Source organism: Acartia tonsa, chromosome 15 (genome assembly GCF_053477335.1).
Source record: "Acartia tonsa isolate MP-2025a chromosome 15, ASM5347733v1, whole genome shotgun sequence".
Classification (NCBI taxonomy): domain Eukaryota; kingdom Metazoa; phylum Arthropoda; class Copepoda; order Calanoida; family Acartiidae; genus Acartia; species Acartia tonsa.
This window is the reverse complement of record NC_137274.1, coordinates 16,981,555-17,524,792: the sequence shown is the minus strand read 5'-3', so window position 1 is coordinate 17,524,792 and position 543,238 is coordinate 16,981,555. Positions and strand designations below refer to the sequence as shown.

Here is a 543,238-nt window from a genome sequence, read left to right as displayed (position 1 = left end):
AGCCTAGTGTTGATAATGATATCAAGACTGAGAATGTGACCGTTGTGAATGAGTTTATGACTGGTCAGCAGCGTATTCTTGAAAAGATTGCCCAGCAGAATAGTTTGAATGACCAGCAGAATGGTTCGAATACCCAGCAGATTGGGTCGAATAATCAGCAGTATACCCAGCAGAATGGGTCGAATAACCAGCAGAATGGTTTAAATAACTCTATGCCGTGGCAGAGGACGGCTGGTGGATCTGGAGGATTTGGAGGATCAGAAGAGAAGCCTAAGTTGTTTGCTGGTGGTTCTCGGCCTATTTTTGGTGGTATGCAGGGAAATGAAGATAAGATCATAAAACTTTGGGAATTGTCTAGAGTTGATGCTGTGGATAATATCTATAATGGGGTTCTCATGTGGTGGCCAGCTCTTTCTGAGGTTGATGCGGAGGATTTTAATACGCTCAATTTTTTTGAGGCCGGACTGAGTGATTCGCAGGTTAGTTGGTGTAAATCTCTTGTTTATGTACCAGATAGATCTCTGTATGTTTCGCAGGGGGAGGAGAATGTGCATAGGTACAATGAAACGTGTGCTAAACTTGATGATCAGTTCAGAAAAAATGCGCCTGAATTTGCAGTTGACGATGATGTGATTTTCTTTGACGATTATTTGGAGAGATTTTGGATGACTACTAGACGTTATCATATGACTAATCATCAAGTTTGTAAGGAAATTTTGTTTGATAAATGTGTGGGTGTAAGGACCGCTTGTGGTTATACACTAAAACCTGCTGATATGGAGAATAGACAATTAACATTAAAGGGGTATTTGTGTAAGATGCGGGAGACATTTTTACCACCCGATATGAAAAATGTGTGTAAAGATGCGTATTTGAGTGTTAAGCAACATGAGAATGATAAGATTGATGCATTTTTTGATAAGATACTATCCTTCTGGAAACGTGCGTATCCAAAACCAACAGATGATATGTTTATGGATTTCTATTCTCAAGTGTGTAATGTGGTTTTATCTCCACTTTTGGCTAATCAGATGCGTCAATTTGCATTGGATTTGGAACGTGACGGACAAGTGCGAATGATAACGAAGTTTCGGACAGAGTTAATAGTTAAAGCACAATTGATTGTTAAAGGGCTACAATTTAATCAAATTTCAGGGTCAATGGCTAGAGGATGTACAACAAACCAGATGGCTTTGGCTAAGACGATGGTTGGTGGCGTTGGTTCTAAGTCAAATCCTGTAACTATTGATCAGGTTAGTGATGAAGATAATTTGTCATTTGAAATAAATCAATGTGAAATTGATTTGGCCGATGAATTTGGTGGACCAGCTGAACTTATTCCTTTAATTGGCGCAATTCAAGGTGGATTTATTTGTTATTATTGCAACAAAAAGGGTCACATGATGAGGGATTGTTTTGATATTAGAGATAAAAAGTTGCCTAATCCTAAAGGAAAATACTTTTTGCGGTGGGGAAACAAGCCTTTTGTTCCTTATAAGACGGGGCAAAAGAGTTTTAAAAAGAATGAAAATAGTATGGATAAAAAGAAATTGGTTGGTGAAATTGAAGGAGAGGTGAAAGAAGGGGAAGACACGAAGGAAGTGGCACATGTCGATGGTTTAGGGGCAAGCGATTATGAAGACGATCTTGTAGCGGAAGTCGAGGCATGGAATAATGCTATAATAGATGACATTTTATGGTTTTAATGTTTTGAATTATTATAATCATAAAACCTTATTCCATTTTCTAATTGTTACGCGGCATTGTTTTGATTTATGCGCATTGTAAATAAACAACAACAAAACAAAATTAATGATAAAAAGTGAACGACGCAACTCTAATTTTGTGATAATTTATTTTGATGGTTTATTTTGAATTATGAAAAAATAACATATTGTTTATAAGCCTATATGAAATTATGAGATTATGTTATGATGGAAATCAAAATAATTAATTTAGTTTTGATATGTTTTGTTGAAAATAAGAAAATTTATTTTTGTTTCAGACTGTTGTGAAGTCTAACAGAGATAAGAATAATAAAAAAGTGAAAATGAAAAACGAATTAGGAATACAATTTTGTAAAATTGCTATTGAAAAATATTAAATTGAATTTTAAATTGAATTAAATTTGATAAAAATATGAAATTAGATATTTGAAAAGTATTAAATTTTGATGAAATGTGGAAAATTGTTTTTAAAGATGAGTCAGTTATTGTGATTTAAAGTATTCGATTTTAAAACAATTATATTGCGATTTAGTGATGTTGATTCAGCAAAATTTTTAATGAAGTTTAGAATTTCATGAAGCAAAATTGTTATAATGCATTAGATATAATCGTGGAGAAGTCTCTTTCTATGAAGGAAGGGAGGGGCTGTCTCTCGGAGCTGGAATGCACAAATATGGTGGAGCTGTCTCTTTTGTTGGGAGAGAAAGGGGGAGTGAACATATTTGCAACGAATATTGCACTACCTCTCAGAGTTGGTATGCGCAGATATGGGGGAGCTGTCTCTTTTGTTTGGGAGAGAGGGGGAGTGACCATATTTGCAAGGAAATTTGCACTGTCTCTCAGAGCTGGTATGCGCAATATGGGGCGGTGTATAGAGGTAGCTGAAATGATTATCGGGCGTGGAGCGCGCCATGCGCAGAAAGTTGGGCTGCGCAGAGAAGCAAAGCTGCGCAAGAAAGTGCTCTCAGGTATTGAAATATATAGTTAGTTGAATTTCGACTTTTAAACCTTTTATACATCTCAGTTTAATCTGACAATAATAGTTTTGTTAGGTAATATTTTATTGAATTTTAAAAAATTGAACTTACGGTATTTGGAAATATTAATCTGTTTGGTGATTGATAATGTTTGATCATGTCATATTTCTTAATACAACTTCTTTTATTGTGTTACAAGTTATTGGTCCAGTGAAACATTTATTTATGGCATCTAAAATCATTGTATTTATTTTAGATTGGCTGAGAAGAGTGTTTTTTGGTGGTTGGGAGATACTGACATCATTATTTATTTGATGGTGAGTTGTTATGATTTCATGATTGTTACCACTTGATTACCATTATATATATTGCTGTTCGAAAAACAATCTTGTAAATTTGTTATATATATTAATATCGATATTAATTCTTATGTATAGTGATTTTTCATCAATTGGCATCTAAAATTTTGTAATATTTTAGATTGGTCGATCAATAATAATTCTTATGTACAGTGATTTTCCATCAATTGGCATCTAAAATTTTGTGATATTTTAGATTGGTCGGAGAGAAGTGGATTAACAGTTTGTTGAGTTTCTGTTGGCCAGAGAATTTATGTTGTTGACTGTGGATTAGGAGATATTTTTGGACATTTCTGTTGGTGAATGAAATATTGTAGGTGAGTGAATTGTTTTATTCAGTTTTTTTTATGTTGTGGACAGATAGATAGTTATTTGATAGACCATTGGATAGTTACAACCTCATAACTGTTGGTGTGAGTTAGATAGCTGTTTTCTAAGTTTCATGAAGATTCTGAGATGGCGGCTGGAGCGGCTGAAGTTTATGTTCCAACAAAGATCGGTGGTATGGAAATCCTGACGTTAATTGATAGCGGCAATGCAAGAGGCTGCCTGATATCTCAAGTGTTGGCTAGAAAGCTTGATTGTGTGATTGAAGAAACGGATTCGAAGGCCACAGGCGTGCAGGGTTCCAACATCAAGATTGATGGTGTTGCTCGGAATGTTGAATTTCAGATTGGAGGTCACAGTTTTCAAGAAGATTGTTTTGTTATCTCTGGCATGACTGTACCTATGAATCTAGGCAGTTATTGGTTGAATAAAAATAACGTGAAGACGATATTTGCCAAAGACGGCAACAGGATTGAGATGCATGGAATCAGTGTGAAGTTAGTAGCTAAACGGAAAATTGTAGTGAGGAATTTGGTTCATACAATTTTGGAGAAGATGGAGAAAGCAAGAACTACGAAACCTGAGATTAATGTAGCTGAGTTACAAGACCAAAAATGGATTTGTTCGTTGAAAAATCGAATAGAAATTCCTGCATTGAGTACAGTGGTGGTAGAAGTTTCAACTAAAGGAAATATGCCTGAAGGACAGTTATGTTATATAGCTCCAAGACAAGGTTACTGTAGCCGGAATAACTTGTTGATAAACGAAGGAATTACTGAGGTGGGAAAGAACGGTAAAATTATGACTAAAATCACGAATTTTGAAGCTGTTAAGAAATCTGTTCCTGCTGGTACTTTGGTTGGAAATTTGTTTGTGGCGGAGAAGATAGCAATGCTGCAAGAGAACAGGGTTAAAGAAGATGTGTCAACAACATTAAAGAAGATTCGTTTTATTAAAGATAAATTGAAGTTGGATAAAGTTCCGTTTTTAAAGGATAATGTTTCTTTGAAAGGAAGGATAGTTGGGTTGTTCTTAAAGAATTTCAAGGCATTATCGATTGATCCTACAGATATTGGATCTTGTACTTTGGAGGAGTATGATATTCAGTTGATTCCTGGAGCTCAACCTTTCAAGAATAGGATGATTAGACTCAATCCTCATCATGCAGAAAAACTAAAAGAACAAATTGATTTATGGTTAGAAACGGATGTGATAGAAGAATGTAATTCACCGTTTAATTCTGGAATTTTTGCTGTTAAGAAGAAAGTTGGAAATACTAACGAGGTGAAAGTCCGTTTTGTCCTGGACTACCGCTCATTAAATGAGATAACTGAGAAGATCTGTTACCCTTTGCCTAACATTGGCGAGCTGTTTGACAAACTTGGAGGAAAGAAGATTTTTACGTCTATTGACCTAACTTCAGCATATAATTCAATGCATTTGAAGGAATCTGTCAGGAAATATACAGCATTTTGTTCTAATGGACGGCAATATTGCTTCAAGAGGCTTCCGTTTGGATTGACCAATGCTCCAAGTGCATTTGTAAAGTTGATGGATAGAGTAATGGATTTGAGTCCCGAATTGAGGGCATTTTGCCTAGTTTACCTGGATGATGTTCTTGTATATAGTATGACTGTGGAGGAACATCTGGAACATTTGAATATTCTACTACGAACATTCTGTGAAGCAGGCCTCAAGATTAATCTTGGAAAATGTACATTGTTTGCAGAGGAAGTGAAATTTCTGGGTCATATTATAAATAAAGAAGGCATATTTATGGACCAAGCATATATTGAAAAGATTAAGAATTGGCCAGTACCTGAAACAGGTAAAGATATTCAAAGATTTGCTGGTTTCATAAATTATTATGGTTCATATTTCAAGAATTTTTCTGATATTACAGCACCATTGAACAAATTTAGAAACAGTAGTAAAATAGAATGGGATGAAAAAAGTATGGAAGCTTTTACAAAGACTAGAGAATTGTTCTGTGAAGAAATAAGTAAATCATTTCCGGATTGGAGAATGGAGGCTGAACCATTTGTGTTGGATACAGATTGGTCATCTACAGCTATGTCAGCGGTGTTAAGTCAAAAACAGAATGGACAAGAAAAGATGATATCGTGTTGGTCGCGTGTTTGTTCAACTCATGAAGCCAATTATGCAGCACATAAAGGAGAATTATGTGCATTAGTAAATGCTGTTGAAAGATTTGAATGTTATTTGAGACACAAGAAGTTTATCGTGAGAACTGATTCAGCTGCACTGAAACATCTATCTACTTGGAGGCAGAACGGTTATTTTGTTGGTCTCACCATAAGGTGGATAAATTTTTTATCCACCTTCAGTTATGAGGTTGTACATAGGCAGGGCAAGATGCATACTAATGTTGATATATTGTCACGTACTGCATTAAAGGATAGTAAAGATAGGATATCTAAATTATCGACTGACGAACAAGGAGAGTTAATATTGGATACTGTATATCAATTGGAAGATCCTAAATTATGTCTTATTGCAGGAATTGGAGCAGAGACGGCCAGTCAAATATCATCCAGATTGAAGGCGAGAGAATTTAGTCGTAGCCTGGAGAAGGATCCTGTTTTAGTTGAGGTGAGGAAATTTATTGTAAATAATGTCAAACCTACGTCCAGAGAATTGTCTCAAATGCCTTATCGTGGTAAACAAATATTAAGATTTTTTGAACATCTGAGTTATAAGGATGGTTTAATTATCCTGACTTCACCTATGCGGCTTCAGAAAGAATTTCAATTTATTGAACGGGTAGTGGTACCTATTGGAATGTACAATAAAGTTTTTTTGTTAGCTCATGCAGATGTTACAGCGGGGCATAGGGGTTATTTGGAAACTTTGAGCAGGATTAATCGTCACTTCATTTTTCCCTATGTATCTAAATATGTAGCGGCGGCAGTTGCAAATTGTGTCATTTGTTTGAATAGACGTAAAAAACCTAAACATAATCATAATATAGAATTTTCTCCTTTGGCTGGGGAAGCTATGGCAGAGTTGGCCATAGACGCTTTAGGTCCTTTGAATGAGTGTGAATATAATGGAGTCATTTGTAAGCACATTTTAATAGTAGTTGACAGTTGTACTAGATATGTGTGGTTGTTTGCTATTGAGGATGTTAAAGCTGAAACAATTATTGAATGTCTGAAATTTAATTTATTTTCTGTTTGGGGACTCTGCGAGCGAATTAGGACTGACAATGCACAAAGCTTCAAATCAAAAGTTTTTAAGGAAGTTTGTTTAAGGTTGGGAATTGAACAAATTTTTATCCCTCCAAGATCAGCAAATTCGAATTACAGTGAAAGATACAACCAATCGGTGTATTCGTTTCTTAAGACTGATTTACGTTTCCAAGATGGAGATTGGGCTTATAAACTTAAAGCTACACAATTTTGTATGAACACTTCTTTCAATCGGAGGTTAGGATGTTCCCCATATTTTAAGATGTTCCTAAGAAACCCTAAGCTTCCACTTGACTCGTTTGACCCGTTAACACGCTCGAAAATTAAACATATGAATTTTTCAGAGTTATTGGAGTGCCTTGACAAGAATTGGAGGACTGGACAAGAAAGAACTGAGAAGTATTTGCAGGTAGAAAATACAGAAAGGATAGGTAGGCCGGTAGCTATAAATTCCTATTGTTACATTTTTTATGACGTCACAACGATTGGTGTAGCTCGTAAACTCTGCTCGTTATGGGTGGGTCCGTGTTTAGTGACAAAAGCAATTTCTGATAGTTTATTCGAGGTTCAGCCCCTTGAAAAGTGTAGATTGAAAGATAAAGGGGTGAGAATTGTACCAAGAGATAAAATATATGTTATTGAGAGTACTTTAGACTTGACTCCAGATGAAAAGATTGACTTAGTGATTACAGATGAATGTTTCTCTGTGGATAATACCTTGAAAGTAAACTATGACTTTCCCAATACTTTGAGAAATTTAACTTGTTCAGGCGTTTCTGAAGAGGAGAATAGTTGTGGCGCTAGTCCAGAGGTGGTTAGAAGGCGGAAGGATGGACAGGTAACACCAGAATTCTTGGAGAAATCTTTTTTGGGTGTTGGGTTGTCACAGCAAAGGTCAAATGTATCTCAGAATGTATCTCAGAATAATGAAAATTTAGATGGTTTAGTTGAGGATCTTAGTGACACTTTGGAAAGTACACATATTTCTGATAGTGTAGATTCAAATGATATGACTGACAAAACTAAGTTAGATTCTACATATTCTACTATTAGTAAGGATAGTGTTTTTCATGGGGATTATGCCTCTGATAATAGCTTAGTAGATAACAGTTTGGGTGTAGAGGATGTTAACATGGAATCTGCTAGAGAGTTAGAGTCTCGGATGAGTATTTTAGAGGACACTTTTCCAAAATTGCAAAGTAAAATTGTAGACTTGGAACAACGAAGGGGAAGTGTTAAACGAGGTAGAGATGTTGAGGAGGATGAATTAGATAGATCGTTAGATAATGCAAAATTGCAAAAAATGTCTGAGACTATTCCTGTTAAGGGTCGTCCTAAAGGTTCTACAAATGAAATGCAATTACAAAAATTAGAAGAGGATAGACAAAACAGAGAAAAGGACAGATTAGAACGTTATTCAGTAGCCGATGTAGTAACTAGGAACCTAGCAAAATTGATTAAAAAATAGGAACCTAGCAAAATTGATTAAAAAATAATATTTGTAATAATTTGTATAATATTTGCAGGAGAAGAGATTACCACGAGAACCGTAGAGAGCGTGATGACAAGAGAGGAAGCGGCGGTGGTGATAGACATCGTGGAGATCGTGGAGATCGTGGAGATCGTGGAGATCGTGGTATGCGCAAGAGGTCACCGGACACTTGTAGTTCAAAGAGTGGACGAGCTGGACCAGTACCTGTGAAGAAATCCAAGGATGAAAGAGGAGTCAGGTACTTGGATATTTTGCTATTTGTTGTTGTGATGCAGTTTTATTGTTTGATTGTTGTTGGTGGTATGTATACGTCACAGGATCCACGGTTAGCAGCTTATGATTGTTCTCAAATAAGTAATGTTGAACTTAGATCAGCTGCCTGTTTGCATGATAGGATGGAACCGGTCAGATCTGTGGAATTGTTGGGGTTAGCAGAAACCGATTTTATATTGTCAGAAGCCATTAGTTGTGAGGTTAGACTAAAATTGGAGCGCTGGTTTTGCGGTACCGCGAGTCATGTGCACGTATTAGACGTGCCACATGAAAAACAGGTAGAGTTGAGTATGGAAGAATGTAGGAGGGTTTTTCATTCTGGCAAGTATCAGCATGATGGAATTAGTTTTAAAGTAAATATAGATTTGCCAACTGTTCACAGTTTTACAGTTAATGGAACATTGTCACCTTTCTGGGATGTTGGGGGTGAAAATATTCAATGCAAGACATTGGGAATATACGCGCACAATATGTGGTACAATTTAGGTTTTGCTGTTGGGACTTTGCATATATTAATAAAAAATACACCCGTTTTGATCAAGGGAAATGTTGTTATGGATTATGATAAAAAGACGATTGTGGCGAATTTTGAAGATAATCATTTGTGGGCAACATCAACTTCTCCATATTTTCCGTATGTAGTACGAAAACCGGCCAGTAATTTTAAGGTAGTTTTTCAGGATACATTCAATCTAACTACTTGGAATGAACAACTTTTTGTTTCCAACTTGGAAAGAAATATTTTAGTTAAAATTATGGGAACAGAGAAACTTACTTTGCAGCATCTGGATTTCAACATTTTTGTAACAGAATTAGAGGGTATCAAGTTTTTGGAGGAACCGAAGGCGGCTGTTAGAAGTTATTTTGGGGATTTGTTAAAACAGGAAGCTAGATTTGATTTGAATGCTATGTTTTTGGCTAGTAGAGAAAGAAACGAGAGGATGATGGAACTTTTTAGTATTTCTAGATGTGCTCAAACAGAAGTTAGGTCAAATGTACAGATGCATCATGGGTTCAGAATTATATACCTAGGAGAAATTGCTAAGTATGAAAAGTGTACAGCGGTTGAAATTCCAGTAAAGTTAGGTGTGGATTATGGATGTGCAGTAGGACACTTAATGGTAGATTATAAAGGTGAAACAGTTGGAATACAAGAATATAGTAGAATGATTGTAGCAGTAGAGGATATAAAATTGTTGAATTGTTCGCAAAGTCCGGTATTTTTGAAGTTGACAGCTAATTTGTTCCTTGGGAATCAGGGGCAGGGACTCGAACTTCTGCATATTGCCAATGAAAAATCAGAACACGTGGGACAAAAGATTTTTCTGAACGATGAAAAGGTGTTTATTGCTGATTTTAATAAGACTATTAAATATCAGGGATTAGAGGATTTTGAGGATTTTAATGGACAAGCTTCTAAATTGGATTTTGTTGATCATAAGTTGTCATTTTTCGAACAGGTTACAGGTCCTTGGTTTGGTCTAGAACATTTGTTCAAAGATATATTACCATTGTTTGCCAAGTTTGTTTTGATTGTGTTAATGTTGTTGTTAGGTATAATTCCTATGTTGGTATTGTTGTATTGTTGTTGTTCATGGTGTCATAAAAAAAGATTTACTGAGGAAGAATTTAATGCTAGATCTTAAATTTTTTATGCTGAAATTTAATTATATTGTATTTTTGCAGTTTGGTTACGGCGGCAACGATGAATCAAAAGTTATTGAGTAATGAAGAAGATGGTCGCCACAAACAATCTGCCAATGAAGGAAATCAAGTCAAACCTGGTCTACCAGTATCTGCATTGATCAGCAACTCTGCATCCCGGCTGGTGTTGGTAATGTCGCGCGTTGAGCTGCCCACGTTGAGTGTGGGCAGGGCGACAAGGAACATATTTTTGAGCAGTGAAGACATGCCACTGGCAGATTTAGCTCGTCTTATTGATAATGAACCAAGGTTTAAGTTGAATTTGATAAACATGTTATCAGTGCAGTTGGAGATGGGAAGATGTATCCACTCCATAGACTGGCCTGTGGACAGGATTCCTGTCTTTACCAGCCAGAACTCAAGATACCTCAACCTGATGGCGGCTGGTGAGCATTCTAAAGCTATCAATAAGAAGTTGGCATGGAACGAGACAACTAGTCTGAATAAGTTGAGTGCGACCATATTTCTCTCTAAGCTTGTTTGCGAAAATTTACCAAGTTTGGTATTGCTTGCTAAGATTGAATACCTGGATGGAGATGAGAGAAAAAGCTGTCAAACGTTGGGCGAATTGTTACCCATAATCAAACATATGGGGGAACTTGAGGATTGGTCTCAACTTGCAAAGATTGACGTCATACCTGCAGATGGTAAAATGAGTCTTCAGACGGTGTTAAGGACGGTGGTGGGTAATAGCGTTGACCCGAGGTTGAAGACGCAGGTTGTGTCAGCTGTCCGGCTCCTGGCACATTGGAAAGATGTCGTGAATAAAGTAAGCTTTATTCTGAAGCAAATGCCATCCACAACCCTGTTAGAGTTACAGAAAGATTGGCTTGATGGAAAGTCTGAACAGGATTTGAGTGCTAAAGTGTTTATTGACTCCATTCAGGTGAATGAATACATGAACTTATCAGTCTACATTCCACGTATTATAAACGTGAATTCGGTGAGTCTAATCACCAGTGGAGAGATGCCTGCTGAGATACGTTATGTTAGATTGGATGGTCAAAGAGACATAATTGATAACCTGGTGAGTGCCACATATGCAGGTAGTCTGATGAATGAAAAAGTAGACGCAAGAATTTTGACCTGGCAAATGCAGATGCGCTGCAAGCGTCTTCGTCCGACTCTAGCCAAGCAGATATTGTTATGTGATCCAAATACTACTTTAGAGAATGTAGTGAAGGAAATCAAATTGGAGTTGGATGGAAATGTTTATACAAATTTGTTGACAACCAATATTGAGTGGAAGTTTAATCCTGAACACAAAGTAAATGAGTGGTTCGAGGGTGATTTCAAATTGGTTACTCGGTTTGGGGATCCTGTTTGTGTTCAGATGGATCAGCCCTTAAATCCGAACATTCCTGTTTGTCTGGACCTTGAATTGTCGAATCAGCAATGGCGTGTTGATGAACAAGTGAGGGAGGAAATGAGGTTGGAACACACGCCTGGAATATTGATGATGCTTGATAAATTTGGAGAAGAGGTTAGTCGTAAGCATCAAAAGATTTTGGATAATCAGGAGGAGGTTGATAACGTTGCAACCTCGATTTCGGTTGCGGTTAATAGCGGATTTGAGAGATGTCTTCATATGCTTGGTGATACTGAGGCAAGGATGTCTCAAGACGGCTTGTGTGATGAGACCGCAAAACTTGGAGTGAATGATGAGGAAGCTATTATGCCCATGGATATTGAAGAACCTGGCAAGAAGAGAACATCTGGGAAAAGAAAGTAACAATTATAGTTATGTGTATTAATTCATATTTTATTTTATTTTATGTTTTTAATATTTGTTCTATATTAATGCTCTATAATATCATGCTTAAATCTGATGGTTATATGTTAACCAATGTTATTTTTATATCATGTATTTATGATAACTATGTAATTAATGCATTAGGTAAATCAATGCATTCTTAAATGATTATATGTTAATCAATGTTTTTTTCTTAAAAAAAATATTAAAAAAAAAAAAGAAAAAAAAACACATAAAGGAAAATATAAAAAAAAACACAAAAGAGTTCTAAGGAACCAAAATAAATGAAAACAAATGTTTAAAGATCTGGACTAAAAATAAAAAAAAATATATATAAAAAATATGACAGGTGTCATACCAGATCCACTATTATCTATTTTATAAGCGTTCAACGCTACTTATAATATCTATGATGATTAACATGTAAAAATCTATTGTTATATTTAATCTGAAATATTACAGTTGAACCCGAGGTTCATGTTTAAGCCAGGGAGAAATGTGATGTATAGTCCCTTTCTTCCTGAGTTTAAGAGCAATACATGTATTTTATAGTTTAGCTTTTAGTTCTGGTATCCACGGTTTCGGAGCAAGTCATTGCTCTGCAACAGGATACGAACATAAAGTGAATAGTTGTCTTAATATTAATGTTATTATTATATGTTAACCTTGTATTGAATTAATACACTTTATGAGAATATTTAGCTGTTTGTTCTTGCTATTACTATACGTCAATATAATAGAAATAGGGAGGGATGGGTGTGTGGGATGTTAATCCTTTACAAGGAAAACAACACATACCTATCCAATCCATTCTTTAATTCAATTTTTATAAAAGGTTGTCTGTTTATGTTTGATGTAATATTTCTTCTTTTTTTTCAATGCTGAGCTTTTATTAACCAAAAAAATACAAAATTATGTTTTGAAAAATGTAAAAAGATGGGGGGGGGGGGAGGGGTTTGGATAGATTATTGTAATATCAGAGCAATAAACATTCCATTGGTTTGATCAAATATTTATGTTTTTTAGCTTTTATTTCTCTAAAACATTGTAATTCAAATTATTTAGCATAATGTTTGAAAATTTGCATAATTTATGCTAAATTTTAGAATTGCTAACATGACATTTTTGTTGCAATATAGAATGTTGTGCACTAAAAACTTTTTACAGCTCTTTATGTTACGAGAACTATCTAACATCCCCCCCCCCCCCTGTGTTAAAATGAAAATTGTTGATTATTATACAGTACAGACTTCCAAAGTGCCTTCATATATAAAAGAGGGTCATTTTTTTCGTGTATTCATGTAAAGTTGGGTGTTGGTTTGTAGTCAAATGCTCTTGTTAAGTCAAACTGTTGTTAATTATGGATCATTACATATTTATATAAATTTGGTTATAATTAAAAACACTTTGACCTAAAAAGAGTATTTGACTACAACCCAACACTAAAATTTATGGAATTATGCAAAAAAAAAATGACCCTTTTAATTCCTTAAAAAGTAGAAAATTTGTAAAAATGAAGCTAAATAATCAAAATCACCATATTTTGATACAATAATGATCTATTCTTGTAAAATAGTTAGTTTTCTATATATTTAATATATATATCATTCATTATTCTCTTCTAGGCCTTCATCTAGATAAATTTTACTGTGCATTTTTTTTATTTTCATAGCAATAAATTATAGTTTAAAAATAATTGTTGGATATTATATTTCAAAATAACATATATGTAACACTTTATGTGCAGTCATGTGACATGTTTGGTTGAATATATTTCCATGTCTAAATTAGCGGCAAATCCGGTATTTGGCGGCACCCTAACATAGCTTTAGCCCGCCCCCCCCCCCTCACTCCTCCCAATTAAGTCTAAATTGGCGGCAAATCCGTTTTTGATTGGTTGATTGATTTATATTGTAATTTCTATAGCCTTATCCTTAAATTGGCAGAGTCCAATCCTTAAAAATTGATTGATTATTTTTTCTTGTAATTTCTAAGCCCAATCCTTAAAAATTGATTGATTGATTGTTTCTTTCTTGTAATATTAGAGCCCATTACTTAGAAAACTGATTGATTGATTGTTTTTTTTCTCATAATTTTTAAGCCTAATCCTTAAAAATTGATTGATAGATTAATTTTTCTTGTTATTTTCTAAGCCCAATCCTTAAAAATTAGTTGATTAACTATGTTTTTCTTGTAATTTCTCAGCCCAATCCTTAAAAACAGATTGATTGCATGTTTTTTTCTTACAATTTCCTTAAAAATTGATTGATTGATTGATTTTTTGTAATTTTTAAAGTCCAATCCTTCAATTGACATAAAGCCCAATCCTTAAAATTGATTGATTTTTTTGTAATTTATAAAGTCCAATCCTTCAATTGACATAAAGCCTAATCCTTAAAATCTATTGATTGTTTTTTTTTTGTAATCCAATCCTTCAATTGACATACAGCTGAATCCTTAAAATTGATTGATTGATTTTTTGTAATTTCTAAAGTCCAATCCTTCAATTGACATAAAGCCCAATCCTTAAAATAGATTAATAGATTAATTTTTCATTAATTTCTAAGCCCAATCCTTAAAAATTGATGACTGTTTTTTCTTGCATTTCCTAAGCCCAATCCCTAAAAATTTATTGATTGATTTTTTTCTTGTAATTTCTAAGCCCAATCCTCAAACATTGATTCTTTTTTTGTAATCTCTAAGCCCAATCCTTAAAATTTATTGATTTTTTTCTTTTAATATCTAGGTCCAATCCTTAAACATTAATTTTTTTCTTGTAATCCTTAGAAAATGATTGATTGATTTTTTAAAATTTCTAAAGTCCAATCCTTCAATTGGCATAAAGCCTAATATTTAAAAATTGATTTATTTTTCCCATTACCCAGGTAACAAATACAGTATTTAATTAAATACAGTCCAATCCTTCAAATGACACACAGCTCAATCCTTAAAATTGATTGATTTATTTATTTTTTTTGTAATTTTTAAAGTCCAATCCTTCAATTGACGTAAAGCCCAATCTTAATATTGATTGATTGATTTTTTTGTAATTTCTAAAGTCCAATCCTTTAATTGACATAAAGCCCAATCCTTAAAATTTATTGATTGATTTTTTTTGTAATTTCTAAAGTCCAATCCTTCAATTGACATAGAGCCTAATCCTTAAAAATTGATTGATTGATTTTTTTGTAATTTCTAAAGTCCAATCCTTCAATTTACATAAAGCCTAATACTTAAATATTTAATTGATTGATTTTTCCCATTACCCAGGTAACAAATACAGTATTTAATACCCAGGTAACAGATAGTATTGAAATACCCAGGTTACAACTATAGTATTGATGGATATACCCAGGTATGGATATGCCCAGGTAACAACTAGAGTATTAATGGATATACCCAGGTAACAACTAGAGTATTGATGGATATACCCAGGTAACAACTAGAGTATTGATGGATATACCCAGGTAACAACTAGAGTATTGATGGATATACCCAGGTAACAACTAGAGTATTGATGGATATGCCCAGTTAACATCTAGAGTATTGATGGATATACCCAGGTAACAACTAGAGTATTGATGGATATACCCAGGTAACAACTAGAGTATTGATGGATATGCCCAGTTAACATCTAGAGTATTGATGGATATACCCAGGTAACAACTAGAGTATTGATGGATATACCCAGGTAACAACTAGAGTATTGATGGATATACCCAGGTAACAACTAGAGTATTGATGGATATACCCAGGTAACAACTAGAGTATTGATGGATATACCCAGGTAACAACTAGAGTATTGATGGATATACCCAGGTTACAACTAGAGTATTGATGGATATACCCAGGTAACAACTAGAGTATTGATGGATATACCCAGGTTACAACTAGAGTATTGATGGATATGCCCAGGTAACAACTAGAGTATTAATGGATATACCCAGGTAACAACTAGAGTATTGATGGATATACCCAGGTAACAACTAGAGTATTGATGGAAGGTAGAGGGGCCTGTACATCAGCCATAACGTGCCATAGTAGATAGTTAGATAGTTAGATTGATTGATTGATTAGCCATAGTCTCTTAGGGTTTGGACCTAAGTAGTCATGGAGTAGGCTGAGACACTTTTGATAGTTAGATAGATAGATAGATTGATTGATTGATTTTTTTCTGGTAATTTCTAAGTGAGACAGTAAGAAGAGTCTGGTTTTTAACTGTTTTCTTTCATGGGTGTAGTTTAAGTGTCTCTAACCGGAGCGAAGCGACGTGTAATAGAAGGAGAGAGAAAGAGGGGGGGGGGGAGGAGGTAAAGAGAGAGAGAAGGGGGGGAGGGCAGAAAGAGGAGTCTGGTTTTTAACTTTTTTCTATGGGTGTAGTTTCTTTAACCTGAAACAAAGCTTCTCCCAAAAGTTGATTAGCTATTTGTCATATTTTATTAATACAACTGTAACAGGGAAAGAGTTATTTTATCCATAAGCATAGAGTTAAAAGTGGGTCAACTTTGCAATGAAATATCTGACGTGTTTTTCAATTCTGAGCGTTGTACTTTTCAGCATGGCTTCTCCTAAGAGTTTAATAGCTGTGTGTCAAGTTTTATTGATACAACTTTAACAGGGAAAGAATTATTTTATCCGTAAGCATAGAGTTAAAAATGAGTCTAAAATTAATCAGCAAACCTTTCAAAATTAACCTTTAAAAGTGGGTCAACTTTGCAATAAAATATCTGGCGTGTTTTTCACTTCTGAGCGTTGTACTTTTCAGCATGGCTTCTCCTAAGAGTTAATTTGCTGTGTGTCAAGTTTTATTGATACAACTTCAACAGGGAAAGAATCATTTTATCCGTAAGCAGAGGGGTAAAAATGCGTTAAAAATTAACATTTAAAAGTGGGTCAACTTTGCAATGAAATATCTGACGTGTTTCTCAATTCTGAGCGTTGTACTTTTCAGCATGGCTTCTCCTAAGAGTTAATTTGCTGTGTGTCAAGTTTTATTGATACAACTTCAACAGGGAAAGAATCATTTTATCCGTAAGCAGAGGGGTAAAAATGCGTTAAAAATTAACATTTAAAAGTGGGTCAACTTTGCAATGAAATATCTGACGTGTTTCTCAATTCTGAGCGTTGTACTTTTCAGCATGGCTTCTCCTAAGAGTTGATTAGCTGTGTGTCAAGTTTTATTAATACAACTTTAACAGGGAAAGAATCATTTTATCCGTAAGCAGAGGGGTAAAAATGCGTTAAAAATTAACCTTTAAATCTGGATCGACTTTGCAATGAAATAGCCGTCATGTTTTTTAATTCTGAGCGTTGTACTTTTCAGCATGGCTTTTCCCAAGAGTTAATTAGCTGTGTGTCAAGTTTTACTTGTACAACTTTTACAAGGAAAGTATTATCTTATCCGTCAGCAGAGGGTTAAAAATGCGTCTAAAAATCACGCAACCTCTCCTTTTAATTATTGATATTTTTAAGGTAAAATTAGAATTTTTGAAATCAGTTAATAAAATGAATAAGGGGGAGGTAGGGAAGAAAAGGGACAGTCTGAGAGAGAGAGAAAGAAAGAGAATAAAAAAAGAAAGAGAGGGAGAATAAAAAAAGAAAGAGAGAGAGAAAACACAAGTGGAAAATTTAAAATTAAAAAAAAAAATTAAATAAAGTTTTTTTTGTATATACTTCATATAGCTTATCATTTTAAGCCAATAAAAAGAATTGTCTAAATACATAAAATCACATTTTGTAGCAGTCTAATACTCTGCAATATCTATTGAGGATTTAACCCCAGCTATTCCAGACCAAAATAACCGGCTCTATATATTAGTAAAGAAATCTCCCGCAAGGATTCGTTATACCCAACCAATACAAAACTCAAACTTATCATCCTACACACAATATTAGGTTACAAGGTGATAGATTCAAGACCCTAAATGCATGACAAATCAATTTCAATATATAAAAAAGACAATTTAATCAAAATTAACCTGCAGATAGTGGCCTCTGCCAACATATAGTAGTACCTCAATACATTTTCACCCTAATATATACAAGTCCATCTAATGCCTAATGTATGCACCAGTCTGAAATCCATTAGACCACGTTGACAGTTAGACTGATACAAAAAATGAAAAGTTTAAAATAACCTAAAACACGTTATACCACTTACCAAACCAAAATTATTGTCCAAACTTTTCAACAATCAGTTCTATATGGACTATATTAAAGTAACAGAATGTCTGTCTTTCTATGTGTGTGTGTGTGTTTGTAGCAAAGGATCTCAGTAACCTATGCAGTGAAGCTTTCTATAGGACCAGGGTAGGTTTATATACTTTCTATTTGGGTATATAAACCTTACTAAGAGAAACCGTACATAGGAAAAAATAACCCTCACATAGAAAAAATGTTTTTTTCAAAAACTGATATAGAAAGAGTAGGGTTGACTCACCCCCCCCCCCCTTTCTTAAGTGTCTCTAGGGGCATATCTGCTCTATCTTAGAACATAAACTTAGGGGATAAGATAAGACAATGGCCGGTACCACATCCCCAATGATGTGATACACAAAATTACAATTATTGATTGAGCAAATTTTGAGATCAGGTAGGTTCATGGTTATAAAATTTAATATTTTTACAATTTTGAAGAAAAATGGATTTATTATTACTAGGATCCTACCTACCCTGGATTATCATGTACTCTAAAAAGTGAATCATTTCACTTTGCTATCTGCGGAAAGCTGTTTATAAATTGATTCCATAACAATTCTGTATAAATCCTTGGATAAAAAATGGCCCATACATGGGTGTACTGTACATCCCCAATGATGAAGCACAAAATTACTTCTGCTGTAGATTACAATTAGTGGTTGAAACGCTTTGACACTTAACCAAATGAACCAACCAATCAAAATTCAGTAAAAGTTCCCAAGGTTGTTAAGCTAACAAATAAGAAAACGTTATTACAAGACTTTGGAGACTAGTGTAATAAACAGTCCAATGTCCCCTCCTTCCCTGGATCTAAATGGATAAGAGAATTGGTGACAATTTGATGAACATCAACATTGAATTTATATAATAACATTCTCATATTCGTTGGCTTAACAACTTTGGCAACTTTTACTAAATTTTGATTGGTTTGTTTATTTAGTAGAGTGTCAAAACGTTTCAACCACTAATTGTAATCTACATAAGGGAAAATTTTGTCTTGTCATCATTGGGGATGTACATCAAATTATTGGCCATTGTCATATCCCTTTAGATGCCTGGCCTAAACTTGTTTGTGGATAATATAATGGACTTGAGCTCATTTATAGACATTTATTTTCTATATAGATCTGTCATGGATCTTGATGCAATAAAGCAGACCGTTTTGTAAATGTTAAAAATTTGGAAGGTTTCATTAAACAAAAGTTCTTGCATATATACTTATTAAATAATGTATACTCTTTGTAATATTTAGTTTAATATAATGGATGATATAATATTATGGATATCAGGTTCTAGTGAGATATTTGTATACAACTACGAGGGCCGGGCACCCACCACAAAGATTGGCAGAGTCTTTGTAGATGACCCAGACGATTGGGACCTGCCAGATAAAACTTTTAGATTTAAGGTTTGTATTTATATTCATCATACAAAATATAATAAGGTTTTGTAGCAACTTTCTCCAATAAATCTATTCTTGATTTTAACAAATAAATTTTAAATCCACGATTTTTTGTGCTTTCCTACTTAATGGATATCCTTGTTTTATATAGGTAATAAAACACCATTTCTGAGGAGAACTGGATTAGAAGCAGTTCTGAGCCATTATTTCACTTTACTATCCGCAGAAAGGTGTCTATAATACTATAATAATTATTATTGGCAGGATGCCTCCAGGTACCCGGACTTTTCCCTGGATCCAAGTACTGGAATTATCTCCATGAAGGAGGGAATCAAACTTGATGAAGAAATTAAGGTAAAACTTTTAGGTATTGGATTCTCATTGGTTGGTTCATTGAGTTGAGTGTCAGAACGTTTCCACTACTAACTTTAATCTACACAAGGGGTAATATTGAATATCATCATTGTAGATGTACATCAATTTTATGGCAATTGTCCTATCGCTTTAGATCCCTGGATTAAAACACACAGAAATAAAATATGATAAAATAAAAACAGATTCTGCACAAGATTTTATTTTCCTGCTTCAAAAAAAATCCTTTCTAAAATTAAAATTGAGGTGGAAAGTTATTCTTTTCTAGGGATGATTGCGGTGCCCTCCCCCCTAAATATGTAAACCTGCCCAAGATCCTTCAAGACAGACAGACACAGATCCTGTTACTTTTATGTATGATTTATTATCCATTGTCTTATCCCTTTATGATCCCTGACATTTAAATCTATTCAGACATACCACATGGAGTTCGAGGTGGATGATGTGTCCCGGGGACAGCGAGCTGTGCCTGCTAATGTCACTGTCACAGTTAAAAAGATTTCTGCAGAGGCTGTCAAGAAAAGTGGTAGCATTAGGTATACACACCACAACAATGGATATATAAAATATGTGGATATTATGACACATTATCCCATGTATTCTATATATCTATTACTTCAATATAGATAATTACTTTATTCCACTTTTCAGTAGCAAAGCTACTCTATAATATACTTTCTTTGTCTGTGAAATATGATTTTCTTGGCTGCTAATGTTATTCTATAAAAGATACCCAGTACCCATATTACCTAACCTAACTTACCTATTTAATTTCTTGTCTATTTAGAATTGATGTGCCACCTGAAAAGTTTCTCTCTGGCGGCAGCTTGAGTGCTGACGGCCGCCAGCAGCTGACAAAGCTGCTGCGTGGATATCTGAATGCATCTGTGGTGGATGTGTTCACACTGCTGCCCGCAGATCTGCCAGATAAAAAGGTGATTTTTCTACTGACAATAGATATAATCTCTAGATACTTGCTCTCTAAATCAGCCAATAGGAAAACATCTGGGCATATTTTTGGTTAGAAAATGTTCAGATTATAGTAGTTATTTTTTCATTTCATTTGCATAATGAGTCAGCTATAAATAGTTGCATTGCTTGGGATAAATGTTTTGTAATTAATATTTTTGTAACATCTAACCACATTATCTTATTCGTTGGCCAACTTAAACTTTGGTTTACTTTTATTAAATTTTGTTTGTGTTGCAGGGTACAGATGTAAGGTTCTCAGCCCATGGATCTCCGTACTATGCCCCTGAAAGGATGGAACTGAGTGTGGCCAGGAGGAAGACAGACCTGGAGAGACAGATGGATTTCAATATTGTCATGATCAATATTGACGAGTGTCTTATTGAGAGATCTCTCAGTGATAAGGCAGGAGTAATCATCAAATAACTTTAATTTTATTCAATTTTTAATAAACCACTACTAGTATCTATATTTCCTGAAGAGTAAAAGTCGGTTAAGTGGTTCTACTTTGTATTATAGATTAATGTGCAGTTATTTGAATGATTCCCTGATGTCAGGCTAAATGTGATGGAGCTTGCTATAACAAACTGGAGATAGAGAATCAACCCACAGCAGTCATGACCAATAGGAAAATAAAGTTTATTTTTGTATATTTCTTACTCAGTTCAAAGTAACAGGATATCTGTGTAGCTGTATGTAGCCAAGGAAAAATTGTTTTCATTGTTTTTGTTTTACATATCACACATCCCAATATATATGGTATTAGCATCAATAACTTTATTTGCTTGGCTTTAGAACAACATTTGTTGGTGTAACAGCTTTGACCGAGGCCCGTTGTGGTTGCCCCGCCCCACCCCGCCAGTCATGCGACCTGGACAGCAGCAGCAGTTCTAACCTGTGGCGGTCAGCCTACAGCCTGGAGCAGCAGCAGGTGTGCCTGGAGGGCAGCTGCACAGTCACGGGCAAATGTCAGTGTGCCATTGATCAGCCCCAAGTGTATGGACCTTTCTGTGAGAAAAGATCTGCAAGCATTAGATATGGATGGACAACACACCAGGGCATCAACTCGTGTGGCAATACAACAATAAGGCTGAGATTTACTACCAAGCAGTCCCGGGGCCTGTTGTTGTACCAGGGCCCCTCCCCCAACACTGTTGTCCAGGGGGTTACTGACTTTGTGGCCCTGGAGATACACGAGGGCAAGCTCAAGTATTATCTCAACTATGGCAGAGAAACTAGCACTGGCATTTTACAGAAGGTAACAGAATGTTTTTATTTTGATGTGTATGGAGCAAAGGATCATGGTAACCTTTGCAGTAAAGCTTTATATAGGTCCAGTGAAGGGTTATACCTATTTTTTTTTTTGGGGGGGGGGGGAGGGAGGGTATTTCTATCCTACTAAGAGAAACTGTACATTGTAAAGAAAAAGTCGCTCACATACAATAACAAGTGCCTCTAGGGGCATATCTTAACATAAACTATATATATATTAATATCCTGAATATTAAGATTGTCTCTGATGGTGTTGAGCATAGTGTCGAGTTCTCCTGGAGTAATTCTACTGTCCATCTCATCCTGGATAATGGAGACTGTCTTCCAAGTATCCAGGATTGTCAGCTTCAGGTATGCTATATATGCAGTCAACAAGTTTCAAATTGGTAGGACAATTCTAAGACAAACTGGTTCAAAATGTAGAAAAGCTTCACTTTTAACAGGGACAATTATGTCCATAAGTTGGACAAGCACGATATTGAATAAATAACATTTTTACATGGAGCACTAGAAAGATTAGCATTAGCATTATTGGATGTTTTTATTTTTGTAAACCATTTCATAAAAATTCGAAGATTTTTTCTTTTTTGTTGGAACAATTTTGTTAATTTAAAATGGTACAACATTCCCTATAGTTATGGGAATCTAAACATATCTTTATTTTGTTTTGCAGGCCTCTCGTCCACTTGGGAAAGCCCAGTACATGAATTCCAATGGTCCACTACAGGTTGGAGGACTTTACTTTGGCAAGGACCGGCTGCGGGACCTGGCAGCTGAGCTCAAGGTTGCCAGGGAGACACTGCCAGCTGGTGACAGTTTTGCTGGTTGTCTGCGTGACCTGCAGGTGTCAGAGAATGATGGCAGCCCGCTGTGGATCAGTCTGGGTACACCAGCAGATGGCGAGCAGTACCAGGTACCACACACCATTATCAGTGCAGTCAACAAAACCAAAAATGCACAAGAACAAAGTTTTACTTTTTCAACAATTATCTATGCTTTCTTATCATTTAATGCAAACCCAATACGTTTGTCTGTGTATCACTTCTAAATGACTTTTCTATAAAAAAAAGTATTTTACATTTCAATGCAATATGGTCATTTGTAGGGTACTTTTGGGACCTCTAAAACAGTGGTTTCTAAAAAGTTTGACTTAACTTGTCCAATTTTCGTTGGTTGACACTGTATGGGGTTTCTATGGCTGTCCTTTGGAGTTAAATGGCATCAGTTTTCATGAAAACTTATCTTGTTAATGTATTATATACCTACCATAATTATTATCCTATATTTACTTTAGGATGGCTGCTCTATGGAGTATGTATTGGCCGTGGAGGCCACTGGCATGAACCTTAACTTTCTGCTGATAATCCTGGCGATATTGGCCATCATTCTGACGGCCATGTGTGTGCTCACAGTGTACAGGAGGAGGAGGGTGCCCTACAGCGACAAGGACATTGACTGCGACATCAGAGAGAATATAATCAACTATGATGACGAGGGAGGAGGTGAGGGAGATGGTACTGGCTATGATCTGTCAGTCCTGCGTCTGCGCAGTGCAGGTACAACACAAGTACAGGAGAATGGATATGGACATATGACATTAAATGGACAATACCTGCCACCAGCAGTGGACAAACAGCAGCAGCAGCAGCAGCAGGAGTTACCTGGAGTCGGCCACTTTCTGGATGAGACTAAGGACAAAGTTGACCAGGATCCAGAAGCCACGCCCTATGATGATCTCCGGCATTATGCTTATGAAGGTGATGGCAACTCTGGCACTGGCTCCAGCTTATCCAGCCTCAACTCTGGCAGCGAGGCTGATCAGGATCTGGAGTTTGAATACCTGCACAATTTTGGGCCACGCTTCAAGAAGCTGGCAGACATGTATGGACGTGAGACAGAGACAGATAGCAGTAGTTCCGAGACAGGAGAGAATAATCTGGGCTATCATGACTATCATGATCATGTAGTACAACAACAACAACAACAACAGCCAGGATCTGAATCTTGGTGTTGAGTAATATTTAGTCCTACCACCACCACTACACTTCTAGTTATATTCTCTGTATGTATGTATATATCTGCCATAAGGACATAATAACATACACACACACACACACAAGAGATAATTAGTGATAATTAAGAAACCTTATTCCATCCATGCATATCTAGTACAGAGCTCTGTATTAGATCATATGATTATGTACCATATTATATTATTATTATACACATTTGTAAATATTATTTTATACTTTTATACTCTCCTTTGCTTAAATTAGTTTTGTTCTTGTTAAAGATCTCAAAAGTCTATGTCTAATACAGTAGTTATATATATATATTCTGATATAGCCAGGGGGAGGGAGGGAGAGGACATTGGACTGTAAACTATGCTGGTACCCAAAGTTATTTTAATTCTTATAGCTTTAAAGCTTTGAACATGTATTGGTTGGTTCCGAACCAATAGTGTCCAAACTTTTCAAACAGAATCTACAACGGTTATAATTTTCTTTATCAACATTGGGGAATGGTTTAACGTCCATTGTCTTATCCCTTGAGATCCCTGGATGATGATATAATAGAAATAGGGAGGGATGGGTGTGTGGGATGTTAATCCTTTACAAGGAAAACAACACATACCTATCCAATCCATTCTTTAATTCAATTTTAAAAAAGGTTGTCTGTTTATGTTTGATGTAATATTTCTTCTTTTTTTTCAATGCTGAGCTTTTATTAACCAAAAATATACAAAATTATGTTTTGAAAAATGTAAAAAGATGGGGGGGGGCCGGGGGGGGGGGTGTGTGGATAGATTATTGTAATATCAGAGCAATAAACATTCCATTGGTTTGATCAAATATTTATGTTTTTTAGCTTTTATTTCTCTAAAACATTGTAATTCAAATTATTTAGCATAGTGTTTGAAAATTTGCATAATTTATGCTAAATTTTAGAATTGCTAACATGACATTTTTGTTGCAATATAGAATGTTGTGCACTAAAACAAAAAATTTTTACAGCTCTTTATGTTACGAGAATTATCTAACATCCCCCCCCCCCCTGTGTTAAAATGAAAATTGTTGATTATTATACAGTACAGACTTCCAAAGTGCCTTCATATATAAGAGAGGGTCATTTTTTTCATGTATTCATGTAAAGTTGGGTGTTGGTTTGTAGTCAAATGCTCTTGTTAAGTCAAACTGTTGATAATTATGGATCATTTCATATGTATATAAATTTGGTTATAATTAAAAACACCTTGACTTAAAAAGAGTATTTGACTACAACCCAACACCAAAATTTATGGAATTATGCAAAAAAAAATGACCCTCTTAATTCCTTAAAAAGTAGAAAATTTGTAAAAATGAAGCTAAATAATCAAAATCACTATATTTTGATACAATAATGATCTATTCTTGTAAAATAGTTAGTTTTCTATATATTTAATATTCATTACATCCATTATTCTCTTCTAGGCCTTCATCTAGATAAATTTTACTGTGCATTTTTTTATTTTCATAGCAATAAATTATAGTTTATAAATAATTGTTGGATATTATATTTCAAAATAACATATATGTATCACTTTATGTGCAGTCATGTGACATTTTTGGTTGAATATATTTCCATGTCTAAATTAGCGGCAAATCCGGTATTTGGCGGCACCCTAACATAGCTTTAGCCCGCCCCCCCCCCTCACTCCTCCCATTTAAGTCTAAATTGGCGGCAAATCCGTTTTTGATTGGTTGATTGATTTATATTGTAATTTCTATAGCCTTATCCTTAAATTGGCAGAGTCCAATCCTTAAAAATTGATTGATTGATTGTTTCTTTCTTGTAATTTCCAAGCCCAATCCTTAAAAATTGATTGATTGATTGTTTCTTTCTTGTAATATTAGAGCCCATTACTTAGAAAACTGATTGATTGTTTTTTTTTCTCATAATTTTTAAGCCTAATCCTTAAAAATTGATTGATAGATTCATTTTTCTTGTTATTTTCTAAGCCCAATCCTTAAAAATTAGTTGGTTAACAAGTGTTTTTCTTGTAATTTCTCAGCCCAATCCTTAAAAACAGATTGATTGCTTGTTTTTTTCTTACAATTTTCTTAAAAATTGATTAATAGATTGATTTTTTTGTAATATCTAAGCCCAATCCTTAAAAATTGATTGATTGATTGATTTTTTGTAATTTTTAAAGTCCAATCCTCCTTCAATTGACATAATGCCCAATCCTTACAATTGATTGATTTTTTTGTAATTTCTAAAGTCCAATCCTTCAATTGACATACAGCTCAATCCTTAGAATTGATTGATTGGTTGATTGATTTTTTGTAATTTTTAAAGTCCAATCCTTCAATTGACATAAAGCCTAATCCTTAAAATCTATTGATTGATTTTTTTTTGTAATTTCTAAAGTCCAATCCTTCAATTGACATACAGCTCATTCCTTAAAATTGATTGATTGGTTGATTGATTTTTTGTAATTTCTAAAGTCCAATCCTTCAATTGACATAAAGCCTAATCCTTAAAATAGATTAATAGATTAATTTTTCTTTAATTTCTAAGCCCAATCCTTAAAAATTGATGACTGTTTTTTCTTGCATTTCCTAAGCCCAATCCTTAAAAATTTATTGATTGATTTTTTTCTTGTAATTTCTAAGCCCAATCCTTAAACATTGATTCTTTTTTTTGTATTTTCTAAGCCCATTCCTTAAAAATTGATTGATTGATTGATTTTTTCTTGTAATATCTTAGCCTAATTCTTAAATAAAAATCGATTGACAATTTCAAAGCCCAATCCTTAAAAATTTATGGATTTATGGATTTTTCTTGTAATTTTAAAGCCTGATCCTTTAAAATCTATTGATCAAATGATTTTATTGTAATTTCTAAGCCCAATATTTAAAAATTTATTGTTTTTTTATAATTTCAAACCCCAATCCTTAAAAATTGATTGATTTATGGATTTTTCTTGTAATTTTAAAGTCTGATCCTTTAAAATTTATTGATAAAATGATTTTTTTTGTAATTTCTAAGCCCAATCCTTAAAATTGATTGATTGATTTATTTTTTGGTAATTTCTAAAGTCCAATCATTCAATTGACATAAAGCCCAATCCTTAAAATTTATTGATTTTTTTCTTGTAATTTATAGTCCCAATCCTTAAAATTGATTGATTGATTGATTTTTTTGTAATTTTTTTAAAGTTCAATCATTCGATTGACATAAAGCCTAATCCTTAAAATCTATTGATTGATTTTTTTGTAATTTCTAAATCCAATCCTTTAATTGACATAAAGCCCAATCCTTAAAATGTATTGATTGATTTTTTTTGTAATTTCTAAAGTCCAATCCTTTAATTGACATAAAGCCTAATCTTTAGAAAATGATTGATTGATTTTTTAAAATTTCTAAAGTCCAATCCTTTAATTGACATAAAGCCTAATACTAAAAATTGATTGGTTGATTGATTTTTCCATTACCCAGGTAACAAATACAGTATTTAATTAAATACAGTCCAATCCTTCAAATGACACACAGCTCAATCCTTAAAATTGATTGATTTATTTATTTTTTTGTAATTTCTAAAGTCCAATCCTTCAATTGACATAAAGCCCAATCCTTAAATATTTAATTGATTGATTGATTGATTTTTCCCATTACCCAGGTAACAAATACAGTATTTAATACCCAGGTAACAGGTAGTATTGAAATACCCAGGTTACAACTAGAGTATTGATGGATATACCCAGGTAACAACTAGAGTATTGATGGATATACCCAGGTAACAACTAGAGTATTGATGGATATGCCCATGTAACAACTAGAGTATTGATGGATATACCCAGGTAACAACTAGAGTATTGATGGATATACCCAGGTAACAACTAGAGTATTGATGGATATACCCAGGTAACAACTAGAGTATTGATGGATATACCCAGGTAACAACTAGAGTATTGATGGATATACCCAGGTAACAACTAGAGTATTGATGGATATACCCAGGTAACAACTAGAGTATTGATGGATATACCCAGGTTACAACTAGAGTATTGATGGATATACCCAGGTAACAACTAGAGTATTGATGGATATACCCAGGTAACAACTAGAGTATTGATGGATATACCCAGGTAACAACTAGAGTATTGATGGATATACCCAGGTAACAACTAGAGTATTGATGGATATACCCAGGTAACAACTAGAGTATTGATGGAAGGTAGAGGGGCCTGTACATCAGCCATAACGTGCCATAGTAGATAGATAGATAGATAGATAAATAGAGAGATTGATTGATTGATTTTATTCTGGCAATTTCTAAGTGAGACAGGAAGAGGAGTCTGGTTTTTTTTCCATGGGTGTAGTTTAAGTGTCTTTAACCTGAGCGAAGCGACATGTAATAGAAGGAGAGAGAGAGGGGGGGTAAGGAGGGAGAGAGAAGGGGGGGAGGCGTGAAGTAGAGAGAGACAGTAAGAGGAGTCTGGTTTTTAACTGTTTTTTTTCTTTGGGTGTAGTTTATGTGTCTTTAACCGGAGCGAAGCGACGTGTAATAGAAGGAGAGAGAGAAAGAGGCGGGGGGGGAAGGAGGTAAAGAGAGAGAGAAGGGGGGGGGGCGGGCAGAAAGAGAAGTCTGGTTTTTAACTTTTTTCTATGGGTGTAGTTTTTAGTTTCTTAAACCTGAAACAAACCTTCTCCCAAAATTTGATTAGCTATTTGTCAAATTTTATTAATACAACTGTAACAGGGAAAGAATTATTTTATCCATAAGCATAGAGTTAAAAATACGTCTAAAATTAATCACCAAACCTTTCAAAATTAACCTTTAAAAGTGGGTCAACTTTGCAATGAAATATCTGACGTGTTTTTTAATTCTGAGCGTTGTACTTTTCAGCATGGCTTCTCCTAAGAGTTTGTTAGCTGTGTGTCAAGTTTTATTAATACAACTTTAACAGGGAAAGAATCATTTTATCCGTAAGCAGAGGGGTAAAAATGCGTTAAAAATTAACATTTAAATCTGGATCGACTTTGCAATTAAATATCTGACATGTTTCTCAATTCTGAGCGTTGTACTTTTCAGCATGGCTTCTCCCAAGAGTTAATTAGCTGTGTGTCAAGTTTTATTAATACAACTTTTACAAGGAAAGTATTATCCTATCCGTCAGCAGAGGGGTAAAAATGCGTCTTAAAATCACGCAACCTCTCCTTTTAATTATTAATATTTTTAAGGTAAAATTAGAATTTTTGAAATCAGTTAATAAAAAGAAATAAGGGGGAGTTAGGGAAGAAAAGGGACAGTCTGAGAGAGAGAGAAAGAAAGAGAATAAAAAAAGAAAGAGAGGGAGAATAAAAAAAAGAGAGAGAGAGACATTAAAATTGAAAATTTTAAAAAAATTAAATAATGTTTTTTTTTGTATATACTTCATATAGCTTATCATTTTAAGCCAATAAAAAAATTGTCTAAATAAATAAAATCACATTTTGTAGCAGTCTAATACTCTACAATATCTATTGAGGATTTACCGCCACCTAGACCAGACCAATTTTATAGCCTCACATTGTAATACAAAAATCTCCCGCAAGGATTCGTTATACCCAACCAATACAAAACTCAAACTTATCATCCTACACACAATATTAGGTTAGAAGGTGATAGATTCAAGACCCTAAATGCATGACAAATCAATTTCAATATATAAAAAAGACAATTTAATCAAAATTAACCTGCAGATAGTGGCCTCTGCCAACATATAGTAGTACCTCAATACATTTTCACCGTAATATATACAAGTCCATCTAATGCCTAATGTATGCACCAGTCTGAAATCCATTAGACCACGTTGACAGTTAGACTGATGAAAAAAGTAAAAGTTTAAAATAACCTAAAACACGTTATACCACTTACCAAACCAAAATTATTGTCCAAACTTTTCAACAATCAGTTCTATATGGACTATATTAAAGTAACAGAATGTCTGTCTTTCTATGTGTGTGTGTGTGTGTGTTTGTAGCAAAGGATCTCGGTAACCTATGCAGTGAAGCTTTCTATAGGACCAGGGTAGGTTTATATACCTTCTATTTGGGTATATAAACCTTACTAAGAGAAACCGTACATAGGAAAAAATAACCCTCACATAGAAAAAATGTTTTTTTTAAAAACTGATATAGAAAGAGTAGGGTTGACTCACCCCCCCCCCCTTTCTTAAGTGTCTCTAGGGGCATATCTGCTCTATCTTAGAACATAAACTTAAGGGATAAGATAAGACAATGGCCGGTACCACATCCCCAATGATGATACACAAAATTACAATTATTGATTGAGCAAATTTTGAGATCAGGTAGGTTCATGGTTATAAAATTTAATATTTTTACAATTTTGAAGAAAAATGGATTTATTATTACTAGGATCCTACCTACCCTGGATTATCATGTACTCTAAAAAGTGAATCATTTCACTTTGCTATCTGCGGAAAGCTGTCTATAATATGATTTGATAACAATTCTGTATAAATCCTTGGATAAAAAATGGCCGATACATGGGTGTACTGTACATCCCCAATGATGAAACACAAAATTACTTCTGCTGTAGATTACAATTAGTGGTTGAAACGCTTTGACACTTAACCAAATGATCCAACCAATCAAAATTCAGTAAAAGTTCCCAAGGTTGTTAAGCTAACGAATAAGAAAACGTTATTACAAGACTTTGGAGACTAGTGTAATAAACAGTCCAATGTCCCCTCATTCCATGGATCTAAATGGATAAGAGAATTGGTGACAATTTGATGAACATCAACATTGAATTTATATGATAAATTCTCATAACAACTTTGGGAACTTTTACTAAATTTTGATTGGTTTGTTTATTTAGTAGAGTGTCAAAACGTTTCAACCACTAATTGTAATCTACATAAGGGAAAATTTTGTCTTGTCATCATTGGGGATGCACATGAAATTATTGGTTATTGCCATATCCCTTTAGATTCCTGGCCTAAACTTGTTTGTGGACTTTGTGTATAATGGACTTGAGCTCATTTATAAACATTTATTTTCTATATAGATCTGTCATGGATCTTGATGCAATAAAGCAGACCGTTTTGTAAATGTTAAATATTTGGAAGGTTTCATTAAACAAAAGTTGCCGCATATATACTTATTAAATAATGTATACTCTTTGTAATATTTAGTTTAATATAATGGATGATATAATATTATGGATATCAGGTTCTAGTGAGATATTTGTATACAACTACGAGGGCCGGGCACCCACCACAAAGATTGGCAGAGTCTTTGTTGATGACCCAGACGATTGGGACCTGCCAGATAAAACTTTTAGATTTAAGGTTTGTATTTATATTCATCATACAAAATATAATAAGGTTTTGTCTTGACTTTCTCCAATAAATCTATTCTTGATTTTAACAAATAAATTTTAAATCCACGATTTTTTGTGCTTTCCTACTTAATGGATATCCTTGTTTTATATAGGTAATAAAACACTATTTCTGAGGAGAACTGGATTAGAAGCAGTTCTGAGCCATTATTTCACTTTACTATCCGCAGAAAGGTGTCTATAATACTATAATAATTATTATTATTGGCAGGATGCCTCCAGGTACCCGGACTTTTCCCTGGATCCAAGTACTGGAATTATCTCCATGAAGGAGGGAATCAAACTTGATGAAGAAATTAAGGTAAAACTTTTAGGTATTGGATTCTCATTGGTTGGTTCATTGAGTTGAGTGTCAGAACGTTTCCACTACTAACTTTAATCTACACAAGGGGTAATATTGAATATCATCATTGTATATGTACATTAATTTTATGGCAATTGTCCTATCGCTTTAGATTCCTGGATTAAAACACACAGAAATAAAATATGATAAAATAAAAACAGATTCTGCACAAGATATTATTTTCCTGCTGCAAAAAAATCATTTCTAAAATTCAAATTGAGGTGGAAAGTTCTTCTTTTCTAGGGATGATTTCTCTTGGGTGGGTTGCGGTGCCCTCCCCCCTAAATATGTAAACCTACCCATGCCCTAGGAGAAGCTTTACTATCTCACCTCAGTTCAGCGGTTTGAGAGATCCTTCAAGACAGACAGACACAGATCCTGTTACTTTTATGTATGATTTATTATCCATTGTCTTATCCCTAAAGATCCCTGACATTTATACTTATTCAGACATACCACATGGAGTTCGAGGTGGATGATGTGTCCCGGGGACAGCGAGCTGTGCCAGCTAATGTCACTGTCACAGTTAAAAAGATTTCTGCAGAGGCTGTCAAGAAAAGTGGTAGCATTAGGTATGCACACCAACAATGGATGTATAAAATATGTGGATATTGTGACACATTCTCCCATGTGTTCTATATCCATTACTTCAATATAGACAATTACTTTATTCCACTTTTCAGAAGCAAAGCTACTCTATAATATACTTTCTTTGTCTGTGAAATATGATTTTCTTGGCTGCTAATGTTATTCTATAAAAGATACCCAGTACCCATTTTACCTAACCTAACTTACCTATTTAATTTCTTGTTTATTTAGAATTGATGTGCCACCTGAAAAGTTTCTCTCTGGCAGCAGCTTGAGTGCTGACGGCCGCCAGCAGCTGACAAAGCTGCTGCGTGGATATCTGAATGCATCTGTGGTGGATGTGTTCACACTGCTGCCCGCAGATCTGCCAGATAAAAAGGTGATTTTTCTACTGCTGACAATAGATATAATCTCTAGATACTTGCTCTCTAGATCAGCCAATAGGAAAACGAAATATGTTTGGTTAGAAAATGTTCGGATTCTAGTAGTTAAGGGAGTTATTTTTTCATTTCATTTGCATAATGAGTCAGCTATAAATAGTTGCATTGCTTGGGATAAAGGTTTTGTAATTAATGTTTTGTAACATCTAACCACATTATCTTATTCATTGGCCAACTTAAACTTTGGTTTACTTTTATTAAATTTTGTTTGTGTTGCAGGGTACAGATGTAAGGTTCTCAGCCCATGGATCTCCGTACTATGCCCCTGAAAGGATGGAACTGAGTGTGGCCAGGAGGAAGACAGACCTGGAGAGACAGATGGATTTCAATATTGTCATGATCAATATTGACGAGTGTCTTGTTGAGAGATCACTCAGTGATAAGGCAGGAGTAATCATCAAATAACTTTAATTTTATTCAATTTTTAATAAACCACTACTAGTATCTATATTTCCTGAAGAGTAAAAGTCGGTTCAGTGGTTCTACTTTGTATTATAGATTAATGTGTAGTTATTTGAATGATTCCCTGATGTCAGGCTAAATGTGATGGAGCTTGCTATAACAAACTGGAGATAGAGAATCAACCCACAGCAGTCATGACCAATAGGAAAATAAAGTTTATTTTTGTATATTTCTTACTCAGTTCAAAGTAACAGGATATCTGTGTAGCTGTGTGTAGTAGCCAAGGAGAAATTGTTTTCATTGTTTTTGTTTTACATATCAGACATCCCAAAATACATACATGGTATTAGCATCAATAACTTTATTTGCTTGGCTTTAGAACAACATTTGTTGGTGTAACAGCTTTGACCGAGGCCCGTTGTGGTTGCCCCGCCCCACCCCGCCAGTCATGCGACCTGGACAGCAGCAGCAGTTCTAACCTGTGGCGGTCAGCCTACAGCCTGGAGCAGCAGCAAGTGTGCCTGGAGGGCAGCTGCACAGTCACGGGCAAATGTCAGTGTGCCATTGATCAGCCCCAAGTGTATGGACCTTTCTGTGAGAAAAGATCTGCAAGCATTAGATATGGATGGACAACACACCAGGGCATCAACTCGTGTGGCAACACAACAATAAGGCTGAGATTTACTACCAAGCAGTCCCGGGGTCTGTTGTTGTACCAGGGCCCCTCCCCCAACACTGTTGTCCAGGGGGTTACTGACTTTGTGGCCCTGGAGATACACGAGGGCAAGCTCAAGTATTATCTCAACTATGGCAGAGAAACTAGCACTGGCATTTTACAGAAGGTAACAGAATTTTTTTATTTTGATGTGTATGGAGCAAAGGATCTTGGTAACCTTTGCAGTGAAGCTTTCTATAGGTCCTGTGAAGGGTTATAACTATTTTTTGGGGGGGGAGGGTATTTCTACCCTACTAAGAGAAACCGTACATTGTAAAGAAAAAGTCACTCACATACAATAACAAGTGCCTTTAGGGGCATATCTTAACATAAACTATATACCTATTAATATCCTGAATATTAAGATTGTCTCTGATGGTGTGGAGCATAGTGTGGAGTTCTCCTGGAGTAATTCTACTGTCCATCTCATCCTGGATAATGGAGACTGTCTTCCAAGTATCCAGGATTGTCAGCTTCAGGTATGCTATACGCAGTCAACAAGTTTCAAATTGGTAGGACAATTTTAAGACAGACTGACTCACAACGTAGAAAAGCTTTACTTTTAACAGGGACAATTATGTCCATAAGTTGGACAAGTACAGCATTGAATGAATAACATTTTTACACGGAGCACTAGAAAGATTAACATTAGCATTATTGGATGTTTTTATTTTTGTAAACCATTTCATAAAAATTCGAAGATTTTTTCTTTTTTGTTGGAACATTTTTGTTATTTTAAAATGGTACAACATTCCCTATAGTTATGGGAATCTAAACATATCTTTATTTTGTTTTGCAGGCCTCTCGTCCACGTGGGAAAGCCCAGTACATGAATTCCAATGGTCCTCTACAGGTTGGAGGACTTTACTTTGGCAAGGACCGGCTGCGGGACCTGGCAGCTGAGCTCAAGGTTGCCAGGGAGACACTGCCAGCTGGTGACAGTTTTGCTGGTTGTCTGCGTGACCTGCAGGTGTCAGAGAATGATGGCAGCCCGCTGTGGATCAGTCTGGGTACACCAGCAGATGGCGAGCAGTACCAGGTACCACACACCATTATCAGTGCAGTCAACAAAACAAAAAATGCATAAGAACAAAGTTTTACTTTTTCAACAATTATCTATGCTTTCTTATCATTTAATGCAAACCCAATACGTTTGTCTGTGTATTACTTCTAAATGACTTTTTTAAAAGAAAATGTATTTTACTTTTCAATGCATTCTGGTCATTTGTAGGGTACTTTTGGGACCTCTAAAACAGTGGTTTCTAAAAAGTTTCACTTAACTTGTCCAATTTTCGTCGATTGACATTGTATGGGGTTTCTATGGATGTCCTAATCTAGTAAATGTCCTACCATAATTATTATCCATTTATCCTAAATATTTACTTTAGGATGGCTGCTCCATGGAGTATGTATTGGCTGTGGAGGCCACTGGCATGAACCTCAACTTTCTGCTGATAATCCTGGCGATATTGGCCATCATTCTGACGGCCATGTGTGTGCTCACAGTGTACAGGAGGAGGAGGGTGCCCTACAGCGACAAGGACATTGACTGCGACATCAGAGAGAATATTATCAACTATGATGACGAGGGAGGAGGTGAGGGAGATGGTACTGGCTATGATCTGTCAGTCCTGCGTCTGCGCAGTGGTACAACACAAGTACAGGAGAATGGATATGGCCATATGACATTAAATGGACAATACCTGCCACCAGCAGTGGACAAACAACAACAGCAGCAGCAGCAGGAGTTACCTGGAGTCGGCCACTTTCTGGATGAGACTAAGGACAAAGTTGACCAGGATCCAGAAGCCACGCCCTATGATGATCTCCGGCATTATGCTTATGAAGGTGATGGTAACTCTGGCACTGGCTCCAGCTTATCCAGCCTCAACTCTGGCAGCGAGGCTGATCAGGATCTGGAGTTTGAATACCTGCACAATTTTGGGCCACGCTTCAAGAAGCTGGCAGACATGTATGGACGTGAGACAGAGACAGATAGCAGTAGTTCTGAGACAGGAGAGAATAATCTGGGCTATCATGACTATCATGATCATGTAGTACAACAACAACAACAACAGCCAGGATCTGAATCTTGGTGTTGAGTAATATTTAGTCCTACCACCACCACCACACTTCTAGTTATATTCTCTGTATGTATATGTATATATCTGCCATAAGGACATAATAACATACATACACACACAAGAGATAATTAGTGATAATTAAGAAACCTTATTCCATCCATGCATATCTGGTACAGAGCTCTGTATCAGATCCTATGATTATGTACCATATTATATTATTATTATACACATTTGTAAATATTATTTTATACTTTTATACTCTCCTTTGCTTAAATTAGTTTTGTTCTTGTTAAAGATCTCAAAAGTCTATGTCTAATACAGTAGTTTATATATATTCTGATATAGCCAGGGGGAGGGAGAGGACATTGGACTGTAAACTATGCTGGTACCCAAAGTTATTTTAATTCTTATAGCTTTAAAGCTTTAAATATGCATTGGTTGGTTCCAGACCAATAGTGTCCAAACTTTTCAAACAGAATCTACAATTGTTATAATTTTCTTTATCATCATTGGGGAATGGTTTAACGTCCATTGTCTTATCCCTTGAGATCCCTGGATGATGATATAATAGAAATAGGGAGGGATGGGTGTGTGGGATGTTAATCCTTTACAAGGAAAACAACACATACCTATCCAATCCATTCTTTAATTCAATTTTTATAAAAGGTTGTCTGTTTATGTTTGATGTAATATTTCTTCTTTTTTTTTCAATGCTGAGCTTTTATTAACCAAAAAAATTACAAAATTATGTTTTGAAAAATGTAAAAAGAGGGGGGGGGGTGGATAGATTATTGTAATATCAGAGCAATAAACATTCCATTGGTTTGATCAAATATTTATGTTTTTTAGCTTTTATTTCTCTAAAACATTGTAATTCAAATTATTTAGCATAATGTTTGAAAATTTGCATAATTTATGCCAAATTTTAAAATTGCCAACATGACATTTTTGTTGCAATATAGAATGTTGTGCACTAAAACAAAAACTTTTTACAGCTCTTTATGTTACGAGAATTATCTAACATCCTCCCCCCCCCCCCCCCTGTGTTAAAATGAAAATTGCTGATTATTATACAGTACAGACTTCCAAAGTGCCTTCATATATAAAAAGAGGGTCATTTTTTTGTGTATTCATGTAAAGTTGGGTGTTGGTTTGTAGTCAAATGCTCTTGTTAAGTCAAACTGTTGTTAACTATGGATCATTTCATATTCATATACATTTGGTTATAATTAAAAACACCTTGACTTAAAAAGAGTATTTGACTACAACCCAACACTAAAATTTATGGAATTATGCAAAAAAAAATGACCCTCTTAATTCCTTAAAAAGTAGAAAATTTGTAAAAATGAAGCTAAATAATCAAAATCACTATATTTTGATACAATAATGATCTATTCTTGTAAAATAGTTAGTTTTCTATATATTTAATATATATATCATTCATTATTCTCTTCTAGGCCTTCATCTAGATAAATTTTACTGTGCATTTTTTTTATTTTCATAGCAATAAATTATAGTTTAAAAATAATTGTTGGATATTATATTTAAATTTTGATAGGTGCTTTCACACAAGGTACTTTGTTGAGCAAGGAATATCTCAAATTCATGCTTCTCCTAAGGCTATGAAGATATTGGAACAAACTCTTTGTGGTTGGTCAGTAAAGAATATTTGAATAAAAATTATGATATATGTCTGTAGTAAATGCCGGACAAAAATCGGTCATAAAGTTGGTCAGGGAGCGGTCAAACGGTCATAACCTCACTTTTCTCAGAAGGTCATTGATATCACCAAAAAAATTTTAGGTTTCTACCTTATACACAAAAGTCATAATGTAGAAATTAAGATTTATTTAGAATTTTTTTTGCTACCCACTGACTTTGACCGGACACCACGACCGACACAGACCAGATATCCTAATAAAATCAACTATTGCCGCCGTATAATTACTAAACTTAAAAAGTCATGAAGTTACAGCTCTCCATCTTGCCTACGAAAAAAATGAGATTGAAAAAACTAGAGGGGGGGGGGCTCTTGGAGCCCCCCCCCCCCCCCGATCTGTAAGGGTTAATGAATTTTGATTGGTTGGTATAAGTTGAGTGTATAATGTTCGAAACACTTATTGAAATCTACAGAAGGTGTAATTTTGGGAATGAACATCAATTTATCGGCCATTGTCTTATCCCTTTAAAGTCCTAGCAACTATAACTCATGCTCATAGAGTGAAAGTTTTCGTATGGAGAAAAATGATTTTTTTCAATAGAAAAGTTTACCCGAGAAATTTAATAGTCCCTGGGATCAAGGGTTAGCTAAGTTAAACAAGTAATAATTTATCTAGGTAATAAATAATTTATAGAATGTGTCCTAACTTTTGTGTTTTTTTTAACCAATCAAAGTTTTGATTCACTGGGCTATGACAAAATAGATTTTTTCATTAATTACTCAACAGAATAAAAAAAGAAATGTCAAATTAAAGATCTTTCTATTTTTGTTCATAATGGCAATTTTCTACTTTTTTGTTGCGTTTTAGTACTTTGAAACCAACTTAATTAAAAAAAAAACTACTTCAAAAAACGATTTTACATATATCTAAATTCTATGGATTATTTTACATCTACTTATTACTAAAAGCACCGACTAGAAAAAACCACAAAAGTTAGGACACGTTCTTTTTAATATTTTTATCCACAAACATCGGAAAATATGTAAATATTAAACAATTGTGGTAGGGCGGCATCATACGGACAAGCCTTTCATAGAGTTGCTATGCTTCGGCTTATCAAATCACAACCCAGCGCTAATCCTAGTTTATCACCATTCCACCCGGCCCCTTCGGGGCCTTGCCGATACCTCACAAGCAGCAGTCAAATTGGACATATCTGATAGTGGGAGGGGCGCGGCCCCTCTACAACCCCAAGCCCCAGTCACCTATCTTGCCGGGAGATGTCTGCCTTCCCCTTGCTGAAGCTTACCCCACAAATATTCACCGAAACGGGGCTCCGCCCCCATCTCCCCAAACCCCCTTCTACCTAACCTATTTTATCATCTAATTGTGTATATATAGTAGTAATCCTATTGTAAATGTATTCAGTTTAAAATATATCTCTTTAGTAGCAACTACTGCTAGTTATTCATTGATAGAATCTTTAAGGCTAGGGGCTCGTTTGAATCGAACTCGTGATTGTAGGGTTGAAACGCTTCACCCTACCACACAATTATGACAACATCCATAAAAGCAAAGATTTGAAATGGAAGGACAAACAAACATTAACACTTCTAGCGTGTCAGAACTGAATAAACTTAATATTTTAAGTCTATACAAAATTGTAAGTAAATTTGTTGTAAAACTGATTAAATACAAAATATTATTTAAGAACATACTGACGTTTTTAGGACTTAATTATAGAGATGCTTCACTTATGACATTGTACCTTGTTGTAATAGCATCCGTATTAAAAAAACATATGAATAGGATAATTTTAACATACAAAAATTTGTTATCAAAAAAGTAAAAAAAACTGCTTGTTTTAAATGGACATATGGCCATTCTGGTTATGATTGTAGAGCTGCTACGCTTTCTAAATCGTACCTAACTACCAAAGGAATCATCGTTTAAAGTTTGAAATCGATAGGACAATTCTCAACTGTTTAAAATAACGAAAATAAGTAACCCTAATTATTGAAAAGTTTTTCTCTTAAAAAGGGTACCTGTCCTTTCATCTTAAACACAACAGGAAATTTGATTTTGTAAGTTGAGGTGTTTTGAAGGCCCCTGGCCACCAAGGGTTAACTAAAAAATACAACGAATAGTTAATTCCCGTATCGCTTCGAAACCGATTAATATACTGTGGATAAGAAGCGGTTCTCAGCCTTACTGAAAAATTATGTCTAGCATCGTATTAAATTCAGTTTCTTACAAATAAAAAATGTACAATTATAAGATTAAAACCGCGGAAAGCTTTTTCTCGTAATCATTCGAATCCGGTGGATAGGAACCGGTTCTCATCCATACGAAAAAACTATGTCTAGTATCGTATTATATCCAGCTTTCTACGAATATAAAAATGTACAATAAAAATATTAAAACCAGTTTTTTTAGCCGAAGCCTCCGGCAAATAGTTTTAATCTTTTAATTGTACATTCTATATCCGCGGAAAGCCGTTTATAATACGATGCGAGAAATAACTATTATAATACGATGCGAGAAATAAATATAATCGCATAGAATTCCAAACAGCTTTCCGCGGATATACAAATGTACAATTTTAAGAATAAAACTAGTTTTGTTAGCCCCGAGACGCCGAAGGCATGGTCTAACAAAACTGGTTTTAATATTATGATTTAAATTTTTACATTCGTAGAAAACTGGATATAATACGATACATAATTTTTCATTATGCCTTAGAACCGGTTCTAATCCAGCGGATATTAATTGGTTCTAAAGCCATACTGGAATTAATAATAAATAAATCAAATTTAAAATTGTTTGTCAATGAAAATTAAAATAAAACATACCTCAAAATTATTAGCACGTTATTTGTAAGTAAAATGAGCAAAACTAAAATCCATTTATATTAGAATTGGTAGATTTTTCAAAATTAGTTGGAAGATTTTTTTTTGTAAAAATAAAATATTTTTTTCTTCAAATCATTCCAATAAAGGCAGACATGTTATAAAGCCCCTTATGTTGAAAACTAATTTCTAACTAAACCCTTAATCCGGAGGGAGGGGGGGGCCGGGGGGGGGGGGTTGAACGCATCTTATACCAACAATGAAATTAATTGGGGGAAAAATCACGTAACCACTACGTGTTTTTCAGCTGTCGTTGAGGGGGGCAACTCCTCGTAAAATTGACGACCTCTACATTTGCCCCCCAAATATAATTTTTCATTTATTTCGCATGTTGGTTATACCTTATACCTGGGTTGAACGCAACCCTCTGTTTTAAAATTCCTATTAGAGCTTGGTATGGTGATTCCTGTAGTGGTATGGAACTAAATATAACTTTGAGTAGAGTATTATAAGCGAGGCATCTATATAATAAAATCTTAAAATAGAAAGTTTGCCCTTTATCTTTTTCCTGTATTTACGCAATTTTGTAACAAAGTGAGAGGTAGGTTGTGCTAAAATTCCGTAAAGGTATGAGTTTTGAGGCTTAAAAATAGTTGTAGAACAATAATATTCACTAAATATGTATATTTTTTTCGTGAAAAGAACTATAGGTAGACAACATTTTTTTAAGTCATCATACATTTTTATCGTTTTACTACTGTTTTTAAGCCTTAAAACTCACACCTGTACTGAATTTTAGCACAACCTACCTCCCCCTATATTTACAGTTTCGTTTAAACTTAGAAATTAAAGTTATGACTTTCTGCAAGAGTTATTGTTCGTTTGTCCTTTCTTCTGTTTTTAGAGCTTCGGTTTTGTGGATGTTGTCATCCTTGTTATTCTGAAATTTGGAAAAAAAAACTGCCTGTAATACGATGCTTTACATGATTTTATAGTATATTATTCGGTTTCGAAGCCAAACTGGAAATATATTCTTTTCAAATCCAACAAAAATCTCCTTAAACGCAAAATTTTTTTAAACGCGTAATTTTCTTATAATTAGGTTCCGTCCGTCAGTAACGGTTAGCTTTTTTAGTTAATTTATGCATGTTAGAATTGTCCTATTAATTTTAAGCTTTGCAGGTGATTCCTAGGTATAGGAATAACAACAAATATGTACGAGTTTAAAAGATTAGCAACTCTATAATCGTTACCAGATGTTCCGTACGTCCATTTTAAACGTATTGATTTTTAAATTTTTTAACAACAAATTTGTATGGGATAGAATTATCCGATTGATTTGATTTTTGGAATACTGATTCCTAGAATAACAAAGTAAAATGTTATAAGCGAAGCATCTCTATAATTAAGTCCTAAAAACGTAAGTATGTCCTTAAACATTATCCTGTTTTTAAGCAGTTTTTCAACAAATTTAATTAAAATTTTGATTCGACTTTTATACATTATTATGTTCTGATTTTTCAGTACTGACACACTACAAGTATTAATGTTCGTTGGTCCTACCTTTTTAGAGCTTTGCTTTTATGGATGGTGTCATTCTTGTTAATAAGCAAATAAATGCTTTATTGAATGCCTTTATGTTTTAGAATGAGTAAGAGAGAAAATTTGGTGTTCATGTAATAAGGTTATCTTTTTTAGTAGCGAAGCTACTCTCTATATTTTTTTTGTCTATCTGTCCATCAGTCCGTCCGTAACGCTATGGGGAAAACGCGATTTTCTCGGATGTATTCAAGATAGACAGCTGAAATATTCAGGGGTTTAATAAGTTTACATATTTTCATCAAATTTCAATGATTTTCTCTACTTATCTTCAAGATAGACAACTTTAATTTTCAGGGATTGTTTTAGTTCTCATTCTACATATTTCCACATATTTATTTTTCTTGGCTCAATTGCTTCAAATTTAAAAATTGACTCTATTTATATGTTCTATCTATAATATAAAGTAGAACGATGTCTGTCTGTCTGTCTGTCTGTCTGTTTGTAGCAAAGGATCTCGCTAACCGCTGAACCGATCAGGTTCTCCTTTACAGGGTAGCTTCTCATAGGTCCTGGGAAGGTTTATAACTATTTGGGGGTGGGACACCCCTAACCCCTCTAAAATGAAAAATATCCCCCCCCAAAAAAAAAATTTCTTTTTAAAACGTAAATAAAAAAGTGGAGTCGAATACACCCCCCTCCATTTTTTTAAAAATTTTCTTTAAAATATAAAGAGGCTAGGGGCGAAGCCGCTAGTCCTTATATTAAAGTAAAAGGTTGTTTGTCTGTACTGAATTTATAAATATTTTAGGGAAAAATGCGTTTTGGGATTCAACTTCCCCTTTCTCATGTGCCCCTAGAAGCCTCTAGGGGCCTAGTTCTGTGAAACAACAGTGAAGAATATCTTTAGAATCAAATGGCGAAAAGAGAAAAAAAGATTTTTTTGGGGTGGTCTAAGAGTTCTCTCCCATTTTTGTTCCTTTTTGCTGTTTACATATGTTCAAACACCTTTTTACGTCTTTTTTTTGTTTATTAGCGGCTACGCCCCTAGAGGCCTCTTGGGGGCCCTTGAGGGGGAAGGAATTTTTTTCTTGGGAGGTTGGTGTTAACCTCTTCCCAAAATAATCATAAACCTTCTCAGGACCTATAAAAGCTACCCTGTAATGGAGAACCATATCGGTTCGGCGAGATCTTTCGGTACAGACAGGCAAACAGACAAACATCCTGTTATTTTATTATAAGAATTTTGCTAAATTATGAGAATACTGTTAGCTATATGACTATGTTAGAGATAAGCAGGGAGCTAAAGGGATAAGACAATGGCCGATAAAATTGATGCATATCCCCCAATGATGATACACATAATTACCCCTTCTATTGATTACAAATGAAACGCTTAGACATTTAACAAATTAAAAATCAGTAAAAGTCCCCAAAGTTATTAAGCCAATGAATAAGAAAATGTTATAAAACTTTGGGAACTACTGTTGGCCACAACTATATGAGAGATAAGATTTAGGGAGGGAGGGGTCATAGGAATTTATGTTACTGGTACAATGGGCTGTTTATTACACTAGTCCCCAAAGTTTTGTAATATCGTTTTCTTATACTTTAGCTTAACAACTTTGGGGACTGGACTTTGATTGTATTTTGATTGGTTGATTCATCAAGTTGAGTGTCCAAACGTTTTAACCACTAACTGTAATCTACAGAAGGGGTAATTTTATGCATTATCATTGGGTTTATATTAATATTTCGACCATTGTCTTATCCTTTAGGATCCATGGGTAAGAATACTATTTTACTAATATAAAATTCCTTATCTTTTCAGTTATTGGTAAATAGTTATTCATTTAAAATGTTACAAATAACTGTTTTTATAATTTTTATACTCGCCGCGGATTTTACAAGGTTTGTTAATTATTACTTGGATGTTGCACCAGATTTTTATGTACTCTAATAAAGTAATGATTGCAGCTGGCTATAATAATGATACCAATAATACCCCATCCCCTTCTACTTGATGAGCGAACTGACCAATAAATGAGGTCCATATTAGCAAGCTAAATTGATGACAAATTTTCCCCTGTCAATATATCCATGTATATCCTATATCCATTGGTTTGTGGACAATTTTTACAATTTGTTTTCACTGGATTAAAACCGGTTTTAAGTCATACTGAAAAAAAATATTGTATTATAGTAGACATTAATCGCATCATATTATACACAGCCCTCCGCAGATATTAAAATAAAAAATCATAGGATTAAAACAAATTTTTTGGGCAACAAGGGACCGAAAGTCCGGGCTAACAAAACTAGTATCAATTTTAGAATTTTAATATCTGTGGAAAATTTGCTGTAATACGGTGCTATTCATGATTTTTCAGCATGGCTGAGAACCGGTTCTATTCCAGCGGATATCACTCGGTTTCGCAGCCATACTGAAAAAATACTTAACTTTCTCGAGAAGATAGTTTTGGTGCATTTTAATAGCAAAGCTGCTCAATCATTTGAAATGTCCGTCCAACTGTAGCTAGAAAATTTTTTTCTTGGCGGCTATTTGAGGTAGAATGGATGCTGTGAGTATTGGTGCAAAAAATATGACGTAACAAAAAAAATTAGCCAATGAGAGTCCACTACCATTGCCGCCATTGGTCAATAACGGCCTCTCATTGGCTAATTTTTTTTGTTACGTCATATTTTTTGAACCAATACTCACAGCATCCATTTAAGATTACAAATAACATGGATGACAACATCCATAAAAGCGAAGCTCTGAAACGGTTTTACAAACAAACATTAACACTTGTAGAGTGTCAAAACTCATTAATCAGTAGGTATATAAAAGTATAAAAATCAAAAAAAAAGGTAAGTAAATTTGTCAAACACTGCTGAAATACAGGATAATGTTTAAGGATATACTTACATTTTGAGGACTTGATTATAGAAATACCTCGCTTATAACAATGTACTTTGTTGTCCTAGAAATCAGTATTCTCAAAATCAGTTCAATAAGATATTTATATCATATAAAGATTTGTTGTTAAAAAAGTTAAAAAACGACATTTTTATAATGAACGTACGGACATTCTGGTAATTATTATAGATTTGCTACGCTTTCTAAATTGTACCTAACTACTACAGGAATCACTATGCAAAGTTTGAATCGATAGAACAACTCTAACATGCCTAAATTAACGAAAAGAGCTATCCGTTCCGGACGGACGGACGGACCCATTCTAATTATAGAAAAGCTTTGCTTTTAATAATTTTATTAGATTTCTGTCTGTGCAGATTTTAAAATATTTAACTAGATCTTTACATACTAATGAATACTGTCATCCTTGTTTTTATTTTTTACTACAGTGCTGTAACTGTAATTAAAGGGAGCCTGTAAGAAAAACAAGAAGCAGCTGATAGTGCCTAATAGAAAATGATGTCATACAAAATAAATGACCAATGATAGGCCTGTACACAGTGCAATTGACTGATTTTAAAATTTATACTGGCCTATCATTTGTCATTTGTATTGTATTTTTGTCATTTTTTTTAGGCAGCTTCGAAATACAAAACTTAGGTGTATTTCTTGCAGGCTTCCTTTAATTCTATAAAAAATATTTCTTAATATCAGCCATTAGTTGTTTTTTTTTTGGTGGTGGAGGGGTCAAAGTAAGCTAAAATCAAGGTCCCTAAATGTTATAGCCGTAGCAATCTTATAAAATATCTAATCCTTATAATAAAGTAACATGATGTGTGTTTGTCTGTCTATTTGTCTGTCTGTTTGTCTGTATGTTTGTCTGTCTGTTTGTCTGTCTGTTTGTCTGTCTGTTTGTCTGTCTGTTTTTCTGTCTGTTTTTCTGTCTGTTTTTCTGTCTGTTTTTCTGTCTGTTTGTCTGTCTGTTTGTTTGTACCTAATGATCTCGCGCTAACCACTGAACCGATCGGGTTCTCCTTAACAGGGTAGTTTCTCATAGGTCCTGGGAAGCTTTATAACTATTTTGAGGGAGGGTACCCAAGAGAAATCTCAAAAAAAATCTTACGCAGAGATTTCAACACAATACAGATATGTATCATAGGGACTTCAACCAAAAAAAAACCAAATATTTAAAGTGCCACTAGAGGCCTCTAGGGGCGTAGCCGTTAGTATCAAATAAAGTAGAAGCTTTTTATAGTGACTATAAAAAAATGACATAATACAATACCAATGACCAATGATAGGCCAGTATACATTTTTATTGATCAATGGTAGGCCAGTATGACGTCATATAATTTATAGCCCCTATAAAAGGTTTTAGTAAAACATCTAATTATGAAAAATAGATGGATAAAAATTTTAGTTTTTCTAAAATCCTATTATATAAAGTAGTAAGCGTTTTTTGTCTGTCCTTAAGCTTATTATAGGTCCTGGGATGGTTTAAACTATTTTTGGGGAGGGTGTCCTCACCCCCCCCAAAAAAAATATTTTTTACTCTGTTGAAACTCAAATTTAAAATGGGATGAAGTCAACTTTTCCCTATCCTACCTTAAGTGCCCCTGGAGGCTTCTAGGGGGCGTAGCCGCTAGTTTTTTTTATATAAGGGGAAAAATTTGGGTCATAAAAATTATCAATAGTAAGCCAAATCATCAGCTAATAAATACGAAATTAATTCGAAAAAAAATGATGAAGCATATACGATATTTCAGCTGTCTAAAATATTATGTTAGATTTATTTCACTTGTTGGCTATACCTTATTCCTGTCCAATCCTATACAATTTTCTAGTTTAGTTTTCCTTAGATTATGTAAGAAAAAGGAAATCTTAACTTTTAGGATCGTCCAAGACCAGGGAGGGTGGGGACATTGAGCTGTTTACTACACAAGTCCCCAAAGTTTTATAATTACCATTCTTTTCATTGGATTAACAACTTTGAAGACTTTTGATGAATTTTATTGGTTGGTTCATAAAGTTAACGTTTTTAACCTCTAATTTTAATCTAGAGAAAAGGGTAATTTTGTGTAAACTCAATGGGTGATGCACATAAATTTATTGGCCATGGTCTTATCCCTTTATATCCCTGGGAATTGATATTATTAATTTTTCTCGTATTCATTTGAATCCGGTGGATAGGAACCGGTTCTCATCCATACGAAAAAACTATGTCTAGCATCGTATTATAAACCTTCGGCACCACGGGGCTAAAAAACTGGTTTTAATCAGAAAGCGGTTTATAATACGATGAAAGAAATAACTATTATTCTTCTTATTACTTCTAGGGGTTGGGGTGAGATTACTGTTAATCCTGAAAAAACTCTGGCCAAACTAGAAGAAAGTGTTCACTTGAGGCAGGATTAACAACTTCTTAATCAAAAACCTATAACTGCGACCATAGCTCAACACATAGCAAATCCGCTCGTCGTAAGGAAGGTTCGAATCTCGGTCCAACACCGCCTCAAAACTAAAGACGTTAAAAATGGTTCCTACTGCTGCTAAGTAAGATGCGCAACATAAATAGTAAAACAGGCGCAGCTCATTACCATGCACAGTTAGGAGTTCTCAGACAAAGGTTGTTCAATCAAAGGTTTGGTTGTCTGATGGGTGTTGATACCCTAGGCGATATGTTCAAAGGTGATGCGGAGAGGACTTGTACCCGGAGCATCACAACACCCCTAGAGTCAATAGTCAATAATCAAAAACCTGAAATCATAACTCAACAATGGGTGTAGCCATGAGCATGTTCCATAATTTTGAATAATGGTGCAGTATGATCATTATATTTTATTTATTTACACCACAACCGTGGCTCAACACGTAGCACATCAGCTTGTTGTCAGGAAGTTGATAGGGTCAAATCTCAGTTAAAGACACTAAAAATTATACCTACTGCTGCATAATCTGGCACGTGACACTAATATTCAAGGTGCGGGGAATGCCTTGGTCCATAAACAAGCGCGACTCATTACCATGCACAGTTAGGACATCCAAACTGATATCAAAATATTGGTTGTCTGTTCTAACTATTACTAACTTAATATCCAGATGTGTTGTCTTATCCCTTTATAACCGGGTCTAAAGGGATAAGACAATGGCCAATAAATTGATTTATATCCCCAATGATGATACACAGAATTACCCCTTCTGTACATGAAAATTAGTGGTTGAAACATTTGAACACTGAATAAGCCAACCAATCAAACTTCACTCAAGTCCTCAAAGTTGTTAAGCTATCAAATAAGAAAACATTATTATAAAACTTTGGGGACTAGTGTAATAAACAGCACATTGTCCCGATAAAATGCAATACTGCAATTGATTGGCTCTTAAACTTCTCTGCCCCTTTCTTAAATTAAAGGAAACAATAGTTGTCAACCCTGTTACCTGTGAACAGCTGTGAATCAGCTGATAAGTTTACCACGTGCTCTTGGTATCAGACCAATGGAGAGGAGTCATGTGACAATATTCCGCCTCAGGTAATAATTATTTAAGGCACATAGTAATAAAGGGTAATGTACTTTTTTGGGGTTGAGTCTAGACCACCTTGAATCATCCTAGAGATATTGAAAATGGAGACATCCAGACAAAGTTTTCTGACATATGTATATTAACTTCAAGAGGGAGATTTGAAAACTGCATCAAATTTTAAGGATTTTTTATAAAATTGGTTTTTTGTATAATTCTTTATCTAAAAGCGGAAATACAATTTAAGTTAATTAATTTTGACATCTGTGATAGGTGAATTGATAACTATCTGCGCTCTGATAGGAAAGCTTAAATGTCGTGCATCATTCACCCAATTAGAGCTCAGGTAGTTTCTAATTCACCTATCCTATTGGTCAAAATAAATTAACTTAAATTGTATTTCCGCTTTTAAATAAAGAATTTTACAAAAACCGAATTTTATAAAAAAAAAATCCTTAAAATTTGATGCAGATTTCAAATCTCCCCTTAACATTAAAATTCCTTCCAACTTATATATCCTAGTGTCTATATATGTTTGTGTAACAAAGGATCTCGCTAACCATTGAACCAATATGGTTCTCCTAAACAGGTTAGCTTCTCAATTGATCTGGGAAGGTTTCTAACTATTTTGAGAGGGTAACACCATCATCCCAAGGGAATCAACCCTATATAAAAATTACTGCTAGTACCTTTATCACATAGATTAAAAACTAATTACGCTTCAATAATATTTTAAATGCAGTTGATCTATATTGAAAAATAATCTTATTAAATATCAACATGAAATTTAAACAAGTTTATTTCCCTATCCAAAGACTGGAGGATTTGATCCCCCTTTGATGAATGAGAATTATGAATTACAATTCAATTGTTATAGAATACGTGGATACTAAAAGATGTACTTGTATACCATGATGAAATGTTTTCCTAACTGGCTAATACAAAGATACCTCTTAACTGTCCCTTTTGACTATATCCCCTTCCCTCCCCTGACCATGGACTAACCTATTGACTGTATCTAAGGACTATATTAGCAACAAAAATTGACCATAAAAGTTCCCCTGTCACAATATTCTATTAGTAATATAAAAAAAGCGTGTGTAAAAAAGTTTACAGGGGTAATTTTGTGTGCAATAATTGGGGATGTAGATTAATTCATTGGTCAGTGTCCTATCCCTTTAGATCCCTGCTTTTTTTAGGCTATGTCTCAATGTGGTGGACGAAGCAACCCCCACCTGTTCTATAACTCTACTGAAACAAGGTTTGTACATTTCAAACTAGGTAGCTGTCTATAGTGCACTAGCAAAATTGGGATATATGTCACGGCTTTCGGCCTACCTATTCTATTGACATCAGGAAATATCCCATCTCTTTTCTAGGGTGTTTCTTTCACTTTGCCTCTGATATTACGTTAATAGGCCAAAAGCTGTGACATCTATCCCCATTTTCCTGTGCCCTAAACACAGCTACTCAGACTAGATTAGATTTTTTTTCTTGAGTGTTATACATGCATAAAAAGAACAACAATGATAAATTTTAAATTTTATTGGTATGTTTATTCATATGAAAATTCTCGTAATGACAATTTCCAAAAGTAGGAAGTATGCAGTAATGTGTATTCACACATTGTTTTCATACAGGCCATATAACTGTACTGAAGCAAAGTTTGTACATTTATAAGGGGGGGGGGGAGGAATAGTACCCCCATATGAATGAAGCTTAACAAGGATGACAACATCCACAAAAGCAAAGCTCTAAAATAATAGAACAAATGAACATGAACACTTGTAAAGTGTCAAAACTTAATTAACATTAATTTGTTAGTCTAAACATTATTGTACATAAATTCACTGCATAATTGTGTAAATACAGGATGAAGTTAAAGGACATATTCAGGGCTAACAAAACTGGTTTAAATCTCATAAGTGTACATCCTTATATCCTTGGAAAGATATTTAAAATACGAGGTGCTAAATAACTATTATGGGTTTAATTTTGTTACAAAAGCAACTTCTCTGTTTAAGCTGTGGTTTGACAATAACTGGTGTACATGCTCAACACAACGGCAACTGGACCTGCAGGCTCACTAATCAAGGAAAATATCAAATAATCTTATTTTTAACAGGCACAGCTTTTCTATGATTAGGGTTGGTCCGTCCGTCCGAAACAGTTAGCTCATTTGGATCAACTGCAGTTCACAGTAAAATATTGCTGGTAGATTTTTGGAAATATTAGTTACCAGCAATATTCTACCGTGAACTGCAGTAGATCCGCACTTTTTGTTAATTAGATCAGGTTAGAATTGTCCTATCAATTTCAAACTTTGCATGATGATTCCTATAACAGGTAGGAACAACTTGGAAAGGACAGCAACTCTATAATTGTTACCAGAAGTCCATTTAAAACATGCAGATTTTTTACTTTTTTGACAACATTATCCTGTTCTTCTGATTTTTGGAATACTGATTCCTATTACAACAAGGTTTAATGTTATAGGCAAAGCTTCTGTAAATTATGTCCTAAAAATGTTAGTATGTCCTTAAACAGTATAATTATTAAAGCAGTTTTGCAGCAAACTTAGTTACAATTTTGTTAAGACTTATGCATTAATAATCTGCCTATTCAGTTCTGACACTCTACAAGTGTTAATGTTTGCTTGTCCTTTCATACCAGAGCTTTGCTTTTATGGATGTTGTCATCCTTGTTTTTATGTTGAATTGTGTCAACTGTTATTTTTCGTCAAGTATACATTTATGTCAGTTGTCACATTATGTCAGATATCATTTTATGGCCAGAAATGAGGTATAACAAACAAATAAAATAAATCTAAAATATTATTTGGGGGTCAATGGAGAAAGTGTCAATTTTAAGATGTGTTGCCCTCCAACAACAGCTTTCATGTTTCATGATTTTTATAGAATTAATTGTATTGTTGGTATAAGCTGCCAGTATACCTTTATATCAAAAAGCCACTATCAAATAAATACTAAAAAATCTCACTAACTGCTGAACTGATATGATTCTCCTTTACAAGGTAGCTTCTGGTAAGGTTTATAACCAATTTTAACTTTTTGGAGGGAGAGGGATTTTTTTACTTTTTCTTTTTAAAACCAATATTAAAAAGGGATGGAGGTCAAATTCAACCCCCCCCCCCCCCTCCCAACTTAAAGTACTACTAGAGGCATAGTTGCCTTTCAGCTGTCGTTAAGGGTCAACACATCATAGAATTGACAACGACATCTACATTTCCCCACAAATATATTTTTTTAGATTTACCTTATACTTATATACAGTATGCTAGCTTAAGATATTTTGATAATAAAAAAAAATATCAGATTCCGAGGAGTTGGAGTCCCAAGCTGAGCTCATTGTCTTCTCACAGGTGAAGTACTACAACAAAGACGACAAGAAATAAGAAAACAAGGATGACAACATCCATAAAAGCGAAGCTCTGGAATGGTAGGACAAATGAAGAATACAAATATATGAGGCTAAGTAAAATTACAATATAAATAAAAGCATCTCATTAATCAAACACGTCCTAGAGCAAAATTCTGTATTCACGCAATTTTGCAACAAATTTACCTATAATTTTGTTTAGACTTATATATAAATATATTTTGCTTATTATAGGGAAATTTTGAATGCACTACCTATGGGACTGTCACAGGAATGTATAAATTAATAATAGAGATACCCTTGAGCCATACTGTCCAAATCAGCCAATAGGAGAATACTAAAGGTACATTCAAGACATGTCATTGGATGAAACATTTTACAGATCTTGGTACAGGCATATTTTTTTTTATTTTGTTCGCATTAAGAGTCAGCTATAAATTGTGGCATATCTTAGAATAAAAGTTTTTCTATAAGTATAATGTGAAGCACATAACAAAATATATAAGTTATATATAGTTGAATTTCTTTGAATAAAGTTAGCTTTCAAAGAATTTATCACAAATAATTTCTTTTTAAAAAAATACAATCAAAAGTTGAGGGTTCATTTATTCCCCCCATCCCCCTTTATTCAAGTGACAAAAGCCCTCTAGGGGCGTAGCAGCTAATAGATATCATCAAGGAGGGAGTGGATATTGAGCTGTTCATTCAACTAGTCCCCGATGTCCTATAATAACATTTTCTTATTCGTTGCTTTAACAACTTTGGGAACTTTTATTAAATTTTGATTTCCTGGTTTATTTAGTTTATTGAGTATCCAAATATTTCAAACACTAATTGTACTCTTTAGAAGAGGTAATTTTGTGTATCATCATTGGGGATATACACTTATTTATTGGCCATTGTCTTATCCCTTTAGATTCCTGAGATATTTAAGTTTACATTTGTACATGTTACTGGTACAGTTAAAGTTGGAGAGACAATTGTTGTGGACTGTTTTGCTGATCATGCTAGGAAATCATTTCATTCATTGATTTATAAAAAAATTAAGTTCTTTAGACTTTTAGCCAATATAGAAATATTTTGTTATTTCAGTACTGCTAAAAATTTGCATAATATTTTTATTTATGAAAGTTACAAAATGGTAAAATGTGTAAAATTATATTGTTTTAATTCTATTGTTAATTTATAACATTCTTTTGCTGCTTTGATAGAGTGAGAACCTGTTGTGCAATAAGAATTTTTGATTTATTGATAAAAGAAGCTCTTAAAAGGTTAAATTTTCATATTCGGCATCTTGAGGCTGAAAAAAACTGGTTTTAATCTTATAATTGTACATTTTTAAATCTGCAGAAAGCTGTTTATAATACTATGCGAGAAATAGCTATTCCTATATAGATCTGTCATAGATCTTAATAAAATAAAAAAAATATAAATTTGAAGTTTGTCTGTAATAAAAGTTGTCGCAAATATAGGTATTAAAAGAATGAAATTATAGTGTATTCCATTAGAGAGGGACAATGAGCTGTTTATTACACTAGTCCCCAGTCTTATAATAACGTTTTCTTGTTTGTAAGTTTAACAACTTTGGGGACTTTAGTGAGTTTTAATTAGTTGTTTTAATAAGTTGAGTGTTCAACCGTTTCAACCACTAATGTAATCAATAGACTTGTAAATGTTTAAAATTGGTAGTTTGTCTGTAATAAAAGTTGTTGTTAAAATATGACACATTACAAACTTTCCCGATTTTGTATTACTTTTGAGGAACATGATTCCAGTTACGTCATATTTTTCTTTCCCGAAAAAGGGAAGGGGGAAAGAAAAAAAGGGAAGGGCGGAAGAAAAAAGAGATGGGAGAAAAGGGGGTTTTCCCCATCTCTTTTGAAGAGATTTTCTTCCCCCATTCCCTTTTTCGGGAAAGAAAAATATGACGTAACTGGAATCATGTTCCTCAAAAGTAATACAAAATCGGGAAAGTTTGTAATGTGTCTTAAAATATAGGTATTAAATGCAGAGATAGAGGGGACAATGAGCTGTTTATTACACTAGTCCCCAAAGTCTCATAATAACGTTTTCTTGTTCATAAGCTTAACAACTTTTAAATTTTGATTTGTTGTTTTATTTAATTGAGTGTTCAAACGTTTCAACCACTAATTTTAATCTAGTGTATCATCAATAAGGATGTGCATCAATTTCTTGACCATTGTCTTAACCTTTAGACCCCTTTATTAAATGAATAAAATGATTGTGTATCCAGACCTGCGGGTGATATTATCTGGAAGATTGGAGATACCCAAGAAACTAGGAATATTATCATAATAAACTTATTACCTTAGATGGTACATTTTTGGGAGGGAAGGGACATTGGTTTGTAAATTACACTGGTACCCAAAGTTTTATAAATAAATTATCTTCTTCGTTGGCTCAAAAAATATATCTATTGATTATTGATAAGTTTTTCCAAAAATTAGTGTCAAAACTTTTCAACCAATAATTATTTTCTATAAAAGGAATATTTTGGGGTATAATACCTTTCGTAACATCGCACCTTATAGGGCGATTCTTCTTATTTTTCACAGTAGCTATTTCTAACCCCTGCGGGGGGCTCTAACCCTGCGGTGCCAATTACCTAACCCTGTGGGGCAATCACCTAACCCAATAAACCTTACCTAACCTAAAATAACCTATAAAAAGCCATTTTAAAAATACGACGAATCGCCCCTTATGGGGCGATGTTACAAAAGGGACTATTCCCATATTTTGTTTATTATCATTGTGCAATGAAAATTTTAAATAAAAAATAAATATATTTCCTTTATTCCAAGCCAAGTACACATTCTGACCAAAATTGTGGTCGAATTGTCCCTGGATTATGTTCCTATTGGTCTAATTAATTGTTTGGGCATCTACACTTTCTATATCTATTGTAGAAACTTAAAAATGACAAATGATATTCATGTGCCAACCACCTTGGGTATTAACACCCCATCAGACAACCAACACTTTGATTTTATAACTTTTGTCCGGATGTTCTAATGGAGCAATAAGGTTTTCTTCTTAACAAGTTTGGAGACTTTTAATTTAATTTTGATTGGTTGGCTCATTAAGTTCAGTGTTCAAACGTTTCAAGCAATAACTTTAGAGGGGGTAATCATCATTGGGGGTGAACATCAATTTATAGGCCATTGTCTTATCCCTTTAGATCCCTGATTGCTTATTATGATGGATTAGTCAGAGAAAAGAAGAATCCTCACATAAAGTGACCCCTATGGAAAATGACATGTAAGTATTCTTATTAGCAGCAACGCCCCTAGAGGCCTCTACAGCCAAAAAACGCCAAAAATAAAAATAGCCGCAATGCGGAGATTTTTGCAATTAGCTAATAACATAACTAACACCATCCAGCAGTAAAAATAATATTTTGGTAAACAGCTGTCTTCAACATAAATTGAAAAGAAACAATTTTACGTGTCCCTATAGGCCTCTAGGGGCATAGCCGCTAGTTTTGTATACTTTAAGTATTTTGGTCGCTTGATAATCCTAGTTTCCCGTTTCAAAGTTTTATTGAGGAAGGGGGAGTTGAATTTCATAACCCAATTTTTATTAGATTTAGTTTTTGTTGGGGGGTAATTTTCTTCTAGGGGCAATTCCTTTTGGGAGGGTGGTGTTATCCTCCTCCAAAATAGTTATAAACCTTCCCAGAACCTTTTAAAAGCTACCCTGTAAAGGAGAACCCGATCGGTTCAGCAGTTAGCGAGATCCTTTGGCACAGACAAATAGACATCCTGTTACTTTATAATTTTGTTTTGTCTGTCTGTTCATCTTTCTGTCAGTCAGTAACTCTATGGAAGAAATTTAATTTAATTTAAATAGGCAGCTGATTTTTTTTGTGAAAATTCCCTGTTCCAATGGGCATTTAAATTTTTGGGTATAGTCCCTTTCGTGACAAAACCTCTTAAGGGGCGTTTTGTCGTATTTTCACAGTAACTTTTCCAATAATTTTAGCCCCTGCGAGGGGCTCTAACCCTAACCTAACTTAACCTACCCAAACCTAAAATAACCCATCAAAAGCTTCGGTGAAAATACGACTAAACGCCCTTTGAGAGGCGTTGCAACGATAGGTCTGTCAGACATAAAACAAAAAATAATAATAATCATTTACAATCACACATGAAAGGTTTCGTGATTTTTTCCTTTAGATTTATTCTTGGTTTGTAATTACTTAATTATTTTCTCGGCTGCTAATGAAAATAGATGGCTGAAATTATTTACTAAGTATATTTGCGATTACTTTTATTTAATGAAATCTTCCAATTTTTAACATGTACAAAACGGCCTGCTTAATTGCTTCAAGATCCATGTCAGATCTATATAGGAAATAAATGTCTATAAACGAGCTCAAGTTTTCCAAGGAATATATGATTAAAACTCATAGTGCTCCAATAATCCATAATAAACTCTCATTGCCCAGAACGATAAGACCCATTATTTTACTTTATTAAAAATAAATTCATTTTTTTCATTTCATGTTGCTATTTACCTTATATTGATGTATTTAATTTCTAATCATAAAAAAGAAAATTTAAATTTATAATATGATAAATTTAAGAAAACTATGTTTTAAAAGAATTCGATTGTGGCGACATTTTGTGTGTTCAAATATTAAACTAAAATTGTAATCATCATCATTAACCCTTTGGTGATGGTAATGTAAAGAAAAAATATAATTTAAAAAAATCTTTTAAAAATCATTTAAATTATTAAATATTTACTTTCTTTTAGAGGAAAATAGATTTATTGAGAAATAGATATGCATATAGAAAACTAGCCAATAGGGAGATAATTATATCGAGCCAACTCTAGTAGATAGATATATATGTATTACACATATTCACATATTTGGTAATTTCATTAAAAGGTTTGGCCGTTGCAAAGGCTGAAAATACTAGTTTAGGACAAACATATTTCAGGTTTCTAGCTACATAAAATTTTAATCAGATAATTATATTGAATATATAAATATACTAGAGTTGGCTCGATATAATTATCTCCCTATTGGCTAGTTTTCTATATGCATATCTATTTCTCAATAAATCTATTTTCCTCACCCGGCATTACTATCTAAAAGAAAGTAAATATTTAATAATTTAAATGATTTTATAAATATTTTTTAAATTATATTTTTTTCTTTACATTACCATCACCAAAGGGTTAATAATGATGATTACAATTTTAGTTTAATATTTGAACACACAAAATGTCGCCACAATCGAATTCTTTTAAAACAGAGTTTTCTTAAATTTATTATATTATAAGTTAAAATTTTCTTTTTTATTATTAGAAATTAAATACATCAATATAAGGTAAATAGCAACATGAAATTAAAAAATGGAATTTATTTTTAATAAAGTAAAATAATGGGTCTTATCGTTCTGGGCAATGAGAGTTTATTATGGATTATTGGGGCACTATGAGTTTTAAACAAATATTCCTTGGAAAATTTGAGCTCGTTTATAGACATTTATTTCCTATATAGATCTAACATGGATCTTGAAGCAATTAGGCAGGCCGTTTTGTACATGTTAAAAATTGGAAGATTTCATTTAATAAAAGTTATCGCAAATATACTTAGTAAATAACATATAAATAAGTTTAAACAGAATAAATAAATAGATAGTAAGTGACTAGCGGCTTCGCCCCTAGCCTCTAGGGGCTTTGCCCCAAGAGGTTATTTAAAAAACAGTGGTTGGTTTGACCACCAAAGTTTGATTGCCTGCCTAAAAAAATCGGAGGGTATATTTTTTTTTTTGGGGGGGGGGGGGCGGGGAGAGAGGTTTGGGGGTGTCACAGGACCAGTAGGTATATGGTCTGAAGAGTAGAGCCCATTCGGTTCAGCGGTTACCGAGACCTTAAGCTTTAGACGGACACACTGACAGACAGAAAGACGGGCAGGTGGACAGACAGACGGACAGACAGACAGATGGACAGACAGACGTACAGACAGACAGACATCATTTTACTTTGTATTATAGATAATCATTGTTAGGTGGAGGTTGGATGAGAGATTGGAAGAGGCTGCTAGGATTGAAGAGGATGGACAAACCATTTGGGCAATTTATGAACAGGTTTCATTCAGGGATCTAAAGGGATAAGACAATGGCCGATAAATTTATGTACATCCCTAATAATCTCACACAAAATTACCCCTTCTTTATCACAAAAATAGTAATTGAAACGTTTGAACACTGAACTTATCAAACCAACCAATCAAAATTCACTGATGTCCCCAAAGTTGTCAAGCCAGCGAATAAGAAAATGTTATTATAAAACTTTGGGGACTATTGTAATAAACAGCCCATTGTCCCCTCTCTCTCTTGGTCTCATTAGATTTAAGCAGGGAGGGAGGGGAAATTTGGCTGTTTATTACACTAGTCATCCTCAAAGTTTTATATTAACGTTTACTTATTCGTTAGCTCCACAACATTGGGGACTTTTGTTGAATTTTGATTGGTTGATTCATTAAGTTGAGTGTCTCAAAGTTTTAACCCCTTATCGTAATTTGCACAAGGGGAATTTTGTGTATCATCATTGGGGATGAACATCAATTTACCGTTCATTGTCCTATCCCTTTGAATTCCTGGTTTAATTATATTTAATCATGGAGGGAGAAGACATTGGCCTAGAAATGTTAAGAATGTTTTTTATTTCTTGGTATATTTAGTTCAATCCTCTTTAAGTGTCTAAATTTTTCAACCAATAATTTTGATCCCAAGATAGTATAATCAAGGCATCTCTATAATCAACTTCTTAAAGAGTACTTAAGCAGTTTTGCAACAAATTTAATTACAATTTTGTTTAGACTCACACATATATTCTGCTTATTCATTTTTGACAGGCTACAAGTGTTTATTCTGACATAATCCGTACATACATATATCCATACGCATATTCTGAAGAATTAGAAACTTTTGTCCGATTCAAACAATCTTGTTCTTAGCTCTCAAAAGACCTCTAAAAGTTGGTCAATCCTAAAATAAAATGGTGTTTTTTTTAGTCATTTCTAAGGCTAGGAACGAGATATTTTGAAATAAAAGTTCCTGATTCTACTTCTCAAGGCCTTTTCTGGAAGCACCATGAAGCCATAGTTATGAATAAATAAATATGTAGCTCAATACATTTTTGAATTCAATTAGCTATACAATTGTATGTGTGGTAGCCATTGGTTTTTAGACTTAAGATAAATTTTAAATAATCCAGAGGTGTAATATACTTTAAAAAATCATGTGCAAGTTTCCGCTTTGGTCTCCAAAAAATTTCCAAAATCGACCAACCCTACTGTACCTTAATTAATCCTTACATTCTTTTTAGAGAGATCTGTATGGAAATGTAATTTATACAAAAGCTGAAACTTTGGATCTTAAGGTTCAGGATTCAATCATTTTTTTATTTTCTCTCTGGTTTTTAGTAGTTCAGCTGCTCTATAATTAAGGTATGTCTATCTGTCCTATTCTTAATCCGTCCATTTGTATTTTTTTTTATAAAAGCTGATATTTCAAGTACTGTGTTTGAGTATTTTGCACTTTGTACGATTAAAAAGTATTTGAAATATCAGAGATAGACCCTAGGTTGTGTGAAGTTATTTGTAAGGCATACCAAGACACTTCTATAGACACCTTAACATCGGGTCTAGCTCATACCTAGCTCATATGAGGTCAAATCTTAATTTCTTCCTTGTTTTGTAAAAGCTTCTTCTTCTTTACATGATCCAAAAATATTTCTATTTTTACACATTTTCTAGTATGGCTTTGAAACTGATTGGTGAATTAGCCATACTAAAAAATCATGTCTAGCATCAAATTACAGACAATTTTCCACAAATATTAAAATAAAAACCATACAATTAATTTTATAATCAAAAGTAGAATATGTACAAAAATACAGTGAGGAGAGAAAGTCGCTCAAAAAAAATTCTGACGTCATAAAAATGAGGGATGAGGAGAGGAGGAGTGGTGAAAGAAAACCCCTACAAAAGAGATAGATAATCCCTCATTTTTATGATGCACATGCTGATTTTTTGAGCAACTTTCTCTCCTCACAAAAAATGGATTGAAAAATTGTAGGTTAATCATCTGAACATTTATCAAAAGACTATTATCCAATCTAAAGAAGGACAAACTGTTAATATAAGGTAATTATTATTAATCCTTAGATAATACTTGCATGATACTTACGTAATTTTTATATGATCCTTAGTTTACCCTTACTTAATCCCCATAAAATCTATACTTAATCTTTAGGTAATTCTTACATAATCCTTAATTTATCCTTACATACACATTAATTAATCCCCATAAAATCATTACCTTAATCCTAAGATAATCCTTACATTATCCTTAGATACCTAATCCTTGATTACATAATGCAAAAAAATACTTATTTATTACTTCTAAAATTCTCATGTAATCATTACTTGATTCTTACATATTCCTTATGTAATCCTTACTTACTCCTTACATAGTCGCTACATAATCCTTATTTGATCCTAAAACAATCCTTGACAATCCTTTCAAAATCCTAAGAATTTATCCTTACATAATCCATTCATAATCCTTATATACTCCCTATAAGAATCTTACATAATCCTCATATTATCTTTACATAATCTTTACAAAATACTTACAAAATCCTTTGCAATCCTTAATTAATCCTTACATAATCCTTACTTATTCCTTACATAAAATAATGAAAACTAGTGCAGAATGCCATTGAATTTACTATGCTCCTAGCAGACCAAACTTACTCATTATTTTAGTGTTGAGATACAGAGCAGTTCTGAGCCAGATGTTATTTGGATGATCCAGGAAATATATGTTTCATTTATTCGTGAGCCTTGAAAATCATACCTAACTATTTCAGGAATTATCCTAAAAAGTTTGAAGTTGATAAGACAATTCTAACATGCGTAATTTCAACAATTATAGCTATCCCATACAGACATATGTATCTAAATTATAGAAAAGCTCCTTTTTTTTGTAAAGGCAGAGTTATGCTTGTACTTTAATTTAAAAATGGTGTTTTTTTTCAATAAATAAGTATTGTTTACTTTAACCAACTTGCCCTTGACTGAATTAATAATGTAAGCTCTTCATTAAATGTAAATACATTTAATAATTTTTTTTGTGACTATAAGTCTATACTATTCTTTGCAATATTTACATGTTATTACCATTTTTTATCTTTTTTATGTTCAGATTTTACTCCAGCTCTGATTAATCACACCAGAATTCTATATCTATACTATTCCTGTTTTATGCCCAAAATTACCATGAAATATATTTTGTGATAGGGAGGACAGAATATTGTGGAACTCAGGTCACAACACAATTATAAACAAAAACAAGGATGACAACTTCCATAAAAGCAAAGTAAGGATTGTGTAAGGATTATGTAAAGATTGTGTACAAATTTTCAAAATTGATTAAATACAGGATACTGTTTAAGGTCATATGTACAGTTTTAGGACTTATTATAGAAATAGTTTGCTTATGTTATTGTACCTTTTGTCCTAGGAATCGTTACTCCTAAAATCAGATACAAAGGATAAAAATATTCTTGGCAAAAAATATTTTGCTAAGAATTTTAAAAATCAGCATGGTTTAAATGGCTAAAGTATAGACTTTCTGGTAACTATAATAGAGTTGTTATGCTTTCTAAATCGTCTAAACAGTCACAAGAATCATCATGCAAAGATTGAAAGCAAAAGGAAAATTCTATTATGTTTAATAATAGCTATCTGTAACTATTTTTACATTACTACAATCTTGTTTTTTTTTGGAGGTTTCTCCAGAGATCTAAAAGGAAAGAACAAGAGCTGACAAATATATGTACATCCCCAATGATGATATGCAAAACTACTTTTTCTGTAGATTATAATTAGTGTTTGAAACATTAGGACACCAAACTTAACCAACCAAACAATTAAAATTTAATAAAGTCCCAAAAGTTGTTAACATAACATATAAGAAAACTATAATAAGACTTTGGGATTATTGTACAAAAACAGCCTAAAGTCCCCTCCCTTCCTGGGTTTCTCAGTCTGTCTGTTCAAGTCAATTAACAAATATGAAATTTTCTCCCATACTATGAGAGATAGAAGTCTGATTTTTGTTTTAATTGTGATGTTATCTAGCCAGGAGAACCAAAGATTTGAGAACTATGTTTGGTATCCTGCTCAATATCAAGGAATTTAAAATCATTAATAATTATTTATTTCATCATATTATAAACAGCCTTCCCCGGATATAAAAACTGGTTTTAATCTTAGGATTGTACATTTTAGTAATTCATAGAAATCTGGATATAATACGATGCTATGACTGAGAACCTGTTCTAATCCACTGGATATTAATCAGTTTCAAAGGAAATGTAGTTCTTAGAATAAATATTAATTGAAGAAATTTAATGATTGTCCATGAAATATAAAAATTGAACTTAAAGATTAGGTATTTGCAACAAAATGTTTCAAGAAAAAAAATAATACAAAGAATTTTATCTAATTTTAATTGACATACATTTTTATGTTTTTTCTTTTATAGATCCTTTTTTAGGACAAAATTGAAAATGGGGGTGGGGAGGGTAGTGTTTTCCTTATATCTAACCCATGGTGGATACTTAGCACCAATTATATTCTAACAATACCTGACCTAGACTCTCCACACTCCCCACACCCCCCCCCCTTTATTTTCAATTTATTACAAAAATAAGGTAAGGGGGGTCTTTCAGTGCTTAATGAGGTATTTTTTGCCAAATTTGCAATATTTTTGCACATTAAGAACATAACAGAAAAAAAGGCGACATATCAATTATTGTCTGCTATGATATCAATGATTTTGAACAATCTTAGAAATGAGTAGACCTAGCAAGTATACCTCAATTCTTCAGATTGTGAATGCTACTCAGAGGAATGCTGAAAGCAGTTTCAGTGTGCGGGTAAGCAAATTTAGTAAGCTTGTACCACCAACAAAATTAATTTGAATAAAAAATCACAAAACCCATACATGATTTTTTGTTGTTGGGGGGCAACACATTGTAAAATTGACTATTGTCAAATTGCATTGGCTATTAAAACTTTTTTACTCCTTATTATGTTGCTTAATTCAGTGTGCAGGCATGACATGTAGGTTCAGCCATTTGGCAGCTAGCAGCCATTAAAGATTATAGATATTTTGAGATTACCGATATCAGAAATATTTATTGTGAACTGCACTAGATGCCATTTTTCATTGTATATTATTTAGGTGAAAACTAAAGATGAGTTGATGGGTAAGGAACCAATCAAAGTCAATTTTTCAAGCTTTGGCGTGGATATGTTAGGTAGAGATACCATAGAATTGCACCATAATAATTAGTTCCCCTACCCAAAGTCAATGACAGGCAAGAAATTTTAGATCAATTGTCCCAATCCTATATTAGTATATATCCCTGATAGACACCATAGAATTGCACCTTAGTAATGAGATAGATTATCTTGGACTTTGGGAACTGGGACTTGTGCAACTTTTCTTATTTTGGCTAATTTTAAAGACTTTGGAGACTAGTGCACATAATGCCGCTGAATTTTTTGTGACCGAAGCAAACAAATATTAATGGAAATAGTGAACACATTTACTAGCAGACAACAAATTTCACATAGAACCAAATTATATTTTGGCTTGTTTTAACAATTTTTCTCTCAAAATTATACCATTTCTTTGACATTGGGCTGTTTATTACACTTGTCCCCAAAGTCTAATAATAACGTTTTCTCATTTGTTGGCTTAACAACTTTTGGGACTTTATTGAATTTTGATTGGATGGTTAATTAAGTTTAAATTTTATAAAGATTTCAACTATCTATAATTTAAAGTAGCTTGATGTGTGTCTGTTCGTCCGTCCGTCCGTCTGAAGCTTAATATCTCAGTAACCACTGAACCGATCGGATTATACTCTTCAGGGAATATACCTACTGGTCCTGTGGTGGTTTTAGGCTATTTTATTGGGGGATGGGACACCCCCAACCCCCCCAAAAATAAAAAAATCTCCCCTCCATTTTTTTTTGCAAAAGATTTCCTTGGTCCTTTTTACGAATTTCGCCTAAATTTTTTTTTGATCTCTTCTTGGGGCAAAGCCCTTAGAGGCTAGGGGCGAAGCCGCTAGTTAATTTTAAAAAGGGGTAATTTTGTTTGATGTACAATGTACATATTTGTCTTATCCCTTATCCATTGTGATAAATGAATGGTACAATTCTATAGTAAACTAATAACCAGAACCTGTTGGTAGTAACACAACTCTCATCATCATCATTGTTGTCATTGTCCTCATCATTATTATCCTTGTCACCCTGGGAGTTGTCTGCTATGCTAAGAAAAACAACAAGCTCTGCTTTGCAACGTAAGTTAATTTTTTCATAATTCTGGAAACATTGGCTGGTTATTCGGCCGGATACCGGATATCTGACATTTGAAATCAGCTGGATATCCGTCATTAGCCAAATAAATATCTGGCCAAACCCTAGTAATAATATAATTTCTCGTATTCATTTGAATCCGGTGGATAGGAACCAGTTCTCATCCATACGAAAAAACTATGTCTAGCATTGTATTTATATCCAGCTTTCTACGAATATAAAAATGTACAATCTTATGATTAAAACCAGTTCGGACCCATGGAGCTAATCTTATAATTTTTCATTTTGATATCCATGGAAAGGTGTTTATAATACAATGAAAGATAGACAGAGAGAATGACAGTCTTTTATTTAGTAAGTCAGTTATACAGACAGACAGAGAAAGACAGTCTTTTCTGTAAGTTATTTATTCAGTCAGTTAAAGTTAGTCTGACGGATAGACAGAAAGTCATTATTCAGTAAATCAGTCAAACATTTATTCGGTGAGTAGCTAAAGTCACAAAATCTGTCTGACAGACAAACAGGCAGACAGACAAACAGTCAAACAGACAGAAAGAACAGACAGATAGATATACAAACAGACAGACACACAGACAGACAGACACACAGAAAGACAAACATACAGATAAACAGACAGACAAACAGACAGACAAACAGACAGACAAACAGACAGACAAACAGACAGACAAACAGACAGACAGACAGACAAACAGACAGACAAACAGACAGACAAACAGACAGACAAACAGACAGACAAACAAACAGACAAACAGACAGACAAACAGACAGACAAACAGACAGACAAACAGACAGACAAACAGACAGACAAACAGTCAAACAGACAGATAGATATACAAACAGACAGAAATACAGACAGACAGACACACAGAAAGACAAACATACAGGCAGACAATGAGACAGACAGACATAAAAACATTTTGATATACAGGCAGGCAGACAGATATGTAGACAAACAGACAGACATACAGAAAGACATACATACAGACAGACATATAGACTTAATTTTTAAAAATCTTCATACTGGTTTACTAAGAGTTATGCAGGCCTTGAATATCTTTTTTGCATTTTAGGGGTAGTTCAGATGGAGGGAGGCAGAGTGTAATGAATGAGAGAAGCATAGACAGACAGAAAGACATATAGACATGTTTCATTCTTTTACGGATAGTTTATATTTAAAATTGATCTTATTTTTAATTATTTACTAAGTATATTTGCGATTACTTTTATTTAATGAAATCTTCCAATTTTTAACATTTACAAAACGGCCTGCTTTATTGCATCAAGATCCATGACAGATCTGTATAGGAAATAAACGTCTATAAATGAGTTCGATTCTTCCAATAGTAGGCTGTTTAATACTCATAGTGCTCCAATAATCCATAATAAACTCTCATTGACCAAAGCAATAAGACCTTTATTCTATTTGTTTATGGAATTAATTAAGTTTTTTACTTCATGTTGCTATTTGAATTATTTTGAAGCATTTAATCTTCATTTAATAAACAAAAACTATGCGTTCATAATATAGTAAATTTAAGAAAACTCTGTTTTAAAAGAATTCGATTGTGGCGACACTTCCTTCGTGTTCAAATATTAAAACTAAAATTTTAATCATATTAACCCTTTGGTGATGGTAATGTGAAAAAAAATATAATTTAAAAAATCTTTTTAAAATCAAATATTTATAATAAAGTATTGAATATTGAACTCTTTCTTTTAGATAGTAATGGCGGGGGAGGAAAATTAATTTATTGAGAAATAGATAAATAGATATGTACTTATAGAAAACTAGCCAATAGCGATATAGTTCTATCGAGCCAACTCTAGTTCTTTATATTACCGACGACTTTTACTTAAACATTCTATGAGTGAGCTAAGAGCGACACCTAAACATATGCGAAAAAATTTAGGACAAACAAAATTTAAATTTTTAAATCTTTTTCTCGTATTCATTTGAATCCGGTGGATAGGAACCGGTTCTCATGAATACGAAAAAACTATGTCTAGCATCGTATTATATCCAGTTTTCTACGAATATAGAAATGTACAATCATAAGATTAAAACCAGTTTTTTTAGCCGGTGCCTCCGGCACCTCGGGGCTAGAAAACTAGTTTTAATCTTATAATTGTACATTCTATATCCGCGGAAAGCCGTTTATAATACGATACGAGAAATAACTATTCTTGTATTCATTCGAATCCGGTGGATAGGAACACGTTCTCATCCATTAGACAAAACTATGTCTAGCATCGTATTATATCCAGCTATCTACGAATATAAAAATGTACAATCATTCTATATCCGCGGAAAGCTGTTTATAATGCGATGCGAGAAATAACTAATTCATCTCTTGATTTTTTTTTTAATTTTAGGGGTAGTTCAGATGGAGGAAGACAGAATGGTGTGAACGAGGCTGAGCCCCTGCAGGCAAAGATGGAGTTATAGCATGGAGATCTAAAGGGATAAGACAATAGCCAATAAATTCATGTACATACCCAATGCTGATAAACAAAATTACCCCTTCTGTTGATTAAATTTGTGGTTAAAACACTCAACTTTATGAATCAACCAATCAAAATTTACTGAAGTCACCAAAGATGTTGAGCCAACGAATAAGAAAACGTTATTATAAAACTTTGGGGACTAGTGTAATAAACAGTCTATTGTCCCATCTCTCTGGTGGAATAACCTTCACTCGCTATTTATGTGTTAACCCACGACCTTGGCTTAACACGTAGCGCATCCGCTCGTCGTTGAGGAGGTATTAGTTTTAAATCTCGGGCCGACACCGCGTAATAAGTATATCTGTTAAAAATAGTTCTTACTGCTGTTATGTCAGGTGTTCGACATAAATAGTTAGAGTAGGGGAAATGCCTTGGCCCACAAACAGATGAAACTCATTACCCTACAAATTGCACAGTTAGGACTAACTGTCTGTTTGTTTGTTTGTACCAAAGGATATCGCTAAAGATGAACCGATATGGTTCTCCTTTACAGCGTTAAAAAGATATATATCTCTTTTATGGGAGGGTACCACCACCCTCCCAATAAAAATCGCCCCTAGAGAAAAAATCCCCCTCCCCCCAAAAAATTTTTTTGTAACTTTTTCTCTTAAATCAATAATAAAATGTCAACAAAATTCCATAAGTGCCCCTAGAGGCTTCTAGGGGGCGTAGTCGCTAGTATCAATAAAGAAAACAACATCTTTGTATGAACCAGGATCAGAGTAAAGATATCCTGAAACCTGGAGCTACTATTCAAGGAAAGTTCATTAAAGTCAGGGATCTGAAGGGATAAGACAATGGACGATTAATTGACGTACTTACTTAATGATATCGGAGCGTATTATGGACAGCTTTCCGCGGAAATTGAAATGAAGGCCCTGGCTAACAAAACCGATATGAATTTTATGATTTTTATTTTATTATTCGTGGAACATTGTCTAATACTTCAGTATGGCTGAGAACCAGGTCAAATCCAGCGGATATTAATCGGTTTCAAAGCCATACTCGATAAATATTTACACACTTTAATTCTTAGCAAGAGACTTTATATTAGATACAACCTTATTATAAAGTAATAGGATCTGTGTGTGTGTGATCACTGGACCTCTATATGGTTCTCCTTTACAGGGTAGCTTCTCATAGGTCCTAGGAAGGTTAATAATTTTTGGGGAGGGTATTATCATAGAAAAAATTACCCACCCCCCTAAAAAGAAGACCCCCTATTTGTTTTAAAAAAATCTAAAATAGAAAAATAAATTGTCGAATTTAACCCCCCCCCCCTCAAGTACACCCGAGATGCCTCTAGGAGCATGGCTGTTAGTATTACATACATGACCGACAGACCGACGGACCAAGAAAGTTGCAAGATGCTTTTTATCTTCACTAAATAATAGCAACCTATCTCAAAAAGGGACAGAGAAAATAATCATTTTTATCCCCCCCCCCCCACAGCGTTGCAGACTGACAGACAGACAGAATGACGGACAGACAGACAGAGAAAGTGAATTATGAACTTTAATAACTCAGGAGGTCACCATACAGCCACTTCAAGACCTTAGTTGTGCAGAAGGGGGGTGTCAACCCCCGCCCCCCCCCCCCCCCTCCAACTATAAAATTGAAATTATGAAGGCCTGACTTCAAACTACATTTCACCATAGCTGTCTATAGTGTCCTAGCAAAATGGGGATAGATGTCACTGCTTTTGGCCTACCTAACATCAGGAAATACCCTATACCCCATCTCTTTTGTAGGGCATTTCTTTCCCCCTTTCCTTTCTCTTCCCTTTCTACTATGACGTCAATAGAATAGGTAGGCCAAAAACTGTGACATCTATCCCCATTTTCCTAGGGCTCCTGCTTCCATTTTTATTTCTTCCATTAATTATATTTGTTATGAAAAATCTTCTAAATAAATTATAATAAATCCGTTAATTTTTATTATTGATGAAGTTATTTTTTTTTTAATTTTAAAAAGCGTTTAGATTAAACAATTTTCGACAATTCAAACTTTTAAAAGAGAAGAGCTTATCTTAAAGACTTTGTTTGTTTTTTTTACACTAGTCCCCAAAGTTTCATAATAACGTTTTCTTAGTCGTTGGCTTAACTTTGGTAAATTTTAATTCGAAGGTTTGTTATGTTAAGTGATCATACGTTTCATATACTAATCTTAATCTACAGAAGTGGTAATTTTGTGTATCATCATTGGGGATGTACATCAATCTACTGGCCATTGTCTAATACTTTTAGATCACAGATGTGTGTGTGTGTGTTATTTTGTGGGCTTGTGGTGTGTATCTGTCTATTTGTGTTTCGTGTGTGTGTGTGTGTGTACGTATGTATGTATGTGTGTGTATGTATGTGTGCACCAGTGTCCTGGATAGGAAACAGGTTTTTTTTTACATACGTCTCACAAGACCTATGTAGCCATGACCGGGAGACAATGACGGTTCAGTACATGACTTTCGTTAAATCACAGCTGATCATTTTTGTGGATTTTTTTGGAAATTACTTTTATACCCAAATTTTCATAGTTTTCCTCAAAAAAATCTCAATTTTCTCACATTTGCAGCTTAGTTAGCCTAAATTTACGCAAAAAAGTATAGTAAATACAGCTGAACCTAAGGACTGTGTTATCATCAATAACAAAATCTTTAAGAATCAATTGAATAATCTAAGATTTGTATTCTAGAAATTAAATCAGAGTTATTTAAAGTCAATATTTGAATTGATGTCTAAACAGCTTTTGTAATTATCTTTAAAAAATATTTCATGTTCCTGTTGCATGCCTCATGACATATTATATTATTAAAACATAGTTTCAGGCTGTGAAAAGACCTCCCTCTGAGGTTCCGCTAATGAAGTTAATACAAACATGCTTCAGAAATAGCAGTGATTCTGTTCCATGTTTTCCTTGAAATATTAACAAGTTATCCTGGTCAACATTGGTTCCTGGCTGATTTGATGTCTCAACATCAAATAATATCTGCTTGGGATATAACAGATGTTCATAACCAAAGTTGCCATGTTCAAAGTCCTATAATACCATATATACAAGGCTACAGTTGAATATACAACCAGTCCCTGGTTCAAAAGAGCTTGCAGAAGGTTAATATAGCTGGTCTTGATTGAGTCTCTGCCCTTTGTACACACTGGTTTTCTTGACTACTGATTAAATGTCATAATGATAACCATGGTAGACACTTTTGTTCTTTGAAGCAAGAGAGTTTCAAGTGGTTCAAATGTGTTATTTAGATTAGGTAAAAGTCATAACAAGGTTTTCATAGGTGAACCTACAGAATGATTATAGATACATATTTATTCTATGCTGGATGGATAATTTGTAAGTTAGTGTATTCAAACATTGTGTTGATATGAGTCATGAATGTAAGAGCAGCTAAATGACAAAAAAGCACTTGGCTTGTAGCTTGAAGAAAATAATAGTAGCTTACGACTAGAGTGAATGTGAATGCTGGTTACATGATCATAACTGGATTTCATTCAAGTGTGTGTTTCAATGGTGACTTTAAAACCCAATTCGAAAATAAAAATTCAAGTTATCTGTCCTAAGCAGATCAATACTACCCTTCATAAAAGCTACCAGTAGTAAAGGGACCTAGGAAGGTGTTAAACAGGAGGACCACAATATAGGATTAGCAAGCTAGAATAAAAGGCAGTTTGTCTATCAAATGGTGTTAGATTTGGAATCATAGACCCACCTGACTTTAGCATATCAATCAGCAGAGTAGGCTGAAACCATGTTGAATTTCTGAGTAATAGAGAATGAGAGGACAGGAGCTCTTAGATGAAGTAACTAAGACAAGGGAGTCTTAAAGACCATCAGTCTAGGCTTTCACCCATGGAAAGATCTTTTATGACAGTAGCTGGTTCATAGGAAACCAAAGGAAGTAAAAAGTAAGAATACTTGAAATTTTATTCTGAATCTTGAGGTAATCCCTTCATATGGCAAAAGTCAAGCCACAAGGACAATAACAAACAAGTACCAGAACGGGAAGTTGAAAGTAGAGTCAGAATTCTAAACTAACTTCCATCAAGATTTAAAGGCTGGGTGAACCATGTCAGCCAGCTAGAATAGAGGTCTAGCTATACCAGGGTGGAGAGAGATACCCTGTTTAGTGGACAGTATTATGAGGCATACTTGTTAAAGTTGAAGGACATGGACAGTATCTTCAATGTCTTAAAACATGGATCAAGAAGTTTAACAGGTGGATTGACAGGATAGAAAGTTTTTGTGATAGACATTTGTGGGCTAAAACATAATGTTGCATAGTCAAAGTAAATAACTCTTACTCAATTTCTGACTACAAATCTTATTCCATTGATTCTGAAAGATCTTATTATAGGTGATAGCCCAATCTTCAGTAAAGCTGTTACTTATTATACTTTTCTTGCCTAAATTTAGGCTAACTAAGCTGTCATAACTAAGTCATGCAATGAACGTCATTGTCTCCCTGTCATGACTACATAGGTCTTGTGAGACGTATGTCAAAAAAAACCTGTTTCCTATCCAGGACACCAGTGTGTGTGTTTGTATGTGTGTATACGTGTGTGTGTGTATATGTATGTATGTGTGTGTGTGTGTGTGTGTGTGTGTGTCTATCTATGTGCTTTAGTGTGTGTGTTTAATTTTTGGTATTTTGTTAGTGTGTGTGTGTATGTGTGTGGGTATGTGTTTGTATTTATGTGTGTGTATGTGTGTATATGTGTGTGTGTGTATGTGTGTGTGTATGTGTGTGTGTATGTGTGTATATATGTGTGTATGTGTATGTATATTTTTTTGGTTGAAGTTTCTCTCTGTATATATAAACCCAGCCTCGAGAAATGTATATATTATTACTTGGATGTTGCACCAGATTTTCACGTACTCTAATAAAGTGAAACTAGTAGCTGGTTATCATAACATTACCCCCTATCCACCCCCTTTACCACATCCACTACCCACCTACTGGTTAAGCAAACTGGCCAATAAATGAGGAGCATATTAGCAACCTAAGTTGACGACAAATTTTCCCCTGTCAATATACATCCATTTATATTCTATATCCATTATATATATTATGGCGGGTTCTAAAGAGAAAAAATATAACTTTTAGTAAAATTTACAGGGGGGGGGGGAGGAGACATTGGGTTGTTTATTACACTAGTCTGGTCCCAAAATTATATAATTAAGTTTTCCTATTCGTAGGCTTAACAACTTTGGGGACTTTTATTACATTTTAATTGGTTGGTTCGTCAATTTTAGTGTCCAAACGTTTCAACCACTGGTTGTAATCTACAGAATGGATATATTGGTGTATCATCACAATAAAGGCCATACTAGTGATCTTAAGAGGTAAGACAATGGACAATAAATTGATGTAAATCTGATTAAAACAATGGGTGGAAAAGTTTGAACACTTGAAGTTTGCTTCAACCATGATTTTATAAAAGTCCCCAAAACTTTGAGGCCAACGATTATAACATTCATTCCAGTTCTGTTGTCTATTTGTAGACAAATTGTCTATATTACAATACATGATTTTACAGAATGGCCAAGAACCAGTACTTATCCAGCGTGTATTAAATGGTTTCGACTCCATTTTGGAATATATGTTAAAATCGAATGTAAAAACATATCTACGGAACCAGAATTTAGAAAACCTCAACGTTTTTTCAAAACCACAGAGCATATAAAATATTAGCGTAGAAATAAGAATTAATTATCTAAATGGATAAGATAATGGCTGATGAATTGATGTACAATCCGACGATGATGCACAATAAAACCACTCTCTGGATTACAATTATTGGTTGAAACGTTAAGACACTCAACTTTTTAAATAAAAATTCAATAAAAGCAGCAAATGTTTTTAAGCCAACGAATAAGAAAAGGCTAAGCATTAATGATTTAAGAGGGGACAATGTGCTGTTTATAACACCAGTCCCCAAAGTTTTATAATAACGTTTCCTTGTACGTTTTTACTACTTTGAGAACTTTTACTGAATTTTGATTGATTGGTTCAATAAGTTGAGTGTTAAAACGTTTCAACCTATAATTGAAATCTACAGAAGGGGTAATGTTGTGTGTCATCATTGAGGATGTACATCAATTTATCGGTTATTGTCTTATCCCTTTAGATTCCTATTATCTGATATCTATTATATTGAAAAACTTTTTTTGGTTAGTATGATTTAACACTAATGGCCTCTCAGGGGTTTAAAGATAAATTTATGGTTATAAAATTTATTATATTGGTTGCGTTAACAATAATAGTGAATAAAAAACGAATTTTTTGTGTTATTTTAGCTGTTTTTAAAGCTTTTTGGGATATAGTTGCAATATTGCACAGAGGGAGGGGACATTAGGCTGTTTATTACACTAGTCCCTAAGGACTTTTTTTCTCGTTAGTTGGCTTAATAACTTTCGGGACTAGTTTCAGTGACACCCATAAGATAACCAATTCTTAAAATGACTCTAAATCCTTGTAATTAAGTGTAACAGGATGTTTAACTGTCTGTTTGTCTGTACTGAAGGATCTCGCTAACCGCTGAATTGGTATAGTTTTATCTTTACAGGGTAGCTTCTCACAAGTTAACCAAACAAAATTCAATAAAAGTCCCCAAGGTTGTTAAGCCAACGAATAAGAAAACGTTATAATAAGACTTCTGGGACTAGTGTAAGTAACAGCCCAATGTCCCCTCCCTCCCTGCATATTTTCGAAATAATTTGGTTTTCCCTTTTTCTAAGACACAACCTCCGATATATATATATAGATAGATAGATATATTATAAGAGAGAAAAACTCATAGTAGCCTCCAAACTGTTGCTTATACACCTTTATAAACAATTCATTGTGAAAAAAAAACATAGTTTTTGATAAAATGATATATATTTATTATAGTTAAACAAAAGTCTTTTCCAGTATGGCTTCGAAACCGATTAATATCTGCAGGATTAGAACCGGTTCTCAGCCATGCTGAAAAATCATGAATTACAAACAATTTCCCACGAATACTAAAATGAAAATCATAGATATAATACCAGTTTTTTTTTAAATTAACAAATTTAATTTTAATGTCTGCAGAACACTGTCTATAATACTATGCGATAAATTAATTAAAATCAAAATTTTATGCCTTTAGTATATCAACATAAGCAATAGTCATAGCAAGGAGGGAGGGGACATTGGACTGACTGTAAATTACACTGGTACCCAAGGTTTTATAACAACATTATCTTATTAATTGGCCCATAAACTTTGGGTACTTTTATTGAAACTTAATTGGTTTGTTTAAAACTAGTAGTGTCCTAACTTTTTAACCAATAATCGTATTCTACAGAAGGGATATTTTTTGTAATTATCTGGGATATACCTCAACCCCCCCTCCACCCCCATGTAAATTTAACCACCATTTTATTCAGAGGTATAGCCTATACATTCAAAGATTTGGTTGCTTCCAGGGATCTTAAGGGATAAGACAATGGCTGATAAATTGATGTAGACCCAAATTATGATAAACAAATTACCCCTTTTATACATTAAAACTATATAATTGTAAAGATTGTACAATACCAACAAATCTAGATTTGTTAAAGTTTGGGGGGGGGGGGGTTCTTAAACTTTGGGTACCAGTATAATTTGGAGTCCATTAACCCCTCCCTCCCTTCTGTTATTGAAAGACCTAAATCTTAATTCAACAAAAAAACCAATGAATTTCTTTTTTTTCAAACCAGAAAAAAAATCCTCCAAAAATTATTTTAAAAATCTGTCAACTTATTTTATGATTTTTGTGTTTTTAAACTGCCATAATCAGAAAAAAAGAAAATGGCCGATAAATTGATGTACATCATCAATGATGATACACAAAATTACCCCTTCTGTAGATTACAATTTGTGATTTAAACGTTTGGATACTGTACTAAATGAACCAACGAATAAAAATTCAATAAAATTCTCCATGGATATCAAATTAGTTATAAACCATCCCAGGACCTATGAGAGTCTACATTGTAAATTAGGACCATATTGGTTCAGTGGTTAGCGAGATCCTTCGGTATAGACAAACAGAGATCCTGCTGTTTGAAAGATTGTCTTCATGGTTTATAAATTGATATATTATTACATGGATGTTGCACCAGATTTTCATGTCCTTTGATAAAGTAATGCTCGCAGCTGGCTAATACAATAATACAACCATTACCAAACCCCCTCCCCACCTACTGGATGAACGAACAGACCAATAAATGAGCAAGCTAAATTGACGACAAATTATACCCCTGTCAATATATCCACGTATATCCTATATTCCAGGAATCTAAAGGGATAAGACAATTGCCGATAAATTGATGTTCATCCCCAATGATGATACACAAAATTAAACCTTCTGTAGATTACATCTAGTGGTTGAAACATTTGAACGCTTAACTTATTGAATCAAACAATCACAATTCAAGAAAAGTCTCCAAAGTTGTTGAGCCCACGAATAAGAAAAGCTTACTATAACACTTTGGGGACTAGTGTAATAAACAGACCCTCCCTCCTTGCTTATATCCATCTAGAAAGCAAATCCTCTAATTATCCTTAATCTGTAATTTGATAAAAAAAATAATTAATGCATGAGGGGGGGGGGGAACAGTTAGGGAGGGGAGAATGTCAGGGATTTAAAGGGATAAGATAATGACTGATAAATTAATGTACATGCCCAATGATAATTCACAAGATTATCCCAACTGTAGTGTAAGATTCAACAAATCAAAATTCCAAAAAGTTTAGAAGTCGTTATTATAAAACTTTAAGGACTATTGCAATTAACAGCCCAAAATTATCAAAATATTTTAGTTAAAAAATGTCAATGGCTGATAAGCACAAGTCTGCTTTGGACAGGTTTGTATCTATCTATCTTTCTATCTATCTATCTATCTATCTATCTATCTATCTATCTATCTATCTATCTATCTATCTATCTATCTATCTATTGATCCCTATCAATTTATCTATCTATAGATGTATTGATCTATAACAATCTTTCTATCTATCTATCTAACTTTCTATCAATCTATCTATCTTTTTATTAATCTATCTATTGATCAATTTATCGATCTATCTATCAATCTATCTAGTGATCCCTATCAATTTATCTATCTATCTATCAATCTATCTATCCTCTATGTGCAGGTACCTCCGACTGCCTCAACCTGAGGAAAAGATCCAATGCTCCTATGTCTGGATCGATGGAACTGGAGAAAATCTCAGGCAGAGTCCCATATTTTTTACCATTACCTTGTAAGGGCAGGATTCTCCTTCAATTTAAGGGATCATCTAGAGAATTCAGAGCATCATCCACATGTAATGGGATGCAATACTCTAACACCCAAGGATATTAGGTTAAGTAACATACATCAGACAACCAACCCTTTGTCTGAGAAGTCCTAACTGTGCATGGTAGTGAGTTGCGCCTGTTTATAGGCCAAGGCAACCCCCCTCGTACTATTACGTCTTTAGTTATGAACGTATGCGCTACTTGTTGAGCCATGATCCCAGATTCCGATATACTGTGCATTAATTATTTAGTGGAGATACGGAAAGTGTCATGTGTGACGTCATAAAAATATATCTCAGATGGAAGAAGGAGTGAAGAGGTGAAAAAGGAAACCCCTAAAAAAGACGTATTTTTATGACGTCATACATAACACTTTTAAAGACTCCCCCCCCCAATGATGTATTCAGTATATGAGATTCTTGTAATTTTCAGATCAAAAACCAAGACTGTCAATTTTGTTCCAAAAACACCAAAAGGTAATTTAGAACAATTTTGCCTGAGCTGGATCTTTAAATCATTTTAGTGGTGAGCCAGATCGGGGTGAGCCAATTTTCCACCAATGAGAGCACAGCATTTTATGAAATGCCGGGCTGTGATTGGCGATAATTCGGCGTACCCCGATCTGGATCACCACTAAAATGATTTAAAGATCCAGCTTTGTTATTTGTGCAGACACTACAAACAACGTTTCCTTGTATAGTATGCATAGTAGCCAGAAATCTAAAGGGATAAGACAATGGCTAAATAATTGATGTCCATCCCCATAATTATACTCAAAAATACCCTTTTTGTACATTAAAACTAATTGTTCAGGGATAATTTTGTGTATCATTTATAGGGAAGTATGTCAATTTATCGGCCCTTGTCTTATCCCTCTAGATCCCTAACCATTACTTCCGTACTCTCATAGAAATGATCCATAACCTGTTTAAACCAGTTTTAAGCATGTACAAAATAAATGTCGTCTTATTATTTCAAAATCAGCTGATTGTCACAATTTCAGAGTTGCCAATTTGGAATTTTGATGGGAGTGCAACCTATCAAGCTGAGGGGAATAATACTGATGTATATCTTCATCCTGTGGCTCTTTATAGAGATCCTTTCAGGTAGCGTAGAAATGCTGGAAAGTTTCATGTATGACGTCATAAAAATACATCTATTATCTATCTGTTTTTTAGGGGTTTCCTTTCCCTCTTCTCCTCTCATCCCTTCTATTTAGACATATTTTCATGACATCACACATTCCACTTTCCAGCGCTTCTTACAGATATTAATTGTTGGATGGTAAAGTTAGACTAGCTTTTTGGATCTATTTTTGTTTTAGTCTTCAGCCCACTCTGCCACATATGGTCTTTAGTCTGGAATCTACCCCAATTTAGCCTTATATCTGGCCTAATGTGCTGAACTAGGTCTTAAGCCTTGTCTTTTCCCCCATATGCTAAAAAGGTCTTTAATCTTGAACCGCCCCACTGTGCCATTTAGAAACTATTAGTTTTATATCTGCTCCTCTGTGCTAAAATATTTCTTTAGTTTTGTTTTCGCCACACTGTGCAACTCATAAGGAATTTTGTATTCTTTGCTCCACTTTGGAACTATAGTCTAATATCTGACCCACTGTACCACATAGAGCCATTAGTCTTGACTCTGACCCACAGTGCATCATAGTGGCTTTATTCTTGTGCCCCTCTGTGCTAAATTTGGCCCCACTGTGCAATGTTAATAATTTCAGACTTGGAAATAACAAGATAGTTCTCTGTGAGACCTACAAGTATAACAAGAAACCAACAGAGACCAATCATAGGTAAAAACTATTGGTGGAAAAGTTTAGACACTGTTGGTTGGAAGAGAGGGAGGGACACTAGGTTATTTATTTCATTGGTACCCAAATTTTCATAATAATGTTTCATTATTTTTTGGCTTAACAACTTTGGGGACTTTTATTAATTTTGATTGGTTGGTTCAATAAGTTTCATCCACCAATTGTAATCTACAAAAGTAGTAACTTTTTGTACTATTATTGAGGATGTATTTTAATGTATGGGCCATTGTCTTATCCCTTTAGATCCCTGTAATGTATATAGTACTGGTTTTTCCCTTTCTATTTGATACACATCTGTAAATGTATAATTAAACTACTTTCTCAGGGATCTAAAGACATAAGAAATTGGTCGATAAATTGATGTATAATCCACATGATGATGCACAAAATCACCCTTTCTGTGGTTACAATTAGTGATTGTAACGTTTTGACACTCATCTTAATGAACCAATCATTCTAAATTCAAATAAAGTCCCAAAAGACTAATAACTAAAAAGAAAATGTTATAATAAAACTTTGGGGACAGGTGTAATAAAAAGCCCAATGTCCCCTTTCCAATTTGAAATACAATCTATAACACTAATTAGGAATTAATCTATTAACTACACGGACCTTAAGGGATAAGACAATGAGACTATAAATTGATGTGAATTCTCTCTGTTACCCCTGTTATTCTGTTGATCAAATTATTGGTTGAAAGGTTCCAACCAACTCATTTAGGTTTATTAATATACAAAAAGTTTTGATTGCAAATGATTGAAGTTAAGGTGTTTTATAGCCAATGTATGTTGTCCCTTTTTTTAATATCAAAGCTTTTGTGTAAGTCTCATGCTTCCATATATAACTATTATATTGTATAATGATTCCTAGAACAACAAGGTATTTTATAAAAGGCATAGCTGTGCTGAAGTAATGGAGAAAGGAAAAGATTACCATCCATGGTTTGGGATAGAGCAGGTACTTTCTATCTATCAATCTACTTATCAATTTTCCTATCATTAATCAATATATAAAATTATTCATCCATCTATCTACTAATCAATTTATTCATTGATCAATATATCTATCGATCTATTTATCGATCTATCTATCAATCTATCTATCAATCTATCTATCGATCTATCTATCAATCTATCTATTGATCTATCTATTGATCTATTGATCTATCTATCAATCTATCTATCGATCAATCTATTAATCTATCAATCTATCTATCGATCAATCTATTAATCTCTCGATCTATCTATCGATCAATCTATTAATCTATCAATCTATCTATCGATCAATCTATTAATCTACATATCTATTAATCTATCTATATATCTATCAATCTATCTATTAAACTATCTATCTATCAATCTATGTATCAATCAATCTATCTATCAATCAATCTAACTATTGATCAATCTAACTATCAATCAATCTAACTATTGATCAATCTAACTATCAATCAATCTAACTATTGATCAGTCTAACTATCAATCAATCTAACTATTAATCAATCTAACGATCAATCTATCCATCAATCTATCAATCAATCAATCTATTGATCAATCTATCGATAAAACTATCAATCAATCTATCAATCAATTTATCGATCAATCTATCAATCAATCTATCAATCAATCAATCTATTGATCAATCTATCGATAAATCTATCAATCAATCTATCAATCAATTTATCGATCAATCTAACGATCAATCTAACGATCAATCTATCCATCAATCTATCAATCAATCAATCTATCGAACAATCTATCGATCAATCTATCGAACAATCTATCGATCAATCTATCGATCAATCTATCGATCAATCTATCGATCAATCTATCGATCAATCTATCGATCAATCTATCGATCAATCTATCGATCAATCTATCAATCAATCTATCGATCAATCTATCGATCAATCTATCGATCAATCTATCGATCAATCTATCGATCAATCTATCGATCAATCTATCGATCAATCTATCGATCAATCTATCGATCAATCTATCGATCAATCTATCGATCAATCTATCGATCAATCTATCGATCAATCTATCGATCAATCTATCGATCAATCTATCGATCAATCTATCGATCAATCTATCGATCAATCTATCGATCAATCTATCGATCAATCTATCGATCAATCTATCGATCAATCTATTGATCAATCTATCGATCAATCTATCGATCAATCTATCGATCAATCTATCGATCAATCTATCGACCAATCTATCGACCAATCTATCGACCAATCTATCAATCAATCTATCGATCAATTTATCAATCAATCTACATCGATTATTATATCTGTAGGATCAATCAATCTATCAATCTATCGATCTATCTATCGATCAATCTATCTACTGATCTATTTATCTGTAGGAGTTTACAATACTTGATTCTGACCACCACCCATATGGATGGCCAAAGAATGGATTCCCTGGGCCACAGGGTCCTTACTACTGTGGAGTTGGAGCTAATAAGGTTACAAAATATATTGTAGTTATTTCCAGTATGGCTTCGATACTGATTAATATCTGGTGGATTAGAAATTGTTCTCAGCCATAATGAAAAATTATGTATAACATCATATTTTATCCAGATTTGTACAAATATAACAATGTACAATCAACAGATTAAAACCAGTTTTGGAATCTCTGGGCTAAAAAAACTGGTCTAAAACTTATAATTGTAAATTTTTATATCCTTGTAAAACTGTTTATAATACGTTGCAAGAAATAACTATTATTGCATAGTGTTATAAACAGCTTTTCACGGATATAAAATTTACAATTAAAGGATTAAAACCAGTTTATTTAGCCCCGAGATGCTGAAGGCATAGGCTGGATATAATACAATTATATAAGTTTTCAGTATGGCTAAGAACCGATTCTAATCCACCGGATATTAAACGGTTTCGAAGCGATTCTGGAAAGTGGTTTATTATTAGTTTTGAATCTTCCAAACTGTCAATCAAATTAAAGGGATTAAGGAAGGAAAGAGGGGGGAGGGGAGAAACTATCATTAGTGATTTTTAAAATTAAAGGACCTTACTAATATGTTGTAAAAAAATGTAATAAAAATGACAAACTTGATGAATATAACATTAAATGTGAGGAAGATGATTAAAGTCCATCCACATATTATGACGTCATACAATAAAATAACCAATAAGAGGCCAGCATAAATTTTACCATTGCTCAATTAGTGTATACTGGCCTCTCATTGGTTATTTTATCGTATGACGTCATAATATGTGAAGTGACTTTAATCATCTTCAAAGTAAAGTCGCCCATCCCATTTTTTAATTTAGTTTTTTTTTATGGGAGGGTAGTGGTACCCTCCCCAAAAATAGTTATAAACTTTCCCATGACCTATGAGAAGCTACATTGTAAAAGGAAAACCATATCGGTTCAGTGGTTGGAGAGATAGACAGACAGACATACTGTTACTTTTATATAAGGATTTATTGCTTAAGGTTTATGGACGAGAGTTGGTGGAAGCTCATTATAGGTAAAACATTTAAATTCCATATTATACAGTATCTGAGTATATGTTACGAAAAATGATCAGTGGAAAACATGTTCTCCTAGCCAGAAAAATTAAATTATTTTTAAAATCTAAAGTATTTTAAAATATGATTACAAAGAGGTCATTTTTACAACCAATTCCGGTAGGGGGATAAAGTCACAAAAAAATCAGCCATGTGCCGTCATAAAATTGAGGGATTATCCATCCCTTATTTAGGGGTTTTTCTTTCCCACTCCTCCTCTACTCGTCTCTCATTTTCATGACGTCAGAATTTTTTTTCCAGCGACTTTCTTCCATAGATGGATTCTTAAAAAAAAACACAGTAAAAGTGTCGGACTGATTATGACGTAAAATTAAATTAGCCAATTAGAGGCCTGACCAATAGTAAAATTTATAGTGGCCTCTCATTGGCTAATATTTTTTTTTACGTCATAATCACTAATCAGTCCGACACTTTTACTGTGTTCCTTAAAAAAATAGGGTCGCTACTCGCTGGTAAGGCAAAATTATTTTTCTGAAAAATCCTCAAAAATCGCATAAAAAATCTACAAAAATTAAATTAAACCATAATAGGGTTATTTATATAAGATTTTGTTTTAATTTTTACAAATTACAATTTTGCCTCACCAGCTGGTGATTCTAGGGGGCTTGGTGTCGCTTCGGGTTCTAGACCTCTCCACGCACCTTGAAACATACTCCGCGTATTATAAATACATTGTAAAGTATCCATTCGCCCATCAGACAACCAACCCTTTAATTGCACAACCTTTGTCTTAGAAGTCCTAACTGTGCATGGTAATGCATGTCATGGATGCACATCCTGTTACTTTTACATAAGAATTTACGATTTTATATTTGCTTAGAACTAAATTAACCCCTTACAGTCGAGCCCCTTGCCGCACCTTAATCAGTCGGGGGGGGGGGGGGGCGTTCAACGCACCCCTCCCTATTATCTCAGTTCCTATTAGAGCTAGAGGGCTAAATAAAATTTTTTGTGCAAGTCCCCTGTTTGATGATGAATTTCCGACCTTAAGTCAATTTTCGCTTCCTTTACCCTTTTATTTAACAACCTTTGTTTTTAGGTCCTTTTTCACTTACAAATTTCAAACGGCTGTAATTTTCTTATTTTTGAAGCTAGAAGAACAATTTTTTCACAGAAAATGTTTATCTTTATGTAAATTTCATATTAGAAATATCAAACATAAATTTCAGCGGCCGCAGCTGTACTTGGCAGCTGACAGCCGCTGCAGTAGGCGGTCGGCAGGAAAACGGCGGCGGATCTTTATGAAATTTCAATACGTTATGTAGACATGTAAGAAAAGCTTAAGTTTAAAATTTGAAGTCTCTAAGTCAAAAATTGCGGTCACTGGAGCCTCTTAAAGATTTCTGGAGACCTGGAGGAACAGGACCTGCAGGATCATACCTGGAACCTGAAATCGACTTGAACACTTGCATTTCATATAAGCATGTACTACTAGAGGATAATTTAGTATTTTAGTAAGATAAAATGCTTTGTTTAAGTCAAAAAAATATTTTTGCTCTTTACCTGGATCACCCTGCCAGGTTTGCTGGCATCCTGTGCCCGCCAGGATGGAGATATTCAAAAAATTCCAACTCTCAGTTATGTTTTATACCCATATTTAAAAAGTCAAGCAGTTTGGGCTCTTTAATGAGATAGAAAAAAACGGGTGGGGGGGGTTCGTTCAACGCCCCCCGGCCCCCCCCCCGGCCGTTAAGGGTTAATAAAGTCATTTTCAATAGGGGGAATAGAGTGAAAGGGGGTGGGGGCTATTAGTCCATTTCCAGTTTAATAATAAAACAGGGATCTAAAGGGATAAGACAATAGCCGATAAATTGATGTACATCCCCAATGATGATACATACAATTACCCCTTCTGTAGATTACGTTGAAACTTTTGGGCACTGAACTTAATGAACCAACCAATCAAAATTCAAAGAAGTCAATAATGTTGTAATAAAATATACCCTTCCTAAAAATAAAATACTTTTTTTTTGGTAAAGGTCCATATCGGTCCAGCAGTCAGTGCAAGTTCTTAAGCTACATAAATGGATATAGAATATTATGACAGGGGAAAAATTGTTTTAAATTTAGGTTGCTAACATGGAACTCATTTATTGGACAGATGTAAGATCCAAGTAAAAATAAATCCCTATAGTTGTAAGGCCAACGAATAAGAAAACGTAATCATAAAACTTTGGGGACTAGTAAAGAAAACAGCCCAATGTCACCTTCCTCCTTCCCTGAAAATAAAATCCTTTTTTTGGGTAAAGGTCCATATCGGTCCTGCAGCGGTCAGTGCAGGTTCTTAAGCTACATAAATGGATATAGAATATTATGACAGGGGAATAATTGTCTTAAATTTAGGTTGTTAACATGGACCTCATTTATTGGACAGTTCACTTTATTAAAATGCGTGATACTTTGGTTTAAGATCCAAGTAAAAATAAATCCATTGCTACATACAAACATACAAACAGACACACAGACATCCTAAATGTCATATTTAATGATTTATTGACAGTGTGGTTGTATGGTATTAATATTGTAGGGCCTGTATGTATGCTGGAGTAAATATCTCTGGGAGTAATGCAGCAATTATGCCAGCACAGGTTATCTATCTATCTACAGTATGACCCTCGAAAAAGTATTTTTTAGCATCTGCCGCCTATATTTCTCGATAAAATATTAAAAGATGCATATGTACTGTACTTGTTCTCTATATATTTTCACATCAAAGGATATCAAAATATTTTTTTTACATTAATTAACAGCCGAGATTTTTAAAGCCAAAGTTTGGAAAAAGTGCTTGAGAAACTAGATATTGCTAAATATTTCTTAGTTTTTTATTAGTATATTACTTTTTATCAACCAGTTAAAAAACAAGTAAGAAAGAAGAGCAAGTTTACAATTGACACATTTTTTATTGCATTACTGAATGCATTTTTTTCTAATAACCATTTACCCATAAACCTTATAATATCCCCTTCTTAACATGACCTTAAATGAACACCTCCCCCAATTTATCCTTATGACCGGAATGGATTAGCGCAAATTTGACCTAATAAATTACCACCCACTTATACAAACTACTTAAAGACACATAAAAATCATTTAAATTGTTAAATGTTTAATAAAAGAGTTTGTAACTGTAACTTTTTTGTTTTTTAACTTATTTTATTTCTGTTTATGTAAAATTTTAATTTGCTACTATTTTTTATAGGATTTCTTTCTGTAAGGGTGTTTTTGCAATTTACACTATTCTAAAAATGCCTTTTAGAACAAGTGAAAAAAGTGCTTTCAGCATGAAATAAATTTATTGGAAACATCTTTATATAAGTTTTAAAAAAAGTATTGAAATTATGAAAAAAATATGTCATTTCACTTTAAAAAAGCATTTTTCTTGAAAAGTTACTTTTTCCTCAGCCACTTTTTCAAAACTTTAGCTCTAAAAATCTCAGCTGTTAATTGATGCAAAATAAATATTTTTTAAATCTACTTATGTGGATATCTACAGAGAACAAGGACATATACATTTTTTAATAATTCATTGAGAAATATGGGCTGCAGATGCTAAAAAATACTTTTTTGAGGGTCAATCTGTATCTATCTATCTATCTATCTATCTATCTATCTATCTATCTATCTATCTATCTATATATCTATCTATCTATCTATCTATCTATCTATCTATTTATCTATCTATCTATCTATCTATCTATCTATCTATCTATCTAACTATCTATCTATCTATCTATCTATCTATCTATCTATCTATCTATCTATCTATCTATCTATCTATCTATCTATCTATCTATCTATCTATCTATCTATCTATCTATCTATCTATCTATCTATCTATCTATCTATCTATCTATCTATCTATCTATCTATCTATCTATCTATCTATCTATCTATCTATCTATCTATCTATCTATCTATCTATCTATCTATCTATCTATCTATCTATCTATCTATCTAGCTATCTATCTAATTATCTATCTATCTATCTATCTATCTATCTAATTATCTATCTATCTATCTATCTATCTATCAATCTATCAATTTATTTATCAATATACCTTTCTTTCAATCTACCTATCTATTAATTTATTGATCTATTTATCAATCTATCTATCTATCTATCTATCTATCAATCTATCAATTTATTTATCAATATACCTATCTTTCAATCTACCTATCTATTAATTTATTGATCTATTTATCAATCTATCTATCTATGTATCTATCTATCTGAAAGTCTATTGTAAATCTAATTGTTTGTCAGTCTATATTATTGTCTATCTGTCTGTCTATTTGTCTGTTTTTCTGTTTGTCTATCATTCTGTCTTTATATCTAATTGATCTATCCATCCATCCACATATCTATATATCTACCCATCCATCTATCTATCCATTCAACTATCTATTCATTCATCCATCCATCCTTCTATCTATCTATCTAACCATCCATCTATCTATCCATCCATCTTCCTATCTAGGGGCGGGATGTGTGTGCGAATGGGGCGTTTGTCCATATTTAGGTATGGAGACCGCTCTTCTATGAGTACTACTAAAACCTAATTTTAATGCAATACACATAGACATTCTCATCGTCGGTTCGCTTATTTAGAATGCTTAACCCTCTATTCCCACAAGTATAATACGAATTTGGTTGAGCTGGTGGAAGCTCAACAAAAGACCCACGCGAAGTATTATGTTGCTTTAACCTAAGAATAAATGGTTGGTTTTGATATTCGATTAGAATCATATAAGTATATTAAGTATTAAGGAAGGAAAATGTTTTTATAAAGTGTATTTATATCACAAGTGCATAAGTTAAGTATGGAAATATTTACAGGATAAGTGTTAAAATTATAAGTAGAGTAGGACAGAAATGTGCCCTAAGTCCCAAGCAGTGAATTGTGCTAAGTGTTAGAGTTCTAACATAAGGCCTGAGCTCAATTCATGCTAAGTACTAAGGGGCCTAAATTTAAACTACAATGCATGCCAAACAACTAAGTCATTACCTTTTTAAAGCCAGAAAGAGAAGTTGATGGTAGGAGAGTTAGTAAATAACTGAATAAATTCAAGAGGTACATGCTATAACATTAGCTCTGGACCAGGATTTTAGTGTTTGTCTGTGCAATTAAATATCTGTGTGTTAATATGTGACGTAAATCAGGCATAGTTGTAGGCATACATAAATGTACTGGTTGTTTATATGATTACATTAACTATAAACATAATATCTTTAATAAACATATACTATTAGCAAATCACATATAGATTACCATGAATAGGCTTTCGTTACCCATATATGGTGTCATATAGGTAGAAACAGGCCTATGAATGCATAAATTGATACAAATAATGCCTTGGGCCTAGCTAAAGTAATTGTGTCTTGCCCCTGAGTGCTACTAGTTAATTGCAGGGCACGTGTCAATCAAAGGTTCATAATATGATCTATATAGTGTTGATTTTATATCAAGCATAGATAGATAGTTGTGGATGCGAAGCATTTCTGTAAAAGTCTCATATGTACGTTCAAAGAATTTGAAAATTGAGGATCGCATCTCCAATGGGGGTAAGTTGTTAAAAAAGAAAAAAGAGAAAAAGAAAAAATTTAGTAGTCCCAGTATATAGGCATATATAATAAACTATAAATGTATTCCAAGCTAAGTTAAATACGCTTTCCATTAAGAAAGTATGATTTGCGTATCTTCATAGCTGGGTATACAAGATGATAAACCTCCCAAATAGAATACATTCTTTTCTTGAGGGGTTTAGTTTTATCTAACTTTGTCACATCAATAAATGTTTTTGCGTTGGTAGTTCTGGATAGTTCAGCTTCTTCTGATGATGAACTAGGTGGTGAAGTGCTCTCGTTCGAAGTGTAGGTTGAGGTTGGGGGTGAGGTAGATATGTAGCCAAGGGCGTCCACTTGTGCTACCTCGTTTCCATTCTCGTCCAAGGTGATTGAGTGATTTTCCAGGTCATAGTAGAGTTGGTTGAGGTCATCGGTAGAGAGGGACAGTGTGCTGCTGGAGCTGGTGTTACTATCGGTCTCCACTCTACTATCTTCTCTGGTAGTCAGGGCTGTATTTAACAAGAAATTCCTGATGGTGATGGACAGGTTCTCTGAGAATCCATCGTACTCAGGTGTGGTGATGATGTTGTTGTTCTCGTCTATTGTGTCAAGGTGTTGACAGGAACACAACCGCAATCCGTCCAAGGTAGGGTGGTGGTAGGGCTCCAATACTCCATGATCATCTAGGTTATCTCCAGGCTGGTCCATGGTAGATCCTAAAAAGAGTTAGTGCGCGTGCTCCAACCGGTTCCTTGGGGTATCCTGGCTATGGTAATCTAAACAAAAGAAGTTTTAATAATCTTTTATTAATCCTTTTATCCCTGGGATATTCTAGAAATTCTTTCGTTACAGATAGACCTATAATGGATTGGTTAGTTATCTCTATTTCTGTTAAATATAACTGTTTCCTGAATATAAACAATATTATATATAAAAATGTATAAGTACAATTAGTATTTACATATCGTATTATTTTCTTTGGTTACATTACTCGTATATATGTAAAAATATAAGATTTTACTAACAAAAGTTGGTAACCCTTTGTTTGTATATTTTGTATATGTACATATGGTTTATACCATTGTTGGTATTAGCTGTATTTATGTTATTTTTAACATGAATAAATTTTAATCATTTTAAAGACTAATATCTTACATTACGTCGCTATCAAGTGTACCTTTTAAACTTAATATCTATAAAATATATCGTTCGACGTCCGTAATTAAATTTTACGTAACAATAAGTTGTCAACCCTTTGTTTATGTTTGGGCGGTCAAAAGTGATAGGGGTTGGCTTTGAGCGAGGTTATAAAAAGCTGGCGGCCCAGTAATTATGCTCATTTATATAATAATTGTCCTTGCGAGCGGAGCTTGCGTTCGAGTGTTTAATTTTACCGCTAAATTCCAAGAGAATTTATATAAAAGTGATAAAATATAGTATCCCGTTTGTTTTATATGAATGTTTTTATGTTATAGATTGTTGATGTGCCCATTATTGCATTCGTTAGCCATTATTTAAGACCTAAGAATCTTATTTTTTTCTTCGTCGATAAGACCTTTATCACTGTATTTTAAACGAAAGTGGGTTTGAAGCAGTATGGGTACATCTTCAATATATGACAATTTTGTTCTATGTAATATTTGTAGTTTTGATAGGACATATCTGAGTCAGCAAGTAAATTGACGTACCTTGTTTTGTTTATGTTTTCCGTCTGCAAAAGTTAAATTCGTTCATCGTAAACAAAACTTATAATGACACAGATATATTCCATCATTCTACTCGTTTTAACTTTTGATTATAGGGTTCCCTTTGTATAATCAAAACTTATTTGAGTCCTGATTCAAATCTTCTAAAACAATTTTACTATAGGTTTAAAAATAAGATTTTCTTTTTACGTAATTCAATTATAATGACGTTAATTGATAGATTATTTACGTTACGAATAACTCAACCATATTATATAAAAAAATGGTCGCTTACAAAAATTATATTTAGCTAGCTTTATCTAAAGTGTTTTAAAACATCATTGAAGATATTCAGATTTAGCTAGTACATAAGTTTTAACTGCTTGATACATCATAATGAATATGTTTTTTGATAGCTCAGCGATAGCTATTTTTAAGCGTTGAATCATGTAAAACTAATTACATATTCTTTAACTTAATTGAGTCTAATAAAACAAAGTTTTAATGTTTAAATAGCTTAACGATAGCTATTTTTAAGCGTTGAATCATGTAAGATTAATTACATATTCTTTAACTTAATTGAATCTAATAAAATAAAGTTTTTAATGTTTGAATAGCTTAACGATAGCTATTTTCAAGCATTGAATCATGTAAAATTAATTACATATTCTTTAATTTAAAGAATTTTACTTTTAGATGATAAATCAAAGTTTTAATGGTTAGGAGGTTCAACCATAGTTGCTTAAAATACAAAAGAATTATTCGTGTGTACAGTCTTTTTCATAAAATTAACTTTACTATATTGCCTTTCAGAATCACTAGTCCTCTTATTTTAAATTTACATTCGCTCATAATGTATGTGCCTGACAGCCTGGACGCGCATCAGAATATTAAGGAAAGATTCGAGGAATCAATGAGGGCGGCTGCGGCCACTCTCGCCAATTCCTCGTTTCTTGAAAATTCCTTAGACGACTCGAGTTCAGTGTACAGCGACCAGTCTGGGATGCCAAGCCTTGCTGATGTCGATGACTATGGGGGCACAAGTACTGTAGAGTCCGAAAGGGATCAAGGGGAGATGTTCGGCAACGAGCATCTCTCACTGATGCTTAGTAGAACGATACAAATCATCTGGTCTCTCCTCAATTCGGTGATGCAGAACTCCTGCGGTGACATTGGTGACGATGTTGCCGGAGGTGATTCTGGGTCTGCCGAGTTGGGGAGAGACCAGAAGACGAGTCTGGACACCTTCAACATGGATGGCTTAATTAACATGTTGTTGGGTTTAGCCTTGTTTTCATGTGCTCTTATAGTGGTCTTCTTCGGCGCTGTAGGGCTTGAGACTCTCACACGTGTTAACAACACCTCAGACAGGTCGCTGGCTCGCTGGATAAGAGATGTATGTACGCGCCTCCGAAACATAGGCGTCAGGACCATTGAGCTTCTCCACTGCAGTAACAGGACTAACAGGACTAGAGCTGGGGCTATGTCGCCAACTGCGGAGCCGTCGGATACCATGTATGAAGCCGCATCCTCTGAGATTGATGATATTCTGTCGGATACACAGGTGAGTTTTCTTCTGTTGTATATTTCTTTTTTTTGTGTTTTGTATAATTTTTTTCTAGCCACCCGGTTTGTATAATAAAGCATCATGTTGGTGTATGGTTGTTCTGTCCTATTCTCACTTCCTCAACGTTGACTTTCGGCTCTTCCATATATATCGCTCACCGTTTGTCATCGTTTTATGTCGCCAGAGAAATCTGCTCGATTACCGCAATTAAGTTGAGATACCAGTTAACATTTACTAAAATCTTAAGTAGCAACCTAATATTATTTCCCTCTGGGAAAGTTAAGAGTTTGCTCGTGCCGTACGTTTCTCATTGGGGTTTAAATGTTAGATCAAGACTTTAATGTTTTCATTTTGTTTTAGGCTCCCTCTGCTAGTCCATCGACTCCAGCAGAAGTGAGGTCCAGAATTGGCCTGTTTGCCGTACACTGTTTGTCTGCTACTGAGGATCGGATTACTGGAAGAAGTGTGCCTGTGGGCTTGGAAACCTCGACGGGAAGTCCTGGCTTCCGTCCGTTGATTGTGGATCAAACAGAGCGTTTACATGTAAGTATCTATGCTTTAGTTTTCTATTAATTTTCAGAAAAAGGCTGTATATTTGTACACGTATCTAGAGGTATTTGCAACTAAAATTCTTTTATTGGTAGAATATTAATCTTAAAATGTATGGTTGCATAAGCATTTTTGAACCGATCTAAGATTTTAATTCTAGTATAAAGTGGGTTGACTTGCTACCTAATCATATAGCTTTACAGGATTTTAGGCATTCTCATTTCCTGATTTTCCTAGACTCATTGTTAATATTGCGATTAAACTAATAAGATTTATTATATTTTAGGCGACCAACTCCATCCCCCTGGCACAATTTTACACCAATATGGGGAGGTGTAATCGAGTCAGCTCTGAGAGGACAGCTGAGGTATCCAGCGACAGCTCTTCCTTGAGCTCTATTATGTGCTTAAGTCGCATTGAATCTCCTTCTGCAGCTGATTTGTCTGTGGTAAGTTTGATAAGCTCTTATAATATTTCTTCGCTGCAAAAATTACGTAACTTAGACTAGGCTATTTAGCTCAGCTAGCTATGCTTTTAGACAATAACTTTACTTTAACTATGGTGTAATTTCTTCCTAATAGTTAATAGCAATATTTTAGATAAAGTATTAGTAAAATTGACTCATAATCATATATGGATTAACGTTGATAAATTTTCTTGTGAACATTTTACTAATATGGTTGTCTAATAACGTCCCTTTTCTTAATTTTAGGATGCGGCCAGTTTAGTTCCACTGGTTGACGATATCGAGGACCCCGATCTTCCGCCGATTCGATTTAATGCGGTGACTGATGAAATCGAGTATCCCACTCCACTGCGGGTCCTCAGTTTAGAACGTTTGCGCCGCTCCATGCGTACTCCAACGCCTGCTATCTTGGAAGAGATAACATCAGCGGAGAGTAGCTTCAACTCAGCTACGCATTCCTCAGATAACAACAGGACAGAGGATTCCGGCGTCGAGGGAGTCCCTCGACGTCGGGGTCCCATGTTCCCTAAACGCACGCCGTGAAGTGGCGCTGTTAGCTTGGTTGAAACTATGACATACAAATTTTAAGACAATGACCAGTTTTAGACAACATGTGACTAAATTTACAGATTTTCTATTCTTATGTAACTAGTCAAAATAGTAATCACTATGAATTAAAGACTTTTGTTATTAGACATTATGACTCTTTATACTGTACAAAACCAAACATTAATTTACACTTCTGCCATTATATTATGTACATATATGTTTAGTCTGTAAGGATATTTAGTATGTAAGGAAATGATTATAAGGTTGTATTTTCTTTATACCCATAATTTTTAAAACTTCATTCAATTCTTAATTACTGTCTTCGTAAATGAACTAATCCTTTTTCTTTTTCAATAGTATATTAATAACTGTAATTGCAGCCTTATATCGCAGTATATTCATTCTTGTTAGCTTGTAAGGGTCATGTATATATAGATATTTAATCGAACTCGCAACTCAGTACCTTTTCTCTAAATTTCATTTATATCCATCCCTGTGCATTAATCGTGAATTTTAATTGTGCTGTGATATAGAGAGGACTTGTAAATAGCATATATATATTTTTTTTTGTAAAACAATATCTAAGTAGACCGAAAGACTGACGTTTAGACAAAATCATTTAAATACGCTTATTCAAGTATTTTTAAGAGAACTCATGTAAAGGCTGTTTGTAACTCAAGTAATTAAAGTAATATCATTGATTGGATGATCTCATTAAGGAAGTTTTATTTAATTAGTAAGGCTTAGAATAAAAGGTTTTCCCCTTTTAAATTTCGATACAATAGTCATAAAGTTTAAAGTCTCAAGGTAAAATGTTCTTATGTCCCTTTGGATTTAAAACTAAGTCTGAATTCCAACAAGTAGAGCTAAAAAAAATTTTTTTTTTTTGTGCTCACATTGGCTTGTTGTTAGGCTATGCGCTTTTTATATGAACAAATTCAACATTTAGCGTTTGATTAATCGTATTAGCAATCTCGAAGTTTTATTATGTGCCAATGTACAGCTTATGTCCAAATTATATTAACTAAGATGTTAAATTGTCAGAAAACTTCTTACTATCGTAATGTTTTCCCAATACTGTAAAAATAAAAATTTATGTTCTGTTTTCAAAATTGATTTAAATTTTAGTTTTCACCAAAGAAAAATATTTGTCAAAATTTTTATACCATTCTAAAGATTATTTACTTTTGTTTTAAATAAATATAGCAATTTTAAGTAGCGTATACACTGTTATTTACTGATTTAGTATTTATTGTGTACAACTCCCGTTTACGTAGCTACTCTATAAGTATTATTGTCTGTTCCTTAATTTAGTTAGATACATAATTTAAAGTTTATTTTTGCAAGGTGCTTAGTTTAGCTTACATTCACTTGGTTTATGATAACTTGTATAAATAACAAACTTTCTTGTTATGTTCTTTTTGATATCTCTACTATGATTTATGCGATTAATTTCCTATCGTTTTCAATAATTACATAGAGATATATGAGAATATAAATATTTTACATCAATACACATATGTACAAGAGGTTTTATCATATGCAAAACTTTTATATCGTTAGGATACGTCCGTACGTCTTTGTTTAGAGCTCAGATTATAAGAATCAGTTGTAATCTAGTTTACTCTTCGTGGATAGTGGGGAGAGTACAATGACCAGAAATAAGAAGGACTGTGTCTCTCAGATTCTCTATTTGGCGTGCTACTGCCCGTAATTCGTCTGTTATAGTCTGTCGGTTTCTATACTCTTGCTGTCTATACCGTATAACCAAACGGTTGTATGCGTCTCTATAAGTGTTTCTAAGTATACGACAGTGCAAGTATCGTACAATACGACTAGGTTGGCTGATTCCACAACTAATTTTAAACGCTAACATTTCTTTAATCATCGTAAGCAAGTTATAACAATATTCTACTAGGTTTGCGAAGGTCTCATGTAGAACCCGTTGTGATCTAGGCATAGGCTTTCGGAATCTAGTTTGCATTTTATAACTTTTGTAAAATATTCTGTTAAGACTTACGTGTTATGTGATAACTGTAGTACTTCACAAGGTTGGTGATTTCCTCACTTGTGGATATGTTATAGTAAACTGACTCAATTTCAGGGTAAAATTTAAGTTATCGTTATTGTTTACTACTACTAAAATTCTGAGTGGGCGTTTCCTGTCCGAAGTTATAATTAAAGTTTTTGACATATTTTTTTTGTATGTAGAGTGGTTATAGTTTCTAATAACTAATCAACTCATCATGATTCAAGGCGAATATATATAGGTTGCCTATTAGTACTGCTATGTTTGTGCACTTTGTACAATTTGTATTAAATGTTTTAAATAGTTTTTGTGTATATTTTAGGGTGCGTATTTAACATTTGTAATATTCGCATTTATGTACAATCTGTATCAATTGTTTGACTCTGTTTGCCTATACAGATTCAAAACTCTCTATATGCAAAAATTTGTTTTATGTAAGTGTTTTTGAAGGGATCGACTCTTTAGTCGACGTATATTGCATATAGTTGGTCTCCCCGTTGAAGAGAAAAGATGTATATTTTACCACTGAATATATAACCTTGAGTGGGAAAATTTACATGAATATGATAACTTAGTTATCAGATTAAAATAACATATTATCATATTGTTCACAAGTTTACAGGGTAAATGGAAATGTAAATTATGGTTGTGAACTTGTGCCATTCCGAAATCTGACATGTCTATCATTTATTTTCCTAAGTCGTCGACCTCCGGTAATAAATACGGAATCGAGTGTCATGTCCTCGTCGTCACTTGAGTCCTCTATGTCCGAATCAGAATCTAATGGTTTCTTATTTTGTGACGCTTCTTTTCGTGTTTCTAAGGGTGAGTGTGCGCGTATTCCTGGTTGTGGATCTTTTGAATTAACCGGAAATATAAGCGGAAGTGTGTCATTTTTAACTAATGTGGCTATCTCTTGATTTGTGAGTTTATTATAAGGCTTTGTGATAATATCCCTTATTTCCTCTGGGAGGGTGTCAAAATGTTCGTCAATTGGCTTGAACTTTTTGATTTCGTTGAAAGAGTATTTAAATATTTCAGTCTTTTTGTCAGAAATTCTTTCAAGCGTGCAACTGTTAGGGCTTACATCTAGAACTCTATAGGGTGAAATATGATAGATAGGTCTAAGATTGGGGTTAACACCAGGTGTAATAGTGTTATTTCTAACCAAGACAAGATCTCCTATATCAAATTGTTTGTGTATGCGGGTTTTGTTAATATACTTTAGTCTTGCCTCCCTTCCCTTTTCAATAGCTTTTGCTGAAATGTCCAAGTTTTCTTGTATACCGTCTGAGAGGTCTTGCACATAAGCTTCTGTGCGTGCTATTTCAGGGTGATATTCATCCGGTTTTATTGCTCCAAAGAATAATTTAGACAGGGAGCTACGTGTCCCGAATAATAATTCCATGGGTGAGAATCCAGTTTTTGGTATTTTAGTGCAATTATATTGTCGGACTATTAACGGTAGTAGATATACCCATGAGGTTTTTGAGTCTTGCGCCAAAATTTTAATGATTGGCCATTTTATTACTTTGTTGCTAGCTTCCACCAATCCTTTAGAGGGTGAAAAGTACGCAGTAGAATACAAAACTCGGATGCCAATAGAAGCAAAGAATATTAAATTTTGCTTATCTAAGAATGATTTTGCATTGTCGCACAATATTTGTCTGGGGGAGAAATTAGGATAGAAATAAAACATGAATTTGTTTATAAATTCACGGGATGTGAGTGATTTCATGGGATATGCAAGAATCATTCCTGTTAGTTGGCAGACTATAGTGAGGATATGGTTATAACTACGATATGGTGGCAAGGATTGTATATAGTCAATACTTACACATTCAAAAGGTCTTGAAATTGTACTATAAGTTCCTACTTGTTCTAGTTTTGTAGATGAATTTTGAAGTTGACAATTTAAACAAGATCTAGTGTAATTTCTAACATATTTCTTAAGGTTAGGGTGGAAGAAATTTTGCATATTCAAAAGCATTTTAATTTCTCCACTATGTACTAACAAAAGATGAGTATAGCATACTAATACTGGTAATAGTTTGGTTGGGAGATAAACCTTTAAATCTCCTTTTACTTTTGTGAACAAAATCGTGTCCTTAAGTTCGTAGTTCTGTCTTTTATAAGTGTAGGTATTTGATTTAGAGGTTAGACAACGTGTGTAAATATCAGAGTATTCCTCTTTTTGGTTTGCAATTATATTTTCTATACTAATCTTTTCTTTTAGGATTTCCAAAGGTCTTAGTACTTTGCCTATAACTCTATGTTCTGCGGCAAGTGAATTTATGGTGATTTTGGGTTTTTGTTGCTTTGGCTGTGGGGGTTGTTCATCATAACCCAAATAGTCGGGGTTATCCATAATGAACTGTGTCCATTCCTCAATAGTCCAAACTTTATATTGGGGTAAGTTATCTTCAAACCCAGATTTAACAAACTTAGGTAGGGCTACCTTTTTAATGCTTGGTAAAGTAGCCTTATATGCCCTTGTTAAGAAATCTGCCAAATTGTCTTCTCCTCTTAAGAAAGACATTGTTAGCTTCGGTATTAGAGTCAACAGAGTGGTATTCCATCTCTTCAATTTATTAACGGCTGTTAATGCTTTAGGATTAAAGAGATAATAAGCACACTTTGCGTCTGTTAACAAAGTACATTCACAGCTTGGACCTATTAGAGTTCTAAACGAGTTTGCTGCATAAATAATTCCTAGGATTTCAATGTCTATGATATGTAATCTTGACTCAGCAACGGTAATTTTCTTTGAGGTGTATGCGATAATTTCAAACATAGACGCTAAAGATTTTAAATTAAAGCTATTGGTTGATGAAACCATTGCGGGTCTTACTATGTGTTGCTCTTTGTGTCCATATAGTAAAAATACAAAAGGGGGTTTTGTTTTGTCTGAACAGTGTTGAGTGACAGGTTTGACACCCTCTATATTTGTGATAACTATCACAGGACGGTACATAGCTACACTAAGAGCTTCAAATATGAGTTGTTGCGGATCTAGATATACATATCCATGCTCTAGTTTGCGAATAAATTCTAAGAATTTATCCCTATCATTATTAAATACAAATTGAATATACTTTTGTCTCAACATCGTAGAACGTATAATTTTTGATGCTCTTTGCAGGATAGTGGTCAAAGGTGTTTGAACTTTATTTAGTTCTAGAAGCGATTGTAAAGATATCCCGAGACTATTGTGTACAGTGTCTTCAGGATAGCCCAAAGTTTTACTAGCCAAATATTCAAACTCAGGTGGTCCATCTTCAGACATACGCTTCGCATAATCCTTAATGTTTTCACCTTCATTCTGCAAAGGTAGGGGTAAAATTGGTAACCTATTATCATAAATAACATGGTGTACAGGGTCATCGAAATTTAGCCCAGGGGGTAGGGTTTTAGCCTGTAATTCTGGTGTCACTATTTGCGCTAAGACTGCCGAATATGAGCCAGTTGAGGTGCCGGCTGCGTCTGATAAGATAATCTTAGGTGCAGATAAGTTAACTAATTTGCTAAAAATTGGTCCTGAAGCTAAAGCTTTCTTAATGTCTTCGAATGCTTGTCTTTGTTCTGGAGTTGGGACAAAAGTTTTACCTATTCTAGTAGAAGTAAGTGAAGTTAGAATATGTGTAGGAGCCATAATATCAAATCTTAAATGTTTATGCATACTTTGTAGTACTCCCATAAAAGATCTCATTATAGTAATATCAGTAGGCATGGGAATATTTAGGAGTTTTTGTACTCGCCTTTGATCTACACAGCAATAATTATGTGAAATGAAGAACCCAAAGAAATTTACCCTACTTTTAAAAAGTTGTGATTTCTTTAAACTAATCTTTCCTTTATGCGTGTGTATTCTCCCCATAACTTTCTTCAAAATCTTAAAATGTATATTCAATGATTCTGATCTAGTTTTAGCTAGTTCAGTTGAGACAATGAAATCATCGTAAATGTGTTGGACTTCTGGGATAGGTGAGTATACCATCTTGGCTAAATCACCTTCCATTACAACATTACCACTATCATCATAAACCAATTCCCAGTGTAATATCTTTTCCATAAAGCGTGATAGACTTTCAGGTGAAGTCTTAATGCCGGTTGGTAAGGATGCATGTCTAAAAGCTCCTAAGGGGGTTGCAAACAATGTTAGGTCTCTGCAAGAAGGTTCTAGCGTTATACTATGAAAGGCGTTAGCCATGTCACTACTACTGTGCACAAATTTGTCCCTTAGAGACTGAATCAAATTTTCTGCTGTGGGTAGCAGTGCAGGTTCAGATTGCAGACATGGATTCAATTGTTGAAAATTTACAATTAAACGAGGACAGCTCCCCTGATCCGACTTTGGAATCAGATATGCTGGGCTTGCATAGTTGTTATAGGAATCCCCATCCAAATTAGCTCTTTCAATGGTGCCGTTCTTTAACAAAAACTCTAAGATAGATTGCATTTGCATTTTTTCTACGGGTGATAAATAATATAATTTCTTATGCTGGGGTAAAGTTTGACCAGGTTTTAGTCTAATTGTATAATTGCCTAGATATTTACTCATGTTACCTCTGTCAGTAGAATGTGTAGATATGATATCAGGGTAAGATTTTAGGAATATGTCCTCTATATAATGTCTTACCTCTGGTGGATAGTCTGACAGCACCACAAGATCCTCTGGTTTAACAAACTGATCCTTAGGCACACTGTAGCCAGTAGGTTCTGTTACATAGTCCATGAGGTTATCAGATTCAGCTATATGTTTTAAGCCAAGTTCAATAACGTCATCACTATTCTCAAAGAGTTTATTCTTTTCAGGATCTGGTGTAGTTAGAATTTCATCAATATTAGAACGGTAGTCAGATAAGGCTACTCCTGGTACTGGAGTGTCATTGTTTATAGCTGTAGGATTCGGTACATATCCATCAGCTAAAGGAAAAGATCGTTCTACCAGATTGATGGCGCTGTATTTTGGTAGCTATAAGAGTTGAACTGAATGGTTTCTGGTGTCTAGTGAGATCTGATTGATGGCTGGAGCCGTATCTTTTTCTGCGTGTCGCTCCAGGGCTTGTACAATCTCATCTAGCTCAGTTGTCACAGATACATTGTGTAGGAATGATTGCGTAAAGTCAAAGTCTGTGGTGATCTCCTTGACTACAAATTGGTTGCTTGGTTCCAAGTATCCGGTGATAACAGTGTTAGTGATTGCATGTTCAGTGACATTTGTTATCATTGCTCTTCCACTAAGTTGTCCTCGGTTGTTGACAGTCAGTTGCGTTTGTCCAGGTTGAATTTTAATTCCTCCATTTCTATCATTTGCAATGTGGTCATCGCTGAGAATGACTTTTGTTCCGGGAGCTAAGTTGAAGAAATGGTTGATGTTCATTTCTATAGTCTGAGTTTCATTAGGGTCAATTTTGTCTATTGTCCCTGTGCAGAGTTGTAACTCATAATCAGAACAGAACAGGCTATCTAGTACTCTCCCAGGATGGAACATAGAGTATAGATATGGTGCCGGCGGGTGGTTATCCGCAACGAAAGTCAACCCTAATTGGAGATCCCTAATGCCGTTCATTCCAATGATCATAGGTGTGACATTCTTGTGTTCCTCAGGTACAATCATAAATGGTACTGGTCTATAGATGCCTGAGAATTGTGTGAGACGAATCATGAGAGTTATCTCTCCAGCTACTGGGATTTTGTGTCCAGAATAGCTGACAAGAACCATGTCACTCTTTTCCAGATGGTTCTTAACCTCATTTTGTTGTACTCCAAATAACATACCAAAATAGCTGGTTGACATGATATTTCTATCTGCTGCTGAGTCAAACAAAGCTGTCATGTTTACATCGTAGTTTCCATTTGACATACAGCCAGAGCAGTTCAAGTACATTTTCCTATTTTCATCCATGATAGCTGCAGAACTATCGACCGCTAAAATCTTGGGGTCGTTTGGATCCATTCGAACGGTGATAGCATTAACTCTACCTGTTCTGCCACGCTCCTTGGATTGTCCATTGGCTTTGGCCTCAACCCATTCTTCATATGCCTGTCTAAACACACCACCAGGTCTTACTTTGCCACTATGGTACAGTTCCATCATTGCTGGTCGTCCAGGGCATAGGTGTTGCGCGTGGTATAGGTCTTTGCCATACTTCTTGTGACAGCTTGGGCAGTATCCGGATGTTAGTGCTGTTTGATATTGTCGTCCTTGGTCATCACACAGTAGTCTGCATCCATCGGATATTTTGTGGGAGTTTTGACCACATGCACCGCAGTAGCGCTTATTGGATGTACCATAGGAGATATGATAATCTTGTTTAGTGTTCTTTTGTGGTTGCCTATCTCTATTATCCCTGTTTTCTCTGTTGTAGGTTTTAGGATAAGCTGGTTTAGCAGTAACTTCTCTAACTGTTGGCCTTTTATAATAGCTTGACGTAGCGGCAACTTTAGCAGGTTGTTTGTCTCTGTTCATTCTTGTATCCCTGTCATGTGAGTAGTTGGTGTTGTTCGTCTTTTTATGAAGCGATAAATCTCCATTGTAACTGGCTGATACACCATTCTGCTGTAGGTCCAGATCTAGGTCTTCAGTTCTAGGATACATGGAAGCGGTCAACTCATGATATGTAGGGGATCTTCCAAGATCATGTGTGAGATTGTGATGGTTTTCAGATGCTATATTGCGGCTATTTGTTGGTAAGCTACGTTTAAGTGCCTCCACTGCAGTTATGTTGAATACATTCTGTCTTTCCTTCTTGTCTGTATAATGAACAGCGGCTCTGCTGGCAAGATTCTGAATTGTACTGACAAGCTTAGGGAATGACATGGCTTTTGTTCCCTTAAAGGCTATCAGCTTAGCTTGAGCTTCCTGTGGGCTGATGAGTATATCATACTGTAGCAGTAAGCTATTGTAGACACTTTCAATGGATAGTCCAAGATTGAAACTCTGCTGGATAGTAGTATATGCTTCGCCAGTTGTGGTTCTAAGCATAAAGGTTTCAAATTCTGATCTTGAGAGGTTACATAACTCCTGAGCAGTGTTCATCTCTGATAGGTAATCAGTAATGTAGGGTGGTTTACCATCTCCTTTGAAGCAATGCTTGAGAGGGAAGGTTCCATTGGCTAACTTAAGCTTTTGATCGTTGCTTAGGGTGCTCTTACTTGCATAGCTGCTTGGTGGTTTAATTCCAGTTTGGTTGGTGAAGTTACTGAAGTGTCGTTGAGTGCGTTTGTCATTCTCCACTTGTACAATACGCTGGGCTTCTAACTCAACTTCACGTCTTTGTTCCTCTTTGTATTCCCTCATACTCTGTGTGTAGTTGGTACAGAAGTTCCTCATCATTTCTGAGTCCACACGTAGGTTGGGGTTACAAAGTCTTATTGTATCCAGGAATTGTGGGAACAGGAAATTTCCCAGAGGATCTGCTAGTGTTGCTCTAACATATCGGTCTCTGATCAGTGCGTCTGGTGAGTCCTCTCGCATGGGTATGGATCTTACAGATTCCCTGTCTGGTTCTGGCGTCTGGGTTCTCTCACCATTCTGTTCTGGTTCCTCCTGGTTGGGCATTGGTTCCTCCCTTCGTGTATCATCTCCTGCAGAAGCTGCATCAGCTGACGGAGTTCTTCTTCCAGGCGTCGTCGAGCGTCCTCGACGTGGAGTGTTCGCCTTTTCAGCGTTGTCATCTTTCTTACTTTTATTAAATAATGGCATTACAGCTAGCTTAAAGCTTTTAAACTTTCTATGAGTTCTTTAAAGAAGCTTATGAGATGTTGTACTATTTTAGGATTTAAATAGCAGAGGTACAAGAAGAAACCGACTAATGCGCTTAACGTTAAAACAATCAGGAATTGTTTACAATAACAAATTTTTCTTTTAAAATTGTTAAATATAGATGAGTATGTATTGTCTACTTCACCTACAGTTGTTTCTACGTCGTGAATGCTTGCGTGTGAGCTTGGAATCTTATTCTGGAGTGTGCGCTAATGCACTCTTATCCTTAATTAAGCTCAACTGTAGAAACACTTTTACTCAGATTTATTCTATATTTGCTTACAAAGCTAATGTGGGTTAGTTGGCTATACAAATTAGCTATAAGGTTAGATAGAATGTTAAAGTTTGCAGCGAAGTTAATTTGGGTATGCTAATATACTATCACAAATTAACTGTTATTTGCTTAGGCGTCGACTTTTCCTAGCAAATGTTATTGTTGAGAAAAACAGCAATTTATAATCCTTGTTGAATTCTTACTTCACTCTAAGGATATGTAGCTTACAATCTGCTTATTCCTGTAAGGCTTTATGAATATAACTTACTAAGGTTCACTCCCAAAGGATCGTCTATATTCTAATAGTATTGCAACTGTTTTGCCTGAATATCAAAGATCTCGCACCCAATACTTATAGTTGTATTAGGGTATGCCTACCAATCCTACTAAGTATTATTCGCGAATTATTACGGGGCTTCACTTGTGATTTCAATCCTTATAACTATATTATTGAGACTCAATTTAGATTATCCTATATATATGAATATAATCAGTCTGTTTTCAAGGTTATTATAGACCGGATGTGCTCTACTTAATTAGTGAGAACACAATATTCTATGTGTCTTACTGAAGTGTGATATCCTACGCAAGGTGATCAATCTATACGCTGGAAGTTGTCAATCAAACTCTTTAAAGTAGACTACAAGGTTGGTGTTATTGCTTGGTCAAATATTATTGAAAATCAAATTAGCTGAATTAGTGCACTTTTTTTTTCTAAAAAGGTAACAATTTTAGATTATAAAGACTATGAACTATATGTACACACTTTATTTTACTTGGTTATAGATTTTATACTAATAATCCTAAGTAAAATTAAATTTTCTCAATGGTATAAAAGAAAATATTCTTTCTTTGTTTTAATCCGGATGTTTTATAAAGACAGTAGAGTACTTCCAATATTACTTGCTACTTCTTTTAGAGACGTCCCAAGACTCCCAAGATAGGCTGCTGCAACCTTTTGCTGCGTTTGGTTACTAGAACTTTGTCTCTTATAAGTGTGCTTTTAATTACATATAGGGCTTAGGTTGTTGACTATACTTTTAAATCACTAATATTCACTATCACTAATGATTGATGGTTTATAACTCTTCTCAAGTTGTCTGTTGAATTCTGGCGGCACATGAAATAGAAATTTTAGCATTAGCAAAGCAAGTAAAAATTTAGTTTTCATGTCCTACTTATTGTTGAGTGAACTGTTTATTGTATCTATGTATGTGTTTGTAAGGAACATACAAACAAAAGATTTTTCTAAGTTAAGATTGAATTAAAAACTTTCTAAGTCAAAATAAAATAGAATCACTCTAAGTCCAAAGTTGGAAAATTTTGACTAAGTCCAAAAAGTTTCTAATGAAAATATTCTAAGTACAAAATCAATAAATTTTGGCCCAGGAAAAAAATCAAAAATTATCTTAAGTACAAAAAGTTAGCAAATTTTGACTAAGTCAAAAGATTTTTTTTTTTTGAAATTATACCAAGTACAAAATTAGTGAATTTTGACTAAGTCCAAAAATCTTTCAATGAAATTATGCTAAGTACAGAAATAGTGAAATTTTCTTGAGACAAAAGAAATAGAATTACTCTAAGTCCAGACGTGGAATATTTTGTCCGAGATGAAATTTCCTAACAGTTCATTCACAAATCTACTTTAGAGATTGCCTATAAGTCAAAAGAAATAGAATCACTCTAAGTCCACTATTGGAATATTTTGACTAAATGCAAATCTCGCTAAGTTAAGGATTTTAAAATTATAAAGTATTAGAGTGTTAGAATTATCCTTCACCAAAAGAAGTAGAATCTCTCTAAGTCCATAATCGGAATATTTTGGCTAAGACAAAAATACTCTAAGACAAAATTTTCTTTTAAGTGTGGAAAATGAAATTTGTTAATCTAGTTGGAAAAAATCGTAATTATTACAAGTCCGAATTTTGGTAAATTTCCAACCAAGTTCCCAATTTCATAAAAATTACTATAAGTCCAGAAATTCGAGATTCTCTCTGTAACAAAAGAAATAGAAACGGTGCTAAGTCCAAAAGTGGAATATTTTGCTCAGAGTCTCAGGAGGTCTCTGATTGCATACAGCAATTTGTCTACACTTATATCATTCCAACCGATCGATGTTGAGAATATCTTTGAGACTTTGAAATATTTTGTTTAACTCAAAATTTTAGAGGCAATAGTTTTATTTTGATACATCCGCGTATAAATCAGAATTGCATTAAGAATATAAGTCCTAGGCATGTATAAGTAAGTGCAAATCTCAGAAAATCGGTTCTAACGGCACCAAAGTATTAGTACAGTTTAACTTGTGTATAAATGCTACAAGTTTGTAATAATCTTTTGGCCCTTTACTACGACTCAAGAGTACTAACTGCTTTCGGCATATTGTTTCAGAAACATGGCTCCAAAGACAATATGTATCCCAACTAACAGCGTTTCCCGTGTTCTATAGGATTTGCTCCTAAGTTTTCATTTAATAAGGCAGTTCAAAATGGTCCTTTACAAATAGTATTTTGATAGCTTATAAATGAAAAGTTACTCCATGCTTGATTCTTAATAAGTTCTGGCTTAAGTATCAAAGATTCAAGTATTTCAACACTTAGAGAATTTTCGAATAAGTAAAAATCATACTAAGTCCGAAGATTTATATATATACTCCGCCACCTAGCACAACTCCTAAATTTCAAAATTCTGACTAAGTCCAGAAATCAAAATTTTGCACATAGCTCAATCATAGATTATTCCAACCCAAGTGTTTTACTAAAGAGAGGCGGACATGGAGGTGCCGGTGTGCTGGTATTCTCTAGGGCCTCTAGAGTGTCAACCAGTGCGAGTGTCCTTATAGGGCGGCGACCAATGGCCACAAATATGCTAGCATTCTCTAGGGCCTCTAGAGTGTCAGCTAGTGCAACTGCTCGTACACGAGGCTCTCAATTGCATTTGTGTCGTGCCTTTCAGTCCCTATCTCTTCAAACGCCTCATAGTCCTAACCTTGCTCTCAAATAGTATCACAGGTTTTGGTAAATCCGATTTTGCCATAGCTACAATTATTCGATTTTGGTAAAAATACCTGCCTTAGGCGGTTCGGGTACGGTAAGGAAAAAAAAAGAAAAATTTATGAAGTAAAATTTTTCCAAGATACAACCGGTAAGTTGCACCATTGTGTGTGCGAATGGGGCGTTTGTCCATATTTAGGTATGGAGACCGCTCTTCTATGAGTACTACTAAAACCTAATTTTAATGCAATACACATAGACATTCTCATCGTCGGTTCGCTTATTTAGAATGCTTAACCCTCTATTCCCACAAGTATAATACGAATTTGGTTGAGCTGGTGGAAGCTCAACAAAAGACCCACGCGAAGTATTATGTTGCTTTAACCTAAGAATAAATGGTTGGTTTTGATATTCGATTAGAATCATATAAGTATATTAAGTATTAAGGAAGGAAAATGTTTTTATAAAGTGTATTTATATCACAAGTGCATAAGTTAAGTATGGAAATATTTACAGGATAAGTGTTAAAATTATAAGTAGAGTAGGACAGAAATGTGCCCTAAGTCCCAAGCAGTGAATTGTGCTAAGTGTTAGAGTTCTAACATAAGGCCTGAGCTCAATTCATGCTAAGTACTAAGGGGCCTAAATTTAAACTACAATGCATGCCAAACAACTAAGTCATTACCTTTTTAAAGCCAGAAAGAGAAGTTGATGGTAGGAGAGTTAGTAAATAACTGAATAAATTCAAGAGGTACATGCTATAACATTAGCTCTGGACCAGGATTTTAGTGTTTGTCTGTGCAATTAAATATCTGTGTGTTAATATGTGACGTAAATCAGGCATAGTTGTAGGCATACATAAATGTACTGGTTGTTTATATGATTACATTAACTATAAACATAATATCTTTAATAAACATATACTATTAGCAAATCACATATAGATTACCATGAATAGGCTTTCGTTACCCATATATGGTGTCATATAGGTAGAAACAGGCCTATGAATGCATAAATTGATACAAATAATGCCTTGGGCCTAGCTAAAGTAATTGTGTCTTGCCCCTGAGTGCTACTAGTTAATTGCAGGGCACGTGTCAATCAAAGGTTCATAATATGATCTATATAGTGTTGATTTTATATCAAGCATAGATAGATAGTTGTGGATGCGAAGCATTTCTGTAAAAGTCTCATATGTACGTTCAAAGAATTTGAAAATTGAGGATCGCATCTCCAGGGACATTGTACAGTAGATTACAATGATAAATTTTGTTTATTATCATTGGGGATGTTTATTAATTTATCTTCCTATTGTCATATCCCTTAAGATTCTTAGTAAAGAAATCATTATCAGAGTTTATTTTCAGTGGGAGTTCCAAGTTGGACCTTGTGAAGGTATAGAAATGGGCGATGACCTCTGGATGGCCAGGTAATAGGTTTTTTCCAGTTTTCTACAAATATAAAAATGCACAATTATAGGATTAAAAACCAGTTTTTTAGCCTTAAGATGCCTAAGGCACAGGCTAAAAAACTGGTTATAATCTTGTGATTGCACATTTTTAGATTTGAAGAAAACTGTATATAATAGGATGATAGACACGATACGTTTTAGGAAATCTCATATGCTTTAGTTAGGTATGATTCAGTTAGGGATATTTTAGTTAGATGGACTAATAAAATACTATTAATAGTTATAATTTAGCAAAGTATGCTTTGATTTGTAAAGAACACAGTAATAGTGTCTGACTGATTATGACGTAACAAAAAAAATTAGCCAATGAGAGGCCACTATAAATTTTACCATTGGTCAATAACGGCCTCTCATTGGCTAATTTTTTTTGTTACATCATAATTAGTCAGACACTATTACTGTGTTCTTTGTAAACTTTATTTATTACCCTTTAGTTAGGTACACTATACCTAAGCATGCTAAACAATTCTCTAGGTAACATTTTATTTCATGTATTTGATAGGTACCCTTTTGATAGGTATTTTATTTGTAAGATGCAGACTAGTTAGTTTATTTTAGCTAGGTAAGCACTATGAAATCTTTAGGTAATCATACAAAAAAACTGACAAGGGTAAAGATCATGGTTTGTTGACTTGTCGTGGGCTCCATTCGGATCTAGTATATGATCAAAGAATTTCTAAACTGGTAGCAATTCTTTTATTATTGAACCTTTGTTTTGAAGTTCCATTTGTAATAACAATTCTGTTGATTTTATTATTTTGAAGGATTGATAAATTTTAAATTAAAGTAGCTGCTTAGTGAACATGATTATTAGTAAACTTCTTTGGTTAGACATTTAATAAACATTTTCTCTAGGTATCTACTTTGATTAGACATTTAATAAACATTTTCTCTAGGTATCTACTTTGGTTAGACATTTAATAAACATTTTCTCTAGGTATCTACTTTGGTGAGACATTTAATAAACATTTTCTCTAGGTATCTACTTTGATTAGACATTTAATAAACATTTTCTCTAGGTATCTACTTTGGTAAGACATTTAATAAACATTTTCTCTTGGTATCTACTTTGGTTAGACATTTAATAAACATTTTCTCTAGTATTTACTTTGGTTAGACATTTAATAAACATTTTCTCTAGGTATTTACTTTGGTGAGACATTTAATAAACATTTTCTCTAGGTATTTACTTTGGTTAGACATTTAATAAACATTTTCTCTAGGTATCTACTTTGGTTAGACATTTAATAAACATTTTCTCTAGGTATCTACTTTGGTTAGACATTTAATAAACATTTTTTCTAGGTATTTACTTTGATTAGACATTTAATAAACATTTTCTCTAGGTATCTACTTTGGTTAGACATTTAATAAACATTTTCTCTAGGTATCTACTTTGGTTAGACATTTAATAAACATTTTCTCTAGATATCTACTTTGGTTAGACATTTAATAAACATTTTCTCTAGTATTTACTTTGGTTAGACATTTAGTAAACATTTTCTCTAGGTATTTACTTTGGTGAGACATTTAATAAACATTTTCTCTAGGTATTTACTTTGGTTAGACATTTAATAAACATTTTCTCTAGGTATCTACTTTGGTTAGACATTTAATAAACATTTTCTCTAGGTATCTACTGCACAGGGTGGCAGAAGATTTCAACTTGTTGGTGACTATGGATCCCAAACCAATGCAGGTAATGACTCTATGATTTTCATGTGATTGACTGTGTTCCTACTTTACAAATGATTGTACATGATAAATATGACCGTTTTACCATTCATTATTTGTGCAAAAAAAGCAGTGAAAACTAATGAAATTTTATTCATACTATAAACTAAAATAAAATCTCTCATTGGTTCCTTTAAAATTTGCCTCCATATTGGGTTGGTGTTCACAAAAATATGCTAAAATTCACATGGCAGAGCACATGGTTTATTTTTATCATCATTTATTGATTTTGATGAAGATGATCAATCTATTTACACAAAATTTGTCTTGAAATAAATTCATAACAGTTTTCTTCATTTAAATCATATGTAATCAGCGTGCCATGCCGCAAATATTTTAACATTTGTTTATAAACATTACAAGGTAGCAGACAAAATTTAACAAAATTTTTTGTAATGTCGTCTTTTTGTGACAATGCGCATAATGCCCCGTACATCTTCTTATTTGATCTATATGCTTTTGGCGGTTCAAATTAAAACGGAGTAAATTTACTTTACTGTTAAAAATTGTTAACGGCATTACTGTGCTCTCTGAACTTGTTCATTTAAGCTGCATGTATTTCATGTTGAATAATATTTAAATATGTAAAAAATTGTATCTGCTTAATAATGCTTATTAAACAAGGATGACAACATCTATAAAAGTGAAGCTCTGAAATGGTAGGACAAAGAAGCATTAACACTTGTACAGTGTTAGAAATGAATAAGTATAATGTAATTTTTAAGTAAATTTGTTGCAAAACTGCTTAAATTCAGGATACTGTTAAAGGACATACTTACATTTTTAGGACATTACTACAAGCTTCACTTATTATATTGTACTGTGTTGTCCTATGAATCAGAATTCCAAAAAAAACAATACTATATCATATGATGATTCCTTTAACAGTTAGGTAAAATTTAGAAATTTAGCAAATGTCCATTTATAACATTTTATTATTCTATTCATCTAAGTTTTGGAATTATGACTCTTAGGACAGCAAGTTGCAATATTAAAAGCGGGCATCTCTGCATTCAAATCCTAAATATGAAAGTATGACATTCTACTGTATCCTTTATTTATGCAATTTTGTTTAGATTAAGAAATTAATGTTCTGCTTATTTAAATCTAACACTCTACAAGAGCAATTTTTCATTTGTCCTATATTCTGATTTTTAAGCTTTGCTTTTGTGGATGTTGTAATCATTATTTTTTTAGTAATTGGCAGTTTTAAAAAAATTTTGATAATCTTAAAAATTTTCAAATCTATGAATTTTGCTTTTTATAGTTCCTTCCTATGCTTCAACGAGAGGGGGAGGGGACACTGGATAATAAATCAATCTCCAACCCTATTTTCCAACCAAACCTTGTAAACTGCGAACCAAAAAAATAGGCAAGTCTGAATTTTCAGAATATCAGCTTTATTATTCATTTAGGATGATTTTACTGAAAATATGAAATGTAGATGCATTTTTTGCTTACAAGTTTCCACTGTTATTTTTTTATTAATCAGCACCAATGAAGCACAAGATCTCAAAAACAGCATTTGGGGGAAATACTGGTGAACCAAAAAGATATGCAAATCTAAAACAAAGCAATGGAAAAACGATTTTTTTGCACTTTTCTCCTCTTTTAAAGATTGATTCTGATAAATTAATAATTTTAAAATAATTTATGCATTAATTATTATGAAATATAGTATCAGGTAGAAATTAATGAATTTCCTAAATAAGAAATATTAGAAAAAAAGAAATTTGACCCCTATCACTTTAGAGGACAGCTGCTGACCTCCAGTCTTATGAATGAAGCTAAATACATGTTAAAGATAAAAGTTACCCTTAAAAGTATACAAAAATGTTTTTTGATGTGATAAAAAATCCATTTTAAAATCTTGATTTGGAGGATGGTGGCCTTTAAGATGCTTCTACTGGGGGTGATGGTGAGCCAAATGTTATCAAAATGCATGCCCATGATGACACCCCATACACTGAACTATGGTTCAATTTTTGTATTCATAGCAGCCTCGAGCCAAGCAGTATTTAAAAAGAAAAAATTTCAATTTTAATTACTCCAATTTATAAAGTAAATTCTGTAGTTTTTAGAAGATGGTTTTATTTCTTGTTGGTGGGCTCCATTGGAGATTGCTATGACTACAAAAAATGGTACATAGGTTAATAGACAAGTTGTTGTAATGGGCAATGGCATGTACTTAGATAACATTTGGCTCAACAAAAAGGTGAAGAAAAGTGCAAAAATAAACAGTTTTCCCATTAATTTTCTTTTATATTTGCATATCTTTTTGGTTCACCCCTAAATGCTGTTTTTGAGATCTTGTGCTTCATTGGTGCTGATTAATAAAAAAATAACAGTGGAAACTTGTAACCAAAAAATGCATCTACATTTCATATTTACAGTAAAATTATCCTAAATGAAAAATAAAGCTGATATTCTGAAAATTCAGACTTGCCTTTTTTTTTGGTTCGCAGTTTAGTTTATTAGTGCTCTCACAGAAAGTGCAAATTGAGCGCAGATAACTCCATTTCTCTTATTTTTTAAAATTGTAAATAAGGGGGTAGTTTTTATCCTTTGTCTAATCACTTTAGGGAGTCTTAACTTTGCATGGAATCTTTATCCTGCGGGGATTCTAAACCCTGCGGGAAGACTTAACCCTGCGGGGTCTATACCCTAAAGCCATAAACCTGTAAGGCTAGCTAACCTAACCTTACTTACATAAATAATAAACAAACATTGCTAAAACTACTCCCCTCCCTATTTTTCCACATGGAAGATGAGGAGGGATAATATTAATCAGTGCTCAACATGGTACTTTGTGTGAAAGCCCCGAATATTAAATTTGAGGAAAGATTAATTTATCCATTGTCCTGCTCCTGTATGCTTCCTAAATTTAAAAAAATGTCCCGTAGCTGTGTTTAGTGCAAAATGGGGAAAGATGTCCCTGCTTTCGGCCTACCTATTCTATCGATGTTAGAAAATACCCTGTACCCCATCTCTTTTCTAGGGGGTTTCTTTCCCCCTTCCCTTTCACTTTCCCTTAATTATGACGTCAATAGAATAGGTAGGCCAAAAACGGTGACATTTATCCACTCAACACAGCTAAGAGTGTCATAACTTAACATTTACACAGAGGATAATTTGAACGCATAATTCTGTAAAATTGGGTGTTGGGTTGTAGTCAAATGCTCTTGTTAGGTCAAACATTTCTTAATTATGGAACATTTCATATATATACATTTGGGCATAATTAAGAACAGTTTGACTTAATAAGAGCACTTGACTAAAACAATGATAATACACAAATTTACCCAACTCAAGATTACAATTAGTGGTTGAAACGTTTGGACACTCATCTTAATAAACCATCCAATCAAAATTCATTAAAAATCCTCGAAGCAAGCAAATAAGAAATTAATAAACTTTGAGAACTAATGATATAACAGCCCAATGTCCCCTCCCTGCCTGTTAAGAAATACTAAAAATATATTTATTTCCAAGAATGATTTCTACATAAAGTTAAATAATTTTCAAGTAAGATTCATAATTATTGGCTTCGAAACCGATTGATATCCGCTGGATTAGAACCGGTTCTCAGTCATACTAAAAAATCATGTATAGCATTGTATTACAATTTTATTTTATAATTCTTATTTAAATATTAAACATTCGTTTAAAATTTTCTGTAATACAAGGCTATTCACTATTAACAGTTTTGCTGAGAACCGGTTCTAATCCAGCGGAATATTAGTCGGTTTCGAAGCAATATTGGAAAAAAATTTACAATGTAAGTGGAATATCCATAACAACCCCCCCCCCCCCCCACAATAATTTGACATAATTCTCCATCAATAAAATCACCATGAGGCCTTAAATTAATATCATAAAAATGTGAATATAATTTTATATGGAGAAATGGAGAGCTATTATATCTTTTTGCTTATGTTATGAGAAAAATAAAATTTAAACTTTTTTGTTTGAACAATAATCTACAAAGAAAAAAATAAGATTATTTTCTCGTATTCATTCGAATCCGGTGGATAGGAACCGGTTCTCATCCATATGAAAAAACTATGTCTAGCATCGTATTATATCCAGCTTTCTATGAATTTAAAAATGTACAATCATAAGATTAATACCAGTTTTTTTAGACAACGACTTCGGCACCTCGGGGCTAAAAAAACTGGTTTAATCTTATAATTGTACGTTCTATATCCTCGGAAAGCCGTTTATGATACGATGAAATAACTATTCTAATGTTTAAATTCTAGCTGTAAGGGAAATTTTTAGCCCAACATTTTTCCCTCCTTAGGAACAATTGTAAATAATTTGAGCAACTTGAGGGGGGGGGGTTTATGGGTGCTCCACTTTCATTACAGGGAATGTGACAGTCAGATAGTTTTTAGGTTTTTCAAATTCTGACAAAACAATTTTCAGATTATTTTTTATCACCAGTTTAAACTATTTACCAGTGACAAAAATAGTTTGTTATAATACACAAGTTACAGAAAGGTTAGATACCATTTTGGAAAGTTCAGGACAAGCATGAATTTGGTTGACCTCAAAAACTAGAAACTGAAATTGGGAAATTTTGATTCTTTTAGCGGATGAACATATTTTTTTCCTTATATTTTCTCTTCTTATAAACTAGAATTAGTTTAAATGAACATATAAATAATATCAATACCTTTACTTTTCAGCTGGTCCTAAAAACCAGTTTCTATTAAGGCATCTAAAATATTTTTATGCATCCAACCAGCTTACAAATGGAATTTAAAGTTTTAACTTTCAAAAATTGTCTATTATCTTGCAAATTAAAGGGTGTTACTATTTCCAATATGAACCCATTAGTTTTGGTCATAAATGAATAAAAAAAATAATCCATCTCATACTCAAGTAATGGCAATAAAAAGATTAAAATTACTAAGATAGTTTAAAAAGTTAAAAAAAAGTTTTCATAAAAAACTGATTAGAAAAGTTATCGGGTAGAGTCCATTTCATGACATTGCCTCATAAGGGACATTTCGTCCTATTTTCACAGTAGCTTTAGATAGGTTATTTTAGTTTAGGTTAAGTTAGGTGATTGCCCTACAGGATAAGGGCTCCCCGCAGGGTCTAGAAATAGGAAAAAAGCTACTGTGAAAATACAATGAAACACCCCTATAGAGGCAATGTCACAAACGGGACTATACCCAAGTTATCAATACAGAAATTAAACTAAATCATAAAACAGAAGTGCATACAAAACATTTGTGTTCTAAATACAACAAAATAAACAGAGAGTTCACCTAAATGATTAAAAGTTTTTATTTTATTTTAACTGTCTTGTTAAAAAATTATTACATAATAGTTGTATATCGAATCGTATTATAAACAGCTTTCCACGGATACAAAAATGTACAACTATAAGATAAATACCAGTTTTGTTTATCCCAAGATGCCAAAGCCACAGGCTAACAAAACTGGTTCCAATATTATGATTAGGTATACATTTTTATATTTATAGAAATCTGGATAAAATATGAATATACAATCCATAGTTTTTCAGTGTTGCTGAAAACACATTCTTATCAACCGGATATAAATCTATTTCAAAGCGATACTGGAATACTGCAAAAATGGATATATTGATAAATGTCTTATTGTTCTATTTTCGTGTTATGAATCCATGTGTTTTATTATATTTATTAACTACAGCCTGGCGTAATTGGTGATATTCTTTAATAGTTATTTCTGGCATTGTTTTATAAACAGCTTTTTGCCGATATAGAATGTAACCAGTTTTTTAGCTCTGAGATGCCAAAGGCATTGGCTAAAAAATAGTTTCAATCTTATAATTGTACATTTTTATATTCTGGATATAATACAATGCTAGACGTAATTTTTTTGTATGGATGAGAACCGGTTCTAATCCATTAGATATTAATTGGTTTTGAATGAATATGAGAAATCAATTTCCACCCATTAATGTACCTCTGTGAAGTTATGCTAAATTCAATAATTTCTAGATCTCAACTCATCAGACCAAGGGTGGAAATTCTAAAATGGTGAATCAAATTCAGGAACACAAATAAGCAAACAAAACATTAGTACAACTGGACAAACGGAGACAAAAGTTATCGATAAAAATTGACATATTTCAAATCAGAACCCTACAAGGCCTATTTTTAGTTCTTTCTTTTTTGTATTTTTAAATAGGCTATGGATGATTTGTAGACAAAAGGGTATTTTTTTTGTGTAATCTTGTAAAGTTGGTTGTTAGGTTCAAAGTCAAATGCTCTTATTAAGTCAAATTATTATTAATTACATCCAAATGTATATATATATATGAAATGGTTCATAATTAAGAACAGTTTGACTTAATAAAAACCCAACACTGAACTTTATGGAATTAAGCCAAAAAATTACCTTCTTTGTGACATTTCTAAGAATATGCAAACTTATATCAATCCAAAATATTTCAATATCTCTGATTGTCAGTTTTACTTATAGTTTAACTTTATACTTGTCTTTGTCCCTGAACATGCAGTAAACAAATAGTCCCTGTGAGTGTCATTTCAGAATGCAAAATCCTTGTAAATTGCTGCTTTATGTTCACAGGGGTTATTTTTTTAGAAGAGATTCTACTCTTTAACTAGTTTATGTTCAACTGATCATTAAAATGTAACCAGTTAAGTAAAGTATTTTTTTTCACATAAAAAATATCTTGATTGCTTCAACATATGAATATTCTGTTTCAACTTTGAAATACTTTTGTTTCCTTTAAATGAATTGCTGTGCTACTTGATTGTCCTTGTTATGAAAGTCTTGGTTAAGATGGGGCATGAAATATTAAACTTGATGTATGTTATATGTTACTGCATAATTATAAGAAGATAAAATCTGGCACCCTTAATTGTTTATTGTTCAAGTTAATGTATTTTAATTGTTCATAGAAAGATCTGTAAAAATTTGTCTACAGAGATGGGTTCTCATAAAAAGAATGCCGCGTTTTTTTCGACATTTTTTCGACATTGATTGATTGAACTAAAACAATATTGTTATACAGATTATACAACTTAAGAATTCAAAATTTTAATATTAATATTTTAGCCATTTGTATAATGTCGAACACAGCTCTAAAAAGATGCATTAATTAATATGCAGCAAAAATGAATTGAAGATAATTTGTTTTCCTTCTATGAAGACCGTACCAACAAAAGTGAATTATACAAATGGCTAAAATAATAATTTTGAATTCTTAAGTCGTATACTCTGTATAACGATATCGTCTTCGTTCAATCAATCAATGTATAAAAATGTTGAAAAAATGTGGCATTCTTTTTTGAGAACCCATCTCTGATATCAAGATTCATAATAGAACAAAGGGGGTAAGATTGATACTATTATGAACAATTGATAAGAGAGGCAAAGAATTTAAAACAAATTCCCTGTTTTATCTAGGATATATGAAGCATTTTCTATGTTTAGTAAATTTGGCAACAAAATCTTTGTTTGTGTGTTATCTACATGTTTTTGTGAATTATTTGAGGAATTGTTAAATGTTATAATTAAATGTTGAATGTAGTTTGTGATGAAGATTTATTCTTGCATGATTTCAAAATTATTTGAGCCATGATATTAATCATTTTACTCCATATCAGAGAAATATTTTGTCACATTTCAAATAATGATAATAGAATTTTATTTAATAATCTAAATAATTGTTTTATAATTGATACGAAACCCAAATAGAGACAATAGCTATAGCCTTTTTAAGAATTGAATTTTCAAGGATAATTGCATCTAAATAGCAAGTAATTTTATTTAACATAATTGATGGGAAAGATCCCTGAAAAGAAAGGAAAATCTGGGGTTATATTTTTCAAATTAATTTATAATATGTTAGGTTTATTTGAAAAAAGATTGAAATAGAAATTTTAGGCCCTTTTAATATTAGTAGAGACATAATATATATATATTTTTTGACCCTAAAGCACTGAAAAAAAAACAATTGGTTTTGTCTTCATAAAGTTATAATTAGTAAAAGTTTGTCATAAAATTATTTTAATCAGATGCAAAATTGGAAAAAAATCTCCACATTCTTTCTGTGGAACAATAAGAAACTGGTAAAAATATCTCCTAAAAAAGGGGACAAATGTTACAACATTTGGCCAATTTATTCTGGAGCACCATGAAGCCATAGTTCTGATTCAATAAATATTTGACTACCATTTACAAATAGCTATACAATTGAATGTCTGGTCGTCAGCGGTTTTAAGACTTAGGATAAATTTTAAATCATCCAGAGGTGTATTATATCTATATAAATTGAGTGCAGATTCCTGCTATGGCCTCAGAAAAAAAATGTCCAAAATCGACCCACCCTAGTGTTTAAGTAAGAGGGAAGGATACAATCTCCTACAATCCCTTCCTGCACACCTATGCTACTATCACAAATCATCTGTAATTAAAAGTTTATGAAGGTTTTTTCCACAATTTCAAAATGCACTGTGGGTGTGAAACAACCATAAAGTTTAAAGTTTTGTCAACAGGATAAAATTCTCTGAAATTAACAAATAGATATGAATTAATGATCTAGCAAAATCAAACCTTGAATATTTTGAGTTTCTTTTACAATAGGAATAATCATTTTATGAAAAACCGTTATCTATTTTACAGCACTTTAAACCCTATGGTTTTTTTTTCAATGAAAGTAAAAATCTTGAATGTGTTTTTAAAAATTCTGAATTGCTGCACTGCACACACATTCTGTGTTTTGAAATTTGCTTATCTAAGGATTTTGTCATATCTCACAATTGTCCTAACTGACGTTTGTCCTATCTGACGTTTGTCCTATCTGACATTTGTTCTATCTGACGTTTGTCCTAACTGATATTTGTCCTAACTGACATTTGTCCTAACTGGCGTTTGTCCTATCTGGCGTTTTGACAGTTGTCCTATTTAACATTTGTCCTAACTGATGTTTGTCCTATCTTGTGTTTGTCCTATCTGGCGTTTTGACATTTGTCCTATCTAACGTTTGTCCTAATGTCCTAAATGACATTTGTTTTATCACAAAATTTTATTTTGTTTGTACTATATTACAATTGTATTTCCAGTGTTTGTCATATGTTCATCTGACTTATGTCTTTCCTGCATTCATCCTTTTGCACTATCTAACATTTGTCTTTCTGTTTTTTTCCACTTGTGTAACTAGCGTTTGTTCAATCTTTTGTTTGTCCTACCTGCCTTGATCATACAACGATTCTTTTTTCTGCATTCATCCTTTTGTCATTTATGACATGTGTCCTCTATGACAATTGTTATTCGATTGTTTGTCCTATCAATATTTTTCTTTTAAGTGTACATCATATCCTTAATTTTCATACACAGTGTTTGTCCAATGCAGCATTTGTCTTTCCAGCGTTTCTATATTCTGCAATCATCCTTTTGTCGAATCAGACGACTGTCCTATCTGACAATTGTATTTCAGGTGTTTGTCCTATCTGATATTTGTCTCTCTGGCCTTTGTTTATCTGACATTTGTATTTTCCAGAATTTATCTTTTTGTCCTATCTCAACTTTGACTATCTTACATTTGTCCTCTATGACTATTGTTATTTTGGTATTTGTCCTTCCTGAAAATTTTATTTCCCGTGTTTGTCCTATCCAATGTTGTCTCTTTGGCCTAAGTTTATCTGACATTTGTATTTTCCAGAATTTATCTTTTTGTCCAATCTCAACTTTGACTATCTTACATTTGTCCTCTATGACAATTGTTATTTTGGTGTTTGTCCTATCTGATATTTGTCTTTCTAAACTATATTCATCTGACTTTTGTATTTTCGGCATTCATCCCTTTGTTCTATCCGATATTTGTCTCTCTGGCCTATTTTCATCCGTAAGTCCTATCTGACGTTTGTCCAATCAAATATTTGTCCTTCATGGCTTGATCATAACTGAACTTTGTCAAATCCTACGTTTGTCTATCCAGTATTTGTCCTATTTACAATTCTTATATATTGGGTTTGTCCCCGTCTAGTTAAATCATGAACATAGTAGTTTTAGAGTTTCAGTTGTATTTAAATGAACAATTATAAGTTTTATGAGAAAAAATTAAAAAATAAACATAAAATTGAAGATTTATTCAAAATTTCAAAGATTTTTAAAATTTTATTTTGAGGATTTTGGAAAAAAAATTTTTAATATTTTTTTCATAACACTTAAAGATGTTCTTCTAGTAGTTAAAAACCATATAATTAAAAAAAATTCATTAATCAGCATAAAAAATATATAAATAAAATAGATAAATTTTGTAAAAGTATACTATACAGCCCCTTTGAAATATAGCATGTTAATAGGTAGAATTATAAAACTATGGTCCCTATTTTAAGTTGAAAGTAACCCTTACAAAATGAAAAAAAAACCTACTTTTGCATTTTTAGTATAGAATCATTGGGTAAAATCTGATAAAATTTCTATAGATAGCTTTATGTGGATATTAAAATGAAAAATTTTAAGATTAAAAAGATTGTGGACAAAATATTATAATTTATATTTCAATATCTGTAATACAATGCTAAACATGATTTTTCAGTATGGCTGAGAGATATCCACAGAAAGCTGTTTATAACATAATGCAATAAATTAAAGTTTGCAAATTACCTTTTCTTTTGCTAAATGTCTGATATACATTCTATAAAGGTTTGCATTTGATGCTTTGTAACAATTATTCTTTACAAAAGAACTTTTATAATTCAAATATTCAAATTTTTTCATAGTACACTGTATAATCTTTTTTGGAAGGAGCTTAACATCACTTGCTCTCGTTCATGCACAGTCCCCTTTAAAATGCAACAGTAGTTTTTTTGGATCTAGTGCAGTTCATAGTAAAATGTTCCTGGAAACGGTTATCTCCAAAAATCTATGAACTTTTTAAGGCTGTTAGCTGCAAAATTTACTTGTCATGCCCGCACACCATGTTAAGCCATTAGCAGCTTTTAGAGTTCATATATTTTTAGCTATAATTGTTGAGACAAAAAAAATGGCGTCATATAATGGTTAACCAATGAGAGGCCAGTATAGACTGTAATTGACCAATGGTAAAATTTATACTGGCCTTTATTTGGTTATTTTATCGTATGACGTCATTCTTTTGGTGCCACTTTACGCTGTCTCATAATTGTTACCAGTAACATTTTACCATGAGCTGTTCTAGATCCTTTTTTTGTAAGTGGTTGATACCTTAATAACTTTCAGCGACCGGAGGGACCATAGTAAATTTTTTTGTAGCACTTTATAATATTTATTTATACGTAGGGAGATTGGAATGGAGCTGGGGCCCATACTAACTTCTCCACCAAAGCTATGAGGTATATGTTGATTAGATGCAGGATCTAACATAGAATAATAAGTGATAGATTATAATATAGGTAGTTTATATATGTATGTTGCCTAGAGGCAGGATCCAACATAGAATAATAAGTAATAGATTATAATATAGGCAGTTTATATATGTTGCCTAGAGACAGGATCCAACATATAATAATAAGGAATATAATATAATATAGGTAGTTTGTATATGTTGCCTAGAGGCAGGAGACAACATATAATAATAATAAGTAATAGATTATGATATAGCTAGTGCTGCCTAGAGGCAAGATCCAACATATAATAATAAGTAATAGAATATAATATAGGTAGTTTGTATATGTTGCCTAGAGGCAGGAGACAACATATAATAATAAGGAATACAATATAGGTAGTTTGTATATGTTGCCTAGAGACAGGAACTAACATAGAATAATAAGTAATAGAATAGAATATAGGTAGTTTGTATATGTTGCCTATTATTAAACAATAACATTATGAAAATGCTGTATGAACCGCTGAACCGATATGGTTCATCTTAAAATGTAGCTTCTCATCGGTCCTGGGAAGGATTATAACTATATTTTTGGAGAGGATACCACTACCCTCCCAAGCAAAATTGCCCTTAGAATAATATGTAATAGAATATAATTCACATAGTCATTATAGTCTGCATAGAATAATAACTCATAGGATGTAACACAGGTAGTTACATAGAAAATAAGTAATAGAATATGATTATGTTTTAGGGAAGACAATGGAATAATTGAGATAGAGCAGGCCATAGACAAATTATCTAGACACCACATCAGGTAATAAAACTAACTTTTCAAAGCTTATTGGACGTACAAAATGTTTTCCTATTGGCTGATTTAGAGAGCAGTTACATGTGTAGATTTTATAACCAATAATATGGCCAGATTGTTCTTCCTCTGTTACCCTAATGACTGATTTAGAGAGTATGTATATTTGTACACTTTCTAACCAATAATATGCCCAGATTGTCCCTTTACTGTTTTCCTATTGACTGATTTAGAGAGTATGTATATTTGCACACTTTCAAACCAATAATATGGCATGTTTGTTCCTCCATTGTCTTCCTATTGGCTGATTTAAACTCAGGAAAAATTAAGGAAATTCGAGACAATTGTAATTTATTACAATTGTCGAAAAATTTTCAATTTTTCCATATACCCTGATCATGAGAAAAATTTTATATACCGGTTTACGGGGGGGGTTGGAGGTAATGCCTTGAATATTTAGGGGGGAAGGGGGTGACCTAGGAAAATGGGAAAGGTGTCAAAAGTTGCGTATTTACCATACGCAGATAGCAAAAAAAAGTTTGGGGTGATCGGACCAACGGTCCGCGCGTGGTGGGCGCGCAAGCGCCCAAAAAACGCCTAAAAAGTTGCGAAACTGAGTTTCCATAAATCCTGACTCATGTGAAAAAAAAGTGAAAATGCAAAACCTTCGATGGGGCAACGTTAATACCGCCAAGACCGTGATAGATAGAGACGAATGGTTTTTTCATGGCACTAAATCTCCGTCAGAGCATTCCGAAACTTTTATTTTGGTGACCCTCATCCCCCCCGAAGGGGGGGATATGGGTACCCAAAGTTTTGCAATTTGGTGTTTTTCACAAAAACCTGTTGGGACCATTTTGGACAGGAAAGAGTCATTTTAGCGGGGTCTGAACATCAGGCCCATAAAATTAGCCCATTGAGACGTGTTAGAAACTAAAAAAAAATTTGGACCCGCCAATGACCGTTTTGACCGTTATTGACCGTTAAACGTAGCGATTTTCGGTTTTTCGACCAAAACTGGTGCAAGTAGTCGTTTTTCGGGATTGACATACAAATGCAAGTTTGTCCAACTTTTTGAGGCGGATATTTTATTACTTATGCATGAACCGCCTCGGGCGGACCGTTTGGCCGTTACGCGCCGCCGAAGGCGCGATTTTTGACGTTTTTTCGAAAAATCTCAGTTTTTGTCCCTAAAGTGGGTGACGGAGTCGTTTTAGCGACGTTGGCCTTTTCTTTACTTTTGTAGAACTTTTCAAGGCTGACATTTCTTTACTTATGCATCATTCACCTCCGGCGGACTGTTTGGCCGTTATTCGCCGCCGAAATCGCGATTTTCGGCGATTTTGCTGTTTGCGAGATTTTAACGGCCATTTTGGAGGCGAAAGAGTCCTCCAATCAAAACGACTCTGAAATACTTTTCTTTTGCAAATTAAATTTGCAACATTTCATGTGAAGCAAATTTTTTTGTACGTCCAACCGGTTTTGTTCCAGTTGAAATTTTAAAAAATGATTACAACTACTGTTATTATTACACCACCCCCCCGAAATGTATTTACCCCCCTGCAAGAAACAAGTTTGGATGAAATAATTTTTTAAGCCGAAGGCTCCAAAAAATTATTTCATCCAAACTTGTTTCTTGCAGGGGGGTATTTAGGATCAGAGGTGACTTCAGTTTTAATACATTCTCTCTCTCTCTCTCTCTGTTGACTAGGTATAATTACTACAGTTATTAATTATATTATCTTACCAAATCTACCATAACCTAAATCTCTGAATCGAACACTTATTATTACCATTATCTTCTTAATTATTATATTAAATAATTATTATTATATGTCTTAACAAAATTATGATTATCTATTATAATATCTAACATATTACTTATGAATCAAATAATCTTATTACATTAAATCTCTAACAATCTTATAAACTACACACTTATAATTATTTAACCTTCTACTAATTATACTATTATAATTATGAATTATAACATCTAACCTATTACATATCAATCAATAATTATTCAAACTGAATATTGTTATCTTATTATTAATCATAGTTTTATAATTATATTATCTTACCTATAACAACTAATTCAATAATTTTACATAATAATTATAATTATCTTTACTATTTTATTCATATCAATTATCTTTATCTTATTATTGTACATATCTTATAATTATCTTATTATAAACACTACAACAATTATATCATCTAACCTACTGCAAATAAATTCATAATTACTCATGCTAATTATCATTATCTTACTATTACTTATGAATTATAATATAATAATTATCAGTTATATTATTTAACCTCTCACAATCATTCAATAATTACACATAGTAATTACAATTATCAATATTATTATCTTACCTATTTCAATCAATCAATAATTGCACATGTTGATTAAAAGTATCAATAATTATTACAAATCAATCAATAATTACACATATTACTCATGATTATCAATAAAATCATCTATCCAATACCAAACAAATCAATCAATAATTACATATTACATATAATTACATATTATTACAAATCAATCAATAATTACACATATTACTCATGATTATCAATAAAATCATCTATCCAATACCAAACAAATCAATCAATAATTACACATATTACTTATAATTATCAATTATGCTTTCTAACCTATTTCATATCAATTAATAGTAACATATTTTGATTATAATTATTTATTATTAATTATAATATTAAAAATATCAAATATATTATCTAACCTATTTAAAAATAACAAACCAATCAATTATCACACATAATAACTTTAATTATCTTATAATTACTTATTGATTAAATACTATAATTCACTATTATATTTTCTTACCAATTATCATTATCAATTAATAATTACACATAATAATTATAATTATTTTATTACTAATACTATAATTATCAATTATATTGTCTTACCCTTTACAAATCAATCAATAATTACTCATATTAATTATTATCATCTTGTTGTCGATTATTAATTATAATACTATAATTCACAATTATAATATCTTACCCATTAAAAACCATCAATAATTACACATAATAATAATAATTATCTCATCATTATTATTCATCAGTTTTAGTATTATAATTAATAATTATTATACCTAACCTATTACAAATCAATCAATAACTACTCATATTATTTATTATTATTACTTACTAATTATCATTTTATTATTATAATTTATATTAAATAACATTAATTGTAAATTACTTTGTAATCATAATTTTAATTTATAATTATCTTTTTATTATCTAATTGATCTCTAATGACTATTACTTTTTAAATATGAATTCTAATTTACTATTATTACTTTGTAAATGTAAATACTGATTATTACTATCTCTAGCAATTATTACTTTGTAAATATAATTGAAATTAATATCATAATAATCATTACTTTGTAAATCTGAATACTAATTATTAATCCCTAGCAATTATTACTTTGTAAATATGAATTCAACTTTTTGTATCCATTCACTCACATTTCGCTCTGCAACAGGCTGTCAATTCTTATAAACGATTACTTACAATTTCTTTTCGGTCCCCCATACCTTTAAGTAACTTATTTCCTCATAATTTTTCCGTGTGCCATAAATGTGGTCGATAATCAAACAATCGATTTACAATTTATGGCGATCCCAGCATTGGTACACTCAGGAAAAATTAAGGAAATTTACGATTTAATTTTTCAAAGAAAAATTAAGAGTAAAAATTTTCAATTTTTCCATATACCCTGATCATGAGAAAAAATTTATATACCGGTTTACGGGGGGGGTTGGAGGTATTGCCTGTCATTTTTGAGGGGGAAGGGGGTGACCTAGGAAAATGGGAAAGGTGTCAAAAGATGCGTATTTACCATACGCAGATAGCAAAAAAAAGTTTGGGGTGATCGGACCAACGGTCCGCGCGTGGCGGGCGCGTAAGCGCCGAAAAAACACCTCAAAAGTGACCGCGGCAATTTTCCGGCAAATAGTGACTTATGTGAAATTTCAACCATTTTTCAAAACCTTCGATGGGGCAACGTTAATACCGCCAAGACCGTGACAGATAGAGACGAATGGTTTTCGCGGGTCATCTGATCTCCGGCAGAGCATCCCGAAACTTTTATTTTGGTGACCCCCATCCCCCCCGAAGGGGGGGATATGGGCCCCCAAAGTTTTGCAATTTGGTGTTTTTCACAAAAACCTGTTGGGTCCATTTTGGACGGGAAAGAGTCATTTTGGCGGGGTCTGAACATCAGGCCCATAAAACAAGTCTATTGAGACGTGTTAGAAACTGAAAAAAAATTTGGACCCGCCAATGACCGTTTTGACCGTTATTGACCGTTAAACGTGGCGATTTTCGGTTTTTCGGCCAAAACTGGTGCAAGGAGTCGTTTTTTGGGATTGACATACAAAAGCAAGTTTATCCAACTTTTTGAGGCGGACATTTCTTTACTTATGCATTATCCGCCTCAGGCGAACCGTTTGGCCGGTACGCGCCGCCGAAGGCGCGATTTTTGACGATTTTTCGAAAAATTTCGGTTTTTGCCCCTTAAGGGGGTGACGGAGTCGTTTTAGCGACAATGACCTTTTCTTCACTTTTGTAGAACTTTTCAAGGCGGACATTTCTTTACTTATGCATTGTTCACCTCCGGCGGACCGTTTGGCCGTTATTCGCCGCCGAAATCGCGATTTTCGGCGATTTTGCTGTTTGCGAGATTTTAACGGCCATTTTGGAGGCAAAGGGGTCCTCCAATCAAAATGACTCTGAAATACTTTTCTTTTGCAAATTAAATTTGCAACATTTCATGTGAAGTAAATTTTTTTGTACATCCAACCGGTTTTGTTCCAGTTGAAATTTAAAAAAAGATAACAACTACTGTTATTATTACACCACCCCCCGAAATGTATTTACCCCCCTGCAAGAAACAAGTTTGGATGAAATAATTTTTTAAGCCGAAGGCTCCAAAAAAATTATTTCATCCAAACTTGTTTCTTGCAGGGGGGTATTTAGGATCAGAGGTAACTTCAATTTTGATACATTCTATCTCTATCTCTCATTGACTAGGTATAATTACTACAGTTATTATTTATATTATCTTACCAATAAGTAATCCACCACCACCTAAAACTCTGAATCAAACACTTTTTATTACTATTATCTTCTTAATTATTATATTAAATAATTATTATGATATGTCTTAACAAAATTATGATTATCTATTATAATATCAAATAATCAAATAATCTTATTACATTTAATCTCAAACAATCTTATATTACATTCTATATCTATCTCTCAATGACTAGGTATTATTACTACAGTTATTAATTGAATTATCTAACCAATAAGTAATCTACCACCACCTAATAATTAATTATATTAAATAATTATTATTATATGTATTAACAAAATTATGATTATCTATTATAATATCTAACCTATTACTTATGAATCAAATAATCTTATTACATTAAATCTCAAACAATTCTATAAACTACAAACTTAAAATTATTTAACCTCCCACTAAATATACTATTATAATTATGAATTATAACATCTGACCTATTACAAATCAATCAATAATTATTCAAACTGAATATTGTTATCTTATTATTTATCATAATTTTATAATTATATTATCTTCCCTACAACAACTAATTCAATAATTTCACATAATAATTATAATTATCTTTACTATTTTATTCATATCAATTATCTGTATCTTATTATTGTACTTATCTAATAATTATCTTATTATAAAGACTACAACAATTATATTATCTAACCTACTGCAAATAAATTCAAATTTCTCATGCAAATTATCATTATCTTATTATTACTTATTAATTATATTATACAACCTACTATAAATCAGTTTTTACTCATACTAATTACAATTATCTTACTAATACTTATCAATTATAATATAATAATTATCAATTATATTATCTAACCTCTTACAATCATTCAATAATTACACATAGTAATTACAATTATCAATAATATTATCTAACCTATTACAAACCAATCAATAATTGCACATATTACTCATAATTATCAATAATATTATCTATCCAATACCAAACAAATCAATCAATAATTACACATATTACTCATAATTATCAATAATATTATCTATCCAATACCAAACAAATCAATCAATAATTACACATATTACTTATGATTATCAATTATACTTTCTAACCTATTTCAAATCAATTAATAGTAACACATTTTGATTATAATTATTTATTATTAATTATAATATTATAATTATCAAATATATTATCTAACCTATTTAAAAATAACTCAATAGTTATTCATAATAATCACCATTAGCTTATTATTTATACTTGTATTAACTATCATTATCTCAATTCTTCTTATCAATTATTCTATCTAACCTATTATAAATCAATCAATAATTACTCATATTACTAATTCTTATATACCTTATCTAACACTAATAATTATAAATTATTATAAGCAATTAAATTACCTAACCTATTACAAATCTAATAATAATCATAATAATCTCTTTCTTAAAATTATAACCCTTTCCTAACATCAATTACTGATATTCATTGCATGGTAATTCTAATTTATAGTTATCTTTCATATTATAATATGACAATTATCTATTATAATAATTATAATTATTTCAATACTAATTATATTATATCAATGACTAATTATTATTGCATTGCATTTGTTGCTATGAATTCGTATTAATTGCTAGTGATTATTACTTTGTACAAATTAATTATAATTAACTTTTAACAATTATTACTTTGTAATTATAAATTATAAAATATGATTAACCTTATATATTATCTAACCTATTTAAAAATAACTCAATAGTTATTCATAATAATCACCATTAGCTTATTATTTATACTTGTATTAACTATCATTATCTCAATTCTTCTTATCAATTATTCTATCTAACCTATTATAAATCAATCAATAATTACTCATATTACTAATTCTTATATACCTTATCTAACACTAATAATTATAAATTATTATAAGCAATTAAATTACCTAACCTATTACAAATCTAATAATAATCATAATAATCTCTTTCTTAAAATTATAACCCTTTCCTAACATCAATTACTGATATTCATTGCATGGTAATTCTAATTTATAGTTATCTTTCATATTATAATATGACAATTATCTATTATAATAATTATAATTATTTCAATACTAATTATATTATATCAATGACTAATTATTATTGCATTGCATTTGTTGCTATGAATTCGTATTAATTGCTAGTGATTATTACTTTGTACAAATTAATTATAATTAACTTTTAACAATTATTACTTTGTAATTATAAATTATAAAATATGATTAACCTTAAACTATTATTACTGTTACCCTGAATACTAATTATAATTATCCCTAGCAATTATTACTTTGTAAATCTAAATGCTAATTATTAATTCCTAGCAATTATTACTTTGTAAATCTGAATGCTAAATATTAATCCCTAGCGATTATTACTTTGTAAATATAAATTCAACTTATATTTTAACATTACACCCACAAATTGCCTTGTTTACATTTGCTATATTTATGCGGTCCCACTTAGGTAAAGTAACTTATTTCCTCATAATTTTTCCGTGTGCCATAAATGTGGTCGATAACAGAAAAATCGATTTACAATTTATGGCGATCCCAGCATTGGTACACCCAGGAAAAATTAAGGAAATTTACATATAATTTTAATTATATGTAAAAATTTTCAATTTTTCCAATACCCTGATCATGAGGAAAAGTTCTAGTACCGGAAATCGGGAGGGGTTGGCGACATTGCCTTGAAGATTTGAGGGGGAAGGGGGTGGGCTAGGGAAATGGGAAGGGTGTCAAAAGAAGCGTATTTACCATACGCAGATGGCAAAAAAAAGTTTGGGCCGATCGGACCAACGGTCCGCGCGTGGCGGGCGCGTAAGCGCCCAAAAAACACCTAAAAAGTTAGCAATGTCCATTTCCATCAAATTCATACTCATGTGAAAAAAATAGCCATTTTTCAAAACCTTCGATGGGGCAACGTTAATACCGCCAAGACTGTGATAGATAGAGACGAATGGTTTTTTCATGGCACTAAATCACCGTTATCCAATCCCGAAACTTTTATTTTGGACACCCCCATCCCCCCCGAAGGGGGGGATATGGGCCCCCAAAGTTTTGCAATTTGGTGTTTTTCACAAAAACCTGTTGGGTCCATTTTGGACAGGAAAGAGTCATTTTAGCGGGGTCTGAACATCAGGCCCATAAAACAAGTCTATTAAGATGTGTTAGAACTTGAAAAAAAATTTGGACCCGCCAATGACCGTTTTGACCGTTATCGACCGTTAAACATAGCGATTTTCGGTTTTTCGGCCAAAACTGGTGCAAGGAGTCGTTTTTCGGGATTGACATACAAAAGCAAGTTTGTCCAACTTTTTGAGGCGGATATTTCATTACTTATGCATGATCCGCCTCGGGCGGACCGTTTGGCCGTTACGCGCCGCCGAAGGCGCGATTTTTGACGATTTTTCGAAAAATCTCGGTTTTTGCCCCTTTAGGGGGTGCAGGAGTCGTTTTAGCGACGTTGGCCATTTCTTCACTGTTGTAGAACTTTTCAAGGCAAACATTTCTTTACTTATGCATCATTCACCTCCGGCGGACCGTTTGGCCGTTATTCGCCGCCGAAATCGCGATTTTCGGCGATTTTGCTGTTTGCGAGATTTTAACGGCCATTTTGAAGGCAAAAGAGTCCTCCAATCAAAATAACTCTGAAATACTTTTCTTTTGCAAATTAAATTTGCAACATTTCATGTGAAGTTCATTTTTTTGTACGTCCAACCGGTTTTGTTACAGTTGGAATTTTAAAAAAGATAACAACTACTGTTATTATTACACCACCCCCCGAAATGTATTTACCCCCCTGCAAGAAACAAGTTTGGATGAAATAATTTTTTAAGCCGAAGGCTCCAAAAAAATTATTTCATCCAAACTTGTTTCTTGCAGGGGGGTATTTAGGATCAGAGGTGACTTCAGTTTTTTAGTACATTCCCTCTCTAAATATAACAACTACTATTATTATAACACCACCCCCCGAAATGTATTTACCCCCCGCAAGAAACAAGTTTGGATGAAATAATTTTTTAAGCCGAAGGCTCCAAAAAAATTATTTCATCCAAACTTGTTTCTTGCAGGGGGGTATTTAGGATCAGCGGTAACTTCAAATTTGATACATTCTCTCTCTCTCTCTGACTAGGTATAATTACTACATTTAACAATAATATTTTCTAATCAAATACTAATACGCCTCCTAAAACTCTAAATCAAATTATTACCATTATCTGCTTAATTATTATATTACAGTTATTAAGTATATCAAATAAATATTATTAGTCAATTATTATTAACTTATTATTACTTATTGATTACAATAATAGAATTATCAATTATAAATCTAACCTATTACATTCAATCAATTATTACTCACATTATTTACAATTATCTTATTTTTACTTATTGATTATAATTATCAATTATAATATCAAACCTATTACAATCAATCAATAATTTTACTTATAACAATAACATTATCTAAAATAATACAATCAATCAATAATTACACATATTAATTATAATTATAATTATTCATATTATTTCTTGTTATCTTATTATTACTTAGTAATTATACTATCATTATTAATAATTATATTAACATACCCTTTCCAATAAATCAATAATTAGACATAATAATTATAATTTTAATTATTCATATTTTTTCTTGTTATCATATTATTACTCAGTAATTATACTATCATTATTATTAAATATATTATCATACCCTTTACAATGTATTAATAATTACACATAATAATAATTCATATTATTTCTTGTTATCTTATTATGACTTAGAAATTATACTATCATAATTATTAATTATATAATCCTACCCTTTACAATCTATCAATAATTACACATAATAATTATAATTTTAATTATTCATATTATTTCTTGTTATCATATTATTACTCAGTAATTATACTATCATAATTATTAATTATATTATTCTTCCCTTTTACAATCTATTAATAATTACACATAATAATTATAATTATTCATAATATTTCTTGTTATCTTATTATGACTTAGTAATTATACTACCATAATTATTAATTATATAATCCTACCCTTTACAATCTATTAATAATCAACTCTTTCCATTAAATTACCTAACCACTTACAAATCTAATACTAATTATTATAAATTGTAATTATATTTATCTTTTTATACAATAAAATAATCATTAATTATATTTCAATTGAAAACTAACCAAACACTTATAGTTAATGTTTTGTAATTATAATCAACTGTTATTACTTTATAAATCTGAATACTAATTATTATCTCTAGCGCTTATTACTTTGTAAATCTTTGTTTTATTAATTTCTTAATAATTATTACTTTGTAAATGTTATAACTAATTGTTTATCTCTAGCAATTATTACTTTGTAAATACATTTATTGAAGTTTTTTTTTAACCTTCAACCCATATTCTGCTCTGCTATTGGCTGATGCTTTGGGTACATATTTTTTAATTACAATTTCTTTTCGGTCCCCATACCTTAAAGTAACTTATTTCCTCATAATTTTTCCGTGTGCCATAAATGTGGTCGATAATCAAACAATCGATTTACAATTTATGGCGATCCCAGCATTGGTACACAGTGTGACTCTAGATTATTATTGATTTAAAAGAAACAATAGACGAAAAAATCGTAGATATCTATGATGCACTAACGGAAAATTCATAGCTTTTTAATAGTCCAGAGGTGGATTCTTAAAAAAAACCAGTTTGGCTCACTGCCTCACTAAAATTAGCGAAGCTCGCTAAAATATTTTGTGAAAAATCCTCCAAAATTGCAAAAAAAAATCTACAAAAAATAAATAAAATCATAAAAGGGTTATTAACATAAGATTTTGTTTGATTTTTGTAGATTTTTTATGCGATTTTGGAGGATTTTTCACAAAAATATTTTTTGCGAGCCTCACTAATCTTAGTGAGCCAAAAAGTTTTTAAGAATCTACCTCTGTTTTTTCAGACATATCAAGGCCTATGATCCACACGAGGGAAAGGACAATGAGAGAAGATTGACTGGAGTCCACGAAACCTCCTCGATCCATGATTTCTCAGCTGGCGTAGCCAACAGATCCTGCAGCATTAGGATTCCAAGAGACTGCGCTGAGGACAGGTAAAACATTATTTTTAGTACTAAAACAGAACCTTGGAATACTCCATTTTTAGTACTACAGTGTATGTTTTTTTATGAGAACTTTTTTTGAAAGCAATTTTACCTCACTTATAGTTATTAGAATTTAATGATTAATGCCTTTTTTATTCGTTTTTTAAGACAATAGAACAAGAACACAAATATTTCAGTTTTTATTTTAAAAGTACAGTAAAATCTAAAATTCAAAGCTAAAGTATCAACATCTAAAAATAGTTTTGGCGCATTTTTCTTATGATCAAAAATGGCTGCAAAATGCTTTAAAGTTGAATGAGAAAACATGTTTATCAACAAGAGTACCAATAAAATTTACAGTCCAATGTCCGCTCCTTCCCTAGATTTAATATAATTACTCAAACATTTTAATCCATTGAATGAGAAAACATGGTCATAAATCTTTGGGTACTATTAAAATGTCTTCTCAGTCACTGATTGTTGTTAATTTTAGGAAAGGCTACCTGGAGGACCGAAGGCCTGCCTCCAACTGTGACCCTTACCAGGTAGATAGAAAGATGGATAGATAGATAGACATATATATAGATAGATATATAGTTAGATAGAGTGATAGATGGATAGTCAGACAGACAGACAGATAGATAGATAGGTAGATAGATAGATAAATATATAGATAGATAGATAGAAAGACTGATGGGTAGATTGATAGATAGATAAAATATGAAAATTATGGAATTCTTGTTCTTTCAAATACAGACACAAATACCCATTAAAACGCCGAGAAATTTCAAAAATTGCAAAATTTGTAAATTTTTAAAGTTTTTCGACGATTTTTCTGTAAAAAAATGCGTAAAATAAAAAATCTTATTTTTAACCAATATTAAGAATGAGACCATACAAAAGTTTTTTATGAAAAACGCGCAAATTAGTAATGTCTTATATTTTTAGGTTACCGAAGTTCTTGTAAAGACCTGCTGTTTGAATGAATAAAGCAGAGGTGTACGTACGGACATCCACAAGCTATAGAGCAGCCTAGCTGGTACTGGTAAAGACCTGACCAATACATGAAGACAATATATTCATTTATCACCTATGTATATCCACTTGTACATATCCTTAATAATTGTTTGTTAAAGAATGCCTTTAGTAGTATAATAGTTATGTATTGAATCGTATTATAGACAGATTCCACGGATGGAAAAATAAAATTTTTTAAGATTAATACCAGTTTTGTTAACCCTGAGGGAACGAAAGCACGAGCTAACAAAAAAGGAATTAATATTATGATTTATATTTTAATATTCGTGGAAAATTGTCGGGTATATTTCGTAACATCGCACCTTATGGGACGATTCTTCGTATTTTTCACAGTAGCTTTTCTCCTATTTCTAGCCCCTGCGGGGAAATCACCTAACCCAATATAACCTAACCTAACCTAAAATAACCTATAAAAACAATTTTAAAAATACGACGAATCGCCCCTTATGGGGCGATGTTACGAAAGGGACTATTCCCAAATTGTCTAGAATACGATATATGATTTTTCAGTATGGTTCTAATCCAGCGGATATTATTTGGTTTTGAAGCCATAATGGAAAAAAATTACAGGCATCCTTTGAGCTTAGATGTTAATTTATATTGTGTTTTTTGTGTTTACCCTCAAAGTTCATTGTTGAGCATCACCCCCCCCCCCTAATTTTGAATTAATAATGGGGGGGGGGGCAGGGCTTGATAGAGAGTGAGAGGTGACAATGGTCTGTTTATTACACTAGTCCCCAAAGTTTTATAATAACGTTTTCTTATTCGTTGAATTAACAACTTTGGGGACTTGAGTGTATAAACGTTTCAACCACAAATTGTAATCTACATAAAGGGTAATTTTATGTATCATCATTGGGAATATACATAAATTTATCAGCCATTGTCTTATCATTTTAGATCCCTGGCTCGACAGAGACTTTGAGGGAAAGCATCATTATTTGTAATACGATAATTACAAAATGTATTTAGCCTTTAATGTATTTACCTTCAAAAAGGTCCAATTATAAAAATAATATTAATTTTATCAAAAATTTGTATAAATGTGTTATTACTTACAAAATTAACCTTTTTATTTAATGTTTATATGTGAGTTTCCATAAAATACGATACATGATTATCCAGTTGGGCTAGAAAACGGTTCTAATCCAGCGGATATTAATCAGTTTCGGCTTCGAAGCCATACTGTGAAATAAATTTCAACCCATTAATATCCACTGGATTAGAACCTGTTCTCAGCCATACTGAAAAATCATGTATAGCATCGTATTACAGACTATTTTCCACGAATATTAATATGAAAGCATAAAATTAATACCAGGTTTATTAGCCCGGGCCTTCAGGCCCTCAGGGCTTATATCCTTATAATTTCTTTCAAAATTAATATATACGCCAAAAGAGGTCTATAATACGATGCAATTTATTTAATTCTACTATTGTTTTAGATGTGAAAAAAAACTGCCAAAAAAATAATTGAAATATATGTTTTAAACCCTTTTTTATATCTTTTTTTAGTCGACAAAAACGTGATTTTTCGGCCGTTATGAAAGATAGAGGGCTCATTTTTTTGGGATGATTTTCTGATCAAATTTAAATATTTGGTCATTAATTTTTTAGCTTTTTTATAAGTCCAAATAACTTTAGAGTTAATTAATTGAAAAAGCTTTTCATATTAAATTGAACTTTTTTGTTCTTAAATCGAATAAACGTTTTATACCATATCCTAGCTATGTTGGTGAGACTGGAAGAAAAAAAATCAGGGATCTAAAGGGATAAGACAATGGCCTATAAATTAATGTACATCCCCAATGATAATACACAAAATTACCACTCTTGCAGATTCAAATTAGTGGTTGAAATGTATCGACACTCAACTTAAAGAACCAATCAATCAAAATTCAATGAAAGTTATAAAAAAAAGTTAATAAAAAAGATAATCACAGTTTTCAGTCGCTTTTATGGATGTTGTCATCCTTGTTTCAATACACATTTCTATAAAGATTTGGTATATTGTTTAAAGCGAAGCATTTCTATAATTAAGCCTTCACAGGTTCTAAAGGGATAAGAAAATTGCCGATAAATTGATGCACATCCCCAATGATGATACGCAAAATTACCACTTTTCAGATTCAAATTAGTGGTTGAAACGTTTGAACTCTCAACTTAATGAATCAATCAATAAAAATTCACTAAAGTCCCCAAAGTTGTCAAGTAAAAAATATGGACACATAATTATAAAACTTTGGGAACCAGTGTAATAAATATCCTATTGTCCCAGGGAGGGAGGGGACATTGGGCTGTTTATTTTACTAATCCCCAAAGTTTTATAATATTGTTTCTTATTCGTTGGCTTAGCAACTTTGGAGAAATTTATTAAATTTTTATTCGTTGGTTCATTAAGTTGAGTGTCTAAACGTTTCAAATACTAATTCAATCATGAGAAGGGATAATTTTGTGTATCATCATTGACGAAGTAAATCAATTTATCAGCCATTGTCTTATCCTTTTAGATCCTTTCTCTTTCTAATTTAGATCTGATTTTGTCCTCCTTATTTTAATAAAAGCTTGTTATGCTAAGAATTTATGATTAGAAATTCCAAATTAAATAACTAAATATTTTCTTAATTAAGTATTAACAAAATCAGGGAGTAAGGGAGGGGACAATGGATCGAATATTCAATCTTTTTGAGTCTCAGACTTTGGGTACTTGCTTAAAGGGAATGTGCAAGAATTTAGCAGTTTCTGACTAACTTTGGGTACTAGCACAAGAAATGCCGCTACTCGTGTGTTAGTTTTGAATATTGCAGACAAGTATCAATAAACTTGATTTATTATAAGATGGCTGGTTTTAACATTTTTTTTCTCTCCAGAAAATATCATTTCATAGATAAAAACTTTATTGTGATATTTGTTTAACAAACAATTTAAGAATCCAATTAAATTTTGGGTTATGGGGCTATGGGTTGAATGGGTTCCAGGGAGATTTTTCTAGTTATTAATTACATAATTGTTACGTCAGTCTGATGTGCTGGTAATATAATTTTCAAATGAATGCTTTTTTCTTGGAACTTTCTTCTTATTTTATTGTTTTCTGTATTATATTAACTCTCCCATTAAAATTTCCTCCATATTTGCTGGATTAATCTGGATTTCAAGGTCTTTCAGCAAATGCTCTGAAATTGAATTAATTGCCCATTGTCCCCTCCCTTACTCCCAGCACAGGATGCCAGCATACCTGGCAGGGTCATTTAGGTAAAGAGCAAACATATTGTTTTGACTTAAACAAAGCATTTTATCTTACCAAAATACTAAAATATCCTCTAGTAGTACATCCTTATATGAAATATAGGTTTTCAGATATGATCCTCCAGGTCTCCAGAAATATTAAAAGGCTCCTGTAACCGCAATTTTTTACTTAAAGACTTCAAATTTTAAACTTAAGCTTTTCTAACATGTCTTAATAAATTTCATAAAAATCCGCTGCAGAATCCCCACAGAAAGCCAGTTGCGGCGGCTGGAAGCTGCCAAGTACAGCTGCTGCCGCCGAAATTCATGATTTGAGATTTCAAAATAAAATTACATTAAAAGTTTCATCTGTTTAAAAAGTATATCTTAAAGATAAAGAGCCTTAAAACAAAGATTGTTAATTAATTCGACTTTGACTCACACGGGTAGGCTAAAAAAATTCCAGGTTTTTGAAAATACCCATATAAGCGGTTTGCACAGCCTTAAAGTCACATATCTTGGTATCCTTATGTCTTGACATACTGAAAAAAAGTTAAGAAAAAATTTTATAATGGGCGCTTTTTGAGAAAATCCGCAAAATTTTTTTTCTCCATTTCACTACTTATGAATGTTGTCATCCTTGTCTTTAACAAATTTGAAAAGGATAATTATTACAATGGTGTTAAAATAATCATTGTTTAAAAAAAGTCATGATTAAAATAATCATTGTTTAAAAGAAGTCATGATTTGCTATTGTTTTTTTTTATTTTAACAAGAACGAGTATATTTATTAGTACCGTTTAGAAACGGTTTAATAACAAATAATTTTGGGATGATATTTACTAAGAATTTTTAAGGGTAGTAGAACTTTTAGAATGTTCTGAAAAAATAAATTGTTATTAAATTGGTTTTCTTCATGGCGTTAAGCTCGAAATAAATTTTTGGGTGAAATTTTGTAATGAAGGTGGGCAATCAAAAAAATATTTTTCGATTGGTTTAACCTTTAACTTTCTCTGATCTGCCTGGAATACTTCAAATTGGCCTCAGACGGAAATTTTTTTTCATTTGTAAGGTAAATTCGCTGTATTGCAAATTATCATATTTGAATTAATAAATTATATTGTCTGAGACATTGGAATTAGAAAATAATTGATATTTTGAATGTATTCAAATATATTAACACAAACAGAAATGAGTTAATGCATTTAATTTTAAAATATACACTTTCGATATTTTTAATCTATAATAAACATTTCAAAAATATGAAATAAAAATACTTTATAATAGGCGTTTTCTCTCAAATTACATTTTGAGCCCTGATGACCTCCTCTCTTATTTTTTGATTAAATAAAATAATCAAGGGGGAATTTTTAGTGTTTATTTATTACTTTCAATCAAATTGGTTATGTTAAATTGGTTACTTGGTTAGCCTTACTGAGTTAGAGATTCTTGTAGTGGTTAGGCATATTGAGAAAAAAACAAATCTCCATTTTTCATTTTTTAAAGAAAAAATGGTGGGGGGAGGCCCGAGGGGGGTTAGTTCTCAATAAGAACCTTATGTAAAAGCACCATAAAATTTTTACAACTAACAATTGTTATTATATTGCTGAAAATATTCTAACTACGTAAAAAGATCAAGGATGACAGTATCCATCCATCCTTTACAGGGTAGCTTATCATAGGTCCTGGGAAGGTTTATAATTATTTTGGAGGAGGCTACCACCACCTTCCGAGGAGAGATCACTCTTAAAAAAAATTAGAGGCCTCTAGGGACGTAGTCGCTAGTTTAGACACAATTTAGACTTAATCGTCACTAGAAAGTCTTATGTCCATTAAAAAGATACAGATTTTAACCTTTTTTGACAACAACTTTTTTGTATGATATAGTTATCCTATTTATCTAGTTTTTGGTGTACTGATACCCCCCCCCCCAAGAGAAATTTTCTAATTTATCTAAAATAATATTTGGTGGGGCAAATGAAGAGGTCATCAATTTACGTGTGTTGCCCCCCAACGACAGCTGAAAACAAGTATAGGTTTCGTGATTTTTTTCCGAATTAATTTCGTTGTTGATATAAGCTGGGTTATACCTCCTACAACCAACTGCAAGTCAAAACTGAGCATGTAATAAGATTAGCCAGCTTAGGTCGAAGGCATCCTCTCACTTGGACTATTACTGTCGCGCACCTGACATATCAGCAGCTTGAACTATTTATAATGTCTTTATTTATAACATAGTGTAAGGACAAGATTTGAACCTAGCATTTACTTTATAGTCTAGTGTTATTCAACAGTCTCGGGTAGGTGGTTTCTTAATTTAGACACAAAAAAAAGAGAAATGGATGATTTTGTTCCTATAGTGTAGCAGTTTATACCTTTCTCGGTTATTCAGTCTGACGTTTTGCTAAAAAAAAATATAAAAAAATTCAAAAACATAAAAAGGTTTTGTGATTTTTGTTTCTTTATTTTTTGTCCGTATTTCCATCTAAGTTTTTTGGCCTTACTACTTATGGATGTTTTTTTAAATAAAAAAAAACTTTATAATCCTTTATACCCCCCCCCCTTATCCCCTTTAGATTTAAAAATATAAATCATTTCTATTTGATAAAATGGATAAAATTATGTGTAATAATAGTTATTTCTCGCATCGTATTAAAAACAGCTTTCCGCGGATATAGAATGTACAATTATAAGATTAAAACTTCTGTTAATCTTATAATTGTTGATTTTCATATTCTTAGAAAGCTGGATATAAAACGATACTAGACATAGTTTTTTTTGTATGGATGAGAACCAGTTCTAATCCACCGGATTTGAATGAATACGAGAATAGTTATTTCTTTCATCATATTATAAACCGCTTTCTACGGATATAGAATGTACAATTATTAGATTAAACCCAGTTTTTTAAATAACTATTATTTTTATTATAGCTATTCATTACAGACGGATCTAACCTAATTATATTAAAGCTTTGCTTTTTAAGATTAAACATTTTGCGGGAAAAAATCTTCTGAAGCTTTTGTGAAAAATCTACGAATTAATTTTTAAGTTAAAATAAATATATTCTTATAATAAAGTAACAGGATGTCTGTTTGTCTGTACTGAAGGATATCGCTAACCGCTGAACCGATCGGGTTCTCCTTAACAGGGTACCTTCTCATAGATCCCAGAAAGGTTTATAACTATTTTGGCTTTGCTTCATAGAATACTTAGTTATTTTCTTGTTGTTGCTTCGATACTACTTTTCTATCTCTTTACTATGATTAATTAACTCTTAACGGTTGGGGGGGGGGGGGGGGATATATATTTTTTAATAGTGAAGCTACTCATTCAAAAAAAGGCCATACAAAAAAATTTAAATTATATTTGATAAATTTTTAATAAAAAATCATGCAACCTTTATCAAACTAAAAACTTAACATAAGAGTAGTAGGACGCATGTACAACAGCCATAATGATAACAAAATTACCTCTTTTGTTATTGGTGGAATTATTTGGTGGAAAGTTTTGACACTGCTAGTTAATAGAAAATAAAATTTAGATTTAATTAGAACCCAAAGTTCTTGAACTAGCAAATAAGAGGGGAGGAATTTAATGCCCCCCTACCCAGCATTCTATCTTGGAAACTACAAAATATATAAATATATCAAGACACACCCAAAAGTTGTTCATAATTATTCTTTAGGAAAAAAATCAATTTTACAACTTTCGGGACTTTTAAAATTAGTGATAACGATAGAAAACCTAGCTTATACCAGCATCGAATTTAATTCGGAAAAAAATCACAAAACCTATACTTAATTTCATTTGGAGTCAACAAATTGCAGAATTGACGACCTCTACATCTGCCCCCCCCCCCCCCCCCACCCCCCAATATCATTTTAGATATAATTCACTGTAGGAAACCCAAAAAAAAGTAAAATAGGTGCATATGAAATTTTTCTCAATTTTCTTATCCTACATTTTGCAATTAAAATCATTATCTAGATATTCTTTATTCTAAAATTTGTATGGACCTTAAGGGATATGACAATGAACGATAATAGAAATTACATTTCCACCCCTCCCCTCCATTACTTTACTAATTGTTAGAGACAGACCTTTGTGGATGTTTTTATCTTTGTTAAATAAACAATAAAATCATGAAATTTATATGGCATTTACAAAAATTTATTTTCTATCAATTTTAAAGAAGAAATAAATTTTTTTTGAAGAGAAATTTTTTTCTTTCTTAAAACCATCGCCAGTAGGTATTTTTTCTGTAGAACAGAGCCTAATCAGTTTAGCGGTTACCGAGATCATAAGCTTCAGACGGACAGACCTCATTCTACTTTTTAGGAAACTAGCGGCGTCGCCCCTAGCCTCTAGGGGCTTTGCCCCAAAAGTTAATTAAAAAAATTTTTTTTTAAATATTTTCTGGTGCTGTCAATTTATGTGAAGTAACTGCCTAAAAACAATTTTTGTTAGGGGGGGGGTTTAAATTTCATTTTTTTGGGGGGTTGGGGGTGTCCCAATCCCCAAGAAAATAGCTTAAAACCACCAAAGGAACAGTAGGTATTATCCCTAAAGAGTAGAGCCCTATCGGTTCGGTGGTTACCGAGATCTTAAGGGACGGACGGACATACAGACAGACGGACAGACATTATTCTACTTTGTATGAAATATGAAATGTTATCTATCAATTCAATATTTTTAACTTTGCATAAATTTGATTGATGAATCATTGTTATAAGTAGCGCAACTGATCTATAACTTATGTATCTTAATTTTCAATCCTCCACTATAAAGTCATATTATTAAAAGCGAAGCTTTTCTATTATTAGAGACGGTCCGTCCGTCCGTAATGGATAGCTTTTTTCGTTAATTTAGGCATATTAGAATTGTCCTATGGATTTCAAACTGTGCATGATGATTCCTATGATAGTTAGGTACGACTTAGAAAGCGCAGCAACTCTATATTCGTTACAAGAAAGCCCGTACGTCCATTTAACATATGATGATTTTTTTACTTCTTTGTCAACAAATTTGTGTATGTTAAAATTATCCTATTCACATAATTTTTGGAATACTGATTCCTATTACAACAAGGTACAATGTTAAAAGCGAAGCATCTCTATAATCAAGTTTTAAAAATGTAAGTTTTTCCTAAAACAGTGTAATCATTTAAGCAGTTTTACAATAAATTTAGTTACAATTTTGCTAAGACTCATGCATTAATAAGTTGCTAAATTAGTTAGGACACCCTACAAGTGTAAATGTTCATTTGTCCTTCCATTCTAGAGCTTCGCTTTTATGAATGTTATCATCCTTGTTAAATATACAATTACCTTGATATTTTATTATTATATTTAGATTTAATATTTAATAATTTTAAATATGCCACTTTTTGTTACATCTGATTGTCAATCTCTGATGTATGATAAAGAAGTTTTTGCGAAGTATTAACATATTTATTTTAAAACATTTGGTTGTTATCAAAATTTCTATCACTGTCAGCTGAATCTAAGTAGCCAAATGTGTACACAGTTTCCTTGGTGTTTCCTCATCCTAACTCAAAAGTTACTACTAGCTAAAAAAGCTTCAAACTTCCAAAAAGATATCAAAATGCAAAATTAAAATTTTGAATGTATGATGTATAAATCGTTTACACATTCAAATTTAGATTTTTTTTGGAAGTTCAAAGTTTTTTTAGATAGAAGTAAATTTTGAGATAGGATGAAGTAACACCGATGAAACTCTGTACACAGTCGGCAACTCAAATTCAACTGACTTGTTATGAGTATCCACTTCCCTCACTGACTCACTGATACATTGACTAACTCCTTCCCACAGAAATATTTATACCACTGGCACTACTAGCAGCTTCAACCCTAGAGGCCTCTAGGAGTACTTGAGGCGGGGGTAGTTAAGACCCAAAACCCATTTTTATTAATTTAGATTTAAAAAAGTAAAAACAAAATGTGTTTTTTTTTTGGTGGTACCCTCCCTCAAAATAGTTATAAACCATCCCAAGAACTATGAGAAGCTACCCTGTTAAGGAGAACCCAATCGGTTCAGCAATTAGTGAGATCCTTTAGTACAAGCAAACAGACAAACAGACATCGTTCTACTTTGTATTATAGATAGGAGTGTGATTAGAGTATATTCGAGGTGAGACTATTTTTATTTTTCTATTTGTCCAATTTTTAGCATCTCTTTCTGTAACTATTTTCCTCGCTGATGCTAACAGTATCCTCTATTTGGGCAATTTTGCAACAATTTTAAATTAATTTTGTTTAGACTTACAATATAATATTCTTTTTATTAAGTTCTGAAACTCCACAAGTGTTAATGTGCGTTTGTCTCACGGATTTTAAAGCATTGCTTTTATAAATGTTGTCATACTTGTTTTATTCATTTCATATTCGGAGCCTAATGGCGTCTGCAAAAGTTAAAACACACCTAAATCCATCTCCTTTTTAGGGTTTTCCTTTCCTTCTTCTCCTCTCATCCATCATTTTTAGACGTATTTTATTACGTCACACATGATACTTTCAAGCGCTTCAATGAAACCTCAAACATTTTCTTTTTGAAACTAATTGGAATATTTGTGATACAAGAAAGTTTGTTGAAAAAAATGACGAATTTACTTATTTTTATCAAAATTATCAATAATTAAAATAATAAAATTCATAGAAATATATATTCATTAAAATAATGTTGAATTATTAACATTCTACATCATGGTAATAAATGTTTCGAATAGTTCATAATTAAGATTCTTATAAATTGAATCATGCCATAAAGTGTTGAATAAATAAAATAAAATAAATGTTTGAAATATTTTAACCTTTTATCAAACATTGCTTAGAGGATAAAAACTAGAAGTGTCCAAATTATTCTACCAATAAATTAAATTAATACAGGGGGAAGGGTTGTTGATCTTAATTTGAAGTGAACATCAATTTTCTGTTTATTGTCAAATATAAAATAAATTAAACTGAAATAAATTTGCCTCTTAATAATTATATTTTCAGATAACCAATTCTAAGAAGAGTTCAGCTAGGCAGCTTTTAGTATTTCATCCTATACTTTACTATGATGTAAGATTACCATTACCTCGTAAGGGCGGGATTCTTTTTCGATTTTAAATGATCATCTGGAGAATCCAAAGCATAATCTAAGTGTAATGGGATGCGATACTATAACACCAAAGGATATTAGGTGACGTAACATCCATCAGACAACCAACTCTCTGTGATGCACGACCTTTGTCTGAGAAGTCCTAACTGTGCATGGTAACGAGTTGCGCCTGTTTTGGGCTAAGGCATTGCCCCCACTCTAAATATTTACGTCGTGCATCTGACATAGTAGCAGTTGAAACCATTTTTAACGTCTATAGTTATGATGCGTTGTTGGGCCTAGATTCAAACCTATCACCTTCCCGACAATGAGCGGATGCACTACCTGTTGAGTTTCGGTCGCAGGTATATGTAGAGGTGTATAGTAAAAGTTTAAAAAGGATGACAACATCCATAAGTAGAAAAGCACAAACAAATATTGGATGGGAATACATACAATTAGATTCAAAAGTATTTGTTAAAATCAAGAATAAAAATATTGGAGAAAATAAATACAAAACCTTACTTTATAGTGTATAAAGACTGACAGACCGATGGTCAAAGTAAATTACATACAGGATGCTCTTTTTGTCTAACCCCCTACACTGCCCTTGAATGATAATGGTCTTTACTTCCATGATACATCCCACCTCGATATTTATTTAATACGATTAGAATGTTATTTTATCACTAGCGGCTACGCCCCTAGAGGCTTCTAGTGGCACTCAAATGTTTGCTTTTTATTTCAAATATCTAATTTGAGAAATAACTGTCTATGGTGCGTTTAAGTCTCTAATTTTCGATTTTTTTGTGATTTCTCTTGGGAGGGTGATATACTGTCCCCCAAAATAGTTTTAAACCTTCCTGATACCTATAGGAAACTACCGTGTTAATGAGAACCCGATCGATTCAGCGGTTAGCAAGATCCTTTGGTACAAATATACAAATAGACATCCTGTTACTTTATTATAAGGATATATAAGATATTTACTTAAATCTGTTTTTGATTTACATTAACATAAATTTAAGCAATCTTTTTAAAAAAGTTAATTCATTAGGGCTTGTATGTTTCCTTGAAAAATATTTGGACAAAGTGTAGCCAACAAGAGAAATAATAATAAAATATCTGAAGGTTCTGAGTTTTACAATTTTGTTACAAGAATTATATACTGAATTTAAATTGGAATATATTTAAGAATATTTGAAACCACTGCCGCTATAATATGAATCTTGATAATACATTTGTTTCCGCCTCTAAATCCCTTAGGAAAAGCTCCAAAAGGGGCTGTGAATGTGGACAATAATGTTCTTGTTTTAATTTTATCTAAAATTATAATTTATTTCATATTCAACATTATAATTGTTATTAAATTTTAATATTACTCATTATCAACTTTGGATAGCAGATCTTTTTTGGTGATAAGGCTTTTTTTGCTTTCAATTTAAATAGTTTAACAAGTGGTTGATTGATATCAATATTTTCCTTTTTATTTTTCCAGTTAAATTCAGATTTAAATTGATTTTTAATTTTCTTTGTACGTTTTTCAAAAGATGATTTGTTTGCTTCTGTAATTATGTATGTTTCAATCCTTGAGTTATAAAAAGCACTCTTTTAAATCTTATTTTCTTATTATATAACAATAAATAAGTACTTAGAAGTTTAATTTAGATATTTCCGCTAAATCTTAAATATTTATATGAAATTTTTAAAAGCAAATCTTTTCTATAATTAAGGTCTGTCCGTCCTTTCGTAACTGTTAGCTCTTTTTGTTAATTTAGGCATGTTAGAATTGTCGGTTATAGTCCCTTTTGTGGCAACACCTCTTAAGGGGCTGTTTGTCGTATTTTTACAGAAGTTTTTTATAGGTTGGGTTAGGTAATTGCCCAGCAGGGTTAAGCAATTGGCCCCGCAGTGTTAGAGCAATGTTAGAGCCCCCACCAGGGGCAAGAAATAGAAGAAAAGCTACTGTTAAAATTCAACGAATAAGGTACGAATTAGAAAGCGTAGCAACTGTATAATCATTACCAGAATGTCCGTACGTCCATAATATACCTAATTTTTAGCTTTTTTTGACAACATTTTTGTATGATATAATCATCAAAATTGACATGTTTAAATGTAGATAGTGGACATAGCCAAAGTAAAAAAGTAGGCGCAATCCTAAAAAAATCTACTTTAAACAAATTGCTTATAAGTCTATTTAATAATTCAATATGTAATATGAATATGTAGCTATGTAGTTGCCAGGCAGGGATTGGGCTTTGCCAATATATCGTTCTTGTTCATTAAATGTGTGGTATAAAAGTGTGTTATAATAAGATTCCTTGTTCAAATAACTTAAGCAAAAAAAATAACTTACTACTTTATATCATTTTTGTGTTGACTGTGTCACAATTTGTGGGTTACAAACTGCAATTGCTGATTTATTTTATAAAATGAGTCTGTCTGTCTTTCTGTCAGTCTGTAATGCTAATTTGTTACACAATTATAACTAACCTTCACACACAACAGAGAAGCTGCACTATTTTTACATGGAGCAATAGAAAAATTAGCAAAACATTATTGGATGTTTTTTGGAGGATTTTTTTCTCAATGTTTTCAGTTTGAAGATTTTTTCTCTTGAAAAATTACATCTTCATTGAAATTGTTAAAACTTTTTAGTGCTTGTAAAAATATTAACCCTTAACAGTCGGGCCCCTTACCGCACCTTAATCGGTCGGAGGGGGGCGTTCAATTAGTCAATAGAGTTGCCCTGACCATTGTGTAATGCACAGGATTATACAAATACTTATAATAAAGTAACATGATGTTTGTCTGTCTGTGTGTCTGTTTGTTTGTACTTGAGGATCTCGCTAACCGCTGAACCGATCGGGTTTTCCATAACAGGGTATCTTCTCATGGGTCCCAGGAAGGTTTATAACTATTTTAAGGAAAGATACCACCAACCGCCCAAGAGAAATCCCCCCCCCCCAAAAAAAAAAAATTGTTTACTCAGAGACTTGAAAGCAACATAGAAAAAAAATTAAGTGCCACTAGAAGCCTCTAGGGGCGTAGTCGCTAGTATTAAATAATGAGATTATAACTATACATTATTTAAAGAAGGAAATCAAGCAAATAAACGTTGTAAAAAGTTTCAACACTCAACTCAAAGAAAAAGATGAATTGCTGTATGTCTGTCCGAAGCATCTATGGATATAAGAATGCAACGGTTCCAGATTTTTTTAGGCCAACTTTTAAGACTTTGGGTACACACTCTCACCGCAGCATAACTAAAGATGTAAAAAAAGGTTTCTACTGCTGCTATGTCAGCTGCGCAAGATTTATAGCTATATTGCTGAAAATATACGCAACTCATTACTATACAAACTAAGGACTACCAGCCAAAGGTCGTGCAATCAAAGGGTTGGTTGTCTGATGAGTGTTACTTAATCTAATGCCCCGGGTGTTTGGACAGAAAAGGAGACATTAGGCTACCCTTAGTTTTCCTGAGTTGTTGTTGTAGTGACGTCAAAAAAATGAGGGAGATGAGAGCAGAAGTTGGAAAGAACACCCCTAAAAAAGAGATGGATAATCCCTCATTTTTATGACGTCAAATGGCTGATATTTGTGCCACTACCTCCAGTTATAGTACCCAAGTTTTCAGGTGCTGGTGTTTATTGATATGATTAGAAAAGTTTCAAAGGAGGAATGCCTAAAATATTATTATATTACCAACTTATTATTAAAAAAGAGTTATTGGAATAATTGTATTTTTTTTTCAAAAGTTAGTTAAGCACATTTTTACAAACATCCTGAAAATTATGTATTAGAAAACAAGGTTCACATCCTTATAATAAAGTAACAAAATGTCTGTTTGTCTGTACCAAAGGATCTCACTAACCGCTGAACTAATTGGCTAAGATAAGAAATTTGATTATTGAATTAAACTCCTCCCTCCTCAAGTGCCCCTAGATGTCTCTAGGGGCGTAGCCGCTAGTTAGAAGTAAAATAAAGAATACTTACGATGTCAAGAAAATAAACAGAAATATGCTAATCAATCAGAGGAATCATCTGTAAACATTTCAGAAGCAAATATCATACTGCAATTAGGCTACAAATAAACAACTAGAAATTCTAATTTGTTGGCTGAAAAATTTTCAACCAGTCAAATCAAATATAACACTAAATAGTCTTTCTTCTAAAAACACAAAAGTCTTGTACAATGCCTTTTTCTTTAAACAAAGAAAGTAATTATAATCGTTTATATTTGTAAAAATTTAAATTTTATATTTAATTATTTAATACAATGACAGATGGAAATTTTTTGTAGAATATTAGATCTAGAGCGATAACAAAACTTTAAAAGGCTTTTTGTTTAAAAACATTTTGAGAACAAGTGGTTCTTAATCATGGATGGAGGTGACAATGGCGGGCTAATTTAGTTACACCCCCCCCCCTTTTTAAAGAAAATCTAGAACTAGTATCAGAATTTCATACATTAGTGGACTATTAAACAAATTGTCAGAACTATCCCTGGACCCCTGCTGTTATTAGCAATCATATTACTCATATGCAAATATCAAATATTATTTAAATTTATGATTTATTCTACTCGCGCTATCACACAAAGATACACAATAACCCCACATACCCCCCCTCTCCTACATATTTTAAAATAAATTAAAAATAAGAGGATGGGCTTTTATTTTTTTATTACTTTAAGTTAGGTTAGTTTAGGTTTTATAAAATACAATGCAGACCCGCAGAGTTAAGACACCGCAAGATGCCCCCGCTTAGTACAATTAAAATAATGAAAACTGAGGAGTTGTTAGTGCTTAACTGGCCTTTTGTGGGAAAGCATCATTCTAAATTTATTATGAGTTTTTAAAAATGACAACCTATCATTTCGGGAAATTCAAAAGGCTTGGATTAAGGAAAAAAGATTCTTTACAAAGAAAAGTAAGGTTTGAAAAAAAAGGAAGAATTATCAGCTGCAGCCAGCCACCCTAAGCCACAGCCATCAAACTTTAATTTAGAAAAAAAATAACAAAAATCTTTTTTCTAAGGGCAATTTCTCTTGAGGGTGTGGTGGTACTCTCCCCCAAAATAGTTATAAGCAATTCCAATACCTATGATAAGCTACATTGTGAAGGAGTACCATAAAGGTTTAGCGGTTAATGAGATCCTTCAATATAGTCAGACACACATATACCCTATAACCATCGGCTTCGCCCCTAGAAGACTAGGACACTTAAGGTGGGAGGGGGAAAGTTGAACCCCTCCCAATTGTCAAAGCTAATTAGTTCCAGTTATGATTTCTGGAACACTCTGCCAGCCAAGTAAAATGAGAACCTATAAATCAAAGGTTCAGGAAGTAAAAAAATTACATTGACTGTCCTAAAGTCGAATTTCTTCATAAAAAATAAAAATACTCCGCCTTTAGTTTTACATTTATATCTATAGGAGTCAATGGAGTCAATAGGGGGAGTTGTCCTTGAATTCTAGATACATTGTGCAATACCTATACCCCAGGGGAAACAAAACTTTGAAATTTTCATTTATATATACGTTTTATAGAAATATCTAAGCCTGAAGCCCATAGGGTTTTTACAATTGAAGAGAAACGGTAGATGTAAATTGTTCAAATAAAAAACTTTCTTTAATGGGATTTTGATTTAAACAAAATATGCCTATTACTATGTGGTATTCGGACAGACTGTCACTGTCACAGACTGTCATGTTCCAGATAACCTACCCTTTTCCGGGGGACGCAAGCCTTACCCCCACAGGGGCCTGCCCTTCTGCCATTCACCGGGCCTGCAGTCCCCCATTCTCTTCACACCCATTTTCTACCTAACCCAATATTGTAATCTTTTGTATATAAAGCCATTAATTTGTTATGTATAATCAGTTCTAAATAAATCTTCAAAACTGTAACTACTTGGAGTATTTTATTGATAGAATCATTAAGGCTAGGGGCTCTTTTGCCGGACTCACCAAATAGCCAACTGACAAGAGAGACGGCCTTTTTAGGCAACTTTTCCATCATTTTGAACGCACAACGCGGGTATTTTTACCTGCTGCGGGCAATTTTGCCTGCTGAAAGCACCACTTTAGTACAGCATTTTCCACACCGCTGGGTAGCTGCAATAGAGGCACTACCGCAGTGATTGGAAGTGTTAGCCCATACGGGTAGAGCGGGTTCTAACTTGGAACGTGTAGCTGGGAACAAGCCCCAGGACACCAAGGCCAGACCCACGAGACAGAGTGCTGAGTAGCTGGTCTCCCCCCGAGAATTGGCAATGTGTGTCTGGGACCAAGCCCCAGGACACAAGTAAGGACAGACCCACGAGACGGACAGCTGAGTAGCTGGTCCCCCTGAGTAGTGTGTAGCTGGGCACGAGCCCCCAGGACACAACAGAGTACGCACGCACCGTGCCCCCTTCGACAGACAGCTAAGTAGCTGGTCCCCCTGTGTTGTCATGTAGCTGGGAACAAGCCCCAGGACACGAACCCACGGCGCTGCTTCGCGCCTGCCATCTGGCTTGCAGGACGAGTTTCCCTGCAGCCACAACCTCCAGTCCAGCCCCTGGAGTCTGTGCCCCTCACCATGGTATGTGAGGGCACCATAGCTGAGGCCCATCGCCGCCGCAGTTCCGCCTGACCCCGGCGGAAGACAAGAACCCCCTCTCTAGTGGTCAGGATTTACAATTCCCCTGCCACATCAGAGTCTGGTTCCCCACCCAGCCCTGCCCAGCATGTGCAGGTCAACGCAATGATAGACTCCGGCAACCGTGTGCCCGGGTCTGCAGTGATTTCCGAGTCCTTCATGCATGCAATGGGCGTGCAGAAACTGCTGATTCCATGACTGCCAATAAAGAGGGGGAACCCCTCCAGGTAATCGGCAAACTATGCGAGCTCTATATGGCAGACAGACATACGCTCATCCTCCATTTGTACCACGTGACTGTGGTCAGAAATCTCTCGCACCCACTGAACTTAGGGGGTGTGTGAGTTCTGTGTGAGTTCGGAACTAGGCTTTGTTTCAACATGCAGTCTGTGGGTGCGTGGGGAGTTTATCCCCCTCCGCGGCGTCCCAGTAAACCGCGAGACCGCCGAGCGAGAATTAAGTTATGAGGGGCCGCTGCCAAGCCCCCAGCCCGAACCACCGCGAGTTGTAGAGAAAGGCACCCACTGGGTGGATACGGCCCTGAATGCCCACAAGGGGACCAACTTGTTGGCCATGGATTTGCCCCCAGTGCCCGAGGTGCCCCTGCCTGAGCTGCCGACCACGTTCCCGGAGATTGCTTGCCCGCCAGAGGCCATTTTTTCCACGGACACATTCATCAACGGGAAGCAATGTCCTCCCCGCTCCATCCAAGGGGGGCCCCCGGATGCCAGGCCCGTCAAGTCGCGGCCGGCCAACCCCTGGACCAAGCCCGTCAAGTCGGGGCTGAATGCCACCGGTGCCAAGCCCATCAAGTTGCAGCTGGCCAACTCTGAGACTGAGCCCATCAAGTCGCGGCCGGACGCCCCCGGTGCCGAGCCCGTCAAGTTGCGGCTGGCCACCTATACGCCGAACGCGGTCACCCCAACTAATGGACAGCCGGCCCAACTCAGAACGGCCAAGCGGGTGGCACTGCCTGACCGCAGCATTGTAGCAGTGCCCGTCGAGTTGGTTGGCCAGCGCATGAAGGCCGCCATCCAGCTGGCCGCCCCAGAGCAGCGGTTTGGGGAGTATCTCATCGTCCCGGAAGGCCTGTACGCGCATCGGCCCAGCTCCGCCAGCGTGTTCCGTGTGCTGGTGGTGAACAAGGGGGAGCAGCCCCTCCTGCCGGACGCCGGCCTCCCTGTGGCGGGGGAACTGGTGAAACCTGATGTCATGGAGGTGTCGGATGAGCCTCCCCCTAGCATGCACTCCATCCAAGACCCTGTCGAACCCCCAGACATGCAGCAGCTGTGGACAGACCTTGAGCTAGAGGAGAACGAGTTCCTACAGAAGGACCCTCTACTCAAGAAGGAAGTCTGGAAGTTGATATCAGAGTACAGGGATGTCTTCTCCAACTCTACCCCAGGCTGCACCGACGTCATGGAATTACAGCTCTGCTTGAAGCCGGTACCCAGCCTATCAGGCAGAAATTTTCTGATCTCAATCCTCGGCAGGAAGCCAAACAAGACCAGTTGGAGACCTGGCTGAAGGAAGGAGTGATTGAGCCCTCTGACTCAGCCTGGAGCAGCCCCCTGGTCCCAATCAAGAAGAAGGATGGGAGCACCCATTGGGCTGTCGACTACCGGGCCCTCAACAAATGCCTAGAGCTAGACAGCTACCCTCTACCCATGATCCAGCAGCTAGTAGAGCAAGCCGGCGGACACCGCATATACAGCGCACTAAATGCGGTGGCCGCTTATTATACAATCTTGGTAGCCGAGGATAGCCGACCTTGTACGGCCTTCACCACCCCTAGGGGGCTGTACCAATGGAAGAGGATGCCCTTCAGCCTGGCCACTGCCCCCTCTGTCTACTCCAGGTTCATCGCCGGGGTCCTCAACCCCCTGGGCACAGCAAACCTCCAATCCTACCTGGATGATGTCCTGTCATTCCACAACAACACCTGGGCCCACCTGGCCAGGCTATGTGAAGTCCTGGAAGCCCACCGTTGGGGAGGAATTCGCCTCAAGCCAGCCAAAACCAAGCTATTTCGGGCCAAAGTCGACTATCTGGGCCACACCCTCAGCCGCGAGGGCATAGCGATGCAGGAGGACTACATAGACCGCATCCTAGATTGGCCAGTACCCCCAAGGACCTGCTGGCCCTCTTGGGGTTTTTTGGCTACTATAGGCTGTTTATTCCGGAGTACGCTGACCTAACCTATGACATGAATAGGCAAAAGATGGCCAAGGAACTGACGTGGACCGCCAAGATGGATACCCAGCTGGCGCAGCTCAAGGACAAGTTTCTCCAAGCCCCGATCCGGGCTCCAACCAGGTTCAACCTGCCGACTGTGTTCCAGCTAACCACCGACTACAGCAGCCGGGCCATCTCCGCCATTCTCAGCCAGTGCCAGGACGGGAAGGAAAGGCTCATCGCCGTCATGGGACGCAAGACTACCAACCCGAGACACAGTACCCGTCCTGTAAGGGAGAAATGGCCGCCATCATGTACGGGATCCGCAAGTTCCATGGGATCCTGTCCTATCGTAGCTTCCAGATTAACACGGACTCCTCTGCCCTGCTGCAAATGAAGTCACTCAATGCATCCACAGGAATGGTAGCCCACTGGCAAGAGGAGCGTGCTGCCTTGGACTTCACAGTTTGTCATCGCCCGGGCTCCCAGAACAACAACGCCCTCAGCCGCCGAGAAGACGACAACATGCCTGCCTCCTCCGCTGAGGAAGTAGCCAAGCAGGCCGAGTACCTTCACCACCTTTGCCAGCTAGGGGAGCCCACACCAGCTGCATCTGGCGGGCCCACCACGGTTCGCCTGGACCCAGAACGAGTTTTTAAAGCCCAAACCAAGGACCCTTAAGGTGTCTGACAGGAAACCCCCAACTAAGGTCGAGCTCCGGGGCAAGTCTAGAGACGAACAACAGTATGCAAGCCAGTTTGCCCCCCTCGGGATCGATGACCATGGGTGCCTCACCATCACAGCCAAGACCTTGACGGGAGAGAGGACCCGCTACCTGCTGCCTCCAGTCCTCCATCAGGATGCATACTTCCTGGCCCATGGAGCCCCAATGGCCGGCCACCACGGGATGGAGGCCACTATAGCCCGCGTCACCATGTACTTCTGGTGGCCCACGGTGCACCGCGACGTCCGCCTCATGGTCCAGACCTGCCCAGAGTGTGTGCAGAAGATCACCAAGGAACGGCTGAAGGCCGGCATCCACGTACCCTCCCGGCAGGGCTATCCACAGCAAGTGCTGTTCATTGACTTGGTAGAGCCCCTACCCAAAACGCTAGCCGGGAACCACTATGTCCTCACCTGCCAAGATGGATTCAGCCGGTTTGTCAGCCTCTACCCGATCCCCAACAAGCATACCACCACCGTTGCCGAGGCCATACTGCATCGCCACATCGCCACGTTTGGATGCCCCCTGAAGATCCACTCGGACAACGGTATGGAGTTCACCGTCCAAGTGTTTAAGGAGTTAGCCGCCCAGCTAGAGATTGGCCTGACGCGTCCTCCGCCCTACAATCCTCAGTCCGACCGGGTGGAGAGGTTTCACCGGATGCTCAACACAGGCATGCGGCTGTTCCTTGATCGCGACAACAACAACTGGGAGCCGCACTTCCCTGCCATAGCCTTGGCCTACAATACAAAGACCTGCAAGGCTACGGGCGTTACTCCATTTCTGGCCTACTTCGGGAGAGAGGCCAAACTGCTGGTGGACATGGTGCTACGATTACCTGACACTGAATATGCTTCAGTCCCAGCCAACGTACAGGCCATCCTACACTGCTACCACGCGGTATTTGACGCAATCCAACGACAAAAGGACGGGACCATCTGACAGAACGCAGCGGCCTGCGAAGGAACGGCTAAGTACGGGATCGGAGACCTGGTCTGGTATCTGGCCCCCCGCCTGGTGTCTGGTGCAAGCAAGATCACGAAGAGGTGGACTGGCCCCTGAAAGATAGTGCGCAAGGCTACAGACGTCCACTACGTCATCTGCCCAGCCTCACCAACAGCCAAAATACCGACGCGATATGGAATCCAGATGCCGACATGGAGCCTCTGCAGTCCCACAGCAAGCCCCCAGAACAAGAAGCAGCCACTGAGACAGAGGTTGCGGCCCCCGAGGACGACGCCGAAGCTATGTGCTCCCTTCAGATGATGGCTATTCCCATTAGAGTAGGAGCCAAGGCCCCCAGTAACCTAGATAAGGCGGGCGCACCCAGGGACCTCTATGCGCCCACCTCTCTCGCCATCCCTCCTCTAGGGGCCTCCAGAGTGAGCTTGGGCCTCCATGTCCAGCTGCCAGCCAAGACGGAGATAGTTCTTCAAACAAGACCGAACTTCCAGCGCTGAGGCCTGACTGTCGCCAACCCCCAGCTGCGAGCAAACCGAGAGCTGACCATGCTAATCACCAACCACAGCCATACCGAGCAGCGGGTGTTCCGTGGGGCCTGTGTGGCCCGAGCTGTCCTACACCATGCTGTGCCCTGGGAAGAGTCTGCCGCCCACCATGGTTCAAGGCCTGATGTCCCGAGGCCCCTCAACCCACTTCCCAGATCATGCTACGTCCCGGGGCTCCCGATAAAACACGCAGGTGTTTAATCCCTAACCACCACATTCCTCAGCCAACCCTTTCTTTTATTGACTGCCAGATAATGCGGTCAACTCTACCAGCCGCCGACGGGGGGGAAGGGGTTGCCCCCCCCCCCCCAATGTTCCAGATAACCTACCCTTTTCCGGGGGACGCCAGCCTTACCCCCACAGGGGCCTGCCCTTCTGCCATTCACCTGGCCTGCAGTCCCCCATTCTCTCCACACCCATTTTCTACCTAACCCAATATTGTATTCTGTTGTATATAAAGCCATTAATTTGTTATGTATAATCAGTTCTAAATAAATCTTCAAAACTGTAACTACTTGGAGTATTTTATTGATAGAATCATTAAGGCTAGGGGCTCTTTTGCCGGACTCACCAAATAGGGTTGAACTGCTTCACCCCTATTACAACTACTACAATAAATTTAAATTTAGGTTATACGCAGGGAGGGAGGGACATTAGGCTAATTATTATACTAGACCCAAAAGTTTTATAATTACGTTTTCTTATTGGTTGGCTTAACAACTTTGGAGACTATTTTTGAATTTTGATTGATTGGTTGATTTTCCAAACTTTTTAACCAACACTTATAATCCACAGAACAGGTATGTTTATCATTGGGAGTGTACATTCATCGGCCATTGTCTTATGCAGTCTTATTCAAAATTTAATTTGAAATATAATAAAATTAGAACAATAGAATTTAAAATATGTATATAAATTTCAAATGTGCCTTTAAAGGTATAAACTTTGCAAAGTTTCAAATTTACCACAAAGAAAGCTGTAGCACATTCTTTATAATTAGCGGGTACGTCCCCAGAGGCCTCTAATTACTTTTTCATGGATGCTGCTCCAATTCCTAACCTTATCTCTTTAGTCTAAAATTTTCAATTAAAAAAAAATTTATTTCTTTGTTTGATTTAGTTTATTAGGGTTTTAGGTTACAGTTATGATAGATTAACAAATCTAATCGTCGTATTTTCACATTAGCTTTTGATAGGTTATTTTAGGTTAGGTTATTTGAATTAAATTAATAAGGAAAATCAAAAAAAAAATGATTATATTCCATGAAATGAATATATATATGTTTATTTTTAATTTCTATAAATATAAATTTATATTTAATTATATTTATAAATTTGTTTGATGAATCATCGTAATAAGTAGCACAGGTATGAAACCTATGAAACATTAAGTCATATTATTCATAAATACAAGCATATATAAAGCAAAGTAGTAGATTAAACCATTCGGTTCGGTAGTTTTAGCAATCTTCATAAAAAGCTATAGACAAAAATACGTACTTCTTTTATAAAAGGATATAAATTAAATGCTTTAAGATGTTTTTTTTTTAATTAGTTAAAACGGTTCTTTTAGACCAAAATGTCCTAAATAAACTGTGCATTAAGGTATTACATCTAAATCTATTTTTTAGTGGTCGCGTTCTAAAACTCAATTTTTAAAAATTCTTTTTCGGTCAGAAATGTTTTTAAGGTTAAATTTATCTGTTGCATATCCCCTCTTTGTCTAATTCCGATATTGCCCCGCCCTTATTGTACATGACTAAAAATGGTTGCTGTTTGGAGGTATATTAAAAACAGTTTGGCGTTATCCTCTTTTTTTCTTTTTTTCTTCAATTTTTTTCAATTTTATACTCCCCCTCCCCCCCCCCCCCCCACGACTAAATGACTGGGTTAGGTTAGGTTATATGGCTAGGGGGCCGAGCGCCCGCGGCTAGGCAGGCCAGGGGGCCGTTTTTCTGGAGGGGGGGGGGGTATAAAAATTGTCAAATTTTGAGAAAAATTTCCTAAGAGGATAATAACAACAATTTGAACTACCCACCCCCTCCACCCCTTCTTGATGTAAAAACATCCAAAAATCAAATGGGTGTTTGTTTTTAAATATTGTCGTGCACCACCCCCCACCCACCCCTTAATGGTTACAAGTTTATTGGTTAGGTCAAACCCCGCAAATATATATATTTTTATAAAAACAACTAATCTTCTTAAATTTGTATGACCCAAATGAACAACATTTTGGGACCTTACCATGTTATTTTATCATTTTAATTTTAAATTTAAATTAAATATCTAAATTTTACATGTGGTAATTTTTTGTTACATCTGATTGACGATCTCTGATGTATGATAAAGAATTTTTTGCAAAGAATAAACATATTTAGTTTCAAACAGTTGGTTTCTATCAGAATTTATATCACTGTTTTTTACTGTTATCATACTGACTCATTTGACTCTTTTTAGTAGTTATATTCAGAGATCTACAGGGATAAAACAATTGCCGATAAATCGATGTACATCCCAATTGGTGATACACAAAATCACCCCTTCTGTAGATTACAATAAGTGGTTGGAACGTTCGAACACTCAACTAAATGAATCAACCAATCAAAATCTAATAAAAGTCCCCATTTTGTTTGCCAACGAATAAGAAAAGTTATATTAGACTTTGGGGACTAGTGTAATAAAATGCCATTGTCCACACCATCCCTGATCCTTTTCTCTCTCTGACTCACTGTTTTACTGACTCACTCCTTCCAAAACTATTAGAGTACCCTTAAAAAAAAGTATCATAAAAAAAGATATGTTAAAGAGCTATTTTTAGCCAAATTCCTTTTATTTTTACTAAGACATTTTAAATATACTAATTAGGCATTTAACCTATTTTGAGATGCTGTTGGAACAAATGGGGGAATGAGTGAGGAAGGTTGTGTCAATTCAATTGTTGCTTCTCAACTCTGTATTCCAGGTCCAGGACTGCCATGAAGTCAGCTATGGTGTCCGCCTTCAAAATTTGCAACTTTGGGTGTTGCCTCCAACTCTCGGTCTCCCATTGGTTCATTCAGATCTCCACACGCAAAAATGTGCGCGAATATATGTATTTTTACATTGCAAATAAAAGTATTGCAAATATTTTATAAAACAACAAAAATTCATGGATTTTTTAGCTTATTTTTAATCTTAGTACCTAGAGAATCTTAATTACAAAAAGAGAAGGATATTGAGATTTGAAAAAATGTCTTAAAAGATTTTTCATGTTATAGTTAAATGCAGAATTTATTATTTAAAAGAAAAAAATTTAGATTGAAAAAAAGAATATAGTTTAATCCAAAATAAACTTTTACTTTGATAAAACTGAATAAATATTTCTTTACTGCTTTAAACTTATTTTATATTTTTTCTCTGTTCCATCATAGGTTAACCAATAATCTTTTGTCTACATTTTAGCCTTGACTCTTATAAAGGTACAAATTTTAGCATTTCAAAGCCCCTTCATTTAAAATCATGCATTTTTTAAGTACATCGAGATTATTTTGATCAACATAAAACAGACAAAGAAAAAAAGTATCTCTTTACTTTTAAAATTTAGCCTTATTCTATTAAAATTATGCTTTATAGTTTGCGTAATCTTCAAATGCCCATATTAAGAAAAAAACGCAAATTTAAAGCACCGTCCATATAAAAACTTACACCCAAATTTGCATATTTTTAGATATATTTATGAGTTTTCCATGAAAAAGAAAGATTTTCCAAAACTGATTACTTGGGCTTACAAATAAACTGATTCAGTATCTTGGGTAAAAAAGCCTGTTTTGAAAGCATTTTTGACAGAGTTTTGGCCTAAAGCATGTAATGTTGTGATCGAAGATATAAAAAACTTACAGACTTTATTAAGACCTTTGTAAGATCTTTAAGAAACAGTTAGCTAATCTTAGATACAAAGAAATCAAGATATTGCTGCTAAAAGTTATACCTTGAATTTCTGAACAGTTTACTTTATTATACACTAGCGGCTTTGGTATTCGAAATAGAATTAAGCTTTATCCCAAAATCTTGATGGTAAAATTTTGCTTTGATTGTTATTCAAGTATAATTCAAATATATTGAAAACTTATAATTCATTTTAGTTAATAATGGAATTAATTGATTTAAAACTTTATTTATTGATGGAAATTTGTTTCATTTTTAATAAAATAACAAGACTATATTAAAAACATAGATGTAATAAAATGAAAAAATACAGAAAATTGTTAACATATTATTTTATTTAATAAATAAAATTGTTCTCAGTTTTATAATTTAGATTTAGTTAATATTTTTATAAAAATGAAATTCCCTATGGAATATATGAATAATATAAAAACAGCTAAAAAGCTGCTCTTAGCTATCCAACAACCATGAATGCGTTATTCATGGTTTAAATGATAGGAATATTGACAAGAAGTTAAAGTTGTATATCTTAACGGTTGAGGGAGGGGGGTCGTTGAAAGCCTCGTTTATTTAGTAGCGAAGCTACTCTATAATTCGAAATCTCTGTCTGTCCGTCCGTCTGTCCGTATGTCTGTCTGTCCGTCTTCACGTCTGTTAGAGACAAAGTGGGGGAAACATGATACTTTTTGACAACATTCCCATCACTAAGGAGCATAATTAGCTTTAACACATCTATGGCGGTCGGACTGCTTTTTAGCAGGTTTCAGGCTACTTTTGTATTTTTCACATTTTTCACCATAACTTTGGTGTTTATGGTCCGATTTTCAAAATTTTTTTTAGTTATAGATATCAAAATTAAATTTTCCGTTGTTTAATGAAACATCCCTGGTGATTAAACTGTCTTTTAGCAGGTTTTTGGCTATTTTTATATTTTTACATATTTCCTAATATTTTTGGTGTTTTTGGTCCGATTTTTAAACTTTTTTGAGATGACAGTATCATAAAAATAGAATAAGGTTTTGTGTTTATTTTGTCCTATAAATCTATTCTTGATTTTAAGGAATACTGTTTCTTTGTACTTGTACGTATTCCCATCCACGATTTTTGTGCTTCGCTACTCATGGATGTTGTCATCCTTCCATTTCATTTTCTGTGTAAAGCTGCCTCCGCAGAATTGAATTTTTTGAGATTTCAAATTTAAAATCTACATAAAAATGTAATCGTTCAAAAGTAATAAAAGACCTAAAAACAAAGTTTTTTTTTTTAAAAAGGGTGAAGGTGTGGTAAGCCGAAGCGTTTCAGCTCACCGGTTGCGAGTTCGAATCCAACGAGCCCTAGCCTTGAAGTATTCTACCAAAACAAACTAGCAGGATTTAGTCATACAGAAATTATATATTTAACTGAATACATTTACAATGGATGTTTACTATATATATACAAATAGATTATAACAATAGGTTAGGTTTGAAGGGGGTGTGGGACACAAGGGCGTAACCCACGGCGGTAGACAGCCTGTGGGGGTAGCTGTGGTAAAAGGGGAGGCAGCGCCTCCTGGTTGTATAGTTGCGTGAGGGGCGCGTGATAGCTGCGTGTCTGTGCCCCTCCCCATATTAAGCCAGGCCAGTTTGACCGCTGCGCAACAGGGTCACCTGCGGTCATGAGGTAAATGGTAATATAATGGGATTAGTGCAGAAGGCTTGTCATGATAAGCCACTGCGTAGCAATTCTGTAAACTACCCGTCCGTCTGTTGCCGTATTACCACAACCTCCCCTTCAAGGGCTGCGGGGCTCCTAAGCCACCAGGCCTTGAACCTGGGGATACGGCAGCCTCTGTCCGCGCACGACAACATCTTCCTGGGGCACAGCTAGGTGGAGGACAGCTCTGGCTATACAGGCTCCGCGGGACACTCGCTGCTCGGTCTGGCTGTGGTTGGATATCAGCATTGTCAACTCCCGGTTGGCTTCCAGCCGTGGGTTGGCGACAGCCAGGCCCCGTCGTTGGAAGTTTTGCCTTGTTTGCAGGACTAGTTCTGTCTCGGCTGGTAACTGGACACAGAGGCCTAGGCTCACTCTGGAGGCTCCCAAGGGGGGAATAACGATGGGGGAAGGCGCGTAAAATTCCATGGGGGCGCCTGCCTGGTCCAGGTTGCTTGGCCTCTTAGCTCCCACTCGGATGGGGACGGCTGTCATCAGAAGGGGACACATCGCTTCAGCTTCACCCTCTGGGGCCGCCACTTCCATCTCAGTGGCCGCTTCTCCTTCTGCAGGCTCGCTGCTGGCCGGCAGGGGCTCCATGTCAGTATCAGGGTTCCAGATGGCATCCCTAGGTGGCTCTGGGGCTGGCAGCGGCGGCGGTGGTTCGTTGGGTTGGTGCTGCAGGTTCCCTTCTACAGGGTCGCGATCCTGGCCGCTAGGCTGTGGGGCGGCGGCTGCCGGCTGGTACACTGGGAACTGTCCTGGGTCACTAGCTGGCAGCGCCGCCGCTCCAGCGGGCAGCTCAGTGGCGTCCTCGTCGCCGTCCAGGTCGCCTTGGATGTCTGTTGGAATCTGATGGGCAGTTACATCTTCGGTGTATTTGCGCAGTCGGCCTACATGCGCGGTGATTTCCGAGATCTTGGCTGTTGGAGAGGCAGGTTTGATGACATAATGGACGTCTGTGGCTTGTCTCACTATCTTCCAAGGGCCAGTCCATGTCTTGGTAATCTTGGCCGACTTCCCTGGCACCAGGCGGGGGGCCAGATACCAGACCAGGTCTCCAACTTCGTACTTGGCCGTGCCTTTGTAGGCGGCCGCGCTCCTTCGGATGGTTCCCTCCTCTCGCTGCTGGATTGCGTCGTACACGGCATGATAGCGTTGCAGGAGAGCTTGGACGTTGGCTGGGACTGAGGCATACTCAGTGTCTGGCAGCCGGAGCACCATGTCCACCGGAAGCTTGGCCTCTCTCCCAAAGTAGGCCAGGAACGGGGTCACGCCCGTGGATCTGCAGGCCTTGGTATTGTAGACGAAGGCAATGGCAGGCAAGTGTGGCTTCCAGTTGTTGTCGTCTCTGTCCAGGAACAGCCGCATGCCTGTGTTGAGCGTCCGATGGAACCTCTCCTCCCGGTTGGACTGCGGGTTGTAGGGTGGCGGATGTGTCAGGCCAATCTCGAGCTTGGAGGCCAGTTCCTTGAATACCTGGCCAGTAAACTCCATCCCATTGTCGGAGTGGATCTTCAGGGGACATCCGAACGTGGCCAGGTGGCGGTGCAGTAGGGCTTCAGCCACCGTGAGAGTGTGCTTGTTGGGGATGGCGTAGAGGCTGACAAACCGGCTGAACCCATCCTGACAGGTGAGGATGTAGCGGTTCCCGGCTGGTGTCTCTGGCAGGGGCCCCACCAAGTCAATAAACAGGACTTGCTGTGGATACCCCTGGCGGGAGGGCACGTGTATCCCTAACTTCAACCTTTCCTTGGTGACCTTCTGTACACACTCAGGGCAAGTCTGAACCATCAGGCGGACGTCACGGGACAGGTTGGGCCACCAGAAATGCATGGCGACGCGGGCAATAGTAGCGTCCATCCCAAAGTGCCCGGCCATGGGGGTCCCATGGGCCAGAAAAAACGCGTCCTGCTGGAGGGCCGAAGGCAGCAGGTATCTTGTCCTCTCCCCTGTCAGGGTCTGGTCGGTGGTGGTGAGGCAGCCATGCTCGTCGAGTCCCAGGGCTGCGAAGCGGCTGGCGTACTGCTGCTCGTCCCGTTCCTTGCCTCGCAGCTCAGCCTTAGTTGGGGCTTTGCCGTCGGCCACCCACTGGCAGACACGGAGCAAGAGGGGATCCTGTGTCTGTGCCTCTAAAACTCTGGCCGGGTCCAGCCGTGCTGCAGCGGGCCTGCCAGCTGCGGGCTCCCCTAGCTGGCAAAGGGTGTGGATGTACTCAGCCTGCTCTGCTAATTCTTCGGCGGTGGCTGTTGGCATATTATCGTCCTCCCGGCGGCTGAGGGCGTCAGCATTGGTGTTCTGGGTGCCAGGACGATGGCAGACAGTGAAGTCTAGAGCCGCTAGCTCCTCCTGCCAGCGGGCCACCATTCCTGTGGATGTGTTCAGCGACTTCATCTGTAGCAAGGCTGAGGAATCAGTGTTGATCTGGAAACTACGGTAGGACAAGATGCCGTGGAATTTCCGAATTCCATACATGATGGCGGCCATCTCTCCCTTCCAGGACGGGTAGCGAGTCTCGGGGTCGGTTGTCTTGCGCCCCACGGCGGCAATAAGCCTCTCCTTGCCGTCCTGGCATTGGCTGAGTATGGCAGAGATGGCGCCGCTGCTGAAGTCTGTGGTGAGCTGGAACACGGCCGGTAAGTCAAACCTGGGTGGCGCTCGGATGGGGGCTTGGCGAAACTTGTCCTTGAGCTGTAGCAGCTGGGCTTCCATCTCAGCCGTCCAGGTCAGTGTCTTGGCCGTTTTCTGCCGATTCATCTCGTAGGTGAGGTCGGCATACTCTGGGATGAACAGGCGGTAGTAGCCAAAGAACCCCAGGAGCGCCAGCAAGTCCTTGGGGGTGATGGGGGCCGGCCAGTCAAGGATGCGGTCAATATAATCCTCTTGCATGGCTATCCCCTCACGGCTGAGGGTGTGGCCCAGATAGTCCACTTTGGCTCGAAACAGCTTGGTCTTGGCTGGCTTGAGGCGGATTCCTCCCCTGCGGTGGGCTTCCAAGACTTCCCGGAGCCTAGCCAGGTGGGCCCAGGTATCCTGGTGAAAGGTCAGGACGTCATCAAGATATGACTGGAGGTTAGCCGTGCCTAATGGGTTCAGGACTCCTGCAATAAATCTGGAGTAGACAGATGGTGCTGTAGCTAGGCCAAAGGGCATCCTTTTCCATTGGTACAAGCCTCTGGGGGTGGTGAAGGCGGTGCAGGGCCGGCTGTCCTCGGACACTCGGATGGTGTAGTACGCAGCCACCGCGTCTAAGGCACTGTAGACGCGGTGTCCTCCCGCTCGTTCTACCAGCTGCTGGATCCTGGGCAAGGGGTAGCTGTCCAGCTCAAGGCACTTGTTGAGGGCCCTGTAGTCGACGGCCCAGCGGGTGCTCCCGTCCTTCTTCTTGATGGGCACCAGGGGGCTGCTCCAGGCGGAGTCTGACGGCTCAATGACTCCCTCTTGCAGCCAGGTGTCCAGTTGCTTCTCCAGCTCAGCCTCCTGCCGCGGGTTCAGATCCCTAAATCTCTGGCGGATCGGCTGGGTCCCTGGCTTGAGGCGCAGCTGTAACTCTACTACATCAGTGCAGCCGGGGGTAGAGTTTGAGAAGACATCTCTGTACTCTGACAACATGGTCCAGACCTCCTTCTTGAGCAGGGGGTCCTTGCGCAGGAATTCGTTCTCCTCCATCTTAAGGGCTGCCCACAGCTCCTGCATATCTGGGGGCTCAACAGGCTCTTGGAACGAATGAATACGAGGGGGAGGCTTGTCATAAACCTCCAGAATGTCGGGCTTGACCAGCTCCCCAGCCACAGGGAGGCCGGCGTTCAGCAGGAGAGGCATCTCCCCCTCATTTACCACCAGCACTCGGAACACGTTGGCGGAGCCAGGCCTGTGGGCATACAGGCCTTCTGGGATGACAAGATACTCCCCAAACCTCTGTTCTGGGGCAGATAGTTGGATGGCATCCTTGGTACGGTGCCCCACTAGTTCAACAGGGACAGCCATGACACCGCGGCCAGGCAAGACCACCCTCTTGGCCGTACGGAGTTGGGGTGGTTGGCCATCAGTTGGAGTGACAGCGCTTAGCCTGTACGTGGCTGGCACGGGGTCAGCTTCAGCTCCGGGAACCACCGGCCGCGATTTGACGGGCTCGGCGTCGGGAGGGGCTGAGGCGTCGGAGCCAGGCGTGGCTCCAAGGGCGTGCGGCCACAATTTGACGGGCTCGGCGCTGGGAGAGGCCGGGGCGCCGGGACCAGCCTGGGCTCCGTGGGCGTTCGGCCGCGACTTGATGAGCTTGGCGCTGGGAGAGGCTGAGGCATCGGAGCCATGCATGGCTCCGGGGGCGTCCAGCCACGACTTGACGGGCACGGTGCCGGGAGAGGCTGATTCCTGGGGGCCGAGCGTGGCTCCGGGTGCATCAGACCGCGACTTGACGGGCCTGGACTCGGACTTGGCCGGTTGGATTGCTGGGGGCCCCAGGTAGAGGGGGCCAGGTGGACACGGCTGGCCGTTGATGAAGGTGTCGGCGGAGAAGATCGGCTCTGGAGGGCTAGAAATCTCGGGAAACGTCGTTGGCAGGTTCTCCAGAGGCACCTTGGGCACTGGGGGCAACCCCATGGCTAGCAGGTTGGTCCCCCTGGGGCTTGTCCCAGCTACACTTGCCAATTTAGACTCAGTTTTGTAGCCGTCTGAGCTAAATTATCCGATTACCGTGGCTGCGCACCTAGCGCTACTCCTACACTGTACGGAAAAAACGCCGTAAACTGGCGCTTTTAGCAGGCTAAATCTGCTTGCTGTAGGCCAGAGGCCTACATAATGCGTTCAAATGATGGAAAATCGACCTAAAAAGGCCGTCTCACGGGTCAGTTGGCTTCTCAGTTGGCAGCTGACTGTCCCCTTACTTGCAAAAGGGTCCAATCAGAGGTAGAATAGGCTAATTTCTGTAGGGCTCGATTGAAACACGCTGACACCAAGATGTGGTAAGCCGAAGCGTTTCAGCTCACCGGTTGCGAGTTCAAATCCAACGAGCCCTAGCCTTGAAGTATTCTACCAAAACAAACTAGCAGGATTTAGTCATACAGAAATTATATATTTAACTGAATACATTTACAATGGATGTTTACTATATATATACAAATAGATTATAACAATAGGTTAGGTTTGAAGGGGGTGTGGGACACAAGGGCGTAGCCCACGGCGGTAGACAGCCTGTGGGGGTAGCTGTGGTAAAAGGGGAGGCAGTGCTTCCCGGTTGTATAGTTGCGTGAGGGGCGCCTGATAGCTGCGTGTCCAAGCCCCTCCCCATATTTAGCCAGGCCAGTTTGACCGCTGCGCAACGGGGTCACCTGCGGTCATGAGGTAAATGGTGATATAATGGGATTAGTGCAGAAGGCTTGTCATGATAAGCCACTGCGTAGCAATTCTGTAAACTACCCGTCAGTCTGTTGCCGTATTACCACAAAGGAAACAAAAAATGACTTTGACTTACTTTAAGACGGAAATTCATTATCAAACATGAGACATGCACAAAATTTTTTTGAGGTGCTAAGATTATATGGGGGGGCATTTAACACCCCCCCCCCCCCTCCCCCTTAGTTAGTGTCCAGAAAGGGCCTGACCATTAAGGGTTAAAAGGTACTGAGAAAATCATGTTTCCCCAAAAATATGTCTTACAGACAGAAAGAAGGATGGACATTTTGAATTATAGAGTAGCTTTGCCACTAAAGAACCTAAAAGCGAAGGTTGCTGAAAAAGGATTGAAATAAGCAAAATTTTAAATTTTGACTTTCTTATAGTTTATAATTTCTAACAAACAGGGAACCAGATAAAACTGTCTTTCCCTCGAGATCTATTGAAACTGAGATGGAGGTATGGAAGGGGGCAGGGCTGTTAAGACTTATATTCTAATGATATTAAGTAATTGAAAGAGAATAGATAAACTTGTCTGTAACTAATAAAATGTTTTACAAATCACCCAATATATGATTTGAAAAGAAAAAAAGAATTAAATTACTGAGGGATTCAAAGCTTTATTAAATATGATTTGTGTTTTTAAAACACTTGTTCATGGTAATAAAACTAAAGGGAAAATTTTGAAAATTATCAGTTTCTGTTGGTTATTTCTGAACAGAGGTAAGCAGTATTATTTTCTATACTTTATAAAGGGATTGGATTACCACCCCCTTTCTAAAATAGTTAAAACATTCTTTGAACAAGCTTCACTCTACCCAGGTTATACATTATATAGGTAGAACTTTTTGTTATGAAAAGTATACAAAAGTACTGAAGTATAATTTTTTTGTAAATTTGGACAGTCCATCTTTTTGGCTAAGTCCCCTATTTTTTTTCTTGTACATGTTGTATCAATTTTGTCTATTAAGTACCATATTTATTTTTTAAATAAGATGTACACTTTTTTGTATAATTTTCGTACTAATACCATTTTAATGACTGTATATCTTGTCTTCTTATTTTGTATAATAGTATTAATTTTCTAAATTTGGCAGAGTCCAAACATTTTTTACTTTACTGAATATTTCAATATGTCTACTAAAGTAACAAAAATTTAGGTTAAAAGTTTTGGATTTAAAAGAGATTTTTGTTTCATGCTTATTGTATTTCTTTTTTATACAATAGTACCAAGTTTTGGAAATTTTAGGACTTAAAAATGATTATAGTATTTTTTGTATAATAGTATTCATTTCAAAAATGTTTTCTAAACATAATCTTAGTAATGTATACAATTGAACAACAAAAAATATACAATAACATAAAGTTCCAAAACTCTTGAAAAATATTTGAAAATATTTTTTTTTTAATCAAGAAAAAATTTTAGAATTTGACAAAAAACTTATCTAATTCTACAATTTCAAATTTTTAGCAACTTTTTTTTGTTGAAAATCAAGAAAAAAATATAGAATTTGAAGAAAAAAAAAATTCTTATGCTACAATTTCAATTTTTTTTAAAACATTTTTTACTTTAATGAATATTTCAATATGTGTACTAAAGTAACAAAAATAAGTATGTTACAATTTGCATGTGGATTTAAAAGAGATTTTTATTTCATGCTTATTGTATTTAAAAAACAAATTTGTCTAATTCTACAATTTTATTTTTTTTTCAAAGTACAAAATTTTGAATTAGTAGTTAGAGAATTTCTACTTGATGCAGTTGACATTTTTGCCGCTAGAAAAACTTTTTTTTGGTTTTCAATATATGTATGGTTGTTTAAAAATGAAATAAGTAAATCTTATTTAAATTGGTTTCCCATATCATTTTTGTTTTTTTTTGGTATTCTAAGATACTTTATTTTATATTATTACAAAATCTAAACTATAGACATCAGTATACCAAAGTTAATCAACTTTAGTATATCATGGAAAGGATCATAGCCTAGCCATTGTAAGAGTTTAAACATAAGAATCTCTTCACTCTACTTCCTTTTCAGAAGTAAAAGATGAGAATATCTCCAATTTTTTAAACATCATACATAATTTCTAATTGTACCTAAATTTTTTTCTTTTATGTTGTATACATTTTTTCATACTGATTTCAATTTGTATTAATTTTTTATGCCTTGTACTAATTTTCTAACCCACAAAATCACGACCTAAAAATGGTTTTTGTATTTAATATATGTCTCTTGTACTACTAAAATTTCTTGTACCCTTGTAAAAAAATTTGTATAACAATGGTATACTATCATAGATCCTACTAAATTTTCTATACTATAGTATAACAAAATGTATACAATTTTAGAGTAAGGCCATGTATACTATCGTAAACAAAAAGATATCCAAAAAAAGTATCAAACTCTACAAAGAACCACTTGGGCAATTGAGAACCTTGCCAGTTCATGTTAGCAAGATTCTATGCTTCAGATAGACAGACATCTTGTTACTTGTTTATGATAATTCTGTTGGAGAGTTGGAATTTCTCAAAACTCCTCTGGGACAAAAGTATTGCTTAATTTAGCCTATTTACCCTTGACAGAAATTAGACATCAATATCTTATTTTCTTCATTGTGAGTTTTAAAGTCTGTAAGTTTTTTTTTATGTTTGATCATGTATATAGTGATATGATATGTGAAAAATGCTTACAAAACAGATCTTTTTCGACCTAAGATACTAAAACAGCTCATTTACAAGCCCAAGTAATCAGTTCTTTCTATTTGATGGAAAATTATTTATAATACTAAATATATGCAAATTTTGGTGTACGTTTTTATATGTATGGTTACCATAAAATCATTGGAAAAATTTATATTTTGTATACTTTTCTCTCAAAAAAGACAGTGAGCCTTAGGCTCAAGGCTCACTGAAACAAAGTTTTATTCTGTTCAATTAACTTTTTTAAAGGGGGTTATTATTACATAAAATAATATTAGGTAGATAGTAATTGTATTTCAAAGAAAGTAAATTTGGAAAATAAGCAATTCGACCCCTATCACTTTAGAGGACAGCTGCAAACCTCCAGTTTACAGGATGTAGTTAAAGACTTGTTAGATATAATTATTAGCCAAAAAAAGTAAAAAAAAAGTTTTTTAACATTGTAAAAAAATGATTCTCTAAATCTTAATTTTGAGGAAGATCATCTTATAGATGCTCATATTCATGGTAATGATGACCTAGATGGTATCAAAGTTCATGAGTATTATGACAACTCATTGAACTCTATTGAAATACTGTCAAATTTTTGCATTTGTAGCATTCTCAAGTAAAATGTTGTAACAAGAAATATAACCGTCTTTTATTTACCTTATGAATTGTAGAATTTAAAAACCATGATTGTACGTTTTGGAATTTCTCTTGATTGGAGAATGCTACAAATATAAAAATTGAACCCTAGTTTATTAGATAAGTTGTAATAATGTTCACATATTTTGATACCATTTGGGTCATCATCACCACCAGTGTCTTTAAGATCAACATCCCGAAAATTACAATTTAGATTATAATTTTTTTTAACATTTAAAATCTTTATGTTTCCTTTTTGGGCTAATTATTATCTCTAACAAGTATTTAACTACATCCTGTAAACTGGAGGTTTGCAGCTGTCCTCTGAAGTGATAGATGTTGAATTGATTATTTTCCAAACTTTCTTTCTTTCAAATACAATTAATATCTACCTTATATAATTTTATACAATTATTATTGTATAAGTCCCTTTTTAAAAAGTTAATTGTTTTGTAATGATTTTTCACAGAGTTATGGCTGTATACATGATCGCACATATAAAAAAACTTACAGACTGTATATTATAAAATAATATATTATGACCTCAGACAAATTATGCTTTTAAAACAAGTATGTGATTTTTGAAATGTAAATGGATCAAAACAAATATTATATATATCTAGATTAAGGATGAAGCTAGTGTTAATCTTCACCCTGCTTTTCTTTGGTTTTACACTGAGTGCAACCAATGAACAAGGTAAATCAATTTAATTCAGGTTTTTGTAATAAATTTTTTACTTTATGGATCTAAGATTGGTTTTTAAAAAATACCTGTGCATGTTTTTAAAAATAACTAGTGACAGATCTATAGTATAGATACAAATTACTACCTCATTACCTTTTTTAATGACCTATTTCGTCTGTTACTAAAATGTTTTCTGATACTTGGCTGTGTTAATATAAGCAACACCATTGGTTGATTTTCATTGACCCAATAGAGTGTCAGCACAAGATCATTGCGATGGGGAGATACAGTTATTTAACCCTTTGTCCCTCTTGTGTTTTACTCTAATAGTGATGTGATGTTAGAATTTAGTGTTTAAGAAAAGGTTGGGGACATTCTAACAGCTCTGTTTTTGGTGCTTTTATAAATAGTGCAAGTTGAATATAATGTAAGATATGGGGCAAGTAAGTGCTACACAGTACCCAATTATAACCTAACCTAAAATGACATAGGGTAATAGACTAACAAAAAACTAACTTAGTTTCATTTCAAAATAAGGGAAGAGGGAATCAGGCTTTCGTTGCAAAATTACTTAAAAATAAAAAAGGATAACAGCAGCCATAAAATTGAACCTTTTAAATCAGAAGTTAAAACAAATGATTGTCTAAATTTAATAAATAGAATAGAAATTAATTATTATACAATAAAACATGTATTATGAGGTTTTAATTATAGTTACTTATACACAAGATACTTAATACTTCTATTTTTAAGACTTAATAACAGGGATTCATTACTTATAAAATTGTTCCTTATTGTGCTAAGAAACACTTTCTAATTCAAACAAAAATGTTACATAAATAATCATTCCAAATTGGAAATGAATGAGACAATTTTAACATGCCTAAATTAACTATAAGACATATCAATTACATTCTCACAGATGTATGGATACTAAAAACAAAATTTTAATAAAGTTTTTACTATAAATGATCAATAATTTTGTTATATATTTCAGGATCAACAAGTATTGTCTACAAAAACCTTGGAAAGTATAGTTCAGCTAAGAAGTGTGAAGAAGTCTGCAAGTCCAAAGCCAATTGTATATTATGGGAATTTAAGAAGCGTTCAAAAAAATGCAGCATTGCCAAACTGAAAAGTAAATTCTAAAATTAGCAAAAGTTTAAAAATAAATAGTATACAATTATTTTAAAAATATCTTTCATTTTCTTCTAAAGTTTTTTATTCAAAATTGTTCTTTCTAGTAAAAAATGACAAGAAGGTGAACTATGGGTTGAATACTCCACCTGTGACTATCTGTCCAACTACAACAACATGCCCAACATGCCCACCTGCGATTACTTTTCCATCTACAACAACATGCCCACCAGCACCAACTTGTCCACCTGTGATTACCTGTCCAACTACAACATGTCCTCCAGCACCAACTTGCCCACCTGTCACTACTCTATCTACAACAACATGCCCACCAGCATATGGTAAAAATATTTTTCTTATTTAATTGTTATCCTAATAAGATAAAAGTTATGCTTGAAAATTGCTTTGATAGCTTATTTTATATGTTGCATCTTCAAAAAAAAAACATGAAAATTGAGATCAGAATTTGCATAAATTTTATACTCATGCATTTGCATAATTGCGTATTTTCGGATTTTTCTAAAAAGTCACCCTTTAATTGATTTTAGTTTGAAAGAGGTGTAAAATTTGCACCACCATAGCAAATCATTGCGAACACCGCTTTTAAAAAAAGTGCCATTTGAAGAGGGTGGGAGATGGTGATTCACTATGTCTGTCAGTCTGTAATGCTAAGGGGGAAATGTGATTTTCCAAAATAAGAGTTTTTATCTCGCCCCCAACTAATTTTTTTAAGGTGGGTTAATCAACCTTTTGTATCATCCTCCCTCTCATAAAAAAAAAGGTTTTAATTCCATGTGGAGGGGGGTAAATTTTCTTTTTGTTTGCAAGATGCCTTTTAGCTCCCAGTCATTGCAGGGTTGGAAGAAGGGATGGGGATGAAGAGATTGGGAATAGGGATGGGGAAGAAGGGATAGGGATAAAAGGCCCATAATCAAGTAATCCAAACCACTTAAAACACCCTTTTAAAATTGATATATATAATCAAATCCTGATGATTTAGGTAAAAAGAAAAAGAAACTTTATGTTTCTAGATAGATAAAGATAATTTTAACATTTGAAGTAAAATTTTGAGCGCCACAAAAAAAAACAGAGCCAGCCAAACAATGCATATAATAAACATAGAAAAACAGAGAGTTAATTTAAAAACTGTATTTAGAGAATTTTCTGAATGAAATGAGAAATATGAGTAAAGCAATAGAAAATTTGGAGCAACAAAATGAGGTAAATAAGGAAAAAATTGATGGTATACAAAATGATTTTAAAAATTACTCTCGGGTAAAGTAACTACAATTATTAAATCTTCTGTCTTGATTATTTTGTAATAAGATTTTTTATCTAAAACTTAGCTTGATATGTAAATTAATATTGAATAAGGTCATGTAATCAGTTTATATTTGTGTATGCTAAGTTTTAGACCTTTTCTGGTTGCTGCTGGCTATTTAAAAAAAAAATATTACTTGACACTTTAAGGAGATGCTATTATTTTCATCCCCCCTCCCCCCCAAATAAACTAATATTTTTTACTTCTTAAACATGTTTTACCTTTGACAATGCTTAATTAAAAGGGTCTATATTATTTAGCATATCAATACAGATCTCAATTTTTGAACTACAACAAAAATGTTTTGCAAGGCTTTTAACTAATTGCACTTCATTTTAAGATTGACCAAAACTTCAATAATAGTTTCTTCATCAATATTTGTTAGTGTATATTTTCAATTTTAGGTTTTACATCAACAGTTAACAAGTTTGAATGAACAAACAAACTTTACTAAGGTATTAATTAATCAAAATCAAATTATCTAAATTAATACATGATTATTTTACTCTATGAAAAAATGTAGGTATAAATATAAAAAATAATTTCTTCTAGATGGAAATCCAAGAGAAGATAGATGATAAATTTGATATTGCCTTTAATGAACATAAAACCTTGAAAAATGCATCTCAGGTAAAAATAAAATTGTGATTTTTATGATAGAAATTAGAATGATATTAAGTTAACTACATAGCAAAGACATAATATAATCTATTAATAACTAGAATTTGAACACTCTCCTTTTTTAGGATTTATTTGATGAACTTAAAAAACTGACAGGTACAACAACAGGTAAGGAAATCTGCCGCTGCCATTTATCTGTTTTATAATTTTTTTAAAACACACATTCTTCATATTTATATATAAGGGCATTCCCTGAGAAGTAAAGAGTCACTGAGATCTTAACCCTATTTTAATTGGTGAAAGAGTTACAAAATTTCCAATAGTTTTTATTACTAAATACCATATAATATGAGGGATAAAAATGCGAGGATTTAGCGTTCATGGTTAGATGTTAAGTGTTTATTAAAGTAACAGACACTCTAATCTATTATGCCTTGTGTGCAAATCTCACTTTGTATGTCATTTAGTCATACCGTTGACTACCTCTCCAGCACCAACGTGTCCACCTGTGATTACCTGTCCAACTGCAACATGTCCACCAGTGCCAACTTGTCCACCTGTGACTACCTCTCCAACTACAACAACATGCCCACCAACACCAACTTGCCCACCTATGATTACCATTCCATCTACAACAAAATGCCCATCATGCCCAACTTGTCCACCTGTGACTACCATTCCATCTACAACAACATGTCCACCAGTGCCAACTTGCCCACCTGCGCCAACTTGTCCACCTGTAACTACTCTATCTACAACAACATGCCCACCAGCGCCAACTTGCCCTCCTGTGACTAATAGCCCAACCACAATACCAGGTATAATCTTGCAGGTCCTGATCATCCAGGTCTCAAGGAAACGTCAAACATTTTTGACTAATGGCCCCACCACCTTATAAGTCAGAGGGGGGGGGGGAGGATTTAGAGAAAATTAATTTTTAAATCATGGCTGCTTCCCTACCGCTTTTTAGTGGCCAGCTGTTAGATATTAAAAGAGTATATAAAATATCAAGGAGCGGTCAAATGGCCATTAGCTCTCTAGCTGTATTAGAAGACAGGATGTTCATGATATATGTCTATTGTAAAAGCTGGACAAAAAATTGGTCATAAAATCAGTCAGTGAGTGAGCAAATGGTTAAACAGTTGTACCACCAATTTTCTCAGATGTTCATTGATATCTAAGTATTCACTTAAAAACCTTAGGTCTCTATCTTATACAAAAAAAGTCATAATGTAAAAATTAAGATTTATTTAGAATTGTTTCTAATTTTGGTGCCACCTAACCGACTTTGACCGGACACCACGACAGACCAGATATCCGTATAAAATCAACTCTTGCCGACGTACAATAACTCAATAACTAAACTTAAAAGGTCATTAAGTCACAGCTCTCTATCTTACCTACAAAAAAATCACTTTGAAGAAAATAGAGGAAGTGGGGCATATTTTAACCCCCCCCCCCCCCCCCAACAATCTGTAAGGGTTAAAACAGTTTATCTTCTATTCTATGATATCATATGCAATAATACAGCATTTAAGAAAGGAATTAAAATTTTTAACCTTTAGTTTTCAAAATAAAAACAATTGAAAATTACACTTGTGATATATGCATCTTTTAGAGATGCAATATTTTCTAAAAAACATTTAGTGGTGTCATCATGTTTATTTTTTACTTCTCTATCCAACAAAATGTTAAATCACAAATAAGACATATTTAGGTGTATTTCAAATACTGTCTGGTAGAGTAATATTTTTTTAAATATCTTTAAAAAGCTAACCCCTAATTACATTACCCTTTTTGAAGGGTTAAAACCTTAATCATAGATTGTGTATTTCTGCTTTTATTAAAATTACTTTAACCTCCTAACCAATATTAAATATATGTATGCCTCTTCTACTATGTATCATTAAGATAAATATTTCATTATTGAAATTTTTTCAGTTGATTGCAGCAATGGACATGTCGATGTAAACACAGGTAAACTAATTTTGTTTATATTTTCATTGACCTCTTTGGTAAATAAATGTTATTTTACTTAAAGTGATTTTAAAGCAATTTGTAAGAGTTTGTTATATATTTTAAATAAGTTTACAATCATGACAAAATTTTGCATAATTTGTGCTATAAAACTTGATAAAGTTGATACAGTGCTTTCATATGATTAGATTTCTGCTTTTATACTGTTGTTTAATTTTGCTTAATGACAACTGAAAAGTGTAGAACACTATATTTTTGGCAAACAGCTCAAAGGGGTTTAGAAAGAAGTAGAAAATGAAGAAAATGGCAGAGGTATCATTGGATTAAAAATATTATAAACATCCAATACAAGAGATATTTATTGTTGATTGTTAAACAATAAGATATAAGTCTGTTAGTATTTATATATCTGTGATCATAACATTTCATGTATTTGGCCATAACTTAAAAAACATTTTAAAACAATCATTTCATTTCATTTAGTTAAAATTTAAGTAGCTTGATGTCTGTCCGTCCGTCCGTCCATCTCAGTAACCACTGAACCGATCGGATTCTTCTCTTCAGGGTATATACCTATTGGTCCTGTGGTGGTTTTAAGCTATTTTCTTGGGGGGTGGGAAATACCCAACCCCCCAAAAAATGAAAATTTCCCCCTCCACAAAAAAAAATTCTGGGGAAACTACTTCACTTAAATTAAGGGCAGCAGCACCAGATTTTTTTTTTTAAATTCTTTTAAAAATTACCTCATGGGAGAGCCCCTAGAGGATAGGGGCAAAGCCGCTAGTGATTGATATAGTACAGCATATTTGAATTTAACTTTCCACTCACAGCCCCTGTGACTTCTGATCATAAATTATAAAAACAACTAATTCTCATATAAGGCTATTTATATAAATTTCTATATCTATAAATGTGGAGTGCATGGATAAGCAAATTAATTCATACAGCAAATTAATCTTTGTATAGGAACGTGTTACAAATACAAAGTGTTAACAGATACAAGAAGAAGCTGGACAGATAGTAGAGCAGAATGTCAGAGAGCTGGAGGAGACTTGGCAAGCATCAAGACAAGCGAAGAATGGCAAATAGTAAAAGGTTAGTAAAAATTTTATTATTCATATTTTTATTTTTTAGGCCTAGATTAAGGAGTTGGGTAAGGCTTTTTTACCCTCTGACTATGTTAGACTCATTTCTATGTGTAAAATATAAAAGTCTATAATTTTTCATTATTTTTGTTTACTATTTTGGCAATTAGAGCCAGCCTGACATTCAAATATTGAGATAAAATAATTTTAGGCTTTAAACTTTTGATAAAGCATTTTTAAAAGTGGTAGTTTTTAATCTATCTTACACATTTAGATTGACATTGCTTTGAAATCCTTATGATAAAGTAAAAGGATGTTTGTTTGTTTGTCTGTAACAAAGAATCTCAGTAACTGCTAAACCGTTTGGGTTCTCCTTAACAGGGTAGCTTCTTACAGGTCCCAGAAAGGTTTATAACTATTTTGGGGGAGGGTACCACCTCCCTCCCAAGAGAAATCGCCTCTAGTAAAATTTAACCATCCCAAAAAAAAGACTTTAATTAAATTTGTTTAAAAACTAAAATAAAACATGAGGTTGGGGGGTGGGGGGGGGTTTGACCCCCCACCAAATTTTTTGTATTTCTTAAAAATATTCTAAATTAAAAAAAAGGTTTAGGGATTCAACTCCCCCCTCCTCAAGTGCCCCCTAGAGGCCTCTAGGGGCGTAGCCACTTGTTGGTTAATATTGTAATTTATACCATAATTCATTGATCAATACATCCTAAGAGTAACCATCATAATGTTATTATGCAATACGTATATACTTTAGTTTGAAGGAAAATTATGAAAAATATAGTAGCTTGTATGAAATATGATTACATAATATGACATTGTATCAAACAAATAACAACATCCATAAAAGCAAAACTATAAAATCACAGTACAACAAACAAACAATAACAAGTTTGTAGAATCTCAAAACTTAAAAAGCAGAATATAAATTTTAACATCTAAAGAATTAAAACCACAAAAGTTAACTTAATAGGGTATTTGTAATTTACTATAGACTATGCCCTCTAGAGGCCTCTAAGGGCACTTGAGGAGGGGGAGTTGATTTTTTAAATTTTAGATTTAAACAGAAAAAGTAAAAGAAAATTTTGGGAAGAATTCTTTTTCTATTGACAATTTCTCTTGGGAGGGTAATCCTACTCTCTCCAAAATAGTTATACATCGGACTTTTTAATATCTTTGGTAATAATATTGAAACTCCAAATAGAATAAATATCATGTCTATCTACATTGTTATTTATATTATTATTTAGGTCTTTTACAAGGACTTAGTGGTTGGGTGTGGATTGGGGGTACAGATGCTGCTCTGGAAGGCACTTGGGTGTGGACAGATGGATCTTCAGGTATTATATAAATATTAGGGTTGGGCCGGATACTTTTTTGTCCGGATACCGGATATCCGGCTGATTTCAAATGCCGGATATCCGGCAAATATCCGGTTATTCGGCCAAATTACCGGATATCCGGCCTGATAACCAGCCAAATTACAAGATATTAAAGTAGTAAAAAAAATTTCTTTTGGTGTAAAGTATAAAAAATTATAGAGCCGGATATCCGGCCGGATAGTTTCAATCTCCGGTAACCGGCCGGATGTTGAAAATGGCCGGATATCCGGCCCAACCCTAATAGATATATTCTGTAATTTGCAATAGTAAGAAAGAGATGGATAAATTTAATATCTCCAATATGGGACCATATGAATTAGCCTAAAACCTTCCAGGACCAATAGAATCCTTCCAGAAAGATGTAAGCGGTCATATAAACTTATTGGAAGGCATTCTGTTACTTTAATCTATAGTAGAATCTATAGAGAAATTAAGTTTTTGTTTAAGTAACTATCCTTCACCTTATTTTTTACTTATATTACATACAAATGATATTTTAGATTTAATCTCGTAGAGTATTTGTATCACATTAATGTTTAATTTTAATTATTTAGTAACATTCTCTGACTGGGATCTTGGTCAACCTAATAATGCAGGCTCTGGTGAAAACTGTATGCTGGTAAACTAATTTTATGATAATTTAGACACAATTTTACAAAAACTAATATCAAAATGGAAATGTTTCCCCTCTATGTGACTTTTTGAGTTAGAGCCCCCCCCCCCCCCCTTTATTTTAAATAAATAGAAATATGAGGGAGTTCTTTTTCTTTTGTTTGTTTGTTACTTTAGGTTAGGTTAGGTAAGGATGTATTGGGTAATGCACCGTAGATTTGATTTAAAATAAGGTTGCCAGGGGGGGGGGGGGGGGGTTCAGTGCTAGACATACATTGTTTGGGAAAGCAACAGATATCCTTTCTCATACTTTGATTTACAATTCTTGCCTTTTTAAATACAATAACTAAATTTGTTTATTATTTAACTATATACACTATCTTTATTGATTATGAGTCTATAAAATTTGCTCATAATGTTCCAATAATGCAAGAACATGACTATATATTGGCTTTTAAACTTTCAGGCAGGGTCTCGTTATTCTTGGAGATGGGGTGATGCTCAATGTTCATTAAACTGGTATGCTGTGTGTAAGATACCAGGTAATTACAGATACTTAAATTCTGTACTTATACATAATTTATGACCTAAGACAAAAATATTTCAAATATTTTCCAAAGGCCTTAAGGTATTAATTTACAGAAATTTAAGGGATAAGACAATGGTCGATATATTGCTGTACATCACTAATGATGATATACAAAATCACCCCTTCTGTAGATTACAATTAGTGGTTGAGAAGTAAGAACCGACCAATCAAAATTCAGTAAAAGTCCCCAAACTTGTTAAGCCAACAAGTAAGAAAATGTGGATCATGGAAAGAAAACAAAGTCATTCCTAAATTAGGACAGAAGTCACCTTCCTAGGAAGGACATAAGTAGCATTCCTTAAGTGAGAATTTCTTAGATGAAGGGCATAACATGCCTCCCTTAACAAAGATTTTGCAAGATTGAGGACATAAGTAGCCTCCCTTCACCTCACAAAACCTAGCTTTTTGATCCTTCACATAGCAAAATCTTACATAAAATTGGTTTTTGGTCCATCACATAGCAAAATATTGGAAAACTTAGCTTTTCTGTCCTTCACATAGCTAATTCTTGCAAAACATAGCAAATTCTTACAAAACATAGCAAATTCTTGCAAAACATAGCAAATTCTTGCAAAACATAGCAAATGCTTGCAAAACATAGCAAATTCTTGCAAAACATAGCAAATTCTTGCAAAACATAGCAAATTCTTGGAAAACTTAGCTTTTCTGTCCTTCACATAGCTAATTCTTGCAAAACATAGCAAATTCTTACAAAACATAGCAAATTCTTACAAAACATAGCAAATTCTTGGAAAACTTAGCTTTTCTGTCCTTCACATAGCTAATTCTTGCAAAACATAGCAAATTCTTGCAAAACATAGCAAATTCTTGGAAAACTTAGCTTTTTTGTCCTTCACATAGCAATTTCTTGCAAAACATAGCAAATTCTTGGAAAACTTAGCTTTTCTGTCCTTCACATAGCTAATTCTTGCAAAACATAGCATATTCTTACAAAACATAGCAAATTCTTGCAAAACATAGCAAATTCTTACAAAACATAGCAAATTCTTGCAAAACATAGCAAATTCTTGCAAAACATTGCAAATTCTTGCAAAACATAGCAAATTCTTGGAAAACATAGCAAATTCTTACAAAACATAGCAAATTCTTGCAAAACATAGCAAATTCTTACAAAACATAGCAAATTCTTGGAAAACTTAGCTTTTCTGTCCTTCACATAGCTAATTCTTGCAAAACATAGCAAATTCTTACAAAACATAGCAAATTCTTGCAAAGCATAGCAAATTCTTGCAAAACATAGCAAATTCTTGCAAAACATAGCAAATTCTTGCAAAACATAGCAAATTCTTGCAAAACATAGCAAATTCTTGCAAAACATAGCAAATTCTTGGAAAACTTAGCTTTTCTGTCCTTCACATAGCTAATTCTTGCAAAACATAGCAAATTCTTACAAAACATAGCAAATTCTTACAAAACATAGCAAATTCTTGGAAAACTTAGCTTTTCTGTCCTTCACATAGCTAATTCTTGCAAAACATAGCAAATTCTTGCAAAACATAGCAAATTCTTGGAAAACTTAGCTTTTTTGTCCTTCACATAGCTAATTCTTGCAAAACATAGCAAATTCTTACAAAACATAGCAAATTCTTACAAAACATAGCAAATTCTTGCAAAACATAGCAAATTCTTGCAAAACATAGCAAATTCTTGCAAAACATAGCAAATTCTTGCAAAACATAGCAAATTCTTACAAAACATAGCAAATTCTTGCAAAACATAGCTTTTCTGTCCTTCACATAGCTAATTCTTGCAAAACATAGCAAATTCTTACAAAACATAGCAAATTCTTGCAAAACATAGCAAATTCTTGCAAAACATAGCAAATTCTTGGAAAACTTAGCTTTTCTGTCCTTCACATAGCTAATTCTTGCAAAACATAGCAAATTCTTACAATACATAGCAAATTCTTGCAATAAGGGTTCCAAACTCAAAAACAAATTTTCAGCGAGATCTGACCACCGGTTCTTGAGATACGGTGACCTGGTGTCCTTGGTACTGACGGTAAGATTTGGGAAATGGTTCGAATCCTTAATAAATTTGGCTAAGTCCAAAAATTCTTTGACACTTAGAATATTTTTGACCTGGTGTCCTCTCAGTAGGTACGCTTGGTGTCACCTGGGTTTTTTACTTCAAAAAGTGTCAAAATATTTTTGGACTTAGCCAAATTTACTAAGGATTCGAACCATTTCCCAAATCTTACTGTTGGTACCAAGGACACCAGGTCACTGTATCTCAAGAACCGGTGGTCGGATCGAGCTGAAAATTCGTTTTTGAGTTTGGGACTCTCATTGCAAGAATTTGCTATGTTTTGTAAGAATTTGCTATGTTTTGTATGAATTTGCTATGTTTTGCAAGAATTTGCTATGTTTTGCAAGAATTTGCTATGTTTTGTAAGAATTTGCTATGTTTTGCAAGAATTTGCTATGTTTTGTAAGAATTTGCAATGTTTTGCAAGAATTTGCTATGTTTTGCAAGAATTTGCTATGTTTTGTAAGAATTTGCTATGTTTTGCAAGAATTTGCTATGTTTTGTAAGAATTTGCAATGTTTTGCAAGAATTTGCTATGTTTTGTAAGAATTTGCTATGTTTTGTAAGAATTTGCCAAGTTTTGTAAGAATTTGCTATGTTTTGCAAGAATTTGCTATGTTTTGCAAGAATTTGCTATGTTTTGCAAGAATTTGCTATGTTTTGCAAGAATTTGCTATGTGAAGGACAGAAAAGCTAAGTTTTCCAAGACAGAAGAATTTGCTATGTTTTGCAAGAATTTGCTATGTGAAGGACAGAAAAGCTAAGTTTTCCAAGAATTTGCTATGTTTTGTAAGAATTTGCCAAGTTTTGTAAGAATTTGCTATGTTTTGCAAGAATTTGCTATGTTTTGCAAGAATTTGCTATGTTTTGTAAGAATTTGCTATGTTTTGCAAGAATTTGCTATGTTTTGTAAGAATTTGCAATGTTTTGCAAGAATTTGCTATGTTTTGTAAGAATTTGCTATGTTTTGTAAGAATTAGCTATGTTTTGCAAGAATTAGCTATGTGAAGGACAGAAAAGCTAAGTTTTCCAAGAATTTGCTATGTTTTGCAAGAATTTGCTATGTTTTGCAAAAATTTGCTATGTTTTGTAAGAATTTGCTATGTTTTGCAAGAATTTGCTATGTTTTGCAAGAATTTGCTATGTTTTGCAAGAATTTGCTATGTTTTGCAAGAATTTGCTATGTTTTGTAAGAATTTGCTATGTTTTGCAAGAATTTGCTATGTTTTGCAAGAATTTGCTATGTGAAGGACAAAAAAGCTAAGTTTTCCTAGAATTTGCTATGTTTTGCAAGAATTTGCTATGTTTTGCAAGAATTTGCTATGTTTTGCAAGAATTTGCTATGTGAAGGACAGAAAAGCTAAGTTTTCCAAGAATTAGCTATGTTTTGCAAGAATTTGCTATGTTTTGCAAGAATTTGCTATGTTTTGTAAGAATTTGCTATGTTTTGCAAGAATTTGCTATGTTTTGTAAGAATTTGCTATATTTTGAAAGAATTTGCTATGTGATGGACAGAAAAGCTATGTTTTCCAAGAATTTGCTATGTTTTGCAAGAATTTGCTATGTTTTCCAAGAATTTGCTATGTTTTGTAAGAATTTGCTATGTTCTGCAAGAATTAGCTATTTGAAGGACAGAAAAGCTAAGTTTTCCAAGAATTTGCTATGTTTTGCAAGAATTTGCTATGTTTTGCAAGAATTTGCTATGTTTTGCAAGAATTTGCTATGTGAAGGACAGAAAAGCTAAGTTTTCCAAGAATTAGCTATGTTTTGCAAGAATTTGCTATGTTTTCCAAGAATTTGCTATGTTTTGTAAGAATTTGCTATGTTTTGCAAGAATTTGCTATGTTTTGCAAGAATTTGCTATGTGATGGACAGAAAAGCTATGTTTTGTGAGGTTTTGCTATGTGAAGGACAGAAAAGCTAAGTTTTGCAAGATGAAGGACATAAGCAGCCTTCCTAATGTAAGAATTTGTCAGATAAAGGACATAAGTCACCTTCCTTGAGTTAGATTTTGTTAGACGAAGGACATAAGTAGCCTTCCTTAAATCAATTTCAAGTGACTTCTGTCCTAATTAGGAATGACTTTGTTTTCTTTCCATGATCCGAAAATGTTATTATAAGACATTGGAGACAAATCTAATGTAAGACCCAATGTCCCCTCCCTCCCTGATTAATTGAAGTAACACCCATCAGACAACGAACATTCTAATTCCATTATCCTTGTCTTTATTTTGCATCTTATTTATTTTTGCTGTTTATGGGGTCAGGAATTCCCTCTACTCTAGCCTTACTATTGCTATAAAATGATTTTATAGTAAAATAAAATGCTTATGTTGCTTAATCTCTTTTATTTCAGCATGAATGAATTGAATGATGATGACCTTGGCCTAACTGGATGATATGAAATTCTTAATTTTTTATGCTTAATAATTTTAATTAATATTTTTTTGTCATTATTTTTATTCATTGTTTTTTTTCAAAATTCTTGACAAATAAATTATTTTTGGCTTAAAATGTCTTACCACTTAATTAAGATCTATGATGTCTTATTGTCTGAAGCTTAAGATTTTTATAATTACTTTTAAATATACTGTAAAGATGGGGGTTGTTTTGGGGGTTCCTTTTCTAAGGGGCCAACAAATAGGTACCTTAGACGTCCGGCCTTAATAATATACATATCACTGGAGTTTTCACTCTGAGTTATATGAAATATTACTAAGGACACGTAACCCCCGGATAAGAAGCATTTAGAATCCTTGTTTTTTCGAAAATTAGTTTTTAAAATGCTTCGAACTAACTAAGGGCTGAAAGGCAATTTTTAGTAAAGGGGAAATTTCTGTATATACTTTTTGTCCCATATGGATTGACAGCCTTTCAGAAGGAAAATAGTATCTGTATAATATGTTTATATTCAGGAATAAGGTATAACCAACAAGATAAATAAATCTAAAATAATATTTGGGGGCCAAATGGAGAGGTCGTCAATTTTACGATGTGTTACCCCCCAATGACAGCTGAAAAACACATAAAGGTTTCGTGATTTTTTCCGAATTAATTTAGTTGTTGTTATAAGCTGGTTTATATCTTAATGTTAGTAATACAAGGTTGAGTGATTTATTTTATAATGAATAAATTTTTCATCTGCGAGGTTTTGTGATTATTAAAAGTGAATCTTTTCTATAATAAGGGTTGGTCTGTACGTCCATAATGAAAAGCTTTTTTGTTAATTTAGGCATGTTAGAATGAACACGATTATAGAACACAAACATGTTAATGTTAATTCATTGATATATTATAAAGAATTAATTTTTTAATTAATTAATTTAGATGAAATCAAAAGGCCTAATTTTACTCTATACCAGAATACAAGATTTATGAAGCAAAACACTCTAAAAGCTACGAATTTTACCCCAATAAAAAAAAGACCTTTTGCTCTGGTCAAAATTGACCAGAGCATCAGTAAAAATTAATTTTAAATCCCCCCAAAAAAAGTTTATTGGGGACTTAATTCAAATTTAGGCTCTGCAGTCCGATTCTACTGTTGTCATAGTATATTTTTATATATGTTTTAAAAATAGGTTAAAAACAGTTTAAAGGGCAAATATAGGTTGAATATGATATGGGCTCAAAAAAACCAAGCCATTTCATAGATTATAAATAACTTAAAGACATTTACATATTTAATTGTATAAGTCTGTTATAGCTTAAAACCTGGACATGTAATTTTATCTAATTAGTATGGTTACCTAAGAACTCCAAACACCCTAGCATCACAAAAGGATTCTTAGGAAGGTTGAATTAAAAAGCTTTCGTTAAATGAAATGTGGAAACGAGTTATCAATGTATTTTTTTGTAACTTGGATTTTACTTCCTTAATAATATTCCCCACCAAAGTATAAAGTATATGATTTTTTTATAAAAAATAACCTTTAACAGAAAAATTTTATTTCATGTCAGTATGAAAATTATATTGTAATTGTTTTAATTAATTTAAAGGGGACAAAAATGATAGGTGAACATTGTTTCTTTTTTCTTATATTTTTTTCTGGAGAAATTGTGCAACCGATTCGTGTGTCTTCGTTTGTGTGTGTGTTGAAAAATGCATACTTTAGGGTATTTATATCATCCAGAATTAATCAATGATCTTTGTACAGAAAAGAAACTTTAAAACGTATTATTTACCCTAGTCAGTACTCCTGACGCACAAATATCCAAATTATTTTTACGCTTTTTTAAAATTGAATAAAATAGTATGTAATCTAAAAAAATAAACATTTAAATTGTCATTTAAGATGCATGCCAATGTAATAGTCAATCAAACTTAAGCAAAATAGTCAAAAAAAAGTCTTATAAAAGATAAAAAAGCCAATTTTGTTGTTCATTTTTATATGTTGAAGTGAACACAAAAATTGCAATATCTACTTAATTTTTTTTTGATTATTAAAATTTGGCATAGATATTCTAAAAGTATAGAATTGCACCTAAATTGTAAGCCCATATCATATGCAACCTATATTTGCATTTTAAGGTATAGAATTCTTTACTTATTAAGAATAGAGAAAATTTAGAGACACCATCTCTAAATCAGCCAATAGAATAACTGCAGAAGAATAATAAGGCTAAGTTATTGGTAGAAATGTGTAAAAATTTTGACAGGAAAAAGATAAAATTTGCATTTCTTAAGACAAAGATAGCTTTTAGAAATCATATGGTTGAAAAATTCCTTTGCTGTATTACTGGAATGATTCATAAATAACAAAAAATAAACAAAGGTGTTTATCTGCTAGAATTTCTCTTTTCAGTTGATGGATTATAGGACCAGTTTGACCAAATCGATATCCTTTTTCAATTGTGCTAATATATGACTCTACAGGTTATCTGATTCTTGACCTTAAATAATTTCTAATATTTCTATAATTTTCTATATATTTCTAGTAAACTGTAAGTAACAAATTGTAATTAATCTGTTTCTATTAGAATTTTTGAATTAAATTCATTATTAAATGGAAGACCAACTATTAAAGGAACCCTGCAAGAAATACCTCTCTTTAACTGCTGAAAGCCTGCCATAAGTAGACCCAATACAAAAAATTTGAAGCCGTTAGCTTCAAAAACAAAAAAGTTAAAGAAATTTTAAAATGATTATTTTAGTACAATGAAAATTTTGAAAGTTGTTCATTGCTAATAATAAAATTTTAATTATTAAAATACGTCATCTGGAAGCAAAAATAATAGCTTATCTTTGTCAAAAACTTGGACTGCCAGTAACTGATTAATATTTTTACAATAAAAACACCCTTTTTCATAGTCAAAATGTCTTTTTAAAAATTCTGTTTAAATTGCGTTTGAAAGCGTAAAATCATAGCGGGAAAAAATAAAACTAATGTAAGTAATACAGATACTGAGCTGTGGAGATGCGACATCCAAATTTCAAAATTTTTTGAACGTACAAACAAGATTCTTATAGAAACGCTTCGCATCTGGTTCACTTCATTTATATTCTCTATAAATTTAACACCATATAAAACTTTGATCTAAATAATGATTGACAGGCCATAGTAATTATTGCGCGCACTTCAGGCACAAGACAAAATTACTCTGGTCAGCCCTTAGGCACTTTTAATGTATTTTTATGCATTTACAAGTCTATTATCACCAATATAATACCATATATGGGTAATGCTAGCCTAATCATGGTAATCTGTATGTGATTGAATATTGTTATATGCTTATATAAAACATTATAACTATTGTTAAAGTAATCATGTAACCATTATGTAATACTAAGTATACCTATAGCCATAGCTACATTTACGTCACAAGTTTAACATACAAACACCTTATTAAACAGACAAGGACTTAGATCCTGGTAAATAGTTGTTGTTATAACTTGCACCTCTTAAAATAGCTCAGTTATTCATTGACTCTCAAACTATTAAGTTCTTCTCCTGGCTTAAAGGTAATGATCTTAGTTAATTTAGCATGCATTGTAGTTTAGATTTAGGTCCCTTAGTACTTAGCATGAATTGTGCCTAGGTCTTATGTTAGAGATCTAACACTATGCACAATTAGATGCTTTGGGCTTAAGGCACTTTTCTGTCCTACACTACTTATGTTTATTAACTCCTATCCTGTATATATTTCATACTTAACTGATTCACTTGTAATGTAAATACACTTTATAAAACCATCTTCCTTCTTAAGTGCTTAATATACTTATATGATTTAGATCGAACATCATAACCAGCCATTTATTCTTAGCTTAAAGCAATATAATACCGCGCGTGGGTATTTGTTGACTTGCCACGGGTTCAACCAAATTCGTATTATACTTGTGGGAATAAAAGGAAAAAGCATTCTTCACTGACGAGCTGATGCTGAGAATGTCTATGTGTATTGCAGTAAAAGTAGGATTTAAGTAGTACTCATAGAAGAGCGATCTCCATGCCATAATATTGGACAAGCGCCCCATTTGCACTACTAGCTGTGATTGGTTGTTCAGCGGACTTAGCATGGACTCAGACTTCTGATTGGCTAGAAATCCTAAAGGCTGGTATTCCCACACTACATTACCCTCAATACAATGCAAATTAAACTGAATGTTTTTTAATGATTTTGACTATAAAAAAAGGTGTTTTTATTGTAAAAATGTTATCAGTTACTGGCATCCTAAGTTTCTGCCAAAAATAAGCTTATAATTTTCTAGGCGACGTATTTCAATAATGAAAATTTTATTATTAGCAATAAAAAACTTTCAAAATTTTTATTGTACCTAAAATAATATTTTAAAATGTCTATAACTTTTTTCTTTTTGAAGCTGGAGGCTACAATTTTTTTGTATTGGGTCTACTTGTGACAGTCTTGCAGGCTTCCTTCAAAATTAAACTCACAAAATTTTTATTAATTTAATAACAAACAAATTTGCTTCTATGTTTTTTTCTATCATTTGAAAGGAACATGGAGATTTTTTTTTATTATCTTTTCTGCCTCTCCCTTTACACTCAATCCCCCCCTACTATTACCCTTGCCACTGTATATCTGGATGGGGCAAGGGAGGATAGGTTAAAGGAAAGTCTAGTTCACCAAGACTTTGCCGTAGAGTGAATTTGGACTCTGTTGGGGGGAGGGGGGGCTCCTTTTGAATAACAGAAAAAAACATAGAAGCAAATTTGTTTGTTATTAAATTAATGAAAATTTTGTGAGTTTAATTTTAAAGGAAGCCAGCAAGAAATACCACGCTTTAACTGCTGAAAGACTGCCACAAGTAGACAAATACAAAAAATTTGAAGCCTCCAGCTTCAAAAACAAAAAAGTTATAGACATTTTAAAATCATATTTTAAGTACAATGAAAACTTTGAAAGTTTTTCATTGCTAATAATAAAATTTTCATTATTAAAATGTGTCGTCTAGAAAATTATAAGCTTATTTTTGGCAGAAACTTAGGATGCCAGTATTTGATAACATTTTTACAATAAAAACAACTTTTTTTATAGTCAAAATCATTAAACTGTTTTTAACCTATTTAAAAAGCAGAGCCTAAATTTGAATTAAGTCCCCAATAAACTTTTTTGGGGGATTTAAAAATTAATTTTTACTGATGCTCTTCTAGTCATTTTTGACCAGAGCAAAAGGTCGTTTTTTATTGGGGTAAAATTCGTAGCTTTTTGAGTGTTTTGCTTCATAAATCTTGTATTCTGGTATAGAATAAAATTAGGCCATTTGATTTCATCTAAATTAATTAATTAAAAAATTAATTCTTTATAATATATCAATGAATTAACATTAACATGTTTGTGTTCTATCACTTGTATTAAAAACATAAAAAATGGCTGTACAGGGTTAAATGACAACAAATGTTTATGCAATACAACAAATTTATTTTTGTCACATATACAAATGTGATATAAAATAAGATTATTCAAACTTATTTTTAAAAATAATTTTTAAAAGTATGTAACTTTTATGTGTATGGTTTTCATTCTTTTCATTTTAATTGAATAAAAATTATTTAACTACATTGGAAATGAGTCCCTTTGTGAAAACACTCTTTTTTGGAATTGTAAAGAATTGAAATAAAACAAGACTTTTTATTGGTTAGACTTCAGAATTATTTGTTTTATTGTAAATGTTAGATTTTTCAGTGAAATTAATTGTTTTGAAAAAAAAATTATTTCCAATGAACAGAGTAATGTTTTTTTTTATTGTATCAATATAAAGTAAATTATACAAAAATGTTCTGTAAGCCACAATATTACCCAAAGTAAAAAAAGAGCTTTTGCTCCGGTCAAAATGACTACAGCAACACTAAAAATTAATTTTTAAATCCCTCAAAAAAAGTTTATTGGGGACTTAATTCAAATTTGGGCTCTGCAGTCTGATTCTATAGGTGTCCTAGTATATTTTTGACCCCCCATTCAAAAAAAGGTTAAAAACAGTTTTAAAAACATTCAGTTTAATTTGCATTGTATTGAGAGTAATGTGGTGTGAGAATACCAGCCTTTAGGATTTTACGCTTTCAAACACAATTTAAACAGAAAAACCGAAAATCGCTACGTTTAACTGTAGATAACCATCAAATCCGGCCTTTAGTCGGCCGCCTGTTAAAAGCTTTCTGGCCAGCCTTACTGACATATCCCTGAAACCGCCAGGGTATGTAGAATTTTGGTTAAGAGAAACATTTAGACCCTCTCATTGTAATTTTGTTGGATATGGCATGTCTTAAAGACCATAGTCAACCTATATTCTGAAATAAGTTGTATAAATCCGTCAAATTTTTAGGATTTAACAACATTTTTCAAATTAACATAAGTTTGTCAATTTTCAACCTTTTTTCACATTTTAAGTTGTTAAAACTATCTTCATTACCTAAGCTTTTTTGAAAAATTATTAATGAAAAATGGAATTAAAAGCATATTATTTTTAATTTTAGATGAAATTTTGATTTTTAAATTCTTTTTTGGGCCGGAAATGACCGGAAAACGGTCAAAAGACCGGATTTTAACCATTTTCTCAACTCTAGGGGTCATATCCAGTGTTGAGGAATTCAGATCAGACCTTCAAGCAAAAATCAATATTGGGGCGTACCCAGGAGGGGGCTTGATTTACAGATACCCCATAAAAACCGAAAAAAACAACGTTTTTTTTTATAAAAATCCCGGCCAGTTTTGGCCGGATTCAACTTTTGCATGGAGTCATCCTTTGGTATTCCTCACAGTTGATACTATACACAGCAAGATTCCAGAAAAGTGTGGTATATCTAGGGGGAGGGTACCCAAATTTTCAAAATTGATAAACAATTCCTAAGAGGATAATGCCGTTTCCTTTTAAATGCACAGATACCAAAAAATCAACAGAAAAATACTTATTTGTTTGTTTAAATTTGAAAATTTGTTTTCACTGTGGTCTGCTGTTAGACCATAAATTGATATGTAGCGGGAGTGTAAATATGTTTAAAATGTCAAAAAAGTTTATAGGTATGTGTTTTTATTAATATAAATTATGAAAATTTAATTTTAACAGCATTTTTAATTACATAACCTTTTAAACAAATGCGATGCATCTCTACATTTCATTAAATCAAAAGAAAAAAAGAAATGTTAAATATCTTATTCAAATTTGTCAAAAATAGACTTTTTGTATGTATTATTTACTGATTTGTGGTTTTTTTCCTTTACAGGACGATTGAGAATGATAACCTTAGTTATTGAAATATATATATGGCCTGTACAAAGATGTTAGTTTGGTAAAGTATTCTTGGGTTGAGATGGATCAATAGCGTTTAAAATTAATACTTATTTTTTCTTTTCTCTCAGCGATAACAATTAGCCCAAAAAGTAAAATAAAATCACGTATGGTATATTTATCTTTTCTTAGACAAAGATTATTTTAAATAACATTCTATTGCAACAAAAAGGTGATGTTAGCAAATAATTTCTGAATAAAATCATAAAACGTTTTTTCATTTAATTTTCATTTTTTTCACTGTTGTGTTTTTATTTGACATTAAAAATAAAAATCATAAAAAATCTTCCAAATCAAAGAGAAAAAATCTTTGAATTATTGGTCAATTTAAGTTCAAAGATTTTTTTATTGTAAAAAGTTAATTTTTTAAAAACATTTTAGAAAAAAAATCTTTTAACAAAAAAAATTATCATAATCCAAGATGGCGTCAATACATGTAAAATAATATTTTCAAAACAAAAAATTAAAACTTGAATATCTTTTTTCACAGATTGAATTTCAAAATCGGTCTGACAGTTTTTCCAAAGTCAGTATGATCTATCGAATGAAAAAGGTTTGAAACTGATAGAACATTTCTTTATACTAAAAGATATTTTTTCTCCTGTTTTTTCCCACAGTTCCACAAAATGAAATTCAATGAAAATTAAATGGTTCTCACGTTAAAAAATTTTCTCACGGGTCCCAAAAATGAATTTAAATGAAAATCATATGTACCATTTAAATCAAATTAAATGGTTCCCACACTCGAAAAATTTTCCCATGCTTGATATTCTTGAAAAATGCCAAATAAATGGATATTTAAACAAACCCAATATCGCGTTTTTTACAATGGAATGGGGTATTTCTGTCCAGTTTTTTGTTTAGGAATGAATATTTCTTACCCGAGGGAATAAATGATGGACCGATAGGTCATCATTTATTCACGAGGGTAAGAAATATTCATTCCTAAACAAAAAACTGGACAGGAATATCATTCTCATTTAAACAAAAAACTCATTTTTTTATGCTAAAATGTGGTTTAATTTTGGTTTTTAATTTTCATTTATTTCCCGGCTATGATCATTTATATCCCTATTTTCTTTCTTTTAGTAATTAATAAAAATTCTAAAATCTTCAAAAAAAAAAAAAAAATCTTCTAAAATCATACCAGGGATATAAATGAGATACCAGGGAAATAATTGAATATTTACATCCACTATTTAAGGGGTCGTTTATATGAGAATGTGCATTTATTTCAAACCAATGAAAATTCAAACTGAAGTACAAAATAGAATGCAGAAATTTTGCCTGTCTATTTTGGCTTTCATTGTAGGTGGATTGAATTTATGTAAAGGTAATTCTTATCTAAGGATTCTTTAAAACTGTAAAAATAGATTTAAATATATTTCAAATAACTTAATAAATTAGATTCAAAGGCCTCATAGATTTAATTAACTTTGGGATAATGGTAAAGGACGATGGAATATTAATTATCCTTGCCAAACCATTTAATTTTTTATGTAAAAAGGTATGATAACCAATCTGCCATTGTCCTATCACTCTCAGCTAAAGTTTAACTTCGGCCTATGTTATATATGTTATAACACATACTTAAGACTTAAAACTTAATGTAATATAAAGCTTTCACTTAAGCAAAGCTAACAAATAAAATTATGAAACATATCAGGGTTCTAAAGAAATAAGACAATGGCCGATAGATTAATGCACATCCTTAATGATGACACACTAAATAACCCCTTCTGTAGATTAAAATTAGTGGTTCCAACGTTTATAAATACAATTTAATCAACCAATCAAAGCCAATGAATAAGAAAACGTTATTGTAAAACTTTGTGTACTATTGTAATAAGCAGTCAGTTGTCTTCTCCCTCTCTGGATACATATATACTAACTAAGAAAGAATAAAATGCGATTGTACTCTAAAATTCACTTTTCTGCCTGTCCGTCATTCTGTCCATGATTTTTTTTGATTTTACAGTATGGCTACGAAACCAATTAATATCCGCTGGATCAGACCCGTCTAATCCATACTTGAAACCATGTATTGTAATGTATTATAGACATTTTTCTACAAATTGTAAAGTAAAAAGTTGTAATATGAACACCAGTTTTGTTAGACTGGACCTTCGCCCCTTCGGGACTAACAAAACTGGAAAAACAGATGCAATAAACAACTAATCTTGGCTGTTTAGTTTTGACAATGCCAGTTTTCATCAACAAATTAAGATTAAATAAACGTAATCAAATTTATAAATCCAACAAATGTTTATAAATGTTTTTGTAGACACACATTAGACCAACCCTTTTTGTAGAAAACGTCGCTTAAAAGCAATAACATTTTGTATGTATCTTATCAATTTATATTGTTACTAGCGGCTACGCCCCTACTGGCCTCTAGGGGCACTTGAGGAGGAGAGAGTCGAACTTAATAATTCAATTTCTTATTTTAGAATTTAAAAGAAAAAGTTTAAAAAAATTACGTTTGACGTTTATTTTTCATTGAACTCTCTTTCTAAAATTGAGAAATTTAAAAAAAAAATAATTTCTCTAGGGAGGGCGGTGGTACCCTCCCCCAAAATAGTTATAAACCTTCCCGGGACATATGAGAATCTACCCTGTTAAGGACAACCCGATCAGTTCAGCGGTTAGCGAGATCCTTCGGTACAAACATACAAACACACAAACACACAGACAAACATCCTGTTACTTTATTATAAGGATAACTCTTACTATAAAAAGCTTCGTCAAATGTTTTAAATGAACATTCAGGACTTTCTGATAACGATTACAGGGTGCTACTGTCCTTCTCATTCTGTTTTCTCATGTTATTATAGACAGAATTTATTTAATTTTTCGTCCATTTTTCCCTCTCTGTAGACAACATTTATTGTACCCAGGGAGGTAGGGAACAATGGACTGAAATTACCTTTTTAGCTGGTTCAAAACCTCTAGGTACTTTAATTCAAGTTTATCGCCACCAGGGATCTAATGGGTTTAAGACAATAGCCGATAAATGGATGTACATTCCCAAAAATACCCCTACTGTAATTTGCCATCAGTGGTTGAAAAGTTTTGACACTATACTGAATAATCTAACCAATTAAAATTTAGTAAAAGTCCCGAAAGATGTTAAGCAAACAAAAATGAAAACGTTATTGTAAAACTTTGGGAACTAGCAGAGAGAGAGGTGGACAATGGACTGTTTATTACACTAGTCACCAAAGTTTTACGATAACGTTTTCTTATTGGCTGGCTTAACAACTTTGGGGACTTTTATTGGATTTTGAATGGTTATGTTATTAAGTACTAGCGGCTTCGCCCCTAGCCTCGAGGAGCTTTGCCCCATGTGGTAATTTTTAAAAAAAATTTTAAAAAATTTAAAAAAAGATAAAAATTCTGGTGCTGCGCCCATAATTTCTGGGCATCACCATAATTTTTTTTTTTTGGGGGGGGGGATTTTCATTTTTAGGGGGGTTGGGGTTGTCCCACCCCCCAAGAAAATAGCTTAAAACCACAACAGGACCAATAGGTATATACCCTGAAGAGTAGAATCCGATCGATTCAGTTGTTACCGAGATCTTAAGGGACTGACGAATGGTCGGACAGACAGACAGAAAGACATCGTTTTACTTTGTATTATAGACTAGCGGCTACGCCTCCTAGAAGCCTCAAGGGGCACTGGTAGGAGGGGGAAAAGTCGACCTCATCCAATTTTAAATTTGCGTTTAAAAAGAGTTAAAAAATATTTTTGGGGGGAGGGGGGTAAAGAAACCCTCTCCAAAATAGTTTAAACCTTCCCAGGACCTATAGGAAGCTTCACAGTAAAGGAGAACAATATCGGTTTAGCAGTTAGCGAGATCCTTCAGGACAGACAAAAAACGCTTACTACTTTATATAATAGGATAGTAGTGGTTAAACCAACCAATCAAATTCAGTCCCCAAAGTTGTTAAGCCAACGAATAAAAAATTTATGTTTTGAGATTTCTAATACAAAATTTACTTTAAGATAAACATTTTCTGAAAAAATTGTTCTAGCTTCAAAAATAAGGAAATTACATTCATTTAACATTTTAATTAACCTTAAAAAATAAAGTTGTTAAATAAAAGGGTGAAGTAAAGGAAAAATGACTTTGTCTCACTTAAAGTTGGAAATTTATTATTTAACAGGGAACATGCACAATTTTTTTCCCACCTAACTCTAATAGGAGCTGAGATGATATGTGGAGGGGGGGAGCATTGAACGATTAAGGTCCGGAAATGGGCCTGATTGTTAAGTGTTAGCAACCTTTATTTTTAGGTTCTTTTTTTCTTAAAAACTTTAAAGTAATAAAAATATAAAAAAAACTATTTAATATGTACCATTTCTACTATGTCGATTTAAATATATAATATGTTATCTTGAATGTATCATTCCAGTTTTGTCTCTATTTAAAGTAGAATGATACATTACTATTATGTCGATATAAATAAGGAAATCAATGTTTATGAATACGCTGATATGTAAACATGAATGTATGATTTCAGTTTCGCCTCTATTGAAAGTGGAATCTTACATTTCAAAAATCGTATCGGCGTTGAAGATATCTTCACCAAGAGAGGGGAAAGTGGAAGGGTAGATTACAGTTTTACAGGGTCAAAACCATAATCATAGATTATGTTTCTGCTTTTATAAAAATGGATTCAACTCCCTAACTGTTATACAGCAAATAACTCCATCCCCCAATAAGGTTTATTTTGAAATGAATGCAGAATAACGTGGGAGGAAGTTTTTGTGTGTTAGTTTAGGTCAGGTTATATCGGGTAGATGTTTCTAATCCAGTGGAAATTAATCGGTTTTGAAGCATCTAGTATTCAAAGATGGTAAAAATAGCCTAAAACCATCCCGGGACCTATGTGATGCTTCAGCGGTTATCAAGATTCTTCGCTACATACAACACTTGTATTAATAGATAACTTTATTTTATTTTTAAACACACAACATTTTAAAATCTTTTCAATTTCAAATGTAAATAATATGTAAAAGTGTAACCGCTCTTTCTCTTAAGAAAGTAGCTTGATGTCTGTCCGTCCCCTAAGAATTCGATAACCACTGAACTGATTGAATTCTACTCTTTAGGGAATATACCTGGTACTGTGGTGGTTTTAAGCTATTTTCTTGGAGGTGGGACACCCTCAACCCCCCCATAAAAGAAAATTCCCCCTCCCCCCCAAAAAGAATAGTTTTTAGGCAGTTTTAGGCAAAATAAATGGCAGCACCAGAAATACTTATTTTTTTTTTAAATGACCTCTTGGGGCACAGCCCCTAGAGGCTTTAGGCAAAGTTGCTAGTTATTTATATTTTATTTATTCATGAAGTTGCCCTTAAAACGATACGATACATCATTAAGTATGATTCAGAACCGGTTATAATCCACTGGAAAATAAATTTCACTTGTTTAAAAGTTCAATAAATATTTATCTTAGAAAGGTTGCGCGAATTTTAAAGAAAAAAAAACATTTTTAAATATTATCAATTCTAAATGTAAACCTATGTGAAAGTGTAACCGCCGCTCTATCCTTTTATATGAAGTAGTAAGTTTTTTTTTGTGTGTCTGTAGCTTAAGATTTCTATAACTACAGAACTGATACATAGAGGAAGGGGATAGAAAGATAGATAGATAGATAGATAGATAGAGAGAGAGAGAGAGAGAGAGAGAGAGAGAGAGAGAGAGAGAGAGAGGGAGAGAGAGAGATATATATCTATAATACAAAGTAGAACGATGTCTGTCTGTCCGTCTGTCTGTCTGTCCGTCTGTCCGTCTGTCTGTCTGTCCCTTAAGATCTCGGTAACCACTGAACCGATCGGATTCTACTCTTCAGGGTATATGCCTATTGGTCCTGTGGTGGTTTTAGGCTATTTTCTTGGGGGGGTGGGACACACCCAACCCCCCTAAAAACAAAAAAATCCCCCCCCCCGTTTTTTTTTTTTTTTTTTTTTTTTAGATTTCTTTGGTCCTTTTAAGAATTTCGCCAAATTTGTTTTTTGATCACCTCTTGGGACACAGCCCCTAGAGGCTAGGGGCGAAGCCGCTAGTATATATATAGAGAGAGAGAGAATATCATTTATAGATAGTTTTTAGTAGCGAAGCTACTCTATTATTAAATGATTAAATTTTTAGTAGCAATGAAACTCTGTAATTAACATTTTATGTTTGCCTGTCAGTTTGTAACGTTATGGGGGATTATGGGGGACATGTGATTTTTAGCTGTTATTCAAGATGTTTTTTTAGAATTTTTCCTTTTCCAATTCTATGTAATTTCAGAGAGGAAGGAGACATTAGACTGTTTATTACACTAGTCCCCAAAGCATTAAAATAAAGTTTTCCTATTCGTAGACTCAACAGTTGAGTGTCCAAATGTTTCAACTGCAAATTGTAATCTACAGAAGGGATAATATTATGTGTATAATCATTGTTATGTACATAAATTTATCTGTCATTGTCCTATCCTTGATGTAATTTACTTTGTCCTTCTTATAAATATTGTATGTACTGAATCTCAACCATACTGAAAAATTAGGTATAGCATAGTATCATATTCAGTTATAAAAATGTACTAAAACCAGTTTTGTTAACCCCGTGTTTTCGGCATCTTAAGTCTAAAAAAAAAGGTTTTAGTCTTATAATTGTAAATTTTCATATCCGCGGAAAGCTGTTTATTATATGATGCGATAAATAACTAGTATTGTATTGTATTATAGACAGAGCTAGATCTTTAAATCATTTTAGTGGTGAGCCAGATCGGGGTGCGCCGAATTTTAGCCAATCACAGCGCGGCATTTCATAAAAGGCTGTGCTCTCATTGGTGGAAAGTTGGCTCACCCCGATCTGGCGCACCACTAAAATGATTTAAAGATCCAGCTCAGGAACATTTTCTTATTATTTATTCTGTAATAGATAACAACTAAATAATCAAAATATAAATGTATAAAAGTAAATTTGTTAAAAAAACTGCTTAAATATTTTTCAGAAAAAATCTTCAAAAATTCTTGTGAAAATCTACAAGTTAGTTTTATTATCTTTCAAAAGTTTAAAATTATTAAAATGTTTTTCTTTGTTAGAGTTTGCTTTGAATTATGCTGACTATAATTAATAGGTGAAACATTTGGACACTCAACGCCCCTAGAGGCCTCTATGGACATGCAAAATGTTTTCTTTTCAATCTATTTTAAGATCAGTTGTTAACGAAAACAAGGATGACAACATCCATAAAAGCGAAGCACTGAAACGGTAGGACAAACGGACATTAACACATTAACACGTGTATAAGAACGTTGAATCAAAAATAGTGAGTAAATTTTTTGAAAAACTCAGGAATAAGGTATAACCAACAAGCAAAATAAATCTAAAAAAATATTTGGGGGGCAAATGGAGAGGTCGTCAATTTTACGATGTGTTGCCCCCCAACGACAGCTGAAAAACACGTATAGGTTTCGTGATTTTCTTCCGAATTAATTTCGTTATTGGTATGAGCTGTGAAAAACTGCTTGATACAGGATAATTTTTATGGACATACTTACATTATTAGGACTTGATCATAGAGTTTCTTTCGCTTATAATACTGTACTTTGTTGTTCCAGGAATCAATATACCAAAAATCAGATCAAACGGATAGTTAGATCCCATAAAATTTGTTGTTAAAAAGTAGAAAAATCAACATGTTTAAAATGGACATACGGGCATTCTGGTAATGATTATAGAGTTGCTACGCTTTTTAAATCGTACCTAAATACTACAGGAATCACCATGCAAAGTTTGAAATCGATAGGACAATTCTAACATGCCTAAATTAACGAAATAAGCTAACCTTCTCGGACGGACGGACCGACCCTAATTATAGAAAAGCTTCGCTTTTAAAAAGAATTTTTTTTCTCGGGAGGTTTTTGGTACCCTCCCCCAGTCAAGTTTGAAATTGATAGGACAATTCTAACATGTCTGTCTAAATTAACAAAAAAATACTTCACTAATTAAAAATGAAATATATAAAACTGCCAAAAATTAAAAAATTAAAAAGTTTTTTTTTATACATTACTAAACTTATTGGGATTTTTAGTAAAGCTATAGGAAAAACGCAGGGAGGGAGTGGAACATTGGACTGTTTATTACACTAGTCCCCAAAATTTTATATTAATCCTTTTTATTCGTGGAGACTTTTAAATGTATTTTGATTGGTACTGTTTCATTATGTTGACAACTAATTGTAATCTAAAGAAGGGGTAATTTTATTTATCCACATAGTGGAATTACATTAGTTTATCGGCCATTGTCTTATCCCTTAGTTCCCTAAGATGAAACGTGATTTATTTCGTTTGTGCGTATTTAAGGAAAATATATATGGCACCCCTGTGCACAAATGTAGAAAATTCGGCAACCCTGTGCGAGTTTGCCGCGTAAAATTGTGAATAATTTGTTGTTACTAGTTTCTGCTAACTTTGTAGTATGTAGTGATGCAATACTTATATAAATAATCTTTAATACAAAGTAGCTTGATGTCCGTCTGTTTGTCCGTCCCTTAAGATCTCGGTAACCACTGAACCGATAGGATTCTACTCTGAATATACCTACTGGTCCTGTGGTGGTTTTAGGCTATTATTGGGGGGGGGGGGGACACCCACAACCCTTCCTAAATTTTTAAAAAATACCTCTTGGGTCAAAGCCCCTAGAGGCTAGCGGCGAAGCCACAAGTATAGTATATATTACCAGAGAGAGGGGGGATTTATTTTATTGTTTATTGCACTTGTCCCCATAGTTTAATAGTAACATTTTCTTATTCGTTCGCTTAATAACTTTGGGGACTTTAGTGAAATTTGATTGGTTAATTGTTTATTAAAGTTGCTCCAGTGTTCAAAAGTTTCAACCACTAATTTTAATCAAAGTTTAATTAAATTTGTTTGTCATCATTGGAGACAAAATCAATTTATCGGCCATTGTCCTATCCCTTTAGTTCCCTCATATATTAATATATACTAATACGATGTCCAACTGTCTGTCTGTTGTATAAGATCTTGATAACTGCTGCACATTTTTTTGGTGGTACCCTTTCTTAAAATAGCTAAAAACTTTCCCAGGACCTATGAGATCGATATATATACACTGTAAAGGAGAACCATAACTGTTAGCAATTAAAGATATGTTGCTTTTGATCTCTCAAGGGATAAGACAATGAATGATAAATAATTTGTAATTACCCACTCTGTACATTAACATTATTGGTTGAAATATTTGGACACTAAATTTTTAGAGCTAATGTGATAAATATTCCATTGTCCCCTCCCCTCCCTACTATTTGGTAAAATTCATATTTTTTAAATTTTATAAATAACTTAAAGTCCGTATGTCTGTCTTGTTTATTATATCTATCAAACGTCAGTCTGTAATGTTGTCTTTCCCGTAGGTATATAACTTGTATTAAAGTAACAGAATGTTTGTCTGTGTGTACCAAAGGATCGATATCGTTAAACACTGAACCAATATGGTCCTCTTTTACAGTGTAGTTCAAGAAAGGTTTATAACTATTTGTGGAAATCTCGTCAGTAGTAAAATGACCCCCAAATTTTTTTCTTATTTAAACTGAAATCTGGTCGACATTGCTCCCCCTCCCCCCCCCCCCCCACCTACTTCAAGTGCCTAAATTATACTGTCACCCAAAGTTTTATAACAATAAGAAGATTTTTGATTATTGGGAATTTACATTAATTTATCTTTCATTCCTTTTAAAACAAACAACACAATAATTTCTAATTCACATTGGACTCTTAAGTGGTACCCAAAGTTTTATAACATTATTTAGGAGTTTTATTTTTGATTATTGGGGCGGTGAAGCAAATAAAATTGTTAATGAACATATTAAACCAGATGTTTTAATTGTCATAGATACAAACAAAATCATAACACTGTGATAAAAAGTTTGAAAACCTATAATAGGTGCCTACCTACCTAGTTAGTTACATCATCATATAATATACAGTTTTACTCAGATATTAGAATGAAAAATTATAGGATTAAAAAGCCAGGGCCTTCTTCCCTCAGGGCTAACAAAACTGGTATTTAATTTAATATTTGTTGAAAATTATTTGAATTACGATGCCATACATGATTTTTCAGTGTGGCTCTTAACTGGTTCTAATCCAGCGGGTATTACTCGGTTTCGAAGCTATACTGAAATTATTTCTTTCAGATTATTGATAACATTTCAGCAGTCCAAATTTGCATTCTTTGAAACCAGGGATAATTCATTAATGTTCTTTTAAATAATAACAAGGATGACAACATCCATAAGTAGCGAAGCACATAAAAATCAATAATATTTATATTTTGTATGATGAATTACAGACTTTCGGTTAAAGTTGAACATCGGGAAATTTAATTTTAATTCTGTCATCCTAAAACTTATGAGGATATACCTAACCAAAAGGGAAATGCTCAACCCCCCAAATTTTTTTGGGTACCTACCTAGCTAGTTATTTTAAAGGTTCCACGTTATATTTTGCAGAAACATTTATTTTAATTATGCCAAAAGTAACTTTGATACGAGAAATTTTGGATAATTTCACCATAGCTTTAAGAACGAGAGAGATAGGGATCTAAAGGGTTAAGACAATGGCCGATAAATTGATATACATCCCCAATGATGATACACTAAAAAAAACCTTCTGTAGATTAAAAACTTAACAACCCAATCAAAATTCAAAAGTACCCATAGTTGTTAAGCCAACCAATGAGCAACGTTATCATAAAACTTTGGGGACTAGTGTATCAAACAGCCCATTGTCCCCTCTTTCTCTGGGGACTAGAGAATTGAGGCAAAGCCACTAATGTGAAATAAGTTAAAAACTTGAATGGATTGCGGATTCGTGTGAAATTAATAAAAACTTGAATGGATATAATATTAATGGATACAGTGTGAGAAATCATTATGGTCTGCATCTCCTGCATTGTTATTCCTCTGCTACTCTGGATCTGGCACAGGTAAAAACAATCCGCTGGATTGGAACCGGTTCTCGCCTATACTATCCGCAAAATATCCGCGGAAAGCTGACTATAATCCCCTTTTTCTGCACAACCGCAATTTTATTGTTGTTAAGCGGTAAAAATGTTTTTACAACAAACAAGGATGACAACATCCATTAAATGCGAAGATCTAAAATCAGAAGGAAGGACAAAAGAGATTCCTATTGTATAAAGTAGTAACCTTTTTCTGTTTTTGTTTGTAGCAAAGGATATAGATAATCGCTGAACCGATATGGTTCTCCATTTCAGTGAAGCTTCTTATAGGTCCAGGGAGGGTTTAGGGAGAGGGTAGACTCCACCTATTTTTGTTGTTGAAATTTTGATATTATAATATTTTTTTCAGTATTCCAAAAATAAGAACAATGTAATGATATCACATACAAATTTGATGTCAAAAAAGTAAAAAAAATTGCATTTTTAAAATGGACGCACGTACGGACTTTCTGGTAACTATTTAAAGTCTCTACGCTGTCTAAATTGTACCTAACTGTTATAGGTATCATCCTATAAAGTATAAACAATATAAACAAGTCTAAATTAAAGGAAAGAGCTAACCATTACGAACGGACCGACTCTAATTATACCCTCAGTGATGATACACAAAATTTCCCCTTTTATAGATAACAATTAGTGGTTTGGTCACCAAAGAACTGACCAATCAAAATTCAAAATAGTCCCCAAAGTTTAAAGCCAATGAATAAGAAAACATATTAGATATACAACTTTGGGAACTAGTGTAATAAACAGCCCAATGTCCCCTCCCTCCCAGATTCTATTTCATATTTTTAAAAGCAAAATTTTTCTATAATTAACAGTTATCTCTTTTCGCTAATTTAGACATGTTAGAATGGACCTATTGATTTCAAACTTTGCATGATTATTCCTGCAACAGTTAGGTACAATTAAGAACGCGTAGCAACTCTGTAATCGTTACCAGAAAGTCCGTACGTCCGTGTTAAGCAGTTTTGCAACAAATTTACTTAAAATCTTGTCTAAATTTATTTATTCATATTCTTTTTATTCAGTTCTGACACTCTACAAGTGATGATGTTCGTTTGTCCGACCATTTCAGAGCTTCGCTTTTATGGATGTTATCATCCTTGTTGTATTTAGGTTTTTGCAGCCCGTTTTTCTCAAGTTGTACAACCCCTGGCAGAAGGTGGAGAACAAGGTAATTTCCATGCAGCATGGCTTCCAAACCGATTAATATCCGCTAGATTATAACCGGATCTAAGCCATACTAAAAATCATGGGTATTATCCTCTTAGAAATATTTTTTTTAATTTGAAATTTTTTTCAAAGTTCGGACACTCTGCTTTAGATGTTGATGTTCGTTTGTACTTACATCTGATTCGGTGAAGCTTTGCCTTTATAGATGTTGTCAGCCTTGTTGGAAATATCAGATTTAAAAAAAAATACCTACCTAACCTAACCTAACTCTTTTTCAAGAAAATTTGTTTTCAACAATAACATTTCCATCAATATGGAGCATAATTAAGTGTAAAACATTCATGGGGGATTGACTGATTTAAGTCAGGTTTTTAGCTACTTTAATATCCTCATTACCAGGAGTCCTCCAAGGTTGTGTTTTAGGAATACTATTTATATTTTTACAAGGAAGGGACTTTATGTTTTTCTGAGCCCGTATAGAAGATAGACGGCTGGAACTTCTTGTCAACATTCATTAAACATGCAGGAGAATAATTAAGTATAGAACATCCATGGCGGTCGGACTGCTTTTAGGCAGGTTTTAAGCTACTTTTATTACTAGGAAGAGACTGGTTCAACTGAAGCTGCCTCCCCTCCTGCGTCCTGTCCGCTCTCTGCTGGATTCAAAAAACAGGTGAGACACTAGTCCCCAAAGTTTTATTATATTATAACGTTTTCTTATCCGTAAGCTTAAAAACTTTGGTGACTTTTATTGAATTTGATTGGTTGGTTCATTCAGTTGAGTGTTCAAAGGGGAAATTTTGTGTATCATCATTGGGGAAGAAAATCAATTTATATGCCATTGTCTTATCCCTTTCAGATCCCTTGATATAGCGTCTTTCTATCGTAACCAGAAGGGGGGTGTATAACACCCCTGGGTATAATAAAAAAGGATGGATGTTCATTATCTTCTACACCCCCCTAAAGCAGCCAAGTAGTTAAAAAAATTGTTTGACAAATGTAGGGAGGGTGTTCTTACCCCCCCCCCGCCCCCCCCCCTCTGACATTAAATAATACCACTCTAATTATCTCTATTACACCCCCTCTCTATTTCATCTACCCCCTTAGATTTGGGTTAAAGGGGCGGGGCGGGGGTTCTGTTTAGACCCTACTTAAGTGGTCCTAAAATTGCCGGATTTTTTCTGAAACAAGGATGACAACATCCATAAGTAGCGAAGCACCCATAAATCATGGAATGGACAAACAGACAAAGTGAGTTACAGAGCAGATGTTCAGTTCTCACAACAATGAAATATTGTGGGAGAATATGCAAAAACATTTATGTCAATTAAAGCATAACCGACAGACAGACGGACATAGGAATTTTCACTAAAAGTCTATCTTAATTAGCAGCCGAGAAAATCACACTCCAAACGCTTGAATTGCAGCGTAACGCGCCTTATCTAAGCATCTGACATAGCAGCATTTTTAACGTTTTTAGTTTTGACGCGGTTTTGAGCCGAGACTCGATCCCATCACCTCCCCGACGACTAGTGAATGCGCTACGCGTTAAGCCGCGGTCGCTGGTTTTTAAACTTATACTACTTATGGATGTTCTCATTCTTCTATAATATAAAGTAATAAGCTTTTTTGTCTGTAGCGAAGGATCTCACTAACCGCTCAACCGATATGGTTCTTCTCAACAGTGAAGCATTTTATATTCTTTGAGGGGGTTTTAGGCTATTTTTTTTTACAATAAGTCTGGGTATGGTTTTAGGCTATTTTTCTGCCCTTCGAATGTAATGCCCCTAGATGCTAGGGGAGCATTCGATAGTTCTTGTATATTATGTTATATAAAAAGAAGCCATTCTATATTTATACAGATTATACAAGATATGGTTATGCAATATTTTTAGCATACCTTAAATAATTCAGTCTTTTTTTCAGGGATCTAAAGGGATGAGACAATGGCCGATAAATTGATGTACATCCTCAATCACAATAAACTAAATTTCCCCTTCTGTAGGTTATTGTTGAGACGTTTCGACATTTAACTTCATGAACCAACCATTCAAAATTAAATAAAAGTCTCCAAAGTTGTTAAGCAAACGAATAAGAAAAGGTTTTTATAAAACTTCGGGGACTAGTGTAATAAACAGCTCAATGTCTCCTTCCTCCCTGGTCTTATTCACATGATATTTAAGATCAATGTTTTCTATAACCACGGACCGTTTGTCCGTCCGTCCATCCCAACCGTTCATTTAGGCAATTCCTTTAATGATTAGGTATATTTTAGATCTGAAGTCGAACCTGCCCTCCATTTTCATTTATAAAGGCAATTTTTCTTAATAGTGTATGGTTCTCTCTCCCCATAATTAGTTATAAACCTTCCCAGGACCAATAAGAAGCTACATTGTAAAGGAGACCCATATCGGTTCAGCGGTTATCGAGAACCTATGGTACAAACAGACACACACACACTCAGATCCTGAACATATGAGAAGAGAACCCTATCGGTTTAGCATTTAGCGAGATCTTTTTTTACAAAAGGCAGTCGGACAGACACCCTGTTACTTTTATGTAAGGATTAGTTGTATAAAATAGGATTAAATGCATCATTAAATAATTAAACAAGGATTAAAACATCCATATAAGCCAAGCCAATCAGATTTAAAGACAAACAAACAAACATACATACATTCGTTCAGACTTAATATCTATACAGGGAGGGGACATTGGACTGATTATTACACTAGTCCTCAAATTTTTATAATAACTTTATTCGTTGGCTTTACAATTTAAAGGACTCTATTGAATTCTGATTAGTTGTTTCATTAAGATAAGTGTCTAAACGTTTCAACCTCTAGTTGTAATCCACAGAAGGGTTAATTTTGTTTACCATTTGGGGGATGTATATCAATTTATCGTCCATTGTCTTATCCCTTAAGATTCCATTACATTTGATAAGGAGGGATAGGGTAATTGGATCTAAAAAGATAAGACGATAAATGGATATACATCCCCAATAATGATATGCAAAATTAACCCTTCTGTAGACTGAAGTTATTGGTCTGACACTACTAGTTTGAAACCAACCAATCAAAATTGAATAAAAGTACCCAAAGTTTTTGAGCCAACAAATAAGAAAATATGGATATAAAACTTTGGGTACCTGTGTAATTTACAGTCCAAAGTACTTAATATTATGACAGGAGAAAAATTGTCGTTAATTTAGCTTGCTAAAATGGAACTCATTAATGGTCAGTTCCTTCATCCAGTAGGAGGCGAGGGGATGGGTCAAAGCGTGTGGATAGGGGGTATCGTTATTTTAGCCTGGTGGAAGTTTTGCCTGATTAGAGAACATAGATATCTGGTGTATCATTCATGTAATACTAATAATATACCTAAATAATATATCCATTTTTAGGAAACAACGGTTGATGGAGAAAATAAGAAAGATAATTAAAAACAACTGTTTCAAGTCATTCCAACAACTATAAATAATAAGTTAATCCTTTTGGTTAAATATCAAATATTTTTCAACAAAAAAAGACAAATCCACCAAAAAATATTTGGCATCGGAAAATCTACAAAATAAAAGACACCAAGTGATTGTTTAATTGTTTTCAAGAATATAGAAAGTACCTAGGTAACTAGGTACTTTCTTGTGAATAGTGATTCTAAATTTATATAGACCCTCTTCCAATAATAAAATGTCGATAAGTTGTTTGTCTACCGCAAGTTTTAATCAGGTACCTATACATTTTATTAGTAGCAAAGCTACTCTATAATTCACTATGTCTGTTCGTCTGTCCGTAACGTTATGGGGGTAATGTAATTTTTTCATCTGCAATTTAAAATAGAAGGCTCAAAGTTCTTGGTATATTGTTAACTATTGGCTACGCCCCTAAGCATCTAGGGGCACTTAAGGTGGGGAGTTTACCCCCCCCCCTCCCCCTCAAATTTTTAAGTTAAGGTTGAAAAGAAAAATTTTATAATTTTTTTTGGTGATTTCTCTTGAGAGGGTGTAGATACCCTCCCCAAAAATAGTTATAAACCTTTCCTGGCCTATCTAGTTTTTACGTTTAATTATTTAAAAATGTTTTCTTGTATGGCTTCGAAACCGATCAATATCCGCTGGATTAGAACCGGTTCTCGGCCAAAAATATAACTAGCGCTGCCTAGTGGCCGTTCATTTAGATATATTTTGTTAAACTGATCTTAACATAGATTGAAAAAAATAGAGGCCCCATCCACAGAGCCGCTAATGAATCTAAATGTTAATAAAAATGTTCCTTTTTAGTTCTTAAGTTTGACGGATTTATATCTGATTAATGTACGACTATTAATCTAATTAGAATGTTGGTGACGGTTTATCAAGAAAAATCGGTTTGTACGGCTGCCACCTCAATCTAGAGCCGGAGGCCGGCGGGCCGTCGGTTATGAAAACCGGTTCTTTCGGCGCCACCATCCACTTTTCCCGCGTGTCATCGGCGGGCGGCGGAAGAGAGGGGCGGGAAGTTGCCGTCAAGAAGTACTGGGTTGATACCATTCAGGTGAGGGAGGGAGGAGGCATTAGGCTGTTGGCAGTGGCGTGCGAACCGAAGGGGGCATTTGGGGCAATCGCCCCCCCTAGCGACCAAAACGCCCCCCCCTGCCCCCCCCTAGCCACTGCCCCCCCCTAAATGTTGAAAAATGCCCCATTTTGCCCCCCCCTGTTCAACAAAAATGCCCCTTTTTGCCCCCTACCCTACAAAAAGCAAAACTATCCTAGTTTCCAAAAAAAGATCAAGAAATACTCAACAAAAAAAATTTTGGCCAAACAGACAGTTACTATTCATTTAACCTTACCAAATTTTTTAATTAGTGTAGAAATTAGGTTATAATCTTTTTTCACTAAACATAACAAACCAAGTAATAGGAAGTATTTTATTTTGTATAAGAAATTTTGTACATCCCCACCAATGATGATACACAAAATTACCCCTTATATATATATTACATATATTATTATATATTACAATTAGTGGATGAAATGTATGGAAACTCGACTTAATTAACCAACCAATCAAAATTCCATTAAAGTCCCCAAAGTTGTTGAGCAAACGAATAAGAAAATTTTATATGAAATATTGGGGAAATAGTGTAATAAAAAGCCCAAAAACCCCTCCCTCCCTGCATATTTGAAGAAAAAAAATTTGCGCTTCGCGCCCTTCCAAATGGTTTCTGCTTTTTATCACATTGTATATTTTTTTTTATTTCTATAAAAACATGTGTAAACAACAAATATTTAATCAAAAAGTTATTTTATATAAAAAAGAAACAGCATTGATATTTATCTAAGCCTTTTTTTCAACACTGTATGTCTGTCTAAATGAATAACTATATATGATGTCATATTATTTTCAGGATCAGTTTATCATTTTTTTTGTGTACATAACCTTACAAAAAGACATGTTTTTTTTATGGCAATTTTCATTAAAAACCCTTAAAACTAACTACACTCTATATTCCTAACTTGATAAAATACGCCACTCTTGTTGTCTTTAATTGATTTTAGTTCAAGGGGGAGTAAATATTTTTAGGTGCGCTTCACGCACCGCCCTTATAAATCCTTGGATTTGGAAAGACCACTTAATCAAAAATTAACAGAGTTTTAAAGTGCCATTTAAAGAGGGTAAGATAAGTTGAAATAACTTTTTAGCTTCTCTTTAATTTACTATGGCTGTCAGTACGTAATGCTAAGGGGGAAATGTGATTTTTTGAACTGCAATTAAAGATAGAAAGCTAAAACTTAATGTTAACATTCCCATCATTATGGAGTATAATTAACTATTAAAAATTCATGGAGGTCGGACTGCTTTTCAGGACGCTTTTGGCTATTTTTGTATCTTTTAAATTTCGGGTATAGTCCCTTTTGTGCTTTGCCTCTTAAGGTGCATTTCGTCGTATTTTCACAGTAGCTTTTCACCTATTTATAGCTCCTGCGGGGCCAATTGCCTAACCCGGTGGGGAAATCACCTGACCTAACTTAACCTAGAATAACCTATCAAAAGCTACTATGAAAATACGACGAAATGCCCCTTAAGAGGCATTGCCACAAAAGAGACTATACCCCAAAGTTTTCCATATTTCTAAGAGATTTTTATATCTGTAGATGAAAGGACAAGTAATTTTTTTTTTACATAGTTCTTTATATCTTTGGTTTTTATGGTACGATAAATTTTTTTGTGGATTATAATATTTGTATTGGAAGTATAATAGTGTGATGCGTTTGTGAACTCGAACCTTTATCCTTTTGTTTTCCTTATCATTAATGTCAGTTTGGAAAGCGCTGAGATTCAAATTGAAAGTTCATAATTAGACGCGGCAATCAAAACAACGCTTGCGCTTGGACCATAAACAAAGCGAGCGTGGCCATCTTTAATCTATCTTTCAAAATGTGCGGAATATCTGCGTGATAAAAACCATGTATAATCAGAATTGTGGTGTTGTCCGTACTGAAAAATACCTTTGAGTGCTTCCCGGCTTTACAGGAACAAAAACTTCGGTAAGAATTCTTTCTTTAGGCATTTTTAATGGAATGGAGTGATTTTTTTAAGACGGCAAATTAATCTTTCATTTTTCCTTAAATTAGACCAAGTAATTAATTTATTTTTGTATCAGAATATTTTAATCGTAGTCTATAATGATTTTGTTTATGAATTTCAAACTCGTATTTAATTTTGATTAATTTTAAGCAAAAAATAACCCTAGCCTTCTTATATATTTTAAAATATAATTTCGAAGTCACGCAACCTCTCATAATGAATATTTACTTTATTAAAAAAGACGATTGTTCCAAATAAGAAAAAGATTTATTCTCTTTTACAAGATTTATTTTATCATGTATTTAACATTTTAATATTTGATTATTAATTTTGTTATTTTCTATTTCAGCATGACCGTTTTCATACAATAAATTGTATTAGTAACTATGCTGGTTTTGTCTCTTGTGGGAAGTAGCAGGTTTCGTACGTCTGTACGTAAAGATCTGGTAAACGGCCAGCCAAATGCCGTTGTACCGAAACAATGAAAACGGTAAGAAGTCCAGTCAGCCAGTCAAAGCCAGTGACAGTTACCGTATGTGTTGAATGTGAATAAAATTCTACACGTGACTATAGTGGTAATCAGTGTTAACAAAAGTGAAAATGCCACCTAAAAAGAATAGGTATGCACTATTGTCGGACAGATTGCCTAGGGCAGTTGAAGTGATAACCGAAGAGTTAGACAGAGTGATGCAGGTAGTTTCGGATACCGCAGACATCAATGTTAATCTCACCAAGGAATGCATCCTTGTTCATGATGCGAACTTAAATCTTGAACGTACCATGAACGGTCTTCAACAGCTGGATGTGTTAATCCAGGATGACGATAACCTAAAAGATTTTTATAGTGACAATATCACGGCACAAAAGAACTATAGCGAGTTAAAACTTACATTAAGTGCCATAGATGAGCTAAGAGCGATAAACAATGAGGTCTTAGTTCTTGGTGATGATCTTGCAGCTCACAAAAACAGTTTGCAACAACGTTGTATGCAGATAGTGAAAGTTATTAAAGGTGATTACATACCTCTACCAACTAAAATTATCAGTGATATGACTAAACTGATGGAGACGCTGGCAAAGGCTAAGCAAGAGCCTGTTACGCCAGTCTCAGGTGCCTCGGTAGATCCTATGCTGCCGTCATTTGGCACTCAATCGTTTGCTGCCAGTCCGATGTTTTCGTCTCATGGGTACATGCCACGCCTAGACGAAAAACTTCTTCCCAGCTTTGATGGGCAAGAATCTTCTTATGCGCAATTTAAGGAGAATTTCCAGAAGCTTACTACTGGATATGAGCCCAGCTACCTGCAGATGGTGTTAAGTTGTGAACGAGTAATGAAGGATAAACCGTTGAGGCTGCAGTTGCAACAGATTGCCACGCATGCAGCGCAATGGACGTATTTGGACCAACTGTTCAAATCCAGAACCAGACAGATGTTGTGTATATTCAACAACTGGGACAAGAAAGGTAAATTATCCGAGAGCGGCCAGATTGTCAGCGCTCTCGCCGAGTTCTCAGGTGCCATCAACCAGCTCGAGCAGATGACCAAGGCTGATGGTAAGGACGCAGTTTCTACAAGCCAATGGCTCACAGTTTTATTGTTGGAGATGTTATCTAAGAAACTGCCAAAAGAGTTTCAGGATAAGCTCGACCTTGCACTCGGGAGCATGGACGTTCCCGATGTGCCTAAGCTGCTGGATATACTAGAACAGCAGCGTGGCGCATTATTGATGCGCAGCAGCCACGGCTTGGACACGCCGTCCAAGAAGAAAGGTAATCCTGCCGCAGCTGCGACCCCGTAGGTAAACATGGTACACCTAGCAAGTTCAAGAAGAAGCAGTCCTGTCCGTCAGATGGCTGCAGTGGAGATCATTTTTTGTTTAAATGTTCGAAGTTTACAACCATGTCTGTTCCAGAACGGAAAGATTTTGTGATGAAAATCGGCGGGTGCCTCTTATGTCTTAATAAGGGGCACCGCGCCTCAGAGTGTCCGCGTGCTGAGAAGCTTGGAGGCTGCAGGATCAACAATTGTGGACAGAAACACAACTCCCTCCTCCATGAGTCCGTCACCCAGGTTTCAGCTGTGTATGAAGCGCCATTTTTGGGTGAGAATAATTACATGTTGATGCTCCAGAAGCTGGACGCGCTGGACGTCTACAAGAGGAAGGTGCCTGTGTCCGGGATGTGGGACACAGGTGCCAACCTCACCATGGTTACACAGTCTATTGCCAAGAAGTTGCAGTTGCCCTCTACTGGACGTGTAGCTACTATTTCAATGGCTGATGGCAAAGTTCAGTCATGCCCAACAGTTAAACTCTGCCTGGTTGACCGTAACAAGAACAAGCATGTTATGGAAGCAGCTGTTGTGCACACAATTGGACATACAGATGGGCTGCGCAGCATGGACCCAGTCGCCGCAGCTGCTCTGTTTGATATGAGGCCACAGGATTTTTCATTGGTCAATGGACCACTGGATATTCTCTTAGGGCATGTCACGCCCACGACGTTTCCAGCGGCGGATAAACTCATCGGCGAGTCAAGATTATACCGCAGCATTTTTGGCACAGGTTTCCTTGTTGTTTCTGCCGATGGAAAGCCTGTTAGCAAGCCAGTTGTTTGTAAAGTTACTAAGTTGGAAGTTGCAGCTATGGACTTCCTATCGTCGGAGGCGTTAGGCGTGCAGCCGCCGCGGCTGTGCAGTGGATGCACGGGCTGCAGGCACTGCCTGGCACTTGCGTCAGGCAAGTCAGCCGTTGATCAGCGAAAACAGGATCTGATAAAAGAAGGTTTAACATTGGATCTTGTGAAGAAAGAGTGGACGGCAGCTTATCCATACCGGCTGCCAACACATACGCTGCCGAACAATTCGCGGCAGGCGTATAATATTGCGCTTCGTGATCGCCGGCGCATGATAAAAAACAGCGAATATGACGCATTCGTGAAGGTGTTCAAGGAGGCGGTGTCCCGTGGGGTGTACGTCAAAGCCACGCCACAAGACTTAGCATTTGAAGGTCCAGTTTATTTTAATTCATTAGTGACGGCCTTCAAGGATAGCATTTCTACCCCCTTGAGAATCTGCGCAAACTCTAGCTTGACCTGCAATGGAACAAGTTTAAATCATATTATGATGGACGGCCCACCACCTACCTACACTTTGTTTCACAATCTTATTCGGTTCAGAAGTTACAAGTGTGCCTGTGTGTGTGATGTCTGTAAATTTTACAATTCTTTGGCGGCCACATATGAAGATTCGCAGCTGAAGAGAGTGTGGTTTGCAGAGGATGAACATGCCAACCCGGAAGTTTACTTGACCAAAAAAGTTAACTTGGGGGAGAAATTGGCAGGCGATTTCGCCGTCACAGCCCTGAGACTTACAGCACAGATTTTTGGAGGGCGCAGCCGCCAAGATGTTCATGACGTTTATGGATCTGAATACGTAAAGGGAGCAGAGGAAGTTGCAAAGCAGGACCTGTGGAGAAGTGAGCAACAACCTACCGGTTCCAAGTTTGTACTGCATCAGGATGCTCCAGCTATCAAGCTGGAGCAGTGTACCTACATTGATGACCATACTGGCGGCCATAATAGCAAGCCAGAAGCCGTCAAAATGGTCGAAGAGTTAAAGGAAATGATTGAACCTGGCAACTTCAGCTTTAAATCAGTTATTTATTCTGGAGATGATGTTGATCCTGTTAAGGTACTGGGCATTCAATGGGCCCCCAGAGAAGATGTTCTTACTTTACCTGCTCGGGTGAATCATGGCGCCAAGATAAAGGGCCGAAAATTGCTGGAGGACCTTGATCTGTTAGATTTATGGAGAGCCATGCCAGAATGTGTAACGAAGAGAGAGATTTGGCGGGTCGTACAGCAATTGTATGATCCTCTTGGCCTTATGTGCCCACTACTCCTGAAGTCCAAGCTTATACTTCGGGAGGTTTGCATTAGTGGCGTATCATGGGATGAGCATGTTCCTGCCAAGCTGAGAGATGACTTTGTTGATAGTTTGGCCGACAGGGCTAAGCTTGGAGAAGTGCCATTTCAACGTTCTTTAGTTCCTGATGAGCCACTGGGGCTCCCAACCATCATTGGTTTTTCTGATGCTTCAAGTTCAGCCTATGCAGCCATCATCTACCTACGTTGGCCAACGGCCAGAGGCTTCGAAGTGATTTTATGCAGTGGCAAGAGTCGTGTGGCTCCTGTTAAGATTGAGTCTATTCCAAGACTTGAGTTGTTGTCATGTTTATTAATGGCAAGATTGGCGGACGCAATTGTCCAAGCCCTGCCCTTTGCAGTAGCAGGCAAGATGTTTTTTAGCGACAGCACTTGCGCTATATCGCAAATTGTGTCCGAATCAGTGATGTTAAACATATTTAACAGTCATCGTGTGAGTGAGATTCAACAGCTGACCAGCCCAGAGGATTGGCGCTGGCTTCCTACAGATCAGAACATTGCAGATCTTGCCACCAGAGGTGCCTGTACCATTCAAGATGTTTCACCAGGATCCAGGTATCAGGACGGGCCTGAATGGCTGCGCCTGGAGCAGGACCAGTGGCCTGTAAAGACGGCGGGTGAAGTAAATCACCCCATCCCAGAGGCTGAGATGAATCAGCGTATGGTCCGATTGAAGTGTATGGCCGTCCAGATTTCTGGAGAACTTTAGCACGACGTACCTACAGGCAGGCACGTAAAACTATGCAGGCGGTGATCAGAGCTGCCAACTGTTTTAAATTGTTGCTTGTTAAGAAACGAGTTCCGGCCAGGCAAGAGCCGATGAATGATTCGGTTCCAGCCGGACAAGAGCCGACGGGAGTTTCGGTTCTGGCTGGACAAGAGCCGATCAGTGTTGCGGTTCCAGCTGGACAAGAGCCGATGGGAGTTTCGGTTCCAGCTGGACAAGAGCCGCTAGTTGATTCCAAGTTTTATGGCAATCACACTTTTTCAATTACCTACCTAGATGTGGTGTGTGATTTATTCCTGGCATCATACAACCAGGAAAAGGAGATGGTTATGGAGGCTGAAGGTAAATATGATAGTCTTCAACCTTATTACCACGAGACTGAGGTGTATTGGCCTATCGTTGGTAATAATGGCTATTATCCTGTTCGTAAATTCAGAGTCCTCAAGATGCGGTCCTGTGGGGACGAGGCCTTGGAGGCAGCAGCCGAGGGAAAGAAGAAGCTGTTCAAGGATTCCCCTGGCCTTATTTTGATTGATCGTCACAATAACTTGGCCAGACTGTTCCTACAGCAGGCCCACGATGAACTTGGCCATGCCGGTCATAGAAAAACTTTGGTACAGAGTCGCAGGTATGCTTGGATATCACGTGGCTGCCAAGAAGCTATGAAGGTTGTCAAGTCATGTTCCAGTTGTTGTCTAGAGTATGCACGTCGTTCAGCCCCAACTATGGCAGACGTCCTGCCAGACAGGTTAGAATCTTCAGTTCCATTCTTCCATGTTCATCTTGACCTTGCAGGCCCGATGGAAGTTACAAGGCCTGGCGTCCGCACCAGGAAGAATCCAGCCAAGTACAAGGTTTGGTTGTTAATTGCTTGTTGTCGTTTTACACAAGCAGTGTTTATTGATGTTCTGCTGGATTACAGTACTGAGGCTGTCATTATTGGCCTCAGAAAGCTTCAAGCATTCTACAATATGCCCAGAGTCGTGACTACAGATCGCGGCACCAATTTTCTTGGCTCGAAAAGAATACTTGATGAAGTTATGAAGAAGTCTGATGTGAGTTTTGAGTGGCACCTTGTACCGACTGGCGCTCATTCGTATGTAGGAAGTGTTGAGCGCCAGGTCGCCATGGTCAAGCGTGTCCTCAATAAGAAGTTGTGTGGAGCTGTAGTCAATCACAACGAGTTGTTGCTGCTGACTGCTGAAACTGCTAGAGTTTTAAACTCTAAACCCTTGAGCTATGCTACACAAGGGAATGATGTTAACACATGGAGAATCATTTCTCCTGCTGATTTGTTGGGTGGCAGAGCTAACAATGGGATTTGCTCATTCGAGACCGGTTCCAGAGATCGAATTACACGCCGTTTAAGCCATCTGGAGGAGCTGACTAGACAGTTCCATGAAGTCTACAAGCAGCAGCTGCTGCCTGAGCTATTGCGCACGGTAAAGTGGAGGCGCAATCAAGTTCCGCTGAGCGTTGGAGATGTCGTTCTTGTTGACGGGTGCACCAACTTGGTTAAGAAGTATCGCCTCGGCAGAGTTCAAGACGAACGCGGCGGTGGCAGTACAGTTGTAGCCCGTTTCAAATTGTCCGATGATGTTGAAGCCACGGATAACGAGATTTCTTCAAGACGATTGTTGAAAGTAAACCTACCCCAAGATGATTCCCAAGACGATTAAGTATTTTTATTAGTATCGTTCTTATCGCGTATTTTTTTAACTTTCAACAATTGCATATTTTTTTAAAATTTATAATTGACGCAAATTTCCTTACAATTTCGTTTAAAATTATAAATGAGCTCAGAATTTTATTTCCAACGCATAAAACTAAAGTTTTCTATTCGAATACATAAGTTTTCTTTACGGATTTATTTGATCGGGACCTGGGATTTTTTCGCGTAAAAAATCTTAGGTACGTATTTTTTAAATTTGGATGCGAAGCATTATTGTCGTTTCTTGTTTAACAAACATGAAATATGATATATACAGATAAGAATAGAAATGAAACACATTTGATCATTTTAAAAATATCTTTTTATATTACAAGCATTACAAATAATTTAATATTAACTATATATTAAGATTATTTTATTTTGATTTCGTTCTGAAGATTACCTAAAAACAAAAAAGCAGTAATTTTATGAACACAGCAGATTTACTTTGATTTGTTTGATTTTATTTCGATGAGTATAGCCTAATGAAACTGCTATACAAAGCCTTCCAGCTCTGTTTCCTCGGCCGAAGACCTTGCATAACAGCAAAACTAAAGCTTAAGAAATATCTGATAATTTCAAAAAGATTCTTTGTAGTTTCTTTGATTCCTTCTTTCTTTGAAGATTTTAACTTTGGAACATTTTTCATTCTATTTTTTTCAGAAATGTTCGTGAATTGAGCCCCGCGCCAGGAATCCTGTTCACGGTTACACAAAAAAGAAACAAAACATAACCATAAACAGGACTCGTCGCACGTGGCATTATTATAATTGTAGTGCGTCGGTTTGATCTGCAAGCTTTCGAGGTTCAGGTTGAACTGAGGCCCCAATTGCTCTTAATTTTAAAAGACTGTATAAATAAGTACACGGAAAAGCTTATTATCTATTCAGCCAAAGAGAAATTGCCAAATAAACACTTTTTGAGACTTTTCTTTTACTTTGAGCTTAATTTAAAATTCGCATATGCAAAAATGCAATTTTACTTTCATTTTGATGTTTTATTGATGAATTAATACAGTTCTTTTATATGTTCTTAGATATAAGGATATTTTATTTTGATGATATGTTTAGATTAAGGATAATTTTGCTTTATTTGATTATTCTGTTTATCTAGATTTAAGGATTATTTTCTTATCTATCTTTTACATAAAGATTTGATCGAAGAAAGATTTTACGTATGCATTTTCACTTTTCTTTAACAAAAAAAAAAATTTGTTTGAAAAGAATTTTTTGTAGTAATTATTCTTCTTTTATTAAAAAGATTTGAATGAATTATTTGATGATTAATGCAGATTATGTTTAGCATTAAGTTTATTCTAATATTAAGAATATTATTATTATCATTATTAATGATTAGGTACCTAATTAAAGTTTGGGTACTTATTTTAAATTATTATTATGTATTGCATTACATGGTCTAACAAATTCAAATAACCATTTGTTTATTTCGAAAAATTGTGAGGCCATGAGATTAAGTGTTATGAGTGAGTAGTGAATGTGTAAGCTTTCAATGAAGAATGTTTTATTTCCTATTCCTTTATTCCTACATTTTTGTGGAATTGTGTCATTTTGTGTTAGTACGAGTATTCATGAATATTATTACTAGCAAATTTGAGGCCAAAAGGCCAAAATTTAAAACTCTTGTAATTTATGTGGTTTTGAATTGTGACTTTTGTGGACATTGTCTGCACACAAAGTTGAAAATTTGAGTGGTGTAATGTTCGATTCCCCACTTTCAGGCGGGTGTGTATTGGAAGTATAATAGTGTGATGCGTTTGTGAACTCGAACCTTTATCCTTTTGTTTTCCTTATCATTAATGTCAGTTTGGAAAGCGCTGAGATTCAAATTGAAAGTTCATAATTGGACGCGGCAATCAAAACAACGCTTGCGCTTGGACCATAAACAAAGCGAGCGTGGCCATCTTTAATCTATCTTTCAAAATGTGCGGAATATCTGCGTGATAAAAACCATGTATAATCAGAATTGTGGTGTTGTCCGTACTGAAAAATACCTTTGAGTGCTTCCCGGCTTTACAGGAACAAAAACTTCGGTAAGAATTCTTTCTTAAGGCATTTTTAATGGAATGGAGTGATTTTTTTAAGACGGCAAATTAATCTTTCATTTTTCCTTAAATTAGACCAAGTAATTAATTTATTTTTGTATCAGAATATTTTAATCGTAGTCTATAATGATTTTGTTTATGAATTTCAAACTCGTATTTAATTTTGATTAATTTTAAGCAAAAAATAACCCTAGCCTTCTTATATATTTTAAAATATAATTTCGAAGTCACGCAACCTCTCATAATGAATATTTACTTTATTAAAAAAGACGATTGTTCCAAATAAGAAAAAGATTTATTCTCTTTTACAAGATTTATTTTATCATGTATTTAACATTTTAATATTTGATTATTAATTTTGTTATTTTCTATTTCAGCATGACCGTTTTCATACAATGAATTGTATTAGTAACTATGCTGGTTTTGTCTCTTGTGGGAAGTAGCAGGTTTCGTACGTCTGTACGTAAAGATCTGGTAAACGGCCAGCCAAATGCTGTTGTACCGAAACAATATTAAAAAAAAATTTCTCGCTGTTTCGAGCATCCAGTATGTAATTTACTTTGACTGTCATCACACAACATACAGGAAAAAGGATTTGTGACTTTTTCTACCTAAAATATATATTTATTTCAACAGATGCTCTTTAAATCTACTTGTCTGTATTCTTATTAATGATTTTTTGTGCTTTGCTACTTAAAGATGTTGTCATACAATAAAGAAATATTTAAAATCAGTTTTACATATTAGGTTAATTTTTGGTAAAGTATTTCCAAAATATGTGTTTTTATCTCCCCCCCCCAAATTTTTTTTAATGGGGTTATTCATCCTTCCTGCTGAGATTTTATAACATCCCCTTCCACCCATAAAAAATGTTTTGTGGTGGGGGGGGGGGGGGAGGGGGAAAGGTTAAATTATCTTCTGTACTTTTTTTTCGAAGATGCTTTCTAGCTCCCTTCCCTTCGGTCATTGCAGGGTGGGGAGAAGGGATGGGGGAGAAGAGATGGGGGGGGGAGAGATGGGGGATATAAATGGGAAATAGGGATGGGGGAAGGGATGGGGAAAAAGGGATAAGGACTAGAAGGTCCATAATCAAATAATCCCACCCCTTAAAACGCCCTTATTTAAAATTAGTATATATAATCAAAATGCCCCCCCCCTAAAGCAAAGTGCCCCCCCGGGGGGGCACTTTGCTTTAGGGGGGGGTCCATAATCAAATAATCTCACCCCTTAAAACGCCCTTATTTATAATTAGTATATATAATCAAAATGCCCCCCCCCTAAAGCAAACTGCCCCCCCGGGGCACTTTGCTTTAGGGGGGGGGGGCAAAATTTTACAAAATCTTCAAAATGCCCCCCCCTAGACTAAGTGCTTCGCACGCCACTGGCTGTTGGTTACACTAGTCCCCAAAGTTTTGTAATAATATTTTCTTATTAGATTGCTTAACAACTTTGGGGACTGTAGTAAATTTTTATTGGTTGATTCAGTTAGTTGAGTTTTCAAACGTTTGAAAAAATAATTGAGATCTATATTGTGTATCATCATCGTGGATGTACATCAATTTATCGGCCATTGTCTTATCCCTTTAGATCCCTAATTAAATTTAAGTTCTAAGCGGGAAGTTGGCGTTGCAGTCAAGGATCTGGTCAGTGATCTAAAGGGATAAGACACTGGCATATAAATTGTATTACATCCCAATGATGAAACACAAAAGTTCCCTTTCTGTAGATTACAATTAGTGGTTGAAACATTTCGACACTTAACATAATGAACCTACCAATCAGAATTCAATAAAAGTCTTCAAAGTTGTTAATCTAACGAATAAGACAATGTTATTATAAAACTTTGGGGACTAGTGTAATAAACAGCCTAATGTCCCCTTCCTCCCAGGTCCTACTGCTTATTTCTAACTAGCGGCTTCGCCCCTAGCCTCTAGAGGTTTGATCAAACCAATTTTTCGTATTTTAGATTTAAAAAAAAAATTAAAAAAAAATTTTTTTTTTTTTTGGGGTGGGGGGGTAGTTGACCCCACTATTTTAATTTTAGTTTAAAAATTTTTTTATTTTTTTTGGGGGGGGGGTATTTTTCATTTTTTGGGGGGGTTGGGGGTGTCCCACCCCCCAAGAAAATAGCTTAAAACCACCACAGGACCAGTAGGTATAATCACTGAAGAGTAGAGCCCAATCGGTTCAGTGGTTACTGAGATCTTAAGCTTCAGACGGACAGACAGACGGACAGACATCGTTCTACTTTGTATTATAGATAGCGAAGCTTTTCTATAATTAGGTTAGTTCCGTCCAACTTCCAAACGATCCAACCAATGATTATAATCTACAGAAGGGATAATTTTGTTTATAATCATTGGAGTGTTCATCTATTCGCGGCTATTGTCTTATCCCTTTAGATCCCTGAAGTTCTACTGCTTGCTTTTCTAAAATTAAGATTGTTCCGTCTGTCAAGAATGGATAGCTTTTTCTAAGCATGTTAGAATTGTCCTACTGTGTTCAAACTTGGCTTGATTTTCCCTATTTCATAGAAACTTATGGGGAGAATAGTAATAAAACTTAATTGGATGGTAAAAAGTAACAATGGTAACCTACATAAGGAGTTATTTTGTTTATCATGATTAAAATTAGGGTTTCGCCGTATATCCGGCCGGATACTGGATATCCAACTGATTTCTAATGTCAGATATCTGGTTATCTGGCCGGATAATCGCTATCTTGCCGGATATCCGGCGATGGCCAGATATCCGGCCATTTTACAAGATATCCGATATTTTGCCGGATATGCGGTATCAAGTGTCCGGCCAAAAAAGTATCCGGCCCAACCCTAATTTAAATATCTTCCAATGTCTCTTTTACTAAGTTTCATATTTTCTCTCCGTCAGTCAATCTGTTATGCTATGGGAGAAATGTCATTCAAGATAGACGGCTGATATTTTTGGTGAAGATTCCCTATACCAATGAGCATCCAGTTTGCTATTTTTTTTTATGTCGGTCCGTCAGTCATGCTACAAAATAAAAATAAAAGCGCAGCAAATCTATAATTTTTACCAGAACGTCTGTATGTCCATTTAAAACATGTTGATTTTTAACCTTAAACAGTATCCTTTATTTAAGCAGTTTTGCAACATATTTTACTTACAATTTTGTTTATACTTATTCCTTGATATTCTGCACATGCAGTTCTGACACTCTATAAGTGTTAATGTTTGTTTTTCCTACTATCTTTGAGCTACGCTTTTAGTGAAGATTCTTTATATTCAGCTTCTGTTTTATTTTTAGAGCGAAGGGCATGGAGAAGATTTGGTGAGATACATCAGCCATGAAGTTTCTACTATGAATATGCTCAAGGAACTTTCTACAATTCTTATAATAAAGTAACAGAATGCCTGTCTGTCCATCTGTCTGTCTGTCTGAAGCTTAAGGAAGATTTGGTAAGATACATCAGCCATGAAGTTTCTACTATGAACATGCTCAAGGAACTTTCTACAATTTATATCTACTAGCGGCTACGCCCCCTAGAGTCCTCCAGGGGCACTGCCCCCGAGTTGAATCCCAAAACTGATTTTTTAAATTAAGACTTTTAGAAAAAGTAAAAAAAATATTTTTGTTGGGGGAGAGTACCTTCCCCCCCCATCATGCCGTTTTTATTTTAGTTTTTTTTTTAAATATTTTTTTTTGCTGGGAGTAATTTTTTTTCTAGGGTCGTTTTCTCTTGGGTGGTGCATGGTACCCTCCCCCAAAATAGTCATTAACATTCCCGGGACCCATAAAAAGCTACCCTGTTGAGTAGAACCCGATCGATTCAGCGGTTAGTGAACTCCTTCAGTATAAACATACATCCTGTTATTTTATTATAGGGATTGTAGAATGTTTGATTTTCAGCATCCAAATATTCTGCCCTGTATTGCTTCTATGGTCGTGAATCAGGAATTTTATTATAACTTCTCATATTCATTCGAAACCGATTAATATCCGGTGGATTAGAACCGGTTCTCATCCATATGAAAAATTATGACTAGCATCGTATTATATCCAGTTTTCTATGAATATAAAATTGTACAATCACAAGATTAAAAATAGTTTTTTTAGTACTTTCTTTTGGCATCTTTGGGCTAAATTGACTGATTTAATCTTATAATTGTACATTTTATATCCGCGGAAAGCTGTTTAAAATATTATGCAAGAAATAACTATTCTATATATTGATCCATTTGCCAGGGTGGATTCATTCAGGGAGGGAGGGGACATTGAGCTGTATATTATACTAGTACCCAAAATTTTATAATTTGATTGAACATTTTTGGGGACTTTGATTAATTTTGATTGGTTGGTTCATTAAGTAGAGTGTCAAAAAGTTTCAACTACTAATTGTAATATACAGAAGGGGTAATTTTGTGTATCATCATTGGGAATGAGTATAAAGAGGGGAGGCGTATGTTCCACTTATTGAAACCAAAAGTAAAACGCGCATGATCTTAGCCCACAAAAGAGTTACAGCTCTAAAATTCGGCACAGCAGTTGCTTTTATAGAGAACAATATGAAACTATGAGAAAAGCCGGTGGAACAGCCGCTCCTGCCGAAAACCGCCGTTTCCCCTCGAAATTTTTTTTGCCTGTTCTCGCCCCTTTGTATGCTATTGTCTTATCCCTTTATATCTCTGGTATTCATAGCCATGGGCATATTCTATGGTATTACCAAACCCCATGGAGGACGGGACATTGAATTTTATTACTTTGGTACCCAAAGTTTTATAACCATTGACCAAGATGGCTAAGAAGTTTTGGCACATTTTAAAATTTTAATTGGTAGGTTCCAAACTAGCAGTGTCCAAAAATGTAATCTACAAAAGAAATAATTTTGTTTGTCATTATTGGGATTGTAAACTACTTTACTCCCCCCCCCCCCTCCCTCTCTCCTGATGGATGGAAGATATTATAATAAGAAACTGATCTCAGGAAGTTTGGTTGGTGACCCCGTTGTGCGAGTTTGGCAGTGTCACCAGCCTTCTCGGCTCAGGTTTGTAAATGGAGATATGTCAAAGTTGATTGGTGGACTTCAGGGGTGTATATTCTGCATTTGTAAGAGGGGGTAAAAAAAGAAGAAAAAAGATTACTGAAAACATTGTTTTTTCTCCTTGGGGAAAAAAACCCAGAAAAATATGTAAGTGTGGTAAAAAAAACGCATAAAGTAAATAGTACCTACCTACTGAAAACATGTTTTCATTTTTATCTCTAATAAGGGAAAAAACTAGGTGGGGAAAAAAAAAAATATTTTTCTACCGGGGAAAAAAAATGAATCTTGTGCAGAATATACACCACTGGTGGACTTTGCTTTAATGTCGGGTAAATGACGAACAACCTGCCAAAATTGTATATAATATACCTCTGACCTGAAAACACAATTGCGCCGTACCAAATAAATGCTCATGTGAGCACCATGATGCCGCGGCACATTAACACAAAATTTCCTTATTTGGATTCCTAAGAATAAAAAATACATTGATATTGTAACAGGAAATTTTTTGTCATTAGCCATGTTCCTCTATGGATAGAGAAGGGGATTGGGTAAAGTCATTAGCTGAGGGTCAGCTGGAAGAATAATTTTTCTAGAGTAGGCGAAAAATATGATGTAATATCCAAGAAATTCTACATCCATTGCTATTTTATTTGATAGTGTTCTTAATTGTTAAAACTTTAAGGATTTTCTGATGGACTTCCAGAAATGGTTTGCTGCTTCATTATCAGGAATAAATATAATCCTTTTAATAAAGTAAAATGATGTTTGTTTGTCTCTAACTGCTGAATTGTTGTGGTTTTCCTTTAAAAAAAGCTTCTTATATGCCCTGGGAAGGTTTATAACTATTTTGGGGGAAGTTACAACCCCACCCACCCCATGAGAAATAGCCCCTAGAAAGCAAAATACCACCACCCAAACAAAATCTTAAATCTAAAAAAAAATGGTTTCTCGAATTAAACTTCTAGGGGGCGTGACCGCTAGTAGAATCAATAAAATATCAACATTATTACCTATCCACTTTCTTTGCATAATCTTTGTCATTGACACCTTACTGTTTGCAGTTATAGGTAAGGTTGCTTGCCCCTGTTTATAAAGCAACACATTCCCCTCACATTTAAGTAACAATGTTATTATGTTTAACTAAATTTAAGTTTATTTCAAAAATTATTTCATTAACTTATTGGTTAGGTATTGGTTATTTTGTTTATCATCACTGGGAATATACAATTTATCGTCTATTGTCTTATCCCTATAGATGAGAATGTGTTGATCATTGAAAATATTTATATTTACTACTCGTGATAGGGATATTCTTCATGCTCTTCAATATCTTCACCACCAGGGAGTTGTTCACAGGTATTTTAGATTTTAACAAGGATGACAACATCCATAAAAGAGAAGTCCTGAAACGATAGGACAAACGGACATTAACACTTGTATAGTGTCTGAACTGAATAATCAAAATTTAAATGTAGGTATAATAGTCAAAGCAAAATTGTAAGTAAATTTGTTGAAAAACTGCTTTATTTATTTTTAGGTCTTGATTAAAGAGATGCTTCTCTTACAATATTATACTTTGTTGTAACAGGAATAAGTATACCCAAAATCAGATCAATTGGAAAATTAGATCACATAAAGATTTATTGTAAAAAAGTAAAAAAAATCAACATGTTTACAATGGCCGTTCATTCTGGCAATGATTGTAGAGTTGCTACGCTTTTTAAATCGTACCTTACTACTACAGGAATCACCCTGCAAAGTTTGAAACTGATTGGACAATTCTAACATGCCTAAATTAATGAAAAAAGCTAGCCATTTTGAACGGACGGACTGAGCCTAATTAAAGAAAAGTTTTGCTTTTAAAAAGTTTTAGAATAATGTTTTCCGTATCACATTGAAACTGATTAATTTCAGGTGGATTAGAATCAGTTCTCAGCCATACTGAACAAATATGTCTAGCATCATATTATATCCAGTTTTCTTCGATTATAAAAATGTAGGTACAATCATAAGATTAAAACCAATTGTTTTTGGAATCTCGGGGCTGAAAAACTAGTTTTAATCTTATAATTGTACATTTTATATCCGCCAAAAGCTGTTTTATATACGAAAAATAACTATTTTTATTTCAAGATGGCTTCAGTTTTTATGAAAACTAATCTTGTTTTTTTTGTTTATTTAGAAGTGTACGCTGCTCTCACATTCTTATTAGTGGCAAAGGAACACCATTTGGAATCAGGAGAAAATTGTTGGGTTGTCTTTACTGTTCTCATAACCCGTTGTCTGGGATGTGATAGGCTTAATTCTCGGCCTGACAGCACATCTAAACTAAAGATGTTAAAAATGTTTCCTACTGCTGCTATGTCAGATGTGCGACATAAATAGTTAGAGTTAGGGGAAATCCTTGGCTTAAAACAGGTGCAACTCATATTACTATGCACAGTTATAACTTCTCAGATAAAGATCATGCAATCAAAAGGTTGGTTGTCTGATTGGTTATATAAAAGTTTTGACATTTATGGCTTGTAAATTAACCAATGAAAATTTAATAAAAGTTCTAAAGTTTTTAGCCAACAAATAAGATAGGATATACATAAAACTTTGGGTACCAGTGTAATTTACAGTTCCCAATACAAATGGTGTACTAACTCAGGGGATGCTGTGCTGTCTGGCTTCAGATATTCAACTTCACTTCATTCTACAGGAACATTGTCAATTAATTTGGGGTGCTACAAGGTTGTATTCTTGAAACTGTCACAATTGGGGTGCTACAGTGTTGTATTCTTGGTCCTGTGATAATTGAGATGCTACAGGGTTATCTTATTGGACCTATAATAATTGGGGTGCTACAGGGTTGTATTTTTGGTCCTGTTATAATTGGGGTTCTACAGGGTTGTATTCTTGGTCCTGTAATAATTGGGGTGCTACAGAGTTGTATTCTTGGTCCTGTGATAATTGGGGTGCTACAGGGTTGTATTCTTGGTCCTGTGATAATTTTTTTGAAGGTTTTTTTTGGACTTTAATTTGATATGGATCTAAAGGGAAAAGACTATTATGGTTGATTAATAGATGTACAATGTACATCCCCAATGATGATACACAAAATTATCCCTTCTGTAAATTACAATTAGTGGTTGAAATAAGTGGACACCCAACATTCAATAAAGCAAATTGGGTTGTCCCCAAAATTGTTATGCCAACAAATAAGAAAACGTTACTTAAAAATTTTTGGGAAGAGCTCAATGTCCCCTCTCTCCCTGAAAATTTGACCATGTTGTTATGTGTAGGAGAGCATCGTAGTAACCTTTATGATTATCCCCTGCATGCTATCACATCAAACCTGTTCTGGCTGGCCCCAGAGATTCTTAAACAGGTACCCAAAGTCTTATAACCATGTTATCAATCACTTTTGTTAGAGTCTTATTATTTAACTTTAATCTGTTACCTGTACAAATTTTCAAAATTGAAAATAAATCTTATGAGGATAATGCTGAATTTTTTGAGATAAAGTTAGCTTTCACTAAAATATATCAATAAAAAATTACCTTCTACTGCTATGTCAGACACATGATATTAACAGTAAGAGAAGGAGGGATGCCTTTGCCCATTAACAGGCGCATTTCATTATGATATGCACAGATAAAACAAATGTCATGCAATCAAAGGGTTGGTTATATTATTGGGCGAATGGTCGCTTTACAATGTATTAAGTATAAGATGTGGAGTTTATTTCAATGTGTGTAGAAAGATCTAGTTCCCACCAAGGCCCCATGAGATCATCATCATCTAGATATACTATATCTATTGTTTTAGAATCTATTAAGATTTATAGCAAGACAAGTGAGAGGTGGTATACTTATAAAAATCATGTGCAAGTTCCCGCTTTGGTCTCAGATAAAAATGTCCAAAATTGACCCACACTATCATCTATATTTATTGTTTTAGAATCTATTGGGATACAGTGAGTCAAGCAAGGGGTGTATTATACTTTAAAAAATCATGTGCAAGTTCCCGCTTTGGTCTGAGATATAAATTTCCAAAATTGACCCACCCTATCATCTATATTTATTGTTTTAGAATCTATTGGGATACAGTGAGTCAAGCAAGGGGTGTATTATACTTTAAAAAATCATGTGCAAGTTCCCGCTTTGGTCTGAGATATAAATTTCCAAAATTGACCCACCCTATCATCTATATTTATTGTTTTAGAATCTATTGGGATACAGTGAGACAAGCGATGTGTATTCCCTTGGAGTTTCCTGTTGTGAAATGGCTAACGGGGTTGTCCCCTACTCTGACTTTCCTTCAACTCTCATGCTTATAGGGCTGTTCATACCATTTATTACTGATTTGATAATCCTGATAAACACACAGGTCTCTTTAGCAATACATTAGATTTAAAAAACCAGGGGTGTATATTCTGCACAAGATTTATTTTTTTTCCCCTGCTACAAATTTTTTAATTCCTCCCCCCCCCCCCCTAGTTTTTTCTCACCAAGTAGGGGGGAAAATGGAAAAATATTTAAAGAACTCTATATTTTATTTGTTTTATCCCTCCTACCACACATTTTTTTATTTTTTTTTACTAAGGAGGGGGGGGAAATGGAAAAAATGTTTTCAGTTTTCTTAATTTTTACACTTTTTCCCCCTCCAACCACTTATTTTTTATTCCCCCCCCCCCCCTGAGCAGGGGATCCCATGTAGAATATACAGCCCTGAAAAAAACTCCATCATAATGGACAACACGACTTTCATAAGGGAAATAGTGTAAGTTAGAATCCAATGAAATTAAGTCTTAACTGCTCCTTCTTGCAAGACTTGCAATACTTTTGAGTTTCTTTTGGGTACTTTGGTTACTTAAGGTGCTATCGGTTCTTTTGGGTACTTTGGACACTTTAGGTACTTTTGTAAATAACACTATGGACACCTTGATTTGCAGAGAAGCTTCGCGGCTCTTCCCCCCGGCTCCTCGACTTTTCTACCTTGTCAGCCGCGGCTCAGCAGGTAGGGAATCCGATCAATATCCGCTAGATTAGAACCGGTTCTCAGCCATACTATCTTCATACTGTCCGCGGAAAGCTGTCTATAATACATTGTGATAAATAACTATTCTAGTGTGGCTTTGAAACTGATCAATATCCGCTGGATTAGAAGCGGTTCTTAGCCATACTGAAAAATTATGTATATCATTGAATTATAAACATTTTTCCACAAATATTAAAATAAAAATCATAAGATTAAAAGCAGTTTTGTTAGCCTGATTTCAGACACTCGGGGCTAAGAAAACTGGGTTTAATCTTATAATTGTACATATTTATATCTGCGGAAAGCTGTTATTTTACATTTTGGGCAAATCGTCAGCTTTTACATTCGCAATCGATAACGATGAAAATTCATTTAAATTATTAAAATATCAACCGTTTATTTGAAATAGTAGCCGAGAAATTCATATTTACTCTATAGCTGTTCGGGTTGATGGACAAACAGGCAAAGTGAATTTTAGATTAGATTTGTTAAAAATTTTGTTGTCCTCAAGGGAAAATAATAGTTATTTATGGCCTTGTATTATAGACAGTTTTCCGCAGATATTAAAATGAAGAATTAGAAGTTTAAAGCCAGTTTTTTAGCTCTGAGGGGCCAACTCCTGGGCTAACAATTTTATGATTTTTCATTTTAATATATGTAGAAAAATGTCAATAACACCATTCTTTACATAATTTCTCAGTGTGGCTAAGAACCGGTTCTAATCCAGCGGATAATAATCGGTTATAAAGCCATACTGGTAGAATATTTCTCGTATTCATTCGAATCCGGTGGATAAGAACCGGTTCTCATCCATACGAAAAAAACGATGTCTAGCATCGTATTATATCCAGCTTGCTACGAATATAAAAATGTACAATCATAAGATTAAAACAAGTTTTTTAGCCGGTGCCTTCGGCACCTCGGGGCTAAAAAACTGGTTTTAATATCATAATTGTACATTCTATATTCGCGGAAAGCTGTTTATAATACGATGCGAGAAATAACTATTCTTATCTTAGTATATAAAGCAGTAAGTTTTTTTTGTCTGTAGCGAAGGATCATGCTAACCGTTGAACGGATATTTTTCTTTTTTACATTTACAGTGAAGCTTTTGATAGGTCAAGGGAAGATTTTTAACATTTTTATACTTTTTCTTTTAAAACTCAAATTAAAAAGGGGAAGTTTGGACTTTTTCCTCTTTCACCCTAAGTGCCCCTAGAGGCTAGTATTATAAAAATCTAATATGGATTTCCACTGAAAGGTTCCTTTAAGGGGCGTTTCTTCGTATTTTCGTAGTATCTTTTCTCCTAGGGGCTCTAACCCTGCGGAACCAATTGCCTAACTCTGCGGGGCAAATACCTAACCTAACCTAACCTACAATAACCTATCAAAAGCCATTGTGAAAATATGACAAAACGCTCCTTAAGAGGCATTGCCATGAAAGGGGCTATACCCAATATTTCTTCTTATAAGATCTAGTATGGTTTTCCATTGATAGGAGAATGAAGATGGGGGAGAGGAGGAAGAAAATGGTGGGGGAGGGGGCGGGACAGAGGGACACCAACCACCAGTGGATGGGGCAGTTGTCTCAGCGGGAGGAGCAGGGGGTGGTGGGGCCCAACCACCTCCCCTAACAGACTCGGGGGTGGGGGAGTCAGTAGGGGGAGGGTCTAGCAGCACTGCTAACATGCTGGGCAAGAATAGCACCTTCTACAACAGGAATCTTCATGTTCAGTTTTCGTCATTCACAATTGGTTCCCAAAGTCTGGCTAAACCTGCACAATCATTCACAAACACTTTAAGAGAGTCACTTTTAATGTACAGTTTTTGCATGACGTCATTCACAATTGGTTCCCAAAGTCTGGCTAAACCTGCACAATCATTCATAAACACTTTAAGAGAGTCACTTTTACTGTACAGTTTTTGCATGACGTCATTTACTGTTGGTCCTCAAAGTCTGGCCAAACTTGCGGAATCATTCACAAACACTTTAAGAGAGTCACTTTTAATGTACAGTTTTTGCATGACGTCATTCACAATTGGTTTCTAAAGTCTAGGTAAACCTTCGGAATCATTCATAAACACTTTAAGAGAGTCACTTTTAATGTACAGTTTTTGCATGACGTCATTCACAATTGGTTTCTAAAGTCTAGGTAAACCTTCGGAATCATTCATAAACACTTTAAGAGAGTCACTTTTAATGTACAGTTTTTGCATGACGTCATTTACAATTGGTCCTCAAAGTCTGGCCAAACTTGCGGAATCATTCACAAACACTTTAAGAGAGTCACTTTTAATGTACAGTTTTTGCCTGACGTCATTTACTATTGGTCCTCAAAGTCTGGCTAAACCTGTGGAATCATTCATAAACACTTTAAGAGAGTCACTTTTAATGTACAGTTTTTGCATGACGTCATTTACTATTGGTCCTCAAAGTCCGGCTAAACCTGTGGAATCCTTCACAAACACTTTAAGAGAGTCACTTTTACTGTACAGTTTTTGCATGACGTCATTTACTATTGGTCCCCAAAGTCTGGCCAAACTTGCGGAATCATTCATAAACACTTTAAGAGAGTCACTTTTAATGTACAGTTTTTGCATGACGTCATTTACAATTGGTCCTCAAAGTCTGGCTAAACTTGCGGAATCATTCATAAACACTTTAAGAGAGTCACTTTTAATGTACAGTTTTTGCATGACGTCATTTACTATTGGTCCTCAAAGTCTGGCCAAACTTGCGGAATCATTCACAAACACTTTAAGAGAGTCACTTTTAATGTACAGTTTTTGCATGACGTCATTCACAATTGGTTTCTAAAGTCTGTCTAAACTTGCGGAATCATTCACAAACACTTTAAGAAAGTCACTTTTAATGTACAGTTTTTGCATGACGTCATTTACTATTTGTCCTCAAAGTCTGGCTAAACCTGTGGAATCATTCACAAACACTTTAAGAGAGTCACTTTTAATGTACAGTTTTTGCATGACGTCATTTACAATTGGTCCTCAAAGTCTGGCCAAACTTGCGGAATCATTCACAAACACTTTAAGAGAGTCACTTTTAATGTACAGTTTTTGCATGACGTCATTTACAATTGGTTCCCAAAGTCTGGCCAAACTTGCGGAATCATTCACAAACACTTTAAGCAAGTCCCCAAAGTCTAAGACCACTCAAACAATTTCATTCCATTGTCCCATCAGTTGGGAGGAGGGAATAACACTCAATTCATGTTTACAAAGAGGTAGGGGACATTGGGCTGTATATTACACTAGTCCCCTAAGTATTACAATAACGTTTTCTTATTTGTTGGCTTAACAGCATTGGGGACTTTTGCTGAATCTTAATTGGTTTGTTCATTTAGTTGAGTGTCCAAACGTTTCATCCACTAATTGTTATCTACAGAAGGGGTAATTTTGTGTAACACAAAGTGGGAAGCGTACCAATTCTATAATTGTTACCAGAAAGTCCGTACATTCATTTAAAACATGCTGATTTTTTACTTTTTTACAACAACTTTTTGTATGACATAATAAATTATCCTATTCATCTGATTTTTTAATAATGATTCCTATTACATCAAGTTATAGTGTTATAAGCGACTTTCCTTCCTTCTGATTTTATAGCTTCGCTTTTATGGATGTTATCATCCTTGTCTTAACATGATGATCAATTGACAGAGAGTTTTCCGCGCATTTTCATGATTTTGTGGCGGAATGTACCATCAGCTGTGGCGAGGAACGGCCAGGTTAGGTTTTAACTTTTCCACCAATAATTTTATGGTTATCTTAATTGTGGGGAGGGAGAGACATTAATTTGTCGTCTATTGTCATATACTCGGACTTAAAACTATAAACAAAATACTAGGGGGGACGGGGACATTGGGCTAAATTTTTATAAACAGGGTTGCCAGTTAAATAATTGTACAAAGGGTTGCCAGATAAATGATTGTAAACATAGTTGCCAGATAAATAGTTGTAAATAGGGTTGCCAGATCAAAAATTTATAAAAGGGTTGCCAGAGAAATATTTTTATACAGGGTTGCCAGATAAATAATGTGTATACAGGGTTGCCATATAAATAATGTGTATACAGGGTTGCCATATAAATAATTGTAACAAGGGGGTTGCCAGATAAATAATTAAAAACAGGGTTGCCACTAGACAACTAAATATCCTTGTTATTGCTAGGTACTGCAGCACTCCTACAGCATCCATGGATAAAACAGCTGCGCAAGACAACAATTACTCTCACCACTCTGCTACATTCATCGGTTAAACCAGTTAGTGTTGTACACCAGGCAGGGTTGCCAGATAATTCATTGTAAACAATCCTATAACAGAATTTGGGTAAATTCCCTTTCGTGGGGCGATTCGTCGTATTTTCAAAATAGCTTTTCACATGTTATTTTAGGTTAGGTTAGGTTAAGTTGGGTTATGCAATTGGCCCACAGGGTTAGAGCCCCCCGCAGGGGCTAGAAATAGGAGAAAAGCTACTGTAAAAATACGAAGGAACGCCCCTTAAGGGGTGTTGCTACGAAAGGGACTATTCCTCAGATTTTATAACCTTATCTTCAGGTATCACTAAAACATTCAACTAATGTAACATAGCAAAGCATTATCCTAAAAAATATGACTATTTAAAGCTTATTTGTTATGAGAATGAAATGATAAAAGTAGCGCCCTTTTTCACTAAAAACTGTACACTTTCAGTTTCTAACGTTCCTCCCCTTTTTTGCTATTGGCTGATTTTCCTAGAGAGTGTGTCTAGATTATCTCTACATACAGTTATAAGTCATGGGGTCACAATGGATGTAGAATATACCTGGATTATTCCTCAATTTAGGATACAATTTCCCCTCGCTTTTATTGGTGGGGCCGTCAATCCAGTAGAAGGGGAAGGAATGGGGTAAAGGAAGGGGATGGGGGAGATCGTTATTTTAGCCCGCTACAGAGTTCACTTTTTTATAGAACATTAAAATCTGGTGTAAGATCAATTGGGGTCCCTCAAGGTTCAATACTAGGATCTTATCACTATTGAATGACCTTAAGATATCAGAGATATAAAGGGATAAGATAATGGCCGATAAACTGATGTTGTTACCCAAGATTACCCCTTCTTAGGTTTAAATTATTGCTTGTAACGTTTGGATACTTATAATTATGACTCAATTAATCAAAATTCGATGAAAGTTTCTAAAGTTGTTAAGTCAACCAATAAGAAATTGTTATTATATACTTTGGGGACTAGTGTAGTAAACAACCCATTGTCCCCTCCCACCCTGAATGGCAACCCTATGTGATAAATCAGGCCGGTCAATCATTTGATAACAAGGATAACACTGAAGCAAGACAGGAATGTTAATGCATAAGTTATTATATTCTTTAATAAATTACTAGTGGCCATACTCCCTAGAGGTCTCTAGGGGCACTTAAGTTAAAGGGGGTAGGGGGAGGGGGAGTTTAAGTTTGCGTTCAAAAAATGGGGGTGGGGTTTGATACCCTTTCCCAAAATAGTTATAAACATTCCCAGTACCTTTGAGATTGGGTTTTCGAATTCAACCCACCTCTCCTCAAGTGCCCCTAGATGCCAAATGCTGAAAATTGGGGTTCTGCAGGGATGTGTTCTAGGACCATTCCTAAGAGTTCTTTATATTATTGATATATAAAAACTAATGGGATAAGACTATAGTTAATAAATTGATGTACAACCCCAATGATAATGCACAAAATAACCCCTTCTGTAGGTAACAATTAGTGGTCAAAACGTTTTGACATACAATTGAATTATTATGTATAAAAACCAATGCTGACTGCACTGCTAAGGATGATGATGATTGTGGACTTGTGCACGAGAGAATGCAAGGACTCAAGCTTGAGACACCTGATACGAACATTGGACCCTGGGATTTCTAGTTGGGCACACTATTGTCAGTACAGGGAGGTGAAATTGGGCTGTTTATTTCACTAGTCACCAAAGTTTTATAGCAATGTTATCGTATTCGTTGGCTTAACAACTTTGGGGACTTTGGATTGTTTGAGTGTTCAAACGATCTAACCTATAATTCTAGACTACGGAAGGTTTAATTTTATGTAACATCATTGGGGATATACACTTAACTTAATTAACCAATCAAAATTCAATATAATTCCCCAAATTTGTTGGGACTTCGAAAAAGAAAACGTTATTATAAAACTTTGGGGACTAGTGCAATAAACAGCCAATTGTTCCCTCCTCTCTGCCCTCTACACCTCTCTAGGCCAGTTTAACACCCCCCCCCCCCCCCCCCAACCAATATATTTTTGAATTAATGGGGAGGAGTATAACGAAGGGCATTTTAAAAAAAAGGGAAATTGCCATTTAATTAAATTGCTTAAATTTTGTTATATATAATCATAATGACTTTATTAGGTAGCTATTTAATTTTCTATTAAAAATTATTGTATATGATATAATATTGTAGAACTTTATTATTCGACTATATTATGAATCACACTTTTGTAATATTGCACATATGGGAATAGGTTACCAAATTATTCTGTCAAAATTATTACTTGGCAAAAAAAAGGGAGGGGGGGGGGGGAGTTCTGTCACTTTTGCGTAAACAGGATTTGTCTTAGGAGTGAGAGGATAGGTTATTTGGCAAAAAAGTTTTCTATTGGGATGTAATTTTCCTATTTTTCAATTGGTTGAGTAATGAGTAGTTATCGAAACCTTAAGCTACGGACAAAAAAACTTACTACTTTATATAATACAGGCGGCTACGCCCCTAGCATCTAAAGGCTCTCTATTGGAAGGAAATTGTAAGGCAGAATTGCAAAAAAAATAGCTAAGAACCATTCCCAGACTTATTTTTAATTATAAAATAACCTCAGGACCAATATGAAGCTTGACTTTAAAGGAGAATCATATCGGTTCAGCGGTTAGCTAGATCCTTCGCTAGGGACTACTTTATATAATAGGAATTGGCAGAATATTTGGAATACCCATTCCAGCATGATCAATATTACAAAATAGTTATAAACAGCTTTCCGCGGATATAAAAATGTACAAATTATAAGATAAAACCCAGTTTTTTTAAGCTCGAGATGCCAAAAGCACGGGCTAAAAAACTGATTTTAATCTTATGATTATACATTTTTATACTCGTAGAAAACTGGATAGGTATAATACAATGCTATACACGATTTTCTAGTATGGCTGAGAACAGGTTCTAATCTAGCGGATATTAATCGGTTTCGAAGCCGTACTAGAAAGATGTATTATGGTATAAATTGATTTGTGTGCTATTATTCGTAATATATGAATTTATTTGATTATTATAAACAAGGATGACAACATTCAATAGTAGCGAAGCACTAAAATGGAATGGAAATGGACAGACAGACAAAGTGAATTATAGAGCAGATACTTTATTCATTGTCATAATTAAATAAGGGTATAGTACCTTTTGGGACATCGCCTCTTAAGGGCGTTTCGTCATATTTTTACAGTAGCTTCTTTTGATAGATTTGGTTAGGTGATTGCCCCACAGGGTTAGACCCTCCCCCCCCCCTCCCAAAAAAAACTACTGTGAAATTCGACGAAATGCCCTTTAAGGGGCGATGCCAACGTCACGAAAGGGACTATACCCAAAAATTGACACATTACAAACTGTCCCAATTTTGTATAACTTTTGCGGAACATGTTCTAGTTACGTCATATTTTTCTTTCCCGAAAAAGAGAAGGGGGGAAGAAAATCTCTTCAAAAGAGATGGGGAAAACCCCCTTTTCTCCCATCTCTTTTTTCTTCCCCCCTTCCCTTTTTTTTCTTTCCCTCTTCCCTTTTTCGGGAAAGAAAAATATGACGTAAATGGAACTTGTTCCGCAAAAGTTATACAAAATTGGGACAGTTTGTAATGTGTCCCAAAAATAAAATAAAAAGATCACAAAACCTATAAAAAAAATATGTTTTGGTTTGTAGCATGACTGACAGACCGACGGACCAAGTAATTTACATACTGGATGCCTTTACATTGAGAAATATGCAATTTATCTAAAATAGCAACTTAGATAATCTTATTTATTCAAGGGCTTTATAGACGGACAGTTGACAAGACAGTGAAAGTAAATTATAGAGTAGCTTTGCTAATGTAAGTTATTCAAGTTTTCTGTGGATATTAAAATTAAAAATTTTAAGATTAAAACCAGTTTTGTATTATTTTGATGCTTGATGGAAACTGTCTGTAATTCAATTCTATACAAGATATTTTAGTATGGCTAAGAACCGGTTCAAATCCACCGGATAATAATCGGTTTGGAAGCCATATTAAAAAAGATTTACTAATTGATTTGTTAGGTACTCCAATAGATTTTCCAGTATGGCTGTGAAACCGATTATTATCAGGTGGATTTGAACCGGTTCTCAGTCATACTGAATAAAAAACACGTAGGTGTATAGCATCGATTTAAAGACAATTTTCCAGGAATAATAAAATTAAACATTTTATATGTAAATATTTGATTTGTGTGATTTTTTCAGATTTTCATTATTAGAATATAGTTAATGTTGTCAGGAAAGCTGTAAAAATTCTGAGATACCTCATTTATCCCAGGGAAGGACGTACAGACGTACGTAGTTGTAGCGAAGCTACTCTATACTTAAGGATGGAGGGGAAATTTGGCTGTTTATTTCACTAGTCCCCAAAGTCTTATAAAAAAGTTTTCTTATTCGTTGGCTTAACAACTTTTAAGTAATTTTGATTGGTTTGTTCATTTAGTTGAGAGTCCAAACGTTTCAACCACTAGTAATGAATTGAAGGTGTATTTTTTGGGGATTGACAGGACATCAATTTACAAATTACAAATACACAGACAGATAGATAGACAGATAGTCAGTCAGAAAAACAGACAGACAGACTGACAAAAGACACAGATAGACAGACAGATAGACTGACAAATAGACAGATAGACAGTCAGATAAACACACAGACAGATAGACTGACAAATAGACAGATATAATTATAGATAAACTGACAGACCGAAAGATAGACAGGCAGATAGACATACATACAGACAGATAAACAGACTTATTTACAGACAGACAGATAGACAGTTGGACAGACAGATAGATAAAGAGATTAACGAATGACACAGACAAACATTCAGACAGACAGACAAGCATACAGATAGACAGACAGATGCGTCAGACTGACAGACTGACGAAAGTCAGACACATAGACAGATATATAGAGAGACATATAGACAGACATATAGACAGACATAAAGACAGACAAAAACACAGACAGAAAGACAGACATTTAGACAGACAGATAGACAGGCAGATAGATAGATAGACAGACAGACATATAGATAGATAGACAGATAGATAGACAGACAGACAGACAGACAGACAGATAGATAGATAGATAGATAGATAGATAGATAGATAGATAGATAGATAGATAGATAGATAGATAGATAGACAGACAGACAGACAGACATATAGACAGACAGACAGACAGATAGACAGACAGATAAACAGACAAATAGACAGACAAATAGACAGACAAATAGACAGACAAATAGACAGATAGACAGACAGATAGACAGACAGATAGACAGATGTTTGTACGTCCTTTGTACATCCAGGGTCCAATTTTGGGCCCGCACATCCCACCATCCTCACAGTGAAGGCATGTCCGTCAGGTAATAAAAACTTTGGGTACCAATTTGTAAAACTTTGGGTACCAGTTTATAAAACTTTGGGTACCAATTTTAAAAACTTTGGATACCAGTTCATAAAACTTTGTGTATCAATTTATAAAACTTTGGTTGTCAGTTTAAAAACTAACGAAATAGCAATCTTATGTGATAATTCAGGCCGATCAAACACCGCGCCATAACTAAAGACGTTTAAAATGGTTCCTACTGCTGCTTTGTTACGTGTGCGACATAAACTGTTAAAATAAGGAGAATGCCTTGGACTAGGTATAATTTATAATAATGTTTAATTTTAAAAAGTAATTTTTAAGGAGGGGGGGGGGGGTTAAGATATTTTTTCTTGGGTGATATTTCTTAGGAGGGTGAAGGTACCCTCCCCCAAAATAGTTAAAAATTTTCCCTTGGGGCCGAAGGGACAGATTTCCTGTTACTATAATGTAAGGATAATCTGAGAGAGAGGGGATAAAGGGGTTGTTTAATACACTAGTCCCCGAAGTTTTATAATAATGTTTTCTTTGGGGACTTTAGTGAATGTTAATTGGTTGGTTAATTAAGTTAAGTGTATAAACGTTTTAACCACTAATTTTAACCTACAGAAAGGGAAATTTTGTTTATCATTGGGGATGCACCTCAATTTATCGGCCATTATCTAATCCCTTCAGAACCATGAAGGATAATATATATTTTTATATTTAGGGAATTATCCCGACGAATATTTCAGTCTCTGTGGAGAGGTTTCTACAGAGATCAGACGAAAAGGTAACTTTGTCGGAAGCGAAGGGTCGGTCCGTCCGTCCATCCGTCCGCCAGTCCGTCACGGTTAGCTCTTATCGTTAATTTATGCATGTTAGAATTATCCTATCGATTTCAAACTAACTTTGCACGGTGATTCCTGTAGTAGTTGGGTACTAAGGGGGGGGGGGGGGGGAAGTTCTGACACATTTGCGTAAACGGTGATTATTGGCTTTATCTTTGGACTGAGAGGATAGGTTATTAGGGATAAAATCATTCTTATATGATGAATTTCTCCAGGTTCCGGAGCTCCAGGCCTCCAGGTGGTCTCTGGACAGGTAAAAAAATAAAAAAAATCTTATTTGAACAGTTAGAGGTAAGTTTATAAAACAACATAAGCTTCTTCTTATATATTATTTATATATTTGAAGAAAAAATTACAATCGGCCTCCAGGTTCAGGTGTTGCAGGCCTCCAGGTGGCCTCTTGACAGGTATAAAATCCAAATTTCTTATTTGAACAGTTAGAGGTAAGTTTATAAAACAACATAAGCTTCTTTATATATATCATTAATATATTTGAAGAAAAAATTACAATCGGCCTCCAGGTTCAGGTGCTGCAGGCCTCCAGGTGGCCTCTGGTCAGGTAAAAAATCCAAATTTCTTATTTGAACAGTTAGAGGTAAGTTTATAAAACAACATAAGCTTCTTTATATATATTATACATATATTTGAAGAAAAACTTACATTCAGCCTCCAGGTTCAGGTGCTGCAGGCCTCCAGGTGGCCTCTGGACAGGTATAAAATCCAAATTTCTTATTAGAACAGTTAGAGGTAAGTTTATAAAACAACATAAGCTTCTTTTTATATATTATTTATATATTTGAAGAAAAAATTACAATCGGCCTCCAGGTTCAGGTGCTGCAGGCCTCCAGGTGGCCTCTGGACAGGTATAAAATCCAAATTTCTTATTTGAACAGTTGGAGGTAAGTTATAAAACAACATAAGCTTCTTTATATATATTATTCATATATTTGAAGAAAAAATTACATTCGGCCTCCAGGTTCAGGTGCTGCAGGCCTCCAGGTGGCCTCTGGTCAGGTATCAAATCGAAATTTCTTATTTGAACAGTTAGAGGTAAGTTTATAAAACAACATAAGCTTCTTTTACTATATTATTTACATATTTAAAGAAAAAATTACAATCGGCCTCCAGGTTCAGGTGCTGCAGGCCTCCAGGTGGCCTCTGGACAGGTATAAAATCCAAATTTCTTATTTAAACAGTTAGAGGTAAGTTTATAAAACAACATAAGCGTATTTTAATATATCATTTATATATTAGAAGAAAAAATTACAATCGGCCTCCAGGTTCAGTTGTTGCAGGCCTACAGGTGGCCTCTGGACAGGTATAAAATCCAAATTTCTTATTTGAACAGTTAGAGGTAAGTTTATAAAACAACATAATCTTTTTATTTATTATTTATATATTTGAAGAAAAAATTACAATCCGCCTCCAGGTTCAGGTGCTGCAGGCCTCCAGGTGGCCTCTAGACAGGTAAAAAATCAAAATTTCTTATTTGAACAGTTAGAGGTAAGTTTATAAAACAACATAAGCTTCTTCTTATATATTAAAAACTACTTACCTAGAAGGTGAATCTAATAACGATGAGTCCATTATTTCAGATCTTGTTAAGTAGTCTAAACTGCCAGTAAATGTTTATATGAAAATTATGTAAAAAAATTTGCACCCCATCCTAGATTATCTGAAATTAAACATTTAGGTATTATCCTCTTAGGATTTATTTTTCTTCAATTTAAAATTTTGAGTACAATAGAACCTGGCCGCGGCTCTCGGCCTTCTGACCTGCCTAGCCATGGGTACTCAGCCCCCTAGCCTATAATCTAACCAAACCTAATTGTAAAAAATTGCCGCTGCCAGGTTTTATAGTTTAGTCAGGGGATAGCAAAATTTCAAAATTGAAAAAAAAAATTTAAGAGGATAACGCCAACATATAATATTATTAGGTCCTACACATTGAGACTTCAAAGGTTTAAATTGTAGGAGTTAATCTTTTTTTTTATTTTTACTTGTTCAAAGCCCGAAGCTCCTGAGCCTGGAGGCCAATTGTAATTTAAAATTTTACTTATTATAATATTATTTTGGAGGCCATTTGTAATATTGTCTTCAAATATATAAATAAGCTAATTTTTTTTATAAGTTTACCGCCATCTGTTGAAATAAGAAATATTGATATTTTACCTGTCCAGAGTACACCTGGAGGCCTGCATCACCTAAACCTGGAGGCTAATTGTAAATTATTCTTCAAATATCTTTAAAGCATCTAAAAATAAGCTCATTTTGTTTTTTATGAAAACTTGACCTTTAACTGTTCAAATAAGATTTTTTTTGATTTTTTTAGTTGTCCAGAGACCACTTGGAGGCCTGCAGCACCTGAACCTGGAGGCCGATTGTAATTTTTTCTTCTAATATATAAAAAATATATTAAAAGAAGCTTATGTTGTTTTATAAACTTACCTCTAGCTGTTTACATAAGAAATTTGGATTTTTTACCTGTCCAGAGGCCAACTGGAGGCCTGCAGCACCTGAACCTGGAGGCGGATTGTAAATTTTTCCTCAAATATATAAAAAGAAGCTTATGTTGTTTTATAAACTTACCTCTAACTGTTTAAATAAGAATTTTTATTTTTTACCTGTCAAGAGGCCACCTGGAGGCCTGCAGCACCTGAACCTGGAGGCCGATTGTAATTTTTTCTTCAAATATGTAAATATTATAGTAAAAGAAGCTTATGTTGTTTTATAAACTTACCTCTAACTGTTCAAATAAGAAATTTGGATTTTATACCTGTCCAGAGGCCACCTGGAGGCCTGCAGCACCTGAACCTGGAGGCCGAATGTAATTTTTTCTTCAAATATATGAATAATATATATAAAGAAGCTTATGTTGTTTTATAAACTTACCTCTAACTGTTCAAATAAGAAATTTGGATTTTATACCTGTCCAGAGGCCACCTGGAGGCCTGCAGCACCTGAACCTGGAGGCCGATTGTAATTTTTTCTTCAAATATGTAAATATTATAGTAAAAGAAGCTTATGTTGTTTTATAAACTTACCTCTAACTGTTCAAATAAGAAATTTCGATTTTATACCTGTCCAGAGGCCACCTGGAGGCCTGCAGCACCTGAACCTGGAGGCCGAATGTAATTTTTTCTTCAAATATATGAATAATATATATATATAGAAGCCTATGTTGTTTTATAAACTTACCTCTAACTGTTCAAATAAGAAATTTGGATTTTATACCTGTCCAGAGGCCACCTGGAGGCCTGCAGCACCTGAACCTGGAGGCTGATTGTAATTTTTTCTTCAAATATATAAATAATATATAAAAAGAAGCTTATGTTGTTTTATAAACTTACCTCTAACTGTTCAAATAAGATTTTTTTTATTTTTTTACCTGTCCAGAGACCACCTGGAGGCCTGGAGCTCCGGAACCTGGAGGCCTATCCAAAAAATCTTAAATCTGGGGAAAATTCATCATATAAGAATGATTTTATCCCTAATAACCTATCCTCTCAGTCCAAAGATAAAGCCAATAATCACCGTTTACGCAAATGTGTCAGAACTTCCCCCCCCCCTTAGTAGCAACTCTATAGTCATTATCAAAATGTCCATTTTAAACATGTTGATTTTTTACTTTTTTGACAACAAATTTTTGTTTCCGATTCATCTGATTTTTGGAATACTGATTCCTATTACAACAAGGTACAATTACAAAGCAAAGCAGATCTCTATAATCAAGTCCTAAAAATGTAAGTATGTCCTTAAAATAGTATTATGTATTTATGCAGTTTTGCAACAAATTTACTTACAATTTTGTTTATACTTATGCAATAAAAATCTGCTTATTCAGTTCTGACACTCAAACAAGAGTTAATGTTCGTTTGTCCTTCAATTTCAGAGCTTCCATCGAAACCGATCAATATCCGCTGGATTAGAACAGGTTCTCAGCCATACTGTAAAATTATATATATATAGAATCGTATTAATAAAAAATGTACAATCATAGGATATAATTTATCTTTACATTTTTATATTCGGGGAAAGCTTTTTATAATACGATGGAATAAATAGCTATTATAGCCAGGGGCGTCCAAGCTTTTTTTTTGGGGGGGGGGGGGGGTAATTACCCCCCCTGAAATCTGTTGGCAGGGGTAAATTTAGTTTACCCCCCCCAAAATTTACCCCCGGGGTAAAATTTTTTGGGGGGGTAATTTAAATTTTATTCGAAATCGTTGGGGGGGGGGGGGGGGGGGGTAATCGCCCCATTACCCCCCCCCCCTTGGACGTCTGTGATTATATCATCGTATTATAGACAGCTTTCCGCAGACATTATGTGGATAATATAGCTGATAACCAGTTCTAATCCTGCGGATATTAATCAGTTAAAAAGCCATACTAGAATAGTAATTTATCACAACGTATTATGATCAGCTTTCCGCGGACAATATGCGGATGATATTGCTGAAAACCAGTTCTAATCCAGCGGATATTAATCGGTTTGTATCTAGACCCGACGACTCGGCTGTCCACGTGAGGAGAGGATACAAAACTTTGGAGGTTCAGGCTGAGGGGCGGGGGAATATCCCGGACACAGCTGCAGTCAAGGTACAAACTTTTCAACCAATAAGTAGAGTTGGGCCGGATATTTGGTTTGGCCGGATATCTGGCCATTTTCAATATCCGGATATTCTAATGGCAGATATCCGGTAATTTGCCGGATATCCGTCGTTGTTCAGATATCCAGCCGGATAACGGAAATCTGGCTTTAGAAATAAGCCAGATATTCGGTATAATATACAGATGTAGGGGTAGTTTTGGGTGTCATCATTGAGGGATGTTTATCAATAAATATACCATTGTCTTATCCCTTAAGATCTTTGAAAACTTGGCTAAGGTAACTCGGGTTCCTTAAGTAGGGCTAGTTTTGGGTGTCATAATTTGGGAAAGTGTATTCTATATTACTGTCTTATCCCTTAAGATGCCATTTACGTATCCCTTAAGATCCCATTTACTCATACCTTAAGATCCCTGAAACGGACGCAGCTGCAGCCAAGGTACAAACTTTTCAACCAATAAGCTTAATTTAAAGAAGTAGGGGTAGTTTTGGGTTTTATCATGGTGGGGGGGGGGGGGTTGTATAGAGGCCTCTAGTGGCATCTTCCACTAATAGTTATTTCTCGTATCGTATTATAAACAGCTTTCCGCGGATATAGAATGTACAATTATAAGATTAAAACTAGTTTTTTTAGCCCCGTGGTGCCGAAGGCACCGACTAAAAAAACTGGTTTTAATCTTATGATTGTACATTCCTATATTCGTAGAAAACTGGATATAATACGATGCTAGACATAGTTTTTTCGTATGGATGAGAACCGGTTCCTATCCACCGGATTCGAATGAATACGAGAAAACATTATTATAAGTTACCACCCCTTTTACTAAATATACATTTTCATCAAAATAATATACTTTTGTGTCAAAACTTTATAAACAGTTTGAAGTCATCAAAATATTTGATGGTATTTCATCAAAAATGCTTATAATTTCAAAGTTTTTTTTCATATAAAACCATTGTGACACTTTATTTTTTTACTTGATTTACTTATATTAAACATAAACCTAGTATAATATTATTCTGTAAAAAATACCAAGGTTCAATGTTGTAAGGTGCTTAGAATCACTAGAGCTGGATATTTAAATCATTTAGTGGTGCGCCAGATCGGGGCGCGCTAGATCGGCGCACCTTATATCAATCTTTAAATCAAAATGGCATAGGCGAACCAGCGCACCCAGTAGCACACAGTCAGCCCACCTCTAGCGCACCCCAATCCGGTTCTCCACTAAAATGATTTAAAGATCCAGCTTAGGTCTCATTCGTGCATAGTACCCTTTAATTTCCTAGGCTGGTGGTAGAGCTGCTGAGGGGGAATTTTGCTATGGAACAGTTCCAGGTCATGGACATGGACAGGGTCTGGGCAGGTTTCCAAAGTCAGATCGAAGGAGGAGTGTCACCATTGTAGAGGAGACTTGTAATAAAGGTAAAATCAGCAATACAGACATAGACAGACAGATAGATTGATAGATAAATAGATAGTCTGATAAAGAGATAAACAGACAAACAGACAGACAGATAGACAGGTAGACAGATAGATAGACATACAGACAGATAGATAGATAGACAGATAGATATATAGACAGACACGCAGGATCTAGGCAGGTTTCCAAAGACAGACAGAAGAAGGAGTGTCACAATTGTAGAGGAGACTTGTAATAAAGGTAAAATCGGCAATACAGACAGACAGACAGATAGACAGATATATAGACAGACAGACAGACAAGGTCTGGGCAGGTTTCCAAAGACAGACCGAAGGAGGAGTGTCACCATTGTAGAGGAGACTTGTAATAAAGGTAAAATCAGCAATACAGACAGACAGACAGATAGACAGACAGACAGACAGATAGACAGACAGACAGACAGACAGACAGACAGACAGACAGACAGACAGACAGACAGACAAGGTCTGGGCAGGTTTCCAAAGACAGACCGAAGGAGGAGTGTCACCATTATAGAGGAGACTTGTAATAAAGGTAAAATCAGCAATACAGTCAGATAGATAGACAGATAAATAGAAAGATAGATAGACAGACAGATAGACAGACAGAGAGATAAAAGACAGAAAGATTGATAGATAGAGACACATACAGATAGATAGACAGACAGACAGACACTTGTAGTAATCCTTGTTTTATCCAGAAGCACCAGGACAAAGATATTATGCCTTTGAGACCGCCAGGAAAGCTTTGATTGGAAATGTTCTCCGTAGAGTCACCAACACACAGGTAAATTTGGCGCCAAAACAGAAACATTTTCGCGCTTCTTACTTTGGCGCAAAAACTATTTCACGCCAAAATAATTTCGCGCGTTTTTTACAGCGTCATATTGTGTAAACTTCTCGCAAGAATTCGATTGATCTAGATTAGTTTGTTTATAATTGATTACTAGGATAACCTCTAAAGGATGGAATACAAGGGATAATTTTGTTTTTCATGGATTGTATTATTGTCTTATCCCTTTAAATCCCTGCGGATATATATCTATTTGAAGGGGATGGGCAATTGATCAGTTTATTCTTATAAGTTCTTATCTTTATTACTTTCTCGTCATTTGTGTCATCTAAAACGATTTTCTCCAAAAAGTTTGCCTGTCCGTCTGTAATCATTTTTTTTCGCAACACCTTGTTTTAAATTTTCTAAATTTTCATAGATATTTACCAATGCATTTAATTGCAGAGATCTAAAGGGATAAGACAATGGGCGATAAATTGATGTACATCCCCAATGTACATTTCAATCAAAGCCCCTAAAGTTAGTAGTTCAACGAATAAGAAAACGTCATTATAAAACTTTGGGGACTAGTGTAAGTAAAACAGCCTATTGTCCCATCTCTCTGATATAATAGTCTCTTTAATAAATGTTGAAGGTTTTTTTGCACTTAAGGACAATAGTCTTATTTGCTTTAAAAAAGGCACCAGTTTTCATCAAAACCATCTCACACTAATATGTTTACCCAGGCCGCCAACTTGCGAAGACGGGCAGCCAAATATTTGACTGGGGATGGGAATCCTTCCTCCTTCCTGGCTCTTGTGGGAGTATCACTAGCTTCAGGTAATATATCACTTGCGGTCACGCCCTCTAGAGGCCTCTAGAGGCACTTTAGATGGTGGTGAACTGAATTTAACCGCTTCCACCTTCCTTAGTTTTAGTGTCAAAAAAGTACCTACGAAATCCTCCCATTTTTTATTGGGGGGGGGGGGCGGGGTAAGGGTTACACCTAATAGTTATAAACCTTCTATGGACCTATTAGAAGCTACCCTGTAAAGGAGAAACATAGCAGATCATCTGTCAGAGAGATCCTTCGGTACAAACAAACATCCAGTTACTTTATTATAAGGATTACAACTTGAATGGGCACACTTCTGGTTTTGGTGTACCTGAACCTGGATAATCTCTAGGGGACAGGTACACCACAAGGTCCTATTTTAGTGTACCTAAACCTGGATAACCTCTAGAGGACGGGTACACCACAAGGTCTTATTTTTGTGTACCTGAACATGGATAACCTCTAGAGGACAGGTACACCACAAGGTCTTATTTTGGTGTACCTGAACCTGGATAACCTTTAGGGGACAGGTACACCACAAGGTTTTTATTTTAGTGTACCTGAACCTGGATAACCTCTAGAGGACAGGTACACCACAAGGTTTTTATTTTAGTGTACCTGAACCTGGATAACCTCTAGAGGACGGGTACACCACAAGGTCTTATTTTAGTGTACCTGAACCTGGATAACCTCGATAGCCATTGAATATGGAAAGAGGAAATTTTCAATTAATATTCCTAAGGTCTAGTCTTAACATTGTATGTCCGTCTGTCTGTTGGTCATGCTTAAAAAAGAGAAAGATTTCTTGATTTTATGATTATTTAATTTATCCATGCTTTCTCATTTTTTTTTGCGATAAATAAACATCTACTCTATAACTTACTTTGTCTGTTTGTTCATTTAATGATTTTTTGTGTGCTGCGCTTCTTATGGATGTTGTCATTCACTTGTTTCAATACAATTCTGCTTTATAAACTTTGCTAATGCTAAATCGTTCTATAGACAGCTTTCCGCGGATATTATGGTTGAAAACAGGTTCTAATCCTGCGGATATTGGACGGTTTTGTTATGTTCTAGGAACTGGAATTATGACGAAGGAGGATGAGATAGAGGGGGTTTGCCATGAAATCCGACAGGAAATAGATCTTTAATCCATTGTCTTATCCCTTACTAGCGGTTATACCCCTAGAGGCCTCTAGGAGCTCCTTAGGAGGGAGGGGGGGGGGGAGTGTCGCCCCACTCTCTTATTTTCAATATCAGTTTTTAAAGGAAAAATAAATAATATGGGGGGGGGGGGGGGTCTAATTTTTTCTGGGTACGATTTCTCTTGGGAGGGTTAAAGAAGCTATATTGTAAATGGGAGAACCATATGATATCGGTTCAGCGATTGGTAAGATCCTTGTGTGCACAGACAGATAGACACATAGACATCCTGTTACTTTTATAGATGATCCCTGTTCAAATTTCATAAGGATACCTTCGCTTAGAGTATTGTACCTAATTGGTGATCGTCTTAGAAATCACCATTACAAAATATATTCAAAAAAGCTCGTGATTTTACTTAAAATTAACAATTTGGAGATCATAGTTGCTATAATTTCTAGACACATTACTCATTAGGGAAAGTTTCAAATTGATTGGACAATTCTAACATGTGTTTGTAAAACAATCTATTAACATATATGATATAGGCAGTTAGCAAGACTTCCCTAGTCAGAACTAACTTGAATAACAATCAAGAACCACAAGACAGCGGGGGGAGTAAGGTATGCAAATCAATCAGGGATCTAAAGGGATAAGGTAATGGCCAATAAATTGATGTACATCCACAATAATGATATACATAATTACCCCTTGTGTGTAGATTAAAATTAGTGGTTGAAACGTTCGATCACTCAACTTAGTTAACCAACCAATCAAAAATTAAGTTGTTAAGCCAAAAAATAAGAAAACGATATTATAAAACTTTGGGGACTAGTGTTTTTAACAGTCCATTGTCCTCTCTTTTTCTGATGTAAATCTATCAGGGTGGAAGGGTGGGGACATTGGACTTTATTTTACACCAGTACTTATGTTTTCTTCTATGCGGGCCTAAAAACTTGGGGTTTTTATTAGTGATGGCAATCCGTCGATTTTTTGGGTCGGATTCTTAAAAGAATCCGTCAAAAAAAGTGGCGGATTCCGGATTCTTATTTTTGGCGGATTCCGGATTCTAGCAGTATTTTTAAAGGCTTTAAAATAAAATGAAGCATGAAAATTATGAAAAATATTTTGATGTCATGTGACCACTGTACAGCCAATTAGAGGGCTTAATTATTAAAAAACGGATTCCGCATCCGGATTCGGTTTCCAAAATTGGCCCAAAAATTAAAAATTGGGCGGATTCCGGATCCGGATTGCCAACCTTAGTTTTTATATGTTGATTGGTTGGTTTATAAAGTTGAGTTTCCAAACGTTTCATTCAATAATTTTAATCTACTGAAGAGATCTTCCTGGCAAACCTATATCCAAAAAAAATATTTTTTGACATAAAACAAAAACTGCCTGGTAAAAGTGAATTTTTGTTTCGATTATTTCTCTAGGTACTATCCTATATTTATCATATTCTACAAAAACATTTACCTAAAGGTTCACTACTCTAAGTACCTAAACTCGTTAGATGCACTTGATGCAACTATCCCTTTTTAGGATAAAGTTTGGTCACTGGAAGATTTTGAGTTGGGAAGGGCTATAGCCAATTTCTCATATTCTTGTAACTTATGCTTACAATCATTTATCTGTAAATGTGACTTTTCGTATCCAAAAATATACATTTTTGGACGTAAAACAAAAACTGCCTGGTAAAAGTAAATTTTTCTTTCAATTATCTTCCTAACTAACCTATATTTATCATATTCTACAAAAATATTTAAAGGATCACTTCTCTAAGTACCTAAACTGGTTAGATACACTTCATGCAACTATCCCTTTTTAGGATAAAGTTTGGTCACTGGAAGATTTTGAGTTGGGAAGCGCCATAGCCAAAGGCTGTTCAGCAGTTGTGTACTCTGCAAGGGCTAAAAATAGCAAGGTACATTTTTAAAGGCTCTTTTTGTTAATTTAGGCATGTTAAAATTATCCTATCGATTTCAAACTTTATGTGATGATTCGTAAATTGTTAGGGATGATTCAGGAAGCATAGCAACTCTTTAATCGTTACCAAATCGTCCATTTAAATCATGCTGAAAGTGAAGGATCACTATAATTAAATCCTAAAATTTGAATATCCTTGAAATTATACAGTATCGCGTATTTTCGCAATTTTGCAACATATTTATGTAGAATTTTGTTTAGAGTTACAAATTAATGTTTTGTTTATTAAAATTTAACTCTCTACAAAATTTATTGTCCTTCATTGTGATTCTAAAAACTCACGAAACCTTTTGTATAAAATATGGACTTTTGTAGTATGACCATTGGTCATTGACCAACCATATTGATTATATACTGTATGCTCATTGGTACAGGGAATCACCAACCAAAAATTCAGCTGTCAATCTTAAATAGCATCTGAGGAAATCCTATTTCCCCCACCATAGAGTTACGGACGGACAGACCGATCCTAAGTATAAAAAAGCTTTGCTTTAAAAAATGGAAATTCAGCAACTTATCGTTTTATAGACAGCGTTCCGCGGATATTATGGTTAAATACCGGTTCTAATCCAGCGGATATTAAACGGACAACTTTTAGACGGATGAGTTCAACCTTGCCATGAAGATGATGTTCAACTACCACGCAGAGTCCAACGCCCTGACAATTCTGCGCGCCATGCAAAGGTATGTTCTTGTTAGGGTTGTGCCGGATATCCGGACTTTTTCAATATCCGGCCGGGTATAAGCCTTTATATTATTAAACAAAAATGCAAAGGTATGTTCTTGTTAAAGTGGTGCTGGATATCTGGCTTTTTTCAATGCTTGATATTGAAACTATCCGGCCGGATATCCGGCACTTTTCGATACATGTTATTGAATTTTTGGCTGGATATCCGGCACTTTTCAATTGCAGATATTGATACTATCCTGCTGGATATCCGGCACTTTTCGATACATGTTATTGAATTTTTGGCCGGATATCCGGCACTTTTCAATGCTTGATATTGAAACTATCCTGTCGGATATCCGGCACTTTTCAATGCTTGAAATTGATACTATCCGGTTGGGTATCCGGCAATGTAATCCTTCATATTAAACAGTGTGTTTTTTGGTATTATCCTCTTTATAATAGCTATTTTTAATTTTGAAAATTTTTAAACCTTCGTTTTTTACTTTAATTTTATACCAATGGCTGTAATTTTCTTATTTTGAAGCAAGAAGAAAATTTTCTCAAAATAATTGTTTATTTTATACTTGCGGCTACGCCCCTAGAGGCCTCTAGTGACATCACTTTTTTAAAATCAGCTATTTACCAAAAATATTTTTTTCGCTGATAGTTGGTGTTTTTAGCTAATTGCAAGAATTTCTGCAGGGCAGCGTTTTTTATTATTTTTTTTATTTTTGTCAATTTCTCTATGTATGGTGGTCGTACTCTCCCCCAAAATAGTTACAAACCATCCCGGGACCTATGAGAAGCTTACCTGTTAAGGAGAACCCAATCGGTTCAGCGGTTAGTGAGATCCTTCGTTACAAACAGAAAGACATCCTGTTACTTTTTTATAAGGATAAATCTTATATTAAAAGTCTCAAATTATAATTTTTGGCGGCGGCAATTTTACTTGGCAGCTGCCAGCAGTCAGTTCAGTATACGGTATCTAGTTATTGCTGCGCTATTTTGCAGGGAAATTGTGGCGGCCAGAGAGGTGAGTCTCCCTACAGAACTACAGCAGGCAGCCTTGCAGCTCGGCAGCGGCAGGAGGGTCAACAAATAACATCTTTTTCCGACTGACAGACGGACCAACGGACTGACAGATTGATGGAAAGACAGACAGACAGATGCTAAGACAGACGGACAGACTGAAGGACAGACAGACGGTTTTTTTAGATTTAAGTCTTTGGATGGTTTTACGCTTTTTTTATGCACTAATTAGTATAATGTACTGCTTGAGGGATAAGACAATGGACTATAAATTGATATACATCTCCAAATATGTTTAACAAAATCACCCCTTCTGTACATGAAAATCATTGGTGGAAAAGTTTGGACATTCTAGTCTGGAACCAACATTTCAATTAAAATTCATTATAATCCAAGGTTTTTGAACCAACTAACAAGATATCGTTGTCTTAAAACTTTAGGTACTAGTGTAATTTACAGTCCAATGTCCCCCCCTGGAATAAAAGTATAATTTGTTGTGATGGGTAGAATGGTTCGAGTCCCCCACCATCCAAATATTGTTGAAATCTACACAGCTTTTGCAGACAGAATCCCAGGTAGGCACAGCGAGGGAGTTCCACAAGGTTGTGTTCTAGGACCAATACTGTTACCTCGTAAGGATTCTCCTTCGAGTTTTAAGTGATCATCTAGAGAATCCAGAGCATCATCCACGTGTAATGGGATGCGATACTGTGTCACCAAAGGATATTAGGTTAAATAACATCCAACAGACAACCTTTTGATTGCACGACCTTTGTTTAAGAAGCATTAACTGTGCATGGTAATGAGTTGCGGCTGTTTATGGGCCAAGGAACTTTCCCTACTCTAACTACTTATGTCACCGAAGGTCCGGGCTTACAAAACTATTAATTTTAGGATTTTTTAGTTTGATATTCGTGAAAAATTGTCTGTAATACGGTGCTATACATGATTTTTTTATTCAAGAACCGGTTGTAATACAGCATATATCATACATTTATTTATAGCATCGTACTATAGACAGCTTTCCGCGGACATTATGCGGATAGTATGGCTGAGAACAGGTTCTAATCCAGCGGATATTAATTCAGGTCTGCCAGGAGCTATCAATATGTATGGAGATGCCTTACCCACAAGACTAAATCCGGAGGTACATTAAAATCGTTCAACTAATTTCAAACTGTGAATGGTGATTCTTTTAAGTGTGAGGCATAAATTTTGAAAGAGGATTTAGTAAACATTAGTAGAAAGTCCATGATTATGATTATGATTTTTTGAAATTTATTACAATAATCCCCAAAGTTTTATTTTAATATTTTCTTGTTCGTTGGATTAAAACCTTTTAAGGGATTTTGATGGATTGGTTCATTAAGTTAAGTGTCCAAACGTTTGAATCACTAATTGTAATCTACAAAAGGGGTAAATTTGGGGGTATCATCATTGGGGATGTACATTAATTTATTGGTCATTGTCTTATCCCTCTAGATCCCTAGCTTAATAGCAGTTATGATTTAAGTTGTAAATACCTGCGGTGCCCTTACCATTACCCAATATAACCTAACCTAACCTGACCTAAAGTAATCGAAAAACTACCTCCCCCCCCCCCTTTTTATTTTCAAATTTTCAAAAAAAAATATAATAATAAAGGGGGGGTATTATTGCTCAACAATGTACTTTGTTTAAAAGCGCCATTTTGTAATTTAATACCTATATTTGCGACAACTTTTATTCTATAAATTCTTCCAATTTTTAACATCAACAAAAACCCCGCCCCTCTCGGAGAGAATCGAACCCGGTACTCACGGATAAGGAAACCAACATTCTATAACTAAGCTATGAAAGAATCCAATTATCAGTGGTGAAAAAAGACATAGTAAACAAAAACTTATTTCTTATAGTATACTTTAAAGTTTCATGGATTTTCATGTCTGTCATTTTGGCTCAGGGGTAGAGGTGAGGTTCCAGTTGGAAGGTTGTGTGTTCGAATCTACCCAACCTCAAAATATAATTTTCAATGTCTGAGATAACAAGTAATATTTGGTAAAAGTAAAAATTTACATTATAACAACAGTCAATTAAAATATCAAAAAGCTATTTTTATAATTTGTTTTTGCATCCATGATACAATGAAAAGGAAAATTAGTATAAATTAATGGAAATGGAGAAAGAGAGATAGAGTGAGAGAGAAAAAAAAAAAGAGAGAGAGAGAGAGAGAGAGAGAGAGAGAGAGAGAGAGAGAGAGAGTAGATATCATGACAATTGATAAAATTGTAAAACTTGAACATTGGAGGAATTGAACCTGCAATCTTCCTATCCATACACTAGCGCGATATCCCCTACACTAAAGAAGACAAGATTTTGAGCATGAAATTTTAAGTATAGAATACAAAACTCTCTCCCCCTCTCTCTAATTGTAAAACTTTAATAGCAAAGGAGATGAACCTGCAATCTTCCTATCCATACACTTGCACGATAAACCCTACACTAAAGAAGACAAGACTTTGTGTATGAAAAATTAGGTATTCAATACAATACTCTTCTCCCTCATGCATATAATTTTTCAGTATGGCTAAGAACCAGTTATAATCCAACAAATATAAATAGGTTTCGAAGCAATACTGTTAATGTTATTTTTAAAGGAAAGAACAACTTGATGTCTATTATCCTATAATAAAATAATAATTTTTCCTGCACGGTCTAGATCCTGCAACCATCGTAATACAAAACTTTGACGATAACCACAAGACTAAAAAAGAAAGGAATTTTTCCAAAAAATGTAAAGATATAAAACAAAAAATAGAAAAATGTTGAGTATGGAGGTATGCATTGTATTTTAAACAGAGAGAGAGAGAGAGCCAGAGAGAGAGAGCCAGAGAGAGCCAGACAGAGAGAGAGAGTCAGACAGAGAGAGAGAAAGTAGATATCATGACAATTGATAAAATTGTAAAACTTGAACATTGGAGGAATTGAACCTGCAATCTTCCTATCCATACATTAGCGCGATAACCCCTACACTAAAGAAGACAAGATTTTGAGCATGAAATTTCAAGTATAGAAAACAATACTCTCTCTTCCTCATGAATGTAATTTTTCAGTATGGCTGAGAACCAGTTATAATCCAACAAATAATAATCGATTTCGAAGCAATACTGTTATATGTTATTTATAAGGAAAGAACAACTTGGTGTCTATTATCCTAAAATAAAATAATAATTTTTCCTGCACGGTCTAGATCCTGCAACCATTGTAATACAAAACTTACACGATAACCACAAGACTAAAAAATAAAGGAAATTTTTCCAAAAAATTCAAATATTTAAAAAAAAGAAAAAAACGTTGAGCATGGAGGTATGCATTGTATTATAAACAGCTTTTCACGGATATAAATATGTACAATTATAAGATCAAAGCCAGTTGAATTAGTTACAAAATGCCAAAGTCACAGGCTCAAAAATTGGTTTTAATTTATTTTTAGGAGGGTGGTGGAACCCTCTCTCAAAATAGTTACAAACCTTCCCAGAAACTATGATAAGCTACCCTGTAAAGGAGAACTATATCGTTTCAGTAGTTAGTGAGATTCTTTGGTATAAACAAACAAACAGAGAGCCAAACAAACATCCTGCTACTTTCTTATATGGATGATTGCTACAATCTTTTAAGTTACTTGCCGGGATTTGAACTTGAATTCTTAGATAAGTTACGTAAAAATTAACCCCAAGACCACAGCAGCACAATTACTTTGTGGTGATTTTTATATTTGTATGTCAAAAAAAAGACAACATAATAATTTTCATAAACATTTCTCTCTCTAATCAAAAAAATATTAGCTTAAATGGAGTTAAACTCGAAACCTTCCAACTAGCATGATAACCTCTATAGAAAAGAAGAATAGGTATAAAACAGTAAAATTTAGGTCAAGCGTACATTATCCCTTTCTCTCTCTCTCTCTCAAATTGTAAATATATTTATACAAGTGGATTGAACTCGCAACCTTCTTAACTCAACAATTGTACTATAACCTCTACTCCAAAGAAGACAAGAATTTACATATCAAATTTTAACTATTCTGTACAATACCCCTTCTGTTCCGTTCCTCTCTCTCTCTAATTAAAACTAGCCGATGCGCCCCTAGCATCTATGGGATCCGTATTCAAAGGTATATGGAAGGGCAGAAAAATACATTAAAACCATAACCAGACTTTTTTTATAAAAAGAAAACAGCCTAAAACCATCTCATGACCTATAAGAAGCTTCACTGTAAAGGAGAGCCATATCGGTTCAACAGTTAGTGAGATCCTTCGCTATAGACAATAACTCTTACTACTTTATATTATAGGCTACGCCCCCAGAAGGTCTCTAGGGGCACTTGAGGAGGGGAGAGTTAAATCCCAAAACCCATTTTTATATTAAGATTCATAAAAAAAGTTTTTAAAAATTTGTAGGGGGATAGGTATTTTTTTCTAGGGGCGAATTCTCTTGGGAGGGTGGTGGTACCCATCCCCAAAATAGTTATAAAACTTTCAGCAAATTATGAGAGATGCTACCCTATTAAGGAGAATCGATAGGCTCATCGGTTAGCGAGATCCTTTGGTGCAGATAAACAAACAAATATACACACATCCTTTTTACTTTATTTTAAGGATTGTAAAAATATTAACATAGGTAGATTTTATCTCGGGATATTCTGATTCAATTTCAGAAACGTTAACCACTACACTATTGAAGATAGGTTATATATAGTCAAATTTAAGTCTTGCGTACATTACCCCCCCCCCCCTCTCTCTCTCGCTATCTGTTTCTCTCTCTCTCTCTCTCTATAATCGTAAAAAGGACATCTAGACCCAAGGATTCCTAATAAAGAGTTAAGTCTCTAGGGGGCTAGGTGTCGCTTCGGGTACTAGGTAACTAGACCTCTCTCCACGCACCTTGAAACATACATACAATACTTATGATTGCGGTGTAAAGCGTCCATTCACCCATCAGACAACCAACTCTCTGAGATGCACGACCTTTGTCTGAGAAGTCCCAACTGTGCATGGTAGCGAGTTGCGCCTGTTTTGGGCCAAGGCATTCCCCCCACTCTAACTATTTACGTCGCGCATCTGACACAGTAGCAGTGGGAACCATTTTTAACGTCTTTAGTTATGACGCTTTCGTAAACAATTAGAACTATTTTTTAATTTACACTCTGTTTTATCCTTTTGTTAACTATTCATTTTTGAGAAGAAAAAAAATGTATTTTAATAGCATTACAGTGGTTAGGTTTGAACCTCAATCATTCAAACCCCTAAAGATCACTGCTAACCACTAAGCTAAATAAGAATTATATTTATATGATTAAAAAATTGGCTTTTTTTTATTAATTCCACCATTAATTATGTCAAGTGGTATGAGAATGTTTCATTTTCCAATAGTTGGAAAACTGTCCAATAAATTATGCGATGCAAAAATATAAATAATCCATTCTTAAATTTAACCACAAAGCAGAAATTATTTTTAGTTATTAGTTGTAGTTTGTGCCGAGATTCGAACCTACCACCTTCCTGTCAAGGATTAATCCCCAACAATTAATTTAATTAATTAAAATGGCACGAAACCTTGAAGTTTTTTTTGGCGGGGTTTTGTAGATTTTTTATCTATAATATAAGATTATCTAATTTTTGAAAAAGCGTAACTCTAACATTACAAAAAAAACAATTTATTAGAATTAAATCATTTCCTCTATGTTCTTTAAAAATCGCGCTAAACTAGACGTTGTTAATTCTGTGAAATAAGTTATGATTGTGGGACAAATTGTACTTTGAGAGAGAGAAAGACAGAGAGGGAGGGAGAGAAGGAGAAAGAGAGAATTTTAGACAGAGATAGAGAGGGTAAGCTGTAGTGAGAGAAATATGTCTATTAGAATAAGAAGCAATTCAAATTAATATTAAGGTTAATAGTCTACTAATAAGTTTTAGATATTTTAAATATTGCCTTAATGTGGAGGATATTTTAATTGAGCTACAAATAAAAGTAAATAATATAATGGAAATAAAAAATGATGAATGAAAGAAGAGATAGAGATGGGGGGTAAGAGAGATAGAGAGTTAAAATGGGAAGAGGTTTTATGCACATCAAAGAAAAAAAGTTGGTGGGGTTTTGAAGCGAAATTTAAACATATTTACAAAATAACCTTCCATACTTGATATAATAAGATAATCCTATTAATTTATTTTGAATTCTTTGAACGCTTAAAAATATAGAAATTGACGTTAAAAGGTAAATCAGGGGGTTGTGTGATGGTTACATAAAAAAAATCATGGAGTTTGCGCGATTGTTACATAAAAATCATGGAGGTTGCGCGATTGTTACATATAAACCATCTCAACAACATGTTTGATTACACAACCTGTTCTCCTATATATTCCGTATTTATCACATTCATTTAGGAATTCATTTAAATTAAAGAAACAATAACAAGCAAAGAAAATGGGCAAGTACTAACAAAGAATAAATTTGTTGGTATTATGATGTAACATACAATTTTAGAAAAGATTTTACAGTAACATAGAATGTTTTTTAACAAAACTAAATAATTACGAGGACCTTTGAAAATCCTACTTTAAAAGGGGAGAGGAGGGGGGAGGGTGGCAACTCTGCTAAAAGCACAAGAGATATCAAGATGAATTAAAAAGTTGCATGGAATAAAATAATGAAGATAGTTGAAATTATATTTAATCATGCATCAGTTATTTACCAGAAAAAAGGTACATAAAAGCTTCCTTAAATTGTCTCAATTAACCTATATTTTTAAGTGTACTGATTTTATTGTAATACCAATAGAGTTAAATAAAACAAACATTGTCATTAAATAAATCTAGCCAATAGCGGGCTAATTTTAGCACGCATCTCTAGTCCTTATATAAAAGCAACAGAATGTCTATCTGTCTGTCTGTACAATGTAGCTTCTTATAGGTCCATGAAAATTTTTTCTTAAATGTTACGGGGGAGGAGGGTACCCCAACCCATATATGATTATTGCCCATAGAATAAAAACTTACGGATCATGGAAAGAAAACGAAGTAGCGAGCTTCGTTGTATTTTCACAGTAGCTATTTTAAGTTAGGTTAGGTAAATGTTAATAATTGCCCCGCAGGGTTAGAGCCCCATACAGGGGTTAGAAATAGGTGAAAAGCTACTTTGAAAATATGACGAAATCCGCTACTTTCCTTGATCCAAAAAAAGTTTATTTTTAAAACTAAACTTTTAATTGCGGGGGCGGGGGGTCTCATCTCAAGTGCCCCAAATGGGGAGGGAGAGGCTCTAGGGGCGTATCCGCTAATTTTAATTATATTTAGGGAAGTGGAAGGAACATGAGCCTATTTCTTGTCATGAGAAGGTGAGAATATTCAACCAGTTTTGTTAACCCATATGGGCCGAGTGCCCGGGCTAACAAAACTGTTATTTATTCTATGCTTTTTATTTTGATATTTGTGCACATTTATGAAATTTTAATTAGTTTTGCAATTTTTTTCCAGTGTAGCTTCGAAACCAAATAATTTCTGATGGATTAGAACCTGTTCTCAGCCATACTGTTAAATCATGTATCGTATTTTATTCAATTTTCTACGGCATCTCGGGGCTAAGAAAATTAGTTTTAATCTTTAATTTGTACATTCAGACAGACAGTCAGACACAGACAGACAGATAGACAGACAGATAGACAGACAGATAGACAGACAGATAGACAGACAGACAGATAGACAGACAGACAGATAGACAGACAGACAGACACACACACACACACACACACACGCACACATCCTGTTGATTCCAGGTATGACTGTAGCCTGAGGAACTACTTCAATTGTCTGTATATGCTGAACAGACAGACAGACAGACAGATAGACAGACAAACAGACAGACAAACAGACAGACAAACAGACAGACAAACAGACAGACAAACAGACAGACAAACAGACAGACAAACAGACAGACAAACAGACAGACAAACAGACAGACACACCCACACACACACACATCCTGTTGATTTCAGGTATGACTGTAGCCTGAGGGACTACTTGTCAGTATATGCTGAACAGCTTACTACAAGAATTTCTTCAGTTCTCTTCACCCAGCTATTAGAAGGTGAGGTCTTCAATTTTTCAAGAATTTTGAAATGATTCAAAAGCCTGGCTGTTATTTAAGAAAGATGACTGATTTTTTAGTAGCAAAGCTACTCTATAATTCTAAATGTTTTTCGGTATTTCCGTTCGTAATAGACAAAGTGATAGTTTCTATTCAAGATAAACTGCTGAAACTTTTTTAACATTCCCATAACTAGGGATCTTAATTATCTATCCTTGGTGACCTAGCATCCTTTTTAATTTTTTTATCATGTGATAATTTCAACACAGACGACGACATTAGATTTTTCATAATTGTATGCGGCAATGGCGCACCAATGCAATGGATTATGATCAGCTGATCTTTGTTTACATTTTCATATTCTTTTGTGATTTGACTTTCAATGAGTATAGAAATGCTACATTTTTGCATTTTACATTCTTAATATAATCACAAAACCTTAAATTTATAAAGATACAGCAATCTTTTTTAAATTTTACCATGTGATATTATTTAAACACAGACAATTATATTAGATTTTTCATAATTGTTTGCGGCAATAGTTTACCAATACCATGCATAATGATCAGCTAATCTTTGTTTACATTTTTATATTCTTTTATCACGTGATTTTACATTCAAGGAGTACAGAAATGTTTGTAATGCTTATTTTATTATTTCAACAACAGGTGTCGCCTTCCTCCATCAGACAGGAGTGGCCCACAGGGACTTAAAGTCAGACAATATTCTCATTGATATTTCTGGGGGAGTCGACTATCCAAGGTAACAATTTTTTTTGCTGTATATGTTTAGGACTGGCAATCTGAATCTGCTATATGCCCCAATTTTTGGATCTAGAATTTTTTATTTGAAATGTGGAGAAAAAAAGTATTTTATTTTTATTAACTTTAGGTAAAATGGTGGGTTGCATTCAAAGTTTTTTGATTTTATTTTCACAGTAGCTTTTCATTCTTATTATTAGGTTAGGTTAGGTTAAGTTAAGTAAGGGTTAAAAATTGGCCGCTGTAAGGGGCTAGATTTTTTAGGGACAAAATTTTAAAGAATTGAGCAGATTGCCAGCCCTAATATATATATATATATATAATAGTAACAGGATGTCTCTGCGTATGAAGCTGAAGATCTTGCTAACTGCTGGAATGACATGGCTCCCCTTGACAGTGAAGCTACTCTTAGGTTCCAGAGACGGTTTATAACGCTTTTCGGTGAGGGTACAACCATAGGCGTCCAAGGGGGGGGGTAATGGGCCATTTGGCACCCCCAAACGATTTTGGGGGTGCCGTAGGCACCCCCAAAGTTTTGTGCACAATACCCCCCCCCAAAAAAAATTACCCCTACCTTGGGGGTGCCGTAGGCACCCCCAACGATTTTGGGGGGGGTATTTACCCCCCCAAACCATTTTGGGGGGGTAAATACTCCCCCCAAAATAGAAAATCTTTAACAAAAAAAATTTTTGCGCGCTTCGCGCGCATTTTTAATACTAAATTTTTTATAAAATTTGAATTACCCCCCCCAAAAATTTTACCCCGGGGGTAAATTTTGGGGGGGGTAAACAAATTTTACCCCTGCCAACAGATTTCAGGGGGGGTAATTACCCCCCCCAAGCAAATTTTACCCCCGGGGTAAAAATTTTGGGGGGGGTAAAAAAAATTTGCGGCGCGCTTCGCGCGCCATTTTACCCCCCCCTTAAAAAAATTTTACCCCCCCCAAAATAAAAAGCTTGGACGCCCCTGGGTACAACAACCCTTCCAAAAAACTGTCTGGAAAAAAACCTCCCAAACCATTTACCAATCATTTTTCTTACATGAGTTTCTTTTTTTTAGATTGGTAATAACTGATTTTGGCTGTTGCCTGGCAGATTCAAATCATAAACTAAAGCTTCCTTACACCACATATGATACTGATAAGGTACATGTTCTCATCTTGTTGACTATAGTGTTCTCATGCAACCATAGTATAGTATTGTTGTGTTGACTATAGTGTTCTCATATATAGAGATACAACTATAGTATAGTATTGTTGTGTTGACTATAGTGTTCTCATATATAGAGATACAACTATAGTATAGTATTGTTGTGTTGACTATAGTGTTCTCATATATAGAGGTACAACTATAGTAGAGTATTGTTGTGTTGACTATAGTGTTCTCATATATAGAGATACAACCATAGTATAGTATTGTTGTGTTGACTATAGTGTTCTCATATATAGAGATACAACTATAGTAGAGTATTGTTGTGTTGACTATAGTGTTCTCATATATAGAGATACAACCATAGTATAGTATTGTTGTGTTGACTATAGTGTTCTCATATATAGAGGTACAACTATAGTATAGTATTGTTGTGTTGACTATAGTGTTCTCATATATAGAGGTACAACTATAGTATAGTATTGTTGTGTTGACTATAGTGTTCTCATATATAGAGATACAACTATAGTATAGAATTGTTGTGTTGACTATAGTGTTCTCATATATAGAGGTACAACTATAGTATAGTATTGTTGTGTTGACTATAGTGTTCTCATATATAGAGATACAACTTTAGTATAGTATTGTTGTGTTGACTATAGTGTTCTCATTTATAGAGATACAACTATAGTAGAGTATTGTTGTGTTGACTATAGTGTTCTCATTTATAGAGATACAACTATAGTATAGTGTTGACTATAGTGTTCTCATATATAGAGATACAACTATAGTATAGTATTGTTGTGTTGACTAAAGTGTTAAATTTGTTTAGGGAGGAAACCCAGCTTTGATGGCACCAGAAGTAGCAAGTGCGAAGCCAGGAGCATTCAAAACAATTGATTACTCCAAGGTAAGACAAAGTATATTTCATTTAAACAATGACAGGACAATAATAGACAAAAGTGGCTAAAAATGGAGTCTTATCACAATGGATGTTTTATACTTATTTATGCTCCATAATAATGGGAAAGTGGACACAAAGTTTCAGCTGTCTCTCCTGAATAGCAGCTAAGAAATCATGTTTTAGAGAGCCAGATATACTGAAAGGTTGAGTTTTATAGAACACTGGTAGGAAGAGGATATTGGACTGTAAATTACATTTGTACTACATTAATTTACAGAAGGGGTAATTTTGTTAATAATCAATAATCATAGGGTATGTCTCATCAAATTATCATGCATTGTCTTATCCCTAAAGATTGCTAATAGATTTTAACTGTTCAGTCAGACTTATGGACAGCTGGCACCATAGCCTATGAAATATTTGGCGGGCTAAATCCCTTCTACTCCAACCAAACTTCACCTGGACTGCTGTCTACAAACTATACAATGGTGAGATGCCTTTTTCCAGTATGGCTTTGAAACCAAATGATATCTGGTAGTTTGAACTGGTTCTCAGCCATACTGAAAAATCATGTTTAGCTTCGTTTTATATGAATTTTTCTACGAATATTAAATAAAAATTAAAATCAGTTTTGGCCACTCTGGGCTAGGCTAACAACTGGTTTTAAATTTAATCTTAAAATTTGTATTTGAATAACCGTGGAAAGCTGTCTAAATTACAATGGGATAGATAATTATTAATTCAATTTAAATTTTCTTCCAATAGGTATAGTTGAATTTCACAAATCTGCACTGTTTAAAGTTGCCAACTAATAATCAAAATAAAAACTTGTTTCTAATTTTGATGATTAAAATAGGATTCGTACCTTTCATGAGTTATATGACCGACCGGGTTCTAAAATATTACTTGTAAGATTTAATAGAACAAGGATGACAACATCCATAAAAGCGAAGCACTGAAACGGTAGTACAAACGGACATTAACACTTGCATAGTGTCGGAACTGAATAATCATAATATAAATGTATATGGGTCAAAGCAAAATTGTAAGTAAATTTGTAAGTAAACTGCTTGATTCAGGATAATGTTTATGGATATACTTACATTTTTAGGACTCAATTATAGAGTTGCTTCGCTTATTACATTATACTTTGTTGTCCCAGGAATCAATTTACCAAAAAACAGATCAAATAGATGATTAGTTCACATAAAAATTCGTTGTTAAAAGTAAAATAAATCAACATGTTTAAAATGGACGTACAGACATTTTGGTAATGATTATAGAGTTGCTACGCTTTCTAAATCGTATCTAACTACTAAAGGAATCACCAAGCAAAATTTGAAATCGATAGGACAATTCTAACAGGCCTAAATTAATGAAAAAAGCTACCCAGCGGACAAATTTGCGATTTCGCCTGGCAAAATCGCGAACTTTAGCAAGGGATTAAAGCCGAATTAGCAGTTTTTAGCAAAATTTTTGTATTTTTTGCGAAAAATTTCGAATTCGCGAAAATTTTGCGAAATGTAAAGGCTAAAAATTGCGAATTAGCAAGCTAAAAGTTGCTAAAAATTGTGAATTAGCAAGCTAAAAGTTGCTAATAATTGCGACTGTGTTAATTAGATTTTTGAGAGAACGAAAATATGCAAATTCGCTAATTTTTAGCGAAAAAAAATAGAGAAAATTCGCGAATTAGCATTTTTCGCAAAATATTTGCGATTCTTTGTCATCACCTTTAATAAATTCGCCTTTTATAAATCGCAAAAAATTCGCAGATAAAACTAGCGAATTCGCGGCTTTTTTTCAAGAAATCCTTGCAAATTCGCGGATATTCACTATATTTTTCCTCAAAATTCTTGCAAATTCGCGACTTTTATCTTTTTATTTTTGCGGCTATTCTCTTTTTTCCTCAAAATCATTGCGAATTTGCGGCTTTTCTCTATTTTATTCCCTCCAAATTCTTGCTAATTCGCGAATTTTGTCTATTTATTTTCGCGGCTATTATTATAGCTCTAGCTTACGTATCATTGCAAATTAGCAGTCATTCTCCTAATCTACCCAGCGGATCCGTATGTTTATTTGCAGATTTTTCACAAAATTTTACGTCATATTTCAACTAAACATTGTAAGCTCTGGCTCAAGAAGTATTGCAAATTCGCCAATGTTTTTCTAACCTTCCTTGCAAATATTGGCGGATTCATATTGCTTTACTTGAGATATGCTTAACTTTAACCTCTGGTTCAGAAGTCAAGTAATGAGAATCACATATACTTATTCTTAGGTGTCAAAGGCTATAATACTTTCCATCGTATGCTAAATATTTTCAAATTTTGTATAGTGTTGTCTGTTGTTCAGATTTTGTTATTCTTTCTTACAAAAAATTTCAAAATACCGGAAAAAAATGAAATAGGAAATTATTATAAATATGATATACTTATTTAATTTTTAAACAACAATACTTATATCAAAAATACCAAAAAAAATATGATTTTCTAAAATGTTAGAGACATCTAGCGGCAAAAATTAAAACTATATAAAGTATAAATTTGTTGAAATCCAATTTAAATGCCAAATGGAAAAAATAAAAAAACAGCTTGCCACAATTTTATACACAGGGAGGGAGCGGACATTGTTTTTTACACTAGTCCCCAAAGTCTTAGTATTTTTCGTTGGATTTACAACTTTGGGGACTTTTATTGAACTTTTATTGGTTGACTTAATAAGTTAAGTGTTCAGACATTTAAATCACTAATTCTAATCTACAGAAGGGGTAATTTTGTGTGTCATCATTGAGGATGTACATGAATTCATTTGCCATTGTCTTATCCCTTTAGATCCCTGTTTTCTACACCTTATATTAAGTGAATTTCAAATTCAATGTCAATTTTAATTATCCGTAAATTTCCATATACAAGAACAGACAAATATTTAACCGGTATGGTATTGAATCTGATAAATTTATGCTGGATTAGAACCGGTTCTTGGGTCATGTATCACAATAAACACTTTTCCGCATAGGGTAAAATAAAATCAATAACACTGGAGTTAATCTTACAAGTTTTCATTTTACTATCCGCGGACAACCATCTAACGATGAAATAATCTATTCCTTTTAGGATTTGATGAAAATAAAGATTTCAACCTATAGGGACAGAAAGCTTTGCTATATATGTATACTAGCGGCTGCGCCCCTAGAAGCATCTAGGGGCACTTTACTTAAGGTAGGGGGAGGAAAAGTCGACCTAATCCCATTTAAAATTTGAGTTTCAAAAAGATAAAGAAGATATTTTTTGGGGGGAGGGGGGTGAAGACACCCTCTCCCAAAATAGTTTAAAATCTTCCTAGGACCTATAAGAAGCTTTACTGTAAAGGAGAACAAAATCGGTTCAGCAGTTAGCGAGATCCTTCAGTACAGACAAAAAACGCTTACTACTTTATATAAAAGGACTAGCGGCTACGCCCCTAGAAGCCTCTAGGGGCACTGGTAGGAGGGGGAAAAGTTGACCTTATCACTTTTTAAATTTGAGTTTAAAAAGAATTTTAAAAATATTTTTTTGGGAGGAGGGAAGTGAAGACACCCTCTCCAAAAATAGTTTAAAACCTTACCAGGACCTATAAGAAGCTTCACTGTAAAGGGGAACAATATCAGTTTAGCGGTTAGCGAGATCCTTTGGGACAGACAAAAAACGCTTACTACTTTATATAATAGGATATATAAAGCCTCTAGGGGCTTTGCACCAAGATGTTTGATTAACCTGATTTTTCATTCGGTGGGGGTGTCCCATCCCCCAAGAAAATAGCTTAAAACCATCTCAGGACCAGTTGGTATATTCTCTGAAGAGTAGAGCCCAAACGGTTCAGTGGTTACTGAGATCTTAAGCTTCAGACGGACAGACAGACATCGTTCTACTTTGTATTATAGATTTAAGTAGTTAGAATTGTCATATTTTTCGTCAATTTAGGCAGGTTAGAATTGTCCCATCGATTTAAAACTTTGCAAGGTGATTCCTGTAGTACGTAGGTACAACTTAGAAAATTTTTAACTATATAAGTTACTTTTATTGAATTTTCATTGAATGGTTCACTAACTTGAATATCATTTATTTGTTAGTTTGTTCTTCCAGTAGAAGGGGAGGGGTGGGGTAAAGTGGGTGGATAAGAGCGTTTGTTCTTTTAGCCAGCTAATAGTTTCAATTTATTAAAGAACATGATAATCTTGTGTAAAATCCATGTAATAATAATCCATTATATAATACTAGCGGTTACGCCCCTAGCTTCTAGTGGCTCTGTATTCAAAGGGGAGAGTTAAAAAGCCTAAAACCTTCCCAAGACTTAAAACAGAATAGCCTAAAACCAATCCACGACTTAAAATAAAATAGCCTAAAACTATCACAAGACAAATATTAAGCTTACCTGAAATAGAAAGCCCAATCGGTTCAGTAGTTATTGAGATCTTAAGCTTCAGAACATAGAACCGGTTCTAATCAAGGGGATAATAGTCAGTTTTTAAGCCAAACTGGAAAAATTTTAATGAACAATTGAATAAATGCAACTACTCTATGATTAAGTGTATGTTATACAGGGATAGGAAAATGGCCGATAAATTGATATACAAAATTACCCCTTCTGTAGATTAAAAATTTGTGGTTTAAAAGTTTGAACACTCAACTTAATAAACCAACTTATCAAAATTCACTAAAGTCCCCAAAGTATTTAAGTCAACCAATAAGAAAACGTTATTGTAAAACTTTGGGGACCAGTGTAATATAACCATTGTCCCCTTTCTCTCTCTCTGATATTTATTGTTTTTTTATCAGTAGCGAAGCTACTCTATAATTTGAAATGTCCGTCTGTCTTAGTTTGGGGAAAACGTGATTTTCTCGGCTCTTATAAAAGATAAAAGATTGATTTTTTTTTTGACAATTACCCCTTATGAACAATTAGATTATTTGTTGGAAAAGTTTGAAGAGAAAGAGGGGACAATGGGCTGTTTAATGTACTAGTCCCCAAAGTTTTATAAGATTTATAGTAATATTTTTTTTCTTTGGAGAATTTTGATTGGTTGGTTAATTAAGTTAAGTGTTCAAACGTTTCAGCCACTAATTTTGATAATATAAGGGGTAATTTTGTCATTCAATGTCTTATCACTTTAGATCCCTGAGTTTGCATTAAATTTTCAATTGCTCTTTAACAAGGATGACAACATCCATAAAAGCGAAGCACTGAAACGGTAGGACAAACGGACATTAACACTTGTATAGTGTCTGAACTGAATAATCAGAATATAAAAGAATCGAAACAGTCGAAGCAAAATTGTAAGTAAATTTGTTCAAAAACTGCTTGATACGGGATAATGTTTCTGGACATACTTACATTTTTAGGACTTGATTATAGAGTTGCTTCGCTTATACTATTGTTCTTTGTTGTCCCATGAATCAATATACAAAAAATCAGATCAAACGGATAACTAGATCACATAAAAATTTGTTGTTAAAAAAGTAGAAAAATCAACATGTTTAAAATGGACGTACGGACATTCTGGTAATGATTATAGAGTTGCTACGCTTTCTAAATCGTACCTAATTACTACAGGAATCATCATGCAAAATTTGAAATCGATAGGACAATTCTAACCTGCCTAAATAAACGAATAAAAGCTATCTATCTCGGACGGACGTACGGACGGACCGACCCTAATTATAGAAAAGCTTCGCTTTTAAAAATATATAAATATACATACACAACTATCTCTCTCTATACACAACTTATGTTACATACGTAAAATCATTCTTATATGATGAATTTCCCAAGTTTTAAGATTTTTTGGATAGTCCTCCAGGTTCCGGAGCTCCAGACCTCCAGGTGGTCACTGTACAGGTAAAAGTTAAAAATCAACTTTTTTTGATGAGTTAGAGGTCAACTTATAAAACAAAATATGCATCTTTTTGAATATTATTCACATATTGGAAGAAAAAACATAAAGATTTTATTTCATAAGCTAACATCGTATTATAAACAGCTTTTCGCGGATATTATAATGTACAATTATAAGATAAAATTAATTAGCCCTGAGAGGCCGAGGATCATAAATTGATATACATACATTCCCAATGTTGATAAACAAGATAAGATGATAAACTAAAATTGCTTAAAAACGGACCTATGGAAGCTTCCCTAAAATGAATTACTTAATCAGTTTAATGATTACCGAGATCTTAACGAACAAACACAAAGTTATCAGTGAAGCACCACTGTTTTTTTAATTTTCAAATGTTAAGCATCCTGTATTTGATTTAGTTTGAGATAAATATTTATATAAATTTTAGAAAAGTATCCAACTTTTAAAAGCCAACCAAAATGAGCAAACGTTTTATAAAGTTTGGGTAGCAGCATATTTTAAATTCCAATCCCCAATCCCTCCCTTTTTATTACGTGTCCAGTTTGACCGCTCATATGCTCTCACATGCACCTCATGTAAATGCTATTGGTCTAGTGCGCATATTTGACAGACAATGCTCGTGCGTTTTCATCTTTGAACTAATTAATGGGTATATAAGAAAGACAATTCACATCATCCCTATTAATACCCAAAAACATCAATTGTCTATCTAACGGGAAATGTTCTCAATAAAATCTAAATGGATTTGCATATCCTCAATGGTGACACACAAAATTACCTCTTCTGTAGATTAGTTTTCGTGATTGAAATGTTTAAACACTCAACTTAATAACACAACCAATGAAAATTCAATAAAGTCCCTAAAGTTGTTAAGCCAAGGAACAATATTAAGACTTTGGGGACTAGTGTAAAAAACAGCCCAATGTCCCCTCCCTCCCTTTGTATAAAATTGTGGAGAGCTGTCTTTTCCATTGCACATTTAAAATAGAGTTAAACAAATTTTTACTTTATATAGTTCAAATATTTGCCGCTAGGTGTCTCTTACTTTTTAGAAAAACTTTTTTTTTAGGCCTTTTTAATATATGTATATGTATGCTAATTAGCAAGATTGAAAATTTTAAAAAATTGGCGAAAATATGCAAAATTGCACTAAATCTTATATGCTAAACTTGCTAATTAGGGAAATTGGGAACTTAAAAAAATTTGGCGAAAATATGCAAAATCACACTAAATCTCATATGCTAAACTTGCTAATTAGCAAAATTGGGAATTTAAAAAAATTGGCGAAATTATGCAAAATCGCACTAAATCTCATATGCTAAACTTGCTAATTAGCAAGATTGAAAATTTTAAAAAATTGATGAAAATATGCAAAATTGCACTAAATCTCATTTGCTAAACTTGCTAATTAGCAAGATTGAAAATTTTAAAAAATTGGCGAAAATATGCAAAATTGCACTAAATCTCATATGCTAAACTTGCTAATTAACAAGATTGAAAATTTTAAAAAAATTTTAAAAATTGCCGAAAATATGCAAAATTGCACTAAATCTCATATGCTAAACTTGCTAATTAGCAAGATTGAAAATTTTAAAAAATTGGCGAAAATATGCAAAATCGCACAAAATCTCATATGCTAAACTTGCTAATTAGCAAGATTGAAAATTTAAAAAATTGGCAAAAATATGCAAAATCGCACTAAATCTCATATGCTTAACTTGCTAATTAGCTAGCTTGAAAATTTTCAAAAATTTGCAAAAATATGCAAAATCGCACTTAATCTCATATGCTAAACTTGCTAATTAGCTTAAGATTGAAAATTTTAAAAAATTGGCGAAAATATGCAAAATCGCACAAAATCTCATATGCTAAACTTGCTAATTAGCAAGATTGAAAATTTAAAAAAATGGCAAAAATATGCAAAATTGCACTAAATCTCATATGCTTAACTTGCTAATTAGCTAGCTTGAAAATTTTCAAAAATTTGCAAAAATATGCAAAATCGCACTTAATCTCATATGCTAAACTTGCTAATTAGCTTAAGATTGAAAATTTTCAAAAATTGGCGAAAATATGCAAAATCGCACTTAATCTCATATGCTAAACTTGCTAATTAAGATTGGGAATTTAAAAAAATTTTACAAAAATATACAAAATCGCACTAAATCTCAAAATGTGATAAACTAGCTAATTAGCAAGATTATAAATTATAAAAATTAGGGAGAAAATAAGCGAAAAAGTTTTTTTTTTGGCGAATTTTTAGGGTTGATAAAGTATGCAAAATTGCAAATATAAAGCTAAGATAAAAGTTGCAAAATCGCACTATATCTCAAAATTTTCTAAAACTTGCTAATTAGCAAGATTGGGAATAAATCTAATTAGTGCTAAATTGCAATCATTAGCAATTATTAGCAAGATAGGTAATTTGGAAGTTTTCATTTTAAGTGAATTAGCAAGTTTTAGCACATTTTAAGATTTATTGCGAATTTGCTACTTTTATCTAATTTTTTTTTTTGCGATTTTGTATATTTTAGCAACCCAAAAAAATTCGCCAAAAAAAAGCATTTTCGCACATTTTCGCTATTTTTTTTTTGCATGTTTTGTCGTGATTTCGCAAGGTTTCGCAAAATATGCGATTTTGCAAACTTTCGCTAATTTTCGCAACATATAATCGCAAATATTTCGCGAATTCGCCATTTTTTCGCAATTTATTTGCGAAAGTTGGCGAAAATTTCGCAAATTTGTCGGCTGGGTATCTGTGACGTACGGACGTACGGACCGAACCTAATTATAGAAAAGCTTCGCTTTTAAAAATGAAGCTAGAAGGATTAAAAAGATTTTGATAAAAAGAAAATTTAAAAAATGTACCTACTTATTTCGATTTTTAGTTGGCAACTTAGTGAAAAGCGCAATGAGCTTGAATGCCGCTATATTATCAAAATTTTATTTGATTGATTTAAATGCTGATGACTGCTCTCAGAAACGGTCCACAAATAACCCCCACCCCTCTCACCCATTTGTTCCCATTGCCCCTACCTCCCTTTTCCTTCTCTGCATTAACGCGGCATTTTTTTTATAAAAAAAAGACCTCAGCTATATTGGAAACGTGATTTTAATATTTAATATAGGATGACCTACCATGTATGCCGGAAGGAACTCCAGTCCTGTTATCCAGACTTGTCAGAACCATCCTGAGTCCAGCACCATCCTCCAGACCTGAGCCCAAGCAGGCAGCCACCATTTGCCAGCTCTACCTTTGGTCACCATCTCAGTGGATTAAGGTAGGTCCTTAAAGGCTTCCTTGGGGGACCCCAATAGGTACTAGTCTACAACCTTGTGGTACTCCTGAATTGGTCCAAGATTTTGACCTTTGGGTTACTCCGATAAGTCCTATATTACAACCTTTGGGTACTCCCAATAGATCCTAGAAGGCAACATTGGGGTAATCCAATTAGTCATAGATTACAACCTAAGGGTACTTCAAATGGCCCTAGAATGCTACCTTGGGGGATTTCAATTGGTCCTAGATTATAACCTTAGTGGTCATTGTTTCCTACAGTGATTATATATATATGTCTAGAGTACTGGTAGAGTTAGTAGCCAGGATGTGCTGCAGTGATTATATATATATGTCTAGACTACTGGTAGAGTTAGTAGTCAGGATGTGCTGCAGTGATTATATATATGTCTAGACTACTGGTAGAGTTAGTAGTCAGGATGTGCTGCAGTGATTATATATACATATATATGTCTAGAGTACTGGTAGAGTCAGTAGCCAGGATGTACTGCAGTGATTATATATATGTCTAGACTACTGGTAGAGTTAGTAGTCAGGATGTGCTGCAGTGATTATATATATATATGTCTAGAGTACTGGTAGAGTTAGTAGTCAGGATTTTCTACAGTGATTATATATATATGTCTAGAATACTGGTAGAGTTAGTAGCCAGGATGTGCTGCAGTGATTATATATATGTCTAGAGTACTGGTAGAGTTAGTAGTCAGGATGTACTACAGTGATTATACATATATATCTAGAGTACTGGTAGAGTTAGTAGTCAGGATGTACTACAGTGATTATATATATATGTCTAGAGTACTGGTAGAGTTAGTAGTCAGGATGTACTACAGTGATTATATATATATGTCTAGAGTACTGGTAGAGTTAGTAGTCAGGATGTACTACAGTGATTATATATATATGTCTAGAGTACTGGTAGAGTTAGTAGTCAGGATGTACTACAGTGATTATATATATATGTCTAGACTACTGGTAGAGTTATTAGCCAGGATGTACTACAGTGATTATATATATATGTCTAGACTACTGGTAGAGTTAGTAGTCAGGATGTGCTGCAGTGATTATATATATATGTCTAGACTACTGGTAGAGTTAGTAGTCAGGATGTGCTGCAGTGGCTACTCACCATGACAACCAAGGTTCTCTGTGAGTCCAGGTTAGTTTCTCCATCCAGATAAACTATTGAACATCTGCGTTATAACTCACTTTGCTCGTTTGTCCATATACGACTTTTTTGTGGATGTTGTAATCATTATTAGTAGCGAAGCTACTCTATTACTCAAAATTTCAACCCGTCCGTAAAGAGATTTATGTGGTTTGGAACACGTTGGTTTGGGGAATCATGATTTTCTTAGCTCCTATTCAAGATAGATAGCTGAAATTTCTTGTCAACAATCCTATTATTATGGAGCATAATCTACTATAAAACATCCATTGCGGTCAGACTGCTTTTTGGCAGGTTTATGGCTATTTTTATTTAGATGGGGCAATTCTGAATCAGCACTGCAGGAGTATCAGCTTGTTGCTACCTTCCTGACAACTACAACATTGACAGACATCAAGACTTCAATATCTTGGATACAGGTACAGTGTGTGTGTGTGTGTGTGTGTGTGTGTGTGTGTGTGTGTGTGTGTGTGTGTGTGTGTGTGTGTGTGTGTGTGTGTGTGTGTGTGTGTGTGTGTGTGTGTAGGTGTGTGTAGGTGTAGGTGTATAGGTGTAGTTATAGATGTGTTGGAAATTGGAATGTGTGTTTATATGTGTGTGTGTGTGTGTGGGTGTGTGTGTGTGTATGTACGTATGTGTGTGTATGTATAGGTGTATGTGTGTGTGTTTGTGTGTGAGTTTGTGAGTGTGTGTGTGTGCATGTGTATGTGTAGGTGTATGTGTGTGTGTGTGTGTGTGTAGTTGTATGTGTGTGTGAGTTTGTGTGTGTATGTGTGTGTCTGCAGGGAGGAAGGGAGGGGACAATGGGCTTTAATTATTCCCAAAGTTTTATGATATTTTTTTCTCATTCGTTGGCTTAACTACTTTGAGGACTTTTTTGAAATTTGATTAATTGGTTCGATAAGTTAAATGTCCAAGCGTTTCAACAACGAGTTGCAATCTACAGAAGGGGTAATTTTGTGTATCATCATTGGGTATAACCATTAATTTATAGGACATTGTCATTGTCTTAACCCTTTAGATCCCTATGTATGTGTGTGCGTAAATATAAAAGCAATAGAATGTCTCTCTGTCTTTACCGAAGGAAATCACTAACCACTGAACCGATATGGTTCTCCTTTACAGTGCAACTTCTTATAGGTTTGAAGAGAGGGTACCTCCACCCTCCCAAAAGAAATCGTCCTAGAAAAAATAGTTTGATATAAAAAATTAACGTGTTTCAAATTGACGTACGGCCATTTTTATGATGATTATTGAATTGCTTCGCTTGCTAGATTGTAGGGTTGGGCCGGATATCCGGTCATTTTCAATATCCGGACAGATACCGGATATTAAAACACTCCGGTTACATGATATCCGGCTGATTTTTGACGCTGGATATCCGGTTATCCGGCCGGATATCCGGTAGTTTGCCGGATATCGAACGCTGGCCAGATATCCGGCCGGAATCGGATATCCGGCATTCAAAATCAGCCGGATATCCGGTATCCGGCCAAAAAAGTATCCGGCCCAACCCTACTAGATTGTACTTTCGGTCGGACAATTCTAAAGTTTGCGATAAAATATCCGTTACGGACGTACATACGTATGGACTTTCAAAAGTAGAAAAGCTTCGCTAATTTTCAGAGAGGGAATGGACTTTGGACTGTAAATTACACTGGTACCCAAAGTTTTTATAATCCCATTATCTATTCGTCGGCCCAAAAACATTGGCTACTTCTATTGAATTTTGATTGGTTGTTTCCAAACTTTAAAATAATTTTTGTCTTCAGAAGGGGTAGTTTTGTTCATCATCATTTAGAGGATGTGCATCAATTTATCGTCCATTGTCTTATCCTTTAACCCCTTACAGTCGGGCCCCTTGCCGCACCTTAATCGGTCGGGGGGGGGGGGGGGGCGTTCAACGCCCCCCCTTATTATCTCAGTTTCTATTAGAGCTAGAGGGCTAAATTTTTTTGTGCAAGTTCATGGTTTGATAATGAATTTCCGACCTTTTATAAGTCTAAGTCAATTTTCGCTTCCTTCACCCTTTTATTTAACAACCTTTGTTTTTAGGTCTGTTTTTACTTAAAAATTTCAAACTGTAACTTTCTTATTTTTGAAGCTAGAAGAAAATTTTTTTTCCAGAAAATGTTTATTTTTATGTAAATTTTACATTAGAAATATCAAATATAAGTTTCAGCGGCCGCAGCTGTACTTGGAAACTGCCAGCCGCCGCAGTCGGCGGTCGGCGGGAAAACGGCGCCGGATCTTCATGAAATTTTTATACGTTATGTAGACATGTAAGAAAAGCTTAAGTTTAAATTTTGAAGTCTCTAAGTCAAAAATTACGGCCACAGGAGCCTTTTAAAGATTTCTGGTGACCTGGAGGATCAGGACCTGCAGGATCATACCTAGAACCTGAAAGTGACTTGAACACCTGTATTTTATATAAGGATGTACTACTAGAGAATTTTTTAGTATTTTGGTATGATAAAATGCTTTGTTTTAGTCCAAAAAATATTTTTGCTCTTTACCTGGATGACCCTGCCAGGTTTGCTGGCATCCTGTGCCCGCCAGGATGGAGATATTCAAAAAATTCCAACTCTCAGTTATGTGTCATACCCATACTTAAAAAGTCGAGTAGTTTGGGCTCTTTATCTTTCACACTCAGAAAATGAGATAGAAAAAACCGGATGGGGGGGGGGCGTTCAACGCCCCCCCCCCGCCCCCGACCGTTAAGGGTTAAGATCCCTTGCTAATTATGAACCATATACTTTTAGGACCAACTCGATGAGATGGAAGATTGAAAGCCGTAACAAATTTCATAAACCGCTTCGAATCCGCTGGAAAAGAACCAGTTTTCAGCCCTACTACCCGCACAATATCCGCGGAAAGCTGTCTATAATACGATAACAGTTATTTGTCGCGTCGTTTTATAGACAGTTTTCCGCGGATGTTATACGGATAGTATGGCTGAAAACCGGTTCTAATCCGGCGGATTCGAAGCGGTTAATATAGTCTTTGTATCTTTGTGCTTCATTTATTAGTATAGAAACAGTTAAGCTAATAATATTTTAAAAGCTTTTCTCGTATTCATTTGAATCCGGTGGATAGGAACCGGTTCTCATGAATACGAAAAAACTATGTCTAGCATCGTATTATATCCAGTTTTCTACGAATATAGAAATGTACAATATTAAGATTAAAACTAGTTTTTTTAGCCGGTGCCTTCGGCATCACGGGGCTAAAAAAACTAGTTTTAATCTTATAATTGTACATTCTATATCCGCGGAAAGCCGTTTATAATACGATACGAGAAATAACTATTAAATTTTTATTAATAATTTTTTTTTGTAAGGCCAAAAAAGTTGAAAAATTTGCCAAAAAATGTTTATTTATATCATAAGAATTTTCAGTTTTTTCCCTTATAACTACATTTTTATCGTACCTATTCATTGGCCTCAAAACTTTTTTCCAAACTATTTGTATCAAAACTTTTCAACAAATAGTTAGATTTTGTATATCATAAAAGTCCTTGCAAAAAAAACTGAAATTTCTTAGTTTAAAATTATGTATGTGATATTTGAATATTCGGCTCAAAAAAGTGCTTTGTACAAATTTCTGTGGGAGTGGGGGGGGGGGGATGAGGTGTCACTTTTTAAAAAATACACCTGTCGTGTCTAATTTCGGCGTTTATACCGCCGTTTCTTCAAAGTTTTTTTTCTAGAATGGCTTCAAAACCGATTCAAATCAACTGGTTTAGAACCGGTTCCCATGGTATTATATCCAGTTTTCTAAGAATATAAAAAATGGACAATCGTAAGAGTAAATAAAACCAGTTCTTTTGCCCGTGCCTTCAGCATCTCGTGGCTAAAAAACTGGTTTTAATCTTATAATTGTACATTTTTTTTATCCGCGGAAAGCTGTTAATAATACGATTGGAGCAGAGTAAATTTTAATGGACCCTTCCCTGAATTGAATTATAGTCCCTTTCGGGGCAACGCACCGTAAGGGGCGATTCTTCGTATTTTTCATAGTAGCTTTTCTCCTATTTCTAGCTCCTGCGGGGGGCTCTAACCTTGCGGGGCTAATTGCCTAACCCTGTTGGGCAATCATCTAACCAAATATAACCTATAAAAAGTTAATTTAAAAATAAGACGAATCGCCCCTTAAGGAGCGTTGCCACGAAAGGGACTATTCCCGAATTTTTTTATGGGGGTTGGACTAATATGTTATAATATCATTTTCTCTGCAATTATCCTTTTTAAAGTGACACTTTCTCCCCCCCCCCATTCATCCTTAGAAGCTACTCTATTATTACTCTGTAAATATTATCTGATGCTTTTTTTTTTGGGGGGGGGGGGGAGGGGACACTGGACTGTTAATTATTCTGCTACCTTAAGTGTTGATATACACGATCTTACAAGGGATGGAGGGGACATTGGGGAGTTTATTACACTAGTCCCCAAAATTCATATAAATGTTTTCTTGTTCGTTGGCTTAACAATTTTTGGGACTTTTATTTAATTCTGATTTGTTGGTTCATTAAGTGAGGTGTCCATCGTTTCAACCACTAATTTTATCTACAGAAGGGGTAATTTTGTGTATTATATTGGGGATATGAATTAATTTATTAGCCATTGTCTTATCCCTTTAGATCTCAGGATCTTACACTTGTTGGGAACTTCTTTGTGTGGTACTTTATTGGGTGGTAACAAACTTTTCTACCGATAATTTACAGAGGGGGGGGGGTTGTTTTTTTTAACATAATTGGGGTATAAACTAGGGTTGGGCCGGATATCCGGTCTGGCCGGTTATCCGGCCGGATATCCGGTCACTTTCTATATCCGGCCGGATTTTAAAACTATCCGGTTACATGATATCCGGCTGATTTTTGGCGCCGGATATCCGGTAATTTGCCGGATATCGAACGTTGGTCTGATATCCGGCATGAACCGGATATCCGGCATTAGAAATCAGCCGGATATCCGGTATCCGGCCAAAAAAGTATTCGGCCCAACCCTAGGATAAACTTCAATTTAATGTCCATTGTCTTATCCCTTAAGTTTTCTAATAAATGTTAATATATATTTTGCTATGCTACCTATGTTTGATATTATATTATAATCCTTGTTAAATTTTAGATGTCTAGTAAGTAAATCATATTCCAGTATGGCTTCTAAACCGATTTATATTTCCCTGAATTAGATCCGGTTCTTAGCCATACTGAAAAAATCATATATTTTTAACAGACAATTTTCCATGAATATTTATATAATAATCATAGAATTACAACCAGTTTTGTTAAATCAGGCCTTCGTCCCCCAGAGGCCAACTATACTGGTTTAAATCTTTCAATTTTTCATATAAGTATCTGCGGAAAGCTGTCTATAATACGATGCGTTAACTAACTATAACCATTACTGAACCATATAAATTTTCAGACAAATGTTAAAATAAAAAAAAATCTGGGAAAGTTTGTTGACAAAACTCCAGGAAACACAATCAACTTTTAAAAGCCAATGCCATAGTATCCGCTGGATAAGAACCGGTTTAGAGCAAATATTTTAATTTACTATCCGCGCCAAGCTGTCTATAATACGATGCAATAACAATTCAGTTTGAATCTAGAAAATCTAGGAAATACAATCCTAAGTTATAAAAGCTGGTTATTACACCAGTCCCCTAAGTTTTATCTTAACGTTTTCTTATTCGTTAGCTTAATAACTTTGATTGGTTAGATAATTAAGTTGAGTGTTCAAACGTTTTAACCACAAATTGTAATCTAATGAAGGGGTGATATTGGGGATGTACATCAAGTGTTCGGCCATTGTCTTATTCCTGAATGTTTATGCTATCAGCGGATATTTTCAGGGGATGAGGACTGTTTTATTACACTAGTCTCTCGAAGTTTTATAATATCGGTTTTTTTTATTAGTTGGCTTAACAATATTGGGGACTTCAGTAAATTTTAAACAGTTGGATCAATCATTAATTAAAGTGTCAAAACGTTCCAGCAACTAATTAAAATCTACAGTAGGGGTAATTTTGTGTATCATCATTTGGGGATGTACATCAATTTATCGGCCATTGTCTTATCCCTTTAGATCCCTGCCAGTTCTACTAGTTGTTGAAAGATTGTGTTTTAAATCAGAGAGGCCAGTTATTTTTTTACCTGAGAAAAAAAGTTTCAAAAAATGCCAAAGAAATTTGTCGGTGAAAACTCAAAGGTTAGCATTTTAGTAGCGAAGCTACTCTATAATTCACTTTTTCTGTCTGTCCGTCAGTCCGTTGTTGCTGTTAGGTAAATGTGATTTTCTCTACTGATATTATTCATTTTCATTTAAGGGGGATTGAGTTAGATCCCCCCCCCCCTCCTTCTTTGGGCAGTTTGGGTGGGGGCCGAAAGGAAGTGTGCTACTTCCCACCCCCCCCCCCCCCCTCCTTCACAAAAAAATATTTCCTGGACTTATGAGAAACTTTACTATAAAGGAGAACCAAATCGGCCCAGAAATTAGCCAATTTTTATATAAACTTTTTTATGAGGGGCTGGTTTTTCTGTGAATATTTCTCTTGGGAGGATTGTGGTTCATTCAATCAAAAAAATAGTTAAAAACCTTTCCAGTGGTTAGTTTTACATCTCTAATACAAAGTTAGTAGAATGATGTCTGTCTGTCTGTTTGTTTGTACTGAAGGATCTCGCTAACCGCTGAACCAATCGGGTTCTCCTTTACAGGGTAGTTTCTCATAGGGAAGGTTTATATCTATTTTCTTGAGGGGTGAGACACCCCCCCCAAATAATGAAAAATAGCCCCTCCCCCCCCAAAAAATTCCTTTTTAAAACTGAAATTAAAATAGTGAGGTCGACTACCACCTCCCCCCCCCAAAAAAAAAATATTTTTTAAAAATTTTCTTTTAAATCTAAATACGAAAATTAGGTTGATCAAACCTCTTGGGCAGAGATGGAAAAAAAACAGGGTTTTTTTTAAAAAGAACAAACCAGTTTGGTTTTTTTGGTTTAAACCAGGTTTTTTTGTTTTTTTTAATAATATCCAAATTATAGGCCTGCCCCCCCCTCTTTTTTCACCCCCTCCCCCTATTTTCACCCCCCGAAACGGGGGGTGCCCAAATCTACCCAAAAGGACCCGAAAAAGGGCAGCCCAAAAACGCCCGCCCGATTTGACAACCCTGACTGACAGTTATTTACGTTATGAAAAGATATAACTGGAAAGATATAAATATTTTTTTTTTAAATTTAAACCATCCCACCTTGGTTTTTTGGTTTTTTAAGCTTGTTTTTTTGGTTTAAACCTCTTGATTTAAACCACGTGGTTTTTTTATGCCAACTCTGCTCTTGGGGCAAAGCAACTGCTAGTACTTATATATTTGAATTGTGTTTCAGGCAGTGGCTGCCAGAGCAAGAAAATCAGAAAAACTTGAAAATGAAAAGGTCGGTACCCAAACTTTTAATCTTATAATAAAGCAACGGGATGTGTGTTTGTCTGTCTGTCTGAAGCTTAAGATCTCGGTAACCACTAAACCGATTGGATTCTACTCTTCAGGGTATATACCTATCAGTCCTGTGGTGGTTTTAAGCTATTTTCTTGGGGGGTGGGACACCCCCAACCCCCCAAAAAATGAAAATTTACCCCCCCCACCAAAAAAAAATAAGTTTCTTTAGAACACATTAGACTATGAGCACGAGCAGCACCAGTAGTAATTTTCTTGAGAACACATTAGACTATTCTTTTTACGAATTTTGCGAATTCGTTATTTATTCGAGAAAATGTTTTCCTGCTGGGTAGGTGCGAAAATTTGCAATCCGTTCTGCTGGGTAAGTAACTAATAGAAGATGTAATTATACCTCTTGGGGCAAAGCCCCTAGAGGCTAGGGGCGAAGCCGCTAGTTCTTATAATAAAGTAAAGGGATGTGTGTTTGTCTGTCTGTCTGTACGGAAGGATCTCGCTAACCGCTGAACCGATCGGATTCTCCTTAACAGGGTAGCTTCTCATAGGTCCTGGGAAGGTTTATAACTTAAACTATTTTGGGGGAGGGTACCCACCACCCTCCCAAGAGAAATTTATAGTGCCACTAGAGGCCTCTAGTGCTGTAGCCGCTAGTTAGGTAAATTGTTCCAAAAAATATTACTCAATGCATGATTTTTCAGTATGGCTCAGAACTGGTTCTAATCTAGCGAAGGAAAAAAAAAAAGATTCAGATTCATACTGGATATTGAATTAACGGCACTTTTGGGAATATTATAAGCAACTTTCAACTAGGGTTGGCCGAATACTTTTTTGGCCGGATACCGGATATCCGGTTGATTTATAATGCCGGATATCCGGTTCCGGCCTGATATCTGGCCAACGTTCGATATCCGGCGCCAAAAATCATCCGGGTATCATGTAACCGGATAGTTTTAATATCCGGTATCCGGCCGGATATAGGAAATGACCGGATATCCGGCCCAACCCTACTTTCAACATCACAGACAAACACACTTTTAGAGTAACTGTACAATTAAAGAAATAATCGGGTATAGTCCCTTTCATGGCAACGCCCCTTAAGAGGCAATTCTTTTCTCAGTTGTTTTTCACCTATTTCTAGCCACTGCGGGGCTCATTACCTAACCCTGCGGTATAATCACCTAACCCAATATAACCTAACCTAACTTAAAATAACCTATTAAAAGCCTTTTTAAGAATACGCACCTTAAGGGGCGTTGCAACGAAAGGGACTATACCCAAATAATCTTGTTCCCAGGCATTAATTTTAAAGCGAAATTTTTCTATAATTAGGGTCGGTCCGTCCGTCTGTAATTGTTAGCTCTTTTCGTAAATTTAGGCATGTTAGAATTGTCCTATCGATTTCAAAATTTGCATGTTGATTCCTATAACAGTTAGGTACGATTTGGGAAGTGTAGCAACTCTATAATCGTTACCAGAAAGTTCGTACGTCCATTTAAAACATTTTGATTTTCAACATATTTTATCCTTACAAATCATCCTATTGGTAAGATTTTTTCTGGTACTGATTCCTATTACAACAAGGTACAATATTACAGGGTGTTTTTTTTAATAAGTTAAAAGTATTGCTTAATTTAACCCATTTGCCATTGACATAAATTAATAATCTATATCTTAATTTCTTCATTGATGTGGGGCATTTAGTATGAGAAAAAAATATTTGGCGATTTTCAACAAATTCTGCCTTTAAAACCAGTTTTTTCAAATTACCTATTTTTAAAAGCGAAGCTTTGCTATAATTAGGGTCGGTCCGTCCGTCCGTCCGTCCGTAACGGATAGCTTTTTTCGTTAATTTAGGCATGTTAGAATTGTCCTATCGATTTCAAATTTTGCATGGTGATTCCTTTATTAGTTAGGTACGATTGAGAAAGCGTAGCAACTCTATAATCATTACCAAAATATCCGTACGTCTGATTTTTGGTATATTGATTCCTGGAAGAACAAAGTATAATGTTATTCGAAGCAACTCTATAATCAAGTCCTAAAAATGTAGGTATGTCCATAAACATTATCCTGTATAAAGCAGTTTTTCAACAAATTTACTTAGAATTTTGCTTCGACTCAAATATATTTATATTCTGATTATTTAGTTCTGACACTATATAAGTGTTAATGTCCGTTTGTCCTACCGTTTCAGTGCTTCGCTTTTATGGATGTTGTCATCCTTGTTGGATCATGACTAATTTAAAGAGTGTGCAAAAATGCGTACATTTTTAAAAATCAAATTGCACGGCTTGTGTTAATAGTAGAAAAATGTTACGCATACCGTCGGAATTGGCATAAACTCTAGTTTTTGGAAATAGATGTAACACGTACAGGCTATTTGTAGTAAAGAAGCTACTTTGGAAAATGTGAGAAATGTTGAAAATTTAAAGTAAGTTGGAACATTTTACCAAGTAGCTCCTAAACTATACGTAGCACAGGAATAGTTCTTAAACAACTAAAAACTAGAGTTTATGACGATTCTAACGATATGCATAACATTTTTCTACTATTAACACAAGCCGCGCTATTTGATTTTTAAAAATGTACGCATTTTTGCAAACCCTTTAAATTAGTCTTGATCCAAAAATCTTCTAAAATAGGTACTTTGGAAAACCGGTTTTTAAGGCAGAATTTGTTGAAAATCGCCAAATATTTTTTTCTCATACAAAATGCCCCACATCAATGAAGAAATTAAGATATAGATTAATTATTTCTGTCAATGGCAAGTGGGTTAAATTAAGCAATACTTTTAACTTATTAAAAAAACACTCTGTATAAGCAAAGCAACTCTATAATTAAGTCCTAAAATTGTAAGTATGTCATTAAACTGTATTCTGTATAAAAGAAGATCTGTTACAAATTAACATACAATTTTGTGAAGAGTTATACATTTGGTGCATTATTTGCCAAATGTACCACTTTTCTGCACTACCTCTCCGATTTTGTTAATACTCTATATTTTGGTCCGTTGGGTCATTCAAGGATGCTGGATGGCCAAAAAAAGTTTCAGAGTCCCTGGATGTCTAGATATCTAGCTATCTATGAAGGTAGGTAACAAAAATGTAAAAAACACCCATTTTTTCACAATTTTAAAAATTAATTTTTTCATCAATCTTACATCCAATCTATACATTTTATACACCAAAATGATCGTTTATTCATGTAAAAAGCGCACATAATGCTATTTTGGCCAAAACTCTAATTTTACAGGGTGTCCAACAAAAAGTGTATTTTGGATATCTAGCGTAATACCCAAAATACCTGTCCGAAAAAAATCATTTTTTTTTGGCTTAAATCCTGTGTTTTATCTGTGTGCATATGTGGTATATAACGGTTCGGACCACCCGGGACTATAAGGTTGTCAAATTTCACTTTGGGACACCCTGTAAATGTGATTTTTGCGTCTGTAGAGCTAAAACTTGGTCCAAATTGGCTATTTTTTTCAAATTACTCTAATATGTGTCTTAGTATGTTTGGCCATAGTGTTTTCTGACCAGATCAATATTTTCATATTTTTTGGACACCCTGTATTTTCAAAAAAAGAGAAAAAAATTTTTTGTTTTTTTTTTAATTTTTTTTCTATTTTTAAGTTACTTAAAACTGTCATATAGATACAGATTTTGACTAATAACAATAATATTTGCCTATTTTACAATTTTTTACACTTTTGGGACACCCTGTGCATGTTTTTGAAAAATGATGGTTTTTGCCCATTTTTGGGGGGAAGGAGTCGTTTTAGGGCCATAGACTATTTCTTCATTTATGTAGAACTTTTCAAGACACATCATTTGTTATTTATGCAAAAACCGCAAAAACCGAACCGTTTTGCCGTTATTCAGCGCCAAAACAGAATTTTTTACGTTTTTTGCCGTTCCCGAGGTTCTAATGGGCATTTGTGGTAAGAAGACGTTGATTTATCAAGATAACTGTGAAATACTTTTATTTAGGCATTTTAATTTACTAAATTTCATGTGAAGTAAATTTTTTTGTATATCCAACCGATTTTTGTCAAAAGGAATTTCAAATGCACATGATTTATGTTTCTTTTATCACTTATGTTATAGCAATTATTTATGTTATATTCACTTCATTTTCTTGTTTTAACAATTGAAATCCATCTCGATGAAAAACAGTTAGCTGCACAAAAAATTTTACTTAATATGAAATTTAGTAAATTAAATTACCTAAATAAAAGTATTTAAGAGTTATCTTGATAAATCAACGTTTTCTTACCACAAATGCCCATTACAACCTCCGGAACGGCAAAAACGTAAAAAATTCCGCCTTTGGCGCTGAATAACGGCAAAACGGTTCGGTTTTTGCGGTTTCTGCATAAATAACATATGATGTGTCTTGAAAAGTTCTACAAAAATGAAGAAATAGTCTATGGCCCTAAAACGACTCCTTCCCCCCAAAAATGGGCAAAAACCATCATTTTTCAAAAACATGCACAGGGTGTCCCAAAAGTGTAAAAAATTGTAAAATAGGCAAATATTATTGTTATTAGTCAAAATCTGTATCTATATGACAGTTTTAAGTAACTTAAAAATAGAAAAAAAATTAAAAAAAAAACAAAAAATTTTTTTCTCTTTTTTTGAAAATACAGGGTGTCCAAAAAATATGAAAATATTGATCTGGTCAGAAAACACTATGGCCAAACATACTAAGACACATATTAGAGTAATTTGAAAAAAATAGCCAATTTGGACCAAGTTTTAGCTCTACAGACGCAAAAATCACATTTACAGGGTGTCCCAAAGTGAAATTTGACAACCTTATAGTCCCGGGTGGTCCGAACCGTTATATACCACATATGCACACAGATAAAACACAGGATTTAAGCCAAAAAAAAATGATTTTTTTCGGACAGGTATTTTGGGTATTACGCTAGATATCCAAAATACACTTTTTGTTGGACACACTATAAAATTAGAGTTTTGGCCAAAATAGCATTATGTGCGCTTTTTACATGAATAAACGATCATTTTGGTGTATAAAATGTATAGATTGGATGTAAGATTGATGAAAAAATTAATTTTTAAAATTGTGAAAAAATGGGTGTTTTTTACATTTTTGTTACCTACCTTCATAGATAGCTAGATATCTAGACATCCAGGGACTCTGAAACTTTTTTTTGGCCATCCAGCATCCTTGAATGACCCAACGGACCAAAATATAGAGTATTAACAAAATCGGAGAGGTAGTGCAGAAAAGTGGTACATTTGGCAAATAATGCACCATTTATATTTTGCTCATTCAGTACTGACACTCTACAAGAGTTATTGTTCGTTTGTCCTACTATTTCAGAGCTTCGCTTTTAAGGATGTTGTCATCCTTCTTTCTGCATATTTCCCATTTTCCAATACCCGTTTTTAAGTAGCATAGCTACTATGTATATAACTAGCGGCTACGCCCCTAGAGGCCTCTAGGGGCACTTGAGGAGGAGAGAGTCGAATTTAATAATTCAATTTCTTAATTTAGATTTTAAAAGAAAAAGTTAAAAAAAAATTTGGGGGGGGGATTTTTTCATTTTTTGGGAAGTGTTGGGGGTGTCCCACCCCCCTAGAAAATAGTTAAAAACCTTCCAGGGACCTATGAGAAGCTACCCTGTTAAGGAGAACCCGATCGGTTCAGCGGTAAGCGAAATAAATTTATAGTATAGGTATAAACAGAATACTAAATGATTTCCGATGGCAAAGACCTAAAGCTCAGCAGACGAGAATAATTTCATAATACTTTGCTTTCTAAATTCAGCTGTTTAATGCTTTCTTCTGCTTTTTGAAAAAGAAAGGACAATTTTTGTGAAAATTGTCATTTCTGTCTAAACTCATGAGAAGTATTTAAAACTGCCATTATCAATTTCTCACAACTAGGCTCCTGGCTATAAAATTATATTCATAATCATCTTTTCCAATTTACACTACTTAATTGTTAAACCTAGTTATTTGTGATTAACAAGACATTTTTATTAATGATGTGAATACTTTCTTGCAAATCATAATTATCAAGTTTTTAGTGACATCTAGCGACAAATATAGAACTAATATATTGCAGATGTTTCCAAATTTATTTTTTGCCTGAATTTACGTTGTTTTCAATTATTTTTCCATAAAGGGTTGAACTCTCCCTGAGGTGGTGGCAAATTAACTATGTCCTTATTTTAAGTAATTGGGTTATTGTCAGTTTTATGAGATCAATGGATAATTTTCAAAATGATTTTCAACAAATGAACAGTAATTAGACAATGCAAAACAAATTTAACTAGGAAAAATGCAGAAATCATTACAGATCATACATAGACGTCCAAGTAAAGGGGTGTTTACCCCTTTAGACTTTGAAATCTCTTATTTTACACCTTACAAGTTTTTTTAAAAATACACTAGATTACCCCCTTGAACATATGGAACCCCTCATGCAAAGTAAAAGGCTTGGGCGCCCTTGAGTTCACATTAGTTTACAATTTGCTTTATGTTTTTTTGCCGGCACCCGGTTGTATTTACATTTTTGAAAGATTCAGCTGACACCGAAGACCCAACCCACAGACAGTACAAGGCCTTTGGATAAGGAAAGGGGTTACACAGCTATTTATCGCTCTATATATATTACTTTAATGTTAGCGAGATCCTTCAGTACAAACATACAAACACACAAACATCCTGTTACTTTTTTATAAGGATTGTTTTTGTCAGTCTGTTTTTCTGTCTGTCTGTCATTCTGTAATGATAGGAAGGTGCTGATTTTAACGGTTCTAAATGATAATTTTGTATTTAGGCTGCCAAGCAGAAAGCCGCTGAAGATAAGCTGTGGCAGGATGATGATAAAAATTTAGCCAAGAAGCAGGTAGGTGCCTCCACTGTAAATAAACATAACTTATTAAAGGTTTTGTGATTATATTCTAGAATTATGCAAAACTGCTCTCAGTTTTTCCCCTTCTAAAAAATATTTAATGTTTTCTCTTATAGTTTTGTCCCCCAATGAGGGAAGAAAATGAAAAATGTTTTCAGTATGTACACTTTATTTTTGTATGTTTTTCCTCCCTCCTATATATTTGCCCTCCCCCTTCAGCAGGGGATCCCATAAAGAATATATTCTTGGCTTCTTCATCCTTGTATAGGAAAAGAAAGGGGGAAATTATTTTTAGACTGGGGTATAACAACTTTTTAGAATGTTTAGATCTAGTGCAGTTCATGGTAAAATAGTCATGGTAAGGATTATCTCCAAAAATCTTTTCTATGGTTGGCAATCTGGATCCGGAATCCGCACAATTTTTGGCCGATTTTGGAATCCGAATCCGGAATCCGTTTTTTAATAGCCGATTCCGGATTCTTATTTGATAGGCTAAATTTAGCATCTTGAGTTTTTTCTTTCAACTCCTCCTCGCTAACTGCTAAACTGATATGTTCCTCCTTTACAGTGAAGCTAATTATAAGTATCATAATTGTTTTAGGCTATTTTATTTTTATAAAAAGTCTGGGTAGGTATGATTTTTGGCTATTTTTCTGCCCTTCTATACCCTTTCGAATAGAGATACACTGTATGCTAGGGTCACAGCCGCTGGCTTATTAAAAGATAGCAAAGAGTACATATGCTCTTTGTATGTTTTTATCATTATAGGCTCTTTGTATAACTTTATTATTATAGGCTCTTTGTATGACTTTATTATTATAGGCTCTTTGTATGACTTTATTATTATAGGCTCTATGTATGACTTTATTATTATAGGCTCTTTGTATGACTTTATTATTATAGGCTCTCAGTATGTTTTTTTTGTTATTATAGGCTCTTTGTTTGTTGTTATTATCATACCTAGGCTCTTTGTATGTTTTAATTATTTTTATAGGCTCTTTGTATGATTTACTCCTTTTTTAGAAAAAGAAAGAGGAGGAAGAGAAAAAGAGAATGGAAGCTCTTGCAAAGAAGAAAGAGAGACAGGATCTAGCTGCCATGGAAGAAAAAGAAATACAGGTATGAAAGCCAGGGATCTAAAGGGATAAGCAAATGACCGATCCCCAATGATGATACACAAAATTACAAAATTATAAAAAAACCTTGTTCCCTCTCTCTCTGTAGGAGTCCCCCAAGGTCTTCTGTCTATTTTTCTCTCCATTTTCACCTCCTACTCTCTCTCTATCTTTGGGGGAGGGGGGGAATATATTAAAGGGGTTGATAGGGGGAGGGGTAGGGATCATTATTTTAGCCAGCTACAATTTTCAATTTATTAGAGTACATGATAATCTTGTAGGTATAAGAACCAAGTAATAATAAATAAATCTATTCAATTTTCATAATCACTTTTTTCCTATATCGACGATATCTCTATCTATATTCTATATATCATTATCTAATTGTCTGACTTTTGTCTGTCTGTCTTTCTGTCTGTCTGCCCGTCTGTCTGCTTGTCTGTCAGTCTATCTAATAAACTTATATGTATATATATCCTTATTATTTTAGGCCAAATTAGTGAAGGCTAATCCAGTGAAACTAACTCAGGTAGACAAGTTTTTCCAGTAACCGGTTAATATCCGCTGGATTAGAACCGGTTCTCAGCCATACTATATTATTATGTTTAGCATCATATTACAGACAAGTTTTAACGAATTTTAAATTATTATCATAAAATCAGTTTTCTTAGCCCGGGTATTTCATTGTTTTTAAACTAAGGGAAAATTAAAAACCTAAACTTTAAGTCATTGTAAAATTTAATCTTTGCATAACTGTTAATGTTTCCATTAAGTACAATAAAAAAAACATTGTACGTGATAAAAATAAACATTAACATTAATGGATGTTTTCATAGAAGGATTTTTTTTTAAATTTGGATCTACTGCAGTTCATGGTAAAATATTGCTGGTAAGCAAAAATTGAAAACATAAAGAAAATAAATATGTACATTGTACATCGAAAATCTAATCTTCATAGAAATTGCTAAAATTTCTCAGTGTTCAAACATTGAAATCTCAAAACAAAGCAAAAACATTGATTAATATACTAGTACTGAAATATCATGTATAGCATTGTATTTCAGACAATTTTCCTTGAATACTTAGGCACGTATAAGAGAAGAGACAGAGCGTCGGGAATTGGTTGCTCGCGGCTTAAAAGCGGCCGCGGCTCAGCAGACTGAAACCCACCTAACCAAACCTCTTGAGGAGAATGTTAATAGACTTCAAGTCGAAGGTGAGATTATTTTCAGGGATCTAAAGGGATAAGACAATGGATGATAAATTAATGTTCATGCCCAATTTAATTATGATACACAAAATTACTCCTTTCTAAATTCTAGCACTTAACTTTATAAATCAAACAAGTCCCCAAAGATGTTAAGCCAACGAATAAGAAAACGTTATTATAAAACTTTGGGGACTAATGTAATAAACAGCCCATTGTCCCCTTTTTCTCTAGATTTTTGTTGCTTGTGCAAATTTTCTTGGGGAGGGAGGGGACATTGGACTGTAAATTACTACACTGCAAGTACACTGGTACCCAAAGTTTTGTAACAATGTCATCTTCTTATGAATTGGCTTAAAAATTTGGGTACTTTTATTAAATCCCTATGAGTTGATCAAACATTTCAACCAATAATTTTAAAAAATTCTTAAAATTGTAAATAAAGTTAATATTTTTAATATCATTGATATCATATCATTGGCGCATTTATGTAAATGAAGGCAAGTCCCATCACCCTCCCCCCCCCCCCTTCCCCTGGCGGCAGGAATAATGAGTGTAGAGAATATACGTTGATATTATGACAGGAGAAAAGTTGTCATCAATTTAGGTTGATATTGTCTGTCATTTATTGGCCAGTTGGTTTATTCACAAAGAGGGGGAGGGAATGGGGTAAAGGGGGGTGAGGTACCCTCAGAACTTTTTCTTAAGTTTCTATGAAGCTAAAACTCTAGGTCGTTTGCATTGTTTTAAAATTTTACTTTTGCCCTATTGAAGCTTACATCCATGTTAGCACATTTTAGCTCTAGGGGTTTAACCCCCCCCCCCCCCCCCACCTTTTCCTAAACACCTAAATTGAACACCACTCAACTTTTTCAGGGGTGTATATTCTGCATGAGATCCCCTGACAACCCTGACACCTAAATTGAACACCGCCCCTTAACTATTTTATACCCTAGGTGAGGAAGCCAGAAGTGTTGAGGAGGCTATTATTATAGGCTCTTTGTATATTTTTTATTATTATAGGCTTTTAAATGATTTTATTATTATTATAGGCTGTTTGTATGTTTTATATTACTATTTTATACCCTAGGTGCAGAAGCCAGAAGTGTTGAGGAGGCTATTGCTGTTCTTAAAGTTGCAGATGAAGGTATGATCATTTTTTGTCAATGGTAAGTGGGTAAGAATTAGGAACTGCTTTTTATTGTGTTAGGAGTTATACACATAAAAGCATCCCATAGTCATAACTTAAGACATTAAAAATGAATACACTGCTGCTTTGTCAGAAGCGCGACTTGATAGTTATTAGAGTAAGGGGAATGCCCTGGTCCAAAACAGGTGCACTGACCCCTAATTAGTATAAACCTTCCCAGGACCGTTGAGAAGCTACATTGTAAAGGAGAACCATATCGAATCAACGGTTGGTGAGATCCTTTTGTACATATAAATATACACACACAGACATCCTGTTAGTTTTATGTAAGAATGTTGAACTACCTTTTTAGTTTGAAAACAGCTTAGGTACACAGTAGACTATAAAAGTTGGAAAGATTTTTAATCAATATAATAGATTTGAAATCTGCATAAAATTTTAAGGATTTTTTATAAAATTAGTTTTTTACATAATTCTGTATTTAAAGGCGCAAATACAAATTAAGTTAAATAATTTTTAGATCTGTGATTGGTGGATTGAAAACTATCTGCGCTCTGATTGGAGAAGCTTAAGTGACGTACATCATTCAACCAATTAGAGCGTAGGTAGTTTCCAATCCAGCTATCCTATTGGTCAAAATTTATTAACTTAAATCGTATTTGCGCCTTTAAATAAAGAATTATATAAAAAACGAATTTTATAAAAAATCCTTAAAATTTTATGCAGATTTCAAATCTATTATATTGATTAAAAATCTTTCCAACTTTTATAGTCTAGTTCACAGTTCATAATTGTGCCTTTTTAAAAAAGCACCTAGGTTTCACTTCTCCCACCAATTGAAAAAAGTTTTTCAATGCATTCTTGTCATTTTTATTGCCCATGCAATGGGACATCAAAAAGGAAGGTCAAAAAAGTTTGTCTGTTTATTGGAGTGCCTCAGGGATCTTTTTATGGACCCACAAAATGGACTTGTTTAGATTCTGGGGTCGACAAACATCCTGAGAAACGGATGAAGGCTGCTTATGAAGAGTTTGAAAATAGAAGGTTGCCACAGCTCAAAAAAGAAAATCCCAACATGAGGTAACTTTTATATTGAAGGAATTGCAGAAAAACTCAGGTAAACCATTTAAAACCTGGTCACTCTCTCCACATGGTAATGAACAAGGTTGCCATATCTTTAAGTTTCTTTATCAAATATTGTTCTACATTGAGTCAGTTGAAGCAGATATTACACATAGCATTGCAGAAGATCCTTGATAAAGCTTTTATTAAACATACGGCCACTCTAAGTCTGACCACGTGGTAATGGACACGGCTGCCATATCTTTACAACATATTTTTTTAGGTTAAGTCAGTTGAAGCAGATGTTACGTAAGGAATGGCAGAAACACCCGGACAACCCACTGATTAAACAACTAGCTGCTATGCAGAACAGATGATTTGTTTAACAAGGAATAAAAAGGAAAATAAAATTGTTATTTCCATGAACTAGATCACCTTTTTGAAAGCAAAGCTTTTATATGAAAAGGGTCAGTCTGTTTGTTCATCTGTAACGTTTAGCTCTTTTCGCTAATTTAGAAATGTTAGAATTGTCTTATTGATTTCAAACTTTGAATTGTGTGATTCCATTAAAGCTTTGTTTACCCATTAAAATCTCCAAAGTTGAAATTTAGTGAAGTCGGGGGTGATTTTTAAGTCTGAAATCTTCACAAGAAATTTCAGATGTCTACCTCAGATAGCAGCTTAGCAATTCCTTTTTATTATGATTCAGTTGGGATTACAATTTTTCAACATTAATCCCCGCCCCTTTCATTATTTCGCCATTAACCCCTCCCCAAACCCCTTCATTAAAAATTAAGTGGTTCATTGGTCATGGAATTCAAAATTCATTCAACTATCTTAAATAGCAGCTGAGGAAATGACCCCCTTAGCATTATAGCTATACGTTTACATTTTTACATGGTTTATCAGTGGAATCTTCAACAAAAAATCTCTAATAGCAGAACTGTGATTCTTTTTATTGCGGTGGGGGTGGGGGGGGGGGGGGGAGAAGGTTTAATGACGAAAATAAAGCATCTTAAATTAATGCATAATTTTTAAAAATATGTAGTTTAAAAGCACAAAATCTTTATATGGAAAAAAATTGCTTATAAACAGTTTTAATAAAATGTTTTTTTTCTTTTCAGAATTATTGTTCTTTAAAAATGCTTTCAGGAGCGAGAGTTTTTATAACAGGTTTGTCATTGGAATGGGAGGGAGGGGACATTGGGCTATTTATTACACTAGTCCCCAAAGTTTTATCACGTTTTCTTATTCGTTGTCTCAACAACTTTGGGCACTTTTATTGGATTTTTATTGGTTGCTTCATTTAAGTTGAGTATCCAAACGTTTCAACCACTAATTATAATCTACAGAGTTTATAATTTTGGGAGTGGATACAAAACCGCGACAATAACAAAACCGCGACATTACAAAACCGCGACAATTACAAAACCGCGACATTACAAAACTGCGACAATAACAAAAACCGCGACGGTTACAAAAGACCAACATTTAAAAAGTCTTAATTCTAGAAGGTCATGGCCGCAGCACTCGGCCCCCTGGCCTGCCTAGCCGCGGGCGCTCGGCCCCCTTGCCTATAACCTAACCTAACCTAACCTTACCTAAATATTGCAAAAAAATATTAAAAACTTGAATAAAATCTACTAACCACTTTTTGTAAAATCCACGAAATTCTAAACTATAAATAAGTTAATGTACATTAAACATTCATACATAGGTTAGGTTAGGTTATAGGCAAGGGGGACAAGCGCCCGCGGCTAGGCAGGCCAGGGGGCCGAGCTTTGCGGCCATGACCTTCTAGCATTAAGCCTTTTGAATGTTGAATTTTATTATCGATTTTTAATATATTATTTTTCGCGGTTTTGTTACATTCGCGGTTTTGTAATGTCGCGGTTTTGTTATTGTCTCGGTTTTGTTATTGTCGCGGTTTTGTAATGTCGCGGTTTTGTATCCACTCCTAATTTTGTGCATCATGATTCAGAATTAGGGATGGACATCAATTGATCAGCCATTGTCTTATCCCTTTAGATCCCTGGAATTTACCACTTTTTTAAAAGCAAATGTTTTTTATAACTAGGGTCTGCATAACTACCTAAAGTAATCGATTTTAAACTTGGCATGGTGATTCTTGTTGTAGTTAAGTTAGGTACGATTTATAAAGCGTAACAACATTATCGTTACCAGAATGTACGTACGTCCATTTAAAAATGTTGATACTGGATCTTAAACTTTTTTGACAAAATTTTTTATGTAATTTTCCTATTTATTTGATTCTTTGGGATTCTGATTCCTAGCACAACCTAGTATAAAAAGCGAAGCATCTTTATAATTCAACTCCTAAAAATGTAAGTATGTCCTTACAAATAGTAAATAATATTAAGCAGTTTTGTAACAAATTTACATAAATTCAGCTTATTCTGTTCTGATACTCTATTTTCGTTTGTCCTACCGTTTAAGAGCTTCGCTTTTCATGATGTTAGCGATTTTTATATCGATTTCAAACTTTGCATGATGATTCCTATAACAGTTAGGTACGATTTAGAAAGCGTAGCAACTCTATAATCGTTACCAGATAGTCCAGTATTTACACGATTTTGCAACAAAGGGAAAAGTATGTTACGGGTAAAATCCGTAAAGGTTGTGTGTTTTAAGTTAAAAACAGTAGTAGAACGATAAAAATTTTGTTAACTTTAAAAAAAAATTTGTTGTCTGACTAGGTATAGTTCTTTTCAATGAGAAATGGACATATTTACTAATTTAGTTAATATTATTGTTCTACTACTATTTTTAAGCCTTAAAACACACACCGCAACCTACTTTTCCCTTTGTTGAGACTTTCAAATGAATGCTCTGCTTATTAAGTTCTTACACACTACAAGAGTTATTATTGTTCGTTTGTCCTTTCTTCTGATTTTAGAGCTTCGCTTTTATGGATGTTGTCATCCTTGTTTGGTGAAGATTTCGCATCTACTCTACAAATTACTGCATGAACATCCCCAATGATAATAAACAAAGTTAACCCTGCTGTGCATTAAAATTATTGGTTGAAAAGTAGTGACACTACCATGCAGTTTAAAACCAAACCAATCACAATGCAATTAAAGTACCCAAAGTTTTTATTAGGGTTGGCAATCCGAATCCGGAATCCGCCCAATTTTTGGCCAATTTTGGAATCCGAATCCGGAATCCGTTTTTTAATAGCGGATTCGGATTCTTAATTGGTAAGCTAAAATTAGCGTCTTGAGTTTTTTTTTCAACTCCCCCTTTTTGAAGGCATAGATTATCATCATTATATATAATATCTTTTTAAATCTGGTTCGATTCTCGGAATTGAATTATAGAGAACACCAAGAACATTAATTTTTAGGACATATGTAGTACTTCAATTTTTAAATCTTTTAAAAAAGACTTTAAAATATTGCTAGAATCCGAAATCCGCCAAAAATAAGAATCCGGAATCCACGAGAATCCGCCATTTTTTGGACGGATTCTTGTAAGAATCCGTATCCGATCCAAAAATTTGACGGATTGTCATCCTTAGTTTTTATTGCAGGTTCCTCTCGTGGTCTTGGCGTGGAAATGGTGAAACAATTGTGTGAAAGGTAATTAACCCAGGGCCGGGAGGGGACATTGGACAGGAAATTACACTGGTACCCAAAGTTTTATAACAATTTTATCTCTTATTCGTTAGCTATTTTAGTTTGGGTACTTTGGTTAAATTTTGATCGGTTTGTTTCCAACTAGTAGTCTCAAATCATTTCAACCAATCATTGTAATATACAGAAGGGGTATTTTTGTTTGTCAGCTTTAAGGATGTGTATCAATTTATCGTTAATTGTCTTATCCCATAAGATCCCTGTATTCAACCTATGTTAGCATCGGTCTATTGATTTAAAGCTTTGCTTGAATAGGATTTTTGTCACAATATAAAAGCATAGCAACTCTTTTTATCTCACAAGATAGTTGGCTTGTCTTTTTTAAACATCAAAATCGATTGGACGATTCTAACAACATGTTGTATTTAACGATTAATAGGTATCTATTACGGAAAGACCCCAATTATATAAAAAATCAAAAATAATTTCAGTTGATAGAACAATTCTAACATGACTAAAGTTAAAAGCTTCAATTTTTTACGTTTGAAAAGCTAGAAATCCCTTTTTAAGTTGGACGGATTTTTCTGTTTGATAAAGTGGAATAAATCTAATAGCTTTCAGGGAATGAGGAGACATTGGGCTGTTTATTACACTAGTCCCCAAAGTTATAAAATATCGCTTTTCTATTCGTTGGTTTAACAACTTTAGGGACTTTGATAGATTTGGATTGGTTGAATCATTAAGTTGAATCAAGTACTTATTGTAATCTACTGAAGGGCCAGTTTTGTGCATCATTGGGGATGTACATTGTACATCATTTACCGTCCATTGTCTTATCCCTTAAGATCCCTGTATTCAACCTATGTTAGCATTGGTCTATCACTTTAACGCTTTTAAATTTTGAAATCATAAAAACGCTTCAATCCAGGGATCTAAAGGGATAAGACAATGACCAATAAACTAATGTACATTGTACGTACATCCCCAATGATTATACACAAGATTATCACTTCTGTTGATGACATTTGTTGATTAAAACGTTTGTACACTTAACTTAATGAATCAACCAATAAAAAGTCAACTTAAGTCCCCAAAGTTGTTAAGAAAGCCAAACAAATAAGAAATCGTTATCATAAACTTTGGGGACTAATCCCTTTCCTTCCAGGATAAATGATGTTTAATTCTAGGTCCTCACCTCCAAGTCTTATTGTGGCCACCTGCAGATCTCCAGAAACAGCTGGCAGGCTCCAGGTAATTCCTACTTTGGGTACTCTATAATGTGCTTTTGGTACTCGGAATGAGAACAAGGATGACAACATTCATATACGCGAAGCATTAAAGTCTAAAGATTTGACAAAGAAACATTAACTCCTGTAGAGTGTCAACTGTCAGTACTTAATAAGCAGAACATTACCTAAATGAAATTGTACCTAGATTTATTGCAAAAGTGTGTAGTTACAGGATACAGTAAAAGAGCAAACTTTCATTTCAGGACTTGATTATAGATCTTATGAATTTGTTGTTCTGAGAATTAGTATTCCCAAAAACAAATGATATTTATACAGGGTGTTTCAAGAGAAATGCGTTTTTTAAAAACTTAATTAGGCATAGAAAATGAAACAATTATATAAAATGCTTTATATATTTGGAAAACCTATTCTGGGACATTTATGTTTCAAATATTTAAAAATGATTTTTTTTTGACAAATTAAGACTCAAAAACCGGTTTTTCCAAAGCCCTTATTTTTGAAGATTTACGAAATTAAAGGTTGTGGAAATAATGTGCACATTTTTAAAATTCAAATTACGCAGCTTGTATTAATAGTAGAAAAACGTTATGTATACTGTTGGAATCGTCATAAACTCTAGTTTTTGGAAATATAAGTACCATTTTTGTGCTATTTGTAGTTTAGGAGCTACGTTGAAAAATGTGAGAACAGTTGAAAAGTTTTTATTAAGTTGGGACATTTTATCACGTAGCTACAAAACTATACATAGCACATGAATGGTTTTTATATATCCAAAAGCTAGAGCTTTAGACGATTCTAACGATATGCATAACATTTTTCTACTATTAATACAGGCTGCGCAATTTTAATTTTTAAAATGTGTACATTTTTTCCACAACCTTTAATTTCGTAAATCTTCAAAAATAAGGGCTTTGGAAAAACCGGTTTTTGAGTCTTAATTTGTCAAAAAAAAATCATTTTTAAATATTTGAAACATAAATGTCCCAGAACAGGTTTTCCAAATATATAAAGCATTTTATTTAATTGTTTTATTTTATATGCATAATTAATTTTTTTTTAAACGCACTTCTCTTGAAACACCCTGTACATATCATATAAAAATATGTTGTTTAATAAAATAATGATCAGCATGTTTTAAATGAACGTGCGGACTTTCTGGTAACGATTATGGCGTTGCTACGCTTCCAAATATCGTACCTAACTGTTATAGAATAATCATACAAAGTTTGAAATCGATAGGACAATTCTAACATGTCTCAATTAACATTATTACAGAACAAAATAATCTGGTGTAAGATCCAAGTAATAATAAATTGATTCTAGGAGTTGAGCTACAAGCACAGTATCATCAAAATACTAGCATTGGATGTGGATAATTTAGGTAACCAAGTTAACTGGTTCCCAAACTTTTATAGCCTCATTATGGCTGTAAAACTTTGGTTACTTTTATTAGATTAATTGGACTTGGATAATTAGGGTACTCCAATTGGCTAAGAGGGTAATTTTATCGCGTAATTTCATAAATTTTAGTGTTGGGTTGTAGTCAAATGCTCTTATTAAGTCAAACTATTCTTAATTATAACCAAATGTTTATAAATATGAAATGATCCATAATAAAGAACAGTTTGACTTTATAAGAGCATTCTTTCCATGATCCTAGTTTTCTGCAATTACATCCATATAAGCGAAACCTAAAATCAGACGGTTGGACAAACGAACATTAACTTTTCTAGAGTTTAGAAACTTTTAATTTAGATAGTGATTTTAAGTCTTAACAAAATATATACAAACTTGTTGCAGAATTGCTTAAATTCAGGATACTGAGCACATTTTTTAGAACTTGATCATAGAGAAGCTTTGCTTGTACCTTGTTGTCCTAGGAATCTTTTTTTTCTCTATTTAGAAGAACACGAGCGAGTTAAATCAGAAGTTGAACAAATTACAAATAAACTAGGCAGGCAAAAAAGGATTAAATTTCAGGGAGGAAGGGGACATTGGGCTGTTCATTACACTAGTACCCAAAGTTTTATGATAACGTTTTCTTATTCGTTATCTGAACAACTTTGGGGACTTTTATTGAATTTTGATTGGTAGGTTCATTCAGTTGAGTTTCTAGGGCAGTGGGGGGGGGGGGGGATTCGGCTGTTTATTTAACTAGTACCCAAAGTTTTTTATTAACGTTTTCTTATTCGTTGGCTTTACATTTTTGGGGACTTTAGTGAATTTTGATTGTTTGGTTTCTGAAGTTAAGTGTTCAAACGTTCCAGTCACTAATTTTAAGCTACAGATGGGGTAATTTTGTTTATCATAATTGGGAATTTACACCAATTTATTGGCTATTGTCTTATCCCTTTAGATCCCTGCATATTTTAGGATTTAGTAATATTCAAATATCTAAATTTTCAGAAAAAAATCTGGGAAGGAATTTTTGAAAAATCTTTGAATTTCAAGAAATTTTTCTTTTTAAAAATTGATTAAGATATTCTTATAAATAACGCTGGAGTATCGCCCAAAGCCACAAGAATAAATTTAGGTATTTTTTTTTGCAAATATACTCTATAATTCACTTTGTCCGCCTGTCTGTTTGTTTGTCTGTGTATCTGTTTGTCTGAATGTTTGTCTGTCTGTCTGTCTCTCCGTATGTCTGTGTATCTGTTTGTCTGTGTATCTGTTTGTCTGTCTGTTTGTCTGTCTGTATGCTTGTCTGTTTGTTTTTCTATCTGTCTGTCTGACTGTATGTCTGTGTGTCTGTTTGTCTGTCTTATTGTCTGTCTGTCTGTATGTTTATATGTCTGTTTGTCTGTCTTTCTGTTTGTCTATCTGTGTCTGTATGTTTGTTTGATGTTTGTCTGTCTGTTTATCTGTCTGTTTTTCTATTTTGTTTGTCTTTCTGTTAGTCTGATTCTGTCTGTCTATCTTAGTGTCAATACTTTTCAACCACTAATTTCAATCTAAATCTTGTATGTCTATAGTTCAGCCTGAGCAGATGACTCGAACCTTTCACACGAATGTTGTTGCACCCCTTTTTCTCACCAAGACATTCCTTCCTCTCCTACAAAAGTCAGGTAATGGTTGTCAGGGATCTTAAAGGATAAGACAATGGCTGATAAATTGATGTTCATCCCCGTATGTAGTTTAAGATTATTGGTTAAAACGTTTTAATGAGGCTACCAGTCAAAATTCATTAGTCCCAAAATATGTTATGGTAACGAATAAGAAAACATTATTATAAAACTTTGGGTACTAGTGTAATAAACAGCCCATTGTCCCCCCCTCTCTCTCTCTCTCTGAATGGATGTAGAATATACGTGGATATTATGACACGTGAAAAATTGTCGTCAATTTAGGTTGCTATTTACCCTGTCATTTATTGGTCAGTTCGTTTATCCAGTAGGAGAAAAGGGGGATGGAATAATGGGGGGTGGATCGTAATTTAGCCCGCTACAAGAATCACTAAACAATTCATTAGTGCAGTGCAACTTTCAGAAGTAGCGAAGCAAAGCTACTCTATAAACCAAAATGTCAGTCCGTCGTTGGTAGTTTATGGGAATGGATGTATTATTTCTAGGATCTTACACCAAATTATTATGTACTCTAATAAAGTTACACTTGTAGCTGGCTAAAACAACGATACTCCTCCCCTATTGACCCCCTTTATACCCCTCCCCTCCTAATGGATGAACTAACTGACCAAAACGGAAAATTATTGGTATACCTCTTTTTTTTCAATTTTGAAAATTGATAGGTATTTACAACTTTTTAAAACTTTTATTGAATAAAAATTTACATAAGGGCTGATTTTGTTTAATATGTTGTATGTAGGGTTGGGCCGGATACTTTTTGACCGTTTACCGGATATCCGGCTGATTTATAATGCCTGACATCCGGTATCCGGCCGGATATCTGGCAAATTACAGGATATCCGGCTTGATAACGGGAAATCTGACATTAGAAATCATCCGGATATCCGGTATGCGGCCAAAAAAGTATCCGGTCAAACCCTTGTTTCAATATCCGATATCCGGCCGGATATTGAAAATGGATATCCGGCCAAACCCTAGTTGTACATAAAGGGAAAGGTAGGTTGCGGGTAAAATCCGTAAAGGTGTGTGTTTTAAGGCTTAAAAATAGTGGTAGAACGATAATATTCATTATATATGTGTATCTTTTATTGAAAAGAACTATAGACAAAATTTTTTAAGTTAACATAAATTTTTATCGTTCTACTGCTGTTTTTAACTTAAAACACATAACCTTTACGGATTCTACCAGAAACCTACCCCTCTCTTTATATTTATGATTAGCTGGTTCAAAATGTTTAAACCAATAATTTTTATTCTAGTTAGGGATGTAAATCAATTTGTAATTCATTGTCTTATCCCTTAATATCTCTGTTTTTATTTAGATGAGTCTCAAAGTTTAATTGTAAACTTGTCCAGTATTCTGGGATCTATAACAGAAAATACTAAACAGGTCCAAGAGGGGAATTTTTAACCGTAAAACCGTTAAGTTGGGTTTGTAGTCAAACTTTAAAAAAAATTAGGGTATCTTAGTGAGGCAAAATTATTTTTTTGTGAAAAATCCTCCAAAATTGCAAAAAAAAACCTATAAAAATTAAATAAAATCACAAAAGGGTTATTAACATAAGATTTTGTTTAATTATTGTATATTTTTATGTGATTTTAGTGGATTTTTTTACAAAAACAATGTTGCCTCACTAAGTGACCATAATGTTTTCTAAGAATCCACCTCTGTTCTTATTGACCCAATTTAGTTATAATTAAGAACAGTTTGACTTAATAAGAGCATTTGACTAAAACTCAACACCCAACTTTACGGAATTACACGAAAAAATGACTCTTATTTTTCATCTATAATACAAAGTAGAATAATATATGTCCGTCCGTCTGTCTGTCTCTTAAGATCTCGGTAACCACTGAACTGATTGGGATCTACTCTTCAGGGATCAAATATTTAATATACCAACTGATCCTGTGATTTTTAAAGCTATTTTCTTGGGGAGTGGGAAACCCCCAATCCCCCCCCCCCCCTAAAAAAAATGATCCTGCTAACTGCTAAACCCATGTAGTTCCTTTTATAAGTTAGCTTCTCGTAAGTCCTGGGAAGGTTAAATAGTTTGGGGGAGGGGGAGGTTACTTTTCAACCTTTTTCTCACATTATTCAACATAGCTCCTAAACTACCAATAGCACAAAATTGGTCCTTATATTTCTAAAAACTAGAGCTTATGAGGATTCTTTTTCTAGGGAGGATTGTATCCCTATAGAGCATCTAAATCTGCACTAAACGCCATAACAAGAAAATTGTTTTCATATTGTAAAATCGTATTCGTCATAAGCTCTAGTTTTTGGACATATAAGAACCATTCCTGTGCTATGTATAGTGTAGGAGCTATGTGGTAAAACTAGAGTTTCAGACGATTCTTATTCTAGGGAGGATTGTATCTTAAAACTTTTCAACCTTTTTCTCACATTATTCAACATAGTTCCTAAACTACACATAGCAGAAAAATAGTTCTTATATTTCCAAAATTTAGAGCTTATGAGGATTCTTATTCTAGGGAGGATTGTATCCCTATAGAGCATCTAAAACTGCACTAAATGCCATAACAAGAAAATTGCTTTCATATTGTAAAATCGACATAAGCTCTAGTTTTTGGATATATAAGAATCATTCCTATGCTACGTATAGTGTAGAAGTTATTTGGTAAAATATTCCAACTTACTTAAAACTTTTCAACCTTTTTCTCACATTATTCAACATAGTTCCTAAACTACACATAGCAGAAAAATAGTTCTTATATTTCCAAAAACTAGAGCTTATGAGGATTCTTATTCTAGGGAGGATTGTATCCTTATAGAGCATCTAAAACTGCACTGAACGCCATAACAAGATCTCTCAGTATTGACCTCAAACATCAGGTACAGTTACCCAGGGAGGGTGGGGTCATTGGCCTGTTTATTACACTAGTCCCCAAAGTTTTTATATTATTGTTTTAATTATTGTTTGCTTAACAACCTTGGGGACTTTCATTGAATCTTGATTGGTTGGTTCTTTAAGTTAAGTTTTTAAATGTTTGAACCACCGATTGTAACCTACAGATGGGGTAATTATGTGTATCAACTCAACATTGGGGATGTACATTCATTTATCCGTCATTGTCTTATCACTTTAAATTTTCTTATTTAAATGCAAATTTTGTTCTATGAAGCTTTTAATATAATGGATTTATTATAACTGGATTATACTCCAGATGAACAGCTATTCCAATTAAGTGAAACTTGAAGCTGGCTACAATAACAACCCCCCTCACTCCCCCATCCACTTATTGGATGAATGAAATAGCCAATAAATGATGACCATGTAGCAACCTTTTTTTCTTCTTTCGGGTGATTTTTGGGTGTCTTACATACAGACAGACAGACAGACACGCAGAAATCGTTCCATTTTGTATTACTTACAGACAAACGATGTCTTTATTGGGGTGTTTTCCAGTATGGCTTTGAAACAGATTAATATTCACTGGTTTAGAACCGGTTCCTAGCATACCTACTGAAAAATTATGCATAGCATTGAAAAACAGACAATTTTCCAAGAAAATTAAAATAAAAATTATTAAATTATCCGCTTAAAGCTGTTATTAATACAATGCGATAAATAACTAATATTTTAGAATATTGGAGCCATAACTATTCATCCAGGATGGGTGAGAACAGACATGGGGGGTAACAACGCTCCCCTCTCCCCTGAACAGGCATTTTCATCTTCCATTAATCTTACATCAATTAATGAGCGTTATGTTTTTCGCAATATTCCGTAGGTAATAATTATTTCTTTCATCGTATTATAAACGGCTTTCCGCGGATATAGAATGTACAATTATAAGATTAAAACCAGTTTTTTTAGCCCCGAGGTGCCGAAGGGGCTAAAAAAACTGGTTTTAATCTTATGATTGTACATTTTTATATTCGTAGAAAGCTGGACACACCAATCCTTAACCGAACTTTAGATTAAAAAAATTTCCCAAACATTCGGACAATTGGGCGTTCAAATAGGACCTAGTGGTAGTTAGAAGCAGTTGAGAATGAAATCCCAGCCGTTCCTTCTTGCCGGATATGGCCATTTTAAGATTTCAAGTCAAATTACACTAAATAACCTGATACAAACTTCACTCTTCTTTCCAAATTTTAGTGTAATTGTAGTGGTACAGCCCCAAAACAAAGTAGATTTGCTTCTCTGGCCAAACTGAGTGCCTGGAGTTCCTGACAGAGAGTGCCTTAATGTGTTAACACATTTAGGGATTCGAACCCATTCCCAAAACTATCCAACATGTGGAATAGCTGTATATTACAGCATGAGGTCAGTATTTTCATCACTGATTGATAGATGGCCAGTCAAGGCAATGCCTATTTTAACCAGAAACCCGACCATTCACCCCCTAGACCTAAGTGGAGCACCTTGGAGGTCTGCACCGCATGTTTTCTGGGTTGTTGATCACTCGCACCCAGGGGTTGGGCAGGCCAAGACCCAATGATCCCCTCAGACTCCAAGTAACCTTGCCACTTGTTGGTGTGGCTACCCAACTGTGAATGGCAACACAAAGAAGTAGATGCCATGGTGGACTCTGGCAAACAAATGCCAAGCTTAGGGTGATGTCACACACCCTGGCCCGTGCCCTGGGCCATGAGATGCTCCCCTGCCAATCCCAGATTAGCACAGCTGTCAAGGAAGGAGAGCTGCAGGTGGTGGGCTGTATATCTTCACTCAAGATGCAAGTTAGCCCTACCCTGATCTTACCCTCCAGGAGATCATGGTTGAGTGCACTTTAACCCTTGCCCTGAACCTGGGAGGGTTCTTTTTGAGGGAGTTGGGGCACAATTACTGTTTGACGGACCTGAGCTGATGGTATGGATCAGGTGATAGAGTAGCCATGGTTCGCTCTCACTCCCATTACAGCTAAGCCTGGAGAAGGCCTAGGGTCCCTCCCACCACCAGCGACTGAAGCGCTCTGGCCGTACAATCAACTGTCTGACCATGGCAGCTCTCATGGGGCCACTGCTCTTGCCCCCATTGAATTCCCTGAGGTCAAGGAGCACCAGTTTAGAGCTGACTGACGACCAGGATGTGGGTAGCATGGAGTTGCTGGCTATTTAATCAGGGTAGTGGCCAAGGCCCCCTGAATATGAAACTGGACAGGGGCTATTCTAAATTATACACCCCCCTGGTGTTTAAGGTGCCTTCAGGAGGCACGAACTGGATAGGGGTAGGGTTACACAACAAACTGCCCCTCGGAATAGAACCCCAGGTACAAGACCAACAAGTAGCTGACCCTGCTGATCACCAACAATACACAGTGTATCCAGAGGGGCATGATTTGCCTGAGCCCAATATGTTGTTGCTGATTCTCTGAAGTTAGGATTCAGATGCAGACAGAGATTAGATGTGAGAATCCTTTGACCAATCTTAGATTGGTAAGCTTTGCGCATAGCTAATTGTAATCTGTGTTAAAATACAAGCTGACACACATTTCTCATGGAAGCTACTTAATTATTCCATCAGCCTGGCCTAAAGTTTTGGCAGGTGCTCCATGTTAAGCCATCCTAATTAATGGCACTCTCATACGAGGAGCATGGGTGATGGAAAGCATGGTTAAAGCTGCTTGATTGGTAGAATCCTAACTTCCTACAAATATCCCGCCTTACAACCCTAGGGCATCTCAGGGAAGGTTGCGTTGTCATTATCTGACAAATTGCCACAACATTTGTCAACCAAATGCAAAGTCTATGTTGGGACTTGAACATGGTTTTTCCCAACCACAGCATAGTGTGCTAACCCCTAAAGTAAGGGACACCCTTCCTGAGCCCAATATACAAATTACTGTCATCAAGCTGTAATATACAGTTATTCCACACGTTGGATAGTTTTGGGAATGGGTTCGAATCCCTACTTGTGTTAACATTATAAGGTACTTCCTGTTAGCAACTCCAGGCAGTATGTTTGGCAAGAGGACCAAAGCTACCCTGTTTTGGGGCTGTCCCACTACAATTACACTAAAATTTAGAAAGAAGAGTGAAGTTTGTATCAGGTTATTTAGTGTAATTTTACCTGAAATCTTAAAATGGCTATATTCGGCAAGAAGGAACGGCTGGGATTTCGTTCTCAACTGATTCTAACTACCACTAGGTCCTATTTGAACGCCCAATTGTCCGAATGTTTGGGAAATTTTTTAATCTAAAGTTCGGTTAAGGAGGGGTGTGTGGATATAATACGATGCTAGACATAGTTTTTTCGTGTGGATGAGAACCGGTTCCTATCCACCGGATTCGAATGAATACGAGATAATTGGTTACAAGCTTCCAGTCAAACTGCACTTAATTTTGATCAAATACATAGTATTGCAAAAAAAATACGCTCTTTTTTATCATTTCTATGTTCATAGGAACCTCTAAAGCAGTGGTCTCAAAAAATTGTGTGTGCTTTATAATGGAGTCCAAAAGCAGGAATTTTTGCCGTTTTCTTTAAACTGCATTGGGACCCAAAACAAACTTTAGGTATTGTCGCCTCTTCAGGGTCGTTTCGTCGTAATTTTCACAGTAGCTTTTCTCCTATTTGTAGCTCTAACCCTGTGGGGCAATTATTACATTTACCTAACCAAACCTAAAATAACATATTAAAAGCTAATGTAAAAATACTATAAAACGCCCCTGAAGAGGCGATGTCACGAAACCGACAATACCCAAAGTTTGTTTTGAGAGATTATTGGACTATAAATATATCCAACAATTACAACCGCGTTATCATATTCCTTGGCTCAAAAAGGGAGAGGTAGGTTTCGGGTAAAACCGTAAAGGTTATGTTTTATAAGTTTAAAACATTAGTAGAACGATAAAAATTTATGTTAACTTTAAAAAAAAAATTGCTGAAACTTGGATGAAAATGTGATGATGTCCTGCAGTCTGTCCGTGGAGTGTTGTCCCTGGTGGACTCCTACAACACCAGCATTCACAATGGAAACTTCTTTGACAACCTCGGAGACCCGCTGCCCTGGTGATGCACACTCAAATTTCCCGCCTTTTTTTCTTTGTTCCTAGTCAAATTTCCCGCTTTTTTCCCTCATACATAGTGAAATTTCCCGCCATTTCTTTCTTTGCGGTCATATTTCCCGCCTTTTTTTGTGGAAAAACAAAATGGTTGCTATTAAAACTGATAGGGCTATAAGCTGTTGGATACTCTAGAGGTTTTAAAGAAATTTAGGTATATTTAATGGAATATTACAATTTTTGATTTATTTGTATACTTGTATGCTTTTTATGGCTGAGAACCGGTTCCAATCCAGCGGATATAAATCGGTTTCGAAGCCATACCTACTGGAAATACTTTTTTATTTATCTGTTTAAAGATAATTAATTTCAGAAAAAAATGATAAATATTTTATTGTGAACTACCTAAGTGAAAATCTGTGAAAAAATATAAAAAAAATCTGTTAAATCGAGGAAATGCAATTTTAAGTGAAAAGTTTGGGAGGTGCTCTATGTGAAATTAAAGGTATTCATTAAATTCTAATCCCAAAAGTTTTATAAAAACGGTTTCTCATATTCATTCGAATTTGGTAGATAAGAACCGGTTCTCATCCATACGGAAAAACTATGTATACCATCGTATTATATCCAGTTTTCTACGAATATAAAAATGTACAATCATAAGATTAAAACAAGTGCCGTGCCTTCGGCACCTTGGGGCTAAAAAACTGGGTTTAATCATATAATTGTACATTCTATATCCGCGGAAAGCTGTTTATAATACGATGCGAGAAATAACTATTCTTATCTGTTGGCTTAATAATTTTGAGGACTTTAGTGAATTTTGATTGGTTGAGTTTTATTGTTCAATCACTTATTGTAATCTACAGAAGGTTTTTTTGCGTATCATAATTGGGGACGTACATCAATTTATCGGCCATTGTCTTATCCCTTTAATTCTCTTCAAAATAATAGCTCCTTTTTAAAATGAATTTACTTTAAAATTTAATGAATTTTGGATTCTTGAAGTTTTCATTTGTTTGTTGAATCTGAAGCAATGGTGCAACATGAAGATTCTTTTTCTTTGGTGAGTCATTTTATACTTTTTATCTATTTTTCCCGTATCGTAATCCGATGGGTTAGAACCGGTTCTCAGTCATACTGAATAATTATGTCTAGCATCGTATTATATCCAGTTTTCTATGAATATAAAAAATGTACAATTAAAGGAATAAACCCAGTTTTAGCCCGTGCCTTCAGCATCTTCAGTGAAGGATTACCTGTTAAATTCGATATAGATTTTTGTACTTTAGTTAAAGATAGAGAACACCATACTAAATTATTTACCAACAAATATTAATATTTACATCATACGTGACTACTATAATTTAATACTTCTATACCTGAACCAACCCACCTTGTCCTGCTTGGGCCACCACCGAGCCACCACTCCTGACAACAACATCACCATTTTACTATTAATATTAATTACTCTATTCCGGAACCAGCTTTACAGGCAAGCTTTCCTTGTAACAGTGGATAGCTTACATGCCTTCTTGGAATCTGGATCACATGGATCTTACCTTTTATGAACTCGACCAAATTCATCATGATTTACAATATACAACAATAGTAATAATTAATAAAAATATTTTATTTGTAAACATATTGTCAATTTTATCTCATGTAATAAATATTTTAGCATTAGCATCTCGGGAATAAAAAAAAACTGGTTTTTAACTTATAATTGTACATTTTATATCCGTGGAAAGCTGTTTATAATACGATGCGAGAAATGACTATTAACTCTTTTTCTATCTTCTACTTTCTCTTTTGTATCTCTTTCTTCTCCTATTTATCTTTTTTTTATCTTTCTTTTTATTCTATTAGACAAGTTAGAATCGTCCTATCAATTTCAAACTTTGCCTGATAATAACAGTTATGTACGATTTAGGAAGCTTAGCAACTCTATAATCTCTACCAGAAAGTCCATACGTCCTTGATTTAAAACATGCTGATTAAATTTTTAACTTTTTTGACAAAATTTTTTATAATATAATTATCCTATTCATCTGATTGTTGGAATAATGATTCCTAGAACAACAATGTACAATATTTTAAGCAAAGCATTTATGTAATCAAATCCTAAAAATGGAAGTATGTCCTTTTACAAGGGCGTCCAAACTTTTACATTTTTTTTAGGGGGGGGGGGGTAAAAATTAAATATTTGTATCATACAGGCAAGGACGTCCAAGCTTTTTATTTTTTTTTATGAGGGAGGGAATTAAAACTATGGCTACCTCAAATTTATTTGGGTGGTAATCACCCCCTTTCCCCCTTATTTGACGTCCTTTTCCTTTTACACAGTATCCGGTATTTGAGCAGTTTTGCAACTTAATGCACAATTTTGTTTAGGTTAAGTTTAGCTGTTATAAAGAATTGTGGAAGTGTCCTACTACTAGACGGAGGGTCATTCAGTCAAGATGATAGGTACATATTTACAGACATACAGACAGATAAATAGACTAACATACAGACAAATAGACAGACAAACAGAGAGAAAGATAAATAGACAAACAGATATCTAGACAAACAGACAGACAGACAGATAGACAAAAAGATATATAAGCTGACAGATAGACAAATAGACAGACAAACATACAGAAAGACAGACAGACAATTGGTGAATTTTGATTGGTTGTTTCGTTAGATTAATTGTCCAAACGTTTCAACCGCTAATTGTAATCTAAAGAAGGGGTAAATCATTGGGGATGTATATCAATTTATCGGCCATTGTCTTATCCCTTAAGAACCCTGTAAATTCTCTCTCGATCACTCCTTCCAATCTCAAGGCACTCCTTCAGCTATTCTTTGTCCAAAAATCAGAGTAAAACACTAGAGGGATAAAGGGTTAAATAACTGTATCTCTCCATCGCAACCGCCTTGTGCAACCTTTTTAAAGGGTCATTGAAAATCAACCAATGGTGTTGCTTATATTAACACAGCCAAGTAGCAGAAAATAATTTAAAAGCAGACGAAAGAGGTATTTGAAAAGGAAGGGAGGTAGTTGTCTGTATATCAATCTATACTATAGATCTGGTGTCCCAAATTTAAAGTCTTTTATTTCAGTCCGCAAGGGAATGATGAAGGCGGCAGTAACGCGGCTGCGGCTGCGCCCATTCCGGCACAGCTGACCGCGGAGAACGGCCATGACCGCAGCTGGCGGTCGTCGGCCGGCGTTAATTGCCGCAACGGAGATTTGACCGTTTGCTGCCCGTTACCTGATTTTATGAGCTTAATTAGGTAGGATGCGTTTTTTTTATATTATTGCAGTATGGCTTCGAAACCAGGGGGGGGGGGGGGAGTTTTGACACATTTGCGTAAACCTGGTGCCTAGGCTTTATCTTTGGACTGAGAGGATAGGTTATTAAAGATAAAATCATTCTTATATGATGAATTTCACGAAGTTTTAAGATTTAAGAGTTAGAGGTCAGCTAATGAAACTAAATATGCATGTTTTTACTTCAAACATGTGAATAACATTAAAAAAATGCATATTTTGTTTTATAAGTTGACCTGTAAAATATGTGTCAAAACTTCCCCCCCTCCCTTGATATCCGCTGGATTAGAACTGGTTATGAGTCACACTGAAATGTCATGTATCGCATCGTATCATAGACAATTTTCCAGAAAAAAAAGAATCCCCTCTGGGCCAACAAACCTGGATATAATCATAAACTTGTTTTACTATCCGTGGAAAGCTGATGCGATAAATAACTACGTCCAAGTTTTTTTTTGTTTTTTGTTTTATAGCATCTTGAAAATCAAGGAATATAATATGAAAATGAAATTAAATATAATTTAGATGATAAATATCAGTGATACATTCAAACTAACTGATTAAGATAGAAAATTGCAGGTTTTTTCAAGCCTTATAAATGTCTAAAAATTATAATCATTAAAAGGAATAATATCTAAAAACATTTATTATACCTATACATTGTACACTTTGTTGTCTTAAAAAACAAGGGGGGGGGGAAGTTCTGACACTTTTGCGTAAACAGTGATTATAGGCTTTGTCTTTGGAGATAATGGATAGGTTATTTGGCAAAAAAGTTTCCTTTTGGGATGTAGTTTTCCTATTTTAAAAAAAATTTTGGATTCGGCCTCCAGGTTCTGGTACTCCAGGCCTCCAGGTGGATTCTGGACAGGTAAAAATTGAAAATTCAAGATAGAACAAAACTTATTTAACAAAAGTTTGTACTTTATGGATGGTATGAACTAATTTGAAGAAATTTTTGAAATCGGGCTCCAGGTTCTGGTACTGCAGGCCTCCAGGTGGATCCTGGACAGGTAAAAATTGAAAATTTTTAATTTTAAAGTTAGAACAAAACTTATTTAACAAAAGTGGCTTCTTTATAGATGGTAATAACTAATCTGAAGAAAATTTTGAAATCGGGCTCCAGGTTCAGATGCTGCAGGCCTCCAGGTGGATCCTGGACCTCACAAATAACCAGACTTAGGTTGGGCAAAAGGTCCCGTGAGATTATCTCAAACCATTTAGGCGTGGCAGGCCGAAAACAGCAAAAAATGGCCTAAAAATTGACCAGCCTGTCATTTAATCAAAGAAATCCATCAAAAAATCACAATTTGAAATTTTAATTAGTTAATAACTTTTTTCTCATAAGAGATAATGACACAAGACTTTCACTTGGTGAAAATTCAGCATTGTGGGCCGCTTAGACTTTATATTTGGTGACCCTGGGGTGACGGGTTCAGTGCCCCCCACAACCACGAAGTGGGCATACTTTTGAAAATCACGTTTTTTTAGTTTTTCCCCTTAAAGGAGGGGAAGGAGTCGTTTTAGAGACTTCAAGCATCTCTTTGATGTTGAACAACTTTTTGAGGCAGACATTTCTTTACTTATGTTTCATTCGCCTCCGGCTGACCGTTTAGCCGTTATTCGCCGCCGAAGGCGTGATTTTTGGCGATTTTTGCCGTTTCCGAGGTTTTAATGGACATTTAGGAGGGGAAAGAGTTGTCCAATCAAGTTGATGATAAACTACATTTTTGTAGGCAATTGCATTGGCTAAATTTCATGTAAAGTAAAATTTTTTGTACCTCCAACCGGTTTTGCTCCAGCTGAATCAATTTACAGATACCCCCTAAAAACCGGAAAAAAACGTTTTTTTTATAAAATTCACGGCCGGTTTTGGCCGGATCCGGCTCAAATTTTGCATGGAGTCATCCTTTGATATTCCCAACAGTTGATACTTGACTCAGCAAGATCCCAGAAAAGTGTGGTATATCTACCCCCCCCCCCCCACTCCCATCCCCTGGAGGCTAGGGGCGAAGTAACTACAAAATATTGATATTTTATTTTATATTTTAAACGGTACTAAAACATTTTAATATAGGAATGTGTGTGGGTGTGTGTGTGTGTGTGTTTGTATGTGTGTATGTCTGTGTGTGTGTGAGTACAATAAAGCCACTTTCCTCTCTCTCTCTTTCTATCTTTACCTCCCCCCTTCTCTCTCTCGCTCTACGTCACCAGAAATAAAGTTATAAGACATTATTATAATTTTATACTCTATAATTAGAATAAAAATAAGTCTGTTATGGTTTTAGGCTATTTTTCTGTCCTTTTCAGAATATGCTGCTAGTCCTTATAAAAAGTAACAGGACTTCTGTCTGTACCGAAGGATCTCGCTTATCGATAAACCAAAATAGTTTTCACTTACAGTGTAGCTCTTCTTAGATTCTGGGAAGGTTTAGAGCTATTTTAGACGAGGGTACCACATAACTAACTAGCGGTGAAATATTTTTTGGTGAAGACCTGATCTTAATATAGATTGAAAAGAAAACATTTTACATGCCTCTGGGGCGTAGTCACACTGATTTTATACAATTTGTTTTACAAGAAACGGTCCAATTTTGAACCAACCAATCGGGATTTTTACAAAGTACCCAAATTTTTAAGGCCAAATAATGAAAAAAAGTGCTTTTAACACTTTAGGTTCTAGTATAATTTACTATCTAATGTCCCCTCCCTCCCTCCATGGATGGCAATGCAGTATAAAACCGGTTCTTTGAAGCCCTATACAGCATATAATTACAGCTAAGAATTATAAATTAAGGCTTTAAATAGTTTTGGTTTGATATAAAAAGATTTTATGACCTATAAAGCGAGGTTTTTCTATGATTAGGGTCAGTCCGTCCATAACAGTTTAGATTTAGACAGGTTAGAATCGTCCTATCGATTACAAACTGTTTTAGGAATCATCCTGCTAAGTTTGAAATCGATAGGAGTAATACTAGCATATCTAAATTGACGAAAAGAAATAACTGTAACGGACAGACGTACTTACGAACCAACATTAATTATAGCTTCTCTTTTAAAAATCCTCCAATGAAAACGTCTGATAATGTTATTGTTAACTTACAACGCCGTATTGTTACAGGAATCTAAAGGGATATGACAATGGCCGATAATTTGATGTAAATCCCTCAAATTAACCCTTCTGTAGATTACAATTAATCGTTGAAACGTTTGAAACTTAATGAGCAAAGCAATCAAAATTCACTATAATCCCCAAAGTTGTTGAGCCAACGAATAAGAAAATGTTATTGTAAAACTTTGGGGACTAGTGTAATAAACAGCCCATTGTCACATCTCTCTCTCTGTGTTATATTAGTTACCTAATAACATTGGTCCATAGAAACGTTTTCTTATTCTTTGGCTTAACAACTTTGTGGACTTTTGGGGAAATTTGATTGGTTGATTCATTAAGTTGAGTGTTTAATCTTTTCAACTACTAATTATAATCTGCAGAAGGTGCAATTTATTTTGTGGGTCATCATTGGGGATGTACAAAAATTTTTCGGCCATTGTCTTATCCCTTTAGATTCCTGTGTTACAAGACTGTATTGTTATATTGGTTGATAATATTGGCCCCTAGAAACGGCTGTGTGCATCGGGGGGCCTCCGAATAAACTTGGAGATATGTTTCCATGTAACTGCAAATAAAATAAAATAGCAACTTTAAAAAAAAACAGGGTATAGTTCCTTTTGTGGCACGTTTTGTGGCACCGCCCCTTTAGAGACGATTCGTCGTATTTTTCAAATGACTTTTAATAGGTCATTTTATTTTAGGTTAGGTTATATTTGGTTAGGTGAATGCCCCGCAGGGTTAGAGCCCCCCGCAGGGGCTAGAAATAGGATAAAAGCTACTGTGAAAAATACGAAAAATGCCCCTTAAGGACCTTTGCCACGAAGGGACTATACCCAAAAAACATACCTTACCTCGCAAGGGCGAGATTCTCTAGATCATCTAGAGAATCCAGAGCATCATCCGCATGTAATGGGATGTGATACTCTAACACCCAAGGATATTAAGTTAAGTAACATCCAACAGACAACCAACCCTTTGATTGCACAACCTTTGTCAGAAAAGTCCTAACTGTGCATGTTAATGAGTTGCTCTTGTTCTTGGGCCAAGGCATTCCCTATACTTTAACCAATTATGTTGCGCACCTGACAAAGCAGCATAGAAACCATTTTAAACGTATTTTGTTATAACGCCGTGTCGGGCTGAGATTCAAACCTTTCACCTTCCCGACGACGAGCAGATGCGCTACGTGTTAAGTCATGGTCGCAGGTTAAATACATGTTGGTAATACCTTAAAATGGTATTACCCTCGTAGAATTTTTTTTTTCAATTTTGAAAATTTAAATACACCCCCCTCCCAACAGCGAACTATGAACTCTGGCCGCAGTGCTCGGCTCCCTAGCCTAAAACCTAATCTAAAATAGTTTTTCGTCGTTCTCGGGGGGGGGGGGGGGGGGGGAGGTACACAAATTTTCAAAATTGAAAAAAAAATTTATATTATGTGTAGACTGTCAATTTCAATATTTTCAAGTTGTAATGGGTATTGTATCCAAAAAAAATAGCAGTCTATTATAAAAAGCAGCTGAGAAAATTATATTTCCTTCATAGCGTTACAGACAGACAGACAAAGTGAATTATAAGGTAATATATCCTCTTAGAATTTTTTTTTCAATTTTGAAAATTTGAGTATGTTTTTCTATTCAAAGTGGGGGGAGGTAGGCTGTGCTAAAATTCCGTAAAGGTGTAAGTTTTAAGGCTAAAAACAGTAGTAGAATGATAAAATTTATGTTAACTTAAAAATTTGTTGTCTATAGCTATAAGGAATACACATATATAGTGAATATTATCCTTCTACTACTGTTTTAAAGCCTTATAACTCAGACCTTTACGGAATTTAAGCAAAAACTACCTCCCCTTATTTGTTATTTTTTGTGTGAATGTATGAGCACCATCTCTCTTGGAAGTTGCCATAAATTCCGTAGTTACAATCGGACCTCTAGTCAAGCCAGTTGGCAGTTCAGAGTTACACACACACTCACACACACACACACACACATACACACACACTATTTATATATTAACATACCTGCCTTTAAAAGCAAATGTGTAGTAGTCACTTTGTAAGAGATTTGTTGCTAACACCAAATATTTTCAAAATTTTAAAGATAATTTTTGCTTCTACATCATAATTTCATCTTTTTTTAGACATGTTAGAATTATCTTATTATTTTAAAACTTTAGTTATTGTGGATGTTATTAGGCTAATTCTTAAGTATACATAATAATGTCAGTTTTTTAAGCAGGGAGGGAGGGGACATTGGGCTGTTTATTACACTAGTTCCGAAAGTTTTATGATAGAATTTTTCTTATTTTTGTTCTTAAGAACTTTGGGAACTTTTATTCCATTTTGATTGGTTGGTTATTTTAGTTGAGTGTCCAAATGTTTCAACCACTAACTGTAATTAACTTAAAAATCGGCCCATTGGGCTAAAAAAACCAGTTTTAATCTCATTAGTATTCATTTAATATCTGCGGAAAGCTGTGTATAATATGATGCTTTTTAGATCCTTTACTAATCTTATAATTCCATGAAGTTAGTTTTTTGGAAAACTCTTTAATAATCCTTCATTTTGCTTTTTAATTGCATATAATTAGGAACTTGTTTATTGACTAATTTAAAATAAAAGTAATGGCGTAATTATATTGTTGATAAATTCATTTGGATAAATATGTGATTCAGAAAAAAAACAATAAAAATGTGGCTAAGAAGAATTAAGGATGGATGAATGAAATTGAATATTTTCAACAAAAAAAGATGAAAATCAGTTAGAAATAAACCCTTAAAACAGGTGAACCCTTTTGCATCCAATTGATACCTAGTTAACACAACTTTGATACAGTAATGTATGATGCTAAGATGTTTAATGTTACAAAGAGTATAAACAAAGTTAAGTAAATCATTCAAAGAGTTCATTTTAATACAGAGATGTATTGTATTACAAAGAGTATATATGTATAATGTTACAAAGAGTATAAACAAAGTTGAATCAGATCATACAAAAGATTTCACTAAGATGTTAAATGTTACAAAGAGTTTAAACAAAATTGTATTGAAACATACAGAGAGTTCACTCAAATGTATAATGTTACAAAGAGTATAAACAAAAGTGCATCAGATCATACAAAAAGTTCACCGAGATGTATAATGTTACAAAGAGTATAAAGAAAATTTTATCAAACAATACAAAGAGTTTATAAATATATATAATTATTAATGTTACAAAGAGTATAAACATTGTTTCATTGGTTATACAAAGAGTTCAATTTGATAAAGAGATGAGTGATATTACAAAGAGTGCACATATAATGTTACAAAATTGTATTGAAACATACAAAGAATTCACTGAAATGTATTATGTTACAAAGAGTATAAACAAAGTTAAGTAGATCATACAAAGAGTTCATATTAATACAGAGATGGATGATATTACAAAGAGCTTAAACAAAGTTGGAGGAACAAAGGAAATAAATTCATATTAATTTTATTATTTTGAAAAACTTAATTTTTGGTGGGATCCTAAGGGAGGATATAATTATCCTATTGATCTGGTTTTTAGAATAATGATTCCTAGGAAAACAAGGTACAAAATGATAAATCTAAGAATCTATATTGAAGTTTTACAAATTTAAGTATGCCCTAAAATCATTTGCAACAAATATTTATACAATTTTGGTTAGATTATTAAATTAATATTCTGCTTATTAAGTTGTGAAACTCTACAAGGGTTATTCATTTATCCTATTGTCTAATTTTAAAGCTTTGCTTTATGGATGTAGTCTCAGCCTTCTCATAGCTGCAATCTTTTAATAAAGATAAAAAATACAAACCAATAAATGGATCTACAGACAAAGTAAATATTTACTTCAAAGGCAATATCCCTTCAAACTCTTATTGGACCAACAAAACACCCCCCCCCCCACGTTGGTTTAATATACTGGTTTAAAAAAAAAGATTTTTATCTTAAATTTTTGTTCATTTTTTAATAATCTTTAGGGATTGGACAATGGATGAAAACTTAATGTGCATCCCCAATTGTGAAACAAAAATTAACCTTTCTTTGATTTATGATTATTGCTAGTTTAAACCAACAATAAAGACACATTGATGTGTCACACCCCTCCCCTCCCTCCCAATTATGATAAACAATATTAGTCCTTCTATAAGCTTTAAAGGATTAGATTAATTGGTTATACTATCCATTCAAGATTAATTAAGTAATCAAGTACCTGTACCAACAAATGATATATTTCATAATTTTTTGGTACCAGAATAATTTACAGTCCAATTTACAATAACCGGATCTAGTGCAGTTCAAGATAAAATGTTCCTGGTAATGATATCTCCAAAAATATATTAACTGTAATGGCTTCTAGCTGCCAAACGGCAAAACGTACATATCATGCCAGCACACTGTTTTTAGCGGCATAAGAAGATCTATAAATAATCTGAAATATCTAAGATTCAATTATGCACAGGGAAAGCTTCACTGAAGAAATAATTCTTTTTCGTAAATTTTTATGTTAGCATAATCTGTACCTTCAACCGGTTGGCCGTTAGCAGCCTTTAAACTTCAAAATTTTTTGGAGATAATCGTTACCATAAGAGGTGGATTCTTAAAACGCTGTCTCGCCAAGTTGCTTGGGTAACCAGCTAGCCATTGCCAAATCTTAAAAAGAACTGTCTTGGTGAAGCATATTGGAGAAGGATTAGCAAAAATGGTGAGCCAACACTGTTTTTTTTTTAAGAATCCACCTCTGCACTAGATAGATCCCAATAACCAATACTGTAGTCCAGACTATGACAAGGATAATTATGCAGCAATATTATTGGACTCTAAACCAGATTAATATCCGCCGGATAAGAACCGGTTTTGAGCCATTATTAAACTTAATTATCCGCGGAAAACTGTCTATAATACGATGCAATAACAATTTAGCATAAATCCAGGGATCTAAAGGGATAAGACAATGGCCGATAAATTGATGTACATCTCCAATGATGATGCACAAAATTAACCCTTCTGTAGGATAAAATTAGTGGTCAATCGTCAATATAATGAACCAACCAATTAAAATTCAATGAAAGGCACCCCAAAGTTGTTAACCAAACAAATAAGAAAATATTATTATAAGACTTTGGGGACTAGTGTAATAAACAGCCCAATATCCCCTCCCTTCCTTGGGAAACATAATTTTCTCTATTGCTAATAATAATATTTATCGCCTCGTATTATAAACAGCTTTCTGCGGATATAACGATCTATAATTATAAGATTAAAAACCAGTTTTTTAGACTGTGATGCCAAAGGCACAGTCTAAAAAAACTTATTATAATCTTATGATAGTACATTTTTATATTCGTAGAAAGCTGGATATAATACGATGCTAGACATAGTTTTTTCGTATGGATGAAAACCGTTTCTAATCCACCAGATATTATTATAAACACAGTGGCGGAATGCTCCTTTAATTTCAAGTGATCAACATCCTTATATAAAAGAAACAGAATATCTGCATAGAGAGAGGGGACAATGGGCTGTTACACTAGTCCCAAAGTTTTCTATTTCGTTGGCTTAACAACTTTGGGGACTTTAGTAAATCTTAATTTGTCCAAACGTTTCTACAACTAATTTTGATCCTTTTAATTTTAATCTACAGAAGGAGTAATTTTTTGTATCATCATTGAGGATGTACATCCATTGATTTATCGGCCATTGTCTTATCCCTGTAGATCCCTGGGATGTATGTCTTTATGTACTGACAGACCGACGGACCAAGCAAATTATATTCTTGATGTTTGTGGCATAAGAAGGAACCGTAACAAAAATGTCTATTTGTCAAGAAATTTACACTTTCCCCATACTGTTTCTTACAGACAGACAGACGGACAGACAACGTTTATTATAGAGTAGCTCTGCTGTTATACATAAGACTTAATACACAAGTTTTTTTTATGTAAACTAAAAAGTTTCTTAAAAAGGGCAAATTAGTGAATTCTGACTGATTAGTCTAACTCAGGGAGGAAGGGAGGCCGGAGGGAGAGAACATTGAACTGTAAATTATACTGGTATCCAAGGTTTTAGTACAATCTATAATACAAAGTAGAATGGAGTCTGTCCGTCCGTCCAGCAGTCTGTCTGTCCGTCTGTCCCTTAAGATCTCGGTAACCACTGAACCGATCGGATTCTACTCTTCAGAAATATACCTTCTGGTCTTGTAGTGGTTTTAGGCTATTTTCTTAGGGGGGTGGGACATCCCCAACCCCCCAAAAACAAAAAATCCCCCCACCAATTTTTTTTAGATTATTTAAAATAGTGTTGGAGTGGGGTCATCTCCAGGTAATAAAAGATGTAATTATACCTCTTGGGGCAAAGCCCCTAGAGGCTAGGGGCGAAGCCGCTAGTATTGATACAAAATAACAGCGACTAAACTTTTCCGCTAATAATTCAAATCTACAGAATGGTTATTAGGTGAATATATAATATTATCGTTCATTGTCTTATCCCTTTAGATCCCTGGAATTGGTACTTTTTATTCTAAACTAGTGGATACGCCCCTAGCATCTAGGGGCTATGTAATCGAAGGAAAAGAGGGGCTAGAAAAATACCTTAAAAATAAACAAAGATTTAAATTTGAAAATAGAATAGTCTAAAACCATCATCGTACCTATGTACATATATGAAGCTTACTTTAATTAGAGAACCTAACTGGTTCAGTGGTTATTGAGATCTTAAGATTCAGACAAGAAATTCTTACCACTTTACATATGGTCAGATTAAATGAAGCTACTCTATAATCCCAAATGTGAGAGGATATTAGGCTGTATATTTTACTAGTCCCCAAAGTTTTATAATAACGTGTTCTTATTAGTTGGTTTAACAAATTTGGGGACTTTAATTGGATTTTTATTGCTTAGTTCAAAACGTTTCAACCACTAATTTTAAACTACAGGAGGGATGATTTTATGTATAATCATTGGGGATGTACTTCAACTTATCTTCCCTTGTCTTATCCCTTAAGATCCCTGAATAGATAAAAAATGGAGGAATGGGACATTGGGCTGTATATTTCACTAGTCCCCAAAGTTTTATAATAAATTTACTTATTGGTTGGTTTAACAACTTTGGGGATTTCATCAAATTTGTATTGGTTAGTTCATTACCTTGAATGTCAAAACGTTTTAATCACTAATTGTAATCTGCAGAAGGTATAATTTTGTGTAAAATCATTGGGGATGTACATCAACTTATCTGCCATTGTCTTATCCCTGATAAATATGGAATGAATTGAATTTATTAGAAATCCGCGATGAAAAAATCTAAATCATTTGATGTCAACATCCAGGCTTGGAAGAGATCCAAGGTTTTTAAGAGTTTCAATAATCCTTATAATAAAGTAACAGGATGTCTGTCTGTCTGTCTGTCTGTCTGTTATCTGTCTTTCTGTTTGTCTGTCTGTCTGTTTTTACCAAAGGATCTTGCTATATGCTTAACCGATATGGTTCTCCTTCACAGTGTAGCTTCTAATATGTCCTGGGAATGTTTATTGGTATATTGGGGAGGTGGACCACCACCCTAACAATAGAAATCGTAAAAAACTAACTAGCGGCCGAAAAAAAACATTCTATGGTAAATGGCTGATAACAAAACAAAAACATTTACATGCCCCTAAAGACCTCTAGGGGCATAGCCGCTGGTAGTTATATAAACTCTTGAATAATTGAACAAGAACTTAATGCTGCAAAGAAGGAGAAAAATAAAGCTGAATGATTCAAAGTCAAAATCACTGGACCTTTTTGACCGTCAGAGCAATAGGTTTAATTATGGAAAAGTTAAAATATTTTATCACATTTAATGTGAGAATGTGGCTATTATCATATTCAAAATAAATGCTGTAATAAGCTTTAAAATATTTAAACACTAGTCTCTCATTGGACACAAAATGACGTCCAATAAGAAAAAGGAATAAAAATATTGGAAAGAAAATTATTTTATTTCAAAATTAATTCTTGGCATTTTGGAATAAAAAATATAGGGGAAAGAAAATTATTTATTTCAAATTTATTTCTAGTCTTGAAATAATATTCATTATTTTATTTTAATTCGAGTGTCAACCAATAAGAAATAGGCATGCTGTTTTAAAAGTTTGGAATAAAAATTATTATTTTTTGTCAATTCCTTTTTTCAGAGTATAAAATGAGAATAAATTTTCCAACATCATTATTGATTTCTAATTTAACATTTCATACAGTGGGTAATATTTATTTCAACATTTTTTGTCATTCAAAATCAAGTGTCATAAAAATAATAATATTTAACATAAAAAAGAAATTTTTAAAATAATTTTGTTTTCTTTATTTGTTGAAGATTTAAGCCCAAGCTTTTTCTGAGGGGGGAGACCCCCCTCAACCCCCCCCCCTTCCTGAGGGGGGAAACCCCCCTCGACCCCCCCCCTGACGCTCTCTTCTTTAAATCTTTCATTATTTCTGTAATTTATTCTAACTATCTTATAAATTTCAAAACATGAGATAAAAAGGAAATAATTTGCTGTGCATTATTAAAAAATTTTAAAATTGTAAAAAAATTCCAACATGATTTTTAATTTTAAATACAAGAATATTTTTTCCTATATGATATGTTAAATTTAAATACAGGAATAATTTTGTACTGTGGAATTGAAGAAATAAATGCTGTACATTAGAGTGGCTTGATTTTCAATGATTTTCTAATTTTAAATGTGCTACATACACTTTCTGTCTGAACATCATATAAGAGACCAAAAAATGAAAAGAAAATATTTTGAATAATGGGGAGGCTCGCTGATGCATGTAAACTTTTAGAAAGACACTTGTGGGGAGAATTTTTTTTTTTTTTTTTTGGGGGGGGGGCAATTATTTTTGTTTCAAAGTATAGCTTTATGCACCTTCCCAATTTTGTCTTGAAGAGTAGAATAAGAATAAAAAATCTGTTTTTAAAACTATTGATCCTAGCAAGAAAAATCCATAAATAAATTTAAAAACCAAGAGATTTTACATTTAATTTAAGATTTTTCATGCTTGGATGAATATTTTTTAAAACCAATTTGATATTCTTATATTAATCAACAAGACAAATTCAAAAAGATGCATAAAGCAATACTTTGAAAGAAAAAAAGTTGCACCTCCAGAATAAACTTCTAAAATTTTTAATGCATGGAAACACCTTCCCCCCATTTCCCCTCAAGGACAAAATCATTTTTTTATATTTAGGTTTCTTATATGACGTTTAAACTGTAGATGTTGATTACAAATTTAATGTCCAAAATTGATCCACTCTACTGTACATTGTTATAATTTAATATTTGATGTGGGTATAAACATTAGACATAGATGGTCAATCTGACCCCATTTTTTTCTTAAAAAGAAACCTTTGTTCACTTTTTGTTGTATATGAAATACAGCCCTATAGGCAACATTATTTGCAACTAAATTTTGCAATGATATAATTTTTTGAAAGATAACTTTATTATAAGAAATTAAATTATTTATAACTAACTTATTATATGTTGTGTCATTCGCTTCACATTATATGATGGAAGAAATATTTTCTTCAAATATTTCACCCAAGGAAAGCTTTAACCTAAGATATTCAACAATTTATAGCTGATGCATAATGTAAACAAAATTCCGTTGTGCTGTCTCTAGGTTATCTCTATTGTATAAATGAACGTACAAAAGAGGAGGAGAGAGAGAGGGAAATAGACAGAAAAGTGAGGGAGGGGGGAGGGGGAAGAAATATAGAGAAAAATAGACAGAGATATTTATTGTTCACCCTTAGATGATTTTTTGATAGACTTATTTGAATTTAAGAAAAAGATCATATTTTATTAATATTGCTTATACAACTTTATTTCACCAATATTAAGGTCAAGTGACAAAAATTTAAATTTCCACCTACTTCGCCCCCAGAGGGGGCAATAGTAGAAGGAAAATTCAAATTTTGATCACATGACCAAAATTGTTGAAATAATTTTAATATCCTTTCTAGCATTCACAATATTAGGAAAATATGATAAATAACTATTCTCCTATTCATTTGAATCAAGTGGATATAAACTGGTTGCCATCCATACAAAAAACTATGTCTAGCATCGTATTATATCCAGCTTTCTACAAATATAAAAATTTACAATCATAAGATTAAAACCAGTTTTTTTAGCCCCGATGTGCTGAAGGCAAGGGTTTTAATCTTGTAATTGTACATTCTATATCCGCGGAAAGCTGTTTATAATACAAAGCAAGAAATAACTATTATTTTACGTAGTAAAACTACTCGATATCTTATTTTGTCAGTTTGTCAATAACGCTATCGGAGAAATGTGATTTTCTTGGCTGCTATTGAAGATAGGTGAAGATTCCCAGTAGTAATGAGCATTAGGACACTTAAGTTGGAGGGAATTTTAATGTTAGGGGGAGATTTGAAATCTGCATCAAATTTTAAGGATTTTTTATAAAATTCATTTTTTGTATAATTCTTTGTCTAAAAGCGGAAATACAATTTAAGTTAATTATTTTTTACATCTGTAATTTGTGGATTTAAAAAAAACTGTGCTCTGATTGGAGAAGCTAAAGTGTCGTAAATCATTCACCCAATTAGAGCGCAGGTAGTTTCCTATCCTATTGGTCAAAATTAATCAACTTAAAATGTATTTCCGCTTTTAGATTAAGAATTGTACAAAAAACCAATTTTATTTAAAAAATCCTTAAAATTTGATGCAGATTTCAAATCTCCCCCTAACATAAAAATTCCTTCCAACTTATATATCCTAATGAGCATCCAGTATATAATTTACTTGGTCTGTCAGTCTGTCCTTGGTGTTTATTTGATTTTCCTGGACCTACAGGAAGCTTCCCTGTAAAGGAGAACCATATCAGTCCAGTGGTCAACGAGATCTTAGGCTACAGATGGACAGACAGACATCCTGTTATTTTTATATATACAGCTACTTGTGACCATATTTTATGCAGATAAATTATAGTTATTTCTCGCATCGTATTATAAACGGCTTTCCGCGGATATAGAAAGTACAATTATGAGATTAAAACTAGTTTTTTTTAGCCCCGAGGTGCCGAAGGCACCGGCTAAAAAAACTGGTTTTAATCTTATGATTGTACATTTCTATATTCGTAGAAAGCTGGATATAATATGATGCTAGACATAGTTTTTTCGTATGGATGAGAACCGGTTCCTATCCACCGGATTCGAATGAATACGAGAAAATTTTTTCTGTTATCTGCATTGCTCATACCAGGGAGGGAGGGGACACTGGACTGTAAATTTCACAGGTACCCAAAGTTTTGTAGCAATGTTATCTTATTCAATGGCTCAAAAATTTTGGGTACTATGAAATTTAATTGGTTGGTTACAAACTAAAAGTGTTTAAACTTTTTAACCAATATTTTTCATGTAAAAGAGGAAATTTTGTATATCATCATAGGGAATGTTTATGAATTTTTGTCCATTGTCTAATCCCTGCCCCATACAAAACTTTTCTTTGTGCATCATATTATATTTTGTTGCAACATAAGGCCAGTTTTTAAATAAACAAGGATGACAACATCCAGTGTTAGCAAAACACAAAACATGGACAAAGTGAGTTATAGAGCAGATTTTTATTTGTCATAATTGATATTCTAAAGTTACATTCTAAAGCCAGCAAAGGCACTAGTAATTAGAATTACAATCCAAAAAGTAGAAAGATGTCTGTCTGTTCTGGTTTAAGATCTCACTAACTGCTGCTCTGGTATGTTTCTCCTTTACAATAAAGCTTCTAATAGATACACTGAAGGTTTATAACTATTTGGTTGAGGGTACCAATACCCTCTCAAGAGAAATAGTTGCAAGAAAGAATGTCCCAACTGGCCAAAATATTTTGTTTACTTTATTTAAAACTAAATTTGAAAGGGTGGGTCAACTTTCCCCTCCCCCTATAGGCTCTAGGGGCGTAGTTATACACCCTTAAAATAAAGTACTAGGACTTTGTCTGTCTGTCTGTTTGTATGAAGGATCTTGCTAACTTTTTACAAAGTCGCTTCTCATAGGTTTATAGGGAAGGTTTATAGCTACTTTTGGGGAGGGTACCCCCACTGTCCCAAGAAAAATCACAAAAAAATGTAACTAGCACCATAAAAGAAAATATTGAAGAAAATAATGTTGTAATGGTTGTAAATAATTCATAAAACCATAATTAAATATTATAAAGAGAAGCATCATTTGTTCGTTTTACATCTCTGTCCAGCATTCCTGAACATAGAAGGCTGGCTCAGTGTTGTCAAGGAAATCAACAGCTAAATTTGAATTATAGCAGCTGCGCCTCTAAAGGCCTCTACAGTCACCTAAGAAAGTGGTGTGTTGAATTTGACCCCCGTCCCCCCTCTATATTTTAAGACCTATGAGACACTACATTGTAAAGTAGAACCATATGGGTTCAGCAGTAAGCAAGATCCTTTTCTGCAGACAAAAAAAAACTTTATATAATCTAGGAGCTCTTTATTTTCTAACGGTATGGGCTGGGCAGAAAGAAATCATCCCATTACTTAAATCTTTAGGGAAACATCCTTGTGCCCTTGATGTGAAGTTTCCCTAAAAACAGAAACTTATTAGGTTCACTGATTATTAAAATCCGATTACAACAGAGGTGGATTTTATTTTTTAACGAAATTTTGCATGACTTTAGAGAATTTTTTAAAATAACGATGTTGGTTAACTATCTACCAAAGACAGTTCAGCGATCCTAATTTTTGTTATAAATCCACCTCAGAATCCTCTCTACTTCCCTACTCTAAACCATCCAATAAATTTAAAGCTGGTGATGTTGTCCCAGAAATTGAGGAGGAAGAAGTAAAGGGAGTGAGACATAGATCTCCAGTTTCTATTGACAATGGTTATAGGCCATCTCCTCTTCCCACTCCAGGATAGTGTTGACCTGTACTCTATGCATGCATATTTAAAAGTAACAGGATCTGTCTGTCTGTCTGTCTGTCTGTACTGAAGGATCTCACTTACTGCTGAAATGTATATTTATCCTTTACAATTTAGCTTCTCATAGGCCCTATAACTATTTAGGGGGAGGGGGTACCATCACCCTCCCAAGAGAGGACAACCATAGAAAAAAATAAGGGGTGTAGCAACTAATTTAACATAAGATATAAGCCAAACATTTAAATTTATGAAAGGGGTTTTGAATTCATTCCATTGTAAATATTTAGTTGATTTGTACCTTCTGAACCTTTTTTTAATACTATTAAATGTTAATATATTGTATAGCTCAACATGATATCTTACAGATAAAGAAACTAAGTCAATCCAAGTGGCTGCAAGAAATGATAATTCCCATTGCAAATCATCAAAAGAATCTTCACCTGATAATGCTCTCGTAAATGATAATAGTTTAGATTTAAGACATTGTAAAAGTAATGAAGAATTTTATGTAAACTACAGCATGGTCTCAACTCAAGCAAACACTGCTCCAATATATCTTGCTCACAACAGTTCATCAACAGTTGGTTCATCCCCATCTTCATCCATATCAGGGCTTTCATCTCTAGAAATTTCAACTTCATCACCCATTCACTCAGATACAACTTCAAGCAATGAAGGTTTCTTTAAAAGATTACTATGGTTACTTGACAATTATGAAGAAATCAAATCCTATTCACTTACAAATATGCCACTAGAGGCCTCAATTTTATGTTAAGATCAGCTGTTTATCAAAAAAAAATTCTTAACCACTAGATGGCACTAGTTACATATTTTTTTGTGATTTCTCTTGGATGGGCGGTTGTTGCATTTCCCAAAAACTTTTCCAGGACCTATGAGAAGCTACCCTGTAAAGGAGAACTATATCAGTTCAGCAGTAAGCAAGATACTTAAACCATTAGTGCCGAGTGCCACTTTTATGGACCGATCGAGCTGAAAATTTCAGGGAAGCTTTGTTATGGTAAAAACGGAATTCCAATTTTTTTGTTTTGCTCTAGTGGCGTGCACAGGAAAGTTGCAGGAAAACCCGGTTCGGCATGAGTAAAGAAACCGTTCGGCATAGGTAACCACTTTTGGCGTTTTTTGGTGCTTTCCCCCCGGCATTAAAGCCCGGTTTTGTCCTAAATACCCGGTTATTTGGCCCAAAAAATTAAAAATGTAATTTTTGAACGTCCAAAGTGAGTTGTAGAGTAGCTAATACTACGATACAATCCGTAATTGAAAACTACATAACATCATGTAATTGATAGAGCTACAACTAACATACAAAACAATTTATATCACATTTAAGATTTTGGCTATAGGTACCGCCCTTTTCGGTTAAAAAAGCCCATTTCCTAGAAGTTTTAAACTTTTGATATTATATGTGGACGGGTATCTTTACTCGCGCCGAGCAGGGCAATAAAACTAGCAGGTATCTTTACTCGCGCCGATCCGGAGCTATATAAAAAAAACGATAAAAAAATCATATAAAAAATAATAATTTGAATAAAACGAATTCACAAATGAATGTAGTTCCAATAAACTATAAATTTCACGAAAAAAATCACTAACTTTACTTCATAAACAAAAAAGTTAGGAGGGGTATTTTAAAATCACATCGTTTTTCTTGGTTTTCAAATTTTGTTGAGCTATACCGGCAAACGGAAGTAAGCAAAACTGCCTGCTCCAGGGGGAAATGAAAACCAGGGTAGTAGAGGGGGGATTTATACTGAGAATGATGCAATCCTAAAACTGAGAACCGGTTTTTTTCGGCATTTTTTGGAACCGGGCGTTAAAAGCCGGTTTGTCACTAATGGGTTAAGTATAGACATCCTGTTACTTTATTATAAGGATATACACACACACATATAACTGAATAAAGTACTTGATACTTCTTTTTAAATGTTATCAAATCTTTTAATTGAATTTGCCCAAGGGCTTTCTTTTCTTGATGAATCGACACTGACTTGTATTGCTGAGGATTCCTCAATCACAATATCATCTCTACCAGGGTCACAGTCTGTTCCTTCCTCTCTCCATCAGTTTCAACTAGGGATGGCAAGCTCATTGAGATTGAGAAACATCCAGGTTGAAAAGTTTGTCATAAATTTCTTAATTAAAGGGAGAGGTAGGTTTCAGGTAAAATCCGTAAAGGTTATGTGTTTTAAGTTAAGAACAGTAGTAGAATGATAAAAATTTATGTTAACTTATTAGAAAAAAAATTTTGTCTATAGTTCTTTTCAATAAGAAATACACATATTTAGCAAATATTATTGTTCTACTATATTTTTAAGCCTTAAAACACACACCTTTACGGATTTTACCCAAAACCTACCTCTCCCTTTATTAGCAAGCAGATTGAAATTTTACTTTTTGAAAAAAAAATACTGAAGTGGTTGTCTAGTTTTTTGTCATATTTTCATAATATTCATCATGTTGTAATAGGTATTCTTTTATTTTGCCAATGTTTGATCAAATGGCTAAACCTGAAATTTCTCTCTCCCCTTCAGTGACAAAGGTAGAAATTACAATTAATGCCATATGATTATTGGCAGAATAATTTGGAAATCTTCTTGGAATATTACAAAATTATCATGCAGAATTTTATGTTAAAATGTAGGAATTCCAGTATAATTTTTTTTATACTGTAATTTAAACATTATCATTTAAATTACAATAAAAAGTATTAATATTATTCTCATTGGGAGAGGAGAGTGTCTTATTTTCATCTAACAGGATTACAGAGATTTTTATTTTTTAACTATTATCTCCCCTTTCATATAGAAGTTATACAAACAAGCCCACGGTTTGGAATCAGTTTGCCATAAACTAATTTATTAATAGAGAGGTTATACTTTTACCAGCAACAAATTGAAGAAAGACAATTACTCGCAGCACGTTCTGAAGACACCTCCATTCCCAATCTTGCTGGTTCAGATACCAAGTCATATGATTGTAGTATACCTCTGCCTGACTCAGGGTATCACACAGAAAGAAGTCATGACTCCATGAAGAAAGCTAGAATGACCTCATTGTCTCTGGATGGAGATAATCTTCAACATCAAAGGTTGCATGTTTCTTTTAAAATAACTAGTAGCTGTGTCAATATCATCTAGGATAGGGTTTACAGTGAAATATCTTAGAACCTTAGAATAAAATAAACCATATGAGGATGTATGTAAAGCTTCCCTATAATGGATAGGTCCATATCATGCATAGTTAGGACTTAGACAAAGTTCTTACATTCAAAAGGTTGGAAACCTAATATCATATAGGTTGTCTTACAGAGATTATTACATTCCATTCCAAGCAGTTGATGCCCTTGTGTTCTCTAGATGAACTTTTACCAAGTTTCTTTATTTTGTCTTTAATATGTGAATCTTCCACTCTCCTCCCCCTTAAAAGGAAATTTATTTGATTAACAAAGAAAATGGATTTGATTATATTCATGTATGTAGCTAGAGGTGTGCAAAAGGGAGGTGTATCCATCCCCCTGGAAAAATTAGGTCTCTTAATTTTACCCCCTTCCCCAACACACCTCCATGACAAGGGTCTTGAACACTTAACAAAATTATCAGAATGTTTAGACAATGGTAGACAACTATGGGTTGTATTCCCCCCCCCCCTAACAATATTAGATCACTCCTGAATTTTATTTCTGGGGGTGTAAACAATTTTCAGGGTGTGCTGAATGCACCCTCCCAGTAAAATCATGTGCACGCCCCTGGATATAACCTTGATATAATGATACTAATGTATTATTTTTTTATTACAATACATTTTTGTATATCTCCAGATAATGCTTTATAATCAGACAGAACAAATCAGGGAGGTAAAGAGCTGTTTATTACACATTCAACAAAGTTTTACAATAAAGATTCCTTATTCACTGAATTATTATTAATTTTGATTGGTTGGTTTATTAAGTTTAGTGTTTAATTTTTTCAACCACTTATTGAATCTACAGAATATTATTTTGTGCTTCACCATTGGGAATGTACTTCAATTTATCAGCCATTGTCTTATCCCTTTAGATCCCTGGTAAAAAATAATATATATAGAAAAAAATGGAAATCTTGATATAAAGATGCAGGAAATCTATGTGTCTTAAAGCAGGAAGGAAGGGTACATTTGACTGTTTTTTTTCTAAAAGCATAGTAAGAACATTATTTTATTTGATTGCTCAAAACCTTTGGGTACTTTTCTTAAATTGTGATTGGTTAGTTTCAAACTTTAAAATTTGAGAAGGGGTAGTACTGTTTATCAGTACAGTGAATGTATATCAATTTGTCTTGTCTCTTTTCAAGAAAGAGGCACAAGTATCCAAAGTATTAAAATATATTTTTTTGGCTTTAAAACTTTGGGTACTGTTATAAAGATTTTAATTAGTTGGTTCCAAACTGGAAGTGTCCAAACTTATGAACCAATAATTTTGATCTTTATGTAGGGTAAATTTAACAATCCTCATTGGCCATGTATATGAATTTATCCTGCATCATCTTATCCCTTAATATCCCTGTAAATAAAGGAAACATGGCAATGGTTCTGTTGTGCATAGTTTGGAGGGAGAAGGATGTATTGACAGCTGTTGTAACAGGAGGAGAGGAGAATACTTTATAGAGAATTATTCTGTGACTGAGTTACACTCCAGTAGGCTTACATCAAATATTTATCTAATTCTTGGTTACTAGTGGATAGTCCCTAGATGTCTCTAGGGACATGTAAAGTGTTTTCTTTTTAATATATGTTAAGATCAGCTGTTTATCAAAACCAAAAAATTTCATCCTTAGATTACTTATTTTTTTGGGAGGGTTGTGGTACCCTCCAACAAAATAGATATAAACCTTCCTAGGGTGGGAGGGAATTCTATGCTTTAAATTACACTTGTACCTAAAGTCATCTTATTAGTTGTCTCAAAGAGCTTTGGGTGCTTTTTTAAAAATTTTATTGTTTGGTTCTAAACTAGTAGTGGCCATACTATTCAACCCGTAATTTTGATTTACAGATGTGGTAATTTTGTAGATATAAAGTAGGACTTCTAGTTCTTTCAGCAATAGCAATGATAGGTAAAATTTTTTCTTAATTGAAAATAAGGGGGGAGGGGGGAGGTTTGGTTGTTCGTATATCTCTTTTTTGAATACTGGTTAGCTGGGTTATGCCCTCCCCCCCCCGCATGATTTTTTTAGCTACATTTTTACAATTTAGTAAATATTTGAGAATAATGACATTTCTAGACACACAGTCTAATAACATGAAAACTGCTGCTATCACAGAGACTGCTGCTGCTGCTTGCATTCACATTGATGGTGACAAGGATCTGTCTAAATATGACAGGAATCTGTCTACATATGACAGGGATCTGTCTACATATGACAGTGATCTGTCTACATATGACAGGGATCTGTCTACATATGACAAGGATCTGTCTACATATGACAGGGATCTGTCTACATATGACAAGGATCTGTCTACATATGACAGGGATCTGTCTACATATGACAAGGATCTGTCTACATATGACAAGGATCTGTCTACATATGACAAGGATCTGTCTACATATGGCAAGGATCTGTCTACATATGACAGCAGAAATGAAAACCTGACCAATTTAACTGACAATTGCTCACTAACTCCAAATCCTGATCCTGATAATCTTAATCAAGTAATCAATCAGCATAAAACTAAATCAAATGATAACACTAAAGAGGACCATATTCCTAACAATCTTGATAATCCAACTCCTAATCATATAAAGGAATAGATATAGTAGATCTAGATGGTCAAACTGGATCCATAATCCATTAAACATAGAAAAGGAAATTCTTGCAGATGAATCCTTTTTTTATAGATTCATTCTAATAATATGGGCGTCAAATATTATTTCACAAAAGCTTAATCCTAAGAAATTTAATTATTCACAGCTGACATATTATATATGTTTTCTTTACATTCTATAATGGGAGATACAGTATTATTCAGACTAGAAATAACAACTATTTATAGCTATCTCATAATGCACAGGAACTAAAAAACAACTTACCTTTTATAAAAAATCTGTACACTTTCTAGACAAAAATATGGCTGGATTATTCCTCAAATGTTTTCTTATTGATTTAGAGTGTATGTATCTAGATTCAGGGAGGGAAGGGACATAGAGCTTTTCATTACACTAGTCCCCATAGTCTTGCATTTTGATTGCTTGGTTTATTTAGTTTAGTGTCCAAACTCTTCCACCACTAAGTGTAATCTTCAGAAAGGTTAATTTTGTATGTCATTATTTGTCATTATGATGTACATCAATTTATCAACCATTGTCTTATCCATATGCTTATAACAGTTAGGGAGTTGAATCCATTTTTATAGAAGCAGAAATATAATCTATGATTATGGTTTGGACTCTCTAAAACTGTAATCTACCTTTCCACTTTCCCCTCTCTTGGTGAAGATATCTTCAACGCCGATACGATTTTTGAAATGTAAGATTCTACTTTCCCTCCTCTTGGTGAAGATATCTTCAACAAGAGAGACAAAAGTGGAATCTTATATTTCAAAAATCGTATCAGCGTTGAAGATATCTTCACCAAGAGAGGGGAAAGTGGAAGGGTAGATTAGAGTTTTAGAGGGTCCAAACCATAATCATAGATTTTATTTCTGCTTCTATAAAAATGGATTCAACTCCCTAACTGTATAATGAAACCAGAAATTTATTAGTTGATAATGTAGATACAAATTTTCTAAATCAGCCAATAGGAAAACAGTGAAAGAACAACCTGGTTATAATATTGATTAGAAAGTGACAGATCTTAATCTGTCATTATCACTGTATTTTAATATGTTGACTGAAATAAATATTTGATGTTGATGTTGATGATTCACTTAATGAGTCAGCTATAAACAGTCACAAATTATATCATGTAAAAATTTCTTTCCTAGTGTGAAGCACATTGCAAAACATATAATAACTTAAATTTTTTAAGAAAAAGTTAGCTTTCAAGAAATTGTATCCCGAAATATTTTGTTGCTTGTATAACTTTAAAAAAAGATTATATTACATAAAATAAACAGAAGTGTTTGCTTGAATCTCTTTTAATTTTGGGGACAGATAGACCATCTAGCTATATTATATCTATTGATTAGAACAAAGAAAAAGGCGACTATCATCCCTCAAGAGTCGATATTATGAAAGCGACTATAGCCTACAACTATAGTGAGAATACTACTGTACCTGAGTCTTATATCAACCTAAGGAGAAGAAAGCGGTCACTTCAAAACTTTAAATTTCCAAAGGCATTATTCTTTTGGTACAAGCAAAGTTTTTCCAGTGTCACTTTTAAACCGATTAAAGATTTTGTTATCCCGTGCCTTCGGCATCTCAGGGCTTAAAAAACTGGTTTTAATCTTATAATTGTACATTTTTATATCCGCAGAAAGCTGTTTATAATACGATGTGATACATTATGACATGTGATTTACATTATGATTTCTGTAGTGGCTAGGTATGAATTAGAATGCATAGCAACTCTATAATTGTTACCAGAAAGTCCATATAAAACATGCTAATGTTTAAAGGAAGCCTACAAGAAATACACTGATCTAACTGCTGAAAGACTGCCACAAGTAGACCCAATACCCATAATTTGAAGCCTTCAGTCTTAATAACAAAAAAGTTAAAGACATTTCAAATGACATATGAAAATTTTGAAAGTTTTCCATTGCTCATGATAGAAAGTTTTGTACCCTCCCCTAAAATAGTTATAAACCATCCCAGAATCTATGAAAAGCTACACTGTTAAGGGGAACCATTTCGGTACTCATCAATAATTATCAATATCCTTTGGTACAGACAGACAGAAAGACACAGATCCTGTTACTCCTATGATTTGAATATAGCAAAGAATAATATTGATCTCAAGGTGGTTGATTATGAAGGTGATATCATCATAGCAAAGACTGAGCACAACGAAATTCATAATAATTATAATTTTGATGATGATGATGAAAATCAAACAAAATTTACGAATTCTCGACATGAACCTGGTTCTCATTCCGAGCATATTTCTATATCTCAAGGTTTTTAGTTCATATCATTCATACCAGGGATCTAAAGGGATAAGACAATGCTGATAAATTTATGTACATCCCCAATGATGATAACTAAAATTACCTCTTCTGTAGATTGAAATTAGTGGTTTAATCATTTAAACACCTAGCTAAATCAACCAACCAATCAAAAATCACCGAAGTCCCAAAAGTTGTCTAGCCAACGAATAAGAAAACGTTATTATAAAACTTTGGGGACTAGTGTAATAAAACAGCCCACTGTCTCCTCATTCTCTCTTTTTCTTCATTCAAACAAATAATTTACTTTTTAAACTTTTCTATAATTAGGGTCAGTCCGTCTGTACAAAATGGATAACTTTTTGTTAGAATTTCTATGTTAGAATTGTCTTATTGATTCGAAACTTTGTATGATGATTCCTATAGCAGTTAGGTACAATTTAGGAAGTCCATTTAAAACATGGCGATTTGTAACTTTTTTGAAAACACTTTTTTTGGATGATATAATTATGCTATTCGTCGGATTTTTGGAATAGTGATTCCTAGGACAACTAGGTGCAAGTGAAGGAACTTTGGAATTAAATCCTAAAGATAAAAGTAAAGGCATCTAAAGGAAAAGCCACTAGTGTAATTAATAACACCTAAATATCAGATAAGAAGGGGACATTTGTATGTTTATTACACTAGTCCCTAAAGTTTTTTTTTATGCCATTTTTTATTCGTTGGATTAAAACGTTGTTGACTTTCATTGAATTTTAGTTGGCTAGTTCATTTTTGTGTATCTTCCTTCAGAATTTCATTAATTTATGGGCCATTGTCTTATCCCTTAAGATCCCTGCTTAAATATGAACAAAATTTAGGACAGAAATACCGAGTGTCATCACGCAGGCTTGTGAGAAGAGTTATGATTTATTTTCTATCCATATTTTCTGTTATAGCATTCATATTTTTCATATTGTAAAAAGTGGGTCTTTTTTCGCGTCTAAGATAGGGGTAGGTTACTGGTACAATCTGTAAAGGTTATGTGTTCTAAGTTAAAAACAGTAATAGAACGACAAAAATTTAAAAAATTGTCTATAGTTCTTTTCAATAAGAAATACACATATTTAGTAAATATTATCGTTCTACTACTATTTTTAAGCCTTAAAACACACACCTTTACGGATTCTACCAGAAACCTACCCCTCTCTTTGTAGTCAAATGCGCTTATTAAGTTAACGTGTTCTTAATTATAACCAAATTTCATCATCAGGCGCATCTCTCTTTTTGACTGTTGAGTCCAGAGAATACGGACACCTTGTTCCTCCATGAATTTCTTTTTTTGGCAAGTGCTTCAGCTTCTCCCCATGTTAATTCCAAATCAAAGAGGTCCTTTTCAGTGCTTCGCCTCCAGGTCATTTTTGGTTGTCCCCGTTTACGTTTACCAGTGGTGGGGTTCCATTTTAAGCACTTTTTTGGAAACCTATTTTGTTCCATTCTGAGCACATGTCCTAGCCACCTTAGTCTTTTATATTTCACTTCTGCTTCAATACTATTGCACTTCGTCTTAGCATGCAGCTCAATGTTTGATATTTTGTTTGGCCAGAATATTTTGCAAATTCTTCTTAGGCAGCTATTGTGAAATGCATTAAGTTGATTTGTTTCAGTTTTCACAGTTCTCCAGCATTCAGCTCCATAAAGAAGAACTGATTTCACATTACTGTTGTAAAGTCTGATTTTTGTTTTCAGAGCAAGTTTCTTTGAATTCCAATTATTGTGTAGACTGTTGAAAGCAACCCTAGCCTTATCAATCCTGGTCTTAATATCAGCTTTTGAGCCATTTTCGCTGCTGATAACACTCCCCAGATAGGTGAATTTGTTGCTTTGTTTCAATTGTTCACCATTTATTGTTATATTTTGATCAGGGTTTGTAGGTATATTCATAATTTCGGTCTTCTTGACATTGACAAAGAGCCCGACTTGTCCTGCATATTTGACTAGTCTATCTGTTTTAGCTTGTAGATGTTTGATTGTTTCTGAAATCAGTGCCAGGTCATCAGCAAAGTCCAGATCCTCTAGGTGTCCTAGTATGCCCAGCTGGAGACCACGTTTTTTGTCCTCTGTGGTTTTCTTCATCACCCAGTCAATGACCAATATAAATAGAATAGGTGATAAAATGCATCCCTGTCTAACTCCAGTGCTTATTCTAAAGAAATCAGATGTCTTATTGTTTCCAACTGAAACACAGGCTTGGAAGTTGTCATAGAATTTAGTTATCATAATTATCATCTTTTCAGGTATACCATAACTTCTTAGTATTTTCCAAAGTGTTTGTCTGTGTATGGAGTCAAAGGCCTTAGAGAAATCAACAAAATTTACATGGAGTGGCTTGTTAAATTCAACACATTGTTCAATAACCGTCCTAAGGGTGAAAATTTGGTCAACACAGCCCTTTCCAGCACGGAATCCAGCTTGTTCTTCTCTTAGTTTATTGTCAATTTTCTCATCAATTCTGTTTAAAATAACTTTACATAGGACCTTGCTTGGGATAGAAAGCAGCATAATTCCTCTCCAATTATCACAATTGTTCAAATCTCCCTTTTTAGGTAGTTTTATGATTATACCTTTAGACCAGTCCGTTGGTATCTTTTCTTGCCTCCAAATTTATATAAATGAATTGGTCCATAATTAGAAACAGTTTGACTTAATAAGAGCATTTGACTAAACCCAACACACATTACTTTATGGAATTACACGAAAAAAATACCTTCTTTTAAATCCTATAATATAAAAGTAACAGGATCTGTGTCTGTCTGTATGTTTGTGGGTGTGTACTGAAGGATCTTGCTAACCGCTGAACCTATATGGTATAGCTTCTTATAGGTCCTTGGAAGGTTTAAAACTATTTTTGGGGAAGGTACCATTACAAACACCCTCCCAAGATATTTCCACCTAGAAAAAAATAACATTATACACAAAAAAAATTATTTTCTACTCATTTTAAAACTTAAATTGACTTATAACCCTCCCACACCTCAAGGGCCCCTAGAGGCCTCTAGGGACGTAGCTAGTAGACTCTAAACGTTTCAACAAAAAATATAATTATTAATCTAAATAAGTGATAGTCTTGCTTATTATTACTGGTGGATGTAAATGAATTTATCAGCAATTGTCTTATCCCTTTACATCTCTGTTAATTAGAACATAATTTTATCATAAATTTGCTCAAGCTAACTAGTGCAGAAATATCTACTCTTTCATTGTATATAAAAATATATTAATTTAAAGATTTATAGAAAATAAGGTTTTTTTGTTTATATATACAAGGTTCTCTATAAAAGATTATTATATGTTTTCATTGGAGGATTTTTTTCATTTCTTTTCAAAGATTTTTTAAAAATCATTAAAATCTCAAAATATTAAAAATCCAATGTCCTCTTTAAAAATTTCAGTATTTTTTCATATGATTATGTATATACGCGAAAAGGGTTAAAGTTTTATTTATACATAGTCCCCTTAAAATAAAAAATAGAATCATGGAAGAAAATGAAATAGCGAGTTTGTCGTATTTTTACAGTAGCTTTTTTCTACTTTTAGCCCTGTTGGGGCTCTTACCCTGCGGGGCAATCATTAACATTAACATTACCTATAATAACCTACCAATAGCTTCTGTGAAAATACGTTGAAATCCGCTACTTCTTTTTCTTTTCATGATCCAAAAAATATATATTATACAAATAATCTCAAGCATAGTAGTCAAGGCTCAGCAAGCAGCCAAGCGCCAGCCTAAAATTTTAACCTGAAGTAATATAGGAGAATGAATCTAAAATAACAAAATCTTATTTTGTTAGATTAAAAATTTTGTATGTAACTTATAATTTTTCTCTTTTTCTCTATTTTAAATATCTATCATATAAATTATAAATTAACTTTCTGAAAATGTAATTTAAAATTAGGGTCTTTTACATAAAGTCCTTGTTGAGCAATGATACCCCCCCCCCTCTCCACCACCACTTCAGATTACTATGCGTAACCCCTCTGGGGTATAAACTGCTGTGACCTAACCCTACGGGGCTTCCCAATACAACGAAATCTAACCTGACCTAAAGTAATTATCAAACAAATAGAAAACTTCACCCCCCTATTACTATTTTTTTTTAAAAGGGGGCCGGGGTATAATTGCTGAAAAGGGTACTTAGTTTGAAAGCGCCATAAAATATAAGAGGTAGTTGCACGAAATACTTTTAAACTTGAATTTTGTGTACAACATATTTTTTCCTGTTTAATTCAGGGCATACAGGAACGTCCATGGGGGGTGGGGGATAAAGGTGTGATTACCCCTCCCCAAATGAATTTTAAAATTTAATTTTTAAAGGTTCATTACTCTAAGTACCCAAATTTTAAAGATTTAAAGAACCCAAACTCGTAAAATGCACTTTGTGTAACTATCTCTTTAAAAAATGTATTGTAATTGTTCAACCGTCCTTGAGAAAAATAAATTTTATATTTACAAATCCTTTTTAAATGCAAAGCTTTTTTATAATTATGGTTGGTCCATCCATATGTCCGTAACGGATAGATCTTATCATTGACTTAGGCATGTTTGAATTGTTTTATCGTTTTCAAACTTGGCATGTTCACATATGTAATAGTTAGGTACATTTTTTGAAAGTGTATCAATTCTTTAATCATTACCAGAATGTTTGTACTTCCATTTAAAACATTAGGTAATTTTTAACTTTTTGACAACAATTCTTTATGAAATTAGATTATCATATTCATCTGACTTTTGGACAAAATTTTTGAAAGATTTTTTTTTTTGAATTTGAATATTTTTTCTTTTTTGTTAGAACATTAGTTTCTAAAGTATTAAAACCATTGAGAAATATGTAAAACCCAATCTTCATGGGAATCGCTAAAACTTTTTATTAAATATTTGGTATTTTCAGCTATTTTTTGTGTTTTTAGGGGGCAATTTTTAGGGCTTTTTAGTAAAGACGTTCGAAATATATCATTTTAGATTTATTTCGATTGTTATTTTTAGTAGTCATTGCTGTATAGTCATAGCACAGCTGTTCCAGTATGGCTTCGAAACCGATTAATATCCGGTTCTCTGCAATACTGAAAAATAATGTATGGCATTGTATTACTGACAATATGCCACAAATATTAAAATAAAATCATGAAGCAAATATTAGTTTTGTTAACCCGGGCCTACGGGGTAATCCTTTTAATTTTTCATTTCACTTTCAGCGGAAAGCTGTCTGAAACAATGTGATAAATAACTATTCCATAAATTATTTTATATTTTTTTATTTTAGGTATGTTTTCCTGGGTTAGAGTCTCGCAAGGCTAGAGCCTAGTAGAGTTAGAGCGTCCTCCTTCAGGGGCTAGATACAAGAGTTGGAAGGAGGGGGTGGGGTTTGAAATATTTGTTTTCTCTATAAGGTGGAGGGGGGGGGGGGAGTTTGTACACTTATAGGAAATAAATTTTTAGTATAAAATTTTGCCCTGGACGTTTGGGCTTGTTGTTATCGTTATCAACCTAATTCTTTTTGTATAATCTCTTATATGATTGGATCTACCTATAAAACTATGAAAATTTTGTCACTTTTCTTAGCTAGTGGGGCAAAACACCCCCAAAACACTAAAGTTGAGCTTTTTTAAAAAGATATCGAGCTGATTTTTTTTATTGTAACCTTTTTTTTACATAGATGAGGCATTATAACAAGTAAAAAATGGTCGTTGGATGGAGGGTCTTCTTATTGTAGCCCATAATATTATGATAAATTAATGCAAAATAATGATAAAACAAAATTACCCATTCTATTGATTATATCTATTGGTTGAAAAGTTTGAATACTACAAATTAGAAACCATACAATTTTCAACGAATGTACCCAAAGTTTTTGAGCCAAGGAACAAGATATCTTGGTTTTTAAACTTTGGGTACTAATATAATGTTCCCTCCCTTTCTGATTTAGGATACTAAAATGTTTTATCTATGGAAGACGATTTTTATAAACGGTTTTTTATCCTGAACGAACATGTATTTTTATATAGAGTATGCAATATCCTTATTATAAAGTAACAGGATCTCTGTATGTTTGTTTGTACCAAAATATCTCGCTAACCGCTGAATCGATATGGTTCTCCTTTTCATAGGTCCTGGGAAGGTTTATAACTATTTTGTGAAATCGCACCTAGAAAAAATCCCCCTGAAAAAAATTTGGGTTATTTAATTCGACTTCCTCCCCCCTTAAGGCCTCTAGATGCGTAGCCGCCAGTAATAAAATAACAGAATCTGTGTCTATCTGTCTGTACTTAAGGATCTCGTCACCCACTGAACCGATATGGTTCTCCTTTATAAAGTAGGTTCTCATAGGTCCTAGGACGATTTATAACTATTATGGAGGTATAATTAACATGTAGCACGGTTTTTATGTCTGATGCAAAAGTTATTAGAAACGTCTTTTTAAAAAGGAATAGGATCTTTGTCTGTACCAAAGGATCTCGCTAACTGTGAACTAACGTAGAAGCATTACAGCTCGAGACCTAGCCATTATGGAAAATTTTGCTCTTTTTTTGCTAAAACTGTTATCTACCTAAAACTGCTCAATTGAAGATATTTCTTTTAAATATTTAAATTATGTCATGAAAAATCCTCAAATAATTTTTGTAAAAATCTTTGAAACTTTTAATTTTTTGTAAGTATCAAATTATTACTGAAGAGTATCATTTTGAAACACAGTTTGGGTATAGTCCCTTTCGTAACATCGCACCTTAAGGGGCGATTCTTCGTATTTTTCACAGTAGCTTTTCTCCTATTTCTGGCCCCTGCGGGGGACTCTTTCCCTGCAGGGCAAAATTGTCTAACCCTGTGGGGCAATCACCTAACCCAATATAACCTAATCTAACCTAAATAACCTCTAAAAGGCCATTTTAAAAATACGACTACGAAAGGGACTATTCCTCACAGTTTATTACTTATATCCTTTTGTTATTCATTTTATGTTAAATTGATGTACCAAATTATGATACACAAAACTACCCTTTCTGTAGATTAAATTTAGTGCTTGAGACGTTTAAACACTCAACCAATCAAAATTCCCTCGAGTGCCCAAAGTTGTTAAACCAACAAATAAGAAATCGTTATTATAAATTTTGGGGACTAGTGTAAGACACAATCTTTTTTCCCTCCCTCTCTGAATAGGATGCAACATATTTTAGTTTTTCTATGTTACATCTATGACCGTTTTTGGTCTTGTGAAATATGTATAACTTTTAATCATTTTTAAAAGCAAAGCTTTTCTATAATTAGGGTCGATCTGTCCGTCCGGGACAGTTAGCTCTTTTTGGTAATTTAAACAGGTTAGAATTGTTCCATTGATTTTAACCTTTGCATGATGATTCCTCTGACAATTAGGTACGAATTATGAAGCATATCAACACTATATTCGTTACCAGAAAGACCATACAGCCATTTAGAATATGCTGATTTTCTACTTTCTTGACAACAAACTTTTGTAATTTTTGTATGTTATAATTATTCTATATTTCTGATTTTTGGAATACTGATTTACATTTCAAAAAGGTACAATCTTATAAGCGAAGCACAAACAAACAGTAATGGATATAGAATATATGTGGATTTCAATTTAGGTTGCAATTTCCCCTCTCATTTATTGGTTGGGCCGTTAATCCAGTAGAAGGGGGGGGGGGTGGAGTAAAGGATGATTCGCTTTTACGGATGTTGTCACCCTAGTTTTTTTAAAAGCGAAGCTTTTCTAAAATTGGGCTAGGTCCGTCCAGAACGGATAGCCTTTTTCGTTAATTTAGGCATGTTAGAATTTTCCTATCAATTTCAAAATTTGCATAGTGATTCCTTTAGTAGTTAGGTACGATTTAGAAAGCGTAGCAACTCTATAATCATTACCAGAATATCCGTATGTCAATTTTAAACATGTTGATTTTTAAATTTTTAACAACTAATTTTTATGTTATCTAGTTATCAAATTGATCTGAGTTTGATATATTGATTCTAGGGACAACAAAGTACAATATTATAAGCGAAGCAACTCTATAATCAAGTCCACAAAATGTAAGTATGTCCTTAAACAATATCCTGTATTTAAGCAGTTTTTCAACAAATTTACTTATAATTTTGCTTCAACTGTTATACATTTATATTCTGATTATTCAGTTTTGACACTCTACCAGTGTTAATGTGCGTTTGTCCTACCGTTTCAGAGCTTCTCTTTTATGGATGTTGTCATCCTTGTTTTTTTTCAGAAATTACCGAGTCTTGTCTGAAAGTGGACTGGTTTGTTTGCAAGAGGATAAATATTCTACTGTGATATCAACTGCTGATTTTAAAGGAACCGACATTTTTAAATTTATGTTTTTAGAAGGGAGGGGGTGATATTGGGCTGATTAGTATACTAATCCCCAAAGTTTTTTTTTATGTTTTCTAATCCGTTGGCTTAACAACTTTGGGGACTTCACTTCAGTGAATTTTGGTTGGTTGATTCATTAAGTTGGTAGTTCAAATTTTTCAACCACTAATTTTCATCTACATAAGAGGTAATTTTGTTTATCATCATTGGGGATGAACATCAATTTATCGGCCATTGTCTTATCCCTTTAGACCCCTGTTTTAAAAAGGGCGGGGACATTGAACTGTAAATTCCAAGCCATACTGGAAAATCATGTATCGTTTCGTAGTAAATTCAATAATTAAATAAACATCATAAAATTAATGCTAGTTTTGTTGTCCTGGGCCTTCTTGCCCTCGACTATTTAACTAACCTCGTAAAGCTGTCTATAACACGATGCAATAAATAACTTATATCGTAATTAGGGGTATACAACATAGCTTATCGTCCATTGTCTTATCCCTTAAGATTGGATAATTCTAACAGGCCTAAATTAACAATATGAGCTATCCGTAACGGACGGACGTACAGACCGACCCCTAGACACCAGGGAGGGAGGGGATATTGAACCAAAAATTACACTGGTATCCAAAGTTTTGTAACCTCGTTATGTTATTCATTGGCTTAAAAACTTTGGGTACTTAAATTGCGCTTTGATTGGTTGGTTCCGAAATAAAACCACTACGGAGGCATTTCAATTTTTGTAACATCCATTGTCTTATCCCTTAAGATCCCTGCCCAAGTATTTTAAGTTTAAGGGATCTAAAGGGATAAGACAATTGTTTAATAAATGGATGTACATCCCCTAGGATGATGAACAAAATTACCCCTTTTATAGATTACAATTAGTGGTTGAAACGTTTGGACACTCAATTTAAAGAACCAACAAAGGGAGGGGCAGAAGTGACACATTTTGAAACCCAAACTAAAAGTCAAAGGAACTCAACTAAATAAAGAGTTACAGCTCTGAGATTTGATATGGCAGTTGCTTTTAAGAGGTACAATATGGAACTGGAAAGAAACGGCGGCGGAACCGCTGCTCACGCCGGAAATTACCGTTTCCCTTAGAATTTTCGCCAAATAAAACAATTCTCAATCATCTGAGATAAACTTTTTTTAATACAAATTTCCCTTATATTTTCACGTTTTGTAAGATTTTACTCTTTTTTTAAATATTGACATGGTTAAAAAGGATAGAAATTGTAAAATCAGTGTAAAAAGTATTAAGTGAAAATAAATGGGAAAATTTTATGAAAAAGTGATTTAAAATTGTCTAATATGGCGAGAAAAGGCAAAACAAAATTCGGCAGGAGCGGCGGTTTCACCGCCGTTTCTTCACAGTTCCATTTTGTAGCTCTTGAAAGCAACTGCCATGCCAAATCTCAGAGCTGTATCTCTTTATTTAGTTGGTATCCTTTGACTTTTAGTTTTGGTTTCAAAAAGTGTCACTTCCGCCAACGAATAAAGAAACGTTGTTTAAAACTTTGGGGACTAGAGTAATAAACACCGAAGGAAAAGCTTCGTTTTTAAAAATGTCCGGTATTTCAGAAACATTTGAAGAATTAAAATCAATTGGGGTGGAAGATTCAAATAGTGGCCATGTCGAAACTATTCAAGCCATAGAAAAAAAGCACCCAGGGTATACTTAATACGTGATTTACACAGCTGCTTTTTGTGATAGACGGCTGAATATTTGGACTGTGAAAAATTTTCAGTGAAGGAGGGGACATTGGATTGAGAATTACCAGAGCTGGATCTTTAAATTATTTCAATGGTGCGCCAAATCTGGGTGAGCCAACTTTCCACCAATGAGAGCACAGCATTTTACGAAATGCCGCGCTGTGATTGGCTGAAATTCGGCGCACCCCGATTTGGCACACAATTGAAATGATTTAAAGATCCAGCTCAGGGATCTAAAGAGATAAGACAATGGCCGATAAATGGATGTACATCCCAAATGATGATACACAAAATTACCCCTCATCCAATGTACAAAAATGTTTGGTACATGGTCAGGGTATTACTACACGCTTAGTGGTAGCAACGTCCTTAGTATGACATTTACATTCATTCCGTGGGTTAATATTTTCCAGTAGTAGCGGCTACGCCCCTAGATACCTCCATTTTCTATTCAAAATAGCTATTAACCCTCCATATTGTAAAGAAGAACCATATCATTTCAGCGGTTAGCGAGATCCTTCGCTACAGACAAAAAAAGTTTACTACTTAATGTATTAGAATATGTTACAGTATTAGCGATTACGCCCCTAGAGGCTTTCAGTGGCACTTGATGTTGAGGGGAAGTCAACCACCCCCCATTTTCAATTTTAGTTTTAAACAACAAAAAAATAAAATAAAATTTGTAGAGGGGTAGGTAATTCTTTTGCAAGAGCGATTTCTTTTGTGAAGTTGGTGGTACCATTTTCTAAAATAGCAATAAACCTTTCAAGTACCTATGTAAAGCTACTTTTTAAAGAAGAACCATATCGGTTCAGTGGTTTGCAATAACCCTCGTTACAGATAGACAGTCATCCTGTTACTTTTAAATCATAGTATTAAAATACCCTTTTCTAAAGTGAAACTTTGGATTCGAGTGAGGGCCATATTGAAATTAATGATGAGAAAAAATCTTCAGAAAATAACAACCAGATTAAGGTTAGTATATTTTATTAGCGAAGCTACTCTATAATTTACTTTATATGTCCGTCCTTTAGTCCATCCGTAATGCTATGGGGGAAATGAGATTTACTCAGCTGTTGTTGAAACTAGAACTTCACCTTTAAAAAGAACCCTACGGACCAGTGGTTAATGAGGTTTTAAGCTGCAGGACTTTTTCTCAGTTTTGTTTTACTCAGGGGCTGCTATTCAGCCAATGAATTCCAATTGAAATTGCCGCGAAATATAAATATTTTGTTGGAGTAAAGTTGGAGTATAACTTGTTTTTTCATGTAACTGAAGAGGGGTGGATGAGAAGGGGAGAAAAAAGGGTAAAAGGTTGTGGGAAATTTTTCATTTAGAAATGTTTGTCAGAATCACATTCCCTTTTCCCTAGTTTTACTTTTATTTTGATCCTCCCTACCCTGTAAATTAATAATCTTTTTTTTATTAAAAGGAAGAGGCGCCATCAGATTCCGCACACCGCCACTCCCCGCCCTCAGATTCCACACACCGCCACTCCCCGCCCTCAGAGCCTGCGGATCGCAACTCTGAGTCCCCACATCGCAACTCTGAGTCCCCACCCCTTAACTCCCCACCTTCAGATTCTGCACCCCAACACTCCCCGCCATTGACTCCGCCCTCTGTACCGCCGGCCAACCCGCCACCTTATATTGTGCGCGCCGTGCCAAAATCTTCCAAGGTAAACTTTTGCAGCTCAGGTTCTTTAGGGATAAGACAATGGATGATTGAATTGAATTTTAAGATAATTGGTTGTAATGTCTGAGACACTAAAGATTTGGATCTACTGCAGTTCACGGTAAAATATTGCTGGTAACGAATATTGCCTAAAATTTATGAATTTTAAAGGCTGCTAGCTGCCAAACGGCTGAACGTACATATCAAGCCCTCACACTGTTTTAAGCGGCATAAGAAGGCCTACAAATAATCTGGAATAACCATAAATCAATAATGCATAATTATCTAGCAGTAAAGAGAAATACGCGAAAAAGACCTATTTTACGCGTTTTTTCTTCAGTGAAGCTTTCCCTGTGCATTATTGGATCTTGGCTATTCCAGATTATTTGTAGGCCTTCTTATACCGCGTAAAATAGTGTGCGGGTATGATCTGTACGTTCAGCCGTTTGGCAGCTAGCAGCCTTTAAAATTCAAAAATTTTTGGCAATATTCGTTACCAGCAATATTTTACCGTGAACTGCAGTAGATCCAAAGATTTGATAAACCCATTCGAGAATTTTTAATATCCCAATGTTTTTAAGCTACCGAGTTAGATATCGTTTATAACTTACTTTAGGTACCAGATTTATTTATTACATTGAATTTTCTATTCTGAGGTGGATTCCTAAAAAACAAAAGTCACTGAAACGGCAATGAGAGCCAAATCAACAAAAATTTTATTTTGTACAAAGGGGGAGGTTGGTTGTGAAAAAAAATCTGTAAAGGTGTGAGTTTTAAGGCTTAAAAACAGTAGTAGAACGATAATATTCACTAAATATGTGTATTCCTTATTGAAAAGAACCACAGACAAAAAAAAATTGTTTAAATGTAGCGATAATATTTTCGTTCTTCTACTGTTTTTAAGCCTTAAAACTCACACTTTTACGGAATTTTAGTACAACCTACCTCCCCCTTGGTGGAAAATGGTCTAAAATTAAAAACGAAATATTTTATACATTTTTTGGGGGATTTTTAATATGACTTTGAAAGATTTTTCACAATAATAATATTGGTGCTTTAGTGATAGCTGATTTTAAGAATCCACCTCTGAATTTTTTCTTTTCTAGAAGGAAGAAAGTGGTGGGGTAAAGAAAGAAGATCCTGTCTTATCTAATCAAAAGGTTTACCCTCCTTTAACTAGATATAATTAGATAGCTTTTTCTCTGTTAATATATCCACACAGATCCTATATCCATTGTCACAATTGCTGGTTATTTTATTAAGGAATCCCCTCCCCCCCCCCATCCCCCAACCTCCTCTCAAATTCATTTCAAAGCGTGGTATATCCCCACCCCCCTTCCTTCCTTCCAAGACTCAATCCATTTTAAAGGAGGATCACCTCATACCCGTGGTACAGTACATAGCAGACAACCAACCCTTTGATTGCCTAATCTTTGTCTTGAGATCCTCACTGTGCATGGTAATGAGTTGCGTCTGTTTGAGGCCGTGGCATTCCCCCTACTCAAACTATTTTATGTCCTGTGCCGAACAAAGCAGGTAAGTACCAACTAGGGTTGGGCCGGATATCCGGCCATTTTCAATATCCGGCCGGTTACTGGATATTTAAACTATACAGATAGCGGATATCCGGTAATTTGACCAGATATCCGGCCAAACCCTAGTACCAACTTTAACATCTTTGGTATGACGCGTAAAGGAGGATGAAATAAAGGAAAATGGTGAAGGGGCAGCAGCAGTCATGAGTAATGAAGAACAGCCAGAAAGAGGTCATCAGCTGAGTATTGATGAAGACCCTTCCCCCGCATATGCCTCCCAAGACTCTCAAGAAAATTCAGGAATAATTTTAGTTGTAAAACAAACAGTTAGACAGAAAGACCGATAGACGGACAGTCAAACAGACAGATAGACATACAGATAGACAAATGGACTGACAGACCGACGGACAGGCTTTCCAGTATGGCGTTGAAATCTGATTAATTTCCACAGATTAGAACCGGCTCTAAGACATACTGAAAAATAATGTATAACATTGTAGTAAAGACAATTTTCCACGAATATTAAAATAATATCTTAAAATTAATACTTGGGTTGTTGACCTCAGGGTCAACAAAACTGGTTTTATTCTTTAAATTTTTCATTTTAATATCCGCGGAAAACTGTCTGTAATATCATGTGATAAATAACTATTGTAATCTTTGTTGACAACATCCATAAGTAGCGAAGCAATAAAAAAGTCACGGATGGTCAAACAGACCAAGCAGATGTTCATTTGTCATGAAAAAGAAAGATAAATACCATGTAATAATTATTAGTCGACTATCTTTAATATCAGCCGATAAAATCACATTTTCTTCACTGCGTTATGGACTAATGGACGTACAGACTATTGCTACCAAAAACTGTATGGTATTTTTGTTAATTTTTCTATAAAAGATGATTAAATGTTTTTTTTTTGGATGGAACAAAAGTATTACTTTGTGAACCCAATCAGCCTTAACAGAAATTAAACATCTATTTCTTAATTGACTTGGGAAGTTTTTTTGTTAAATTATGCTTTAAAAAGTAGTTAGTATTAATAAAATGGATGTACTATTAATTAGATCTTACACCAGATTTTCATGTTCTATAATAAAATGTACTCTGTAGCGGGTTAAAAAAACGATCTCCCCCATACACCCCTTAATCCCATCCCCTTTACTCCTACTGGATTTAAGGCCCAACCAATAAAAACGGGGGGAAATGCAACCTAAATTGACGACAATTTTTCTCCTGTTATATAATCCACGTATATTCTACATCCAATGTTAAATGTCAATCACCCATTTTTTATGAGATCCTTTTGTACAGACACTAGTAAAATATAGGTTTTTTAGCCAAAAAAGATGAATACTCTGAAAATTCGACCAGATATCATTTATTTATGCCTATATAGAGAGCCCCACGTCTTTATTTAAATCATAAGTGCATGGCCTAATTTTTTTTCATATTTTATAATAAAACCCTCTATTTTCCAAAGATCTAACATCATTTCAACAAGTTTTATTCATTTATTTTATATGAAGTTCTTTTAAATCCACAAAAATATTTGGGTTTTTTTTGTATAGAAATAAATTAATTAACTAAGATGACATTCAAAATTTGAAATAAATTTCAAAGTATATAGATATTTCAAAAAAATTATTATAGCAATTCAGTTTCTCATACTGGAATAGGTCACTAGGACGAACGAACATTAACACTTATAGAATAATCATAATATATGTAAATATTCTAAATGTCAAAACAAAATTGGAGTAAATTTGTTGAAAAACTGAGTACGGACATTCTTGGAACGATTATACAGTTGCTACGTTTTCTAAATCATAAATACTTATCTACTACAGGAATCACCATGCAAAGTTTAAAATCATTAAGACAATTCTAAGATGCCCAAGTTAACGGAAAAAAACTATCCAGACGGACGAACAGACCGACACTATTTTCAGAAAAGTTTTGCTTTTAATGACAAATAACTTTGAATTTATAATTCATAATTAAAAATATGTTAATAAATATGTTTTACAAGTATTACAAAGACCTGTTTGTTCCTTCATTTGCACTTGATTTACAAGAACGAACAATGTTTCATTTTTCTCCATATCTTGGCAATTCTTGCCTTTTCTTTCACAAGCAACACAAATTATTTTGGATCTCTTCAATGATCTATTGCAAACTATGGCATCTTTGTTATTCGAGAATAAATCACACTAAGAATGAATTTTATTACTAAAAAGCTTCCCGGATTTTTCATTTTTTAACTTGCGGATTTTTTTCAATGAATTTTATAGTCAAAAAACACAATTTTACAGCTTTTTTTCAAGAAAAAATACACTCAAGTTCAAATGCATTTTATTCTTTAGGCCATGCACTTATGATTTAAATAAAAACGTGGCGCTCTCTATATAGGTATAAATAAATGATATCTGGTCAAATTTCTAGAGTATTCATCTTTTTGGCTAAAAAACCTATATTTTACTAGTGCAGACAGACAAACGCACGCACATCCTGTTACTAATACATTAATATGTTGTTAGAAACTATTTTTAAAAAATATTTGTAGAACTATAATTATTTTAGTACATGAAGCTATGTTGGAGGACAAAAGGAAACAAGATAAAGATATTATTTCTTTCAGGTAAACTAAGTATTTTTTTGGGAACTTGGACAAAGTAGCCTCGAACAAAGTAGCCCCGGGGCATTTACTTAAGAAAAGTGGCTTTCTACAGAGAATATGAAAATTTCTACTCAGAAAGAGAGACATAAAAACACACAAAATGACAGTCTGAGTCAGACAGAAAGGCGGACAGAAATTGTAAAAAAAAATTGAAAAAGTTGTTAAAAAGAATTAAAAATTCAAAAAAAAATCGCTCAACCACGATTTTAGTAAAATCCACCGATCCACTTTTTGTAAAATCTTCGAAATAAATGACAAAAGCCAGAAATAGCGTCATTTTTTGTATAATTCCGTAAATTAACTGTAGACACAACTCACCCAGAGCAGATGTAAATTCTTTTTAAAAAATAGGATCGCTGGGGAGGCAAAATTGTTTTTGTGAAAAATCCTCCAAAATCACATAAAAGATTCTACAAAAATTAAATAAAATCTTATGTTAAGAACCTTCATTTTTGTATATTTATTATGTGATTTTGGAGAATTTTTCACAAAAATAATTTTGCCTCGCTAGCAAGACAGATAGACAAACCATTACTTTCTTTGATGGATAGACCAATATATATTCTATATATACTCTTTGTAACATATCCTATTTTATTATGTAAAGTAGCAGTAGTGTTTTTTTTGTCTTTAGCTCCTTATAACTATTTTTTGGAGGGCTCCAAAGAAAATAGACACTAGAAAAAACACCCCTTATTTTCTTTTACTTAAAAGTTGAAAATGAGAAGGGGGCGAGTGCCACTCTCAAATGCCCCTAGAGGCCTCTAGTGGTGAAGACGCTAGTTAATATATACTCATTGTATTATATATTTATAATATATACTCTTTGTAATATTTATATATTTATTTAGTGAATGGGCAGTAAAGCAGACAGACATTTCAACTAATATATACTCTTTGTAATATTTATATATTTATTTAGTGAATGGGCAGTAAAGCAGACAGACAGGTCAACTAATATATACTCTTTGTAATATTTATATATTTATTTAGTGAATGGGCAGTAAAGCAGACAGATAGTTAAACTAATATATACTCTTTGTAACATTTATATATTTATTTAGTGAATGGGCAGTAAAGCAGGCAGACAGTTCAACTAATATATACTCTTTGTAACATTTATATATTAATTTGGTGAATGGGCAGTATAGCAGACAGGCAGTTCAATCCAAATATATACTCTTTGTATTATATATTTGTAATATATACTCTTTGTAATATTTATACATTTATTTAGTGAATGGGCAGTCAAGCAGGCAGACAGTTCAACTAATATATACTCTTTGTAACATTTATATATTTATTTAGTGAATGGGCAGTAAAGCAGACAGGCAGTTCAATCCTAATATATACTCTTTGTAACATTTATATATTTATTTAGTGAATGGGCAGTAAAGCAGACAGGCAGTTCAATCCTAATATATACTCTTTGTATATATATTTATAATATATACTCTTTGTAATATTATATATTTATTTAGTGAATGGGCAGTAAAGCAGACAGATCCAACTCCATCTCAGGAATGGATATATTATTACTTGGATGTTGCACCACATTTCTATGTACTCTGATAAAGTAATTCTCACAGCTGGCTTAAACAAAAAAGAGAAAGTATAGAATAGAATCCATGTAGACGATTCTACCTGGCTAGCCTGAAATAAAATTGGAACTTTTGAAAGTCCCAAAAGTCAGTATAGCTTTTAGTAAAAAACGCATGATTTAAGAAATTATCTGATATATTATTGAAATTAATGCCTTTTTTAATAATTTACTGAAAGCCATACCGACTGGCATTCAACCATTTATAATGGATTAAAACTATGTATAATTGCAAATTTGATTTAAACGTGAATTTAGTAAAAAATGACTAAGAAATATTTGGACAAAATATTTGAGGTTTTCAATTCTATACTTTACCTTCTTTGGGTTTAAATAATTATACCCTTCATCCACCCTCTTTACCTTATCCCTGGCCCTCCTACTGGATGAACAAACTGACCAATAAATAATGTCCATATTAGCTAGATGAATTGACAAAATTCCGTAAAGGTGTGAGTTATAGGGCATGGAAACAGAGCTGGATCTTTAAATCGTTTATAGGTGCGCTGAACCGAGGCGATTCATTTCAGCGCACCATCAGATTATTAATACCAATCTTTAAATCGAAATGGCATGGGGCGAATCGGCGCGGCCAGTGGCGCGCCAATGATACTCAGAAAGTACCATTGGTGCGCCAATCCGGGGTCATTTATTTAATAAATAAATATTTTTTTTAATTACTTTAATATTTTATTGCAAAACTATTGTGAAAAAATTTTTATAGTTATTTTTTAAATAAATTATATATTGTTTTATATAAAATAGCGTACTGACACGGCATTTTATATAAAATACCGTACTGACACAGCTTAAGTTGTACTGGCGCGGATCGATATTTTATTGAGTGTCGCCAGCGATCTATTAACACCGTGCCAAAAACCTTTTAAAAATCCATGTTTTATCGCAGTAGCTGTGGCGCACCATCAGCGCACCTCTGGTTCACCTTTGAATCGCCCTGATTCAGCGCACCTCTAAAACGATTCAAAGATCCAGCTCAGTAGTAGAACCATAATATTCACTAAATATTTTTCACTAATATTAATATTTTTGTCTAATATAGTTCTTTTCAATAAGGAATACACATATTTAGTGAATATTATCGTTCAACTACTGTTTTTAAGCATTAAAACTCACAATCTTTACGGATTTTAGACACAACCTACCTCTTTCCCCCTCCCCCCCCCCTTTATTTTCCCCTGTTAAAATATCCAAATAAATATTATATCCCTAATCTCAGGATACAGACAACAGAGATGATAATACACAAACTAAGACAAGGAATCACAATCATTTTTTCACTTATCAATAAATTTGTAGACAAATACAGATAAAGGGTGTTTAACAAAATACCAATCGCTTCACTTTTTTCAATATAAACCTTACAGTTTTAGTCCTAAACTAAAGAAAATTAATTCAATTCAAGCTCCAGCAATGACAATAAGAAAAAAATATTAAATTTTGAATTTTCTCATCTCTCCAGAGCGCTACAGCTGAAAGTGCATATTTTATTATAAAGAAGGTGTATCAACTTTTTCACTTTTTATTTAAGATAGCTAGCCGGCTCTTTTAGTAAGTAGTAGATGTAAAATTTTTCATAGAATTCAGATATGCAATCGGTTTTTTTGTAGACCTCTTATTTTTTAAGTAATTTAAGTTTTTTAAAAAAATAATTAAGTCTGTTTTAAGGTACTAAAACGCAACAAAATAAAAGAAGAAAATGGCCAGAATGAACCAAAATAGTAAGATCTTTAATTTGACGCCTTACTTTTAAAATTCTGTTAAGTAATTATTGAAAAAATCTATTTTTTAAATCTCGGTTTAATAAAAACTTTAAACCTAAATATTTTATCAAACAGACATAAAAATTATGGGTTCATATATACCTTTAGAATCAGAAAAATATTACGAATCCATTCTAAGCGAAATTGAAAAAGTTTAAAAAAATTGTAATAAAAAATAAAAAGTTTATTTTAAGAATTGTAACTACTAAACTAGCCAATCACAAATCGCGAAAATTGACGAATCGCGAAGCTTAACCTATAAAGTTAACCAATAGAATTACCAAAAAAAAAGGAGAACGTTCATACAATATATACAATAGATACTACAATAAATATAGTGATATTACAGAACATGTAAAGAATGAAAAATTATGAACAAATATGCATCAGTCTGTTTATAAACTTCAAAACAATGCAGTTAAAAATACATTATTGTTTCTTGTGTTTAAAAAATATCTGCTACATTGCATTGTCTTTTGTTTAGGTTTTGTTCAGGTTTTATTCAAGCTAACCCTTTAAAGCCGAAAATTATGATTCTTAAAATAAACTTATATTTTTTATTTTAGTTTTATAAAAGTTTTTCAATTTTGCTTAGACTGGATTCGTATTATTTTTCTCATTCTAAAAGTATATATGAACACATACTTTTTATGCCTGTGAGAGGATATTTTTAATTTCAAAGTTTTGATTAATCCGAGGTTAACAAAATAGATTTTTTCAATAATTACTTAACAGAATTTTAAAAGTAAGGTGTCAAATTAAAGATCTTACTATTTTTGTTCATACTGGCCATTTTATTCTTTTATTTTGTTGCGTTTTAGTACCTTAAAACCGACTTAATTATTTTTTTTAAAAACTTAAATTACTTAAAAAATAAGAGGTCTACAAAAAAACCGATTGCATATCTGAATTCTATGAAAAATTTTACATCTACTACTTACTAAAAGAGCCGGCTAGCTATCTTAAATAAAAAGTGAAAAAGTTGATACAACTTCTTTAGAAAAGTTTGTCTGTTTTTTAAAAGAACAAACCGTCTTAAGTACTTTAATTCTTGAAGATAGACCCTGTAACGACATAAAAAAGAAATACCTGGCTTTTTGATGCCAAATTGGCAAAAATTTAGTTAGAAATCTGGTTAATGTGTTTAGAAAGGTCTTTACATGCACCGCCAAAAACTCTGAACATTATGGGGTCTATCTACAAGATTTAAAGTACTTAAAACGGCAATATCTCCTTTTCTGTCAAAATATTAGTTTAAGTAATAGTATTATCCAGCAAACATGGAATAGGAACCATTTTTAATATCTTAAGTGATGAGATAGTGTTTAGTCAAGATTCAAACTCATCATCTTCTTTATGACGAATGGATGCACTAGCACTTTTTCTGTGCTAGACAAGCTATTTCGAGGGAAATTGTCAATTGAAGTCTAATTTTGGACTTTAACTTATTATATGTAATTTGGTATGCCCTAGAACATTTTAGTGTATTTTTAAAAAGATGATAATTTTTTTTTGTCCCCATCCAAATTTTTATAAGAGATTATAAAATGTTATGTATAAAATGATTGTGGTATTAAAAAGGAAATCTAATGTGAATAAATCTGCATCAAGCAACAAACTGACCAAAAACTTTGCTAGTCCTGACTGCACAGCTAAGGTTAGTTATGTTCTTGTTTTTTAGGTTTTTTTTGAAGAAATAAGTTAAAATTGGTGTAATTTTGGCTACAGTACAGCTAGAAGAATGGTTCTTACAGTTTTGGAATTGTGTCTGATCTAGCTCAATCCTAAACTATAAAGTATTAAGGTGTTTTTTTTGTCTGTAGCAAAGAATCTAGCTAACCGTTGAACCGATTGGGTTTTCCTCAACAGGGTAACTTCTCATAGGTTCCGGGAAGTTTTATAACTATTTTAGGGGAGGGTACCACCACCCTCCTAAGATAAATCACAAAAAGATAAAAAAAAGATTTACGTGGAGACTTGAATGCAACATAGAAATTATTAGAAAATTATAGACATTTGAAGTGCCTCTAGAGGCCTCTAGGGGCGTGGTCGTTAGTATATTATAATTTATACTCTTTGTAATATTTAGATTATATCAACTAACCCGGAGATTCAGGGAGGAGGCAATGTTATTAGTTCCTCTAGAGATGTAATACATACTCTTTGTAATATTTAGATTATATCAACTAACCCGGAGAGTCAGGGAGGAGGCAATGTTATTAGTTCCTCTAGAGATGTAATATATACTCTTTGTAATATTTATTTATATATAATATATATGTACTCTTTGTAATATTTAGATTATATTAACTAACCAGGAGAGTCAGGGTGGAGGCAATGTTATTAGTTCCTCTAGAGATGTAATATATACTCTTTGTAATATTTATTTATATATAATATATATGTACTCTTTGTAATATTTAGATTATATTAACTAACCAGGAGAGTCAGGGTGGAGGCAATGTTATTAGTTCCTCTAGAGATGTAATATATACTCTTTGTAATATTTATTTATATATAATATATATGTACTCTTTGTAATATTTAGATTATATCAACTAACCCGGAGAGTCAGGGTGGAGGCAATGTTATTAGTTCCTGTAGAGGTGTAATATATACTCTTTGTAATATTTATTTATATAATATATATGTACTCTTTGCATTATTTATATATAATATATATGTACTCTTTGTAATATTTAGATTATATCAACTAACCCAGAGAGTCAGGGTGGAGGCAATGTTATTAGTTCCTCTAGAGATGAATACATACTCAACAAATGCTCTGACAGGTAACATCAGGGTGGGAGGTGACATTGGGCACTGGTACCCAAAGTTTTATTTATCCATTAAAAATGTTGGTTGGTTGTTACAAACTAACACTGTTCAAACTTTACTATCAATGATTCAAATCTACAGAAGGGGATTTTTGTTTATCAGCATTGGTAATATAAATCAATTTATTGTCCATTATCTTATCCCTTAAGAATAATTAATTGATTGATTAATCAATTTGTTTATTAATTGATTGATTGATTTATTGATTGATTATTTGACTGATTTATTGCTTGATTATTTGACTGATTTATTGCTTGATTATTTTTGATTGATTGATTAATTGATTAATATATTTTTAATTTCAGGGCATATTTTGTTGTTGAGCTATGTGAAAGTATCAAGGTGTTGAAAGTTCAGATGGCCAATTTTGAACTTTACTCCTCCTCACCAAAAGAATTTAGGTATAAATTAAGTTTCCAGTATGGCTTTGAAACCGATTAATATCAGCTAGAATTAGAAACAGTTCTCAGCCATACTGAAATATTGTTCGGCATCTTGGGGCTAAAAAACTGGTTTCAATTGTATATTTTATATGTCTGGAAAGCTGTTAATAATATGATGCGAGAGAGAAGTAACTATTCCAGTATAGCTTCAAAACCGACTAATATCCGTTGGATTAGAGCCAGTTCTCAGCCATCTTTTTTTCGCCATCTTGGGGCTAAAAAAACTGGTTTTAATTGTACATATTAAATGTGCGGAAAGCGTTTTATAATATTATGCGAGAAATAACTATTCCAGTATGACTTTGAAACCGATTAATATCCGCTGGATTAGTACCGGTTCTATGCCATACTAAAAAATCATATAAAGCATTGGATTACTGACAATTTTCCACACATATTAGAATTAAAATCATAAAGTAATAACCAGTTTTGTTAGACCGGAACTTCGGCTGTATCTATTTTTCAAATTCTTGTTTAAATGTTTTCTTGTTATATGCAAGGCCCTTGATACCTCAAAAACAATGGTTTCTAATGGTTTAAGCCGGATACCGGATATCCGGATAATTTATACTGCCCGATATCCGGTTCCGGCTGGATATCTAGCCAACGTTAGATTTCCGGCAAATTACGGGGTATCCGGCCGGAAAACCGGATACCCAGCATTAAAAATCTGCCGGATAGTTTCAATATCTGGTATCCGGCCGGAGAGTCAAAATGGCCGGATATCCGGCCCAACTCTAAGGACCATAAGGCTCAAGGCTATGCGTGGAGCATCTTTAAAATACAGTTCTATTTTTTTTCAGAGTATCAATTGGGCACACCTATCCTGGACGAGATAAAGACTGGGTCCAGTTTGGCACTTTTGAATATAAGGTGAGAATTATTGGGGGGGGGGGGGGGGGGTAATGCAACCATCCCGTAATCAATGCGCAAATTTCGTTATGAAAAATGGCATAAGTAATTCTTGGTAGGTCTATTTTCCCTAAATCGAAAAAAAATTGGAAATATAACGACTTGCGGCTTAGCCGTTTAATCATTTTTTTGGCCAATCTACACATCATACTCTTGGCCGCCGTTTTTAGCCGGTTCTAGCCAGAAAGCGACTGGTACTAGAAATTTCAAAATGTTCCTAGTAACGAATATCTTCAAAAATCTATGAATTTTAAAGGCTGCTATCTGCCAAACGGCTGAACGTATCCCGTGTTAAGCGGCATAAGAAGGACTACAAAAAATCTGGGTTATAGTCCCTTTCGTGGCTCGTATCTTCGTATTTTCACAGTAGCATTTTTCCTATTTCTAGCCCCTGCGGGGCAATCACCTAACCCAATATAATCTAACCTAATGTGAAATAACCTATCAAAATCCATATTGAAAATCGTTGCCACGAAAGGGACTATACCCAAAATCTGGAAGAACCAAGTTCCAATGATGCACAGGGAAAGCTTCTCTTAAGAAAAAACGCGTAAAATAAGTCTTTTTCGTGCATTTATGTGAACTGAGAGATCACTGTGTATTTTTAACATGGAGACTTTTCTATATTTAGGGTCGGTCCTTACGTCCGTCATAGATGGTTAGCTTTTTTCGTCATGTCAGAATTGTCCTATCGATTTCCAACTTTGCATGGTAATTCCTTCAGTAGTTAGGTTCGATTTAGCGTTAGAATTATCTAATCAACTCTAGTTTTCTGAAATATAAGTACCATTTTTGTGTTATTTGTAGTTTAAGAACTACTTTTAAAAATGTGAGAAAAGTTGAAAAGTTTTAAGTCTGTTGGAGTGAGAGGTCAACTTATAAAACAAAATATTAATATTTTTTTTCAAATATGCAAATAACATTCAAAAAGATGCATATTTTGTTTTGAATGACAGAACAACATGTTTTTGCTGAATTAACTTGTCCTTCGGTTTGTCATTCATGCTACAAAATTATAAATATTAAGACATACATTAAAACATATCAAACATACATTTTCACACTCTTCATTTAACAATCTTCTATTCACTTTTTGTGCTTCGCTACTCATAGATGTTGTTTTTTACATTTAAAAGATAAGAATATTTCCAGTATTGATTCGAAAACGTTTAATATCCGCTGGATAACAACCGGAAAACTAAATTAGAGTTGGGCCGGATATTGAAAATGTTCCGATATCCGGCAAATTACTGCATTTCCGGCCAGATCAAAGAAGATTCTATGGGCCAGATAACCCAATATCCGACATATCAGAAATCAGCCGGATATCCGGCCCAACTCTAAACTAAATAACATGTTATCAGTAAAAACAAAACATAAGATAAAACATAAAATGAACAGTTACAGTTATTTGTTCATCATGAACAAATATTTTATTAAAATTTTAATCTTTATATTTTTATTTGTCAATGTTTCTTCAAGGGATGTTTTAATAAATAAATGAATAATCCGTCCGTCCGGGACATTTAGCTCTTTTAAAATTTAAACAAGTTAAAATTGTCCTATTAATTTCAAACCTTGCATGATAATTCCTATAACAATTAGGAATCGAAGCAACTCTATAATCATTACCAGAAAGTCCCTACGTCCATTTTAAACATGACGATTTTTCACTTTTTTGACAACAATTTTTGTATGTTATAATTTTCCTACTCATCTTATTTTTGGATTACTGATTCCTATTACTAAGTACAAAGTACACTGTTATAAGCAAAGCATCTCTATTATCTAATCCAAAAATGTAAGCATGACCTTAAACAGTATCCTGTATTTAGAATTTTTTTCAACAAATTTACTTACAATTTTGTTAATGCATTAGCATTATGCTTATTCCGTTCGAGTGTTCATAATAGTTTGTCCTACCATTTCAGGGCTTCGCTTTTACGGATGTTGTTATCCTTGTTTTTATGTCATGAAATGTTTGTTTAAGAATTGCTCTAGTTATGCTAGGTTTTTTAGCTTTAGAATTTGATAACTGCTGAACTGATTAAGTTCTTCATTTTATGGAAGCTTCGTAAAAGTTCCTGGCTGGTTTTAGGCTATTTTCCTACTTTCCTTACTGTCAAAGCAGGTTTTCTGCCATATACAGTGTGTTTTTTTTTATGAGAACTTTTTTGAAAGCAATTTTACCCCACTTATAGTTATCAGAATTGAATGATTAATGGCTTATTTTCTTCGTTTTTTAAGGGAAATTATGAAACAACAAAAAAAATTACAGTAAAGTTAAAAATTAAAAACTTAGGTGTCAACATCTAAAAATGGTTTTAGCGCATTTTTCTTATGCTCAAATAATCAACCTTTTGCAAGAATGGCTGCTAAACACTTCAAAGTTGAGATATAGAGCTAAAAATGTATACAGATACTATTAGGGACATGTACTAGAACATATCAAAGTTTGAAGGTCATATCTCAACCAGGGAGGGAGTACTGGCCCCCCAAAGTCGACTAAAGAAAATTCATTTTTTTAAGAAAAATGCGCTAAAACCATTTTTATATGTTGACACCTAAGTTTTTAATTTTCAACTTTACTGTACTTTTTCAACAAAAAGTGTAATTTTTTTTTGTTGTTTCATAATTTCCCTTAAAAAACGAAGAAAATAAGCCATTAATCATTAAATTCTGATAACTAGGTATAAGTGGGGTAAAATTGCTTTCAAAAAAGTTCTCATAAAAAAAAACACACTGTATTTGTGTTCTTCGAATACTAAAACTCTATCCCATTATTCCTTATGTCTTTGTGTGGAAGACGACATTTTGGACAATGACATTGTCAACAGGGATCAAAAGTGGATAAGACAATGGCTGATAAATTTATGTACATCCCCAATAATGATACACAAAATTACCCCTTCTTTAGATAGAAAATTAATGGTTGCAACATTTGAACCACAACTTAATAAATCAACCAATCAAAATTCACTAGTCACCAAAGTAATCAAGCAAACGAATAAGAAAACGTTATTTCAAACTTTTGGGACTGGTGTAATGAACAGCCAATTGTCCCCTCTCTCTCCAGGGTAAAGTTATTTATTAAAACACATTTAGTGAACTTAATGTACAAGTTGAAGGAAATAAACTCAGGTTATAACTTTTTAATCAAAATCATATCTTGGACCAAAGTCATAAATTATAATTTCAATCCACAAAAGGGGTAATTTTGTTTATTAATTTAGGTGATTGACATAAATTTATTGTTCAATGTCTTCTCCCCTATGATCCCTTGAAATAATTCTTATTCTTTACATCATTGTTTCCAGGGATCTAAAGGGATAAGACAATAGAAGATAAATTGAAGTATTTTCCCAATAATGATGCACAAAATTACCCCATCTGTAGATTACAATAAGTGGTTAAAACTTTAAACTAGCAGACAGTAAAGTCAATTATAAATCATTTATGTTGGTTGAAAATAAGATTTTTTTTGTTGATTTAAATATTCTAATTAATACCACCTATGTAATTTTTTCACCTCTTGTTTTAGTATCATTTAATGATGGTCCATGGGGTAATAAATTTAAAAATAAATATTTTAGTGTTAAATTACAGATTATTTGATGAAACATAACATGGTAATGATTAACTTTCTTTAAACTGATTCTGTTTTTATTTTTAAAATTAACTAAAATTTGTTAATAATAGATCTTGTTAAAACTAAAATTTGATAAATCGCACATAGTTCTACAAATAATTTCATGTTAATCTTAGTTTTACACTTTCCTCCAACTCTGGTAAACCTGTACTAACTGGAACCTTTGGAGCTAGTTTACCTGTTGGAATTGTGGCTCCATCTTTAGGAATTTATATTCTTTTTTACCAGTTATCTGTATATGAAAGTAGCAGGATGTCTATAATCTATATGTGTAGAAAAGTATCTTGCTAGCCACTGAGTCAATATGGTTCTCCTTTACAGCGAAGCTTCTTTTTAAGTACAGTTACAGGAACTGTTACATATATTTTGGAGGGGGGAACTATACCCTCCAAAATATTTAATCTTTACAAAAAAATTATCAAACTAAAATTTACTTTTTAAAAAAAATGAAATTTAATGAGAAGGGTTAACTTACCCCAAACTCCCCTGTATTCCCTGAAATGCCCATATAGGCCTCAAGGGGTGTTGGCTAATTTGTTGTTTAGTTATTATTATGTTTTGATTTTTATTTTAAAAAGTTCCCCAGTGCCTTATTACAAATAATCTGCCTACGAAATTTAAATTTTAGATCTTAAGTAAGTTAAAGCCCCCTCTCCTCCCTCACATTTTCCAATAAAAAGTAAGATATTTCATAGGTAATTATAAGGGTCCTAGGAAAATGCAGAAGTCCCAAATGTGGGAGTGGAAACTAACCTAACCTAACCTATTTTAAACTATCTTAAAGGTTTTCAAATGCTTAACCCCTGCGGGGGGCTTATTTGTATATTCATATTTCCACCTAACCTAACCTGTATAAGAATATTTAATTACATTATTATTTTAACACTCCTATGTTTGTCCACTCCGCCGTTTGGGACTCTTTGATTTTCCTGAAACCATTATAAGCCTTCAATTCTAAAGAATTATAAGATAATTTAGACTCAGATAGTAAAGATGCTGTATATACATGGGAGGATGTTGCTACTTTGACTATTTCCAAGAAAGATAATACTTGCTATGACATCACCTGGAATTCTGATCACATTTCTCAGCTAGAAGATTGCTTTGACCAATCAGGAATTTTAAACTAATGCCTAATTTCTATTTTTTAATTAGGGAAATGATTCAAATTAAAATATTCTGTTTTTATTTTGGCTAAATTTTCCCAATAGTTTAAATATTACAATATAGATGTGTTCTGGTATGGTGGACCTGAACAGTTTCCTCAATATTTTCCAATTAATGAGTCGGTGACATTGAAACAAGTTGCATATCTGCCTGGAGATATGGTTCATTCACATTTTGGTGGTGTTGTCGAGCCTTATTGGTTGAACAGTTTTGGAGGTGCTGTTTATGCTGCCCCTTACCAACCCTTATTCTACTCTTGGAATCATAATTTTCACAACAACTGGTGTTTGTCAAGTAAAAGATCCAATCCTTATTTTCATCAAGAGTCTACTAGTATTGAATTAAAGTATATCATATGTGGAGAGGAGAATGCCAAGCTAATGCATACATATTCTGCTGCAAACTTGTGGCTTCAGCCTAAATCTATTCCAAATGAAAGAATGTTTACACATCCAATATGGTCCACCTGGGCACAGTTGAAAACAAATGTAAACCAAACAAAGGTACTTGCTTATGCTGATGAAATCATTGAAAATGAATTCTCCTTCAGTCAAATTGAGATTGATGACAGATGGGAGGCTAACTATGGAGATGCTGAGTTTGATAAAGATAAATTCCCAGATGTTGCTGATATGGTTCAGAAGCTACATGACAAAGATTTTCTTGTCACACTCTGGACACATCCATTCATAAATGCAAACAGCAAAGTATTTTCTGAAAATTCTGAATTTATGGTTATGACACAAAAATCCAAGTACATAGGAGAAGATAATAAACAATTACCTGGCCTAACTCTCTGGTGGCAAGGCTTTGAAGCTGGTATCATTGACTTCACCAGGGAAGAGGTTGTTAATTGGTGGACAGGAAGATTAGAGGCTCTTCTTAATGCAACTGGTATTGATTCTTTCAAGTTTGATGCAGGTGAAAATAGTTTTCTACCAGAAAGATATGTGCTAGGAGCTGGGGATGGTTTGCAGGGAGTATCTACAAGATACACCAATAGTTACATGAATGCTGCAGCTAAATTTGGAAATCTGGTTGAAGTTAGAGCATCTGCATTAACTCAAGAACTGCCAATATTTGTCAGAATGCTGGACAAATATTCCCGATGGGACTACCTCAATGGTTTGAAGAGCCTGATTCCTACACTATTGCAATTTGGCCTTGTAGGCTATCCATTTGTGTTGCCAGATATGGTTGGTGGCAATGGATATGTCATTCCACCTAGCAGAGAGTTGTATATTAGATGGATGCAGGCTAATGTGTTTATGCCAGCAATTCAGTTGTCCTACACTCCTTGGAGATATGATTTGGAAGTAGTTGATCATTTCAAACAACTGATAAGTCTTCATGAAGAGTATGCTCCATATATTATTGAGCTAGCACACGCATCCACAGAAACAGGTAAAATTTTAAATATAATAACAATTTATACTAAATTTATTTTTATTGAAAATGTAATATATTCAAAATAAATGTTATCAAGGTCTTGGAATCAACCGCCCAATTTGGTGGAGTGACCCAGAGGATAGAACTGCGCTTAGTATAGATTCAGAATTTTTGTTGGGTGATAGAATTTTAGTTGCTCCTGTGTTGGATGAGGGTGCTGTTGCAAGAAATATTTATCTTCCCAAAGGCCAATGGACTGACATGGTACTGAATACAAATGTTACAGGAAATTATTGGATCTAAAATTCATCTCCAAAACTAGTATTCAGATCTTTTTTTCCTATGAAAAATATTTAAGTTTACATCAAAAATATTATTATGTTAATTTTATTAAAGCAAATTCCCGGCGCTAAGTGCTTTCCTCTGTATTTGTCCTAAAAATTAGCACTTAGACCTCCAAACTTTTTTTCAAATGATCCATAATTTTTTTTGCAGGACCAACATGGTTGTATGACTACCCAGCTGACTTATTTACTCTTCCTTACTTTGTTAAAATTTGATTTTTTATCAATAAATATTTGCAATTATCTTGTTAGTTTTTATTCTTCTTAAAATTATGAAATTACTTGCCTTCATCAAAAAGTAGAGATGAATAAAAATAGCCTTCCACCATCCTGGGACCAATATGAAGTTTCTCTAAAATGGAGTTACCCATCAGTTTTCAGTAGTGATTGAAATCTTATGCTACAGACAAAAAATAAAATATTATATATAATAGAACTAGCAGGTTGTGCTCTTAGCATCTAGGGTCTTTAAATTCAAAGGGATAGGAAGGGCAAAATATTTTTATAAAAATAATAAAGCATAAACCATAATGAGACATATCTGAAACTTCCCTCAAATGGAGAGCTCACTCCGTTCAGTATGTATTGAAATCTTAAGCTACAGACAAAAAAAACCTGCTACTTTCTGACTAATCACTTGTTTTTGATAGTATTTTCAAAATTTATGTGGTTAAAAGTATCAAAATTCAGGTTGTTCTAGGGGATTTTTAATATTTATTTTTTTCCTTACATCTTGGAAGTCATATTTCTATAAAGTTCAATTTTTGTTCTGTTACTGTATGCAATATGTCTGCTATCTATTGAAAGCAGAAGTGACAGCTTGTACAAACACCAAAATTAATTCGAGAAAAAAAATCACAAAACCAATATATGATTTTAAGCTGTCATTTGGGGGGCAACACTTGGTAGAATTGAAGACCTTTTTATCTTCCCCCCCAAATATTATTTCAAATTTATTTAAATTAGTGTGTTATTTAAAAATAAATTTTGCTGGGGACAAAGAAACAAATTTTGAACCTAAGAAGAATTTCTTAATAATTGAAGCTCATCTAAATCATCTTTTTCTGAACATTAAAAAGCTGTCTATGTATTTGTCTTTAAATCTTAATCATATCAAATTTGAAAGGACACCAAAATAGCCTAAAACTATACCCAAACTTGTGTATAAAAATAGAACAGCATTAAACCATCTCAGGACCTATAGGTTTGTTTTAATACATTTTTTATTACTTTTACTGAATGTGTCACAAGGATATCTGTTTATCTACTGCATTACCTACAGTTTACTGTTCTTTTTTTTCCAGGATGAGAGATCTATTCAGACATTCAATAGTGATGCAGCTACAAATGTGGTTGGAAAATATGCCAAGGTAAACTATACATTTTTTTATTTAGATGGTCAATTAGTCAGAATAATCCATTATTACTTTAGATTGTCATTTAGACACAATAATCAATTATTACTTTAGTTGGTCAATTAGTCAGAATAATCCATTATTAATTTAGATGGTCAATTAGTCAGAATAATCCATTATTAATTTAGATGGTTATTCAGACACAATAATCCAATATTACTTTAAATGGTCAATTAGTCAGAATAATCCATTATTACTTTAGATGGTCAATTAGACACAATAATCCATCTATTTTATACAAGGGTCCTAATGGATAAAATAAAGGATAATGTACGCTAAACTAGGGTGGGGCCAGATATCCGGTGTGGTCGGATATCCGGCCATTTTCAATATCCGGCCGGATACCGGATATTGAAACTATCCGGCCGGATATCCGGCAATATAATCTTTTATATTTTACAACAAAAATCTCAGTTTTTTTTTATCTTAAATGGCTTTAATTTTCTTATTATTAAAGCCAGAACAATTTTTTCTGAATATATGTTTATCTTCATGTAAATTTTATATTAGAAATCTCAAAACATAAATTTTGGCGGTGGCAGCAGTACTTGGCAGCTGCCAGCCGCAAACCGACGGTTGGCATGTAAACGGCAACGGATTTTATGAAATTGTAATATGTCATGAAGATATATAAAAAAGCCTAAGTTTAAAATTTGAAATCTTCAAGTAAAAAATTTGCGGTCACAGGAACCGTTTAAAGATATCTTGAGACCTGGAGGTTCAGGACTTGCAGTATTATACCTGGTACCACTATAGGATATTTTAGTATTAGATAACATGAAATGCTTTGTTTAAGTAAAAAAATATTTTTACTTTTTACCTGAATGACCTTGCCAGATTTGCTGGTATCCTGTGCCCGCCAGGAAGGAGGTATTAAAAAAATTTCAACTCTCAGTTATGTGTCATACCCATATTTTGAAAGTCACTCAGTTATAGCCCTCTACCTTTTATACACAAAAAATGGGATAGAAAAAATCTGAGGGGGGGGGGGGCAGGCATTCAACGCCACCTCCCCGCCCATCCTCAAACCGTTGATATTACAGATTGAGAGTAGTAATAGTTAATTAGATTTATTTGCTAAGCCTTTTTTGTCTGTAGAGAAGGATCTCGCTAACCGCTGAACCGATATGGTTCTCCTTTAGAGTGAAGCTTCTTATAGGTCCCAGGGTGGTTTTAGGCTGTTTGATTTTTATAAAAAAAAAGTCGTTGTAAGGTTTTAAGTTATTTTTCTGCTCTTTCATGTCCCTTCTAATATCCCAAGATACTAGGGACGCAGCCGCTAGTATAATATAAAACACCAGTTTATGAAGAAATTTTTTTTGCGGGTATAGTCCCTTTCGTGGCAACGCCCCTTAAGGAGCAATTATTCGTATTTTCACAGTAGCGTATCTCCCATTTCTAGCCGCTCGCGGGGGACTCTAATCTTGCGGGGCCACCTTACGGGGAAATCACCTTACCAAATATAACCTAACCTAACCTAAAATAACCTATTAAAAGCAATTTAAAAAATAGGATGAATCGCCCCTTAAGGTGCGTTGCCACGAAAGGGACTATATCCTTTTTTGATACTTTAATATGTAGTAATTTGGCCGGATAACCGGATATTTGCCGGATATCCGGTGTTAGCCGGATATCCGGCCAATAAAATATCCGGCCCAACCTAAACACAGACAGACATACACACAGAAAGACAGATATACAAACAGAAAAACTCACAGAAATACAGACAGAGCTACAGATAGATATTCAGACACACATACAGACATAAACACAGATAGACTAGACATACAGACATAAATACAGCCATTCATACAGCCATTCATACAGACAGACAGACAAAGTAAATTATAGATTAATCTTGTCTAGGTAGAGATATTGTCCCACCATGGGGCTGAGCATTACTGTCCTATCTCAATGTTCAAAGTTTTTGGAATTCCAGAAATTGATTTAATTTCAGGTAAAAGACACTCAATTTTTATTATTATCCAATTGAAGTACCCCAAAGTAGTGTTCTAGGACCAATCCTGTTATTATTTTCTAGGAGAAATAGAGGAGGAAGAGGGGGATGAACCCGAAGATGAAAATCTAACAGAGCTAGCAAATCAAGGAAATTAAATAATTACATTAAAAAAACAGCCTTACTTTCCATGACCAATAAGAAGTTACATTGTAAAGGAGAACCTTGTCATTTCAGCAGTTAGCAAGATCCTTTGGTTATACAGAAAAAAATTCAATTACTTTTATATAAAGATTATTTGATTGTTGTGAAGGAGGAGATAAGACAAGTGAAAATCCAATTGTGAAGAGTGTCAAGACCATTGTTGATGTTTTAAGAAATGTTGTCTTCAAAAGTCCCCAAAATTCCAGGTTGTTACCTACAATCACATCTCAGGGGGGCCAGGTGTTACCACTAGTAATATCTTTATTTATTGCACAAGCCCGAACCTGGAGTCAATCTTTAGTATGGTGTACTCTTTGTAATATTTGTGTAGTCTGAAAACTGATGGCGACCAGACCTACAATTGTATAGCTATTTGTGAATGGGAGTAAAAAATTTATTGAATCCGAACCATGGCTTCATGGTTCTCCCTGAAAAAGCCTTTAGGAGTAGAATCAGGAACTTGTCCATTTCAACATATCTCTTTCCTAGCCTGAGAAAATCTATAAAAAAAAACTCTTTAAATTGGACAATACTCAATAAATTGGGTTTTTTTTCAGTCATTTCTAAGGCAAGGAACGAGATATTTTTAAACTGACAAAAGTTCCTGATTCAAATCCTCAGGGCCATTTTTGGGAGCATCATGAAGCCATAGTTCTATACAAATGTATGTGTGGTCGCCAGCGGTTGTCAGACTTAAGATAAATCTTAAATCATGCAGTGCAGATAAAAAGGTCCAAAATCGACCCATCCTAAATTATATAATATATATACTCTTTGTAATATTTATTTATCTAGTATAATCCTGGACCTGGAGTCAAGCTCGCTGTCAGGCTCTAGTATGGTGTATGAGCTTGCACTGGGTAGCCTGGACAACCTTGCAGCGGAGAGAACTCAGATGCTGGAATACCTACTCGCCACAGGAATTATAATCAAGCAGGGATATTTAGGGATAAGATATTACACAATAAATCAATGGTCATCCAAATTTAATATGAACAAAATTGCCCCTTTTGTAGATTAAATTTATTGGTTGAAAAGCTTGTACACTAACTACTAACTTTCAATAACAAATCATCATTCAATAAATGTATCTAAAAATATTGAGCCAATGATGAGAACTTTGGATACAAGTGTAAGTTCCAGTCCAATGTTCCATGCCTCCCTGATGCTTAAATCATAAGTGTAGAATTGCTTGATGATAATATTTGTGTACATAGAGTATGCCAGTGTGTCTGTATATTTGACCTCCATGCCAACATTAAGTTCTGCCCTCTTCCAGTTTTGTACCTGTGCTGCAGGATTCCAGCTACCTCCTGATACTGCAGGTTTCCAGCAACCTCCGGGTGCTGCAGGTTTCCAGCAACCTCCAGATGCTGCAGGTTTCCAGCTACCTTCAGGCAACAACAACTTGGTATCAGGGATATTAAGTGATATAAGCAGTGGGGGGGGGGTCAATCTAGCAGTATTCCAACTTTTCAACCAATAGTTTTAATCTGCAGAAGAGGAAATTTGATTTTTTATTATTAGGTAGGTACATCAATTTACCGGCCATTGTCTTATCCCTTGAGATCCTCTGGGGATAAATCCCCAAAGGATATTATATAAAATCTATAGATTAAAATTATTGGTTGAAAAAATTAAAAAAACTGATCAGGATTTAATAATGTTACTCAAAATTTTTATGATAAGAGATGAGAAAGCCTGTTTCAAAACTTTGGGTACCAGTGTAATTTACAGGCCAATGTCCCCTTCATCACCCATGATTGGTGATCACTAACATGTAAAATTATTTGTTAAGTTACTCAATGACATTTATTTAAATCGGGTATCTAAAGGGATAATACAATGGCCGATATATTGATGTGCATCCCCAATAATGATGCACAAAATTACCCCTTCTGTAGATTACAATTAGTGGTTGAAACGTTTGAACAATACTAGTTTGAACTAACCAGTCAAAATCAATATAATTCCCAAAGTTATTGAGCCAATGAATAAGAAAACGTTATTATAAAACTTTGGGGACTAGTGTAATATACAGTCCAATGTCTTCTCCCTCCATGTAGGTAAATGTAAAATAGTAGTTCTAAAATAGTAAGGCTTTTTGAAAGCCACAATATTCTTAAAATCTAAATTGTTGTCAAATCAGTTGAATCTCTGAATCCTGTGACGGTCATAGCTCCAGCAAGGACCCACAGTCCAGTGGCTGCCTGGAGGTGGATGGCTTTTCTTCAGGTGATAAAGTGGACCATAGCTACTCAAATATTTTTTTTTACACGCTCAAATATTTTTTCCCACGATCAAATGTTTTTTCCCACGATCAAATATTTTTTCTCGCAAGTAAAAATAGGATAAGAAATTGTCATTTTCATTGATTAATTGATTGATAGCCACAGTTACTTTGGGTTTGGACCTAAGTCGTCATGAAGAAGGCTGAGACATTTTTGCCAAAAAATATGGGGTAAAGTCCCTTTCGTAACATCACACCTTATGGGGCGATTCTTCGTATTTTTCACAGTAGCTTTTCGCCTATTTCTAGCCCCTGCGGGGGGCTCTAACCCTGCGGGGCCACTTACCTAACCCTGTGGGGCAATCACCTAACCCAATATAACCTAAAATAACATATAAAAAGCCATTTTAAAAATACGACGAATCGCCCCTTATGGGGCGATGTTACGAAAGGGACTATTCCCAAAATATCATTCTATTGTTGTTGTCAGGTTATACACGGAGAAGACTTTATGCTGCTGCTTTGTAATGTGCTGAGTATCGAGCTGGGTGCCTCCAAGTTGGCCAGCTCCATGACAACAGTCAACACCTCCAGAATCAATAGTGGCTCTGTAGAGGGTACAGGAACAGCTCCAGGTAGAACAGTAAGATATGGTAAATATAAAATGGTTTAGACGATTTTCTCAAAAATCCTTCAAAGATTTTTTTTTGTCTTTTTTCAAAAATTTTTTTATTTTACATCTATTCAAATAAATTAACTGGTTTCTTGTTCGTGTATTCCATTTATAAATTTCTAACTTTGGCTATGGTTTATCTAAAAAAGTTAATCAAGAACCCTACGGACGCCTGTATCAATTAATCATTTATATGTCCTGTTTCAGGTTTGTATACGAAAGGACAGTCATACTTTTTTATTTCAAAAATCTCAGTTTTCATGAAAAATATTCTTTTTTTCTACCTAGGTTCTGTTGTTCTCAATGGTGGATTGTCCCCACCACGTGGCGGTAAAAATGGCGCCAATTCCCCGGCCGAAAGTCACGTGACAGACTTTGTGCTGGTTAATAATGATACATCCAAGATGGCGGCCAAAACAAACAATTCTAGTGCAGAGAGCAGAGACGGGCCGGGGGACGGGGTAGCCGCAACAACACCCATCCAAGTGAAGGGAGCGAGCTCCGGGGGTAATCAGCTGGCCGGGGAGGGTGCAACGGAAATTTCTGAGGGGAGTGATAAGGGGGAGAGGTTGAATACGGGCGGTGGAGGAGATAATGACGCCGCTGGCGGAAGGGGAAAGGACAACACCAAGGATATGCCACAGCAAAGTACCAAAGATGATGACAATAACTCTATTTATGACAAGGACGCTAGGCCTGGTGGACCTGTGCCTGGAGCCCAACCTGGAGGAGCATCCAGAGAAACTACCTGGCAAAAATTAGCAAACAGAATCCGAGCCCTTGAAAGAAATGTGACCTTAAGCACTGGGTTTCTTGAGGAGTTGAGCTTGAAGTACATCAAACAAATTGATGAGTTAAACACTGCTGTAAAGCAAATGAGTGACAACATTCTGGCTTTGGGTAAGAGAGAGGAATCCTGCAGGGCTAGAGGGGCTACACTAGAGAGAAAGGTTGATAGTTTGACACAGCGACTGGACCAATATGAAACCCAGCTGGCAGACACACAGGAAGAGTTGATGTCACGGCATGGCTTGCTGGTCATACTGGAGGTCTGTTTCCTGGGATTAATTCTTTTCTGGTGTACTAGTCCTACAAATAAAATTAAAGACAGGTAAGTAATCAGATCATTGTCAGTCCCAGGGTTGGCAAGAAGGGTCCAGGGCAGTTGGCTTTTTTTCCGGTTTCAACCACCCACAAAAATCAATGGCAAAAGTTCACCTTGAAATAAATACTGTTTTCATATCCAAAAAGGTCCTAAATTACTATTTTAGCTTAAGAAACTTCCTATTTTTTTCTTAAAATGCCTGTAGAATTTACAACAAACTTATTTACAAAACTTTCAACTTTTTTTAAAAAGCAACATTTTTATTTGAAAAAAAATTAATGTACATAAAGAAAACAGTAGAATATTAGTTTTTTTTTCCCACGATTTAACTGGTTAAAACCGGACTTTTCAATTGTCCGTCCGCGGACTTTTCTAGAAAACCCGGATTTTTGGCAACCCTCTCAGTCCTGTTGATGAATTACCTCATCAAGTATACAGATAACCAGCAGACAACATTTGGCAACTTAAACTTTACCACACTTTTTCTTACACAAATTTTCCTTTTTTGAATTTTCTTTCTGAAAACACACATCATCCATAACACTATCTGCATCCCATTTGATAACATTATGATGATTTGTGTTTAGAAAACCTAGCGACCTGCATCGGAGATTATCTTTGGACACTCTCAAATCAGAAAAAGAAAAGGAGAAAGAAAAATTGGTTGAACAACCCACAAGACGCAAGTCCATTGAAGGTGGTTTTTTTCTCCAAATAAAAGTAGCTAAGCACAACAAAAATAATGGATGTCCAAAATGACAAAGTTAGTTATAGAGCAGATGTTCAGTTATTTTTTAAAAAGAATCATAGAGGAAAGTTTTTTTTTAAAAATCACAAAACCTAGGTATATTCAAAAATTTTATAATATTTGTGTCCTTTAAGGCATAATGGACATAAGTAAAATATATATAGGGATCTTCACTAGGTACAAATTTTAGATTTACAACTTAAATAAGTACTGAGAAAATTACATTTTAGTTACGGATGGGCTGACAGACAGACTATCTTACAGACTGATAGACAGTTTGACGGCCATACTGACAGATTGTCGGACTGAACATCAGATAGACTGTATGACTGACAGACAGACGGACAGACAACAAATTCATTTGTAATCTATATTTTTTTAGTTGGCAGTCTTTGTACAGTTGGTAGTATGGTGAATCCTCTTCAAGTTGACAGAGAGGCAAACAAAGTTCTTAGAAAGAGAAATAAGAGAAAAAGGGATAGATATAGTAGATCTAGATGCTCACACTCAGGGACAAGGAAATGATATTCTGACAAACAATTCTAAAGCAAAATTTCCCCACAACCCCTTTCTTCTTTTCCTCCCCTTCTTACCCACCCCTCTTCATTTACAAGAAAATCCTTATACTAAAGTAACAGGATGTCTGTGTATCTGTGTGTCTGTACCGAAGGATCTCGCTAAACGCTGAACCGATCGGGTTCTCATTAACAGGGTAGCTTCTCATAAGTCCCGGGAAGGTTTATAACTATTTTGGGGGAGGGTACCACCACCCTCCCAAGAGAAATGACAAAAAAATCAAAAAATTTTCCAATTTAGAGGAGACTTCAACGTCAAATAAGGTGGTATCGTACATAAAAAATTAACTTTAACAAACAACAACATTTAAAGTGCCACTAGAGGCCTCTAGGGGCGTAGCCGCTAGTAACATATACTTCCACATACTTTCAAAAGGATGCGTGATTTTTTTTGTAGATTTGATTGTTACAATAGCTACCCCTGGGTCACACTGGCCTCATAAAACTTTAAGGATGATCAAACATTTGTACACTTTCTAACCAATAATATGGCCTGATTGTTTTGTCACTGTTTTCCTATTGGCTGGTTCCTAAAGTATGTATATTTGTACAATGTTCACTGTCTAACCAAAAATATGGTTTAAGAAATCATCTCTTTTGGTCAAATGGTTCCTGAGAAAATTAAAGTTAGGTTCATTTTTAGGGTTTTTTTGAGCCCCGGAGGGCTAGGGGTTGATGGCAGGGGGGTGACTTCTAAATCAGAAGTTAGTTTATAAGCATAAAAGCTTAAGTTTGAGAAATCATCTCTTTTGGTCAAATGGTTCCTGAGAAAATTAAGGTTAGGTTCAATTTTAGGGTTTTTTTGAAACCCGGAGGTCTAGGGGTTGGTGGCAGGGGGGTGACTTCTAAATTAGAAGTTAGTTTATAAGCATAAAAGCTTAAGTTTGAGAAATCATCTCTTTTGGTCAAATGGTTCCTGAGAAAATTAAGGTTAGGTTCATTTTTAGGGGGATTTTGAGCCCCGGGGGGCTAGGGGGTGGGGTTATCCAAAAAATGATTAAAAATCCGTGAAGTACTAACCAAAAGTAAACTTTTATCCCAAATAACCTATAGTCTAACTTTAATACCTAGCCCAATAATCACGGAGTAAGCGAAAGTGTCAAAACTCCCCCCCCCCCCCCTTAAATGGCCGAGTTGTTGCTCTGCTGTGTTTCTATTGGCTGATTTAGAGAGTATGTATATTTGTACACTTACTAACCAATAAAATGGCCAGGTTGTTCAACTATTTTTCTATTGGCTGACATAGAGAGTATGTATATTTGTACAATGTACACTGTCTAACCAAAAATATGGCCGAGTTGTTGCTCTACTGTGTTTCTATTGGCTGAATTAGAGCATAATTATCTAGATTTACTATATCTATTGTAAAAGGAGAAGAAAAGAGGTAAATACTAATGACCGAATTAAAGATGTTAACTTATATTCTTCAAGACTTAAGGTAATTTTAACACCCTATCAATCAATCTATCTTATGTATCTATCTATCCATCTATTATCCATTAATTGTATTCATATACCTATCCATCTGTCTATCTATCTATCAGTCGGTCTGTCTCTTTTTCTGTCTGTCTGTCTATTCGCCTATCCTATCTATCTAAATATCTTTCTTTCTATTTATTTCTATTTATCTTTCTATCTATCTCTCTTTCTGTCTGTTCGCCTGTCTGTCTGTCCGTCTATCTATCCTTCTATCTATTTATATATCTATCTGTCTGTCTGTCTATCTATCTATCTTTTTAATTAACTTAACATCCTAATTTCTTACTTCATAAAGATATATTATACTCTTGGTCATTGGTACAATTTTCGTAGGGATAGAAATTTCGTGAGGTCTGATTTTTCGTCATAATCAATTCATATTAGTTACAATGATATGCTCCATACTCAACTCTATCTAGAATGTGCTGGAAGAATCAGATGAGGATGATGTGTACCTGACATTTCATGGCAGAGAGGATATATATGAAGCTTCCCACCAAAGAAAAAGATCAAACAGTTGGTCAGAAAATCTTAATAAGCCCAAAGAGGTAAGAACAATCAGGCTACAATAATTTTAGGGATTTAAAGTGATAAGACAATGGCCGATAAATTTCTCCTTCTATAGTTTACAATAAGTGATTGAAATGTTAGGACACTCAACTTAATGAACCAGCCATTCATAATTTAATTAAGGTCCTCACAATTGTTAAGCCAATGACTGAGAAATTGTTATTATAAAACTTTGGGGACTTGCGTAATGAACAGTCCATTGTCTCACTTAATGAAGTGATTGGTAGACTTTTCGTAGGGATAGAAATTTCGTGAGGACTGATTTTTCGTCAAAATCAATTCATATTAGTTCCAATAATATGCCACCTACTCAATTTTACGAAATATCTTTCATGAAAATAATACAGACAATCTTTGTTATTTCTAGCATTTGGAAGATCGCATCTCCCCAATTATACTAGAAGAAATGGAGGATGCAATGTCATTGCCACTACGTGACCGCTCCACTAGTGACCGCCCACGTGACCGCTTCTCCAGTGATGTACGTCCACTGTACAAGCTCAAATCCCGGTCAGCCCCCGCTGAATCGGTACTACCAAAGGTAAAATAATGTTGATGTTGTCAGTTAAAAATTGTACCCACTGCCACTGTATCTGGCAATTAACATTATCAAAGTAGCAAATTTTACAAATTTTGTCTTTTTAAGCATGACTGACGGACAAAGTTGTACATTGTATACTTTCTGGATCCAAATATCTGCACTACAAAAATAAGCAACCCATCTTAAATAGCAGCTGAGAAAAGCATGTTTCCCTCATAGCATTTCTAACTGTAGGATACACAAAGAGACCATATTTTAATAAGCATTTTTTTCTTCTAGCCAAACTTTTCTCTGATTGGTGGCCAAGAGTCGAGTGATATGCTTCTCATTGGTGGATCTGGATCACGTGACCCACCTCTGATTGGTGGGAACGTGCACAGTTCCGAATTGTTTGCCGAATCTAGTCCTTATTGGGAGAAACATGTCAAAGATGTTTTGAATTCAACCAGATTTCTTGTTAGGTTAGTTTTTATTAATTATTTTTTGTCTTTATCTTCTAGATAAGTATTTTTTTCCAGTATGGCATCCAAACTGATTTATATTCGTTGGATTAGAACCTGTTCCCAGCCATACAGAAAGATTATATCTAGTATTTATATTATATCCAGTTTTCTACTAATATAAAAATGTATAATAATAAGATTATAAGCATTGTTTTTTGCCTTCGGCATCTCGGGGCTAAAAAAAGATTGGTTTTAATCTTATAATTGTACATTTTTCTATCCGCAGAAAGATGTTTATAATATGATGCAAACAATATTATTGGCATTTAAAAAGCTAAAATAAGAAAATTTGCATTGTTTCGATTACCTAAAATCGAAAAGAGCAGAAAAATTGAAGTTTAGATCCAATCACACATCCCTGTTAGGGCATATACAACCCAAGAGGCTTCAAGGGGGGGGGGTGATATTTTTTCTAGGGGTGATTTCTCTTTGGGAGGGTTGAGGTGTCCTCTCTCAAATATTCATAATCCTTTCCTGGACCTATGAGAAGCTACTCTGTAAAGTAGAACCTGATCGGTTCAGTGGTTAGCGAGGTCCTTCACTACAAACAAACAGGCAGACAGACAGACATCGTTCTACTTTGTATTATAGATAAAGGGGGGGGGGGGGGCGAAAGTGACACTTTTTGAAACCAAAACTAAAAGTCAAAGGAACTCAACTAAAAAAAGAGTTACAGGTCTGACATTTTGCATGGCAGTTGCTTTATAGGGGTACAATATGGAAATGTAAAGAAACGGCAGCGCAACCGCCGAAAACCGCCGAGAAAAGGCAACAAAAATTACGGCGGGAAACGGCGGTTTTCGGCGGTTGCGCCGCCGTTTCTTCACAGTTCCATATTGTACCCCTATAAAACAACTGCCATGCAAAATCTCAGACCTGTAACCCTTTTTTTAGTTGAGTTCCTTTGTTGACTCTTAGTTTTGGTTTCAAAAAGTGTCACTTTCGCCCCCCCCCTTTATTAAATAAATTTAGCCGAGTAGCAAGTGAGCAAGAAAGAGGATGGGTTCAAAATAATAATTATCAACAAAAAAATAAAAGGTAAGTCATTTAGATAGATTTATTACAAAAATTGTTGTTCAATTAGACACAAAAGTTTAGTTTTATCTAACATGAAAATTGGCCAATAATATTTCCCAAGGCAAAGTTTTATCATTAGAAAATAAAATCCTTAACCTATTTTTGAAAGGTATATCAAAAATATACTCTGACACCTGTAGAATCATAAACTAAAAAGTTAGTCAAATGGTCTTGATTAATACCCGTAAGAAATTAAAATTTAACATACTAATAACAATCGATGTGGGCTATTATTCTCATTTTTAACTCTGCAGTATGATTCTACAGGTGGGAGCGTATTTTTTAGGTATACACTTTTCAAAAATAGGTTTAAAACAGTTAAATACTAATTATTACATAATATTTACACATTCTAAACATTAATTTTGGCTGGATTATTTATCCACTGTTTTCCTATTGGATCAATTGGAGAGGTTGTATTAGGTTGGGTTGATAAAAATCATGTGCAAGTTTCCGCTTTGGTCTCAGATAAAAAAAATATCCAAAATCGACCCACCTTAGTATGTATATAGATTAAACCTTCCCTATTATTATGTATTATTATGTTGTAGATGTAAAGAGGGAGAGTGGAGACAATCTCAAAGTGGACTTATTCACAGACCAACTGTTCAGGTAAACTTTTACAATGGGTATAGAATATACCTGGATATTATGACAGGGGATAAATTGTCGTCAATTTAGGTTGCTTTAATGGGAGGGGAATGGGACGAAGGGGTTAGGAGGTAGGAATCTTAACAATATTTATATTTAAATTATATATAAACTCTTTGTAATATGTATTTATAAATTAGATATAAACTCTTTGCCATATATATTTATTAATTAGATATATACTCTTTGTAATATGTGTTTATAAATTAGATATATACTCTTTGCCATATTTAGATATCGAATATGTACTCGATGCTTGATTCAAGTGTATTAGAACCAATGGAAGATACTGAACAAGGTAAAATCAGGGATCTCAATATTTTTTTTGGACATGTACAATGATGTTAAACAAAATAACCTTGTTTAGATTAAAATTATTGCTCAAAAATTTTTCATAGTTTTCAACAAATTATATATAAAAAACACAGTTTTTTTCCATGGTATAAAAATTATTTTGTGAACATTAGAATTGCTTAATTTAACCCACTTACCATAAACAGTAATACAATATCTTTTTTTCTTCATTGGCATAGGGAGGGTTGTATTTGATAGTTTATAAAAACAAACAGTTTTGGCAATAGCCAAATGATTAATTTCTGTCGATGGTAAGTGGATTAGATGAATCAATACACCCTTTTTCTACACCAGGGATCTGAAAGGATAAGACAAAGGCCGATAAATTGATGTACATCCCCCAATGCTGATCCACAAAACCACCCCTTCTGTAGATTAAAATTTGTGGTTGAGTGAGCACCCGATTAAATTTTCCAACTAATCAAACTTCACTTAATTCCCCAAAGTTGTTTTTTGGGGACTAGAGTAATAAACAGACCATTGTCCCCTCTCTCGCTGAATTTAATTTCTGTCTAGAAGATGATTGTACAGAAAGTACCAACACAGACAGTGAGATGCCTCCGTTGGCAATTCTGTTTCCAGGTAATGACAGGACAGGTATGAATCCGGAGGATTAGAACCGGTTCTCAGGCCCACTATCCGCAGAATGTCCGCGGAAAGCTGTCTATAATACGAAGTGAACAATAACTATAAAACTTATGGATCTTAAGGGATAAGCAATGGATGATATATTGATGTACACCCCAAGAATTAGAATTTTGGTTGAACAGTTAGGACACTGCTCTTAAGATTAAATGATTGTTGAGTCAACAATTTGGAGATCATGTTTATAAAACTTTGGGTACCATTATAACTTACAGTTCAATTTACCCCTCCCTCCCTAAATGAAGTTCTTCTTGTTGCCATATGGGGTGGTGGGGGTCAGTTAAACATTTTCATGCTCAAATTTTTAGTACCTAGCGAAGGTAATATAGTTCACTTTGCCTTTCCGTTATTTCGTCCATCCGTAACGCAATGTGGGGAAAGTGATTTTCTTGGCTGCTACATGAGATAAACTTTTGGTGGATAAGAAAATTACCTTCTAGATTAGAATTATTGGTTGAAAAGTTTGGAATCAACCAATCAAAATTTATTAAAAGTTTTTGAGCCAAGAAGTAAGAAAACTTTGTTATAAAACTTTGGGTACCAGTATAATTTACTTTATTGAAGGTGAAACTGAAGTTAGAAATGTAAACTGTGGCAAGGAAGGAGTGGGGGAGGGAATCCTAAGCACCCCCGCCAGAAAAATACAGGTAAAAATTAAATTTTCAGTTTCAACACCGCGTCAAAACTAAAGGCGTTAAAAATGGTTCCTACTGCTGCTATGTCAGGTGCGCGACATGTATTGGTTCAAAACAGACGCAACTCAATACCATGCACAGTTAGGACTTCCAGAAAAAGATCAAAGATTTGGTTGTCTGTTGGGTGTTATTTAACCTAATGTTAAACATCATACATCCGTTTGTAAGCTATCTATAATTCACCATTATATTGTCCGCCCGTTAGTTAGTCTGATATGCTATGTGGGAAATGTGAATTTCTCGGCAGCTTTTTAAGATGGACAGCTAAAATTGTTTTGTGAAGATTCCCTATACCAATACCTATAACAAATGCTCTTAAAATCTCCTTGTCTGTATTCCCTTCCATGATTTTTTGTGCTCTGCTACTTAAATATGATGACAATATTGTTTATTTAGAGAAGCAAGTCCACCTCTCCCTCCCGTCACACCATGAACATGATGAAGAAACAGAAAGTTCTATTTAAAAAGTTTAAGCCAGAGAATGCGGACTGGTTGCATCAGTGAAAAAAGAGGGTTAGTCCTAGAACACTACCTTGGGGGAACTCCCAATTGGATAATTGGTCCTAGAACACTACCTTTGGGAACTCCCAATTGGATAATTGTTCCTAGAACACTACCTTTGGGAACTCCCAATTGGATAATTGGTCCTAGAACACTACCTTAGGGATCTCTTAATTGTATAATTGGTCCTAGAACACTACCTTGGGGAACTCCCAATTGGATAATTAGTCCTAGAACATTGCCTTGGGGGACTCCAATTGGATAATTATTAATTAGTCCTAGAACACTACCTTGGAGTACTCCAATTGGATAATTAGTCCTAGAACACTACCTTGAGGGACTCCATTTGGATAATTGATCCTAGTACACAACCTTGGGGGACTCCAATTGGATAATTAATAATTAGTCCTAGAACACTACCTTGGGGTACTTGGTCCTAGAACACTACCTTGGGGTACTTGGTCCTAGATCACTACCTTGTGGGACTTTAATTGGATAATTGGTTCTAGAACACTACCTTGGGGGACTCCAAACGGATAATTGGTCCCAGAACACTATCTTGGGGGACTCCCAAGGGGATTATTGGTCCTAGAACACTACCTTGGGGAACTCTTAATTGGATAATTAGTCCTAGAATACTACCTTGGGGAACTCTTAATTGGATAAATAGTCCTAGGTAACTACCTTTGGGAACTCTTAATTGGATAATTGGTCCTAGAACACTACCTTGGGGGACTCCATTTGGATAATTTGTCCTAGAACACTACCTTGGGGTACTACAATTGGATAATTAGTCCTAGAACACTACCTTGAGGGACTCCAATTGGATAATTGATCCTAGTACACAACCTTGAGGGACTCCAATTGGATAAGAAAAAAAGTGAAAACTATAAAACAATGCAAATTAATAGCAAAACATTTGTTTTTATACCGATAACACGAAAGAAACCTAAAATCCTACCAACTTTTTAGATTAGTTTTTTAAAGCATTTAATCGTTAAACAAGGATGACACCAGCCATTAGTAGCGAAGTATTAGAAACATGAAATAAACAAACGGATTATGTGAGTTAAAGTGCAGATTTTCAGTTGTTATAATAAAGAAGAAGGGAGCATGTAAAGGATTATGACTTAAAGCCTGAGCGACAGACAGAAGGACAAACCATTAAGGAAAAAATTTAATTTCTGCTTTTGGAGCATGACCAACAGACTGACGTAAATTATGGGATGCTTGTTCATTGGTACAGGGTATCATCACCAAAAATTTCAGCTTTCTATCAATCTTATATAGCAGCCAATAAAATCTTATTTAGTTAACTATAGAGTAGCTGCGCTACTAAAAATGAAAGAAAATTAATTTTTTCTAAGAAAATTAAAGTATAGCTTCGAAACTGATTAATATCCACTGAAAAATCATGTATACAATCATATTACAGACAGTTTTCCAACGAATTTCTCTGGCCCCTTGGGTCTAAAAAATCTGGCTATAATCTTATAATTATTTATTTAATGTCCGTGGAAAGTTGTCTATAATACAATGCACTAAATAACTATTATTGTATTTTATAATGAAAATTTGCTGTGATATATTCAGTTTTAAAATGAATTAAGTTCAGTTATGTTTTTTTAGTAGCGAAGCTACTCTATAATTAGGGTCGGTCCGTCCGGAACGTATAGCTTTTTTTTAAAAAAAATAGGCATGTTAGAATTGTCCTATCAATTTCAAACTTTGAATAATGATTCCTATAGTAGTTATGTACAATTTGGAAAGTGTAGCAACTCTATAATCGTTGCCAGAATGTCTGTACGTCCATTTTAAACATGCTGATTTTTAAAAAACTTTTTTAACAACAAATTTTTATTTGATATAATAATTCATTAGATATTGTTTCTTGGAATACTGATTCAAAGGATGACAAAGTACAAAGTTATAATGCGAAGTATCTGTATAATCAAGTATTATTAAGTAAACATTATCCTGTATTTAAGCAGTTTTTCAACAAATTTACTTACAATTTATACATTAACATTCTGATTATTAAGTTCATGTCAGTTAGTCCTATCGTTTTAGTGCTTCGCTTTTATGGATGTTGTCATCCTAATTTTTCTCATAAAAAGATTCATAACCCTAGATGGGACATCATATCAGGGATCTTAAGGGATAAGACAATGGCCAATAAATTGATATACATCCCCAATGATTTTACACAAAACTACCCTTTCTGTATGAATAATAAGTGGTTAAAACGTATGGACTCTCAACTTAATGGACCAACCAATCAAATTTCAACGCAAGTCCCAGAAGTTGTCAAGCCAACGAATAAGCAAACGTTCTTATAAAACTTTGAGAACTAGTGTAATAAACAGCCCAAAGTCCCCTGACATCAGACAGTATAATCCGACAAACTTTAAAATTTTTGAATTTCTTAGGATAAAGAAGGGAGGGAGGGGACATTGGGTTTTTATTACACTAGTCCCCAAAGTTTTATAATAATGTTTTCTTATATGGTTTTAATTTATACGGATTATTTTGTATGATAGGCCATCTAAAAGAGTATACATATATATCTTTTTCTTGTATCGCTTCGAAACCGATTAAAATCCGGTGGATTACAACCAGTTTTCAGCCATACGGAAAGATTATGTTTAGCATCGTATTATATCCAGTTTTCTGCGAATACGAAATGTACAATCTTAAGATTAGTTTTTTTAGCCTCTAGATGCCGATGGCATTTTATATCCGTGGAAAGCTGTTTATAGTACGATGCGAGAAATAACTAATATTGTTATTAAATTATTTTATACTGTTTTTTTCTTAACTTATTATATTATGTATATAAACTTATTTAGTACTTAATAAATAATTTTGAACATCTATGTAAATATTCTTAAAAGAATAGTTATTTCTCGCATCGTATTATAAACAGCTTCCCGCGTATATAGTATGTACAATTATAAGATTAAACCATTTTGTTTAGCCCCGAGGTGCCGAAGGCACGGGTTAAAAAACTGGTTTTAATCTTATGATTGTAAAGTTTTATATTCGTAGAAAGCTGGATATGGATGCTAGACATAGTTTTTTTGTATGGATGAGAACCGGTTACTATCCACCGGATTCGAATAAATACGAGAAAAGCTTTTTCATAATTCGGGCTGATACGTCTATAATCGATAGTTATTATCTTTATTTTAGGCATGTTAAAAATGTCCTATTGATATCAAAGCGTTACCAGATTGTCAGTAGGTCAATTTCAAATTTTAATTTATTGTAATGAGCTAAATATCCTATTAAAAGGACTCTCCACAGAAAAATCAACTTTGGATTTTTGAAAATCTAACCTGAAACTATTATTCTCTGTTCAATTTTAGGCATTTTTTGTTTTTGTGGCATCGCGATCCAAGCCCTTTGAAAATTTTGTCCGCCGCCTATTTGTACTGCCGCTATAATAATATATACTACACTTTCCTCCACTCAATATATGTTTGCCGCTAAAGAACATTTGCTCCATTGCAACCAGCCGCTCTACGATTTATCCTCTTCCTTGACTGGACAATCCTGCCGCCTCCATTTTGTGTTCGCCTCCGCCAAATATAACAATCTTTTGCCGCAGTTGCCGCATTCATCGCCCTTCTCCGCCGCTACTCCGCTATACATTGCGTACGTCGCTATACACAACACCCCCAGCCTCCATTTAATTTCTGAACAAGGGAGAGGGGAGCATGTATTGAACCGCGACATACAGCAATGAATAGCGGAGTAGCGGCGGAGAAGGGCGATGAATGCGGCAACATAGAAGCTAAAAATCACTAAAGCAGCACAAATTGAATGGCGGGAGGATTCACTTAAAGGAGGTCAAAAATTTCAAAGGGCTTCGATCGCGATGCCACAAAAACAAAAAATGCTTAAAATTGAACAGAGAATAATAATTTCAGGTTAGATTTTCAAAAATCCAAAGTTGATTTTTCTGTGGAGAGTCCTTTTAAAATAAGATTTATTTTGAAATAATGATTCCTAGGAAACAAAGGCACAATAAATATCTGTATTCTGCACAGTCGGCTACGACTCTAGGGGCACTTGGTATTGAATTCGATAACCCATTTCTTTTAAAAAGAAGAAAAAGTAAATGTAATTGCGATTTATCTTGGTAGGGTTTGTGGTATCCTCTCCCAAAATAGTTATAAACCTTCCCAGGACCTTTGAAAGTTAGCCTGTAAAGAAGAACCAAATCGGTTCAGCAGTTAACGAGATTCTTCCGTACAAACAGACAAACATCCATTATGACATTATTATAAAGATTAACACAATTTTGCAACAAATTTATGTACCATTTTTGTTTAGACTTACAAATTAATGTTCTGCTCATTAAGTTGTGACACACATAATAAATAGGACCTGTAGGATCATACCTGGAACCTGAAATTGTCTTGAACGCCTATATTTAATATTAGGATGTATTACAATAAGATATTTTGGTAAAATAAAATGCTTTCTTTAAGTCAATAAATAGTTTTACTCCCTGCATGTGTGAACATATAACCTAACAAAATAAAGAGTGTGGGGGGGATTACTTGCTCTACTAGATTGTAAATTACCTTGGTACCCAAAGTTGTAGTTATACTTTATAATATTTGCTTAAAAACAATTATGTATTAACACTATTAATAGGGAAGTTCATGATGTCCATTATAAGCATAATAATAGCGGCTACGCCCCCTAGAAGCCTCTAGGGGCACTTAAAATGTTTTCTTTTTCAATTTCTTTTCATATGCTTACCCAAAAAATCTTATTAAGCCTCTAGATGGGGTTTAATATGTTTTTTTCCCTTCCCAGGACCTTGAATTAAGAATCATATATACCAATAACGGTCATTTTAGTCCTAGCTAAAATTTCCAGCAAATTCTAGAAAAACAAGGATGACAACATCATTAAAAGCTAAGCTCTGAAACAGTAGGATAAACTAACATTAACCCCTAACAGTCGGGACCCTTGCCGAACCTTGATCAGTTGGAGGGGGGGGGGCGCTTTCAAAGCCCCTCCCCTATTATCTCAGTTCCTATTAGAGCTAGAGGGCTAACAATTTTTGTGCAAGTCCCCTGTTTGATAAAGAATTTCCGACCTTAAGTGAGTCAAAGTCAATTTTCGCTCCCATCACCCTTTTATTTAACAACCTTTGTTTTTAGGTCCTTTTTTACTTAAAAATTTTAAACGGCTGAAATTTTCTTATTTTTGATGCTAGAAAAACAATTTTTTTGCAGAAAATGTTTGCCATTATGTAAATTTTATATTTGAAATATCAAAATATAAATTTCAGCGGCTGCAGCTGTACTTTGCAGCTGCCGCAGTCGGCGGGAAAACGGCGGCGGATCTTTACGAAATTTTAATACGTTATGAAGACATGTAAGAAAAGCTTAAGTTTAAAATTTGAAGTATCTAAGTCAAAAATTGCGGCCACAGGAGCCTTTTAAAGATTTCTGAAGACCCGGAGGACCAACCTGGAACCTAAAATTCAACGCCCCCCCTCCCCCGACCGTCATTATGTCAATGTTAGCAAAAAAAGCTTTCTGTTATTGAAGTAGGGACCGACCCTGATTATAGAAAAGATTCAATTTTTTTAATAATCATAAAACCTCGCAGATGAAAAATTTATTCATTATAAAAAAAATCACTGAACCTTGTATTACTAACATTAAGATATAAACCAGCTTATAACAACAACTAGATTAATTCGGAAAAAAATCACGAAACCTTTATGTGTTTTTCAGCTGTCATTGGGGGGTAACACATCGTGAAATTGACGACCTCTCCATTTGCCCCCCAAATATTATTTTAGATTTATTTCTCTTGTTGGTTATATCTTATTCCTGAATATAAACATATTATACAGATACTATTTACCTTCTGAAAGGCTGTCCATATGGGACAAAAAGTCTCTACAGAAATTTCCCCTTCACTAAAAATTGCCTCTCAGCCCTTAGTTAGTTCGAAGCATTTTAAAAACTAATTTTCGAAAAAACAAGGATTCTAAATGCTTCTTATCCGGGGGTTACGTGACCTTAATAATATATTATATAACTCAGAGTGAAAACTCCAGTGATATGTATATTATTAAGGCCGGACGTCTAAGGTACCTATTTGTTGGCCCCTTAGAAAAGGAACCCCCAAAACAACCCCCATCTTTACAGTATATCTAAAAGTAATTATACAAATCTTAAGCTTCAGACAATAAGACATCATAGATATTAATTAAGTGGTAAGACATTTTAAGCCAAAAATAATTTATTTTGTCAAGAATTTTGAAAAAAAAACAAAAAATAAAAATAATGACAAAAAAATATTTATTAAAATTATTAAGCATAAAAATTAAGAATTTCATATCATCCAGTTAGGCCAAGGTCATCATCATTCAATTCATTCATGCTGAAATAAAAGAGATTAAGCAACATAAGCATTTTATTCTACTATAAAATCATTTCATAGCAATAGTAAAACTAGAGTAGAGGGAATTCCTGAGCCCATAAACAGGCAAAAATAAATAAGATGCAAAGTAAAGACAAGGATAATGGAATTAGAATGTTTGTTGTCTGATGGGTGTTACTTCAATATTTCAATTAATCAGGGAGGGAGGGGACATTGGGTTGTTTATTAGACTTGTCCCCAATGTCTTATAATAACATTTTCTTACTCGTTGGATTAACAAGTTTGGGGACTTTTACTGAATTTTGATTGGCCGGTTCAATATTTTTAGTGTTCTTACTTTCAACCACTTATTGTAATCTACAGAAGGGGTAATTTAGTGTACCATCATTTATCATCAATTTATCGACCATTGTCTTATCCCTTAAAATTTCTGTCAATTAATACCTTAAGACCTCTGGAAGAGGCAAAAAAGGCCCATAATTAAAGTGATTTTTGCAACAATTTGAAATATTTTTGCATGATTAAATCTTTATTGTTTTGTCTGATAAAAAATGGGGAAAAAATATATATTCAAAGTTTTGTAAAAATGGAATGTTTGTCTTAGGTCATAAATCATGTTTAAGTACAGAATTTAAGTATCTGTAATTACCTGGTATCTTACACACAGCATATGTGATATCTGAACAAGTCCAGTCAAACCATCTCCAACTCCCATATATCTGAAAGTTTAAGCCAATATATAATCATGTTCTTGCATTATTGGAACATTATGAGCAAATTTTATAGACTCATAATCAATAAAGATAGTATATAGTGAAATAATAAACAAATTTAGTTATTGTATTTAAAAAGCCAAGAATTGTAAATCAAAGTATAGGGAAGGATATCTGTTGCTCTCCCAAACAATGTATGTCTAGCACTAAACACCCCCCCCCCCCCCCCCTCGGCAACCTAATTTTAAATCAACTCTACGGTGCATTACTCAATATAACCTTACCTAACCTAACTTAAAGTAACAAACAAACAAAAGAAAAACAGACTCAAAAAGTCACATAGAGGGGAAACATTTCCATTTTAACATTAGTTTTTGTTAAAGTGTCTAGATAATTATAAAATTAGTTTACCACCATACAGTTCCAACTAGTGCCTCCAGCAGGTTGACGAGGATACCAGTCAGAGAATGTTACTAAATAATAAAAATTAAACATTGATGTGATACAAATACTCTACAGGATTAAATCTAAAATATCATTTGTATGTAATATAAGTAAAAAATAAGCTGAAGGATAGTTACTTAAACAAAAACTTAATTTTCTCTATACTATAGATTAAAGTAACAGAATGCCTTCCAATAAGTTTATATGACCGCTTACATCTTTCAGGAAGAATTCCATTGGTCCTGGAAGGTTTTAGGCTAACTGATATGGATATATTAAATATATATCCTTCTCTTTCTTATTCCAAATTACAGAATATATTTAGATAATACCTGGAGATCCATCTGTCCACACCCAAGTGCCTTCCCGAGCAGCATCACTTCCACCAAGCCACGCATAACCACCGGGTCCACTAAGTCCACTTCCTTGTAAAAGACCTAAATAATAATGTAGATAGACATGATATTTATTCTATTTGGAGTTTCAATATTATTACCAAAGATATTAAAAAGTCCGATTTATAACTATTTTGGAGAGGGTACGATTACCCACCCAAGAGAAATCGCCAATAGAAAAAACAATTCTTCCCCAATTTTTTTTTACTTTTTCTGTTTAAATCTAAAATTTAAAAATTCAACTCCCCCTCCTCAAGTGCCCTTAGAGGCCTCTAGAGGGCATAGTCGATAGTAAATTACAAATACCCTATTAAGTTAACTTTTGGGGTTTTAATTTTTCATACAATTATTCTTTAGATGTTAAAATTTATATTCTGCTTTTTAAGTTTTGACAAACTTGTTAATGTTTGTTTGTTGTACTATGATTTTATAGTTTTGCTTTTATGGATGTTGTTATACTTGTTTGATACAATATCATGTTATGTAATCTAATTTCATACAAGCTACTATATTTTTCACAATTTGTTGTTCGGCATATTCTACAAATTTTCTCTTTAAATAAGTTTATATTTTAGCATATTTAAATATTATATTGTCTTGTTTTCATTGCTTTTTTATCATTGCACCAATTTTACTGCTTTGCTAAACTGGTCAGAAAGAGTTTTTAAATAAAAAAGTCAAATTTTCATATCTTTGTAAAATTGATGCTAAAAAATCATTTTCCTTCAAACTAAAGTATTGCGTAATAACTTTATGATAGTTACTCTTATGATTTTCTCTATAAAAAAAATTATGGAAAATTTATATCTTAGGATGTATTGATCAATGAATATTCATATAAATCTAATAATTACAATATTAACCAACGAGCGGCTACGCCCCTAGAGGCCTCTGGGGGCACTTGAGGAGGGGGGAGTTGAATCCCCAAACCTTTTTTTTTAATTTAGAATTTTTTTCTTAAATGTACAAAAAATTTGGTGGGGGGCAGGTTCCCCCCCCCCACCCCATGTTTTATTTAATTTTTTAAACAAATTTAATTAAAGTCTTTTTTTTGGGGGTGGGTAATTTTTTACTAAAGGCGATTTCTCTTGGGAGGGAGGTGGTACTCTCCCCCAAAATAGTTATAAACCTTCCTGGGGCATGTAAGAAGCTACCCTGTTAAGGAGAACCCGATTGGTTCAGCAGTTAGTGAGATTCTTTGTTACAGACAAACAAACAAACATCCTTTTACTTTATTATAAGGATTTTAAAGTAATGTCAATCTAAATGTGTAAGATAGATTAAAAACTACCACTTTTAAAAATACTTTATCAAAAGTTTATAGCCTAAAATTATTTTATCTCAATATTTGAATGTCAGGCTGGCTCTAATTGCCAAAATAGTAAACAAAATAATGAAAAATTATAGACTTATATATTTTACACATAGAAATGAGTCTAACATAGTCAGAGGGTAAAAAAGCCTTACCCAACTCCTTAATCTAGGCCTAAAAAATAAAAATATGAATAATAAAAATTTCACTAACCTTTTACTATTTGCCATTCTTCGCTTGTCTTGATGCTTGCCAGGTCTCCTCCAGCTCTCTGACATTCTGCTCTACTATCATCCCAGCTTCTTCTTGTATCTGTTATTTTGTAACACGTTCCTATACAAAGATTAATTGGTTGTATGAATTAATTTGTTCATATTTCATTGGGTACATTCTATAGATATTTCTATTAGAAAATAGTTGAAGAAAATTTCAATAATACATTTATAATTCATAATCAGAAAGCAAATATTATTTTAAATTGAAGGGTTTAGAAGCTAATATGGATCTTGTAGCGTCTATGGAGAAGTTTTAGCTAAAATCAATCATCATATTCTTTTAACTTTTTGTAATCATGTATATTTTTTATGAAAAATTGCTATGTTAAACTTTTAGCACCCATATTTCTTAGGAAATATAGGTGATAAATGATGCTTCATATAAATTTTCTCCATAAATGGGGAAAAATTCAAAATCGACGTTATAGAAACTGTATAATATATTTGAGCAATTTCAATTCAGTTTCCTATATCAGTTATAGGATAGGTTTTTAATATTTTTACTTTGCTTAAATATTCTATATCCATTGGTAAAACAGAATAAAAACATTTGATTTATTAATTTTATAGAAGCAAAGCTACTCAACACTGCGAACCAAAAATAGGCAAATATGAATTTTCAGAATAGTAGCTTTATTATTCATTTAGGATGATTTTACTATCAATATAAATTGTAGATATATCTTTTGGTTAAATGTTTTTACTGTTAATTTTTTTATTAACCCTTACAGATCAGGCCCCAATTCGCACCTCAATAGACCTGGGGGGGGGGGGGTGGCCTGGGGGTCTTATTTGACCCCCCCTCTATCTCGGCTCCTGTTACAGTTAGAGACATAAAATTTTTTTCTGGTGGTTCATGTGGCATATTTAGAGAAAATTACTTTTTTTAGTCATAGCGGTCAGACCGCTCCTTAGCCGCTTTTTAGCGGCCAGCCGGTATATATTAAAACAGCTGTAAAGTTGCCAATTTTAAAGCTAGGATCACCAAATTTTAGGTGGAACTTTTATTTTTTAAAACAAAAAAATTACTTTTTCTGACCATCGCCGAAAAACGGCAAATAACAGAAACCGCCATTTTCGGCAGTTACGGCAGTAAAATGGCGGTTGGCGGCGCCAGTTAATAATTTAATCTGTTTCTGATAACAATAAAATACTACATAAAAAATTTGGTTAGTCTATAGCTGTTTTGAAATTCGACGGCTGGCAGCTTACAAACGGCAAAATTACAGGTAGGAAATATAAATTCGGTCAAAGAGTGGTCAAACGGTCATGACCTTACTACTCAAGGAAGTTTATTATTGCTCAAGGATGTACCACAAAAATTTTTAGGTCTTAAGCTGTAATAGAAGCCACAATATACATGATATAAGTCCACATTAATAACAGGACATAAAATCGGTCAGGAAGCGGTCAAACGGTCAAAGGGTCATAACCCCACTATTGTTAGATGTTCAATGATATCACAGTATTAATTAACCAAAAAAAATTTTAGGTCTCTATCTTATACACAAAAGTCATAATGAAGAAATTAAGATTTATTTAGAATTTTTTCAATATGACCTCCCCCCCCCCCCAAACGTAGGCGTTAATTGCACCAATGAAGCACAAGATCTCAAAAACAGCATTGTGGGGTTAATACTGGTAAACCTAATAGATATGCAAATCCAAAGAAAATCAACGGGAAAAGGTTTATTTTGTACTTTTCTCCTCTTTTAAAGATTGATTCTGATGAAATAACATTTTTTTAACGGATTTATGCATTAATTATTATGAAATATAGTATATGGCAAAAATAATAATTTTTCTAAATAAGAAATATTTGAAAAAAAAGAAATTAGAGGACAGCTGCTGACCCCCAGTCTTATGGATGAAGCTAAATACATGTTATCTCGTTCCTAGCCTGAGAAAAGTTCAAAAAACCTATAAAAATTGGCCAATTTTCAAAAATGGCGTTTTTTAGGGGTTTTTTGAACTTTTCTCAGTCTAGGAACGAGATATTTTCAAAATTTCAAAAATTCCTGATTCTACTCCTCAAGACCTATTCAGGGAGCACCATGAAGCCATAGTTCTGATGCAATGATTTTTTGACCCCCATAAGGGGGGCGTCAAAATTTCAAAGTGAAATTACTGGGCATAATACTTGTCCAAAATGGTTAAAATTTTTACACAAGTGTTTTTTCACCAAAAGGCATAATAATTGCAACGGCACTACTTGAATTTCAAAAAAAGCCGGGAAAAAAAAATCCCCTAGTGGTGAGGTGATGGTGAAATCATGAATTTCTACTTTACACTATATTTCATTATAATTAATGCATAAATCCCTTTAAAAAAAATTTTAATTTATCAGAATCAATCTTTAAAAGAAGAGAAAAGTGCCCAAAAACCTTTTTTTATTGCTTTGTTTTGGATTTGCATACTATTTTTGTTCACCAGTATTTACCCCAAATACTGTTTAAGAGATCTTGTGCTTTATTGGTGCTGATTAATAAAAAAATAACAGTGGAATTTTGTAACCAAAGGAGGCATCTACATTTCATATCTATAATATAAAGTAGCTTGATGTCTTTGCATCTGTGCGTCTGTCTGTCCGCCCCTTAAGATCTCAGTAACCACTGAACCGATCGGATTCTACTCTTCAGGGAAATATCTACTGGTCCTGTGGTGGTTTTAGGCTATTTTCTTGGGGGTGTGGGACACCCCCAACCCCCCAAAAAATTTAAAAAAAACCTCCCCCCCAAAAAATTTTATTTTTACATTTTTGGTAAAATCTCGGTAACTGCTGATCAAATTGTGCTCTACCCTTCTGGGAATGTACCTACTGGTCCTCTGGTGGTTTTAAGCTATTTTCTTGGGGGGTGGGACACCCTAACCCCCCCAAAAATAAACAAATCCCCACTTCCAAAATTTTTAATTTTTTTTAATTTTTGTAAACAAAAACCAGTAATTGCGGTGGGGGAACCCCACTGCAATATGGGGTGAAGCCCCCAAGAATCCCCCCCCCAAAAAAAAAAATTTAAATATTTTTTTTTTAATTTTAATTTTTGTGTATGCAAACAACCTAGGTTTAATTTTTACGAATTGAAATTTTTGTGTATGCGGCAAACAACCTGGTTTTTTTTTGTACAAATTAAAATTTTTGTGCATAAAGAGCACAACCTGGGTTTAATTTTACCACAGAGTAATTAAACAAAGAATAATTTTTTTAAATATTTCTATTAAGGAGGGTTGACTTCCCATAACTATATAGGGCGAAGCCCCTAGAGGCTAGGGGCGAATCCGCTAGTTTATTATAAAATCATCCTAAATGAATAATAAAGCTGCTATTTTGAAAATTCAGATTTGCATATTATGTTTGTTCTGGGTTTATGTTATAATCAGCTATTTACCAAAATATCTATTTCTCCGCTAGTACCAAAAAACTCCACAGGGCAGCATTTTTTATTTTTATATTCTTTTTGCAATTTCTCTTGGTAGGGTGGTGGTACCCTCCCCCAAAATAGATATAAACCTTCCAATAACCTATGAGAAGCTACTCTGTAAAGGAAAACCAAATTGGCTCAGGGGTTAGCGAGATTTTTGGTACAAACAGACAAACAAACAAAAATCTTTAACTACTTATCAATATACTTCTATACATATACCTCTGCTTCATGTTGTCTAGTCATCTATCTATTTATTTATCCAATTTTTTATTTATCTTTCATTTTATCTTACCAAATATCTATCTATCCACCTTTACAGCTCTGTCTAGTTGTCTGTCTCTTTTTCTGTCTCCCTATATCTGAATATATACAGGGTGGGGCAAATAAGACCAGTCAAATTCTAACTTCTGAACAAATGAACATAAAATCATCAATTTTAAAGATTTTATCGTATTTAAAAACTGGCAAGCAAAATAAGTATATGAATATTAGATTATTCAATAAAATCGCCGCCAGCCTTAATTACCGCCTCTACCCGCCTCCTCAACCGCCAGCAGGTCCAGGTCAAAATGTACCTGTCCAAGCTGGCGTAGTTCTCCTTGATAGTGGCAATGAGGGAGGTATTTGTGGTATGGGCACGTCTATTGGTGCATGCTTCAAAGTAGCCCCAGGCCCAATAATCCATTGAAATAAGATCGGGCTGCTGGGAGGCCACATTTCCTTAGGAACGTGAGTAACCACAGGATCCAAATTCACCCAACTTTTAAGCTGCCCCTATACATGGATGATCTTATTTGGACCATAGTTGAGCTAGAACGACGTTCTTTACCTTTTTAGAAATGGCATGAAGTTTCAGCTAGGGTTGTTAGCGCAACCTATAGCCTAAAATGAGTTTCAAAGTTCAATATGGATCCCTGAAGTCAAGAACTGAGAAATTTTCACCAATTTTCACGGTTTTTGACGTTTTTGACATCTCAAAATCTGCCCCATTTCACTTTGCTGGAGTACTACAGCCAAGCCATTTCAGATAGTGTCTTACTTATGTATCTAACAGTATCCCCAGCAAGTTGCATAACTCTACCTCACCTACATATGGGCTGAGGTCAGATTTAGTGGGCCCTAGTCGAGAATCCAGATTTAACCCGCACTTTTGGAATCTGCCTTGTTGAACATATGCGCGGCCAGCTCGTTGTACTCGCCCATCTTTGTCCAAAGATTTTTTTGTGCAAAAGGGTCATTACCTAAGCTTTTTATAGTGTGGTCAAACGTCCTGATTGGTCAAGTAGTTTTGGCGCTATGGCCGTTTAAAGTTTGTCCGGTCTTATTTGCCCCACCCTGTATGTATATATCTAACCTTCAATAATTTATCTATCTGACTAGATAAAAATAATGGTTGATATTCACCTTCTTTTAATACAATACAATCTTTTGTTGGTCTGGAAAACCAGATCTTGGAAATCTCATCCCTAAACATAATATTGTTGTTAATGATTTTTGACACTCATTCACCAATTTTTCTTAAGCTTTTAGAATAAACATTGATAAACAATACTGTTAACCCTATTTGCTATATGGAATATTGAAAGGTACCAAACCTAACCTTAGAAAAATAGACAAAAAAAAGTGTTTTGCAGCTTTACCTTTTCATCATATAAACTGGTCCCCATTCAAGACTCGTGGGTTTCAGTTCTATGTTACAATCCTAGAAAAAAAACATGTTTTTCATTTATTTCTATGAAATTATAATAAGCACAAAAAAATCTTAGAAAATATTAAACTTGTCTTTACTGATTCAAAATTGTCTAATTTAGTGAGAAAGAGGAAAAAATGGTGGGATATAGTGGTTTAGGATATCAATTAACAAGTTGATAATTGTATCAAAATTTTCATTATAAATGAATCAGATTTAGTGCCTTGGTATAAAGTTTATTACCTGCCAAATAAAATAGCCATTCCAACTATATTCCACATCAACATATGTTGACTCATTGTTGAATATGTGATCAAAATTGAGGCTTATATCTGTACAGATCCAATTTGGCAATAAGTGATTTTTAAATTTATCAGTTGGCCTGTTCTCTATGTCATTGCATGCTTTAAATGGATCTCTTCGTAATAGAATATTTTCAAAATGTTCAATTTCTGGGCATTCTCGTCCTTTTTCTTGACAAAGCAGATTTTTGATGGATTTTTTAATGTTTCCCTTACAGCCAAGGTAAAAACCTTTCCTTTCCTTGTTATGGAAAACATTGTATTCAACACCGTCAATGTAAGGGAAGCTGGAACATTTCTTCTTATAGATAGAGGAGGTATCATCTAGCAGTAACTTGCTAATATCACCAGCATGCAATTCAATAACATCACCAGACATGTCTTTCAGTTTTGGACCATCAAAAAAATCTACAAGAATGATTGGAAATTCTGTTACACTATGAAAAATATGATAATTCCAAGGTCTCTGGTTATCCTTGTATTTTTGATTGGAAACAAACAATATTCCAGCTGCTCCTTTGAAGTTTTCTTCAATATCATTCTTACTTGATACACTTGGTATATTTTTACTGATACAATCTTGATCCAGGATTAATATCTTTCCATTGAAATCTCCAATATCATTGAAAACAGAACATTTTGTTGAGCTTTGCTGTATTGGTAACTTTGATAATTCTTTATTGATCATTTTACCTTTTATCATTTCTAGATTGATCGAGTTTTCACTCTTGCTCACAATGTATACATTAGGATAAGCTGTGTACATTGATAGAAAACATACCGATAAAGGTAAAGCAAAAAGAAAGAGACAGCAAACAACCTTGAAAAGTAGACTTTGCTGACTTCTTTTCACCAAGGAAACTACAACCTCAGAGTGAAAAGAAAAAAAAAATTTCATATACTGACTTCTCTGAATTCTTTTCAACAAGGAAACTACAACTTCAGATCCAAAAGAGATCAGAAATTTTATATGCTGACTTCTCTGACTGTTGATTTTCTGAACAACAAATAAACCAAATCTTTTGCAATTGTCTGCCTCAATCACAAAGCTCAGAGATATAATTGACTGCACCACTATGAGTCCACAATACAAGTCAAAATCCCAGAATGAGAGAATGTTTGGTGTGTATTTCCTTTCTGTAAATCTGATTAGAATAAAAATTAGACTTGTAAAAAGCAGAATAAATATTGTTGAGGTAATTGTTTGCCATCTTAGAATTTTCTTTTGGTGCTTTGCTAGTTGTTTCTGAACTTCATTGTATTCCTCTGGTGTCAAAATGTCTAAGAAGTCAGATGAAGGCCCTGTTATATAGCAAAATGGGGTGAACATCCCAAGAAAACTGTTTAGCCCAACTGGAGTGTTTCCCAGTTCTTGGTGGGCTTTTGCTAATCTATTTTTTGAATGATTGTTAACATATGTATTGTGTTTTTCTCTTATATGACCCTTCAGAGCTTCTGGTCTAATTAAGCAGCCTATAACAACATTACAGATAAAAATAATAAAAAATGGAAAAAATGCATAGTAGTGTAGAAATACACAAAAGAATGAGTATGCTGCTACTCTGTACAGAATTGAATGTAGATACATTGGTAGATATTCAGAAACATTGAATTTGTTTAATTTGACTGTGCTGGTCACAATACTCAGAAAGGAGAACAAAATTGATATTATTGGAATATCAGGCTGGAGAACTTCATTTCCAAACCTAAAAAAATATATCAATTTTGGTTGGGAAGATTAATATTTTATCACTAAATCATTGGGATTATCAACTATTTTGACTCGTAAATCATTTATTTTTTAATTGTCTGATAACATTAAAATTACATACCATTTTTGATAAAAATAAGGATTATAATTATAAGTTAAAGATAATTTAGTAAAACAACATTTGATAGATATAGAGCAAAGTGAGTTATTGAGAATTGATCAGTAGAATCTTGAAAGCTTAATTCAACATTTTATCTTAAAGGGACTGTGAACGAGAAAATTTCTCATCAGATTATCAAACCTTAACATTATCTCATTCATATAATCTCAAATATAGGGCAAAACTGTCTCTTGTTTCCTTAAAAAACGGCTTTTCCGCCAATTTTTACTATGTCCAAGATTGGGGGAAAAATTTCTGGACTATATAAATGTGCAGTTAATTGTCTTTTTTTCCTTCTATAGCTAAAACTAAACTTTTTGACATAGTTCTCTATTTTTCCTAACGGTTAGGCTGACTTTTAACATAATCCTTGCTTTAAACCAATGTATAGTTACTTAAAAATTGATAAAATAAGCAATATCTTTTATTGAAAACCAAATACAATAACAAAGCTAGAAACAGGTTTTTTTATTAGTATCCAATTAACTTTAGATGGCCCATCTCTCGCCCACCTTTAATTACAAATTTGTAAATAATAAAGGTGCAATATTTCTTTATAAACAGTCTGATAAAAGTGTAAACTAATTCTCCAAAGTGGGTTATTTATTGCCCAACACAATTAAAAAGGATATTATTATTTTAAATAACCTCTGAGATCCAACCCTTTGAAGACATTGAGGTATTTTTTTGTCAATAATACAAATCTAAAATAGGTCTTTATTACCTAATTACTACGTTATAAAAAAAACTAATTGGCAATTTTATATCATAAAATAAATCCTTAACAGTAAGTAAATTGTTTCAACTATATATGACAAGTTAAATATCCCTACAAACATTATAAGAAACAAAATCATTCAGATTTTCCCGGTTTTTTCCTTTTTCCCTCCCAAAATACCATAAATCAAGGCATTATTACTGGATATTTTTGTTAATAGGACGGTTTTGGTTGATCAGTGTAGTGAAATGTGCTTAGAAAATGTTAAGATTTGATAATCAGATGAGAAATTTTTATGTTCACATTCCCTTTAAATACATTTCCCCTAAAAAGTTTTTTTTCTCTCCTACTAAATATCTCCTACTAATACTCTCCTGTTAAATATTCCTTACTTTTTATATTTAACTGAATCTATATGTTTCAATTACAACTTGAATCATTATCAGGCATAATATTGAACTGATTGATCAAATTTTCTTAAAGAGTAAACAAATTCAATCTCAAATGACCGATGAATAAATCACATCTCCCAAGTATTTTTATGGACTGGGTGATTATGAATAGACAAATTAAATAATAAATCTTACTGATCTAACTCGTAGGTGACAACTCCATAGAGTGGTATCTTCAATAGGCCAACAAGCATGAGATAAATTGTCAGGCAGAGTTGTATAGGACCCTCAACACAACCTACAAAACCAAAGGTTTCAGTCCTTATATAAAATTTTACTTTATGGTTGTACAAATAGTTGTGTGTAATCCCCAAGGTGCTTGATGTCCCCCTGCCTCCCTCCTTTGATGGTAAACTACTCTCTTTATGATTCTAGACTAAAATACTTAAACTTTAGGAATTAATGAATAAAAATTTCAGTAATCTAGATGCAGAATTATAATTTATTAAAACTTAAATACTAACTAGTCCCTTTTGCAATAAAATCTTAATAGAATTGCAACAGATATTTGCTATACATTATTTTCATCTGATAAGAAACAATAGATCATTTTGTCAAAACAAAATTTAGGGTCTCACCAATTATAAAATGCTTTCATTGCTGTTAATTAGCAAAATAAATATTAATTTGCAGAAATTATGCCATTTTAGTCAGCGAAATGATAATGAACAAAGAGGCACAATGATACCTAGGAAAAGGCAAATGTGTTTGTCTAAAGTCAGTTAATAAATTCATACATAAAAAATTTAAAGATTTTAAACATATTTGACCATATATAGCCAAAAAATACAGTTTGCAAACAAATTTGCAAAGTTCTATACTTTTTCTAAAACTAAAATCGCAGCTAAGCATCTGTGAATACTTGTATTATTTTCATTTTTTTCTCTATGATTTCACGCTTACAAATACTAGGGAAAAGGGAATGATATTCTGACAAACAATTCTAAATGAAAATTTCCCCTTAACCCCCTTCCCATTTTCCTCCCCTTCTTACCCATCCCTTTTCATTTACATGAAGATAAATATAAAAAAAAAATTAAATTACCTCCGATTCCAATTGTCATCTCTGTGAATGTTTCCCAGAAAAAAACTTCTTCAGGATTAACACAGCACAGACTTAAAAGGTAACCTGTAAAAGTTAAGGACTAAAATGTAATAAATTGTTAAAGGTATATTAAAACTATTATTGAGGTTTTGAAATATTAAATCATTATTTAATATTAGTTTCTTATACCTTAAACACCTTTACATTTTTAAAAATGCCTTTAAAGATTATTTTAATGAGAATTGAATAAACTTTGTTTCTTTGATATTTTATTTCAACATCCTCCAGTCCTATTGGCTGATATTGTCTTAGAAAGAATGAATTTGAATTGTCCATTGAATAAAGATGGTTTTAGTCAACATGACGGTCCAATTTGGAGCAATATTACAGAGATTTATATGAACATATTTAAATTTTTCTCTGAAATATCTTATTTTATGTTTCGCCTTTTTGCTGTGTAAAAGATAATTTCACAGCAATACTTTGAAATTAGATATTCTAAAAAGTATTGAACTCGAAATTTTTTTTTTAGAAACCTCCAATAAGAATGACAATAAAGGGGGTTAGGTGAAGGTACTCCAAAGAAAAAAGTAAAATTTGATCATCAAAAGCCTGAATTTGAAAATTTGATACTCTGTTGAGCTACAAGTGCAATCTAGAGAAAGCATGTTCTGAACTCACCTTAAGGTTCTAGTACATTTAAGGTTCTGTAAAAACAGTTTTTTTCTAACCTAACAAGCCTTTGGATGGGGTGTGACTAGTTATCAAGGCCACGAATGTAGCTTCTTTAGGTAGTAAATAGAATGTTGAATTATTTTACCTATGGGTGGCAATAATGGGTAGAGTAGTACACAAACCAAAATCATCAGAAAAAACTTCAAGATTTCTTGCTAAACATAAAAATAATTCAATAATTAATTTAAAATAATATTTTTACTATTAGATTTATTTAGATAATCATTTGACTAAAATTTTACTTAATTGTATATAAAAAAACGAGAAAAAATTAGGACATTATAATGCTTTATTAAAATACTAGCTGCTCCGCCCCCTAGAGGCCTCTAGGGGCACTTTAGGAGGGGAGAGTCTAATTTGATAACCCAATTTCTTTTAGATTTTTTTTGGGTGGGGGTGATGTTTCTTGGGAGGGTGGTGGTACACTCCCCCTAAATACTTAAAAACCTTCCCGGGACTTATGAGAAGCTACCCTGTTAAGGAGAACCCGATCGGTTCAGCGGTTAGCGATATCCTTTGGTACAGACAAACAGACAGACAGACAGACAAACATCCTTTTACTTTATTATAAGGACTAGCGGCTACGCCCCTAGAGGCCTCTAGGGGCACTTGAGGAGGGGGGAGTCGAATTTGATAACACAATTTCTTATTTTAGATTTTAAAAGAAAAATTAAAAATAATATTTTGGGGGGTGGACATTTTTTTTTTTGGGGGGGGGGTTCCGCCCATCATTTATAATTTTAGTTAAAAAACGTAAATTTTTTTTTTTCGGGGGGAGGGGTGATTTTTAATTTTTGGGGGGGTTGGGTGTGTCTCACCCCCCAAGAAAATAGTTATAAACCTTCCCGGGACTTATGAGAAGCTACCCTGTTAAGGAGATTTGATCGGTTCAGCGGTTAGTGAGATCCTTCTGTACAGACAGACAAACAAACATTCTGTTACTTTAGTATAAAGATTAGATTGAACTAGAATATGATTATTGGAAGTCTCTTTATCCCCCAGCAATACTCGGACGTCTATCTGATAGCCAAAGTAGTCACAGTGCGTTCGAAGGTGCTTTGACTTTTGTGTCAGAACCTAAATTTGGACATAGTGCATTTCATTACCCTAGGTTAAATAACTTCATTTCACTTTTCAATAAACTTTGCTAAGGTCACGTAAATTCAGTCTTAATTAAATCATATTTAAAGAGTTGAAAGACTTATCATATAATAACATAATGAAATGCACTATGTCCCAATTTAGTTTCCGACACAAAAGTCAAAGCACCTTCACACGCATTGTGGAGTAGGTTTTATGTGTGTTTGCTTTTCAAAATTTGTATAATTTTTTTTCTTTTTCTTTTAATTCGTCTTTATCTTTCTTTATTTTTCTCTATATTTTAATTTGAATTTCTTTTTTCCTTTTTTCAACTTTTCTTTCAGACAATTTGTCCTGTATTATTGAACATAAATAATCGTGCTTTAAAATTAAAAAAATAAATTACCATTCGTGTATCTATTGGTCCAGTGAAATAGCTGGCTCTAAAAATAAGAAAAATATATAAATGGTATTTTCAGCTTCTGTAACGACCAATCCAGGTTATCAAATTATGAAATTTTGTTAAAATGTGTCCATAATATTAATTTCTGTTCTTATGTTGCATATCTATTTATCTTATTGTAACTAATGTAGAAATGTAAATCAAAAAAAGACCAAAAACTTTATTATGTCTATTACAAATATTCATGACAAAGATAAAATAAAAAAGACCCAAAACTTTATTAAAGCCAGCAATTAACTTGCACTAAAACCTACTGTGCTTAATATTAGAAACTCAAAAGTTAAATAATCAAACTATATCTTAATTTCAGATAAACAAGGATGACAACATCCATAAAACGGTTCTAAAACGGTAGGACAAACGAGTATTATCACTTGTAAAGTGTCAGAACTGAATAATCAGATTCAGAATATAAATCTAGAAGAGTCAAACAAAATTTGATGTTTAAAAAGTTAAAAATCAACATGTTTAAAATGGGCGTAAGGACATTCTGGTAACGATTGTAGAGTTGCTATGCTTTTCTAAATCGTACCTAACTACTGCAGGAATCACAATGCAAAGTTTTAAATCGATAGGACAATTCTAACATGCCTAAATTAACGAAAAGAGCAAACCGTTACGGACGGACGGACTGACCACCCTACCCTAATTATACAAAAGCTTTAGATCTTCCCATCTTTGGAAAAACTGTCAGACCGATTTTTGAAATTCAATCTGCGAAAAAAGATATTCAAGTTTGAATTTTTTATTTTGAAAATATTATTTTACATGTATTGACGCCATCTTGGATTATGATAATTTTTTTTGTTAGAAGATTTTTTTTCAAAAAAATTTTTAAAAATTAAATTTTTACAATGAAAAAAAATCTTTGAACTTAAATTGACCAATAATTCAAAGATTTTTTCTATTTAATTTGGAAGATTTTTTTTCTTTTAAATTTTAATATACAACAAAAACACAACAGTGTAAAAAATGAAAATTAAATGAAAAAACGTTTTATGATTTTATTCAAGAAATTATTTGCTAACATCACCCTTTTGTTTGCTTAAATAACTCATTTACACTAATTTGATTTAATAGATAATTCATTTAAGATATGTCAATTATAATTAAGTAACTTATGTTCCTAAAATTGTTTTACCTGTGAAATTCCAAAAGGTGGATTGCTGCAACAATCCCAGGCAACCAGTTTGCTAAAATTTTATTTTAATTAATTATTTATAACATTTTTAACGTTATTGTAACAATTACAAAAATCCACACCTTTTCCCTTAAAATACAATCAAATTATGCATTAAATTTTCGTTATATCCTATTATATAAAGTAGTAAGCGTTTTTTTGTTTGTTCCGAAGGATCTCGCTAACCGCTGAACCGATATTATTCTCCTTTACAGTGAAGCTACTTGTAGGTCCTGGGAAGGTTTTAAACTATTTTTGGGGAGGGTGTCTTCAACTCCCAACCCCCCCTCCCCCCCCAAAAAATATTTTTTACTCTTTTGAAACTTAAATTTAAAATGGGATGAGGTCGACTTTTCCCCCTCCTACCTTAAGTGCCCCTAGAGGCTTCTAGGGGTCGTAGCCGCTAGTTGCACATAAGGGAATATATTACTATTATTAAAAATAAAATATTACTGTCTGACTGTCTGTCTGAAGCTTAAGATCTAAATAACCACTTAACCGATTTGGCTCTAATCTTCAGGGAATATAGATACTGGTCTTTTGGTGATTCTTAGCTATTTTGCTGGGAGGTGGGACTTCCCCACCTCCATAAAAAAGAAAAATTCCCCCCCTAAAATTTCTTTGTATTCTTTTTTTATTTGTTTAAAATTGATTCAAAAAAATCGGGAAACATCTTTTACCCTATGGATATAAAGTTTCAAAAGGCTAGACACAAAGAAATTTATAAATAAAAAAAATTTAAAAGAAACTATAAAAAATATATAATTGTATACATTTCTTTTAAAGTTCTTTCCAAGAACCTGTAGGCGAAGCCACTAGTTATATATTATTGTAATATATTTTTTTGCTTCTACATTCCAAATTGATAAAGACCAATACATACTACTTATAATTATCATTTTGGTATTAACTTCTCTCAAAAATAATAATATTCGCCTATCCTACTCTATCATTTTACAGCTTTGCTTTCAAAGATGTTGTCATCCTTGATAATTTTGGGAATAGTCCCTTTTATAACATCGCCCCATAAGGGGCGAATCGTCGTATTTTAAAATGGCTTTTTATGGGTAATTTTAGGTTAGGTTAGGTTAGGTTATATTGGGTTAGGTGATTGCCCCATAGAGTTAGGTAATTGGCCCCGCAGAGGATAGAAATAGGAGAAAAGCTACTGTGAAAAATACGATTAATCGCCCCGTAAGGTGTGATGTTACGAAAGGGACTATACGCATTATTTTATATAAATTTTACCTGCCAAAGCTAAAACTCCAAAGAACCTGAAACTGGCGCGTTCACTCTCTAGTTTCACATCTTTGGTCAACCATTGCCATCCCTAATCATATTATAATCTATAATACAAAGTAGAACGATGTCTGTCTGTTTGTTTGTCTGTCTGTCTGTCTGTCTGTTTGTTTGTAGCAAAGGATGTCGCTAACTGCTCAACCGATCGGGTTCTCCTTTACAGTGTAGCTTCTTATCGGTCCCGGGAAGGATTATAACTACTTTCTTGGTGGGTTTGGGGGGGTTGGACACCCCTAACCCCCCCAAAAAAATGAAAAATACCCCCAACAAAATTTTTTTTTAAAATTTACTTTAAAATCTAAAACACGAAAAATTAGTTTGTTAAAACCTCTTGGGGCAAAGCCCCTAGAGGCTGGGGGCGAAGCCGCTAGTATACATTATAGCAAATCTACTCTAAGAATCTTGTCCGTTCCTCCGTCAGTCTGTGTGTCCGTAAGTTAAAAGGGGAAAATAAAAATTACTCATATGTTATTTCATTATTCAATTTTATCCAGAGCTGGATCTTTAAATCGTTTATTGTAGCCGTCGCCACTGCCAGAGGTACAGCCGCTCACAAAGACAGCCATTTTTGATATTTTATTAACTAATAATAATATTTTATTTCGAAACTATCGTAAAACCATTGAAATTTAACTTTTTTTTTATAAATAATAATTAAATAAATTATATAAAATATGTTTAAAATGTTGAGCCATAAAAGATTTTAAAGATCCATATTTCTATGATAGCCGGCATTGCATTGTTGTGAGTAAAATCTTTTAAAATTTTATTGGCAGCACTGGTAGTGGCAGCGGCTACGGCAGCATCTGTGGCTGTAGCAGTGGCAGCGGCTGCACTAAATGATTTAAAGATCGATCCAGCTCAGGCTTTCTATTATCTTGTAAATATCTGTATTACATTTTATTTGTGCTAACTTCATCATGGATGTTGTCATTCTTGTTTTTGTTGTGTCCCACCCCCTGAGAAAATACCGATCTATTCTTTGAAGAGTAGAGCTCAAACGGTTCAGCGGTTACTGAGATCTTAAGCTTCAGACTGACAGACAGACGGAGAGACATCAAATACTTTGTATTATGGAATAGCATAAAAATACCAAGACAATGTTCATAACTAAATTCTACCTTAAAAAAGTCAGTGGAAAGGTCTGATAGAGACATCAACATTAGGAATATTATCTGAAATATTTTTAAAACGATAATTAAAAAACATTGTTGCTATAGTTAATATTCATTACCTAAAGGGTGTGCAAAAAAAATGCGGACATTTTTAAAATTGAAATTGCCCGGCTTGTGTTAATAGTAGAAAAATGTTAAGTCTATTTTTTGGAAATAAAAAACGATTCCTGTGCTATTGTGGTAATACGGCAAACAGACGGACGGGCAGTTTACAGAATTGCTACGCAGTGACTTATCATAACAAGCCCTCTGCACTAATCCCATTATATCACCATTTACCTCATGACCGACGGTGACCCCGCTATCCAGCGGTCAAACTGGCCTGCCTAAATATGGGGAGGGGCACGGACACGCAGCTATCACGCGCCCCTCACGCAATTATACAACCGGTCACGCAATTATACAACCGGGAGGCGCTGCCTCCCCTTTTACCACAGCTGCCCCCGCAGCCTGTCTACCGCCGTGGGCTAAGCCCTTGTGTCCCACACCCCCTTCAAACCTAACCATTGTTATAATCTGTTGTATATATATAGTAAACATTCATTGTAAATTTATTCAGTTAAATATATAATTTCTGTATGGCTAAATCCTGCTAGTTTGTTTTTGGTAGAATAATTCAAGGCTAAGGCTCGTTGGACTCGAACTCGCAACCCGTGAGCTGAAACGTTCGGCTTACCACATCTTGGTGTCAGCGTGTTTCAATCGAGCCTTACAGAAATTAGCCTATTCTACCTCTGATTGGACCCTTTGGCAAGTAAGGGGACAGTCAGCCGCCAACTGAGAAGCCAACTGACCCGTGAGACGGCCTTTTTAGGTCGAATTTCCATCATTTTGAACGCAATGTGTGGGCCTTTGGCCTACGGCAAGCAGATTTAGCCTGCTAAAAGCGCCAGTTACGGCGCTTTTTCCGTACCGTGTAGGAGTAGCGCTAGGTGCGCAGCCACGGTAATCGGATAAATTAGCTCAAACGGCTACAAAACTGAGTCTAAATTGGCAAGTGTAGCTGGGACAAGCCCCAGGACACCCAGGCCAAACCTACGAGACGGACAGCTAGGTGCTGGTCTCCCTGAGAAGGCAATGTGTGGCTGCGAAGCTTCAGCACACAAGTAAGGCCTACCACTGCGACGGATAGCAGAATTTGAGCCACAGGCACGGCAGGACGGGACATTCCCTGCCGCTGCCTCCCAGGATTCGAACCCGAGGCGCTGCAGGACGGGCCATTCCCTGCCGCCATCTGTCGGGATTCGAACCAGCGGCGCTGCAGGACGGGACATTCCCTGCCGCCGCCATCCCTCTGAACCTTGCAGGACGGACATTCCCTGCTGCCAGTGCTTCCAGAATCACACCTAGAGCTCCTAGTGATAACTACACATAAGTGTGTATAAATGTCAACCAAGTGATAAAAAGAAATATAAAGTTGTTGACCCAGTGATAATTAACAAGCTCTAGTGATTCGAAGCTACAGTCTAAGCCACCATGGTAAGCGATACTACCATAGCTGCGGTTCGGCCACCGCCGAAGTTTCTGCCGACCCCAGCCGAACGGGAGGCCCCCTTGTCTCAAGGGCAGGACCTCCACTTCCCTTGCCATATCAGGGTGAGGTTCCCCACTCCTGACCCTGCCCAGCACGTACAGGTTGATGCCATGGTCGATTCTGGCAACCGTGTACCAGGGTCTGCTGTAATTTCTGAACACCTCATGCACGCAATGGGCGTGCAACGCATGTTGGTTCCAGACAAAACCCAAATCCTGACTGCTAACGAGGAAGGCCAGCCCCTCCAGGTAATAGGAAAATTAAAAGAATTATATATGGCAGTTTCACACACCCTTATACTCCATCTGTAACACGTGACTGTGGTACGGAATCTCTCACACCCTCTGAACCTAGGAGGGTATTTTCTCAAGGAGTTCGGAACTAGGCTCTGTTTCGACATGCAACCCCCCTGCTTGTGGGTGCGTGGGGAGTTCATCCCACTCCGTGGTGTCCCCATTGACCGGGAGACAGCCGAGAGAGAGTTGAGTTACGAGGGGCCTCTGCCAGGCCCACTGCCAGAGCAGCCGCGTGTGGTTGAGAAAGGCACGCACTGGGTGGATACTGCGCTAAACGCCCATAGGGGGACCAACCTGCTAGCCATGGGGTTGCCCCCAGTGCCCAAGGTGCCGCTGGAGAACCTTCCAACAACGTTTCCCGAGATTGCCAGCCCTCCAGAACCGATCTTCTCCGCCGACACCTTCATCAACAGCCAGCCGTGTCCACCTGGCCCCCTCTACCTGGGACCCCCAGCCATTCAACCGGCCGAGTCCAGACCCGTCAAGTCGCGGTCTGATGCACCCGGAGCCACGCTCAACTCCCAAAAATCAGCCTCTCCCGGCGCCGTGCCCGTCAAGTCGTGGCCGGCCGCCTCCGGAGCCACGCATGGCTCCGCTGCCTCAGCCTCTCCTAGCGCCGAGCCCGTCAAGTCGCCGCCGGACGCCCACGGAGCCCAGGCTGATCCCAGCGCCCCGGCCTCTCCCAGCGCCTCGGCCTCTCCCAGCGCCGAGCCCGTCAAATCGTGGCCGGACGCCCTCGGAGCCATGCCTGGCTCCGACACATCAGCCCCTCCCGAGGCCGAGCCCGCCAAGTCGCGGCCGGTGGGTCCCGGAGCCGAAGCTGACCCCGCGCCAGCCACGTACAGGCTAAGCGCTGTCACTCCAACTGATGGCCAACCACCCCAACTCCGTACGGCCAAGCGGGTGGTCTTGCCTGGCCGCGGTGTCATGGCTGTCCCTGTTGAATTAGTGGGGCACCGTACTAAGGATGCCATCCAACTAGCTGCCCCAGAACAGAGGTTTGGGGAGGATCTTGTCATCCCAGAAGGCCTGTATGCCCACAGGCCTGGCTCCGCCAGCGTGTTTCGAGTGCTGGTGGTAAATGAAGGGGAGACGCCCCTCCTGCTGGACGCTGGCCTCCCCGTGGCAGGGGAGCTGGTCAAGCCTGACATTTTGGAGGTTTCTGATAAGCCTCCCCCTCGTATCCATTCGTTCCAAGAGCCTGTTGAGCCCCCAGATATGCAGGAGCTGTGGGAGGCCCTTGAGATGGAGGAGAACGAGTTCCTGCGCAAGGACCCCCTGCTCAAGAAGGAGGTCTGGACCATGTTATCAGAGTACAGGGACGTCTTCTCCAACTCTACCCCGGCTGCACTGACGTAGTAGAATTGCAGCTGCGCCTCAAACCAGGGACCCAGCCGATCCGCCAGAGATTTAGGGATCTGAACCCGCGGCAGGAGGCTGAGCTGGAGAAGCAACTGGACACCTGGCTACAAGAGGGAGTCATAGAGCCTTCGGACTCCGCCTGGAGTAGCCCCCTGGTGCCCATCAAGAAGAAGGACGGGAGCACCCGCTGGGCCGTCGACTACAGAGCCCTCAACAAGTGCCTGGAACTGGATAGCTACCCTTTGCCCAGGATCCAGCAGCTGGTAAAACGAGCGGGAGGACACCGCGTCTACAGTGCCTTAGACGCGGTGGCCGCGTACTACACCATCCGTGTGTCCGAGGACAGCCGGCCTTGCACCGCCTTCACCACCCCCAGGGGCTTGTACCAATGGAAAAGGATGCCCTTTGGCCTCGCTACGGCACCATCTGTCTACTCCAGATTTATTGCAGGGGTCCTGAACCCATTAGGCACGGCCAACCTCCAGTCATATCTTGACGACGTCCTGACCTTTCACCAGGATACCTGGGCCCACCTGGCTAGACTCCGGGAAGTCTTGGAAGCCCACCGCAGGGGAGGAATCCGCCTCAAGCCAGCCAAGAGCCAAGGTGGATTATCTGGGCCACACCCTCAGCCGTGAGGGGATAGCCATGCAAGAGGATTATATTGACCGTATCCTGGACTGGCCGGCCCCCAGCACCCCCAAGGATTTGCTGGCGCTCCTGGGGTTCTTTGGATACTACCGCCTGTTCATCCCAGAGTATGCCGACCTCACCTACGAGATGAATCGGCAGAAAACGGCCAAGACACTGACCTGGACGCCTGAGATGGAAGCCCAGCTGCTACAGCTCAAGGACAAGTTCCGCCAAGCCCCCATCCGAGCGCCGCCTAGGTTTGACTTGCCGGCGGTGTTCCAGCTCACCACAGACTTCAGCAGCCGCGCCATCTCTGCCATCCTTAGTCAATGCCAGGACGGCAAGGAGAGGCTGATTGCCGCCGTGGGGCGCAAGACAACCGACCCCGAGACTCGCTACCCGTCCTGGAAGGGAGAGATGGCCGCCATTATGTATGGAATTCGGAAATTTCACGGCATCTTGTCCTACCGCAGCTTCCAGATCAACACTGATTCCTCAGCCTTGCTACAGATGAAGTCGCTGAACACATCCACAGGGATGGTGGCTTGCTGGCAGGAGGAGCTAGCGGCCCTAGATTTCACTGTCTGCCACCGTCCTGGCACCCAGAACACCAACGCCGACGCCCTCAGCCGCCGGGAGGACGATAACATGCCGACAGCTACCGCTGAAGAATTAGCAGAGCAAGCTGAGTACATTCACACCCTCTGCCAGCTAGGGGAGTCCGCAGCTGGCCGGCCCTCTGCCGCAAGACTGGACCCGGCTAGAGTGTTAGAAGCACAGACACAGGACCCTCTCCTGCTCCGTGTCCGCCAGTGGGTGGCCGATGGCAAAGCCCCAACTAAGGCTGAGCTGCGCGGCAAGGAACGAGACGAGCAGCAGTACGCCAGCCGCTTCGCAGCCCTGGGACTTGACGAGCATGGCTGCCTCACCACCACTGACCAGACCCTGACAGGAGAAAGAACAAGATACCTGCTGCCTTCGGCCCTCCAGCAGGACGCGTTCTTTTTAGCCCATGGGACCCCCATGGCCGGGCACTTTGGAATGGACGCTACTATTGCCCGCGTCGCCATGCATTTCTGGTGGCCCAACCTGTCCCGTGACGTCCGCCTGATGGTTCAGACTTGCCCTGAGTGTGTACAGAAGGTCACCAAGGAAAGGTTGAAGTTAGGGATACATGTGCCCTCCCGCCAGGGGTATCCACAGCAAGTCCTGTTTATTGACCTGGTGGGGCCGCTGCAAGACCCCAGCTGGAAACCGCTATATCCTCACCTGTCAGGATGGGTTCAGCCGGTTTGTCAGCCTCTACGCCATCCCCAACGGTGGCTGAAGCCCTTCTGCACCGCCACCTGGCCACGTTCGGATGTCCCCTGAAGATCCACTCTGACAATGGGATGGAGTTTACCGGCCAGGTATTCAAGGAGCTGGCCTCCAAGCTTGAGATTGGCCTGACACATCCACCGCCCTACAACCCGCAGTCCAACCGGGTGGAGAGGTTCCATCGGACGCTCAACACGGGCATGCGTCTGTTCCTAGACAGAGACGACAACAACTGGGAGCCACACTTGCCTGCCATTGCCTTTGCCTACAACACCAAGGCCTGCAGATCCATGGGCGTGACCCCGTTCCTGGCCTACTTTGGAAGAGAGGCCAAACTTCCGGTGGACATGGTGCTCCGGCTGCCAGACACAGAGTATGCCTCGGTTCCAGCCAACGTCCAAGCTCTCCTGCAACGCTACCATGCCGTGTACGACGCCATCCATCAGCGAGAGGAGGGAACCATCCGGAGGAGCGCGGCCGCCTGCAAAGACACGGCGAAGTACGAGGTTGGAGACCTGGTCTGGTATCTGGCCCCCCGCCTGGTGCCAGGGAAGGCAGCCAAGATTACCAAGAGATGGACTGGCCCTTGGAAGATAGTGAGACAAGCCACAGACGTCCATGATGTCATCAAACCTGCCTCTCCAACAGCCAGGATCTCGGAAGTCACCGCGCATGTAGGCCGACTGCGCAAATACACTGGAGATGTAACTGCCCATCAGATTCCAACAGACATTCAAGGCGACCTGGACGGCGACGAGGATGCCACCGAGCTGCCTGCCGGAGCTGCGACGCCGCCAGCTAGTGACCCAGGACAGTTCCCAGTGTACCAGCCAGCCGCCGCCGCCCCACAGCCTAGCGGCCAGGATCGTGACCCAGTAGAAGAGAACCTGCAGCATCAACCCAACGAACCACCGCCGCCGCCGCCAGCTCCAGAGCCACCTAGAGATGCCATCTGGAACCCTGATACTGACATGGAGAACCTGCCGGCCAGCAGCGAGCCTGCAGGAGGAGAGGCGGCCACTGAGATGGAAGAGGCGGCCCCAGAGGACGAAGCTGAAGCGATGTGCCCCCTGTTGATGACAGCCATCCCCATCCGAGTGGGAGCTAGGAGGCCAAGTAACCTGGACCAGGCAGGCGCCCCCATGGAATTTTATGCGCCTACATCCATCGTTATTCCCCCCTTGGGAGCCTCCAGAGTTAGCCTAGGCCTCCGTGTCCAGCTACCTGCCGAGACAGAATTAGTTCTGCAGACAAGGCAAAATTTCCAACGACGGGGCCTGGCCGTCGCTAACCCACGGCTGGAAGCCAACCGGGAGTTGACAATGCTGATATCCAACCACAGCCAGACAGAGCAGCGAGTGTCCCGCGGAGCCTGTATAGCCAGAGCTGTCCTCCACCGAGCTGTGCCCCAGGAAGAGGCTGTCCTGCACAGACATAGGTTGCCGTATCCCCAGGTTCAAGGCCTGGTGGCTCGAGAGCCCCGCAGTCCTTGAAGGGGAGGTTGTGGTAATACGGCAAACAGACGGACGGGCATTTTACAGAATTGCTACGCAGTGACTTATCATAACAAGCCCTCTGCACTAATCCCATTATATCACCATTTACCTCATGACCGACGGTGACCCCGCTATCCAGCGGTCAAACTGGCCTGCCTAAATATGGGGAGGGGCACGGACACGCAGCTATCACGCGCCCCTCACGCAATTATACAACCGGGAGGCGCTGCCTCCCCTTTTACCACAGCTGCCCCCGCAGCCTGTCTACCGCCGTGGGCTAAGCCCTTGTGTCCCACACCCCCTTCAAACCTAACCATTGTTATAATCTGTTGTATATATATAGTAAACATTCATTGTAAATTTATTCAGTTAAATATATAATTTCTGTATGGCTAAATCCTGCTAGTTTGTTTTTGGTAGAATAATTCAAGGCTAAGGCTCGTTGGACTCGAACTCGCAACCCGTGAGCTGAAACGTTCGGCTTACCACACTATGTATAGTTTAGGAGCGATGTGGTAAAACGTCCCAACTGCCTGAAAACTTGCCTTGCGAGTAAATCATTAAAGATTAAAGTATATAAAAAATATGTACCTTTTTAAAATTCAAATTGCGCGGCTTTTGTTAATGGTAGAACAACGTTATGCATGCCGTTAGAACCACTATGAAGTCTATTTTATGGAAATATAAGAACCATTACTGTGGTACTTATAGTTTAGGAGCTACGTAGTAGAATGTCCCAACTGACTTGAAACTTGACTTGAGAGTAAATCATTAAAGATAAAAAAAGGGTGTGCAAAAATGCGGACATTTTTAAAATTCAAACTGCTCGGCTTGTGTGAATAGTAGAAAAATGCTATAAATATCGTTAGATCCGTCATAAGCTCTATTTTTTGGAAATATAAGTACAATTTTTGTGCTATTTTTAGTTTAGGAGCTGTGTTGATAAATGTAAGAAAAGTGGAAATTTTTTTTTGAGTTTTAAGTCAGTTGGGACATTCTACCACATAGCTCATAAATTATACGTAGCACATGAATAGTTCTTATATTTCCAAAAAATATACTTCATAGCGGTTCTAACGGTATGCATAACATTTTTTCTACCATTAACACAAGCCGAGCTATTAGAATTTTAAAAATGTACGTATTTTTATTTGCATACCTTTTAATGTAATCTTTAATGATTTGCCCGCAAGTCAAGTTTTACATCAGTTGGGACATTTTAACACGTAGCTCCGTAACTATTAGTAGCAGAGGAATTGTTCTTATATTTCCAAAAAATAGACTTTCTAGCGGTTCTAACGATATGCGTAACATTTTTCTACTATTAACACAAGCTGCGCAATTTCAATTTTAAAAATGTCCGCATTTTTTTTGCACACCCTTTATATATAACTAAATGCCTTATATTTTACTTCGCGCTGTAGGCTCTAGAAAAGGTTAGAGAAATAGTCTAAAAACACCCCCATGCATTTGTTTTGGTTCCCTGAAAAGTACAACAAATTTGGACCAGTATTTTTGAGATTTTAAGCGTCAGAAAAAAATCTTTATATCATAGGCTTACTACCAGGTGTATGAATGTAAAACAAATGTCATTAAGTTTACACACTTTTAAAATTCGCGTTGAGAATTAGCAAAAAATACAAATCGGCCCCCAAATAACTTTTTGGGGGGGATTATTTTTTAAAGCGAAGCTTTTCTATAATTAGGGTCGGTCCGTCCGTACGTCCGTCCGTCACGGATAGCTTTTTTCGTTAATTTAGACATGTTAGAATTGTCTTATCGATTAATTTTGCATGGTGATTCCTTTAGTAGTTAGGTACGATTTAGAAGCGTAGCAACTCTATAATCATTACCAAAATGTCCGTACGTCCATTTTAAACATGTTGATTTTTTTTTTACTTTTTTAAATAGCTTTTTTCGTTAATTTAGGCATGTTAGAATTGTCCTATCGATTTCAAATTTTGCATGGTGATTCCTGTAATAGTTAGGTACGAGTTAGAAAGCGTAGCAACTCTATAATCATTACCAGAATGTCCGTACGTCCATTTTAAACATGTTGATTTTTTTTACATTTTTAACAACAAATTTGTATGTGACCTAATTATCCGATTGGTCTGATTTTTGGTATACTGATTCCTGGGACAACAAGGTACAATATTATAAGCAAAGCAACTCTATAATCAAGTCCTAAAAATTTAAGTATGTCCATAATCATTATCCTGTATCAAGCAGTTTTTTAACAAATTTACTTACAATTTTGATTTGACTCTTATACATTCGCATTCTGATTATTCAGTTCCGACACTATGCATGTGTTAATGTCCGTTTGTCCTACCGTTTCAGAGCTTCGCTTTTATGGATGTTGTCATCCTTGTTTTACTATAGATTGAGAAATTTATATTTATCCCATATACCCGTGGGAAGCTTCACTGTAATGTTGACACATTGGACAGGCGGTTAGCTAGATCATTTAGTAGTAAAAGACAAACACAAATCCTATTACTTTAATCAAAGATTTCTTTTGAATCATTACCATTGGCACCCTTAATTTAGATTTTATTTTTGCCATGAATCCAGATGGTTGTTGGGAACTTGGAGTCATGACATCAGATGGACGTTGCTGGGAACTAGGAGTCATGACTTCTAATAGAGGTTGCTGGGAACTAGGAGTCATGACCTCTAACAGAGGTTGCTGGGAACCAGGAGTCATGACTTCAAATGGAGGTTGCTGGGAACCAGGAGTCATGACTTCTAACAGAGGTTGCTGGGAACCAGGAGTCATGACTTCTAACAGAGGTTGCTGGGAACCAGGAGTCATGACTTCTAACAGAGGTTGCTGGGAACTTGGAGTCATGACATCAGACGGAGGTTGCTGGTCCAAAGCCATGTTATTATGTAATAAGAATCAACCTAAATAAATATAATGTAATACATAATAAATACATGGCCGCAGCGCTATGCCTCCTGGCCTGCCTAGCCGCGGGCGCTCGGCCCCCTTGCCTATAACCTAACCTAACCTAAATATTGTAAAAAGAAATAAAAAAAATTTGAAAATCTACCAACCACTTTTTGTAAAATCCACGAAATTCTAAACTATAAATAAGTTAGTGTACATTAAACATTCATACATATAGGCTAGGCAGGCCAGGTAGCCGAGCTCTGCGGCCATGACCTTCTAGCATTACGATTTTTTGAATGTTGGTCTTTTGTAGAGTTGGTCTTTTGTAGCAACGCCTAAAAATTGTATTGGTGTTAATTCTAAAATTTAGTGTTCAAACGTTTCACCAACTAATTTTAAACTGCAAAAGAGGAAATTTTTATTTATCATTATTGGGGATGTACACCAATTTATCATCTAGCATCCCAACCTATAAACAAATATCAATGAAACTATGTGGAAATGTGTAGAAAAATTTCAGCCGTCTATCTTGAATTGGAGTTGAAAAAAAAACTTGAAAACGTGAAAATCTAGGAATTGATTTAGAACCCCAAATAATAGTCAAATTTTGATGGAACTTGGTTTAAATATGTAGAAAGTGAACTTATTTCATAACTAAAATATTTCAGCTGTCTATCTTTAATAGCGTTTCAGGCGGACGACGGATAGAGATAATGAATTAGAAAGTAGCTTCGCTACTAAAAACTATACTTAATTGGATAGGGGTTAGGGAGAAGTGCCATTTTAGAATAATATTTTTAAAAGCTAAGCTTTTCTATAATTAGGATCGGTCCGTACGTCCGTCCGTCCAAGACAGATAGCTTTTTTGTTTGTTAATTTAGGCATGTTAGAATTGTCCTATCGATCTAAAACTTTGCATGGTGATTCCTGTAGTAGTAAGGTGCAATTTAGAAAGCGTAGCAACTCTATAATCATTACCAGAATGTCCGTACGTCCATTTTTAACATGTTGATTTTTTACTTTTTTAACAACACATTTTTATTTGATCTAATTATCCGATTGTTTTGATATTTGGTATACTGATTCCTGGGATAACAAAGTACAATATTATAAGCAAAGCAACTCTATAATCAAGTCCTAAAAATTTAAGTATGTCCATAATCATTATCCTGTATCAAGCAGTTTTTTAACAAATTTACTTACAATTTTGATTTGACTCTTATACATTCGCATTCTGATTATTCAGTTCCGACACTATGCATGTGTTAATGTCCGTTTGTCCTACCGTTTCAGAGCTTCGCTTTTATGGATGTTGTCATCCTTGTTTTACTATAGATTGAGAAATTTATATTTATCCCATATACCCGTGGGAAGCTTCACTGTAATGTTGACACATTGGACAGGCGGTTAGCTAGATCATTTAGTAGTAAAAGACAAACACAAATCCTATTACTTTAATCAAAGATTTCTTTTGAATCATTACCATTGGCACCCTTAATTTAGATTTTATTTTTGCCATGAATCCAGATGGTTGTTGGGAACTTGGAGTCATGACGTCAGATGGACGTTGCTGGGAACTAGGAGTCATGACTTCTAATAGAGGTTGCTGGGAACTAGGAGCCATGACTTCAGATGGAGGTTGCTGGGAACCAGGAGTCATGACTTCTAACAGAGGTTGCTGGGAACTTGGAGTCATGACATCAGACGGAGGTTGCTGGTCCAAAGCCATGTTATTATTTAATAAGAATCAACCTAAATAAATATAATGTAATACATAATAAATACATGGCCGCAGCGCTCTGCCTCCTTGCATGCATAGCCGCGGGCGATCGGCCCCCTTGCCTATAACCTAACCTAACCTAAATATTGTAAAAAAAAATAAAAAAAATTTGAAAATCTACCAACCACTTTTTGTAAAATCCACGAAATTCTAAACTATAAATAAGTTAGTGTACATTAAACATTCATACATATAGGCTAGGCAGGCCAGGGGGCCGAGCTCTGCGGCCATGACCTTCTAACATTACAATTTTTTGTATGTTTGTCTTTTGTAGGTGTTGGTTGTAGAGTTAGTCTTTTGTAGCAACGCCTAAAAAATGTATTGGTGTTAATTCTAAAATTTAGTGTCCAAACGTTTCAACCACTAATTTTAAACTGCAAAAGAGGAAATTTTTATTCATCAATATTGGGTATGTACACCAATTTGGCATCCCAACCTATAAACAAATATCAATGAAACTATGTGGAATTAAGTGGAAAAATTTCAGCCGCCTATCTTGAAGAGGAGTGGAAAAAAAACTAGAAAACGTGAAAATCCAGGAATTGATTTAGAACCCCAAATAATAGTCAAATTTTGATGGAACTTGGTTTAAATATGTAGAAAGTGAACTTATTTCATCACTAAATATTTCAGCTGTCTATCTTTAATAGCGTTACAGGCGGACGACGGATAGAGATAATGAATTAGAAAGTAGCTTCGCTACTAAAAACTATACTTAATTGGATAGGGGTTAGGGAGAAGTGCCATTTTAGAATAATGTTTTTAAAAGCGAAGCTTTTCTATAATTAGGATCGGTCCGTACGTCTGTCCGTCCAAAACAGATAGCTTTTTTTGTTAATTTAGGCATGTTAGAATTGTCCTATCGATCTCACACTTTGCATGGTGATTCCTGTAGTAGTAAGGTGCAATTTAGAAAGCGTAGCAACTCTATAATCATTACCAGAATGTCCGTACGTCCATTTTAAATATGTTGATTTTTTACTTTTTTAATAACACATTTTTATGTGATCTAATTATCCGATTGTTTTGATATTTGGTATACTGACTCCTGGGATAACAAAGTACAATATTACAAGCAATGCAACTCTATAATCAAGTCCTAAAATGTAATTATATCCATAAACAATATCCTTTATCAAGAAATTTTTTAACAAATTTACTCACAATTTTGCTTTGTCTCTTATTCATTTATATTCTGATTATTCAGTTCTGACACTATATAAGTGTTAATATCAGTTTGTCCAACATCGCTTTTATGGATGTTGTCATCCTGTTTTATTAAATCCAAATCCAATCAAAATGCAATTAAATTGATGAATAAGAAAACGGGGTATAAAACTTTGGATACCAGTGTAATTGTGTAATTTATTTTCAATGTCCCCTTCATCTCTAGAAAAGGTTGTCATACATAAAAGTAACATGGATTCTATCTGTCGATTTGTACCAAAGAATCTCTGTAACCACTAAACTGATTTGGTTCTCCTTTACATTTAGCTTCTCATTTAGAGAGGTTACCAACTATTTTGTTTGATCGTCTGATTTGTTGAGCTTTACTGTTATGGATGTTGTCATTTAAATTTATTTATAAGATAATTACTTGTTATTTATGATAAACTCTTAAAACACATTTTTATACATATCTGATATCAGACAACACTTTATCACATTGAGACTAATCTTAAACTAAACAGTCAAGACTTGAAAACAAATTTTCTTATCTTTGCATATGACTCAGGGCAACATGCTGTTTGTTTTTATTTATATAAATTATTATATTTTTTATTTTACTTTAAATGTTTGTACATTCAAATTTATATGAATTTCTTTTATCTTTTTAAAAGCGAAGCTTTTCTATAATTAGAGTCGGTCCGTCCGTACGTCCGTACGTCCGTAACGGATAGCTTTTTTCGTTAATTTAGGCATGTTAGAATTGTCATATCGATTTCAAATTTTGTATGGTGATTGCTTTAATAGTAAGGCACGATTTAGAAAGCGTAGCAACTCTATAATCATCACCAAAATGTCTGTACGTCCATTTTAAACATGTTGATTTTTTTACTTTTTTAACAACAAATTTTTATGTGATCTAATCATCCGATTGATCTGATTTTTGGTATATTGATTCCTGGGACAACAAAGTATAATGTAATAAGCGAAGCAACTCTATAATCAAGTCCTAAAAATGTAAGTATGTCCATAAACATTATCCTAAATCAAGCAGTTTTTCAACAAATTTACTTACAATTTTGCTTTGACTCTTATACATTTATATTATGATTATTCAGTTCTGACACTATACAATTGTTAATTTCTGTTTGTCCTACCGTTTCAGTGCTTCGCTTTTATGGATGTTGTCATCCTTGTTTTTAAATGTTTACATTCGATATGGGTATAATGACAAACTTACTGAGGGGACAAACGAAATAGTGCGACAAGCCTTAGGATTCCTAGGACAACAAATTAAATGTTAAAAAAGAGAATCCGTAAAAGTCTAAAATGGTCTTGAACAGTTTTGTAACTAATTTACTGATAAAGTCATTTGATGAAATTTTGAAAATCGGACCAAAAACACCAAAGATACGGGGGAAGCAGTCCGACTGTTTCCTTTAGAACGACGGGAAATTTAATTTTGATATCCATATATACAAAAAATTTGAAAATCTGACTGAAAAAAGCAAAGATATGGGGGGAAAATGTGAAAAATACAAAAATAGGCAATAACTTGCTTAAAAGCTTTCCGATGTATTACAATCGATTATGCTCAAAAAGTTCAACATTTTACAAAATTATATTTGAACTTTGATATTAACAAAAATAGTCACATCCTGCATAATATCATACATCACAATATTTATGGCTCAAAAATAAAATAGGCGATGCAGTTATGACGTTAATAATTGCTCCTACTGTTGCTATGTCAGGTGCACAACATAAAAAGAGTGGAAGGAATGTCTATGCCCGTAAACAGGCACAACTCATTACCATGCACAGTTGGGACTTCTCAGACAAAGGTCCTGCGATCAAAGGGTTGGTTGTCTGTTCCTAAACCTTATATTCCCCAGGTGGGCGTTATAGTATTGCATCCCATTACAAGACATATAGAGTTGCTTGGCTTAAAACGTCATACCCTCTATTTCTCAAACAGGAAATTTTAGAATTGATTGTGTCATGTATTATTTCACGATAGCTAGAAATTTACAGAAATAATAAGGATGACAACATCCAAAAATTACTATGAAGCAGTTTCATACAAAAAAAAACATTAAACTTGATAAAGTATGGAAATCAAGAAACCTATAAAATCACGCAATTAATAGAGAAATCTCAATGAAACTTGATTGAAATATGTAGAATATGAACATATTCAACCCCTGATAATTTCAGCCGTCAATCCTGAATAGGAATCGAGAAAAAAATGAAATTAATAGACAAATGAAACTTAGGAAAAATATACTAAGATCTGTTGAAATATAGAGTAAAGTTTTATTTTTATACTGCAGAAATCTTCACAAAAACAGAAATTATTTCAGCAGAGGAATTTTTCAGTATGGCTTCCCTATCGGTTCAGTGGTCAGGGAGGTCCAACGCTAGAGACAAAAAACTTACTACTTTATATTATAGATAGATAGATATGTAGCAAGTTTTTTTTGTATCATGACAAGCAGGCCAATGGACCAAGTAAAATATGAACTTGATGCTCATTGCATTGGTTTAAAATAGATTTCCCCCCAAAATACTTCAGACAAAGGACTCAGGGATCTAAAGGGATAAGACAATGACCGATAAAGTAATGTACATCCCCTATGATGATACACAAATTACCACTTCTGTATATTACTAATTACGGTTTGGACACTTAATTTAATGAATTCACAAAAACTCACCAAAGTTATTAAGCCAACGAATAAGAAAATGTTATTTCAAAACTTTGGGGACTACTATAATAAACCGCCAAATGACATATAAACAGACGGACATTACAAACTATAGAGTAGCTTCTAAAATAAAAATATTGAAGGGAATTATTTTGTTTTTATCAGTAACGAATAAGAAAATGTTATGATAATAAACAGTTCCTTGTCCCCTCCCTGTCTGATCATTTTTTACAAGCAAAGCGAGTTTTATAAAGATTTTTTTTTCTCTAAATCTGAAACTATGTTTAGTATAGTTAAAAGCAAAGCATCTCTTTAATTAAGTCTTTAAATTATTAATTGTTTGTTTTTCTGATTTCTATACTTGTTAAGCTTTTATGGATGCTGTCATCCTTGTTTTAAAGAAAGTTAGATATATCAGAAATCTAAAGGGATAAGACAATGGCCGATAAATTTATGTACATCCCCAATAATAATACACAAAATTACCCCTTTTGTAGATTAGAATTAGTGGTTGAAACGTTTGAACACTCAACTTAATAAATCAACCAATCAAAATTTACTAAAGACCCCAAAGTTGTTAAGCCAAGAACACGAAAACGTTATTATAAGACTTTGGGGACTTGTGAAATAAACACCCCATTGTCCCCTCTCTCTCTCTCTCTCTTTGAGATATAAAAAGAATTTATAATTAGAAATTCCAAAATACTTTTATAATTTAATATTAACATATAGATCTAAGTGCATATATTGACAGTGGAAAATTTGTCGTAAATTTAGGTTGCTCATGTGGACCTCTTTTAATGGTCATTTCGTTCATCCAGTTGATTAAGGGAGGAGATGGGGTAACAAGGATGGATGGGGGGTATTGTTGTTTTAGCCAGCTGCAATCATCATTTTAGCAGTGTACATTAAAAAGTAATAATATTAACAAGGATGACAACATCTAAAGTGTGTGCAAAAAATGCGTAGATTTTAAAAATTCAAATTGCGCGGCTTGTGTTAATAGTAGAAAAATGTTATGTATACAGTTAGAACCGCTAAGAAGTTTAGAAGTCAAGTTTTAAGTCAGTTGGGACATTTTAACACGTAGCTCCCTAACTATACGTAGCAGAGAAATCGTTCTTATATTTCCAAAAAATATACTTCTTAGCGTAACCTTTTTCTACTAATAACACAAGCCACGCAATTTTGATTTTAAAAGTCTATGCATTTTTTCCACACCCTTTATAAGAAGCAGATCATAAAAAAACAATGAGCGAACGGACAAAGTTATTTATAGAGCAGTTGTTTGGTTGTCATAAAAAAAAACGAAGGAAGAGAGGCTATTAGAAGACTCACGAAACCTCATCAAACAAGGAAAATAACATCCATAAAAACAAAGCTCTAAAATGAAAAGGGAGGAAAAACAAACACTAACCCTTGTAGAGTGTCAGAACTTTAATAAGTAGAACATTTATTTGTATGTCTAAACAAAAATGTAAACAAATTTGCTGCAATATCTTAAGAGATCTTAAGGGATAAGACAATGTCCAATAAATTTCTGTATTTCCCCAAAGTGGATGAACAACTGTCTGTTTGTTTGTACCAAAAGATCTCGCTAACCGCTGAACCAATCGGGTTCTCCTTAACATGGTAGCTTCTCATAGGTCCTGGTAAGGTTTATAACTATTTTGGTGGAGGGTACCACCACCCTCCCAAGAGAAAATAGCCGATTTATCTTATTTTTGAAATACCGATTCCTTTGACAACAAAGTACAATGATATTAGCAAAGCATCTCTATAATCAAGTAATAAAAATTTAAGTATGTCCTTAAACAATATTCTGTAATTATTCAGTTTTTCAACAAATTTACATACAATTTGTTTCGATTTTTATACATTTATATTCTAATTATTCAGCTATGACACTCTACAAGGGTTAATGTTCTTTTGTCCTACCGTTTTAGAGCTTCACTTTTATCATGTGTTGTCATCCTTGTTGGTTAATGATGCCTGGGACAACAAGGTACAATAAATTATAAGTGAGGCATCTCTGTGAGCAAGTCTTTAAAAATGTAGTTATGTCCTTAAACAGAATCTTGTATTTAGGCAATTTTGCAACAAGTTTATATACTATTTTGTTTGTACATTTAAATCAATAAATTCTGCTTATTAGGTTTTGACATTCTTTCAGTGTTCATGTTCGTTTGTCCTTCCTTCTGATTCTAGAGCTTCAATATTTATGGATGTTGTCATCCTTGTTAAAATCGAAGCATTTCTACAATTACGGTCGGTCCGTCCGTCCATCCGTTACGGTTAGCTCTTTTGGTTCATTTAAACAGGTTAGTATTGTCCTATCGCTTTCAAACTTTGCATGATGATTCCTATAACAGTTTCAGTTAGATACGACTTATACAGCGCAGCAACTCTATTGTTATCAGGAAGTCCTTACGTCGACGAAGCCCAATCTGTGCCACTTTTGATTAATTCGGTTATTTTAGGTCAGGTTAGGTTAGGTTAGATTAGGTTCAACAAACTTAATAAAAAATTAACTTTCATTGATACACGCATGCAGCGTAACTTCTCAAATAGTTAATCATATCATCATACAAATAAAACGGAACAGCATTGTAGAAAAACAAGAATTTAAATAAATATATAAGTATGTCCGTCTTAAAAAGCAGCTGAGACATTTATGTTTGTGTTGTTTTATTGAAGATGGACGGGAGGACTAAAGAACAAACTGACAGGCAGAATTGTATAAAGAGTGGATTAGCTACTAAAAATGGGTGCGGCAATTTAACTAGAAAAAGGATTGACTAGAAGAATATATTAGATCTAGATGGTCAAACTGCCCCCATTATCCGTCAAACATAATAAAGAACTTCTAGCAGACAATCACTTTTGTTAATTTTTTTTAAGCAAAGCTTTTCTATAATTAGGCTCGGTCTGTCCGTCCATCTGTAGAGGATAGCTCTAATCGTTAATTTAGGGTTTCATCAGGTTTCATGTTCTATAATAAAGTGAACTCTGTGGCGGGTTAAATTAACAATCTCCCAAATCGCTTCCTTTACCCCACTTGTCCTTCCTACTCGATAATTGACCCGACCAATAAATGCGAGGGGATATTGCAATCTAAATTCTAACATGTCTGGATTAACTAAAATAGTTAATGGACGTACACAGTGAAATTTTATCATAATTGCTTAACTAAATGGGACCCATGCATGCATACACGGTGTAAATATTTGAAAAAATATTGTAAAATACCTTTTTGATTTTAAACGTTTATTTGGTAAGTTAAGATAGAGAAGACAAGGATGACAACATACACAAAAGCGAAAATCAGAAATGGAAGGACAAACGAACATTAACACTTGTAGATTGTCAGAACTGAATTAACAAAATATTTTGCATCAGTGCAAACAAAATTGTGAGTAAATTTGTTGCAAAACTGCATAAATAGATGATACTATTTAAGGACATATTAACATTCTTGAGATTTGTTTTAGAGATGCTTTGCTCATAACATTGTACCTTGTTGTAATAGGAATCAGTTTTCAAAAAATCAGAAGAATCGGATGATTTTAACATACAAAAATTTGTTGTCAAAAAGTTAAAAGTCAACATGTTTAAAATGGACATACGGACATTCTGGTATTGATTATAGAGTTGCTACGCTTTCTAAATTGTACCTAACTACTACAGGAATCATCATGCAAAGTTAGGAATCAATAGGACAATTCTAGCCTGTTTAGATTAACGAAAATAGCTAACTGTGACGTACGGACGTACAGACGGACCGACCCTAATTATAGAAAAGCTTCGCTTTTAGAAATAGAGATAATGAGGTGGGTGGGGGGCATTCAATAAGATGATAAATAACAGCGAAGCTTTTCTATAATTAGGGTAGGTTAGTCCGTTCATCCATGTGTAAGTAAAATTTTTTTTATCTTTAACTGATTTTTATCCAAATGAATTTTAATTGGACGTAATTTTTACATTTTTAAATATTTATATTATATTAACTTTATTTTCTTTTTTACCAATTGAAGAAAACAATTCGGATTATGGAAAGAAAATGAAGTAGGGGGTTTTCTTTCCATGATCCAACAATTTCTACTTTCCCTCTGTATTTATGGGACTGTCTTTAGCCACTTGAAAATACATGGTGTATAAAAACAAGGATGACAAAATCCGTAAAAGCGCAGCTCTGAAATGGAAGGAAAAATGAACACTTGTAGAGTGTCAGAACTGAATAAACTGAATATCAATGCATACAAAATAGTAAGTGAATTTGTTACAAAACTGATTAAATACATGATGCTGTTTAAGGACTTTTTAAGAATTGATTATAGAGTTGCTTCATTTATAACATTGTGCATTGTTGTAATAGGGATCAGTATTAAACGAGGATGACAACATCCATAAAAGCGAAGCACAGAAACGGTAAGACAAACGGACATTAATACTTGTATAGTGTCAGAACTGAATAATCAGAATATAAATGTATAAGAGTCAACGCAAAATTGTTGTTAAAAAAGTAAAAAAATCAACATGTTTAAAATGGACGTACGGACATTTTGGTGATGATTATAGAGTTGCTACGCTTTCTAAATCGTACCTAACTATTAAAGGAATCACTATGCAAAATTTAAAATCGATAGGACAATTCTAACATGCCTAAATTAACGAAAAAAGCTATCCGTTACGGACGTACGAACGTACAGACGTACGGACGTTCGGACGTACGGACGGACCGACCATAATTATAGAAAAGCTTCGCTTTTAAAAAAATAACATACAAAAATTAGTTGTTAAAAAAGTATAAATTCAGTTTGTTTTAAAAGGACGTATGGACTTTTTGGTAACAGCCCATTGTCCCTCCTCTCTCTGATGATCTGGTAAACAAAAGAACTGATTATAAAACCTGCTTGAGAGCAGGGAGGGAAGGGATATCTGGTTGTTTATTACACTTGTCTCCAAAGCCTTATATATATTTTTCTTTTTTATTCACCTAACAACTTTGGGGACCTTTATTGAATTTTTATTAGTTGCTTAACTTATTTGAGTTTCCAAACAACTATTCGTAATTTACAGAAGTGGTAATTTTTTTGTGTATCATCAATTTATGAGCCATTGTCTTATCCCTCTAGATCCCTTTGTTGGGGCCCACAATGAGAAAGTAAAAGTAACCATTGCATAAGTTGGGATTTCTATTTTATCATAACTTACACATATAAAGGGATCATGAATGCTGTTAAAACTTTTTATTTTGATTATTCTTGATTTTTAAACTTTTTTTTAAATTTTGATAATAGGCTTTTGTTTTATGTAAATTATAGACTTAGTAATTTTTATCCCAATATCACATGTCATAAAAGGTGAATATATCATCAGGGCATCCACGGCGGGGGGGGGGGTCTAAGGGGGGGGAGTAAAGTGGTGTTTACTCCCCCCAAAACAAATTTGGGGCTGCAATATAGTTCCACTAGATAAAAACCATGTTAAAAAGACATGTAATAGATTGTTGGATCATATCTATCTATCTATTACGCAGTAGTACCAGCATTACTAACTATCTATCTATCTATCACACAATAGTAGCAGCTTCACTGTCTATCTATCTATCACACAGTAGTACCAGCTTCACTGTCTATCTATCTATCTATCACACAGTAGTACCAGCTTTACTGTCTATCTATCTATCTATCACACAGTAGTACCAGCTTTACTGTCTATCTATCTATCTATCACACAGTAGTACCAGCTTCACTGTCTATCTATCTATCACACAGTAGTACCAGCTTTACTGTCTATCTATCTATCACACAGTAGTACCAGCTTCACTGCCTATCTATCTATCACACAGTAGTACCAGCTTTACTGTCTATCTATCTATCTATCACACAGTAGTACCAGCTTCACTGTCTATCTATCTATCACACAGTAGTACCAGCTTTACTGTCTATCTATCTATCTATCACACAGTAGTACCAGCTTCACTGTCTATCTATCTATCTATCACACAGTAGTACCAGCTTGACTGCCTATCTATCTATCTATCTATCACACAGTAGTACCAGCTTCACTGTCTGTCTATCTATCTATCTATGACACAGAAGTACCAGCTTCACTGTCTATCTATCTATCTATTATGCAGTAGTACCAGCTTCACTGTCTATCTATCTATCTATCACACAGTAGTACCAGCTTCACTGTCTATCTATCTATCTATCACACAGTAGTACCAGCTTCACTGTCTATCTATCTATCTATTACGCAGTAGTACCAGCTTCACTGTCTATCTATCTATCTATTACGTAGTAGTACCAGCTTGACTGCCTATCTATCTATCACGCAGTAGTACCAGCTTCACTGCCTATCTATCTATCTATCTATAAAAATGCCTATAAAACATACATTAAGTAATAATTGACTTAAAATGCATATTTTGATAAATTTTGATTGCTATTTTTTTGTTTAGTTCCTGATAATGAAGGCAGTTTTGCCCTCGAAACGTTGAATAAATTTAAAAGTTTGATGCCTTGAGTTTTTCATTCTGAGGATTTTACATGTTGGGTCCGTTAACCATTCGTCTTACTTATCTATCTATCACACAGTAGTACCAGCTTCACTGCCTATCTATCTATCTATCTATCACACAGTAGTACCAGCTTTACTGTCTATCTATCTATCACACAGTAGTACCAGCTTGACTGCCTATCTATCTATCTATCTATCACACAGTAGTACCAGCTTCACTGTCTGTCTATCTATCTATCTATGACACAGAAGTACCAGCTTCACTGTCTATCTATCTATCTATTATGCAGTAGTACCAGCTTCACTGTCTATCTATCTATCTATCACACAGTAGTACCAGCTTCACTGTCTATCTATCTATCTATTACGCAGTAGTACCAGCTTCACTGTCTATCTATCTATCTATTACGTAGTAGTACCAGCTTGACTGCCTATCTATCTATCACGCAGTAGTACCAGCTTCACTGCCTATCTATCTATCTATCTATAAAAATGCCTATAAAACATACATTAAGTAATAATTGACTTAAAATGCATATTTTGATAAATTTTGATTGCTATTTTTTTGTTTAGTTCCTGATAATGAAGGCAGTTTTGCCCTCGAAACGTTGAATAAATTTAAAAGTTTGATGCCTTGAGTTTTTCATTCTGAGGATTTTACATGTTGGGTCCGTTAACCATTCGTCTTACTTATCTATCTATCACACAGTAGTACCAGCTTCACTGCCTATCTATCTATCTATCTATCACACAGTAGTACCAGCTTTACTGTCTATCTATCTATCACACAGTAGTACCAGCTTCACTGCCTATCTATCTATCACACAGTAGTACCAGCTTTACTGTCTATCTATCTATCTATCACACAGTAGTACCAGCTTCACTGCCTATCTATCTATCACACAGTAGTACCAGCTTCACTGTCTGTCTATCTATCTATCACACAGTAGTACCAGCTTCACTGTCTATCTATCTATCTATTACGCAGTAGTGCTAGCTTGACTACCTAGTTGCATATTACCAGTGAAGACGTCAACATGAAACTACTCAACTGTGTATGTGAAAGTTTATTGTTCAATTTTTCAAAACTAGGATGACAATATCCAAACGTAGTGAAGCAAAAAACATTTAAAGATATTTTTAAAGAAACATAATAGGATGATAAATACTAATCTAGAAATTTATTTTTGTTGCTATTACCAAAAATATGACGGACAGGTAGACATTACAAATCAAAGAGCAGCTGCTATCAAATATAAAAAAAAACACTTCATTTCTGAACAAAATTGGAGGAGGGGGGGGGGGGGAGAATGAGTTCTGTGATTGGCTACACTTTTAGAGGTAAAGCACTAAACAATATATTCTTTTAAGTAGCACTTGGGGTTGGAGGGAGAAGGGGGGAGTCAACCATTCCTCATTTTTTAATTTAATTTTAAAAAGTAAATATTTTTTTTAAATGGCGGGGGGGGGGGGTAGGGTATTTTTTCCATAGGTGATTTTTCTTGAGAGGGTGGTTGAACGCTCCCAAAAAATTTATTTTCTCAGGACCTATTAGAAGCTACATTGTATGTGAGAACCATATAAGTTTGGCGGTTAATGAGATCCTTTGGTACAGATAGACAAACACACACAGACAGAGATCCTTTTACTCTATTATAAGGACTATAGAGCAACATGAGGTTTTTCTGACTATCAATTTAACAAAAGGCTTAATATTAGGATTTTATTTTAGTGTATCTTTTTTTAAAAGCAAAGATGTATTATAATTAGGGTCAGTCCTTCCATCTGTGACTGTTAGCTCTTTTTATTAATTTTTACATGTTAAATATGCCCTCAAATCAATTTCAAACTTTGTAAGTTGATTCCTGTTACAGTTAGGCATAATTTAGAAAGCATAGCAACTCTATAATTGTTACCAGAAAATCTGTACTTATGTGGTATTCGGCAACCGTGAGCCACGCCTATGGCACCCCTGATCTGGGGTTCGGTGGAGGGTCAATGGCCCTCCCCCGAGTCCTGGGGGAAGGGGTCTAGTGACCCCCTCCCTACGCTTAGAATTAATGATTAAATCTGTCATGTTTATTATGGTTAACTGTATTCTTAATTCTCCCCCACCCTTTTCAGGGATGGGGGATCATTATTGCCCAAACTGACCATTGTATATGTATTATTTATGCTTTTATGTTATGATTATTTATTCCTATCCATTGTAATTATTGTTTGTTGTATATAGCTTCAGTATCTTCTCAACCTTCAATAAAGTGACAACTAAAATAGATGTTGATCATTATCTAGTGAAAGCTAGAGAAGCGTAGCTTCTCTATAGTAAGGTGTCCACGTCTGTCACACTGCCGTAATCTAATTGAACTCCGGTGTCTGCCATTTATCCTCGGCGGATACCACAATTTTGGTGACAGCTGTGTGAGATTACGGCGAACCACAAGTGTAGAGCAGACGCGCATCTGAGGTTAAGGTACTCCCAGCAGTGAATCTGGCAAAACTGACGCAAGCAACCTGAATTACCCACCCTGGACAGCAAAGTTTAACTCTGCATCCGGCAGTTGTGGAAGCGAGACAGCGAAATTTGACGAATAACCGCGAGCAGCGCTGATATCTAACGGAGAATTGAGCGCCAAAAGGGCTGAAACAGGCCTGCGGACCGGCTGAAACAAGCCAAATAAGTGTAAACGGCTGGAAATAGGCCAACTTTACTGCAAGAAATAGCAGGATCCGAACCAGTGGCGCTAGCAGGACGGGACATTCCCTGCCGCCATCAGCCGGATTTGGATCAGCGGCGCTAGCAGGACGGGACATTCCCTGCCGCCGATAGGCTGAAACATGCCACATAGCTGCAAGCTGCGAGCTAACATACGAGTGTAGTGCACCAGAACAGAGAAAAACTACGTCAACTCCGAGTATCCTGAGAAGCTACAACGCAGCCACCCATCTAGAAAACAGATATTATATCACATTTGCAGGGATTACCACCCTAGTGTGATGGCCAAACAATAGATTTATGAGCAAAGCTTGGCAAACAAATTGTTGTGTTGTGATAAATCTAAGAATAGAACAGGCTTGGATTATTGTGTATTGTGATAACAGCTAAAAATAGAACAGAGTTGGTAAACAAATCTGTTATGCAATTGTGATAAGGACAAAAATAGAAGCTAGATGTAATGTAATAAAGACCCTGATATACAATCAAAACAATCTCAAGCCCACAGCACAACAACAATACACCCCTTATTCCAAGGGAAAGGGAGGGGCCCCTCTCCATTGAAGGCAAATACAATCAGGGTGATATAATAGATAAGCCTAGGATTAAGAAGAAAAGGCCCTATTACACCAGCACACAGTTACCCCCCTCCCTCACAGGGGGAACGGACGGAGTTACCCCCGTCCCCTCACGCGCTTCCCCCTTCCTACCCCCACTAGACTAAGTCCGTCTGTAGTGTGGGGCTAGCGATCGGACACACAGAGCGCCATTCACGGGTAGCGCAACAGAGTGCGGAAAATATCATAAATCCAACGGACGAAGCGGACCAATGAGAGAGCGAGTTGAGGGGTGAGAGCGCGTTTTCCCCGTGTGCGCGGATTTGACGGCGCGGACGCGCGTTACAAGGACAGGAGATTCCACGCACACACACACACACACACACACACTCACACCGGAGCGGAGCTACTCCATAGCATTTAACAGGGGTATTTTTAGCAAATAAAGAATTGCAAGTTTCTTTCCTTCTAGCTCTAGTGTGATAAAGGAAAACCCAATCAGTTCCTGACAGCAGTTCAGACCCTCAACATCTATCTACCTCTACCAGCCTACCCTACAACCCCAACACCTAACTAGTGATAAGTACAGCTAAATTATATCTTTGCAACTAAACTCCCAACCTAGTGATACAAACAGTGTTGGTTGTTAGGCTAGGAAGCCTCAAGTGACAAACCATTCATTTTAGTACTGTATAACTTTGTGCCCGCCGTTTCACCGTTGACCCAATGGACCAGCATCAAGCCCCAGGAGGTGACCAAGCCCCAGGATGGCTCCAGGATGACCCTCAGCCGGCCCCAGTCGAGTACCGCAAGCTGATGCTGAGCAATCTGCCGGAGTTTAGAGGGCCGCCCAAGCAATCCTGGTCGGCACATATCCGCAGACTTGAGATGTCATGGGCGGCTTACCGCGTGCCACCTCATGATTCCCTCAACCGCCGCAACGCCTTACTACTGTCACTGGTAGGGCAAGCGGCGGAAATGGCGTCCCATCTGTTTGGTGAGGCAGGCCAAGCCTTGACCTACGAACAGGTCAAGACCGAGTGTGAATTGCTATTTCGCCCTGCTTTTGAATCCCAAACGCTTAAACAAGCGTTTAGGGATTACAAGCAACACTCGACAGAACCTATACAAGCGTACATATCAACTAAGTGCGCCTTGTATAGGGACGCCTACAACCATGAGGACCTTGAATTGTTGGTGGACGAATTAAATCGTGGAATTCGTAACGCCAATGTAAAACGCCTCATGATGAACCATGAAATTACGAGTGTACCTGAGTACACTCGTAAGGCCATGTTCACCGTGACCATGGTTACTAAGCAGCTGAAGGAAGGTGTGTGCTTAGTGGACTCAACCGACGGGCTGACTGGATCTGCCTGCATCCAGTTGCCCCAATATGACGAGTCGGAGCCAATGGAGATTGGCTCCTTGGCTCCGGGTCTCCACCAGATGGGGAAGGTCGCTCCAGATGACAAGGTTCCAGGCCGCTGCTACCGCTGCCAGGGGAGAGGCCACCGAGCTCGAGACTGCCCAACGCCTGTGGAAGTTAGCCTAGAGGAGAGACGCACCCAGCCACGCCGTGACCGTTCTGCCAAGTGTGAGCGTTGCCACTATGACGGTCACACGGCGGCCGATTGTAGAGCTGACTGGTCCCAGGTAGCCAGCCGCAGGTGCACCGCCGACAAGGGTGCCCCTCCAGGGAAGCCCAGCAGAGTGGCCCATATGGAAGGGAGCGCGCCCCCAGCACCACCACAGCAAGCAGCCGCCCCCAGAGCTGCGGACCGAGCCGATGGGATGCCGCAGTTTGGGACTGTCCCAGCTAGGATCAACGTACTGGGCGGCGCGGCTGAACCCAACCGGGTTGGCCTAGGCTTCAGTCTTAACCATCTGGGGCCAGAGCTGATACAGCCCAACAACATAGCCGAGCCAGAGGTGCTGAGGCCCCAGCCTTTTAGCCTCAACATGATGGAACCTGCCCGACTGAGCCTGCCCAGCAAGAGTGGAGGGGCGCTGCCCAGCGTCCCTGAGACGGTGTATGGGGAGGTCCTGGCAGCCGCCGAACGAGAGAGGCAGGAGGTGCTAGCCAGCACCTCTGCATCAATGTATGGGACGCCACCCGGCGTCGCCACCTGGGATGATGGGGCGGTGCTATCCAGCGCCTCCCACCTGGTGTCTGGGGCGACAACCGTCGCCGCCACCGAGATACCTGGATCCTGGAACGAGCCAGCCTCCAACCTGATGCCTGGGGCGACAACCGTCGCCGCCACCGAGAGACCTGAGTCCTGGAACGAGCCAGCGGTCCCAGAGGAAGGGGTGACACCCGTCACCCCCAGTCAGCCAGCGCCACCAGCCTGCAGGGAGAGCCCAGCTACATGCCAGCCAGCGCCACCAGCCTGCAGGGAGAGCCCAGCTACATACCATCCAGAGCCCCCTGCCAGCCAAGGGAACCCAGCTGCTCAACATCAGGATAAGTTGAATTTGTTAAATGTGTTGTATCCAAAATATTGTAAACACCCAGCCTTGCCTGTGCCCCCTGCACCTGAGGCTGGGGAGATTGAAATTTGGGAAAATAAGGACTTGCCTGTGCCACATGCACCTGAGTTCCTAGGGCAGGGGAGGGCAGTGAGTAAGGGCGAGCCTGTGCCACATGCACTTCAGCCCCATGCCACTGGGCATGCTTTGGACAAGGGAAGGGAGCACTTAGGGCTAGGGGAGCCGACACCCAGGCAAGTGCCAGTCGCTTGCCAGTCTGTCATTGGGGAGGGTATCGGGGTGCCTCGGCCGCATACAGATAACGCTCAATGGAAATTTGTATCTAGCCAGGAGCAGCCCAGCCGTGTCCAGTCCCAAGAAGCAGCCGTGACCAGAGCTGAAGATCCCCAGCTGCGTGTACGAGGAAGATGGTTACCTGGAAGCCTCTCCCATTGGTGGATGGTCCTGTGGGGCCTCCTGCTGGCAGCCGTGTGGCCTACAACCAGCTACGTCCTGGTGGGGTGGGACTGTGCCAACCCCACCCATGTCACGTCTTACAATAAAGAAAAGATGTGTAACACGGAGCCCCTACACCAGGAGGTGCCCCTGGGCCATGAAGTGCACGTCCTGCAGCAAGTCAAGGTGAGGGAAACCACTGGGTACAGCTGTCAGCTCACCGTGTCCCAGTGGACATTCAGGTGTGGGGTATGGGGTCACCTCAAGGTGACCTCGGTCCCCACCCTCATGAGGCCAACCAAGATAGACCCAGAAGCGTGCCGAGACCTGGCCAGGAACCGAGTCTACACGTTGCCAGGCAAGACCCAGCCACTGACGTTCCAGCTGAACCACCCCCTGTTCTTCACCATCGACATGGTGGGCGCCCTCGTCAACAGCCCCGAGGGGGTGGGTTGCGAGGGGGAGGACGTCCACTTTGAGGGCCAGCTATACCGCAACGAATTAGTGCTCCAGGAGCGGCGGCTGCTGGTCAAGGAGGAGACCTATGTGGTGGAGGATGGACGGGTGGAGTCCCAGTCTGACCACCTGACCCTAGAGTGTCCCCATTCTGAGCTGTCCTGCATCACTGGGGAAGCAACCTACGTGTGGGACCACCTGGGAAGAGATTGCCCCTTGAGGCTGATCCGCAGCCTCCAGCCCAGCCTGGAGATGGATGCATATCTGGTTGACCATCAGGCCCAGTTTTTCATCAACATGACCAACCCCACCTCGATTGTGAACTGCGACTTCGAGGCCCATGCCACAAACCATCCAGCGTTGTTCGTGGCAGCTGACCCAGCCGCGGCTGCGCTGCCCAGAGTGTCGGCCAGGGATGTTGACGTTCCCCTTCAAGCACAGATACATGCAGGTTATATTGGGTTTACCCTGGAAACGCGCATGAAAAGCACCGCAGCAGAAGAAGTAGCGGCCAACTGCTGGAAGCTCCAGCAACTAGACCCGGCCCACCCGGTGCGTGTCCAGGGGAGCATGTTCTCGGTACTGAGGGGAGACATCCTGCTGCAGCTGACCTGCCAAAGGCACAAGTACGTTGTCCGCGAACACAAGGAGTGTTGGGACAAAGTGCCAGTAGAGCCCACAGGTTTTGTAGACGCTGTGACACGGGTATACAGTGAGCACGCCACCAAGATTCCCTGCTCCTCCACCTACCCCCTGACTGTGCACGCGGAGGAAGGCTGGATAGAGTTAACCCCTGCTCCCAAGAAGAGGCCACCCCCGCTGGATACGCCTAAGCAGTTGTTGACAGAACCCTTAGATGACTTCAGTTCAGGTGGCTTGTATTCGCAGGCTGAGTTGAACGACTGGCAACAACTGCTGGCGTTCCCAGCATACAAGAGTGCCATGCTGACCGGCCTATCCTATGGCTCCTGCGTTCAGCAAGGCAGCTGTTCGGCCACAGGAGACCATGGGATAGTGTCCTACAACATTGACCGACTGGCGGAGGAAGGAGAGGCAGCCCTGGATGTCTGGGCAGGATTTAGACAAGCCATCCACGAGTGGGGAGATGGCGCAGCCATACTGTGCTTGCTGTTGTTGATCCTCAAACTGCTGGGGGACCTAACCATCATTTCCCTGGCAGCAGCACAGGGAGGAGTCCGGGCAGCCCTGAATGCGATATCACAAGTGTTCCTGTACCATCCAGCTTTATATAGGAAAGCGCTGGCTAGAGCCAGGCTCAACCATGCCAAGTCCCGGGACTTTTCAGTGGACTGGGATGCCATTCCCATCGGCAGGGAAGCAGCCGAGGAAATGGTGTCTATGAAATCAACTGACAGCGGGCATGACCGCCCAGGTAGGCCAGGACCGCCCTCTGGCAGACCCCGCGGCCCCTCAGGAGGACAGGCCGCTGCTCAGACGATCAACCTGGCAGCCAGTGCCCCAGCCGCTGCCAACAACAACCAGCAGGCCCCACTGCTGCCTGTTCCAGCAACCACTGTGCCACCAGCAAACCTGATACCTGCCGGCGCCGACCAACGTGTCCAATCCAAGCCAGCCTCTGCCTTCTATCCCACATTGGGAGCCCATCAACCCTAAGAAGATACTCACCACTAGGATTCCATTGAATCATTATCATTTGTATATATTTTAACCCTAAGGAGCGGACCGAAGGCCTCAACCACTGTCGGAAGTCTGGTAGGGAAACCACCTCCCAGCCTTCCGAGGGGAGAGTTGTGGTATTCGGCAACCGTGAGCCACGCCTATGGCACCCCTGATCTGGGGTTCGGTGGAGGGTCAATGGCCCTCCCCCGAGTCCTGGGGGAAGGGGTCTAGTGACCCCCTCCCTACGCTTAGAATTAATGATTAAATCTGTCATGTTTATTATGGTTAACTGTATTCTTAATTCTCCCCCACCCTTTTCAGGGATGGGGGATCATTATTGCCCAAACTGACCATTGTATATGTATTATTTATGCTTTTATGTTATGATTATTTATTCCTATCCATTGTAATTATTGTTTGTTGTATATAGCTTCAGTATCTTCTCAACCTTCAATAAAGTGACAACTAAAATAGATGTTGATCATTATCTAGTGAAAGCTAGAGAAGCGTAGCTTCTCTATAGTAAGGTGTCCACGTCTGTCACACTGCCGTAATCTAATTGAACTCCGGTGTCTGCCATTTATCCTCGGCGGATACCACACTTACATGTAAAACATGTTGCTTTTTGACACAAATTTTTATGTGATATAATTATCCTATTTAATTGATTCTTTGAATGCTGATTCCTATTAAGATAAGGTAAAAGCAAAACATCTCTTTAATCAAATACTTAAAATGTGAGTGTGTCCTTAAACAGTATTATGTATTTAAGCAGTTTGCAACAAATTTACTTGCAATTTTGTACAGTTTATTTATATTCTGCTTATTCAGTTTTGACAATCTACATGGTGTTTCAAGAGAAATGTATTTTTAAAAACTTTATTATGCATAGAAAATGAAACAGTTATATTAAATGCTGTATATATTTGGAATAGCTGCATTTACGTTTCAAATATTTAAAAATGATTATTTCATCATATTATGCCTTAAAAAGGTTGAAAGTTTTTAGAAAGTTGTAACATATTACCACGTAGCTCCTATACTGTACGTAGCACAGGATTGTATATCCAAAAACTAGAGCCTATGACGATTCTAACAGTATGCATAACATCTTTCTATAATTAACACAAGCCGCACAATTTTAATTTTAAAGATATGCACATTTTTTGCACAACCTTTAAATCCATAAATTTCAAAAATAAGGCCTTCGCAAAAACCGGTTTGTAAGACATAATTTGTTAAAATAATCATTTTTAAATATTTGAAACATAAATGTACCAGAACAGGTTTTCCAAATATATAAAACATTTTATAAAATTGTTTTATTTTCTATGCATTATTAAGTATTTAAAAAAGACATTTCTCTTGAAACACCCTGTACAATGTTATTTGTCCTACAGTTTCAGAGCTTTGCTTTTATGGATGTGGCATCCTTGTTTTTATTTTTTTTTAAACACAATGTATGATTATTTAGTCTAAAAAGAAATTTTTGATTATTTACATACATTAAATTTTAGAATTTATTTTGTTATTTTGGGGAGATTTCTGTGATATTAAAAGTAAAAAAAAAAAATATTAAAACCAGTTTTTTTTAGCCCAGCAGGGTTGAAGACCTGGGCTTACAAAACCAGAATTAATAATATATCATAATTTTTATTTTATCATTCATAGAAAATTATCTATAATACTATGCTAAACATGATTTTTCAGTATGGGTAACAACTTAGTCTAATCCTGCATGATTATCAGAGGCGAAAAAAACTTTTTGGCTCACTGCCTTACTAAAATAGTGAGGTAAAATTTTCCCTCTAAATATTTAGCCAGCTTCACTGATTTTAATGATGCAGTGAGCCGAAAAGTTTTTTAAGAATTCACCTCAGTTTTGAAGCCTAACTGGAAGATATTTAACAATCTAAAATATATTAATCTTTTTTTAAGGTCTTCCTGCTGTTAATTGTGTATCCAATTATATCTTGTGCCCCTGTACAGGTACTTTAATGATAATTAATGGCTACACCCCTAGAGGCTTCTAGGGGCATATAAGGTTTGAAGTCACCCCCACCACATTCAATTTTAGTTTTTTTAAAGAAAAAAGAAATTTTCGGAAATTATTAAAAGGAACCATGAAAGAAATATACCGCTTTAACTGCTGACAGACTGCCACGAGTAGACCAAATACCCCAAATTTGAAGCCTCCAGCTTCAAAAACAAAAAAGTTATAGACATTTCAAAATTATACTTTTAGTACAATGAAAATTTTGAAAGTTTTTCATTGCAAATAATAAAATTTTCATTAATAAAATAGGTTGCCCAGAAAGAAAATTATAAGCTTATTTTTCGGCAGAAACTTAGGATGCCAGTAACTGATAACATTTTTACAATAAAAACACTCTTCTTTATAGTCAAAATCATTAAAAAAATTCTACTTGTCTCTTGGTCCTTTGTAAATGCTGCATTGTCCGTTTTTTTATTCTTTAAATGGTTAAGGCAGGGTGTGTAGCGTGAGCATGCCAGCCTCTAGGATTTCCAGCCAATCAGAAGCCTGAGTCTGCGCTAAGTCCGCTGAGCAATCAATCACAGCTGAGCATCTGTATTACTTACATCAGTTAAATTTTTTTCCTGCTATGATTTTACGCTTTTAAAATCAATTTAAACCGAATCTTTAAAAGACATTTTGACTATAAAAAGGGGTGTTTTTATTGAAAAAATGATATCATTTACTTGTAGTCTAAGTTTCTGACAAAGATAAGCTTTTAATTTTGCTTCCAGACGACGTAATTTAATATTGAAATTTTCTTTTAGTACAATGAAAGTGTTTCAAAATTTTCATTGTACTAAAAGAATCCTTTTGATATGTCTGTAACTTTTTTGTTATTGAAGCTGAAGGCTTCAAATTTTATTAGGTCTACTTATGGCAGGCTTTAAGCAGTTAAAGCGAGATATTTCTTGCAGGGTTCCTGTAATCTAGAGGTGATTTCTCTTAGGGGAGTGGTACACACACAGACACACATCTGATACACAAGGATCAATCAAAATATGTTTGTTTATAGGAAATAACTGAGGTTTCTAATCCTGAAGACACAACACTAGATGAACTTGATACAACCCCTGATGATACTACTATAACTGAATTAGAAGCTAGAAATATGGAATTAGGTAATGTATAGTTTATTTAATTGTTTTGGGAAATTTTAGCCCCTTTTAAGCTTTATAGAACACCTTTAATTTTGAATACCAGAATATAAATAAATGAAACGTTTGTTTTTTACATTATGTGTATTAGCCTTTCCCGGATCTGAAAAATTTTGTTAAAATTTTTGCCCCCAGCCAAAATATGGTTGATTTAAGCCAAAAAATGACCTATGCAAAATATTTCTTCTGTAATGCAAAAAATTGTGATGGTACAAGTTTTTAAAATCTCTAAAAAGACCTGTTTTTAGTGCTTTTTAAGGCTTTTGTACCTTACCAATTTTAAAGATTTTTACAAAATTTCAATTCTAGTGTGTTGATATAAACATGAAATTAACCAAAAAAATAGGGGCAGCCCCGATTATAATATATGAAGGTGTAGCAAGTAATTTTCCAAAGTTAAAATTGCATACAAGTTTCAACTCTACATTAGCCTGTCCCGGATTTGAACATTTTTATTAAGATTTTGGTCCCTAACCAAAATATGGTTGATTTATGCAAGAACAATGCCCAATGCAAAATTGCAAAATTGCAAAATTGCGAAGGTAAAAGCACTTTGAAATTTTAAGGCCCCCACTTATGAAGGTCAAAAATTCATTGCATCAAAACTATGGCTTCATGGTGCTCCCAGGAAAGACCTTGAGGAGTAGAATCAGGAACTTTTGTACATTTCAAAATATCTCGTTCATAGTCTGAGAAAATCACAAAAAATATAAAAAAACTTCTACAAATTGGACAATTCTCAATAAACTCTAAACAATGGTGTTTTTTTTTCAGCATTTCTAAAGCTAGGAACGAGATATTTTGAAAAAAGTTTTTTGGTAATGTTTATATTTTATGCATTTCCCGGTATTTCAAGTCTGATGTCCAAATTTTGTTGTTGATAATAAATTAATAATACCCCGTTATTCAGAGCATCCCAAAAGTAATTTACTTTTAACAGTCAGTCTGTCAGTCATAAACCAAAAACCCAGAAAATACTTGAGAGAGGTTTCATAATTTTTCATCAAATATCTATGATTGATTTGAACAAATGTTTTTAAAATCTCCTTTTCCAATTTCTTAACCATGATTTGTTTGTGCTTTGCTACTTCTGGATGTCATCCTTGTTAATACCTAACTTTAGTTCCGCCTGTTAAAATGCAGAGTTGATTATGTCCTATTGTCTGAAGCTTAAGAACTCAAGAACTGTTGAACCGATTGGGTTCGCTATTTTAGATAAGTGTCACATGGGCCCTTTGATGGTTTCAGGCAATTTTATTTTAGGATTTAAGTCTTTTTTAGTTTTAGGCTATTTTCTAGACCCCTAGATGCTAGGGGGTATAGCTGCTAGTGTTAATTTAAAACATTAGGTATGTCCTCACGAAAAATCTCTTCAACACCAAATTGTTTTTCTTCAGTCAAAGATTTTTTTATAAATCTTTTATCATAATAAATACGAATATTGGCTATTGCCAAGAGAGCATAGTTGCCAGATTTTTTTCAGATGTAAGTTTGGGGAAAAGGGAAAAAGGGAAGGAGGAATGGAAAAAAAGGGAAAGTGGTTTAAGGGGGGGGGGGGTTTGCTAAACTATCTTAAAATACCGACACCCCCCCTCCACCTTTTAATTGTAATTGTAAACAGAAAAAATTTAAAATGTTTTTTTTAAGGGGGGGGGGGGGTAGGAATTTTTTTTATAGAGGCGAATTCTATCAGGAGGGTGGTAATACCTTCCTTGAATATAGTAACAAACCTTCCAAAACCTATAAGTAGCTACACTGTAAAGGAGAACCATAACAGTTCAGTATTTAGCAAGATCCTTCAGTACACAAACACACAGACATATATCCTGTTACTTTTAAGGATATTAAAGGACGCCTGCAAGAAATACCACGCTTTAACTGCTAAAAGACTGCCACAAGTAGACCCAATACCCCAAATTTAAGCCTTCAGCTTCAATAACAAAAAAGTTCTAGGCATTTCAAAATAGCATTTATGTACAATGAAAATTTTCAAAGATTTCCAATGCTTATAAAAGAAAAAACAATATTAAATTACATCGCCTAGACACAAAATTATGACTTTATCTTTGTCAGAAACTTAAATTGCAGGTAACTGATTACATTTTTACAATAAAAACATCACATCTCATAGTCAAAATCCATGAAAAAAATTCGATTTAAATTGCATTTTAAACGAAAATCATAGCGGAAGCAAAGGGGGAAACTCAGCTGTGATTGGTTGCTTAGCTGATTCAGCCTTCTGGTTGGCTACAGTACATTCCGTACAACGCAAGTTAAACTTAATTTTTTTTAATGATTTTGACTATAAAAATGGGTTTTTTTTATTGTAAAAATATAATTAGTTACTGGTTGCCTAAATTTATGACAAAAATAAGCTTATAATTTTGTTTCTAGGCCACGTAGTTTAATTTCAAAATTTCTAACATTAGCACTGTAATTTTTTCAAAATTTTCATTGTACATAAAATGTCATTTTAAAATGCCTAGAACTTTTTTGTTATAGAAGCTGAAGGCTTTAAATTTAGGGAATTAGGTCAACTTGTGGCAGTCTTTCAGCAGTTAAAGCGTGGTATTTCTTGCAGGCTTCCTTTAAAGAAGTAAAAAATTAGGTCAAATAAGCTTAACTTACGCGCAAACAGGGTACATATAGCACCGCTGTGAGAGAGACCTAATATATAAGACCCCAGCGACAAAAATAATTTTAAATAAAGATATTTTAACTCCCCATTAACTTATTTAAATGTCTTGTAAAGTATATCCCCCTCTCCTACTCACTCCCCCCCCTGCCTTCCATATCTAATTTATTAATGGGTATAAAATAAATTGATAGGAAAATTTTTATTCAAAAATATTCTAAAATTATAGAAATTGTTAATACTGTTAAGCTATAATTTTTAACAACATACCTATCGGGCGATTTTTATACTATTTCAAAACGTACTTTAGGGCTTAATTATCTAGATGCTTTGCTTAAAACATTGTACCTACTGGGGCTTTGTCGCCAATGTAGGCTAAAAGTTTTTCATACAATTTCTGAACTTATCCGTTGACTTAAGAGTTAATCGATTTAAAAAAAAATTATTTGTTTATGAAATATTTTTCTATCTAGAAATCTTATTCATAATTCAAAATTTGCTTACCAAGTGTAGGCTTTAAAAAGAAATTAAAAAAACAATGAATAAAAAATTAATTTAACTACAACAAGTACCAGCATCGATCGATCACTAATATAAGAAATTGAATTATGAAACTACCATTTTATAAAAGTATGGTGTCCTCTCCCTCCCTATTACAGCAACCCAGTAATTTTCAAGTAGAAATATTACTTTTAACTTATTTATCTATTTATTAAATTAAAACTACTTTATCACAATTTAACAACTGATGTTAAGGGTTTGCAATCTTTATCTTTGACAACTTGACTAGTATTATGGTTCTTGCCACTTAATTGTTTTGTTATCTTATACATTCTTCTCAAGTCACCTCTTTCTGATGCTTCTTGAGCTTCTTCTGCCAATCCTTCAACGTATTTCTGTTTGTCAACTCTAGCACTCATCTCTTTATCCTTAGAAGCATACTCAGCTCTAAGTCTTTCTATCAGCCTCTCAGATTTTGCAGAATTTAGTTTTGCCTTTATCTTCTTTCTGCATTCTATTTTTTCCCATGTTTGGTCAGATATCCACTATTTTCTGTCTTTCTTTCTAAAGCCCAATATTTCCTCAGCAGTTCTGTTGTAGTTAAGTTTGATTCTATTCCAGGTTGCCTCCACTTTATTCTCTTCCTCCTCTAAATCTTCTAAGATTCTGAATCTGTTTTGTCTGCTAGTCCTTCAGTTTATCTGTATTGTAAACTTTTTTTAGAGATTCTTCTTGTTTTTTGGCTGCTTTCAGACAAAGTTTAATAGTACAGATAACAAGATTATGGCCACTGCCAACATCTGCACCTCTAAAGATTCTAGTATCCCTTACTGACTATATCCACTTTCTGTTTACTAGAGTATGATTAATCATATTCCTAGTGCGCCCATCTGGAGATTTCCAGATTAGTTTGTGGATATCTTTGTGTTGAAATTGTGTTCCCATTACAACTAGCTCATTGTTAATGCATCACTCTAGGAGTCTGTTACCATTGTCATTCCTGTCGCCGATTCCTTCAGTACCTAGTGCATCTTTATAGCCTCTTCTGTCTTTGCCAACTTTGGCATTAAAGTCACCATTGACCATTAGCGGGTCATGTTTAGGAATTTTATGAAGTTCACTGGAAAGAAGATTGTAGAACTCCTCTTTAATTTCATCGTCCTTATCATTTGTGGGTGCATACACTTGGAAAAATGTAGCTTTGCAGTATTTAGAATCAAATATTGCCGTAATTATTCTGTCAGAAATTGGTTCCCATTTTATTAAAGCCTTTTAGGCCTCTTTGTTTATGATGATTGCAACTCCGTGTATGTGATGATGTTGGTTACCAGAGTAAAGAATTGTGTGCTCTGTATCTGTTTTCTGAAGTCCATGGCCAGTCCATTGAGCTACAGCTATCCCAAGAATTGAAATATTGTACCTATCTGTTTCCTTAATAACCTGAGCTGAATTGGATGTTTCATACATGGTTCGGACATTCCAATTTCTGAATCTGATGTTATGTTTTGGATTTAACACTCCTGCCCTCAGTCTGTTGGCTTCCTTACGGGTTTGGCCACCAGTCATCATATTGTCAGATATAACCTGACCTTGCATTGCATTATCTCCCTGGTTTTTATTTTTGGATTCTCTAGTAGTTTCTTTAACAATTTTGTTCTTATGGTGTTGTCTAGTTAGGCCCACAACCAACCCCCAACCTGGAGGACCAGGGACAACTTTTAGTCTGACATCTATCTGTTTATCTCCCCAGCTTTGTAGAACCCTCCTGGTACAGCTCAGCAGGTTCTTGATGTACAGTGCAGGATGAACCATTTGGCAGGTTGTTGTCCATCTCATCCCATTGCAATATGTACTTAAGGATTTTTTTAAATTTTTAAATTTGGCATAGATATTCTAAAAGTATAGAATTGCACCTAAATTTTGAGCCCATATCATATTCAACCTATATTTGCCCTTTAAAAGACAAATAATTAGTTACTACTAAAGATTCTGATGTACACTGGCTTTTTATACCCTTTGTAACGGATCGGACGTTCTTACTATCTTTTTAAAAACCAATAAAGCCCGCCTCGAGCGGTGTGGCGGCACTTCACGTTGAGTTGGTAACGTTGTGGCTGAAGCGGTTCAAGAGCGAAGCAATTCGTTCCCTTCGTTTGTACGTCTCCGATAAGTTAAAGAACAAAACTGCACGCAAGTACCCACAGGGGATTTATAAGTTTCTGGATAATTAATGGCAGCTAGAGATAGCTGCATAAAAATAAGAGTGATACTCTACTAACAACTGTTTGTGCGGAACTGATGTATTTTCAATAGACAAGTATAGTTTACACAAAATAATGAATACATATTATAATATTATACATATAGGAAAATTACAGAGAGTATTGAGGGGGCGTTGCTGATCATACAGGGATGGCTAGGGATACACGTAGGTCTGCACAGGATATATCAGCAGGCCGGAGTGTATGTTGAGTTTCCCGTTTAGTCACGTTCAGTTGTGCCGGGGAAATCTCCGTGATGCATTGAGGATGCCAAATCCCTGGATAACTGGAGCCTTTCTCTATAAAAGTACATAAGTTAAATATCGCCTAAAACCTACACGCGTAGATTATAAAAAGGTCAAATATACATATTAATGCGCAGCATTATATGTATATTGATTTCTTGGAAAAATATGGCCTCATATGAGATATTATAAGATTTTAACAGAATATAATAAGTACAAATGTTACATAATTAAAAACTCGAGATCCGTCATTTGTGGGCTTAAAAATTCAAATAAAAGTAAAATCAAAAGAGAAAAATAAATGCTTTAAAATGGTGTTAATTTCATAAAAATCTGTCCACTCGTTTAGGATCACGAAAATGTCATTCTGCTTAATTTACAAGTATCTCAAGTAAGACCCACTACATTTTCTCCCCTTTTTATCTGGCTAGACAGACATGCCAGATAACATAACGCTCAAATTGGCAAAGACAATAGACTAGTCGGCCAATATTACCTATTATTCTGTCATGGTATTAAGGTTGATAGCCTAGATGATTTAGTCGCAGTGTTGTATGATGGCAAGGATGCAGGATCTAGAATGATGGGCTGTATCTCTGTCATCTGTATCTTCGGGGTTGATGTCGTTGGCAATAGCGATGTTGTCTCTGCTGATGTCGTAGGTTCTTGCCTCTCAGTCCTGGTATTGGCCTTCTTCTTTCTCATAAGCTTCTGGTAGGAATGCTTGTTATAAAGATAAAGGTGGGCAACTAAGGCGATGGCGGCTCCAGGTCCTACACGTAAAAATGTGAGGATGATGCATATCAGATCAGTAATAAATTTTAGCCCTAGGATGACCAGGCATGCGAATGCCATTAGATCGCCGTATTCATGGAGCCAGCTCTTGACGCTGCTCCATAAGTCGATTTCGCGTTCCATGTCAGGCACTAGATTATCAAGGGTGTACAGGGGTAGGTTGTTGGTAGAAAGTTGGTTACAATTTCCGTCTCCAATGCAGAGTCCGTAGGTGATCTCTTTCAGGCTTGCCTCGGTGTAGGAGGGGAAGGTAAGGGTGTGTAACCATTCAGCTCTCTCTCTTTCCGTGTAGATTCCTCCATGGCTGTAATCCGTCCAGTTAACTAGAGGGGTGTCGATGGTCATCTCCATGGGGGCCGGAGTCTTGATGATGGCGGGGGTCAGCTGAACCCAGCCTTCCTTGGACTTAACGGTTAAGGGGAAAGTCGCGGAACACGTTACCCTTGTAGAATGCAACTTATAATGTTTAGTTGCAGCATCTGCATAGCCATCAGGATCCAAAGGTATATCTTGATAGCAATTGACGTCGTCCTTGATCTTCTGAGTCCTCTTGGTGCACTGGAAGGTCATCAACAGGTCTCCCTTCAAGAGTCCGTAAGTCTGCTCATGTAGCAGCACTGGTTGGTCTGACTTTCCATGGTAATGGGTCTCGCATATGGTCTTCCGTAGTGTTACATCTAGCTGACTGAAGGTTTGGCACATACTGTAGGCTAAATAATTCAAATGTACTGCAGCTTGAAGGTTCACATCTATCTGTCCGGGGTCGATGGTGGCGAGTCTGCTGAGGTCGCTGGTCTTGCCCAGGTAGATCCCGTCGTGGTCCGTGGTGAGGACATTAAAGGGGCAATGCATTAGCTTCATTGCACCTGTGGTGTTGAGTAAAACTTGCTGCTGGTGGTCCACTAGGTATGTGTCCATGGTGGTGAGGGGATTGATGGTGTTGACCATCTGTAGAGTGCAGGAGCTGTCGTTGATGTTCCAGACGAACGTCGCGGCGCCAGTGATGCACTCCCCTTTATGATATGGACATGGTAGAGATAAATGGTCAGTCTCACTCTCTACCTTGTTGTTGCTAACCAGGAAAGTTTCTTCTTTAAGTAGAATCTGGTACTCAGCTAATTTCAGGGTGTTGTAGTGGATGGTGTCGCCCATGCGGATGGTCTGCCCGATGCAGGTGATCTTGTCGTCTTCCATCTTCAATGATCCGGCTAGAGTTGCCGAAACGTAGGTCGGGCGGTTAAGTTTTACTTTGATCGGGTCACCGTAGCCAGAAATTTGGTATTCCTGAACCAGTGACATGCGGCGGCAATTCTCTGCAGTAATCTCCTTGTGTCTCATAGTTTGGGGTACCTGTTGTAACTTGAGATGGCCCCAAACTCCACACTTAAAATGGTATAGGGATACCCTCACTTCGCAGGAGTATCCATATACCTTAGTCAGGGTTGGCCTCTGTAGAATTGTGTAGCGCTCCTTCACTGGAACTTCTTCTGTAGGTTCCTCTGCTCTGCATATTGTTTCCTTGTTGAATTTCTTGATGGTCGAAGGGTTTGTGCAATCTACAATGTCTAGTGAATAAGCCTCACTAGTTGGTGCTACCGAAGCCGTTAGCACCGCGATCAGTGGTAGGAAGATTATCGACATGATAAAATTCCACCTCGCGAGTCTCTAGGATCACCGCTTGACACACTCGTTGATTCTTGTTGAACTCCACTGCTTTGGTACTCAAGTTCCAAAAGACTGCTTGTATCTCGCCGGTGTAGTCGCTGTCCACTAATCCTGCCAGTAGAATTACTCCTTCCCGTTCTATGCTTGAACGGCCGAATAACTTAAGAAAATATCCGGGGGGTACACGGGTGTGTAGCTTGAGAGGGACGCAAGTCTGCTGTCCAGGGGGAAGGATTGTGTGGGCGGGGCAGTATATGTCATGGCCCGCACTTTCTCTCGTGCCCTTGTATGGCAACTTTGCTCCGCGTTTGACGGGGATTCTGATTGTCCGCGCAAGTGTTGCCACTGCAGGCGGGTCCATATCCTCGTCCGAGCTGTCTAGCACCTCTTTGCTCTCTTCCACTTGTTGTTGCCAAAGTGTCCCACTCCTCTGTTTCTTTCCTCCGGATTTAGCCCTCTCCCCTTTTTCGGGTGAGTCCGTGTACGCTCCTCATTGTCGCTCAGAGCGCGCTTCTCTACCCGGGGTGCGGAAGGGTATGTGTATGTAGCTCGCTCGCGCTCTCTATCTCGGCGCGGTGTCTGCGGGGGCGAGCTTCTTCTCGGGCTTCTCTCTCTATCGGGGGTTCGCTTGGCATCTCTCCGTTGAATGCCCGAACCGGACGGTTCGCAAGATTGATCTCTCTCCCTCCCTCTCTTCTCACTCTGCTCTATGCGCGGTGTGCGCTGCATCGTTGGTGATCTGGGTGGTGGTGTGTCTGGTAGGGGAAGGTTGAGGGGGTCAATGTTGGGCGGTGGTGGTGGTGCTCCTCCCGGTCTATTGGGGGGTCCTTCCTCTTCATCGCTGTCATCCCCATTTGAGAAATCAACTCTTGGATTAGGCGGCTTCGCCTGCTTTTCTGGATTCAAGGGAATTTGCTCCCCTGCCTCATCTCCGTCTTCTTCAAATGGTTCTGGGGGAGAAGTTGGGTCTCCGTCTGTCATTGCTGGGGGGTAATATGGTTTTAACCGACCAACATGCACAACCAAGTCCTCCTTTTCTCCCGCTGGTATTGTCTGAATTTTGTATAAAACGTCGGCACACTTCTCGGTAATTAAGTATGGCCCACTCCAATGTTTGGTCATCTTCTTCTTCGCTTTGCCATGGTTGGGTGCCAAATAAAAAACTTTATCGCCTACTCTAAATTCGCGATTGCTGTGGTACTGCAAAGCATTTCTTCAAATGGTGCTTGCTTGATTCTTTGCCATGGCTTCATACATGGTCGTGTATCTGTCCAATAAATTTCTCACGGCTGTGGGAATATCCTTATCATTGTCGGGGTTTGGTAACCGCAAAATTAAATCCGCGGGTAGAGTAGCCTCTCTACCCTGGAAAGCGAGAAAGGGGGTCACGCCGGTGCTGCTGTGGATCCTTGTGTTGTAGGCCAGGACAACTCCAGGTAGATACTCTGGCCATAAAGTCTCCCGTCCTTGGATCACGGTTCTCAGCGTCTCTTCCATGGTCCGGTGCCACCTTTCTATGAGGTTGCTCTGGGGGTTCGCCACGGGGCCTAGCTCGTGCTTAACACCGAGCTTCTGCAAGAGTTTCTTCATGATGGTGTTGCAGAACTCTTTTCCCTGGTCACTGTGGAATGCCTGCGGGCATCCGAAGGTACAAATGAACTTGTCCATTATCGTCGTGGCGACCTCGTCAGCGGTCTTCTGTTTCAAGGGGTACGCTTGAACAAAGCATGACCATCCGTCCTGCAGTGTCAGGATAAAATTGTATCCTTCTGGGCTTGTGTCGAACTTGCCTACCACATCCATGTAGATTGTCTGCAGAGGATACCCGTTTTGAATGGGCACATGCGCTCCTATCTTGATGTTGGCCTTGATGTTCTTCTGGACGCAGTCGTGACAGACGGCGATCCTCAGACGGATGTCTGCTTGATGTCCCACATAGTAGAAATTCCTCAAAAACTTTGATATCGTGGAGTGCATGCCAAAGTGCGCTCCAGTAGTAGTTCTGTGGCAGTGATTGAACACCTCTCCTCTCAGGGACATAGGAACCATTATCCTGCGTCGTTTCCCTGTGAAGGTTTGTATCTCCTGCTCAATAACTCCATCTTCTGCGATCCTCAAAGTGTCAAAAATCTCGGCCAGCCGGTGCACGTCCCTACTCTCTCCACGCAGAGTTGCCTTGTCTGGTGCACGCCGGTCGACGCCAATCCATCTACGAACCTTCTCTAAAATAGGGTCGTCTAACTGATGCTTGTATACTCGGTCTCTATACAGTTCTTTGTTGTCGGGAAGCTCGTCGGCAGGCTCGTCTTCTACAGCTCCGACATACTCCTCCTGCTCAGCCTCTTCCTCGGCTGTCGGATCTGGCATATCAGCATCGGTACGCCGGCTTAGCGCATCGGCGTTGGTGTTGAGTCTCCCCGGCCGATGAACCACACGGAATTCGTATCCAGCCAGCTCCTCTGTCCACCTGGCCATCATGCCAGTGTTCTTCTTCAGGGACTTCAACTGCTTGAGGGCGCTGTTATCCGTATTTATTTGGAATGGCTTGAAGCTCAGGATTGTCCGAAACTTTCTGATGCCATAAATAACTGCGGAGGCTTCCCCTTTCCATGAGGGATATCTCTGCTCCGCGCTAGTCGTCTTGCGTCCCATGGCGGCGATCAACCTTTCGGCACCATTCTGAACTTGACTCAGGATCGCACTGATAGCTCTTCCTGAATAGTCGGTGGTCAGTTGGAACGGGGTATCCGCTTCAAAATCAGGCACAGCGCGGATGGGAGCATTCTGGAACTTGTCCTTCAACTGCTGGAACTGCTCATCCATCTCTGGGGTCCACTCTAGCTTCGTGGCTTTCTTCTGTGCATTCATTTCACACGTCAAGTCGGCGTACTCAGGTATGAAGGTCCTGTAGTACCCGTAAAAACCGAGAACACTATTCAATTCGGCGACGGTCGTTGGCGGCGGCCAGTTCTTGATACGCTCCACATACTCAGGCACCATACCAATACCTTCATGACTCAGCATGTGGCCAAGGTACTGTATCTTCTTCTGGAACAGCTTGCTCTTCTTTGCCTTCAGCTTGATTCCAGCCTTGCGGTGGGCCTCAAAAACCTGTCGCATCTGTGGTACATGATCCGCAACTCTCAGGTTATACGATATTACATCGTCGAGGTAGCATTGTGCTACCTCGCTCCCCAGCGGGTTCATGGCGGTGCTGATGAATCTGCTGTAAACCGCTGGTGCTGTGCTGATGCCGAAGGGCATGCGGCGGAATTGCCACAAACCCGTTGGCGTGGCAAAAGCCGTCAGCTCCCTGGATGCTGGATCGATGGAGATGTTGAAGTAGGCGGCTGTGGCATCTAACGTAGAATATACACGATGTCCTCCTGCGCGGTCCAATAAAGTCTGTATCCTCGGCAGCGGGTAGCTGTCTTGCTCAAGACAACTGTTTAACCTGCGGAAGTCCACTGCCCATCTGATCTTTCCATCCTTCTTGCGCACAGGAACAAGGGGGCTCGCCCATGGTGATGTACTCGGCTCAATCACTCCTTGGTTGAGCCAGTCGGCCATCTGTGCCTCCAGGTCCTTCAACATCTTGGGATTCAACTCCCTGTATCTCTGCCGGATGGGCTCCGTCCCTGGCTTGAGCTTCAACTTCATCGTTACCAGGTCTGTGTGCCCAGGGGCCTCTCGACTGAATATGTCTCTGTATTCGTAGATAAGCTCCTTGACTTGCTTCTTGACGTCGGGGTGCTCGTTCAGTAGCTCGTTGTCCTCCATCTCCAGGTCCTCCCACACTTCCTTGAACGTGGGGTTCTCCATCTGCTCCTTCGTCATGGGCTTGTTGGGGTCGCTTGCGTTGGTCTCGGACATTGACTGTATATCTTCGCGGGGCTCTCTCAACACCAAGCTGTCGGTGTTGATCACCATACTGCTGTCCTCACAAATCTCGGCGGTGAACACACACCCGGCCAATGCGACACACGGCTGCTCCTGTAAATTCACAACAGGGATGCGGACAATCCCATTTTGCTGGGCTCTGTATACTCCTTCAATCACACGCACTGGACTATCATCCAAAACGGTCTCTTCTACCATGACAGTCATTTGCGGTCGGAGTTCTCGGCTAGGAAGAAAATTCACGACAGACACTGACTCTGGCGCGAGAATCCTAGTCGCTTGGACGGACAAACGGACAGGACGCGGCCGCTTACCTACTGCGACGGTTTTCAAACGAACAGCCGGCCCTTGGGAATTACGAAGCGGTCCCTTGACATTACGTGTCCAAACGTTTTTGCGCTCAAAATCTGCTTTTGCTTTGTGCTTAAAAGAAAGTTGCGCAACATATGATTCGACGGAATCCGGTTTAAGTGCTAAAAACTCACGTGAATGGTGCACATTACCATTCGCAAAATTATTTTCTGCTTTACATAATTCTTTAATAGTGGGTTTACAAACATTTAAGGCACTACTATAGCTACTTATTTCTGCATTCAATTCCTCGAAGGCTCATAATGAAACACTTATCTGAGGGTTGGGGGGCGAGTGCTCCCCTGGCGGTTTTCCAGACCGCTCTTCATCTTCTGAGGCACTTGGAGCCTCGGAGTCGATGGACTGCACAAGCGGGACTCTCGTCTGCTTTACGACTAACGCCGCCTGCGCTGGTGATGAATAATCTAGAACTCCATGAATCTCCTCGACCCACTTGCACCCAAGATTGATGGGGGTGCGAAGCTCAGGTATAACCAGGGCCTCTCGAATGTAGCTAGGACAGTCATCTCCCAAGATGACACTGATGTTGTAAACACGGCCGGTGACGTCCATATCTCCGCCATTCGCCGCTGTTCCCACTGTTAAATCGCAAGGAACGATCGGCAACTGTAGTTTCCGGGCTAACTCCTCATTTATGGCGACTCCTTCGTGCAATTTATTACCGGTATCGATGAGACCATAGGTCCGCACAGTCGGTCCATTTGCACGCAGGCTGATCTTAACCATGGCCCGGGCGCCTCGTCGTCCTTGCATCTGGTTGAGGGTGGTAGGGTCTACAGCTGCTGAGGGACTCCGACCTACCGACGGGAGCCCTCTCTCACATTTTTTGAAGTCTTGCTTCTGTGGCCAACTGCTTCCAGACAGTTGACATCTCCGTAGAATTGCGCCTGGTCATCTTCTCCTACGCCGCTGTCAGTGTCTCCAGGTTCGTTGGTACGCATCTCTCGCACGGCGTGGCGGCCACGGTCTTGTTGCTGTCGGCCGCGTCCACCGCCGCTGGCGTTCTTCTCCTGGTTTCTCTTGCGCACGTTCGCCAGCCGGTCCTCAGGAATAGTACACGTCTTCTGCCAATGGCCAGGCATGCCACACCTCCGACAGTTGCCTTTCGGTTTGTCTTTGGTGGCACCGCCCGTACCTTTACTCGCTTGCTGCTTTTTCTTAGGGCAATTACGCGAGTAATGGCCAGTCTGGTTACAATTATAGCACTTGACGCTACTGTTTCCATCTCCGACAGCGTTGACCTCCATATCCTCGGTGCCGTCGTTGCGATAGATGACACGGTTGGATGTGGCGAGGCCATCCATGGAGGTATCCTCAGCATCTCCATGGTGAATAAGCTGGCGCTGCGTGGCAATCTCGTTCATAATAACATTCCGTAGGACACCCATGCTGGTAATACTAGGTAGCTGACAGAAAACTCTTTTCCGTACCTCTCGATGGCGTAAACCAAGGGTTACTTCTTTCCGGAATTGACCTGGATCGCGGTTGTCTGGGGAATAGGCTTTCAACCACATCTGCTCTTTCTTAGCAAGGTAAGTCTGCGGAATCTTGTTCTTGCCTTGCGTCAACTGCTTATACGCGTCCTTGTTGATGTCTGAATCTGACGGTGCTAAGAATATAGCATCCAGCCTCTCCATCACTTGCTCAAGGCTGAGCGCATCTTGGTTGTCGGCGACTTCTCTGGCCATCTGGAATGCTTCTCCGTCGAGACTCATGATGTATTGGCCTTTCCTACCCTCTTGATCCGATGGGTGATGACGGGCAATTCTAAACGCATTGGCCATCTTTGTCTTGTGGCCATCCCAATCTTCTCCTGCACGGTTGCAAAACCGAGGGAAATTCTGCTTGTTAAGCTTCCTGCGCTGGTTCTCCAACCAAGTGTTGCCTAGCGCAATGAGCTGAGCCTGCTCATTCGGCGCTCCTTCTGCTTGTGCCTCTTGAATGGCACGCTGCAAATTCAATTGTTCTAGATCGGCAGCTTGGGCAGCCTGTGCCATCGTTGAAACTTAACGAAAGTTCTTCAAAATTTAAAGAAAACTTTACCAAGTTGGTGCTCCAAACGTCAGAATGGTCCCACACTGGTCTCCAAACACAGTGATCTTCGTCCTTTCTGGCCTCAGTTCTCATAAAACTGTCTGGTTGCACCCGAAATTACCGTAGTTCCTCGGGGTAATTTCCACGTAAATCTCCTGTTGAGCACTTCAGTTTATCCAAGCACAGCTGCCACCAGTTTGACTGTAACGGATCGGACGTTCTTACTATCTTTTTAAAAACCAATAAAGCCCGCCTCGAGCGGTGTGGCGGCACTTCACGTTGAGTTGGTAACGTTGAGTTGGCAACTGTTTGTGCGGAACTGATGTATTTTCAATAGACAAGTATAGTTTACACAAAATAATGAATACATATTATAATATTATACATATAGGAAAAGTACAGAGAGTATTGAGGGGGCGTTGCTGATCATACAGGGATGGCTAGGGATACACGTAGGTCTGCACAGGATATATCAGCAGGCCGGAGTGTATGTTGAGTTTCCCGTTTAGTCACGTTCAGTTGTGCCGGGGAAATCTCCGTGATGCATTGAGGATGCCAAATCCCTGGATAACTGGAGCCTTTCTCTATAAAAGTACATAAGTTAAATATCGCCTAAAACCTACACGCGTAGATTATAAAAAGGTCAAATATACATATTAATGTGCAGCATTATATGTATATTGATTTCTTGGAAAAATATGGCCTCATATGAGATATCATAAGATTTTAACAGAATATAATAAGTACAAATGTTACATAATTAAAAACTTGAGATCCGTCATTTGTGGGCTTAAAAATTCAAATAAAAGTAAAATCAAAAGAGAAAAATAAATGCTTTAAAATGGTGTTAATTTCATAAAAATCTGTCCACTCGTTTAGGATCACGAAAATGTCATTCTGCTTAATTTACAAGTATCTCAAGTAAGACCCACTACACCCTTGTTTACTTTAAAAACTGATTTTAACAATGTACTTTCATTAAAACATTCAATAAAAAATCAATTTTACTATGTTCTTAAAAACAACAATTTTCTCTACATTTTTAGCTAAAATTTTTGTTGTTGTTGACTTCATAGGCATTTGTAAACAGTGTACACTTTTTTTCATACAGCAATATCAAAGAGGAGTAATTCAATTAACTCAGCGTAAAAAGTCATTTTTTATCCAAAAATAATCTTCACCACATACAAGACACAAATAGTTTTCCTTATTTTTACACAGAAGGTGTAGTAAAATTTTATCAAGTTTACAAGAATCTTAGTACATGTGCAGGATGGGTTTTCTCATTCAAGATAAATCAATTCTTCTTGGAGGCAAAGCCAATAGTTTAATTTTTCATCAGGTTTGATTGAAGCATCTAGAGCTGGCAACACAAGGGAAGTAGTAGAGTTGTTAAACAGAGGAGTCAACATTAATGCTTATGATAATGAAGGTAAAGATAAAAAGGAGACTAAGCACAAACAAGAGCATGTGATTCTAAGCACCTCCCAGCAGTGATTTTCAATGTTTTTTTGTGTGAATATACTGGGGTTGTTTAAAATTGTATACCAATTAAAAAGTTAATTTTTACCATAGTTTTCTGTAAATATAACTTTGAAATATTAAGCATTTTTGACAGAATATCAAAAAATGTTTTGTTGAGTTCAAAGGTTCAAAAAAATAATATGCCAAAACATAATCAAATGATATAAATTACAAGAGGACACAAATAAAACTATTACATATTACAAATTACCACGCATTTTTTCAAATTAACATTTTTCATCAAAAAAGTTTACTTTTGTGTCATAGCCATTTGAACTCAACAAAACATTTGATGATATTTAGTCACAAAATGTTTAACATTTTATAGTTTTATTCATATACAACCTTGGTGAAACTAAATTTTTTAAATTGATATAACACTATTAAACATAACCCATGTATATTCACAAATATTTGGAATCACTTGCTCTTGTTTTTGCATAATCCCCTTTATTATACAATAGAACAGTCTAAAATACAAAGTAAGTCAATGTTTGTCCATTTATTCCTTCCTCACTAAAAATGAATTTCTGGCTTACAAGATAAATTCAAATAGCTCCTATATCTATATCTATAGTAGTACAAATAACACACCTCAGATGGAGTTGTGTGGTCTATAATATTTCTAAAATTGACTTTTGCCCTAAAAAATTCAATGTCCAAATTTGCTTATTATACTCCTAATGATATAAATCTTGTCAATACCTTAGAAGGGAGAATCTGCTGTTTAAAGGAAGTCTGCAAGAAATACCACGCTTTAACTGCTGAAAGACTGCCACAAGTAGACCCAATACCCCAAATTTGAAGCCTTGAGCTTCTGTAACAAAAAAGTTCTTGGCATTTTAAAACTACATTTTATGTACAATGGAAATTTTGAAAGAATTTAAATGCTAATGTTAGAAATTTTGAAATTAAACTAGGTGGCCTAAAAACAAAATTATAAGCTTATTTTTGTCATAAATTTAGATTGCCAGTAACTAATTATAATTTTACAATAAAAATACTCATTTTTATAATTAAAATCATTAAAAAAAATTAAGTTTAACTTGCGTTGTACCAAATGTATTGTAGCCAATCAGAAGGCTGAATCAGAGAAGCAACCAATCACAGCTGAGTTGCATTAGTTTCCCCCTTTGTTTCCGCTATGATTTTGGTTTACAAATGCAATTTAAATTGAATTTTTTTCATAGATTTTGACTATGAAATGTGGTGTTTTTATTGTAAAAATGTAATCAGTTACCGGCAATCTAAATTTCTGACAAAGATAAGGTTATAATTTTGTGTCTAGGTGACATAATTTAATATTGTTTTTTCTTTTATGAGCATTGGAAATGTTTCAAAATTTCCATTGTACATAAAATGCTATTTTGAAATGCCTAGAACTTTTTGGTATTGAAGCTGAAGGCTTTAAATTTGGGGTATTGGGTCTACTTGTGGCAGTCTTTCAGCAGTTAAAGCATGGTATTTCTTGCTAGCGTCCTTTAATGTCTTATAATAGTCTTAAAAAGTATGTATTTGAATTGTCCATTTAATGTAGATAGTTTTAGGCACCTTAACTGTCCAATTTGGTCAATTTGAAGCAATAATAGAGATATTAAATGAAGATACTTGTAATTTTCTCTAAAATATCTAATTTTATGTTTCACCTTTTTGCTGTGTAAAAGATGATTTCACAGCAATGTTCTGAACTCACTATATGGTCCACGTACATCCTGTGTGAACCATTTTCAGAGGTTTTTTTCTAATTAACCTAACACGCCTTGGGGTGGGTTGTGAACTCTACTCTACTTAATATGTAAGAAATCTAATATATTTATATCTAGGGTATACCAGTCTTATGTATGCAGCAAGGGAAGGAAATACTGATGTTGTGAAGATTTTATTAGAAAACAGAGCTGATATCAATGCAAAGAGTAATTATGGTTAGTTACATAATATTATGATTATACTATATTTCTATAATATCTTAATAGATCCTTTCTTCTAACTGTCTCTTTTTCTATCTACCCAATATCTTTACATATCTATTTATCTTAAATCACACTTTGTATTTTTAACTAAAATATATTATCTCTTTGTGTATCTATAACTTCATACTACTTAGTATATGTAAAATCTAATATATTTATATCTAGGATGGACCAGTCTTATGTATGCAGCAACGTATGTAGAGACTGATGTTGTGAAGCTGTTATTAGAAAATGGAGCTGATATCAATGCAAAGGAAATTGGTGGTTAGTTACATAATATTATTATAATACAATATTTCTATCATATTTAAAATACCTTAATAAATCATTTCTTCTACCTGTCTATAATTCTATTATCATACATATCTATTTATCTTACTATAAATCACTTTTTATTTCTTTAACCAACATATATTATATCTCTCTTTATCTATAATTCAGAAAATACAAAATATATAATAAATTTAATATATTTATATCTAGGAAGGACCAGTCTTATGATTGCAGCAAGGTATGGAAGTGCTGATGTTGTGAAGATTTTATTAGAAAATGGAGCTGATATCCATGCAAAGACTAATGGTGGTGAGTTACTTAATATTTCCTTCCTTCTATCTGTCTATATTTCTATCTATTATCTAATGTACTTATTAACTACCATATATTATTTCTCGGTGTATCTATAACTCTACTCTGAACTACTTGATACATAATAAATCTATATTTAGGAAGGACCAGTCTTGTGTATGCAGCAGAGAATGGAAAGACTGATGTTGTGAAGATATTATTAGAAAATGGAGCTGATATCAATGCAAAGGAAAATTTTGCAGGTTGGTTACATAATATTATTATTATATACTCATTATGAGTAAAAAATCTTAATATGCATCATAATATTACACTATCTCATCCATGAATATCTCTCTTTTCTTCTATAACTCTACTATAAACTACTTTGAAAATATAACAAATCAAATATATTTATATCTAGATGGGACCAGTACCAGTCTTATGTATGCAGCAGGGAATGGAAGTACTGATGTTGTGAAGCTGTTATTAGAAATCGGAGCTGATATCAATGCTAAAAATAATGAAGGTTAGTTACATTATATTATTATTATACTATATTTTCATTATACATAAATATCTTACTATATCCTTTTTCTCTCTATCAATATTTACATATAAATTTAATTAAAATATAAAAAAAATAATATATTTATATCTAGGAGAGACCAGTCTTATGTATGCAGCTAAGTATGGAAAGACTAATGTTGTGAAGATATTATTAGAAAATGGAGCTGGTATCAATGCAAAGAATAATGATGGTTAGTTACATAATAATATTATTATACTTTATTTCTATTTTGATATATTCTTTCTTCTATCTGTCTATATTCTATATATTTATTGCTAGCGACTTTGTTACATGAGAAGGAAGGTTTAACAAAGTCTTTTTGAGTTTGATAAAAAGAAATCGTTTAAAAGAAGAAAATAAAATTTTAAAAAAAATCTGAAAATGAAAAAAAATATAGAAGTTTATAAAAATTTATAAAAATATATAAAAACACTAAAATTTTTAATTTTTCCTCAATTTTGAGTTCAATGTCCCAAAGGCTAGCATTACCATTTAAAGGAAGCCTGCAAGAAATACCACGTTTTAACTCCTGAAAGACTGCCACAAGTAGACTAAATACCCCAAATTTGAAGCCTTCAGCTTCTATAACAAAAAAGTTCTATGCATTTTAAAATGACATTTTATGTACAATGAAAATTTTAAAAGAATTGCAATGCTCATGTTGAAAACTTTGAAATTAAACTACATGGCCTAGAAACAAATTTATAAGCTTATTTTTGTCATAAATTTAGGTTTCCAGTAACAAATTATATTTTTTCAATAAAAATACCCATTTTTATAGTCAAAATCATTAAAAAAATTAAGTTTTACTTGCATTGTACCGAGTGTACTGTAGACATTAAGAAGGCTGAATCAGCTTAACAACCAATCACAGCTGAGCGTGTATCAGTTTACCCCTTTGTTTCTGCTATGATTTTCATTTAGAATTGCAATTTAAATCAAATTTTTTTCATAGATTTTGACTATGAAATGTGGTGTTTTTATTGTAGAAATGTAATCAGTTACAGACAATCTAAGTTTATGACAAAAAAAAACAGTAACAAGCCCTTTCCACTCTACAGGAGGAGCATAGGCCGCTGACAATTTGTCAGTGTTTCTGTAACAATGTGGCTTTTTTTATGGATATGGAATAGGGTTGTCAGCCCTAAGCCCTATGATTGCGGTGTAATGCATCCATTTGCCCATCAGACAACCAACCCTTTGATTGCACGACCTTTGTCTGAGAAGTCCTAACTGTGCATGGTAGTGAGTTGCGCCTGTTTTGGGCCAAGGCATTCCCCCTACTCTTACTATTTATGTCGCGCACCTGACATAGCAGCAGTAGGAACCATTTTTAACGTCTTTAGTTATGACGTGGTGGCAGACCGAGATTCGAATCTATCACCTTCCCGACGACGAGCGGATGCGCTACGTGTTGAGCTACAGTCGCGGGTCAAGTTTCTGACAAAGATAAGGTTATAATTTTGTGTCTAGGCAACGTAATTTAATATTGTTTTTCTTTTATGAGCATTGGAAATCTTTCAAAAATTTCATTGTACATAAAATGATATTTTAAAATGACTAGAACTTTTTTGTTATTGAAGCTGAAAGCTTTAAATTTGGGGTATTGGATCTACTTGTGGCAGTCTTTCAGCAGTTAAATCGTGGTATTTCTTGCAGGCGTCCTTTAAAAGTTGCCATTCAACAAACTTTTGTTATACTACAAAATTAGGCAAAATACAGCCATTTTGCTGAACATGGTCAAAGAAATATTTAAATAAAGTAATTTTTTTTTTTCCATTAAAATCATCGTACATTGCTTTTCCTACTTTATCCTAGAATAAAAGCTGATATATGTACAAATGTTTCTACTTTGAAATACCAAGAAAAGTTAGAAAAGTTGTGATAAAGGTGTTTAAAGGATTTTCTAACTTTAGGAGCTGGGTTTCTAAAAGTTATTTATGCCCTGATTAAATTTAAGTATACATAATTCAAGGTTAGTTCATATCTCTATGAAATTTATCTCCCCAAAGTAGCCATTTAGCTTTGAAAACAGACAGTTCAAAGTTTTCATATAAATTAAACACTATTATGAAGTCAAAGTAGGAAGTTATATTGCTTTTGAATAATCAAATCTATAAAATACACTTTAAAAACCTTACAATAAGTGTTAATTAGGTCTTAAGTCAGTGCATAAATATCATTTTAGTATCACAACCTTTTGTATCAGAAATTTTGAATTTTTTACCTTATGAATAGAGTAGTTCTAGGGACATTTTTCTTATCTAAATCACAATTATGTGTATGTAATATGTTATCTATAATACAAAGTAGCTTGATGTCTGTCCGTCTGAAGCTTAAGATCTCAGTAACCGCTGAACCGATAGGGCTCTACTCTTCAGGGAATAAATAAAAAAATCCCAAATTCCCAAATTGTATTTTTTATTTTTATTTTTGTAAACAAAAACCAGTATTTGGGGTGGGAGAACCCCACTGCACCATGGGGCGAAGCCCCCATGAATCCCCCCCTCCAAAAAAAAAATAATTTAATCTTTTTTTTTACAAATTTTATTTTTTGTGTATGCGAACAACCTGTGATAAATTTTTATGAATTGAAATTTTTGTGTAAATGGCAAACAACATGGGTTTAATTTTTGTGAATTGAATTTTTTGTCCATACAGCGCACAACCTGGGTTTAATTTTACCACAGAGTGATTAAACGAAGAATAACTTTTTTAATATTTCTATTTCTATTGACTTCCCTAGAGGCTAGGGGCGAAGTCAGACGGACAGACATCATTCTACTTTGTATTATAAAATGTACATACATATTTTTTATTATAAATCACAATTTTGTACTTACTAACTAACATATATTATCTTTCTGTGCATCTATAAGTCTACTCTAGACTACATGATATATAATAAATCTAATACATTAATATTTAGGAGCAACCAGTCTTATGTATGCAGCAGGGAATGGAAGTACTGATGTTGTGAAGCTGTTATTAGAAAATGGAGCTGATATCAATGCAAAGAATAATTGGGGTTAGTTACATTATATATGTTATACTTTATTTTTATAATATGTATAACATCTTTTACAGTGTGTTTTTTTTTATGAGAACTTTTTTGAAAGCAATTTTACCCCACTTATAGTTATCAGAATTTAATGATTAATGGCTTATTTTCTTCGTTTTTTAAGGGAAATTATGAAACAACAAAAAAAAATTACAGTTTTTGTTGAAAAAGTACAGTAAAGTTGAAAATTAAAAACTTAGGTGTCAACATATAAAAATGGTTTTAGCGCATTTTTCTTAAAAAAATGGATTTTCTGTAGTCGACTTTGGGGGGCCAGTATTCCCTCCCTGGTTGAGATATGACCTTCAAACTTTGATATGTTCTAGTACATGTCCCTAATAGTATCTGTATACATTTTTAGCTCTATATCTCAACTTTGAAGTGTTTAGCAGCCATTCTTGCAAAAGGTTGATTATTTGAGCATAAGAAAAATGCGCTAAAACCATTTTTAGATGTTGACACCTAAGTTTTTAATTTTCAACTTTACTGTACTTTTTCAACAAAAACTGTAATTTTTTTTGTTGTTTTATAATTTCCCTTAAAAAACGAAGAAAATAAGCCATTAATCATTAAATTCTGATAACTATAAGTGGGGTAAAATTGCTTTCAAAAAAGTTCTCATAAAAAAAAACACACTGTATATCCTATATATATTTATCTATCTTTTATCTATACATCTTATTATAAATCTTACTTTATATTTGTATGTAACATACATTAACTCTCTGTGTATCTTTAAAGGAACCCTGCAAGTAATACCCCACTTTAACTGCCGAAAGCCTGCCATGAGTAGATCCAATACCCAAAATTTGAAGCCTCTAGCTTCAATAACAAAAAAGTTACAGACATTTCAAAATGATTATTTTAGTACAATGAAAGTTTTGAACAATTTTCATTGCTAATGATGGAAATTTCAATATTAAATTACGTTGTCTGGAAGCAAAACTTTTTTGTTATTGAAGCTGAAGGCTTCAAATTTTGGGTATTGGGTCTACTCGTGGCAGTCTTTCAGCAGTTAAAAGGGTATATTTCTTCCATGGTTCCTTTAACTCTACACTAAACTATTTGACATATAATAAATTTAATAAATTTGTATTTAGGACAGACCAGTCTTATTTATGGAGCAGGGAGTGGAAGTGCTGATGTTGTGAAGATATTATTAGAAAACATACCTGATATCAATGCAAAGGATAATTATTATGGTTAGTTAAATAGTATTATTATTATACTATATTTCTATAACTACCGGCTTCGCCTTTAGCCTGTAGGGGCTTTGCCTCAAGAGGTTTAATCAACCTATTTTTGTGTTATTTAGATTTAAAAAGAGGAAAAAAATTTGGGGGGGCAGGGAATTTTTTTTTATTGGGTTGGGTAGTCAAACACCCCTTTTTTGATTTTAGTTTAAAAAGAATTTTTTATATTGGGGTTGATTATTTTTCCATTTTTTGGGAGGGGTTAGGGGTGTCCCACCCCCATAGAAAATAGGGTAAAACCATTCCAGGTATATTCCCTGAAGAGTAGAGCCCAATCGGTTCAATTGTTACTGAGATCTTCAGCTTCAGACAGACAGACGGACAGACAGACCAGACAGACATTGTACTACTTTGTATTATAGATATGTATAACATCTTATATATCCTTTATATATTTTTAACTATTTATCTTTCTATAACTCACACTTTATATTTCTATATAACATATATTATCTGTCTGTGTATCTATTACTCTACTCTAAACTACTTGATTTATAATTAATCTAATATATTTATATCTAGGAAAGAGCATTCTTATGTGGGCAGCAGAGTTTGGTAAAATTGATGTTGTGAAGATTTTATTAGAAAACAAAGCTGATATCAGTGCAAAGGATAATGAGGGTTAGTTATTATAAATATATTTTTATAATATGTATTATACAGGGTGGGACTTTTTCTTATTTTTAAACAAATGAACATAAAATCGTCAATTTTAAAGATTTTATTAAACTTTAAAAACTGAGAAGCAAACTAGGTATATGACTGTTAGATTATTCAATGAAATTGCCCCCAGCCTAAATCACCTCCACTAACCAAGCTGACAAAGTTCTCTTTGATAGTGGCAATGAAGGAGGTCTTTGTGGAATGGGCATGTCTATTGGTGAAGGCTTTAATGGCGCTCAAGGCCGAAAGTTCATTGAATTAAGATCGGGGCTGCTGAGATTCCACATCTCCTAAGGGACGTGAGTAACCGCAGGATAAAAAATTAACCTATCTTTCAATCTACCCTTTGACACAGTGGCTCTCATTTGGTCCACAGTTGAGCTAGAACAACGTTTTATACCTTTTTAAAGATGGCATGAAGATTAAGCCAGGGTTATCAGCGCAACACATAGTCTAAAACGAGTTTCAAGGTTCCATATGGGTTCCTACAGTCAAGAACCGAAAAATTTTCAAGATTTTTGACATTTTTGACATCTTAAAATCAACCACGATTCACTTTGCCAATGTACTACGGCCAAGCCAGTTGAGATGGAAACCTCAAATCTTTTCTAGTGTCATCAATAGGTGTCTAACAGTATCTCCAGCAAGTTTCATAAGTCTATCTCATCTACAGATGTGCTGATTCCTGCTTTGGTCTCAAATAAAAAATGTCCATAATCGACCCTACCTACTATCTATCCATTATACAAACTAATAAACTATAATATATCCCTGTGTATTTATAACTCTACTCTAAACTACTTGATATGTAATAAATCTAATATACTTATATCTAGGATGGACCAGTCTTATGTATGCAGCAGGGTATGGAAGGACTGATGTTGTAAAGATATTATTGGAAAACGGTGCTGAAATCAATGCAAAGAACAATGATGGTTAGTTACATAATATTGTTATAATTCAATATTTTTATCATATATAAAATATCTAATATGTCCTTTCTTCTATCTGTCTATATTTCTATCTATCTATTATCTATAAATATCTATTTATCTTAATGTAAATCACAATACAAAATATGTGATAAATCTAAAATATTTATTTCTAGGATGGACGAGTCTTATGAGGGCAGCAGCGTATGGAAAGATTGATATTGTGAAGATTTTATTAGAAAATGGAGCTGATATCCATTCAAAGGATAATGAGGGTTAGTTACATAATATTATTTTTTTTATTACATTTCTGTAAAATATATTAATACATCCTTCCTACTATCTGTCTATAATCTATCTATTATACAAACTTATAAACTAAAATGTATAAGCTCTGTGTGTAATGTGATTATCCTTTTTCTATTTATCTCAATATATCTACAAATAAATCTATCTTTCTATAAATTACTTACATACAGAGTGATTCTAAATAAATTGAGTTTTCCAATTATCAGAAACAACCAGAAGGAATACAGAAAAAATAATTATATGTCTTTGTTCTCTGTAAAAAAGTACATCAAATTTGTAAAAGTTATTTTTCATTATCTCTAAAAATGTTGCCTCTGAGATAGGTACATAGTTTTAAAAAATGCTTGATGTGAAAAATGTTGTGCAAGAAAAATTAAGATAACTCTACTGTTTTGTATAAAAAATCTTAAAATTTCAATATTAATTTAGAAAAAAAGTCTAAGAAAAGTACTTTTATGAGTTTTAAAGGTGAAATGCTTTTTAGCTCCACACAAAAGCATTTTTAAGAAACTGCAATTTGTCTTTTTTTCATTGTGATGCATTTTCAGTTTGATGGATTATATAATATAAGCATAATTAGTCAAAAGGGGGCTGAGATTTTGTAGACTAAATCCGGTCATTATCAGATAATCTGATTTATACTGTAATAGTTTTATTTAATAAATTGCATCTTTAAGATGTTAAATATAATCCTTGAATAAAAACTTTAATAAATAAAAATATGTTTGGTCATCTTTTTAGAATGGCAGAAATTTTTTACTAGAAATAAATCAACTTAAAAAATACAAATATCAGAGGAAAAAGTTATCAAACACACTTTTTGAAATCTTAATGCTCTAAGATGTGCCATGTTTTTAAGAGATATTACAAAACACCTTTTCTAACTTAAATATTTTTTTTTTACAGAGAACAAGAACCTATAATTTTTTTTGTTTAATCCTTTTGGTTGTATCAGAAAATTGGAAAATACAGTTCATTCTCAATTATTCTGAATCATCTTAAAGGACGCCTGCAAGAAATACCACGCTTTAACTGCTGAAAGACTGACACAAGTAGACCCAATACCCCAAATTTAAAGTCTTCAGCTTCAATAACAAAAAAGTTCTAGGCATTTCAAAATAGCATTTTATGTACAACGAAATTTTCAATGCTCATAAAAGAAAAAACAATATTAAATTACGTCGCCTAGACACAAAATTATAACCTTATCTTTGTCAGAAACTTAGATTGCCGGAAACTGATTACATTTTTACAATAAAAACACCACATTTCATGGTCAAAATCTATGAAAAAAATTCGATTGAAATTGCATTTTTAAATGAAAATCATAGCAGAAACAAAGGGGGAATCAAATACAAGCTCAGCTGTGATTGGTTGTTAAGCTGATTCAGCCTTCTGATTGGCTACAGTACACTTGGTACAATGCAAGTTAAACCTAATTTTTTTAATGATTTTGACTATAAAAATGGGTATTTCTATTCTAAAAATATAATTAGTTACTGGAAACCTAAATGTATGACAAAAATAAGCTTATAATTTTGTTTCTAGGCCATGTAGTTTAATTTCAAAGATTTCAACATGAGCATTGCAATTCTTTCAAAATTTTCATTGTACATAAAATGTCATTTTAAAATGCCTAGAACTTTTTTGTTATAGAAGCTGAAGGCTTCAAATTTGGGGTATTTGGTCTACTTGTGGCAGTCTTTCAGCAGTTAAAGCGTGGTATTTCTTGCAGGCTTACTTTAACTACTTGAATATATAATAAATCTAATATATTTATAACTAGGACAGACCAGTCTTATGAAGGCAGCAAGGTATGGAAGTGCTGATGTTGTGAAGATATTATTAGAAACCGGAGCTGATATCAATGCAAAGGAAAATGGTGGTTAGTTACATATTATTACTAATATACAATAATTCTATCATATTTATAATATCTTAATATATCCTATCTGTCTATCTTTCTTATATATGTACATATCTATCTATCTTACTATAAATCACAATATTAAATATATAATAAATATATATTTATATCTAGGAACGACCAGTCTTATGAGGGCAGCAAGTCATGGAAAAACTGATGTTGTGAAGATTTTATTAGAAAACGGAGCTGATATCAATGCAAAGGATAATGATGGTTAGTTAATTAAATACACATCTTATTATAAATCAACATATTATACTTTTTAGCCAACATAAATAATCTATCTGAGTATCTATATCGCTAGCTACTCTAAACTATTTAATAATTTTTCTGCCCTCTTTGAGGTAAGAACCACCAAACAGACAGAGTATTACCAAAATCTGAGTTGTGATGCAGAAAAGTAAATGATACACTCTATGAGTCTGTATAATATATATCTGAATCTAAATTTCTAAACTTAAAAAGCATCATTGTCTCTAATCACAGTAAAATATAATCATAATTAGAATATCTAAAATAGAATATATCTGAAATCATTAGTTACCGCAAATACAAAGAAAGTGCGCAGCACTCAGAAAAAGAGCATGCTTTTTGGATGTAACACAATTCTTATCATTTTTTTACAGGCCTTTCAATTTTGGTTTGATTGATGTGTGCATCAAAACTGTGCTGCAAACTGATTGGAAGCTGTCTGCATTTAATGTTACGTTGTCAAAACAATGATCTCATAATTAGGTCTTAATCAATTCTATTTAAAAGATAATAATTCTGTTTGTATCCCCTCACAGAAAAATTGTTTTTTACTTTTTTTTTAAAGCTATAAGGAAAGTGGTTGTTCAACTCTCACCCTCCATTTTATCTCAAGTTTCCCTAAGAGGCCTTTAATGAGTATTTAATAATCAATCATATTCCTAGGAGAAACAGCTCTAGATAAAGTCCTAGATGATGATTTAATCAATGAAGAGATGAGAGCTGAAATAGCAGAAATACTTAGAGAAAATGGTAAGGAGAGTAATTACATAAATATTAGGGTGGGTTCATATCGGAATTAGACAAAGAGGGGATATGCAACAGATAAAATTAACCTTAAAAACATTTCTGACCGAAAAAGAATTTTAAAAAATTGAGTTTTAGAACATGACCACTTAAAAATATAATTTATTACTTATTAGTATGCAAAGATGACATTCAAAAAAATTTGAATCAGAACTATGGCTTCATGGAGCTCCCTGGAAAGGCCTTGAGGAGCTGAATCAGGAACTTTTGCCCGTTTCAAAATATCTCGTTCCTAGCCTTAGAAATCACTAAAAAAACAACATTTTTTAAGGTTTATTGAGAATTGTCCAATTTGTAGAGGTTTTTTAGATTTTCTAAGGCTAGGAACGAGATTTTTTGAAACGGACAAAAGTTCCTGACTCCTCATGGCATTTCCAGGGAGCACAATGAAGCCATAGTTCTGATTCAATAAATTTTTGACTCCCATTTACAAATAGCTATACAATTGAATGTCTGGTCATCAGCGGTTTTAAGACTTAGGATAAATTTTAAATCATCCAGAGGTGTATTATATCTATATAAATTGAGTGCAGATCCCCGCTTTGGCCTCAAAAAAAAATGTCCAAAATCGACCCACCCTAATAAATATGGATTTTTTTATCCATATATAAAAGTTATCTGTGTCTGTCTGTCAGTCTTTGTGTACTGAAGGATCTAACTTCTGGACTGATATGGTTCTTCTTTACAGTGTAGCTTTTCTTAGGTTCTGGGAAGATTTTAACTATTAAATGGTTTTAATGAGTGTAAGGGGTGTGTTTACTAGGGTGGGTTCATATAGGAATTAGACAAAGAGGGGATATGCAACAGATAAAATTAACCTTAAAAACATTTCTGACCGAAAAAGAATTTTAAAAAATTGAGTTTTAGAACGCGACCACTAAAAAATATATTTCATTACTTATTAATATTCACACACCTCACCCGAAGTCGTGTTATGTTAGAAAAAACCCCCCGCCAAAACGGTTCACACAGGATGTACTGGGACCTCATGGTGGTTTCAGAACATGCTTTCCCTAAATTGAGTTAGTAGCTTCCCATAGTAGAAAATTTTAAAATTACTTTTGGTGATCAAATTTTACTTTTAATTCTAGACTACTATCACCTAACCTGCTTTATTGTCTTATTTTGCCTTTCACTTTTATCATGCAAATTCGCTCACATTACAGTTGAAATAACAGATATTGGAGCTTTCTAAAAAGGTCTCTAACATTTTTCTAGCTCAAATACTTTTTGAGATATCTTATTTCAAAGTATTGCTGAAAATCATCTTTTACACAGCAAAATGTTGAAATATAAAATTAGTTATTTTAGAGTAAATTACAAGTATCTTCATTTAAATTTCTCTAATATTGCTCCAAATTGACCAAATTGGACAGTTAAGGTGCCTAAAACTATCTACATTCAATGGACAATCCAAATCCACACTTTTTGAGACTTTATAAGTCAACTGGAGAACGCTAAAATGTAATATCAAAAAAACAAATGTAATTTAATTTTAATTATAAATCACTTTTAAGTCATTTTTAATAATGTAAAAGGTGTTTTAAGTTAATAGAAACTCCTAATTAATTATGATTTATGATTTTACAAATCACAGTACTAGTTTAAAGTACCTAATAGTGTACATTAACAAAAAAAAATGTGGCCTAAGAATAAATTGTGTCTTTTATCATATATGAGATCATTTATGAAAGTCTTTTAATTACTATGTTTTCTTTGTAAAGGTGTCAAAAAGTTATTTTGTTTCATAAGGTTATAAGAAATTTAAAAGGCCAATAAACTATTCTTAGAAAAAATTACTAGAATTAGTAGATTACATTTGTAAACTGCTTGGAAATGCTTAAAATTCTAACCAATTTTTGGTTTATTTTCTATGATTATGTCTATTTTTCTTACGATATGTTTCTATTTGTTCGAAATATCAGATGATTGTGTTTTATTGGCTTTCTAATTACAAAGTGACAACTTTATACACCATAACTTACCTTAAAATCCTTGCTAAAGTCGATTATATTTCAATTTATTTAAAGAAAACAGGAAATATTTTTTCCTTTAGCATTATTAAAAATCACTTCAGTATGCTCCTGTTGGCTTATACAGTCTCAAAAAGTATGTATTTGGATTTTCCATTGAATGTAGATGGTTTTAGGCACCTTAACTGTCCAATTTGGTCAATTTGGAGCAATATTAGAGAGATTTAGATGAAGATACTTGTAATTTTCTCTAAAATAACTAATATTATATTTCAACTTTTTGCTGTGTAAAAGAAGATTTTACAACAAAACTTTAAAATAAGATATATCAAAAAGTATTTCAGCTAGAAAAATGTTAGAGACCTTTTTAGAAAGCTCCAATATCTGTCATTTCAACTGTAATGTGAGCGAATTTGCATGATAAAAAAAAAAGACAAAATAAGACAATAAAGCAGGTTAGGTGAAGGTAGTCTAAAAATAAAAGTAAAAATTGATCACCAAAAGTAATTTTAAAATTTTCTACTATGGGAAGCTACTAACTCAATTTAGGGAAAGCATGTTCTGAAACCACCATGAGGTCCCAGTACATCCTATGTAAACCGTTTCTGCGGGGGGTTTTTTCTTACCTAACACGTCTTCGGGTGGGGTGTGTTCAAAGACGACATTAAATTTTTTTTTAATTAGAACTATGGCTTCATGGTGCTCCCTGGAAAGGCCTTGAGGAGCTGAATCAGGAACTTTTGTCCGTTTCAAAATATCTCGTTCCTAGCCTTAGAAATCACAAAAAAAACACAATTTTTTAAGGTTTATTGAGAATTGTCTAATTTGTAGAGGTTTTTAGATTTTCTCAGGCTAGAAACGAGATTTTTTGAAACGGTCAAAAGTTCCTGATTCTACTCCTCAATGCCTTTCCTGGGAGCACCATGAAGCCATAGTTCTGATTAAAAAAAAATTGACTCCCATTTACAAATAGCTATACAATTCAATGTCTGGTCGTCAGCGGTTTTAAGACTTAGGATAAATTTTAAATCATCCAGAGGTGTATTATACTCATACAAATCATTTGCAGATCCCCGCTTTGGCCTCAGAAAAAAAACGTCCAAAATCGACCCACCCTAGCGTTTACTTCCCCCCAACCCCCATTTGTATTAGTAACAGATTAAAGGAAAATGTGTAACATGATACAACATATTATGTTTTCTTATTTTTAAAAAATTTCTTTTTCATATCTACATTTCAACATTTAGATTGGTGTATTTCTTGCAGGCTTCCTTTAAATACATCTTTGCGTTTTAGACAGTTTTTGGTCTGTTTTTTTTTACATAATTAAAGATTTACATAAATCTAAGTTCCATTGTCTTATCCCTTAAGATATAAAAAATAAAAATATCATATTATTACAGGAGGTAAAAGAGGAAGTGAGATTGAGTAAAACTATTTACAAGAATATGCAGGTATGATAATTATTAAAAACACAAATGTAGCTGTTAGCTAATATATCAATTTATGTCAAGCAAGTTTAAGTTATTTAGATCAATAGGAGAAAATAGGCTAAAACAATCTTAAAACTATAATCTAAAAAATAATAGCCTAAAACTGGGGCCTATCTGATGCTCTCCTAAAATGGAGAATTAAATCAGTTCAGATGTTTTTGAAATCTTGGGCTACAGACAAAACTCCTCACTACTTTATATAATGAGATTTCTAATTGCTGTTTGATCCTATTCCTGAAAGAAGGGGGGGGGGGGGGCAGGTTTGAACTTAGATGTTAAGTTTCTTACTCTTTCAATTTGCTTTTAGGACTAATCAGCTGACTGATTCTTGAAAGGTCCTTCTCAGTATCTTCAATGTTTGAAAGAAAAGAAGATTTGACATTACATATTACTAATTCTATGTTATCCCTATATTGTTTTATAAAATTTTCAGTTTTTTTTGTGAAAGCAAAATTGTTTAAAACTGATAAGGTAGAATGAATTTTTATGATAAGTCAGATGGATAAAAAATTTAATAGATTATCGAATATCTTAAAAATTAATTTTGGGCTATTTCATTTATGGATTGGATTCTTTATTTGAAGATTTAAAAGATTATTGGCTATTATTTCTTGATTATATTAGGTAAGGTGTGGTTATTCATTATACATTGTCTTATTCTATTGTAGCTGGGTAAAGTGTCTCAAAAATTAGCCATGTGACATCATGAAAATGAGGGAGATAAGAGGAGAAGTGGGAAAGAAAATCCTTAAAAAAGAGATGGATTATCACTCATTTTCATGATGTCACAAGGCTAATTTTTTTAGAAACTTTTTCCAACTACATTTTATTGCTATTATCTATATTAACCTATATTGTGTATGATGATATGGGGCACATTATTTACGAAAAAAACATTTCTCTGCATGAGGTCTCAGATTTTGATAAAAACTTCCAGTCCCCTTCATTTGGTCATAAAACTAAGGGCTGGGTAATTTTTAACCTTTTTAATCCATTTAAAGTCCGATTTTTTGCGCATTTTCTCACTGTGGTGTTTTCACAATGAAAAAAAGGCATTTTTTCATGATTTTCAAGTTTAAAATTTTTACATTAATTTTCAACTTACATACATGTTTTATATATCAAATTAATCCCCCAGATGGGTACAATATAGAATTTGTCTTTAAAATCACAAAAATCATAAATTACAGGGTGTCCCAAGAAAAATGTCAAAACAGGTTTTTTAAACTTTTGACACTGTGAGGAAACGAATGTGAGAAAAAGGTTGAAAAGTTTTGAGTAAGTTGGGACAGTTTACCACTTAGCTCCTATACTATTCATAGAACAGAAATTGTTCTTATATATCAAAAAACTAGAGCTTATGAAAATTCTAACGGTATGCATAACGTTTTTCTACTATTACCACAAGCCGCGCAATTTGAATTTTAAAAATGTTCACATTTTTGCACAACCTGTAAATCCATAAATCTTTGGAAAAAAAGGCCTTTGGAAAAACCGGTTTTTAGGACATAATTTGTTGAAATAATCATTTTTAAAAACTTGAAACGTAAATGTCCCACAATATATTTTCCAAATATGTAAAGCGTTTTATATAATTGTTTTATTTTCTATGCATAATTAAGATTTTAAAAAAGACATTTCTCTTGAAACACCCTGTATATAATGTTTGTAAACTTTTTCCATCATGGCTTAGAATCCAATTCAATTCCACTGAATACAAACAGGTTCTAAACCATGATGAAAAATAATGTCTAGCATGGCTTTATACAAATTCATTTGACTTTATGTATACATATCATACTTTAATTTCCAACAAAAATTTGACAAAAAAAACCATACTAGAAATATATAATATTATATGAAGAATAGAAACTATATAACTAGGGTGTGAATAATATAGCCATAATTGTTAAATTAATATATAGCCAACAACAGATTAACTGCGATTTCCTGTTTTATTGTAGGATTTTTTATATTCAGTCATAAATTTACCTTCAAAAATCTACTAGAATACGGTGTTAACTTTTTACTGCTTTGCTACTTATTGATAAAATATTAACATTATAATTATAAAGTGTGTTTTTTTTATGAGAACTTTTTTGAAAGCAATTTTACCCCACTTATAGTTATCAGAATTTAATGATTAATGGCTTATTTTCTTTGTTTTTTAAGGCAATTAATAGAACAACAAAAAAATATTTCAGTTTTTATTTAAAAAGTACAGTAAATTCTAAATTTCAAAACTGGTTTTAGCGCATTTTTCTTTAAAAAATGGATTTTCTGTAGTCGACTTTGGGGGGCCAGTACTCCCTCCTTGGTTGAGATATGACCTTCAAACTTTGATATGTTCTAGTACATGTCCCTAATAGTATCTGTATACATTTTTAGCTCTATATCTCAACTTTGAAGTGTTTAGCAGCCATTCTTGCAAAAGGTTGATTATTTGAGCATAATGCGCTATAACCATTTTTAGATGTTAAACATAAACATAAACATATTTATTTGGGCATAAAAATTAAACATAGTCATAAAATAAAAAACAAAATATAAAACACAATTCAAATTACTATAACAATAAAACAACCTAAATCCTAATCAGTTCTGCCCGGGTAACCATGAATAGATCACTAAGGATCTGTCTACTTTGCCCAAAATATATCAAAATTGACACCTAAGTTTTGAATTTTAGATTTTACTGTACTTTTTAAATAAACACTGAAATATTTTTTTGTTGTTCTATTAATTGCCTTAAAAAACGAAGAAAATAAGCCATTAATCATTAAATTCTGATAACTATAAGTGGGGTAAAATTGCTTTCAAAAAAGTTCACACTGTATTTAGCATGTAAGGTTATGTTTAGTAATAAGTATTAAATCCACTTTATTTTTATAATTATAAAATAATGTTGTTTTCAATATGGCTTCAAACCGATTAATATTCACAGGGTTAGAACCTGTTTCAGCCATACTGAAAAATTATGTACATATGGTATTGTATTACAGACAATGTTCCACAAATATTAAAATCAAAAATCAAAAATTAAAACCATTTTCATTTCTTACAATTTTTATATTAATATCCACCAAAAGCTTTCTATAATACAATGCAATAAATTAAAGGTAGATTTAGATACTTTTTAAAAACATTATTTTTTTTATTTAATTCTGTATAAAGCAAGCCTGCAGCAAATATCCTTTTTTTCTAAGATAAATTGTACATTTAATAATAATCTTATCCCATAAATGTTTATAAATATATTTGGGAACTTCAGGTTTTTTCCAACAGCTTCAAAAAGATCTAAAATTGGATGAATTAATCTACTAATGACATACTAAAATATAAACAGATATTGCTTTAGGCATGCTTTAATAATCCAGCTTTTAATTGATTATCAATTTTAAAAAATTTATTTTGTGTGTATCATATTAATCATATTTTTACTAATACACTTATCTGCAATCTTTTTTTTTACTTTTTCTGATTATATGTGTTATTAATGTCAAGAAGATATTTGGTTAAAGTATTGATTACACTGCAATATATCAAAGACGTTAAAAAAGGTTCCAACTGCTTAACATAAATAGTTAGAGAAGGGGGAATGCCTTTGCCCAAAACAGGCGCTTCTCTTTATTTAAGCATTCTAGTTATGTACAATAAGATCTCAACAACTGAACCAATCTATTTCTCCATTTCATAAAGGTTCTAGATTAAAATTAAATGTTTGGATGGTTTTAGGCTATTTTTATGCCCTTTTCCTTGGAATAGAAGAGTGCAGCTGTTAGTCAATGTATATTCATGTGATTGGTAATTGAAACTTAAACATAAAGAGTTTGGTGATCATGTATATTATTTTAAAAAAGCTTTTTACCATATCTTTTGGTATCAGAGTGTCTGATTGTGTTAGATTTGAAATCAACAATTCTTAAATAAAAGTAACAGGATGTCTTTCTGTCTGTATTAAAGGATCTTGCTGATTACAGATCCGATATGGTTCTTCTTTACAATGTAGATTCTCATAAATTTTGAGAAGGTTTATAACTATTTTGGGGGAGGGTAACTCCACCTTAAAGGTAGAAATTGCTCCTAGAATAAATGACCTCCCACATCAAGTGGCCCTAGAGGCCTCTAAGGTCGCAGTCGTTTTCATAAAGTAGAATAAAGTAGTGAAATTTTTTGGGAACACAGTAAAAGTGTTGGACTAATTATGACGTAACAAAAAAAATTAGCCAATGAGAGGCCATTATTGACCAATGGTAAAATTTATAGTGGCCTCTCATTGGCTATTTTTTTTACGTCATAATCAGTCCGACACTTTTACTGTGTTCAATTTTTTTGTCTGAAATCAATTTACTTGAAAATTATTGGTTCCATTGGGTTGTAATTTTCAGGAAAGCTTGACAAATATCTTGGATGGTTTAAGCTATTTTCTTGACCTCCACCACCCTTCCTCAGAGGCTTTGGGTGAAGCTAATCATGAAATAATAATGTGGCCTTAAAATTCATTTTTCTCTGTATTATCAATTTAGAAATTAACATAAAAATTAGTTTAATGTTTGAAGAATGATGGGATCTACTACAGTTCACGGTAAAATATTGCTGGTAAGCAATATTTCCAAAAATCTATGAATTTTAGAGGCTGCTAGTTGCCAAACGGCTGAACGTACAGATCATACCCGCACACCATTTTAAGCGGCATAAGAAGGCCTACAAATAATCTGGAATAGCCAAGATCCAATTATGCACAGGGAAAGCTTCACTGAAGAAAAACGCATCGTAATTGTAATTGACCAATGGTAAAATGTATACTGGCCTCTCATTGGTCAATTGAATTGTATGACGTAATTTCTTATTGGACACTATACGATATTTTCTAATATGTACCAAAAATCAAGTCCTAAAATTTAGTTAGCCTATATATTATGTAAGAGACCAGAATAATTTCCAGTCCTATGTCTCCTCCCTCCCTAGCTGTCACCCTACAATTATTATTGTTTGTTTGTCCTTTGTTTTGATGATCTTTGCATTTATGAACGTTATCATCCTTGTTAGTTTAACTTCTCACCTTAGTTAATGTTGATTACATTTTCATTTTTCAGATGCCAATGAAAACTAGAATAATTTTCAAAGTTCGCGGATTTTTCACTTTTCATTTGACGGATTTTTTTTAAAAATTTAATTTTAAAATATTTTTAGTCTAAAGAAATTAAACGTACAAGTAACAAGGATGACAACGCCCATAAAAGCTCTGAAATAGAAGGACAAATGAACATTAGTACTTGCGGAGTGTCAGAACTGAATATTAATGGATAAGCTTATATGAACAAAATTGTAAGTAAATTTGTTTCAAAACTGATTAAATACATGTTACTGTTTAAGGACATACTGACGTTTTTAGAACTTGATTATATAGATGCTTCGTTTAACACATTGTACCTTGTTGTAATAGGAATCAGTATTTAAAGAATCAGATGAATAGGATAATTTTAACATACAAAAAATTGTTGTCAAAAAGTAAAAAATCAGCTTGTTTTAAATGGACGTACGGACTTTCTGGTAGAAATTATTTAGTCGTACCTAACTGTTAGAATCAGCACAAAAGTTTGAAATCCATAGGACAATTCTAACCTGTTTAAATTAACGAAAAGAGCTAACTGTAACTCATGTACGGACTGACCCTAATTACAGAAAAGCTTCGCTTTTAAAAACAAGGATGACAACATAAACCTGAGCAGGTTCAATAGACAGACATACGGACAAACTAATTATGAAGCTTTTTAATATAGTTCATTTATTTACAAAATAGAGATAATCTAAAAAAACTCTCTTTAAAATCATCCAATAAGAAAAAGTGGAGGAAAAACTCCGTTATCTTTAATTTAGAAGTGTTGAAATTGTCCTATTGATTTAATTCTTTAGATGCTGATTCCTGTAACTCTATAATCGTTACTAGAGAAAACATACTGATTTTAACTTTTTAAAAACATTTTATTTTCATGATAAAATAATCGTATTCATCTTATCTTTAAAATCATGATTTTTAGAACAAGGTACAATTTATTTTTGGTGAAGCATCTCATTAATCAAGTCCTATAATATAAGTATGTTAATAAAGAGTATTCTGTTTTGAATATTGTATAATTTTTGAGCTTCACTATCAATGCTGTTTTCATCCTTTTTTATAAATAAAAAAAGGGAATTAATTTTGAGGGAAGAATCTAAAGTTGTGTTTTGTTTCGTATTTATACAGTAGCTTTTCTCCTATTTCTGGCCCTTTAGTAATTATCAAAATTTATTGAAATGTAGAACAAAAATTGAAGTGCTACAAAAGTCATAAAAATTAACAATCCTAATTGGCAATTTAAATTGCGAATTTGGATTCTGGGTCCAACAAGTGGTTTAATTTTGGATTGCCATCTCTATACTAGAAACTACTATATCAAAAGAAAAAACATTCTACATTTATATTTAAATACTAAATACAATTGACATAAGCTTTTATTGCATCGTGTTATAAACAGCTTTCCGCGCATATAAAAATTAACAATTGTAAGATTAAAACCAGTTTTGTTAGACCCGAAATGCCTAAGGCACAGGATAATAAAAAACTGCTTTTCATCTTATAATTGTACAATTTTTATATCTGTAGAAAACTGGATAAAATACGATGCTATACATAAATGTTCATTATGGCTGAGACCCGGTTCTAATCCAGCGGATATTAATCGGTTTGTAAGCCATACTGGAATAATATTAATAATACATACACTGACAATAGCGACACTAACATCAAGTCATCAGTTCTAACAGGGGCCGGGGGGAGGGTAGCATGGATATTAAGGGATAAGACAATGGATGATAAATTGATGTACATCCCCCCAATAATGATCAACAAAATTACATAGTATGTTGGTTCAAGTTATTGGTTTATAAGTTTGAGCACGTGAACATGATTTTATTTGAAAAATACGGGGCTCTTCAAACCATAATTTGCCTTACCTAACTTAAAATAAGTTTTCATTTGTTTACTGATAAAAATTGGGACTTGATAAATTGTACAAACCAAAACAGAGTCCAAACTTTTCTACCGTTAACTTCTATCTTCAGAAGGTGTAACTTTGTTAATTGTAATTTGGGGTGTACATGAATTTATCATCCATTGTCTTATCCCTTAAGATCCATGAGAGTTACCCCGCCCCCCCCCCCTCCTGCCAAAATGATAACATTTACCAAAAACTTTAATGCAAATTAAAAATAAGGGGGGGGGGGGGAAGTTTTGACACATTTCGTAAACCTGGCACCTAGGCTTTATCTTTGGACTGAAAGGATAGGTTATTTTTGATAATTCATTCTTATATGATGAATTTCACGAAGTTTTAAGATTTTTTGGATAGGCCTTCAGGTGGTCTCTGTACAGGTAAAAATGAAAAAAAAAAATTTTTTTAAGTTACAGGTCAACTTATATAACAAAATATGCATCTTTTTTAATATTATTCACATATTTGAAGAAAAAATATGCATATTTTGTTTTATAAGTTGATTTATAACTTTAAAATTTTTTTTTTTTTCATTTTTACCTGTACAGAGACCACCTGGAGGCCTGGAGCTCCGGAACCTGGAGGCCTATCCAAAAAGTCTTAAAACTTCGTAAAATTCATTATATAAGAATGATTTTATCAATAATAACCTATCCTCTCAGTCCAAAGATAAAGCCTAGGTGCCAGGTTTACGCAAATGTGTCAAACCCCCCCCCCCCCCATAATAATAAATGGAATCAGAAACTAAAGAAAGATTATATTGATCTAACTTTGAAGAACTGTTAGTGGCCCAAGTTCCAGGGATCTAAAGGGATAAGACAAATGCCGATAAATTAATGTCCATTCCCCAATTATGACTCCTTATGTAGATTAAAATTAGTGGTTGGAACGTTTGGGCACTCAACCTCTAACGAACCTACCAATAAAATTCACTAAAGTCCCCAAAGTTGTTGAGTCACCGAATAAGAAAACGTTATTATAAAACTTTGTGGACTAGTGTAATAATCAGCCCATTGTCCTCTCTCTCTCTGCATAAAAATATTCTTATTTGAGACAGATGTGAATATTTAAGAAGAAATATAAGAGTATTGGTTGTTTCCCTCATAGTGCCTTGTCAAGCCCACAACCCCCCCCCCCTCTTATTTAAATTTAGGGGGGAATGGTAGTTTTTTGTTTGTATATTAAATTCCAGCAGGGTTAGGGCCCCGCAGGTATACAGCTTACCACAGGGGTAATGCAAAGGGGAAAAATACGGTACACCGACAAACATCCTAATGCGACAAACCCGTGTGTATTGTCGCCATTTTAGATTTTATTGTTCAACTTTTTAAACTGCAGTCGTGGATTTTGTCCCTAATTTTTGGAAGAATTTTTTTATTTTATAATTTTTGAAAAATTAAAGGACATTTTTCTTAAGATATGTCGCATTGCGAGGTATAGGACGTTTGTCGCATTAGGAGGTAAAGGGGGTGGGTGTATAGTGGTTAATAAGCACTTTAAGGGAAAGCAGAGTATTTTAAAGGTTCAATATTTTTTAATTAAAACAGAATATATAAATATTTAAATAAAAAAAGCTACTAAAACTAAACGAATTGTTACTGTGACAGAAATTTAAGGATAAATATATTAAGTCAAAATTATTTTATCTTTAACTAGTGGCTTCGGCCTAAGCTGTTTTTTTTATTTTTTTTTTTTTGGGGGGGGGGGGGTTAAAAGCCACAATTTTTTTATCTTCTCTCCTTTAAATTTCTTTTTAAATAATGGGGGGGGGGGGCAACATTCCTCCAAGATTAAAAGCAAAAAATCATGGTATGTTAACCAGAATCCAATTGATCCAGCGGTTAGTGAGATCTTAGTCGTCATACAGACGTTGTTCTACTTTCTTTTATAGCTGGACTAACTTGTGTAAGTAACGCAGCAATTTAAAAAAAATTCTCACACAAAAAATTATTGAATTCAAGGAATGACACAATGGACACATATTCATTCCCAATAATAATAAACAAATTTCCCCTTTGGTAACTTATTGGTTGAAAAGTTTGGATACTTCTAGTCTTAATTAATGAAAAAATAAAAATTTTAAGACTTTGAATTAGATAACGTGGATATAAAACTTTAAGTACCATTTACAGTCCAAAGTAGGGTTGGGCCGGATATCCGGCCATTTTCCATAACCGGCCGGATATCGGTAATTGAAACTATCCGGATACCGGATATCCGGCTGATTTTTATTGCCGGATATCCGGTAATTTGCCGGATATCGAACGTTGGCCAGATATCCGGCCCAACTCTAGTCCCAAGTCTCCTCCCTCCCTGGTCAAAAATACTTTTTCAACCCCAAATATTTTTTTTGTGCTACTTATGGATATCAATATCCTTGCTATGATATTATAATAATACATATCCTTATACTAAAGTAACAGGATGTTTGTCTGTCTGTGTGTCTGTCTGTGTGTACCGAAGGATCTCGCTAACCGCTGAACCGATCGGGTTCTCCTTAACAGGGTAGATTCTCATATGTCCTGGGAAGGTTTTTAACTATTTTGGGGGAGGGTACTACCACCCTCCCAAAAGAAATGACAAAAAAATTGAAAATTTTCTTTAAATCTGGGAGACTTCAACGTCAAATAAGGTGGTATCGTACATAAAAAATTAACTTTAACAAACAAAAACATTTAAAGTGCCACTAGAGGCCTCTAGGGGCGTAGCCACTAGTATGATAATAAAGTAACAGGTTGTCTGTCTGTCCGTCTGTCTGTTTGCACAATATTATAATAATACATATATGATAATAAATGACTAATTTTGACAATTTTTTAATCTTTACAAAGTGTTTCAAAAAATCAGCCGGGTGACGTCATAAAAATGAGGAATGAGAGGAGATATGGGAAAGGAAACCCCCTAAAAAAGAGATGAATTTTTATGACGTCACACGACTGATCTTTTGAGACACTTTGTAAAGCTTCCAATTTTTTTGTGACTAAGTTTTCAAATTTAATTTGATAATTTGACAACTTGGGGTATTGATAGGGGAGGAATAGGGGAGGGAAAGGAGTTAGGAAAGTGGGGGGTGGTGTCAAAAGGCCTTACTTTGAAACTTTAACGCCAATTAACAGACTTTTAATAAATGATATAATCCTTAATAAAAGAGGTGGGGGGGGGGGGGCCGGGTTAATATCTACATCCAAGGTGTCAAATTCATGGCCTGTTCATAAATATTCCCAGTGCCGTGCACAGAGTTTTGTCTGGGGGTCTGTTTCCTATTGTGTGGGGAGGGGATAAAACATGCCTTTCCTATTTTAATTCAAAGGGGGGCGTTGACCCCCCCTAAAGCACCCCCCTACGCACGTCTATGAATATAATACCCCATGATTTCCTTAATATCTAATAAATATCCCATCAAGCACTGACTAAAACAAGCCCCCTGCCCCAACGGCCTAAAGAACACAAGGGGAAAAGGGTTGCCCAAGGGTGGGGGGGGGGGGGGGGGGGTTGAAGTGGTCCATCATAGCTTAGAGGAATTCTCAAAGAGAGAAGGCTATTAACTTCCTCTTCTATTGGTTGCTTAAAAATTTCTGGATTGTTGGAAAGTTAATATTAGGACAATAGAAGATAATTTATTTATCGCATTATATTATAAACAGCTTTCCGCAGATATAAAAATGTACAACTATAGGAAAAGTCTTTTTGTTAGCCAAGAGATGCCAAAAGCACGGGCGTAAAAAATGGATTTAATATTATGAGTGTACAGTACATTTTTGTATTCGTAAAAACCTGGATATAATAAGATACGATACATGATTTTTCAGTAGGGCTACTAGTACATAAATATATCTATTAAATAATATCTAATAATTATCAGTTTGTGTGGTATTCAGTGATTTATTGACCATTGATGATGTTGCTTTCTTGCCCATAGCTATACTCATATCCATCTTCTTTAGAAAATCTTTCAGCTCATCTACTGAGGCTCTCCGACCTACAACATATTATTTATGGGGACCTACAAACAAGATATTATTTATGGGGACCTACAAACAAGATATTATTTATGGGGACCTACAAACAAGATATTATTTATGGGGACCTACAAACAAGATATTATTTATGGGGACCTACAAACAAGATATTATTTATGGGGACCTACAAACAAGATATTATTTATGGGGACCTACAAACAACATATTATTTATGGGGACCTACAAACAAGATATTATTTATGGGGACCTACAAACAAGATATTATTTATGGGAACCTACAACAAAGAAGATATTATTTATGGGGACCTACAAACAAGATATTATTTATGGGGACCTACAAACAAGATATTATTTATGGGGACCTACAAACAAGATATTATTTATGGGGACCTACAAACAAGATATTATTTATGGGGACCTACAAACAAGATATTATTTATGGGGACCTACAAACAAGATATTATTTATGGGGACCTACAAACAAGATATTATTTATGGGGACCTACAAACAAGATATTATTTATGGGGACCTACAAACAAGATATTATTTATGGGGACCTACAAACAAGATATTATTTATGGGGACCTACAAACAAGATATTATTTATGGGGACCTACAAACAAGATATTATTTATGGGGACCTACAAACAAGATATTATTTATGGGGACCTACAAACAAGATATTATTTATGGGGACCTACAAACAAGATATTATTTATGGGGACCTACAAACAAGATATTATTTATGGGGACCTACAAACAAGATATTATTTATGGGGACCTACAAACAAGATATTATTTATGGGGACCTACAAACAAGATATTATTTATGGGGACCTACAATTTATTTGATTAAAGCTATATAAAAGTAGAAGAATGTGTGTCTATTTGTTAAGTAACAATAGTTTTTCAGTTTATTATATGGAAATAGACCGTTGCCAAATTATAATATTACTTTAAAAAATCATTTTTAGCTAATCCGGAGCCGGAGCCGTTTTTAACGAAAAATACGGCTCCGGATCCGGCTCCACCAAAAATGTTGCTGCTCCCGGCTCCAGCACACTGGTTTTGGGGACCTACAAACAAGATATTAGTTTTGGCAGGGGCGTCCAAGCTTTTCATTTTTGGGGGGGTAAAATTTTTTTAGGGGGGGGGGGGGTAAATCGTTTTTGGGGGTTGGTAAAATGGCGCGCGAAGCGCGCCACAAATGTTTTTACCCCCTCCCAAAAAATTTTTTACCCCGGGGGTAAAATTTGCTTGGGGGGGGGGGTAATTACCCCCCCTGAAACCTGTCGGCAGGGGTAAATTTATTTCCCCCCCCCCAAAATTTACCCTCCGGGGTAAAATTCTTGGGGGGGTAATTTAAATTTTATTAAATATATAGTATTAAAAATGCGCGCGAAGCGCGCAAAAATTTTTTTTATTAGAGATTTTTTATTTTTTTTGGGGAGGTATTTTTACCCCCCCAAAGTTGTTTGGGGGGTAAATACCCCCTCCTAAATGGTTGGGGGTGCCTACGGCAACCCCAGGGTAGGGGTAAATTTTAAATGGGGGGAGTAAAATAAAAAAAAATTTGGGAGTGCCTACGGCACCCCCAAAATCGTTTGGGGGGGGGGTAATCGCCCCATTACCCCCCCCCTTGGACGCCTATGAGTTTTGGGGACCATTGTTGCATAGGATCTGTGTGTCTATCTCTCTCTGTCTGTACAGAAGGATCACACTAACTGCTTTATCAATCCTCTTTGGAGTAATGTTTCTTCCTCATAGAGAAGAAGGGGACAATGGGCTGTTTATTACACTAGTCCCCAAAGTTTTATATTTGTTAGCTTAACAACTTTGGGGACTTCAATAAATTTGATGGGTTATTTTATTAAGTTGAGTGTTCAAAGGTTTCAACCAATAATTTTAATCTACAGAGGGGGTAATTTGTATGTCATCATTGGGATTGTACATCAAGTTATCAGCCATTGTCTTATCCCTTCCAAGAGCAATCGCGCCTGAAGAAAAGTCCCGAAATATGTTTTTCCTTTTTAAGACTAAAATTGATGCAAAGTTAGGACATCACAGACAAAGGTCGTGCAATCAAAAGTGTTCAATCAGCCACCTAGGGGTGTATGTTCTGCAAATTTGACCATGCTAAAAATATTATATGGGGTGGGGGGAAAAATGTAAAAATTAAGAGAAAAACATTTTATTCCATTTTTCTCCCCTCCTTGGAGAAAAAAAACTAAAAGAATGTGCGGGATATGAATGAAATAAAGAGTTCTGACAAAATTTTCACATTTTTCCCCTTCCTTGCTGGAAAAAACTAGGATGGAAAAAAAATTTAAAAAATTGCATCAGGGGAAACAAATGAATCTTGTGCAGAATATACAACCCTGCAGTCACCTATATCTGGCCAAATATAAATCCGGCCCAACCCTAGTATATATTTATTAGGGATGGCAATCCGTCAAATTTTTGGACCGGATTCGAATTCTTACAAGAATCCGACCAAAACATGGCGGATTCCGGATTCAGATTACAGATTTTATACATATGTCCTATGTTCTTGGTGTTTCTATAATTCACTTCCGAGAATAGAACCAGATTTTAAAAGATTTTATCAGGGTTTCGGATCCGGATCCGGATTCGCAAGGATCCGCATATTTTCGAGTCCAAGGATCCGGATCCGCAAAAAAATGCGGATCCGGATCCTTGGACTCAAAAAAATGCGGAAAAAATGGAAAAATCTACCTAAATTTATATAAAATCTCAGACATTCTCTTGATGAGAGCCAATATTTAAGGTTTAGGGTCAGACTTGAAAATTAAAAGTATTTTTGACTTCGAATTAAAGAATAAATATTTTTTGAAAAGTTTGGTGATTTTATTTTTATTGTTAAGGATCCGGAACCGGATCCGGTAGGATCCGGATCCGGATTCGCACTGACCAAATTTGGAGGATCCGGATCCGCAAAAAATCAATGCGGATCCGAAACCCTGGATTTTATATATAATGATGTGATGATAGTCTTTGCCTTTAAAAAAGGGGGAGTTGAAAGAAAAAAATCAATTCGCTAATTTTAGCCTACCTATTAAGAATCCGAATTCGTTATTAAAAAACGGATTCAGGATTCGGATTCCAAAATTGACCAAAAATTGGGCGGATTTCGGATTCGGATTGCCAACACTAATAAATATATATATCTACTCACCTAATTCAGTATGTTGTTTACTATGCTGCTTAATTGGATTACAACTAGTGGTTGTCTGTTGGTTGTTACAACTAGTGGTTGTCTGTTGGGTGTTACAGCTAGTGGTTGTCTGTTGAGTGTTACAGCTAGTAGTTGTCTGTTGGGTGTTACAACTGGGGTTATCACAGGTACAATTATTGTTCATGGAAGAATTGCCTTCTGAACCAGACCATTGCATATTATTATTAATATTTGGCCCAAGTATAATGGTTAGCGCAATACTAACTAAGGTTGGGAGAAACCGTGTTCAACCCCCATAGAATTTGCACTTGGTTGACAAATACTGTTGCAATTTGCCAGATTATAATCACGCAACCTTCCCCGAGATGCCCTATGGTTTTAAGGAGATTTGTAGTAAGTTAGGATTATACCGATAAAGCCGCTTTAACCATTTAGGACAAAGTCGCCTCGGGACATTTACTTAAGAAAAATAGCCTCCTAAGGAAAGTAGCCTCCACTGTTATTAAAGGTCATGGCCGCAGCTCGGCTCCCTAGCCTATAACCTAACCTATGTATCAATTAAAGTAGCCTCCTAAGGAAATCAGCCTCCATTGCTAATACATAGGTGGTTGAGAATTTCGTGGATTTTACAAAAAGTAGTTGGTACCTAGATTTTTTAGAATTTTAATATTGTTTCTACAATTTTTAGGAAAAGTTATGTTAGGTTATAGGCTAGTTCACTTTAGTCGAGAATCCTTAGAGCTAGAGAAGGCTAATTTCGGATTTAAGCTTTATTATTCTCCATATTAATGGCAATGTTGACAAGAAGTTTCAGCCTTCTCTCTTTTATAGGAGCCAAGAAAATCATGTTTCCCCAAAAACATTTCAGACATACGGACATTTAAAACTATAGAGGAGCGTTGCTTCAAAAAATTATTATAATTTGCAATAGTTTCCTAGAACAGAAATTCTTGAATCTAAAACTCCGAAATTTTTGGCACTTCCTCCTCCATCACTAAAAATAAATTTGGTATAAACCGGTTTTTTGTTAACTTTATAAAACTGGCGGAAAACTCTTTGGGATTAGACAATGGACAATAAAGGGAAAAGTAGGTTGCGGATAAAATCCGTAAAGGATGTGTGTTTTAAGTTAAAAACAGTAGTAGAACGATAAAAATTTTATGTTAACTTAAAAAAAAAATTTGCCTATTGTTCTTTTCAATAAGGAATACACATATTTAGTGAATATTATCATTCTACTACTATTTTTAAGCCTTAAAACACACTTTTACGGATTTAACCCGCAACATTCTTTTCCCTTTATTTACAGCCCCAATCCTATTATATAAAGTAGTAAACTTTTTTGTCTATAGCAAAGGATCTTGTTAACCGCTGAACCAATATGGCTCTCCTTTACAGTAAGGATTCTTGAGGGTCCTGAGATGGTTTTAGGCTATTTATTAAGTCTGGGTTTGGTTACAGGTTATTTTTCTGCCCTTCCATTATCACATCCCTTTAAATATGGAGCCCCTAAATGCTAGGGGCACAGCCGCTAGTATTTATAAACAGAAACAGAAACATGCATGAGATAAATAATGATAATAAACAAAATTACCCTTATTATTGATTAAATAGATTTGCTGTATCTCATTCCTGTACATGAAAGAACACTAAAGTCAACACAAAAATATGTTCTATAAGATCTCTTACCTGGTAAGGTCAAGAAGGTCAGCACTTGTACGACTTGTACTTCCTGTACTTGTACGACTTGTACTCCCTGTACTTGTACGACTCGTACTATGGTCTGTACTACTCTTCCTATATATATACTAACATCAAGTGCATACATCAAATTCATTTTGTATTTTTTTATAAAAATAACAGGATATTTGTCTGTTTGTACTGAAGGAATTGCTAATATAAAAGTAACAGGATGTCTGTCTGTGTTTATGGAATGATCTCACTAAGTGCAGGCATGATATGATTCTAATTTACAGTGAAGCTTTTCATAAGTCCTGGAAAGGTTTACAGATATTTTGGGGATAGGTTAAACAATCCTTCAACAGAGAAAGTACCCTCCCTCCCTCTACTTTTTTTCTTTTTAAAACTAAAAGTGAAAGTTTATGAGGGGTGACTTATTCTGCCCCCCCCCCCCCACACTCCCAAAATTTCTATAAGAATCTTAAGTCAATAAATAATAAATCCCTGATTCCCTAATGATCATAAACAAAATAACCTGCCAGGGTTGTATATTCTGCACAAGATTTATTTTTTTTCCCTGCTGCAAATTTTTAATTTTTTTTCCCCTCCTAGTTTTTTCCAGCAAGGAAGGGGATAAAATGGAAAAAATATTTTCAAACTCTTTATTTTATTCATATTATGCCCCCTTCCCAGGGTTGTCATTTTGGGCGGGCGGTTTTGGGCCGCCCAATATAAGGTCCTTTTGGGCACTCCCCTTTTAGGGGGAGAGAAAACGGGGAGGGGGTTAAAAAAGAGGGGGGGGCCTAATTTTTGGGTGATATCCTTATACTAAAGTAACAGGATGTGTGTCTGTTTGTTTGTTTGTCTAGAAAAAAATTACACATCCCAAAAACTTTTAAAAAAATTTTTTAAACTAAAAATAAAATTGGGGGGACCATACCCACCCCCACCCAAAAAAAAACAATTATTCCCCCCCCAGACTTTTTTTTACTTTTTCTTTTCAAATCTAATATAATAATTGGATTATCAAATTTGACTCTCCCCTCCTCAAGTGCCCCTAGAGGCCTCTAGGGCCGTAGCCGCTAGTTAACTATATAAATCAGTAAGCTTTTTTGTATCTAGAGAAGGATTTCGCTAACTGCTGAACCAATATGGTTCTCCTTTCAAGTGGAGCTTTTATAGGTCCTGAGATGGTTTTTTATTTCTAATAATAAGTCTAGGTATGGTTTTAGGCTATTTTATATCCTTTTTATATGCTTTTTACGACATTTGCCCAAAAAGGGTGCCCAAAACCACTTATGGGCGCCCAAAACCCGCCCAATACCCTTTTGGGCAATCGGGCCGCCCAATATCAAAAAAAGTGCCCTATTCGATAACCCTGCGGGCCCTTCCATATATTTTTTAGTTTTTTTTTACCAAAGAGAGGAGAAAAATAGAAAAAAAATGCTTTCAGTCCTCTTAATGTTTACATTTTTTTCCCCCAAACCACATATTTTTAATTTTTTTTAACCCCCCCCCCCCCTCAGCCATGTCAAATTTGCAGAATATACACCCCTGTAAATGTTAGGTAGAAAGTTTCAACTAACTGAACAAAATTTTACAAACATAGGTACCAAAAGTTTTAATCCAATAAATATATGAGAATGTTTTTAACTTTAACTTTTGGTACAACTTTAATTTACAATCCAATATCCCCACCCTCCCTATGAAAACCACACATATAAATTTTGAGACCTCTAGCTTTAGTACTAGCTGAGATAATACCTGCTACTAGATGAAACACTGTCACTAGCTGTGGTGAGGTCTAGGTTTGTTGATCCTGTCTCAACTATGGGAATTCTCAGAACTCGACCTATAAAAAAACAAGGATGACAACATTTATAAGTAGCGAAGCTCGAATAATCATGAATAGGAATACAGACAAAAAAGGAAACTATGCACGAATGAGACCAAGTGATTTTAAGCACCTTCCAGCATTGAACCTAGGTATTTTTTAATACAAATATACCTACTAGATTTATGTTTAATTTTTTGTCAAAGCTTTTGAACAACAGTTTGAACTCAACAAAACATTTGATGATATTTAATAAAAAAATGCTTAATTTTCAAAGTTTTTTCAAAATCTTAGTTTTTTACCTAGTCAATTTATATAACACAAACCTAGTATGTTTACAAAAAAATACTCATGTTCAATGCTAGAAGTTACTTAAAGTCTCGTTTGTGCATAGTTCCCTTTAAAGAGCATTTGTTAAAATCAAGAATCACGATAACATTTCATCACAAAACCTATCTCATATTTATATATATATTTTAAATGCCTATTTATATTTTGTAATTGTAGCATGAGTAACAGACCGACGGACAAAGTAAGTTACATACTGGATGCACAGACATTGGTATAGAGAATCTTCACAAAAAAGTTCAGCTGTCTATTTTGAATAACAGCTGAGAAAATCGCTTTCCCCCCATAACAGACATAGACACTGACGGACAAAGTTAATTAAAATAGATCCACAACTAAAAACAAGGATGAATAGCGTCACCAAACTACTCAGATAGTCAGTCAAACAAACATTAGCAACTATCAGGGAGGGAGGGGACATTGAACTGTAATTTACACTGGTACCCAATGTTTTGTAACAACCTTATCTTATTCGGTGGCTCAAAACTTTGGGTACTTTTACTAAATTTTTATTCGATGGTTCCAGACCAGCAGTATCCAAACATTTCAACCATTAGGTTTTATCAACAAAAAGGGTAGTTTAATTTATTATTATTGGAGATAATCATCAATTAATCGTCCATGTCTTACTCCTTAAGATCCCTGTAAATAATATAACCTGTATATAATCCTTCATTGGTCCACAAACTGTTGGCCAACTTTATATCTTGGATGGTTATATCATACCTAGGTAAAATAAATAATTTGAACATGATGGAGTAAGGCGGGGCGAAGTAAGTAATTTTTGCAGGGTTATTTTACAAAGAAAAGAGCGTAAAAAGTACGAGATAGGGGGAGGGAGGTAGTTTGTGCTCAAATTCCGTAAAGGTTGTGAATTTTAAGGCTTAAAAACAGTAATAAAATTTATATTAGCTTCAATTTTTTTGTGCATAGTTTTTTTCGTTCAAGTATACACCGTTTTAGTGAATATTATAGTGTTACAGCCGTTTTTAAGCCTTAAAACTCACACTTTTACGGATTTTTGCACAGCCTACCTGTCCCCTTAGTAGGTAGGTATAAGACTGCCACAAAAACTTTCATTTCTGACAAAAATAAATATGTTTTTTTTTATATTATTTCAAAGGGAATGGATAGCCCTTTGACTCTCACTTTTACCCATTTTTGTACAACTAAATCTTTTTGAGACCTATAATGATAAAAACGACCAACTTAGCTTATATGTTTTTTTTGTCATTCGAAACGAACATAGAGACAAATGTAATTTTATAAAGATAGTCCAAAATTTACAGACTTCGCCCCGCCTTACCCTACATACTCCTACTATTTTTTATTATGTGACACTAATTTTGAGAGTCGAGAATGCCTTAGTACGTAAAAAGGTGAAAATCAAAGTTTATATATATTGAAAAATTTTTTTTTATAAAGGGGGGGGGAAATGTGGTGACTCGTGCCACGACATACCAGCAATTTTATTTTGGGTGCTACTCCCTTAGTTTTAGAGATAATTGGATGAAATCTTTTGGGCTGGGTCAGTAATAATTCAGGGTGGCCACAGACTTTTTTTTAAAATAGCATAAAATAGTATGCAAAAAAAAATAAATAGTATGCAATAGTATGTAAAATTTTTAAAAATAGTATGCAATAGTATGTAAATTTTTAAAAAATAGTATGAAATAGTATGCATTTTAAACAAAATAGTATGAAATAGCAAGCATTTAAAACACTATAGGGCCTTAAAATGTTGGTTAGCTATCAGGAAACCATTACTTTCTTGTCTTCTTAGATTGAAAAACATAGTAACAAACACCAACATTCTATACTGAAAAAATAATAAAAAAAATGAGCTAAGAATTAGTAAAAAATAAGTTGTTTATTGACTATTAAAAATTTTGGACTAGTAAAATCATTTTGTTGTGCACAGTGTCATAATTCATATCCTGATTTTAAAAAGAAATATTATATAAAAGAATTGAAAGTTCAAAAAACATAAAAAAAATTATAAGCTCAGATTCCACAATGACATCTTCATCAATTGATTTTGGACTGTCAGTTGCCATTTATTACATGAGATAGTCTGAAAAAAAGATGTTTCTATAGCCTAAGTTGAAATCAGCTTTTCTTAATAACCTAGCCATTTCCGATGGGACAAAACATAAATATTTTACAACAAAATGAGAGGATCTTTCTAATGACATAGAGAAACACATTATATTTATATTAGTTTGTTAGGAGTTAATCATAAACCTCAGTAACCTGTAGGATCATATAATAATAAAAGTACTCCTCAATGATATTAAAATTTAAAAGGAGAAATCTTTACATTGAATGTAGAAATACCAATAACTTTCAATAAAGGTACAACAATCTGAACTGAAAGAATACTTTCTTCTGGAAACATTTCTAAAAAAAAATTGAAAACAAAGTAGCGAGTTTGACGTATTTTCACAGTAGCATCTGATAGGTTATTTTAGGTTAGGTAAGTGTTAATGATTGCCCCGCAGGGTTAGAGCCCCCCGCAGGGACTAGAAATAGGAAAAAAGATACTGTGAAAATGCGATGAAACCTGCTACTTGGCTTTCTTTTCATGATCAAAAAATCAGTTTGTTTTAGTTACTTAAAAATTGAAGATTTATCTGAAATCCAAAGAAATAGTGGAAATAGTATGCAATTTTGGACAATAGTGGAAATAGCATATTTTTTTGGAATAGTTTGCATAGTATGCAAAAATAATGGAAATAGTGGAAATAGTATGTTTGTGGCCAGCCTGGTAATTACCTTAACTATTGGTATCTTTCAAAAAAAAACGGCGGCGGGACCGCCGCTCCCGCCGCCGTTTTCCGCCGCCACAAAAAAAAATTTTTTTTTGCATTTCTCGCCGAATTAGGCAATTTGGAATCATTTGAGACCATGTTATTTTTTTCGAAAAATTTTTCCCCTTACAAGCAACCCTGCGGGGGGACTTAGTCATTTTTTTCAAATTCTCGTATATCAAGGTATATCTTAAATACAGTACTTCTCCTGTGATTTTGAAGATATTGAAACAAAATCTTTTTAGGTTGGTAAGTAAAAAATATTTGAATTAAGAAAACGGCGGCGGGACCGTTTTCCGCCGCCACCAAAAAAAATTTTTTTTTTGCATTTCTCGCCGAATTAGGCGATTTGGAATCATTTGAGACCATGTTATTTTTTTCAAAAATTTTTCCCCTTACAAGCAGCCCTGCGGGGGGACTTTTTTTCAAATGTACAATTTTTGTACATTAAGGTATATCTTAAATTCAGTGGTAGGTACTCCTGTGATTTAAAAGATATTGAAACAAAATATTTTTAGGTAGGTCAGTAACTAATGGCAGAGGTACGGCGGCGGGACCACCGCTCACGCCGTTTTCCGCCACTCAAAAATTTTTTTTATTTTATTTCTCGCCGAATTAGGCGATTTAGAATCATTTGAGACCATGTTTTTTTCTTCAAATTTTTCCCCTTATAACTAACCCTGCGGGGGGACATTTTTTTCAAATTCTCGTTTATCATAGTATATCTTAAATTCATGGCTTCTCCTTTGCTTTTTGAGATATAACAAATCTTTTTATGGTTCAGTAAAAAATAAAAAAATTTGGCGGCGGAAAACGGCGGGAGCGGTGGTACCGCCGCCGTTTTTTATTCAAATATTTATTACTGACCCATCAAAAAAGATTTTGTTCCAATATCTTTAAAAGCACAGGAGAAATACTGAATTTAAGATATACGAGAATTTGAAAAAAAAGTCCCCCCGCAGGGCTGCTTGTAGGGGGAAAAATTTCAAAAAAAAATAACATGGTCTCAAATGATTCAAAATTGCCTAATTCGGCGAGAAATGCAAAAAAAAATTTTTTTTGTTGGCGGCGGAAAACGGCGGCGGACGGCGGGAGCGGCGGTCCCGCCTGTCCCGCCGCCGTTTTCTTAATTCAAATATTTTTTACTTACCAACCTAACAAGATTTTGTTCCAATATCTTCTAAAGCACAGGAGAAGTACTGAATTTGAGATATACCTTGATAAACGAGAATTTGAAAAAAAAGACGAAGTCCCCCCGCAGGGTTGCTTGTAAGGGGAAAAATTTTTGAAAAAAATAACATGGTCTCAAATGATTCCAAATTGCCTAATTCGGCGAGAAATGCAAAAAAAAAATTTTTTTGGTGGCGGCGGAAAACGGTCCCGCCGCCGTTTTCTTAATTCAAATATTTTTTACTTACCAACCTAAAAAGATTTTGTTTCAATATCTTCAAAATCACAGGAGAAGTACTGTATTTAAGATATACCTTGATATACGAGAATTTGAAAAAAATGACTAAGTCCCCCCGCAGGGTTGCTTGTAAGGGGAAAATTTTTTGAAAAAAATAACATGGTCTCAAATGATTCCAAATTGCCTAATTCGGCGAGAAATGCAAAAGATTTCATCCAATTATCTCTAAAACTAAGGGAGTAGCACCCAAAATAAAATTGCTGGTATGTCGTGGCACGAGTCACCACATTTCCCCCCCCCCCCCTTAACCATATAAATAAAATTTGACTGGATATATAAATGTATATAATATTCATTTAATTCACGTTTTTTTTTTCTATGCATATACACAAAAGAATAATAAATCTAGTGTAATCTAATCTAATCTAATAGCTGTTTTTTTTTTATCTTTATAGAAAATCTTCTAACCATTAGAACTTTCAGACAAAGGTTTTGCGGTGCTATCTCTCTGCTGTAGAGAGATAAAGGTAGAAATAGAGAGTACCTACCTAAGCGATAATCCAGCTAGAGTATCCCCCTCTACAACAGTATGGTCTGTGAATGAGGTCCAGTGAGAGGTATTACTGGCAGAGCTGCATGTGCCATAGGACCGCCTGCAGGAGCCAGCAATTTTGTGGTTATCCTTATATAAAAGTATTAGGATGTTTTCTGTATGTTTTTAGCGAAGGATCTAGCTAACTGCTGAACCGATATGGTTCTTCTTTATAGTACAGTGTAGTATCTCATGGTAGATCCTGGGTTAGCAGTTGATATAATCGTCCTTGTGGACACAAACCTACCCAGGGAGGGAGGAGACAATGGGCTGTTACAATTACAACAGTCAACAAAGTCTTATAATAACATTTCTTATTCGCTGGCTAAACAACTTTGGGGACTAGATGAATTTTGTTTGGTTAGTGTAGGTATTAACTTGAGTGTTCAAACGTTTCAACCTATAATTGTAATCTACAAGAGAGGTAATTGGGGATGTACAAAACATCAATTTATTTATTCCTGAGGTTAACCACAAAAGTTTCCTTTGATTAATATTTGAGAGGAGAAATCTTTCACTGGGTGCCCGCACCAAATTACCATCTGATAAGCTCCTAGAAAATCATGAAATCTTTAAAATATAAATGTCTTTAGAAGCGTGACAGACACATACTGACGGACCAATGAAGAATTTAGTCCAGGGGTGTATATTCTGCATGGGATTCCCGAACAAGGTGGAGGGAAACCAAATGAAAAAAATAGGGTAGTGCGGGGTTAATGCGGTCATCGGGTCAATTCTGGTCAAACGACCAACTTTTTTAAAACCGTTTTTTAACAGTGTTCTAAACGTTTGCGAGAGATCTTCGGAAAAGCAAAGTTGTAGTTTATTGCCTATACTTTCATTTCTTACTTCAGCAAATTTTTGTCAGATCACTTCTTCTATGATTTTTTTGCCCTCAAAAAGTTGCAAAAAATTTGCAAAAAAAAAAAAATCAAAATAGGCCATGTTCAATCTAAAATTGTGAAAAAATGGTAAGTCCTATCGACCCCCGGGTTTTTGTAAAATGAAAGATATGGCATTCATTTATCATTTGCAATTGGAGGCGTTGTTCTAACTTGATTTTTTCATAATCTTTTTTTCGTCTAAAAAAAATGGTCTATTCCGGTCACTTTTTTACTTTTTTTATTACTGTATTTATAACTGTATAATACCCTAATGTTTTATTTAGGTGATATGGAAGCATAAACAACCTAAATGCATGACCTAAGCTTTAATCATTGCCTTGCCTGTTGTGTGATGTACATTACTAGTCATTTTACTGCTTGTATTATGTCATGTTTTGTTGCCTAAGCTTTACAATTTGTGACGACATTAAAAATTTTTCAGACACATTTTTATAGAAATGGGAAGAGTATATCACCCAAAGGAACGCCTTAAATATTTGCCTGAAGATGTATCAGCTGCATTGGCTCATGTAAGAAGGGGTATGTCTATTAGAAAGACTGCTAGAAGATTTAAAATTCCATATAAAACCCTTGCATCTTTTTCGTATAAGAGGGTGTTCGAGATTTTTGCGCGGTTTGGATATTTAATGTCAAATCGGCTAGGATTAAGCTAGAAAGGTGTTTAAGGTGTCTATAGAAAGCTCTTTGCATGTCCTAACAAAAACTCCCCAGGATATGGGTTCTATCTCCAAGATTTAGAGTACATATTCAAGATTTTGCATTTTCAAAATTCCTGTTGCATAAAATGTGTTAAAATATTAGAGTTAGACCCCATATCATTTCGAGTTAATTGTCAGGCATGTAATTTTGCATCTTTAGACACCTTAACCACCCTTGTAGGTCAATCCTAGCCAATTTGAGACAAGAAAAAATGTATCAAAAACTGCTGTCAAAACTGGCAGGATTTTTAAATTAAAAATTTTTTGGGAAAAAATCACTTTTTTCAAGAAATTCCAAGACCTGCGAATCAGAAATTGCCTCTAATTTATGTATAAAGCTTAAAAAAACCTATTCATATAATAAAAAGTATGATTTTTTTTTTTAAAAAGTTTGCATGAAAAAAATTGATGTTTTTTTTGCGATTCTACCGACTTTTTTATAATGGGGAAAATGTGGTCAAAAAATTGTCTGATCTGCATGCGACTAGTACTGTTAGAAAGCTAATGACCTCAGCTTTCTACTCATAGTTTAAAATGTTAAAAAAAAATATTTTAAGGGGGTGTTCCACCCCCCCAAAGTCAACTGACCGAAATAGCCCCACCGGTGGGGTTATTCCGGTATAGGCCAACCGCCGCCCTTTAAACCGATTTTTGACCGACTTCTAGTTGCGAGATCTTAATGGGACCAAGACAGGCTTCTTCGTTATTGCCATATCGTTCATTTGCACTCTTAAAAACCGGAAAAAGTTTTTGGGAAGTATGTTTTTTTTTAAGTTGAAGCAAAAAATTGACCGCAATTACCCCGCACTACCCTATATGGGGTTGGGAAAAAAATGATAAAATAAAGAGTACCTAGGTACCTATATTGAGCCACATTTGTAATTTATTTAATCTAGTAAAGAAGAAATCTTTAATTAACTGAATGCATTAAGAGGAAGGGAAGGATACTTCAATTATTTTTTCATAGGGGAAAAACTACCTACCTAGTTAAATATTTTTTATCAGGAGAAAAAAATGAATCTTGTGCAGAATATACACGTACCCCTTTAGATAGGTAGTCAAAAATATAATCAATTTATATGAAACTAGCGATGCACCCCTATCATATAGGGATTTTGTGTACAAAGGGATAGGGAAGGACAGATAAATAGCCTGAAACCTTCCTAAGACTTTAATCTAAAAATAAAATGGTTTAACTAATCACGGAACCTATGTGAATCTTTCATAAAATGGAGAATTAATCGGTTCAGTAGTTATAGAAATCATTTAATAGGAAAACAGCCAAGAAAACTACATACAATTCCCCAAGATAAGCTCCTTAATTAAACAAGGATGACAACTAGGGATGGGAATCCGTCGAATTTTTGGGCCGGATTCGGATTCCGGATTCTGAAGGAATCCGTCAAAAAAAGTGACGGATTCTTGCGGATTCCGGATTCGGATTCCGGATTCTAGCAGTATTTTAAAAGGCCGTCCGTCACAGAGGGATAGCTTTTTTCGTTAATTTATCACTATGTTACTTGGTTGAAGCCTTGATTTGTTTAAAGTGTTGACTTCCAGCATAACTAAAACATTTACATCACATTAGTAATTATTAAAATTTGTTATGTAGAAATTTTTTTTTTGATCTTTGCCTTCAAACAGAGGGAGTTGTAAGAAAAAAGACGGTAATTTTAGCCTACCAATTTAGAATCCGGAATCCGCTATAAAAAACGGATTCCGGATCCGGATTCGGATTCCAAAATTGGCCGAAAATTGGGCGGATTCCGGATTCGGATTCCCATCACTAATGACAACATTTATAATAGTGATGGGAATCCGGATCCGGAATCCGAATCCGGAATCCGGAATCCACCCAATTTTCGGCCAATTTTGGAATCCGAATCCGGAATCCGTTTTTTATAGCGGATTCCGGATTCTAAATTGGTAGGCTAAAATTACCGTCTTGAGTTTTTTCTTACAACTCCCTCTTTTTGAAAGCAAAGATTACCCCCCCCCCCCCCCCCCTCCTCCCCAACACACCACCTTTCCCCGCAACCCCCCCCCCCTCTTTTCTTCCCACATAAACCACGAAGTTGATATACAAGCTAATAACACAGAGCTCTCATTGTCAGGCCAGCGATCATGTGATGAGCTATTCAATTCCAAGACCTCAGATTTGACAGCCAACGATCACGTGATGAAGTGTAATCCACTCACCATCAACTAAGCCCTCTAATTGGCTGTACAGTGATCACATGACATAATAATATACACACTCCCGTTAGAAAATACCAAGCACATTTTTAGGACATACGTAGCACTTAAATTTTTTTCTACATAACAAATTTTAATAATTACTAATGTGATGTAAATGTTTTATTTATGCTGGAAGTCAACACTTTAAACAAAACAAGGCTTTAACCAAGTAACATAGTGATAAATTAACGAAAAAAGCTATCCCTCTGTGACGGACGGCCTTTTAAAATACTGCTAGAATCCGGAATCCGAATCTGGAATCCGCGAAAAATAAGAATCCGGAATCCGCAAGAATCCGTCACTTTTTTTGACGGATTCCTTAAGAATCCGGAATCCGAATCCGGCCCAAAAATTCAACGGATTCCCATCCCTAATTTATAAGCAATAAAAAATAAAAAAAATGATGGATGGACAGATGGACAGTGAGTTATAGGTCAGATGTTCAGTTTTCTTTAGAATATCTTAAATTAAAGATTATGTAGGATTAGATACTCTGCTTATAACATTGAGCATAATTGTCCTAGGAATTAACTTTCAGTTTGTTTGAAAATTCCAGTTATTGATGTTAAATGCTAGACATAGCAGCAGTAGGCAATAATTTAACCATTTTTAACATCTCTAATTTGACGCGATTTGGGCTAAGATTCAAACTAACCCGCCCAACGAAAACTGAGGCTTCGCATGTCAGTCAGTCAGTCCGTCCGTAATGCTATGGGGGAAATGCGATTTTATCAGCTGCTATTGAAGATAGGCCACATAAATTTTTGGTGTAGATTCCCTCCATTAATAAGCATTAAGTGTATAATTTACTTTTTCTGTCGGTTGAACTTTAAGCTAAAAAAAGATGCGTCGAAACATGTTTCTGATTAATTTTGATGCCCTCCTCTTCAAAAATGTTGAAAATCGGACCAAAAACACCAAAGATATGGGGTTAAATGTGACAAATATAAAAATAGCCAAAAACCTGCAAAACGGCAGTCCGACCATCATGTATGTTTCTTAGTTAATTAAGCTCCACAATGATGGGAATGTTGTCAAGAAATTTCAGCCTTCTATCTTAAATAGCTACCGAGAAAACCATTCCCCCCACAGCGTTACGGACGGACGGACATATACCTGGACAGATGATCGTCAAAACAGGTTTCTAGTTCTACTTCGTCCCGCAAAGGTTTGTGCTTCACTCTGCGGCGAAAAGGCTGCCAAGGCATTCTTGTCTTTTGTGGCTCTGAAATGGACAAACAAACATTAAGAATTTAAATAAGCAGAATATATAACTAGCCCCAACTTTGCCCCTAGAGGTAATTTAAAAAAAAATAAATTAACTACTTCTGGTGCTGCAACCACTACATTTCAAATTAAATGCCTTAAAAAAATTGAGGCGGATTTTTTTTTTTTTTTTTTGGTGGGTTGGGGGTGTCCAACCCCCAAAGAAAATGGCTTAAAACCACCAAAGGACCAATAGATATATTCCCTGAAGAGTAGAATCCAATCGGTTCAGTGGTTACCGAGATCTTAAGGGACGGACAGACATCAAGCTACTTTGTATTATATATAGATAACTATAAACAAAATTGGGGTATAGTCCCTTTCGTGGCAAAGCCTCTTGAGGGGCGATTCGTTGTATTTATTAATGGATTTTGATAGTTTATTTAGGTAGCAAGGGCTAGGAGAAAAGCTACTGTGAAAATACGAAAAAACGCCCCCCAAGAGGCGTTGCCACGAAAGGGACTATACCCCAAAATTGTAAGTAAATTTGTTACATAATTGCATAAATACAGTATACAGTAAAAGCTGAAAACAAAAACAATTAAAAACAAGGATGACAACATCCTTAAATGTAGGTATAGAATATTCATTTAATTAATTTATTATTGTTATTTTTATATGTACACAACGGTCTATTTAAGGGGTTTAGTGGAAATTTGGTACAGCTTTAATCAAAGGGATAGTTTCACGAAGTGCATTTAAAAAAAAATAGTGAACTGTAAGTTTTTTCTATTTTAAATAACGTAGTAGTGCATAATATAAAGTTATTGATTAAAATTAAGAGATTTTACCAGGGATTTTCCTTAAAAAATGAGTTTTTCATTTTTATTTTCAACTTCGTTGCGTGTTATATATGGCAAAAACTTTTTTGTCATAAATACAACTTTAGATAGCATTTACTAGTTAATAGAACTTTAAACTTTTTATACAACAAAATACACATAACAACAAAGAATGACCAATAAAATATTCAGTATGGTACTTAGAGTAGTGATCTTTTTATATGTCTTAGTAGAATATATTAGGCATTTGATAGGTATGATTGTGATAAAGAATTTTAACATTGACCTGACCAAACTTTTTTTATTTGACAATATCTAAAAGAGTTAGTGATTTGCAACATAAATTACATGAGAATGTTCTTTTTATATATATATGTTGTATGGTTAGTTGGTATTTCCGCGTAATATAATGTGTATATTGTAAGTAAACCGGACGGTTTTCTTTATTTTTTTTTAAAAGAATCTATAGAAAACCTGTCCTATAGTGAACCGGACGTTATTTTTTATGTTTTTTAAGTAACTTGTCCCAAGGGGAACCCCTGTTCAATTTTTTTATAACTCTTGTGAAATATGTGGAAAAAGATTATCTAAAATTGGTGTTTTGGCTATACATATTTGGAAAAAAATAGACCATTTTCATGTAATTTATGTGGCAAATCTCTTTAACTTTTTTCGATATTGTCAAATAAAAAAAGTTTGGTCTGGTCAATGTTAAAAATTCTTTAACATATAATCATATCTATCCAATGCCTAATATATTCTACTAAGACATATAAAAGTTCACTACTCTAAGTACCTTAACTCTTTAAATACACTTCATAGAACTATCCCTTTAAATATTTACACTTCTACCAGTCCGAATTCATTAAAATAAAAAGTTATGAGTAATATATAACATTAGGCAACTTTTTAAAGTTGGTCATGTATAGGTGCGTGCACAGGAATGTGATTGGGGGTGACCAAAAAGGGGTGATTTATAAAATATAATTTTAGTTACTACTCTGTTATTTTTAAAGATAATTGAACCAAATTTTTTCCCTGATTCAATTACTACCTTAGGTAAACAATTATTAATAAATAATAGGGATTTCCCGCCAAAACCGCCGTCTACCGCCGAATTACGCCATGTTATTTGCTGCCTCATTTGGCTGTTTGGAGTCAATAGATAAGAGTGATCTATTTGAATAAAAGTATTATAATACACCTTTTTCTACCCACTTACAACTGCTTTTTAATATTTATAATAAATTTAAGAGGGGTTAGGTCTTTTAGGTCTTTTTAAACTTAAAGGAAATGAATATTGAGACTGGATGATCGATCTTCCTATTTAAGATATTGATTAAATTCTTTTATATATATTTTTCTACCTGTATAGCCTACCATTATAAGTATTTAAATTTAGCACTGTCCCTCAAGGGTCTACAGGGGCCAACACCGCTACCCCCCCCCCCCCCTTTGTACTACCAAACCAGAAGTTAAATTTTTACTTTGTTTTTAAAGGTATCAGACTGAGTTTTAAAGGGAAAAGTATTCTCATAACTAACCTAAATATTTTTTTGTAGCTATGAACCCCCCCCCCCCCTCAATCTAACCAAAAATAAGATAACCATCATAAAATTAATATCAAACAAACTTTAATTCATTTTAGAACAGTAAGGAAAAACCGGTAGACCAAGCAATAAACTAAATCAGTATTGGCAAGCTAAATAATAACATAGAAATGCTTTATATCTTACAAAAAAAGACAGATGAAACGAACACATTTACTATTTGAAATCTTAATGTTCTTAAGAGTTTTACAGACATATGAGGTGACCAAGTGAACTAAAGAGTAGATGCTCGTTGGTGAGCTTAATCATCACAAAAAATCAGCTTTCTTACAAATAAAACTGCGTAATAAATACATTTTTTTCTACAGATTTATAATGTATGTAAGAGAATTACCGACAGACCGACGTACCAAATAAATCTTACACTAGATGGTTGTTTGTACAGATAATGTTCATAAAAAAAATTTCTTTTAACCGTCTTGACTCCTTGAGTCGTAGTAAAGAAATTCACGATGTTTAAATATTAATTCATACAGACTGACGGACTTAGCGAATTCTAAAGTAGCTCCGCTACTGCAAAATTTATTTTGCACTTTCCTTCTAAGGACTAGAGGGGCAAAACACCTTCCCCAAACACTAAAATCAAAAGAGAAATGACCTATGTGCAACAAATGTTTTGTTTTTAAAAATCTGCAGGTTGCGGCTTTTTTTGCGAGAACTGCGGGTAAGTCGCGGTTTTCCTTTAAAATTATTGTTCCTCAGGTCATTAATGATTAATTTTAAAAAGTTTTACTCAATTATCTTTAATAGTAATGGAATAACAGAGATATTAAGATTGTTGTTATGATTTGTAATTCCCCCGCCCCCCCCCCCTTCAAATTTAGGTTTTACAGGCAATTTTCAGATTAAAAATTTTAAAAGTTGCGCTACCGACCCCACTCTGGAAACTTAACTAAAAGTTGTATTATATTCTCAAAATTAAGAATTATATATGGTTTGGTATGGGGTCGGTAGCGCAACTAGGAGTAAAATGACAAAAACTAATTTTTTTTGCTCAATTTTACGGTAAAAAAAGGACGAAAATTATTTCATAAATTTACTTTCAAAGCATAGGTAGAATTAACACTTATAAGGTAAAATATATTATAAAAATGTTTTTATTTATTGATTTGGTGTATATATTTGTAAAGAATATGAACGAAATTAGTTTTTAATAGATATTTATGCAAAAAAAATATTTTTCATATCTAGGTAGAAAATAAAAAGTAGATTTTTGACCTTCAAAAAATATTGATTTGACCCAACTTTAAAGTAAAAAAAAACTTAGTTCCAAACGTTATTTTTCTTTTTCTTGTCCATTATGCATGAGCTTGGGTATGTAAATTAATAATATCAAGTTAAAATAAGAAAATTTGATCATGACTTTTTTCCAAATTTCCACCCTTAGACCGTTGTGATGTATGTACAATAATAATAATAATGTAGAATTCTAATCTAATCCTTTAGTCACAAGGATCGAATACGTAATAATGTGGGGGGGGGGGGGGAGGGGCTCCGCAATAACATCTAAGCTTAAACCAAGTGACGGATACTCGTAAACAGTAAGCAAAATAGTCTAAATATTGAGCTAGAATTCTAAATTTTGGTACATAAGCCTAGTCTAAAACGTACCTATTACATCTAGATGCAAAAATTTTTTTTTTAGTTTATGTTAGTTAAAGAAAACCCCTGCGAAATGTATTTTTGACTTGGTCCTATTTTTCTTACATCAAATGGGGGAGGCAGATATGACACTTATGGAGATTAAAAAACCTATAACTAAAAGGAATTCAAACAAACAAAAACAGTCTTTGGCGGTTTTTTCAGCCGCCGTTTCTTCACAGTTCCACATTATGTCTTATTGGAGCAACTGCCAAATTTGAGTTGTGTATCGCATTTTTTTTTTTTTGAGTTCCTTTAATTTTGATCAACGTTTGGTATAACAATTTGTCGCATCCTCCTCCCCCCCCCCCCCCCTTTTAATCTAATGGTATTTTATCCTTATAATTTTAAAAATAAGCAACAGCTTTTTATAGGTCCTGGAAAGATTTATAACTATTTTATAACACCCTCCCAAAAGACCCCCCCCCCAACCAAAAAAATTCCCAATCAATTTTTTACAAAGGACTCTTTTTAAACCTCAAACAAAAGAATTGGGTTATCAAATTCAACTCCCATTTCCTCATAAGCCCCTAGAGGCCTCTTTGGGACGTAGCTGCTAGCAAATGATAGACCAATGGGCGAAGCCACTAGCTAAATACTAAATAACATATGGTACCTAAAAACTTAAAATATAAGTCTAAAAGTTTTCAATTAATAATTATAATTTTTATTTGGTACTCAAAGTTCTGGTTAGGAAATAATTTTTATAATTAATGAAAATAATTAAAAGTCACTTGAAAAGTTTGAAAACATTTATCAGTTTACAGTAACTAGTAAAGCAAAATAACAATTTCTGATCTATCGTTTGATAAAGATTATATTCCGCGGATATGAAAATAGGCCGCGGATATTTAAACATACAACAATACGGTTACACCACGGTTTCCGTGGCAACTCGCTGTGTAAAATTGACATTTCTATCAGCGGAAAGAATACGGCTGGGTCGCACAAGAATCCGGGAAGAAATATTACGGTTTAGAAAGAAAATCCGCGAATTAAAATGTCTAAAATCCACGAAATCCACTCTTCTCTCTTTTCAGCTCGAAGATTTCTTAAGAAAAAGAATTTAAACTGTGACACTTTTTTTGAGCTTATTAGCACTGTAATAGTGTTGTGTGATATTATTAATTTGCTCGTCTTAGAAATTGCGACAAAAATGTAAACAGCTGATTGCAAGGTTAACAACTTCTTATACACATTCTTTTATTTTATTTCATAGTATATTCGAAACCAATTAATATACTATGCATTAGAACCGGTTCAGTCATCCATACTGAATAATCATGTATAAAAGATCGTATTATAAACAATTTTCCACGAATACATACATCATAAAATCTACACGTTTCGTCCGATGGGCCTTCGTCCCATCGGAGCTAAAAAGCTGTAATTTTTCCTTTCAATAACCGCGGAAAGCTGTCAATAATATAATGCGATAACATCCAACTGGTGTCGCCATTCAATCAAGCGACACATTTCATTGACGACACAGTCTATCACCCCGCCGGATTCCATCGAGGAGGCGCAGCCATTCGCAGCTGGTTGCAGTAAAAATATCAAACCAATTCTTCTGGCTAGAGAAATAATCTATTAGGCCCATTTATTCGAAATTTTTTATGTAAATTTATGTGCAATCTCTCCAGAAAATTGTAAGACATGGTAGATTTTTGATTTACCAACAATCATTTTTTGATCTAACTTTAGGCCCATTTTTTCCAAATTTTCACGCAAAAAATCCTTTTATAAACGCAAAACCAAGATTGGTTTAAAGCCAGGCATTTTCGCTTTTATGATAACAATCATGTTTAGATCCATTATTTCAAAATTTTATGTTTTACTATTCATTGCAGACAGTCTGCTAAGTATTTATACCTCAGCATTTCATATGCATTTATCACGCTTTAGTTTAAATCCATTAGATCCATTAATCTAAATTTATAAATGAAAATTCATACGTGCCATACAGTATTCGAAAATTTCTTGTACCAGTGCAAAAACTACTCTAATCATTAAAAATTGTACAAATGTATCCGAAAATATAATTATGAATCATTATTTTTTCTTTGTTATTTTGTATATATTAAACATAACAATGTCTCGAGCATTCCAGATGCTAATATTCACATCATTTTTTATCGAATTCGCAGCATCGTCGTTCAACGAAATTATTTCGAATTTTCGAACTATTTTGAATTAATTAAAACTTCGACAGTATTCCGTTCTTTTTACACACGTACACAGTCTACATATTCTAGTTGTATTCGACAAAAAATGAAATATAAAAGTTTACAACATCATTTTTTCAAACCATGTCTCGAGCCTCATATGAGCAGTTATTCAAAACACTTAAACCAAATAAACAAGGATCTTTACGTCAATGCAATCAAATAGAAAAGTCATACATTTTCGAATAAAAGTCCTTATAAGTCCGCTTCGAAAAAGTATAGAATAAGGATAGAAATTCGAGAACAGATTGTCAAAAAATTTGCCATTTTCGAAGGATATAAGTTAAAATATTCGGCCCTTCACTATCTTTGTTTCATTATATGTTGATAAATTTTAATAAGTACTAAAAATGCATTCACTGTATATAAAAGCTTGATTTTTACTATAATATTCTCTATCTTTTAACACGAGTATTGAGATGTTGACAGGACGAGTGTTAAATTTCAATCATACAAGAGATTTTCAATACAAATTATTTCAGATCCCTGGAAGCCTCAGGAGCTGGTGTTATATACTGAATAAGTCTATGTCGGAATACACCCCTAGGGCACAGCGGATTTTTGAGGGTGTCACTCGTAGGGCGGCGGCGGAAAGGAGACCGGTTCGGAAAGCGACGCCCATCCCACAGGAGGTCATGAGGAGAGCCTTGCTCAGGTTAGTAAGGGGATATCAGTCTGTATGGGATATTCCTCTCCCGGAATTTCGTGCCTGCGTCGCCCTGATCCTCCAATTTCATCACTTCACGAGATTGGGGGATTTGGACGAACTGCGGGCCTGCCACATCAGTCAGGATGTGGTAGGTGGGACACAAGTTTTGAAGGTCATTTATCCCAAACGAAAAAATGACCAAGAGAGACTCGGATCCGAGTCTCTCTTGTTCGCTGAGGAGAGCGACATTTGCCCAGTGAAGCTGATATCTCTTTACTTTACCAGGAGCGGGTTCCGATTTTTTTATGGGCGTTGCGTCGATACCAATTTTGTTTTCTGCCGCACGAACTGCGTGTACACATCCACAGGAAAACAAACTGTGTCCGACGGGCGTTTTGCAATTTCCGTAGGAACGTTGTTGAGGGACATTCAGAGGATCTGCAGCGGCGCAGGTTACGGGGGGAAAATCGGAAGAAAATCCGGCAAAATGGCAGGGGTTTCCGCTGCCTGTGACGCCGGATTATCCGATGAAGCCCTCCGTGACAAGGGCCGCTGGAGATCCACTGAAATGTCCCAACACTATCGTCAACATACGACCAAGTATTTACACGCCTTAGGCTCATGTATATCGCTAGACGGCAATCACAACGGATTACAAGCCGCCAGACAGAGCAATGTTCCAATATTCCGGAATTGCGTGTTGCAAAGAAATCTGGCGACACCTCCACCGCCTTTGTCAGCTAGGGAGACATCTCCAGTTCACACCCCGGTTCGGAACCTGCCAAGACCCGTCTTCGCGCGACCGCCGCCGCGACCAGCACCACGTCCGTCACCTGCTTCTGCACGGTCTCCACCTACGCCAATAAGCAGACGATTTAGACAGCCGCCACCTCCTCTACCACAGGCCACCAAGATTTCAGCTTCTGCACGGCTGTTTCATACCCCCAGATCATATGGTACTCGAGCCGCGACAGGTACACTCCACAACATCCAACTGGTGTCGCCATTCAATCAAGCGACACATTTCATTGACGACACAGTCTATCACCCCGCCGGATTCCATCGAGGAGGCGCAGCCATTCGCAGCTGGTTGCAGTAAAAATATCAAACCAATTCTTCTGGCTAGAGAAATAATCTATTAGGCCCATTTATTCGAAATTTTTTATGTAAATTTATGTGCAATCTCTCCAGAAAATTGTAAGACATGGTAGATTTTTGATTTACCAACAATCATTTTTTGATCTAACTTTAGGCCCATTTTTTCCAAATTTTCACGCAAAAAATCCTTTTATAAACGCAAAACCAAGATTGGTTTAAAGCCAGGCATTTTCGCTTTTATGATAACAATCATGTTTAGATCCATTATTTCGAAATTTTATGTTTTACTATTCATTGCAGACAGTCTGCTAAGTATTTATACCTCAGCATTTCATATGCATTTATCACGCTTTAGTTCAAATCCATTAGATCCATTAATCTAAATTTATAAATGAAAATTCATACGTGCCATACAGTATTCGAAAATTTCTTGTACCAGTGCAAAAAAGCATCTGGAATGCTCGAGACATTGTTATGTTTAATATATACAAAATAACAAAGAAAAAATAATGATTCATAATTATATTTTCGGATACATTTGTACAATTTTTAATGATTAGAGTAGTTTTTGAGCTGGTACAAGAAATTTTCGAATACTGTATGGCACGTATGAATTTTCATTTATAAATTTAGATTAATGGATCTAATGGATTTGAACTAAAGCGTGATAAATGCATATGAAATGCTGAGGTATAAATACTTAGCAGACTGTCTGCAATGAAAAACATAAAATTTCGAAATAATGGATCTAAAAATGATTGTTATCGTAAAAGCGAAAATGCCTGGCTTTAAACCAATCTTGGTTTTGCGTTTATAAAGGATTTTTTGCGTGAAAATTTGGAAAAAATGGGCCTAAAGTTAGATCAAAAAATGATTGTTGGTAAACCAAAAATCTACCATGTCTTACAATTTTCTGGAGAGATTGCACATAAATTTACATAAAAAATTTCGAATAAATGGGCCTAATAGATTATTTCTCCAGCCATTCGCAGCTGGTTGCAGTAAAAATATCAAACCAATTCTTCTGGCTAGAGAAATAATCTATTAGGCCCATTTATTCGAAATTTTTTATGTAAATTTATGTGCAATCTCTCCAGAAAATTGTAAGACATGGTAGATTTTTGATTTACCAACAATCATTTTTTGATCTAACTTTAGGCCCATTTTTTCCAAATTTTCACGCAAAAAATCCTTTTATAAACGCAAAACCAAGATTGGTTTAAAGCCAGGCATTTTCGCTTTTATGATAACAATCATGTTTAGATCCATTATTTCGAAATTTTATGTTTTACTATTCATTGCAGACAGTCTGCTAAGTATTTATACCTCAGCATTTCATATGCATTTATCACGCTTTAGTTCAAATCCATTAGATCCATTAATCTAAATTTATAAATGAAAATTCATACGTGCCATACAGTATTCGAAAATTTCTTGTACCAGTGCAAAAAAGCATCTGGAATGCTCGAGACATTGTTATGTTTAATATATACAAAATAACAAAGAAAAAATAATGATTCATAATTATATTTTCGGATACATTTGTACAATTTTTAATGATTAGAGTAGTTTTTGAGCTGGTACAAGAAATTTTCGAATACTGTATGGCACGTATGAATTTTCATTTATAAATTTAGATTAATGGATCTAATGGATTTGAACTAAAGCGTGATAAATGCATATGAAATGCTGAGGTATAAATACTTAGCAGACTGTCTGCAATGAAAAACATAAAATTTCGAAATAATGGATCTAAAAATGATTGTTATCGTAAAAGCGAAAATGCCTGGCTTTAAACCAATCTTGGTTTTGCGTTTATAAAGGATTTTTTGCGTGAAAATTTGGAAAAAATGGGCCTAAAGTTAGATCAAAAAATGATTGTTGGTAAACCAAAAATCTACCATGTCTTACAATTTTCTGGAGAGATTGCACATAAATTTACATAAAAAATTTCGAATAAATGGGCCTAATAGATTATTTCTCTAGCCAGAAGAATTGGTTTGATATTTTTACTGCAACCAGCTGCGAATGGCTGCGCCTCCTCGACGGAATCCGGCGGGGTGATAGACTGTGTCGTCAATGAAATGTGTCGCTTGATTGAATGGTGACACCAGTTGGATGTTGTGGAGTGTACCTGTTGCGGCTCGAGCACCATATGATCTGGTATCTGGCAAAATATCACAGATGAAATTTGCATAAAAAAGAATTTTGATTGATTGGTCTAAACAAATTTTCGTCCGAAATTGTTTTACTAAAAACATTCCATGCCAGGAATGTGTTATTACAAGACTAAACATTTCTTATTGGTTAAAAAATTGTAAAATGTGGAAAAACTTTTGAGTATAATTTAGATTGATGGATCTAAAATAAGTCGAAAAAAATTTTACATATAAAATAAAACACCTAAACGTGGAATCATTCCTAACAATTTTATATCGTGGCCAGTCGTATTATAATTCTGTGTAAAATATGAATAGTAGCATTCTTCGTATTAAAATTACGACCATAATCGTGAAATTCAAGATAAAAATATATCGTGAAGTATATTACTGACCAAAAATATTCAACGTGCAAGGAATGACACAACATAGAGGTATTGGCAACTATATAGTTTCTGTCTAAAAAGACTAATGTTTTAGAGGACAAACATATTCTTTTGATGGCTTTTCATATTAATATCCTAAAGTTTCATTTTTTAAGAAAAATCGCAAATATCGTCTATATGGTAATATATGTTTCTACTTATTAAAAAATTTAATCGTGTGTGAAAAATAACCTATGAATTTAGGATTTAATTAAAAGTGCCATCATAGAAAAATTCGTCTGATCTTTGAAAATGCATTTGTCAGATTCTGATGTAAAACTAGTCTGGAAAATGAACAACTTTTTAATAAATGGTCTGAACCAACCTAAATCAATAAAAAGAGGCCAAAAACTAGCTGACGGCCAATATGGGATTACTAGTAAACATGTAATATCAGATTGATCTAAAATTTTGTGTACTAAAGGTGTTATATGTTTAACTGGCGGGCAAGCATAATAAGTAATATTGGAGGACAAATTTTGCAAGAAAACATTTACTCCTGTTGCTGCTTCGTCAGGTAATTTAGAATAAAACATGTTGCATTTAGTGTTCTTAGATGTGGCCATTAAATCACAAGACGTATTACGGCGTTGCCACACAGGCAAAATTTTTATATCATTTTGAACTTGTGAAATAGTGATGTCCATGGCTAGTTGCTGAATCTGAGTGATGCGAGAACCCCTTTGCAAAATTGAAACGACGGCCTGGTTATCGGTTAGCCAGGCGACTGACTGACCTTTATTAAGTTCTAAAAACTTATTATTGTGTTGGAACACATGATGAACGTCAAGTAACTCCCTGTAGGTGCTGCTTTGTTGCTGCTCATCCAGCTTGAAGGGGTAATCCTGGATGATCCGTAGTTGATCGGCCTCATAGATGTAGGCCTTCGTTTCGGATGAATCACTGACCATGATAGAAGCCAGCCTGGCGACGTCGCTGGGGCTAACCAGTCCAAGATAAACCTCCTGCTCCGCTGGTAAAAGGACACGAACAGTGGTGTGCATCTGGCGTATAGCCTGGCCGTTGAACCTAGAAAAAATAAAAAATCCATTAAAAATTGAAGGAATGTGATTCTGGTATAGACTAAAAAGGTTCGTTTTTGCGACGTGAGAAAATGTGAAAAAACAATACCTAACTATGAAATCCTTCAAGTGGGATAATTCCCAGGTCATTTTGTCCGTCAGCTTTAAGTGACTGTTCCAGTCATGGAGTTGTACAGTTAAACCTAACTGCTGCTGGCAAGTCCTAGTACAGATGCGCATAATGTTTCCATGGCTTGTGATAAAGTGGCAGGCCATTCCCAGAACATGCGCTAACTCTTTGGAATGAATCTGGCCTGCCACATGAAATTTGTCGATAAGTTTACTGATGTCATTGGCGAGGATAATCACTTTTAAATGTGGAACGGCTATTTTCATGTCGATAGTATTGATGTGAAATCCAAGATAAAGAATCATGGTAGCTGGACCCTTTGTTTTGGCCAATAAGAGTTCCCATCCTGCACAGGTGAAAACGTATTTGATGAACTTGAGACAGGCTAAGGCTTTGATCTTTGTCAGGCTGATGTTTATCGAGTCGTCGACGAAACATGAGAAGTCGACGCCGTGCAGATGACAAAATCGCCCTATGGGTTGTATGAGTTTATCCATCACATAGGTGGCCGGTCCTGTAATAAAAATGTGTTGAGAATTCGCTGTGGAATGTGAAAAGAATTTTAGGAATAAAAAATATCAACCCAAATGCGATTTTGTCATGTACACGGCGTCGACTCGTGGCACCTTGAGGTTAGAAATAAAAAATCAGTCTAAAAACGACAGAAATATTGTGTAGAAAATAATAGCCATTTTTTGTCATAGTAATATAGATTCTTGTAAAAGTGATGAGAAATTAATACCTGTGCCGAATGGCATAGTGAGACATACATAAAACTCTCGTTGGCCACTCTCCGATTCGACCGCAAATCCAAACAATGTCCTGGCATCCTTGGCCAAACTTAAATGACAGTACATCGAGGCCACATCCAGAACCGACATCCAGGCTCCGGATGTGACCCGCGGAAGGACAGAGCTGACGTCCTCCATACACATGGACTCTTTGGCGATATGGTCGTTTAAACTCCGGCATAAGTCGACACATTGCCGGAGTTTTAACTCACCCGATTCAGAATCGATTTTCGTGGCGACGGTTAAAGGGTTGACAAACCTGGGTTTGTCAACAACCTTGCGAACGTAACCTTTGTCGCACCATTCCCTCGTCTTATTTCTCACAAAGTCTATGTGTTGCCGAGCACTTCTATTGTTTTTGAGGTCTATAACACGAGGAGGTTCGGATATTAAGCGTGGGAAGTATCCCCATTCAAGCAAATTTAAGACATAATCATTTGCGCCGAGCACCTCATGATAAAATAATACGGCTTTGGGATTATGAATTCCTCTTTCCAATGGACAAAAGCCTTTGGATTTTAAATTGTCAATAACCGAATCAATATAACGGCAAAAGTCGGCATCACTAGAAGTGTTTAAACTGTCGGCGTATTGCTGGGATGTAATAATAATTGGCTTACCGGTCAATGGTTGAGAGTTCTGAGCCGCAATATTGTCCATGGCCGCCGTATTATCGCTTGAATCACTAATTTGTTTGTCACTTGTGGCATGAGAAGGGTCGACAGATGACTTTTCGTCGGGAATAGGATTTGTATGGCAACTCTGTTGAATGTGTAAGCTCGACGTAGATGGAATGTGAGCATTCGAAACAGAAGTTGCCGCAGTATCCTATTCTTTCTTCTTGGCCTCCTTGCAAGCAGATTGACGGTGGCCAGTCTTGCCACAGTTGTGGCAGACCCCTGTGAAGCGTTTGGTTGGCTGTCGAGGTTGGTTGGAATCTCTCTCCCTCTCGCGTCTCTTGCGTTCGTATTCCTCATGTTCCTTCTTTAAGGACGTTAATCTTGCTAAGCGTTCTCCCTGCAGCACTTGTTTGTTATCGCTGCATGCAAACCTGGATGATAAAAGGGAAATTATAAAATGGGAAATAATTTCATGGGGAAAAAAGGACAGGTAAAAATTGTAATTATAGACCCTAGAATAACAACTGAACATCCAGAGATGAAAAATTTGAATAATCCACACTCGTGTGTTGCAAGGAAATTTTCGAAATGTCTAAGCTGGGAATTAAGTAATAACTAACTCTTATCCCATGGTGAAGTTAACTCTGAGCTTATATAGGAAATATGACAAAATATTATTATCTTAAGTGTCAAATACGGATTGTATATAATGAAGTTCGATTGAAATTAAAATTCGGGAAAGCGGTGAAAGATTTGTGAGAAACAAATGACATTTTAATATCAAAATATGTGGTTGTATCGATTAATTGAAAAAACGTGTATGATTTGAGATGTTGTATATCAATTCAATAACGTATCTAATATACATAAGAGCAGAGTGAAAAAATTTTTTATATTTTGGTAAGTACCTAAGTGGTCCTAAAAATTTCAAAGTATATTACTTACTTTGTAACGACTGAAGGGCTGGTTGTGAAGGTGAGTGATACGTATAATGACATGAAGGCAAGGACTTCTAGTGTGAGTAGCAACGTGTTCATCATGCGATGTATGTCACCATGCACCTGTACTGGCAATCCTTGATAATACATCTCTCTGATCACATCCTAGATCAATAGTCTTTTATGAGCGTTATTCTGTTGTTGATCATAAAACTCCTAATGAATAGGCATGATAAAAAATACTGAGAATTCGATTAAAGGTTTTAATAAATATTCGTTTCAGAATACCGTAGATTTTATAACGTATGAATTCATTAAAAATCATTAAACATTTTTCTAAATGTTCGTGAAATCTGTTCTTAGCTGATCGAAATAAAATAATTTTTGTTTAAGAAATAATTGGATAAAAAACATGATACACACCTCTGTGTTGTGGGTCACGGTCTGCAGGTCGAGTCCTACCTTCTGCATGAGGCGAAGGTAGTTGGAGTCCCTGACCATCGATGCGTTTATCGACGTGATCGCCGATAAACGCTTCTGCTGCACTGTTGAATAGTGCTGCAGAATGAACGATGGTGTTTTTGCGCGCGCAGGGACCCCATCTACCAATCGCCTCGAAGGTAGGCCCACCTTAGTCCACCCGTCCGGGAGTGGGAATGGCTGACTCTGTATCGCGTTTGAAGCATGATTGAACGGTGTGGGCAAGGCTGCGACAGGAGCATGACTTGTGGAAGGTTGTGGAGCATGCTGAGCTTGAACCTGTGGTCGTTCATGAGCGGACGGTTGATTATTAGCTGACAATGCTTGGATAACATCCATGAGGACGTGCTTGGGAACCGAGTTGGGCACGTCATTAACCGGCGGATTCTTAGATGCTTGGGGTCTTTCAACAGTCTTGCTGCGGGGCGCCATGAAAGGTTGTGCTGCCATGCGCAAAATTTCGGCCGATTTGCGTCTGTTTCGAATGGGTCCCTTATCGTTAACGCTATTGGCTGCTGGCAACATCTGCGGCTGAGGTGCTGGGGGCAAAATCATACTCTGGTTTGCAGGAGGATGCATGGCATAGCTGTGTCCTGCTGGGTGCTGAGCAAAGCCCGGAGCTGGAGGGACGTGTCTGGCTTGGTCCTGTTGAGTCGGATGCAATGGAGTGGAGGATCCTTGGGGAGCTATATGAACTGTTGCATTTGCGCCGTTAAACGCACCGGGTTCCGTAGGCATGGCTGGGATATTGTCCTGTTGGATGTCTCCAAAATGGGACTGATTCAATCCTAAATCTACATCCTCCTCGCTAGATCTGCTGACATCAACGTCGTCGTTGAGACCATTCTCAATGGAGTGAGCTGAAAAACAAAAGAAATACTAAATTGGATTAACATATGTGTAACTCTATATTAAATTGTAATGAAAATTAATGAGATTTTCTTTGTTTATTCTACCGCTAGGTGATTAAAATAACGTGGTGTATTTGTGCAAATGATGTTTTCTGCGGATAAACAAAATGTATAATCGCGTAAATAATAAATTTTTGAGATAATGTTACTAATAATACGCTCGTATGCTTGGCTTAATTTTGTTCTTGGTCATAAGGAATCGTTGAAAAACATCTATCTTGATGTTTTATATATATATTATATTATTACTAATTTCATATATCTGAATTGGCGTTTCAAAGAATCATATTAAAATTCGCGTCGCATGCCTATATTCGATAAAGGCCAAATAGTGGCTTAATTTACCTGGAGATATGGGTTCGAAACCCTCGTATTCCATGGGTAAATCTCCAGCAAGGTCACCAAGATCGGGGATCTCCCCTTCGTCGTGAGGCTCAGCCATTTTATAAAAAACAAAGGATGTCAACAAACAATCCAAGTAGACAACAAAACCGGATAAAAAATCTGAAATGTAAAAGGATATCAAATAAAAATATAATGGGATTATAAAAAAGGAAGAAACAGATAAGAAAAATATGTATTGCCAAAATTAAAAGATAAAAAATGCGAAAAGGGTAAAGGAAAAGATCTGTTTCTAAGTAAAAAATAAAAAACTGATTAACGAAAAAGGGAATAGTATTTTTATATAATTTTGATGAATCATCAAAACTAATGTATTGCGTAAAAATATAAAATCAAATCAAAAAAGATGAAAAAATTACAGTAATTGCGGTAAAACGAATGAATAGAAAAGAAAAATATGAAAATTGGAAGTGATAAATTATTGATAAAAAATAAAAATTTAAAGTAAATACATTTCTAAACAAGATAATTCAAAAGATTTTGTGAAAAAGTTCTTTGGAAAAGAAATGAAGGAACAAAAATTTATCGTGAAAAGGGAGGGAGGGTGGGGATTTTTTTATAAATTTTATCGCCTAAAAAACTTAAATTCTTTGACTATTTTTCACTATCTTTGTTTCATTATATGTTGATAAATTTTAATAAGTACTAAAAATGCATTCACTGTATATAAAAGCTTGATTTTTACTATAATATTCTCTATCTTTTAACACGAGTATTGAGATGTTGACAGGACGAGTGTTAAATTTCAATTGAAGAAAATTAATCTTTAACTGCAAGCTAACTGGCATGCGTGTGTGTGTCTCGGTGTGTGTTCCCGCCAAATGATCAAATTTTTAACCATGTGGGATAAGCAACCTGCCTGTCTTGTACCGTACCGTACATAGCGGCCTATCGATGCTGCTCAAGTCAAGAGGTGCTCCCTCTGCCTATACTGGTGTAATTCTTTTCTTAAAAAATTGACCCGGCCCGTCTGGGCTTGCCAATTCTATATATCTTTCTATCGTACCATGCCTTCTGTGCGCAAGGTAAACTGCTGCCTCCTGGCGGCCAAAATGATAATTACATATCAACAAAATAAATGGCCCCTGCCATAATAACAACTTCAGATGCTCTCTGACGTCACTTGCCGTACCGCCTGCCTTACTTCTTAAATCAGGACGGTACGGTACGCTCCTCTCTTCAAGGCTGCATATATTGAAATTAGCGACCCGTGCCGGACGTGCTTTCTATACGTCTACGGTCGACTAAACTCATTTCCCATATATGCACTTTTCGTACCCTACATTTAGGAACAAAAAACAACGAATGTATCGGACCTCCATCCCCTCGATTGTGTCGAAAATTCACCATCTCATAACTAATCTGTTCTTCGAAACTCGATTAAAACCCCCGCATAATTCGAATTACACTGCACCATGAATAGCGAATATTTTGTGTTACTTTTAAATATATGTTTTTAATAAAAAAATATTCACAAACAAAAGTCGTTTATTCTAACTTTTATTAAATATTTCGTATATCGGAAAAAGGTTTTCAAACCACCAATGTTGAAAAATAAACAAGCTCTAATGTTTTAATTGGACATTCGGACATTTTGGACATTTTGATTATAGAATTGCTACGCTTTCTAAATCGCACCTAACTAATACAGGAATCACTATTCCAAGTTTTAAATCGAAAGGCCAATTCTAACATGTCTGAATTAACGAAAAGACCTAACGGTAACGGACGGAAAGGCTGACCAATATTTTTTTAGAACAAACATAAAAATATTCAATGGGATCGGGATGGGGTGTGGCGCGAGGTTCAAGACATATATCTACAATCTAGCCTCAAAACAGCCTAAAACCAGTCCAGCTAATTCTATTTTATATATTGAGAGGTCCTAATATAAAATATAGACAGACTAACATCCTTATACTTTGGTTACTTTGTACTTTATGTTATATATAGTTTGACTAGCGGCTTTGCCCCTAGCCTCTAGGGGCGAAGCCCCATGAGGTTTGGTCAACCTAATTTTTCGTACTTTAGATTATAAAGAAAAATTTTTTAAAAAATTGTTGGGGGGATTTTTCAATTTTTAGGGGGGTTGAGGGTGTCCCACCTCCCAAGAAAATAGTTATAAACCTTCTCGGGACCTATGAGAAGCTACCCTGTAAAGGAGAACTAGATAGGTTCAGCGGTTAGCGAGATCCTTCGGTACAAACATACAAACACACAAACACACAGACACACAAACATCCTGTTACTTTATTATAAGGATAAGCAGCTTCAACAATTTCCAATCTATAAAATATTTCATCTCTGTTTTTCCAGCTGCCAAACCAAATCTTAAGAAATAGCAAAACAAGAGAGAGAGAGAAGGAGAAGGAGAGAGAAGTAGAGTTGAAGAGAGAGAGAGATCAGAGCAAAAAATGGATCTTTTTGAAGTTTAGAATTAAAAAAGAAGTAGAATTATTTTGAGATTTTTAGAAAAAAATTGACATTTAATATGTAAATGTATAATTTTTACAAAAACTGGTTTTTTTTCCTGTTACTAAACGATTTTCTTTTAAAACGTCTTAATTTTTACTATTATTATTACTTTTTAGGTATAATTTATCGATTATTTAAAGGAAGGAAGGGAGGGACCATTGGGCTGTTTATTTCACCAGTCCCCAAAGTTTTTAATAACGTTTTCTTATTCGTTGGCTTAACAACTTTGAGGACTTTTATTTTGATAAAAAGGTTGGTTTATTAAGTTGAGTGTGTGTCCAGACGTTTCAACCACTAATTGTACTTTAGAGACGGGGTAATTTTGTGTATCTGATCATTGGGGATGTATTGATTTATCGGCCTTTGTCTTATCCCTTTAGATCCATAGAATAATTTAGCTTTTGTATGTTATTGGAGGCTAATTCGAATAACTTAAAATTTTTTAATGACGTCAATATATTAAGGTAACTACTGCTGCTATGTCAGATGCGATATCCGCTGGACTAGAATCGGTTCTTGGCCAAACCGAAAAATCATGTATAGCATCGTATTACAGACAATTTTCCACGAATATTAATTAAAAATATAGGAAAAATACCAGTTCTATCAGCCCGGTCTTTCGGCACCTTGGGTCTGACATAACTGGTTAGGTATAATTATAATCACATAATTTTTCAATTTAATATCCGCGGAAGCTATCTATAATACGATGCGCATGTGATAAAAATCTAGTAAAGTAGTCAATATATTAGAGTAACTACTGTTGCTATGTCGATCAGATGTGTAATTACTACAATGGACAATTAGGACTTACAGACAAAGGTCAGGGTTTCAAAGGGTTGGTTTTCTGTTTTTGATTGGATATGGTAGTAACCAGCACCTATATACCTAATATTTATAAAAGATAAAGAAAAATATTAAACAGAATTAACCCAATATTTTGTTTATAAAACTTTTTGGTACCAGTGTAATTTACAGTCCAATGTACGTATCCTGCCTACGTATCCGGACGGACATTTGGAATTATTGACTAGCTTCGCTACTAAAAATCAAGAAATATTTGTTTTCAGAGAAAACTAAAGTTGAAAATGAAAGTTGAAGAACAAAGCGAGGGCTACAGAGAAATACCAGGTAGGCAGGGATAATTTAGTTTACCATCATTGGGTATGCAGGGATAATTTAGTTTATCATCAATGGGTATGCAAGAAAACTTTAGTTTATCATAATTGGGTATGCAAATTTTCCATAGACTGCGCCTGCAGGGATCTGAATGAATAAGACAATGGACGATAATCTGATGAACATACCCAACCAAAGTTACCCCACCTCCTTTAGATTGAATTTGGTTGAAAAGTTTAGACACTGCTTGTTTGAACCAACCAATCAAAATTTATTAAAGATCCTAAAGTTATAATGTCAATAAATGAAAAAACATAGTTGATAAACCTTTGGGTACCAGCTTAATTTACAGTCCAATGTCTGCTCCCTCCCCGAGTTTTTGTCAGCTGATAATAGGTTAGGATAAGACTGTAGGGGGCTTGGTGTCGCTTCGGGTACTAGACCTCTCTCCACGCACCTTGAAACATACTCCGCTTATAATTGCGGTGGAAATTGTCCATTCGTCCATCAGACAATGAACTCTCTGAGATGCACGACCTTTGTCTGAGAAGTCCCAACTGTGCATGGTAACGAGTTGCGCCTGTTATGGGCCAAGGCATTCCCTCATTCAAACTATTTACGTCGCAGCATTGGGAACCATTTTTTACGTCTTTAGTTATGACACGATGTCGGACCGAGATTCGAACCTATCACCTTCCCGACGATGAGCGGATGCACTTCGTGTTGAGCCATTGTCGCAGTTAATAATAGGATGGGATACAGCTTCCATTATTGAAGCCTCCGCGGGGAGAAAGATGTCCTAAACAGGGATCTAAAGGGATAAGACATTGGCCGATAAATTGATGACACAGAAAAATTACCCCTTCTGTAGAGTAAAATTGAATTGAAACGTTTGAACACTTAACTTAATAACTCAAAATGCAGTTAAAGTCCCCAAAGTTGTTAAGCTAACTAACAAGAAATATTTTATTATAAAACTTTGGAGACTTCTTTAAGAAACCAGAGAGACAATGAGTTGTTTATTACACTAGTCCCCAAAGTTTTATGATAACGTATTCTTATTCTTTGGCTCAACAACTTTGGGGACTTTAGTGAATTTTTATTAGTTGGTTTATTAAGTTGAGTGATCAAACGTTTCAACCTCTAATTTAAATCTACAGAAGGGGTCATTGTGTGAATGTACATTAATTTATCGGCCATTGTCTCTTATCCATTTAGATCCCTGATAATAAACAGCCAATTGTCCCTTTCTCTTTCTCAGAAATCTAATATAATATTAATAGGTAGGTATTTGTAATTTAATGTAATGTTTAATTCTGTGGAAACTGCTCGCCTCGTTTTTGCAATTTGCAGGCCTACTTCACCATTGGTACCAATTACAGTTTACAGTCGTCCAATGGCTCTTGTCCTCCTGATCTACAAAAAAAACTTTGGGTACCAGTGTAATAAACAATCCATTATTTTAGGTTTACCCGAGCCTGACAGGGGGGGAAAGAAGGGGAAGAAGAAAAATAATTCAAAGAAAACTTTGAATTTGCCCATTTTCACAGAGGCCAACGGCAAGGTAATATTTATTCGTTCTTTGAAGGTTCCCAGGATGATTAGACATACTGTTATAAGCGAAGCATCTCTATAATTAGCTCTTAAATGTAAGTACGTCCATTTTGTAATTCTGGGATAGAAATGTGTGTTGTCGTTTTATTTTTTTGTGTTTCTCGACTAAATAGATGTTGTCATCCTTGTTTATTACTAGAAGCGTTAGTCCGTAAATATGATTTTCTCGGCTTCTATTTAAGATGGAATGCTGAATTTGTTGTCAACATTCCCATCATTATAGAGCATAAATAAGTATAAAACATCCATGTCGGACAGAATGACTTTTCGCAGGTTTTTGGCTATTTTTCATATTTTTGTTCTTGTTTTAGAATGCTGCCGCTCTTTCTGTTCCCCCTGTTACAAAACCTCCTAAACCTCAATTATCAGATAAGGTATAATATGGACAGGCATAAGACAAGGTTAAGGGATAAGACAATGAATGATAAATTAATGAACTTTCCCAATGATGACGAACAAAATTACTTCTTCTTTAGATTTAAAGGGAGAGGTAGGTTTCAGGTAAAATCCGTAAAGGTTATGTGTTATAAGTTAAAAACAGTAGTAAAAATTTATTTAAACTTTTCAATAAGAAATACACATCATATATTTAGTGAATATTATCGTTCTACAACTATTGTTAAGCCTTAAAACACACACCTTTACGGATTTTACCCGAAATCTACATCTCTCTTACTGGATAAAAAGTTTAGACACTGCTAGTAACCATTCACAATTTAATAAAATTACCCATATTTTTTATTCCTCGAATAAGATACAATTTACAGTTCCCACCCTCCTTGTATGCTATTAATACTATGCTATCGGGTTGTATCTACGTCTTGTCTATGTACCTAATCTTCTTATCGCTGCAACAAATACTTCCAGTCCAGTTTTGGTTCTTGAGGTTCGTAAATGACCCCTGTATCAGTGTATATTCTGTACAAGGTTCATTTTTTCTCCTGCTAAAAAATATTTCATCCTCCCCCCCCCCCCCCCCCTACTTTTCCCCCCGAAGAGGGAGAAAAATGAATCTATTCTTTATTTTTTTCCCATACCCCACATATTATTCATTCCCCCTCCCCCCGCATCCTAGCAAGGGTTCACATGCAGAATATACACCCCTGACCTGTTATAGATTGTTACTAGAGACGCCATTATTGTGTATACACTTGTATCATAAATATCAACATTTTTTATCTGTAGTGTGTCAGGGATCTAAAGGGATAAGACAATGGGCGTTAAATTGATGTACAAACAATGATGATTCCATTCAGAAAACTATCTCTTATGTAAATTAAATCAACGGTTGAAACGTTTCAACCAATCAAAATTGACCAAGTCCCCAAAGTTGTCAGCCAACAAACATGAAAAAGTTATTACAAGAGTTTGGGGACTAGTGCAATAAACAGCTGATTGTCCCCTCCCTCTCTGGTATTGTGTGCTTTGGTTAACCCAGTTTTTTTCTTCCATAAAAAGTATTTTTTTTAAATTCTCTGTTCATTAAAAAAAAACTTTTTTTAAGGTAATTTGAAAAATAAGTGATCTAAAATCACTAAAAACATAATATACACTATGGTTGTATCTAATCCCCATACATAAGAACTCTATACCTAGTGACACAATAATAAAATGAACTCTGTAATTTCATCGTTTATTATTCCTGTATAATGCGAATAATAGAAAAAAATTCCAACTTTTTGGCTGGATACCCCTCCCCCCTCCCCCATATCTAACTTAACTTTTTTTATTCTTTTTGGATGAAACCAGGGGTGGCAATTCTAATTATTTTCCAGGGAGGGTGCGGACATTGGACATTATACTAGTCCTCAAAGTTTTATAATAACGTTTTTTTTCAACTTTCGGGACTTTTAATGAATTTTGATTGTTTGGTTCATTAAGTTCAGTGTCTAAACGTTTCAACCACTAATTACAATCTGCAGTAATTTGCCGCCAGTTTTTTTTTGAGATACCAAAACTTGGGGTAATTAGTGACACAACCCAAAAGATTTTACCCAATTATCTCTAAAACTAAGGGAGTAGCGCCCAAAATAAAATTACTGGTATGTCGTGGCAAAAGTCACCACATTTTACCCCCCTCCCCCTTTCACGTATTTCTATGACAGTCGGTCTGCTTTTTAGCAGGTTTTGGGCTATTTTTATATTTTTTTTTAATTATTAAGGAGGTGGCCATCCTGGATAGTTGTCACAGCTACATCCATGATTACCTGAAGATCAGCGGCCCCATGAGCGCGTTCGACGCCAGACTACAGGCAGAAATAAACCAGTTTCCACCAGAGGCAAAGGTATAGTAAAACTGATAAATATCCGCTGGATTACAACTGGTTCTCAGTCTTACTATCCGCATAATATCCGCGGAGAGATGTCTATAATACAATGCGATAACAATTCAGTATAAATCCAGGGATCTAAAGGGATAAGACAATGATCGATAAATAAATTGATGTACAAACCCAATGCTAATACACAAAATTACCCATTCTATAGGACGTACGGACATACATACGGACCTACTTTAAATTAAGAAAACGTTTGCTTCATTGTAAAGGAGAACTGGAAAGCAGTTAATAAGATCTTTTGGCATGGACAGAGTGACATCCTATTACTTTTATATAAGAATACAAACCGCTCCGCCCCTAGCCTCCAGGGGCTTCGCCCCATGGAGTATTGGGAAGTCCCCTTCCTATAAAGAATCGTTCGTTCCTAGATTATGAAAATAAACGCTTATATGTTTTTGTTTACAAAAAGAAAAAGATAAAGAAAAATCGGGGTTCGTGGTGTCCAACGCCCTAAGAAAATAGCTTAAAACCACCACATGACCAGTAGATATATTCCCTAAAGACCCAATCGGTTCAGCGGTTACCAAGATCGTTTTACTTTGTTTTAGAGTTTGATTTGTATTTTTCAGGGAGTAATGAATAAAGTTGGAGGTCTCAAAGCTTTTATACTTTTATGTGAGGTAAGTACGATTTATCTACATTCTCAATTATCATAAACAAAATTATCCCTTCTATAATGAGAAAAAAAAATATGGATCATTGAAAAAGACGAATTTCCAACCCTGCGGGGTAATCATTAACCTAACCTAATAAAATAAAGTAATCAAAAACTAATGTAAAAATACGACGAAACCCGCTACTTTGTTTTCTTTCCATGATCCAAAAATATTTATGTTTGTGGAAAAGACTTTAGGTATTTGGCTAGTTTGTACCTGCCAATCAAGATAAAAAAGATTTTAATCTAGTAAATGAGAAATCTTCACTAGGTATTAATGCAGGGGTGTATATTCTGCACAATATTCATTGTTTTTTCCAGGATGCAAAATATTTCATTTAATCCCCCCCCCCCCCTTAGTTTTTATTCTAAAATCTAAAGAGGGAAATAAGAATGGAAAATCAATTTTAGTTCTCTTTATTCTATTACCCCTCCCACATATTTTTCCAATTTTCCAATTTATTATTAGGTTGATTGAAGGTTTACCAAAGTTTACCCCCAGCTATCAAAAGCAGGAATCTAAAAGGATAAGATAATGGCCGATAAATTTACGTACATCCCACATGAAATTCTACTAAATTAACACTTCTGTAGATTAAATCTAGTGGTTAAAACGTTTGAACACTTAACTTACTTAGCCAACTAATAAAAATTCCCCAAAGTTGTTAAGTCAACGAATGAGAAAACGATGTAATAAAACTTTGGGGGCTAGTGTAATAAACAGCCCATTGTCCCCTCTCTCTATCTGCATCAAAAGTCATTTAATATAAATGTGTGTTTATTTTTCAGAATTTATTTGTTGTTGACAAAATAGTTGGAGCTAAGATTCACACAGCCAAAGTTAAAGAATTAGCATTAAAGGTGAGAACATGTTACTGACACTGGTCTCCGGAAGGCCACATGAGGTAATTAACTAGGTAGGTAAGGACGGTAGTCACTGGTCGCCGGAAGGTGATACCAGTTTTTAGAAACTGGGATTAATTTTGAATTAGATTCTTACATCCTATTATCCTATTATATAAAGTACTAAGCTTTTTTGTTAGTAGCGAAGAATCTCGCTAACCACTGAACCTATGCGATTCTCCTTTAGAGTGAAGCTTTGTGTAGGCCTTGAGGTGGTTTTAGGCTATTTTATTTTTATAAATAAGTATTAGTACCTATGGTTTTAAGCTATATTTCTGCCTTTCTATATGACCCTATGGATATAGATCCCCAAGATGCTAGGGTGCAGCCGCTAGTACCTATATATATATAAAAAGTAGCTTGATGTCTGTCCGTCCGTCCGTCTGAAGCTTAAGATCTCAGTAACCACTGAACCGATTGGATTCTACTCTTCGGGGTATATACCTATCGGTCCTGTGGTGGTTTTAAGCTATTTTCTTGGGGGGTGGGACACCACCAACCCCCCCAAAAATGAAAATTTAACCCCTCAAAAAAAAATTTCTTGAGAACACATTAGACTATGAGCAGCAACAGTAGTATTTTTTTTGAGATTACATTAGACTAGGTATTTTTTTACGAATTTTACGAATTCGTTATTTAAACGAGAAAATGTTTTCCTGATGGGTAGGTGCGAAAATTTGCGATCCGTTCTGTTGGGTAAGTAATAGAAGATGTAATTATACCTCTTGGGGCAATGCCCCTAGAGGCTAGGGGCGAAGCCGCTAGTATTATATATAGGGTGTTGAAAAATGTCCAAAACGAAATCCGTAAAGGTGTGTGTTTTAAGACTTTAAAACTTGCATAGAACTTTAAAAATGGGCATGAAAGTTGTTTTAATGGGTTACAACGTGGATTTTTTAAAAATGGCGGACGCTCCCGCCGAAAACCGCAGATTTTTTTATTCGCGTTTTCTTGCCAAATAAGATAATTTGAATCATTTGAGACAAACTTTATTTTTTCTAAAAAATTCCTTTAATTACCTATAGTTTCTCGTGACACTTTTTGGTAGAGTTGGGTCATGTTTTTAGTATTAAAATTCAAAGTGTCCAGAGCCAATAAAAGGTCAACTTTATTAGAAAATGATAAGTTTGTCTTAAATGATTCAAATTTGTGTAATTTAACGAGAAAAAGCAAAAAAAAAATGGCGGGATATTCCGGTTTTCGGCGGCAGTAGTTGTTTTTGGTGGTTAGAGCAACTGCTATACAAAATTTTAGGGTTCTACTCCTATTTTAAAGTCTCAAAACGCACACCCTTAAGAAATTCTGCAAAAATAATATATTTTAATTTACAATTTTGTTTGCTTTTCAGTTTTGACACTCTACACGTGTCCTACCGTTTAGGAGCCTCGCTATTATGGATTTTGTCATCCTTGTTTTATGAAAATTTATCTTGTTGTTAATAGCGAAGTTACTCTATAATCCACTTTGTCTGTCCGTCCGTAATGCTATGGGGGAAATGTGATTTTCTTGGCTGCTATTGAAAAAAGACGGGTGAAATTTTTGGTAAAGATTCTCTGTATCAATGAGCATTGAGCATCAAGTGTACAATTTACTTTGTACGTCAGTCTGTCGGTTATGCACAAAAGACATGAAAATATTCTTTATTAATATATATAAAAAAGGTTTCAGGATTAGTAATAATCAAAAGCTAAGATTTTCTTACGTAATACGTCCGTCCAGAACGGATCGCTTTTTGCGTTAATTTAGCCATGTTAGAATTGTCCCATAAATTTCAAGCTTTGCATGGTGATTCCTTAGACAACAAATTACAATATTATAAGCGAAGTAACTCTGTAATCAAATCCTAAAAGTATGTCCATAAATATTATCCTGTATCAAGCAGTTTTAAATAAATTTACTTACAATTTTGATTCGACTCTTACACATTTTGTTTCGGTACGCATGCCTTGCCGTACACGAAATCTTAATCTCCAAGCCCTCCGAATGACCAACATGTGAATGTTTACAAATGTGTATTTATTACCATGAAAACGGTGAATCTAAAACAAAAATATAAAAATTAATTACATAGTATTAATGGTTTATTATTTTTGTATATCGAGGTTGCGTGATTTCAATTTAATTAAAAATATAAAATTTCTAAAAAACTTTAAATTGGCACGAAACATATTAAATAGCATCAGAAATTGATAATTTTAGATTCAAATGATCAATAAAATTAAGGAAAATATTCGTACGTCAAAAGTTAGCAGTTAAATGGTCTATTTGTTGAAAAATTAATGTTTTAAATTTCTTCGTAAAATATACCATACTACACTTATTATTAAGAATTAAGATAAATTCTTACCACATTATGATGTCAAACTAAGCAGGAAGGCTTATTTGAGATCTTCCACGGATTAGAGCGCATGTATATCCATCCAATACATTATTTTTATTCGCGTAGCTCTTCACATGGGAATCATCAAGGAAAAAATGTGCGCGCCTTTGTTTGTTTACAAGCGAAGCGCGGAGATAGTTAGGAATGCCGCGTAACACACTCATTCTCTGGTGTAAGGAAAAGGGAATTAATGGGTTCGAACTTGCCAGGGAATACAAGAAAATCATTCCAACACACACCCGTCTAGTCACTGGGAATCGAACACAATAACTCATCTTAACATCATGCGTGCAGACAGTGTCCACAAAATCACAATCTCATAACGCATAAATTACAAGAGTTTAAAATGGCATGGCCATCAGGCCTAAAATTAATTATGGTAACTTACGAACACCACAATAACTCAAACCGACTCCACTACCACATAAGGATAGGAATAAGGAATGGGAAAAGCATTCAACATTCATGAAATGCACATTTACCACTCACACATCTCATTAATCATGGCCTCATAATCTCAATTAAAGTTAGAATTACAGACCATGTAATTGCGAATACATGAATTAATAATCAATAGTACCTAAACTTTGATTAGGTACCTACATAATAATAGGCAAATGATTTTTATATTAAAAATCGCATCAATAATTAAATAATCAACTCAAACTTTTAATCAAAAGAAAGAAAGATTAAATAATGACATTTTTTTTTTTTTCTACTGAATCTTTTTGCTAGAAAAGAAAAATAGAATTTTCATAAAAAACTTCTCAAATTAAGCATTTTCTCCAGCGGAAAATACTCGGGCTTACATCTAGACATTCTTAGATAAGATAGGTAAATCCTTAAATCTAACATGTTTAATAAAATAGATACTTAAATCTAAATAAAATATGACTGTAAAAAAAATCATCAAACATCGGAAAATTAAAATTTCACAATTTTAAATCTTCGTGAATCAAAATTGCGTAAAATAAAATTGCAATTGAAATATGCAAATTAAGTTACCAAAATAAAACAAAAGCTCAATTATAAGAAAAGAACTTCTCTAAATGCTGAGTTTGCAATTTCTCTCTGTTTTAAGAAGAAAGCAACTTGTACATATTCATACAGTCAAAATTAAGGCAATTTGGGGCCTCAGTTAGAATGAACCCCTCAAGATACAAACTAACCAATCTTTCAAATATTAATAATGCCATGTTCCAGCTATCCTGACGGACGTTATGTCTTTCCATCACAATTTTTTGATACTGCATAATTTCCGACAGGATTTCTGGCGCAGGGCTCCATCAACTGAAAATAAACATAATTAGTGATGTTTAAATCAATCAAAAATTAAAAGAATCATGAATAATTCAAGAAACTTTAGAATCATCAATCAAAGCAATCAAAATAAAATTATCTTATGCTTTAGTTTTGCCGTTCTGTAGTATGTCTGGCCGAGGTAACAGAGCTAAGATACACTATAGAGCGGTCTTATTAAGCTTAAATCTTCGAACTCAAAGAATCTACTTAATTCAAGACGAAAAAAATCTGCATTTTTCTTTAGGTACATCGGTTAAGAGGTAAATAGAAATAATTTTAAAATATATGTAATATTAAATTATCTATGTGATTATAATAAATCTTAAGAAATATTTGTATGATGTAAAAAATCTCATTGTGTTACTTTTTATCATATCGAATTTCAATTAAACAAGGATAAAAATGTTCGTATTTGCGTAGGTACCTAGGAAAATTTCCGCGAAAAAAATCCCTGGTCCCGGAAAGACTTAAATCATTGAAAAAACTTGCGTAAACGTATAAATAACTTAAGTTTGCATTTCAAATGAAAAAATCTTGCGTCGATTTGAAAGTTTAAACGAAATTGAGTCAAAATTTGCGTTTTTTGTCTTTCGAAAAAAAATATCTGATAAATCTACCGTAAAATAAAATTCAAAGTTAAACAAGAACGATACTTATACTAAACTTTGGGTAGATTGATCTTGAGCAGACGTCTTGCGGAAGTCTCGTTACTCGTGGCGGCTGCGTCATCTGATAATTTGAACTTGCAAACCACGGTCCTCCCACCTGGGCGCACTTCTTCCACACGCCCCAATCTGAACTTCTTCATCAAATTTGTGCTATCGTCGATCAGCACCACGTCTCCCGGCTCGAGCAGCACCTTGTTGCTGCGCCACTTGACGGACTTGAGTAGCTCAGGCATGAGCTGCTCCTTGTACACCTGATGGAACTGACGGGTCAACTCCTCCAAGTTCTCCAGCCTCCTGGTGATGGGCTCTTTACAACCTGTCTCAAAGGTGCAGATTGCATCGTTGGTCCTGCCGCCTAACAGATCAGCAGGTGAAATTATTCTCCAGCAATTGACGTCATCTCCTTGGGTGGCATAGGTCAATGGCTTAGAATTCAAGACTTTTGCAGTCTCAGCACACAATACCAATAAATCATTGAAGGTTACAGTAGCACCAGCCAACTTCTTGTTCAACACACGCTTGACCAGCCCAACCTGCCTCTCCACAGTACCCACGAACGAGTGTGCTGCGGTGGGCACCAGATGCCATTCAAAATGCATTCGGGTATCCTTCAAAAGTTCATCCATAATTCGCTTGGCACCGGCCATATTGGTGCCTCTGTCTGTGGTAACCCTTCTAGGCATATTGTAAAACGCCTGAAGTTTTCTCAAGCCGACCAGCACGGCTTCAGTTGAATAATCAGTCAACACATCAACAAACACAGCCTGTGTAAATCTACAGGCCACAATCAACAACCAAACTTTGTACTTGGTCTTGGAACTCCTGGTACCAACGCCAGGCTTCGTAACTTCGATCGGCCCCGCAAGGTCCATATGCACCTCCTTGAAGGGCACAGAGGGCTCGACACGATCTGGCAGAATATTAGCAATTGCGGGACTCGAACGCTTGGCATATTCAATGGAACATGCAGCACAACTCTTGACCACTTTCATAGCCTCCATGCGGCCATGTGTGATCCATGCATACCTGCGGCTTTGCGCCAACGTCTTACGATGGCCTCCATGCCCCAATTCATCGTGGGACTGTTGAAGGATGAGCCGCGCCAGCCTGTTGTGGCGGCTGAGCAAGACAACACCTGGGCTGTCCTTCATAATCTTCCTGGGGCCTCCAGCAGCGGCCTCAAGAGCCTCATCTCCTCTCCCGGACATTTTCAATATTGTAAATGTCCTAAGAGGATAACATCCATCATGACCCACAATGGGCCAACAAACCTGGACCTTGTGATGATACGGTTGAAGGGAGTCAAATTTCCCCTCGGCGTCCATGGTCATCTCCTCCTCTTGGTTGAAGGAAGTCAAAAACAGGTCACAAACAGAATCCATGTATGTATTTGTGAAAGTATAGTTCTCATGATACTTAGAACTATCATTGTTGCTAACACCATCCTCATTTGCTGCAACGCCACGTTTCTTGATAAGCAGCGTTTTAAAGCAGTTGGCAGCCTTAAGAACTGCGGCCACAGTCCTCCTTGCCTGCCTGTAGGTCCTTCTTGCCAGAGACCTCCAAAAATCATTGTCCACTACCTGTGTGAACATTACCTTGAGCTTCGCCATCTTGGGATTTAGCTCGCTCTCGGGAATGGATGCATTTACCTCACCCGCCGTCTTAACGGGCCACTGGTCCTGTTCCAGGCGCAACCAGCTTGGACCTTCCTGGTATGTAGATCCAGGTTGTACATCCTCAATCGTACACAAACCACGCGTTGCCAGATCGGCAATGTTGTGCTGGGTTGGAACCCATTTCCAATCTTCAGGGCTCGTCAACTGTTGTATCTCGGAAACACGATGACTGTTAAAAACATTTAACATAACACTGTCACTGGATAGCTGAGCTAGGGCGCAGCTGCTATCACTAAAAAACACTTTGCCAGAAATGTTGAAAGGTAGGGCTCTGGCAACAGTATCCACAAGCCTTGCCAAAATTAGACAACTAAGCATTTCTAACCTTGGTATAGACTCAATCTTCACTGGTGCGACACGTGACTTGGCGCAACACAAAACTACATCATATCCTCCAGGAACTGGCCATCTCAGGTAGGTGATGGCTGCATAGGCCTGGTTAGATGCATCGCAGAAACCAACAAGCATTGGAAGCCCCAACGGCTTATCAGGAACCATCGAACGTCTAAACGACACATTTCCAAGTGCCGAACGGTCCTGGAGGCTGGACACGAGCTCCGACCTCAACTCTCCAGGTATAACATCATCCCAGTTGCATCCATGTATGCAAACTGAGCGTAGACAAAGCTTGGATTTAAGCAGCAATGGCGCTGCTAGACCCATTGGGTCATAAAGTTGTTGCACAATTCTCCAAACTTCACGTTTAGTTATCAACTCAGGTAGACTTCTCTAGAGGTCCTCCAGATCCAGATCCTCCAGTAACTTTCTACCCTTAATCTTCTCGCCGTGGTTGGCTCTGACAGGTAGGAACAACTTATCCTGTTTAGGGTCCCATACAAGGCCCAGAACTTTTACACTGTCAACATCATCTCCAGAATAAACAACAGATTTAAACTTGAAATTGCCAGGTGCAATCATATCCTCCAGCTCTTGGATCAGCTGGACAGCTTCAGGTTTGCTGTTATGACCGCTAAAACAGTCATCCACGTAAGTACAAGTCTCCAATTTGACCGATGGAGGATCTTGATACAAAATAAATTCAGAACTGAGTGGTTGCTGAACATCTCTCCACACATCCTGCTGGGCTACAACGTCACAACCTCTAATCTTCTCAGATCCATAAACATCTTGAACATCCTGCTGGGAACATCCACCAAAAATACGACCAGTGAGTCTGAGGGCGGTCACGGCCATATCTCCAGCCAAGGCCTCACCAAAGTTGATGGTTTTGGTAAGGTAGACCTCTGGCTCTCCATCAACTGTATCAGCGAAAAAAACACGTTTCAGCTGAGAATCTTCATAGGTAGCTAATAATGAATTATAGAACTTCTGAATATCAGCCACGAATGCACACTTATAACTTCTGAACCGGATAAGATTGTGCATCAGAGTATATAATGGAACTGGGCCGTCCATCATAATACTATTGAGGCTTAGCCCCTTGCAGCAGAGGCTAGAATTGGCGCATATCCTCAAGGGCGTGGAAATAGACTCTTTATATGCGCAGACTAGGCTCGAATAATACACGGGCTTAGTATAAGCTAGGTCTTCTGGCGAAGCTTTCTGATACACTCCACGAGACACAGCTTCTTGAAACACTTGGCAGAAGGTGCTGTATTCACCCTTTTTAATCATTCTCTGCCGGTCACGTAAGCAGATCTTATAGGCCTGCTCTGAATTGTCAAATAACACACTTGGCGGCTGCTTGTAGGGATATGAAGCCGTCCAAACATGGTTCTCAAGATCTAATGTCAGACCTTCTTCAATCAGCTGCCGCTTACGCACATCCAAGGCGGACTGCCCGGCGGCTATGGCGGCGCAATGACGGCAGTTCTTACAACCGCTGCACATTGATGGCGGCTGTATTCCCAAACTCTCAGTACTCAGGAACTCCATCTTGCTGACCTCCAACTTCACAGCTTTACAGGCGACAGGATTAGCAACAGTCCTGCCATCTGCAGACACAACTAAATAGCCTGTACCAAATAAGCTTCTGTACAGTCTAGAATCACCAACCATTTTATCTGCACACGGGAACATAGCTGGTGTTAAATGGCCGATTAAAACATCAATCTTGCCGTCGACCATAGAAAAATTATCAGGCTTCATGTTGAAAATGTCGGCGGCGGCTGTAGGATCAATAGAACGCAACCCTTCTTCAGTACCAATGCTGGGCACTACCGCCGCCTCCAGAATATGTGAATTCCGGTTGCGGTCAACCAAACAAATCTTGACTGTAGGACATGCTTGGCTCTTTCCATCTGCCAGAGAAATAGTAGCTGTGCGACCAGTTGATGGCAACTCTAACTTCTTGGCAATACTTCTAGAAATCAACGTCAAATTTGCTCCACTGTCCCACATGGCATTGACGGTGACTTGACGTTTGTCAGCCGCCAACGCCGGGACCTGCTGCAACATCAGCATAAAATTGTTCTTGCTAAACAATTGTGATTCATACACTGCCGCAACTTGTCCACTAGCAACTGATTCATGTAATAATGAATTATGAGGCTGGTTGCAACTGTCAATGGTACAGCTGCCAAGCTTATCGGCTCTGGGACAATCGGCCACCCGATGCCCTTTTTGTAAGCAGAGCAAACAGGCGCCTATCTTCTTGATGAAGACTTTGCGTTCAGGAACAGACATATCCCTAAACTTGGAGCACTTAAACAACAGGTGATCAGAGTTACAACCTTCCGACGGGCAAGGCTGTTTCTTCTTGGTCTTAGCTGGAGACCCAGGTTTACCAACGGCTGTAGCTGCGGCCGCAGGATTACCTTTCTTCTTGGGGGGGGTGTCTACATCGATTGAACACCTCATCAAAATGGCGCCACGCTGTTCCTCTATAATCTTCAACAGCTTAGGAATATTTGGGGTATCCATCGAGCCCAACGCCAGGTTGAGCTTGTCCTGGAAATCACGTGGCAACTTTTTGGATAACATTTCCAAAAGAATAATGGTCAACCACTGGCTTGTGGTGACTTCCTCATCATCATCATCTTTAGTCAGCTGCTCGAGCTGGCTAACTGCACCACCAAACTCTGCTAAGACTGTCACAATCTGGTTGGAGTCCGACGGTTTAGGCTTCTTCTCCCATTGGTTGAAAAGGCAGAGCATCTGACGTGTTTTGGACTTAAAACGTGCGTCGAGGTAAGCCCATTGAGATTCATGTGATTGAATCTGAATTAACTGAAGTCTCAACTCTTTATTTTTGCAGACCTTTTCACTGCTCAACAATAACTGTAAATATGACGGGTCCTGTCCTACGGTAAGCTTTTTAAAATTGTCCTTGAAACTTACGTAGGCTGACTCTGAGCCGTCAAAGCTTGGAAGAAGACGTTCGTCGACACGATTCATATATCCTGGCGTGAACATAGAACCGGTGCTGAACTGTGGTGTGCCAAACGGCGACACAAATGGCGATGCTGTCGAAGCACCCGCCGTCGTTGTAGGCAGCTTCACAGGTTCAAGCTTAACCTCGGCCAGCCGTTTCATCAAAGCAGACAAAGTGTTTATAATTGGTTCTGGCAAGGGAAAGTATGACCCTTTAATAACCTTCACAATCTTTAAGCAACGATCATATAGTTCAGCCTTATGGTCAGGCAAATTATCACCAACTAAATCAACAACACTTTGAATGTCACTAAGCTCCTCCATAGCATCTAGAGCATCTTTCAGAGCGTTATAATCTTTTTGCACAGTAATTATATTAGAATAAATGTCACTAAACTCCTCAAGCTCTTGGATTCTCACACCAAGCTTGCTAAAACCGACCATAATGCTATCGAATGTCTCAAACTTGTCATGGACAAGGATTGACTCCTTAGTGAAATGTCTAACATCAAGCTCTGAAGATTCACTGACCAACTTCATCACTTTATCTAGTTCACTGGTTAGGGCCTCGACGGCTGGGCGCAGCCGTAGTCCCAGTTGAGCGCCTTTATTCTTTTTAGGACCCATGATTGTCACAATAATTAACTGTACTGATTACGATTATAATAGTGTGTGGTAAGGTATCACAACCAACACATTCACAAAACTTCACAGATATTTTCTTAGCCGCATCTGTTCTGTCTCGTTTTCATTGTTTCGGTACGCATGCCTTGCCGTACACGAAATCTTAATCTCCAAGCCCTCCGAATGACCAACATGTGAATGTTTACAAATGTGTATTTATTACCATGAAAACGGTGAATCTAAAACAAAAATATAAAAATTAATTACATAGTATTAATGGTTTATTATTTTTGTATATCGAGGTTGCGTGATTTCAATTTAATTAAAAATATAAAATTTCTAAAAAACTTTAAATTGGCACGAAACATATTAAATAGCATCAGAAATTGATAATTTTAGATTCAAATGATCAATAAAATTAAGGAAAATATTCGTACGTCAAAAGTTAGCAGTTAAATGGTCTATTTGTTGAAAAATTAATGTTTTAAATTTCTTCGTAAAATATACCATACTACACTTATTATTAAGAATTAAGATAAATTCTTACCACATTATGATGTCAAACTAAGCAGGAAGGCTTATTTGAGATCTTCCACGGATTAGAGCGCATGTATATCCATCCAATACATTATTTTTATTCGCGTAGCTCTTCACATGGGAATCATCAAGGAAAAAATGTGCGCGCCTTTGTTTGTTTACAAGCGAAGCGCGGAGATAGTTAGGAATGCCGCGTAACACACTCATTCTCTGGTGTAAGGAAAAGGGAATTAATGGGTTCGAACTTGCCAGGGAATACAAGAAAATCATTCCAACACACATTTATATTCTGATTATTCAGTTTTGACACTCGAGTGTAAATGTCCGTCTCTCCTAACGTTTCAGAGCTTCGCTTTTATGTATGTTGTCATCATTGTTAATTGTAGGATGTGTACAACAGTATGCCTAGTGCAGAGAAGCAGATATGGAATACCACAAGCCCTCAACATTCTAAGGTATTATTATTATCCGTTGGATTAGAACCGGTTCTCAGCCATACACTATCCGCATAATGTCCGCGGAAAGCTGTCTATAATACGATGCTTTAAATAAATATATAAAACTTAGGGATCTTAAGGGATAAGACAATAGCTGATAAATTGATGTACACAAAATTACCCCTTCTGTAGATTAAAATTAGTAGCTAAAACGTTTAACACTCAACTTAATAAATCAACCAATCAAAATTCATAAAGTTTCCAAAAGTTATAAATCCAACGAATAAGAAAACGTTACTGTGAAACTTTGGGGACTAGTGTAATAAACAGTTCATTGTACCTTACCACCCAGGATCTTAAGGGATAAGACAATGGACGATAAAGGGGGGAAGGGGACATTTTTGTTTTTTTTCCGTAAAGAAATGTGTTCTATTAATTTTCAACAAAGGTAGATTCTTAAAAAAAATTTGCCCCACTAATTGCTTAGTGGGGCAAAATTGTTTTCGTGAAAAATCATCCAAAATCACATAAAAAATCTGCAAAAAATATCTAAAATCTTATGTTAATAACCCTTCTATGAGTTTGTTTAATTTTTGTAGATTTTTAATATAATTTTGGTGGATTTTTCACGAAAATAATTTTGCCCCACACCAGTGTCCTGGATAGAAAACAGGTTTTTTTTTACATACGTCTCACAAGACCTATGTAGTCATGACCGGGAGACAATGACGGTTCTGTACATGACTTTTGTTAAATCACAGCTGATCATTTTTGTGGATTTTTTTGAAAATTACTTTTTTATCCAAAATTTCATAGTTTTTCCCAAAAAATCTCAATTTTCTCACATTTGCTGCTTAGTTAACCTAAATTTACGCAAGAAAAGTATAATAAGTAACAGCTGTACTGAAGATTGTGCTATCACCTATAACAAGATCTTTCAGAATCAATGGAATAAGATTTGTAGTCTAGAAATTGAGTAAGAGTTAATTATTTTGAATTAATGTTCAACAATAAATTTGCACGTCAGAACTGCTTCTAGCCTCCATAGGCTTTCACCTGGCTTTAACATGATTCAATCTATCTGACTTTGCCTTTGACTCCACAACATAAAGTTATTGCCCTCAAATTTCTTTCACTAAAACATTATCTCCTATCAATCCACATGTTAAACTTCTTGTTTAAAGACGTTCAAGTTACCATCCCTGTCCTTCAACTTTAACAAGTATGCCTCATAATACTTTCCACTAAACAGGGTACCCATTTCCACCCTGGTATAGCCAGACCTCTATTCTAGCTGGCTGACATGTTTCACCCAGCCTATAAATCTTGATGGAAGTCAGTTTAGAATTCTGACCTTGTTTGTTAATCAACAATTTCACACACTTTTGACTCTTTCTTTATGGCACTTGTTTGCTATTGAACTTGTGGCTTGACTTTTGCCATATAAAGGGACTAGCGGTTTTGCCCCTAGCCTCTAGGGGCTTCGCCCTATATAGTTTTAGGAAGTCAACCCTCCTTAATAGAAATATTCAAAAAAATATTCTTTGTTTAATTACTCTGTGATAAAATTAAACCCAGGTTGTGCGCTTTATGCACAAAAATTTTAATTTGTACAAATTAAACCCGGGTTGTTTGCCGTATACAAAAAAATTTCAATTCGTAAAAATTAGACCTAGGTTGTTCGCATACACAAAAATTAAAATTAAAAAAAATATATTTTGATTTTTTTTTGGGGGGGGGGGATTCATGGGGGCTTTGCCCCATGTTGCAGTGGGGTTCCCCCACCCCAATTACTGGTTTTTGTTTTAAAAAAATTAAAAAAAAAAAATTTTGGAAGTGGGGATTTTTTTTATTTTTTGGGGGGTTGGAGTGTCCCACCTCCCAAGAAAATAGCTTAAAACCACCAGAGGACCAGTAGGTATATTCCCAGAAGGGTAGAGCTCAATTTGATCAGCAGTTACTGAGATTTTACAAAAAAATGAAAAAAAAAAATTTTGGTGGTTGGATTTTTTTTTATTTTTGGGGGGGGTTGGGGGTGTCCCACCCCCCAAGAAAATAGCCTAAAACCACCACAGGACCAGTAGGTATATTCCCTGAAGAGTAGAATCCGATCGGTTCAGTGGTTACCGAGATCTTAAGGGACAGACAGACAGACGGACAGACAGACGGACAGACGGACAGACGGACAGACATCAAGCTACTTTGTATTATAGATAACCTCAAGATTCAGAATAAACTTTCAAGTATTCTTACTTTTTACTTCCTTTGGTTTCCTATGAACCAACTACTGTCATGAGAGATCTTTCCATGAATGAAAGCCAAGACTGTCATGCATTTAGCTACATGGTCTTTAAGACTCCCTTGCCTTAGTTACTTCAGCTAAGAGCTCATATCCTCTCATTCTCTATTACTCAGAAATTCACCATGGTTTCCGCCTACTCTGCTGATTGAAAGTCAGGTGGGTCTATGATTCCAAATTTAACACCACTTGATAGACAAACTGCCCTTTATTTCTGCTTTGCTAATCCTACATTTTGGTCTTCCTGTTCAACACCTTCCTAGGTCCCTTTACTACTGGTAGCTTTTAGGAAGAGTAGTATTGATCTGCTTAGGACAAAGAACTTGCCTGTGTTTATTTTCAAATTGGATTTTAAAGTCGCCATTGGAAATCACACTTGAATAAAATCCAGTTATGATCATGTAACCAGCATTCACATTCACTCTAGTAATAAGCTACTATTATTTTCTTCAAGCTACGAGCCAAGTGCTTTCCTGTCAGTTAGCTGCTCTTAAACTATCTTGAATACACTATTATCAAATTATTCATCCAGCTTAGAATCCAATATGTATCTATAATCATTCTGTAGGTTCACCTATGTAAAACCTTCCATGGTTCTCACTATGACATTTAATCAGTAGTAAAGACAAGCAGTGTGTACAAAAGGCAGAGACTCAATCAAGACCAGCTATAGACTGGTCTTTACACGGATTCCAAGTTCATGTCAAACACTTACAAGTGATAATCCCACTTGTTAAAAATATTAACCTTCTACTAAGCTCTTTTGAACCAAGGACTGGTTGTATATTCAATTGTAGCCTGGTATATATGGTAATATAGGACTTTAAACATGGAAACTTGTTTTAACAATATAATATGTCATGAGGCATGCAACAGGGACATGAAATATTTTTTTAAAAGTTAATTACAAGAGTTGTTTAGACATCAATTCAAATATTTACTTCAAATAACTCTTATTTCATTTCTAGACTACAAATCTTAGATTATTCAAGATTCTTAAAGATTTTGTTATTAATGATAACACAGTTTTTTAGTTCAGCTGTATTTATTATACTTTTCTTGTGTAAATTTAAGTTAACTAAGCTGCAAATGTGAGAAAATTGTGATTTTTGAAGGAAAAACTATGAAAATTTGGGTATAAAAGTAATTTTCAAAAAAGCCACAAAAATGATCAGCTGTGATTTAACGAAAGTCATGTACTGAACCGACATTGTCTCCTGGTCATGACTACATAGGTCTTGTGAGACGTATATAAAAAAAACCCTGTTTCCTATCCAGGACACCGGTGCCCACTAAGCGATTAGTGGGGCAAATTTTTTTAAAGAATCCACCTCAGAAGTAGAACAATAAAGGAGTAGTTGCACGAAGTGCATTTAAACTTGAATTTAGTGAACTGCATATTTTTTTTCTGTTCATTAGTTTAAACTACACATAGGTATACCTATGACATTTAGGTATTTGTAAGAATTTCTATTTTCTACTATCATTTTTATTTGAAAAAAAAGAAAGAATCAAACAGTAGAATTTTTTTTTTTTTGAAGATTAGGTATGGTTTTTTTCAACGACTTAAAAGGACTCTCCACAGAAAAATCAACTTTGGATTTTTGAAAATCTAACCTGAAATTATTATTCTCTGTTCAATTTTAGGCATTTTTTGTTTTTGTGGCATCGCGATCGAAGCCCTTTGAAAATTTTGTCCGCCGCCTATTTGTACTGCCGCTATAACAATATATACTTCACTTTCCTCCACTCAATATATGTTCGCCGCTAAAGAACATTTGCTCCATTGCAACCGGCCGCTCTACGATTTATTCTCTTCCTTGACTGGACAATCCTGCCGCCTCCATTTTGTGTTCGCCTCCGCCAAATATAACCATCTTTTGCCGCAGTTGCCGCATTCATCGCCCTTCTCCGCCGCTACTCCGCTATACATTGCGTACGTAGCTATACACAACACCTCCAGCCTCCATTTAATTTCTGAACAAGGGAGAGGGGAGCATGTATTAAAAAGCGACGTACAGCGGAGTAGCGGCGGAGAAGGGCGATGAATGCGGCAACGGCGGCAAAAATAGAAGCTAAAAATCACTTAAGCAGCACAAATTAAATGGCGGGAGGATTCACTTAAAGGAGGTAAAAAATTTCAAAGGGCTTCGATCGCGATGCCACAAAAACAAAAAATGCCTAAAATTGAACAGAGAATAATAATTTCAGGTTAGATTTTCAAAAATCCAAAGTTGATTTTTCTGTGGAGAGTCCTTTTAATCGGTAAAACCGGACTTTTCAATTTTCCGCGGACATTTCTAGAAAAACCTGAATTTTTGCCAACCCTGAATATGATGCGTTTTTTTCAGGTTGGTATATCCGGAGACTCTAGCCAGGTACCTGCAGCAGCTACCACCAGTACCTCCAACAAACAACCTGCCCTACAATCAAATTCATCTGGTAACAGTTTTTTTTTCAACATCGGGCTTTTCAGCGGTTTTCGTCATATTTTCACAGTGGCTTTTCTCCTTTTCAGCCCTTGAAGGGCGAATTGTCTAACCCGGCAGGACAATCATCTAACCTAACCTAAAAAAATTGCAAAAGCTACTGTGACACCCGCAACTTAGCTTCCTTCACATGACCCGATTTTTGTATTGCAGATTCCTATTGTATATCAATGTGCATCTTCTCTATATATTATCAAGTCCGTCCGTCTGTCTCTGAAATTTTAGTGAAGATTCCTATTATATATGTGCGTCTACGCTTTATATTCTTTGTCCGTCTGTCTGTCTGTCCCTAACGCTACGGGTGATAATGTCACGTGTTTCTAGGCAGCTAAGATAGACAGCTGAATTTTTTAGTGAAGATTCCTATTATATATGTGCATCTACTCTATACGAATACATTATTATGTCCGTCCGTCTGTCGGTCATTCGCTACGGGGTAAATCTGTTTCTCGACTGCTATTGAAGACAAACAGCTGAATTTTTTAGTGAAGATTCCTATTATATATGTGCATTTACTCTATATATATTATCTTGTCCGTCCGTCTGTCGGTCATGCGCTACGGGGTAAATCTGTTTCTCGACTGCTATTGAAGACAAACAGCTAAAATTTTTAGTGAAGATTCCTATTATATATGCGCATATACTCTGCATTATTTTGTCCGTCCGTGTGTCTGCCATGCTTAAAAAGACAAAAAAAACCTTATTATCTCTCAGGGGTGTATATTCTACATGGGATCCCCTGCTCAGGGGGGGGGGAAATAAAAAATAAGTGGTTGGAGGGGAAAAAAATGTAAAAATTAAGAAAACTGAAAACATTTTTTCCATTTCCCTTGGCGAAAAAAAACTAAAAAAATGTGTGGTAGGAGGGATAAAATAAATAAAATATAGAGTTCTTTAAATATTTTTCCATTTCCCCCCCTACTTGGTGAGAAAAAACTAGGGGGGGGGGGGAAATAAAAAAAATTTGTAGCAGGGGAAAAAAAATAAATACCCCCCTGTTATCTATTATTATTGTAGAGAGTGCGCTACAGTACCATTCAACAACACCGCAGCTGTTTGGAAATATCGGAGATAGAAATTCTCAGGGAAATAATATTACATAAAAAAGGCTATCCGTGACGGACGGACGTACGGACGGACCGACCCAAATTCTAGAAAAGCTTCGCTTTTTAAAAATACAAAGTAGAATGTCTGTCTGTCCGTCTGAAGCTTAAGATCTCAGTGAGCACTGAACCGTTTGGATTATACTCTCAAGGGATTACACCTACTGGTCCTGTGGCTATTTTCTATGTGAAGCTATTTTCGTGGGGGTGGCACATCCCCAACCCTCAGAAAAAACAAAAAATAAAAAATTTGAACTACTACTTGCCTAATACTTTTAATTACCTAACTTTTTTAGTTACCTACTTAATTTTATTTTCTTCTTTTATTAGGTAGGTAAATAATTTTTTTATTTACCTCTTGAGGCAAAGCCCCTAGAGGCTTGGGGCGAAGTTGCTATTATTACATAAACTAGACATCACCAAAGAAGATGGCTTAAAACCACTGCAGGACCAGTCTCTAGATTTTGAGAAAAAAAACAACCTTTCGATCCAGTGGTTACCTGATCTTCATACAAACGGACAGACAGACAGACAGTGGAAAACTTTGTGTTATGCACTAGCAACTTCGCCCCTAGCCTCTAGGGGTTTTGCCCCAAGAAGTAATTTAAAAAAGTACCTATGGTGCTGCAACCACAACATTTTTGAAAATGGGATTTTTTTGTTTTTTGGAGGCTTATGAATGTCCCACACCCCAAGAAAATAGTCTAAAACCACCACAGGACGAGTAGGTATATTCCCTAAAGAGTAGAATCTAATCAGTTCATTGGTTGCCGATATCTTAAGGGATAGACAGACAGACAGTGTACTACTACTTTTTATTATACATAGGATAGTATCAACAATCAGGAATCTAAAGGGATAAACCAATGGCTGATAGATTTATGTACATCCCTAATAAATTAAGATTATAGGTTAACACGTTTGGACACTCCACTAATTGAGCCAATTAATCAAAATTCAATTAAAGTTCCCAAAGTTGTTTAGCCAACGAATAAGAAAACGTTATTGTAAAACTTTGGGGACTAGTGTAATAAACAGCCCAATCCCTTCCTCCCCTTCTTTCCCCCATCTAAAGTGCCCCCTAGAGGCCTCTAGGGACACTTTAGATGGGGTAGCCGATAGTAGTCAATAGAACAAAATATGTAATTTTATTTTGTAACAGAATTCTGGTGGGTTAAGAAGTAATACAGACATTAATAAAGGTAAGAGTGTTTTTTTTAGGAGCGAACCTTTTCCATAATTTGGATCAGTCTTTACATCCGTCCGGTACCTTTTTTCGTTAATTTAACCAGGTTAGAATTGTCCTATTGATTTCATACTTTGCATGATGATTCCTATGACAGTTAGGTACGACTTAGAAAGCGCAGCAACATTATACTCTTTACCAGAAAGTCCGTACGTCCATTGAAAACATGCTGATTTTTTACTTTTTTGACAACAAATTTTTGTATGTTAAAATTATCCGATTCTTCTAATTTTTGTTACACAGATTCCTATTACAACAAGGTACAATGTTATAACAATTAGATACAATTTTAGAAGCCATTATTTTTTGTGTGGTACTTAAGGACCTCTTTATCCTTGTACAACATCTCTATAATTCACTTTGTCCGTTTGTCTATCCGATTGTTTTTTTTTGTTCTACTTATGGTTCAGTCATAAAAATAGTCATAAAGGGTGTGCCAAAAAAATGCGGACATTTTTTTTAATTGAAATTGCGCGGCTTGTGTTTATAGTAGAATAATACTACGCATACCATTTAACCGCTAAGAAGTCTATTTTTAGGAAATATAAAAACGATTCCTGTGCTACGTTTAGTTTAGGAGGTACGTGTTAAAATGTCCCAACTGACTTAAAACTTGATTAGCGAGTAAATTTTGGGACATTACCTAGCTCCTAGATTATTTGTAGCACAGGAACCGTTCTTATATTTCCAAAAAAAATAGACTTCTTAGCGGTTCTAACGGTATGTGTAACATTTTTCTATTATTAACACAAGCCGCGCAATTTCAATTCTAAAAATGTCCGCATTTTTGTTGCACACCCTTTAATTCAGAACAGTTTGACTTAATAGAGCATTTGACTAGATGGTTACTCACAACTTTACGGAAAATACGCGAAAACAATGAATTTTGGGTGGGATGACTTTAAAATATTTTTATTTGCAAATTTAATTAACTAAATTTCATGCGTTTGTATCTCAAACCGGTTTTACACCAGTTGAATTTTAAAGGGGGGGGGGGGTTTTTAATGCAACCATCTCGTAATCAATGTATAAATGGCACTTAGAATTCGAATTTCGACCTCAAATTTTGCATGAGTAATCCTTGGTAGGTCTATTTTCCCTAAATCGAACAAAAAGTTGGAAAAGTAACGGCTGGCAGCTGGCGGCTCAGCCGTTTAGCCGTTTTTGCCTAATTTCAGGGCAAATTCATCATTAATTACGTAGGAATCAACTTTTTAAAACATATTTTTGGTTTAATTCATGTTAAATGATAGCAATAACCATTTTAAAAATTTCTTGTACCAGCTGCTAAACGGCTAGAACCGGCTGAAAACGGCTGTGAGCTGCCAAGAGTATGAATAGTTGATAGGGCATTTGACATGTCTAGGGGTAGGTTTTTATGGTTGCTGAGCTCAAAAATACTACCAAAAATAGTTGCAGCTCAATCATATGGCAGCTGGGTAACGGCCGCTGCTGAGCTTGGGAGCTGCCAAGAGTTGAATGTGTAGATAGGGCTTGTGACATGTCTAGGGGTAGGTTTTGATGGTTGCTGAGCTCAAAAATGCTATCAAAAATAGTGGCAGCTCATCAATATGGCAGCTGGGTAACAGCTGCAGCTCAGCTGGTAGCGGCCAAGAGTAGAATGGGTAGATAGGGCTTGTGACATGTCTAGGGGTAGGTTTTTATGGGTGCTGAGCTTAAAAATGCTATCAAAAATAGTGGCAGCTCATCCTTATGGCAGCTGGGTAACGGCCGCTGCTCAGCTGGGAGCAGCCAAAAGTAGAATGAGTAGATAGGGCTTTTGACGTGTCTAAGGGTAGGTTTTTAGGGGTGCTGAGCTCATAAATACTATTAAAATAGTGGCGGCCCATCCACATGGCAGCTGGGTAAAAGCTACAGCTCAGCTGGGAGCGGCCAAGAGTAGAATGAGTACATAGCGCCTGTGAGCTGTCTAAGGATAGGTTTTATTGGGTGCTGAGCTCAAAAATACTACCAAAAATAGTGGCCGCCTATCAATATGGCAGCTGGGTAACAGCTGCAGCTCAGCTGGTAGCGGCCAAGAGTAGAATGGGTAGATAGGGCTTGTGACATGTCTAGGGGTAGGTTTTATGGGTGCTGAGCTCAAAAATGCTATCAAAAATAGTGGCGTCCCATTCACATGGCAGCTGGGTAAAAGCTACAGCTCAGCTGGGAGCGGCCAAGAGTAGAATGAGTTCATAGGGCTTGTGACGTGTTTAGGGGTAGGTTTTCATGGGTGCTGAGCTCAAAAATACTACTAAAAAAAGTGGCCGCCCATCCATATTGCAGCTGGGTAACAGCTAAGCTTAGCAGTAAGCCGTTATTTAAGACTCATTGACTATTGGGACTATTGAAGGATAACCAAATATTGAATATTTCAGTATAAATACACTATTGTCATTTTATATTATTAATAACAACACCTTATCAATGTATTGATTTAGTTGTAAAACGGCTGAAATTGGCTGAGAACAGTTACCAACAGATAAAAGTAAACAAGTAAAGACATAGCTTGTGATATGTCAAAGAGGTGTAAGTTTTTATAGGTGACAAGCTCATTAATACTCCCAAAAATAGAAAAGCCCATCCAAATGGCAGCATGGTAAGGGCTGCTGCTCAGCTGTAGCTGTTACCCAGCTGCCATATAGACAGGCCCGAACTTTTATTGGTAGTATTTTAGAGCTCAACACCCATAAAAACCTACCCTTAGACACGTCACATGCTATGTACTTTTGGCTATTGTTAGCTTTTCTCAGCCGTTTTTTGGTAGTTTTCAGCTCTTGAAACAGTGAAATCCAGTAATTAAAAAGAGTTATTAGTAATATATCCATGAAAAAAAGGTAAAATGTTAATAGGGAGAAGTTTAATTCCACTGAAATAATCAATTTTTTAAGCCTCAAAAAACAGCTGAGCTGTGGCCATTACCCAGCTGCCATATAGAAGGGACGGCACTAATTTTTGTGCTCAGCGTCCATTAAAACCTACCCCTAGGCACATCAGAAGCCCTATCTACTCATCTACTTTTGGCCGCTCCCAGCTGAGCTGCAGCTGTTACCCAGCTGCCATATGGATGGGCGGCCACTATTTTTGGTAGTATTTTTGAGCTAAGCAACCATAAAAGCCTACCCCTAGACACGTCACAAGCCCCATCTACTCATTCTACTATTGGCCCCTCCTAGCTGAGCTGTAGCTGTTACCCAGCTGCCATGTGGATGGGCCGCCACTATTTTTGGTAGTATTTTTGAGCTCAGCACTCCGAAAACCTACCCCTAGACACGTCACAAGTCCTATCTACTTATTCTACTCTTGGCCGCTCCAAGGTGAGCTGCGGCCGTTACCCAGCTGCCATATGGATTGGCGGCCACTATTTTTGGTAGTAGTATTGAGCTCAGCACCCATAAAAACCTACCCCTTGACACGTCACAAGCCCTATCTACTCATTCTAATCTTGTCCGCTCCCAGCTGAGCTGCAGCTGTTACCCAGCTGCCATATGGATGGGCTGCCACTACTTTTGGTAGCATTTTTGAGTTTAGCACCCCTAAAAACCTACCCCTAGACATGTCACAAGCCCTATGTACTCATTCTACTCTTGGCCGCTCCAAGGTGAGCTGCAGCTGTTACCCAGCTGCCATATGGATAGGCAGCCACTATTTTTGGTAGTATTTTTGAGCTTAGCACCCCTAAAAACCTACCCCTAGACACGTCACAAGCCCTATCTACACATTTAACTCTTGGCAGCTCCCACCTCAGCAGCGGCCGTTACCCAGCTGCCATTTGATTGAGCTGCCACTATT

General features: G+C 35.1%; 24 protein-coding genes and 1 long non-coding RNA gene across 47 annotated transcripts in view; 21 read left to right on the top strand and 4 right to left on the bottom strand.

Annotated features, from left to right (window-relative positions):
• The first annotated feature begins 2,035 nt into the window (after nucleotides 1-2,035).
• Nucleotides 2,036-3,218, top strand: LOC145307408 (uncharacterized). Its single transcript, XM_080149835.1, has 2 exons — nucleotides 2,036-2,695; nucleotides 2,961-3,218. Exons 1-2 carry the CDS (start codon nucleotides 2,302-2,304, stop codon nucleotides 3,017-3,019), a joined length of 453 nt encoding a protein of 150 aa, XP_080005961.1. The 5' UTR covers nucleotides 2,036-2,301; the 3' UTR covers nucleotides 3,020-3,218.
• Nucleotides 3,219-4,001: 783 nt separating this feature from the next.
• On the top strand, nucleotides 4,002-11,855 carry LOC145307401 (uncharacterized). Its single transcript, XM_080149824.1, has 4 exons — nucleotides 4,002-7,011; nucleotides 7,373-7,440; nucleotides 8,129-8,332; nucleotides 10,054-11,855. Exons 1-4 carry the CDS (start codon nucleotides 4,084-4,086, stop codon nucleotides 11,801-11,803), a joined length of 4,950 nt encoding a protein of 1,649 aa, XP_080005950.1. The 5' UTR covers nucleotides 4,002-4,083; the 3' UTR covers nucleotides 11,804-11,855.
• A 7,413-nt stretch (nucleotides 11,856-19,268) lies between these two features.
• On the top strand, nucleotides 19,269-25,577 carry LOC145307404 (DE-cadherin-like). The gene is made up of 10 exons (XM_080149829.1): nucleotides 19,269-19,430; nucleotides 19,689-19,778; nucleotides 20,211-20,332; nucleotides 20,584-20,731; nucleotides 21,006-21,170; nucleotides 21,323-21,393; nucleotides 21,561-22,023; nucleotides 22,275-22,388; nucleotides 22,711-22,950; nucleotides 23,332-25,577. The coding sequence occupies exons 1-10, from the start codon at nucleotides 19,284-19,286 to the stop codon at nucleotides 24,049-24,051; spliced, it is 2,280 nt and encodes a 759-aa protein (XP_080005955.1). The 5' UTR covers nucleotides 19,269-19,283; the 3' UTR covers nucleotides 24,052-25,577.
• A 5,639-nt stretch (nucleotides 25,578-31,216) lies between these two features.
• On the top strand, nucleotides 31,217-36,968 carry LOC145307405 (DE-cadherin-like). The gene is made up of 10 exons (XM_080149830.1): nucleotides 31,217-31,378; nucleotides 31,640-31,729; nucleotides 32,222-32,343; nucleotides 32,591-32,738; nucleotides 33,019-33,183; nucleotides 33,336-33,406; nucleotides 33,581-34,043; nucleotides 34,282-34,395; nucleotides 34,716-34,955; nucleotides 35,305-36,968. Exons 1-10 carry the CDS (start codon nucleotides 31,232-31,234, stop codon nucleotides 36,016-36,018), a joined length of 2,274 nt encoding a protein of 757 aa, XP_080005956.1. The 5' UTR covers nucleotides 31,217-31,231; the 3' UTR covers nucleotides 36,019-36,968.
• Nucleotides 36,969-43,882: 6,914 nt separating this feature from the next.
• LOC145306960 (uncharacterized) lies at nucleotides 43,883-54,220 on the top strand. The gene is made up of 9 exons (XM_080149301.1): nucleotides 43,883-43,960; nucleotides 47,306-47,374; nucleotides 48,418-48,499; nucleotides 49,688-49,749; nucleotides 50,513-50,583; nucleotides 51,824-51,870; nucleotides 52,122-52,158; nucleotides 52,850-52,898; nucleotides 54,142-54,220. Exons 1-9 carry the CDS (start codon nucleotides 43,908-43,910, stop codon nucleotides 54,218-54,220), a joined length of 549 nt encoding a protein of 182 aa, XP_080005427.1. The 5' UTR covers nucleotides 43,883-43,907.
• Nucleotides 54,221-55,048: 828 nt separating this feature from the next.
• On the top strand, nucleotides 55,049-68,787 carry LOC145307155 (uncharacterized). The gene is made up of 13 exons (XM_080149509.1): nucleotides 55,049-55,166; nucleotides 57,931-58,009; nucleotides 59,253-59,306; nucleotides 60,005-60,072; nucleotides 60,697-60,746; nucleotides 61,232-61,256; nucleotides 62,074-62,126; nucleotides 62,788-62,873; nucleotides 63,182-63,257; nucleotides 64,190-64,313; nucleotides 66,724-66,778; nucleotides 67,571-67,615; nucleotides 68,385-68,787. The coding sequence occupies exons 1-13, from the start codon at nucleotides 55,153-55,155 to the stop codon at nucleotides 68,412-68,414; spliced, it is 759 nt and encodes a 252-aa protein (XP_080005635.1). The 5' UTR covers nucleotides 55,049-55,152; the 3' UTR covers nucleotides 68,415-68,787.
• A 6,884-nt stretch (nucleotides 68,788-75,671) lies between these two features.
• On the top strand, nucleotides 75,672-134,166 carry LOC145306753 (glutamine synthetase-like). 3 transcript variants are annotated; one of them, XM_080149045.1, is made up of 17 exons: nucleotides 75,672-75,736; nucleotides 76,028-76,105; nucleotides 76,605-76,648; nucleotides 77,176-77,278; nucleotides 77,902-77,973; nucleotides 78,885-78,948; nucleotides 80,368-80,469; nucleotides 81,464-81,498; nucleotides 84,087-84,147; nucleotides 106,373-106,434; nucleotides 108,109-108,175; nucleotides 114,210-114,248; nucleotides 119,503-119,555; nucleotides 120,303-120,365; nucleotides 131,491-131,640; nucleotides 132,125-132,176; nucleotides 132,580-134,166. In XM_080149045.1, the coding sequence occupies exons 1-17, from the start codon at nucleotides 75,699-75,701 to the stop codon at nucleotides 132,619-132,621; spliced, it is 1,125 nt and encodes a 374-aa protein (XP_080005171.1). In that variant the 5' UTR covers nucleotides 75,672-75,698; the 3' UTR covers nucleotides 132,622-134,166. The 3 variants fall into 3 exon arrangements, with proteins under 3 accessions (XP_080005171.1, XP_080005172.1, XP_080005173.1); XM_080149046.1 differs by lacking the exon at nucleotides 114,210-114,248 and adding an exon at nucleotides 111,703-111,735; XM_080149047.1 differs by lacking the exon at nucleotides 114,210-114,248.
• On the top strand, nucleotides 90,715-92,203 carry LOC145307102 (uncharacterized). Of its 2 annotated transcripts, XM_080149438.1 has the most exons (3): nucleotides 90,715-90,920; nucleotides 91,213-91,374; nucleotides 91,639-92,203. In XM_080149438.1, exons 2-3 carry the CDS (start codon nucleotides 91,252-91,254, stop codon nucleotides 91,933-91,935), a joined length of 420 nt encoding a protein of 139 aa, XP_080005564.1. In that variant the 5' UTR covers nucleotides 90,715-90,920; nucleotides 91,213-91,251; the 3' UTR covers nucleotides 91,936-92,203. The 2 variants fall into 2 exon arrangements, with proteins under 2 accessions (XP_080005564.1, XP_080005563.1); XM_080149437.1 differs by having other exon boundaries at nucleotides 90,715-91,374.
• Nucleotides 134,167-169,018: 34,852 nt separating the features above from the next.
• On the top strand, nucleotides 169,019-183,003 carry LOC145307209 (uncharacterized). Its single transcript, XM_080149587.1, has 14 exons — nucleotides 169,019-169,088; nucleotides 170,074-170,214; nucleotides 170,321-170,554; nucleotides 171,370-171,434; nucleotides 171,939-171,989; nucleotides 172,087-172,164; nucleotides 172,281-172,323; nucleotides 172,623-172,973; nucleotides 174,097-174,132; nucleotides 175,099-175,227; nucleotides 176,477-176,566; nucleotides 177,163-177,227; nucleotides 177,687-177,762; nucleotides 182,215-183,003. The coding sequence occupies exons 1-14, from the start codon at nucleotides 169,022-169,024 to the stop codon at nucleotides 182,217-182,219; spliced, it is 1,431 nt and encodes a 476-aa protein (XP_080005713.1). The 5' UTR covers nucleotides 169,019-169,021; the 3' UTR covers nucleotides 182,220-183,003.
• A 16,812-nt stretch (nucleotides 183,004-199,815) lies between these two features.
• LOC145307400 (UPF0729 protein CG18508) lies at nucleotides 199,816-205,488 on the top strand. The gene is made up of 5 exons (XM_080149823.1): nucleotides 199,816-199,865; nucleotides 200,540-200,606; nucleotides 201,762-201,819; nucleotides 202,420-202,491; nucleotides 205,225-205,488. The coding sequence occupies exons 2-5, from the start codon at nucleotides 200,554-200,556 to the stop codon at nucleotides 205,261-205,263; spliced, it is 222 nt and encodes a 73-aa protein (XP_080005949.1). The 5' UTR covers nucleotides 199,816-199,865; nucleotides 200,540-200,553; the 3' UTR covers nucleotides 205,264-205,488.
• Nucleotides 205,408-234,518, top strand: Stlk (Ste20-like kinase). Its single transcript, XM_080149821.1, has 19 exons — nucleotides 205,408-205,549; nucleotides 206,156-206,353; nucleotides 220,119-220,177; nucleotides 220,306-220,315; nucleotides 220,722-220,769; nucleotides 221,799-221,856; nucleotides 222,539-222,585; nucleotides 223,163-223,212; nucleotides 224,039-224,077; nucleotides 224,511-224,562; nucleotides 225,146-225,229; nucleotides 226,066-226,180; nucleotides 226,796-226,860; nucleotides 228,380-228,600; nucleotides 230,560-230,627; nucleotides 231,070-231,179; nucleotides 232,190-232,236; nucleotides 232,707-233,403; nucleotides 233,875-234,518. Exons 1-18 carry the CDS (start codon nucleotides 205,511-205,513, stop codon nucleotides 232,792-232,794), a joined length of 1,398 nt encoding a protein of 465 aa, XP_080005947.1. The 5' UTR covers nucleotides 205,408-205,510; the 3' UTR covers nucleotides 232,795-233,403; nucleotides 233,875-234,518.
• An 880-nt stretch (nucleotides 234,519-235,398) lies between these two features.
• Nucleotides 235,399-274,250, top strand: Pink1 (PTEN-induced putative kinase 1). 7 transcript variants are annotated; one of them, XR_013875447.1, is made up of 26 exons: nucleotides 235,399-235,475; nucleotides 236,512-236,566; nucleotides 237,278-237,340; nucleotides 241,901-241,997; nucleotides 243,295-243,371; nucleotides 243,742-243,800; nucleotides 244,147-244,232; nucleotides 244,964-245,057; nucleotides 246,130-246,189; nucleotides 246,745-246,818; nucleotides 248,027-248,122; nucleotides 248,783-248,868; nucleotides 249,866-249,940; nucleotides 250,391-250,458; nucleotides 250,972-251,030; nucleotides 257,218-257,258; nucleotides 257,916-258,007; nucleotides 258,676-258,769; nucleotides 259,828-259,912; nucleotides 260,749-260,826; nucleotides 261,201-261,308; nucleotides 269,845-269,997; nucleotides 271,097-271,173; nucleotides 271,499-271,601; nucleotides 273,945-274,021; nucleotides 274,171-274,250. XR_013875447.1 is itself a non-coding variant. In XM_080149814.1 (26 exons), the coding sequence occupies exons 2-25, from the start codon at nucleotides 236,556-236,558 to the stop codon at nucleotides 273,969-273,971; spliced, it is 1,863 nt and encodes a 620-aa protein (XP_080005940.1). In that variant the 5' UTR covers nucleotides 235,399-235,475; nucleotides 236,512-236,555; the 3' UTR covers nucleotides 273,972-274,011; nucleotides 274,170-274,232. The 7 variants fall into 7 exon arrangements, 6 of the variants coding, with proteins under 6 accessions (XP_080005940.1, XP_080005945.1, XP_080005944.1 ...); XM_080149814.1 differs by having other exon boundaries at nucleotides 273,945-274,011; nucleotides 274,170-274,232; XM_080149819.1 differs by lacking the exon at nucleotides 243,742-243,800 and adding an exon at nucleotides 243,910-243,980 and having other exon boundaries at nucleotides 243,295-243,353; nucleotides 273,945-274,245.
• Nucleotides 274,251-275,552: 1,302 nt separating this feature from the next.
• LOC145307399 (coiled-coil domain-containing protein 124) lies at nucleotides 275,553-290,492 on the top strand. The gene is made up of 10 exons (XM_080149822.1): nucleotides 275,553-276,660; nucleotides 277,319-277,394; nucleotides 278,567-278,614; nucleotides 285,448-285,516; nucleotides 286,546-286,641; nucleotides 287,128-287,166; nucleotides 287,724-287,853; nucleotides 288,935-288,991; nucleotides 289,972-290,074; nucleotides 290,340-290,492. Exons 2-10 carry the CDS (start codon nucleotides 277,362-277,364, stop codon nucleotides 290,431-290,433), a joined length of 669 nt encoding a protein of 222 aa, XP_080005948.1. The 5' UTR covers nucleotides 275,553-276,660; nucleotides 277,319-277,361; the 3' UTR covers nucleotides 290,434-290,492.
• Nucleotides 290,493-291,131: 639 nt separating this feature from the next.
• LOC145307395 (C-signal-like) lies at nucleotides 291,132-305,342 on the top strand. Of its 3 annotated transcripts, XM_080149811.1 has the most exons (11): nucleotides 291,132-291,229; nucleotides 293,610-293,658; nucleotides 294,840-294,903; nucleotides 296,226-296,283; nucleotides 296,806-296,856; nucleotides 297,382-297,435; nucleotides 297,875-297,967; nucleotides 299,308-299,375; nucleotides 300,762-300,842; nucleotides 301,595-301,675; nucleotides 304,877-305,342. In XM_080149811.1, exons 1-11 carry the CDS (start codon nucleotides 291,199-291,201, stop codon nucleotides 304,970-304,972), a joined length of 726 nt encoding a protein of 241 aa, XP_080005937.1. In that variant the 5' UTR covers nucleotides 291,132-291,198; the 3' UTR covers nucleotides 304,973-305,342. The 3 variants fall into 3 exon arrangements, with proteins under 3 accessions (XP_080005937.1, XP_080005939.1, XP_080005938.1); XM_080149813.1 differs by lacking the exons at nucleotides 300,762-300,842; nucleotides 301,595-301,675; nucleotides 304,877-305,342 and adding an exon at nucleotides 300,482-300,646; XM_080149812.1 differs by lacking the exons at nucleotides 300,762-300,842; nucleotides 301,595-301,675; nucleotides 304,877-305,342 and adding an exon at nucleotides 300,168-300,361.
• Nucleotides 305,334-340,846, top strand: LOC145306959 (uncharacterized). The gene is made up of 5 exons (XM_080149300.1): nucleotides 305,334-305,466; nucleotides 305,970-306,027; nucleotides 307,356-307,430; nucleotides 308,070-308,243; nucleotides 340,717-340,846. The coding sequence occupies exons 2-5, from the start codon at nucleotides 306,008-306,010 to the stop codon at nucleotides 340,844-340,846; spliced, it is 399 nt and encodes a 132-aa protein (XP_080005426.1). The 5' UTR covers nucleotides 305,334-305,466; nucleotides 305,970-306,007.
• Nucleotides 314,333-327,726, top strand: LOC145307511 (uncharacterized). The gene is made up of 9 exons (XM_080149967.1): nucleotides 314,333-314,851; nucleotides 318,689-318,751; nucleotides 319,118-319,203; nucleotides 323,630-323,703; nucleotides 324,251-324,340; nucleotides 324,714-325,025; nucleotides 326,324-326,515; nucleotides 327,232-327,454; nucleotides 327,663-327,726. Exons 1-9 carry the CDS (start codon nucleotides 314,807-314,809, stop codon nucleotides 327,724-327,726), a joined length of 1,149 nt encoding a protein of 382 aa, XP_080006093.1. The 5' UTR covers nucleotides 314,333-314,806.
• Nucleotides 328,920-330,142, top strand: LOC145307263 (uncharacterized). Its single transcript, XR_013875372.1, has 2 exons — nucleotides 328,920-329,037; nucleotides 329,622-330,142. It is a non-coding gene; the product is annotated as an uncharacterized LOC145307263 (long non-coding RNA).
• Nucleotides 340,847-342,391: 1,545 nt separating the features above from the next.
• LOC145306958 (uncharacterized) lies at nucleotides 342,392-379,576 on the top strand. Its single transcript, XM_080149299.1, has 33 exons — nucleotides 342,392-342,498; nucleotides 343,436-343,514; nucleotides 343,972-344,217; nucleotides 345,320-345,373; nucleotides 345,925-346,048; nucleotides 348,330-348,387; nucleotides 349,908-349,949; nucleotides 351,266-351,307; nucleotides 353,392-353,464; nucleotides 354,511-354,599; nucleotides 354,951-355,046; nucleotides 355,892-355,961; nucleotides 363,854-363,919; nucleotides 365,831-365,921; nucleotides 366,006-366,073; nucleotides 366,237-366,331; nucleotides 366,921-367,045; nucleotides 367,343-367,522; nucleotides 368,275-368,360; nucleotides 368,846-368,990; nucleotides 369,317-370,139; nucleotides 370,721-370,830; nucleotides 371,264-371,358; nucleotides 372,829-372,894; nucleotides 373,355-373,483; nucleotides 373,873-374,046; nucleotides 374,326-374,507; nucleotides 375,522-375,587; nucleotides 376,178-376,238; nucleotides 376,512-376,575; nucleotides 377,148-377,213; nucleotides 377,841-377,923; nucleotides 378,368-379,576. The coding sequence occupies exons 1-33, from the start codon at nucleotides 342,392-342,394 to the stop codon at nucleotides 378,473-378,475; spliced, it is 3,963 nt and encodes a 1,320-aa protein (XP_080005425.1). The 3' UTR covers nucleotides 378,476-379,576.
• LOC145307394 (alpha-galactosidase MYORG-like) lies at nucleotides 360,859-362,792 on the top strand. The gene is made up of 3 exons (XM_080149810.1): nucleotides 360,859-362,220; nucleotides 362,303-362,493; nucleotides 362,703-362,792. The coding sequence occupies exons 1-3, from the start codon at nucleotides 360,975-360,977 to the stop codon at nucleotides 362,763-362,765; spliced, it is 1,500 nt and encodes a 499-aa protein (XP_080005936.1). The 5' UTR covers nucleotides 360,859-360,974; the 3' UTR covers nucleotides 362,766-362,792.
• A 6,428-nt stretch (nucleotides 379,577-386,004) lies between the features above and the next one.
• LOC145307345 (uncharacterized) lies at nucleotides 386,005-416,462 on the bottom strand. Its single transcript, XM_080149725.1, has 15 exons — nucleotides 416,375-416,462; nucleotides 412,632-413,008; nucleotides 403,407-403,460; nucleotides 402,235-402,316; nucleotides 400,948-400,999; nucleotides 399,750-399,786; nucleotides 398,349-398,418; nucleotides 397,529-397,612; nucleotides 396,619-396,721; nucleotides 393,384-395,148; nucleotides 393,091-393,152; nucleotides 392,855-392,916; nucleotides 387,967-388,086; nucleotides 386,379-386,483; nucleotides 386,005-386,075 (listed from the first exon to the last, which is right to left on the bottom strand). The coding sequence occupies exons 2-15, from the start codon at nucleotides 412,983-412,985 to the stop codon at nucleotides 386,005-386,007; spliced, it is 3,021 nt and encodes a 1,006-aa protein (XP_080005851.1). The 5' UTR covers nucleotides 412,986-413,008; nucleotides 416,375-416,462.
• Nucleotides 416,463-426,147: 9,685 nt separating this feature from the next.
• Nucleotides 426,148-471,018, top strand: LOC145307342 (uncharacterized). Of its 2 annotated transcripts, XM_080149722.1 has the most exons (20): nucleotides 426,148-426,232; nucleotides 435,414-435,464; nucleotides 436,526-436,631; nucleotides 452,418-452,507; nucleotides 454,423-454,521; nucleotides 454,735-454,833; nucleotides 455,053-455,151; nucleotides 455,295-455,396; nucleotides 455,558-455,662; nucleotides 455,796-455,894; nucleotides 458,634-458,732; nucleotides 459,866-459,967; nucleotides 460,541-460,639; nucleotides 461,518-461,616; nucleotides 461,790-461,888; nucleotides 463,709-463,807; nucleotides 463,964-464,062; nucleotides 464,765-464,851; nucleotides 468,282-468,332; nucleotides 468,679-471,018. In XM_080149722.1, exons 1-19 carry the CDS (start codon nucleotides 426,215-426,217, stop codon nucleotides 468,308-468,310), a joined length of 1,680 nt encoding a protein of 559 aa, XP_080005848.1. In that variant the 5' UTR covers nucleotides 426,148-426,214; the 3' UTR covers nucleotides 468,311-468,332; nucleotides 468,679-471,018. The 2 variants fall into 2 exon arrangements, with proteins under 2 accessions (XP_080005848.1, XP_080005849.1); XM_080149723.1 differs by lacking the exons at nucleotides 461,518-461,616; nucleotides 461,790-461,888.
• Nucleotides 449,713-451,102, bottom strand: LOC145307429 (uncharacterized). The gene has a single exon (XM_080149872.1). It carries the CDS (start codon nucleotides 451,036-451,038, stop codon nucleotides 449,839-449,841), a length of 1,200 nt encoding a protein of 399 aa, XP_080005998.1. The 5' UTR covers nucleotides 451,039-451,102; the 3' UTR covers nucleotides 449,713-449,838.
• A 3,801-nt stretch (nucleotides 471,019-474,819) lies between the features above and the next one.
• Nucleotides 474,820-496,326, bottom strand: LOC145307705 (uncharacterized). Of its 4 annotated transcripts, none has more exons than XM_080150218.1 (11): nucleotides 496,212-496,326; nucleotides 491,741-491,807; nucleotides 491,211-491,317; nucleotides 487,103-487,170; nucleotides 486,027-486,114; nucleotides 484,272-484,379; nucleotides 483,520-483,576; nucleotides 482,583-482,782; nucleotides 479,203-479,384; nucleotides 476,901-478,980; nucleotides 474,820-476,505 (listed from the first exon to the last, which is right to left on the bottom strand). In XM_080150218.1, exons 1-9 carry the CDS (start codon nucleotides 496,301-496,303, stop codon nucleotides 479,254-479,256), a joined length of 918 nt encoding a protein of 305 aa, XP_080006344.1. In that variant the 5' UTR covers nucleotides 496,304-496,326; the 3' UTR covers nucleotides 474,820-476,505; nucleotides 476,901-478,980; nucleotides 479,203-479,253. The 4 variants fall into 4 exon arrangements, with proteins under 4 accessions (XP_080006344.1, XP_080006343.1, XP_080006345.1 ...); XM_080150217.1 differs by having other exon boundaries at nucleotides 474,820-478,226; nucleotides 478,359-478,980; XM_080150219.1 differs by having other exon boundaries at nucleotides 474,820-478,980; nucleotides 482,583-482,682; nucleotides 482,737-482,782.
• Nucleotides 496,327-509,031: 12,705 nt separating this feature from the next.
• Nucleotides 509,032-512,745, bottom strand: LOC145307289 (uncharacterized). The gene is made up of 2 exons (XM_080149653.1): nucleotides 512,188-512,745; nucleotides 509,032-511,791 (listed from the first exon to the last, which is right to left on the bottom strand). The coding sequence occupies exons 1-2, from the start codon at nucleotides 512,282-512,284 to the stop codon at nucleotides 510,788-510,790; spliced, it is 1,101 nt and encodes a 366-aa protein (XP_080005779.1). The 5' UTR covers nucleotides 512,285-512,745; the 3' UTR covers nucleotides 509,032-510,787.
• A 3,008-nt stretch (nucleotides 512,746-515,753) lies between these two features.
• Nucleotides 515,754-543,238, top strand: part of LOC145307341 (uncharacterized) — a 53,556-nt gene continuing 26,071 nt past the window's right edge. For all 8 annotated transcript variants that reach the window (XR_013875408.1, XR_013875406.1, XR_013875407.1 and 5 more), the window contains exons 1-10: nucleotides 515,754-515,850; nucleotides 517,305-517,402; nucleotides 517,764-517,826; nucleotides 519,615-519,737; nucleotides 520,361-520,411; nucleotides 521,236-521,307; nucleotides 532,259-532,327; nucleotides 536,960-537,050; nucleotides 538,115-538,182; nucleotides 539,363-539,402. Coding sequence is in view for 2 of the 8 variants with exons in the window: in XM_080149721.1 (XP_080005847.1) it covers nucleotides 515,808-515,850; nucleotides 517,305-517,402; nucleotides 517,764-517,826; nucleotides 519,615-519,737; nucleotides 520,361-520,411; nucleotides 521,236-521,307; nucleotides 532,259-532,327; nucleotides 536,960-537,050; nucleotides 538,115-538,182; nucleotides 539,363-539,402 (718 nt within the window). In the remaining 6 variants the exon portion in view is untranslated. The remainder of the gene's footprint in view (nucleotides 515,851-517,304; nucleotides 517,403-517,763; nucleotides 517,827-519,614; nucleotides 519,738-520,360; nucleotides 520,412-521,235; nucleotides 521,308-532,258; nucleotides 532,328-536,959; nucleotides 537,051-538,114; nucleotides 538,183-539,362; nucleotides 539,403-543,238) is intronic.

What these genes read in the sequence shown, in the direction of transcription:
- LOC145307399 (XM_080149822.1), top strand. Translation starts at nt 277,362, where the DNA reads ATGCCAAAGAAATTTGTCGGTGAAAACTCAAAG. An exon ending in ATCCAGTGAAACTAACTCAG is followed by an intron (nt 287,167 to 287,723) that starts GTAGACAAGTTT and finishes TTGAATACTTAG; the next exon opens with GCACGTATAAGAGAAGAGAC. An exon ending in TCTTAAAGTTGCAGATGAAG is followed by an intron (nt 288,992 to 289,971) that starts GTATGATCATTT and finishes GGACTTGTTTAG; the next exon opens with ATTCTGGGGTCGACAAACAT.
- LOC145307405 (XM_080149830.1), top strand. Translation starts at nt 31,232, where the DNA reads ATGGATGATATAATATTATGGATATCAGGTTCTAGTGAGATATTTGTA. An exon ending in AACTTGATGAAGAAATTAAG is followed by an intron (nt 31,730 to 32,221) that starts GTAAAACTTTTA and finishes ATACTTATTCAG; the next exon opens with ACATACCACATGGAGTTCGA. An exon ending in AGAGATCACTCAGTGATAAG is followed by an intron (nt 33,184 to 33,335) that starts GCAGGAGTAATC and finishes CCCTGATGTCAG; the next exon opens with GCTAAATGTGATGGAGCTTG.
- LOC145307404 (XM_080149829.1), top strand. Translation starts at nt 19,284, where the DNA reads ATGGATGATATAATATTATGGATATCAGGTTCTAGTGAGATATTTGTA. An exon ending in GCACTGGCATTTTACAGAAG is followed by an intron (nt 22,024 to 22,274) that starts GTAACAGAATGT and finishes CTGAATATTAAG; the next exon opens with ATTGTCTCTGATGGTGTTGA. An exon ending in TCCAGGATTGTCAGCTTCAG is followed by an intron (nt 22,389 to 22,710) that starts GTATGCTATATA and finishes TTTGTTTTGCAG; the next exon opens with GCCTCTCGTCCACTTGGGAA.
- LOC145307342 (XM_080149722.1), top strand. An exon ending in CAATGCAAAGAATAATTGGG is followed by an intron (nt 458,733 to 459,865) that starts GTTAGTTACATT and finishes ATTTGTATTTAG; the next exon opens with GACAGACCAGTCTTATTTAT. An exon ending in CAATGCAAAGAACAATGATG is followed by an intron (nt 461,617 to 461,789) that starts GTTAGTTACATA and finishes ATTTATTTCTAG; the next exon opens with GATGGACGAGTCTTATGAGG.
- LOC145307395 (XM_080149811.1), top strand. Translation starts at nt 291,199, where the DNA reads ATGCTTTCAGGAGCGAGAGTTTTTATAACAG. An exon ending in ATTGGATGTGGATAATTTAG is followed by an intron (nt 296,284 to 296,805) that starts GTAACCAAGTTA and finishes TTCTCTATTTAG; the next exon opens with AAGAACACGAGCGAGTTAAA. An exon ending in TAACAGAAAATACTAAACAG is followed by an intron (nt 299,376 to 300,761) that starts GTCCAAGAGGGG and finishes TTCTTATTCTAG; the next exon opens with GGAGGATTGTATCCTTATAG.
- LOC145307209 (XM_080149587.1), top strand. Translation starts at nt 169,022, where the DNA reads ATGAAGCTAGTGTTAATCTTCACCCTGCTTTTCTTTGGTTTTACACTG. An exon ending in ACATGTCGATGTAAACACAG is followed by an intron (nt 174,133 to 175,098) that starts GTAAACTAATTT and finishes ATCTTTGTATAG; the next exon opens with GAACGTGTTACAAATACAAA. An exon ending in CTGGTGAAAACTGTATGCTG is followed by an intron (nt 177,228 to 177,686) that starts GTAAACTAATTT and finishes TTAAACTTTCAG; the next exon opens with GCAGGGTCTCGTTATTCTTG.
- LOC145307429 (XM_080149872.1), bottom strand. Translation starts at nt 451,038, where the DNA reads ATGGCACAGGCTGCCCAAGCTGCCGATCTAGAACAATTGAATTTGCAG.
- LOC145307345 (XM_080149725.1), bottom strand. Translation starts at nt 412,985, where the DNA reads ATGGCTTTGGACCAGCAACCTCCGTCTGATGTCATGACTCCAAGTTCC. An exon ending in AGAATGGCAAATAGTAAAAG is followed by an intron (nt 386,484 to 387,966) that starts GTTAGTGAAATT and finishes ATTATTATTTAG; the next exon opens with GTCTTTTACAAGGAAGTGGA. An exon ending in GTGGACAGATGGATCTCCAG is followed by an intron (nt 386,076 to 386,378) that starts GTATTATCTAAA and finishes TTTATTATTTAG; the next exon opens with TAACATTCTCTGACTGGTAT.
- LOC145307102 (XM_080149438.1), top strand. Translation starts at nt 91,252, where the DNA reads ATGGGGAGGTGTAATCGAGTCAGCTCTGAGAGGACAGCTGAGGTATCC. An exon ending in CTGCAGCTGATTTGTCTGTG is followed by an intron (nt 91,375 to 91,638) that starts GTAAGTTTGATA and finishes TCTTAATTTTAG; the next exon opens with GATGCGGCCAGTTTAGTTCC.
- LOC145307401 (XM_080149824.1), top strand. Translation starts at nt 4,084, where the DNA reads ATGCCTGAAGGACAGTTATGTTATATAGCTCCAAGACAAGGTTACTGT. An exon ending in GAACTGAGAAGTATTTGCAG is followed by an intron (nt 7,012 to 7,372) that starts GTAGAAAATACA and finishes TAACTTGTTCAG; the next exon opens with GCGTTTCTGAAGAGGAGAAT. An exon ending in GAAGGCGGAAGGATGGACAG is followed by an intron (nt 7,441 to 8,128) that starts GTAACACCAGAA and finishes TAATATTTGCAG; the next exon opens with GAGAAGAGATTACCACGAGA.
- Pink1 (XM_080149817.1), top strand. An exon ending in CCACATATGATACTGATAAG is followed by an intron (nt 259,913 to 260,748) that starts GTACATGTTCTC and finishes AAATTTGTTTAG; the next exon opens with GGAGGAAACCCAGCTTTGAT. An exon ending in CTTCAATATCTTGGATACAG is followed by an intron (nt 271,602 to 273,944) that starts GTACAGTGTGTG and finishes ATATACTTTTAG; the next exon opens with GACCAACTCGATGAGATGGA.
- LOC145307511 (XM_080149967.1), top strand. Translation starts at nt 314,807, where the DNA reads ATGGATGATATTACAAAGAGCTTAAACAAAGTTGGAGGAACAAAG. An exon ending in GCTGGCTCAGTGTTGTCAAG is followed by an intron (nt 323,704 to 324,250) that starts GAAATCAACAGC and finishes ATGTTGTCCCAG; the next exon opens with AAATTGAGGAGGAAGAAGTA. An exon ending in TACAACTTCAAGCAATGAAG is followed by an intron (nt 325,026 to 326,323) that starts GTTTCTTTAAAA and finishes AATTTGCCCAAG; the next exon opens with GGCTTTCTTTTCTTGATGAA.
- LOC145307289 (XM_080149653.1), bottom strand. Translation starts at nt 512,284, where the DNA reads ATGGCTGAGCCTCACGACGAAGGGGAGATCCCCGATCTTGGTGACCTT. An exon ending in TTTCGAACCCATATCTCCAG is followed by an intron (nt 511,792 to 512,187) that starts GTAAATTAAGCC and finishes TTTGTTTTTCAG; the next exon opens with CTCACTCCATTGAGAATGGT.
- LOC145307155 (XM_080149509.1), top strand. An exon ending in CAGAATATTGTGGAACTCAG is followed by an intron (nt 61,257 to 62,073) that starts GTCACAACACAA and finishes GATGTTATCTAG; the next exon opens with CCAGGAGAACCAAAGATTTG. An exon ending in AACAAGCTCTGCTTTGCAAC is followed by an intron (nt 64,314 to 66,723) that starts GTAAGTTAATTT and finishes TTTTAATTTTAG; the next exon opens with GGGTAGTTCAGATGGAGGAA.
- LOC145306959 (XM_080149300.1), top strand. Translation starts at nt 306,008, where the DNA reads ATGAAGATTCTTTTTCTTTG. An exon ending in ATGAAGATTCTTTTTCTTTG is followed by an intron (nt 306,028 to 307,355) that starts GTGAGTCATTTT and finishes AATTTTGTTTAG; the next exon opens with GTTAAGTTTAGCTGTTATAA. An exon ending in TCATTCAGTCAAGATGATAG is followed by an intron (nt 307,431 to 308,069) that starts GTACATATTTAC and finishes CTTTTATTTCAG; the next exon opens with TCCGCAAGGGAATGATGAAG.
- LOC145307394 (XM_080149810.1), top strand. Translation starts at nt 360,975, where the DNA reads ATGGTTCATTCACATTTTGGTGGTGTTGTCGAGCCTTATTGGTTGAAC. An exon ending in ACACGCATCCACAGAAACAG is followed by an intron (nt 362,221 to 362,302) that starts GTAAAATTTTAA and finishes AATGTTATCAAG; the next exon opens with GTCTTGGAATCAACCGCCCA. An exon ending in TGAATACAAATGTTACAGGA is followed by an intron (nt 362,494 to 362,702) that starts AATTATTGGATC and finishes TTTTTTGCAGGA; the next exon opens with CCAACATGGTTGTATGACTA.
- LOC145307408 (XM_080149835.1), top strand. Translation starts at nt 2,302, where the DNA reads ATGAAGCAAAATTGTTATAATGCATTAGATATAATCGTGGAGAAGTCT. An exon ending in GCGCAAGAAAGTGCTCTCAG is followed by an intron (nt 2,696 to 2,960) that starts GTATTGAAATAT and finishes TATTTATTTTAG; the next exon opens with ATTGGCTGAGAAGAGTGTTT.
- LOC145307400 (XM_080149823.1), top strand. Translation starts at nt 200,554, where the DNA reads ATGGTCTGCATCTCCTGCATTGTTATTCCTCTGCTACTCTGGATCTGG. An exon ending in GGCAGAAGGTGGAGAACAAG is followed by an intron (nt 201,820 to 202,419) that starts GTAATTTCCATG and finishes TTTTATTACTAG; the next exon opens with GAAGAGACTGGTTCAACTGA. An exon ending in CTGCTGGATTCAAAAAACAG is followed by an intron (nt 202,492 to 205,224) that starts GTGAGACACTAG and finishes ATCCATTTTTAG; the next exon opens with GAAACAACGGTTGATGGAGA.
- LOC145307705 (XM_080150216.1), bottom strand. Translation starts at nt 496,303, where the DNA reads ATGCCTTGGCAGCCTTTTCGCCGCAGAGTGAAGCACAAACCTTTGCGG. An exon ending in GACCTTCTTGACCTTACCAG is followed by an intron (nt 483,577 to 484,271) that starts GTAAGAGATCTT and finishes ATTTATTTTTAG; the next exon opens with TGATGGAGGAGGAAGTGCCA. An exon ending in TAAACAACATACTGAATTAG is followed by an intron (nt 479,385 to 482,582) that starts GTGAGTAGATAT and finishes AATATGTTGTAG; the next exon opens with GTCGGAGAGCCTCAGTAGAT.
- LOC145306958 (XM_080149299.1), top strand. Translation starts at nt 342,392, where the DNA reads ATGTCCGGTATTTCAGAAACATTTGAAGAATTAAAATCAATTGGGGTG. An exon ending in TGGTTGGAAAATATGCCAAG is followed by an intron (nt 363,920 to 365,830) that starts GTAAACTATACA and finishes AATCTTGTCTAG; the next exon opens with GTAGAGATATTGTCCCACCA. An exon ending in CAGAGCTAGCAAATCAAGGA is followed by an intron (nt 366,074 to 366,236) that starts AATTAAATAATT and finishes TGTTGTGAAGGA; the next exon opens with GGAGATAAGACAAGTGAAAA.
- Stlk (XM_080149821.1), top strand. Translation starts at nt 205,511, where the DNA reads ATGTCGATAAGTTGTTTGTCTACCGCAAGTTTTAATCAG. An exon ending in CTATGGTCGTGAATCAGGAA is followed by an intron (nt 220,770 to 221,798) that starts TTTTATTATAAC and finishes TGATCTCAGGAA; the next exon opens with GTTTGGTTGGTGACCCCGTT. An exon ending in CAGTTAGTGTTGTACACCAG is followed by an intron (nt 231,180 to 232,189) that starts GCAGGGTTGCCA and finishes GTGATAAATCAG; the next exon opens with GCCGGTCAATCATTTGATAA.
- LOC145306960 (XM_080149301.1), top strand. Translation starts at nt 43,908, where the DNA reads ATGTTACAAATAACTGTTTTTATAATTTTTATACTCGCCGCGGATTTT. An exon ending in GTGACAATATTCCGCCTCAG is followed by an intron (nt 48,500 to 49,687) that starts GTAATAATTATT and finishes TGCTTTTTTTAG; the next exon opens with GCTATGTCTCAATGTGGTGG. An exon ending in TGTTTTGCTGATCATGCTAG is followed by an intron (nt 52,899 to 54,141) that starts GAAATCATTTCA and finishes TTGTGTATCCAG; the next exon opens with ACCTGCGGGTGATATTATCT.
- LOC145306753 (XM_080149045.1), top strand. Translation starts at nt 75,699, where the DNA reads ATGTCAATGGCTGATAAGCACAAGTCTGCTTTGGACAG. An exon ending in CAGCAATTATGCCAGCACAG is followed by an intron (nt 84,148 to 106,372) that starts GTTATCTATCTA and finishes GTTTATTTTCAG; the next exon opens with TGGGAGTTCCAAGTTGGACC. An exon ending in TTCTCCACCAAAGCTATGAG is followed by an intron (nt 119,556 to 120,302) that starts GTATATGTTGAT and finishes ATTATGTTTTAG; the next exon opens with GGAAGACAATGGAATAATTG.